This window comes from Schistocerca americana, chromosome 1 (assembly GCF_021461395.2).
Source record: "Schistocerca americana isolate TAMUIC-IGC-003095 chromosome 1, iqSchAmer2.1, whole genome shotgun sequence".
NCBI lineage: Eukaryota > Metazoa > Arthropoda > Insecta > Orthoptera > Acrididae > Schistocerca > Schistocerca americana.
The window spans coordinates 20429471-20858367 of record NC_060119.1 but is presented as its reverse complement, the minus strand read 5'-3'; the positions used below and the strand labels follow the sequence as shown (position 1 = coordinate 20858367).

Below are 428897 nucleotides of genomic sequence, written 5' to 3'. Positions count from 1 at the left end.
ATATTTGTTAAGTGTAACCATCTTGTAAAAGGAAGATCTATATGATCTGATTCCCGCATGCCGGTAGTAGCGAGAGGCCACTTAAAATATCTGTTTACGAGAGTGAGTGAATCGAGTACTAAACTCGATACAAATAAGGCTGACAAATGCGAGTAGTAAAGCTCGAGGGGATGAATTAAATGCAAGTGCAAAAGCTCGAAGTATTACTGTTTAAAAGGCAATGGCCAAGGCAAAGGAACAAACAATTAATGAATTTAACAACAGACTAGAAATCACAAATACTGCTTTAAAAGATAACATAGGTAAGCCAGTTCAGACAATCAAGGAGCATATTACTGACTCTTCTAATTAGAAATTAACAGTAGAATATCACAGTTACAAACTACAACTACACAGTGTGACTTAGTGAGGAGTTTAGAGGTGTAACTAAGGATTTAAAACTGAGAAAAGAATTTATTGTAGTCCATAAATTAATCTCAGACACAACTATCTTGACTGACTGTGTTAGAGCAAAATGGGGTCTTGGAAGGAACTACCATCCCAGGCACTACACTAACATCTTTCGAGGTTATCCGAATTAAAGGTACAACAAGATATCTGATCTTCATGTACCCTTACAATAACAGTGGTGGAAGACTTATTTAACTCACTTTTGTTAACAATTTCAATGTTTTCTTTTCTCTTTTTTTTCTTCTCTGGTATGTGGCATCTGCTCTTCTGATGTGTCTCATGTTTACCTATGATTATGTACCAGTATTTTCATATGACTAACCACAATTTAATTAGTGTTAACGTTCAGTAAATTGATTACTTGTGAAAAGGACAGAGTCAAACTCAGCTATGCACATGTGTTTCAATTTTATGTAATGTCAAAGACTAATTTTAAATATTTGTGACAGTCAAAAAGAGACGTACGTGTGTGTGTGTGTGTGTGTGTGTGTGTGTGTGTGTGTGTGTGTGTGTGTGTGTGAATTCTTAAGGGACCAAACTGCTGAGGTCATTGGTCCCTAGACTTACACACTACTTACACTAACTTATGCTAAGAACAACACACACACACACACACACACTAATGCCCAAGGGAGGACTCGTAACGTCTGGCGGGAGAGACCATGCAATTCGTGACATTGCGCCTCAAACTGCACGGCAAAAAGAGATGGAAAAGTAGATTGCAGGTGGAGGGCAGATAGCCATGTCCATATATTAAGCAAACTGAGGTGTATGGATCAATTTATGAATCCCGGGTAATGTCTCTGATGCTCTTTTCGACCCCACAGACTAGCAGAAATGACAGCCAAGTGCCACTGACTGTCATTCTTGTCCAGTGTGGACCAAGCACAGTGACGCGCGCAAGGTCCCAGTTGGCTGTTATACTATTTCCCATTTAGATTTCTGTATAACACTTCTTTTGCTGTCCTCTTTAAAAATGTATTTTCTTCAGCTGTCCTACATCCAGCAGTTACATATTGAGATGCGAAGTACTGTTAAGGCGGGTCCACACAGCGCGCCGCGCTGCGCAAAACGGCTCTGCGCAGCTCTGCGCGCTCAGTGTTGATGGCGAACCGTGCTGCGCCGCGTCGTGCCGCGCAGTTTTCCGGCTGTTGTCGGTACATCAAAGGAAGTGGTGCTCAGTTTAGACGGGGCTTCGGCTCGCTCCATCTTCAGACTGTGCACGCACTCCAACTGGAACACAGTGCGCGCTTTGGAGCGGCGGGGCGCGGACGGCGAACTCCTCTCTGCTACAACTGTGCGTGGGGTGCAGCAGCGAGGCGCAGCACAGCGCGGCGCGCTCAGTGTGGACCCGCCTTTACGCAAACAGTTAAGTGTGCTCATTCTCTCTCATAGGCATTTCCCGGCACTAAGTGCACGATAACGCGCAGAATGTTCTTATCGTGCAGTAGGAAAATCCAGATACATATGCTTAATTTCTTTCTATGTGTTAAAATACTACTCAAGGCCAGGGTCCTATAATTTTTGCAGAGGGCAAACAATCTGTACTTGAAGGGAGGGGGGAGGCAAGGATAATTCATAAGGTGAGATAGTGAACTCTGTGGTCCTATCTTTCCGGAGCAACTATGACACATATAACGTCCTGGAAATATACACCCAGAGGTAATGGTGTCAGGAGTACATGACAGCATTAACAGATGGAATAAAAAAAAAGACCTCGTGTCTAATTTGCAGAAATTGTGTAAAACTGTCACAAGCCACAAATAATAAAAGTTAAAGGGACTTACGTGTTTCAATCGTAATATTACATGGTTAAGTAAGTCACTATTTAGAAGGATATACAAATCTGTATCAGATGGCATCGAATTGCATTATAATCTATCACATCTATAGTGAATGGAGGATGAGGCATTCTGTCACAATATGTTGACAGTCACCACGTCTCTCTCGCAGGAACTTCAGGCAAACTGTACATACAAATAACAAGTAGCAAGGAGTAATTAGTAATGGGCACTTTCGATACACTGTACACCTTCACATTCATGCTACATACAGGCCACACTTACTTGAAAGGATACATTACCACTCACCATATAGTGGAGATGCTGAGCCACTGACCCGCACAAAAAAAACCACCCAATAACACCTGCTAACCAAGTAAGATTTTGACCAAAAAGATTTCACTATCACAACTATAATAATTATGTAATAAGGCACTAGGTAACATTACAGTACCAATACACCTGTTACCATCTCTCACTTTCCAAGGCAAGTTAAGAATATAATAATTATAAATAAAGAATACCACCATTCAAGTAGTTTCTTTACTTCTGAATGCTTATCTACCTAACTGCAGTATATATATATATATATATATATATATATATATATATATACACACACACACACACAAAGATGATGTGACTTACCATACGAAAGCGCTGGCAGGTCGATAGAAACACAGACAGACACATACATACACACAAAATTCAAGCTTTCGCAACAAACTGTTGCCTCATCAGGAATGAGGGAAGGAGAAGGAAAGACGAAAGGAAGTGGGTGTTAAGGGGGAGGGTAAGGAGTCATTCCAATCCCGGGAGCTGAAAGATTTACCTTAGGGGGGAAAAAGGAAAAAAGGACGGGTATACACTCGCGCAAATAACACACACATCCACACATATGGAAAGAAGGGTTGCAGCCTTAAAGTTCCCATCTCTGGCTGCAACCCTTCTTTCCATCAGTCCCTATACTAGTTCCAAACTGAACAATCCATTGCCCTCACCCACCTAATCCTTCATCTACACATCAACTCAGCCAATGAACACACCCGTCAACTCCTGGAATCGCCTGGAATCCTTACCCAATCCGTTACCCCCAGAAACCATCCTTGTAACCATTGATGCCACTTCCTTATACACAAATATCCCGCACGTCCAGGGCCTCGCTGCGATGGAGCACTTCCTTTCACGCCAATCACCTGCCACCCTACCTAAAACCTCTTTCCTCATTACCTTAGCCAGCTTCATCCTGACCCACAACTACCTCACTTTTGAAGGCCAGACATACCAACAATTAAAGGGAACAGCCATGGGTACCAGGATGGCCCCTTCGTACGCCAACCTATTCATGGGTCGCTTAGAGGAAGCCTTCTTGGTTACCCAGGCCTGCCAACCCAAAGTTTGGTACAGATTTATTGATGACATCTTCATGATCTGGACTCACAGTGAAGAAGAACTCCAGAATTTCCTCTCCAACCTCAACTCCTTTGCTTCCATCAGATTCACCTGGTCCTACTCCAAATCCCATGCCACTTTCCTTGATGTTGACCTCCACCTGTCCAATGGCCAGCTTCACACGTCCGTCCACATCAAACCCACCAACAAGCAACAGTACCTCCATTACGACAGCTGCCACCCATTCCACATCAAATGGTCCCTTCCCTACAGCCTAGGTCTTTGTGGCAAACGAATCTGCTCCAGTCCAGAATCCCTGAAGCATTACACCAACAACCTGACAACAGCTTTCGCATCCCGCAACCACACTCCCGACCTGGTACAGAAGCAAATAACCAGAGCCACTTCCTCATCCTCTCAAACCCAGAACCTCCCACAGAAGAACCACAAAAGTGCCCCACTTGTGACAGGATACTTTCCGGCACTGGATCAGATTCTGAATGTGGCTCTCCAGCAGGGATACGACTTCCTCAAATCCTGCCCTGAAATGATATCCATCCTTCATGAAATCCTCCCCACTCCACCAAGAGTGTCTTTCCGCCGTCCACCTAACCTTCGTAACCTCTTAGTTCATCCCTATGAAATCCCCAAACCACCTCCCTACCATCTGGCTCCTATTCTTGTAACCGACCCCAGTGTAAAACCTGTCCCATGCACCCTCCCACCACCACCTACTCCAGTCCTGTAACCCGGAAGGTGTACACGATCAAAGGCAGAGCCACGTGTGAAAGCACCCACGTGATCTACCAACTGACCTGCCTACACTGTGACACATTCTATGTGGGAATGACCAGCAACAAACTGTCCATTCACATGAATGGACACAGGCAGACAGTGTTTGTTGGTAATGAGGATCACCCTGTGGCTAAACATGCCTTGGTGCACGGCCAGCACATCTTGGCACAGTGTTACACCGTCCGGGTTATCTGGATACTTCCCACTAACACCAACCTATCCGAACTCCGGAGATGGGAACTCGCTCTTCAATATCTCCTCTCTTCCCGTTATCCACCAGGCCTCAACCTCTGCTAATTTCAAGTTGCCGCCACTCATACCTCACCTGTCTTTCATCATCATCTTTGCCTCTTTACTTCCGCCTCAACTGACATCTCTTCCCAAACTCTTTGCCTTTACAAATGTCTGCTTGTGTCTGTGTATGTGCAGATGGATATGTGTGTGTGTGTGTGTGTGTGTGTGTGTGTGTGTGTGTGTGTGTGTGTGTGTGCGTGGGCGCGCGCGAGCGAGAGTGTATACCCGTCCTTTTTTTCCCGCTAAGGTAAGTCTTTCCGCTCCCGGGATTGGAATGACTCCTTACCCTCTCCCTTAAAACCCACTTCCTTTCGTCTTTCCCTCTTCTTCCCTCTTTCCTGATGAGGCAACAGTTTGTTGCGAAAGCTTGAATTTTGTGTGTATGTTTGTGTGTCTGTCGACCTGCCAGCACTTTGATTTGGTAAGTCTCATCATCTTTGTTTTTAGATATATATTTCCTACGTGGAATGTTTCCCTATATATATATATATACCTAAAATCAAAGATGATGTGACTTACCAAACGAAAGCGCTGGCACGTCGATAGACTTATATCTGGAATATTATATAGTCCTACAACCGTGACAATACTACAGAACTATATAAGTACACATTGACTTAGTAATTATTATCTTTTAGTTAAATAGGTTAATACTGGCTATAAGAGGCATCACATCAATCGTGGGGAAGAAAAGGCAAAGTACCCTTAGACAACAACTACCTGAAATGCTGGGATCCAAATGAAAGCTGCATAGGGGCATTAAAAGTCACATCAGCAAAACAGATTTGTAATAAATAAGAGTTATGATTTTGATGGCACTGAATGGAGAGGAATATACTTGAGAAAAAGCAGATGAGGAAGCTCAATAACGAAGTACAGGTTTCTAAATACTTTAGAAGTTATCTTAAAATATACCATAGGGAAACTGCTGTCAAATAAGAGGAGTTACAATTTCCAAAAATTAGCAATCTTTTCTTGCCTTGCCTACAATGTTTCTTTGCCCTTTATTTTCTATGTTATGAATAGCTCACAAAGCTCAGACACTTGCACCCTTTATCACTCATTTACTACAAGAATTAGACCACAAAAACTGAGGTAGGTTCCTCTGTTTTGCAACTTTCGAGGAAGCTTTTAAACAAACACTATTCTACAGAAATCATCAGATACCTTCTTCCACAGAAGAATATTTTCTAAATATTCATCAGTTTTTACAGCAATGCACACATACTGCTGTGTAATTTTTCACATTGCTGTGAAAATTGATGATTATTAACGAAGCATCCTTCCATAGAAGGGAAGTATCTAGCTATAGAAGGAGGTGTATTTGACAATATCTACAGGTTAGAACACTGTTTGTTGTCAGGCTTACTCTAAATCTGCAGAAGACAGGATCCTACCTGAGTTTTTTGTGGTCTAATTCTTATGTTAATGTTATAAATAAATGGTAAGGACACAAGTGTGTGAGCTGTTCACAACACACAAAATAAATGGAATGTAACAATATTATGAAGAGGAAAGTTGCCAGTCGTCATATAACGGAGATGTTGAGCCACATATAAGCACAACAAAAAGACTGTCGGAAATAAATAAAGCTTTTGGCCATTAAGGTCATCAAAAGAAGTTCACACACACACACACACACACACACACACACACACACACACCAGTGTGCGCATGTGGTTTCAGTTGCCTGAGACTGCAGGTGTGTGTGTGTGTGTGTGTGTGTGTGTGTGTGTGTTTTGTTGATGAAGGCCTTAATGACTGAAAGCTTTATTTATTTGTTTGTGATAGTCTTTTTGTTGTGCCTATCTGCGACTCGACATCTCCGCTATATGGTGAGTTGAAAAGCTCAAAATGTCTATGGCAAAATATAATCTACTGTCAAAATTGAATGGGTATATACAGTGACTGGAGATGTATGCCTATTGTGTAGCTAGAGATTGGTATGTTTGGTAGAGTTTTTATACTTTTCTCATGATTAGTAGTAACTTTGTTCGTTAAAGAGTTTTGTACTAGGGAAAGTTGGGTTTATATCAATTTTTAAGAGATGTTAGCTTAATTTAGTGCAAGTAATTCAGCTAATTTTTCTCACTTTGTCTTAAAAAAGGGAAGTACATGCCAAGCAAGATGTAGGGCTAGTAAACCTGAGTGTTCTTTAGGAGTCTAGCATATTAACCAGACAGGGTTATTGTTCATGATGCTACTCTCTCTCCACAGGCAGTAAATATTAGTGTGTTAGAACCAATTTTCAGGGCCTGTGAAGGATAAGCCAGTACAGACTATTTTGTAGGATTGGCAAACATCTTTGTTGTCCTGCCCACCATTGAAGTATCCCCTAGGAAGAGATTCCTGGTGTAGGAGGCTGGGGTGGTACCCACCTTTGGGATCTGTCTTCTTTTCTTCTTCCATTCTAACATTCTTAGTCTTTCTTTTTTGCTCCTCAGGAGTACCATATCTATCTTCCCACTTTCCACATTCCGTAGTTCCATCACAGAAACCTTCTCTCCTCCTATTAGAACCTATTTTCACAGGATTGCCAGACAAGTAGCGCACACACGACTGATTTCCAGATAAAGTTAAGGCAGCGCTAAATTGGGAACGAGTAACGATACCTACTTTATGTCTGATGAGCATTGTTAGGTGATGAATATTCATCCTGTTTAACTGAAGAATTGATAATTCACAATTTAAACTAAAGGTGTAATTGATTTACCAGCCTTTCTTTAACTAGCCAATACATATAAAGAAATAGGAGACAATATAAAGAGTGTTTATAATCAGAACATTTTATGACTATAATTCCCTTCAATAATTCCATTTCATATTGAATGAGCAACTACTTATTACTGTTGTTTATGTAACCATGATCAAAGAAATTCAATGTCTGGTACATCTTGAGGATTGGGGTTACTGTTTCTTTGTAGGTAATCCACAAGTAATGCTTAGGCAACATTACAAGTATGTCACGATTAAAGATTTTTTAAAATGAAAGTATATGAAATAATACTTGGAACAAATGACATACCTAAATATTTTTCATTTTCCAAAGTTTAAAAATGTGTGTGTTTTTTTTTAATGTAGTAAGAATATGGGGACATCATTTATCTACGAGAAGGAATATGTGATGTGACTTATCCAAATTATGCGTTAGCAACATCTTCCCGACTGACAAGCGAAGGTCACGAGATCTGAAAGTCAGTATTCTATTAATAAAGCAGTCTAAAACTTTATACACTTCGGCTAAGTCAGATTCGTATTTTTGTATGTACATGGGTTTGGACGGATGCAGTGTGTCTGTGAGGTGAGAAAATGTTAGCAGCTTTACTAGGCTTCACGGTACCTGCCAGTTTGGCACTTATTCTGTGGTGCAGTGTCATGACTCGGAGACGCACCACGTGCCACAGAACAGGAGTACAGAGACAATGCAGATGGCATTATAGAAAAATAAACAGGGAGTTGTATTCTGTCATTCATGTCACACAAAGCTTGAAATGTCATAGTTCATGTATTTATGAATTCTTACCACCTTGGAAAAGGAAGATCAATATGACCCAATTTCCGGAGATGAACGTTCTATCCACTGGTAGAAAGCTGAAGAGGAAAAATTGCAATACAGAAGAAATTGTCATCTAAGACATAGTACAATCATTCTGGATGTTGAATCAATAAGCAGCAGTTCCATATTAAAAAGTATCAGTGATCATAATCCAACACGTATATTTTCAAAACATATAACACCGAATACTTCCTTCGTAAGCTGTGTTCAGGAACACTTCTGACAGGCTTCCCTGCGACTATATTTTAAATTATCAGTTGCTATACCCACAAGTACACTGTCGCCATTAGCAGTTCATAGTTTTTGAGTCGACTGAATAAACTATCGTATCAAAAATTAGTTCACATATGAGTCACTCAAAGTCAATTCAGTAAGGATCCTAATATGGTTTTCATTTCAGTTAGCTGTAGACAACCGACACCAGGGACATATTGTGCCAGCATTCAGCCACAGTTACACACAGCTCAGATCTTGTTTTTCCTCATTTTACGTTAATGAGAGAATAACTCATTTACTTCACAGAAATAAAATACTGCTATGACAAAGCATGCTTTCCCATACAAATCTGAAATAATAAACTACAACCACATTCAAACAAAACTGGTTACTGAGAACTGTGTACCCATAACGAATTACCACAATAGTACTGGAAAGCCTATAAACAGACAATTTTTGTTCATCTAACAAATGCTGAAGAAAAATTAGGAGTGTTGGTTTTGTCAATCGGCTACCACAATGGCAACAGTTACGCCAATACAAAAATACCTGTTCTCATTTCTGGTATGACACATTGGCGCATATGGAAATTAGACAAAGCCAAACATGCAGTACTTACTCCATGCAGTCACATTATTCAATAAAGACTCAAAACTTAAGGAAAATAGTTGTATATGTATATATACTTTACATTTACATGTACATATTACTTAATGTACTGATTATTTGTTTCTATTCATTCGTAAATGAATGAATGGCATGCATGCATTTACATTTCCATGACACACTCAGTTTCAAGAGTGTTTGTTTATTCTATAACACAATTCTAGAATTGTACTGAAGACTCATAAATATGTATAACCAAAGTATGCACAACTTATAATATTGAACAGATCACAAAAATTGTGTTACTGACTTATAAAACTGTCCAACTGCCCAGCCATGAAACCACAGACAGTAACCTGTAGTCAATTATTAAGCCAAGCTTCTCATTCTACTGCATTTCATTTTAAAAATATTAACAATCACCATTGCTTTCGTGGAATTACAACTCTTTGGCTTAAAATAAATTTCACATTAAAAGACAGAAGTACATCAGAATGTTGAAACTAAGGTAATAGTTTTCAAAATAGCATCAAAGTAAACAAAACACCTAGGTGAAAATACAAAGACAATGCTCGACAAATCAATATGGCAGTATTAAAAGATATGTCGTCTGCTTTGTTTTAAGATGGAGTGAACTTTACTCACAATAATGTGGCTTCAACTTCAAGTGATACTTTTCATTTCAAGGAACACATTAGTGTACAATATGGAAGACCTTCCCATATAATAACCAAGTTATCAGTTTGGTTTTTCGACCATAAATGAATCAAAACCAGGAGAGCATTTCTCAACAAGCTTCAAACATCATCTCGCATCAAATTTTTATATTTCAATTGTGTAAGTTCCTGAGTTCCAAACATCCTGTACAAGAAATTATATCACACAACTCTGATGGTCCAGTAGTTTATACAAAATCACGATTATAGCCAGCATTATACATACATACATACATACGGACACACAGTAAAACAAGTACACATCACAGTCACTTTCAGCACATGCCACAACAGAGCTACAGTTTCTGGTAACTATGTTCTGTTGATCAGTTCAGCCCCTATAATTAATGAGCTGCAAATACAATGTGATCGCCACATACTGTCACAGTGAAAAGAAAGGAAAAAGTTCATGCCATGTAGTTGTAAAAACATACCTTACTGCATTAAAATAATATGCAAGAAGAGAGAAACCCCTGTCTTTCATGTTTGTTGCATTATAAATGATGTTTTGGATAACTTCAGTGTAAATCTATTTTAAAGCAATGTGGAAAGTAATTGCTGCACAAAATGACCAAAATAACAAGAGACAGCAAGCAACTCCAACAAAAACCACAGTATAACTTGCTGTCACGCTGTGTAAGCACATTGTTCTGAGTAAGGTAACAGATTGATAAAGAGCTGCTTCCTTTCAAAAAACCGATGGTCCTCCTGCCTTTATAATCATCCATCAATATTTCAGTAAAAAATAACCATGCTTTTGGATGTACATGCAGTAAAAGATCCTTGTCACACACAAGTTTCCTTCAAAACACTGTTCGATAACATGCAGACAGAAAGGAAACTCTTCAAGTCAGAAATATCACAGACTTGATAACATTGAAAGTTCTCAACAGCACCCACCAGTGTTCCATTCAAGAGTTACTACATGGCATCAATGACTAGGTTCTAATTTTAGGTTTATTATCATCAAACATCTCTTCCCTACGAATAATAATTGCTTCAACCAAATATGGTGGAAGCCTCATACATCTCCCCAGTGTTGCAAAAAACAGCTAACTTCCGATCTCAACTATTACTTCATACATTAGTGCCACACTGTCAACTTTCTCTTTCCAGGTAATTAATTATTAGTTACAGCTCAATGACAGTTCTGTGCTCCACAAAAATCAGTTCACTAAAAATACCCAGAAATTGCAATCAATCTCACCATATAAACACACTTTACTCTCAAATTATATGAAACTATGGCACTATGGTCAATCCAACTTGAATCACATATCAACATTCATGCTTGATCAGAGTAACAATGATATGAAGTTGTATTTTGCCATTATAAATACATGCCGCAACATATCTCGTGGAAGGATTGTACACAAGATAAAAATAATTCTCTATATTGGTAACAATACTTATGTATTACAGGCATTAAAGAGTGCAAAGCTCATGACTGCTTCCAAGTACGGCTTCAAAGGCCACTGAGTGATGAGAATAACAGCACAAAAACACTTCTGAGTGTAACTTTGAAAGGCCACAAAAGTACAATTTTTTCAACAATATGCATTATTCACTGTGTCAGACTGGCAAATCCAAACGCTGAATCTGGAAGTTCCTCAATTATCGAGTACCCCATTAAGTATTTTGAAATAAGCTATATTCCGTATCACTAAATGCTCTGCAATTATATTCCCATGTTCAAGGGAATGCTGCCATTCCTGAACTAAACAGCTTCATGATGTTGCCAACTAATAAGCAGTGTTACCTTATATAACAATTTATGAAACTTTCAGCTGCATTTAGCTCTCTCTCATCGTGCACACATGCACGCACGCACGCGCACACACACACACACACACACACACACACACACCCCTTCAGTTTCTTCCAAGCAATTAACTGTATTACCAGAATTTCCTACACAGCGTATCTCCCAACTTTATTGCCTTCAATATAGAAATGCATCACCTCTAAAATGAAAATTAATATCGGCGAAACAGAGTGACTTACAGCAGTAATAAGTCACTTTATTTACACTGAAAATACGCTGGCAGCACAATCAGACAATAACAAAAACATTATATATAGGTTATCTACATTTTATGGTCAACTTAGCACACCCACAGTCATAAGCTTTCCTGGCACTATAAACATGTTTTTTCTGGATTGTTGCAAAATGCCTGCAAGGATATATACAGAGGTAACGCTGCAAATCTATAGTTTTTCAAGGACTAGGTTCTCCATTTTTTCAGGCCTGTTAGTCTCCAAATACTCATTTTTCTAATGTTCCTGGAAAGCACTTTATAATCATGCTCCTCCTAAATTACTGAACTGCAACAACTCAAAGTGTAAATGTGAGGATTATTTCAGCTGCAACAGCTATTAATACATTTTGCAATTGCACAGCCAACTGCAATATCACTTTGCTGAACTGCTTGACGGAACTTGTGTAGGGATGTATCAACGTCCTCTGGCTCCGCCTCAAGCGCTGCTTCCACCGAGTCAGACACGTCTGTTACTAAACTGCCTTCATTAGCACTTGTTGACATCAGGTGGCGTCGGAAGGTACTCGTCAGCCCGCTTGTGGTCAATAAGAGCTTTAAGAGTATACGTGTCGTGTGGAAGTTCAGATTTTCGTCGGAGTAATGGTTTCTCTTTGTTGCAGGTTTTCCTCACCTGAAATACAAAACACGAGTGATTTAATACAAAAATATTTAGATGTGCAACAAAACCTGTTCACCGCACAGAACTGATATGAGAGATGATGCACGAGGACGAATGTAGAAACTAAATGAATTATTATGATAAAGAACACAAAAAGTGGGAAAGATGACACACACAGCAACATCATTAAGACATGATATGTAGATAGAAGTCTGCCTTTTTTCCTTGTGTATGCTTTCTCTGCAGCCTCAACAAATTACATGAAATGCATACAGTTCTAACGATAATGCACAAGAGCTGATTTTTACATTTTATTTACCACTACCACATAATTTTTACTTACATCATAACATCTTAAATGCTTTTTTAAAAAAAATTATGATTTACTTTTGTTATGTCATAATTATGCACGAATGTTACAATATTGATTACTGTTTCAGAGATATTGTTTGTAATTAACTTTATACCTTTGATGAAACTTGATTTATAGAGTATGTAAAATTTAAGTCTGTTTTGTTCTGAATTGTTTATTACCGATCAGAGTTCAGTCCAAGTTCTTAATATAATTTTTAAATAACTGGCTCCTTTTATCTGAATGTAGTAACTGTGGGAACCATGGGCTTGCTTCTTCATAATCAATTCTTCAAACCTCAGCACACGATTGGGAACTGCGACTCATCTCCTCTTCCAAACTCATTTGTGATCTACATTTCATGTTGACTGTCAATGGTGAAAATCCACCTCACGCAAGTAGGATGTTGCAGAAGGTACCAAAATTCATGGGGTTTTGTTATCTGTTTGTAGATACTCCCTGCTTCTCCAAAACTCAAGTGATAAGTAAACATACTTGGACTTCCATGTGGACTCTTTAAGAAATATCAAGAAATTGCTCTTGTTCTTCAATGGAAAGCGATGATGGGAGTTCTGTACTACAACTATTTCCGGTAACTACTCCACAAAGTAACTGCCAAAAGTTCAGTTAAATGACCAAAAAAGAGACTTCAATTCTTACTCAATTGAAAAACATTATTCTCTAAAACCATACAAAGAGCAGAAAAATGTTCAAAATGCTCGGAGACTGGATTATTATTATTATTCTTTCCTTTCTCAGACCTTAGGTCTGGTTAAAAATAGAAAGTGACGCGGACCTTCATCAAACGTGACTTCCTTTTAACTGTACGGTATATGTTACATTGCATTTAGGAACTTTCGGGTCATTGAACATGTATCAATAATTACAGATTTTTGTAGTTGTATATATATGTTTGGATGTAGCTGTATTGCGTTGATGTACTGGTGGATATTGTGTGGTATGACTCCTGTAGATGATAGTATAATTGGCATAATGTCAACTTTATCCTGATGCCACATATCCTTGACTTCCTCAGCCAGTTGGGTGTATTTTTCAATTTTTCTCCTGTTTTCTTCTGTATATTTGTTGTATTGGGTATGGATATTTCGATTAGTTGTGTTAATTTCTTCTTTTTATTGGTGAGTATGATGTCAGGTTTGTTATGTGGTGTTGTTTTATCTGTTATAATGGTTCTGTTCCAGTATAATTTGTATTCATCATTCTCCAGAACATTTTGTGGTGCATACTTGTACGTGGGAACGTGTTGTTTTATTAGTTTATGTTGTATGGCAAGTTGTTGATGTATTATTTTTGCTACATTGTCATGTCTTCTGGGGTATTCTGTATTTGCTAGTATTGTACATCCGCTTGTGATGTGATCTACTGTTTCTATTTGTTGTTTGCAAAGTCTGCATTTATCTGTTGTGGTATTGGGATCTTTAATAATGTGCTTGCTGTAATATCTGCTGTTTATTGTTTGATCCTGTATTGCAATCATGAATCCTTCCGTCTCACTGTATATATTGCCTTTTCTTACCCATGTGTTGGATGCGTCTTGATCTATGTGTGGCTGTGTTAGATGATACAGGTGCTTGCCATGTAGTGTTTTCTTTTTCCAATTTACTTTCTTCGTATCTGTTTATGTTAGGTGATCTAAAGGGTTGTAGAGGTGGTTATGAAATTGTAGTGGTGTAGACGATGTGTTTATATGAGTGATCGTTTTGTGTATTTTGCTAGTTTCTGCTCGTTCTAGAAAGAATTTTCTTAAATTGTCTATCTGTCCATAATGTAGGTTTTTTATGTTGATAAATCCCCTTCCTCCTTCCTTTCTGATTAATGTGAATCTTTCTGTTGCTGAATGTATGTGACGTAATCTATATTTGTGGCATTGTGATCGTGTAAGTGTATTGAGTGCTTCTAGGTCTGTGTTACTCCATTTCACTACTCCAAATGAGTAGGTCAATATTGGTATAGCATAAGTATTTATAGCTTTTGTCTTGTTTCTTGCTGTCAATTCTGTTTTCAGTATTTTTGTTAGTCTTTGTCTATATTTTTCTTTTAGTTCTTCTTTAATATTTGTATTATCTATTCCTATTTTTTGTCTGTATCCTAGATATTTATAGGCATCTGTTTTTTCCATCGCTTCTACGCAGTCGCTTTGGTTATCCAATATGTAATCTTCTTGCTTAGTGTGTTTTCCCTTGACAATGCTATTTTTCTTACTTTTGTCTGTTCCAAAAGCCATATTTATATCATTGCTGAATACTTCCGTTATCTCTAGTAATTGGTTGAGTTGTTGATTTGTTGCTGCCGGTAGTTTTAGATCATCCATGTATAGCAAATGTGTGATTTTTTTGTTGGTATGTTCCAGTAATATTGTACCCATAATTTGTATTATTTAGCATGTTGGATAGTGGGTTCAGAGCAAGGCAGAACCAGAAAGGACTTACTGAGTCTCCTTGGTATATTCCACGCTTAATCTGTATTGGCTGTGATGTGATAGTATTTGAATTTGTTTGGATATTAAATGCGGTTTTCCAATTTTTCATTACTATGTTTGGGAGACATATCACTTTACGATCTACTCTGTATATTTCCAATATTTGTAGTAACCATGAGTGGGGTACACTATCAAAAGCTTTTTGATAATCAATGTATGCATAGTGTAGCGACCTTTGTTTAGTTTTAGCTTGGTATGTCACCTCTGCATCTATTATCAGTTGCTCTTTACATCCCCGTCCTCCTTCGCAGCAGCCTTTTTGTTCTTCATTTATAATTTTGTTCTGTGTTGTATGTGTCATTAATTTCTGTGTAATGACTGAAGTTAATATTTTATATATTGTTGGCAGGCATGTTATGGGGCGATATTTTGCTGGGTTTGCTGTGTCTGCTTGATCTTTAGGTTTTAGATAAGTTATTCCATGTGTAAGTGTATCAGGGAATGTGTATGGGTCTGCAATGTAACTGTTAAATAATTTATGAATATAATAGAGGGAAACATTCCACGTGGGAAAAATATATCTAAAAACAAAGATGATGAGACTTGCCAAACAAAAGCGCTGGCAGGTCGATAGACACACAAACAAACACAAACATACACACAAAATTCTAGCTTTCGCAACCTACGGTTGCTTCGTCAGGAAAGAGGGAAGGAGAGGGAAAGACGAAAGGATGTGGGTTTTAAGGGAGAGGGTAAGGAGTCATTCCAATCCCTGGAGCGGAAAGACTTACCTTAGGGGGAAAAAAGGACGGGTATACACTCGCGCACACACACATATCCATCCGCACATACACAGACACAAGCAGACATTTGTAAAGGCAAAGAGTTTGGGCAGAGATGTCAGTTGAGGCAGAAGTAAAGAGGCAAAGATGATGTTGAAAGACAGGTGAGGTATGAGCGGCGGCAACTTGAAATTAGCGGAGGTTGAGGCCTGGCGGATAACGAGAAGAGAGGATATACTGAAGGGCAAGTTCCCATCTCCGGAGTTCTGACAGGTTGGTGTTAGTAGGAAGTATCCAGATAACCCAGACGGTGTAACACTGTGCCAAGATGTGCTGGCCGTGCACCAAGACCTCACCTGTCTTTCAACATCATCTTTGCCTCTTTACTTCCGCCTCGACTGACATCTCTTCCCAAACTCTTTGCCTTTACAAATGTCTGCTTGTGTCTGTGTATGTGCAGATGGATATGTGTGTGTGTGTGCGCGCGCGCGCGAGTGTATACCCGTCCTTTTTTCCCCCTAAGGTAAGTCTTTCCGCTCCCGGGATTGGAATGACTCCTTACCCTCTCCCTTAAAACCCACATCCTTTCGTCTTTCCCTCTCCTTCCCTCTTTCCTGACGAAGCAACCGTTGGTTGTAAAAGCTAAAATTTTGTGTGTATGTTTGTGTTTGTTTGTGTGTCTATCGACCTGCCAGCGCTTTTGTTTGGTAAGCCTCATCATCATTGTTTTTAGATATGTTAAATAATTTAGTTAGATATGAATGTATTGAGGTGAACTTGTTTAGCCAGAAATTTGCTATATTATCTTTTCCAGGGGCTTTCCAATTGTGAGTAGATTATTATTATTATTATTATTATATTATTATAATAATTAATAACAATTATGTGTTGTTTGGCACACCAAGCTGGTCTTTCAATTGGACATCATTCAGCAACTTGTGTATTCCTAAAAACAACAGCACCCACATTTGTCTGAACAGGTACTAGATGGACCCAACATTGCTTAACTTTGATGATCAGATGGGAACTGGTGTTAACAACATGACAAGGCCATAGGAGAATTAATAAAAATACAGGAATGTTAGGTGGTGGTTTTAATGTTTCAGGTGGTGTACATTGTCTCCCCCAATTGTGTACAACATATAGAACATTCATCCCAGAATTGTGAACATATTAGAAAACCCTCTTCTGGAATGTTCTTCAATATAGGTGTCACTCTGGCTCGAAGGTTGGTTATATCATTAAAGTGTTGATTGTTTTTGTGAATTTCTGCACTTTGTCATTTCGTGGTACTTTCGTTTTGATTACACCAAGTCTAGTAACCTGTGATGATTTTTTTCTAACAGTCAAGCCAATGTGCACAGAAAAAACTTTGCACACATTTTCCGCTTCTTCGAAAGATTCTGGAGTGTGTGTTGAGCACTTGATTTAGAGATGGTGCTCCTTTGCGATTTGTGACAACAACACTGACACACAATGGCTGCACACTGCCTGCTCACAGCTGACTGGTCTGTTGTCTGACAGAGCCACACTTGCCAGTCGTTTGACAGCTGACACCTATCATAATACATAGCATGGCAAGAGCAACTGTAAAATAATGTATTCTAATATGATGTGATATCTCCTACTTTTTGTTACACAGTATGCAATTTTGTAAGATGAAAGAAGGGCCTCCACAGGAAATGCAGCCTGTTTTGTAATTTTTTTTATCTCACCCCTTCTTTTACCTTGTGGGAGAAGTATTCTCATGATTTGTTTACCAAACTGCTTCGATTTGTCTCCAAATGAAGTTTCATTTTACTAGGAAACATATTTTTACTAGCTAGGACTTTGAAACAACGACGCACTGCTGTCGTTCTTAATTTCCAACATGTAAAACTTAATTGACATCAAACTTGCTGCATTTTTGTCTATCACTGTGAATGTGCTGATAGAACTGATTAAACTGCAGTGCAATTTCCATTTAAATGACAAATTTTACGTTCATTATGTCCCCAACAAATCAAAAATAATGAAATCATAGCGAAAATTTGCTTTGTTTGTGATATATGTTGTTAAGAAATATGAAACCAAGCCACATGCAGGCCATTCCATGTTCCCTATACGACCACACTGCCATCTAATGTGGTGCATTCACTGTATCCCCCCCCCCCCCCCCCTTTCATCATGTGGTGTGGGGGATGTTATAGTGGTGTGTGTGTGTGTGTGTGTGTGTGTGTGTGTGTGTGTGTGTGTAAGACATTATCAGGATGAAACATTCTGCCAAGAGACAGAAGGAGAATACTGTGCAGCATCATCAGTCTTTTCCACTACAAGAGAGCTGTCACATTTTACTGAACTTTGGGAATTAAAAATTAGTGATGTATTTGTCAGTTAACTGTCAACTAAGTAATCAGATGGGAGCTCATCTATGTAATATGAGGTGACAGTTGTTGCATTAACAACTATATCTGTTTACATTAATGAGCTGCCTTCAGGGACTGGTTTATTAAAACCTAAAGGAAGAATGTGCTAACAACTGGAGGCTGAAGGATTTTCATTTTTTTGGCCCCTGCACAGGATATTTGCCTTACTACTCTAATGTAGTGACTTTCCTTTCCCATACAATAATTTTGGAGTCACTGCCCCCAACCAGGTGTACCCAGACCAAGAGATACACACTTACGGTGGTGGACAAGATGCTTCTGATCCGTGTCAGCGTAACGGCATTTCCTATACACTGCTCAGCCTAAGTGACAGACGTGTGGACATGCTTTTCAATACATACTGTTTTCAAGATCCGACGGTGCCTTCTAATTGGTTTAAACCTTGGTAACGGGAGGGAGTACTAGGGGCACTCAGTGAGGTGGTTATCAACACCCTTACGAAATCAGTGGAAATTAATGTGGTTAAAACTGAGGGAACAGCAAGAAAAGTTATAAAAGACAATCTGAGATAATACCGCACTCACTCTCACCCAGTTTCACCCATGATCATCTGCACAATCACACTAGCTCAAATCATGAAAGGTAGCGTTAAAACTGTTCACATATTTTAAAACTTAAGTAAAACTAAGAAACACAAGAGGAAAGCAAAAACAGATTCAAAGGAAATGTGGCTGGCTGATCACTTACCAAAAACATGGATGAGCCAGCCAACTGATAACACTCTAAAAACATCACCCTGACATTTTAGGAAATAAGTGTGACAATTCACAAAATTGTGAATGCCGTACCACATTCATTCGACTGTTAGTTAAGTTAGAAGGCAAATTTGTTGGCATATGAGATGCTGCCCTTCAGTCCAAAAATGTGGCGCACTGTGATCTGTGCACCAAAAGCACCACACATTTTAAAGTCCTCTCACTGGAACAAGAAGTCGTGTCATAGGGCTGCAGTCCATGCCCAGATGAGTAAGGAGGGCCTCATCCCACCCGTCTGACTGCAAGGAGGTACGCTGTGGCCTTATTAGGAGCAGCTTATTATAAACCATTCCCTTGTAGTTGGAGGAGGGTGTCCTGGATAGTCTGGACTACTTTATCTGCTGGGTGCAACCATTGCAGAAAGAGAAGGGCACTCATGGAATCTTAACAGATAACTCTAAGCATGCCTCATCTGGTCCAAAGCTCACACGATAATGTATAAAGAGAGAACAGTTTTGAGGCAGTCAGATCTTGAGGACACGATCAGGGAAAGCAACAGAGCAACTGACAGAGTCCCTCTGTTTAGACTCATCCATAAATACAACTACAGAGCTATCGTGCTCCGCTAAAATGTCTTAAAATAATGTATTAAAAAAAATTCACACGCAAATCACACAAATTAAAAATGCGATGAGAATGATTAAAATGAACACACCGCACACCCACACCCACACCGGCACATGCACACTCGCACTCATACTCACACACACATCTGCAGGAAACTGGAAACCTGTCCTCTAACATCTGCACTGTTGCAATAGTGGAGGAAGCAAAATCACCCACAAATAAGGAGCCCTGTACAAGACTCTTTACTACAGACATGATACTGTTCATGGCCATGGCAAAGAGGGCACACTTTAAACACTCATAGAGGAACACCATTCCCCTAATCAAAACGGTTTGACAGCATGTCTCCAACTTGTTAAGAAGGATCATATGAAGATGGGAAGGTAGTCACAACAACCCCACTAGAAGAGCTGTCCTAGAATACTGTCTCCAAGTGATGTCATTTGCCTTATGGATATCAAGGAATACACTGCTGAATGGCCACCCGTAGCAGAGTCAGGTTGTCAACAGTAGATCGAAATCTCCTGGATCCATACAGAGAACAACCAAAGAGTTGTCCAGTTTAAAACACGCAAACCACACAACAGTTGTCTATCCGCTTCAGACGCCTACACAGTTTGTTAAGGTGATGCTCCAGTAACTACTGTGACAAGTTCAATCTTTAACTGGTTTGGGGAGAGGTATCAAAATTGCCTCTCTCCACGAATTGGGAAAGTGGTCTTCCTGTAAGATTAAAATACCCAGGGGGGATTTCCTTTGACACTGCTGACAAATGTCAAACGTGCTGTACTGCATTTGGTCATGACCAGGTGCAGTACCACGGCCTCAGACATTGACGAATCCAGCTCCCACATGGAGAAATGGCAGTTGAAACTGTTGGCTCTGAAGTCCAACCGACCCCTCCCTACAGTCACACAGTAGCGACTGAATGCTGGATCCTGGCAGGCAGTGGCAGTAGATGTTGCAAGATACTCTGCCATTGTCTGGGCAATGTACGTGGATGTTGTTTGAGACACCCTTGCTTCAACACTACTGCTTTGGATAAATGACTGCATTTACTGTAAATTCTTCTAACAGCTTCCCATACCTTTGTAGAACAAGTGGAACAGTTGAAAAGAGTGCAGGAACACTTGCCATAACATTTTCTTGTTCTCCTTAATCATTCATCAAGTCCTGGCTCTCTTGACTCTAAAGGCTACGAGATTGTCTGCTCTCGGGCAACATTTGAAACTGTCTTAAGCTGCACGACTGACCCGGATTGCCGAGCAGCACTCATCAGTCTACCACGAAACAGCTCGCCTCCTAAGATGGCCACAGGACTTCGGGATAGAGAACTCAAAGGCACGGTGGGTCACTAGCGTGACGTGGTCCTCCCGCTCCTGGACACTGCTCCCGGCCATCATCCAGTTAACTCTGTACTAATGTCCCATCTGGTAGGTGGACTGAGAGTGGGAAGTGGTCACTGGAATGAAGGTCCCTTCTCAATGAGCAAAGTCTCCTAGAGCCAGAGAGCAGAAAGAGAAGTCAAAGGCTAAGGACGACTTAGTAGCAGCCAAGATATGAGTAGGATTGCATGTATTGAAGATGCACAACTCCTGACACACCATGAGGTTCTCCAAATCTCAACCTCTAGGGCAAGTTGAGTTTAAACCCTGTAATTCATTATCTGGGTTAAAGCCACTCAGTAGAAGGAATGGCTGGGGGAGTTGCTCAACAAAGTCTGTGAGAGATTCACAATCTATCACATCCTGTGGAAGTAAATACAGTGAGCAAGTGGTGACAATCTGGCAGACACGAGCTTCAATGGCTGCTGCTCGTACGTCGGTAATAAAGGGGGGAAGAGGAGTGGTGTGTGTTACTGACAAACACGGCAACCCCACCCTTTGCTCTTTCCCCAATCAGGTCATCTTCACAGTGAAGGGTATAGCCTCGTGGCGCAGGGGCGTAAGTGGCTTTAAAATGTGTTTCCTGTAAATACGAGCATCAGGGGGGTGTCTGTGTTAGGAGATTCAGCTCCTCTGCCCAAGTCCTCAACCCATTCACGTTCCACTGTAGTACGGGAGCCATTTATCGAGGGGTTTGCACACACATCCTGTCGCTGCGCTGGGGTGGAGAGCCGGCCACAAGTAGAGGTTCAGCCTTGGGGGGTGAGTGGTTGCCCCGGCCAGATTTTGCATTCCACTGGTTCTGAAGCCGAAGCAGTAGAACCGTCAGGTCAAATGACACTGATCTGGTCTGACAATTTACTTATTGTTTTTGCCAGCAGTGGAAGCCTCCTGTTTGCTTTCTGGCCCACAAAGGTCTGTACGAACTGCCACAGCAGTGGTGGAGGCAGTGCTGGATTGTTTACCAGACTCCAGCTTTGGAGGAACTGGGAGCTCTTCAAAGGTGGGAGCTGTGGCTTTATCTTATGTTCTCAGAGAGGGATACGGGCTCTGAAACAACTGCAGCTTTAGTTGTGCCAAATGCAAGTGGTTGGGCTTTTAGACCAAAGAAGACAACTAATAAATATTTGATAAATATATTATTCAGATTTTACGGACTTCATTGGACTGCCCGTCCTTTTTATAGACAGAACTTATCGCTTGCTTGGTGGTCTAGAACCTACTCCAATCTCTCAGATCTCAATTCTCACTCTTGGTCTGAAACCACCCTGTCCTTTGTTTATTTGGTGATCTCGGTTTGCAGACTGGTTTGTTTGTCTTTAACACTCTCGATTCTGCGTGTTTCATTTTTAAATCTTCTATTCTCTACTATTGTCCTCATGAATACATTTTCTATTGCCACGATCAGATATCTTAAGTACAAAATGTGTTTCTTATTGGTTGTTCTTGCTACCAGTTCCGTGTACTTTTACACTGTTTCATCGGAAACTAGATTCCAGTATAAATTTTCTTTATAATTTTTGTTAGTGTATTTTCTGGTTAATATTCTTTCTACCTTCCATATTCTGTCTATTTCTGCATTCTGAAAATGGTTTACTTGCACTCATTACTCCTAGTGGAGTAGCTGTTTTTTTAGCTCTTTGATTTTCTGACTATCAAAAGGTCTTTTTCATTCAGTGTATTCTTGATAATATATTGTGCTTTTGTCATTTACTTTATTACACAACACAGGTTTTTCATTGAGGTTATATTTTTTCTCATACACATTTTTCTCTACAACTTTGATTTCCTTTTGTTGTACTGTGATTTTGTTTATGAGTGGTGTGTCTGTTAGTGTAATTATATAAGTAAATATTCTGAGCCCCATTATCTATGCCATTTTCTTTAGTGATTTGACTTTTTTGTAGTTTCCTCAATACTGTTGGACAGGAGGGCAAGATCATCAGCAAATTCCAAGCAGTTCAAAGAAACTGGTGCACCTGCCTAACATCGTGTAGGCTCCGCTCAAGCATGCAGAAGTGACGCACACGACATAGCATGGACTCGACAAATGTCTGACACCATGAATCCTGCAGGGCTATCCATAAATCCATGAGTATGAGGGGTTGGAGGTCTCTTCTGAACAGCACATTGCAAGGCATTCCAGATATGCTGAATAATGGGGATTTTAGTGGCCAGTGAAAGTGTTTAAACTTATAAAAGTGTTCCTGGAGCCACTCTATAACGATTCTGGACATGTGGGGTCTTGGACTGTCCTGCTGGAATTGCCCAAGTCCGTCAGAATGAGCAATGGCTATGAATGAATGCAGGCGATCAGACAGGACGTTTACGTACAAGTCACCTGTCGGAGTCGCATCTACACTTATCACTGGTTCCATATCACTCCAACTGCACACACCTCACACCCTTACAGAGGGTCTCAGCAGTCCCCCTGCTGACATGATCCGCTTGATATAGTTTGAAGAGACTTGTCTGATCAGGCAACATGTTTCCAGTCATCAACAGTACAGCCCAAGCGAGGCATATAGCATTTTATCGTGCAGTCATCCAGGGTACACATGTGGGTCTTTGGCTCTGAAAGCCCATATCGATGATGTTTCGTTGAATGGTTTGCAAGCTGACACGTGTTGATGGCCCAGCACTGAAATCTGCAGCAATTTGTGAAAGGGTTGCACTTCTGTCACGTTGAATGATTCTCTTCAGATGTCATTGGTCCGTTCTTGCAGGATCTCTTTCTGACCACAGCGATGTCTGAGATTTGATGTTTTACCGGGTTCCTGATATTCACAGTACATTTGTGAAATGGTTGTATGAGAAAATTCCCCACTTCATTGCTATCTCAGAGATGCTATGTCACATCACTCATGTACTGACTATAAAACCATGTTCATCAAACACTCTTAAATCTTGATAACCTGCCATTGTAGCAGCAGTAACTGATCTAACAACTGTGGCACGCAGTTGTTCTCCGATATAGGTGTTGCCGACTGCAGCATCATGTTCTGCCTGTTTACATAGCTCTGTATTTGAATACATGTGCCTATACCAGTTTCTAGGCACTTCAGTGTATCTGCTGTTTAAGTTAACCTTTTGCCGTTCTCACATTATATGCTCACACACATTTGAACAGTACTACTGACAGGTAGTTCTTTCTGTTTAAATCCTGTTTTTCTCCTACAGGTAATGGTACAGAAAATTCTCCTCCGAACTCGTCTTATTTTAGCTGGAGCCCAAAATTTATTAATATTATTCTACTGAGTTGATCACCTCTTTCTGATATTGTCTCTTGATTCACCTAACAATATGCACAAACTTTTTTGTTTCATTTTTGAGACTGATGGGATGCTGTTCTGTTTCGTAGAGTTCTCTTAGCCTCTGTCATCTCAATTCTCCAACTTCTTATCACTCAAATTTTCCCATGAGAACCCCCATGGCTGTACTCAATTCTAAATTATGCAGAGCTTCAAGCCCCCCAGTCAGTTCTCTTGGGGGAAGGAGGGAGACATGATTAAAGAAGTCATTAGACCAACACCACAGTGCAAACTATTCCTGCACACTGTAAGAAAGGTTGCAATATGTAAAGTGTGAATGACTCGAATATTCTTGTACTTAGTGAGACTCACTGGAGAGGAACTGGCCATTTCACGACCCAAGGAGGAGCACTGTGTACTTTTCAGGGAGTAGCGACTAAAGCAGAAATTGTGATGCAATAGTCTTCCCTAGAAATCTGAGCAACAGTGTTCTTAGTAATGAACCCACTAATGACAGGATCATCTCCACCAAACTGAATGCTTTTCTGTGTTAACTCAATATAAATATTACGAAAAGGAAAGTCGAGTCACAGATAGGAAGAACACAAATGCTATTTCAAATAAAGCTTTTGGCCATTAAGGCCTTTCTCAACAATACACACACACACACACACACACACACACACACACACACACACACACACACACGCACGACTGCAGTCTCAGGTAACTAAAACCACACTACAAGCAGCAGCACCAATGCATGATGGGAGTGGTGACTGGGTGGGGGTAAGGCAGAGGCTGGGGCAGGGGTAGTATGGCGGGGATGGGGGAGAGGGGTGGAGGGTGGGGGAAGTGGTGGAGAAGGAGAGATGTAAGAAGACTGAGCGTGATGGTGGAATGCCGGCTGTGTAGTGCTGGAATGGGAATAGCGAAGGGTCTGGATGGGTGAGGGCAGTGACTAACAAAGTTAAGGCCAGAAGGGTTATGGGAACATAGGACATATTGCAGGGAGAGTTACCACCTGCACAGTTCAGAAAAGCTGGTGTTTGTGGGAAAGATCCACATGGCACAGGCTGTGAAGCAATCACTGAAATGAAGGATGCCATGTTCGGCAGCATGTTCTGCAACAGGGTGGTTCACTTGTTTCTTGTCGTGCCCACACCGACTGCAGCACAGTGGTTGCAGCTTAGCTTGTAAATCATGACTAGTTTCACAATTAGCCCTACCTTTGATGGGATAGGTAATGTTAGTGACCGGAATGGAGTAGGTGGAAGGATGTATGGGACAGGTTTTGTATCTAGGTCTATTACAGGGGTATAAGCCATGAGGTAAGGGGGCTGGCAGCAGGGGTTGTGTAAGGATGGACGAGTATATTGTGTAGGTTCAGTGGACAGCGGAATGCCACTGTGGGAGAGGTGGGAAGGATAGTGGGCAGAGCATTTCTCATTTCAGGGCACAACGAGAGGTAATCAAAACCTTGGTGGAGAATGTAATTCAGCTGCTCCAGTCCTGGGTAGTACCGAGTTTCGAGGGGAATGCTCCTCTGTGGCTGGACAGTGGGACTTTGGGAGGTGATGGGAGAATGGAAAGATGAGGCACGGGAGATTTGTTTTTGTCCAAGGTCATCAGGATAATTACGGTCTACGAAGGCTTCAGTGAGACCTTCGGTATATTTCAAAAGGATCCGCTTGTCACTGCAGATGCGATGACCATGGGTGGCTAGGCTGTACAGAAGGGACTTCTTGGTATGGAACGGGTGGCAGCTGTCCAAGTGGAGATATTGCTGTTTGTTAGTAGGTTTGATATGGACAGAGCTATTGGTGTAGCCATCTTTGAGGTGGAGGTCAACATCTAGGAAGGTGGGTTGTTGGGTTGACTGGATCAGGTGAAGCAAATGGGGGAGAAGTTGTTGAGGTTCTGGAGGAATGTGCATAGTGTGTCCTCACCCTCGATCCAGATCACAAAGATGTCATCAACGAGTCTGAACCAGGAACTCTATATCATACAGATCTATGTCTCTACTGCTGCAGACAGAGATAAGGACAGCTGGAACAAGTCCTTAGCAAGATCCCTAACAAAGAACATGCAATAAATCAAGGAGAATTCAATCTTAGTTTGGAGATACTACGCAAGATGCACATTTACAATCTGTGGTTAGACATCATGGTCTAGGTGAAAGAAATGTCCAAAGCAGGTACTTACTAGATTTCTGTGTGAGTAATGACTTGACTGTCTGTAACACTATGTTACAACATAACCTAAGACAACTGTACACTTGGATATCATCTAGTGACAGATTAAGAAACCAGAACAAACTCACAGTAGAGCGAAGATGCCAGAAGACTTCAGTCTTGGACTAATACCTTTTCTGGAGTTGACTGCGGAAGTGATTACGATCTGCTACCCGTGAAAATGTGGATAAGCTCAAATCCGACAAGACGAGTGGAGAAAGACAACTAAAACTCACAATAAAGGAAGCTCTTTGGAAATTTGGTGATCTTGTAAGACCAAAACTTTACATCATCAGTGTTGATGAAGGTGCACCAGCATCAAATGTGGGACCAAGTGAAGGTGGTCATTAACTCATCACTTCAGACATCAAAATGACCAAAAACTGCAAAATGTCCTTGGACATCACAGTCCACATTACAATTACTTGAACAGAGGAGAAATCTGAAGGAAACGGGTATCCATTGCTCCCAGGATCAAGACACAGATAAAAACCTGTGCAGAGAAATACAATGGAATTGCAGAAAGGACAGATTACACGTCATTAGCAATGTATGTGATGAGGTAGAACAAAATCATAATCAAAATCAAGTACATCATCTCTTCAAGAAACTCATAACACCCGGTGAATTTAATCCTCGTATGTGGGTGGTAGATGATGAGAATGGCAACCCTATCAAAGACAAGGAAGAAGCTGCTGCGAGGTGGAAACGGTACTTCGAAAAGTAATATTCTGTGATTAACAGGAGTACAAAAAGCCAAGCAGTTGTGCAACTTACACTGGAACCTACGATCTCTCACAGCGAAAGAGATAACGCAATACAACATCTGAAGAACTATAAATCCCCTGGTCTACACAGTACATCTGGTGAGATGATCAATGAAATGGGCTGGAAGATGTTTCGGTGCTGCTTTCAATGTGTACAAGAATGTGGGAAACAAGGGAGTGGTCAGAAGACTGGTCTAAGTCTCTCTTCATCCCCCTACACAGCAAAGGGTCAATCAGAAACTGAACCATTGATCTCATATCCCACTCAAGCAAAATTTTACTCTGCATCTTGAACCAGCATTTGAAGTCATACATTGAGCCTCCCATGCATACAGAACAAGCAGGTTTTGTAGAAGGAAACAAACTCGTGAACAGATTGTCAATATACCACAATTAATTGAGAAATTGCACAAGTTCAGTGTTCCTGCCTCTATCTGCCTTTGACTGTGTTGTCTGAAAAAAGTTGTGGAAGGTGGTTGCAGAGTTCAGTGCTCACCATGCTTGACACCACTGATCAGAAACCTATATAATAATCACCTTGCAGCTGTGAAGACAAAAGCTGGCACATCTGATTTCTTCGGTGTTTCAAACAGTGTCAGAGAGGATTGCGTTCTATCTGTGTACAACATCTATGCAGAAAATGTCATTAGGAATGCTCCTATCAACAACCTCCAATTTTCTGACGATACTGTACATTTATCCACCGACAAAGGTGAACTTGCTGTGCTATTAACATAAGTAAGAGACATTAGTCTATCATATGGACTGGACCTCAAACATGATAACTGATCAAGGAATACACTCACAGGTTTAACTCAAAGGTTGATTGAAGGAACTGTAAGTCATGTATTCTTTCACCTATTTTGGTGAACCATCTCCGGCACACAAAACTGTAAAGATGAGATAAAAAGACAAATCATGCTGGAGCACGTATCTATGAAGCAGCTCACCAAGCTCCGAGAGAACAGAGCTATAATGAATGCCTCAATGGTCCAGCTTGTTGTAACACTCATGTTTTCCATCTTCTTTTACGGTTTCGAGACGTGGACCTTAAAGCCCGAGACAAACAGTGCAATGATGCATTTGAGCTTTGGTGCTGGCGCAGGATGCTGAACAAATGTTTTCATTATTGAGCAACTCATTATCTCCACACACCTTTCTTCTCATGTCAACTAAAAACATTGTTTACTTAAAACAGGTGCTCCAACTGGCAGCTTTCTGACATGACACAAGCTCGGGAACATTGAACGGTGTTTGGCCGAACTTTTTCAAAGATTCCTGGCATTGCCCTGACGTGATTGGTGGCATGTTGAATCCAGTTCATTAATTCCTCTTCATTTCTAGGTGGATCGCGTCCGGGTGGGTGAACTAGAACCTTGAAAAATCCCCACAGGACAAAGTCCAGCGGCGTGAGGTCTGGTGATAGAGGTGGGGAGGGGGCACGTCCTGCGAGCACCTCTGCCAAATACTCGGCCGTTTAAGAACATGGGGCAAAAATCGTTCCTGGTGTCTGTGGACGTATGTGAGGTTAGGATTTCTCCTTGCCCAGTAATGAACATATTGTGTGTTGTAAAGGCCATTCGGATGGAAGGGGTACTCGTCGGTAAACAACACAATGATGGGGGAACTCTGTATCTCATGCAACACGTCGCAGAAACCACTGGCAAAAACCTAGCCAATGTTCATAGTCTGCCACAGGATTTAGGTCTATGTCAGGCTGGAAACTAAACGGATGCTGGCCATCATCCCTTAAAACCTCCCAGATTAACCGATGAGTGACCCCGAACCACTCGAGTACTTGTTGTAAGTGCTTCCTCGAAGTGCTTGAGAACAGTCTCTTCAAATGGAGCATCCCGTTGTGTTCGAGGTCTTCCAGCATCACCATGATATCCTGTTAACGAGCCTGTTTTACCGAGTCACTGGTTAACTGCTGTAAACATCTGTGGGTGTGGTTAGCGCCTTGCTGGGTACCATTCCTCATATAACCGCTGAGCTTCATGCAAATTACCGTCGTCTAGTCCATAAACAAAAACCATATCTCGTTGTTGTTCAGACAGGGGGTGAATACTGTGCCACCATGCTTACTGTATGATTAAATCGCAGGTGGTGTGTGTGTGTGTGTGTGTGTGTGTGTGTGTGTGTGTGTGTGTGTGTGTGCGCGTAGGTTACTTGTGAATGCCACTGACGTGAGATAGAGACAAACAGCAAGACCTGACGTGTGCCTATCACATTGGAATAGTGACGGGGCAAAGGATGTTTGTTAAGTGTGAACCGACAACCACAGTGCTGCCCATCAACGGACGAATGGCAACAGGGCAATCCCACGGCCAATCGGAGCACGTGGCACCAAATTTCCGTGATTTAAAAATGGTGCACTGTCGACCTACACAACATTAGTAATTTTGGTACCTATTGGCATCAGCTACCGTATTTACTCGAATCTAAGCTGCATTTTTTTTCCGGTTTTTGTAATCCAAAAATCCGCCTCCGGCTTAGAATCGAGTGCAAAGCAAGCGGAAGTTCTTAAAAATGTTGGTAGGTTCCGCCACAACTAACTTCTGCCATCGAATGTATGTAGCGCTACACAGGCATGCTTTGTAGGCACAAAGATAAATAAATACTGGCGCCAAAACCTCTGCGTCAGTAAATAAATTTTTTAAAAAAAGGTGGAAGACGAGCTTTTTTTCTCCGCCCCCGATTTTCGACCACTCTATTTTCATACATTATCCAGCGAAGTAAATACAAATTCCGTATTGTTCTTCTTCAAATGTAGCAGAATTTCAATGTACTACTAAAATCCGACTGGCAAGACTGTTTGGGATGTTTGGCAATATGGCCAACTCTACGTTCTGAATTTTTTCCTACCTAGTACCTGTGAGAAGAGATGGTTGCTAATAGGAGGAGGAGGAGGAGGAGGAGGAGGAGATTAGTGTTTAACACCGCTTCGACAACGAGGTCATTAGAGACGGAGCACAAGCTCGGGTTAGGGAAGGATGAGGAAGGAAATCGGCCGTGCCCTTTCAAAGGAACCATCCCGGCATTTGCCTGAAGTGATATAGGGAAATCACGGAAAACCTAAATCAGGATGGCCGGACGCGGGATTGAACCGTCGTCCTTCCGAATGCGAGTCCAGTGTGCTAGCCACTGCGCCACCTCGCTCGGTGCTAATAGGAACCTGATAAAATGTGGATCACATGCAGTTTTCTCTTCACCATAAGAATAATATGAATATAAACATTTTCCCATGTATTCTTTCGTGTTTGCTGCTATCTCATTTAAATCCTGTCTGCCTAATAAACTACGAAACTAGTGTGAGACAACAGCAAACGCGGAAGAATATACGTATCGTGTCGTATTTATATTCGTATTATTCTTATGCCTAATAGTGATACAGTCAGAAATGAAGCACAGCAACTGACTAGATTTTTAAATCTAAGATGACTCTAATTTATGTGCAGAATTTGATGTACTAAAGAAGCGGCCGCAAAGATTTTCAAACAGAGAAAAATTTTCGCCTCACTCTCGTTCAGAACATGTTCTATCATACGCAGTTTATTATTTGGTTCTTGTTGATCATTATCAAAGAAAGCACCAGTGTAAGTAACAACAAATAGCAGTCTCTTGCCATTGTTTCGATAATGAGACAATTCCTCTTTTTTTTTAATTGTAAGCGGCGGTAGCGCGCACAAAAGCAAGCCATGCCGCGAGCGGCGACAGGCCGTAAACTCGCACTATCAGAATGCGACAAACAGTGCATGACACAGTACAGTAATGCATTTTCAGCTTAGAGTGACGTAAACACCTATAACAAAGAAAACTGCACTTATCAGATCGAAGCAAAACTAAGCAATCGATTCAAACCAGGCGAAGCATGTGAAAAAAGAAGTGTACCCGTATAAATACGGACGCAGCGCCTGACGCATAGCAATGGCTACCTGGTAAAGCTTAACTGCTAACCTTACGACTCGAACCAAACTACTGCAGCTGTATCGTCATTCATTCGACTTAAATTGTGTCTCATATTACAATGGACCAACTTTGCTTCGATTTGGAGGTGCGGCCTAAAACTTCTCTCTCCCCTTGAATTTCGAGTCTCAAATTTCAGGTGCGGCTTAGATTCGAGTAAATACGGTATCCAGGGTTAAAATTTTGTGACACAATTTTTCTCCACCCTGTATATACAAACTGAAGTTTAGGAAGAACAGAGAGACATGATATTAAGGCTGAGAAATGCTGTTAGGAGGGAAAGCTCTGTATTACAAAGAAATGAGACAGAAGGGCTCTGAATACAACAATAAGAAACTGTAGCATAGTGGTAAAAGAAACTAAATATTTTCACTTTCTGTCACTGAAACACATGGAGATAACTGATTTTTCTTCACTTGCATTTCTTTTCTTTTCTTTTTTTTTTTTAATATACAACAGTAATTTCAAAACTTCCTATTTCACTATATGTTCGAAGAGAACAGTAGTAGTCAAGAAGCAGTACAGCCAATCCGTTTTATGGCATCTCACATAATTATCTTTAATTACACATGCCTCAACTAAGCTACAATTACTTTAAGGGTTAAAAAAGTTTTTATATAAATGGCAATATGTTATAAGAACATACCTCTCTCGCTTCCAGCTCGAGCTTTTCCATAGACAAATCATCTTCAATTTCACCTTCCCCAAGAGGTGAAGACATTTCATCCATACTGCTGGCAATGCTGTTTGTTCTCGATGGTGCATATCCGGGATTTCTCATAGCCAATTCCTCTATGCGACTCCAAGCTTCCTCTCTGTCTTTCTGGCGTTCTTTATCCCTAGATCACAGTAATTACAAAAGTTGTATACAAGATTTCAAAAAGCTTAACTGTTTGTAACTAAGAAACAATTTGCTTTAATAAATGACACTGTTTTCTGAACATCACAAATATCTTTTTTAATTATTTTACACATGACATTAAACTGAAGGAAGCACAGAAGCAGTTAAAATGAAAGGAGGAATACATTAAATTGCTGCTAAGAGGATTAGAGGTGAACATTCTACCAAAGAGGAAGTTATTTGAGACGGAGCACAAGCTCCGCCAGGGGAAGGAAAACAACTACATCCCTACTGGAGGGACCACTTACCGTAAGCGATTAATGCAAACCCAAGAAAACCTAAGTCTGGATTACCAGATGGGAATATGAAACCCAGCCCTTCCAGATGCAAGCCCTGTGTCTCATTCCTTGCTGCACCTTACAGACACCCACATGTTACCTGCCCTGCCATCACACCGAAATCATCCTCATCTCATAACAGAACGTGTAAAGGTAACAGTATGGAAACTTATCTTACAAGATGTTCTTCAATACCCCAATCCTACTGGCCTGTCCCCACTAGGCCCTGCCTGACACCTATCTCCACCACTGTCCCTATGCGTGCCTCTTCGCTCATTCTGCACTCACACTGTCATCTTTGAAGTCTCCCTGTTCCTGTATTCTATCTCCCGCTCGCAGCCCACAAACCCACATCACCGTGCACCATACGCGACTCCTCGTGTCTGTGCCAGGGCAAGCCTGCTTATGCTTAATTCCTACCCCGTATACTTGCTACCTTCCAGCCGTCGGCCACCGTTTCCTTCGTCTATCCGTCCGTCCCTCCCACTCTTGCCTCCCTCATCCACTCTGAACAAAACAATCACTCATGCCAGTCGAGCGACAGTACTGGCAGAACCTAAGTGGTGGTATAATGAAATACGTACCAATGTCAGTAAGTGTAAGTCTCCTGTCAAGAACAGGACACTGCTCCTTACGTATAGTGCCTTCAGTTTGCTGACACGGCTTGGAGGGTTATCTCCAAACAGAACGTGGCGTATACACTTAATGTTGCTTTTCTCACTTTCCAGATGAAGGGCAGTCAGCACAGGAAGTAAACAGCCAAATCGGTGTATCCCACACTAAGACTATTGGGTCATTCCATGTGAAACCAACCAATAAAAGCATAAATTTGAACCTTGATGGTTTATAACTTTGTAATCTGTCATTTTAGTCTACCTATCAAAAGAAGATAGGATCCAAACTTACTTTATTTTTTACATTGTGTTTGTGATTTACTAATCTTTAAAGTTCCAGAAATTGTGTCATTTTTGTCACATTTCAAAACTTTAACATGGCCATATCTCAAAAAGTACTTGATGTGCAGATACGGAATTTATACAATTTTATTCAGTTTACTACAGGCTTTGAAAAGATGTGCTACATGACAAAATTCATTAAAATGCTAAATTTTCCCAAACCAAAACTTTTTAGAATTTTGAAAATTTCAAAATCACATTTCTTTTGCTTTGGGGGAAAAAAGAGAAAAGTAGTAGTATGTTAGTTGTACAGTATTTTTTTAATTTCATTATGTTATTCTGAATGGAACAAACTGTGCCGTGTAACAATTAACATAAATAATGCTAGGGATAGTATGCATTTTCCGTTTTATATAACTTTTAACTTATAATAGTTGTTGTACATACAGGAAAGAGAGAGAGAGAGACAGAGAGAGAGGTGGGGGATTAATTCGCTTCCATTGACAGTAATTACGACCAGCATTCTATATGCGTGCATAACCAAGCACATGAGCTCAGGGCATTAAGTGACAGAAAATTTCCAATGTCGTGATATAAAATGCTCAATTGCCCAGTATCATGTCATACCCCGACATGTCTTACTGGGAAATTAAATCTTTAATTTACACATTATTTTGGATTAGGTCTCCCTTTTTCATAACGAAGACGACCAGATAAATTGACCGTAAGAAAGAAACTTCACATTTTGTAAATTAAATCCCTCAACTGCCCGTGGAAGACCATATAGACTATCATGACGGCTTGGAAGAATTATGTTACATCATTTAAAAGAAAAGAGTAACACATAATTTTAGACTCTAGTGAGACTGTTAGTGGACCACCGTAACACCTTTCTTCTTGAAGAAGAGTAAAAAATTTCACTTTGCAAGGTATTCAGACAAAACACTGTTAAATAACAGCAAGCGTACAACATTGCTTAATTAATAATATTGATTAACATAAATGGATCTGTAAAATGAAGCTGAATTATTCATAGTCTTTTCTGAACATGTGTTGTTATGGTGCATTTTAAAATATCTCTACAGTTAACATGGCAAAGCCAAATGAGAATTTAAATTTAAGTGTATAATTTTAATACAATAAATTTATTGTCATTGAAGAAAAATGATTTAATATGTTCCCCCTGGAACAACCCCATAGAATTTAGTGCACACATTAACAAATAATATGCAAGTAACAAAATTTAAGTCTTTAGGCCAAATAGATTTTGAGACATGGTGATTAATAAAAGAAAAAAATCAGGGGTGGGGGTGGTGGTAAGTCCCATGCTTCTTGACAGAGCATAGGTGAATGATGTGGGAGACCCGCCCCCGCATACTAGGAAAGGTCCTAATGGAGGTGGTTTGCCGTTGCCTTCCTCCAACTGTAATAAGATGACACAACAACACACAGTCATCTCGGGGCAGGTGAAAAATCCCTGACCCCACCAGCAATCATACCCGGGACCCCTCACTCTGGAAGCGAGAATGCTACTGAGAGACCATAAGCCGAGGACGCAAATACCTATAAGTGTAGAAAAAAATTATCAAAATCGGAGATGTCAAGAACCACACCACTGGTTGACTTCACATTGACTGGCTCTACTAGGAGAGAGGAAAACACTGCACATATGTCTGACAGTAGTCACCCTTAGTCAACAACACTATCTGATAAACCATACAGACAACTTACAGCTCACACGTTGTCTGTAACTACCACCACAGAACTGTGTGCTGCCTTTTCAGAAACAACTGGGAGAGTTGTGTCAACCCAGACAGTACACAACTGCCTCCGCACCCTCAATTTGGCTTCTAGCCATCCGTTACGAACAGCAGCATTGAGGTGTGTGAAGACTTTCCACAAGGGAGCACCCGGAACGAAACTCAGATCAACGGTGTCGGGTTCTCTTCATTGGGTGCAGGGAATGTCTGGTCCCTAATTGTCAAGGACAGGTGTAGAGGTGCCCAGTCGTATCCACGAATGTGCCGAGCATGTGGGCTAGCGGTATTTGCCGTGGACCCGACCGAGCACGCTCGGAGAACACGTGAACCTCCCACAGTGCCGTCGCGTGAATCTTCCTCGAACTGTAGTCGACTTAACGTCTCTACAGTATAGTGGACAGCTTGCCAAGGATGACCTGAGCGTGTTACAGGTCGTGCGGTTAGGGTGATGTGTTGTTGAATGTTACCTGGCAGCAGAATTTTATTTCACAGATGTGTACTTTCGAACAAAGTGCTTTATTTTTTCATTCCCTTCTTCACTCATGTAAACCCACAATGTTCACTGGCATGCAGGCACTGCAAAATTATTTTTTTATGAAGTTTATACACCAGACGTTAAACAGACATCACAGACAACATAATGGCCACACATTCAGCTGCAAAAGTTTAACATAAAGAAGCCTAACACAACTGTAGAGTGACTTCTCACTGCAATTATATAAGCACAAAAAATGCAGAATATGCACATTTTCAACGCCCTCTGCAAGACCAGTTACACAGTTATTATCTGTACACATTTTCTGTTGTAGTTTGTTTTTATTTACCCTACTTTTCATTTGTAAATTATCCACAGAGCAAGTGACCAATCAAAAATTTTAAATGCTCCTACACACCACATATACGTAGGAAAAAGAACTTGTTACAAATAAAATTGAAGTACAGATTTATAAATAAATCACCTTCACATCAGTCACTAATGATTAGTACCATTGTTGAAAGCTCAATTTCCTTTCTGGCAGGCTCCCTCCTTACAACCCAAAGACAGCTCATTACCATGGTAACAGACAGGTTTACAAGCTATGATCCAGGAAGAATAGATTTTGTTTCTTTAATTCCAGCCTGTGTTCCCAAAAATTGTCGTCCTACTATCAATTTTGGTCTGTATTGACAGTCTTCAGATCTGCAGGAAAAGGGGAACAAAACACAACTAATGGACAAATTGCATATTGTAAACTATAAATTATGACAAAGTAAAAGGTACTAATTCCATACACATAGAATACATGAGCTTAAAAATGTGACAAAACACACCTGTCTAAAATATTGTGACATTGTCGACAGTGAAAACAAAACTACAAAAATATTTTCATATATTATTAGTTCTATTCTGTAATGCCTATGTTAATTTTGTCTTATCTCTCATGATGATGTCACTGACTTTATTACATAAGAATATATCTTAAAAAGGTATGTTCTGTCAAATTTTTAAGCTAATCTATGTATGGAGGAAGTACCTTTTTATTAAGTCATAATTAGATTACAAAATGTAGAATGCCAAAATCAATAGTGTGGCACTTTTTTTGAACACAGACTGGAATTTAATATTGCTGTAAATAAGTGAAATATACTTACTTAAGTCTTTCCTGTTTGAACTGCTGTGTACACTCATCAAAAAGTTTCTGATTGATCTCCATGAACAGCTTCAGAGCATTATATATTAATCCATGTATTGTCCTAAATAACATAAATTACAAAATTAATACAACTGTTGCATATGTTTACTTTTCATTACATTCAAACTTTCCGAAACCTCAGCTCATCCAGATTGTATGTATGAATTATTAACTCATGGCTTTCCAATATTTTAGAATTTGTCCCAAAAAAAAGTCTACAGAGTTAACAGGAAACCTATGTACATACACAAATCAAGACATTAGTTGTACAATATGTTACCTTTAAGATTAGCATACATCTGTGTTAAGGTTTTTTTTTTTTTCCTTTTTTCACTTCATACAAGAAATCATATTACTTTTCCCAATTTTTTCTCCTCTTTACAATGGTATATTAGGATATACAAAAACTTACGCTTTCTTGACCATTTCATTCCATCTACCCTGGAGGGCTCAATCTGACAGTGTCCTAATTTCTCTTTTAACATATACGAATAATCCCACAATGAAGAGGCAGCAATCAGCAATCCTGCAGATGCTGCTGCTCACTGTTACATCTCAGTAAATGCACATTCGAATCTGTCACAGTTTATATTGTGTTATTCAGGAAATATTCTTTGTCCACAAAAGATGTATTCAAACCTATCTCGCCAGCATGAACTTTCTGATAAAGAAATGTTATGTCTCCAAGAGAATTATGAAGCTGAATTGGAAACTGACTTCACAGGTGAAGATGAGGATCTTGTAACAGAGACAAGTGAAGATAAAGACACTGCGAATAAGGAGAGATCAGTGGAGGAGGATTCAGATACTAATTGATGTCAATTCTCACCTCTTCAATCATCACAGCATACCCAGTTGAATGCCTCTACAAAAATGCTTGCACGGGATGGAACCAAGTGGGAGACAGACAATTTACCAAATGCTCAGAAAGTCCTAAAATCAATGATTGGACTGTCTCACTCCAGGAATTAAAAAGTTGATAGTCTTCAGATACATTAGTATTGTCATTTGCACAAACGATGTTTCTGCAGATGACCTTTGGCCACGTTCTTGGGGCCATTTTCATCAACAATGTTATGCCAAGAGTGAAGTTTCCGAAGTTTCTCAGATTTTTCTATTTCGATGAAAAATCAATCTGAGCTGAATGCCTGCCAGCCAACAAATTCACTCTTGAATCTGAAATTAGAGGAAAGTTCATGGAAAACACTAGTCATTCTTACTGCACTGTAGAAAATATTACCAAGCAAAACACTACAAACTTTCTTTCAAATGGCCTATAAAACTGACAAATACGGTTCCAAATTCTGGACTGCTGCTAACGTAGCAACAAAGTATATACGTAAAGCTTTCCCATACCTCAGAAAACAGGATGCATATAGAGAAAAGCAACCACTCAAATGTCATTGTCCTGCATCTCGTGGAGCCATTTCTAAATCAAGGGACAAACACGACAATAAACAACTTATTCATGTCTCTTCAAATGTCTAAACAGCTCGGGGAAAAGAAAACATTAGTTGCCACAAAGAACAAGATCCATTGTGAAATCGATGACGAGGTAAAGAAGTCAAATGCTGAAATACAAAACCCCACTATCACATACCAGACCTACAACACAGACTGCACCACGACTGTATTATTCTGAGTACACTGCTTTCTGAAGCAGCAATGATCAATGAAGGAAAGAAGAAATCTGAAACCATAACATTATATAAAGCAACAAAATAAAGGACGGATGTCATTGATCTAATGAACTGTAAATATGCTACAAAGACTGCACGTAGGGGAGGGCCGACGTGTATATTGTACATCATCTTTGACATGGCTGCAGTACACTGAACTGATGAAAGTCACGCGATACCTCCTAATATTGTGTTGGACCATCTCCTGCCCTGCATAGTGCAACAATTTGACGAGGAATGGTCGTGAGAAGTTGTTGGAAGTCCCCAGCAGAAATAATGAGCCATTCTGCTTCCATAGTCACCCATAAAACAAAAGAGTATATTGAGCCATTCTGCCTCTATAGCTATCCATAATTGCGAAAGTGTTGCCAGCACAGGTATTGTGCACAAACCGAACCTCTGATTATGTCCCATAAACAATCGATGGGATTCATGTTGAGTGAACTGGGCAACCAAATCATTCACTCAAATTGTCCAGGATGTTCTTCAAACGTATTATGAACAATTGTGGCACTGTGACATGACACATTGTTTGGGAACACGCAAGTCCATGAATGGCTGCAAACAGTCTCCAAGTAGCCAAACATTACCATTTCCAGCCCACAGTCAGTTCAGTTGGACCACAGGACTCAATCCATTCTATGTAAACACAGCCTGCAGCATTACAGAGTCATCGCCAGCTTGCACAGTGCCTTTATGACAACTTTGGACCATGGCTTTGTTGGGTCCATGCCACACACTAACCTCAGTATCAGCTCTTACCAACAGAAATCTGGACTCATCTGATGAGGCCATGGTTTTTCTAGTCGTTTAGGGTCGTGTAAATATATTTACAAAGTAGTAGCAAACAAGAAAATGGAAAGGAAGTTCATACTTCAACTGACGAATGAATTCAAGGGGGAAAGGACAAAGAAAGAACAGATAAAGAAGAAGACAGAAGAACAAAATGATCTTGAAAATGGAAAAAATGTCAAATCAGGCTCTGAAAAGGCAACAAGACCAATGACAACTGTGTAAAGAGCCAGGCAGTTTTGTGCATAAAATGTGCACATAAAACAGAAATTACCTATGATAATTGGACTAGCAGATTCCAATTACTGGAGTAAAAGGTACAACAAAATTGTGTGTAGAACACACGTGAGTATAATACGGAGCACATGAGGTCTGTTCAAAATATCGTAGGACTTTGTCCAAAAATTCACCTACATTTATCTTTTACTTATTGTATACGGTCTCCTTTGAAATCTCTCTTTTGCAATCGACACATCATTCTCAACATAGTTTTCACTTCTGGAAGTAGTCTCGGTACGCCTTTCGCTGGATCGCGTTAAACGTCGTTCGCAAATTTTCTTATATCTCGTCTATGTCACAAATCTTCATACTTTCAATGTGGTTTTCAACTTTGGAAACAAAAAAAGTACGCAGGCCCCAGGTATGGAGAGTATGGAGGATGAGGCAGCACAGTGATTTTTTGTTTTTTGCGCCATAGTCACACACCAACAGGGGTGAATATGCAAAAGCATTATCGAGATGCAAGAACCGTGAACTGTCTTGCCACATTTCAGGCCATTTCCTTGTCACATTTTCTTGCAGGCATTGCAATACATCCCAATAGTACAATTGATTAACAGTTTGTCCCTGTGGCACGAACTGATGATGAACTAATCCTTAAAAGTCAAAGAAAACTATCTGCACGGCTCTGACATCTGACCTGACCTGACCTGATGGCTGTTTTGCCTTGGACACCCTTTCTCAATCCACCGTGAAGACTGAACCTTGGCCTCAACACCGTAACCATAGATCCATGTCCTTTCACCAGTTGTGATTCTCTTAAGGAAAATCTCATTCTCATTTGCACGATCCAAAAGCTTTTTACACATTGCGAGGAAAAGGTCTTTCTGGTCTTGACTCTTGAGCCGCGCAACGAACTTGGCGGCAAAACGATGCATTCCAATATGCTGTGTCAGGATTTCATGACACGATTAAATTGAAATGTTACATTCTTCTGCAACCTCTCGAATAGTCAGTCTTTGATTGGCAGTAAGTTTCATTGACAGTCCTGACACAAGCATTCTTGATAGACGTCTAAGGATGTTCTGAATGAGGGTCATCTTTAATTTCCATCTGGCCATTTTAAAACTGTGTGAACCATTCATAACATTGAGTATGGGTTAAGCATTCCTAGCCATAGGCTTCCTGCATCACTGGACGTAGGTATTTGAAGGTTTTCTTGAGTTTCACACGGTATTTAATGCAGACACATTGCTTCTCTTATTCTGCCATCTCTAAATTTGCGTACTGTGTGATACAACGTTCTACCCAATACAACCCTGAGCAATAACTAACTGACAAACAACATTAAAACTTCCAGCAGCTACACATTAAACACAGGCATGTGCAGGAATGCCAACCGCATTTCACATCAACATACCAATGATGCAAAATTATGAATGTTCTGGAATTTTTTGAACAGACCTCATATACTAAATGTGTCTAGAAAGCTCTACAAATAATCAATTTACAAATTTCTACATTTTACGAGCTTGTTAGCATGAACAACAATAATTTAGTAAGATAATTTTGTCAAAATTATTAACTAATGAACTAAATATTTTATTAAATATTTTTCGTAACTTACACATAGGTAGGGAGGTAACATACACTAAAATTAAGTACTCATTTAAGTCAAATATGAAAATATTTGATGCAGGATCAAAATGACCTGCTCAGCACTGACTGAATATGTTTAGAGTGACACCATAACTAAGGCAATAAAGGGATAACACTAACACACACATACACACACACACACACACACACACACATACACACACACACACACACACACACACACACACACACACACAAAGAGAGAGAGAGAGAGAGAGAGAGAGAGAGAGAGAGAGAGAGAGAAAAGTCAGATACTGGCAGTTTGTTGTATATAGTATATTGATCAACTTTGAGAACCAAGGTGGGTGGAAAATCACATTGCAGAGTTGTCTTTAATCAAAGTAGAATGAAATCTGTCACTCAGGAACTCCAGTGAGAAAGAATGTAGTGACAAAAATTCCCACAGAGAGGTTTACGCGTAAAAAGAAGTGCAAAATGTTTTGCTGTGAATTAAAGGATGTGCACTTGTTTTAAGTAATAACTATTTATGTATGGATTTATAGATTTCATCTAGTTAGATGTATTTGTGAGTAGCCACAATAAACAAATATTGTGCAAAGAAATCCCACTATGATGGTGTATGTTTTGCATTTTTCATATGCTCTCATTGTGCTGCATTCGACACCGGAAAATAATACGGATCATCACACACTAAATATTGAGTCCAGGATTTGTACAATGAAAGATTCACCACTTAGTAGGTAAAACACTGAAAGTACATTCAATTAATTGTTGAGCCTAATTATGCATAAACAACTGATATCAGAACTTCAATTATTACCACAATATGGATACTTCAGATGTTCTGAAAGAGAGAGATAGCATCACCAACGATCTGATATATGCTGTTCCCTGTTTTTGTAAATATCTGGTAAATAGTTCAATCTTTGGAAATTGCATTATCACTCCATTTTCCGAAGGACATCGCATCAATGTTGTTGAAATTTTACTGTGCACACGAGATGTGACCAAAAACTAACAGGAGTTTTAAAAATTTTGCGGGCTTTATGCAGCCAATTTTCAAATACTTTTTATCATGTTGGTACGCACGTTCCTGAAGTACGTATACATTTTCAGCTGTTCTGAATATTTAGTTTATTATTGACAGCCGAAACGGTTGTACGTGTTTTCAAGAGCACGGCAAATTTTTACTTTCAGAAAAGTAGTATACAAAGACTTGCATTAAATTTTGCTTGAAAAATGGAAAAATGCAGCACTGCATTCGAAATGTTGACTGTGGCTTCTGGTGAATTTACTACAGGACAAGAGTTTATAAGTGATAACATTTAAAAGAGGGTACGGGACATGTTAAAGGTGACGACTGCCCAGAGCTCCATAGCACATCATTACTTATGAAGAAGTAAAGAAAAGCTTTCAGAAAAATCGCTGAATCACAGCAGAGAGGTGGTTGTTTATGTTAGCATATCCTCTGACCCAAGCCAAGCAATTATTTTTTGGGGTATTTTGGGTATGACATGTGTAGCAGCAAAGTTTGTTCTGAAATTGTTGAATTTCAAATAAAAACAATGTCCTGAAGACATAACTCTAAGTCGACAAAGATCCAGAGCTTTTAAATAATTATGATAACATGTGACAAAGCATCTATAGGAAAGATATCAAAATTGAGGCCCAGTTGTACAAATGGAAACTGCCTGAAGAGCCAATTCAAATAGTTCGATCACATGAGGAGGTAGTTGTGACAATTTTCTTCAATTACAGTGGGACAGAGCATCACTAGTTCCCGCCTTACGATCAAATGGTCATTAAGGAATACATCCTGGAAGTTAAGCACCGTTTGTGTGAAGTAAAAAATAACCACAACTGTGGCAAAAACACAAATGGAAATTTTGTCGTGATAATGCTACTGCACACACTTCAACGCTTGTCCGTAATTTTTTGGCAAAAAACAAAACCATTACGTTGCCTCAATCACCGTATGCACCAGAAACAGCTCTTGTGAATTCTTTCTGTCCCTGACACTGAAGAGAACCATGAAAGGACATCTGTTTGATAAAAACTGAATCATTGAAGAACCTTTCACCAAAATGACAAGTGAGTTTCAGAAGTGCTTCCAAGACTGGAAAAAGCACTTGCACAAGTGTATTAAATCTGAGGGGGATTGTTCTGAAGGGGGTAAAGTTGTTGTTGATGATGAATAAATGAAGATTCTTTAAGAAATACAAAAATTTCTGTTACTCACTGATCACGTCTCACGTGCCATCAATAGTACTCGTTCAGTTTGATAACTGTGCACACTTTTCAAGCATTACTGCAACTGTTGAAGGGAGGACGCAAATCCGTCGTCTTCCAGGGAAATAGCTCCTGACACCTGTACTGTGGGATGGAAGTAAGCTGGGTGGCGACTCCATTTTGCCCTGGGCAACATTCACGCGGCCACCTTTGGGTCCAGTGGAGCTCATGCAGGGCATCATGGCAGTCTAGGAGGATGAGGATCGTACACTGGTTGCAGATCAGGTATACCCCGATATGACCATCATGTTTCCTGACAGCAGTGGCGTTTTTAAACAAGATAATGGACCATGTCGCAAGGCCAGGAGTGTGATCAAGTGGTTTCAGGAACACAGTGGTGAGTTCTGAACACATCTGGAATGTGACAATTTGGTGTCCAGAGCATACACGGATAACCAAAACTGTTAGCATAAATCAAGAAGCTGCTGTTTAGTTTGTTCAGACCAAGACTTGTCCATGCCCGTTACAACTGAAAGAATAGTCATAGTTTTCGCACTGACACAATTCTCAATAACAATATTATGAAAAGGGTAGGGGAGTTGCTACTCACCATATAGTGGAGATGCTGAGTTGCAGACATGCACAACAAAAAGACTGTCACAAAATAAGCTTTTCGCCAAGAAGGTCTTTGTCAAAATAGACAACACACACACACACACACACACACACACACACACACACACACACCACCACGCACGCACAAATCACACACACGACTGCAGTCTCTGGCAGCTGAAGCCACACTATGGGCAACACCAGCAGTGCTTGATGGGAGATCACCTGGTTCAGATTCATTGTAACATCTTTGCAATATGCATCGAGAGTTAGGACACCCTACCCCCATTCCTCCAGAACCTCAACAGCTTCTCCCTTGTTCACTTCAGATGGTGCTACTTAACCAAACATGACACCTACCTATATGTTGACCTTCACCTCAATGATGGCTACATCAGTACCTATGTTCATATCACACCTACTGCCACCTGTTCCATACCAAGAAGTCCCTTCCCTACAGCCTAGCCGCCCATGATCGTGGGATCTGCAGTGGCGAGTGGTCCCTCTCAAAATGTACTGAGGTGAGGCCTTTACGGACCATTATTATCCTCCCAACCTTGCACAAAAGCAAATCTCCCGTGGCTTGTCTTTCCAGTCACCCACCACCTCCCAAAATTTCCATCATCCGACCACATAGGAGCATTTCCCTCGTAATTCAGTGCCACACAGGATTGGACCAACTGAATTACATTCTCCCCACATGGTTTTGACTATCTTTTGCCGTGCCCTGAAATGAGAAATGTCTTGCCCACCATCTTTCCCACCCACCCCTCCCACTGAACCTACACAATATACTTGTCCATCAATACACATCCCCTCCTTCCAGCCCCTTACCTCATCGGTCATATCACTGTAATGACCTAGCTGCAAGATCTGTCCCATACATCCTCCTCCCACCATCACCTAATCCTGTCCAGTCACCATCATCATCTATCCCACCAATGGCAGGGCTATCTGTGAAACCAGACAAGTGATCTACAAACTAAGCAACCACTGTGCTGCACTGTGTACGGGCACGACAACGAAGAATGGCCACCGAAAACTACGGCCAAAAAACAAGTGGACTATCCTGTTGCTGAACATGCTGCCAAGCACGACATTCTTCATTTCAATGACTGCTTCACAGGCTGTGCCATATGGATTCTTCCCACGAACACCAGATTTTCTGAATTGTGCACAGGTGCGAACTATCCCTGCAATATATCCTGCGTTCCCCTAACCCTCTTGGCCTCGAACTTTGTTAGTCATTGTCCTCACCTATCTAGTGTCTTCCCTGTTCCCATTCCAGCACTACACAGCCGGCATTCCACCATCACGCTCAGTCTTTTTACATCTCTCCTTCTCCACCACTTCCCCCACCCTCCACCCCTCTCCCCCATCCCCGCCATACTACCCCTGCCCCAGCCTCTGCCTTACCCCCACCCAGTCACCACTCCCACCATGCATTGGTGCTGCTGCTTGTAGTGTGGTTTTAGTTACCTGAGACTGCAGTCGTGTGCGCATGTGTGTGTGTGTGTGTGTGTGTGTGTGTGTGTGTGTGTGTGTGTGTGTGTGTATTGTTGAGAAAGGCCTTAATGGCCAAAAGCTTTATTTGAGATAGCATTTGTGTTCTTCCTATCTGTGACTCGACTTTCCTTTTCGTAATATTTATATTGAGTTAACACAGCCCTCGATTCCACCAGTATTTTCACTTCTATACTTTTCCACTATGCCCACCCCTCCTCTCCCCCACTCTCCGGCCAACCTCCCACCCGTACCTAGCTCCCCTACCCTCTCTCCATCTCGCCTCTACATGGTCCCGAGCAGCACTCCAGCATGCCCCACCCCCAGCCTGCCTTCCCGCTCCTCCCCATCTCAGCCTGCTCCTTACCACCACCCAGTTGCCTCTCCCATCACACACTGCTGCTGCTCATAGTGTGGATTCAGCTACCAGAGACCGTAGTCGTGTGTGTGTGTGTGTGTGTGTGTGTGTGTGTGTGGGTGTGTGTGTGTGTGGGCGCGCGCGCGCGAGTGCTCGCTCTATGTTGGCGAAAGCTTATTTTGGGACAGTCTTTTCTTGTGCCTATCTGCAACTCAGAATTTCCACTATATGGTGAGTAGCAAACTATTTTTTCATAATATTGTTACATTCCTACCTGGATTATCCATCGTTTCCAGATTCTCAATGAAACTCTTCAGAGTACGAGACTGCACTCTCATGTGGTTTATAATATCGAAATTTCAGCCACTGTTGCAATCAGCTACCAATGTGCATTGGAACAGTGAACAACACAATGGCACAAACACACCCAGAAGTGTTGAAGATGGCGGTAGCCACAAAAGTCTACACTTGGACCCAGCACTATGATTTGACAATTAACGGTACGTATGTTCACTGGTTAAAATATTTGTAGTAACTTTTTCCTGAATCTGCCCCCCCCCCCACCCCCCACCCCCTGTGGATTGATCAAATCAATGGCTACTACAATATAAAGATTAAAGTAACAAAGTAATTATAATTGATAAACATGTTATACAAAACACTAGCCTCCACCATGCCTATTTCTTTTTTTCCTGTCACACCAATTCCAGCTCTAGCAGCTATAAAACATGGGCGTTCTGTCATACGACTATTGTCACACTCAATTTCAGCTTCCATTTTGATGAACAGCATACAATTGAAGATTTGAAAATGTCAAGTAGTAAGCAATTGCCAGTGTACTAATATTTCTATGTACACATAAGTTTGAATTACTTACTTGTTCCAGTGAGATTTTGAATTGCGATACAGAGAAGGAAACATGATTGGAAGTATAACAGCAGCATTGTCATTTATCAGAGACATAATGTATTCGTTGTTCCAGTAATAAAGGGCCCGTTCTGCCACCTAAATGGAACAATTTCAATGTATCAATGCCAGAATTGTATCTACGAGGCGTAAGCAGCATATGCTAATTTCACAGTACCTGGAAATGTGGGCTGGAAACACATTTAGCTAGTTGACGAAACAATGGATCCATCACTTTCTGAAATTCTGCTGGTTCAATAACATCCAGAATTTCTTCCAATTCATTCAGGTACATTACCTGCAAGATAAACAACAGACATTAAATTCATGTTCAACACACTGTAAGTAGACTATTTATTATCATCCTTGATGAGCGATGATTGGCAACTATTGCTACTTATTAAGAACTGATAAGAAACTACTTTGTTACAGTCAATGTAAAGACACAACACAACGAAGACCTTAACAGTTGGTATTTGTATTTTTGAGAGTTTTTTTGTTTTGCTGGCATTAGACTGTGGTCTGAGGCACATTTCTCTGTCTAGCGTTTTGCTCCAATGCTGGAGATGACCATTAGAGGCTATAGCAATTCAGAAAGCAGTTACAATCTCAAATAACTCAGCAAACCTAATTTTAACATTATAAGTAGAAATAATATGTAATGAGCACTTGTTTAAAAAGACAATTTTATAGTTCTAGATAGATGCACTTAATGTGGGTATCACCCATTTCTCAGACAAAGTCACCCTGCCTGCACTGGAGGTGGAGTTCTTTTCACTTTTGGCATCATATGTAACAATGTTCATCATGGCGAAGATGCACCTCATCTTTTTCAGGACGCTTGTTGGTCATTTAGCTTTACAGGGTGGGACTCTTGATTATAACCAAACATATGACAACCATTTTCTTTTGGGCTCAAATTTGTATAGCCATGCTTCTTCACTTGTTACATTATTAAATAATGCTTCCGACTCCCCTGAATCAAATTTTCCTAGTTTTTGCCTGACAGAATTCAACAGCTTTTCTTAGTTAGCAAATAGATAATGTATCAAATTTTTAAACCTAAAGGCTCTCAAGACCAGACCACTGCTAATCAAATTCCATAGTGCACTCAATTTTCAGGGAACCCATAAATCAGTTCATTGGTACATCTAAGCTCATTTTCTTCATTAGGGCCATGGCCAGCTGTCTTCATAAAATTTATTTTCGAAGTGTTTTTCTAACATTTGAACTTTGTAAAGTGGTAAATACTACTGCTTTGGAAGATGAGTTGCGAACGTCCTAAAAACTGATTTGCATTCAGTCTTATCCTGAAAGCAAATAAGGACTAGTGTTCTACCTGTTAGCTGAAGCTTATGTGGAATGAGACGCCTCTCGAGGGAATTCTCACAAATTCTTCTCCTGCTCATAAATGCGATGATAAATGCAAAACTCTCATATGTCTTAGTGTAAAATCTAATAAAAGCAGTTGATGGACATGTTAATTATGAACCTTCGTGGCAGATTAAAACTGTGTACCGGACCGAGACTCGAACTCGGGACCTTTGCCTTTTGTGGGTAAGTGCTCTACCATTTGAGCTACCCGAGCATGACTCATGCCCCGTTCTCACAGCTTTACTTCCACCAGTACCTCATTTTTTTAAACTGTCTGTTTCACACAAAATAAAATGCTGGCTACTTCTGCAATGTCCACAACAACTGGCAGTGGCCAGATCTGTTACAAATCAGCATTCTGTTCCTTCATTTACACTGATGTGTCCTACGGGGACTTTGACTGCAAAATTTCACAATTATGACACAATGTATGAACATAAAAGTATTTTTTGAAATGATAATCTGAGAATGGGTCTTCCAAAATACAACTTTTGCAGTAAGACACAATCTTAATATCATTTACTGTAAAATGGCGAAGTATACTGTTGAAATAACCACCACATTAATACATGCAGTTTGCAATTTATTGTTTCCAGGTATGTAATTTTATTTGGGGATCTATGTAATTTAATCTCTTCACTGAGAAGCCGTGCAAAAAATAAAGGAGAAATTTGGAAAGGAAATTAAGGTTCAGGGGGAAAAAATAAAAACTTTGCAGTTTGTTGATGACACTAATTATGTCATAGATGGTTAAGAAATTGTAAGAGCAGTTGGAAAAATGAATGGTACCATCAAAAGATTATCAGAGCGGTTGGAGATAATGGGCATGCGTGCACGAGGTGTGCCTGTTTGTGTGAATGTGTTTGTATTTTCTGAAGGAGGGGTGTGTGTGTGTGTGTGTGTGTGTGTGTGTGTGTGTGTGTGTGTGTGTGGGCGCGCGCGCAGAGGGGGGGGGGATTAAACCATCGCAAATATTATTGCAAAGAACACTGCATTTTGGAATAGAAACTTGCACGCAATCGTGCTGCAATTAGATTGTTTCTGATTGCAAATCAGTAGATAGATTGTCTGGAAGTGGCAGTGAAGTAAATAAAGGCTTGTTCAAATGAAACTGCCAATACCTTAGACCATGGATGATTGTTTGTTTGTTTCGTTGTAAGGCGCAAAAAACAACTGAGGTCGTATGCGCCCAAGTCAAAACTATAGAATGCATACTCAGAGACAAGGGAAACTACTATATGTCAGTCCCAATGGACAGAATAGGAAACATCTAAACATGGCATGGGATGTGGGATCATAGAAAAATGGAGATCCAAAACTAAAAATTAAATGTCCTTCACCAAATTGCTTCGATGGATAAAAAGTAAAACCCAGGCGACTGCCAGTGTCATTTGCTAAAACAGCTGTTAAATCAAGTGGCAAACCCAAGATGCAACGTAAATTAATAATAATAATAATAAAAAAAGGGCATTCCAGTAGGTAGTCGCGGACCATTAAAACTTGGGTGCCAGTGAGCAAATTATGGCTAAAAAGGCAGTGCCCAATATGCAGTCGAGTTAAAATAATGTCCTCCCGGCTGGAGGGCCGAGAGGGGGTCGTCCAAGGTACTGAGAGAGGCTTAAGAAGCCGAAGCTTATTCCCATGAAGGGAGGCCTATTGGCAATGCTCAAGGGACACCACCGCCTGTCAGACGGCAATGCAGAGATCATCGGAGGGAATAGAGATACTCACAGGCTGAGGTAAGAGGACTGCAGCCTCGGCAGCAGCCTCATTTCCTGGTAGACCGACATGACCAGGGACCCACAGAAACATGACATTGGCTCCACCAAGAGTGAGCAAATGACAGTTTTCCTGCACCCGCTGCACTAAGGGATGAGCAGTGTACAGCGCACAAAGACTTTGGAGGGCACTGAGCGAGTCTGAGCAGAGTACACAATTGGGAATGCTGTGTCACAGGATGTACTCTGTGGCCCAATACAAGGTGAAAGGCTCGGCTGTAAGTACTGAGGAGTGGGCCGGAAGACAATATCGAACGACACTGGTGCAAATGACGAATGCACATCCGACCCCACGGTCAGCCTGAGAGCCATCAGTGTATACAAAGGTACTATCGCTAAGTTCCATGCAAAGGTCATGAAACTGGAAGTGATAGACCAAGGCTGGAATAGTGTCCTTGGGAAGGGAATGAAGGCCAAGGTTAACATGGGGCACTTCACGAAGCCAAGGTGGTGAAGGGTTCACACCCACAGGGAAAGTTGCAGGTAGCGTGAAATTAAGCCGCCATAGCAAGTGGTGACAGCAGACGCCAGAGGTAACAGGGAAGCGGGACGAGCCCCATACTGACGATGTAAGGAATCATCAAAGTAGGAGGCATAGGAAGGGTGGCCACGCATGGAAGACAAACGGAATGCATATCTGCAGAGGAGAAAGTCACGGCGGTAGGACAGTGTTACAGACTCTCAACTGGGCTGGTGTAAAAGGCACCCGTGGCCAAATGGTTACCACGATGGTGGATAGGAAGAAGAAAAAAAGAGGATCCTAACGCCAATGTGGAGGAACGAGTGGTGAAGGGAAACAAACACTGGAAAAAAGAAAGTTGAGACTGTTTGCAAGTCAGTAACAGAATGCAGAACATTCACAATAATATCCCAGACACGTTTCCCAAGGGAGGGGGAAAAGGAATAGCAAGAGGAGGGGGGGGGGGGGGGGGGAGGGGGGGGGGGGACCATGGGTGATACATTACGTTAAAAACTAACATACTAGTGACGGAATTCATTTGCAGCCAAGTTCTGGAATTTTGTTGCATTTATCTTAACTATAATATCTTTAGCAAAGGTTTCCATTTTGCAATGGGGAAATCTAGAGCAAAGTTACGTTCAACTGAATGATATGTGAAAGGAAGTCTTCTCTATAATGACGTTTTCTAGTCTATTACGGTTCTTAACTTGTTATTGTTTCGGTATCTATGTTAGCAGAGATTGTAGGACAAACACTTATTTTCTGTAAATAACAGACATTATGGATATAACAATAAAAATAATCAATTACTGATAAGATAATGTAAATGGACAGATAAAAAAATGTACTCACCAAGCGTCGGCAGGGGACCAACCCCACACACACACACACACGCACGCACGCACACACACACACACACACACACACACACACACACACACACACAGTATTTAACTTATATGAGCTTTCGGAGTCAGTGGCTCCTTCTGGTCGAAGAGTTGAGGGGTTGGAAGAAAAGGACTAGAGAGATTAAGGGAAAGGAGTACAGTTTAGAAAAGTCACCCAGAACCCCAGGCCTGGGGAGAGAGACTAGGCAGGATGAGCAGGAAAGACTGGTTCAGTGAGTGATGAACCTCTAGCATTCCAAACCAAATTGGGAAGTTTCTCTGTGGCACACTACTACTGTTCTGTCAGGGGCTGAATGCAGCTGAGAGCTTCTCTATAATGCCTTACTCATTCGCAAACTCTTTATCATGTTTTATTAACTTGGTTGGTTGGTTTGGTTTGGGGAAGGAGACCAGACAGCGAGGTCATCGGTCTGATCGGATGAGGGAAGGACGGGGAAAGAAGTCAGCTGTACCCTTTGAAAGGAACCATCCCAGCATTTGCCTGGAGCGATTTAGAGAAATCACGGAAAACCTAAATCAGGATGGCCGGACGGGGGATTGAACCGTCGTCCTCCCGAATGCGAGTCCAGTGTCTAACCACTGCGCCACCTCACTCGGTTTTATTAACTACTCAGTTCCTTGTTTATATATATTTTAATCAGCATTATCTAAGCTACGTAATGACCCATTACCTCTTATGGCACCACAGAACATGATAAAGAAATAAACTATCAACAGTGTTTAAGATATAGTGAGACCAGATGGTACCCGGCAGATGATTCTTATCACAGCAGATGTGACACCCACGGGCAGACGGAATACATGCAGATCAGTTTCTTTGTGCGGAAGGAACGACAACTATCATAATGTAGATACTGCTAAAGGCTACTCGGCTCTTAGTGAACTACTCTTGATATCATCCAGACACCAAACTCGTCACATAATTATTTATAGTTTATTTAATTACATGCTGACACATAACTACTCTGCTTTACAGGTAAGGTATACGAATAAATTTGTGACAAGACAACCTTTTTATGGACCATCCAGAGGAAGCCTCAAAAAACACCAAACCCCTTGTATGGTTTGATGTCATCCTGACCTGGGTCCAGGTCCAAGACACCCTACTCTTATTTAACAACAGCCTCAATAACTCCTCTCCCATTCACTACACCTATCTGGATGTCAATCGCCACCTCTCTGATATCCATATCACCCCACCAATCATCTACTGCACTTGTATTTTGATTTTTATTGCTGTCATGCTTCGACAACAACAAAATTGCTAGTATACAGACTGGCCAACCACAGACAGCACATCTTCTGTGACGAGAATTCCCTAGTCCAGTATGCTGTCTGTCTCATGAAGACCTTAAAGGACAAGACAGTATTCCCCAACGTAGTCCATAGACAGGTTTCCTACAACGTATCCCTGCACACCCCTAATCCTCACATACAACACAACTGAAAAGAAGTGCACACTGCAAAGGCTTCATGAATTGTCAGTCATAGAAAATTCGGAAGCCTGAAAGGTGTGTGAGTGGGTGGGGAGGGGGGGGCGGGGGAGGGGGGGGGGGGGGGGGACTCAGCATATCATAATCCACTGCCATCTTCATAAATAAATCTCACCAACACTGCTTTGCATATACTAACACCTACTTCCAAAAAGTAATGCTAACTATAGCAATTTACAATTTGTATTTTAAAAATATCACTATCAAATTAAGATAATGTACAATAAATTTTACCTCCTTTGGTGAATGTGTCTTGGGCCAGAACTTGAGGAGCGACCTTATGACTGGCTCCGTGAGGGACGCGTCCTTCTCCAGGAACTGCACCACGCAGTAGGCCAGCTGTGGGTGGTACACAGACAACGACTTCACCTTGTGTAAAGGCAGCAGGACCTTCAACAGGAAGATTTTGTGCTCCTCCTTCAGAGGCAGTGCAAAACCGTTGATAATGCTGTCAACAAAATACAGAAGTTCTACTATTTAACAACTATCTATAAATAAGAAAAGTTGTACAAACTTAACAAACGTATGTTTGACTTACCATCTGTTGCTGTATAAATGTTATTAATGGATTAAGTTCACTGTAACATATTTTGGCTCAGTCTCACCAAGAAATTTTATCTTACGCCAAGTTTGACACCACAAAACTTCATCGCTGGCCCTATAATAGCTGTACCATCCAATATATCCCCCGTCGCCCACGCCCCTTTATGACCCTACGTACATCGGTATATTTTTGCATCACAGAAACAGAGAAAGTCCGGTATATTTTTGCATCACAGAAACAGAGAAAGTCAACAACTTCCACATGCATGTAATCCAAATGCAGCAGGGTCACTGTTACCCTGAACACCAGACACAACAGCAATGAGGTGCCAGTCTTTTGGTACATGCTGAAGGATAAGACAGTGGACTACAAATGTGTAGAAAGTATCCATTAAGAATAATGGGAAACAAAGAACACAATTACTGTGATATGCTATCAGAAGAAAGAATGATTAATTAATAAACTACAAACACTGATTTATCATGCCAAAGACGGGCAATCATTCTGACAATAGTTTATGAATCTCATAGAGTATCAAATAAAAGCATGAAAATATAAATGCATTGGCATGTTGCATGTGCAACATGTTATTAACATGTTAGCAGTAACTACAGAGACTTCAATACTGCAAGAGAAGAATAGAAAAATGTGAGTATTTTAATTATGAACAATTAACATCAGTCGTGAATTCTTACTGTTTGGTCAGCTGAATAAATACTATACTGCACTGAGTTAAACCTTCTGAAATAAAAGTGTTGCTAACAATAGGAACATTTACTACCACTATTAGATCACAAACAAATATTTTCATTGTGTGTCTGGTGAATTTCATGTTTCACAAATATGAGCCAACAAAGTGGCCGTATCATATTCATGACTTATTAAGAAACTTTGTTATCACTACGGGCATTAATGAGGAGTATCCACAAAAACTGGAATGACAAAATATATTTCATGTGCAAAATTTTATATCTTATAACAGAAGATTACTACCTGAACTGATATATCACAAGCATCATTTTTCCTCAAATGTATTATTAATGATCACAATATGCTCTGCAGATGTGCTCGCAAAATTACATGACATGTGCATTGAACAGTAGGCATAGTTCATTTTTCCACAGCAAATCTGAAGAGTGTCTGTGCAGTTTATACTGTCAAGGGTAGCAAAAGAAAATGCAAATGGCACATAAGTCTTGTGGAAATCTCATCTCATATCCTAACAGCTTTTCACTAAATATTTATTATTAATATATATATATATGGAAATTTCAGCATGTTTTCCTATTTAAGCACCTAATGACAGGATACAGCATAGGCTAGGGCAATGACACCTATATATATCAGACAATGTGTACCAAGAGGTGAACAAGAAAAGGAAGGTGAAACAAGAGGCCCAAAGCTGGCACAGCCTCAGCAAAGGAATGTTGCCTCTCTCTGGCCGAAATGATTGAGGAAAACTGTGGGAATTCTACAGTGAGACAGCCTGATTTCTTCAAACACTGTGACTCCATCCAGTCCATTAAACTGAGCTTTCCAGTATCTCACTTTCTCTGACAAAATCTTTATAGTTTGTCTGTGGTTCTGTAGTTCTACTGCTTGTATCTCACCTTCAATTACTTTTCCAATCTACTCCTTGGTTTCCTTTACTGTTTGCTCAACGTACAGACTGAATAATGTGCGTATGTGTGTGTGCACATGTGTGGGTGTGAGTGGGAGTGGACGATAGGATGATATACTGTCTCCCTCACTTGCAGGTGGGAGTGGGATAGGGGTAAGATACTACATTGTCTCCCTCCCTTCTCAAATACTGCACCCCCTTTCACGTTGTCCTACTTCTACACCTGCAGTCTGATTTTTGTACAATTGTAGATAATGTTTCACTCCACAAATTTCATTCCTGATAAATTCACAACTGGAAAGATTGTATTTCCATAGTTACTAAATCAACAAATGCTATAAATGTTGGCTTGGATTACCTGTTCTGGTAATGAAATTAATTACATTAAATTTCACTAGTTCATGAATATGAGTTGCATGGGTTCTTATCATATATCCTCAAACCTAGAAACTTGACATTCTTTAATAGCATTTACATGTCTATTTTAGAAGCAGAATGACACCCTTCACACAACTGTGTGTTAAAAATCTATGTATTATATTTTATAGCAACTGAAAGATAATGTTTTATCATTTGTTATCATTTACGACACCAAACTATTGGATCATTAGCGCCTACACACTATTATTATTATTATTATTATTATTATTATTATTATTATTATTATACTATTATTGAGCCATGCAACATATATTGCATAATCAAATACACAAAAAAAGTTGCAATGATGATGGTGATTATTGCTTTGCTTCTAGGGCACAAAAACATCTGGGAACATAAGTGCCAAGTCAAAACTATAGACCACAAAGACAGAGAGGAGCTAAAAAATGACTATGTCAATCCCAATTGACGTAAGACAAGACAGCTAAGAACAGGGATGTGGAGAAAGGGGTACAAAGGACACCATATAGAAATGGAGGTCCAAAACTAAAAACTAAATGGCCTACGCCATATTGCTATGATGGTTAAAAAGTAAAACACGGTTGACAGCCCATGCATCATTTGCTTAAACAGTCAATACCTCAGACAGCAGACCCAAGCAGGAATGTAAACGGTTAAAAACTGGGCATTCCATCAGTAAGTGGAAGACAGTTAAAGCTTGGGCGGTGTGTGTACAATGTGGGAGGAGAGTGCCACTTAACAAATGACAATGGCTAAAAAGGCAAAGCCCAATACGTAACCTAGTTATAATGACCTCCTCCCGGTGGGAGTGCCGAGTGGAGGTCGTCCGAGCCACTGGGAGAGGCTTAATAATCCAAAGCTTATTCCCACGAAGAGAGGACCAAAGGCGATGCCAAAGTGACACCACCTCCTGACAGACGGCAATACAGAAATCATTGGATGGAATAAAGGAACTAGTGGGCTGAGGTACGAGGACTGCTGCCTTGGCAGCAGCATCAGCAGCTTCGTTTCCTGGCAGATATGACCAAGAACGAACATAAACACCACAGCGGCTCCAACAAGAGTAAGAAAGTGACAGTTTTCCTTGACCCGTTGCACTAAAGGATGGACAGCGTACAGCGCACACGAACTTTGAAGGGTGCCGAAAGTGTCTGAGCAGAGGACACAATTGAAAAGTCTATGTCACCGGATGTACTCCGTGGCTTGATACACGGCAAAGATCTCGGCTGTAAATACTGAGCAGTGTGCCGAAAGCTGATATCAAAAAATGTTGGCACCAATGACGAATGCACATCAGACCCCACGGTCAGTCCGAGAGAGATCAGTGCAAAGGTACTATTGCGAAGTTCCGTGTGAAGGTCGTGAAACTGGAGGCGATAGACCAAGGCAGGAGTATTGTCCTTAGGAAGCGAAAGAAGGCCGAGGTTAACATAGGCCACTTCACGAAGCCAAGGTGGTGAAGGGTTCACACCCACAGGGAAAGCTGCAGGCAGTGTGACGTTAAGCCGCCGGAGAGAGTGCCAAATGCGGACTCTAGGAGGTAACAGAGTAGAGGGACATGCCCTATACTGGCGATCAAAGGAATCGTCAAAGAAGGAGGCCTAGGACGGGTGGTCACACATGGCAGACAAATGGGATGCATACCTGCTGAGGAGAAAGTCACGGTGGTAGGACAGTGGTAGTTCAGCAGCTTCAGCATACAGATTCTCAACCAGGCTAGTGTAAAAGGTGCCAGTGGCCGAACAGATGCCACGATGGTAGATAGTATTGAGACAGCATAAGAGGGATGGATGTGCAGACGCATAAACAAAGCACCCATAATCTAGTTTCAAACGGACAAAGGACCGGTACAAAAGGAGGAGGGTGGTTTGATCTGCACCCCCAGAAAGTACCATTGAGGAAACGTAGGATGTTGAGGGTTTGCATACAGCGGGCTGCCAGGAAAGACACACGGGAGGAATAAGAATGTTTCCTATAGAGCATGAGCGCCAGGGATTTTGTACTTTCAACAAATGAAAGAGCAACAGGCCCAAGATGTAAAGATGGTGGCAGAAACCAATTGCAACGCCAGAAATTCATAAAGACAGTTTTGTCAGTGGAAAAACAAAAGCCATCGTCAATGCTACAAGAGTAAAGAAGATAAAGACATCACTGAAGACGCCGCTCAGTGAGACAAGTCTGTGGAGAGCTGCAACAGATGGAAAAATTGTCAACAGAATGGGAGCCGAGGATGCTAGGCTGGAGACAGGCCATTATAGGGTTAATGGCGATAGCAAATAGGACGACGCTCAGGCACATCCGCTTCCTGGATAAAGATATCCGACAAGGCAGAACCCGTACACACCTTGTAAACTCAGTCTTTTAAAAATTCATAAAGGAAATGGGGCAGGCGGTCACGGAAGCCCCACGTGTAAAGAGTACGGAGGTTACCGTCCTCCAGCAGGTGTCATAGGTGTTCTCCACACTGAAAATCACAGCCACAGGCTGGGATTTCCGCAGAAAACCATTCCTGACACGGGTGGACAAAGTGACAAGACGGTCAACCACAGAACAGCGAGCTCAAAATCCACACTGTGCAGTCATTAGTAAATTGCGAGACTCGAGCCACCATACCAGCCAGGCATATATCGTATGTTCCATCACCTTGCAAACACAGCTGGTCAGAGAGATGGGGCGGTAGCTAGAAGGAAGGTTTTTGACCTTATCGGCCTGAGGTATGGGTACGACTGGCTTCATGCCAATGTCCAGGAAATGTGCCCTATGCCCAGATGCAGTTGTACGTGTTAAGCAGAAAGTGCTTGCCCGCACGAGAGAGGTGCTGGAACATCTGAATGTGGACGGCATTTGGCCCTGCGGCAGAGGATCAGGATGAACTGAGAGCACAACCTAGCTCCCTCATAGTAAAGGCTGCATTGTAGCACTCAAGATTCTGAGAAGACAAGAGTATTGCCCGAGCTGCCTGCGCTTGTTTCTGATGGAGGAAGAGAGGACGATAGTGCGAAGAGCTAGAAATTTCCGCAAAATTGTGGCCCGAGGTGTTGGAGATAACAATAGTGTCCACGATGACATTGTCTGCTATTGTCAGGCTGGAAATTGGCAAATGGATCTTGTTCACAGAGAGTCTTCAGAGGTTGGCCGACATGACAGTGGAAGGGGTCGAACTGTTAAAAGAACTAGTGAATGAAATCCAGCTAGCTTTTTTGCTATCCCAAAGAACGCAACACTTTTCACACATCTGTTTATAATGAATGCAGTTTGCCATTGTAGGATAACAGATAAAAACACTGGAGCACGCCTCTGCACACGAATTGCTTCGCGGCACGCCTCAATCCACCGAGGGACTGGGACACCGACGTGACAAAGACGAAGTGAAAGGAATGGAATGTTCCGCAGCAGTAAGTATAATGTTTGTGAGACTTTCCACCTGGTAATCACAACTGGGGAAATCTTATTCTTCGAAGGTCGCCAGGGAGGAGAAAAGCCCCAAGTCACCCTCGGTAACCTGCCGTTTGGGTGTGCAATGCAGGTGGGGTAAATTCAGCAAACGGATAGTACATGGGAAATGGTCATTCGAGTAGGTGCCAGACAGAACAGGCCACTCAAGACAATGGGTAATCTGGGCAGTGCAGAAGGATAGGTCCAAGTGGGAAAAGGTGTGTGAGGAGGTGGAAAGGAATGTGGCTGCTCCAGTGTTAAGGCAGAGGAGGTTGAGTCAATTGAGAAAATCAGCCATGAGGGCACCTCTCTGACAGCTTCTGAGAGAACCCCTAATGGGATGATGCGCATTAAAATCACCGAGTAGCAGAAATGGGTGATGTAGCTGCCCAATAATCTGAAGGAATTCTGCCCTAGTGACATCGAATGATGGAGGGACATAAATGGTATACAGGAGAAAAGTCAGGAGCAGAAGGAAAAGGCGAACTGCAACAGCTCGAAGACGGGTAGTTAGCGAGATGGGTCGACTACGAATGTCATTCTGTGTAACCAGCATGACACCCCCACGAGATGGAATGCTGACCTCAGGGGGAAGGTTAAAACGAACCGGGAAGAAGTGTCAAAGCTCAAAGTGCTCGTGAGGATGCAATTTTGTTTCTCGAAGGTAGAGTGCAAGGGGATGCTACGATACTAGAAGCAGCCGTAAATACTCTTTGTGGGACCAAAGGCTGCAAATGTTCCACCGAAGGAGAGTCACCTCGGCGGCTGCTAAGTGACAGCCTGAGAAGACTCGCTGCTACAGGGCACAGAAACAGGAAAATCCTGCTGCAGGAGGTCCACAGGAGCATCAGCTCGCTTGTGCTGTCAGTGTGGAGTCCCATGCAGAACAACAGTCGACGGTGCATACTGGCGACACGGAGGTGGCTGGGCTAAGGTATCGCACGGCAACACTGTCGAAGAGGATCTTCAAGTTGGTGAAGGAGAAGACCGTTTGCCTTCGTTGGATTTTGAGCCTTTCTGTTTACCAGAGGAAGACTCAGATGTTGGTTGGCTCGATGGATGGACATAGGAAGTCTTCACAGGAGTACTACTCCTGTCCTTTTGGCCTACCGGTTGTGTAGCTGGTGGCTTTGCCCCTTGGGATACGTGTTTGATGGCTTGTTGCACAGCTCGATGAGAGGATGGCGATGCTACCTTGACACTGGGCGATTTCACAACCTCAGAGCTGTCCTTCGTGCAGTGAGAGATAGCAAGAACAGAACTATATGTGCCAGATGGTAGAACACAGCGATTCTGAATAGCCGACAACTTACAAGTGACTAGGTAAGGCACTTTTTCCTTTACCCGGATCTCCTGGAGAGCCCACTCGTCAAGATATATGGTACAATCCTGAGAGGAGGCGGCATGGCTGCCATTCAAATTGATACAGCGGGGAGGAGGGAGTGGACAATCACCTTCGTGTGCATCCCTACCACAGGTTACACATTTGTCTGGGTGACGACAAAACATTCTAGTGTTGTTGGAACAATGACACTGGGAGCAGCATATTGGATTCGGAATGTACAGTCAGACTGTGATAATTTCATAGACTGTTTGGGTCTTTGACGGAAGCACCACTATCAGTCAAAGGTGAGAAAAAGAGTGCGGGTGGGCACTAAGGAGGAATCTACCTTTTTCATCGTCTGATGGATGGCAACAACACCCTGATCAAAGACGTACAATTGGATTTTGGTCTCGGTCAGACCGTCAAGCAGCCTTGTGTATGTAACACCACGGGAAGAATTCAGAGTTCTATGGGCCTCGACACAAACAGGACAGCCTTGCGGAAGTGAGGTGACAAGCAGTTATTATGTTGAGAATCAAAAGTAGTCTTCAAAAGCGAAGTGCCATTCTGTAAATGAGAGCAGGATTTCACAGGGCTGGCAACTGCATCAACACCTTTCTGAATAATAAATGGATTTACTGTTGTGAAGGACCGCCCATCTTCAACACTTGAAACCATGAAGAACCATGGTGCAGCTGGAAGGGTCTTTAAATCGTTAGCCTCATTTCGTTTATGTTTCGTAGATGCTGATTGTGAAGATGACTGACTCATTGCGAGAAACCCCCATGATTGCCAGTGTCTCCAATGGTGTGCTCCTCCCATCTGGGGCCCTCGTCACAAGGGGGCACACCTGCCTTAGGTGATTGTTCACTCCTCAGGTAGACCTCCTGAACATCTGACAGAGGAACCAATCTGCAATTTGGAAAGGTAGCCGCTCAGGCAATCATCCCTCCCTCAGCCTGGCCTGTACCAGGGGGTACGTGTGAACCCTACACGTCGACCTGGGGCTGGGAATTACACGTTACCCAGTCACCTGTTACATGTAGACACGTGGGCTGGCTGTCAGGAGCGCACAGGGAGGAAGAAGAGAAAGAGGAACCACAAACGCCAAAGCAGGGGAATGAGAAGAGAAGGGAAACAAAGGAAGGAAAAGGGAATGAAAAACAGAGATGAGACTGTTCTTATGTTAGCAATGGACAATGCAGAACATTCCATATGAAACCCCAGTTATCTTCCCTAAGGGAGGGGGAAAAAGAATAGCAAGAGGATAGACATGCAGCACAGAAGCAACATAGGATCTGCAGAGGCTATTGTAGGTGGGGTTGGGAGGCAGGTGAAGCTGTTCTAGATGCGGTGGGCAAAATCGACCTCATTTAAAGGCACGATTTTAGTAAGTCATAGCACTGCCTAAGGAACTGATTAATATACTCAAGACCAGGATAATATTGAGTGAGATGAGATGTAACCCTACATTATATTTTGGAGGGATCAGTAGTACCACGACTGGATGAGACGGAAAAGGAAATTTGCCTTTGAACTGGGCTGGTAGAGTAATTTGTTGGTTTGCTAGGGGATGGGAGTTATTGCCTAATAGTGAGGTCATCGATCCCATGATTTAAGATGGCAGAAATTAAGGGAAAACCAACCCAAACATCACATTTAAGGTGTTGGGAAGGGAAAATGGGCAAACAAAGAGGCCAAAGGAACACCAGGGCAGCAGAGGAGTGGGGAGTGGGGGGCCTGGAAGCACAGTGTGCACTGGGATGCCAGCACCACCGCCAACCTGTCCCGGTCCCCACACCATATCCTGATTGCAAAAACCTGGGGAAAACATCAGGGGAAGAAGACGAGAAAGGGAAAACAAAATGACACGTAAGACAAGATGAAACATTGCAGGAATGGGGGAAGAAGGGGGGGAGGGGGAGGAAGGAACCTGGCTGGTATGAAGGAAATGCCACAGGCCTCCCAAACCAACAATTCCTAAATTCCAAAAGGAAATTCAAGTAGTTAAATCTAGGAGAACAACGCTGCTTGGCAAAGAAAATCAAGGATGGACATAACCGTGCCCTCACACCGGGGAAAGAGAGGTGGGATGGCGTATTTACTGTGAAGGGCTAAAAGGAAGGGGCAGTTAACGTGTTAATTATTGTAAAATCAAACAATGAAAAATATAGGATGAAATGTAACTCAGGTCCACCCCTATATGATTTTTACTGTAAAACCTCTTCAAGATAAGGCATGGCGGCAGACCGACCTGGGCAGCAGGATTTATTAAGTAATTTAACATATTTGAAAATTATGACAGATTACACTTTTTTAGTTTTTCTTTAAATATGGTAACGGAGAAATTGATACTATAAATATTAGGGAAAAAAAGAAGTACCAGGTAGGCCTTCCATTACTAGTTTCGTCCAAGACTTATAAAACCTGCCAAGCTATAGGATTTACAGGAATTACTGAATTACATTCCACCACTTCACGAGGGGTGTTATAGAAACTTTAAATATGACACAATCTGAGAATATTGGTGACAGTGGATTGTTTGATAACAATGATTACTGTTAATAGTTTCTGTGTGCTTTTTAAAGAATAAATTCATTTAAAGTCTGTTAAACATGTTATACAGTATGAAGTTAGGAAAAACAGTTTTATTAGAGTTTGTGATAATTTGTGATTGTAGATGTTTGAGAATGTACAAACCAGTCTTCACATAGTACTGTTGTTCTTTATTAATCAATTATTTCTCATGTAAAGTTGTTCTACAAAGGATGTGACTGATTTTTATTTACTTTTATTTACTTTTTTTTTTGTGGGTGGGGTGTCGAGGGAATGACGCCTCATTTTTTGTCGAGGGAATGACGCCTCATTTACAAACCATCTTTTTTAAAAACTGTTGGTTAGCCTACTCTGCTCATCTTCATAGACAGACAAATGCAGCACCACTGGTTTCGTCAATGGCTCATTCTTAACGTCTGTTTTATATGAGCGACTTTTTAGTCAAAATCTACTACACGAAATGTGTCTGCTTCTCATCCCTGTGTAAATCAGCAATCAACCAAGTTGCAAGTGTGTCTATGATGACATCAATGCTCTATTGATTGTGCTGAGTGTGGAATTCTGAATTTCCGAGTATGTTGCACACTGTGTATGCACAGAAACAACGGACTATGGTGGTGCCTGCAGACACAGTAAGTTACACTAGTCCGACTGAACTCATTTCTGTTATAAAAATAGGATTTTGTGCTTTTGTGTCATTTTAATCTTTAGTGCCTTACTTGCTTTGTTTCCGTGACTCATTAAGAAGGTTCTTGGTATTTTCCCTACTACTGTTTTAAATGAAAGAGGAAATATCAGAGAGCTAAAAAGGTATTTACATTTTATACAAAAGAATCCTACACTATGCATTTATAACAACACTGATAAGTAAACATGCTTCAATGAATATTACTACAACAGTAAAAAATGCAGGATAATTTTCAATGTTCTTTGATTACCAAGAACACAAGATAAAAAGAATAATGTAAAATGATGTTATTTATAGTCTTCTACACATTGTTTGATGAGTTGCAAGTACAAATTTTTTCAAGCAAATGAATGTATATCTTTCAAAATGTTTGGATTACAATTTTTCAAATTCTTTTAGTTCTCAGGAGCGTAAAGCATTTACCAGCACAGCCTCTGAAAAAACACCCACTACCAATTTTATTTTCATCATTAATACACTTTATCATCATTTCCTATTCCTACATTTTGTTGCTGTATTTTGATTTTTTCTTAAAAAGCAGAGTGCCTCACATCTTCAGTTCACCGAACTGCAAAGCAGACAGCTCTCGCAACAAATGCAGTTTCGGCACTGACGTGTATACAAAAAATGTCCACTCGAGAAAAAGGAGATAAGGAGAGGAAAAAAATGCCAGGGGCAGCGCAGTAGATTCACTCGTCTCGAGTAGTCAACTGAGACAAAAAATTCTACTGTGTAAAATGGGCTTTAGGCAATACTGTCTGAGAACGAGCCACTGCTCGAAACAAGTACTGGTAAATAAAAAATTTATAAAAGCAGCAGCTTTAGTACATTATTATTACAACAGTACGCATTCAAAAACAGTATACAAAGGATGAGGTGCAGTGTCGCATAGAACCTCCTATAACCACCTACTGCAGTCCTGTCCCAACAGCTGCCATCCCATCAAAGGAAGGGTTAACCACTTCCCATCCCATTAAAGGCATGGTTAAACTAGGAAGGCAACCATGTGATTTACAAACTAAACCACTGTCTCTCTTTCTACGTGGGTATGAAAACTAAGAACTGAAAACTGCGGCCAAGAGAGAGCTGGACCACCCAGTTGCTGAACATGGTGCCCAGCACGATATGCTTCACTCTGATAACTGCTTCATGCTGTAGAGCATGCTTTGCAAAAGAATATTGCATGCAGCCAGTATATATTCTCTGTCTATGCCCATTCACCCTAGTTGATAATTTGGTGGCAGTCATGCCAATGCAGAAGGCTGAAAAGTGTCTATATAACAGCTGGCATTTGACGTGTCACTACACAGGTGGCTCTCCCTTCGATAGTATATGTTTTGTCAGTTACAGGACTGCTATAGCTGGTGGTAGGAGGGTGCATAGGGCAAGTCTTGCAGCGTTAACGGTCACAGGAGTAGGAGCCATAGGGTACGGAGATGGGTACAGGAGCATAGAGTCTGAAAAGAATATTTCAGAGATTGGGAGGGTGCCTAAAAAGTTTCAGACAGAATGGATCTCATTTCAGGACAGGATTTTAGGAAGTCGTGGTCCTGTCGAAGTAGCTGATTAATACTTTCCAGACCAGTATAATATTGAGTCACCAGAGGTGTGCTCTGAAGTTGTCTTTTGAGGGATTAGCAGTACAAGAATTGGATGTGATGGCCCAGGAAATCTGCTTTTCAACTAGGCTGGTGGGGTAAATTATATGCAGGAAGGCTAAGGTAAGAATGGTGGTGTATTGCTGTAAAGAGTCTGCATTTGCCTCAGATACCAAGGCTGTATGGGAGGAAGCATTTGAAATGGAAAAGATGGCAACTGTCAGAATGTAAGTACTGTCATTTGTTGGTAGGTTTAACGTGGATGGAAATGTGTAGCTGGCCTTTTGTGAGGCCAAGATCCAGATAAAGGAAAGCGGCATGGGATTCTTCATAGGACCATGTGGAATTTAATGGGCAGAAGGTATTCAGAGATTCCAGGAATTTTAACTGATCAGCCTCACCACGAGTCCATATGGTAAAGACGTCAGCAATGTATCTAAACTAAACCAGGTGCTGAAGACATGGATCAAGGGGAAAGCCCCTTCCAAGTGACCCATGAAAATGTTGGCATAGGAAGGAGCCATCCTGGTTCCCATGGCCATGCACCTGATCCATTTGTATGTCTGCCCCTCAAAGGTGAAGTAATTGTTGGTAGAATGTCACACGTTTGGAATCAGGTGGGCACTGACTGAGGAAACGTTCAGCAGACAAACAGACCATGTACGTGGCGGATGTCGGTATAAAAGCAGGTGGCAACGATGGTGACAAGAAAGGTGTGTGGTGGGAGTGGGACGGGCAGAAATTTCAGACAATCTACGAAATGGTTGGTACCTTTGATGTAGGAGGAGAGTCTTTATACTATGGGTTGCTGGTGCTGATCAACTAAGGCAGGTATACATTCGGTGGGTGCTTTGAAGCCAGAAACTATAGGACGGCCAGGATGATTGGGCTTGTGGATCTTAAGAAGAAGGTAAAAGGTGAGGCTGTTTAGTTTGGGTGGGGTGAGAAGTTCTATGGACTGAGGTGTCAGTCCTTCTGAGATGTCTGACGTTATAAGGAGGGACTGCAGGGATGGAACAAACGTACTTCTTTCATTTGAGTACTACAAAGGTAGATACTTTGTCTGCTGGGAAGATAATGATGGAATCATCGGGTTTTACAGAATGTAGAGCCTGGAGCTCTGCAAACGACAGGTTAGGATCATGTTGTAGGGACTTGAAGTGTGGAGCAATGCTGGATGTGGAGAATTCTTGTAAGTCTTGTAAGGGATGATTTGGAGGTAGTTGTGGTGGATCAAGTTGGGATTGTGATCTGAACTGCTCAAGGCAGGGTTCAATGTCAGGTTTGCTGTTGGAAAGATTTTGGGACTGGGTTGCAAAATGATATTTCCAGTTGATATTACGTGTGAAGTAGACGAATCCGTTCTTTTCGGATACATGCTTTTGCACTATCAAAACTAAGGTACCACATTCTGCTCCTTGAAACCTGCTTGTCCCTTGGAGTTATTCCAAAAGGCCTAAAATAGAAAGTCCCTTGTTTCTGGATGTAATCCTACTCTACACCAGGCTCTTCTACAGTTTCAAATACAGCAATCTATTGCTCTTATCCGACTAATCTGTGTCCTATATGCCTCGTCTGCCAATTTCCACTCCACCATATTTCTCTCCTCCTACAAAACCTAGCAGTTATCTGCCCCTCATGTTTCCTTGGATGATAGCATCCCAAAGCCAACTTCAAACTGCAACAACATCTCAAACTTCACCTCAAAAAACTATTCCACCTTCTTCTAAACTACCTGAACAGTGGTGTTTCCATTCCTGTCCCTTTGCACCTCCCTAAACAGCCACACTCCTCTCATACAAACTGAGCTTGGCCAACAACTTTAACATCCCAGATCAAGAAAAAAACCATCATCACAAGAACCAGTCACAACAGTAAAGTGTCCTTAACTTCTTATCTAAAGCACTCTCGGCTACTGAATTTTCTATATTATCTAAGGTCCTCACTTTCAGCCCTAAACCTGCATTTGATCATGCTGCTTTGGGGAATGACCTACTTTCCTTCACTTGTAATATCAATTGGTTATATTGCTTTGCAACCCAATCCCAAAATTTTTCCAACAGCAAACTGACCTTGAACCATGCCTTGAACAGTTCAGACCACGATCCCAACTTTATCCACCACCACACTACCTGAAAATCATCCCTTAAAAGCCTTCCACACACCCAGCATTGCTTCACAACCATTCCTCAAATCCCTACAACATGACCCTAACCTGTCCTCTGCACAACTCCAGGCTCTACATTTCCTAAAACCTGATGACTCCATCATTATCCTCCCAGCAGACAAAGGATCTACCACTGTAGTACTTGACCGAAAGGAGTATGTTAGTGAAGGTCTACGCCAGCTGTCTGACATCTCTACACACAGCGTCTGCCATCAAGATCCCATATCTGTGATTTCAAACTGACTAGCAGTCCCTCCTTAAAACCTCAGGCGCCTCCAAAGGACTAACACCTCAACCCACAGCGACGGAGGGAGGGAGGGAGGGAGGGAGGGAGGGAGCGACGGAGGGAGGGAGGGAGGGAGCGACGGAGGGAGGGAGGGAGGGAGCGACGGAGGGAGGGAGGGAGGGAGCGACGGAGGGAGGGAGGGAGGGAGCGACGGAGGGAGGGAGGGAGGGAGCGACGGAGGGAGGGAGGGAGGGAGCGACGGAGGGAGGGAGGGAGGGAGCGACGGAGGGAGGGAGGGAGGGAGCGACGGAGGGAGGGAGGGAGGGAGCGACGGAGGGAGGGAGGGAGGGAGCGACGGAGGGAGGGAGGGAGGGAGCGACGGAGGGAGGGAGGGAGCGACGGAGGGAGGGAGGGAGCGACGGAGGGAGGGAGGGAGCGACGGAGGGAGGGAGGGAGCGACGGAGGGAGGGAGGGAGCGACGGAGGGAGGGAGGGAGCGACGGAGGGAGGGAGGGAGCGACGGAGGGAGGGAGGGAGCGACGGAGGGAGGGAGGGAGCGACGGAGGGAGGGAGCGACGGAGGGAGGGAGCGACGGAGGGAGGGAGCGACGGAGGGAGGGAGCGACGGAGGGAGGGAGCGACGGAGGGAGGGTGTGGTGAGTATCAGAATACAGACTAGTGAACAGGGGCGGAATGAGGTTTTCAAACTTACACCACTTATTGTCCAAACCGCCAGTTTGTGAGCCAAAAATATCCTTCGAGAATGGGAAAAGTTACCCTAAAATATAATACGATATGACATAAGCAAAAAAAAGTTTGAAAGTAGACTAATTTTTGTGGTGAATGGTCACTTACTTCAGATACCGTTCGAATAGTAAAAATGGCAGCATTTTGTCTTTGATGAAGATCCTGTATGTGGGATTTTCCATGACAGTTTACTATCTATGAACATCTAGAAATTTGACTGTTCAGTTTCACTAATCATATGCCCATTCTGTGAAATTAAAATGTTGTGTTGTGTGTTAGAAACTAGAAACTGAGTCTTACTATGACATAGCGTTAGTTTCTGTTCTACAAGCCACGAACTGCACTGTTTGAAACAGAGCCAATGTTGCACACAACATCCTTTACTATCATTTAGTGTCGTCAGCAAACAGAAATATTTTAGAATTATTTTTAATACTAGCGGGCGAATCATTTATATAAGTAAGGAACAGGAGTGTCCCACACCATATTTCCAATTCCATGGATTTTTTTCAGCATTTAAAGTTGCTTCGTCTTGGTCCCTCTGATTTACTTGTTAGTTTTGATGTTGTGTCACTTTTTACTCTGGTCCCTCTTGAAGAGTCATTGATTTTAATTAATGAAAAACTTGATATGGAAATGACGAAACTCTGCCGTTATATTCTGACGTCCACCTATTTTTTATTTTATGACAAATATTTAGACCAACCAACGGTGTGGCTATGGGGAGTCCTTTATCCCCCATAGTCACTAATCTTTTTATGGAGGACATTGATACATGGCTCTGAAAACATCTGTTCTTGAAGACTTTGTTTTCTGATATATGTTTCTTGTTTGGCCACATGGAATAGACTCTCTGCACCGGTTATTGGACCATTTCAATTGTCTTCATCCAAACATCAAATTCACGATGGAAACTGAAAAGGAGGGAAAGTTGCCTCTTTTGGATGTACTAGTTTATAGAAAAGAAGATGGAACTCTCTGACACAGTGTTTATAGGAAGCCGACAGGTATTTACATGCTACCATTTGCCATCCACCTTTTCAACGTACAGGAGTCCTTCGGCCCTTGGTTAAACAAGCATATGCTGCCTCGGATATTGAGAATTTACCACAGGAGCTGCAACAGCTTAAGGACATGTTCAATAATAATGGCTATACAGACTGACAAATTCGACGTGCTTTTGAGTTTGGACCTCTATCTGAAACTTCTGAAGACACCTTTAGGTCTGTGGCTTTTCTTCCGTATGCTGGGAATGTGTCCGCCAAGATAGTAGACATTTGAAGAAATATGAGATCAGATGTGTTTTTCATCCACCAGCTAAGATTCGAGCATTTCTTGGCTCTGTTAAAAATGATTTAGGTTAGAGGAAGTCTGGCGTTTACAAAATACTGAGTGAGTGGGAAAATTTACACTGGCCAACCTATTAACACTGTCAACGACAGGTGTATTGAACATTATCGCCATACGCGATTATTACAACCAGATAAATCTACAGTGGCTGAGCATTGCCTTACAGAGGGCCGCAGGAGATGCAATTAATTGCAAATGCTTCGCGGTACTGGGATTGTGTTTTAAAAGAATCTGTTGAAATCAGACTAGCAGATAATATCATTAATCGTGATAATGGATACCCACTAAGTAAAACGTGGAATCCTGTTTTATCAGATATGAAGAATAAACGGCATCTGAATCAGCTGGCTATGAATAATGATTTGTCACAATATATTGTTTACAACAGTATATACCACTGGAGGCGCTGCAACTCTTTTTGCCCCAGGAGGCAGCAGGAATGATTGAGCGCGTGTGCATCGTATTTAGCGCATGCACTGTCGTACTTCCGATGCATATAAAGGTGCAGTCATTCGCAAGTGGAATTAGTTATCGGCGAGAGCAGCATAGCTTTTCTCACCTCATGATGGCGGCCAGGTGCACCGCTGGAATATTGTGTTCAGATGAAAGTTTGATCTGGCTGGAAATCCGACAAGAATTTGACTATTCGGCCTTTTACATCAGCATGACTTCCAGCAAATTATAAATTAGGATGAATGGGCACAGGCAGAGGGCATACACAGGCAACTTGCAATATCCTGTTGCAGAGCATGCTCTACAGCATGACAATCAGGAACTTGGTGCCTGTTTCACCACACAGGCCATCTGGGTTCTTCCTCCAGACACCAATGTCTCAGAACTCCGAAGGTAGGAACAAGTGTTACAACATGTCCTTGGTTCTCGCCACTTACTTAGCCTTAGTTTACGTTAACTTCTTCTGTTTCAGTGTTTCTTCATAGTAGCTACTCTTTTTCTTCACTCCGTTTTAGTTTTCTACATCTTTCATTGTCTTGTCCATCTATTTTTGACTGCCCCCTCTCCCACCTCTGTTACGTACAATGCTCTTAGATTTTCACTCTTATTAACTCACACATTTTGTTTAAGCAGTAATCTCTGTCTTGGACATAACGTGTCTCCACCTTTAAGCTCTCAGATTTTCAAATCTCGTCTGATGGACTCCCCAACAATCAGCGTTTCCTTCTCATCCCATGTAGTACGTCTCCTCTGACCCATGGTTCTGTGTCACTTTCCCGAAATCTACAGCTTTTACTTCACCCCTCTTCCTTCCCTTTCAACCCTTCTGCCTGAAGGAGCCTCTGGCTCCGAAAGCTTGCCTAATTACAACCTCCTTTTACCTGTGTGTTCTGCCGCTGTTTGGTGGGTAGTTTTTTTTTTTTTTATCTATCCAATCATATTATTTTGTCAAGAATTGATTTTTTCCACTTAATTTTAAAGAGTACAGTCAAACAGTTAACCATGCCTGAACTCTGACAATTTCTTCATTTCTTCTTTCAAAGGTCAGTGAAAGATTTAGTAGGTGGTGTACATGGATCCCATAACAGGCAACACAACCAATACAACAAGGAATGCCATGGTAAGTCTGTTATTCACTTCATTAACACTTTGGAAACGAAGCCCGAGCATAGATCGGGCCACAACTAGTGTTAAAAAGACTGCGCCCTGGTAGAGGTGGGGCAGCGATTCTAGACATGCGAGCTACCCATCGCTCAAAAATTGGACTCATTTCATACGAGAAGTCTCACTGTGTGTCCCTTGACTACTGTCACTTTCTGTTGTCAATTTCTAGAATTATTTCAAAAGAAATACTAATGAATGTAACAGCTACTGTCATGAATGGCTGAGCCAATACAATCTCATTGATGTAATTTCGTGTGTATACTTGTAAACTTTGGAGTGTGCTGTTATTCTGCTACAAATACATCACGTTTGTTGTATGAGCAAGAAATTTTGGAAGCGCATGAGGAGGAAGCTGCTAACTCACCCCACACTTCTTCCTTGGGAGGATAGTTGTACTTTCTGTCATTATTTTACAATTTGTAATTTATTGAAGAACTAAAGTACATATGAAATCTTTATGATTGGTCCTTTGTTAGTAGGTATTTCTCTTGAGGACACATCAATTACATATGTGCCAGTAACCCTTTAAATACCAGCATAAGTGGCCAGTTTCTTAGGCTTGATATTCTTCTAAGTTGTCCGTCTTCAATTCTTAATTGATAACTTACAATGTGAACTATGACCTGTATCTAAGAAGACTTTACCATACTGTGATGTACTGTTACCATGCATATTTTATTCAAATGATGTTATTCTTCCTTCCAAATCACTAACAAAGTATGATATTCATTCATCACAATGGAATAAATATACAGCTGTCATAAGCATTGTACAAGTGACTGTCCCCACTCTTGGGAGTTAGCAGGTGGTGTATGTATGACCATCTGCTGTATTTCATAGCACCAGGGGGGAGGGGAGAGATAATGTTTGACCTAAGAAGCACAGATGACACAAGGTGCAAATAATGAGTGGAAGACTGGCAACTGAGTTGCAAATGATGCTATGGTTTATTAATTATTTATAACCGAAGGTGGTAATTGTTCAAGTAATGGGTTTAGGGGAAACGCTGTAACAGTATGTAACTGATGATCGTATTGATACTTTAAACTAGCAGTAAACATTGATTCATACAACAACTGATGACGTTATCATCAAGGAAAATAATGGTAAATTAACAAAGATAGGATGACTTTGCAGTATTGCTTAGTTTCAGCTGACTCCTAGGCATCCTTTGAGTCAATACCCGTATTGGTAAAAATATAGATATTTGCTACCTTTTGACAAGAATGTTAACAACATTTATCAATGTGCAATATTTTGTTTATTCTGAATATCAATAAGATCCGCTGGGAACCTAAATTTTACACACAGTTCTAAGTCACGTATTTCACTGTCACAATTCTGGATGATACTACTCTCTGTGGAGACAACACAAGAAAAACTGTAAAATTAGTTTAATCTACCTTGAGTCAATTGTATGAGCTGCAAGGCAAGGCAAGGAACCCCTATAGGCTAACTGTTCCAGCCAACCAGCAAACGTGTACAATGGTACAGGGCCAGCCCAACTGTAATGCAGGTAGAGACTGAGCATAAAAAACACACACACACACACACACACACACACACACACACACGTGTCTCAACACATGCCCTGAATTCAAGTTGTGAATTACCTGCAAAAGAATAGCAAGCAAAATATGAATTCACAATTAAGAACAAAATACACTGTGCAAACTCAGGAAACATATGCCAACATAGCAACTGTCCATGTGTGTGTTTAGTTATCAACTGCATACACCGGACTATGTCAATGTTTTGTTTAGACATTCACACAACTGCACTTAACGTTGGTTTTTCATAACAAATAAGAGAAGGGGTATTGTGTTTCCTCAATTTATTCAGTTTCTGGACACACTTCTCTCCTTTTCTCTAATGTAAGAAACTGGCTCATATTGACATCAAACCTTTCAAATGCTTCTACCCCCTCGAGATAGTTTACGCACCTTTAACTGACCATTTGTGCATATGTTTACACTTTATAATCTTTCTAGCTTTCTCTGTGAAACTGACAATTTCCCAATTTCTGAGTTTGCAGGCAGGGTGGTGATTTTTTCCTCACAGTATTTTTACAGTTTCCCCCCAGTACCTTCTTCAGATGTGTCATGTGCAGACTTAGACTGCTGGCCATCTGAATTTTGACTGTGGGCAGATATCACGCCACCCTTTTACAACAGCAACTATTTTTTCAATGGCAGCAATGGTGGCCCACTCCAAATTTGCTACTTATGTGTGAATGAAATAATGTTACCCATACTGAAATAAGACGATTTACAATGGGACCTGAGAAAAGTGAGGGTCACCCAGATTCCACAGTCCACTTCAATTGTGCCTCTGTTCCGGATGACTAAATTACTGGTACAGTAATGTCTACTGTCCTAGAAATAGTACTTCGGATACCATCAACTCCATTTTAAATTCAGAAACTGGGATATTATTATGATTTTGTTGCTCCTCACCTACAAATATTTTGAGACTTACCTCCCCAATATTTCAAGCAACTCTGCAATGCCATTATGATGCTCAGTTTCATAAATAAACCTGAAAAAGATAAATATGAAATGTATTTATGACCACAAGTTGTGTTTAGGGTTGTGTTACGAAAAGAAAGACTGACTAATGTCAATGAAATGCCCTTCCTTTGCTAATTTTTCCGTTAAGGACAGACAAAGGGCAAAATGCACTCTTGCACTTAGATATATAAATGCCTCCAAAACAATTACAGATAAAATAATAAAACTTGAGACTATTATGTACAACATAATGCTTCATATTCGGTGCAATTTTTGTTTGATACTGTGTGTAAACATATATTTTATAAGATTTGAATTTTTAATTACCATTGTTTCTATAACACACATTTTCTCATAGACTGATCAAGAAATAAAACTGGAATTTCACAGTTTACCTCTGCGTAAGAGGCTAATAAAATTTGTGGAACAGATTTTTGTTTAAGAGCATAATTGCTTTGAAATTAATTTTTCAATTTTGCATTACCCGAGACTGTTCTTTTTTCCTCTAATTTTAAAGGAGAACTTTTCTCGAGAAAACATAATGGAAAAGTGCAGCACAGGTTATTCAGCAAGTTATTCTTAAGAACTATATCAAATTTCAGGATGATAGCATTTATAGTTCCTGAGTAAATGTACATTACAGCTCAAAAAAGCTAGGTACAACAATTTGCATTTAAAGATTTTACTTCCAATTTCTGACAGTACTGCTATACCTCTAGTGTCTAATACTGTCCACATCCACTATCTTTATTATCTTCCTCGTCTTCCTGGAGCACTCTCCTCCCCTGCATTCTTTGCCTAGCCAACTTTTGCATTTTTTCTTCTACTGCCCGAGCTTCGTTCAGTCACGCTCCACCAATGCTTCGGAATATCTTCAGTATGAATGCACATGGATGGAAACCTAGTGTCTGCGGGCACTTAATCCTACCTACATTTCCACTACTGAACACTACATAGGCATCAGAATGCACCTATCTTCGCAACAATTGAGGACACAAATACTGTTTTTGGACAATGCATCCACATAAGGTGATTGTAGCCCTCATTTGTACTCTGTGTTTTCCCACGTACAAATTTTTTTAAGCAGATTGGCTAGGTACCTGAAAGTTGGTTTTATAACACCTAAAACAGTAAGTGTCAAACCATGTTGTGGGTATATGGCTTTCCACTGGCTTCTGCCTGAAGATATTTGCACCACAATATGTCACAAAGGGATGTTGAGGATTATCATCTGGGGAAAGTTTGTTAAAGAATATTTCCTCACCTGGCTTACTTCATTGGTTTCACATTATGCAAGTTATCCCCTATAGCTTTTCCATAATATATTTGTTAGTTGTCAATTTCCTTGCCTGTAAGTCTGTTAACACCTCACAGTGGCTTTCCATCTTCCAATTTCTTAAAACTCATTTCTTTCTTCAATTGGAGTAGTCTACCTCCCATTTGCTTTTGAACATGATCCACTCATTCCAGTTTTTCAATTTTAGTTTATGAACCATCAGGATTGGTCTCTAAAACAGCCTTAAAAGCACTGGAATTTTCATCACCTAGATACTTCACACACCTAACACCATATTGTTCAACTGACCTTCGGAATTCATCCCAGCTGCTTCCGCCCCACCACTCTGCTCCTGGTAATTCTTGCTGCACACTTTATTGTATTCCTGCTGCTACTTTCTTCTTCACTGTCACTGTTGTTCTTTCTTGTGTCGCTCTGAGAGCAATCTTTGCTCTTTACTTGGAAGTCATGACAGATAGTACACCATGAAGTGATGTATGGCCCTTCTTCATCCAGGTTCCATCACAACAGACACACAGATCTGTCTTTACTACACAGTGTCCTTTGTCCCCTTCCATGTTAATATCTACAGCTTCCTCAACAGCTGCTTTCACGTCCTCCTTGTACTCAACTTCAGGAGCACTAATGAATGTTCTTTGTAATCACTGAATCTAGTGTCACTGTTGCAGGCATGTTCATCAAGCCACAAAACAAATTTGTGCCTCCTCTGCCTACACCTCGAATGGTCTTTGACCTATAGTTACAATGTGGACATGAAATGTTAATCATATGGGCCAGTATTTCTAAGTCAGTTAACCTAAGTCCACTGGAAAATTCATCTTTGGCACCGTACACACCATCACCAATTCGTTCACTAATTTTCTTATTCAGTGAACTCAGTGACGTTGCCAAAATTTGTTCTTCACACTTAGGAGCAGCAAATGTAACTCTTATTTAAATTTCCTGTATCTTTTACATATGAAATTTGACATTTCCTCACTTTTTTGAATATGTATCCACTGTACAACATATTTCGAACAAACCAGGTTGAATGTGCAAAACTAAAAACTGAAATAAGTTTCTAGCACGTACAAGAAGCCAAGCTGTCAACAAAGGTACAAGCAAAGATAATCTTTCTCACAGCCTTCTCTAGATTCATCCAGTGACTGTTTTGATTGTGTGAATGGAAAATTAACACACACAAAATTTCTAGCATACAGGAGTTGATCACAGCATAGAAAGACGGGATAAGGCAGGCACAGACACCAATACAAACTTTTTTAAAACGTATTTCAGGCCAAAATTCGATTGTGAAACTGTATTAAATTTTTCTTAAAGAATCATTCTAATCAATTATGCAATTAAAAAAATTCGAATTTTTTCGCAATTTTGCCCTACATCTGCCCGTAAGTAAATGTAAACATGGTAATCACAACAGGGTTACAAGTCATTCACCTTGATTTACAGGCATACTTTCAGTCCAGACAGCTATTGCATTAACAGATATGCCCTACACCAGATCATACCAATAAGCTGGGCTATTTATACTTACAGTACTGCAAATTTACTTTATTCCTAGACAAAACACACTCTCATTAGCAAAATAGTTTTTATTGATATGTGATGCATTTGACACCCTACGATGCACACTGGAAAATGTTCTTAAGTTACTACATTTGTTGAAGATATCCAGATGGATAGTGGAAGATTCACTTGCTGTATCTACAACTGTGATTTAGTGAGCCTTTATCTGTCAACACTTAAATTAACACACAATCAATTTTTTTCCATTAATGACTGACATGCTAAGATGATACAAAAACTTTGGCATACAATTTATAGATAGCTGCTTGTGTCAGATCATTACAAAGAGAGGTTATTCTACAAATTTCATTCAGTCAATTTTTGTGCCAAAAGAAATCTGTCAAAAAAGTTGTGGCCATTAAAACATTCCTACCCATGTTGCTCCTCCCCCCCTTCCTCACCCACCCTCTCAACGTACTATCAAAGTTCTTTCAATTGCCTCCATCCCCAATTTTTAGGTTCTCATTTGGATCATTTCTCACATGTCTTTAGGGACTTTATAATTAGCAATAACCAAATTAACAAAATATTTTAAACACTGAAGGCAGTGCCTCTCTGGTTAACAGTGTGAAGGACACACCTCTGATTTATTACACGGTATTTCTGGCATGGAAACCACTTTCCAGTGATTCAGCAATACCAATAACACATCAACATACAAATATTTAAAAAGAGATTCCTATACTGAGAACCATATAAACTTACTTTGAACACCGTGAATGATCTTACCTGGTGTTAAACGTATACAAGAAGTTCTCAATACTCCAGTGGTATAAAGGACGACCAGTCTCCGTGTATGACGTTGATCAAAATTTGACAACAGTTTGAAACTTCTCAGCTTGAAGCATCAAAAATGTAGACAAGCAGAACATACAGAGACAAGGCACAAGTTTAACCTTAATAAATGCAAAGAATTAAGCACACAGTGAACGAGACAACTCCTCCCATCATTCACGTATGTTGGAAACACTGAAAAAGTGATGATAACTGCCGAATATAAGCACCGACTGCCCCGTACGATCTCTGAGAATCAGATCCAAACACACCACTCCTCGTGCCTCCCTGCCTCTCGTCAGCAGCTGCTAGGCGAGCAGAAAGAAGTGGTGGCAGCACTGACTGCAAGCTGACGGCAGTGGTAGGAAGGGGAGAAGCAGAGAAGCAGTAAGAATGAGGGAGTAGGGAAGCAGTGCACGTACTCAGCTGCACCCAGCCAGCGACGGTGCATCACATCTCATTAAACAAACCATTTCATCTACTGAGCCAAAAACAAGATCTTTCCATTTTTTTTTTATTTTTTTTTTTTACTTCAAATTTCCCTGAAATTTCTTTAATTTTCCTGACACCATTTGAAATTCCCTGATTTCCAGAACTTGTGGCAACAATGTGCAAGTACTGCTTGGATCCAACAGAGCAAAAAAATATGCAAGACACCCCGACTGAAAAGAAGAATAGCGTCTATTTCACCAAGCTTTTCCACAAACATTCTAATTTTGACTTAAAACATACCATTTCATCATCAGACCATCAGACCAAGACACACTATCTCACCCTCTTAGGATCAATATAGAAAATTCAAGTGAGTAGAGGGGGAAAAAAAAAATCACTAGACAGATTCGCTGGTCACTACCTCCTGAGGCAAATGTTTAGCTCCACCGACACACACGTATCATAGTAAAAGTGATAACAATAGCCTAGCTTTCAGAACTGTGAGCTGCTGCAGGGTGAGGTGTGTAGGTGTGGCCCGGTATGCTGAAAAATAGAGAGGAGAGGACGGGTTTCCATTTACGAAGTTCACGGAAGCCAGTATTGGGTGTGAGTATGCGAGTAGCCCACGAAGTGTAACTAGCACCCAGGTATGCTCACTTGTGATGTGGAGCACATTCAGCTACTGCATATTGACTGTTGCAAAGTTCATGGCCTTGGCTGAGGGAAGTATTGAGACATTCGAGTCCCACAGGTACTGCCTTATGAGGGAGGAGGCTCGGATGAGGGAGAACGCAGGATACTGCTGGGATATTAGTTTGCAAATACGAGCTCTGGGATATTTGCAAAAGAGGAAAGCCCAGGAGAGGTTGTCAGTGTTGAGGGATTTTGTGGTGGAGCAGTTGCATTTGCTGCAGATGCCTAGGCTCCAGAGAAATGAGTGTCCAATATGGAAGAGAAGGATGTGGGCTTCAGTAAGATTGAGATCGACACTGAGGAGTCTCACTTTGGATTTGGAGAAAGGAGTTAAGTTGTTGCATTTAAGTGGAGGAATACTATTTCACTACAAGTCAAGACCACAAATGTCATCAAGAGAGCAACCCACCTTCAGGAAACTGATAAATACGGACTCAGCTTGATTAAGGACTGGGGGTTGGTAATATTTTCAGGAACAATTGGAGTGGTAATGTCGGTAATCGGGAATTCCTGGAATGCCGGGAGAAGACGGTTTGGGAAAGAGATGTGGAGTCCTTTGGATCTGTGTTGTAACTGTTTAAGATAAGGATTGATGCTCGATCTTTTAGTCTCAGGATGCAGTTAGTTGGTGAAGCTGTATTTCCAGTCGAGGTCAAATCTGGACAGTGAGTGCGACCAACCACAGAAAGTTATTTGTGTGGTGGTCAAAACTCTAAATCACTAATTCCTATATAAATGAGTTACTCAGTTTCAAGAAACCAAATAATGACTTAATGGAATCAGCCACATAATGCTACAATTGGAAAGAATGGATGTATCTCGGGATTGGAGAGGGACCTGCACGACAGTATAAGTATATAACTGTCAGTTCTGTGAAGTGTTGGGTCTTGACTGGGGTTATGGTTAGGTTTAGGTGGCATGAGTGCTGGGATTGAGAAGTAAGCAAAGAGTTGAGGTTGGGCTTGTTGGCTTGGTGGGGGCAGTGGGGATTAAAGGCATTACTGTAAACAGTAGCTGTGGAAGATTGGGAGAGGAACATGACTTCTGAGGTGTTTGTTAACACACTGGCAAATGCTAAGTAAGCATTAACCAGACTGGAATTTAAGGATGGATTCACAGAGAGAAGGGTTGCAACTAAAGATGGAGACTTTTAATAGAGTATTTTAGAGTAACACCAAAAGGTTGTTGAGTCAATAAAGTGAGAGCAAATCTGCACAAGGAATGTAGGTACCCAGGTACATGGTTACCAGACATGGTGTGAATGCTAAAAATATAAAAAGAGGGGCTTGAGCTTTTGCACCTTGGGGGGGGGGGGGGGGGGGATTCGAGCAAGGTGAAGGATTTCAGTGTAATGACAAACAAGGTGCTGAAAGAATGCATAGAAAATAAGAAAATGGACTGAATTTGCCTCATGGTTGAATAGATTCCAGTCTCACCTGATAACTGCATTGAGGGTCAAAACTGTTCATGTATAAGCTGAAAGTCTAACCGGTTATGAAGTTCTATCGGAGAGAGAGAGAGATAGAGAGATAGATATTGCTGTCATTAACTTTACTGCAAAAATCACTGAAAAACAAGTGGATAATACTGAGGACATAGGTAAATGAAGAAAAGCAGTAGCCAAATAAGTAATGTTGCTGATAAATGAGCAAAAATGACTGTCAAACAGAGAGAGATAATAAACAAACGAACAGCCTATTGCTCAAAATGAAAACTCATAATTAAGCAATATTAGAATCATGAAACAAAGAAAAAAGGCCTCTAAATAAAAAATGAAGAAGAAAGGTGATTAAACAACCAAAAAAGCCAGCCATCAAAGAGGGAGGGGATTGCATAACATACTGAAAACGTTAAACCGAATAAAAATAATTATCAAATACAGAAAACAGTACACCAAATAAATAACATAAAGCACCAAGTAAAGAAAAACTATTGCTGGACACACACAAAGATTTACGAAGAAACAACAAAAGGCCCTGAACACTGAAACAGGATCACTAATTGGAGAAAAATGTTTACTGACCATTAAAAAAAGGTTGCTCAGCACAGACACGGAAAAAAGAAAAAAAAAACAGTTTGCTCAGCACAGACACGGAAAAAAAAAGTTTGCTGACCACGGAAAAAAAAAGTTTGCTGACCACGGAAAAAAAAAGTTTGCTGACCACGGAAAAAAAAAAGTTTGCTGACCACGGAAAAAAAAAAAGTTTGCTGACCACGGAGAAAAAAAGTTTGCTGACCACGGAGAAAAAAAGTTTGCTGACCACGGAAAAAAAAAGTTTGCTGACCACGGAAAAAAAAAGTTTGCTGACCACGGAAAAAAAAAGTTTGCTGACCACGGAAAAAAAAAGTTTGCTGACCACGGAAAAAAAAAGTTTGCTGACCACGGAAAAAAAAAGTTTGCTGACCACGGAAAAAAAAAGTTTGCTGACCACGGAAAAAAAAAGTTTGCTGACCACGGAAAAAAAAAGTTTGCTGACCACGGAAAAAAAAAGTTTGCTGACCACGGAAAAAAAAAGTTTGCTGACCACGGAAAAAAAAGTTTGCTGACCACGGAAAAAAAAAGTTTGCTGACCACGGAAAAAAAAAGTTTGCTGACCACGGAAAAAAAAAGTTTGCTGACCACGGAAAAAAAAAAGTTTGCTGACCACGGAAAAAAAAAGTTTGCTGACCACGGAAAAAAAAAGTTTGCTGACCACGGAAAAAAAAAGTTTGCTGACCACGGAAAAAAAAAGTTTGCTGACCACGGAAAAAAAAAGTTTGCTGACCACGGAAAAAAAAAGTTTGCTGACCACGGAAAAAAAAAGTTTGCTGACCACGGGAAAAAAAAGTTTGCTGACCACGGAAAAAAAAAGTTTGCTGACCACGGAAAAAAAAAGTTTGCTGACCACGGAAAAAAAAAGTTTGCTGACCACGGAAAAAAAAAGTTTGCTGACCACGGAAAAAAAAAGTTTGCTGACCACGGAAAAAAAAAGTTTGCTGACCACGGAAAAAAAAAGTTTGCTGACCACGGAAAAAAAAAGTTTGCTGACCACGGAAAAAAAAAGTTTGCTGACCACGGAAAAAAAAAGTTTGCTGACCACGGAAAAAAAAAGTTTGCTGACCACGGAAAAAAAGTTTGCTGACCATTAAAGAAAAATTACTGAAGCAAGGCTATCACCAAATGATGAAAAAGGTGACAACAAGAATGCGAGATAAAAGAGAGAGAGAGAGAGAACAAATATGATGACAGAAAGGCATACCAGGAATTCCTCACTTGCAGCATTTTCTCTCAATCCTTTCTGAAAAACACCAGCAAACCTTTAAGCCTTACACAAGCCCTGTCCTTGACTATCTGCTACCCGAAAGAAAACTATTTTTATCATCATTCTCCCTGTGGCCAGACAACCACAGCCCCATATCAACTACAACAACACTACAAACAAACATTAAGAAATGTATAACATCTGATGAAGAGTTACTTTGCGACTCCAAATGTGTAATGGAAAAATAAAATATTTCTACCATTACATAAGGCTACTAGTTTCAGACATTTCTCATAATCTTACAAAAATTGCTCTAAATGACCCCATTCTTTTCATGCAAACAGCTCTGAAAAGTCTGGAAACCTCTCACAGGGACTCACAATATTGCTTTCATAGAATTCCTTATCCTAAGCTGACACAAACATCCCACAGACACATCGCCTCCCAGCCCTACAACACTACCTTTCCCAATGGCCACGTGAAAATTTTCCTATTGCCACCCCAGACCAATTTCATCCTCGCCCATAGCTATTTGACTTTTGAGGGTCAGAACTAAAAACAAATATGAAAGGGGAGGGGGGTGTCTGCTATAGCAACCAGGATGGTCCCATCTTACATCAATCATTTCATGTACTCCCCAAGGCCAGAAGCTGGTACAGGTTTATAATGACATCTCTGATGTCTTGACTCATGGAGTAGTAGTATTCCTCCACTTTCTGCAACACCTTAACTGTTTTTCCAAACAAATTCATCTGGTTCTTTTACAAATCCATAGCCATGTTCCTTGATTATAACAAATATTTCATTGAAGCTCACATTTAAACATCTGCGCAAATAAGACCATTCAACAAGAGGCAACAATAACAGCATTTTTCCAGCTACCACCCCGTGCAATACATACATATTCTGCAAGCCACCGTGCAGTGTGTAGTAGAGGATACCTCGTAACACTGCTAGTTGTTTCCTTTCCTGTTCCATACGCAAATAGCGACAGAGAAAAACAACTAGACAGTCGTATACGCCTATGTACAAACCCTAATTTCTCTAACCTTATCCTTGTAGTCCTTACACGAATGTATGTTGGCAGCAGCAGAATTACTCTGCCAGTTCTTTAACTTTTGTCAAAAGTGATCCTCACAAAGAACACTGCTTACCCCCAGGGATTCTCATTTGAGTTCCTGAGCATTCCCGTAATATCTGCTTGTTGACTGAACCTACTGGTAACAAATCTTCCTTCAATTTGACCTGGTGGAATCCCAAACACTGTAGCAGTACTCAAGAATGTGTCACACCAACACCCTATATGCGGTCTCATTTACAGGTGAACCACTATTTCGTAAAATTGTGTCAATAAACCAAAGTTGAGCATTTGCATTCCTTGCTACAGTCCTTGCATGCTCGTTCCATTTCATATCGCTTTGCCATGTTACTAATCTGCATTAACTTACATTTCTCTGCATTTAAAGCTAAATGCCATTCATTACACCATCTAGGAAATTTGTCTAAGCCATCTTGTATCTTCCTACAGTCACTCGATGACACCTTCCAATATATCACACCATCCATCAGCAAACAGCCACATATTGCTGCCCACCTTGCCTGTCAAATCATTTATGTAAATACAGAATAATGCTGGCTTCCTATAACTCTTTCCCGGGCCATTTCTGACTATACCCTTGTCTCTGATGAACACTCGCTGTTGAGGACAACACACTGAGTTCTATTACTTATGGAGTCTTCGAGCCACTCACATATGTGGGAGCCTATTCAATATGCTTGTACCTTCATTAACAGTCTACAGGAATGCCTATTACTATGTCCGCCATACAAAACTCTGCGCGATGCGCAAATGACGGTACATTTCTATGATCTTCCTGCATGAATGATTTCTTAAGTGTGAAATTTAAAACGTCTTTCCTTTAGCTATCTTCTACAACCACACCAGACTGGTCGACGAGTTACCGGATAGGATGCCGCGACCTGATAACAATTTTATATAGGACCGGAATTTTCTCAGGTTCTCAGCAAGGTGTGACTAAGGTATGATGGTGGTATATGTATGCTTCATGCGTCAATCTTTTTACAGCCACACGAATTTCTATTAACTTTTTCCTGTCATCATCTGCGTGTTCTCTTTTGAATCGCGAGTGCAACAGTCTTCGTTTTCACAGTGTTTTGTTTCTTATTGAGCCACAATTACTTGTCACATACTTCTCCAAAGTGTGATTAACATTCCATTTAAACTTTATCCATAGTTACTCTACTTCTAACACACTGGAACTAAATGATGTCCACTCATTGTCTAAGTGGGATACAGTCAGTGCTCTGCTCTCCCTAGTAAAAATAATCTCCTTATTTTCTTGACTGATTTATGAATTGACATGTGGATAGTCAGGCCTGTTCGTAGCTATAAAGTCTCAAAATTTCCACTGCATGTGGGCCAAAGCCATCTGGCCATGGAGCTGACTTCTGATTCGCAAGCCGCAGTCCTGCTGGTCACAACTGTGACTCAGGATGGGAGCCAGACCAATCTTCCACAGATGAGGAACCGATCTGCCTGTTGTAAGGTATTCAACTCTGGTGCTGGACACTCGTGTCACCAGTGCTAGGGTGGCACAAGTACCACCTCACTCGCTGTACACAGGGACTGCCATCCCGGCCTTCCTTCGTGTCGCTGTCGGATCTTTTGCCTTCGTGTCATCTTGACAACTGACTACAAGGATACACAGTATACTGATAATGAGCAGTGCAGTGCAGTGCAGTGCAGCTTTACTCGTCAAGAGAGCTGAGGCCTCCTACGGGTCGCAGCACTGATCACAGGCAACGTCAAGGCATGCACTTATCAAGTTCCTTGGCAGGCACCAACGTGCCATATCGCATTTTCAACCGGCACAGACTCCGCACAGTCACTGCTAGACAGAGCCGTGAAGAAGGCAGAGTGATTTTAAAACTTTCGCCAATAAATGATGTTTCATTAGTGCCCCAGCCCTTCACAGGATCACTCGCCCCACTCTTTGCTCCACCTCCTGATAACATGACCACAGCTCTGCTAGTAACACTACTTTCCACTCTGCCTTTATTTTCTGGATTGAAGCTGGCTCCGTGTTTACCAATGTACCATCTCTGACCACCTCCCTCTCTCCTCACCCCCCTCTCTCTCTCTCCTACCCCCCCCCCCCCCCCTCTTAGTCTCTCCTCAATTTCTTTTTAGCCTTCCCAAACATATTCCCCTCTCTCCTCTCCAACAAAGAAACTATTAGTGCCAAAAGAGAGTTAAAGGGTTCTTTTTATTCTTACAATCATTTCTATGTGTCTATATTAACAGTCCTATAAAATTCACCACCTATCGGTAAGTACTGACCAACCATTGTATCTTATAATTTATTAATTTTTCCCAATTGAATTTTCCTTTCATGCAGCTAATTGTTTCAACACATCAATTCTCAAATTTTTGCTTCAGAAATGTAGAAAGTGAAAATAGGCCTTCCCCATTATCAGACTTGGGTCAAAATGCACCAAGAGGTCTGTGACGGTCCCAGCCAAACAAACTAGGCAGATACTAGAACCGATGGAAAGAAAGCAGGACTCTATAATAGAAGCAAAAGAAAACATCATATAGAAGATAAAAAATATCTTCAAGTGCAAAATGCATACTTTTTCCCTCACTACAATCCACCATAAGAATATCTTCAAATATAAACAACAAACGGCTTTCAAAACTACATTTCGTGTTTACTTTAATCCATAAAGGTGTTAACTAAAATATTTTTACTGCATAGATAACTTCCTTTTCATGAACAGGAAAATCCTAAAGTGATCAATGTTTGCCTTGCAGAAATAAATTAACAAACCTTTCAATCAGATCAAACATGAATTCACAATTTACTAAGAAGTTTGCATTGCACCATGCAAAAGATGAAGAAAGTAATTTCTTTCAACAATATAAATGAAACATTCCTCCAAACTTTTAAGAATCTACAGAAAATAAATGAAACTACAAAGTATTTTAATGAGGTAGAACATGGTTGTCTCATAAGGACAATCTTTCATTTACCTGTAAAATATGTTGTTTATTTGCTTCCTTATATATGAGCGAAGTCCAAGAAATTTTCCATAGATTCTATGCAAAGTTGTCTTCAGAAAGTCTCTCTCTCTAGGATCTTCGGAATCAAATAATTCCAACAACTGTAAAAGTAAAAATGTAATTCAACAAGGGGCACAAAAAATATGTTTTGGATGTTCTGTCATTCATGACTAATATATCTTAACATAAATACACACGAACATTTTTCTCTCGCACACGCGAGAAGGGATGGCTTTTCGAAAATGGAACTTATTTTCACTAAAAGTGTAAGTTGCTATACACACTCTTCACAGACAAACCATTACAACCACGAACAGTATCTGTACAGAAAAAGTTTCATTGCAATGTATTCTTCACGATATTCAAGTGCGATAAAAGGCTTTCCATCAAATTTATTTTACGCATTGTATCTTAAATTTTATACAGTTACAAACAGAGCCCCAGTCCAGTTATGTAGCAGGTTACAGTCAGCAGCACATCAGATATTACTCGCACACATAGCAGAGTCAAGCGACAGGCCACAAAGTGAACAACATTGCAAGTGCACGATCGATGCTGATAATTTCCTGCCTGCAAGATAGCACAAGTGTGATGGAGACACAACTTATCTTGCTGTTAGGTAGTCAAGTGGCATGTGGCAAAAAAGTTCCCAGACCCATGGCATAAACTACAGTCACCATGTTGCCACAGTGCTCATTATAGCGTCATTGGGCCATTGTTTTCTGGGACTGCAAACTATAGTGTGATGACTTCCAAGAAGGCCTGCCACATGAGAAAAGAAGCGGGTACAATCCTCTTTAATAGTATGTTCAAACACACTTCCACACTCAATAAATATAATTTTCTAATGGCAAGCTATCTGCACAAGCTGCATATACTGTCAACTTCTGAATATCTCGCCATTATTTGTACTGCATTATATAGCCCTACCACCTCGGATGTATGGATTACCCAAGATCCGTAAGAACAATGTTCCACTGAGACCAATCATTAGCGCTCCTGGCTCACCGATGTATAAACTGGCAAAACACTTGGCCTCACTGCTCCAGCCACACGCGGGGAAGACCGACACATACATAAAGGAGGACTCAGGACATTTAATTGAGAAGCTGAAGAAACTGAAACTTGCACCAAACGACATCTCTGTCAGCTTTGATGTTTCATTGTTTATGAAAGTGCCACTCAGTGATGCTCTGGAGCACATCGGTTCCATTTTCCCTGCAAGACATCAAAAAGCTCTTCCATGCATGTCTCACCACAAGCTATTTCACGTGGAATGGCGATTTCTACGAACAGCTGGAAGGTGTCGCCATGGGTAGTCCTCTTAGTCCAGTGGTGGCCAACTTTTTCATGGAACAATTCGAAGCACAGGCGCTGGACTTGGCGACTTGCAAACCTAAGGTGTGGTACAGGTACGTCGATGAAACTTTCGTGGTGTGGAGCCATGGTGACTTCGTAAGACAGTTGAACAGCCCCCATGCCAACGTAACATTTACCATGGAAGTAGAAAAGGACAAGAAACTGCCATTTCTAGATGTGCTGGTCACAAGGGACAGCGAAAACCTGGGACACAGCGTGTATCAAAAACCGACACACACAGACCGATACCTGCACAAACTATCAAACCACCACACGAGCCAGAAAAGAGGCATGATTAATACGCTTGTAACAAGAGCAGGACAAATATGTTAGCCGCAACACCTCAGACAAGAAATGCAACACCTGGAAAGGATTCTGAGAACTCCACAAATTATATTAGAAGTGTAACAGAACCAAACACTCGGTGAAGTAAGGAATAAGAAAAAGAAATGTCGGGTACAGCCTTTCTGCCATATATTCCCAGACTGACGGACAGAATTGGCTGTATATTGCGCAAACATTGCATAAAGATGATTTTCAAACCGACAAAGAAGATCAAAGAGTGTCTTAGATTGGCGAAGGAGAAAAGGGACCCACTTGCAATGTCGGGAATATACCGTATACCATGCACATGCGGAAAAGTTTATGGCAGAATGACTGGATGATCAATTAACACCAGGATCAAATAGCATAAGTGACATTGCAGGTTGGGGCAGGTGGAGAAGTCGGCCGTGGTAGAGCAGGCACTAAGTGAGACTGACCACGTAATAAAATTCGCCGGCATGGAAGTTCTGGCTGTAGAAAAGCACTATCACACGCGCTTGTTCAGAGAAGCTGTAGAAATACAAAAACACATGAACAGTTTCACAAGAAAGAGGAAAATCTAAAGGTAAACGGATCCTGGCTTCCCGTACTGCAGCGAATGACCGTCGCAGGTAGCAAGAGGAGAACCGCACCTGAAATGACCGTGCAGAAGCCCTCGGACGTTGGCATGCCAGGTACATATAGTCTGCGGCTGCGAGCTCGGCTCCAGTTCACCACCGGCAATGGAGGGTGAAGCTTTGACAATGCCAGCCACTCGTACAGGTGAAACGTCAGTAAAATCATTAGATGAACGTCGGCCGAAGAGCCCGAGACAGGAGCCAATAGGCAGTTTGTTAACAAGTGGCCACGAAAGCCTTAACGATTTTTTAAATTACAATAATGAACTCTCTCATTGCTTCTTTTAAAGTATATAGTCAACTTATACAAAGACTTAAAAATTTTCTGGTAATATGGGTCTCACTTTATGGCTCTATAATGCCTAGGTATGATTATTTGCGTGTGAAACTGTCATATTATAAATGGATAATGGTTTCAAAAGGCAACCAAGCACAATGTTTCCAGACAACACAGGGAAATCTGTGGTAACATCATCAGATGAAATTTATATTTGAATTTGGAGATAAAAGATGAGTGTTGAGTCAGGAGGGTAAGGTGGGAAGCTGTCAAATACATTATCATAAATGGAGCACAGAGAAATAATAAAAATCGACCATTACTAAGCAAAAAAGGGAAAGCTTTATGGTGATATATAGGAAATGAACTTAAAGGAGTATCATAGAAAGGGAGAAGGAAGTAAAAGAAGATGAGATAGGATATATACTGCAAGAAGAATTTGACAGGCCTCTTAAAGATCTATGTCAAAACAAGATTTCTGCAGCAGACTAGATTCTATCAGAAGTTTTGACATTCTTGGGAGACAGAGCCATGACAAAACTGTTCCACCTGTTGGGAAAAATACCTGACAAGCAAAATGCCTTCAGACTTCAAGAAGAATACAATAATCCCAAATCCAAGAATGGTAGGTGCTGAGAGACGTGAATACTATCAAGCCATCAGTTCAGTTAACTCATGGTTGCCCAATACTGACATGAATTATTTCCAGAAAATTCTAAAAACTGCAGAAGCTGATCTCAGGGAAGACCAGTTTGATGCAGGACAAATATAGGAACACCTGAGCCTATACTGACCCCATGATTCATCCTAGAAGACAGGGTGACAGAAGGGAAACCTATATTTATAGCATTTGTAAATTTAGAGAAAGCTTTTGGGAATGTTGACTGGACTACATTCTTTGAAATTTTGAAGAATGAGCACTTAAGGAATTTAGTATGGAAGTCAAATAGTCAACCTTGCTTAACTTGGAGAATTTTAGCTCATCAATAAATGACAACCACGTGTAGAACACTAGTATGACCCATTCTTGAGTGTTTGGGATCCCCATCAAGTTGGATTGAAGAAAGACATCAAAGTCATTAAAAGATGTGCCACTAGATTTGTTACTGGTACGTTCTATTAATACTTACATATTATGGAGGTGCTTTGTGAACTCTAATAGGAATCCCTGGAAGGAAGCCAACATCCATTTTGCGAAAAACTATTGAGATAATTTATGGAACCGGTTTTTGTGGCTGACTGCAGATCTATTCTACTGTACATTTTGCATAAGGACCGTAAAGATAAGAGAAAGTAGGGCTCGTACGGAAACATGTAGACAGTTGTTTTCCCCTCGTTCCATTTGTGTGTGGAATACGAAAAGAAACAGCTAGTAGTGATACACGGTGCCCCACACTGTGCATCATACGGTAGCTTGTGGAGTACAAGGTGTGTTCAAAGAGTAAGGTGGCTTGATATTTACTTATTGATCAGTACTCATGTTGTCCCCTTCAAAATAATCCCCCCCCTCAGATACAATACACTTGTGCCAATGCTTCTTCCAATACTCGAAGCACTTTTTTGTACAGCCTTGAGTACTTCCAGTGATGCAGTTTTTATTTTCTCAACTGTTGAAAATCTTTGTCCTTTCATAGGTCTCTTCAGTTTTGGGAACAGAAAAAAAGTCACATGGGGGGCTGAAGCATAACTGTCGTGATGTTTTTGGCCAAAAAATCTCTCACAAGCAACGAGGAATGAACAGGTACACTGTCATGATGCAAAAGCCATGAATTGTTTTTCCACAATTCCAGACTCTTTTGCATAATGCTTCTCGCAAATGGCACATAACGTCAAGGTGATACTCCTTATTGACTGTACAGCCTTAAGGCAGAAAATCACAATGCACTATGCCACGGTAATTTGAAAACACAGTGAGCAAAATTTTGACATTTGATCCAAATTCGTGTGCTTTTTTTTTGGTCTTGGCCCTCCGGGATGCTTCCATTGGGATGACTGGGCTTTGGTTTCGATGTCATAACAATATACCCATGTTTCATCACCCGTTTTGAGCAAATCAGGATCATCACTGACGTAATCCAAGAGCTCCACAGCTATACTCGTGTGACGGTTCTTCTGATCAAAATTGTGAAGTTTTGGAACAAACTTCGCTGACAGGTCTCGTGTCCCAAACGTGCAAAAAAATTTCATGATACGAGCTGACAGATATGCTAATATCCTCAGCAACTTCCCTGTATTTGATGACTTTCCAAAACAATTTTCTTCACAGCTTTGACATTATCATCTGTTGTTGAAGCACTGGGGCGACCAGAGCAAGGTTTGTCATTGGCATCTTCTCGGCCACCTTGGAAAAGCTTGTAACACTTGTAAACTTCTTATTCTCCCTCCAACACTTAGAAAATTTCGCATTGTGTGGTATCGTGGGACTTAGTGTCTGAGCGGTGAGCAGCCTTGCGCCTGATGTGAACTCTTAACTTTCTGTGTAGATAACGAGGTGGAGTATTGGACTTTTATTTCGCGATGAGATTGTAAACAATCCAACTGCGTCAAATGGATATGCACTCAAGTGTAACAGTAACTCTAAATACGGCCACTTTTGCTATTAGTTTGCTTTCTGAATAAACATTATTCTAACCAAATCACAACTGTGTGGCCTACATCATTTATGGGTCATTAATTTAGTTCCTGATATTATTATTACTGTTATTATGTGTTACATTAACTTTGTATGTTTCATACAGTTTTGTAAAGTTGCCACCAACCATACAATTTAACCAACGGTTCACACGTGTCTAATTTAGTGGGTGTAATGTGACACATGCAGTTCTACCCTTAGATGAGTTTGTGCCAAAACATTTCAACGAAGAGGGATCGCATGTGAACCCAAACATCTTTGGGTTGTTAGCTCACACCTGAAATGAGAAATGTCTTGCCCACCATCCTTCCCAACCCTCACAAAGTGGTATTCCGCTGTCCACCGAACTTGCATAACGTACTTGTCCATCCCTACACGACCCCTGCTCCCAACCCCTACCTCATAGCTAAATCCCTGTAACAGACCTAGATGCAAGACCAGTCCCATATATCCTCCCACCACCACCACCACCACCACCACCACCACCACCACCTACTCATCACAAACATCACCTATTGCATCAAAGGCAGGGCTACTTGTGAAACCAGTCACGTGATCTACAAGCTAAGCTGCAACAACTGTGGTGTGTTCTATGTGGGTATGACAACCAACAAGCTGTCTGTCTGCATGAATAGCCACCAACAAACTGTGGCCAAGAAATAAGTGATGGTGGTGGTGGTGGTGGTGGTGGTGGTGGTGGTGTTTGGTTTGAGGGCACTCAACTACGCAGTCATCACCACCCGTACACTGTCCAATTGTTTTTCACACAGTCCAATTCTATTTCACACAGCCCAATATAGGCACTGTCACGAATAAGAAACAAGTGGAACACACTGTTTCAGAGCATGCTGCCCTACATGACATCCATCATTTCTATGACGGCTTCACAGCCTTGCTGGATGTATCCTTATCACCAACACCAGCTTTTCTGAATTGCGTAGGTGGGAACCTTCCCTGCAATATACCCCACATTCCCTTATCCTCCTTGCCTCAACTCCTCCTCTGTTTCCATTCCAGTATCCCCGAATATGGAAGTAAATAGGAATATAAAAAAAGGGAGGAAGGTTTTTCTGTTTAGCAAGAGTATTAGGAGGCAGATTTCAGACCACCTAACAGATCAATATGAAAATTTCTGTTCCGACACCGACAATGATGAGGGTTTATGGAAAAAGTTCAAGGCAATTGTAAAATGACACTGTGAGGCACAGGAAAAACCCACCGTGGTTCAACAACAAAGTAAGGAAACTATTGCAAAAGCAAAGAGAGCTTCACTGCAAGTTTAAACGCAGCCAAAACCTCTCAGACAAACAGAAGCTAAACAGTGCCAAAGTTGGCGTAAGGAGGGCTAAGCGTGAAGCGTTCAGTGAATTCGAAAGTAAAATTCTATGTACCGACTTGACAGAAAATCCTAGGAAGTTCTGGTCTTACATAAACTAGTAAGTGGATCGAAACAGCATATCCAGACACTCTGGGATGATGATGGCATTGAAACAGAGGATGACACGCGTAAAGCTAAAATACTAAACACCTTTTTCCAATGCTGTTTCACAGAGGAAGACCACACTGCAATTCCTTCTCTAAATCCTTGCACAAACGAAAAAATGGCTGACATCGAAATAAGTGTCCAAGGAATAGAAAAGCAACTGAAATCATTCAACAGAGGGAAGTCCACTGGACCTGACGGGATACCAATTCGATTCTACACAGAGTAAGGGAAAGAACTTCTAACAGCTGTGTACCGCAAGTCTCTAGAGGAACGGAAGGTTCCAAAAGATTGGAAAATAGCACAAGTAGTCCCAGTTTTCAAGAAGGGTAGTCAAGCAGATGCTCAAAACTATAGGCTTATATCTCTGACATCGATCTGTTGTAGAATTTTAGAACATGTTTTTTGCTCACATATCATGTCATTTCTGGAAACCCAGAATCTACTCTGTAGGAATCAACATGCATTCCGGAAACAGCGATCTTGTGAGACCCAACTCACTTTATTTGTTCGTGAGACCCAGAAAATATTAGATACACGTTCCCAGGTAGATGCCATTTTCCTTAACTTCCGGAAGGCGTTTGATACAGTTCCGCACTGTTGCCTGATAAACAGAGTAAGAGCCTACGGAATATCAGATCAGCTGTGAGGCTGGATTGAATAGTTTTTAGCAAACAGAACACAGCATGTTGTTCTCAATGGAGAGACGTCTATAGACTGGCATACCATAGGGGAATGTTAAGGGACCATTGCTTTTCACAATATATATAAATGACCTAGTAGATAGTGTTGGAAGTTTCAACACTATACTGTAGTATACAGAATATACTGTATACTGTAGTATACAGAAAAGTTGCAGCATTAGAAAATTGCAGCAAAGTGGAGGAAGATCTGCAGCGGATAGGCACTTGGTGCAGGGAGTGGAAATTGACCCTTAACATAGACAAATGTAATGTATTGCGAATACACAGAAAGAAGGATCCTTTATTGTATGATTATATGACAGCGGAACAAACACTGGTAGCAGTTACTTCTTTAAAATATCTGCGTGTGTGCGTACGGAACGATTTGAAGTGGAATGGTCATATAAAATTAACTGTTGGTAAGGTGGGTGCCAGGTCGAGATTCGTTGGGAGAGTCCTTAGAAAATGTAGTCCATCAACAAAGGAGGTGGCTTACAAAACACTAGTTCGACCTATACTTGAGTATTGCTCATCAGAGTGGGATCCCAGGGTGTATACGGGGACAAGGAAAAAAAAATTCCCCGAATTATTCCCAGATTTCTCCCGGATATCCCGTTTAAAAAATATGCTTTTTCCCGGGCGAAAATACACTTTTTCTGTGCTAAGTGACAGTAGGTTTTCCGTAGATTTTCCCTCGGAACTGTGAAACTTATCAATCCATTGAATGGTTAACGTTTTATTAGTTTCCGGAGCGTTGCAACCGAGGTTGCGATGTCCTCCTGTAAGCGAGTCATATCTCAAGCCACGAGATCTCGCCAGCCGATGACAGCAGCTATTCAGAGCACAGGACACGTGTTATAGTCAGCCAATAGCAAGATTACTGGTTATATAGCGCAAACACACAAGAGGAAAAGTTAACGGTTTACATTAATGTACACAGTACCGTATATCTACAAGAAAAGCTAAGCTTTCACATATAATATTGGTCTCTAAAATTAACACGCTACAACAGATGCTAAGCTTTCACATCTAATATTGATCTTTTTTGTGTGTGTTATACTTTAAGATACATCACACAGATGTGCCAGTAAATTTAAAATTATGACATAAATGTCTCGGCTCGAAATTCTTGTAAGTGGCTGGTCCTCAAACTGTTCAGTTTCAAACACTCTGTGATTTAGATATCCATCCCACTTTCTCACACGTAACATAAGTCATCTTGCGTAAAAAGAAATTTACTTTGAACGTAACGCTTTTCTAACGACCGTTCGCAACACTGTTAAAAATAGGTTCGATTTACCAGTTGTCAGAGAGCGCCAGAAAACGCATTATTGTGCGTGTGTAACTGCAGTGGTGTAGGAAGCCCGCATGTTCGTGGGTATAAAGCACTAAGAGAGCTTACATTACACCAAAAAAGAAACAGGGCATCAGAGGATACTCCAAAGAGCATCAAAATTTCCTAAACCATACTAAAATGCATAATTCGGCTTGAAGTGCAAATTGGCTTTTTCCAGATTCACAATGAAGTAGGTTCCATCTGATATTAAGCTTTTCAGTGTGGTTTTTGGGATGTAAATTTTCTTGGAGTACCAGTACTCTACGATCTCATGTTTGGTTCTTTATCATGGCATAATGCCATACATGGCAGAAGATGATAATGTGCACTTTAAATTCACCGAACAGTTGGAACTAGCCAATACTGTAGAATGAAACACTTCGTTTCATATAAAATGATTGCCTCAGCGGAATTTCTTTAGCAAACTTGCAAAAATAATTTCATTCTTCTGCAAGACGATTAATATGCTTGACTGCTACTAACTCGGAAAGAAAATAAAATCAGAAAACTGAAATTAATAATACATTTTTGCCCTCTGTAACTATGTGAATGTATTTTAATTCACTTGATAGCTCCCGGCCACAGAAATCCGTTTTGTTTTCATTTGACGTGGGAGCTGTACAAGAAGAGAAGCAGCGAAATCACGTAAACACGGGTCACGTGGAGACTAACCCCCTCCCCACTACAACTCAGACAACTCTGTGCAAGCACGAATCTGGCAGCTAGGGCCGTTTGCATCTGGCTGCTTGCAGCTACTACCGATACAGCTAACAGCTAAACTACAAGTAGCGCCGTAGCGGGAAGCGGGAGAAGGTACTGCTTATACGCGAGTCAAATGCGCATGTGCAACAGACATCTAGCAACTGGTCAAACGAATCTAATGTGAACAGTTGTGATGTCATGCTCATAGCATGCAGTTTATTGTTACGAAGAATTACAGTCTGCACCCTACGGCCTTTGACATACTTTTGCTATCTGCAGACGCTTGTGCGTGCACGGTGTTGTGTTGTAAATTGCACATTTCCTTTGTCACTTAAGTTTTATTTTTTCCCCTCTCGTTTATATTTTATTGCTGCAATCATTCTCCAGTAGCAGGATACAATAACATTCTTTGCTAGAGAATCAATTCTGCAGTCAAAATTACAAAAAATTAACTGATAGCTAAAACAATGAAAAATTCCCATAATTCCGAAAAATTCCCGGGTTTTTCCCGGTTTTCTCCCGGAGGAAAAAATTCCCGGGTTTTTCCCGGATTTCCCGGTTGTCCCGGGTCGTATACACCCTGGATCCGCACCAGGTCAGGTTGACAGAGAAGATAGAGAAGATCCAAAGAAGAATGGCGCGTTTCGCCACAAGGTTATTTGGTAAGCGTGATAGCGTTACGGAGATGTTTAGCAAACTCAAGTGACAGACTCTGCAAGAGAGGCGCTCCGCATTGCGGTGTAGCTTGCTGTCCAGGTTTCAAGAGGGTGCATTTCTGGACGAGGTATCTAATACATTGCTTCCCACTACTTATACCTCCCGAGGAGATCATGAATGTAAAATTAGAGAGATTCAAGCAAGGACAGAGGCTTTCCGGCAGTCGTTCTTCCCGCAAACCATATGCGACTGGAACAGCAAAGGGAGGTAATGACAGTGGCACGTAAAGTGCCCTCCGCCACACACCGTTGGGTGGCTTGCGGAGTATAGATGTAGATGTACTTAGCTCTCACTCCACTATCCTCCACTATATGGTGAGTAGCAACTTCCCTTCCATAAGGTTGTTACAAGTAACAGACTTAGCAACATAACAACGAAATTATTAAATTTTTGGCAACATAAAATACTTTGATGGATTAAAAAATCATCTTACCAAGCAGCAGCTGGAGAAAACACACAATAAAAGAGAATTTCGGGATGCAAGCTTTCGGAATCAGTGGCTGCTCCTTCCAGTAGAAGGGCTGAGCGGTAAGCAAGAGGGGTCAAGAAAAAGAACTGGAGAGATGAGGGGCAAAGTTTGGAAAAGTCACCCAGAACCCTGGGTCAGGGGAGAGTTACCAGATGGGATAAGAAGGCAAGACTGACTGTTGGGGACTGCACCGGACTAGATTTGGCAACCTGAGAGCCTAAGCAGGAGGACATATTAATATGCAAGACAGAGATTACTGCTAAAACATTGTGAACAAGTAAATATGAGTGGAAATCTAAGTGCATAGTATGTAATAGTGTGCAGAGCAGGACAGCGAAAAATAGATGGATCAGAAAATAAAAGATGTAGAAACTAAATCAGAGTGAAGAAAGGAGTAGTTACTGTGAAGAAACGATGAGACAGAATAAATTAATGTAAATTAAGTCAAGGTGGGTGTTAAGAACCAAGGAATGCTGTAGCACCTGCAGAGTACTGAGAAACTTGTGTCTGGAGAAGACTCAGCATAATGCATGTGGTGAAACAAGCACCAAGGTCACGACTTATGTTGTACAGTGTGCTCTGAAACATGGTATCATATGTTGCTGGTATACACCGTCTGCCTATCCCCACTCATCCTAACTGATAACTTGTTGATAGGCATGCCAATGTAAGGGGCCAAACAGTGTTTACATAATAGCTGGTATATAACACGTGATGTTCCACAGGTAGCTCTCCCTTTGATAGGGTATGTTTTGGCACTGAAGAGTGTATACGGTGAGTCTTGCAGTGGGGCAGTTACAGGGATAGGAACCATACAGGTAGGGAGATGGATATAGAGGGAGCACAGAATCTGACAATAATATTGCAGAGACTGGAAGTATGATGAAAAGCTATTCTAGGTGTGATGGGCAGAATTTCTGATAGAATGGATCTCATTTCAGGGCATGATTTTAGGAGGCCACAGCCTTCTCAACGTAGCTAGTAAATACATTTGCCTCAAATGGCTATATGGGAGGGAACATCTGATATGGAAAGGATGGCGACTTTCAAAATGTAAGTACTGTTGTTTGGCAGTAGGTTTAATGTGGACAGAAGTGTGTAGCTGCCCTTTGGTGAGGATAAGATCAAAAATCAAAGAAATTGGCATGGGATTGTATTTAGAGGTACCAAGAATTTTAACAGGTCAGCCTCACTACAAGTCCAAATGGCAAATATGTCATCAATGTATCTAAACCAAACCAGCGGCTGAATCTTATGGATCCCATGAAACCCCACCATGGGGCCCAAACGGGGGTCTTTTCCAAACTCTGACCTTTTTCGTAAACCTCCCCAGTCCTTTTTTTTCACCCCTCTTGTGTACCCTTCAACTCTTCTGCCAGAAGGTGCAGCCAGTGGCTCCGAAAGCTTGCACATTCAAAACCTTTTTCTGTGTGTGTTTTCCTGCTGCCGCTTGGTGAGCAGAAATAGTAACGTGTGTGTTTGCGAGGCCATCTTCCACACCAGCTGTTATAAACCAATCATTACCAGTTTTCACGTTTTAAGCTATTGCAATCACAGAATGAAACATCATCTGTTGTCATTGTGTGTGTGTGTGTGTGTGTGTGTGTGTGTGTGTGTGTGTTTGTGAATTAAAGCTTTCAGCCGTTAAGGCCTTATGAACAACACACACACACACACACACACACACACACACACACACAAAACTTCAGACTCAGACAACTGTTGTTGGTTTCAGCTTTAATTATAAGAGTCTTTTTGTTGTGCCTATTTGCGACTCAACATCTTCGCTATATGGTGAGTAGCAACTTTCCTTTTCATAATATTGTTACATTCCAACCTGAATTTTCCAGTATTTCCTTATAAAATCAGTGTAGAATTTACTTACAGTGTTTTTGTCTCTTTACACATTTGGCAAACCACTGTTTTATTCCTCATTGTCAGCAGAGGTTGAAAAAACCTTCATTTCACTTTTACTCTTGGCAGTTTTTTCGAAGCCACTTTCTCTTATATTGGTGTTTGTTTGTAGTTCAGCCCACTTTGTAAAACTTCTCAACAGAATCAAAACTGTCGTTTTACAAGTTACGCACCCAGCACAGTGTTTATATTTATTCATTTCTTTTCTGTGTAGGTTGTGAGCATTGCCAACAAGGGAATGAATTTTATTTAAATTTGTGTGTGTGTGTGTGTGTGTGTGTGTGTGTGTGTGAATTACTGAAGATCTCTTATATGTTTAAAAGAGATTTAGTGGAAAAGGGGGAACGGATGCGTGTCGAGAACAGACTGAGTTGTGGGGGGAGTGTTGGTGGTGGTGGTGGTGGTGGTGGTGGTGGTGGTGTGGAAATTGATTAGAGGAAAAGCAATTAGGAGGACATAGTAGTGGTGAATGGGAACTGATTGGGGGTGGGGGGATAGCGATTGGGTGTCATGTAATAGGGGTGTGGTCAAATGTCTATACTTAATATTGTAGTATGTGAGACATTAGTTTGAAAATTGTGTGGTTTACAATGTTGTTCTAATTGTTTATGATCTGTTTATTTCCACGGGGATTTTTTAAATGTCAGTTTTCTTTTAGGGTGAGAAGATGTTTTTTCGTCTTCAATTTCCATGTCTGTGGCTCTGGTGGTAATTTTATGTCCATTTTGGTGTAGATATTCAGTGAAAGCTGAATGAATTGCCCTATACAATGAACTGTCCTATACTTCTGTGCTCTCTGTATCTGACGTCAAACATTCTGGTTTGATTTACTTATCTTCCACCACATGTATTATGTTTCAGATGGTAAATTTTTTATCTTTTATGTAGGTCTGTTTTTCTATTAATTTTGGAAAGACTTTTGAATTGAATCATTTGCATGGTGAGTTATTTTTATGCCTCATTTTCTGACAATATTACATATACTGCATGTGTTTTGTGGTTGTATGTCATTGTGTACATGTTTTATTTTCTTTCTTTTCTTATTTTGTGATCCTATTCTTAAGTTTTGTATGTATCTCTGTGTGGGTCTATCATTGTGTTAGTGATATCCGTGCTTCTATCTTTTTCTGTTTCTTTATTTCATTACTTAGCTTTGTTACTATGATTTCCTTGTATCCATTGCCCTTAGCTATTTGTGCTATGCTATTTTTTCCTTTGTGGTGGTTGTCTTGTCTGTGTCTAATAGTACTGTGTTTAGTCTGTGGGGCTTGTATCCAAGTGCTGCTTATTTGTGAGAGTTTGGGCAATTTGATGTCTGGTGTATTATTGCATCCATTGTTGTTGGGTTTTCAGTTTATATCAAATGTGCGTTTGCAGTTCTGAAGAATGTACAAGAAATTTAACTACCTGTTTTGCTCCTTTTCCATTTTAAAATTTACTTTAATATGAACAGCATTTACGTCTGGTCAATTCTGCTGTTTGGTTCATCTACCAGGACGTCATCCACATATCGGATCCAGCACAGGATGTTGTACCTACCTGGCACTAGCAGATTAAAACTGCAGGGGAGCTTCTGTAAAGTTTGGAAGGTAGGAGAAGAGATACTGGCAGAAGTAAAGCTGTGAGGACGGGGTGTGAGTCATACTCAGGTAGCTCAGTTGGTAGAGCACTTGCCCACGAAAGGCAAAGGTCCCGAGTTCGAGTCTCGGTCCGGCACACAGTTTTAATCTGCCAGACAGTTTCAACAATTTGTGTTTTTTAAATTTTTTAAGGTGACAAAGTATTTCTTTTTGATATTTGAAAAATGTACAGTTTTAGCATCTTTCATGACAATACATCATCTATTACTGTAACACTTTTTGAATTCTTTCAGTTCTCAACAACATGGAGAATTTACCTTCCAATCTTTGCGAAGGACACCCCACTGTGAATTTTGCTTTGGTCATCAATACTCTCTACTGTCATTAGTTCCGTAATTATATAAGTATACAGAGTGTTTCTGTAAGTGTGTGTGTGCAAAAATGTAACAGGACATAGAGGATGCTTCACCAAACAATCTGAGGTAGGGAACCTGTGGTCAGAGAAGCCAGCTTAAGGAGTAAACGTGTCTACTGCTTTCTCTCGCATTACTATTTTCCAGCTCATTTACAAGTAACATAAGCACAAGTTTACACATACTGTGCTGTTTATTTACATGTGCATTCTTTGTTTCCTCCAAGGATACAAGGACGACAATCCTGGTTACTAGGAAGTCATCATGTAGATTTTATTTACTTTACTTGTCCATAAGGTGGCTCTGTTGTATCATATTTACACTGTCCCATGACAGAACATGCTATGAATCCCTTACAGAACCAGTCATCACTCAGTGCTATTCAGAGATGTATAGTACAATACGATGGAGCAATACCGGTACAGTTTCGCAGAACTCACTGACATGCAATTTGTGTATGGAGATCACTGCAATGCTCTCGCTGCTGAAAGGCTATACAGGGTTCCCAACAGGCATCATGTATCATGATGAGTGCTTATTTCTCTCAGTCAATGAATGCACGAGACTGGTTCATAGGAAAGAAGAAACAAAGGACCTGGCAACATGAGAACTACTCTCACACCCGATTTTCAAGAGGCGGTGCTGGAGTGTGTTGCAGTGAGTCCCACTACAAGTACTCACTGTATTGCACTAGAAATGGGCACTGCACATGCTAGCATGCTAGCATGTGGTGAGTACTCCACAAACATTTGCACCCGTATCACCTACAATGATACCACGGAACGTTTGTGACTGACTCTGCATCAAGGGTCGCACTGTGTCACTGGTTGCTCCAACAATGGATTGAGTGACCAGATTTCCTCCAAATCATGCTGTTTACTCATTTGATTGTGATGGTATTTCGAACAACAGGAACAGCCATGTGTGGGATGAGGAAAGCCATCACACTATAGTAGAGTCACACCATCAAATACATTTTGCTGTGAATATCTGGGCCGGCATTGTAGGCGACAATTTCACTGGGCCACATCATCTGTCTGGCCATCTGAATGGCCCCATGTACTTGAGGTTCGTGCAAAGAGTTCTACCTGCATTGATGGAGAACGTGTCCTTGGCTGTTCGCAAGAGGATGTGGATACAACGTGACAGTGCACCACCTCATTTCAGTGTGGATGTCTGCAGCCATCTCAATGTTTCCTGGTCACTGGCTGTGAGGTCACCTGACCTGAATCCCCTTGATTATTTCCTTTGGGGATATCTAGTCACTTGTGTACGGGACCCCACTCGATACAGAGTTGGAAATAGTTTAGAGAATTGTAGTTCCCTGCGATGTAATTTGAAACACACCAGGGATAATTGTCGGGGTGTGCCAAAATCTTGTTTATCGATGTCAGACTTGTCCCGAGTTCGATGGCTGACTGTTTCAGCACATTTTGTAAGGTACTGTACAAATCGTGCATTCATTGTGTCAGTGATGGTATTTGCAGTTAACTAATGTAAATAAAAAAGTACACGGTAATGTGATTTTATTGCTATTGTCTCCTTAAGCTGGCTCCCCTGCCTCAAACTGTTCGGCGGAGCATTCTCTATGTCGTGTTAAATTTTTGGGCACTCTTACGGGAAAAACCTGTATTTCAACTATTTGTAAGGACGTTCCGAGGCAAAACTGCACAGCAGGCAACTATCACAACACATGACACTTCCATGCCAAAGTGGGGGGAAAAATAGAAAACATTCGACAGGCATGTTTCAGTACAGGAATAACACAGCAGAGGCACTTCGATATTTAGTTGCCACGAATATTCCATTTATATATCGTTGCTCATTTAAAACAGCCTTGGAACACTGCACCATGTGGTGCTATTATACTGAACTGAATAAATATTTTGGTGCCTTAACTGTACTCACACATTGCTGCAGTCCAAATTGCAGCAGAACGCAGTTGCCAGTCCTCACATCACGACTTCATTCACCGACAGCTTTGCATGAACAGACAAAAGTTACCCTTCTAACTGTTCACTGTTGGGCATACATCTCATGCAAGTTCTTACAAGTGATTTCTTCTAAATGCACACCAATATACTACCATTGGGCAATGTGATGCTAAGTACCTTTCTGGACTGCCACGGTGTGGCACTAACATATTAGGCTCGTAAGTCACAAGCTGTTTGTCAAAGAAGTTTAAATTTTGTCATCAGAAACTGCAAAGGACTTTGAAGAGCTGTTGATTGGGACACAAACTGTCTTGGAAACAGGTTAAAATATGATCATCATCAAAAGTAAACCAAGGGTAATGGCATTCAGTTAACAGAGCAGGAAAGAAGACATTAAAAGTAGTAGGTAAGTTTTGATATTTAGGTAGCAAAACAACTATAGATGGCACAATTGGAAGGGCACAGAAAGAAAAACATTTCTGAAAAAGAGAAATTTGTTAAGATAAATTTAAATGTTAGAAATTCTTTTGTAAAGCTATTTGTCTATAGTTTATCCTCATATACAAGCTAGAGAAGAGTAATTTGTGCCACAACATGAGAGGCAGAAGGGATCATTTGCTCATACTGAGGCATCAAGGGCTCACCAATTTAGTATTTGAGGAAAGTGTGGAGGGTAAAAAATCAGAGGGAGACCAAGAGATGAATAAGCTAAGCAGATTCAGAAGGATGTAAGATGGACTAGTTATTCGGAGTTGAAGAGGCTTGCACAGGATACAACAGCATGGAGAGCTGCATCAAATCAGTCTCCGGACTGAAGACCACAACAACAACAACGAGCAAGACATCTTGTCCCAACAAGAACAGAGGTCTTAGAGATGTGGTGCTACAGGAAATTAGGACACCATCCAGGTATTCTGTATTTGGTAATAGAGAAACTAATGATGGTAAAAACTGTAGAGGGAACCAGGTTATGAATAGGGTAAGCGTGTTAGAACAGATGAGGTTGTAGTAATAAATCAGAGATGCAGAGGCATGCACAGAAGACACTAGCGTGGAGCTTTGCATCAAACCAGTGTTTGGGCCGAAGGTCAAAGCAGCAGCAGCAGCAAAAGCAACAGCAACTACTACTATTATTACTACTACTACTACTACTTACTTACCACCACCAGCACGACCTTATTAGCTGACCACAATATTATTGCAGCTGGGAAGGAGGGGTGCTTCAGTCAGCTTACCGTGCACTTCTGTTAGCCACCACTGTACTTGTTTACTGTAACGTCAACACAAGTTGCCGATAACAGCCACAGAGGCCGAGTGCAATAATATTGTGGTCAGGTAAAACACACTTTGGTTTTGAAGCCAAACATTTGTTCTTCAAAATATGTAGCAGAACAGGAAGAAAAACAGAGATTTCAGCAAAAGAGAAAGTCAAGTCAGAATTTGATCTCTGTACAGGTTGTGGATTAAATTAGAATAAAATGATGCAACAACTAAGATTCAAAAAAATCAGCACGATTAGTAACGTGGGACTCAGCGACACACACAATTTGAGACAACACGTGGCACAAGCAAAGATAAAGTAATTCACAAATGATTAATGAATAGAGAGAAATACAAACTGATAAGTTTGGTTGGTTGGTTTGGGGAAGGAGACCAGACAGCGTGGTCATCGGTCTCATCGGATTAGGGAAGGATGGGGAATGAAGTCGGCCGTGCCCTTTCAGAGGAACCATCCCGGCATTTGCCTGGAGTGATTTAGGGAAATCACGGAAAACCTAAATCAGGATGGCCGGACGCGGGATTGAACCGTCGTCCTTCCGAATGCGAGTCCAGTGTCTAACCACTGCGCCACCTCGCTCGGTAACTGATAAGTAGATAGACATGAAATGTGAATCAAGACACTGAAATATCTGTGATATATTTTTGTGTAAGAATCTGCTACAGTAATAATTACGAACAGACAGTTCACCTTCTATTAAAGCATGTCAACTGAAGAAACTTGAGATTGAAGTACTAAAAACTTGAAACACACAAACACTTGCAAAGAGATGTGTAAAAGACCCAAGTGTTGCTCCCAGTGCAGCATCAACATAATATTATTATTATTGTGCAGATTGTGGTTCCTGCACTTTATACCACCCATGGAACAGTGTCGAGATGAACTCTCACTGTTTTTAATAGATGTGAACATTCCTTACACTATTTTGCATTTCCCAATAACAAAGCTTTAAAATTTCCATTTCCAATGTTATTATCTTTCTCTCCGTGTGTGTGTGTGTGTGTGTGTGTGTGTGTGTGTGTGTGTGTGTGTTTTGGCACATGCTACACCACCTTCATCAATTGTTTGTTTCAGCAGCTGATAAGCAGACAGTATCCTAAATTATTTATTTTAACATTACCTGTAAAACAAATTTCTGGTCGATGTATCTCTTTGCAACATTTGGCTGGAAGTCTGGAGACTCCAAGAACCTGCAACACAAAGTATGTAGAACTGTCATATTTCCATTGTATTCACCTTCACCTTACAAAAACTGCCTAATAGGAAACAAAACATTGTGGCCACCGACCACCTCAATGTCGAATGTCGCCTGGTGGCATTACGAGCACGACAATGTCAGTAGGGGTACAAGCAGAGCAAAGTCGAATGGGGAATAATTCTAAAGGTGCATTTACATCTGTGCCCCTGGCACCAAATCACCACGCACTGTGCTCGACCCGCAAGCAGGAAGAGGTACGTGTGTCGGTGCACACCACTTCCTCTATGTATGTGCATACATGATTCCGTTCACATCTAGAGACAACCGTGCAGACTACTTTAGCTGCACGTTAAATGTGCCCACATGGCCAGCCGGTGAGCCATGAGGTGTACGTTTTATCAGCTGAGCATATCTCTATGTAAGATCACAAATGCATTTCTTTCACCCTAAGACTTCTGTCTATTTTTGCTCACTGCCTTGCCACACACTGAGCAAGTTACAATTGTATTTTGCTTACCTTACAATTGTAACTAATATATACTGACATCACTTCACAATCCTAGCGAACGATAATGCACATTTTATTAGTAAAATTCTATCTAGTGTCTTTATTGTGATTTACGTCAGACCTGCACGAATTCCACAGTGAACGCTTGTATTCAAAATTCACACACTGAGGGTGCCTTTCCCAATGTACCAGGAGATGTCACAATTATTAAAAGTGATAAGGACATAATGTAAAAGAAAAGTATAGTATTATTAAATACCACTACTTTAGCAAGTACACTTTTCTATCTGCCTATAATTATTTATTTTCAAAAATATTCATTTCTAGCACGCACACATTCACGAATGCACACACGCAAAAGCAGCAATAAACTGAACCACAAAAATATTGGGAACATGGGCTATCTACTTCCAAAAATATTTATCTAAGCATTTCATTGTTGCAGCAGACACACACACCACACGCCAAGCTGGGCTAAGTACTCCGTCACGATCACCCGACATATCTTCCTGCGCTAACTAGGCCGTGTCTGGACTCCTACGTGGAAGTGACTCAGCAACCTGCCTCCTCCAATGGTGAATATTCCTTGGTAATTTCATGTCAATTAAACACAGAAAAAAATTTTTTTCGACCTAATCATCCCAGGGTTTCTTTCAAATTTGGTGCATCCAATGATCCAGATAAGAGAAAAGTTACAGATCTGCAAAGTGTGGATATTGTGTGAAATTTACAAGCATCTCTCTGAACATAAATGAACATAATTCTGCTTTTAATCTAGATGATGATGTTACTGTGGTCTTCAGTCCAGAGGCTGGTTTGATGTAGCCCTCCATATTACTCCATCATGTGCAAGCTGCTTCATCTCTGAGTAACTACTGCAACCCACGCCCTTCTGAATCTGCTTAGTGTATTAATCCCTTGGTCTCCCTCTACGATTTTTACCCTCCACGCACCCCTCCAGTACTAAATTGGTGATCCCTTGATGCCTCAGAACATGTCTGACCAACTGATCCCTTCTTCTAGTCAAGTTGTGACACACATTTCTCTTCTCCCCAGTTCCATTCAGTACCACCTCATTAGTTATGCGATCTATCCATCTAATCTTCAGCATTTTTCTGTAGCACCACATCTTGAAAGCCTATATTCTCTTTTTGTCTAAGCTACTATCTTCCATGTTTCACTTCCATACATGGCTACACTCCATACAGACACTTTCAGAAAAGACTTCCTGAAACTTAAATCTATACTCGATGTTAACAAATTTCTCTTCTTCAGAAACTCATCTTTGCCTTTGGCAGTTTAAATTTTATATCCCCTCTACTTTGACTATCATCAGCTATTTTGTTGGTCAAATAAAATAACTCATCGACTACTATAAGTGTCTCATTTCCTAATTTAATTCCCTCAGCATCACCTGATGTAATTCAAATACATTCCATTATCCTCGTTTTGCTTTTGTTGATGTTCATCTCATATCCTACTTTCAAGACACTGTCCAATCCGTTCAACAGCTCTTCCGGGTCCTTTGCTGTCTCTAACAGAATTAAAATGTCATCGGCGAACCTCAAAGTTTTTATTTCTTTTCCATTGATTTTAATTCCTATTCCAAAATTTTCTTTTTTTCCTTTACTGGTTGCTCAATATACAGATAGAATAACATCGGGGATAGGCTACAACCCTATCTCATTCCGTTCTCAACCACTGCTTCCCATTCATGCCACTCGACTCTTACAACTGCCACCCAGTTTCAGTACAAATTGTAGATAGCCTTTTGCTTCCTATATCTGACCCCTGCCACCTTTAGAATTTGAAAGAGAGTGTTCCAGTCAATATTGTCAAAAGCTTTCTCCAAGCCTACAAATGCTAGAAACATATGACAAATGCTAGAAACATATGTTTACCTTTCCTTAACCTAGCTTCTAAGATGAAGTCGTAGGGTCAGTATTGCCTCGCATGTTCCAACATTTCTACGGAATCCAAACTGATCTTCCCCAATATTGGCTTTTATCAGTTTTCTTTTCGTCTGTAAAGAATTCGTGTTGGTATTTTGCAGCTGTGACTTATTAATCTGATAGTTCGGTAATTTTCACACCTGTCAACACCTGCTGTCTTTGGGATTGGAATTATTACATTCTTCCTGAAGTCTGAAGGTATTTTGCCTGTCTCATACACCTTGCTCACCAGATGGTACAGTTTTCTCACAGATGGCTCTCCAAAGGCTACCAGTCGTTCTACTGGAATATTGTCTACTCCCAGGGCCTTCCTTTGAATTAAGTCTTTCAGTGCTCTATCAGTATATATACAATATGTAATCCAGATAATGCAATGAAAAGTTTATGAGTAAAGATCTACACTGATATGCAACATGATGGACTTCTGAGATTTTCAAATTCAAGTCCATTAACCAAATTTCATAAACAGATATGTATTTGGGTATTTCCAGAACAGCAGCTAATAGCAGTCACTAGTTCTCTGACCAAATGATGAACCTTTGTTGCTGTGAACAGCCAATCAGAGACACTTATTGCAACAAATCTTCATTAGCTTGTTTCATGGGTGTGGCTTGTTTACTCAAACTGCAGTTTACATGCACTGTGAAGTAATATTTAGTAATAGTTGGTAAAAAATGGATTTCAAGTCAAAATTTTACTGTTGCAATCCATTTGATGAAGGCCATGCAAGAGAACAGAAGAGTTTGAGGAATGTTCAGGAGTGGGTGGTAAACAAATCTCCTAATGTACTGTTAGGAGGCAAAATTTGCAGCAAATGCAGGAAGGAAATATCACAAAACCCATCAACCCATGCAGGTGTTGCCTTAGTTGAGTTAGGTACTTCCAGAGATGATGTATGTGAAGATGAAATAGCATCAGATCTGGCAATTGATTCTATAGATATCAGCCTTCAGTATTAAGGTCACTCTCCTGTGGAGGAAAAGAGGCTTCAGCTTGATAAAAAGAAATACCTAAAGCAAAAATTGAAAAAAAGTTGCCTTAGCGTTGGAGTATACTTGTATGACACAACTGGAAAAAGAAGAGTGTGAAAAAAATTTCGAAACAAAGATCATAGCCCACCTGAAAGATACCCTTCACAATTCAGACCAGAATTTTAGGTTAACAGTTGAAAGGCGTAAAGTGAAAGAACTACAAAAGTGTGAATAACACAGTCCTGCACTTCCAGCATGTTTCTTAGGTGCATGTCCGTATTTTCCAAGTGTGATAAGGTTGACTGATTATGTGTTTGAACTGTTTGGTACAAATTACATTGCAGAATGGTGTATAAGTTTTGGTTAACTACGGGCAGGGTAGTTATGGAGAAACTAACAAAAATGAACATACGATTTAATTAGGATGCATGCTTGAATGCACCAAATTTGAAAGAAATCTGGGTGCATCAGGCTGAGTGCCACATTTAACTGACATGAAATTACTCTTCTAGAGAGCAAGTGCAATGGCCACTTTTGTTTGTCAGTGATTTGCTACTATGAAGATTAACATTACTGCACATGTCAAAAATTAGTTTCTATTTTGAAGCTTCTCTGCAATTTCCATTTGTTACAAACCCGGAGAGATGAAAAATCCCTCAATAGTTCCTGTTCTGATTTTGACAATCCAGTCCGAATTGTACTATTACTTTCGAATTTTTCATATATGGACAAATTATCAATTACATCTCTTATTGAGACATTTTTATTTAGTGTGTGGCATAAAAGATCATGTGAATTAATTACATGTAAATAGTCTACAGTGTAAACATTAAATATGTGTACAATAAACACACAGAGCGTATTCACAGAAAATTCCTGGATTCTTCCCTGGTTTCGCGGTAAAAAAAACACACTTTTTCCATGTTAAGTAGCAGTGTATTTTCCCCAGGACTGTAAAAGTTATCAATCCTTTGAATGGTTCAAATCTTATACACCGTTGTAGAACTTCCTGGCACTTCAGAAAACGAAACCCAGGGGGGGAAAATAGTCTTGTTTCTGAAAGACACACACAGCACCATATACGCTGTGTATTCTCGTATTATGATATGCTGCATACTCCCATATTATGAAAGTATAAATTCGAATTACACCAAACACAGCACAGTAGTTCCCAAAGCATGGAAATTGAGATAACAACGCCTTTTCTAAGTCAATCATAGCTCATCTCATGTGATCTCGCCATCCGAGAAAAGCAGAAGTTCAGAGCATGTGATATGTGATGCAGTCAGAGCTGCAGGAAAAGCTAAGCTTTCACATATAATTGGTCTTTATTGTATGTATTACAGCTTAAGATACATTAAACAATCATGTCAACACAATTTTAAATAATGACATAAATGACGAGCAACCACTTGGAAGAATTTCAAGCCCAGAAAACCAGAAAAAGTATTAAATTTTAAATGAGTGTCAAATGCTTTGTGATTTAAGAAATTCATCACACATTCTCACATTTAATGTAATTCATCTTGCATAAAAGGAAATTTAGTCTGAAGGTAATGCTTTTCAAACAACCGATTGCAATATTTTCCCGCGACCAGTTACAAATAGGTTCTTTTTAGCAGTTGCCAGAGCATGCCAGAAAACAGGCATGTGCAGCTACAATGACGTAGGAAGCCTCTTTGTTCTTACGTATAATGCATTAAGAGATCTTACATCACATCATAAAAGAAACAGCACATCAGAAAATACTCCACTAGCATAATTCGGCTTGAAGTGCACGTTCATATGTCCAGATTCACAATGAAGTAGGCCTCAACCTGTGCTCTTTAAGATGCAAATTTTCTTGGAGTACCAGTACTGTATTAACTTATGTTTGGTTCTTTATTATGGCATAATGCTATACATGCCAAATGATGAAAACGTGCACTTGAAATTAAGCAAATAGTTTAAACCAGCCAGTAATGTGGAATGAACCACTCTCTTTCAAATAAATTGACTACCTCTGCAGAAAAGATTACTCTGCAGAAAAGATTAATAAAAGTGAAACTTCTTTAGCAAACCGACAAAAATAACTTCATTCAATTGCAAGGCAATTAATGCCGGACTGCAAAAAATGTCGAAATAAAATAAAATCAGAAAACGAGTTAATATTTTAGCATTCCGTAATTATGTGAATGTATTTTAATTCACTTGATAGCTCTCGGCCACAGGAATCCGTTCTGTTTTCATCTGACGTGAGAACTGCAAACGAAGAGGAAAAGGCAAAATCACTGAACATCAACACAGGTCACATAGACTACCTCTCTCCACAACAATTCAGACTGCTCTGCACATGCACGAATCTGGCAGCTTTGGTATGACAGAAAAATTCTCTGGCTGCTTGGTGCTACCACTGACACAGCTTAAACAGCCAGAAGCAGGGCAAGGTACTGCTCATATGGGACGCAACTGCACATGCACATGTTTTATGTTAATTTTTTTTTCATTCACGTTTTATTGTTGCAGTATTATTCTGCAGTAGTGGGATACAGTAATATCCTTTGTTAGAGTATCGATTCATACCAGTCGAAATTACAAAAATTTATCTGAAAACTAAATCAACGAAAAATTCCTGGAATTCCAAAAAATTCCCGGGTTATTCCCGGTTTCCCCCGAATGAAAAAATTCCCGGTTTTTGCCAGATCTCCCGGTTGTCCCAGGTCGTATACACCCTGGTTTTATTGCTGCAGTATTATTCTACAGTAGTGGGAGACAGTAAAATTCTTTGTCGAGTATCAGTTGTCAGCAGTCAAAATTAAAATATGAAAATAAATAAATAGATAAAAATAAAAATTCACAGTTTCTCCCGGTTTTCTCAATGAAAAGTTCCCGATTTTTCTCGGATTTCCCAATTGTCTCAGGGTGTATACTTCATAATACAGGTCATATAAAAAGAAAGGAAGGACTAGATACAAAGATGATTAAAATACATAAAACCAGAAAATATATGGGAATAGAACTACAGCCAAATGTTCACACTGCAAAAGATAACGCTATAAACAGAGAAATGCTGAATAGCACACACTCAGCTGTTAAGTGGGCAGTTTGTGAAATCTTCAATAACAGCCTTCGCAAAATCTCACTGGAATATCTCTCACAAAAGCCAAAGAAATTCTAGTCAAGTATAAAAACCTGTTGCACCACAGTTAGTGTCCATAGAAGTTAAAATTGAGTGTAGCAAAGCAAAAGCAAAAATACTGAATTCCAATTTCAAATATTCCTTTACAAAGGAAGATAGAGAAGTACCAGCTACTCCTAGACTTGTGCTACTAAGGTCACTGACATATCACATTTTCAGCCTATTTTCAACCTAGTGATCACATCTTACATACAAGAATTGACAAATGCATAATTACCGTAGGAAGAACTCGTAGACGAGCTGCAGGTGGGGCCACGCTGCCTCCAGGGTGGGTTCGTCCTCTTCAGGATCAAACTCCGCCCCGTTGGGATTACTCGAAGGTGGCAGCGTCCGAAACAGATTCACTGCAAACTGGTGCAATAGGACACTGTTATATTTGCAACTACTGTAACCATTGCATACTGTACTAAAATTATATGGCTGCAGCATGACTGACAGGAAATGAAAAAGAAATACAGTAAAAGTTTCAATATTTAAGGTCCAGTGGCATTGCTTCATGAAATGGGGTCACATAAGATGCTTTCTTTTCCGATCAACCACCTCCCCTCCCCTCCCCCCCCCCCCCCCCCCCTCTCTCTCTCTCTCTCTCTCTCTCTCTCTCTCTCTCTCTCTCTCTCTCTCTCTCTACATTACTAACATCCAGCCAACAAATATTGCATTTTCAAATTTTATACTAGTACTCCAAAAGAACCTTACCAACAAACCAAGCAAATGTGAAAAGCAAGTACTGTTGTTGGAACGTGACACAAATAACTTATCATGGGTAATGGAAGTCTCTCCCACTGAAGAACACCTGAATACATTCTAATTATATCTCGATTATACTCATACACTTTCCTCGTCAGAAGTGTCTATTCTAATGTAAAGAAACAACTCATTAGCATGCTCATATACTACTTGTTGTGAGCAGCAGTGCACCCACACCAGATGTTAGATGCCACTGGAAATCATCCCTACATATTTATCAGTTTTCCACTGTTTTGTAGCATTAATGCCAATCACCGTGTTTAAGGTTTCACCCGTGTAGTTCTAGGTTCAGATCTTATTTGACTGTTGCTTTCTTTTTCCTGTCATTTGTGCTCCAGTGCTGTTGTCGTGCTGTGAAAATGTGAAAAGTTAATATCACCAAAGCAAAAAACCTGCAATCTGCCAATTTTTTGACAAACACTATTTTGTCATAACTAGTCTTGCACCTGAGCAGATAGTCAGTCAGTAATATTTACAAAAACAGCTGCAGTGTTCTCAAATCATTAAAGATATGATAATGTGTGAAATTGTTTCATGTTCTGTAGTGAAACACAGCCACAGAAAACCTTTAAGAGACTGTGAGAAACAGATTGTGCTCAATGTGTTCGATTTCACTATATATTAATTCACTGACATTATAAATAGTTCTACGTGGAATTGGCAATTATACTGCTTATTTGTACAAAACACACATATATGGAATTTGACGTTACAAAGTTGGTCTGTTATGATACATTAACACTACAGCAAGCCTAATCCTCACCCGGTATACAGATCTCAGTGGCAGAGACAGCAGACTGCGGCACGCTCACTGCAGCAGCCGGAAAGGAGAAGTGCAAACAGTGAGGGAACCCCATAAATGTAGCGCAATGGCTGCACACGACGGTGCCCGACAGGCAGCGATTTACATTTTGCAAAAAGAGCATCGGGTGAGATGACTATAGACGCACAAGAATACATAGCAAAATGTTAAGTTACATGTTAAACTTACGGCAGAGTATAGCATACCCAGATTGATTCATTTCAGTCCCAATGTCATAAACAGGAGAATAATCAGGGTATCTCATTAGTTGAATAAGTCACAAGTGAAAAACAAATAGTACTGGACCATAAAAAGGTGCTATACTGTGGTGAAATCTTAAAACTCTGTAAACCACTGTCAGCCCAGCCAATGGAGACACAAAAAATGCCAACTTGCAGAAAAAATTTGTATTGTCGCAAATTTTTATGCAATGGACGGGGGTGGGGGTGGGGGGTGAGGGATGATGTTAAGGCATTTTCCAGGTTTTTCTTTAATATCTCCAGAACTGCAGCATCTAGCGAAAATGTTTCCCAGTACAAAATTAAACTACATTAAAGTGCCTCTAAAAATGCCCTACTAATTTTTTTCTCTAGCACTAACGGTTTTCACGCTGCCAGGCACAGAAAAATCCCAGATAATTGAAAATGGTGTTTTAGTTGTGCAGAATTGATGCTTATTGTTAAATAAAGCGGATTTAGAAGTGGTGTGTAGTAGAACTGCAGTAGAACCATATTAAGGTATAAACTGTGTAATGGGGAAGGGGGAACAGGGTGGATAGTTTGGGGTGGAGATTATAAGCACGAGGTAAGGTAGGTCACTCAGTTGTGGTTGTGAACTTCCCTCCTCTGTAGGTCTGCAAAGTGGAGGGCAAGCAGGCAATTACACAGTCTCTCTAGTGCACTACATGACAAAGAGCAACTAAAGGGCATTTCACAAAGTATACCAACCCTTCCACAGTGGGTGGTGGGGCTAGGGCAAGGGTTAGATGTTCAACAAAGTGTGTTAACATTACATTCAACACAGTTAAGAGTTCAAACACAAGAAAAACATACAGACATATTCTATGTTCATCTCTGTGCAGTGTTGTACAATGCTGCAAGACAAACTGATCCTCAATCTTCCATATGACAGTTTCAGTGATCTTCTGAGAAAGGTGAAATCCTCCACCACGAGCGCTACTTGTTTTTCATCTACATCTCCCCAGAACTTCTTATTCAGCTTTTAAAAACAGCTTTTGGAGATAATTGTATGTGCCGGTCAAATGTTTTCGTCTGGTTCAACAGATTTAAAAATGGCCACAAATCATTTGAAGATGAACCACAGTTCGGCCGTCCTTCCACCTCAAAAACGAATGAAAATGTTGTGGAAGTTTGTGACTTAGTGCGTCCTGATCACAGACTTACAATTAGGGAGATGGCTGATGAACTTAATTCAAGTTTCTATGCAGTTCAGTCAATTTTAACTGAAGATCTGAACATACATTCATCGAGTGTCTGCAAAATTCATTCCAAAAGCGATGTCAAGTGACCAAAGACAATACCGACTTGAAGTGTACCAAGAACTGATTAAACAGACTAAAAATGACCCAGATTTGTTAAATAGGGTAATTACAGGTGACAAATCGTGGGTATATGGGCATGACCCTGAAACCAAAGTGCAGTCTTCGCAGTGGTAGACTCCAGGTTCACCATGACCAAAAAAAGCACGGTAAAGTCGGTCGAAGGTGAAGACAATGTTGGTGACTTTTTTCGATTCTACCAGTATTGTGCATCATGAATTTACCCTTGGAGGACAGACAATTAACCAGGAATACAACAAATGCATCCTTGAATGTTTGCGCAAAAAGGTGCGGAAGAAAAGGCCTGCATTGTGGAAAGACAGGAGTTGGATGCTACACCATGACAATGCTCTGGATCATCATGCCTTCTCCATTGTCGAATTTTTGACCAAATTCAAAATTCCTGTGCTTCCGCAACCGCCATATTTCCCTGATTTGGCACCTGCAGACTTCTATCTGTTTCCTGAACTGAAATTTTTACTGAAAAGGAAGCTATTTGACTCAACTGAAGACATCCAGGCAAATATGGAGAGTGTCCTTAACACACTGCAAGAAAACAATTTTCAGGAATGTTTCAAAAAATGGAAACACCATTGCAGTCAGTGTGTTCAGTCAGAAGGGGACTATTTTGGAGGAAATGCATCATAGTAAAGTGTACATACCACTATTGTACAATTACAAGCCCATTCTTAAAACTTTCCAATCACACCTTGTAATATGTTAAAAAAATAAATTAAAGAGAGAGAGAGAGAGAGAGAGAGAGAGAGAGAGAGAGAGAGGGGGGGGATCTTGTATTCAAGATCGCCTTTAACAGTAAACTTCTACAATGCACTGCTTGTGTTCAAATATCTGAAGTTCTGCAACACATAGGTGACCTACTTCCATGGCTGAAGGAGACAATTTAAACCACTGAGCCTTGTGAATTGTTGGGAGAACTGAGTCTACGGTGATGCATTCCATACACCTCATGCTGTGTGGAGTATTCCAGCCAGTGATAGTGGCAAGTCAATAAAATCTATTGCCAAATACATATTGATAACGTGTTACACTTGAGACAGGCTCTTCAGTGTGGTAAACAGCTGACAGTTCCAACTGTTGGGTTTTTTATTTAACAGTTCATTTAACAACTGCAAATAAATACCCACTTAATAAACTGAAAATAACTCCACTATGTAAATATAAGCCCAGTGAAGATGTTTTGTCTAGTCACATGAGAGAACAGAGAACTACTGGGCGGGGAGGGTTCATATCTGTATTTCATGTAGGGTTAACATTCTTTGTGGAGAATGGATACCTCAGGGCATGTCCACATTCTGCGTTGCCAGGGCATGTCCGCATACCGCGCTGCCAGGGATTTATAAGGTGAGCTGTGGAATGGTTGGTATAGCTCTATGAAACATAATGGGTGACATACCATCCCTCAAGCTTCTAACCGCTACACTTGCCTTTCTACCCTGTTCAACAACGGCAACTTAATTTATCCCTTAATACAGTCCTACTGCACTTAGATGCGGTACACACGTAAGATGAAGGTCTCACAAAGGACTTCACAGACAGGCACTACCTCCTAAATCTAGTCCACAAACAGATTTCTCATGCCTCCCCTTGTTACCCAATATGATCCTGGACTGGAAAAACTGATCCATATCCTTGTTAGGGCTTTTATTATGTGCCATGTCCCAAAATGAGGGTAATCCTACCCAAGATCCTTCTCATGCCTCAAAGTGGTGTTCTGCCGCCTACACAATCGACACAACATCCTTGTCGATCCCTATGCCAGTCCCACTCTCAACACACAGCTACAGGGACCTTATGCCTGTGGTAGACCAAGGGGGCAAGAGCTCCCCAATCCATACACACAGCACCTCCTATTCCAGTCCTATCACAAGACTACCTTACTCCGTCAGAGGCCAGGTCACCTGTGAAAGTAACCATGTCATATAACAAATCTACTGCAAACACTGTATAGCTTTTTATGTCAATGAGACTACCAATCAGCACACCACCAAGATGAACTGTCATCAATGACCTGTTACCGAGAACAAAGTTGACCACCCAGTGGCACAACATACTCAATTTCCGTGACTGCTTCTCAACCTGAGCCACATTTATTTGCCCCTTCCGCACATTCTCCACTCCCACTTCAATCTCCATTAACCCAATGTCCGCACAACCTTCACCCAAACAGTTTTCTCATCCTCTGTCCTGTCGCCCACTCCCAATTCATGTCCCCAAAAACCTTCAGCATGTTCCATTCCCACTGGTTCTAACAACTGTACATCAAATGCCTAGCCCGTGTTACCTGCTACCCCTTCCTGCAGCATACCTAGATTGCAAACCAGTTGCCTCCCTCCAAGATGCCAGCCACTTGCCCCCAATCCCTCACCCGGTCTCCCACATATCTCCCTCTTTACCCACTGCACTCAACGCTACCCACACCACAAGCTAATCCATCTGCCAAAATGCATAAAGGATTACCCCGAAATCTAATAAGTTTTCATAATTTTAGAATGTGCCTGTTGACACCTGGACACTTCTGCCCCCTGCCCCTTCTTTTCTTCAAGTCCTTTAAACCTCTTCACTTAACAATAAACATCAATTTTAGATATGATGCCATGTAAAGGGGTCCAGGTTCAATTCCCAGCTGGGTCGGAGATTTTCTCCACTCGGGGACTGGGTGTTGTGTTATCCTCATTATCATCATCTCATCCCCATCGAGGCGCAAATCGCCGAAGTGGCGTCAACTAAAAAGACTTGCACTGGGCAACCGGTCTATCCGCCGGGAGGTCCTAGCCACACGACATCTCATTTCACACCATTAAAACACTATTTTTAATAATCTATGATTTTTGCATCCTCTCCAAAGCTGAAACTTTTAGTCGTCAAGAAAAAATGAATAGGATTTTTTTAAATATGAAGGTAGTAACTGTTCTGATAGAACAGATACCAATGATGACCATGCAGCTTCTCTAGAAAGAAATGGTAACTAATCAAAACCCTCAGCTGCCAACAGAAGTTGTTGATATACCTCAATGGGGACAGCTGAAAATGTGTGCACCGACCGGGACTCGAACCCAGGATCTCCTGCTTACATGCCCGAGGCAGGATTCGAACCTGCGACCGTAGCGGTCTTGCGGTTCCAGACTGCAGCGCCTTTAACCGCGTGCTATTGATGGAAAAAGAGCTAGTGCACGAAAGTCAGTGCGAGTGCTGTTTTCTGTTATAAGTTACTGTGTGATATGTATCAATCCACTATAGGTGAGTAGTTGCATTTCCCCTATTTTGGAATTGCCATTACTGTTGGCTTATATTATTAGTTATCTTCATTTTGTGGCCTTTACTGAATGCCTTTAGTAATTCCGTAAAAAAGTTTTCTTTTTTAAATCTTCTATGGTAATTTGCAGTTCCCCAGTAACTTCCCTGATCTCCACAACTCTTCTCACATTGCTCTTGCTCTTCCATAATTTCTCTATTATTCTCCTGATGATTCTGTTTTCATTTGCCATGATCAGATATCAAATGAACAAAATTTGTTTCTTATTGATCATACTCGTTACCAGTTGCACACTGTCCATTCTCATGGTTGTATATGATACTACTTATGTTTGTTTTACTTGCAATTTGTACTTAAGTAATCACTGTTGATACAACTGCCTCATGGTCGAGATACCACTTTCAATATGGGCTTTCTCTGACAGATTGCATTTATTTGCTGCTATTGTGTAACACATTTTCATCACAAATGGGCTTCCGCAACACCTGCCTGTTCTCGGTAGTTTTCAGAGAAGACATTTATTAATGTTTCACAGGACATCTTTTTATGCTCATGACTAACAAAACTGTAATTTTTGCAATTGATTTTTTGAACTTTGAAGCACCTTCCAATGATGACAGTATGATAGCGGAAAATTTGTACTAGCAATCTGATGTTTTCTTTTAAGTTTTCCTGGAGGTGAACTGGTCGCAGGTAGGAAGATCAGAGAACAGGAAAAACCAACCTCAGAACAGGATAACATTACTACTGAACTGAATGAAAGCGCTATAATTGTTGTCAGTTTGATGGTGTTTCCAACCGAGTGCTAAAGATCTGCTCACATATTCTAAGTCCCGTCTTACTGATATATGTAATGCATCACTAACTCTAGGCATTTTTCCAGAGAGACTGAATTACGCCACTGTTAAACCCTCTCTCAGAATGGTTACAAGTGATGTCGATAACTACTGACCTATTTCACTGCTCACATCGTTTTCCAAAATTTTTGAGAAGGTGATGTATTCTAGAATATTATCTCACCTTAGCAACTAATTGGTGTACATGCAGACAAGAAAGAAAAATTACCAAATTTTTCCTGGATTTTCTGGTTAAAAACACATTTTTCCTGAATGAAAATAATAAAAGTATAAATGCAAATTCCACCAAATACAGCACATTAGCTTCTGAAGCACTGAAATCAAGATTGCAATGTGCTTTTGTCAGTGAATGATAGCTCATGTCACGTGATACAGCCACCCAATGTCAGCAGATATTCTGGGCATGGGACATGTAATGTAGTCAGCCAATAGATCACTGCTGAATAGTTTGAACTTGCAAATAGGAAACCACTACACGACTGAAGTCGAGCTGACCTCTGGAGTGGAAACATGCTGGCTCCTCAGTACAAAAAAAAAAAAATTCAAAGTAACTCAATCTGCTAGGAAAATGCTTGTGACAGTATTCTGGGATACGCATGATGTGTTATTGGTGGACTTTGCTGAATAAGGCCCACTGTGAATGCTGCAGCCTAAATTTTAGTATGGTTAAGTTGCATCATGCCCTTAGTGACAAATGTGACAACATTAATGATGACAATGTCGAACTTCACGACAACGCTCACCCCTATGCTTCTATTTCTGTTCATGAGAAAATCTCCAAATTTGGTGGGAGATGCTCCAGCCTCCAGCCTCCACCATACACCATTCCTAGCCGGTCAGTGCTTTGTGATAGATGCGGAAGTGAAATCACTATTTTGCAGATGACTATACGTCAACCAAATGGACTTCTACGAGCAGGATATACTGAAACTGGCACCACGATGGTAGAAATGAGTTGAAAATTGTGGTGACAAGGTAGGAAAGTAGGTAAAAGATTTAAGTTCATTTGTAATTTTTTGTTTTATTACCTGTTAAACTTTGTTAGTAAGATTATTGTGTGTTACTTTCCCAATCTTCCCTCGTACATGATAACTGACCAAATTTTACAACCATTAAATAATAAAACACCACCAGTTGGTTTCTCTCAGTGACTTACTTAAGGCATCTCTGACTGTGAATCACAGTATTCACCTGCATAAATTGAAGTTCATCAATGGATAATGCCATATCTAAGCAAAACAATGCAGAAAGTTGTACCTAGTAATTCAACCAACCTAGCACGGACACACAATTTTTACAAAGGAGAAATCAAGTCACATAATTCTTACTAGTGAGAAATCAAGTATGGGGTTCCAGACACCTCAGTCTTAGCTTCACTACTGTTCCTCACATATGTAAATGATCTACCATCCAATATAAACAAGCAGAATCAGTTTTTTGGAGACGACACTAGTACTGTAATCAACCCAAGCATGCACACAGAAACAAACTGGTTTTCTGAGAATGACCTCCTCCTCAGTTTTAAAAAGACACAACATATTCAGCTCTTCACATCTAGGGTTACTACACCAATGAGAAGTGTAACACACAGAGAGGAAATAATAAATATGGTTGAAATTTCAAAATTATTGGGTGTCCTTATCTACGATAATTTAAGCTAGAAAAAGCACATTTTGGAACTCTTACAACAACTCACACAGGGAGGCCAAGACATTGGGATCACAGATTTACTTCAGACTTTGAACACCATTAGTAGGCCATTAAAAGACATAATTTGAAAGTAGTAAGATGCACTACTCCAGCAATTCTGAGCAAATCGCAAGAGAAGTCTTGCACATCTGCCACGTGATTAACATTCGTGAATGGAAAGGCAGTCACGGACGAGGTGATGGTTCGAATCCTAGTAACACTTATTATTTAAATTATATATTTTTCCATCACTTGTTTCATTATTTTATTTATATGACATTTGAGAGGTAATATAAGAAAAAATAAAAAACCCACAAGTGTTTTCATGAAGTTGTAATGTATTTCATATGTTACCTGACAATTTACTATTTGTAATTAAATTTTCAAGGACAAGGGACAGAGTGACTCGGAAACCCTAAGTCAAACATCGATAAATAATGATGTGAATGATGTTATTCATAATAAAGTAAGTCGCAGTGTGACAGACCAAGACAGCAATGTAGAATTACATGTCGGATATGCTCTTGACATCACACATTGCAGGATGTTACATCATGTTGTTGTTGTTGTGGTCTTCAGTCCTGAGACTGGTTTGATGCAGCTCTCCATGCTACTCTATCCTGTGCAAGCTTTTTCATCTCCCAGTACCTACTGATATGTTACATCATATAGACATGGAAAACATAAATTGAAATTTCATGCAAATACATGTGTTCTTTCCTTCATTATGTTACCTCTCAAATATCACACAAATTAAATAATGAGAACAGTGATGAAAATAATATAGAGTAAAGAATAAGTGTCAGCGGGATATAATCCGTCACTTCATCAACGACCCACTTGCCTTGCGCTAACGCTAACCACATGACCACAATGAACCCTTTGCACAGGTACACAATTTACGGAAAAGATGTAAAACTTCTCTTACGATTCACTCGGAACTGCCCAGGTAGTCCACCTTACTACCTTCACATTATGTTGTTTCAATGGCCTACTAAGGGTATACAAAGATTGAAGTAAATCCGTGGTCTCCAACATCGTGGCCTCCTCTTGTTAGTTCAGCCACATCTGCGCTTAAAGGCTCCTTGTCAATCTTCAGGACAGACAAATCAGTAAGTTGATACATTTTCCACAGTTTCATTCAATAGTGTCATATGGAATAATGTTCTGGGATAACTCATCTTTAAGAAAGAAATTCTTTGTTGTCCTAAAATGTGCTCTAAGAATAATACAGGGTGCGATCAATAAGTAGTAGGGCTGAATTAATTTAAATTTTTTTACTGAACTAACTGTTACAAATCCTTAGTATTCCTCGAAGTAGCACCCTCGTGTTTCGACACAACGCATATAACGCGATTCCCATTGCACGTACGCCTTCTGGAACTCTCCTTTTGTGATTCTCTTAAGCGACACCGTCCCGGCATTTTGGATGTCTTCTACAGACTGAATTGGTATCCCTTGAAGTCCCACTTGAGCCAGGGAAACAGGAAGTAGTCTGCTAGTGACAGATATGGACTGTGGGGAGGGTGAGGCAATGTGGCAACCCTGTGCTTGGCCAGGTGTTTCAACACCCACAGTGCGCAGTGGCATGGTGCAGCTTCCAACAAGCGGCAATGTCTGGTTGCACTCTCAGGATGTGTTTGCGCAATCTTTAAAGCACTTCCACATAAAACTGGGCACAAATTCCCAGTAAACCACACCACCACCAGTCAAAAAAGTAAATGAGCACGGTTTTCACCCTTGACTTGCTCATTTAGGCTTTCTTCAGATGCAGGGAACTGACGGTGTGCCACTGAGCGCTCTGGCATTTGGTCTCTGGGTCATATTCAAAACACCACGATTCGTCGCCAGCAATGACGTTGTGAAGAAAATTTTGGTTTTATAGGCCACAGTTTCAAATTTCCTGGGTATTTACACACGATTCAGTTTTTGTTTGTCAATCAGGATTTTTGGCACAAACTTGGCATACACCTTTCGCACGGCCAAATCCTCGTAACAATTTTTTTGGATGGTACCGCATGAAATCCCCAACTCATCAACCATCAGACAAATGTTTAAGTGGTGGCTGGAGTCCAGGAGCACCTTCACATTCGCCACATTTATATTAGTCCTTGAAGTTGATGGGTGACCAGCTCGCTGGTTGTCTCCAATGAGCTCCCACCCCTTCCGGAACAGCTTGTGCCACTAACACTGCAGTGGCTCTAGGCAGCATCCCTGTAGGTATCCTTAATCATTTCTAATGTCTCCGCCACTGTTTTCCCGAGTTTCATGCACAATTTGATGACATAGCGCTGCTCGACATTTTTCTCCATCTTGAAACGCTGCCACACTACTGAACGGAGGACGGACGGACGGACGGACGGACACACACACACACACACACACACACACACACACACACACACACACACACACACACACAGATGTGCTCTCTCTCCGCTTCCCTGCAGGTGACTGAAAATGTCAGTCTCTCCGGAAGCTTTCACATTATCACGCCCAGGCAGTCCAACCTCTCTCCACTGCTCCATTTGCACTACAGAGATTCAGTCCTACTACTTATTGATCACCTACTACTTATTGATCACACCTTGTATGTGGTTCTCACCCAAGATCGTCTTGTAGACATCTGTTTAATGAGTTAGGCATTCTGACTGCTGCTTCACAGGTATATTTATTCCGTCATGAAGTTTGTCATAAATAATCCACTACAGTTCAAAAGGATCAATGATGTACATAATTACAATACCAGAAGGAAAAATAGCATTCATTATTCCATATTAAGGTTCTCTTTCGCACAAAATTTTTTTTTGTTACCCAGTAATCCACATACCATACTCTACAGTAATTGTTCTGCAGTCCGCTTCAAATCCCAGTTATCAAAATTTTCTCAATATCGTTCCTCGAAAAGAAGATCGCCTTCCCTCTACGGATTCCCATGGACCTACGTAAAATTCGCATTTCGTTCAAACCAACTGATACGAAATCTAGCAGCCCGTCTCTGAATTGCTTCAATGCCTTCCCTTAATCTGACCTGATGCAGATCCCAAACACACCAGCAGTACTCCAGAATAGGTTGCACTAGCATCCTATAAGCAATCTCCTTCACAGACAAACCACACTTTCCCAGAATTCTCCTAATAAACCAGAGCTGACCATCCATCTTCCCACCACAGTCCTCACATGCTCGGTCCTTTCCATATCGCTTTGCAATGCAATGCCCAGATATTTAAATGATATGACTGTGTCATGCAAGACACTATTAATGCTGCATTGGAACATTACAGGTTTGTTTATCCTACACATTTGCACTAAGTAAACATTTTAGAGCCAGCTGCCATTCATCACACCAACTATAAATTCTATCTAAGTCACCTTGTATCATCCTACAGTCACTCAACTTTGACACCTTCCTGTACACCACAGCACCATCAACAAACACCTGTAGATTGCTGCCCACCCTGTCCACCAGATCATTTATGTATATAGGAAATGATACTAAACAATTTGCCTCAGAACACAGCTCATAACATGTAAACCAACAAAAGAAAATTACATAAAAGTACTTCATCAAAATATTCAATACTTTGGTAACAAAAAATTAGAAGCAGAAGTACTCCTGAGTGAAGTAAGATCAGACATATTATGCATAAGTGAACATGGACTAACTGAAAGTAAAATACGTAATGTTGCAATAAAGGATTACAAACTAGCTAGTTCCTTCTGCAGATCTAAATATAAGGGTGGTGGCATTTGTATATATATTAAAACAGGTAGTCTACTAAAGAATGTAAACAGTGAAGCTGCAACATTGCCCGTAGCTAGAGAAAAAGACTTTGAAGTTACTGGTATAGTGACAGAGGATTTTAGAGTGTTTTGTGCGTACAGGTAACCATGTGGTAATATTAGCATCTTTCTGAAAAAAATTGCTAGCTTATTGAGAATGAATGTGAAGAGAAATCTTATTATATGTGGAGACTTCAACATTGACATGTGAAAAAGACACAAAAATAAGACAAGATTTTGAAGAATTGTTAATACAGCATAACATGAAAGTAACAATAACTGCACCAACAACAGTGACTTCACAAAGTGAGACAGTTATGGACAACATTATTATTATTATTATTATTATTATTATTATTATTATTATTATGTGTAACTATGAGTCACATGTAGTTCATACAGAAATATCTGATTGTCATGGACAACTAATCAGCTTTTGCAGAAGTAATGACACAGTATCAGGACCAAAACTAACAACCAAAGAAATTAGGGTCATCAGTGAACAAAATATCAACATCTTTAGAAACCCTACAGGCCCAGCGTGTAAATGAAAAATATGATGCATTTCTTTCAACTATTAAGTAACATTTTAATGTAGCATTTCCCAAAGTAAAGAGACAAGAAAGGCAGCAAGATCAAACACAGTGGATTACCAGTGAAATACTAGTGAAATACTAGAACAGCGAAGGAAGCTTTAGGACCTGAGACGGATGGGCAAAGCTGAAAACTATAAAATGTTAAAAAAGAAGTCTAGAAAAACAATAAGAGAAGCCAAGCTAGAGCAATTGACACCACCATAACGAACTCAAAAAACAAGGCAAAGTCAGCTCAGAATGCAATCAATGCTGAAAGAAAGGAAAAAGATGGGTCAAACAAAGGAGGTGGTTTTAAGGCAATTGAAATAGACAACACAGTGGTCACAGATGGTATGGTAATAACAAACGGTTTTAAGGCAATTAAAATAGACAACACAGTGGTCACAGATGGTATGGAAATAACAAACATACTGAATAGTAACTATATCAGTGTAGTAGAAAATTTAAAATTGGAAAGAAATAGTCAAAAACAGAAGGGTATTAAGGTACCAAAAAGGTCATGCAGTACTATGCTCTTAAGACCAGTCATGGAAGATGAATTGCAGAAAACTATACAGAAACTGAAGTCCAAGAAATCAGCTGGTGATGATGACATATCAAATCATGTAATAAAGCTGGTAAGTGAGCAGATAGTAACACCACTGCTGAACATAGCAAACTGTTCTTTCAGGGATGCAGTTTTTCCAGAGAAACTGAAGACAACAAAGGTGGTGCCAGTGTACAAGAAAGGGTATAAGGATGACCCCAACAACTACAGATCAGTTTCACTGATATCAGGTTTCTCAAAAATCCTAGAAATGCTTATGCATACCAGGTTAGTTAATTATATGAATATAACAGAGAGAAACATTCCACGTGGGAAAAATATATCTAAAAACAAAGATGATGTGACTTACCAAACGAAAGCGCTGGCAGGCTGATAGACACACAAATAAACACATACATACATACACACAAGATTCAAGCTTTCGCAACCAACGGTTGCTTCATCAGGAAAGAGGGAAGGAGTGGGAAAGACGAAAGGATGTGGGTTTTAAGGGAGAGGGTAAGGAGTCATTCCAATCCCGGGAGCGGAAAGACTTACCCTAGGGGGAAAAAAGGACAGGTATATACTCGTGCACACACACACACATATCCATCCGCGCACACACTCACAGACACAAGCAGACATTTGTAAAGGCAAAGAGTTTGGGCAGAGATGTCAGTCGAGGCGGAAGTACAGAGGCAAAGATGTTGTTGAAAGACAGGTGAGGTATGAGCGGCGGCAACTTGAAATTAGCAGAGGTTGAGGCCTGGGGGATAACGAGAAGAGAGGATATACTGAAGGGCAAGTTCCCATCTCCAGAGTTCTGACAGGTTGCTGTTAGTGGGAAGTATCCAGATAACCCGGACGGTGTAACACTGTGCCAAGATGTGCTGGCCGTGCACCAAGGCATGTTTAGCCACAGGGTGATCCTCATTACCAACAAACACTGTCTGCCTGTGTCCATTCATGCGAATGGACAGTTTGTTGCTGGTCATTCCTACATAGAAAGCTTCACAGTGTAGGCAGGTCAGTTGGTAAATCACGTGGGTGCTTTCACACGTGGCTCTGCCTTTGATTGTGTACACCTTCCGGGTTACAGGACTGGAGTAGGTGGTGGTGGTGGTGGTGGTGGTGGTGGGAAGGTGCATGGGACAGGTTTTACACCAGGGGTGGTTACAAGGGTAGGAGCCAGAAGGTAGGGAAGGTGGTTTGGGGATTTCATAGGGATGAACTAAGAGGTTACGAAGGTTAGGTGGACGGCGGAAAGACACTCTTGGTGGAGTGGGGAGGATTTCATGAAGGATGGATATCATTTCCGGGCAGGATTTGAGGAAGTCGTATCCCTACTGGAGAGCCACATTCACAGTCTGATCCAGTCTCGGAAAGTATCCTGTCACAAGTGGGGCACTTTTGGGGTTCTTCTGTGGGAGGTTCTGGGTTTGAGGGGATGAGGAAGTGGCTCTGGTTATTTGCTTCTGTACCAGGTCGGGAGGGTAGTTGCGGGATGCGAAAGCTGTTTGCAGGTTGTTGGTGTAATGGTTCAGGGATTCCGGACTGGAGCAGATTCGTTTGCCACAAAGACCTAGGCTGTAGGGAAGGGACTGTTTGATGTGGAATGGGTGGCAGCAGTCATAATGGAGGTACTGTTGCTCGTTGGTGGGTTTGATGTGGACGGACGTGTGAAGCTGGCCATTGGACAGATGGAGGTCAACGTCAAGGAAAGTGGCATGTGATTTGGAGTAGGACCAGGTGAATCTGATGGAACCAAAGGAGTTGAGGTTGGAGAAGAAAATCTGGAGTTCTTCTTCACTGTGAGTCCAGATCATGAAGATGTCATCAATAAATCTGTACAAAACTTTGGGTTGGCAGGCCTGGGTAACCAAGTAGGCTTCCTCTAAGCGACCCATGAATAGGTTGGCGTACGAGGGGGCCATCCTGGTACCCACGGCTGTTCGCTTTAATTGTTGGTATGTCTGGCCTACGAAAGTGAAGAAGTTGTGGGTCAGGATGAAACTGGCTAAGGTAATGAGGAAAGAGGTTTTAGGTAGGGTGGCAGGTGATCGGCGTGAAAGGAAGTGCTCCATCGCAGCGAGGCCCTGGACGTGCGGAATATTTGTGAATAAGGAAGTGGCATCAATGGTTACAAGGATGGTTTCTGGGGGTAACAGATTGGGTAAGGATTCCAGGCGTTCGAGAAAGTGGTTGGTGTCTTTGATGAAGGATGGGAGACTGCATGTAATGGGTTGAAGGTGTTGATCTACGTAGGCAGAGATAAGTTCTGTGGGGGCTTGATAACCAGCTACAATGGGGCTGCCGGGATGATTGCATTTGTGAATTTGAGGAAGTAGGCAGAAGGTAGGGGTGCGGGGTGTCGGTGGGATCAGGAGGTTGATGGAGTCAGGTGAAAGGTTTTGTAGGGGGCCTAAGGTTCTTAGGATTCCTTGAAGCTCCGCCTGGACCTCAGGAATGGGATTACCTTGGCAAACTTTGTATGTAATGTTGTCTGAAAGCTGACGCAGTCCCTCAGTCACATACTCCCGACGATCAAGTACCACGGTCGTGGAACCCTTGTCCGCCGGAAGAATTACGATGGATCAGTCAGCCTTCAGACCACGGATAGCCTGGGCTTCAGCAGTGGTGATGTTGGGAGTAGGATTAAGGTTTTTAAGAAGGATTGAGAGGCAAGGCTGGAAGTCAGAAATTCCTGGAAGGTTTGGAGAGGGTGATTTTGAGGAAGAGGAGGTGGGTCCCACTGTGATGGAGGACGGAACTGTTCCAGGCAGGGTTCAATTTGGATAGTGTCTTGGGGAGTTCGATCATTAGGAGTAGGATTAGGATCATTTTTCTTCGTAACGAAGTGATATTTCCAGCAGAGAGTAAGAGTGTAGTACAGTAAATCTTTGACGAGGGCTGTTTGGTTGAATCTGGGAGTGGGGCTGAAGGTGAGTCCTTTGGATAGGACAGAGGTTTCGGATTGGGAGAGAGGTTTGGAGGAAAGGTTAACTACTGAATTAGGGTGTTGTGGTTCCAGACTGTGTTGACTGGAATTTTGAGGTTTTGGAGGGAGTGGAGCTGGAAGTGGGAGATTGAGTAGATGGGAGAGACTGGGCCTGTGTGCAATGAGAGGAGGTTGAGGTTTGCTGGAAAAGTTGTGAAGGGTGAGTGAGTTGCCTTTCCGGAGGTGGGAAACCAGGACATGGATAGTTTTTTTGAGGTGGAGGGTGGCATGCTGTTCTAATTTGCGGTTGGCCTGTAGGAGGATGCTCTGAATAGCCGGTGTGGATGTGGGAGAGGAAAGATTGAGGACTTTTGTTAAGGATAGGAGTTGACGGGTGTGTTCATTGGCCGAGTTGATGTGTAGGTGAAGAATTAGGTGGGTGAGGGCAATGGATTGTTCAGTTTGGAACTGGTATAGGGACTGATGGAAAGAAGGGTTACAGCCAGAGATGGGAACTTTAAGGGTGAGGCCTTTGGGGGTAATGCCAAATGTCAGACAAGCCTGAGAGAATAAAATATGGGAGCGTAATCTGGCTAGGGAGAAGGCATGTTTGCGGAGGGAATGTAAATAAAACTTAATGGGGTCATTGTGGGGGTGTTGTGAGGGTGACATGGTATTAGAAGGTGGAAAGTGTACCATGAGGCTGAAATGAAAAAAATATATGGGGAGAGATAAAGGTGAACTAGAAAGCAGCTGGAGATCTGGTGTGAAAAAAGGTGAAAAAGTGATGGTTAAGCTGGGCTATGTTGATCCTGTGGTGAACTTGGGTTGGTAGACAAGGATGTGCACATAGGTTAGGTGGTTGTGTTGCCACCAAAACACGTTAAAGGGTGGAGAAATTCGGGAAAATTTCGAAAAAACTGCATGTAAATGTATTGAAAGGAGTGGTTTTGTGATGACTGATTATGAAAATGAGGCTGACAATTGTCTGACGAAGAAATAATGACATTAAAACCTGTGGGAAGCGGCTAAAAATGATCAGTGATGTGAGAAAAATGGAAAGAAAGCAAAAGTTATTAGAACTAGCCGAAATGGTTGTTTAATAGGTGAAAGGAGCTGTTTGTGAACTGAAAACGGTGGATTTTATAGCAGCGGTAGTGATGAAAGTGGAAAAAAAAATTTTTTTTGGTTAGGGTTTGGAAGTGGGTTACGTATTATTGAGTATATATTGGCAGCATAAAATTGTATGGTAGATTCGGTAATGAGGAGAAGGTGAATAGAAAGTGAAACTACTTGGAAAAACAGAAAGAGAAAATAAGATGACAGAAAAGACTTCGAAATGCAATAGTGCCAATAACAAACGTAATTGTTGGGTTCAAATTAATGATATGAATATAATAGAGGGAAACATTCCACGTGGGAAAAATATATCTAAAAACAAAGATAATGTGACTTATCAAACGAAAGCACTGGCAGGCTGATAGACACACAAATAAACACAAACATACACCCAAAATCCAACTTTCGCAACCAACGGTTGTTCATCAGGAAAGAGGGATCTCCTTTGGTTCCATCAGATTCACCTGGTCCTACTCCAAATCACATGCCACTTTCCTTGACGTTGACCTCCATCTGTCCAATGGCCAGCTTCACACGTCCGTCCACATCAAACCCACCAACAAGCAACAGTACCTCCATTATGACTGCTGCCACCCATTCCACATCAAACAGTCCCTTCCCTACAGCCTAGGTCTTTGTGGCAAACGAATCTGCTCCAGTCCGGAATCCCTGAACCATTACACCAACAACCTGCAAACAGCTTTCGCATCCCGCAACTACCCTCCCGACCTGGTACAGAAGCAAATAACCAGAGCCACTTCCTCATCCCCTCAAACCCAGAACCTCCCACAGAAGAACCCCAAAAGTGCCCCACTTGTGACAGGATACTTTCCGGGACTGGATCAGACTGTGAATGTGGCTCTCCAGTAGGGATACGACTTCCTCAAATCCTGCCCGGAAATGATATCCATCCTTCATGAAATCCTCCCCACTCCACCAAGAGTGTCTTTCCGCCATCCACTTAACCTTCGTAACCTCTTAGTTCATCCCTATGAAATCCCCAAACCACCTTCCCTACCCTCTGGCTCCTACCCTTGTAACCGCCCCCGGTGTAAAACCTGTCCCATGCACCCTCCCACCACCACCACCACCACCACCACCACCACCACCACCTACTCCAGTCCTGTAACCCGGAAGGTGTACACAATCAACGGCAGAGCCACGTGTGAAAGCACCCACGTGATTTACCAACTGACCTGCCTACACTGTGAAGCTTTCTATGTAGGAATGACCAGCAACAAACTGTCCATTCGCATGAATGGACACAGGCAGACAGTGTTTGTTGGTAATGAGGATCACCCTGTGGCTAAACATGCCTTGGTGGACAGCCAGCACATCTTGGCACAGTGTTACACCGTCCGGGTTATCTGGATACTTCCAACTAACACCAACCTGTCAGAACTCTGGAGATGGGAACTTGCCCTTCAGTATATCCTCTCTTCTCGTATATCCGCCAGGCCTCAACCTCTGCTAATTTCAAGTTGCCGCCGCTCATACCTCACCTGTCTTTCAACAACATCTTTGCCTCTGTACTTCCGCATCGACTGACATCTCTGCCCAAACTCTTTGCCTTTACAAATGTCTGCTTGTGTCTGTGAGTGTGTGCGCGGATGGATATGTGTGTGTGTGCGCACGAGTATATACCTGTCCTTTTTTCCCCCTAGGGTAAGTCTTTCTGCTCCCGGGATTGGAATGACTCCTTAGCCTCTCCCTTAAAACCCAAATCCTTTCGTCTTTCCCACTACTTCCCTCTTTCCTGATGAAGCAACCATTGGTTGCGAAAGCTTGAATTTTGTGTGTATGTTTGTGTGTCTATCAGCCTGCCAGCGCTTTCGTTTGGAAGTCACATCATCTTTGTTTTTAGATTAGTTAATTATTTGGACGAACATAACGTTCTCATACCCTCACAACATGGTTTCAGAAAGGGTAAATCTAGAGAATCAGCAATTTTCAGTCTAACAGAATGCATTTTACAGTCCTTAGATGAGAAAAAGATTATCTCTGCAATGTTTCTGGATCTTTGAAATGCATTTGACACCATTGACCATGAAATGCCGATACAAAAATTAGGCAACTATGGCATTCGAGGGCAACCAGGTGAATGGATAAAATCATACTTGTGCAACCGCAAGAACCGCAAGCAGTACGTATCATCAGGAAACTCATACCAATCAGAAACCAAACCCATCAAATATGGAGTGCCGCAGGGTTCAGTGATGGGACCATTGTTATTTAATGTGTTTGTTAATGATATAGGTGTTGAGGATGAAGAAAAGAAAATATTGTATGCTGATGACATGACAATACTAAATAGTGACCAAAATATGGAACAGCTTGAGAGAAGAGCACACATATTTGAAAATGTCACAGCTCAATGGCTGCTGGGAAATGAACTGGTTACAAATCTAAAAAAAGACTATGTATGCAGTGTTTAAAAACAAGGAGAAGGCTGTAGACATGGATTTAGAGGTTGATGGAACAAGGCTGGAAGAAGTAGAATCTGTTAGATTCTTAGGTATTCTTGTGGATAACGAACTGAAATGGAAAAAAACATATTAATAATGTCTGTAAGAAACTGAGCTCTGTCATATTCTTAATGATACAGCTATCACAGTATCCAGACAAGAACCTTCTGTGTACAGTATACCATGGACTTTTCGAACCATACTTACAGTATGGAGTGACTGTGTGGGGAAACTCAAACAAGAGACTAAACGAGTGTTCTAGGACCATTTTAAGAAGAAAGACCTCTGAAACGTGCAGAAACTGTCTCAAGAAGTTAGGTATCTTAACTTTTTCATCGTTGTATATACAGGGTGTTACAAAAAGGTTCAGCCAAACTCTCAGGAAACATTCCTCACACGCAAATAAAGAAAAGATGTTATAAGGACATGTGTCCGGAAACGCTTAATTTCCATGTTAGAGCTCATTTTAGTTTCTTCCACCTACGCTCAATGGAGCACATTATCATGATTTCATACGGGATACTCTACCTGTGGTGCTAGAACATGTGCCTTTACAAGTACGACACAACATGTGGTTCATGCACGATGGAGCTCCTGCACATTTCAGTCGAAGTGTTCGTACACTTCTCAACAACAGATTCGGTGACCGATGGATTGGTAGAGGCGGACCAATTCCATGGCCTCCACGCTCTCCTGACCTCAACCCTCTCGACTTTCATTTATGGGGGCATTTGAAAGCTCTTGTCTACGGAACCCCAGTACCAAATGTAGAGACTCTTTGTGCTCGTATTGTGGACGGCTGTGATACAATACGCCATTCTCCAGGGCTGCATCAGCGCATCAGGGATTCCATGCGATGGTGGGTGGATGCATGTATCCTCGCTAACGGAGGACATTTTGAACATTTCCTGTAACAAAGTGTTTGAAGTCACGCTGGTACGTTCTGTTGCTGTGTGTTTCCGTTCCATGATTAATGTGATCTTAAGAGAAGTAATAAAATGAGCTCTAACATGGAAAGTAAGCATTTACGGACACATGTCCACATAACATATTTTCTTTCTTTGTGTGTCAGGAATGTTTCCTGAAAGTTTGGCCGTGCCTTTTTGTAACACACTGTATACAAAACAATTATGTACATTACAAAAGGTAGTGAGGACTGGATTACAAATGCTAGTGTACACACCCACAATACAAGAAGGAAGACTGAAGTACAGAGCATACCCTACCGACTGCCAATGCTAGAAAAAGGACCCCAGTACTCTGGTATCAGACTACTAAGAAGTCTGCCTAAAAACCTGCATGATAGTGTACTTGACAATGACTTTCCAAAGAAACTTAAGGACTATCTCATCGAAAAAGAGTTTTACAGTGTTGCAGAATTCTTATGCCATTAAATTTGTATATATTGTTATTCATTATCAATATTGTAAAAATGTAAGCTAAAGGTGTAGAAAAATAAGTGATAATGAATGTTAATACTTTGACATGTCCTATATTACACGTACATTACTGTACATGATGTAATCTTACAGGATCAAATAAAATTCAATTCAATTCAATTCAATAATGGTCCTATCACACTTCCCTGGGGCACTTGTCTCCAACGAACACTGGTCTTCGGGGAGAACCTAGTGGGTTATATTACTTTAGAAGTCTGCAACCTCAAGCCACTCACATGTCTGGGAACCTATTCCGCATGCTCGTACCTTGCTCTGCTGTGAATCATACCATTCTTCTGTGTAAGCTAGAAGAGTATGGGTTGAGAGGATTAGCTTTGAAACTATTTACCTCCTATTTGAAAGACAGGAAACAGTGTGTAAAGCTAACTTATAAAAATAATGAGCAGCTCCTATAAATCAAATCAATCTTCAGGACACTTCAATGTGGCGTGCCTCAAGGAAGCATTCTAGGGCCTTTTCTGTTTCTTGCATATGTAAATAACTTATTTGAACCCCAAAAAATTGCATGGTTGTAAGCTATGTCGATGACATATCCTTCATCAGCTGTGGCAGTCTGCAGCTAACAGTACCGAGATCAGTTTCAATACTCTGTCCGCATACCTTACAGTAAACAAGCTTCTTGTAAATAAAGACAAAACGATAATAATGAAGTTCATCCTCAGTTATAATGCTGCCATAACTGATACTGTATTTACATCCCCATTGGGTCCTGGATATGCAAATTCGCATAAATTTTTGGGCATCGTTGTTGATGAACACTTATCATGGAAAGAACATGTAGATTATATTTGCAAGAAAATCAGTAGAAATGTGTATCTACTGAAACGGGTCTCAGCCCTCTTGGACCATGATACTTAAGCCAAATATATTTTGGGTTGATTCATCCGCACCTTCAGGTGGGGCATCACCAGTTTATATAGATAAGACTTTTTAGATTACAAAAAAAGGCAGTAAGAATGGTAGCCAAGGTAAAGAAGAGAGAGCCATGTAGAGACATCTTTAGAAAACATAAAATTCTTACGGTGTACTCCATGTATATACTGCAGACAGTCATGTTTGTGAAACAAAATCCTGAATTTAATATGACAAACAGTAATGTACACAACTAAGATACACGGGGAAGGGAAAATTTTCATAGAATTGTGACCAATAAAAAGGCAACGGACCATAGCCCACATAGAATGTGAGCAATTTTCTACAATGCACTACCCTGTGAACTCAAGAAAGCAAATCTAAATATGCTTAAGAGTAGACTGAAGCAATTATTAATAGAGAAGTGTTGTTACTCTATAGAGGACTTTTAGTGCCATCTTGGAAAACAGTGTATATACACAATGTCTCCGATCTATCAAAGGTATGAAAGAATGTAATTATATACTGTATTATTATAAATATTATTATTATAATATAAGGTAAATTGTGTGACACTATAGAGGAATCCACTTGTAGTGCTCTTTTGAAAAATAGTGTGTATAGACATGTGTGTCATCCATACGTTGTTATGAAAAAATGTAAATATTTCACTGTATATGTGTAATGTAAGCTAAATTTTCCAGACAATTTCCAAAAACTTTTTGTTATATGGACAGTAAATAAATAAATAAATAAACCTTTGTTAACAGTCAGCAGTGGGACCACGTGTCAAATGCTTTTCGGAAATCTAGAAATATGGAAACTGCCTGTTTCCCTTTATCCATAGTTTGCAATATATCATGTGATAAAAGGGCTAGCCAAGTTTCACAAAAGCAAAGCTTTCTAAAATGGATGCTGATTCTTGGACATAAGCTTTTCAGTCTCTACAAAATTTATTATATTCGAACTTAGAATATGTTATAGAATTCTGAAGAAAACTGACGTTAAGGGTATTGGTCTATAATTTTGTGGGTCATTCTTTTATCTTTCTTAAATACATAAGTCACCTGTATTATAAAATGTCTGATAAACAGCAAAGTAAAATTTGAAAACAAGTTGAGAAAGTTTCTCCTTCACAACTCCTCCTATTCCATAGAAGAATTTCCATTATCATAATGTGCAAAAGGTAGTGGGAAAGAAACTATCATTTCATATCTGTATCTCTCTTTTTTTCTAAAAAAACTACAAATTTTCAGCAATTACAATGTACAAATTAATTTGCAATGTGAATGTTGAATGACTTTGTTCATGTTGTTATGATTTATCATGCAAAATGATCCACTGAACAAACATGTTGTTATGATTTATCATGCAAAATGATCCACTGAACAAGCTAACTACCTAATTAACAAATTCATGCTCATCCTTCACACTAAGCCTTGCCCAATCAATCCCATGCGTGGCTTCCATTTCTATCTTCCTGGATTCAGCTTTTTGACTACTGGACAAATACAACCAACTTTTTCGAATTAACCTGCTGTTTTGACAAATACTTACATTTATCACAAAAATATGACTGCTGTCAATTTTGGAATTTTGTCAACTTATGTATTTTCTGATCATTATTCTGTCTGTCTTGAGTATTCTGTCTGTTCCTGCAGTGATATCTGTTTTGAAAATGGTTTCACTTCCTTATATTACACCTGGTTGTGTAAATATTTCCTAGCATCTTAATTTTCAGGTCACTGAGTTGCTTTTCAGTCTACTATTCAATGCCATACATTGTGTTTTTGTCAGTTGGTCTATTCTATCGTGCCTCATGACCCTTCATGGACTCCTTTCGAAAAATGTGGATTTAGAGATGAGGTTATGCTGTCTGCACAGTACAGGAAGTCTCTGGCCTTTCCTACTGCTATGTTCCTATGGTGTCAGTATCAAAGGCATATCTTGGTATATTTATCCTCTTCGACTTGGGCATAATAGTATCTTAGTGTTGTCTTTGTTCACATAGGTTATTGTCTGCTTGAGCAGGTCACAGAAGTTTTGCACCTCTTCTCTGGTCTTAGTTGGAAATTTTCTCTCATTAATGAGGATACTGGTGATCATGAGTGCAAGCATTTTGTTTGCTGTTGTTAAAGTTAATATTGCATTCTTAGTGCAATGTCTTGAAAATCAATTATAGAATCAATGCTTTTATTTTTATTATAAACCTGATTCCAAAATGAGGGAACTGTTTTGTAACAAACTGTGTGGGCTTTCAAATGGAAATTATGTATCTTTTGAGGCACAGAACCATGTATGACAATGTCACCAATTTGATTAGGCTCGATCCTGTTCTTGTGTGATAGTGGGTGTTTGGGTGACTAAAAATCCTCCTGGGTCATTGCTGGCTACACACTGATGCAACTTGCTCCTACTTTCTTGTTGGGTAGGAAAGTGGAATTATTTCCCCCATATGACGTTCCATATTTGAGTAATGAAAGCAATCAACCTTAATGTAACAAGCTCCTATTCACAACAGCAAATAAAGTTGAACCTATATAAATCTCAATGCGTAACTTTACTTAAGCATGCAGAGGAGCTATGGCTCTAGTTTTAAAGAATAGTTGACTATGCAGTGGATACTGCTTAGAATAGTTCAAGATGGGAGAGAGCTCATACGGTATACAATCACTGTAAAGAAACTTCCACAGAAACAGATACTACTGCATAATAGATGTACAATGAAGCATAAAGGCTATACGTAGAGACACACTAAATCAAACACATTTGGCTATTAAGAGAGCAATGCATGAGACCTTCCATGACTACTGTAGCAGAATTTTGTCAAACAATCTTCTCAAAACCCAAAGAAATTTTGGTCACATGTAAAGGCCACTAGTGGCAGCAAAGTTCATGTCCAGTCACTTGCAAATGAGACGAGCTGAAACTGAGGGTAGCAAAGCAAAAGTTGAAATGCTTAATTCCATTTTCAAATGTTACTTCACAAAGAAAAACTCTGAAAACCTGCCCAACTTTCTCCTCGTAATGCTTTAAAAAAAAAGAGGTCAAATAAGCATTAGTAACAGATGTGTTGAGAAACAGCTGAAATCATTAAAACTGAAGAGAACTCCAGGGCCCAATGGTATCCCCTATCAAATTCTATACTGAATTTGCAGCTGAGTTAGTACCTCTTAACTATAATTAATCATTGATTCCTTGAAAAAAAAATTGAAAAAAAATTTCATGTCTAGTAATTGGAAGAAATTGCAGGTCACATAGAAGTGATTAAAAAACTATCTTCCAGTATACTTGACATCAATTTGTTGTAAAACCTTTGAATGTATTTGGGGCTCAAACCTAAAGAGCTATCTCTAACAGAACGACCTCCTCCACGTCAACCAGCACTGATTCCAAAATCATCATCATGCGAAACCCAACTCACAGTTTTCTTACGACATACAGAACACTTTGCATCAAGGCTACACTTTGCATCAAGGCTGTCACGCACATGCTGTATTTCTTGAGTTACAGAAAGTATGTGACTCAGTGTCACATCCACACACTATCAAATGTATGATTGTATGGAGTATCGATCAAAATTTGCAATTGGATTAATGATTTTTTGGTTTGGAGGACACAACAAGTTACCTTCGATAAAGTGTCATCATCAGATGTAGAAGTAACTTTGGGTGTGCCCCAGGGCATTATATTGGGACCCTTGTTGTTAACATTTCAAGCTAACTACCTTGCGAAAAATGTTAGTAGTAACATCAGATTTTTTGCAAATGATGCTGTTATCTATAATGAAGTACTGTCTTAAAGAAATATTCAAAGTGGTGAAAAGAAAGGCAAATCTCTTTAAATATTCAGAAATATAAAATTGCAAACTTCACAGAACCAATCATGTTAGTATCCCATGACAGTAATATCAATGAGACACATATGGAGTCTATCAACTCGTACAAAGATCTGGGTGTAACACCTTATAGGGATGTGAAATGGAATGATCACATATGCTCAGGTGCAGGTAACGCATGTGGTAGACTTTGGTTTACTAGTAGAATACTGGGGAAATGCAATCACTGTAAAAAGAAGATTGCTTACAAATCACTTGTGCAATCCATCCTAGAAAAGTGTGTAGGACCCAAATGAAATAGGACTAACAAGGGGATATAATGAACACGTACAGAAAAGAGCAGCACGAATGGTCACATATTTGTTTGACCCATGGGAGATATATATCACACACACACACACACACACACACACACACACACACACTGACTGAACTGGCAGACTCTTGAAGATAGACACAAACTATCCCGAGAAAGTCTGTTAAAGTTTTAAGGATAGGCTTTAAATGATAACTCTATGAATATACTACAGCCTCTACATATCACTCCTGCAGGGATCACGAGGACAAGATTAGATTAATTACAGCAAACATTGAGGTGTTTAAACAACCATTTTTCCTGCACTCCACATGTGAATAGAACAGGGAAAAAACCTTACTAACTGATACAGAGAAATGTACCCTCTGCCATGCATTCACAGTTGTTCACAAAGTATAGCAGAAGATGTTAACAAGCAAATGGTGGCACTCATAATGTGTCAGTACAACTTAATACTAGTGTACCCAGCACATCTTTCTTGAAAGACTAAAGATAAAATGGCAAGAGATGCAAACTCTTACTACAAGCCTCTGATAGCGAAGTCAGATACTTCTAATATCATGACAGATTACTATAAGAATTTCTGAAAAATTCAAACTGTCCTTAGGAGTTATGTCAACAAGAAAGGCATGGGGATTTCAGTTTAATGTCCTGTCACCATTGCAGTCATCACTATCTATCAGCTTTTTCTCAAGCACTCTGTTTGCCAGTTCTGTAAAGCCGAGATGCCCAAAGGCTTCAGGTTGCTAAGTGTTTTGTGACTGGGCACTGCTGATCTTCGTGACTCAACACTTCAGCATGCAGTAGTGCAGCTATTACCAGGCCATGTCATTTGTTTAATTTCAAAATGCCCGACAGAGCAGCTCCCGGTCTGCCGCACGAGTTCTCCCTGTGTGTCAGTTTTGGTTTTGCAGATATTTGGCGCACAGCACAGTGTTTTGCAGTCATAAGTCGGCATTTTCGGAACTTGTTCATATAAAGAAAAAAGACACACAAATACTGTTTAGAATCAGAGGAAGTGTATACCATGTTGACAGCTTCCGGGTAGATGGCATCCGTGATGACACCCCTCTGCGAGCTCACGTACTCCACCATTTCGTGGAGTGCTGCCCTTTTCACTTCTTTCCATTTCAAGTCAGACAGTGGGTCCGACACAAAATCAAACAACACGCAGCACTGTCTGATTTTTTGTATGAACAGCTGTTCCCTCTCATTGGCAGGTGCATCTGTGAACAAGTAACAAGACAATCATAAATGTGATATACATTTTTGCACAAGGCGTATCTGTGAAACCAGATGATACGTCAGGTTTTTAATACCTCACTTCTGCTGTATAATTTCTACTAGGCTAGAACATTGTGAGTTGTGCTTCCACCAATTCAGAAAGATATTTATTGTCACATGCATGTCACACCAGTTAACTGTGTGTCGAAACGTCCTTCGTTATGAGGATTTCTACCCCGAGACTAAGAAAAGCAATTGGCTCAGCAGTTATGTACTGGTTACGGATCTGTAGGTCCATGGATTTTTTTTTCTGCTACCCACCACTTCTCTCACACCTGGCCAAGTTTGTTAACATGACAAGCATCGAGCTGCACCATGGTCTGGAGTCTGCGTTAAGCCTTATTTAATTCCCCCTGGAACTGGCTGGAGGAGAGTTCAACTGGCAGAGGAAGGGAAGGGCATGTGCTCCGCAACATGACTGTGTCTAGTAATTCCCTGTGGTTTATGGTAATCTTACCTTCAACAACAATTATACTACATGTGGTTTGTGACTGCTGTCTAAAACTAGGTGTATGCATGTAAGTGCACAAATAATTGAACTATTCAAACAGATCAATTAAAGGTTCATACATGAAGAGACAAAATGCAGATAGACAATTATAAAAACAGCAATAAACTGTGAAAGGAAAAGGCTTTGTTGCAGCCAGAACACGTATAATAATTATATGAGAAGCAACTGTAAAGCTGAACTGCAAATTTAAAGTTGAATTTAGTAGCGCTTTGAACAAATAAACATTTATTTTGCACTTTCTCCAATGCTAATTGCAGTTGTGAGTATGCTTCGCATGGAAAAAAGCTAAATAGTAATATCGTTATAACAGCTATAACCACATTTAAACTGTCGAGACATTGTTTGTTGTTGTGGTCTTCAGTCCTGAGACTGGTTTGATGCAGCTCTCCACGCTACTCTACACTGTGCAAGCTTCATCATCTCCAAGTACTTACTGCAACCTACGTCCTTCTGAATCTGCTTAGTGTATTCACCTCTTGGTCTCCCTCTATGATTTTCACCCTCCACACTGCCCTCCAATGCTAAATTTGTGATCCCTTGATGCCTCAGAACATGTCCAAAAAAACCGGTCCCTTCTTCTTGTCAAGTTGTGCCACAAACTCCTCTTCTCCCCAATTCTATTCAATACCTCCTCATTAGTTATGTATTCTACGCATCTAATCTTCAACATTCTTCTGTAGCACCACATTTCGAAATCTTCTATTCTCTTCTTGTCCAAACTATTTATCGTCCATGTCTCACTCCCATACATGGCTACACTCCATACAAATACTTTCAGAAACGACTTCCTGACACTTAAATCTATACTCGATGTTACCAAATTTCTCTTCTCCAGAAACGCTTTCCTTGCCATTGCCAGTCTACATTTTATATCCTCTCTACTTCGACCATCATCAGTTATTTTGCTCCCCAAATAGCAAAACTCCTTTACTACTTTAAGTGTCTCATTTCCTAATCTAATTCTCTCAGCATCACCCGACTTAATTCGACTACATTGTTGTTGAGACATATCTTGGTAAAAATTCTCAAATTTGTTATAGTAGCCACATTCTTGTGGGTATTTTAATACCACACTTGCAATAGAAGCATAATCTGCCATACCCGTAGTATGGATTGTACAAGCTGTTTCTTATGCTGTAGATCTAATATTCCTAAAACTAACACTTTAGCAGGTCCAGTCGCGCAAGTGTTATTACATAAATTTCATACAACAGTCAAACTCCATGTATCAAGCACAAATTTAGGTTGATCTGGGCAGTCGACAAGCATACGTTGGACCCCACATACTCACTTCACAGTGTGTCAGTCGTACTGTCAGAATATACATTCATATTTGTACTTGGTATGTCCAATGCATTAACAGTTACTTTTGAAGGCTGAATCAGACAGCTGATCCACAAACCCATTTCCTAGAATGCCAGCATGGCTTTGTATCCAAAGGAACAAAATGATGGCACCTATTCTGTACAAGCCATGTAACAGCAGTCCGATGTCATATACTATGGGAAATTTTCAAAGGCATGTTCTTACTTCCAGGAGAAGAAAATGATTGCTTATAAGAGGTTCTCGAGTGGAGTTAATTTTCGGACAGTTGACAACCTGAATTACAGTTATTAATTCTGCTGCATAAATACTACATTCACACAGTATATAAGGGGCTTTGAGGAAACTATAATTGACTTATGAATATCCTTTTCCTCTATCTTTGGGCAATATCATGCAACGTATGATGGCTGGCCACATTTCTTATTTTTTAAAACCATTTCTAAGCACATACATTTTGAGGTTAAAGAAGAAGATTATATAACAAGGACTTTTGGGAGTCTAAATTTTTTACCCCTTATCAATAATTAATTACAAGTTGTTGAGAGCATATCTTCAGGGGAAGAATACTGCCTCCATCAGGAAGCTGTCTATCGGCCACATATGGGAAGCTCTCATTGCAAGTTAAACTTTGCCATCATGTACAGGGAAGGTGCAGTGACTTCTCTGTGAGACTACCATAATCTAGTGGGGTTAAGACGAGTTATGCACATAATTTTGTGATGAAAGTTCCATCTCTTCTCCACAGGTATTTCCAACCTGAGGTAAAAAGTCAAGTTCCCAAACATAAATAGCCATTAGTTGCTTGCTGTGTGGCACCAGGTAAACTTACTATTGAGTGAACTCAAGAAATGAGCGTAATCAATAACTGCCAAATGTTAGTGTTTTGCGTCTAATTCAGGGTGGAGGTGAACAGATTTGAACTCGTGGGAGTGCATAATCTGGGATTTCACCAACGAAATACGGTACATGAAATTTTTAGCACACATCTATGTTCTACACTTAGAGATCACATTCATTCAGCAGACTATAGTGATGAGGAGCTGTAACACAGGCAAAGATCACAGAAGCACAGTACCAATAAGACATTAGATCCTGAGGCAATCACAATTATGCTTACTGGAAAGGCAAAGCGGGTGGTGGTTAAAACAGACCCCTTAGGTTCTCTGTTATATAGTCTGTGTAGTTTCCTAAGAGTTGATACAGCTCTTAATTCTAAAGAACATACGGTTTTGTATAAAGATGGACCAGTTGCCCCAGAAGTCCCACTTCTGCAGTGTCACCAGGATATGTTACCATACTTTATGAGTCGGGGATAGACAAAAATACCAGAAGCATTGTTGAACAAATGCTCACAAATACAACATCGTTTAGTGTGATAGGGCATTTCTGTTCACTATAAATACAAATAATCCAGTGGACAACTTAGAAGCTCCACGAGGCTGTTCGCAGATGATGATGGTGTCCATAACAAGGTAACAATGGCATAAGACTGTCGCAAATTTCAGGAAGGCCTGGGGAGGATTGGCGATTGGTGCAGCGACTGTCAGTTCACCATGAACTTAACCCGATCTATTATGTTGGAACAACTGAAATAAAATGTTCAAACGTGCCTATGTTCTGTATTTTAATTTTAAAAACCTACCTGTTACCAACTGTTCGTCTAAAATTGTGAACCATATGTTTGTGACTATTACGGCGCCATCTATCACAAAGCGAAAAAAGTGGTCCAACTAAAACATTCATTCATATTTCTTTACGTACTACACGAATATGTAATAAAAAATGGAGGTTCCTATTTTAAAAAATGCAGTTGATATCCGTTTGACCTATGGCAGCACTATCTAGCAGGCCAACCATAGTGCCATCTGGTTTTCCCCTTCAAGCTAGACGAGTTTCGTTCTTCGCAGTTTTTTCGTTTGATGCTTATTTCGTGAGATATTTTGCCCAGTCACTATCCATGGACCACCCTGTATATTGCACATACATAGGTGAAGAAACCTACTACTGTACAATTACACTATTGGTGACAAATCACTCAACAAAGTAACAGTCACTAAAATACCTAGGAGCAACCTGAAGTGGAATGAATACGCAAAACAAATTGCAGGGGTAGCAGACTTCAGGCTGAGATTCATAGGAGAAATCTTAAGGAAATTGAAGTCATTCAACAAAACATTACAAAACAAAAATTTGACTGATTCTTGAGTATTTGGTTGTAAGTGTGGGACCCCTTACAGGACAATATAAATAGAAGAGAGATGCAAGATCCAATGAAGAACAGCATGAAACTTCCTGGCAGATTAAACCTGTGTGCAGGACCAAGACTTGAACTTGGGACCTCTGCTTTTCACAGGCAAGTGCTCTACACACTGAGCACTCAACCACAAAAAGCAAAGATCTTGAGTTTGAGTCTCAGTCCAGCACACACATGCTGAGAAGTTTCATATTGGCGTACGCTTTGCTGCAGAGTGAAAATTTCATTCGAGAATGGCAGGTTTTGTAACTAGATAGTTCAGTCTGCATAGGAGCGGGAGTGGTAGACAATGCAAGAGAGTTTGCGTGCACCACGCAGGATACTACTTTCTCCCACGTCTCGCCAAGTGAGCACAATGTAAAAATCTTAAAAATTAGACCCAGTACAGAAGTTTACAGAGAATCATTCTTTCCACGCGCCTTTGCAAATGGAACAGGGAAAGGGGAAGTGGAAAATCATAGTGCTGCCACAAGTACCCTCTGCCTCATACCAACAGGTGGCTCGCAGTGTGTCGACATTTATGTACACGAGGAAACAGTTATAATTTGCACGCTGCACTATACAGAGAGCCTCCCTTGTGGTGCTCAGATGTGGCTGAACACGATATTGCCAAGTATACCTGCATTCATATTCCCATGCAGTCCAACATCGAGCCACTGTCACATCTGAATGCACCACAAATCTGGATTCCGCACAATTCGACCAGCCAGCCAAATGGAGACCCACAATGAGGCCCCTTTCCAACTCTGTCAGGTGCTGATGATAAACACACACACACACACACACACACACACACACACACACGCACACACACACGTGTACGCCTCATTTTCAAGTCCTTCACAGCAATTGTTCATCATCTGATACTGTGCACACCCTACCGAGTCTGGTAACAACATAAATACCACTACTGCAGTCTCGTGGCTGTTCTAGCTGCAACTCTAATCATTTACAAACCGGCCTACCATGTGCGTGTATACAAAGGTAAACTGACATCAGACCACATACTCTGAGCTCTTCACTTTTTTTTGTCAGTCAATGCTACGCTGCTGTAGCACAGTATGAAAGGTTAGCTGAAAGAAATATGCCACGAGACAAACAGAAATGACAATTTTAATCAGAAACAATAATTACACTAATGTCACCACGATGTATGGTGGTCTTCTGGACATTACAAAATGCAGGACACAGTTCTTAACAGGGCATGTGATCAGCACAGACTGCACGCATGTTTTACAATGAGCTCCCCCCGGTGGCAACAAGGTCTGTAAGGAGTTCTTGTAGCAGGTTGTTTCATTGCTCCACCAGCCCAGCTGAGAAATGCTTGATGGCTACTGATGCACATTTATGTGCTGCAACAAATGCCACCAACGCATCCCACATGTGCTCAATGGGTTTTAAGTCAGGGGAACAGGCAGGCCGGTCCATTAATTTAATGTCTATTCGTTCCAACAGCTCCTCTATCTGTGCTGTTCAAGAGGTTGTGCACTGTCACCTCCTGTGAAAAATGCACACGAGAAAGGGGTACAGTGTCGCAGTAACGTCAATCGGTAACTGTACCATATTCGACTATTCGGAAGTCAGTATACCCGTGCGACTTCGTGCCTCCACTCGCCACAATACTTGGACCACCAAAATGATCAGAAACATCCCGGCAGATTAAAACCGTGTGCCAGACCGAGTCTCAAACTCGTGACACTCGCCATTCGAGGGCAAAAGCTCTACCGACTGAGCTACCCGAGCACGACTTATGATCGTCTCTCACAGCTGTACTTGTCAGCATTTCATCTCAAATCTTCATTCTGAAAATGATTAGGTTTGATAATGTTCCTGAGTGTACAACATGTTCCTACGTTCCCATACGAGGGTATACCCGGAGTCACTACAATGAGCAATACCAAAATCCTAGGCTCCATTCTTCACACTTTGTCCTCCTTCCAGTTTCTCGACGACACTCTTCCCCGTACGAAGTCGTACGAGTGTCGTCTCTGGGCTGTATTGTAATGAAGACCACCACCACCACAGTGCACCAGAACTGCATGCCTAGTGATGACACGGAGTCTTTCCCCATTCCTTCTACTGTCTCGTGTTGAGAGGCACTGACATCGTGTCGTGTGACATCCAGTTGTCTGTTGGAGACTGGCAGAACTATCACAAAATTCTCCCCCATTTTTGGTCACTTTCATCGAACTGTTAACACATTATGCTGCTGTACCTATCCGTGCTTAAGTTTTGTAGAGGAATACTATTTCAATGGTAGCTAAGAGTAGCCTAGTTGTAGGCAGGGCATAGTAACTCTCATATACACTGTGTAGGTGTCACAGTTATTGTCGGTTAGAAGTAGCTGCAACCAGTGGAAACTGGCTGCCTGGCAACTGGAGAACGGTCTGCAGGTTTGAGATCCTGGAGGAGGAGGAGGAGGAGGAGGAGGAAGACTGCTGCAGATGGCACTCTCATCCAGCTGGTAGTCGACAGGGAGAAACAGACAGCAGCAGAGGTGGCGTCGTTTGTCCGTACTTGGTGCTGTGGCCATTAGGCAATTTTGGAAAGAACATACTGTGTGTGAGATAAATATTTTGTATTCAATCTTACACACATTTCAGACATTATGGCAATGACCACGTGTGATGATTTGTCATCATATAAGCACTTGAATTCGTGATGTAAAAAAGATGCGCTGCAGAGAAATGGATTGCTAAGTCGACAATTATCTGAGCAAAAATGAGTTACATTAATTTAGTACAAACAACTGGAATTTATTTTCATCTATATTAAACACAGGAAATGTAGAAAATTTAATTTCTTTGTAACTGCAACAGCTCACGATTGTAATCTTAGTGTAGAATGAGTAATGGAATTAAAGTCATATTACTATTTTTGCAAATTTTAACAGGCTTCACCTGTCTGTTGTGTCTGTCATCCACACTGGACTTCCAGTTGGAATTGAAAACTTCATTTAATAGCCCACGGAACTTTGATAACTTGTTATGCAAATAAGCAAATATAAACTCTTATTCTAGCTATTTTTAAGTTCAGTCAGATCGTTACGTGGCAGTTGCACATTCAAGTTTGATAGCAGTGGCATAAAAAGGATCAGGAAGCATTAGGAAGCTTTTGTTTTTCCAGACATCTGCACACTGAGACATCACAAAAAACTAGGGCAGATGTATCCATCTTACATCACCATCTAAAATTGTGTGCTCGTTTGAAGAATGAGTATCTTCTCATTTAAGATAAATCCTGCTGTGGGTGGTCCATATCATCATCAGCCCAGGCAACAAATGATCCTGTCCATAAGCCAATTCTTTAGGATAACCTAATGTCCACCAAAATGAGACTCGCGGCACTGGATGTCTCCTGCAAGCAAATCTGTTTCATTATTAACAATATCTTACACACGAGGAAACCTCCACCTCAGTGGATGTAGGAATGTTCGAACAGGGAACACATGAGACACCCGGAGCTGTTTCGGCCCATTTTGCTGTCGCAATGGGGTGTTTGCGTAGGTTAATGACTGTGGATAAAACCTGGCTCAACATTCGTGACACTGAAACTAAGATACTGTCAAACCAATGGTGCCACAGTGGTCCCCACAACCAAAGAAATTCAACACCGGTAAATCTAGCAAAAATGAGTTGTCAGGTCCATTTTCTGAGAGAAAGAAAGAGTTCTGACGGTGGGCCATCCACACGAGGCCTGCAGCATAACCAGAAAGTATTACACCGACCTCCTCGACGAAGTGAAGGATCAGATTGAGACGAGACATCACGGGAAGTAGACAGAAGGGATCTACCGTCAAAGGCCGACCCGCTCTCTCACACATCCAGAACTGCGACCGCCGAACTGAAGATCTCACATTTCTAATTGGTGTACCGTGCCCCACCGTTCACTCGTATTGACTCCTTCGACCTTCCGACTGTTTATTAACCTAAACAAACAACTGCAGATGACATGTTGACAACAGTGAAGATGCCAAACACGGTACCGATAACTAGGCCGACTACCGATTAAGCAATTTTCTAAGAGCATTAGGCAGGGCAGGAGTGTGCCGAATAAATGTGTAGCACCAAAACTCAGACTATTATTTGTGCGTGAAGCCACGAACTAGACAAACACTTTCAGAAAGTGTTTTCATAACATTCTACATTCGACATTCACACAGTTTTCCGTCTGTCAAAAGCTTCGCTCGCTACTGCCCGTCTCCGTGTCACCGAGTGAAAACTTTTCGAGGCACCGTCAACTTTGTTCGACTGGTCTTGCAAGCTCTTTATCTGCTCTGGGAAAATTACAATGTCAATGGCAAGCAAAGTCTTTATTTTCTCTCTTTCAAATTTCTCCCTAGTTTCCTTCACTGCTCGGTCAATGTACAGACTGAGTAACGATTGGAAGGGGGAGAGGGAGATAGGAGGAGAGGGGAGAGGGAGGTGGAGGAGAGGAGAGGAAAGGGAGGGAGGGGGGTTGCTGTACAGGAGACACTGACAGCTCGGTAAGCAAGCGGGCAGGGAGGAATATTGGCAAAGGGAGGGAAAGCGAAATGGCAACAAAAGGTCAAGGAATGCACTGGTAAAGCAAGAGTAGAACAAAAATATCTTGGTCGGTGTGTATGGCAGAGTAGTAGCGTAGCGCACACGTGCCACAGAGTGGGGTAGGGGAGGGGAGGGGAGAGCCAGCATCCCAGCGCGCGCTATCGACCGGGCGCCAGGCGCACCTGTTCCTGGGCGCGCATCGATTGGCCGGCAGAGTTACCTAGCAGCGGGGGCAGCTGCCTGGGCATCGCCTGCCCGTAGCCCAGCACGTCGGCGGCGGAGCGCGCCTCGCCGGCCTTGGCCATGGCGCCCCCGCCGGGCAGCCCGACGCCGACGCCACCACCGCCGTCCCCCCCTCCGGCCGTCCCCGGGTCGGCCGCCGCCACCAGATCTAGGCCGCTGTGGAAGCTGGGGCTCTTGGGCAGGCCGAGCGCCGACGTCGAGTTGTCGCGGTAGAACATGGCCCTGGTGCCGGGGCCGCCCTCACTGTGCACCATCGCACCATCCAGTCGCCGTGGTCGCGGCCGCGGATCGATGGCCCCGCCGTCTTCCCGGCCTCCGCCCTGCTGCTGCTACCGCCGCATGTCGCCGGCAGCCTGTGCCCGTGCCGACGCCAGAGCCGCCGCCTCGCAGCCGTGACGCACCAAAAGGCGGATCGACGTAGTCTCGGCACTGAACTGAACGTCACGTTCCACACCGCTCGCACTCGCGACCGCGGCCGACACCTTACTGCGTTGCACTGGTCGCTGGCTGGGTAGTTCCCCCGCTAGCCGCTGCGCGGCGCTACTGCGCGAGGACACTGAGCACAGCGCTCCGGGCGGCACGCTCGTCAACGACCTCCAGACATCTGTCAGTTTATTATTGCGTACGTGCCGCGCTAAAATTTGCAACTTCCGTAAAAGAACAGAAAAACCGATGACATTTGATGTTTGCTGCTTCTCTCGTGTGTCACGTTTCCAAAAACCGTTATTAAAAGATCGACATCGTACCAGAAATACGTGTAGGTTGAAAAAGAACGTGACCGCGACAGTTACGTCCCGCCTAAGATTTGCCCACACGATACCACTTTTCCCGAGAGGAATCACTGAAACAACAGAATAAACGCACGAAAAATAGCTGAAAGAACGCACGCGTTTTCGTATCCAAACGTTGCCTCATTGCGCAGCAAGCAATTTGCTATGCACTGATTTCTTTGCAAGGCAATTTGTGCTGCGTTCATTGTGATGAAAGACGACAGAAAAAACCAAAGAACGCGACTGTAGGTAAACCAGAATCTAAGCAACAGCGGTACGAGAAATACAAACTGAAAGCGAGATTTAAGATTTTCTCCTTGGGAAACTGCAGTGATAAGGCTGGTAATAAAATTTCGTTAGCTTGCAAAGCAGGTGTTGACAGATGTGAAAATTACCGAACTATCAGTTTAATAAGTCACAGCTGCAAAATACTACCGCGAATTCTTTACAGACGAATGGAAAAACTAGTAGAAGCGGACCTCGGGGAAGATCAGTTTGGATTCCGTAGAAATACTGGAACACGTGAGGCAATACTGACCTTACGACTTATCTTAGAAGAAAGATTAAGGAAAGGCAAACCTACGTTTGTAGACTTAGAGAAAGCTTTTGACAACGTTAACTGGAATACTCTCTTTCAAATTCTGAAGGTGGCAGGGGCAAAATAAAGGGAGCGAAAGGCTATTTACAATTTGTACAGAAACCAGATGGCAGTTATAAGAGTCGAGGGGCATGAAAGGGAAGCAGTGGTTGGGAAAGGAGTGAGACAGGGTTGTACTCTCTCCCCGATGTTATTCAATCTGTATATTGAGCAAGCAGTAAAGGAAACAAAAGGAAACTTCGGAGTAGGTATTAAAATTCATGGAGAAGAAATAAAAACTTTGAGGTTCGCCGATGACATTGTAATTCTGTCAGAGACAGCAAAGGACTTGGAAGAGCAGTTGAACGGAATGGACAGTGTCTTGATAGGAGAATATAAGATGAACATCAACAAAAGCAAAACGAGGATAATGGAATGTAGTCAAATTAAATCGGGTGATGCTGAGGGGATTAGATTAGGAAATGAGACAAAGTAGTAAAGGAGTTTTGCTATTTAGGGAGTAAAATAACTGATGATGGTCGAACTAGAGAGGATATAAAATGTAGACTGGCAATGGCAAGGAAAGCGTTTCTGGAGAAGATAAATTTGGTAACATCGAGTATAGATTTAAGTGTCAGGAAGTCGTTTCTGAAAGTATTTGTATGGAGTGTAGCCATGTATGGGAGTGAGACATGGACGATAAATAGTTTGGACAAGAAGAGAATAGAAGCTTTCGAAATGTGGTGCTACAGAAGAATGTTGAAGATTAGATGCGTAGAATACATAACTAATGAGGAGGTATTGAATAGGATTGGGGAGAAGAGAAGTTTGTGGCACAACTTGACAAAAAGAAGGGACCGGTTGGTAGGACATGTTTTGAGGCATCAAGGGATCACAAATTTAGCATTGGATGGCAGCGTGGAGAGTAAAAATCGTAGAGGGAGACCAAGAGATCAATACACTAAGCAGATTCAGAAGGATGTAGGTACTGGGAGATGAAGAAGCTTGCACAGGATAGAGTAACATGGAGAGCTGCATCAAACCAGTCTCAGGACTGAAGAACACAACAACAACAGCTTGCAACGGGTGACTTTTATACCAAATTTGGATTACGCGCGATTCTAGAAGTCGGTCGGCGGGAGGGGGCGGCTAATGGTGGTGAGGGAGTTTGGGGGAATGGAATATTTGCTAAACAAAAGGAGAGTTGGGGGTCCTCCACCGACAAACTGGTAAAATTTGTTGTTTCTTAAAGTAGTTTTTGGTAATTGTTGTGGAGTTGAGGGTAATACAAAACTTATTTTAACACGGGAGATTTTATAAATTACATAAAACATAACAAAGTCAACTTACAACAAATAAGTTTTCATTAATTTTCTGGATACAGACGACGACATGAATGTAAAAACTTGAACTTGACATGAATATAAAAAGAATTCTGTAACAAAATTCACTGGATATTTCCGTGTTCTGCCCAATTTGTCATGCTCATTCGTCTCTGCTTCTTTTTACTGAATACGTCAATGGTATTTTCAATGTCCGTATCTCTTTCTTTATGGATATTTGCAAGAGCCAATCCAATTAGTCTTACCTCCCCCATTGTGTTACGCAAATAAGTCTGTATTCGTCTCAAAGTAGAGAAGCTCCGTTCAGGAGTGCTTGTGGTGACAGGAATAGTCCCAAATATTTGAAGTAAAAGATACACATTTGGGAAAAACTGCTTGTCATAGTTCTTTAAAGCTTGAGTTGCTGTTTCAAGTCTTTTACTTTCATCAATCCACTTTTTCTTCCATATTTTCAGCTCTCCTTCCATTAAAAGCGAAGAACTTTCCAAAAACTGTTGATATTTCTTGAATGCCTGGATCACTTCGTCCGCACCGTATTTTAAACAGTATGAAGGAATAAGACCTTGAAGTGGTAATATGCTGCGAAAATCTTTGAGAAATCTTGTTTCTAGATCGGCAATGAAACGATCCACAACAGGTAAAAATACTGTTCGCCTGAAGTATTCCTCGGCGTCTGAAGCGGGAACGTTGTCTCTTTTGGTTTGTGTTGAAATAGTTCTTGGTATTGCTATTACACTTCCAATATCTTTTGCCAGTTTAATAGCGTCTTCAAGAATACTTCCGAATTCTATTTCCGCATCCATCCTTAGATAGTTTAACACATCAAGCACATTATTGACATGATTTTAAGGGGACCACACCGTGGTTCTGGTCGAAAAAAACTCGATTTTCGGTTTTCATCATATTTCGATAGATTAAGATTTTATTTAATACTCAAAAGGATTTTGCTGAAAAAAATTTTTTTCGAGCATTTAAAGAGCATTTTCCTCCCACGTGTGTATGTGCCACGCCCACTTTTCTGCATAAATTTAAATGTTTATATCCCCTACATTGTACGTTCTGGATTTTTTTTTTAAAACCCCAGTGTGTGTTAGCTATCCTTGGAATGCAACGGTCGGTATTCTTTTGTTTCTGCTGTTTGTAAACAACACGCTTTCAAACACGCGGTTAGTTTTCTTCGAGTGTAATTGTGAATAGTTGTTACAGAAAACTTGCAGGTATACAGTGGGCCGGCAATTAGGAGAAAAAGAAAATCTGGAGGCAACGAGGAGAGATGGTTGGGCCATATTTTTCCATGTCTTGAAAAACAGCATCACCGTGAAATGGATCTGATCACCCAAGGCGGCCACAACGTTCCTGCTGTTAGGGGTGTTCGCACAACTGATGAGCGGTTTTCAGATTCCAGCTCGCCCTGCAATTCGCTGCTTCGTGCTGTTTTGGTGCCGACACGATTCGCAAGTGCGACAATCGGTTCAGCAGTGACTTTTCCAGCTGTCGTCCTTTTATTTTTAGTCATCTTCAATTACCATCTGTCACGATCATATAGGACACACCTCCTTCCATATTGTGTGAGACGACGACGATTTTCCGCTCTCTCTGCGTGCGATATAAATCCTCGATACGGTGCTTTTCGAATCAGCAAAGACTTGGGCTCCCTCGATTACAGAAGCATACGACCACTAACAATTTGCCCACATTCGAATTCACTCATATCCAAGACAATCACTCGCCATCACACAATACGCTGCTCTGACCACGACTGATGCCTGCAACGGCACAGGTGGCGCTCGTGGTCAGACGACGACGCAAACTGCGGGCTCGGCTAGCATCTGTATTTATGTTCCAGCACGAGTTTCTCACGGTGTTTCCATACTTGTGCCCCACCCCTGCATTATTCCTGTCTTTGAAGATACCCTGCAGGAAGGTTCTTAGTCGTCGTATGAAGCTTAATTGTCAACAGGTCAAATTTATTTCATTTTATACAAAGTTATTTACCCGACTTCAATCTGAAGACATTATATATAGCTTAACATCGTCGTACTCGACAAATTCGGCAACTCCATAAACCACACAATCCACTAAAACGGAAGTTGTGTTTCACAATTTTGCATTTTTGATTCCGCAATGTACGTTTCAGTTTCTACGAGCTGAGACATTTGGCGCAACATATCGATGTAGTTTGGAGGCGCGTGCGCATGGAAGCAAAATCTTTTAAGGACGGTATCACACCATCACATTTCTTTGTCAAAATTTATATGTCAAATATCTTTGTTCAAAGAAATTTGATGGTGTAATACGGAAGTTTGTCAAATCTCGGCTGTCGTCAAATAAATCTAGGGCAAATGGTTCAAATGGCTCTGAGCACTATGGGACTTAACATCTGAGGTCATCAGTCCCTAGAACTTAGAACTACTTAAACCTACCTAACCTACGGACATCACACACATTCATGCCCGAGGCAGGATTCGAACCTGCGACCGTAGCAGTCGCGCGGTTCCGGACTGAAGCGCCTAGAACCGCCGGCCACCGCGGGCGGCTAAATGTAGGGCATCGTCTTCTGTTCACTGCAATGTGAAATGCGACCGCTGGCGTCGCTACAGCTATTTGACGTCTCTGTAGTGTGTTTAGTTGACATGGCTTCAAAGTTGGTGCGCTCCTTCGCCTTTTTTTCTTTTTAAATAAACTTTATGGACGGGGGGGGGGGGGGGGGGGGGGAGAGAGAGAGAGAGAGAGAGAGAGAGAGAGAGAGAGAGAGAGAGAGAGAGAGAGCAAGGGACGCATTGCATGCTATTAATTGTGTGCTGATGGGCAGGTGGAATATGCTGCAGGCGACTTCACTGCCACAGCCATCCACTTCTACATCTGGAAACATCCAGCAGCTTTTCAGCAAGCCGGAATAGAGGATGCGGTGACACACTAATATAAAAAATTCTTTCTTAGTTTTCCATTCTACTTTATTTTTGAATTCTGGATGCCACAAGTTAAAAAGCGTTTCGTCTGTTTCGTACTTTTTATTAATTTTATAGTTGTTATAGAACACTAATTCCATTAATTAAATTATCAAAAGGAAAAATAGTTCTTACTGCCCATATAGTGAACAGAACATTTGTTTACCTTTTCATATTTCCCCCTTCAATGCCTTCACACGTTTCTGGAATTATTTTAATGCGCAATGTGATATTCGAGTGCTGCGTTATAAATCAGAGTAGTTCTCTCCTGTATCAAGAAATCCCAGTGTCACAGTTTGCCTGTCTTCTGCACAAATGGCATTTCTCAAGAGAGTACTCTGTTTTGTAATGCGAGAGGCCGCTTTACTGAGCAAATACTGAAATACACTCTCATCCATTCGTGATTTATATATATATATATATATATATATGACTTGACGCCCTCCACTTGCAGCTGTCGTATGAAATTTTGCTGAATGCTTTTATCATCTAGACGTAATACCTATGGCCTCACACAAGTTGTTTTATTTTTTCCGCCGCTTTTCTTCCAAACACAAACACAATGAACTGTGGTGCTATCAACTGCAGAGCATAATAAGAAGTTGTTGCCCGCCATCTTTAAATCTGACGAAAAATATGAGGGCAGTGTGTGGTGTCACCGCCAGACACCACACTTGCTAGGTGGTAGCCTTTAAATCGGCCGCGGTCCGTTAGTATACGTCGGACCCGCGTGTCGCCACTATCAGTGATTGCAGACCGAGCGCCGCCACACGGCAGGTCTAGAGAGACTTCCTAGCACTCGCCCCAGTTGTACAGCCGACTTTGCTAGGAAAGGTTCACTGACAAATACGCTCTCATTTGCCGAGACGATAGTTAGCATAGGCTTCAGCTACGTCATTTGCTACGACCTAGCAAGACGCCATTACCAGTTACTATTGATACTGTAAAACATGTACCGTCAAGAGCGATGTTCACCAATTATGGATTGAAGTTAAGTATTCCAGCAGCTACGTACGTTTTTTGCTAGTCTCATTTCCTTGACCTGTTCCAGACCTCACGCCAGCCTGCGTGAGCTAAAACGCGTGCCTTTCGGCTTCCTCTCATAGTGGGTTGGCTCTCTTGCCAATCCACAACACAGCGTAATGCGCCTTTTAAGCGCCACGTCGAAGATGTTTGTCAAAGAAGTAAGACAGTAAGTGGCGTGGAACGGTGGGCGGCGACGGCGCTCGCTGGAGGGGGCCACGTCCTGGCCGAGGGGCGAGGGGGAGGGAGCTCTGGAAGGCATAGCGGTAAGAACCGTTGCGTCACTCGGCGAGCTTATCCCTGTGATCAAGTCCTGTATTCGATCACTATTACGTGAGAATGCACAATATCCGACAGTTCGGATGTCCGCGAGGGCAAATACTGTTTGAAGGTTTTTGTTATTCTCGAAGTTCCAGGTGTTCCAAAGTCCACATCCTGATTGATATGGGCACTATTCACATGCAACGCTTCTTCCTCTGACGAGCAATAACAAGTGACACACAATTGTCTTTGTTTTCGAAAAGAAATCCTCCTTGATGAACCTCTTGTTCTGGATAGGTGTAATATTTTTTTCTTGTGACAAACTTGTCGCTTACGTAATTTGTTGTTGGGCGTTAAATACATCGCAAGTTGTATGGGTGTAGCACTTTGCTGGGGACAGTAGCGATCGACCGTTCCGAGACACGTCAAGTCGCAGACACGGCGTGGCTTACAGTGTTCTGCTTAAAAAAGTTACCCCTGTAATAATCCCGGACTGATTTCCACAAGGACATTTTCTCTGACAACAAACACACTTACGGAACAACTTTTCTTCGCAGTTTGATATTTGTGTAATTCGAACGAAGACTGTTCTGGTTACTGTTTGTTACCTTCTCCGCTCTGGTTGTGAGGGAAAAACCTGGAATAGCGCGAGGGACGTCCGATAAATAATGCGACAATTTCTTCTCGGCAATTTCGGCTTAAGAACTGCAGAATTTGTTGCGTGACTTGGTCGAATAATCACGCTTCAGACTCTACACTCTCGTGAAGTTCCGATGGGTGTCGGCGCTGTACGTAGCTTTCAAAATAGCGTCTCTAACGGACAAGCGTTCCGAGCAGAGCCGTCATTGAGTTTCTTTTGGAGGAAAACCGAAGCATCGGAGATATTCGTAGGCACTTGCAGAACGTGAACGGTGATCTGGCAGTGAACAAAAGCGCGGCGAGTCGTCGAGCGACGCGTCTGTCACGACCCCGACGAGGTCGCGCAGACGTGCCCGGCCGAACACGGCTGTGATTCCTGCAGTGTTGCAGCTCCCGGACACACACACACACACACACACACACATTCCAGGTGACGGACAGATCACAAGCACCTCGCTGCACAACTGGTCGTCTCTGTCGGTGATGGTGACAATCGCCCACCAGTTGGGGCACTCAAAAGTGTGCGCCCTCTGCGTTCCTAATCGCCAAACAGAAGACCGTAAACAGCAACGAAGGGCCGTCTGTGCGGAAATTGCTGGCGTGGTGCCGCACCACCTCCTCAGCCGGCAGTCACGGTGACGGTGACGGCCTTCTGGGACCACGAGGCAGTCGTTCTGCCCGATGTCTCGTCTCCCCTCACGGTGCGAGGGACTGTGCTAACCTCAGGAAATTCAAGTAATGATTTCGACATGTTTGTCGCCACAAAAATTCAAACGAACTATTACTTCTCCACGGCAACGCACGGCCTCACCCGAGTCTGCGCACCCGCGGGGGGCTCACAAAACTTTGCCGAACTGTTCTTCCCCGTCCATCCGACACCTTCCGACTCCCAGCTGTTTGGCCCGATGAAGGATGCACTCCACGGAAAGGAGCGCGTGAATGATAGGGAAGTTACTGAGCGAGACGGGTTCCGGTAGAGTGGTACGGTGCAGTCAAACAGGTCCTCCCAAAAAGGTGGCGTAAGGCCGTCGCACTCGACGGAGATTATGATGAAAAACAGGGTTTTGTGCACAAAAGAGTAGGGAATGACATCGTGCATTGAAATGCTGAATAAAATCAACTTATTTAACGCATTTCGTAGTTACAAACGCTTTGGTAATTCGGCCAGTTTTAGTGTGTGCGTGGCCTAAGTAGGCAGTGGTGGTCTAAAAAGTTCTATTGTCGACAGACTTCTTATTCGTAAGAGACAAGCTCAAGTTTTTGATATTACAACTCCTGAGTTACAAAGTAATGTGTGCGAAAGTTGTGGCTCTCTCTCTAAGATTTACGAGAGCATGCTGAACGTTATAAACCCAGCGACGAATGTTTCCGATGTGAATACAATGCGACCGCTGTTTGCATAAATATTATGTTCGTTTTTTTCTCAACAAGAGGACAAAATCTACAGATTATGTGTGTGTGTGTGTGTGTGTGTGTGTGTGTGTGTGTGTGTGTGTTGGTGGTGGTGGTGATTTGTGGGTTAGCACACTACGCATGGTCATCAGCGCCCATAAATGTATGACTACTGCAGTCGATATGTCCGCGAAGACGTGAAAAAGGAAAACAAATTGCCTTGTTCAAAATACACGATGTATTTCGAACGCAGAGGGCTCATTTTCATTTTCAGGTGGTTGATCAGTCTACAGAACTTATTTCATTTAAGAAAGGTTACTACTGGTCTGTTTCCACCAGTGGTTAAATAGTTTTTAAGTACATTAATATGCTATTCTTTGACTTGTCAAGACATCAAACAATTTTAACTAATAGCGGTGATATACTAGTATTTAATTAATCTGTTCCTATGGCTACGACTTCATTTGGACACCATGACCATTTTCGAGCTACATGGAATACATACAGATATTTGTACAAGGTTTTCGTACTTTTCATCATCATCATCATCATCATCATCATCTAAGACTGATTATGCCTTTCAGCGTTCAGTCTGGAGCACAGCCCCCTTATAAAATTCCTCCATGATCCCCTATATTCAGTGCTAACATTGGTGCCTCTTCTGATGTTAAACCTATTACTTCAAAATCATTCTTAACCGAATCCAGGTACCTTCTCCTTTGTCTGTGGTTCATGGTGTGGGTTCCTGTAGTCATGTCCTAGTTCATGAACCACGGGCAACGTATGAGTGGCCAAGTAAGTGGTCCCGACAGTGGGGATACCAGTTACCTTGGAATAAGGCTGGGCATCTCGGACATATTCTGAGTCGTGTTCACCTTTGAGCTCATACGGCAAAGACTACCAAATCCACCGGTTAGTCCCTCAACCGTTAGGGGTAAAACCCAATGGGACTCGGGGCAAGTACGGCTAGCAACCCGCTTCCCTGGTACTTTAAATATGATGCTGGCAACAATCGTACTTTTCATTAGTTATAAATTACTTCATAATTTTTACGTTTCACTTTGGAAGTACTTACGTTCTTAGAACATCGTTATAGCTGGTATGTCAATAAGCTGATGGGGTTTCATTAATCTTCAGCTGCTGGGCACCGACTTTGAGATACTCTCTTCGTTTTTAAAAACTGACAGCTGCTGTTGACACCTTGATAACAACATACTATGGTTACATTTCTGCTATATTAATCTATGTATCTGTGTGGAATCTAAACATGGTCCCAACAGTGTCCGCCTGCAACTTTCAAAGGATATTCTATGCTAAGATCTGACAGATTGGATGGAAAAGGCCGTGTGGCTATTTGGTTTACAAACCACTAAGAAATAAAATAGAAGGTGAAGCTTCCGTTTGGTTTGTGGGGCGCTCAACTGCGAGCTCATCAGCGCCCATACAAAGTCCCAATTTTTACACAATCCACTCTATCTACTGTCACAGATGATGATGATGACGGTGGTGGTGGTGATGATGCCAACACAAACACGCAGTCCGCGGGCAGAGGAAATTCCCAACCCGGCCCGAAATCGAACCCCGGACCCCCGTGATCCAGAGACAGCAACGCTAGCCTCTACACCACGAGCCGCGGACGTATAAGGTCTTCCCTAAGATATAACAGTCATTACATCTGACAAATCGATCTCAAACTGCACACGAGTTGGGGGCAGGGATTACACAGCTAGAGAATGTACCAACTTACTGATAGCGATAAAAGATAATCAGCTGATTGTAATGAGTGATTGCTCACACACTTTAATATCTCATCGCTTTAAAACAATTGTTACATTTCATCGCTTTAAAAGACAGTCAACAGTGAACATTAAACTATGTTCTCCTAGCACTGCCAACATTTCCAACTGGGCACTTCCAATCGACCCACTAGGTTCAGACCATCTACCAACATTGCTAACAATCAATAACAATTACACAGAGCACCACGATGTGCATGGACTATCAAAATAAGCTCAATGGGAAGTTTACAAGACCAGTCCACTAGAAAGACACAAACACGTGCTGACGCTTGAAACCTCGGGGCAGGAAGTCGAGTTCCTGTCGTTACGCGCTGTGTTAAGTGGAGCTGACAGTTACAATTTCGCTCATTTATAGCTGAAATCAAGCATTGATTTTCACAATTCAACGAATTGTATTACTACTCTCACACATGCAGTAGTGCAGTTAACCTAGTTTCTCCCACATTTCTGATAATAAAGCAGTGGTTATCGTGTGGTGAAGTTGAAACGTATTGACAGTTCTTCTAACAAGCGACAGAATGACTTCTTTACTGAAAACTTTTTTTTGCATGTGAATTCTTTAAGTTCGCCGCTTCCAGAGACGTGGAAGACAAAATAACAATTTCAAACGCAGCATTAGTTTTCTAACGATTCCACAAGAATGTGTGTGAAATTCTTTAGTAGGCTTTAGTAAGAAAGTAAATTCGCATAATGTCATGTATTTACACAAAATAAACACGTAGTCTTCTAACTTTTGCTTAATCCAGTACAGATACCGAAACGATATCAATATAGGAAGCATAATATATTACAAAACGTAGTTTATACTGGTGTAATGAGCTAGATATTAACGACGTATCGTCCCAAAATCTTAGTCATTCACAAAGTTTTACATCCAAGGACCAACATCTATATAAACTTTCAAGTTATGGAAATACCTCTGCAAGTATTTTAAAGTCATTCACTTACACAACAGATTTTCGTCACTTTACCTAATCTGTAGGATACAAAACAACTATCTAATCTGAGCATATGTGAAGGTCTTTACTTCTGCATCAGGTAAAAAGCACAACATTTGATCTGTAACAAAAATGTCATGAATTGTTCACTATATATGTGTAATGACACGTTCGGCTTCGTGCCCCAAGTCACGTGACTTGATGCTGGTTTCAGTAAAATGACGTCACGCGCAGTCTAACAAAACAGTCGCGACAGGGTCTTTGGTTAGCAATCGAGTAAATAGGATTGCAACAGTTAATTTTTCTTTTTGTGAAATGCAGAAAAAAAGTTATTAGGATAATGCATGTCGAGTGTGTTAAATAAAGCAGGGCCGAAACTCTGCGTAATCTGAACAAAGAGTGGCACAATAAATATGGACAGTGGTCCATTTGGGGAGGGGAGGGGGGGGGGGGGAGGCCTCCTCCCTGTCGTGGGGTTATGCAACCGAGAATTAAAAGGAGAGGAAGCTCGCCTGAACATGAGTATACATACTGAGCAAACGGCGAGCTCTGAACTGGAATGGAAGGGAAGGAAGAATTAAAAGAGAAGACACGAGGTCGTCATTCGACAAGACCAGCAACAAATAACGAAGGAAGTAAGGCGTTCGACAACACTCGACACAGGCACGTCTGACAATGCCCCCCTTCCTCGCAGGGGGACCTGGAGGGCGAAACTGGGTAGTAACTCATTTAGCACACGACTTATGCGAGAAAACAGTAATATACCAAGGGAAAATCCTTCGCAAACAAATGTACAGCTAATATATGATCAAAACAAAGATAATAGGTATCACACTAATGCAGTAGGCACGTTTTATGTATTTGTTCAGGAACTTAATGGTAACGTAGGTAAATACCACCCCATGGCCTTAGGGAAGATACTATTTACCTCAGATTCTGAGCACAAGCAGAAAATCCCGAATCTCAAGGTTGTGGGAAAAGCAGAATTCGTACTGATTTATCAACAAGTGAGGCTGCAAACAAGTTTGTGGAGGACAATCCGCTGCATCATAAACAGATGATAACATACATACCAACCACATAATTCATAGGCAGGGAGTTATTAGGGATGTAGATGTCGAACTAACCGAGTTAGGGCTGAAGGACGCTATTCAATCTACAATTATAGTCATCAATGTGCGCAGAATGATCAAGACAATAAATAATTCAGAAACTACAAACCACAGCAACATATGTGGTTACATGTGCATCCCGGTTCCTACCAGAATATGTGACAATGAAGTGAGGCTGTGTTTTAGACGACTTCGATACGACCACCTCAGTACCCAGTGACAGTCACAGACAGCCGAGTGCACAAGTGAAACAGTGCGCCACGTCCACTCGACGATATGGTTCATACCGTCGAGAGGCACCTGTCAGTCCTGCCCAGTACATCTCAAACAAGGAGAGATTAAGAGAGCCTCAGCTACATACAATATATCCTTTACGGAAGCTGAAGAATATGTAACACTACGACATTATGCTTGCTGTGGCAGGCAATCTTGGTAAGAATAAATCTGAATGGGAGAAAGACTACCCCCTCCACATGACAAGCATTCCGCACAGATACAAGACAACGTTCACCACAGAAGGCCATAGCAAATAAAGACTACGACAACTCCAAGTTCTACCTCCTATTAAATAGAATCCATATTCACCACGATCACAAACTCCTGAACCACAACAGGTTCATACATCAGGAGGGGAGTATAAGAACACGGCGATAATCTAACAGTTGGTGGTTGGAATAACAGATCTAGTAACACAGCTTATCTCATTAAACAAAGATAGTTTGGCCACACTAATATATATAACATGGTAGCTTCGATAGTATAAAAAAAGTAAATATGGATTAGAACAGACATGGGCCATACTTACGCGTTACTCATATGAACAGAATAACATATTGAAGTTCTCCACTGGACTGCCAGTTACTTATGCTAATAGTGTGTCGTTCATGCACGAACTTTATATTAAAGACTACCCTGTCACTGTTATAAGTGAAAACTGGATTAAACCAAACATGTCTATTAGATGTCGAGAATATCCAGTAATAAGATCGGATAGAGGGGTTGAAAAGATGGAGTAGCCATATTGCCTAGTACAAAATTCAACTATAAACCAATAACCATGCCCCTACCTACCCTTGACTTTCAAGTAATACAGTAGAAGTACTAACTAATAAAAATTCTCCATTGCAACTGTGAATCTGTGCCCTACCAGTGACAATGTCGAACAACACACACACGCAATGTTGCAACACATGCCAAAACGCTTCCTCATCTGTGCAGACTTCAATGCCCACCACACAATTCGACTAGATTGGATTGGTTTGGAGTGAAAGGTCATAAGTCCCTTCATCCGTTAAGATGCAAACCAGGAGTAGTCGTGAAAGGAAGAGGGCGAAAGGCAAATCCTGCAAAGCCTAAGTGTCTCTAACACAATAAAAAAAGAGATAAAAGCCCAGAAAAAAGACATTACAGACAAGTCGTCAAAAGATCAGTCAAGTCAAGGCGTTAAAACCAAGAAATGGAAAAGGATAAAAACGTTAAAAAACGGTATAGGCCAGGCTGAGCCACCCAGCACGGAACCCACTGGTGGTGGGGAGGGGGGGAGGGAGGGGGGAGGGCAACGGGAGAGGGGAGCCCCACCAACCCCTCAGGCGGCGTATTAGGCCAAGCAGCCCTACTTTACAAGGAAGAAGAGAGACCAGCTTCACGGGCAAAACATCAACTAGATCAACGAAGTTGGCGTTGTCTGCTAGCACGAGGTGTAGTGTGTCAGGAAGATGGATACCGCCTCAAAGTAACCTAATTAGGGCAGTCTACGATTAAGGAGGCCACCATCAGAGCAGCTGTGCATCGGCAGTGAGGAGATCCTCACGTATGACAATGTGGCCAAGGGTCAGCCAAGTGTAGCTAATGCGAAGTCTACAGAGGACAGTGGATTCCCTGCGAGAAGCACGCAGGGAAGGCTGCCACGGGGTCGTGGTCTCCTTAACAGTCCTCAGTTTGGGGAGATCGGGTCAGACCATACCGAGAATGGAATTGATGGCATATAAACGACCGAATTCTGGTTCTGGCGCCCCAATATCCAGAATCAGCCACCTGGTGGATGCCAGGGGCCAAACGAAAACAACTGGCCACCCAGCTTGATGAAGGTCATAGACAAGACCATCGATAGCCAAAACCAGTGTGCGAGGAGAGTAGCACTGGTTTATAGTCTGAAGTCAGCTAAGGGAGTCACTACAGAGTGGAATACTCTTGCCAGTGCAAGAACAAACATAGCTAAGGGCTAATTTAATGGCCATCAATTCAGCAGTGAAAGTACTAAAGCCATGTGGCAGAGACTGGTAGTCACTCCATCCGTGCATGCAAAGCATGTTCACCTATCTACTGTTGAGCCATCGATGAATGTAACTTCCAAAGCTAAATACTCCTCAACAACAGCCAAAAAGAGGCGACGAAAAATCGCGGGGTGAACGGAAACTTCTGCACCAAAGAAGACCGAGACAAAGTCGGTGTCGGGGCACAAACCATGTGGCCAGATGTGATGTCTCCCTACTCAGAGGCAACAGTGGAAGAAGGTGCAGCTCTCAACAGAGACAATGAAAGAAGAAGCAATTGCATACCCAGTTCTGTGTCGCTGCTGTGGGAAGTCGAGCTCTCTTTGAGGGAAAAGGACATGGTAGTTGGGATGTTCAGGGAAACTATGGACGTGTAGAACATAATTCAGCAGCTGTTGTTGGCACTCTAGCATCGACTAGTAGGCTGTTCACAGGGCTAGTTTCAAGAGCTTCTCTTGCGGCAGACCACACAGTGATGAATGGGGCCAGTATCCGCAATGCTGAGGGTGCTGCACAACCATATGCTAGACTGCCAGAGTCAAGACAGGACTCAATCAGGGATTTGCAGAGCTGCAAAAGGGTAGAAGGATCTGCACCCCGGACAGTGTTACTGGGGCAGCCAAGTGTACTGAGGTGTCACCAGCACTTTCGAAGATAGGGAAGCCACGTCAGCCAGGAATCTAAAACCAATACCAGAAAGCGGTGCTTCTCAACTACAAGAAATAACTGAGTACGTCCTTGGTGTGGGTGGGCAGTAAGATGGCGACAAAAGTGTGCGACATGAGCCTTGGCCACTGATAACTGAAACTGATAGGTGAGAGCCCACGGCTGCGCCTTACGTGTGGCACCCTGTGACACTTCGCAACATCTGTACTAGAGGAACAACAATAAAAGCAAAAATCGTTCGCATATAAGGAAGGCGATACCGAAGACCCCCCCCCCCCCCCCACACACACACAGCCGCCATTAGACCACTGCCGGCCACCAGAAAGAGGGGGAAGTCAGTATGGAGCTCAGCGGTACCCCGTTCTCTTGGATATATGGGATATTGAGTGAACGGCCTACTTGAACTCTGAACATACAGTGCGACAGGAAGATCTTGACAAAAAGCTGCAATGGACCCTGGAAACCCGACTCATGTGACATAGTAAGGATGTAGTGATGCCATGTCGTGTCATAAGCCTTCTACAGGTCGAAAAAGGCAGCGATGAGGTGCTGATGATGAGCAAAGGCTCTCTGGATGTTGCACTCCAGTTGAACCAGATTACGAGCAGTGGAGCAGCCTGAGATGCAGCCAAAAGGACCCGAGACTTAAATAGCCTACACAGCCACTTGCTCACCGCCCGTTCAAGAAACTTAGAAAGAATGTCAGTAAGGCTGACTGGGCGATAACTGTCCATCTCTTGGGGGTTCTTACCCAGCTTCAGTACCAGAACTGTCGTGCTTTCTTGACACTCACTCAGATGGGAACTAGCCCTCGTTCAAAAATAATGATTAAAGACGGCAAGGATGTAACGCTGACAAACAGAGATGTTTCAGCATTTGGTTATGGATGCAGTCTGGCCCTGGGGCCATAACAGGGCAATGGGCTATTGCTCTGTACAGTTTCCATTCACTGAATGGAGCATTAAACAGCTCCAGGTGGCAGGCAGTACAAGATAAACGCATTCACTCCCCCCGCTGAAAGGTGGGGTAATAGTTCTTAGACGCAGATGCTGCAAATGTTCAGTAAAAAATGTTTGGCGGCTGTGTCTGCATCAGTATAAATGTCACCATCTAAGAAAATACTTGGTATACCTGCAGGAGACTGCATGCTGTAGAGTCGTCTGATCTCGAACCATATCTGCAAAGGTACGTGATCCAATAATGAAAACGCACCGTTTCCAGGATTCCAGCTTTCGTCTTTTTATGAGGTAGAGGACGTGGGCACCGAGGCATTTCAAGGAAATGCTGTGCTAAAATGAAGGGTGCAACTCACAGCATCGCAGAGCCCGCCTACAATCTCTGATGGTCGCAGCAATCTCCGGGGTACCATGATACCACTTCCGACAGGGGATCCCAAGGAAGAGAGGGTGGCTTGGTTGGCTGCCAAAATGATGGCGGCCATTGTATGCATCAACACTGCCTTGTGAGGGGGAGCTAGGGACGAAAGCAGAGCTGCACATATCCCAGTCAGCATTACGGAGAATCTGTCTGGGTGGGCGTCCAGGGGAGCAATGCTGAGGGAGTGACAGGAAGATTGGGAAGTGGGCACTACCATATAGGTCATTGTGGGCCCTCCAGCAGATTCATTGTACAAGAGCAGGACTATAAAAGGAGAGATCAATGGCCAAATAAGTTCCATGTGCCATACTGAATGTGTGGGAGCATCAGAGTTCAAGACGCAAAGATCAAGTTGTGCCAGTGAAGTTTCAATGTCTTTACCACGGCCAGTGGTTCGTCCCCACAAAGGGCTATGGGCGTTGAAGTCGCCCACGACTAGGAAAGGTTGGGGGAGCTGAGAGAGTAATGTAGACAGTACGTCCTGTGACATGACATCATCAGGAAGACGATACACATTGTAGACAGTAAAATCTTGGTGTGTGTATACCACATCCTTTAACGGTGTATCAAGAGGCACAGGGCCACTGTATATGGGTTCCAGCAAATACATAGTAGTTCCACCCGATACACTCTTATAATTGGTACGATTCTAAGAACAACTTCAGCAGCCCGAACAGCAGGCGTCCAAGTCGCTGGAAACTGTGTTTCCTGGATGGCAATGCAGCATGCAGCGGGCTTAAAAGCTCCTCCACTCAGCCAGGTGCTGGGAAAATCCTTTACAATTCCACTGCAGTATCAGACTGTCTGAATACTGTGGGATCATGAAGCAACGAGCAGGGCAGGTTATGACCTAGTGTCAGGTACTGCCGCTGGTTGAGATGTCAGGAGATCCACTGACATAGGTTCCGTGGCACACTGCCTGGGGAGATCTGGTGCCCCAGGGGGCACTGGGATCTCCACCTTGGGCACAGGAGTACATGAACGGTCCAGTGACTTGGGGGCCACCAGAGTTTCCTTCATCTTAGAGGATTTATTTTTGTCCTCCTTGTTTTCCTCCAGCTTAGAAGACGAGGACAGAGAAGGTTTCCCTGAATTGGCTTCAGGTACAGTGGAGCAACAGTAAGTCCGACAGCCAGCACCCTGTGGTTTCTTCAGCCAGGGGCTGGCGTCTGGCTGTTGACTAGCAAGGGACCTCTTCCTAGTGTCAGAAGCCGAAGGACAATGGCTGGGGGATGTGGTTTGGAATCCCTGGCAGGTGGGGAGCCAATGCTCTCGAAGTGGTTGCGGTGGAAGCACCAGAAGGGCCCCCAAACGCCTGGGGGGCAGGTATGTGAGGGCAGCTCTGGAGGCCCACTGTAAGAGGCGCAACAGAGGAAGGCACCATCAACAGAGAAGGTGGCGATGTTGCAGCTGTACCATAAAATTGGCATGTGAGCTTGTCCAGGGTCTTATACACTAGGATTTTCTTCTCACAATTGAAAATGAAGCAATCTGGTAAGCATGGAGAGTGGAGTTTGCTGCATGTCGCAAAGGTGGGGAGAGGGGCACAAGGAATGTTCATGTGCAGCAGACATCCACAATCCCTGCACACTAGGGTAGTGGTGATACATGAAGGCATACGTCCAAACTTTATACATCTGAAGCATCATACAGGAGGAGGAACCCAGGGTTTCACGACACACTGGAAGACCATCGCCTAGAGGAGCTCAGGCAAAGTCACCCTAAAAAGACAAGATGAAGACCCCAGTAGCAACTCTGTTTTCCCTTGGTTCCCTATGGACATAATGGATGAACTACAAACGTTGTCAGTCAAAGCTGGCCAGCAGCTAATCATCAGATTGTAGAAGACGATCACAGTGAAAGATGATGCCCTGGACCATATTAATAATTGTGGGGAGTGAGTCTTGCGAATGTCATCCGATTTTTCACAAGAGAGCAGCGCCTGTGACTTGGCAGGAGAGTACGTTTTAATGAGGAAGGAAGCGTTCTTTATCTTAGAGATGGCTACAACTTCCCCACATTTGTCTTCAATGTTTTCCATAAAAATTGAAGGCATTGTTGTGGCCAAAAAGGTGTCCCCATGAATGCTGATACAGTTCAGGTATTGTGGGGAGGATTTTGCTCCTTGCTGTCTCGTCCTACGTTCTTCCCACAGCATGGCAAGGGAAGGGAAAGTGTTAGGATCATATTTTGTTGCATCACAGGAGGCGTTTGCATTTGAAAAGACTGCTTGGGCTGTTTGACAATAAGCAGGAGGAAGTTCATGTGCGAACTATCCGTGATGGTGCCACCCACTCCAAACGGGGGCAACGCCTCCCTGGCCAGTAATCCGTTGCCGGCAGTCATGAGGGGCATACATTCCATGGCATACGTGGGGTGTGTTCAGCACAGGTGGCACCAACAGCCTGATTCTTGCGTAGGCAACGGTACTACCTTCGTGCACGTACTTGAAGATATCTCCTCCCCCCCCCCCCCCCGTCCCCCCAACGGTACGGCTACCGTGTTGGGTTCTGTGAGTACCAAAACAGGGAGGAAGGGTGCCACGGTGTGTGCACAGAAGGGCAGTGCTTACACCACAGTCGGCGACCATCCCTGCACGACACCAAATACTGTAACACTTGGAGTTGGCACGTCAAACCCAATGATGGGGACGATACAATCGTTAATGGAATATGAAAATCGCGCCATGACTGACACTAGAAATAAAGACCAAAATCGTGAACCAAGTCCAAGCACGATCTGCACCAAAAGGACCAAACGACGGAAAGGAGAGGAGATATACTCGAAGTGTAGGTTCACAGCACAGAAAGAGGAAGCAATGCTGCAAAAGCTGGGGGCCTGCGGTAGCCAAGCACGTACTCACCAAAGAGTGGTGGGCCCCCTGGGGTGGGAGGGGGTGGAGGACAAGACATTGGGTAATCCACATGTAAACAGATGCATCAATGACAGCAGGAGGGAACAGCACAGGCTGTGCTGTATTCAGTCCACAATTGCAGATGTCCCAAAAATATAAATTCAAAACAATTACTTTCCCCTATCTAGTCGAAACAACCGCAGTATTAAAGGCAATACAGTGGTGTACGAATTAGAAATACACATTCTATGTAATTTTATTAAACAAGGAAAGCGTACTTAACGCAACATCAAATTTAAAAGTCTCAAAAACCACCAATGAGTAACTACACCAGGTTCGGATTTCTTCGTCCTTTAACAACTAAAATTTGCTAGTATAAACCGTAAGACGTAATCTTTCGTAGAGAGAGGAGGTATATGTACCCAACAATGGGCAGTTTTGTTCGCTGTACTTCCTGTCAATCAGTGAATGTGGAAAGTAGCGAACCTTTATTGAATGTAAAACCCGCCTTATTTATCGCACCAAATATGCCATAACGTCTGTAACTCAAGGGAAACCACTTGGGCGGGAGAAAAAAAAACCGCAAAAGTAATAAAATAATTTTCCAACATTTACACTATGTGATCAAAAGTATCCGGACACCCCCAAAAACAAACGTTTTTCATATTAGGTGCATTGTGCTGCCACTTATTTCCAGGTAATCCACATCAGCAACCTCAGTAGTCATTAGATATTGTGAGAGAGGAGAATGGGGCGCTCCGAGGAAGTCACGAACTTCGAACGCGGTCACGTGATTAGGTGTCACTTGCGTCATACGTCTGTACGTGAAATTTCCACACACCTAAACATCCCTACGTCCACTGTTTCCGATGTGATAGTGAAGTGGAAACATGAAGTGACACGTACAGCACAAAAGCGTTCAGGCCGACCTCGTCTATTGACTGACAGAGACCGCCGACAGTTGAAGAGGGTCGTAATGTGTAATAGGCACGCATCTATCCAGACCATCACACAGGAATTCCAAACTGCATCAGAATCCACTGCAAGTACTATGACAGGCGGGAGTGAGAAAACTGATTTCATGGTCGAGCAGCTGCTCATAAGCCACACATCAAGTCGGTAAATGCCAAACGACGCCTCGCTTGGTGTAAGGAGCGTTAACATTGGACGATTGAACAGTGGAGAAACGTTGCGTGGCGTGAAGAATCATGGTACACAATTTGGCGATCCGATGGCAGGTTGTGGGTATGGCGAATGTCTGGTGAACGTCATCTGCCATCGTATGTAACACCAACAGTAAAATTCGCAGGCGGTGGTGTTAGGGAGTGGTGGTGTTTTTCATGGAGGGACCTTGCACCCCTTGTTGTTTTGCGTGCCACTATCACAGCTCAGACATACACTATGTTTTAAGAACCTTCTTGCTTCCCACGGTTGAAGAGCAATTCGGGAATGGCGATTGCATCTTCCAACAAGATCGATTACCTGTTCATAGTGCACGGCCTGTGGCGGAGTGGTTACACTACTGTAACATCCCTGTAATGGACTGGCCTGCAGACTCCTGACCTGCATACCTTAGACCTTTGAGATGCTTTGGAATGCAGACTTCGTGCCAGTGCAGCACTCCGTGAAGAATGGGCTGCCATTCCCCAAGAAACTTTCCAGCACCTGATTGAACGTAAGCCTCCGAGAGTGGAAGCTGTCATCAAGGGTAAGGGTGGGCCAACACCATACTGAATTCCTATGGAGGGTGCGACGAACTTTAAAGTCATTTTCAGCCAGGTGTCCGGATAGTATTGATCAGACAGTGTATGAAACCAACTTCACAACTGTTGAAACATCTGAGTCGCATACAGCAAGGCCCTGAAACGCATTCGTTTTTGAAGCACAGGTGATTAAATTTGGAAAAAGATACGTTTACTATAAAGTTGGGTGATGTGGAAGAATAAGAGAATCATTGGCATCCACAAAATATATCTTTTAAAGCAAAATAACTATTGCAATAACAGGGTGTATACATGTACAAGGAAAAAAATCCCGGATTTTTCCCGGATTTCCCGGTTGATAATACACTTTCTCTCGGGTGAGAATACACTTTTTCCGTGTTAAGTGACAGTATACTTTTCCTCGGCACTGTAAAACTCACCAATCCTTAGAAGGTTTATGGTTTTCTACACAGACATAGAATTTGCCGGCACTTTAGAAAACGAAACCCGGGAGGGAGGGGGGGGGGGGGGGAAATCTTTGATGGGCAGCAATATGTACGCTGCATTTTTCCTTGTTACGGAGGTATAAATTCGAATTCCACCAAACACCGCATGTTACTTTCCGAAGCAATGAAATCGAGATTGCGACGCGCTTTTGTAAGCCAGTCATAGGTCATGTCACGTGATCTCGCCAGCCGATGGCAGCATAAGACACGCGATGTAGTCAACCAATAGCAAGATCACTCTTAAGTAGCGCGAACAGACAAAAAAGAAAAGATAATGGTTGAAATTAATATACATAGTGTTGCTACAAGAAAAACAAAGCTTTCACAAATAATATTGGTCTCGGAGATTAATACGCTGCAAGAGAAGCTAAGCTTCCACATATGATACTGATCTTTTTTTTTTCGCGTGTTCCACTTTAAGATACATCACACAATTGTGCCAGTAAAATTTTTAATAACGACGTAAATGTCTGATCTTCTGGGCTCAAAATTCTTCTAGATGGTCGTCCTCAAAGAGTTGATTTTTAAACGAGAGTCAAACGCTCTGTGATTTAAGAAATTCATCGTACATTCTCGCACATAGTTCATCTTGCGTAAAAGGAAATTTACTTTACAAGTGACACTTTTCAAACCACCATTCGCAATATTTTCCCGTGACCTGTTAGATACTGGTTCGTTTCAGCAGTTGTCAGAGAGCGCCTGGTTAACAGGCGTCACTGCGCCTGCGCAGTTACGACGACGGAGGAAGCCCGCATGTTCGTACGAGTAAAACAAAAGATCTTGCATTATGTCATAAAAGAAACAAGGCATCAAAGGATACTTCAAGAGCATCGGAATTTCGTGAACCATACTAAAACGCATAATTCGGCTTAAAGTGCACAATCGTATGTCCAGATTCGGATGTAAATTTTCTTAATTACCAGTACTGTATTATCTCATGTATGGTTCTTTATTATGGCACAATGCCATACGAGGTAGAAGATGGAAAACGTGCACTTGAAATGCAGCGAACAGTTGAAACTAGCCAACAGTGTGAAATTAAAGATTTCGTTTTAAATAAATTGACTGCCTCGGCGCAAAAGATTAATAAAAGCAAATCTCTTTAGCAAACAGACAAAAAAACTTCATTGTTCTGCAAGGCGATTAATCCTTGACTGTCAGAAAGGTGGAAATAAAACCTGAAACCAACAACATATTTTAGCCTTCCGTAACTATGCAACCGTATTTTAATTCATTTGGTAGCTCCGGCCACAGAAATCCGTTTTGTTTTCATTTAATTTGAGAGCAAAATCACTAAACGTAAACACAGGTCACGTGGAGACTACCCACCTCCCCACTGCAACTCTGACCGCTCTGTGCATCAGCACCGGATCTACGATAATTCCGAACAGGAGCAATTTAGGTCGTGGCGCCAAGGCACACATCTGTAGCCAGAAGCGGGAGAAGGTACCACTCACACGCGACTCGACTACGCAGGCGCAAGAACCCGCCCGCAACTGCTCAAATGAATCTAATGCAAACAGCTGTCACGTCACGCTCATCGGAGGCAATTTGTTGTTAGGAAGCACTGCATATTGTTCCTGAAGCCTTTGACACACGTTGATTGGCAGACGCTTGTATGAGCAAAGTGTTTTGTTGTTGTATATGGCGCATTTCCTTTGCGACTTAAGTTTTATTGTCGTTTTTTTCTCTCGTTCATGTTTTGTTGCTGCAGTATTATTCTGCAAAAGTAATACCCTTCGTTAGAGTTTGGTTCTTACCAGTCAAAAATCACAAAAATTTAACTGGTAACTAAAACAAAAATTCCCGGAATTCTAAAAAATTCCCGGGTTTTTCCCGGTTTTCTCCCGGACGAAAAAATTACCGGGTTTTTCCCGGATCTCCCGGATGTTCCGGGTCGTATACACCCTGAATAAGGACAACAGAAATATAAGCTCCTCACGCTTGAAATTTATGTTTACATTATCTTGTTTTCGGCGGCGTAAAGTTTAACTACACACATACTCGAAAGCATTTCTTCATAAATCCGTTGTAGCTTATGTCACTGTATTAGTTAGATTCGGCTGCTTTTACATTTAATGCGGCTGCTTTTACATTTATTTCACGATAATTCATCTCCCGGTAATTTACTAATGCATGGAATATGCCGACTATGTCGTTAACTAAGTAGAAAAGTAATTACAAACGAACAATATCATTAAGAAACATGTAAATGTCTGCTTTCTCACTGCTGTTTTCGCTATAGCTTAACATAACACACAGCCACTGTTTCGAATCCGAACCCCGCCGGATGTATCGGAAAACCTGAAAATTGTTCCACCGAAGCAGCACAGAAGCCGGCCGCCAGCACACACAAGCAAAGAAGCGGAGAGCAGTCTCCAGTCTCCAGTCTCCAGTCGACGGCCGTCGGACGTCGGACCTGGTGAGGAGCCAAGCCACTGTGACCAGCTGCGTAACAGCTTGTTTGTCCGTCTTTGGAACGAAATACATCACTGACTCTGCGTATCAGGGATCCGACAGTTTGTTGGTAGGTGTGTGTGGAGGTGTGTGGCACGCACAGGTCACGTAATTCGTAATGCGCGTAAATAACTGCCGCCGATTTGCGTACGCGGTGATGCCGCCCGATAGCGACCCAGATTGATTACATAGGATTAACATCAGGCGAATATGGTTGCCGAGACGTTAACGTGAGTTCACTATAATGCTCCTCAAACCACCGTACAACGGTTGTAGCTCCGAAACACGAACAACTATACAGCTGAAAGAGGCATCGCCGTCGTGGAAAACATCAAGCACGAAGGGATGCGCGTGGTTCGCAGCTGTCCGCGTGTCTTCGATTACTACCACAGGTCCACACACGCGCACGAGAATGTCTCCCATAGCATAATACTGCCTCCATCAGCCTGTGTCCGTGGCTCGCTGCAAGTTTGTGGAGACGGCCGTCGACATAATGTAGCAAAAATGTTATTCGTCCGGAGAACCGACACGTTTCCATTGATCGACGGTCGAATCTCTACGGTCCGCTGCCACTGCAGTCGTAACTGACGATGTCGTCGGGTCGACATGTGAACACGTAGGGGTGGACTGCTGCGGAGCTCCACGTTCGACAATGTACACTGAACGGTGTGGTCCGCGACACACGCGCGTGCACGAAGAGATGCCACAGATCACCGTCTATCCCACTTTAGAGAGCAGACAAGCCTCCGAACACGACGTTCTGCGGAGAGTCGTGGGCCTGCAACCTAGTGGTAGTTTCAGTCCTCCTACCTCCTTCTGTAGATGCTCACGACAGTAGCACGCGAACATCTAACTAGCTTCGCCGCTTTCGAGATATCCGCTCACAGGCTGCCCTTTGTCCAAGTGGCTTACCTCCACATTTGCAGCCCATACCTCGGGTAGGTCTCTATTCCCTTCCCCCGTCCGTGCCTGCTCCGCTTACACACTTTTGTTCCGGCGCCACGTGCCCGCAACGTCACCACGCGGCACCTCGCGTCGCGTCGCGTAGCGAAGGGGTCCTCACGTTTTGGCTCGTCAACGTCGGTCGTTCTGCTAGCCTCGGCACCCACCGTCGCCACGGAGAAAGATTCAGAGCAGCAGACTGGCTGCGGATGGGAAGTTAGTTTGAGCGACAGTACCAGGAATGTCTTCCGTGTCGTTGAACAATTCTGAGGCTCAGAATTTTTACCCTTCTTCTGTAACAAGCCACGTCGAGTTCCGTACTCTTCTGCGCCAGTTAGTATCCAACAGCTGTTCTACAACCGGTCCAAGCATACCTCCACACGTCGAGCGAGTCGACTGAAGTAATGACGCCTTTGTATTAGCAACTTGTCTTTCGAAATTCCTCTCGCGATCACAGATTAATAAACCAGAGATGTAACATAGTACATCATTACCAAACTGCCAATTTTCTTAAAACAAACAGCTCAAAAATAGCGCTCAGTAACTGTAATTAATAAAATTCCTTTAACTAACTAATGAAAACATACAAAAATTATGTATCGACATATGTTTTGCAGGAGCAAAAATTATATATCGACATATTATATGTTTTGCAGGAGGTTGGAAACGACCATGGTGAAAAGATAAGCTCCTAGTCGTAAGAACAGCTGAATAAAATATTATAACGGCGTAATTGGTCTTTACAAGAGATTTACAACGTTGCAGGCCCACAAGAAATAATTCTGTGGTTTGTCTGAATTTCGTTTGGGAATGTCCTGTTAAATGAGAGGAGTGTATATTTAATAGATAGATAGCCGCTGCTGGAACGGAAAATTATGTAAACTGATGAAGTACCTAAAGATGAGGGGCAGGGGGAATGAAGACCTCAGGTAAAACTCAGGAAGTGTTAGTTTAGTCTCGAGGCACCAGCAGGGAGACCTTCGTCCATATATTACTAATAGGAACACTCGCGCACTGGGCAGGCAGTAGACCAGAGCTGCCTCCTCAAAGGAACTATGCTGTTCCATCACACGAAAGCGACCACCTGTCAGAAGCCCGAGTAAGGCGGATCGCTGTGAGGCGTGCAGGGAAAAGCCCGTCAAGTTCGGGAAGGTATGAACTGGGATGTGCAGCCGTGCGAACTCCAGTGCGGCTAGGTTTCTCGCTCAAATATCCACGCGCGCGGACAGCCCGGCCGAGGTGGGTGGGTGGGTAGGTGGATTAAAAGAGGGGGAAAGGGTCCAAACTGCGAGGTTATCAGTCCCTTGTTACCAGAAAAAAATGGCACAAGTGTGAGAAAAAAGTAATCGAGACTGACAACTCAAAACGGAATGAAAGGAAAAATCATAACAACGATGAAGGGCAACAAATATGTAAATGGACGAAAGAGGACAAGAAAAGAAAAGAAACGAAAGAAACGGGATGAAGAGATTAAAACAACAAAGCAGATTACCGTGGCTGGCTGACCAAGAGAATAAAAAAGGAGAAGCCAGAAACTCTGCAACACATTTAAACCTCCACCCAGAGGCACTAGTGTGCAGGGCACAGAGGGACAAATGACAGGCGCTGAAACTTGGATCAAATGAGAAAACCCACCCTCACGAATAAAACGTAAAACTAAATCAGCCGATGAGGCGTTGTCAGATAAAATTAGCGGCAACGAGTCTGGTAACCCAAGATTTCGCCGCTGGCCAGTCAGAGTGGGACAGTGCACCAGAATGTGGGCCACCGCCAGCCGGGCGCCGCACCGACACTCAGGCGGGTCTTCACGGCGCAGGAGGCAGCCGAGGGTCGCCCAAGCGTGGCAAATGTGGATCACGCAGAGGACAACTGACTCCCTGCGAGAGGCCTGCACGGAAGTCTTGCACACATTTGTTGTCTCCTAAATGACAAGCAGTTTGTTGTGTGTACTGCTATGCCATTCCGTCTCCAAGAGCCGAAAAACCCTACGGCGTAAGTGTGAACTCAGGTCAGGTTCAGAGATGCCCATCTCCAGAAGCGGTTACCGCGTAGCCTGTTCGGCCAGCCTCTCAGTAAGTTCGTTGCCTGGGATGCCGACGTGTCCTGGGGTCCACACAAAACACCACTGAATGATGGGACCGGTCCAGGACATAGATGGACTCCTGGATGGATGCTACCAAAGGATGGCAAGGGTAGCTGGTCGATAGCATGTAGACTTCTCAAGGAGACAGTACACAGAAGAAACGATTCCCTGGGGCACGAAAGGATATACTGAAGTGCACGAGCAATGGCCACGAGCTCTACAGTGAATACACTGCAGCCAACTGGCAAGGAGTGCTGTTTAAAATGGCCTCTGTGGACGTAGGCGAAGCCAACATGACCATCAGCCATCGAGCCGTCGATGTAAACCACTTCAGAGCCATATAACACGCCAAGAATCGAATCGAAGTGACAGCAGAGGACAGCAGGAGTAACTGAGTCCTTAGGGTCATGCCAAAGGTCCAGAAGAATCTGCGGCCTAGGTGTACACCGCGGAGGTGTACAGACCTGGATGGCAGGTGGTGAAGGGAAGGAGTCCAGTTCAGACAGTAGGGATCGCACGCGAACCGCAGTCGTTAGCCCTGACCTGAGCCGTCGATGTAGCAGATGAACTGCCGCGGGTGAAAAGGAGACGGTAATTCGGATGCTCAGGAGAACTACGAATGTGTGTAACGTAACTGGCGAGCAGTTGTGCACGCCTGACCTACAATGGAGGGTCTCCGGCCTCCACCAGGATACTGGTCGCCAGGCTCGGTCTATAAGCTCCCGTCACTAGGAGAACGCAACAGTGGTGCACTGAGTCGAGTACACACAACGCTAAGGGCGCCGCCGAACCATAGTCAAGGCGGGATTGAAGAAGGGCTTTGTAGAGCTGCGGCAGCATAAAGCAATCTGCACCCCAGTTGGTGTTGCTCAAGCAGCGGAGGGCTGCCAGCACTTCTGATTATGCTAACGAAGGTGAGGAAGCCAAGTCATGGGCATCAATAACCTGTGCTAAAAATCGATATGTCTCCACTACAGTGAGTGGATCGTCATTAAGGTAAAGTTCTGGTTCCGGATGAATGGTACGACGCCGATAGAAGTGCATGGCACACGACTTAGCGGCCGAAAACTGGAAACCGTGGGCGAGAACCCAAGACTGCGCCTTGTGGATGGCTCCCTGTAGTGAGCTCAACAACATCAGTACTTTAGCATCAGTACGAAATGCCGAATCCGTCTGCAAACAGAGGGAGTGAGACAGACGGCCCTACAGCTGCTGCTAGATCCTTAATGCCCACCGAAAATAGTGATACACTCAATACAGAGCCCTGCGGGACCCCATTCTGGGTATGTGGGGAGCTATGGGAGGCACCAACTTGGACACGGAAAGTACGGACCGTCTGGAAATTATGGATAAAAATCGGGAGCGGGGCTCCCATGCGCATAATGTGGCAAGGATATGATGTCGCCAGGTGGTGTCATACGCTTTGCGTACATCAAAAAAGATGGCAACAAGATGGTGGCACCTGGAAAAGGCTGTTCGGATGGCAGACTCGAGGGACACAAGATTATCAGTGGTAAAGCGCCCCTGGCGCAAGCCACTCTGACATGGAGCCAGTAGGCCACGTGACTCCAGGACCCAACCCAACCACCGACACACCATACGTTCCAGCAGCTTACAAACAACGTTGATGAGGGTGATGGGCCGATAGCTATTCACATCATGCGGGTTTTTACCGGATTTGAGCACCGGAACGATGGTGCTCTCTCGCCATTGCGATAGAATGATTCCAACACAACAGATCCGGTTGAAGATGACGAGGAGACGTCGCTTGTAGTCAGACGAGAGATGTTTAATCATCTGACTGTGGATCCGATCGGTTCACGAGCTGTGTCGGGGCAATCTGCAAGTGCGCTGAGGAGCTCCCACTCTGTAAATGGTGCGTTATAGGGTTCACTGTGGCGTATGGTCAACGAGAAGACTTTCCTTTCCAGCCGCCGCTTGAGGGTGCGAAAGGATAGGGGGTAATTCTCCGACGCAGGGCCTTCGGCAAAGTGTTCGGCAATCGCGTTTACGTCGGTACATAGCACGCCACTGATGGTAACGCCAGGGACACCTGTTGGGGTTTGGTACCCAAAAAAACGTCTGATCTTCGCCCATACTTGGGAAGGTGACAATGCTCCTGTTTCCGTCGATTTATAAGCTGGCGCATACGGCCACGGAGCTGCTTAGCGGCTATCAGACGCTCTAGCAAAGGATGCCTTTTACGCCGCTGTAGAGCTCGCCGACGCTCTGTAATTGCCTCAGCTTCCGGCGACCACCAAGGGACTGTCTTTCGCCGGGGCACCCTAAAGAGCGAGGGATCGCGTTTTCTGCCGCAAAAACGATTGTGATAGTCACCTGCTCAACCATCACATCGATGTTATCTGGTGGAGAGTCAACGGTGACATCAAAGTTTCCCAGTCCGCCTTGTTTAAAGCCCATCTGGGCAGGCGTCTGTGGGCCTGACGCCCGGGCAGTGACAGGAAGATGGGGAAGGGGTCACTACCACACAGGTCGTCCTCTCCAGTGGATAGATGGGAGAAGTCCTGGGCTGCAAATTGATAAAATCAATGGCCGAGTAACTACCATGAGCCACACTGAAATGTGTGGCGGCCCCAGTGTTTGAGAGGCAGAGGTCGAACTGTGATAGTAAAGTTTCGACATCTCTGCCTCAACCAGTAAGCACAGTACCACCCCACAAGGGGTTATGGGCATAAAATCTCCCAGAAGTGGGAAAGGTTTACGATCAATCAGTGCAGCTAATACATTCTGGGGTACTGCACCATCTGGAGGAATATATACATTGCACATCGCTATTTCCTTTGTCGTCCTTATTCCGACAACCACAGCTTCAAGAGGGGTTTTAAGGGGCACAGTTTCACCACACACTGAGTTTAGGACATAAACGCAAACTCCATCTGACACTCGATTATAGTCGCTAGGGATCCTGTAATATCCCTTATAGCAGCGGAGGGCAGGGTCGGATCTGCAATGCCGGGAACCAGGTTCCCTGGAGGGCACTGCAGATCCACTGGAGGATGACGTGATCGTGAGACTGGGAAGGCTGTAACATTCAATGAGAAAGCGTACGCCTCAGGGTCACCTGCTGCCACCGACTTCTTGCCTGAGGAGTCTACATCCATTTGTGTCTGAGAGACCGGCAAAATCCAGGTCGTCAGTGGACGCCAGAAGCTCCACCCCATGTTCAGACGTGGAGCTTTTAGCTAGCAGTGGTGTGGATGCCACTGCAAGTTCCTTGTTCTTGGGGGCCTTCTTTTTCTATTTGTTGCGCTGTTCCTTGGGTTTCCCTGGCTGGGTAGATTTCACTGAATCAGTCTTAGAGACTGAGGATGGGCGTGAAGCCCTAGGACTAGCTGCTTTTGGGCTCTTCAGCCACTAGCTGGCGTCATTTTTCACCACTAGCAGAAACCTCTAAGGGGAATGACCCAAGGGACCCCTTCCTAGCGAGAGGAGCCGACGAAGCCTTATGCTCCTCTGGCTCAAAAGTGGGGACTGAAATCCCCGATGGTTGGGGTTTGCTCCCGAAGTAGGTGGTGCGGGAGCAACAGGGAAGGAAGTGCCCCCCCCCCACCCCCACCTTCAAGGGGGCAGGTATAGTCACCGGGTTCTGAGAGGCGACAGGAATTCGAGGAACTGATGGGTTCGACACCTGTTTTCGTAGCAGCGGCATATGAGGAGGTAATAGCCACAGGATGTAGGGGCTCAAATTTCCTCCCAGCCTCAGTGTAGGTCAGTCGGTCCAGGGTCTTATGTTCCACGATTTTCCTCTCTTTCTGTAAAATCCTGCAGTCTGGCGAGCAAGGTGAATGATGCTCTCCACAGTCGACACAGATGGGAGGCGGGACACACGGAGTATTGGGGTGCGATGGACGTACACAATCTCGAACAGGTGGGGCTGGAAGTACAGCGGGAAGACATATGGCCAAACTTCCAGCACTTAAAGCACAGCATCGAGGAAGGGTATATGGCTTGATGTCACAGCGGTAGACCATCACCTCGACCTTTTCGGGCAACGTGTCACCCTCGAAGGCCAAGATGAAGGCACCGGTGGCAACCTGGCTATCCCTCGGACTCCAATGGACGCGCCGGACGAAATCAACACCTCGCTGCTCTTAACTGGCGCGCAGCTCGTCGTCAGACTGCAAAAGAAGTTCCTGTGGAATATAATACCCTGGACCATACTTAAGCTCTTATGAGGCTTGATGCTACCAGAAACATCCCGCTACTTGCCACAAGCGAGTAATGCCCGTGACTGGGCAGAGGATGCTGTTTTTTTTCTTTCCAAAACTGACCAGAGCGCAATTTGGACAAGCCCTCCACCTCCATAAATTTGTGCTCCAGATGCTCTACAAAAAACTGAGGCTTCATGGACATGAAACATTCTCGATCAACTCTCGTACATACGAGGTACTAGGGCGAATAAGCTTCACTGCCATCCTTAGCCTAGCGTTCCTCCCATGGTGTGGCCAGGGAGGGGAACGACTTGGGGTCATATTTCTTAGTATTGTAGTTAGACTTTGCCCGCTTAGAGACTGCTGACGGCGGACCACCATCAAGTGTCGAGGTGGTCGCATAGATTCTCAGTTGGTTTAAACCCGGGGAGTACAGTAAACTCACCCTGGTGCTTTTCGAACTACGTACGTACACTGCAAACTGTGACTTTTTGCATTGTGCTGCCGGTAGATTCCATTGTGGAGAAGAAAAACTGGCTACATGTAGGGGTGAACAGGTTCCCCAAGGTTGGTGCATACTTGCGCTGATCCACTGTATCTTCCAAAATGACGATATCACCCCAATGTATCTTCCAGAATGACTATATCACCGTGGGAATGATGCGGAAACATTCCCCAGACCGCAACTCACTACTCTGACCTGGGCCCTTAGAACGATTCCTGCAGGGTGCTTGCCTTCAAAAGTTGGCGCACGACACGTGACTGATCTGGAAAGGCCACCGGTCGCCACGCAGTGGACGATCAGTCGCGGCACTGGCGAACAGCAGGCAGCAAGGATACACGAACCAGGCACAGACGCCTGCTGCGGAGGCCCATACGCAGAAACGTTCGCCGAACGGCCGTCGGGTAGAATTAATCTGGGCAGCAAGTGGCTCAACAGTTGCACGCCTACTCGCCCTCATCCACCTGCTCAGCCGTCGTTCGCACCCGTCATCTATGGCCAGTGGTGCACCACGGTTGCCTCGATGAAAGTTTTGGACACGGTATACTTTAACCGTGGCGGCACGTCGAAAGTTTACAAACTTAGCCGTTTCTAACGTGCTTCCACGCTTTGCCCGAAAGCCAATGATCGTGCCCTTCTGGACGTCAGATAAGACACTGCGTTTCTGCATTACTGCGCTTTACTCCGCATTCCCCCGACACACCTTATAGACCGTTCACTACTAGTAATTCCACCTACCGTCTGTGAGAGATGACTGCACCATGACGCCGAACATATGCGGTGGTCCCAGTAATGTAACTGGGCCGCGTGTAGTCAATGACCCGATAGGCCCTGAGATTCAGCGGATGTCGGTACACACATCATTTCCCGAGGTTATGCAGGGACACTCGCGTCGACAGTGTTTCTGACGAATCAAAAGCCGGACTCGAGTGTAAACACATTTTGAAACTAATAAACGTAAATTATCTCCCTAATTTGCGGATATAAACATCGCATAGCGCGTAAGTGGCGTTCAGTGTAACTAAAAGGAACTTCCGCATGGGGAAACAATCACTGTGACCTCGAAGCAGAGAAACTACACGGTTCAAACGCCGCAATTACTCCAAATGTACTTTCCCAACTTCGTAGAGCGGTACATCGTTTATTTCGAGTCGACAGTGCTAGCAGCACCAGGGGAATCGGCTGAGTTTACGCAGCTACCGTTGTACTGGAAACAACTGCGACAAGACGCGAGGTTTTATTTCTCGGTGACGACTCTATGACGCGCTTTACATGGGCCACGAGACTCTGAACTATCGTGGTGAAATCTGATTCACTGTCACTCAGCTGGTACCGACTACGTCCACGTTACGTGCTGCTCTCTCTCTCTCTCTCTCTCTCTCTCTCTCTCTCTCTCTCTCTCTCTGTGTGTGTGTGTGTGTGTGTGTGTGTGTGTGTGTGTGTGTGTGTGTGTTCTCTCTTCTGTCCAGGAGTGATCACATCTTGCTTTCTGTGCCTTTGGACCCATCCCGTTCGTCAAATTTTTTTGCGGACGAGTTATCTCTCAAAGGATTCTTCGGGCTTTATTTCTGGTGCTCGGAGATAATCTTCGCTACTTTCAATTCGGGGGACTGCGGTTACAGATTGTGTGTCAATAGAGAAAAATATCATTTTAATATGCCTTTTTGCCCCATTAGTTTGAGGTAAACGTAGAATACTTACCGCTGTTACGGTTAGGACTTTTTCACTTCGCTGAAAGCAGAATCGTGTGTTTCGAATGGATCGACAAAGAACGTTGAGAAGTTTGGGTTCCATGTATAAAAAATCAATCTATTAACATCATAAATTCAGTCGCTCACAACGAAAGGAAATGTAATAAAGCGAAGGCGGAGATATCGAGTGTGACCTGTTACAGAGAATGTTCGCGGCACTACACGTGATTCCCCCCGCCACCACACTGTTCGGAAGCCTGTAAAGGCAACCTGTGTTTCATGTCACCACGACATCCAGTGCCTGCTTTAGGTAGTGATTCATATTTATTCTTTTACCACATATTTTGTTATTTCCATCTTTTCTACGCAACACAAAAGTACACAGTGGATCGTGTCTAGCTAAGATGTGTGCGGTCCTGTTTGTATCTCTCTTTTCTTTCTGAGCATAAAAAACTGACGGAACCTGTGTCAAGGCCGTTTGTGAGTGCAGGTTGGAAAGAGCCAAGACAGAATCGGAAACTGTGCTGTCCACGACTTCGTCAGAAACAGGAGCTGCGTGGTGTAGCAAGGCTGGCATTCGAGTACGGCGGGCCTACATAGAATTTCACTACGAGAAACAGTGTCACTGGGACCTCTAGAGTGAACCCAAACTGCACCGACAAAACCTAGGAGATTGTTCAGAGATATTTTGTGAATCTCTTAGCGTAAGGAACCCGTGTCCTGCACGGTTTGTTACAGAGTAATTTCCTCTGATTTCGTAGCCCTATTTGTCTTTGCGTCTCTACGGTATCTCCACGAAGGTGTAGCCGCTGTGAATCTCGCTTGGAAACAAACTTCTTGCATTCTCTCGCGGTACTTGTTGCTGACAACGTAAATACTCAAACCTGCACTCACTACTGCTCGGTTTGGTCTCGGGCTGTCTTTCCGGTGGTGTCACCAGTGTCCACAGCTGTCCTTGGTGCTCGTGGTGTACGGGGGTTCACGGCGCTGTGGCAGGCTGTTCCGGCAGCGACGGCAACCGCCACACTACTCAGGGCTCCTGGCATTGCTCCGCCGTGTGCGTATTGGTGCTTGCTTAACACAGGCTCATTCACTGTTGTTAACGTATTTTCACTGGCGTAACAAAGCGAGCAAATCATCATTACATTACTACTCTGTAACGGAGCATTTTCTGTTGCGAAGGTAGAACTCCAACCACGCAACAGGGATGTTAACCTTCGTACACGATATGTTAGTGTGTGAGGAAATATGCCATACGTTATTTACACTTTACAGACTATTAAGATACAATATAGGGGAAGTCATGTAAGATCTGTTTGAATAAGACTGTAACGAAAGAAAGCTTACTTTCTCTTTACATCTTCGTTTGCTTCGCGAGTTTTCGCTGTATGCTGCTGACAGAGGATTGCACTCTACCCGCACGTCGTCGTCACGGCCAGGTGGTGGTGGTGGTGGTGGTGGTGGTGGTGGTGGTTGGGGGGTTTGAGCCACACAAGTGGCCTCGACTCCCGAGGTTTGCGCGCCTCTTTAGGAACTTGATAACAAGATCCCTTACTGCAGTGAACATGTGCAACACTTAGGCTGTCCCGGTTCTACTACGCTATCGGCCACAGCCAGTCTCTGTCGATGCAGTGCCGTTGCTCGTGCACGGGCTCATCAGTTACCAACACTCCACCAGAATGCGCAACCGCGTCACAGATCCCGAAAGAGGAGAGATGCCATTCCAGACCTGGGGCATCACCTCGTCCCCATCCCACTTCCAATACAGAGCTTGTCTGTAGGTGCAGCCAACAGCCGCTAAAGACTGCCGAATGGCAGCACGGAATTAAATTTCACAGAGGTGATAGAAGTCATGGGACCCCACCTAATATTACGTAGGAACTACTCTTGCACGGCTAAGTGCAGCAAGTCGATGTGGCATGACGTCACCAAGTCGCCAGAAGTCCACTGCAAAAACGCTGAGCAGTGCTACCTACCTCTACAGCCGTCCACAACTGTGAAAACGTTGCCGGCGCAGGATATTGCGCACGAACTGACCTCTCGATTAACTATCATTACGGGCGGCCTGCTTGGCTAAATTATTCGCTCGCCATGTCCAGAGCGCTCTTCGAATCATTCGCAAACAAATGTGACCCGGTGACATACCGCATTGTCCCAGCTTCTTTTGTGAACACCAAGTCCCCGAAGGGCTGCAAATGGCCCAAGTAGCCGAATATAGCCATTTCCAGCCAATGAGCCACGTAGAGAGAGCCCACGCCATTATAGATCCACCACCAGCTTGCACAGTGCCACGCACTAACCCTACCATCAACTCTCACCAACTGAAACCGGGTCTCATCTGACCAGTCAAAGGTCTTCCAGGACAGGCGCTGCAGGCGATGTCGTGTTTTTACCGAAGACACTCGCGTCGGTCGTCTGCTCCCACAGCCCATTAACGCCAAATTTCGCCGCACTGCCTTAACGGATACGTTCGTCGTAGCTTCCACATTTGATTCCTCCGGTTATTTCACGCAGTGTGACACGTGTGTTGGCAATGATTACTCCAAGAAAACGTCGCTAAGCGAAGGCCGTAGGACGCTGCGTTGTCCTCGGTGAGAAGTAATGCCTGAAATTTGGTATTTTGGGCACAGTCTCGACGCTGTCGATCTCTGAACAGTGAATTCCCTAAGGATTTCCGAAATGGAATACCTAATGCCTCTAGTTCCAACTAGGACTCCACGTTCAAATTTTGTTAATTCCCACCGTGCGGTCAGAAATCACGTGAGTGACAGCCCTGCCGATGCACTGCCGTTTTACGCCTCGTGCACGAGGTATTACCGCCACCTGTACGTACGTGTGCATATCGCTGTCCCACGACTTGCCACCTCAGTGTATACTCGTTGCAAGATACGAGACGGAAGACCCTGGATTTGGGTTTCGCTTCTCAACCAAACAGTTAAAGCCGACGGCTCCCACGATTTACGTACGCGGGAGGCAACCCGAGCTGCTAGCTCCGCTCGCCGCTCGCCGCTCACCTTCACTGCCTGACACGCGATACCGAGTGCACCAAACACATTCGAGTTACGCAAGTCCCCATCTGCTCAGACCGTCCGAGTTGAATGCTTGGCATCCGTAGCAGACAAACCAGAGCAGTCCGACACAGCGTCCTCCGCCGGATATATTTAAGTGCAGCGAGTACGGCTGGTGTGTAGCTGCCTGCCTGGACTTAGATAGAATCAAATTTTACTAATTTTCCTGCGACAATAACGAAGGTGGGAAGTTACGGGTAACAATTATTGAAGAGAATAAAAACCTTTCCTATACAGAGGTAGGTGTTTTAGCGTAAGATAATAGTACTTATCCGATCAGATCCTAATTTTGAGTTTACGAAGTTGACAAACGTTCTGTAGCGAAAACTTAAGAGACTTACAACTTCATCTTTTGTCCGAAATTTCTTCAACTAAGTATGCACCTGTCATTTTTGTGAAGTAGAAAGGTAATTTTCTATGTCCAAAAATGCTTAGCGCGATGAACGCATGAGCTTAAGTAAAGAAAATCTGGAAAAAACTGACTGCTGTTTACTGTTTAGAACTGAACTCTGATACCACACTCTTATTGTTTTGATCCGTCGTTGTGGATGGTTAATGATGTGATATACAACATGAATGGATGCATGTTTTACGATTTGATAGTGCATGAAAATCCGGGCTCTCGACAATAGTATCGGCGGTGTTAAGAAACAGATCAAGTCGCTAAAACTGAACAACGCTTGAGGAGCCGACCGAATTCGTAACTAGTAGTATACCAAGCATGCGCCCGAGTTCGCCTCTTTTTATAATAACCCACCGTTGATTCCTCAAACAAAAACCCGCGTCTAGTCTTCAGAACAAAGCACTGCACACGCTCATCTACAAGAAGGGCTTCAGAAGTAAACCGCAAAACTAACGTTCGATACCCTCGAGATCTATTTTTTGTTGAAACCTTAGAACATATTCTGAGCTGAAGTATCTCCTCCATGCTGGCAAACAGTACGGACTCCGAAAACATCGACCATGTGAAACCCAACTCGCAATTTTCTCACACGACATCCTGAAAGCCATGGATCAAACCAGTCAGTCAGATTCAGTACTTCTCGATTTCCGAGACGCAGTTGATTCAGGACCACAGCTACACTTATTAATGTATGACGCATCAAGCGAAATTTGTGACTGGACTGAGAATTCGTTGGTTGGATGGACACAGCAAGTTACCTTGGATGGAGAGTCATCGACGGATGTAAAAGACAGCCCTCGCCTCAACAACGAGTGTGTTGAACACACGTTCACATCTTCCAGCCATCTATCTATGTCTACCTCTAGGTCGTTCCCTCCGCATCTCAATTTCATGTATCTTCTTGGGAATCCTCGTTTCCATTTTCTGAACGCGTCCCTACCATCTTAGCGTCGATGTTTCTATCCGGCTCAGCAAGAGCTCCTCTTTCAATATTCCCCTTAACCCTTCATATCTCCTCCTCTCTCCCCTTGTTATTCCTATCCTATTTCCGTGGAACTGTAATCAGCTTACGTCTCTGTTTCTTCATTAGCAATGTTTCAGGTGTAGAAGTGGGTATTGGGATGCAGTAATTTCCGACACTTTGTGGCGACATGAGATGGAAATATCACTTAGTCTCAGGTGACTGGTGTGTGGGCCGCTCAACTGCGCGCTCATCAGCGCCCGTACAAAGTCCCAACCTTTGCTCAGTCCTATCTCGCCACTGTTGCGATTGACGATGAAATGATGAGGACAACACAAACACCGAGTCATCTCGAGGCAGGTGAAAATCCCTGACCCCGCCGGGAATTCTCTGGAAGCCAGAACGTGACCGCGAGACCACGAGCTGCGGACAGTCTACGAAGGAGACTGCGTACAAACCACTCGTGCGACCTATCCGACAATACTGTTCGAGTGTGTGGGACCTGTACCAAATAGGATTAACGAATGGTCAGAGGTTTCGAAATAGTTCACGGGTCAAGTCCACTGGCAAAGAGCGTAACAGAAATGTTGAAGAAACTGAACTGGCAGACGCCTGAAGCCGAGGCAAACCATACCGAGTAGGTGTGTTTAGTAGTTAGCAAGGACCAACCTTAAATGATGAATCTAGGAATATACTGCAACCTCCTACGTATCGATACCGCAGAGTTTTCGAGAACAACATTATATTAATAAAGTGCGAGCGGGGGCATTTAAACTGTCATTCTTCCCACAATCCATTTGTGAATGGAACTAGGAGGAGAACTATTAACTGGAGGGGAAGTACCCTCTACCATGCTCTTCACAGTGGTTTCTGCAGTGTGAATATAGATGTAGATTTACTGTTACAAAGAAAATTGTTTTCATATTCTTGAGTCACATTTCAGAGAAAGACCACACGTCGCAGTAGGAGTGGAGAAGGAGCTACGTGCAGATCCATGTCACCTATTTACAAGCATAATGGCCTTTTAGTTACTCGTGGTACCAGCGTAGACTGCATAAGACTTTTTTGTTTCTACTTAACCGAATTTTTATGTTGGTCACAAATTGCAACACCACCTAAGCTTTTCAGGCTAATTAAGGACGTATACGTATCGTTTCCTCCGTACGTGCATCGGATCAAAAAGCAACTCTGGTACCAGGAATCCAAAATTTTGTTAATCATGCCTTTTGCGTTCTTGTGGAGATATTTCCATAGCAACTTTCTTCCCCTAACTAATATTTCTTTATCTCTGACCGAGAAGTGGAATACCAATTTTTATAAATTTAGCTTTAAATTTTTTTAACGTATCGAAATATTTTCTTAAACATTTTCGTCCTCTATGCACTAAGTCAGAGGTTGAATTCCCAAAATCTCATTTTTATAATTTCTAACCGAGTACTCAAACACCTATTGTCATAGACGTAGCCTCAAAAATCTTTTAGTAGTTCTTTAGTAATTATTTAGTTTCAAGGATACTTTCACCCACTATTTTATCCCCTTAGTGGTTGAATTTCCAAAAGTGCGGCAACACGTACTTTTTTATTTTCTGACTGAGAAACCAAAAAACAGTTTTCGTAGTTCTACCTTCAAAAAATCCTCAATCGAGACAAACTTTCACATTGCCTTTCACCCTCTATTTCACCACCTTACGAGTGGAATTTCGGGCAATCGCTTCTTAAACGATGCCTGCAATATAACATCCACGTCCTCTCCAAACTTAAAAGTTTCTATCCTTAACGGTTTGGGCTGGGCGATGATGACTCCATGAATCAGTCTCACCCTATTTCACCCCTTACGGGTTGAATTTCCAAAAACAGTTAAACACACTTTTTTTTCCATCTTCAACCGAGATGGCAAACACCAATTTTCAAATATTTACCTTTAAAAATGCTTTCGCTATGAAATACGAGGGTTGGAACTTTAATAGTGGCAAATATTTATTTACATCTCGTACAAAATAGATACGTGATTCAAAGTTTTACTAACCTTCAAAGTAGTCACCAGCATTGTGTATAACCCGTTGCCAGCGATGTGGAAGTCGTAGGATGGTCTTAGCTGTGCCAGTTGTGTTGACAGTTCGAGCAGCGCGGTCTATTGCCCGGCGAAATTGTAGCAGTTCTGAAGCGAAAGCCGTGAAGTGTTTCCTTCAGTTTAGAAATAGAGTTGAACTCGCGAGGGCTTAAGTCAGTGGAGTGCAGCCCCATCAGTCAAACAAATCAGTAACAGCTTGCACTGTACGTGCTTGAGCACTGTCCTGCAAAATGATGGTCAGGTCCTGCAGAAACTGTCATCTCTTCTGTCCCAATGCTGTTCATTTGTGGAACGCAACCTACGACCTGCTTAGAGACAGAGTTGATGACACTTCCAACAGGAACTGACCATCATTTTGCAGGACAATGCTCGCACAGTGCAAGCTGTTACTGATTTGTTTGACTGATGGGGCTGCTAAGTGCTACACCACCTACTGCACTCCACTGACTTAAGCCCTCGTGAGTTCAACCCTGTTTCCAAACTGAAGGAAACACTTCACGGCATTCGCTTCAGAACTGCTACAAATTCGTCGGGCAATAGACCGCGCCGCTCGAACTGTCAACACAACTGGCACAGCTAAGACCATCCTACGACTTCCACATCGCTGGCAACGGGTTGTACGCAGTGCTGGTGACTACTTTGAAGGCCAGTAAAACTTTCAATCACGTATCTATTTTGTGCGAGATGTAAATATAAAGAGTTTCCACTATTTAAGTTCCAACCGTCGTTTTTCATAAAGCGTTTCACCCTTATTTCATCCACTTTGAGATTGAACTTCCAAAAAACAGTGATATGCGTATGTTTTACTTGTAACAGAGAAGCCAAAACTGATTTTCGTAGATTTAGCTCCAGAAATGCTTGCACAATGAAATATTTTCATAAAGACGTTCACTCCCCGTTTCACCTCCATAGGTGCTGAATTTCCAAAATCAGTGAAATACGTATTTTTTCGTTTGCAACCGATAACTCAAACATCAATTGCCATAGCTGTAGCTTTAAAAAACACTTTAGCAGTTCTTTAATAACTATATATTTTTAAAAAATCACCCACTATTTCACCCCCATATGGTTAAATTTCCAAAAACGCTGACATATTTCTTTATTTGCAACCGAGAAACCAAATACCAATTTTCGTAGGTCTAGCGTCAAAACTGCTTTAATAGCGACATTTTTCGAAAAAAACTTCAGCCCTTATTTTACCCCCTTGGGTTCGAATTTCGAAAAATCGCTTGTTAAACGATGCCAGCAGTATAAGATCCACACCTATGCCAAATCCTTAGTTTCTTTTATAAACTCTGGTCGCCAGTTTTGTAAACGCCTCGTCGCTACTGCTGTGGAGGCCGAGTTGCCGCTGTTGTTACGGTAGGCTGAGCTTACCGGTTCGTGAAACTGCTTATGGTGCAGTACACAGCTAAGACAATTTCTCCCAGCCACTATTACACAGCTATATCCCAGGGTCTGGTAACAGGATAGACGAACCAACGTTCTACAACACTCCAACAAATTAGTAACAAATGCACACAAGTGAGTTAAAAAGGTTTATTTATCTTTGTGACTAATTGAATATTGAAGTCTGCAACACTGCTTGCAATACAACACAAATAATGGCCCACAATGGCTAAGTGCAAATCATCGTTGGTAAACTTTACAGTACATAGCAAATGCAATTACAACCGTATGTTCAATTCTAAGAGTTCACTAAACGACGTCAGCCCTGGACGACGATCTACATACATCAAAACAAATTTTGCATCACATCGGTCCCAGAACTCCTGAAGATAGATGTTGACTGTGGATATTGTATCACAGACACAGTCCATTTGGCCGTCCAGAGATGTCACTACACCCGCCCAAAGATGTAAACACAACCATGTACGAGCAGCGCCTATTAGACTGAGGGGTCCGACAGCCGATCATTTCTAGTCATTCCACCAAGAAGGAGGTAGACGGCTGTTGTTCATCCATGCCTAGACGGTAAATACTGCGATTCGATCGCGTCCGCATGGTTACTTTGTCAGGAAGAGCTCTCAACAAGGGAAGTGTCCAAGCGTCTCAGAGTGAACCAAAGCGATGTTGTTCGGATATGGAGGAGATACAGAGAGACAGGAACTGTCGATGACATGCCTCGCTCAGGTCGCCCACGGGCTACTACTGCAGTGGATGTCCGCTATCTACAGATTATGGGAGGAAACCTGACAGCAGCGCCACCATGTTGAATAATGCTTTTCGTGCAGCCACAGGACGTCGTGTTACGACTCAAACTGTGCGCAATAGGCTGCATGATGCGCAACTACTCTCCCGACGTCCATGGCGAGGTCCATCTTTGCAACCACGACACCATGCAACGAGGTACAGATGGGACCAACAACATGCCGAATGGACCGCTCAGGATTGGCATCATGTTCTCTTCACCGATGAGTGTCGCATATGCCTTTCAACCAGACAATCGTCGGCGATGTGTTTGGAGGCAACCCGGTCAGGCTAAACGCCTTAGACGGCCTGCCCGGCGAGTGCAGCAAGGTGGAGGTCCCTGCTGTTTTGGGCTGGCATTATGTGGGCCCGGCGTACGTCGCCGGTGGTCATGGAAGGCGCCGTAACGGATGTACGATACGTGAATGCCATCCTCCGATCGATAGAGCAACCATTGGCGAGGCATTCATCTTCACGGACGAAAATTCGCGCCCCCATCGTCCACTTCTTGTGAATGACTTCCTTCGGGATAACATTGCTCGAATGGAGTGGCCAGCGTGTTCTCCAGACATGAACCCTATCGAACATGTCTGGGATAGGTTGAAAAGGACTGTTTGTGGACAAAGCGACCCACCAAACACTTTGAGGGATCTACGCCGAATCGCCGTTGAGGAGTGGGACAATCTGAACCAACAGTGCCTTGATGAACTTGTGGACAGTATGCCACGATGAATACAGGAATGCATTAACACAAGAGGACGTGCTACTGATGGTGCAGGTACCGGTGTGTACAGCACCATTTCTGTAGGTGTCGCTGTATGGTAGTACAACAACATGCAACGTGTGGTTTTCATGAGCAATAAAAAGGGCGGAAATGATGTTTCTGTTGATCTCTATTCCAATTTTCTGTACAGGTTCCGGAACACTCGTAACCGAGGTGATGCAAAACTTTTTTGATGTGTGTATAACCAATTGGGCGAGAGCTGCTCTTCTGTCTTCCGAGTAGGCTTCTGTCCGTTGCCGTACAGTCATTGGCGGATTGTACTCGGCCGGCAATTGGCCGAGGCGAAGTCGGTATCTTCGTCCTCAGCTCCGCCCGTGGCGGTGGTGGAATTCGCTCAAGTCGCGATTACCTATGGCACTGGCGCCAGCTGTCATCTCTGTGACTGTCGTGCTTTTGCCCTGGCTGTGACTTGTTCGGATGACACAGCAGTGATCTGGGCTGGGCGATGATGAGTGAGGCAGCCTGTGTCAGTCACGGCATTGTCTTTTATATAGAGAGATGACAACGCATATTAGGTTCATTACATAAACAATATGTTGATCCACGGTTACAGTCCATATTTTATTTTAAAGTATGCCTTGTCGAGTGAAAGAGAAACGATTTTTCAAATCTGTGTTTAGTATTCAGTTTCAATATTTTCCATTGTATTTTCTGGAAATCTTGTCGCAAATAAAAAAAAATTATTATTGCGCCCCACAAAATCGAAAACACTTCCGATTGTAAAAAATTTTGGCTTTCCAGTTCCAGTTCATTAGTACTGCACACAATGTGATAGGTTTGCGTGATCTCGCTGGGAGGATGACGTGCGCCTCGCCCAGCGACTCACCGTGCTCTTGTTCACTAACAGCTCTCCGTAGACATTCTGCAAGGGCCTATGAATATCACTGGTGCTATAGTTTCCGGGCAAACGAGAATCGACAACAGCTCTCTACTTAGAACGGCGTTCCGTTACATAAGCTGTTTTGAAGGCCATGTACAGTGCCACCACCAATCGCAACTTGACGAAACCAGAGGGGTGAACACAAGCGCTGAAGCGGGAGTATTCCCACGATGTTCCGAAACAAATTCTGCATTTTTTTCAACCGACATTTGTCGAAAAAGTATGTGTTGCATTATTTATTGAACTCCCCAAGTATGATATTTTTATACAGCAAAACTGCTAATTTCGCGATACACCTCAAAAATTGCAGATTTCACGCCATCTATCTCGGGAAATTTCCCTGTCTAGTCATGAGTTACGCGATCTACCCAGCTGTGTTCAGCGATCTTGTGTAGCACAGTAAGTCTAAAGTTTACATTGTTTTATTTGTACTGTTAATCGTCCATGTTTGACTTATGTAAAAGCTAAACCGTAGAAAAATACCTTAGGAAAAGACTTCCTAATGTTTGTATCCATTCTTAATGAATTTTTCGTTTTCAATAACGGTTTTTCTGTTAACAACACTATTTCTGAGGTGATCGAGAGAGATTAAACAGAGAGGACATTAGCCCCTCTTTTCCTTTAATAATCGAAGCCAAATGTTTACAACAGAAGAAAAGGGTGGACTGGCAGTTTGAATAATACTACGATTTTCGTTACAGGGCGCTCACCGACACATTTATCACCGCCCTTGCAGAAGTTTGTGAACAAACTTACCCAGTGCAGTTTTTTTTCCTCGTAGCGCTCCTTCGGACAATGGCCCGCTTACAGTTAATGGCGCCAATTCCAGGTCGCGACTTCCAAATGGCAAAAACTTTGGTTGCAATATTTAATATAATTATTGGTAGAATTTGAAAATAGCATTATGACGTATTAAGGGTAGGAAGTGTGTGGAGTGTGCATCCCACCCTAATGGTCTCAGCGGCTGTTCTGGCGATTCGGCAGGTGTCTGCAGTTTCCTTGTTGCTACGTGTAGCTGCAGTCGTCCCAAACAAATACTGACAGTCACGTCTTTCAGGTGACGTCCAGTGTAGATGGAAAGCGTCTGTTTGTTTCCCGTCACAAACAAAATTATTTTTAAAGCGGAATTTAGCTTGCCCATTCGATACAGCAGTCCCAGGTTAGTCTAGTGCGCGCAAACAGCGGCAGTACCCCGCACGGTCCAGGGGAGGCACCGCCGCTGCACTACTGGTCGTTCTTCGTGTTATATTCCATTTCTACCCTCGACGCCTCCTTCCAGTACTAAGCTGGTGATCCCTCGATGTCTCAGAATGTGAACTGCCAACTGATCCCGTGAGTATCAGTTCTATATGTGAATGTTAAAAGTGATTAGATAGTATTAAGACAGATACGAGAACTCATTTAAAATTGTGAAATTGAATCGCATAATTGTCCATGCTTTCATCATTGACTAAATAAGAATGAACTAGACACTTTAAGACATACTAAAATAGCGCACCCAATAATACAGGCAGGGATTCAGACAATACACAAAACCTTAAAAACCTCTTCTACACTTATCTCATTCTCATCTGAAACAATGGAGAAACCTCTATCGGGAAAAATTTTTGGCTCCTTGTGAGAATACACAACGCGGCGCTGAGCCGCTACGCTATCGTGTCCTGTCCAGTGCAGGTGGTGCTCTCGCAAACAGAAAGCTGACTCCTGCCCTATACGGTGCAAACTGCGTCTTTTTATGTCCTTCGCGAATCTGCCTGCTGGGTAAACATGCTGAACGATCTCTACGGTGTTCAGAGAGCCACAACAGACGAGAGTAGTTACGTATCTCGTCCGCTGCAGTGCGCAGAGTTCTGCGCGGAAGAGTTAACTGTCTCGGTAATCCTAGAGACATACATCAGTGTAAATACAGCTCGAACATCGGCTCCCATCTAAAAACCTCGTGAGAGGTGTGTTAGTCGCAAGCACCACTCACTCACGGATCGAGCCTCAGACGTGCTCCGACTGGCCGACTGCCATCTACGAGGCAGCGCGAGGAGCGACGTACGGTTGTGGGGCACACGGTGGGCGTGGCTGCTGCTGGTGCTGCTTTCTTTATTCGAGCAGTCCTAATTCGGCTTTACGAGGCCAATATCGTCCCGTTCCGGAGCACCTTCCCGCGGCAAAAAACCTGAAGTGGTAACGGGAATAGAATCCGGGTCCTTCCTGACCGGACGCAGTGGCTGCTTTCAGGGGATAACTGGCTCTGACCCAACAAAACGCTCAGGTACGCGACACCGAGGCTTGCGAGCTGTTGCTCTGCCCTAATCCCAAACGCTGTCGCTCTTCCGCTGACGGTCGGGGAACAAAATGAAGGGCCGGAGATTCGGGAAGCAACAGCGGCGGAACAACTTTAAACGCAGCTGCCTGGAGTGATGTGTGGAAGGAAGAAGCGAGACCAGTAGCTGCCCACGGCGGCCTGGTGGAGAGAAGCGGAGCGGGCAACGGCGAACGCTTAAAAACAGTCGGCTGGCGAAGTACTCCGTTTGCTGCTCACCGTTATTTCGTAGTAAGGTTGCGCTGATCCTACTGTCGGTTACAGGTGCAAGTCAATGCGGAAGATTTCACCTGTGAAGCTGAAAAACAGTTAACGCCATGCAACACGAAGTGTGAGGAATATTTCCAGACACTGCAGAAAAACTTTTCACCGGACGTTACACGGAAGATATCCGTCACTCACACTTCCTCCCGCTCGTGTTCGGTCTATTGAGATAATGTAGAACATAAGTACTGAAAGTGTCTTCCAATGTGTCTCGGTCGCGAACAAAACTTTCAAAACTTATTTCTTCGGGAAATTCTTGAGATACACTAATGCCGATCAAAAATTCTGCACTCTTTAGGAAGAGTGCCAAAACTACATTCGGCATGTTTTCTAGCCCTACAGAGACTGCATCGAAAAACACTTGGAAAAAATGTCCCTTCTTAACGCAGCAAGTGAGGTGACACTGAAATCTTAATCGACAACGATCACAAGAGGTAATCGACCACAGCCTTCATACAATTACTTCCTATCGAGCAACTTACTTTCACTGTTAATTAACTTATTATTAGGCAATCAATTGTTGAGCAGCGATCAATCCGGCGATCTTCTATTTGCTCCAAAGTGAATGAACCTGAGTACACGATGGGATTCACACGTGGCCAGCAACATTATCGATAAAATGTTTTTGTTGTTGTAATTTGTGATCGAGAGCCCCCTGCCTCGATCAGACGTATGCGTAGCCGCCACACAGCTGGGTCAACTACGTCGCTTTTCAGGGAACCTTTAGCTACTATTGTCCGAGATATGACGCCTTGTCCTGCTTGTCAGACTCCACGGCGGTCCGGCAGACGGGGGAGCCCCGCCCCGCTTCCACACAACCTCGCAGCAGCGGCTCGGTACGCTGCGCTACGGTGCGGCGCCGAGCGGTGCTCCCCGGCCGGGCGCTGCGTCCAACTCTGTTACGCCCACCATTTCCCGTTCTTCTGCAGTACAGCGGTGTCCACGTCCATCGTATTTCTATAACTTACGATACCCTTACCGAAGTTTAACCCTAGGAATACCAACGCATTTTCCATAATGCGCACCACCGAGGGAGACTGACTTTATGCCCACACAAATTGTTAGCTTTTATTAACAAAATCCTTTGTCAAATAGGTGCTAATAATGCACAAGTAGGGTCCAGATCCTAGAAATATATTTTACCAAAATCTTTGCAATACCAGAGCATTTCCTATAATCTGTACATACAGAGGACTTGTGCTTTACGGCGACCACAATTTTTGTTAAGTACAGATTTCGTTAATTCTCGTCGAGTTTTTTTCGAAACACAAGATATATGGATGGGCAAGAAGGTCCCTGAATTTGAAAATACGTCTGTAAAATTTGCTGCGAAAAACCACATTCACTACTAATGTTTCGGCGTAAAGTGAAGCTCCGGCACGTCGGTTGGGAGCGCTAGAGCAGAGAAGACGCTGGCCGACCCCTGTCCTGGACGCAGGACACAGGACGACAGACAACCCGCCGGCAGCGGCAGCGGCCTCGACAGGAAGAGGAGGTGGGCGGCGCGCCGCCTGGCCGCCACTTCCACAGCGCCACACTGAAGAGACTGCTCATCTTGCACGTCGCTCTTTGCTTGCCACACATCACTCTAAATTTCTCAAAGTATTGTCATTTATTTTCTGTAAATAAAATTCATCAATACGATTTGTTTCAACTGTGGTCGAGCGATCCGAGAAAGCACGTTTCCTAAGCACCCCACATTTGACGAGTCGGCGGGATAAAACAACTACGACTTAAATTTTTTGGTTACGTTTCACTGAAAAATTCAAAGCAGTTACGATATCCGGTATCAGAAATCATTAAAAACAATATTTATTTAAAATGTAAAGTACATCACTACATTAGAATATTTTCAAAATGTGGGCATAAAGTGTTCCCCCCCCTCCCACCGCTGCGTCGGTTGAAGTGTTGTGCTATTCCACTGCTACAGCACAATGAGAAACTTCAGGGAGGTCATAAGCGACGTTGATTGCCGAGGTCAAGTTCCAACGAGAAGTGTTATGGTTCAATTGATGTTCAACAATGGCTCTGAACACTATGGGACTTAACTTTTGAGGTCATCAGTCCCCAAGAACTTACAACTACTTAGACCCAACTAACCTAAGGACATCACACACATCCATGCCCGAAGCAGGATTCGAACCTGCGACCGTAGCGGTCTCGCGGTTCCAGACTGTAGCGCCTAGAACCGCTCGGCCACCTCGGCCGGCTTAATTGATGTTACAATTCCAGCAACGCTCTCCAACGTTTTGTTGATTTGGAACGGGAATACCCTCTACAATCCCCTCTTTTTATCACAAACAGATTTTGACGCAGTTGTGCCCTGTTACCCATAGCCACGCTAGGTTTTCCTAACGCAGTTCCGAAGTCACTGTTCTCTTGACGCCACTTAGCTGCGTCGGTGTTGTTCCTATCTACCAGCCGATCGGAGGCGTCGTTTTTGTCAGGCAACACAATTCCTACGTACAGCTAGGGACATACACAACTGGTGTGCGCATGGTTCGGTTCCTAAGAGGTCGCCTGCTAACCACCACACGCCCTATCGGCGCGCAGCACGGTCTGAGATGGAGGGTTCTTTCTTTCTCGGGTACAGGATGAACAACAGGAAACCATCCCCGAGAGGTTAAGGAGCAGAAAATGTCGTGGACATACGGCCGGAAATCCGTTCCGACGGAGGCACACCGACTTGAAGGTGGACATAAAATACTTTTGACAGGGGAGGATTCGATGCGAGAAAGCACGCACGAGAGCAACACAGACAGGCGGGCATGTTCTGCCTGGTGGCAGCGAACCAATCCAGTGACAGTGTGTGTGGGCGGCGATTACTGGCTACCGTCTCAGGGGACCACTCCTCCTCCCGCAATGGCTCAGACTCGAGTCTCGAATGCACTTGCTGCGGGGGAGGCTGCCTCCCTGCTGGAGGGCGCGCCCTGTGTGGCTCTGCTACACGCTGGCGCTACAGATCATTTCCGCATTTCCGTGCGGAGAGGGAGAGGCATCTCGACAACACCTGCTCCGACCACACACTGACCCTGCCGATCAATCGCTGCCACTAAAACACGGGTACAGACAAAACATTCACACCTTCAGGTCGGTGCAACCCTCCCCGAAACGCACGTCCGGCCGGACGCCCGCATGACCTCCTTAGCTCCTTATCCTGCAGCAAAACCATTCTGCATGATCGCCGTCCTCACGATACGGGCAGTTAAGTCGAGATCGCCGTTGCTTGTCACACTGGGTTGCTCTGTAGAAGCGGAGATAAGTTCGAGCAGTACCATCCTCTTGATCTTAATTTACACCTTTTCTTTTCCATCTCTTTCCCCGGTCTTTCTTTTTGCGGGTGAGAGGACAGTCGTACCGTTCTGTTCCTTAGAGCCACAGGTGGGCTTTCTCAATTTACTGGCTTTCGTGCCGTGCCCGTACAGCCACCACAACAGTGGAATGTCATTTATGACTACACGAGGATAACACGACAACCAGTCTTATACGGAGAAATTCTGCGACGCGGTCGGGAATTCGACCGGAGGTCTCTTCGGTTAACAATCTGCCGCGCTGTGCACGCAGCTACCGAGGTGGACGACCTGTTCACGGTCTGTGTGGGTCTGCAAGAGCACAGGCGGAGGGCGTCTTAACGGGGCGACCTCTTCTCAACAGACGCCGGCAAAGGACGAAGGCATCAGCAGAGGGGCATCCACTAACGCGGTTTGAGTGCTCATCTCTCTCCGACGGCTTACTGACTCACTCTGAAACGAGGCGGCGTCATCTGTAACTTTTGCCAAATTTTCGGCAACATCTAGTGAATGAAGTAGCTCGTATTTCTTACGGGCGTCGAAGTCTGAGGGGCGACCGAATCAGACAAACTTGCAACCTCGGGGGACGGTGGTCTGAGCAGTTTGTGCACAGTGGAGAAATTTTGCCACAGTTTCCGCAGACAGGTTCTGAAATTCAGTGAGATCGTATGTGATCGAAATTGAAGTATCAGAGGAACCTCGCGGGTGGCGGGAAGTAACGCTTAACATCACATCTATATACTGTGTCTTATTTTTCTGCGGCAAGGCACCTGTGTCAACCGTGTCTTCCTTTGGCCCCCTCTGTAAACATCAGGCATAACGAACTTGGCAGTGTTGCAAGTTGTCTCACAGTCCTTCACGACACTGTACTGTTGGCCCCGTGGGCGAGCGCGCCACAGTCAGCTGCGCGAGCCACTCTGTAGAGCTCTCAGGGGAACGTCCAATCTGCTCCTCAGAAAGGGCTGCGCGTGACGGAACAACCATTTCGCGCCAACAAACTTGAACGGAACAATTACAACCTTTTTCTCTCAACACAAGGGCTGCACAGGGTTTCCCAGATGGCAGTAGTATGCGCCACTGCTGCGTAGTACAGTCGGAGTCCAGAATGAAGCACGTGATAGCTACGAAATTGCTCCTCCTCCGTGTCGAATGAGGGGAAAACAAAATTCGCAATGTCGAGCGCTACGGGTTGTAGGAGTGGAAATGGTTATGGCTTTAGAGCGGGGTAATTGCGAAGGATACATCTCCTAGCTTGGTACAGGCTCGACATTGTACTTCGTGTTCTGCTTTTGTAAATACGGACACGTTCCATATATTTCCGCAAGGCGCATATTTCGCCGAACTTATTTGATATGCTCCACAAAAATAAAGTTTTTGCTGCTCTGATGAAATAAGCGTGTGTCCTAGCGCTCAAATACTGAGTAAATTGCTCAATTTCTTTTTTCCTAGGCTGTCCCTCATCGCAAGTCATGGCTATGGAAAGGAAGGCTCGAGCGTAACACGATTCATCATCAAATTTCCTCCTGGCACTCTGGTCAGTGCGCCCACTACCCACAGGGCTGCCGCCTCCGCTCCAGGGCTCTCCCCAGGGGCGTCGCCCAGCCACTGCGACGCCCGCCTGGCTCACAGTCCCGCTGCCCTTAAACGACAGGACTTGGGCACGCAGTTAAAACAGTTCGGGCATCGCACGTGCCACGCCTACATTGTTACTAGGTATAACATATCTTTATCATTTCTATCGTGAGAGTATTGCTTGTGTATCTTTACTGCAATTTCATTCGTCATTCTAATAAACGACAAGTGTAAATGCCCTTCAGACTCGTCTTTCTTTCAGTGGCCATCATAAATGTAAGACATCTATGTTGTTACTCTTAAGTTAAATGCTAATTATTACCTTAATTTTCATCTTATATTCATTTCATTCACCTGTCCTGCATCACGGCTGTTTAATTTCCATTTATGTTTCAGGATTATTTTTCCGCTGTGAAACGTAGATTCGGTGATATGACTCCGCACTATACGCGAACTATTACACGATTAACTCGTTGATTTGTTTCAGTACCTGCAGTATGATTTGCAGTAGCTTCCAAGCCCGATTTGTATACCTGTGCACCGCGACATATTTCATCGCACTCTACTGCAATTTCATACGGTCGCACTCTCTTCAACGTAACGCCGTCAGGAACCGTACAGAATGAGCAACAGTGGGGATTTTTACGTCGTCGAATCTCTTTCGGAATGTATTCATTTCCCGCGGTAGCTCAACAAGCAACTTTACAAACTAATCTAACCTGACTTACGGGATGTATTACGGAGGCTGCAGTTGAAAGGGAACACGAGGACCCCACTAGTGCGTTTACTGAGGCTGAATACGCCGTAGGCGGGGAGCCATCTAGGGTGTACTTCCCCAAACAACCTGCACTACTACCAAAATTTTTTAATAAAGGAAAAAGATTCCAACACGGAAGCGGCTCTGACACTGCCGCAGTAGCTCATGGCGTCTCGTGTGCTCCGCTGTCTGCGAGTCGTTTCTCGTTTGCTATTATACGAGGCGGAGAATTTTAAGCTTTTGGATGGTTTGATGTATTCTGATATGTTCCGAGTGGCGCAAGTCTTTACTACGAGTCAACTCTCGAGGTAAACAAGATAACCGTGTCTGGTCTCAGTCTGTAGTGTTCTCATCTGTGCAATAGTGAATCCTGTTGCTGCCAACTTGAGTAGTAGTGCGACGTATCGACTACTGGATGAGTTACAGAGTGACGAGACGGCGGTTATCTCTGACACTGCTGCGAAATGGTCGCACTGCAAAATGTGGCATTTTCTTGATGTTGCTGGTGTCATTGCCAGCAGAAGTTATTGCTAGTTTGGAGTAGTTGTAGATTGGCTCTCTCCGCAGGGTTAGTGGGCATACGAACGTCTTTGGTGGTGGTGGTGGTGGTGGTGGTGGTGGTGGGGAGGGGGGGGGGGGTGAAGCACTGCGCATCAGCCGTTACACAACGATCGTTCCTCGGACTAAGGAGGTAAACGTTGCGGCACATACGTCTAGAAGGTGTGCACTGTCCAGACACCCTGGTGGCAGTAAACGGATTCTGCACGTGTAACAGTGAGATGTGGTAACCGTGAAGGGTGGCCGCTCCGTGGTGACAGTACCTTTGATGGCGGGCAGCTTCTGCAGCTCGCGGTCCTTGCTGATGTTGAACCGCGACGAGCTCTGGCGCTTCTCCTTCTTGACGTGCTGCGGCCCCGGGTACTTGATCTTGTTGATCTGCGTGGGCGGCGGCGGCGGCGGCGCGCTCCCGCCGGGGGACAGCTGCTGCTGCTGCTGCTGCTGCTGCATCTGCTGCGAGGCAGGCTGCAGCAGCGCCGGCGCCGGCGGCTGCGTCGTCACCGAGTTGCTGCCCGTCTTGGCCACCTGTGGACAGCGAGTCGCGGCTTCAGTTTCGGCAGCCCAGGCCTTCTGCCTTCTGCCTCGCGCGCAAACCGCTCACCTATCCTATCGCAACAGCAGCGCGGGATCTGCCGAGCAGGCGACGCCACGTGACGGAAGCAGAGGAATAGCGAGAAATTCTTTGCTCTAGCTGCTCCCGCCAAAGCAACAGTGTCGGGGAGGAGCTGGGGTTGGAGAGAGAGAGAGAGAGAGAGAGAGAGAGAGAGAGAGAGAGAGAGAGAGAAGAGGGGGGGGACGGTGGTATGATAAAAAAAAGGTACAGAAACGCGGAGCAATCACTTCCACAGCCTACCTAAATAGTATGGGCCTTTTTATGTATTTCGCATACGAGCGGAGGATGAATGGCTCCAAATAACATTTTTTTAATCACTTCTCTATGAAATTTACTTCTCAGTCTGCCGAATGTTAAGAACTCAGGTATCTGTAACCAGTAAGACAACGACCAAGTTTAAGTACCACCTTGTGGTTTGACAGCATTTTCGAAACTTTTGTTTACGGAGAGAGATTCTGGTTCACACCCTGCAACTCTTCGCGTCGTTCTCGTCTGGCACAGTCCACCAAACAGTAAGGAGCAACATATTTGTCGGCTCTGCTCGGCTATTAACACAGTCACACACAGCGTACCAGAGTCACAGTATTCCTTCCCTAGTAAGACCTGCCTGCAATCACTGCTCTCGGACTGATGCTCGTCACTCCCAGCAGTCTTCCTACGATGCTTCGCTTCTATCAATGCGGTTACAAATATTTAAACTGAATGATGCGCAAGCTTCACCAGGAGTTGCTCTATCGGTTATGCGCATTTAAAATTTAAATACACCTCCTTTATAATGACTACCAAACGACGTTTAACGATGACAAACTCTGTCGTTTGAAATACAGATTAGTCTTTATGTTGATTTCGTCTACAGATCCCAACCACACCACTCCCCCAACCCATCACGAATCGTGGACTTCGCCAAGGGAGGTGACTTGCGTGCCTTAACGATATAAGTAGCCGTACCGCAGACGCGACCACAATGTTGGTTTACCTGTGGAGACACGAGACAAACCCGTGGTTCCTGAAGAAAGACCTCCAACCTTTTCAGTAGTTGCAGCGCCAACACACTGGAAGACTGACTCATCTGGCCTTGTTAACGTCAACCAAAACGGCATTGCTGTGGTGGTACTGCGAACGTCTGAAAGCAAGGCGGAAACTTCAGCCGTCACCCGAGGGCATGCAGCTCTACTGCGTCCTTAAAACGATAATAGCATCCTCTCGGGTAAAACATTTTGCAGGAAAAATAGCCCCCCCCCCCCATTCGGATATCCGGGAATAGACTACTCGGGAAGATGTGGTCGACAGGAAAAACTGGACTGGTTCTCTACTGGTAGGAGCGTGTAAAGATTCCTTAATCGCGCGGGTAGATTAGATAGCTTAAAGTCGTGAATGGCTAGAGTGAAGTTACATATGGAGGGAACTAGTGAAGTTCAGTGTGTGAAGAAATACGACTTCTCGTCAGCTGACTAAAGGGTTCCAAATACAAGATCATATAGGCGTAATGCAACAGTAGCCTAATGACTAATAAAATAGAAATGTTGGTAAGATACTATGAAAAATATAGTGATCGCATTACCATAGCCAAAACAGGAACGAATAGACATAATACTAATTATGTCCATAAGCGATTACAATGTGATGAGCACAGCATGTAAATTACCTTACTGATACCTGCACACTGTTAAGTAATTATAGCAGCCAACATTCCACAACAAAACGGTATATTTTGTAGCGTTACTTACTGTTATTCTCTGCCGTACACAGTTTTTTTTAAAATTGTATATCTACACGATTCCTCCGTGGTTTTCACATCGCACGCTACATCGTAGACGTTCAGTGTGTGATCGCGCCGTATCGGTTGCCTATGCCATCTGGTTGGTGGTGACAACTGTTCTCCTCGCCACTGCACGTCTGTCTACAGTTGGGCACTAGGCTTTGTACGTGTCTCGCCTGTCACCAATACCTCGTGTTCCCACTGCTGTTTGGCCCGCTCTTGTACTTCTTTGGCGTATTGATGCAACGACTGACCACTGTGCATGTAACTGTTCTGCGGCATTTCATGTTGCAGTTCTTACTTTTCTTTATAACACAGCTATCTTCCGAAGGCGATGTACCAATACATGTCAATACATTACATTGCGACAGAGACTTTACACGATTCGTTAAAAAATCGGTACTTCGATTAAGCATGCGTGTTATTGAACACTGCATTTTACATTCTTCTTCAAAATAAAATTCAAAATTTTCCCTAAATTGCATTGGTGCATGCAATGAAGCACTCTCTCTTTTGCAAAATTGCCGTACACTTTCCGGTATACATTCTAAAAAAACACAACCTGAGTCTCATCTACTGATTCAAGATCAGAGGTTATGTGTAACGAAGTTATAGCTTTCACATTATGTACTGCATTTTCTGCGCTGGTTTCAATAGGTTTAGGCAAAATTGTAATTTTAGATATTATACGGGGTGATTCCGTGGTGATAGAAACTTTCGAAAATAGTGAGGAAGGGTAAGTACTATCAGCTTGAAGTAGAGGACCGTGGCAGGCGGAAATCGTTCTGACGTCTCTGGCGGCAGACCACCCCTGCTGCAGGCTCTTCCCTTTCTGTATTTTGGGAGCAGGCGTTATGGATCGAAACAAGAAAAAACTGTCCAGTAAACTTGGGCTCTATAATCGTTACTTTAAGAGTTATGAGCACTTTCTCATACTCGTTGCTAGTAAACAAGTGCTCATATCTCTAAAGGTATGCAGTGTAGAGACCACGAGTGTGAAACTAACACACAAAATAACACCGGAGTAACACGGGAACAGGTGGTGCCGTAATCTCCTGGCACATTATATGCTGCTTCACCAGGTCTCCACCACATTCCAGTGAGCATTAGATAGCTTCAGTTAATGTTTATTAGTGGAAACGTGCAGCGGAAATATGCAAAATCTTGAGAATGCTGCAGAAAGATGAAGATTTTCAGTTGCAGTGCACAAAATACAGTCCACAAAGGATCTGTCGCAGGCATCAAGCGCACACAGTTCTACAACTTGGAGTCAGACCATTCCTCCATCAGCACTGAAAGCATCCATTCCTCCATCAGCACTGAAAGCATCCATTCCTCCATCAGCACTGAAAGCATCCATTCCTCCATCAGCACTGAAAGCATCGCCAGCCTAAGAAAATAAGCTGGACAGTCCCTTAGCTAACGTGGCTCGAGACGAACGAGAACGTCCAACGACTGACAGCGGTAAGTCCGTGAATGATGTGTCATACTCCTTAAGCAAATTTCCCCAAAGATCAAACAAGAATGTAGAGACCGAGACTCGCGGATACGCTCTGGGGCGCCGATGGGGGCCGACGCACCTACTTACAGACGGATTCGTCGTCGTATTTTCCTTCATTCTACACGCAAGCACGCGGCCAAAGCAGCGAACAGACGGAAGGGTCAGTTGAGCACGGAACTCCAGTGAAGAGCTACGGTAAGGGAAGGCGCAGCTAGCTCTGAGGAACCTCCAGGTGCAAAACTACTGTAAGATACTGCAGTGCTTGTGTTATTCCGAATTACGATCCTTAATTCCTTCGGACGGGGACGCGTGTCCGAAGGAACAGGCACTGCGACGACTACGGACGTCACGAAATACCTGCAATCTATTCGCAGTTCCGAATACAGATAACAACCATCTGTGCAATGGAATGACGGCATGAAAATTTGTACGGACCGGGACACTTAGGGTTTTGGCCCACCCTTCGCCTTGACGAAATCTTCCACTCTTGCAGGCATACGTTCGATCAGGTGCTGGAAAGTTTCTTGAGGAATGCCAGCCCATTCTTCGCGGAGCGTTGCACTGTGGAGAGGTAGCGATGTCGGTCTGTGAGGCCTGGCACGAAGTCGGCGTTCCAAAACATCCCAAAGGTGTTCTACAGGATTCCGGTCAGGACTCTGTGCAGGCCAGTCCATTACAGGGATGTTATTGTCGAGTAACCACTCCGCCAGAGGCCGTGCATTATGAACATGTGATCGATTGTGTTGAAAGATGCGATCGCCTTCCTCGAATTGCTCTTCAACAGTGGGAAGCAAGAAGGCGCTTAAAACATCGATGTAGGCCTCTGCTGTGATAGTGCCAAAGCCCCTTCCATGAAAAACACGACCAAGCCGTAACACCAGAGCCCGCGGGTCTTACTCTCGGCACTACACACGCTGGCACATGACGTTTCAACAGGCATTCGCCATACCCACTCTCTGCTATCGGATCGCCACATTGTGTACCATGACTCTTCACTCCACGCAACGTTTCTCCACTGTTCAATCGTCCAATGTTTACGCTCCTTACACCAAGCGAGGCGTCGTTTGGCATTTACCGACTTGATGTGTGGTTTGTGAGCAGCTGCTCGACCATGAAATCAGTTTTCTCACTCCCGCCTGTCATAGTACTTGCAGTGGATTCTGATGCAGTTTGGAATTCCTGTGTGATGGTCTGGATAGATGCGTGCCTATTACACATTACGACCCTCTTCAACTGTCGGCGGTCTCTGTCAGTCAATAGACGAGGTCGGCCTGAACGCTTTTGTGCTGTACGTGTCCCTTCACGTTTCCACTTCACTATCACATCGGAAACAGTGGACCTCGGGATCTTTAGGAATGTGGAAATCTCGCGTACAAACATATGACAAGTGACAATCATCTGACCACGTTCGAAGTCCGTGAGTTCCGCGGAGAGCCCCAGTCTGCTCTCTAATGACTACTGAGGTCGTTGATATGGAGTACCTGGCGGTAGGTGGCAGCACAATTGCACCTAATATGAAAAACGTAGGTTTTTGGTTGTTTCCGGATACTTTTGATTTCATAGTGTACATAATGGACCTACGTGTACAGGTAGTAGACACGTGGTTGACGAGATATGGAACTTTGGGTCTGGCCGCGAGTCGTGCACGGAGGATAAGCGCGAAATCTGGGTTCGAGTCCCGGTCCGGTTAAAATTTTCATTGCCGTCATTCCATTACACAGCTGATTGTTATTCATATTCGCAACCGCGAGTACATTTCATGCACAAATAGACACTAATCGCAAAGGCAACTACAGATACAAGTTGGAGTTGTGCAACACAGCTTTTAGATAGGGCTGCTCACATCAGGTACTTTCCTCCGAAGATGCGGCAGATTCAGCCCAAGAAAGCAGCTGCCGGAATAGTCTAAGCCTGGTGTTCAAGCACATTTCAGCCGCCCATAGAACACGGATTTAGTGCGTTAGTCGTACATCACAGCTTTCACTACCTAAGAGTGATTGATTACTACCAAATTTTCCACATCCTTCCATGAACACTTTCACCGCCATGTTCATCATGTTTGACGTAAATCAGTTTTTCCGTTTTCACCATGTGCATCAATTCGATCGCGAGAGTGTTCGTATTTGCATGTGGTGCATACAAGATCACATCTACGTTCAAATCGAATGTGCGTCACATCATACCGGCCAGTTCTAGCACTACTGTGATGTTGGTTTTATAGTGGCAGCAATAGGTACACGAAATTGTTACCTGTTAAAGACGTGCGGTCAGTACGTCTTCCTTGCTGGCACTGACATTTTGTTTACACATGCGGCGCTGTGTAGTGCTTGTTTTCAGTAAGATTTTGTGGATGTTCGGAGAAAAATCGATTCACAAGACGAGAGAATCCGAAAATGGTTGTAGGAATCAGGTTTATCTGATGAATCACTCTTTGCAAGCGGTAGCCATTCCTACCCAGATTGCCGTGCTTATTCCTTGAGCAGATGGTTCATCGAAAACTATCATCACAACAATGTTGAATAAGAGGGAAATGGTGGTTGGGGAAAGCAACTCAAAGGTTGTTGGTGGAAAGTGGCTGACAAGAGGGACTTCACTGTTTTGACAGCCTAACACGAACCTGAGGCTGTGGCGGTGACAAGGAGAGATGAAATGGAAAAAAAAGAAAAAAAAACACCGCAATTGTGGATTACAACGCACCCAAAGCGTTCGTTCATCTTCCACGCATCGTGTCGGTCACACAGGGGACCGGAATGCCGCCGCCGCGACCGGCCGCTCTGCCTTCGCCGCCGCTGTGAGCGGCTGCAGCCACTGTTTCCTCACACTGACGGCTGAACGGCCAGCCAGCGGCAGTGGGCGTGAAGTGGACTCAGCGAAAATCGTGCAAACAGAAAAACTTGTCCAACAGGTGAGGAAGTGCAACTTCTTGTGCGATACAGGCGATGCCGATTACAAGGATACTTCAAAGAAGGACGAAGCGTGCACTGATGTAGGTGCTAGACTGGTCCAAAAATAAAAATATTTCTGCAAAACTTTTAATTTTCATACGTGCCATATGCTACATCAAATGCATTAGAGTACAGTATTAAGAACTGAAAATCAGTTAGTGCATATTACGTATACCACATCTTACAGTTATTACAGCAACTACGTAAGCAACCGCGTGATCAAAACAGAAAACAAAGCGTAGAAAATTAAATTCAAGCGAAAATCAATTGCCTAGCCTCTTCTGGTATTTCTGATGTCAGCGAATTATTTCCGTGATTGTTTCTAACGCTAACAACCAAAGATGTTACTCCACGTACTTGTTCTATAATACAATTTAAAGCAATACCAGCCGGCCGGTGTGGCCGTGAGGTTAAAGGCGCTTCAGTCTGGAACCGCGTGACCGCTACGGTCGCAGGTTCGAATCCTGCCTCGGGCATGGATGTGTGTGATGTCCTTAGGTTAGTTAGGTTTAATTAGTTCTAAGTTCTAGGCGACTGATGACCTCAGAAGTTAGGTCGCATAGTGCTCAGAGCCATTTGAACCACTTTTAAACCAATACCTCCTATCTTATGAGAAATTGTATGCTTAACGCATGCAGTCAGTAAGGTGTCTACCTACTCGTTAAAGCTAAATAAAGCTCCAGGGTCCGACGTTAATACCCATCAAATTCTATACTGCGACTGCGTTAGCCACTCTGTTAACTATAATCTGTCGTTCATCCCTCGAACAAAGAACCGTGCCCAGGAGGTGGAAGAAAGCATAGCCCACATCTATCTACAAGAAGGGTAGCAGAAGTGATCCACAGAACTACCGTCCAATATCCTTCATATACATTTGTTGTTGTGTCTTAGAACACGTTCTGAGGTCAAACATGAAGAATCTCACCGAAAATGACCAGCTCTATGCCAATCAGCACGGATTTCGAAAACACAGATCGTGTGAAAACCTAACTCACACTTTTCTCACACGACATATTGAAGGCAATCAGACAGGTGTAGTGTTTCTCGGTTTCCGAAAAACATACGAGCAGTACCCTGTTTATCCTTATTATATTACGATCGCATGGGGTGTCAAGTCAAAATTGTAACTGCGGTTATTGTGCAACCTGTCTTGGATTGAGTGTCACCAACAGATGTTGACGTAACTTCGGGTGTATACCAGGAACTGTGTTGAGACCCATGACGTTTATGTTGTGTATTTGTGACATTACAGACAAAATTAGTGGTCATCCACTAAGATTTCAAAGTGGTGCATACATCGGGAACTTGCTCTACATATTCAGAAGTGTCAAACTATGACTTCAAAAAACGAAAAATGTAGTAGTACATTTGCAATATCAATGAGTCACAGTTGGAATTCGCCAACTCTTACAAATACTTTGGAGTAACAGTTTGCAGGCGTTTGAAATGGAATGATCGCGTACACTCAGTCGTGGGTAAAGCAGGTGGCAGACTTCGGTTTCTTGGTAGAACACTGGGGAAGGGCAACCAGTCTACAAACGAGATTTTACAAATCACTCGTGCAACCCATTCTAGAATACTGATCAAGTGTGTGGGACTCTCACCAAATAGGACCAACAGGAGATATTGAACGCATACAGAGAAGGGCAGCACGAATTGTCACGGGTTTGTTCGATTCGTGGTAGAGTGTTGTGATGTTACAGAAACTGAACTGGCAGACTGCTGTAAACTGTCCCGCAAAAGTCTACTAACGAAGTTTGAAAAACTGGCTCTAAATGGTGACTCTAGGACTACATTAAAGACTCTAAATATTGTTCCCTTGTGGATAGTGTGGACTATGTTAGACTATTTACTGCACGCACAGAGGCTACATTGTGGAATTGCTGGAGTAGACTGTCTTCTTCGTAATTTTTTTTTTTCAGCAGTAGATTCAAAAATAATCCGCGATGAAGTGTGAAAAAAGTCCCTCTATTTCCACGAAATGTCAACGACTGAGCTGCAGCCTACGCCGCGCTCGGCACCAGCCCGCACCACCAGCCAACGGCCACATTTTTCACTGTAAAGCCTTCAAAACTTAATGCTACATAGTACCTGGAAACTAGGTGCCACAGTACCTATGCCCATTATCGACAGAATAGACACTTCATCGTCATGCTATAATGTGAAACTATAAGATACGCAAAAATCAACCTTTTGCGGCACTTAGTATCCTCAGAATCGACTGAGAAGTATTTTACTGTGCGGAAAACGCACAAAATCAAAAGAAGTTGTCTTTAATTTTTAAAAGACTATCTCTACCAAAAAACTAACTCCAGGTGATGACGTAGCTTTGCTTCATATAAGTACACTACTTTTTACAGCAAGAAATTCGGAGAAATCTTATTTCTCGTGTACGGCTAGCAGCCGCTCTGTGGAAACCGCTTCATGTGTGGCGTCCCTCACCTTTGAAGACCGCTGCGGAATGACCGCCTTCCGTCCGACCAGGCCTTTATAGCGGTCTGCTGCTACGGGGCGTTGTTTTCCCCTCGATTAAGAAGACTGTTGAAGACAGCACGAGCAAGGACGATGCACAGTGGCCAACTCGTGGTGGGAACGCAGCAGTCACACGAGATAAAAATTTCGAAATATTTATTTGGATCTCTGTGGTCACAGGAAAGTTACAGGGCAAGATAATCGGCTAACCATAAATTGAGGCCACACACGAAAAAAATAAGCAACGATACGAACATCTACATCTACATGGATACTCTGCAAATCACATGCAGGTGCCTGCCAGAGGGTTTGTCGAACCACCTTCACAATTCTCTATTATTCCAATCTCGTATAGCGCGCGGAAAGAAAATGAACACTATATCTTTCCGTACGAGCTCTGATTTCCCTTATTTTATCCTGGTGATCGTTCCTCCCTATGTAGGTCCGTGTCAACAAAGTATTTTCGCATTCGGAGGAGAAAGTTGGTGATTGGAATTTCGTAAGAATATTCCGTCGCAACGAAAAACGCCTTTCTTTTAATGATGTCCAGCCCAAATCCTGTATCATTTCTGTGACACTCTCTCCCGTATTTCGCGATGATACAAAACGTGCTGCTCTTCTTTGAACTTTTTCGATGTACTCCGTCAGTCCTTTCTGGTAAGGATCCCACACCGCGCAGCAGTATTCTAAAACAGGACGGACAAGCGTAGTGTAGGCAGTCTCCTTAGTAGGTCTGTTACTTTTTCTATGTGTCCTGGCAATAAAACGCAGTCTTTGGTTAGCCTTCCCCCACAACATTTTCTGTGTGTTCCTTCCAATTTAAGTTGTCCGTAACTGCAATACCTAGGTGTTTAGTTGAATTTACGGCTTTTAGATTATACTGATTTATCGTGTAACCGAAGTTCAACGAGTTCACTTTAGCACTCATGTGGATGACCTCACACTTTTCGTTATTTAGGGTCAACTGCCACTTTTCGCACGATACAGATATTTTTTCTAAATCTGTTTTGCAGTTTGTTTTGGTCTTCTGATGCCTTTATTAGTCGATAACGACAGAGTCATCTGCAAACAACCTAAGACGGCTGTTCAGATTTTCTCCCAAATCGTTTATACAGATAAGGAACAGCAAAGGGCCTATAACACTACCTTGGCGAACGCCAGAAATCATTCTGTTTTACTCGATGACTTTCGTCAATTACTACGAACTCTGATCTCTGACAGGAAATCACAAATGCAGTCATATAACAGACGACAGTCCATAACCACGCAATTTCACTACGAGCCGCTTGTGTGGTACAGTGTCAAAAGCCTTCCGGAAATCCAGAAATACGGAATCGATCTGAAATCCCTTGTCAATAGCACTCAACACTTCATGTGAATAAAGAGCTAGCTGTGTTTCACAGGAACGATGTTTTCTAAACCCATGTTGACTGTGTGTCAATAGACCGTTTTCGTCGAGGTGATTCATAATTTCGAACACAATATATGTTCTAAAATCCTGCTGCATATCGACATTAACGATATGGGCCTGTAATTTAGTGGATTACTCCTACTACCTTTCTTGAATACTGTGTGACCTGTGCAACTTTCCAGTCTTTGCGTACGGATCTTTCGTTGAGCGAACGGTTGTATATGATTGTTAAGTATGGAGCTAATGCATCAGCATCCTCCGAAAGGAACCTAATTAGTATATAGTCTGGACCAGAAGACTTGCTTTTATTAAGTGATTTAAGTTGCTTCACTACTCTGAGGATATTTACTTCTACGTTTCTCGGCAGCTATTCTTGATTAGAATTCTGTAATATTTACTTCGTCGTCTTCTGTGAAGCCATTTCGGAAGGGTGTGTTTAGTAACTCTGCTTTGGCAGCACTGTCTTCGATAGTATCTCCATTGCTATCGTGCAGAGAAGGCATTGATTGTTTCTCGCCGCTAATATATTTCACATACAACCAGAATCTCTTTGGATTTTCTGCCAGGTTTGGAGACAAAAGTTTCGTCGTGGAAATTGTTATAGGCATCTCGCATTTAAGTCCGCGCTAAATTTCGAGCTGCTGTGAAAGATCGCCAACCTCGGGGATTTTGCGTCTGTTTAAATTTGGCATGTTTGTTTCGTTGTTTCTGCAACAGTGTTCTAACCTGTTTTGTGTACCAACGAGGATCAGCTCGGTCGTTTGTTAATTTATTTGGTATAAATCTCTGAATTGCTGCCGACACTATTTCTTTGAATTTAAGCCACATCTGGTTTACACTTATATTATTAATTTGGAATGAGTGGAGATTCCCTCTCAGGAAGGCGTCAAGTGAATTTTTACATGCTTTTTTGAATAGGTATATTTTTCGCTTATTTTTCGATGATTTGAGGATTACAGTATTCAATCTCGCTACAAGAACCCTGTGTTCACTAATCCCTGAATCGGTTTTGATGCTCTTTATTAACTCAAGATTATTTGTTGCTAAGAGGTCAAGTGTGTTTTCACAACCGTTTACTATTCGCGTGGGCTCGTGAACTAACTGCTCGATCGAAATAATTTTCAGAGAATGCGTTTAGCACAATTTCGGATGATATTTTATGCGTACCTCCGGAATTAAGCATGTATTGTCGCCAACATATCGAGGATAGACTAAAGTTGCCACCAACTATTATCGTATGAGTGGGGTACGTGTTTGAAATCAGACTCAAGTTTTCTTTGAACCTTTCAGCAACTGTATCATCTGAATTGGGAGGTCGGTAAAATGATCCAATTATTATTTTATTCCGGTTGCCAACAATGACCTCTGCCCATACTAAAACAACAACGACTGTGACTTATTACAGCCGGTCACGAGAGCGACAGACCGGAAGGCGAGAGCAGGCTGTTGCAAATGAAATGGGTGGAAGCGACGCAAGCCAGGCGAGCTGAAGAAACGAGGCGGCGCATAAACGGGAGGCGGCGTCTGTCGAAGGCGAGCGTCATTTCGCAGACCTGGGTAAATGGAAATGCAGGGCGCATACAGTGGGACAACAGGGGGAGGGTGGGTTAGAGAGGGGCGCGGGCATATCACGAAAACGCCAGCTGTCGCAGAATAAAAAGAGGCGAAACTTTGTAGTCGTTGGTCGTACTGTATTATTGAAAAATGCTAAAGGCCAAGTCTCTATTACATTTAACTGATTTGGACTGAAGCCTTAACGTTCGTCAGAGACTTAACGATGCATTGCTCATAATACGATTTTGCGAGAATACAGTCCGACCTACCTTGCAGGAAATAATTAACTTCTTGTTTGTAGTTGGTGTTAGTCTTTATTTGTTACTGCAGAAGCGAAATTAGTTACAGTGGAGCGTTTTTAATTCAGTCTGAACATAGGTGAAGAGTGGAGTAGGTTTATTCCTTGGGCATTAAGCTCTGAGATAAAGGCGCCGATTCAGTGAGTACTACGGTCGTCGCGCATCACTAACCCCCCCCCCCCCCCACTTTATTTGGAGTGATCAGCATGCACACAAATTGGGGGTGGAAAATAAGAAACAGATAAATGGAGAAAAATTCAAAGCTATCAACTACGCAATTTTTACATCGCGCTCTCGCGTTGGCCCTTTCAGGTACGGCTTAGCGCTTCTTACAAGAAAAACTCTTCGTCGCACTCTCCTCACATTCAGTTGTAAGGTGGTTCAGTGGGCAGCTCGTCAAAAACTGAACACAGGTCAAGCATGAGAACAGGAAGAAGGCAGGAGGTGTACTGAATTGTGAAAGAAAGCGGAACAGAAACAGTCAAAGGTCGAAGAACAAGAAGGGCAATAAAGAGCGGCCCGAGACAGCAACGGCGTCGTGGGTGGGTGGGTGAGTGGTCATGCTGTTGGACTGCCAAGCGGCCGACCCGTGCAATGTACTTTTTTTTCCCTCCACAACATTGCTAACTACCCCTCCACAACATCGTTAACTACCCGTCCGGTAATTGAAATGTTTGTTCTCTTTCTGTGGTCTTGGCACTTGTCATACTAAACACTGGATATACAATACGATTCACATGGTAAGAATACGTTACCGTCACAAGTAAATGTGATGAATAGTGAGAGCAGGCGAGATACCACAACGAATAAACGGGTGTGAACTTTGTCCTACAACAAACGAATTCAATAGTCAAGATTTCCAAAACGGAAGCCAACTTCAAAAACTTACGTTTTGGGAGAGCACACAGAAACTGTGATGGTGAAACCGTTGCGTTCATTTGTTGCAGCGTATGTGACAAACTATTATGTTTTCATCATTACCTTGGGAGTGATCACGAACATGTATATCGGGCATAGAGGCAATCTCACTCACTGAACAGTCGCACAGTCGATAAGAGATTTCTAATATACGGTACACGTACCATCACTAAAGCCGTGTATGACACATCACACGTGTTTTCCGGTGGAGGATCCGGTTGACTTGTCGCCATGTCATCAAACGTTTGCGTTTCCCAGTCGAAAGCCACTTCCCTTCGGCTACTGATAAGAGTAGTTGTGCAGAATGAACTGCCATTACACCTCGCTGATGCTAACGGACGTTACATCAAGACACAAACTCGAGTTTCAATAAAACGGACAGCAGGGGGGGGGGGGCACGAAGGAGGTTTCAACACGGGTCGCTCACTTGGCAGTCAAATATCGTGACCACTTGCCCGCAACCACCTTGGCCTTTCCGACTGTCTATATTGCACTTCTTGTCCTTGGACCGTCACTCTTTCTACTTTGCTTCTTTTTTTCATAGTTCAGTACACCTTCTTCGTGTTTTTATCCTCGATCTGTGTTTACTTTTCGACGGGCTGTCCGCTGAGCCCTCTTACCACTAAATCTGAAGGGGATTCGACTGGAAGTTTCCTTTTCCAGTCCTCCAGAAACAACACACTAACGAATGTTCAGCGCTACTGTCTCGCGGAAACGTCAGGAAAGTTTTTTAACGTTTCGCCCAACGGGCAACGGCCAGCAGAGATGTAAACTGCCTCCTTTGCGCCGACAGATAACCATTCACTCGATGCCGCTCTACGTGAAGCAGCAAGTTTTAATTTACATTTATCGTTGCGTCGCAGAATTATTTACAATTATTTTAATTGCAATTTATAATAGATATGTTGATACTATATTTAACACAGGGGATCGCAAATACTCAACTACCGAGGAATTTTTCTTATAAACACATTAATTAGAATTATTGGGAAAATAATTAAAAATAAGCTGGAAATAAATTTTAGAACCCGGGAAGAGCAATGTGGCTTCACAGTTGGTAGATCATATGTAGATGATATTTTCACATTGCGACAGATCTTAGAGAAACATAGTGGAAAATCAAAAACATAGGAGTAATTTTCATAGATTTAGAAAAAGCATGTGATACTGTCCCGAGAAAACTACTTTGGAGAGCATTACATTTGGAAAACATAAAGGGTCCTTTAATTAAAGTAATACTAAAAATGTATAACAATAACGTATGTCAAGAAATTTAGAACAAGCAATAGTCTCTTATAAGGTTGTCCCAAGTCACCAACATTATTTAAAATCTATACAGATATCAGTCTTAAGACATGGTCTCGTAAATGCAATGGGATGGAGCTAGAAATTAAAAATGGAACTTATTTACATCACCTACTATTTTCTGACGATCAATCAGTTACAGCACAAGACGGGAAGGGTGCAAACTATATGTGTTATCAATTAGCAATGAAATACAGGAACTGGGGATTCAATATTAGTTACCAGAAAACAGAATAGCTCACTAATGATGCGGGTGACTTATACATAAGGGGGAAGAAAATTACGATCAGTACTTTTCGTTATTTGGGATCCATTTTTGAGTAACAGGTTGGAAGGCTGGTTGGTTTAAAAGAGGGGGGGGGGGGGGGACCAAACTGCTAGGTCATCTGTACCTTGTTCCGAATAAACCAATGCCGCAAGGGCGAGACTGAAAACACAAAACGGAGAGAAATGAAAAACCACACGAACGACGGAAGGGCAACAAACACAAATGTAAAAATGGGGAGAAGAAAAGTACAGAAACGCAGAAAACAGGCAGAAGAGATTAAAACGACAAAACAGATTACCATGGCTGGCTGATCATGGGAATAAAAAGGAGAAGCCAGCCACTTTTCAACACATTAAAACCTCCACCCTAGAAGCACTAGTGTGGAGAACACAGAGGGACAAAGGACATACGCTAAAACTTAGATCAAATGATAAAACCCAACCTCACGAATAAAACAAACTAAATCAACCGATGAGGCACTGTCACATAAAATTAGCGGCAACGAGTACAGTAACCGAAGATTTCGGCGCAGGGCAGTCGAAGTGGAGGGTGCGCCAGAATGTGGGCCACTGTCAACCGGGCGCCGAATCGACACTGAGGCGGGCCTTCACGGCGCAGGAGGTAGCCGTGGGTCCACCCCAAGCGTGGCCAATGAGGAGCCGGCAGAGAAGCGCAGAGTCCCTGCGACAGGCCCGCATGGAGGACTGCCACACATTCGTAGTCTCCCTAATGGCACGCAGTTTGTTGTGCGTACTGAGACTATGCCATTCCGTCTCTCAAAGCCGAAAAAACTGGCGGCGTAAAAACTAACGCAGATCAGTTATTGGAATGCCGATCTCCATAAGCGGTTTCCGTGTAGCCTGTTTGCCCAGCCTGTGAGCAAGTTCGTTGCTTGGAATTCCGACGTGTCCTGGGGTCCAGACAAACACCACTGAACGACCGGACCGTTCCAGGGCACATATGGACTCCTGGATGGTCGCTACCAAAGGATGACGACAGCTTGTAGGCTGCTCAAGCAGTCAGTACACAGAAGAAACGACATCCCAGGGCATGAATGGTTGTGCTCAAGACCAATGGACATAACAACCAGCTCAGCAGTGAAAAAACTGAAGCCATCGGACAAGGAATGTCTTCAATATCTTCTCCATGGGCATAAGCGAAGCCGACGTGACCATCAGTCATCGAGCCGTCGGTGTAAACCACTTCATGGCCTCGGAACACGTCAAGAATCGAGAGGAAGTGACAGCAGAGAGCCGCGCGGTCAACTGTCCTTTGGGCCATGTGAAAGGGTCCAGGCGAGGCCGCGGCCGAGGTCTACACCAGGGAGGTGTACGCGAATGGACCTCGAGTATATGAAGTAAAGGAAGGAGGACTCCAGTTCAGACAGAAGGGATCGGACGCAAACTGCAACTGTTAAGCCCTGACCTGGGCCGCCCATGCGGGAGATGAACCGCCGTCGGTGGGAAAATGAGACGGTAATTCGGGTGCGCAGGAGAACTACGAAAGCTTACAACGTAACTGGCGAACAGTCGCGCACGCCTGACCTGCAATGGAGGGACTCCAGCCTCCGGCAGGACGCTGGTCACCGGACTCGTCGTAAAAGGTCCCGTCGCTAGTCGAACACCACAGCGGTGCACTGGGTCGAGTAAACGCAACGCCGATGGCGCCGCCGAACCGTAAACCAGACTCACAGAGTCAATGCGGGATTGAACAAGCGCACTGTAAAGCTTCACCAGCGTCGAACGATCTGCACCCTATTTGGTGTTACTCAGGCGATGGAGGGCTTTGAGTTGCTGTCAACACTTCCGATTAAGCTGACGAAGGTGAGGAGGCCAAGCCAATCGGGCGTCGATAACAAAGTCCTCAGAATCGATGTGTCTACTACAGTGAGGGGATCGTCATGAAGGTGAAGATCTGGTTCCAGATGAACGGTACGACGCCGATAGAAGGGTATAATACACGACTTTGCGGCCGAAAACTGGAAGCCGTGGTATAGAGCCCATGACTGCGCTTTGTGGATGGCTCCCTGTAGGCGTCGCTCAGCAACACCAGTACTGGTGGAGCAGTATGAAATGAAGAAGTCGTCTGTATACAGAGAGGGGGAGACGGACGGCTCTACAGCTGCTGCTGGACCGTTTAAGGCCACTAAAAATAGAGATACGCTCAATACAGAAGCCCTGCAGGACCCCATTCTCCTAGATATGGGAGTAACGAAGGGATGCACCAACTTGGACACGGAAAGTACGAAGCAACAGGAAATTTTGGATAACAATCGGGGGCGGAGACACCACTTGTATAGTGTGGCAAGCATATGATGCCGCCATGCGGTGTCATACGCTTTTAGTAAATAAAAAAAGACGGCAACAAGGTGTTGGCACCTGGAAGAGGCTGTTCGGATGGCAAGCGCGAGGGGCACAATATCAGTGGTAGAGCGACCCAGGCGGAAACCGCCCTGGCACGGAGCCAGTAGGCCACGTGACGTCAAGACCCAACCCAACCGCCGACAAAGCGTATGTTCCAGCAGCTTACAAAGAACGTTGGTGAGGCTGATGAGCCGATGGCTATCCACAAAGAGCGGGTTTTTGCCTGGTTTGAGCACCGGTATGATGGCGCTCTCCCGCCATTGCGATGGAAAGGCGCCATCGCACCAGATCCGGTTGAAGATGACGAGGAGATGTCGCTAGTAGTCAGAAGAGAGATGTTTAATCATCTGACTGTGGATCCGATCTGGGCCAGGAGCTATGTCAGGGCAATGTGCAAGGGCAATGAGGAGCTCCGACTCTGTAAATAGGGCGTCATAGGCTTCACTGTGGCGTATGGTGAACGGGAGGACTTTCCCTTCCATACGCCGTTTTAGAGTGCGAAAGACTGGGGGATAATTCTCTGACACAAAGGCGCTAGCATAGAGCTCAGCAACCGCATTTACGTCGGTTGATAATACGCTATTGATGTTAACACCGGGAACAACTGTTGGGGTCTGGTACCCAAAAACTCACTTGATCTTTGCCCAGACTTGGGAAGGTGACGTATGGCACCCAATGGTCGACACGTACCTCTCCCAACACTCCCGTCTCGGTCTTTTTATAAGCTGGCGAATGCTGGCAGAGATCCTTTTAAAGGCTACGAGGTGCTGTATTTAAGAGGCAGAGGTCGAGTTGTGACAGTAAATGTTCGGCATCTCTGCCTCGGTCAGTAAGCACGGTGCCACCCCACAAGGTGTTACGAGTGTTAAAATCTCCCAGAAGTAGGAAAGGTTTACGGATTTGATCAATCAGTGCAGCCAATGCGTTCAGGGGTATTGCATCATCTGGAGGATGATATACGTTGCAGACAGTTGTTTCCTGCGTCGTCCTTATCCTGACAGCCACAGCTTCAAGAGGGGTTCGAAGGGGCACAGGTTCACTGCATACTGAGTTCAGGACATAGACACAAACTCCACCTGACACTATTATAGTTGCTACAGTTCTTGTAATTCCCCTATAGACGCAAAGGACAGGGGTTCGCATTGCCGGGAACCAAGTTTCCTGGAGGGCAATGCAGAAAGCAGGTGTAAAGCTTAACAGCTGCAGTAGTTCAGCCAGGTTGTGGAAATGACGTTATCGAGAGGCTGGGAAGGCATGAAGCACGCAAGGAAGCCGATTATGCCTCAGGGTCGCCTGCTGCCAGCGACTGAGTATTTGTAGCCATTTCTATGGTGGATGAGGCATGAGTGAGATCCAGATCTGCAGGGGTCGGTAAGATCTCCACTGCATCGTCAGATGCAGAACTGATAGGGAGTGGAGGTGTTGGGGCCACCAGAGGGTCCTGTTTCTTAGCAGACTTCTTTGTAGTTTGCTTGCTCTCTCGCTTCTCTTTAGGAGCTTGCTGGGAAGACTTCTTCGAAGCAGCTTCAGGCACAGAGGAAGACCGTGAAGCTCTTCGTCCAGGAGCTTTTGGCTCGAGCCACTGGGGAGTGTCCGCCGTAGCATTAGTGGACCCCTTCGACAGGAGAGGAGCCGGAGGGGGCTGTTGCTTCTCCAGCAGGGGGGAGGGGACCAATGTCCTCTGTGTTTGGGGAGGGCCTTGCTCCCGAAGCAGGTGCTTTGGGAGCAACAGAGGGAGATTTGCCCCCTACCACCAATGTGGCGGATGTATTCTGGTGGTCCAGAGGGCCCAATGTTCGTGGCACAGAGTGAGCAACCACTGGCACTTGGGACGGCGATGGTTACGTGGCTGCAGCATATGTCGACGTCAACCGAATGCGGTGCAATCTTCCAAATTTACGTTTAGCCTCTGTAAGTCAACCGGTCCAGAGTCTTGTACTCCATGATTTTCCCCTCCTTTTGGAGTACTGGGCAGTCTGGAGAGCAGTGGGAGTGGTGCTCTCCACAGCTGATGCAAGTGAGAGAAGGCGCACGTGGAGTATCTGGGTGCAGCGGACGTGCACAGTATCGACATGTGGCGCTGGAAGTGCAGCGGGAAGACATGTGCCCGAATTTCCAGCACTTAAAGCACCGCATAGGGAGAGGTACTTATGGTTAAACGTCACAGTGGTGAACCATCACCTTGACCTTTTCAGGCAATGAATCACCCTCGAGGGCCAAGGTGAAGACACCAGCAGCAACCCTGTTGCCTTTGGATCCCGTGTAAACGCGCCGGGTGAAACGAACACCCCGCCGTTCCTAATTGGCGCGGAGCTCGTCATCAGACTACAGGAGGAGATTCGCGATGGAAAATCATCCCATGGACCATGTGAGGCTATTATGGGGAGTGGCGGAAACAAGAACATCACCCAGCTTGTCACAGGCGGGTAACGCTCGAGATTGGGCTGGGGATGCTGTATGAATCAAGACAGCGCAGTTTCGCATCTTTGACAGCACTGTCACTCCTCCATACTTATCCCCAAGGTGTTCAACGAAAACTTGAGGCTTCGTAGGTAGAAAGGAGTCCCCATCAGTTTTGCTACAGACTAAAAACCGAGGCGAATATGGCTCTCTCCGTTCTGTAGCCCTACGTTCCTCCCATGGTCTAGCGAGGGAGGGGAACGATTTAGTATCATACCTGTCGGCACTGTATACGATCTTGCCCTTCTTGGAGAGACTGTTGGTGCCATACGACACAAGAGATGACTTAATCCACTTCATTGCGGGTCATCCGCCCTGATGCCACCCACTCCAATCAGGGGCTCTCCCCACGGGGGCCACCCAGACACATCAATGACCAACTGGCATGATGGTCGTTGCCGGGAGTCCTGATCCCCAGGAAGACAGGCATCTACTCCTTGGCATACGTGGGTAGTTCACAGGTCAGGCATCAGCAGTGCGATCCCTATGTTGTCAGGGGGCTACCACCAAATAGGTACATGACAGCCCCACCACGACAGACTGGCTACCGTGCTGGATATTGGGCGCAGAGGAATCCAGTATTATCACGGAGGCGAAAGAGGACAGGAGACAACGGAAGAGTCCTCACTCAAATAGTTGAATCGCAGGTGGAGATGCGGAGCCACGACAAGAGCTTCAGGAGATCGAATCTAAGGGCACTATGGATAACTCGTGCATCACGGAAGGCGTCCTTTCCCATATGGCCCGCACTTCTGTAGAATTTAGAAAGTGGCAGGTCAAATCATTGAATAAGACCTGAACTCATAGGGCCGACAAGTGTGAGACTCCTTTTAGTTGCCTCTTACTACACGCAGGAATACCTCGGGCCTATTCTAACCCCCGGACCTGCAAGGGGAGCGGGGGGGGGGGGGGGGGGCGAGTAGCGGGGAAACCGAACACACACACACACACACACACACACACACACACACACACACTATATATACTGGAGAGTGTATAGTTATGTATGGGCTGGAGACCGAGTAGAAATCTGGAACACCTGACAAAAGCTGCGAACAGTATAGATGGACTTCTGGAGAAGATCAGCAAGAATTTCTAGAAAAGAGAAAGTATGAAACGACGAAATAATTAAAATTTGTTTTATTTATTTTGTACTGGATAAATTCGTTCGTCAGTTAATAAAAGTAATCCTGTCACGATGTATGCCGATGCTGCTCCAGGTGGCTCCGATTCAACTGCGAGTGGAACATACGTAACCGCTCATGCGGGTGGCGACGGTCGTTCTTTTGAAAAACAGTGGATGTTAAACGACGAGAAGTGCGGTATATTATTCTGTTCTGTATGCAAGGCAATGAGTTCCTCTAATGGGCCTTTTCCAAAGAAAACAAAAATAAGATGAAGATGTGAACAACATTCGTTGAAGTCGTGGTTTTCTTCTTGGAATAAAGCGTTACGAAGATTTGCCTGCCTTGAAAAGTCGAATTATAATATATCTTCCTGTTGAAGGAAAAAAGCAATTGATAAAGGAATGAGCGCGCACTGTTTACTGTCCAAGTCATTGGTAAGGAGGGAGAAACGAAGTCTGCAGGAGTAGCTCTGTTGGAAATGTTACCTTCACTGCGTTATCGCACGGTGCTGCAGTGGTCCCACAGATGGAAATTCATATTATAACCGTTTGTTAAGGGGAGCCGGAGCTGCCTATGCTGCCCATGTTAAAATCACTAAGTTTGAGGAACATTTATGAATAACAAACTGCCTATTGGCTTCTGTCTCGGGTTCTTCGGCAGACGTTCATCTAATGATTTTACTGACGTTTCGCCAGCACAAGTGGCTGGCATTGTCAGAGCTTCACCTTCCATTGCCGGTGGTGAACTGGAGCCGAGCTCGCGACCGCAGACTATATGTACCTGGCGCGCCAACGACCGAGGGCTTCTCCGCGGTCATTTCCGGTGCGGTTCTCCTCTTGCTACCTGCGACGGTCGTTCGCTGCAGTACGGGAAGCCAGGATCCGTTGACCTTTAGGCTTTCCTCTTTGCCGGCCGCGGTGGTCTAGTGGTTCTAGGCGCGCAGTTCGGAACCGCGGGACTGCTACGGTCGCAGGTTCGAATCCTGCCTCGGGCATGGATGTGTGTGATGTCCTTAGGTTAGTTAGGTTTAAGTAGTTCTAAGTTCTAGGGGACTGATGACCACAGCAGTTAAGTCCCATAGTGCTCAGAGCCATTTGAACCTTTCCTCTTTCTTGTTCAAACTGTTCGCGTGTTTTTGTATTTCTACAGCTTCTCTGAACAAGCGCGTGTGATAGTGCTTCTCTACAGCCAGAACTTCCGTGTCGGCGAATTTTATTACGTGGTCGGTCTCATTGAGTGCGTGCTCTGCCACGGCCGATTTCTCCACCTGCCCCAACCTACAATGTCGCTTGATCCTGGTGTTGATGGATCGTCCAGTCATTCTGCCATAAACTTTTCCGCATGTGCATGGTATACGGTATATTCCCGACATTGCAAGTGGGTCCCTTTTCTCCTTCGCCGATCTAAGACACTCTTTGATCTTCCTTGTCGGTTTGAAAATCGTCTTTACGCCATGTTTGCGCAATATACGGTCGATTCTGTCCGTCACTCTGGGAATGTATGGCAGAAAGGCCGTACCCGACATTTCTTTTTCTGGTTCCTTACTTCGCCGAGTGTTTGGCTCTGTTACACTTCTAATATAATTTTTGGAGTACCCATTGCTCCTCAGGACAGTTTCCAGGTGTTGCATTTCTCGTTTGAAGTGTTGCGGCTCACATATTCGTCCTGCTCTCGTTACGAGCGTACTAATCATGCCTCTTTTCTGGCTCGGGTGGTGGTTTGACAGTTTTGTGCAGGTATCGGTCCGTGTGTGTCGGTTTTCGATACACGTTGTGTCCCAGGTTTTCGCCGTCCCTTGTGACCAGCACATCTAGAAATGGCAGTTTCTTGTCCTTTTCTACTTCCATGGTAAATGTTATGTTGGCATGGAGGCTGTTCAAGTGTCTTAGGAAGTCACCGAGCTGTTCTTCACCATGGCTCCACACCACGAAAGTATCATCGACGTACCTGTACCACACCTTAGGTCTGCAAGTCGCGGAGTCCAGTGCATGTGCTTCGAATTGTTCCATGAAGAAGTTGGCCACCACTGGACTGAGAGGACTACCCATGGCCACGCCTTCCAGCTGTTCGTAGAAATCTCCATTCCACGTGAAATAGCTCGTGGTGAGACATGCATGGAAGAGCTTTCTGAAGTCCTGCGGGAAAATGGAACCGATGTGCTCCAGGGCGTCACTCAGTGGCACTTTCGTAAATAACGAAACAACATCAAAGCTGACCAAGATGTCGTTTGGTGCAAGTTTCAGTTTCTTCAGCTTCTCAATGACAATTTTGTATTTATGAATAAACTACCAAATAGAAAAATGATTTTTTTTTACATATAGAGTGGTTTAGTATTGCAGTTATGACAGAGGGATTTTGAAATATCTTTTCTAGTTTCCTTCCGATTATTTTTTTTTATTAATGACCCAAATTTTTTTTACAAATAATTGCTTTATAACTAAACTGAAATGAAACTACTGAACATATAGTCAAATAGCTGTGTTACAATGTAAGTTTGACCACTTGGAGTGCTGTATAAAAATTTCGTCTCTCTAGCTTGAGTGGATTTTGAGAAAATGTTCCTTATATTCGAAAAATTCTAATTTACGGGAAATGGCTATCAAAGTTTCTCAATACATTCCTGCACTATAGGATGGATTATCAGGGTCTTCTTCTTCATCCTCCAAAAGCTTCCTCTTCTGTCTTCTTTTCTGGCCTGTTGTTCCATCATACTTAATATGGCTTTCTCTTCTTTCTGCTCCTCTTATCCTTTCTCTGTCAATATTTCTTAGTGCTCGTACAGTGTTCACCCCAGCTGTAAATCCTAATGCCTTCAGAACTTCACACTGTTCCCTTGGTTGTAGGTTGCTATTGCATCATAAATGCCAAAGTGCAGTGTTTTTATGCTTACAAACACCCTTTTAGGAATCACTTTCCAAATCAAATTGTTTACGCTCTCATTAGGCTTCTGCGTCTTTCCGTGTAGACATTTGTGTAACAATTCTGGCTGTGCTAAGTCATGAAAAATTGGTTTTATTGCATTTATCACAGCTGCTGCCAAACCATGTTTGTGATCATAGTCCTTTTTTGCATTATATTTGCACCAGGAATCTTTTGGACACAGGCTGTGTTGAGGGTATTCATTGGAAGAGGCAGTATGAAGGAACAATGTCCACACTGCTTTTCGCATGTCACTAACATTACTAGTATTTTGCCTTATAGCATACCCACAGTATCTCTGTAGACGTTCAATCACCTCATCGGTAAGCCTGCCTCTCCCTCCTATTGTCTTTCCATCACTGAGCTTACTTGAACCCAAAGTTTGTTTGAGCCTTCGAAGCCGTGCACCCATACGCTTTTGCACATGCCCAATGCATTCCAACTTTTCAACTACAAATTCATTTCCATATGGTTTCAGTTCCTCTATAGTCTTGAAACCTTTGGAGTCACCATCCCCAAGGTAGTATTTGTACCTAACGTTGTATCTGGGAACTGAACGTTCAAAAATTTGTTTCACTCCATCCACTTCCATTGCTCCACTTGATCCACTAAAATTTGCCTCACAGGTTCCACTGTGCTCTCCTTTGATTTTATTTTTGCACCTACAATGTTTTGATAATATTGCAACATCTATCACTTTTGCACTATCACCACAAGTAGCAGTTACAACCCCATTCAGGGATTTATGACCCCTCTTTTGCCAGGAACCATCTAATGCCACTACCAAATCCCTAGAACCACCGTTCATTTCTACAGATTCCTCCACTGCTTCCTTCATGGTTTTCAAAGCCACATCTTCAACAGAGGATCCTACCAGTTCACAGTAGTACCCAAATTTGCTTGGAGGCGATGGCAAGTTCATAATACCACAAAACAGTTTACCAGCAGCAGACCCTTTTCCAATGGATCGAAGACCATACACAAGTCGAACATTCACATCAAACACTCTAGATCGTCCATTTTCACCAAAGACACTGGCATGTGAATTGTAGAAAGTCACTTGATACTTGCAACATGCACAGATTATCTTCATCTCACAAGCTAAACCAAAGTGCTTTGTTATCTCTAGTCCCACTCCTACACTTGAACACATTTTGCACAGAACACTTTCTTTCAGCACAGAAGATAATAATCCAATATTTAGTACTTCGTTAATATCATCACTGTCACTAACATATTCACGAAATCTGTCACTTCCACCAGTCAGCTTCTTGGATGTCACAGGGCTATGGCCGGCCATGTGTTGCTTAGCAGAAGAACGCACTGTTTCAGTAATTGTAGTACCGCAACTTGGTATTAGTGTTAATTTTCTTTTCCCTACGTTCTTCCTGTTCTTATATACACGGTTACTAAAACGTGGCATCGTAACCAGAACAACGCTTTACACCAGAAGTATAATACTACCAACAACAGGCGCAACACTGAACTAATTCGAAACGGTAAACAGCAAAGAGACGATGTTCCGCGCTCTTAGCGCTTCATTTGTCACAGAAAACAATGTAGCCAACCCTTGCACACTCGCTGTATGCGTAACAGGCCGAGAAAATCCCAAGCAGTTCGCCAGGAAGTCAGGAGAGGGTGTTAGACGCATTTCCTCTGCAGGCGTGGGGGAGGCGAGTAGAACAATAATTCAAAGTTTACATTAAAGAGGAATATTCCAATTAATTTTCGGTGGCAAAAAAAAAAAAAAAAAAAAAAAAAAAAAAAAAAAAAAAACGTAATTTTTTGGATTTGACCACCTCCGGCTCCCCTTAAAGACAGCTGCTGAAGATAACTCCGATCTGTCCTCTGGTTTCGGCGTAGACGGCTTTCGCACTACGTAACAGATGAACACTTTGATATAGTTTGTAAAATATTCCCAATACTATTGGATGACTGTTGCGACGTATGCCAACACGAGTATATTTGGATGGCTTTCGATGCGTCGTTACTGAATTTTCAAATTAATGTATTATTTTTTGGTTTCTATAATACTGAAACTATTACAGCTGAAGCATTGTTGAAAATTTTAATAGATGTATTCACTCGTTTTTCTCTATCAAACCATGGGACAATCCAAATCAAGTGGTCCAATAAAAATTAAGTTGGTTGCTTGACCATTTTTAAGTATTTTTATTTTTTTATATGTCATTTCCCTATAATTCAGAAGTTCAAAACAGTTTTTTAAAAAAATTTTACCTTTCAGCTTTACTGAATGGCGGCCATTTTCTTTTGTACGCGCGCAAAGATTTTTCAGTCTCGAGACATTAGCGAAAAATTTAATATATCTACACTCGGTTAAGTTACAGCATTGCAATTGACATGGTTGCTTTTAGAAAAGTGTCTTCTACAACATTGTCTATTACACAAAATACCCAAAAATAAATAGCGAGTCAAAATGACCTCCAAAGTTTGGTATCCAAATTTTCCAAAATTCACTTTTTAGGCCCAAAACAACAAACCAGGAGTGATTTATGAGAATCTATTTTTTCCTACAGTTATACACTACTAGCCTCATTTAGAGCAAGAACACCTACAAATGTTTCCTTAATTTATGAATTTTTGAAATTTGAAAATTTTATTTTTTTGTAAAGTTTGGGGTTAGTTATCTCAGGTGGGGCTGAATATAAAAATATGATTTTTGCACAGTAGCAACGTACTGTAAAAATTTCAACATTGATATGCATTTTTGAAAACGAGGGAAGTATTCACTAGCAGCTGCACATTGGTGAGGAAATACCAAATGATAACTACAATGTTGCACATGATTTAATTTATTATGGAGGTGAAATTCTGTATTTGACTGACTCCTTTCGGCTTTATTTTAACATACCTCTGCTATCAAATGTAATCCAGTTGTCACTATTTCCTTCTGAAGAAGTTTTTATAACCATGGTGAAAGGGCTTTAATAAACCTATTTTGCAACTGATATTGCTGTTTACTACTTCTACAAGAATACTTCATTCTACAGTTGCTGCTCCCGTCATGTACAGAATTTTAATGAACAATAGTTTGCCGTTATCGAGCGCTGCTCATCCAAAAATACCTGAAACTATTTTCACGAGTGTTCCTTTTCAACACTTGTGAACTGTGAGTTAGACCAGCCACAATGGTTTTAAAAAGCCGGCGCCACTGCCTCAGATAAATGACATTTATTGACATCGCGCCTTGCGGTGCAGGATAAAATCATTAATACGACCTGGATTTGGTTGTGATCAGTTATAACACCTTAACTGAAAGTTGTGTATTGGGAGCATATTTTAGGCCCCTTCAGTCGGTGTTCGCACCTTAATCGAACTTTAACTTTGTTGTTCTTGCGAGTCAAAGTTCAGGAGGGTGTTATGCTGGAACGTCAATCTAACAACATCGTAACATTGAACAGCAGATACACACAACCGCCTCAGAGTGGCAAAGGCAACAGCCGAAACCGGAAAGAACGCACATGATTCAGTTCTGGTTTGCTCCGAGAGTAAGAACACGGCGTCGCGCGCGTGCGAACACACACACACACACACACACACACACACACACACACACACACACACACACACAGCGCGCGCTAAGGGAGGAGGGGCAACCGGTAAGCAGTCTGACCGGTAGTCTGGTGGTGAAGTTGGCACGTGACTTTCGGGAAATGTACATTTTCTCAGAGTTCTTGATATCTCTCTCTCTCTCTCTCTCTCTCTCTCTCTCTCTCTCTCTCTCTCTCTCTCCCCATCAATCTGACCCCGAGCCTCCCCAGCAGCTGTTAACACCATAAGCCCGCTCCACGACGGCCACCACCCATCCTCTTATCGGCGAGATGACTTCCGACTACTGATGACAGGTGCTCCAATACGCTTGTGCCTTGTGAGCTGCCGGCCGCGGTGGTCTAGTGGTTCTAGGCGCGCAGTCCGGAACCGCGGGGCTGCTACGGTCGCAGGTTCGAATCCTGCCTCGGGCATGGATGTGTGTGATGTCCTTAGGTTAGTTAGGTTTAAGTAGTTCTAAGTTCTAGGGGACTGATGACCACAGAAGTTAAGTCCCATCGTGTTCAGAGCCATTTGAACCTTGTGAGCTGACGTAAATTAATTGATTTAATTGCGCGAGATAGTTGTTCTTTTACCTCCTCTGAGCAAACACGATTTAACCCCACCCTTGTTTTCCAACCTCGACAACGAACGTATGAAGGTGCGAAAGATGCTTTAATTTATTACCCACCTGAACTATTCTGTGAAAAAAATAGCGAGCCTTGCTAAATGGCACAAAATCCCAGTATGTATCGGACACAGCTATTTTCAAATCGAGTACTTAATTGTAGCAAAGGATATCAAATTAAATTTGTTGTAATACAACGTAATTATGTACACGAAAATTGCACAGGTTGACAGGAGTATTGGCTCAAATGGCTCTGAGCACTATCGGACTCAACTGCTGAGGTCATAAGTCCCCTAGAACTTAGAACTACTTAAACCTAACTAACCTAAGGACAAAACACACATCCATGCCCGAGGCAGGATTCGAACCTGCGACCGTAGCGGTCGCGCGGTTCCAGACTGTAGCGCCAGAACCGCTCGGCCACCAGCGGCCGGCACAGGAGTATTACCTGCGCAAAAAATGTAATTAAGGTTTCCTGTCAACTCTTGTGGAGTTATTCAGAATCACGAACAAACTTTTCTTTTCGCAAGTTGGCAAATAATTTTTTTACAACATTAAAATTTTCCGATTACTAGTGTTTTCTTCGCGAGATTTTGCAGAACTATTCAAATTAAGTACAGATAACTCTACATCTACGGAATAGCTATCAGGAACTCTGACGAAAGAAAGAAAGAAAAAAAATGTACATTTCTCAATAGTCGGGCGCCGACATCACGTGCCTCCCGTAAGTGAGGAGCGGCTGAGTTTTCCACGTTTTCCCACGCTGCTATGTCACGCTGTCTGAATGGGAGGGGGAGGGGGGGATGCGCTGCATTTACACGGCAGTGCAATCGCATTGCGTACCGCTTTGTTGTATATTTCACATTTTTTTTAACAACACAGATGACAAAATTAATTCCATTATTACTTAATTATTTTGGGGTGCTAAAGCATAACATAATTTTTATCTTGTACAAATTGTTGGCATCGGCATACGAACAGATGCAAACAATTTCACGGAGTTTCGCACTGAATCGTCAATTAGTTTCATGACGAAAGGAAGGAGACAGATGTGTCGATCGAAATATTTTAGCACTTTCGCAGCCTCATTATGGAGACTTCTAAACTCTGCCTGGGGAAAGCAATGCACAAGTCCAGGACAGTTTTCACGTAGAAATATTTTTCATTAAAACTCGAATTACGCTGCCGGTCAATGAATTACATATGTACTTGGACGTGGGCACTTTGAACCGAAACGGCAAATCGTGTCAAACTATCGTAATTCTTGCAAGGCCACAGTGCATTATTCAAACTTCGTGCTTTCTTTAACGCCAATTGGTTTAGGGAACAGGATTCACTCTCAGAATGTGTGCCTTTTAGAAAGCGATTTTCGTTTTGGATGCATTCCCATGAAATCAGAAAGTAGTGCCGCCTGACTTAAAACAACGTACTATGCAGTAATACACTAAGTATCCACACTATTCGTTCACTTCCACTGAAAACTGTAGCAACTGACAATGGAATAATGCGTGCGATTTTAGAAATTTTACTGTTCGTAGCACCAACTTCTTCACGTGCTCCACGATTGCAAATTTGGCATAAACTGCTTCTTGACATACAGAACAATGAATCCCGTATCTCCACCGTTGTAGTTTTTTGTTCTTTCATAGTCAACTAAATCTTTAAATTCTCCCTGCACGGTTATTGTAGTTTCGTTTCACAGCAAATGTGCAGTTCCCGTCGCTTATGTAAACTCAGAATTCTCATCCTTGTCTTCTGTATTAGCATTCATTTTAATGAATTGTAACGACAGGTCGCTAGACTGCTTTTTGTGGAACGTCCTTCGTACCACGAACATATAGCGAAGGGTAAACAGCGCCGACACTACGATTCTGTCGAACTCTCGAGTCTCGTGCCGACCGAAACATTCCGCACCGCAGTGCTAGATGAAACGTCGCGCTGTTCCGGGTACTTCCGAGCAGTGCCCAGCCGAGCCGAGCCGAGCCGAGCCGAGCCGAGCGGCAGGCCGGGCCTCGGCAGTTGGCCGCCACTCGGCTATTTGCGGCGCCGGCGTGATGTGATGCAACGCAATGGCGCCGCCTCCGCTGCTACGCCCACGGCCACCGCCTCCCCTCCCCTCCCCGTCCCATCGCGCTCTAGGCGTTATTACTCTAGCGCGTCCGCGGCAGGGACTGCTGCCAGTCTTCTTCCGCCCGGACTCGAACCCGGGCGCTCTCCTCTCCAGAGCACCAGCAGGGCGAGAATCTGATTTACTTTTTTTTTTGTCCTGTTACAATATGCACACTATGAGCTACTCTTATGTTAAAGGTCGAGTACTAAAGTTAGGAACTGTGTTTACGTTTTAAACCACTGTAACTCGCAGCGTGCAATTTACGCAGACTGTATTCGTCCCGTATTTGAGGATAAGAGCAGACTCCCGAGAAACTTTACACATCATTTCGAACCTTTTCGAAAATTTTTCTCGCTGACATCTCCCACAAAATAATGATAGGAAAATACTTTAGCGTTACTACATCTTTGCCATTCGTGCAGTAAGACTGCTGCATGTGGAATAACGTTTTAATTTATTAGATCTCTACTACTATATCTGTTCGCAACACTTTTCCATACAGTATCCATACACACCACTGAATGTATCTGCACAACAATAATATTCTACAACGGACTGTTCCACAGATATAAGGTTTTATACGTGTCAGTTTGATCCTTTAAAGTAGCTATATTCTAAAGGTGTGGATATACCATGGGCCCAATAGAGCAACACGTTGCGCAACATGTCGTTGAACAAGTACTCAAAATGTCTCGGGAACAATGTCGCGGACATTCTGCTCGCCACACTTGTCTGCGCTTACGGAAATGTCGCCCTAGGAGGTTGCGGCGACTATTGCCGCGAGTATACTTATTGCAGGTAGTTCAGAGAAAAATATTCCAAATAGAAGCTGGTTGATGCGGAATTATTTTCTACGAGGAGAAAGAAGAATTAATATTTTGAGTGATCTCCGAATATCTCCCGTATCATTTGTGAATTTTACTGTAATGTCAACATCTGAATTTGTAATTTCTTACATACATTCGGATCTTCCATACCCAAACAGGACACAATACTACAGAAGACAGTCAGCTATCGTGTCAGGCTTGCAATTCCATTAGGATACCTGTCGACTAGAGGTTCTTATGCCGCCGCCTCGTTCACTTTTCCAGTTCCAAGACAACCAAAAAGAGTAAAATAGTACCAGAAATTTGTCAATAACTGACAAATAGCACATTTATGTAAATGTGGATAAATAAAATACATGAATTAAATCTTTCATGAATGTTTTACTTAACAGAAAATTGAAAACGTGCGTGAGTGGCGTCTGGTTGTTTGTGTATGTTCGAATTTGTAAAGACACTCACCATCAAGAAGACTTTCTAGTCTGGAGCAACGTTTTTCAAGTGTTCAAAGACTCCATGCTTGCAACCTGCAACTTTACGATGTATTCTCACCACCTGAATGCTCTGAGCTGGTACTACCTGACGTTGGTTGGTGTGCGGTGCGCAGTCGACTGGCTTTCAGCGTTACAGTCAGGGCAGTATTTCCCAAACGTGCATCGATCAAAATGATGTTAAAATAATATTCAGCCAAAAGAACTTTACGTACGTCCTTTATTTCACGTAAATCTGAACCTACATATTGTCCAGACACATCAAATTCATCCCTAGCCATAATTCTGTTTTAGATAGATGCGTAACTTCATAAGCCGCCTCCGATCTATCTTCATTTGGGAGGTTCCTTTTGCGAATTTGTCATGACGGTGGTATTGAGGCCAACATTTGTGAATTGCGGTACTTGTTGAATATTAGATTGGCACTCTATTAGCACAACAGGGAGATTTCTGGACAGTAAACTGCGGTTCTTGCTGAACGGCATTTGGAGGTCTGAGAATCGTGTTCCGACTTTGTGGTCTCACAAAATTTGATAATTTAATAAAACTATACTATTATTATAAAATCAATACCAATTAATTTAAACATCTGTTGGAGACAAATCCGTAACTATTGTAATTATTCGCCTTCAGGTTCCAGCTACTGCAAGTGAATGGGAGGCTATGCAATGAAGCTATAAACTTTTATGGAATTTTCCACATCGCGTTGCATCTAAAGACCGTATACCCGTTACGATACAGGCCCCTTGGACTTATAGGGACTATAATATCTAATATTTAGCACTGTCCTTTCCGCTGTTGTGGATCCAAATTGTTTTATTTGCGTACACAGCGGTTAAAAGCAAAATCGTCTGACAGTGGAGTGTTCCAAGCTCTGGCTGATAACCAACTCAGCTGGCCAGATCTGGGGCGAATACAACAAGCTGGGACAAATATGCCTTTCCTACTAGCAGGAGACACAAAGTATGGGGACACTACGGAGTAACAAAATGTACAGACAAGATTTCCGGACTTCGTTACTTTCCTAATTTACGACGATGTGTTTGGCAAATATTAAGAAAGTGTGCTATTTGCCAAAGACCAACACAATCCAATACGTCAAAGTTTACAGAACTACACCCTGTACTAACCAAAGCTGCTCTGGAAATGGTTTCTCTGGATATCGCAGGGTCATATCCCTGAGCAGAAGTAGGTGTGAAATACATAATAGCTCTTTATGGTGTTTTCACAAAATACATCAAAATTTATGCTATCAAAACCACTACAGCCAGTAGCATCATAAGAAGAACTGGAGAGTATTATTTAAGAAGAGTAGGGAGACCCAAAGTAATATTAACAGACAACGCAGTCTGTTTCGTAGGAAGAAAATGGAAGCAATTCATGAATACACAGGGCATTAAATACATCTTGGTAAGTTTTTTCCATCCAGAAGCAAGTCCCGTGGAGAGCGTGTTTAAAAAATTCAATAGATTTATAAGGACATACGCTCATAATAAGCGTTCGCTATGGATTGGATAAGTGACTCCATTCATTCATGCAAATAGCAAACAATCTCCCCCACTCTTTCACATGTTTCACTCCTAATGAAGTGATGTTTAACAAATAAACTGACGAATGAGAATCACCCATACCAAAATTACCTACTAGAGAGTTAACTTTACAGGATAAAATCAAGCAAGCAATGATAACACTGAGGAACAGAGCAGAATACAGTAAGAGAATATACAGCAAAAGTTAAAACGAGTTACACACTTTTTTGAAGGGCAACGAGTCCTCTTGAGAGCACTTCCCGAAAAGGATCGGTACGCTAAATAAAAAATGGCAATTACTATACTCAGGGCCCTATATTATTGCAAAAATACCTTCTCCTGGAACTTCTAGGTTGGTATATGAAAGAACTGGGAGAGACAAAGATCTCCACCCTCACGAAGACTTAAAAACTTTTCACGAATAGTGACAATATCACAGCATTTCTCTCGTCATAAAATATATTTATAAGTAATGTCATAGTTTTATAAGTAAAAAATTTTTATTATTTGTGTTTTTGAATGAAATATGTATAGACTTAAGTAATTTTCTTGTTTTGTAAGCAAAGACGAACGTTTGACAAGAAGGAAGTGTAAAAACACAGCTTCACGCGAAGCGAAATGCAAACTGGAGCAGCGTACGACTCAGCTGTGCGCGCTCAACAATGCATGCTTACGTCAGTACTAGGGAAGAGACATTGACCTTGTGCAATAGCAACAGGCTAACTCACGGCGCAACCAAATAGAAATGCGAAGCTGCACAAGTATCAAACTCAATTTCAAAATAAATAATAACACGTAACAACTATATTTACTATCAGGGTACGAAAGAATACAATATTATAACAACATGCGAAGTTACGTCAATACTAAGAAATATACATTGACATTAGAATTAAAGGAAACCATTACAACGGAACATACAGGACGTGTCGGCTAACAAAAGATAGGATACCGTAGGAGATGTCAAAGTAACTTTCTTTGCAGGGTAAATGAATAAAAACAATAAAAATGCAAGTGAATAAATATAAACAAATAAGGATAAAATATGAAAAATGTCGGCGAACGAATGTGAGGACCGGGTATATGAGCTACGAAACAATTAGTTTTTAAGTGAATTATTAGTTTTTTTTTATATTGCAGCGACTAGTGCATCGACACGGCGCAGAGAGATTTACGACGGGTGTTATAAGTACCAAATGAAAAAATGGGCTACGCCTCAAAGAAATGATTTAGTTATTAGTATGTCTATGTTTGTATTTTAGTCATCAAGCAAATGAATAAGAATATACATCGTCGCAGTGCAACTACAAAACATTTACCCATACCTACTGACTACAAAGTGCACATCAACACGGAGGCATGTGACCCCAAATAAAACTAATCAATTCCTATCGCGTCACGTGTGAATATAAACGATCGCATTTCCAAGTAATTGTAAAGAGATAAGCATGAAGTAATGCAAAAACTTCTGCGTTACGAACACAAAGCTACACATAAACAAATATAAGCAACGTTATAGTAAAAAAGAAAAATGATAGTACCTGAGTAAATCGTTAATACGTTTCGTTTCCAAGAAAAAAAGAGTTCCTTGATAAGTGATTTAAGAAAGGACGTACAGCATTTCCTTGATAATCCATAAACCTGTAGAATAGTATTCCTTATTCCCTCCCCAACACAGGAGGCGGCGCCGAAGTGTGTAAGTAATTTTCTTGTTTTGTAAGCAAAGACAAACATTTGACAAGAAGGAAGCAACGCGTAATTTAGAATCCCGATGTAAATGCTATTCTCTGTTTCTCCATAGTAAAACTCTAAACTCTCAACACTGATGTATGCATGACTACAAAATAAAATTTGAATGCACTACATTCATACATAGTAACACAATGTAATGAAATAAGTTATATGTATTTATGTACGAAGGATTTTTTTTAGTTAAACTATATTAACCAGTAACTGTAATTGAAGAAGGAATTTTGTAATGTTTTAGTATTTAAGAATTTTCTACGTTTAATACGAATAATGGGTGGAGTGTCAGCTTTAGATGTAAGCCATTGTAATAGGCGCTATTATTTCAAAATATTTTTGTGTATTTTACGTGTACATCGAGCAATCTGGAAAAGATGAACTTGAAAGACTAACAAAACATCAAAGACTAAAACGATTCTCACGACGAAATATATAGTGGTATCCAAACACGTGTGCAATAGTGCAACGAAATAGTTTTGGTAATGTTACGCTACGCAACAACTGATATATTAATCATAATCAGCAAGCTACAACTGTGCAAGCATCACTTACCTCGACGTCGGGTACTGACGTGCAGTATTATTCACTCCACTGAAATTGTGGATACGACGAATAAGATTTGTTCCCATGCCGTATCAAAGGTGAATTATCTGCCACAGCATAGGTTCCGTATGTAAGATATGTATTTCATGTAGGATAATGTGTAAACAAGAAAAGCTGACCTCTCCAACCCAATATACTAAGAAAACTACGCCGATACAAAAAAGGTCATTGAACCCCTTTTCGGCAAAATTTAAATTTAAACTGTACGGGTGTATACAAAACACTGTGCGTCTCCATTGCATGTCACCGCACAGTGTGGGGGCAATTGTATAGGTACATAAGGAAAAGCCCCGACACGCTACGATAAAAGTTAAAAAACCAATGACAATAAACACTAGCGCGGCCACTGTAAGCGTCGGCAACGATATTTTGCTACGCCGGAAGGCGAATGACAAATGATGGAAAGTTTGTTCAATTTTTGTAGACGGCTCTGTCTTTAGTCCTCGTAGGGAGAAGGCGTATTTTTTGTGAGAAGTGTGTAGTAGAATTTTTGATATCTGAATAATAATTTTTATGAAAATATGAAGTGTGTGGATTCTTATTAGTGCAAAACCAGGAAAGTTTTTTATTTTCTTCTGCGCATTATGCTAACGTCATGTCAATGTAGCTGCTTGCATCTGAAGAGGAAGTCCAAAAAAATCAGTATTGTATTCACGGTCAAAAATGATAAGTACTTATGGCGGAAATAGAAGCATATAACTAAATTGCGTAAATCTCAAAGGCGTAGAGAAGGCAAAAATCGACGAAAGTTCACGCTACTACTGACTTACAATTTACAATATCCGTAAATGAAGACAAAGACAATTCATTCACATCAAAACTTATAAAAATCAAATTTGATAATATTGTAAATTAATTCGATTAATAATAATAATAATAATAATAATAATACAGTATTTTTATATGTATTTGCACATCTAACCCCCTCGGCCACCGCTCCTTCCACCATCTGGGATTTGGCAGGAAAAGGGCAGTCTGTGCGGCGCTGTTGATTAGAATGGACGCAAATTTTTATTTTTTATCCATTCACTCCCCCCCCCCCCCCCAAATAAAGGACGAGGGAGCGCACTGGCTTGTGGCACCGTTACGGGGCAGCCGCTAAGCACTTCCTGTCGCGTTGGAAATACCCGCGGCATTCCTCCTCTCCATCCCCGGCGCACGGATACCCTTATCGTTGAACACTTAATTGCTTCAGGAGTTATTACATCTGTGCTGTGAAATATTGTCACATACGTAACTTGAAGATATCACAGGAATTAAATGCACCATTCCACAAAAAGAGTGGGCTTTGCAGGTGACACGAGAATATTTAAATAATTACACGTTTTATTCCGAGGCATATCATCATACCACAATTGAACGCCAACTCTAAAAAAAAGATCGAGGCACACTTGTGAAACCTCTCAGTCTTCCTCCATTACTCCGCAATATTTGCGTGCGTAAATAAATTAGGTAAAGTGTTTAACGCCTCAATACATTTGTAGATGTTGCTTTAAGCAAATTTCAAATTCACTCGGACACACGATACTGCACTGTCTTCCCAGGTGCACGTGGATCGTAAATACACTATGTGATCGAAAGTATCCGGACACCTGGCTGAAAATGTCTTACAAGTTCGTGGCGGCCTCCATCGGTAATGCTGGAATTCAATATGGTGTTGGCCTTGATGACAGATTCCACTCTCGCAGGCATATGTTAAAACAAGTACTGGAAGGTTTCTTAGGGAACTGCAGCACATTCTTCGCGGACTGCTACACTGAGGAGAGGTATCGACGCCTGTCGGTAACGCCTGGCACGAAGTCGGCGTTCCAAAACATCCTAAAGGTGATCTATAGGATTCAGGTCAGGATTCTGTGCACGCCAGTCCATTACAGGGATGTTGTTGTCGTGTAACCACTCCGCCACAGGCCGTGCATTAGGAACAGGTGCTCGATCGTGCTGGAAGACGCAATCGCCATCCCCGAATTGCTCTTCAACAGTGGGAAGCAAGAAGGTGCTTAAAACATCACTGTAGGCCTGTGCTGTGATAGTGCCACGCAAAACAAAGGGTGCAAGCCCCCTCCATGAAAAACACGACCACACCGTAACACCACCGCCTCCGAATTTTGCTGTTGGCACTACACACACTGACAGATGACGTTCATCGGGCATTCGCCATAACCACAACCTGTCATCGGATCGCCACATTGTGCACCGTGACTCGTCGCTCCGCACCACGTTTATCCACTGTTCAATCGTCGAATGTTGACGCTCCTTACACCAAGCGAGGCGTCGCATGCCATTTTCCGGCGTGATGTGTGGCTTATGACCTGCTACTCCACCGGGAAATCCAAGTTTTCTCACCTCCCGCCCTACTGTCATAGTACTTGCAGTGGATCCTGATGCAGTTTGGAATTCCTGTGTGATCGTCTGGACAGAAGTCTGCCTATTACTCATTACGACCCTCTTCAACTGTCTGTGTTCTCTGTCAGTCGACAGACGAGATCGGCCTATACCCTTTTGTGCTGTACGTGTCCCTCCACGGTTCCATTCACTAACACGTCGGAAACAGTGCACACCGGGATGTTTATGAGTGTGGAAATCTCGCGTACAGACGTATGACAAAAGTGACACCCAATCACGTTGACCACGTTCGAAGTTGCTGAGTTCCGCGGAGCGCACCATTCTGGGCTCTCACGATATCTAATGACTAACGAGGTCGCTGATATGGAGTAGCTGGCAGCAGGTAACAGCACAATGCACCTAATATGAAAACCGTATGTTTTTGGGGCGGATACTTTTGATCACGTAGTGTACGCTACGGCAAAATACACTTGATAAAAAACACCGTTAACGTAAATGAGCGCAAATACAACGCGTCGAAACTCAAACTCCGGAAAATATTGTCAAATTAATTATCAAAGTAGTTTGCTAATCGAGGCACGGTCGGAACTGGGACACCCGCTAAACGGCAACGCGTCCATCAAAAGCCGCAGCTCGCCACAGTGTTGTGCAAACTGGAAGCCGGTGTTTTCCAGCTCGGTCTACGAGTGCGCGTAAACTGGCAGGCACCAACTTGTCCTGCGAGCTCAGACCAGCATTCATGCGCAGGTGGGGTAGAATGTCTCACTCCTACTGGTTCCCTGGGTAAAATGGTGGAGTGGAGTCGCTCTCATTTGGCCATCGTCAGTTTACCTGTGTGCTTGCTTGTGTGCGTATCGGCAATCCTAGTCTTCTTTTGTTCGGTTGTGTGATACTCATTCACATGACAAGATAAAATGTTCAGCCAGCGACAGCATCAGTAGCAGCAAACGCCTTCGCCAGGATAGTCTAACATACAAGTCAATTGTTCTAATCATTCAATGTACGTGTGTATACCTCCTCATAATTTTAGTACCTATCACAGCACTTTTTTACGCCATAGTCTAAAATAGAGGCAAATCTCAATACTACCGAGCTTTTGAAAGGATCTTTGCTGCAATTTTAGTGTATGACGAATTTTTGTTCTGTAGTTGGTATTACAGCCCTTGCTTTTTTTCTTGTCTCATAGTCTTTATCCTCGAGATGCTGGCTGATCTAGATCGGCAGCTGGGGAATGAAAGACTCTTGTAGCAACAGCATCCAGCAATATTAACCGAGTCTACGCAGCAAGAACGTAAGTGCAATTATTTTTTTTTCTTTAACATGTGGCTGTTAGAGAAAATACTTTTGTTCACGTAACGTATGTGGTCCTAATGATGAGTGCTGCAGATTGTATTTACATTTACTTTTCGTAACATGATGCATTTAGTTGACTGAGACATACTCTCTGCTTTTTCTAAATGTTTCTATGGATGAAGGAGGAGTCGTAGTGGTATGTGCCGAGGCCGAGAGGCCAGGAACCATCGATTCAGTCTTAAGTAGCAGAGCACGATTTTCAAATTCTGTGTGTTTCATATAGAAGTAAGTTTACTGAATTAGATAATACGTTTTTCTGTTTATATTTCAGTGAGTCTACGAAAACGATTTCCAGTATGAACAAGAAATAATTACGTTCAATATCTTATTGTTTTAGGTAGCGAGGGCGAAATACCGGAGTGGATACACGAGATGGTGGTTGCTGTAGAGGAAGCTGAACGGCAGCGCCGTGTTGCCTTTTTCAAGGGAAGATGATGAAATTCTGTGTTGAGTGGGAGATCTACTGGAACACCCGACTGAACTGCTCAATACCTGGAGCCGGAGTGGAAAAGGTGATTATAACGCAACCATCGTCGTTAAAGCATGTAATGTTTATTATTTTGAAATGCCATTTCTTTACAGCATATAATTATATTAAAAAATCCTGAGTGTATTAATTAACCTTTTTTCGTTGTTCATAAGTTACATAGGCACCAGAGTCGCCATCAGCCCCACAACAGCTGGCTGTGGTGCGAGTGCGCCTAGAGCTGTGATTGCGGGGGTAGGATCGAAACACGCGCCCGAGCGTCGTGTAGCGCTGTGCAAAGCGCCACTGACGGCTGAACCAGAGGCGGCAGCATCAGCCGCGGCCGCTGCAGCGCCTGCCCGTGCATCACTGCGTACCCCCTGGCGTCCATGGGTGGTTCAGCCGGAAGAAGAAGAACCGCAACGATTCCCCACCCCCCTGGCTGGCGGTGGTGCAGCGACCAGGGTGCTCCCACTGCCCCTCACAGCCGCCACCTCATCCGGCTCCGATTGGTCGCCCTCGCTTGCAATGGAAAGTATGTGTGTCTCGGCACGTACTGCTGTGCAACTCACCAACTCCATCGCCGACGGGATGGACATCAGCCTGTAGTAGTAGTAGTAGTAGTAGAGAAGCTCCTGTGGCTAATTGCAGTTGATTCTCCTGTCCTTTTAGTGATGGACATCAGGTCAATGACACCATACTGCAGTTAGAATACTCAGTGATTGCAGACGTCTCTGAGGAGCGAATCTCGTTCACGAGGATCGAGAATGCGGCAGGAGGGTATCGCGACCATGTTGGTTTTCTAAGGTCGTGCCTTACTGCCGTGGAGCTCTCCAAAGTAGTCAGTGATCTGTGGTATCCCGCCATTAAGCGCAGTGAAGTGCAGTGCACCGCGTCGAATTATCGCACCCCCCCCCCCCCCCCCCAAAAGTTCATTCTGGCGTTGAAGAGAGAAGTCTTCATTATCTTAGGGGGAGGGAATGCCATGATAATGTGGACGACGTCAATCGCCGAGTGGTTTCGTAAATCCACCTTGCGTCCTATACTGGCCCAGCTTTCAGAGATGCAGGTGTGAGGGTCAGCTAAAGCACTCAGCCAAATACTACACCTAGTGATCCATACACATATCTATGATCCGGTAAATGAAGAGTCCCTAAGGATATAGCTAGTACACTCCTGGAAATGGAAAAAAGAACACATTGACACCGGTGTGTCAGACCCACCATACTTGCTCCGGACACTGCGAGAGGGCTGTACAAGCAATGATCACACGCACGGCACAGCGGACACACCAGGAACCGCGGTGTTGGCCGTCGAATGGCGCTAGCTGCGCAGCATTTGTGCACCGCCGCCGTCAGTGTCAGCCAGTTTGCCGTGGCATACGGAGCTCCATCGCAGTCTTTAACACTGGTAGCATGCCGCGACAGCGTGGACGTGAACCGTATGTGCAGTTGACGGACTTTGAGCGAGGGCGTATAGTGGGCATGCGGGAGGCCGGGTGGACGTACCGCCGAATTGCTCAACACGTGGGGCGTGAGGTCTCCACAGTACATCGATGTTGTCGCCAGTGGTCGGCGGAAGGTGCACGTGCCCGTCGACCTGGGACCGGACCGCAGCGACGCACGGATGCACGCCAAGACCGTAGGATCCTACGCAGTGCCGCAGGGGACCACACCGCCACTTCCCAGCAAATTAGGGACACTGTTGCTCCTGGGGTATCGGCGAGGACCATTCGCAACCGTCTCCATGAAGCTGGGCTACGGTCCCGCACACCGTTAGGCCGTCTTCCGCTCACGCCCCAACATCGTGCAGCCCGCCTCCAGTGGTGTCGCGACAGGCGTGAATGGAGGGACGAATGGAGACGTGTCGTCTTCAGCGATGAGAGTCGCTTCTGCCTTGGTGCCAATGATGGTCGTATGCGTGTTTGGCGCCGTGCAGGTGAGCGCCACAATCAGGACTGCATGCGACCGAGGCACACAGGGCCAACACCCGGCATCATGGTGTGGGGAGCGATCTCCTACACTGGCCGTACACCATTGGTGATCGTCGAGGGGACACTGAATAGTGCACGGTACATCCAAACCGTCATCGAACCCATCGTTCTACCATTCCTAGACCGGCAAGGGAACTTGCTGTTCCAACAAGACAATGCACGTCCGCATGTATCCCGTGTCACCCAACGTGCTCTAGAAGGTGTAAGTCAACTACCCTGGCCAGCAAGATCTCCGGATCTGTCCCCCATTGAGCATGTTTGGGACTGGATGAAGCGTCGTCTCACGCGGTCTGCACGTCCAGCACGAACGCTGGTCCAACTGAGGCGCCAGGTGGAAATGGCATGGCAAGCCGTTCCACAGGACTACATCCAGCATCTCTACGATCGTCTCCATGGGAGAATAGCAGCCTGCATTGCTGCGAAAGGTGGATATACACTGTACTAGTGCCGACATTGTGCATGCTCTGTTGCCTGTGTCTATGTGCCTGTGGTTCTGTCAGTGTGATCATGTGATGTATCTGACCCCAGGAATGTGTCAATAAAGTTTCCCCTTCCTGGGACAATGAATTCACGGTGTTCTTATTTCAATTTCCAGGAGTGTAAGTGGTCGTGCATTAATGCTGAAAATAGAGAGGATCGGGCTTGTTTTGCGTAGTCAATCCTCGCTTGCGAGAAAAATAATTACTGAGGTTATTCTGAGCGTCCTGGTACATACCGTGTAGGTTTCGTGAGTGTTGTAACTTTGATGCTGTCGAGTTTTCAACATCGAGGGCATACCTAAATTTGAGGCGCAGAATACTGGGATATCGGTTCATGTTTTGTGGCCTGGAGAAGAAAAGCAAGTCACACGAGCAGGACAAGCATACTGTCAGCGGCCCTCTCCATTTCTCAACATTTGCCAGTGCAAACATGCTACTTTTCTCTCAAGGTGATTATTATCATTATGTTTGGATCAAAGACGTATCCAGACTCTTATTCACACTACTATCAACCGATTGTCGTTTAAAGCATATTTGCTTGAAGTACCTGAATTATTCTTCCTATTATGCCTAATTAGGAAAACAAATTCATAAAGACTAAAAATGTTCACCACCAGGAGCGTAGCCAGTTTGTAGTGTACGTCGACTTTGAAAATGCCTCCTCGTACCTGTGACCCGTTGTCAAGGTGACCCCACGACCTCACATACTACCTTTTACATAGAAACACATGTGGCGGCGTACCAAATTGTATCGTCCTATGATTCCAGTCTTAACCACTACAAATCTGATATCGGAGATATTGCGGATTCCTTCCTCACTGAGCTCTAAAACCCTTCAGGGGAGGTTGATAAGATTTACAGTGACAACATTCCCATGAACAAATTGATGGAGAATTAAGATTTGTACAATAACGCGGATGACTTTCGTATTTGTGGGCTGTCAGTAGACAGAAAAGCGTTAACTCCTCATAGGGACCACTGTCGTCTTATGGCGCAGTTGCATGGCGCAGCGCACAAAACATGGAATTTGAAGTACCAGCTACCAAGGCACATACCCGATTTCTTCAATAATTTAAGTGGGTATGACGCTCACTTTTTAGCCGAGAACTTGGCTGATTTCAGCATGGAGAAAGATCATGTCAGTGTCCTACCTGAGAGCGTCGAGAAATACATTTCGTTCCAAAACGAATGACGACAACAATTACGCTCTGCTTCCTTGATACATTACGTTTTATGCACGCACCACTCCACAAACTCGTTAAAACTCTACCTCATGAGGATATGTGTATCGCTCGAGCTGCATTTCCTGATGCGTTTTAAACTTGTGACTAGGACACAGTTTTCCCGTGTGTGTGTGTGTGTGTGTGTGTGTGTGTGTGTGTGTGTGTGTGTGTGTGTGTGTGTGAGAGAGAGAGAGAGAGAGAGAGAGAGAGAGAGAGAGAGAGAGAGTCCGCAGAATAGTAATATGACCCTTTTATCATATACTGTCCACGTGTATGTGTACACACACACACACACTCACACACACACAAATAAATACGCTCGCGCCATTTGTGTGACAAGACACAGTCACAGAAGCATAAACAAAAAATCTTAAAGCATGAATAGGAAAAATTAATCATATATTTATTCATACGTGACGCATGTGCAGCCTGTTAATATATATCTATGCCCCATGTGCGTCTTGTAAATGGAATAGTTTTTAAGTTTTTCACCTGCTGACATAGTCATCCAAGGCAGAAAAGTTTTTAACTGTCTATATACGAGGCAAGGTTGAAAAGTTTCTAGCCCAAAATAGTTACTGTAATTTGTCGCACAAACACCACCACCAACTTTTATTGTGACCCTCCGTCGGTATGCAGGTCAAATTTCGCAGCTCCAACTTCGTTAGTTTTGCCGCTAGGATGCGTTGTATACCGTTGCGCAAGAAAAATGGCGAATTTCGCGAGAGTCAAGAACCCTGCTGTGATTGCGTATCTTCATTTAAAGTGAACGACGTCCAAGGAAATTGCGGATGACATGCGGAACACACTTAAGAACAGTGCTCAGTCTTATACATTGTGAAAAACTGAGGGTCCAATTTCAAACATGGAAGAACGAGTGTGGCAGTGGAAGGCCTGTCACTGTTGCCACTGATGAAATTAGAGACTGCAATTCATTAGACGGTTTTGCATGATCGTTTAACAACATTGCAGCACACTAAAACTACATTTGAATCCCCAATAGGCGTGCTCATGACATTGTTGTGGATACTTTGCGGATACGGTAAGTTTGAAGCGGATGAAGACGGCTTCTTGCAAGGTATGTGACAATGGACGAAACGTGGGTTCACCACTTTGACCCTGAGACAAAACAACAGTCACAACACTATCAGCCGGTAAAGTGATGGCATCGATATTTGGGATGCAGAAGGGGTCATTATGGTGGATTACTTGCAAAATGGCGTAACTATCAACGCGTCATCGTACTATTGCACCCTCCTGTGCCGTTTGAGAGAAGAGAAAGGAAAACAGGACACGTAAAATTGGTTTCATCAGACTTTTTCTTCTTTTACCAAACCTAAAGAGAGACCTCAAAGAACGACAATTTGACAATGTTGATCCAGAGATTGATGCTGTGAACGCATAGTATGACTCAACATCGAATACCTTAAATCTGAATGGTTTGCAGAAGTTATCTGAGTGTGCCCACAAGTGTATTAGTGTATACGGGTATTATATTGAAAAATAAATCGGTATTATGAAATTTCTGTCATTAATTGTTCCGCTAGAAACTTTTCGACCTCCTCGTATATATCTATATAGCTCACAGTTCATCAGAATTATTGTTATTGTAAAAATCTTTGATATTGGGCTGTTGAAATTAGATTCTCAATGTGCACAGACCATCAGAATTATTGTAATAGCTATGTTACCGGTACTGTCGAATTTCGTTGTAGTAAAACTATCCGTGCAAATGTACAAAAAACTTAACATTCTCGTCTACTGCTACTGGAAAAAATTGTACAAAAATGCACCAGTGTTACTGTTGTAGCATGTAAGTTAAAAGTATCTCTGCACTGGACTACCCGAGTCAAATTGTACCTCTAAAACTATATTGCAATCTCAAGGACTGAAGTCTAATCTCAAGAGCTGTACTGTATTTGTGCGGACTGAATAAACGAAAAAATTCGTTACCACAGGTCTTTGTTATTTTCCCTGTTGCATTATGTATGTATGCATATATATGTAAAGGCTGTGCAGGTCACACACAAGTGTTTCTGAACAGGAGTGCTATTAAGAAGGCGAGAATGACAAAATATATAAAATAGTTCCATGGAATTACACCTATCGTGTGGCACGAACTGGGTTATGGGAGCAGGAGGTATGTGACCACGCCCGCTTCCAAAGACATGTGGCAAACATATCTAAAACTACATCTCCGGTGCTTGTAGAAAACCACAGGCATAGTATCTCGGAAAAACCGTACACTTTCAAAGCGGGAACAGGATGAAGAGAAATCATACACATATGAGGTAAACATTTATTTATTTCTCATCCAACTTAAAAGTAATTTTCCATTTTCATAACCAGACACAGCATTACTATTTTCACACATCTTCTTCTTCTTCAGTCGATAGACAGCAGGACAACTATAGGACTCCGGGCCTTCAATTGCAGCAAACTTGAAGATTCGACACATCCATGTGGTGTTCTCCTTCCCCTTCATGTAGATGATATCTGTGTGGTCTAATATCGAAGCGACGTCACCATATCTTTACAGGATATGCCAAGATCATCCCAGTGAATTCCATGGTATAAATGTGTCAACCACTTTTCACTCTTCCGTGTTTTAGTGCACTTCACATTCTTGAAAGACCACGGGTGATGCTATGTTTGCTGAGAGAAACCCTGAGCGTCTACAATGATGTTCACACCTTGAGATGTCATTGTGGCGTGCTCCAGGTATGGCGCAGCACCTATTCATTTATACAGCTTGTTGAACAATACCGGTGAGCAGGCAATAGTTAATCACATAGTCATGTAGAACTAGAGCAGACACAGCAGTATGTTCTGGGAAATTTCCTGAAGATTCAAATTCAGTCCGTACATCTATAGGTGTAGACTTAATAACCCCAAGCAAGCAATTCTGAAGCTTTGATCTAGGTCCATAGTAGTTATATCCTGCAATGTGTAATTCCACTAGTTTTTTGTCTAGAATATCACCACCTCATCTAATGCGTCTCCTAGTGCGCATGTTATGCCACTGCAGTGGTCGTGGACAGCTTACCACATTATATAGCAAATCGTTAGCATCAATCCAGCTTTTTTTGTACTGCACGAATACACATACCAAATCACCTACATTAAATTTCTGGTTTCATGGATCCAGCATCTTAATGTGATAGTACTGTATCCATGAATCAATTATCAGAAACATCCATTGGTCTCATTTTTATTGTGCTATGTTTGGTTCGATTATACTGGGAGAATATTTGCCCACTTCTATGAGCCACGAAGATTTAAATGTATCCACATTTGCCCTTTCATTGATCTGTTCAGATGCCCCAATGATACTTTCCCTCAGGTGGGTGAATGTTGTGTAGTAATTTACTCCATACCTCTGCATCATGGTATTGAAATACCTATAGTAAAACTCTCCATAGTGGATCGGTTAGGAGGTTGTCCAGGCATTGATTTGTCCTTGTCTGTAGCAAAAGCTCACACACATCCGCAACATTTCTACCCGTTTTTGTTTTAACAGGTAATGCCCATGCAAATTTGCAGTATGTATCAATAACCATTAAAACATATTTACATCCATTATTCTCATGCGAATATTCCCTCATACCTACAAGATCAGCCAACCATAAGTCACCCAACCTTTAACCATAACATGCCTAGGAGGGTATGTTGTGCGTGCTGGTTTGTGAAGTTCTCTAACTACTGACTATACTTATTCTGTGATATATCGACTATCGAAACAGCCTCATTCGAATAAGCTGCATTATCTGGAGCAGCTGGTGCTATCAACTAGCTCGTTGGGGTCGTCATAACATATATACCAGGTGATCAAAAAGTCAGTATAAATTTGACAACTGAATAAATCACGGAATAATGTAGATAGAGAGGTACAAATTGAGACACATACTTGGAATGACATGGGGTTTTATTAGAACCAAAAAATACAAAAGTTCAAAAAATGTCCGACAGATGGCGCTTCATCTGATCAGAACAGCAATAATTAGTATAACAAAGTAAGACAAAGCAAAGATGATGTTCTTTACAGGAAATGCTCAATATGTCCACCATCATCGCTCAACGATAGCTGTAGTTGAGGAATAATGTTGTGAACAGCACTGTAAAGCATGTCCGGAGTTATGGTGAGGCATTGGCGTCGGATGTTGCCTTTCAGCATCCCTAGAGATGTCTGTCGATCACGATGCACTTGCGACTTCAGGTAAACCCAAAGCCAATACTCGCACAGACCGAGGTCTGGGGACATGGGAGGCCAAGCATGACGAAAGTGGCGGCTGAGCACACGGTAATCACCAAACGAAGCGCGCATATACCTTTGCATAAAAAGGGGGATAGATCTGATGTCAACAATTACCGTCCAATCTCCCCTCTAACAGCTTTATCCAAAATTTTTGAGAAAGTAATGTATTCAAGAGTAGCTTCACATATCTGTAAAAATGAAGTACTAACAAAATGTCAGTTTGGTTTCCAGAAAGGTTTTTCAACAGAAAATGCCATATATGCCTTCACCAATCAAATTTTGAATAATCTGAATAACCGAACACCACCCATTGGGATTTTTTGTGATCTCTCAAAGGCTTTTGATTGTGTAAATCATGAAATTCTGCTAGACAAGCTCAAATATTGTGGCATGAGTGGGACAGTGCACAAATGGTTAAATTCGTACCTAACTGGAAGAGTGCAGAAAGTTGAAATAAGCAGTTCTCATAATATGCAAAGATCAGCACATTCCTCAAACTGGGGAACTATCAAGAATGGGGTTCCACAAGGGTCAGTCTTGGGTCCTTTGTTGTTCTTAATATATATTCATGACTTGCCATTCTATATTCATGAAGAGGCAAAGTTAGTCCTCTTTGCTGATGATACAAGTATAGTAATCACACCTAACAAACAAGAATTAACTGATGAAATTGTCAATACTGTCTTTCAGAAAATTACTAAGTTGTTCCTTGTAAACAGACTCTCACTGAATTTTGATAAGACACAGTACATACAGTTCCGTACAGTGAATGGTATGACGGCATTAATAAATATAGACCTTAATCAGAAGCATATAGCTAAGGTAGAATATTCCAAATTTTTAGGTGTGTCCACTGATGAGAGATTAAATTGGAAGAAACACATTGATGATCTGCTGAAACGTTTGAGTTCAGCTACTTATGCAATAAGGGTCATTGCAAATTTTGGTGATAAACATCTTAGTAAATTAGCTTACTACGCCTATTTTCACTCATTGCTTTCATATGGTATCATATTTTGGGGTAATTCATCACTGAGGAATAAAGTATTTCTTGCACAAAAGCGTGTAATCAGAATAATAGCTGGAGTCCACCCAAGATCATCCTGCAGACATTTATTTAAGGATCTAGGGATATTCACAGTAGCTTCTCAGTATATATACTCTCTTATGAAATTTGTTATTAACAACCAAACCCAATTCAAAAGTAATAGCAGTGTGCATAACTACAATACTAGGAGAAAGGATGATCTTCACTATTCAAGATTAAATCTAACTTTGGCACAGAAAGGGGTGAATTATACTGCCACTAAAGTCTTTGGTCACTTACCAAATAGTATCAAAAGTCTGGCAGATATCCAACAACTATTTAAGAAGAAATTAAAAGAATTTATGAATGACAACTCCTTCTACTCCATAGAGGAATTTTTAGATATAAATTAAGAAAAAAATTTAAAAAATTAAAAAACACAAAAATAAAGTTGTTAAAAACTTAAGTATGTTGTTAAATTAACTTAATTATGTCATGTATTGGAAAATTTGACTCGTTCCACATCATTACTAAATATCGTATTCATGATCCATGGAACTAGTGTTAATCTAATCTAATCTAGAGATCTTACACGCGTCTAGCAATATGGGGTGGAGCGCCATCCTGCATAAACATCGTACGTTCCAGCAGGTGTTTATCAGCCAGGCTGCGGATGATACGATTCTGTAACATATCGGCGTACCTCTCACCCGTCACGGTAGCAGTTACAAAACCAGAACCACGCATTTCCTCGAAGAAAAAAGGCCCGATAACGGTAGATGTGGTAAATCCAACCCATCCGTGACTTTCTCGTCGCGCAATGGAGTTTCCACGACAGTTCTAGGATTTTCGGTAGCCCCAAATTCTGCAGTTGTGGGCGTTGACAGACCCTCGGAGCGTGAAATGAGCTTCGTCGGTCCACAACACGTTACTCAACCAATCGTCATCTTCCGCCATCTTTTGAAACGCCCACACCGCAAACGCCCTCCTCTTCACTAATCCGTTGTTTAACAGTTCATGATGCCGATGGATTTTGTACGGGTAGCATCAGAGGGTAAGCTTAAGTGCCAACCAAACAGTAGTGTATGGAATGCCGGTGCGACGTGCGACTGCACGAGCGCTGACTTCCCCGTGCATAGACGAACCCGCTACAGTCTCCGTTTCTTCCTAACTGTCTCAGCAGCATTACTCCTTGTGCTCGGTCGGCCACTACGGGGTCCATCGTCTAAACAACCCGTGGCATCGAACTTCGAAATCATTCTCGCCACAGCTGCATTTGTCAACGGACCTTTACCCGTTCGAATCCCCTTCCTATGGCGATAGGATCGTAATGCTGAACTAGCACATTCCCCATTCTGATAATACAGCTTCACTAAAAGCGCCTTTTCAGGTAACGTCAACATGCTGCGACTGCTGGCGCATCTGATTCTCTCTCTCATTACAGCCCCTTTTATACACGATTGTCATGCGAAGTCACAGACGTTTTGCTGTCCAGCTCCATCTGTCGGACATTTTGTGAACTTTGTTTTTTGTTCTTAGAAAACCCCACGTCATTCCACGCATGTGTGTCAATTTTTACCTCTATCTACATTATTCCGTGATTTATTCAGTTTTCAAATTTATACTGACTTTTTGATCACCCAGTACTGCAGTATTTGCTCACTGCTTTATGGTCAATGTAAATATCATCGCCATTGTTTTCACCATCAAGTATTGGTTGTATAATTGTTTTATATTCCTTGTTGCTCAGGCTTTTTGTGCTCTTATGTACATCAGTCAAATGCAGTATTTCACGGTACATTTCCCTATCACTAGCTGAATAATTTATGGGTTTTTGGTGGGTCTTAGGGAAAGGAGGTTAATTTAGCCAGGTATTTTTTCAAACCGCCTATCGCCAATCTGTATTGTGCCAATCATATTTTATAGGATGTGTGCCTAGCAAGTGCGGTCTTTCCTGCTAATGCCAAATGTCCTACCTATATGGCAAGGGACATAACAGATAATAAATTCGTCAATGGCAATACCATTGTTATCCTGTAGTTTTGCTTTTGCTGAGAGCTGCCTGAGAGATATTCAGCAACTGTGTTTGCTGTCGATCCATCTGCTCTAACCTTCGCAACCGTAATTTCTCTCCAACAGCTTTCTGCACTTTAATGACTTTCTCCTTCGTTGGCATCTCAGAGTATATTAATCGAGCATCTCTGCAGTTTGAGGTTTATATATCTGCTCTTCTTCCTCTTATTATGTGCCTGCTCCTCCTTCTCAACAACAAGGACCTCTACATCTATTTTCCCCTCAATAGCCTCGACCTGTTCAGTTAAGTTGGTCACTTTCTTACCGATTTCATTACTTATTTAATGCATTGACCATTCTCGGAAGAGTCAGGTAATACCTCTCTAGCTCTCTCTGCATACCTCCAACTTTATGCACGATAGCTTGTAGGCCGCAGTAGGTACTGGGAGATGAAGCTTGCACAGGATAGAGTAGCATGGAGAGCTGCATCAAACCAGTCTCAGGACTGAAGACCACCACAACAACAACAACAACAACAACAACAACAACAACAACAGCAACAGCTTGAATTTTCGCATTCATGTACAAGCGAATGTTCTGTCTATGTAAACCCATTTTCTCAGGTTGAGAACTAGACATGCGCGCGAATTTGTCCATGGCGCAGTGTATACTGAAGTACCCGCCACCCTTACAGGGCTACACACAAACTTCTGGACGTTTCGCCTGTACCTATCATCATTAAGCTCACTTGTTTTATCAATAATGACAAACCCAAACTGTGAATGATTTCAGCAATTGACATATATCTTTACAAAATCATTGAACGACATGTCAGATCCTACATGTGCATGGTGAATGTGGTTTAAATTGAGATTGCCTTGTTTGAAGGTTAAAAAGAGGTTTGCATCATCCCTATCCAACTGTTTCAGGATTCTAGAATATGTTTGGCTTGGATAAAATACATAAGCACTCATATGACGACTGTAACAGAAATATTTTCGAATTTGGTCTTGGTTTTTCACTGCATCATCATCAAATGTGACGACAGTGTTTGGATCTGCTTTTTCAGAGGCCGTGCAATATCTCCTGTAGTAGCTGATTTGGTCTGAATCGCTGTTTTTGAGAATACACAAACATGTTCAAATAAGACTCCATGCACATGTGTTAGCAGCCTCACGAGGACATTAGTCTTGCCACAATTGGATGGACCTACAATAATTGCTCGTATATTAGCAAGGAGTAATCCATTCTTATTCTTCTGGGCTTTCTTTTGTATCTTCATAGGACCTGTCACCACCAACAATAAAGTTCTCATCATAAGGATATTTCACCCATCCTGGCATGATACTGTGTCAGGCAATGAGAAGTAGTTGACATATATAGGAAAACACCCACACGACGTGTAAGGGGTGACAGTAGTGCTATGAGGGGAATGAAAGTGCTATGCTTGTACAATTCAACACAAAATTGTGTGTAGAATGGACTGCGCCTATCTGCCGAAAATAACATACCAAAATCGCAACATAACCAACATCACAGAGCCGTCAAACATGCGAATTTACACACACAAGTTCTGTAGCATCGACAATTGTGAAATACGCATACACTAATTTACAACTCGAAATGTACCTATCAAAAAGCGAAAAATATAGACTATGAAAAACAGTGATAACTTACATGAGGAAAAGCTCAGACCCTCCTTATCCGCGGCATTTCAAAACTGAACTTCCGCACTGGCAGTGCAGTGCCGACTAGTGGTAGGTGACAGTATCTGACGCTAGACCACGTCTCACAGAAATTGAATGCTTGTAAGTTATTTGGCCGGCACACAAATTCATTCTCCCACTGCTCCACATGCAAAAAAAAAAGGAGAGAGAGAGGCTGACTAGCAGTGTTAAAAAAAACTCTCCACCTTGTGTTGCATGCATGCTTGCTACCCGGCAATAACATATTGGAGCAAGAAAACATCAAAGTGTACAACAGCACACTCAACACACACCGGAAACTGCACACCTCTCATTTCTCATGTATTGCAAGTGTGTCTGCACAGGAAAATGTCCTGTAACAGTCCATACACAAATGTCGGTCTCTTTGGCTCAGTTGGTATAGCATAATACTAGCATTTGTAGTAGTAGATGCACTATATTCCATCAGTAGACCCCATGACGATTTCACGTTGCAACAGGTTTTCCCAACTAACTGCAGGACTCTGTCAGCTGTACCATAGCGACCCACACACACAACTGATGCATGGCAGTAACTTCTTTAACTAACCTCAATTTTTGCTCAAGACAGGCCTTGGTGTGATGGAAATCTGATACAAATGGAGACGGAAAGTTAAGCTCACACCATCCTTTCTATAAACATGAATGTGATTGAATGTCTGAGGTGGCACTACATTATTGACTTCTCAAATAAATTAGCCGTGTTGTACGTTGTATCTAGGTGTGGTCATCACTTCGAAAAAAGAGATTGAATCTGAACTGCAGAAGAGATCACGGGCGGGAAATGCGTGCTACTTCTCACTGAATAGTTACTTTCATCACGGATATTGTCTAGGAATTTAAAGATTAGAAGATACAAAACTATTGTTCTACCAGTTATGCTGTATGGGTGTGAGACTTGGTTTCTCACTGTGCAAAATGAAAAGCCGTTTTAGTATTTCAAAACAAAATTTTGAGGAAAATTTTCGGAGCGGAAAGTGGCGAAAACTGCATAACGAAGAGGTTCACGAACTCTATTCAAGCCCTGACATAATCAGTATTATTAAATCACGTAGGCTGCGATGGGCGGGTCACGTAGCTCGAATGGATGACAGCAGGGCAGCACGCACAGTACTGGTAGGGCACCTAGAGGGAAAACGTCCTGTGGGGAGACCGAGGTGTAGATGGGAGGACAATGTGAAGGCTGATTTGAGGAGCCTAGGTATTGAAGGTGAATGGAAGGAAATAGCCCAAGACACGGACACAGATGGCGAAAATACGTTGCTGCGGTAATGGACTCTCGAGTCCGGTATGACCAGTGAGCGAGTGTTTTACGTTGTACATAGGACATCTAAGATTTCCAGCATATTTCTATCCGCTACTCAGCTGTAGCTTCCAGACTTACTACCCATCAAGTAAGAAGTTTCTCCTATGAATTTCTAACATGTTATTGTCTTCTGACATTCCAACATTGTAAAAGCACAGAGCAGAATAACAGAATTTCCATGACATCACCCTGCAGTTACTAACCTGCATGACTAAGTTTAGAATCCATGATATCTTTGATGATGTCAGAACCCAAGATGGCTGCGGAGGTGTGAATGCAGTCCAAAATAGGTGTTCCAATTCCCGTGGTGCTCTGATCATCTACCGACACCCCCCACCGCTCACCCTCAGTACAGGCTTACTAACCATCAAGTGAAACCACTGTATTTTGTACTCTATCGTGAGTACTGATCACCACCACCACGAAGCGTCACCAGAGATCTTCCACCTCCAGGCAGTAGAAACTAACTCGTACACTCGCTTGTGAGGATTAAATCAATGTTTATTATTCGCTATGTGTATCTGTATGTACGCATTTTTCAAGGTTTTCCTTTATTTCTACCTCAGTTCAGCAGTTCTATTATGCAGACGATGCAGTGTCTGATACATCTGAGCAACAGTAGGTATCAAGCAATCATGCAGATACAGTCCCCAATGCAACTCCAACTCTTTGGAGTGGAAGAATATTCGAGAAGCAGAGATAGTCAGCAAGCAGACAAGCTCCCTGGTGCAGCTCCCGACATGCTGGAGTCAACTCAAAATCAGCTTGGAGAACTGTTTCTAGACTTCGTGTTTGCATTATCTGCATCACCAGCAGCAGTAAGTCAACACGCAGACAAGTTTCCTGATTGTATCGGAGTTGGACGCGGAATTGTATCTAGTCTTTAGCGTACCACTACATCCAACATCTGCACCACCAGTCGAGCCTCAGCGAAGTCTTCACAGACTGCCGTTGTTTAACACTACTTAACTGACCACCAATGGATCAAAGCGAGTTGATGTTGGATTAGTACCAGGCAAGCTTCAAAGTTATAGAGGAAATAGAGAATGTCCAGCAGTTTAAAGAGGTGCAGTTCAATTATACGGAGTGGGATCAACACTGCAGCAAGCTGAAAAGCAGATGATTGCACGACAATATCTTCAGCAGCAATAGTGTGCCCATTATGGACATGTTTGCTGGTGATACGATGAAGTTATCATCACTGATACAATGTATATAATTAAAGCATGTAAGTATGACGAACTTTCGTGGTCTGTTAAATGCAGTACAGACCGCTATGGAGAAACTTAGTCAATGGCGATGGTATGTTAAACCAGTCTTCGATTATATTGTCAAGTATGTACTGGAATTCGAAGTTCAAGGTGAGGATGAAGGGGGGGGGGGGGGGGGAAGAGGAAGAGAGAGAGAGAGAGAGAGAGAGAGAGAGAGAGAGAGAGAGAGAGAGAGGTAGGTAGGTAGGTAGGTAGGTAGGTACTCCAACCTGGACGTGCTACGGGGCTCTGAACAGGTTTGGAGTCTTAAAATTTTCAGGTTTTGTGAATGTTGAGGCCATGCAAAACGAACTCTGTCGTCTGGCCCCTTGTGGCCAGCAGTCGAGCACAACGTCGTTTAACCAATCGCGTACCGAGTTATGTCAGAGAGGCGGAACACTATCTTTCTGTCAAATATTGTTCTGTGGTTCAGCTTCTTCCGAGTGAGGAAAAAACCGTAATTATGGTGCATCGAGGAAAGGAAGAAAAGTGAGAGCTTCTTCACCGAGAATGGCAGAACAAACACTCATTTCAGGGGAGTCTCTTTGCACCTGTACCATGTGGTGGGGATTTTCTGATTCCCGGACAGTTTCCTCACTGAGAACGACACGACTCAGACAATGATTGTCATGCAGCAACATTTCAATTGCACACCTGACACGTAAACCGTAGTCTGTAGACTTTAGAGCTTTAACAACTGCGAACAATAAGGAAGTAGTTTTAAGAGTCTCGTTTAAACTCTCCACACAGACGTCAGACCCCAATGGAATTCCTAATTCACGACTAGCCTTCCAAACTGAGCTGGAGCCACATTGGCTGCAGCTGCCAGAGGCTGCAGTCTCGTGAGTGTGGTCTATTTTCGACGGAGGCCTTACTGGCCCAAACCTTGTATCGTGACGATCTTTTCGTTGTTTGCCTATCTGCAACTCAGCATCTCCGCTGTGTGCTGAGTGGCAATTTCTCTTTTCATAAAACAGGCGACCAGGGTTGTCAATACATTACGGAAAACATTGTGTCGGTTTGCTGTAGCGTAAGAGAAGACATTTTAAATTTATTTGCATTCCAGTAAATTCTCTCTTCAATACTGTGTTGAAAAACGAATTTGATAAAACGGTACCTTCTGCTATATCGACGTCCCCTATGTTAGCCGTCTGCGAAAATACTCTCTCGTTGCGTGCTATCATTTGCCAAAATCTCGTTTCGATATGCCCAACGGTTTAGGGTAAGAGGGGTGACGTGCGTGTACTATCGGAAATGAACGTGCTACATAAATTGCTTATTCTCGAGATTGGAGACAGGGACCACCCGCAAAGTCTACAGAAAAGTTCAATATATTTGGTAAATTTCATTCAAAGCAACATACGATAATACGTATTACCATCAGCGAGATGATTACACTTGACGACGAAGCTGACATACAAAGTTACACGCCAATTTTTTCGACCAATAGTTTCCATAAAATCGTGCGAGAAACAGTGCTGGGATGGCGGGGCGGGGCGGGGGGGTGCTGCTCCAGCTCCAGTAGCGGGCCAGGCTCGGCAGGCACGCTGACCACACAAGCGAGGCTGTGGGCGCTTGGGAAAAAGTGCAGGTGACGCCTGTATATAAGAAGGGTAGAAGGACGGATCCTCAGAATTACAGACCAATATCCTTAACATCGGTTTGTTGCAGGATTCTCGAACATATTCTCAATTCGAACATCATGAATTTCCTCGAGACAGGTAAGTTGCTGTCCGTGCATTAGCACGGCTTTAGAAAGCATTGCTCCTGCGAAACGCAACTCGCCCTTTTTTCACATGATATCTTGCGAACCGTGGATGAAGCATATCAGACGGATACCGTATTCCTTGACCTCCGGGAAGCATTTGACTCGGTGCCCACTGCAGACTCCTAACTGAGGTACGAGCATATGGGATTCGTTCCCAAATATTTGAGTGGCTCGAAGAATTCTTAAGTAATAGAACCCAGTACGTCGTCCTCGATGGTGAGTGTTCATCGGAGATGAGGGTATAATCTGGAGTGCCCCAGGGAAGTGTGGTAGGTCCGCTGTTGTTTTCTATCTACATAAATGATCTTTTGGATAGGGTAGATAGCAATGTGCGGCTGTTTGCTGATGATGCTGTGGTGTACGGGAAGGTGTCGTTGCTGAGTGACTGTAGGAGGATACAAGATGACTTGGACAGGATTTGTGATTGGTGTAAACAATGGCAGCTAACTCTAAATATAGATAAATGTAAATTAATGCAGATGGCTAGGAAAAAGAATCCCGTAATGTTTGAATACTCCATTAGTAGTGTAGCGCTTGACACAGTCACGTCGATGAAATATTTGGGCGTAACATTGCAGAGCGATATGAAGTGGGACAAGCATGTAATGGCAGTTGTGGGGAAGGCGGATAGTCGTCTTCGGTTCATTGGTAGAATTTTGGGAAGATGTGGTTCATCTGTAAAGGAGACCGCTCATAAAACACTAATATGACCTATTCTTGAGTACTGCTCGAGCGTTTGGGATCCCTATCAGGTCTGATTGAGGGAGGACATGGAAGGAATTCAGAGGCGGGCTGCTAGATTTGTTACTGGTAGGTTTGATCATCACGCAAGTGTTACGGAAATGCTTCAGGAACTCGGGTGGGAGTCTCTAGAGGAAAGGAGGCGTTCTTTTCGTGAATCGCTACTGAGGAAATTTAGAGAACCAGCATTTGAGGCCGACTGCAGTACAATTTTACTGCCGCCAACTTATATTTCACGCAAAGACCACAAAGATAAGATAAGAGAGATTAGGGCTCGTACAGTGGCATATAGGCAGTCAGTTTTCCCTCGTTCTGTTAGGGAGTGGAACAGGGAGAGAAGATGCTAGTGGTGGTACGAGGTACCCTTCGCCACACACCGTATGGTGGATTGCGGAGTATGTATGTATGTAGAGGTAGAGAGGTAAGGAGGACCGGCGCCAACTAACGCACTCCTCCCGACGAGGAAGTCGAGTAGCGGCCGGGCGCCTGGGCGGCAGCCTCAGCGGGCAGTGGAGTAGCGCACCGCTCACAGCTTCTTCCTCGTTCTCTGCAACTTCAGCTCTGACGACGTCTCGCCGATGCCGAAACGCCGAGTTTCGCCGGCTTCAGAGTCCGCTGCGGGTCGGACAGAACGGGGTCACTTCAAAGGCAAAGCAGGTGCTGTGGAGTTCAAACGTACCTTAATAGTACATTTGCAGATACTGTATTAATAAGAAATTCTACATCCGTCAACTGAATTCTAGTGTACGGAACCAAAGTATTTCCAATAACTTTATATGCTCGGTGGCTGTAGAATTTTTTTGCACGATACATGAGAAAATGTAAAACACAAAGTATTTCCAATAACTTTATATGCTCAGTGGCTGTAGAATTTTTTTGCACGATACATGAGAAAATGTAAAATACGTCTCTCGATGAGTTACACTGGTGAATGTATTTGTAACCATAAAACAAATTCGTCCACAATAAAATAAAATGCTGTGAAACAGGGGGAAATATGCCTTGTCGCGTAAATATTTACAGTAGTACTGACCACTTATTTTATACGAGGTATTTTGGGAGTCGTGAAAGCGGACGGTGAAGACGCACCGGAGGACACGTGGGTGGGTCGTAGCGGCGCCGCGCAGGCCGACTAGTAGCAGGGAGCAGGCGTGGAGCAGTCCAGGGGGCGGCACTGGGCACTGGGCTGTCAGGGGTCGGCGAGGGGGAGCAAGCAGCGAGCAGCGGCAGCATTATACCGCAAGTGTTGCTCCACTAGCGATCCGCTGTTGCAGCCATCGACGAGTCCTAAATCATCTTCGCCATTCTCTCCGCTCCTCCGGAAAAATAGCGAACAATTAACGCAGCTATTTTACGCGCGTGCGGATTCACAAAGGAACCGTGTGGTTTGCCTGCCGCAGAGCCGACAACGGCCGCTGGGGAGAGCACTGAGAGGTGTGACGGCAAAACCAGTTCAACCAGCTGGTTCCGCGTGCCGGCGGTGCTGACTGTCGTCGCCTGCTTCGTGCCACGTGGAGGACAGCGGCGCTGACGCGGCCTCCGACCGGACATCCGACCTCACGGCAGCCGGCACCGCCGGGACACGGAACCAGCTGGTTAAACTGGTTTAGCTCCCCTGCGGCTCCCAAACCAAACAGTATCTCTGCGAAACCGGACGCGCGTAAAATAGCCGCGTTATTTCTGTCAGCTACTGCTCCGGAAGAGCGGAGAAAACCGCGAAGAAGACTTTGTGCTCGTCGATGTCTGTAACAGCCAACTGCCGAGAGAGCAACGGCGCGTAATGCTGTTATCTGAGACACGTAGTACAAGTTAATTTTATTTTCATCTCCTTTTCGGTTTTAAATTGCATATAGTTAAGGTGTAGTGTCCGATGTCAATTTGCGCACGGACACTCTACGTTGCCTTCACTACCAACACGCTGAAAGAACGTACTTCATCACAGTTCTCCAGATCGAGATTGGTTTCCTAATTTAAGTCGAATGAAAGGCGATTTTTGGTGTCGAAGCTGCTTACGGTCGCTGAAAAAGATATTTACAGGAAAGATACAAACATCAGCCCCCCCCATGAATCATGGACCTTGCCGTTGGTGGGGAGGCTTGCGTGCCTCAGCGATACAGATGGCCGTACCGTAGGTGCAACCACAAAGGAGGGGTATCTGTTGAGATGCCAGACAAACGTGTGGTTCCTAAAGAGGGGCAGCAGCCTTTTCAGTAGTTGCAGAAGCAACAGTCTGGATGATTGACTGATCTGGCCTTGTAACAATAACCAAAACGGCCTTGCTGTGCTGCTACTGCGAACGGCTGAAAGCAAGGGGAAACTAGAGCCGTAATTTTTCCCGAGGGCATGCTGCTTTACTGTATGATTAAATAACTATGGCGTCCTCTTGGGTAAAACATCCCGGAGATAAAATAGTCTCCCATTCGGATCTCCAGGCGGGGACTACTCAAGAGCATGTCGTTATCAGGAGAAAGAAAACTGGCGTTCTACGGATCGGAGCGTGGAATGTCAGATCCCTTAATCGGTCAGGTAGGTTAGAAAATTTAAAAAGGGAAATGGATAGGTTAAAGTTAGATATGGTGGGAATTAGTGAAGTTCGGTGGCAGGAGGAACAAGACTTCTGGTCAGGTGACTACAGGGTTATAAACACAAAATCAAATAGGGGTAATGCAGGAGTAGGTTTAATAACGAATAGGAAAATAGGAATGCGGGTAAGCTAATACAAACAGCATAGTGAACGCATTATTGTGGCCAAGATAGATACGAAGCCCACGCCTACCACAGTAGTACTAGTTTATATGCCAACTAGCTCCGTAGATGACAAAGAGATTGATAAAATGTATGATGACATAAAAGAAATTATTCAGATAGTGAAGCGAGACGAAAATGTAATAGTCATGGGTGACTGGAATTCGAGTGTAGGAAAAGGGAGAGAAGGAAACGTAGTAGGTGAATATGGAGTGGGGCTAAGAAATGAAAGAAGAAACCGCCTGGTAGAATTTTGCACAGAGCACAACATAATCATAGCTAACCTGGTTTAAGAACCATGAAAGAAGATTGTATACATGGAAGAAGCCTGGAGATACTAAAAGGTATCAGATAGATTATATAATGGTACGACAGAGATTTAGGAACCCGGTTTTAAATTGTAAGACATTTCCAGGGGCAGATGTGGACTGACCACAATCTATTGGTTATGACCTGTAGATTAAAACTGAAGAAACTGCAAAAAGGTGGGAATTTAAGGAGATGGGACCTGGATAAACTGAAAGAACCAGAGGTTGTACAGAGTTTCAGGGAGAGCATAAGGGAACAATTGACAGGAATGGGGGAAAGAAATACAGTAGAAGAAGAATGGGTAGCTCTGAGGGATGAAGTAGTGAAGGCAGCAGAGAATCAAGTAGGTAAAAAGACGAGGGCTAGTAGGAATCCTTGGCTAACCGAAGAAATATTGAATTTAATTGATGAAAGGAGAAAATATAAAAATGCAGTAAATGAAGCAGGCAAAAAGGAATACAAACGTCTCAAAAATGAGATCGACAGGAAGTGCAAAATGGCTAAGCAGGGATGGCTAGAGGACAAATGTAAGAATGTAGAGGCTTATCTCACTAGGGGAAAGATACATACTGCCTACAGGAAAATTAGAGAGAGCTTTGGAGGAAAGAGAACGACTTATATGAATATCAAGAGCTCAGATGGATACCCAGTTCTAAGCAAAGAAGGGAAAGCAGAAAGGTGGAAGGAGTATATAAAGGGTCTATACAAGGGCGATGTACTTGAGGACAATATTATGGAAATGGAAGAGGATGTAGATGAAGATGAAATGGGAGATACGATACTGCGTGAAGAGTTTGACAGAGCACTGAAAGACCTGAGTCGAAACAAGGCCCCGGAGTAGACAACATTCCATTAGAACTACTGACGGCCTTGGGAGAGCCAGTCATGACAAAACTCTACCATCTGGTGAGCAAGATGTATGAAACAGGTGAAATACCCTCAGACTTCAAGAAGAATATAATAATTCCAATCCCAAAGAAAGCAGGTGTTGACAGATGTGAAAATTACCAAATTAACAGTTTAATAAGTCACAGCTGCAAAATACTAACACGAATTCTTTACAGACGAATGGAAAAACTAGTAGAAGCCAACCTCGGGGAAGATCAGTTTGGATTCCGTAGAAACACTGGAACACGTGAGGCAATACTGACCTTACGGCTTATCTTAGAAGAAAGATTAAGGAAAGGCAAACCTACGTTTCTAGCATTTGTAGACTTAGAGAAAGCTTTTGACAGTGTTAACTGGAATACTCTCTTTCAAATTCTGAAGGTGGCAGGGGTGAAATACAGGGAGCGAAAGGCTATTTACAATTTGTACAGAAACCAGATGGCAGTTATAAGAGTCGAGGGACATGAAAGGGAAGCAGTGGTTGGGAAGGGAGTGAGACAGGGTTGTAGCCTCTCCCCGATGCTGTTCAATCTGTATATTGAACAAGCAGTAAAGGAAATAAAAGAAAAATTCGGAGTAGGTATTAAAATCCATGGAGAAGAAATAAAAACTTTGAGGTTCGTCGACGACATTGTAATTCTGTCAGAGACAGCAAAGGACTTGGAAGAACAGTTGAATGGAATGGACAGTGTCTTGAAAGGAGGATATAAGATGAACATCAACAAAAGCAAAACGAGGATAATGGAATGTAGTCGAATTAAGTCGGGTGATGCTGAGGGAATTAGATTAGGAAATGAGACACTTATAGTAGTAAAGGAGTTTTGCTATTTGGGGAGCAAAATAACTGATGATGGTCGAAGTAGAGAGGATATAAAATGTAGACTGGCAATGGGAAGGAAAGCGTTTCTGAAGAGAAATTTGTTAACATCGAGTATAGATTTAAGTGTCAGGAAGTCATTTCTGAAAGTATTTGTATGGAGTGTAGCCATGTATGGAAGTGAAACATGGACGATAAATAGTTTGGACAAGAAGAGAATAGAAGCTTTCGAAATGTGGTGCTACAGAAGAATGCTGAAGATTAGATGGGTAGATCACATAACTAATGAGGATGTATTGAATAGGATTGGGGAGAAGAGAAGTTTGTGGCACAACTTGACCAGAAGAAGGGATCGGTTGGTAGGACATGTTCTGAGGCATCAAGGGATCACCAGTTTAGTATTGGAGGGCAGCATGGAGGGTAAAAATCGTAGAGGGAGACCAAGAGATGAATACACTAAGCAGATTCAGAAGGATGTAGGTTGCAGTAGGTACTGGGAGATGAAGCTTGTACAGGATAGAGTAGCATGGAGAGCTGCATCAAACCAGTCTGGACTGAAGACCACAACAACACAAACATCAGATAGTCTATAAATCCCGATATATCCTACAGGATGTTTCATAATAATAGAAACTTCTACCGAGTAACGTATGTTTACTTTCAGGTAGACTAGTAGCCACGATAAGATTCCTCGCCACTGGGGAAACCTTACTGTCGTCGGTCTTTGAAACAAGAATTGCAGAAGAAATATTGTTTACTATAAACAGCATCGAATTTTGAGATAATACTTCTATTAAATGAATCGGGATGCCTCGGAATCTCTTAGAAAGTGAGAGATGAAAAAACTGCGCAATAAAGAGGCCGCGAATCTGCTACCTTGCGCTACACAACTCGGAGCCCGCAACGATATCAACTCCGCTTCACCTTTGACGCGGCAATTGCGCATCCCTATGTACTCTGCAACGGCTAAAGACTATCTACAAATTTCACTATCTGATATTTAATACGAACTGTATACGAATGACGGGCTTTTGATAGATCATAATTCCGTAGCGTTCACAGACGTTACAAATTTTACCACCAAAACCTTACACTACAAGTTTTTTCCTCCCTACATGTAGTTTGAGGTCATTTTATTGTAACAATCGTAGCTAAAACGACGCACATTCGATAGATTTTCAATTTGCTAATGCTTTGAAACAGCTCAGATATATACCATATATTCTATGAGATAGAAAACCCACAAAATACGTCTTCACTCCATACAATAGCCATACGTGCCCATGCTACGTTGTGATTGTTACATAAAACTATGTATCATTTCACTGCCCGAGTTCCTCTCCACGAGGCAAAAATTTGACACGCCAGATTATTTTAAGCACTGCTGTATAGCGCAACGTGGAATTCCACGCTGTCACGTCAGCAGCTCCTCGGCCAGGTGAGTTTTCACGTCTCATGGAAATTTGTAGTAAGGTCTTATGGGACCTAACTACTTAGGTCATCGGTCCGTAAGCCTACACACTACTTAATCTAGCTTTAACTTACGCTATGGACAATACATACGCACATGTCCGAGGAAGGATTCGAACCTCCAACGGGTGGAACCGCACGGACCGTGACAAAGGCGCCTCAGAGCGCGCGGCACCTATGAGACGACGGAATTCAGCAGATTTCTGTTAGTACCCACGTGGATGACTTCACACTTTTCACTCTTTAGAGTAAATTGCCATTTTTCGCACCCTACACATATATTGTCTACACTCATGCTCATAATTAAGGATTATGCTGATACATTATGAAACAACGCTCTGGGGGGCGGTTTGCCGGTTTAAATCACCTCGGGGTATGACCAAGCGGTGCATTTGACCTGCGGTCGTCGCACGGTGGTACTGGCAGCAGACCACAAACAGAGGTGTGTGAGTGAGTGCGCGCGCGCGCGTTTGTGTGTGTGTGTGTGTGTGTGTGTGTGTGTGTGTGTGTGCGCGCGTGTGTGTGAGTGCGTGCGTGCGCGCATGTCATAGTACGGTGCAGCGAGTAAGTGTGCAGTTGTTTTCAGACGTGCTAAAGGTGACTGTGTGTTCAAAATGGCTCAAAGAACACATATTGATGCCGTTATGAGGGGTAGAATACTAGGGAGACTGGTCAAACACAGCAGGTCGTAGCACGGGCTTTCTGTGTGCCACAGAGTGTGATCTCAAGATCATGGCAACGATTCCAGCAGACAGGAAACGTGTCCAGGCGCTACAGTACGGGACGTCCACAGTGTACAACACCACAAGAAGACCGATATCTCACCATCAGTGCCTGCAGACGGCCACGGAGTACTTCAGGTAGGCTTGCTCGACACTTTACCGCAGCCCATGGAACAGTTCGTCACCAGACACAGTCTATAGACGACTGAACAGATATGGTTTATTCGCCCAGAGACCTGCAATGTGCATTCCACCGACCCCTGGTCACAGGAGAGCCCGTAAAGCCCGGTTCAAAAATGGCTCTGAGCACTATTGGGACTCAACTTCTGAGGTCATAGTCCCCTAGAACTTAGAACTACTTAAACCTAACTAACCTCAGGACATCACTCACATCCATGCCCGAGGCAGGATTCGAACCTGCGACTGTAGCGGTCCCAGACTGTAGCGCCTAGAACCGCACGGCCACACCGGCCGGCGTAAAGCCTGGTGTCAAGAACACAGTACATGGTCATTGGAACAGTGGTCCCCCGTTATGTTCACGGACGAGTCCAGGTATAGTCTGAACAGTGATTCTCGCCGGGTTTTCATCTGGCGTGAACCAGGAGCGAAACACCAACCCCTTAATGTCCTTGAAAGGGACCGGTATGGAGGTCGTGGTTTGGGTGTGGGGTCTGGTGGGATTATGACTGGTGCACGTACACCCCTGCATGTCTTTGACAGAGGAACTGTAACAGGCCAGGTGTGTCGGGACGTCATTTTGAACCAGTATGTCAGTGGTGCAGTGGGTCCCACCTTCCTCCTGATGGATGATAACGAACGGCCCCACCGAGCTGCCATCGTGGAGGAGTACCTCGAAACAGAAGATATCAGGCGAATGGAGTGGTCTGTCTGTTCTCCTGACCTAAACGCCGTCGAGCTCGTGTGGGATGCTCTCGGTCGACGTGTCGCTGCACTTCTTCAAACCCCTACGACCATTCAGGAGCTCCGACAGGCACTGGTGCAAGAATGGGAGGCTATACCCCAGCAGCTGTGCGACCACCTGATCCAGAGTATGCCAACACGTTGTGCGGCCTTCAAAACATGTGCATGGTGATCATATCCCGTATTGATATCGGGGTACATGCGCAGTAAACAGTGGAGTTTTGTAGCACATGTGTTTCGGGTCGGTTTTCTCAACTATCACCAATACCGAGGACTTGCAGATCTGTGTCGCGTGTGTTCCCTATGTGCCTATGCTGTTAGTGCCAGTTTTGTGTAGTGCCATGTTGTGTGGCACCACATTCTGCAATTATCCTTAATTTATGAGCACGAGTGTAAATCTTTTGAAAATGGCTTTGATGATTTGATGACTTTACAAGGTAGTAACTGAGAGCATCACCTGCAAACAACCCGAGGCTATTCTTCAGATTGTATCCTACACCGTTTATAGAGCAGGAACACCAGAGGAGCGACCTCGCCAATGGACGCAACAGGAGCTGGCGCGCTGAGACGAGTTCCGACTGCCGCCACGGCGGCGCGCTGAAGTTCACCGCCAGCCGTAAGTGCCGCCCAGTCGGCAACCTCCGCGTCGCCGCCAATGGTACGGACTTCCGCGATGTAGTGAGCGGCGGCGGCGGCGGCAACACGCAGGAACGTTCGGCGTTGGCGTACGACAGTTCTAGTACCGGGCTCCAGGGCTGCAGTTCACAGTTACAGTTGACAGTAAGTATCAGCCTGCAAGACCTGATCCACACGTGGAGCCGCCTCTACCCTTCGCCTGGGGACAAGTGTTTAACACAGTCTCGCGGACATCGCATTCAGTAGCGCAAGCACTGGCAGCCCACTGCTTAGTCGCATCTGTCCGCAGGTACATCCAACGAGTTGCTGTACAACTTAAGTACCGCAGAGCAGTGAAGTGTGTATCTGTGTGTCGCTAATCTGTTTGCGCTGCCACAGCCCCTCCGTTCACCACCTAGCACCTAAACCTAATGCGTGTACCAGCCGTCGTACCCAGATAACGTGTACATATCACTGTAACACTTGCCTGTGGCAACACATATTACCTGTGTTTTACTCTATGACTTTCCCTAAACTACGCACTACAAACTGTTACCTTTCTGATAGGAAATCACGTTGCAGTCAACACAACTGACATGATACACCACTACGCAAGCGCAATGCATTACTGTCTGCCACTAGAAATAATAAAAGAAAAAAATCTGGGATCACGTCAAATTCAGAAGCCCACAGATATGACCTACACACAAAAATAAAATCAAAAACCTCGTGGAAAAACAATACCCAATTGCCAAAACTAACAACATAATTTCTCCTTTCAGTTTTCATAAAAAACCAACATGACAAATTACTTTCAATGACAGAGCAAAAATTGGATAAATGATTGAAGTATACTAAAGAACCTAGATTCCACAATACTGTACAAAAACAACTAACAGCCTCTCCAAAAGTAGTTTAGACTTCCCAAACTTACTTATAAAACAACAGAATGAAATTACCAAAATAGCAAACACAACAGAAAGAGGACTTAAAATCTGGAAAAGCTACAGTACCTATTCAGATAACAAAACACTGCGCCAAATTAATGAAAAATTAACCAATAACAATGCCCTAGCAACTAAATCAGATAAAGGCAATGGTCTAATCATCATAAACAAAAATGGCTACATAGAAAATGTTAAAGACTTCCTTGGTAGCAATGGTATCACAAAATCAATAGAAACCCCACCAAAAAAATGTGTAGCCCAAACCAAGCAAATCACAAAATCATGTCATACAATACATACGCACATGTCCGAGGAAGGATTCGAACCTCCAACGGGTGGAACCGCACGGACCGTGACAAAGGCGCCTCAGAGCGCGCGGCACCTATGAGACGACGGAATTCAGCAGATTTCTGTTAGTACCCACGTGGATGACTTCACACTTTTCACTCTTTAGAGTAAATTGCCATTTTTCGCACCCTACACATATATTGTCTACACTCATGCTCATAATTAAGGATTATGCTGATACATTATGAAACAACGCTCTGGGGGGCGGTTTGCCGGTTTAAATCACCTCGGGGTATGACCAAGCGGTGCATTTGACCTGCGGTCGTCGCACGGTGGTACTGGCAGCAGACCACAAACAGAGGTGTGTGAGTGAGTGCGCGCGTACTTACTGTATATGACGAAAGATCAAGTACCGTATACCACAGAACCCCAGCACACCACAGCTCCATGGACATCCTAAGCTACACAAACAATTTGTTCCTATCGGCCCTGTAGTGGATAATGTAACAACCCCACATAGTACCGAAGCAATAAATTAAAAAACCTCATTAACAAATTTTACACATACAACAAAAATTATACAACAAAGAATTCTACAGTATTAGCTAGAAAAATCACTGAGATAAAAATACTCCCAAAACCAAGGTTTCTATCTTTCGACATTACTAATACATACACAAACATTCCAATACAGGAAACAGTGGATATCATAGAACAAAACCACTCAAATAGAGAAAAATCTCAATACAGGGCACTACAGAAATTTTGCAAGTACGGTGTCTATACGTGGACAAGGAAATAATTCCCGAATTTTTCCCGGATTTTCCGGTTAAAAAATATACACTTCCCCAGGTGAAAATACACTTTTTCCGTGTTAAGTGACAGTATACTTTCCCACGGAACTGCAAAACTTATCAATCCTTTGAATGGTTAACATTTCACAAATCGGCGTAGGAGTTCCTGCCGCCACTTTAGAAATAGAAACATTGAAAAAAATTCTTGTAAAGATTTTTGATGTGCATCAACATATACGCTGCATATGTAGGTATTACGATACGTTGCGTATTTCATTAATTACGAAAGAATAAATTCGAATTCCATCTAACACAGCACGTTAGTTTCCATAGCATGGACATCTAGTTGCGATGCGCTTTTGTAAGCCAATCACCGCTCATTTCACGTCATCTCGCAAGCCGGTGATAGCAGATATTCAGGGCACAGCCAATAGCAACATCACTGTTAAGTAGCGCTAACACACAAGAAGGAAAAGTTAATGGTTTACATTAACACACACAGCTACAAGAGAAGCTAGCTTTCACATGTAATATTAGTCGTCTTTGCATGTGTTACACTTCAAGATACATCACACAAATGTGCCAGTAAAATTTAAAATATTGAGAAATGTTCTGGTCATCTGGGCTCCAAATTCTTCTAAACGGCCGATCCTCAAAGTGTAAAGTTTTAAACGAGAGTCAAACTCTGTGAGTTAAGATATTCATCGCACATTTTCACACGTAACATAATTCACCTCGCGTAAAAGCACATTTACTTTGAAAGTAACGATTTCCAAACCACCGTTCGCAATATTATTTTTCCGATACTGTCAGAAATAGGGTCTTATCAGCAGTTGCCAGTAAACAGGAGTTACTGTGCGTGCGCAGTTACGATAACACAGGAAGCCCATATGTTCGTACGTATAAAGCATTAAGAGACCTTACGTTACGCCGTAAACGAAACAAGACATCATCAGAGGATACTCCAACAGCATCTGGAATTCGTAATCCGCATTAAAATGTAAATTCTGCTTGAAGTGCACATTCATATGTCCAGATTCATAGATCCACGTGATATTCAACTTTTCAGTGTGGTTTTCGGGATGTAAATTTTCTTGGAGTACCAGTTCTTTATCATGGCAAAATGCCATAAGTGCCAGAAGATGGAAAGAGACGCTAGGTTTGAGTACATGTTCACAGTATTGCAGCACACTGTCAACTATTATCGAGAAAATGTGAAGGACCCGTTGCAAGGCTTTTTTCCGCCTTTCCACACCAACTGCAATCATTGCAAGATTTAAAAAGAAGTGGTTCACATGTACTGCTGTCTATGACCAGACACGCTGACAACGAACTACAAACACATACCCAAAGGAATGCCGAAGAAATTTTGAATGTTAACTGCAAAGTAAAGCTAACGTGGAATCACAACGAATTATTTGCCTAATCTGCAGCGGAATTTTGTCAAATCTTGCAGCAGAAGACTGTGAGTTCAAAGAGTTACATCTTTATCACGAAGCAAAGACGAATGCACGAGATAGGACACAAGTGATAACCTCTTTCAAGATGTAGTACGTAGTTTCTTTGTCACAAAGACAAATCTTCGAACATCGACTAAGGATTGTAATGAGACGTCTGACAAAAAGAGTTTTTCTGGAAACTAATTCAAAAGTAAAATCGATTTACTAAATGACAAACAACTGGAGCAATAAATGACATTGGATTTCAAATTTATCTATTATTTGTAACACTTATTCGTGTAAGTGAATAATGTTTCAAGTAATATTTGTCATTTACGAATAAAGAATAATTTTTGTCTTTGTTAGTCGTTATTCGATTAAATTTCGTATAACTCCGGTGGTAAGCGGACATGTCGCGCATGCGAACACAAGAATTTCGCAGCCTCCGAGCAAGAGAAAGACAGACAGCGTGCGAGACGAGCGGAGGGGGGGGGGGGGGGGGGGGCCTCTTCTAGGGGCTCCCGTTAACAAAACCTTGGTTCGCTGCGAGGCCACTTGGAGCGTTCTAAGTTTTACAAAGATATCAATTGTGTTTCTTATTGGGTGATTTAAATTCTTCATTTTTGTTCAGGTGTCGTTGAAAACAGGCACGTGTGTGTGTGTGTGTGTGTGTGTGTGTGTGTGTGTGTGTGTGTGTGTGTGTGTTGGTCGTAATCGGCTTGATTTTTGCTCGTACCTGTAATATTCTGTGGAGTAAATGATTCCACTAATTTTTTGTTTCATATAAAACAGAAGTTGGTTTTGTAGCATAGTCTTCTGTCGACATCTGCTCCTGCCTAACAATTCTTAAGTGAACTACACGATTTAAATCCGTTGTAAGTATATTGTTGGTATTCTACTTCATTTTAGTTCGCATCGCCGGCCGGAGTGGCTGAGCGGTTCTAAGCGCTACAGTCTGGAGCCGCACGATCGCTGCGGTCGCAGGTTCGAATCCTGCCTCGGGCATGAATGTGTGTGATGTCCTTAGGTTAGTTAGGTTTAAGTAGTTCTAAGTTCTAGTGGACTGATGACCTCAGAAGTTCAGTTCCATAGTGCTCAGAGCCATTTGAACCATTATAAGTTCGCATCGGTTTTCCGTACTGCCCCGTATTAAACAGAGAGCTGCATGTTAGCAGTTCTCCTCAGAATCGGTATTCAATTCCGTTGCATGTTTTCACGGAATGGTTACGTATTTATACTTTGAACTGTGTTGCCACTGGGTATGCTTAGTCATATTAGTGATAAAGTACTAATTGGTACAAACTTAGTGGTTTGCAAGGTACTATTACGCACCAAAATATTCTACACCGAAGTGCACATTTGGAGATGACATTGTGTAATATTGTGTGAACGTACTTCCACCGAACATAACGCTACAGTATGTAGTTAAATGTAGACGTACAGCAGATCCAATCATGAAAACGTAGGGATATTATTTGGTTTCAAATTTTCATTGGATACAAATCTAGCGGTTCACACACGGATTGTTGGGCACGAACACATTCACGGGACACTATGCGACAAAATCAGCTCTCTTATACTTAAGAACAAATAGTGAATCACTTTCCGCACGCAATATTACAGGACGTGCAGAAAAAAAGCAGAATACGCACAGAATACTGACAAAGTAATTCAATTAGTGCAATACACGCACGAAGTCGTGATCGGGCACACAATGCGATGAAGCCAGCTGCTGTTGACATGTCCCGTTAGATGATTTTTAAGTTTGCACTTGGGCAGGGGCGCAATTATTTCCACTCGATAATGGGCACACGTCGAAATTGCGATACTGGATTACACAAATAAATGCTTTACAATCAAAAAGCGACCACGATGTCATTTACAGAAGCCTACATGACTGAACTCCAGCAGCGAAAAGTTACTCTCAATTTTTCACTGATTTGCGGAATAAATTACTTCACAAGGTCATAAACTTTCGATTTCCAGACACGCATTTTATTGCTAGAGTACAAGCCCTGAGAAGAGTATTTCGAATTGAAAACGCAGATTTTGGCGAGGTATTTTCTGTTAGTGAGAGTCGGCTGCCTGGGCGATGTGTGACGTGAACGACACGCAGATGTGACGCAGGCGCTCGCAGCCGCCGGCCTTCCCGCCTGCCGCCACCAGCGGCCGGCCGTGCACACAGCTACCGACTCACTTCGGCGTAAGCGCCAGCAGCCTACACACGTCCCTACTGACTGCGCGAACATACGTTCTACGAGATCCCGGTCGGATTTACACAAAAAACAAAAATTGCCGACAGAAAGCTGTGGGCAAAGAAGTGGACAATGCAAGAAAAGAAATTCACTCGCGTCCTTACACTTGAGCAGCTGGGAGCCGATTATTTTCGTAGCTATCTAAGAATGGATGAAACGTGCATTTCGGAGCTGCTGATCATAATCAAACCGTAGTTAACGGAAAATAATGCTACCACGAGAGATTGTAAGCTACGAGGACAGGCAATTCGCTACGTTACACTTTCTAGCCAGTGGCAGAAATTAAGAGGACCTCAAATAGCAGACACTGGCCTTCAACACTTATACCAATGAAGTACATGTATTCAATGAATCAATGTCCATTAAATGTCGATATTTCGAGTTTTAGATTCCATTTTCGAGAAGCATCGCAAAAAAAAAAACCTATCAGAAGGTCAACGGACTTTCATTTCTTCAGCATACTGTCAAAGTTTCGTCCGCCTCTCACCCTCTTATGTATATTAGAATAGCATTTAACCCCGCTCGTGGTGACAATTAGATGGTAGCATCGGGTGAGAACGGAGTGAATAAGCACAAGTTTTGTGATTTTATCTTAATACAGACAGGAAGCGAAATTACTCAGTTCCACATCTTCAAAATTTTGTAGAGAATCCCAGACCATTAGACAAGGTAGTCAGATAACCACATCAGTGTTCGCAGCGCCATACCAGTCGTGCTTCTTTATATCTGGTCTTCAAATTGGTTTCTGCCCCTTTCCTTAGTACCCTTCATTTCTTCTTCTTCTTCTTCTTCTTCTACACCCCTTGATGGCATTGGCTTGCTCTAGGAGATCATTCCATTCGTCGTTGTCCATCGTCTTTCATCTAGAATCCTCTGACACCAATAATTTAAAAATCTTATGGTATGCCATCCAAGTACCTCAGTCTTTTGTCTTCCCCTGCTTCTTCGTCCCACTGGGTTTTTAAGCAATTTATTTTAGTTGGATTCTCATGTTTCACTGGAAAAACGTGGCCGACCCATTTATGGCTGTTTATTTTAATGAAATTTATGATTTCAAGATTTTTATATACTCTCTAAAGCTCAAAATTATATCCTCTACGCCATGTTTCGTGTAATTAGTTACCCCATAGAGTTTGCGTGACATCTTTTGTTCAAAAGATACTCTTAGGTCTTCACACTGCTGAGTTAGTGCCCAGGTTTCTGAGCCGTATGTTAATATTGGACGCATTAAAGTTTTATACGGTTGTCATTTCGTTCTTGTCGACCGATTTCTGGACTTGAGCTAAGAGGTTACCATTGTTCCCAAACAGACAAATTCAGTAAGATTCTATTTGCGTCTGGTCAATTTCTAACATTCTGTTTGGGGCTGGTCGTATCACTCGCACGTATTTTTTAACTGATGTTCACTTCAAGTCCGATTTCCGTCGCTGCTACCACGAGTGCCCTATGTCTCTCTGTAGCAGCTAACTCTGTTCTTGCAATAATATCCATATCATACGCATTGGCCAGAAGCTGTGCGATCACACTGTTGTCATAGGCTGCAACCAGAAGGATACATGACAGCCCCACCACAAACGTGCTGGATAGTGGCTGCAGAGAAATCCAATATTGTCATGGGGCGAAAAGAGGACAGAGGACAACGGAAGTAGATGGTGTTCCCCGTAAGGTGTCGTTGCCTGAATAGCTTGGTTGCAGGTGGAGCTGCAGACCCTTCACAATAAGAGGTGCAGGTGGTCTAACCGCACGACGGAAATATGGTGCACCATGTAAGGTGTCGTTCTCCAAATCGTCTGCAATTCAAACCCGGAAAGAGGACCGTAACTCAACAGGCCGAATGGTTGGAGACTTACGCGTCGGGCCTATTCTCAACCCTGAACCTGCAGGAGGATTTCACAAGAAATTAACTGTTGACTCATTACTGGCTTGGTAAAAAAACTCTGTTTTAATTTGGCAGGTAACCCATGCACGTCGTAACATGTGCTTTTCTACAGTGAGTAGGTGGATTACATCCATTAGTTAATGAACGGTCAGTATTTTTCTCTCTCAGTTTTGCTTTTCCATACCGTGTCACGAATGTTATGGAAGATGAATTTGCGCTAAAAATCGACGCCCCAGGGTGGAACATTCCACGAACAAAGTATTTATATTACAAGTATATGATTCATGATATGTTTTGACTCTCAAGACCATATAGGCTCTCTTACACGTAGTAGTTTGTTTCATCAACGCTACCTAAATTCCCCTTGGCGATGCGAGTTCTGAAGTAATTTGAATTTACCGTCGACAATCAGAGGACCACTGTGGTCAAACAGATGGCAGCATGCTAGTGGAATGTTAAACACCAAAGAACAAAGTTATTACATAAATGCCCAAAAAAGAAGTGTGATTTGCATATTATGTATCAGGCAAGAAACGTTTAAGGCCGCAAATGTGAAAATAAATAATAAACTATGTTCTTACTGCTTAATGTGAATACTCTCCCCTAGTGTTTTTGTTTGCTATGCCGAAAATGAAGGTTTGTGAATACTTAAACTACATATACTAAGTGTCCGAGATATTGTTAGGTTACACTGCTTATAAGAAAGAGTGAGTGAGAGACGAAAATGATGCCTGTCGTCTATGTTTTAAGTTGAATGCGGAACAGGAGAATCCCAACTGGAACGACAGTCACACCTAAGTAGTTGTCCTTTCTGGAGAGGGAGAGAGGGAGAGAGGGGGAGAGGGGGAGGGAGAGAGAGAGAGAGAGAGAGAGAGAGAGAGAGAGAGAGAGAGAGAGAGAGAGAGAGAGAGACGAGAATGATAATTTTCAAGTTCGTGAAGATTATTATTTGTAGTAGTAGTACTGAAGCTGATATTCTCATAATTCGTGCACTATGGCAAAAGAAAATATTCTGTAAAGTTTAGGGAGTTGTGTAGAAAAGAGAAAAAGAGAATCTATGAACTTTTTTTAATTTTGTACAGCAGAGAGTGTTCATTGAATTTTCCTTTCTCACATCACGATTACGAGATTCGTCATTATTTAGACTTACGCCGTCCTCACAGCAATAAGAGTGTGGACGCGGACGTGATACTGACCATGTGTGGCGTGATAACGTGGAGTTACACCCTCCGCAGTATTTCTCCAGCATGAAATGCAGAAGCAGCCACGTCAGATTTTTGCTCCGTGGAGAGGAACACGGCCAATAAAATGCGAAATCGCTTTGTACGTCACAAGTCAACTTAGGGGAAGGAATATGGGGTGCGTCGTTTGCAGGTGAAACCCGTGTTTCGTATTTTTTTTAATAACACCTATGCTGTTTCAAGACACTGGCATGCCTAGTACATCTCAAAAACGCATCGTTTTTTGATACGATATGTAGTCATGAAATGTTGAGAAATGATATACAGATTGTTAAAGGCTTTTCGGATTACAACTTTCGTGTTATGACAGTATGTCGTGCAAAGGCACCAGCGCACTCGAGATTTATTTATAATTAAATGTCAGGCAATGAGAGACGCGCTTGAAGATTTTAACAAACTGTGTTTGCAGTAGTAGAGACGAACTGTGAAATGAAAAGCTGCAAATTCACTTTCCAATTTCTGCAAATGTTTTTTATTCGTGACACCTAAAATATTCTGGGCTTTTACAGAAGTCTGTTCTGGAGTAGTATGTAACTAAGAAGGCTCTCCGTTCAGTACAGTCTGTGGGTCTGGACTGTGAGCCGCAGGGCTGCTGTTTAGGCCACTCGCTGATTCCTTCACAATTAAGTACGGCACGTATTCTACAAACAGAACACCACGGCTAGCACGTGGGCAAGGGAGCAGATGTGCTTTTAACAGCGATAACGCATTTACTTCTGTGCGTCCACCATCGTAAACAATCTGAGTGGTTTGCGCGCCATATACAGCCATCGACTGCCGTCTGAGGATTCCGTGGTCTCGAATGAGGCCGAGCAGCACCATATGTTCTGTGGTGGATAAATGTACCAGTTCGTTTGAGTCTGCGCCAGCCACGTAGGTGGGCGTTAGGTGCATTTCACATTCAGAGAAACGCACCGCGTGAGGACGGCCTGAGGTACCGGCCAGGGAATTAAGTAAAACCTGAGCTACTGATTTACGTCGTGACCGTGAGCAGTTATTCATATGCAGTTATTTGTGGGTTCACATTTCATTTTACCTGCCAAACTAAAGTTAATCATACGACTATCCACGCGGCATATCGTGGCAAAAGATTGCGTACAAGTCGAACATTTAGTAAAAAACGGGTACATTTTTTTTTCTCGCGTTGCTCCCTAAAGTCGTGCACTTTAACGCTTACAAACACACATTTTGGGCTACATTTTTTCCGACACACTTTTTCTGTTAAGAGCAAATTTCAAATCGCCAGCTGCTTTGACAATATAAATCAACATGTTTTATTAGAGATATTCATTTACACTGTAACTAAAATAAGAAACTAGGTAAACAACAACATGAGGTACGTTAATTAGCACCACTGTTCCTTCTGTGCACTGAGGCTGCCGCTGCGCACAATCTATAGCGACCACTTTTTTAGTTTGCATAGTACCCGTGGTCTAGGGGTAGCGTCTTTGATTCATAATCAAAAACGTCTTCGTTCCCGGGTTCGACCCCCGCCACTGCCTAAATTTTGATAAATAATCAGCATTGGCGGCCGAAGACTTCCGGCATAAGAGGTCAGCCTCATTCTGCCAACGGCCTTGTCAAAGAGGGCGGAGGAGCGGATAGAGGTTCAGGGCACTCTCTTGTCCTAGGGGTGGGAAATTGCCCCTAAAGGCGGAAGAATCAGCAATGATCAACGACATGAGGATGCAGAAGGCAATGGAAACCACTGCATTAAAGACACGTAACGTGTATCCACAGGACATGTGGCCTGTAATTGAAGAAGTGTCATGATGATCTCTCCATTGGCAAAAGATTCCGGAATAGTCCCCCATTCGGATCTCCGGGAGGGGACTGCCAAGGGGGAGGTTACCATGAGAAAAAGACTGAATAATCAACGAAAGGATAACGTTCTACGAGTCGGGGCGTGGAATGTCAGAAGCTTGAACGTGGTAGGGAAACTAGAAAATCTGAAAAGGGAAATGCAAAGGCTCAATCTAGACATAGTAGGGGTCAGTGAAGTGAAGTGGAAGGAAAACAAGGATTTCTGGTCAGATGAGTATCGGGTAGTATCAACAGCAGCAGAAAATGGTACAACAGGTGTAGGATTCGTTATGAATAGGAAGGTAGGGCAGAGGGTGTGTTACTGTGAACAGTTCAGTGACCGGGTTGTTCTAATCAGAATCGACAGCAGACCAACACCGACAACGATAGTTCAGATATACATGCCGACGTCGCAAGCTGAAGATGAACAGATAGAGAAAGTGGATGAGGATATTGAAAGGGTAATGCAGTATGTAAAGGGGGACGAAAATCTAATAGTCATGGGCGACTGGAATGCAGTTGTAGGAGTAGATGAAAAGGTTACAGGAGAAAATGGGCTTGGGACAAGGAATGAAAGAGGAGAAAGACTAATTGAGTTCTGTAACAAGTTTCAGCTAGTAATAGCGAATACCCTGTTCAAGAATCACAAGAGGAGGAGGTACACTTGGAAAAGGCCGGGAGATACGGGAAGACTTCAATTTGATTACATCATGGTCAGACAGAGATTCCGAAATCAGATACTGGATTGTAAGGCGTACCCAGGAGCAGATATAGACTCAGATCACAATATAGTAGTGATGAAGGGTAGGCTGAAGTTCAAGACATTAGTCAGGAAGAATCAATACGCAAAGAAGTGGGATACGGAAGTACTAAGGAATGACGAGATACGTTTGAAGTTCTCTAACGCTATAGATACAGCAATAAGGAATAGCGCAGTAGGCAGTACAGTTGAAGAGGAATGGACTTCTCTAAAAAGTGCCATCACAGAAGTTGGGAAGGAAAACATAGGTACAAAGAAGGTAGCTGCGAAGAAACCATGGGTAACAGAAGAAATACTTCAGTTGATTGATGAAAGGAGGAAGTACAAACATGTTCCGGGAAAATCAGGAATACAGAAATACAAGTCGCTGAGGAATGAAATAAATAGGAAGTGCAGGGAAGCTAAGAAGAAAAGGCTGCAGGAAAAATGTGAAGACATCGAAAAAGAGATGATTGTCGGAAGGACAGACTCAGCATACAGGAAAGTCAAAAAACAACCTTTGGTGACATTAAAAGCAACGGTGGTAACATTAAGAGTGCAACGGGAATTCCACTGTTAAATGCAGAGGAGAGAGCAGATAGGTGGAAAGAATACATTGGAAGCCTCTATGAGGGTGAAGATTTGTCTGATGTGATAGAAGAATAAACAGGAGTCGATTTAGAAGAGATAGGGGATCCAGTATTAGAATCGGAATTTAAAAGAGCTTCGGAGGACTTACGGTCAAATAAGGCAGAAGGGATAGATAACATTCCATCAGAATTTCTAAAATTATTGGGGGAAGTGGCAACAAAACGACTATTCACGTTGGTGTGTAGAATATATGAGTCTGGCGACATACCATCTGACTTTCGGAAAAGCATCATCCACACAATTCCGAAGACGGCAAGAGCTGACAAGTGCGAGAGTTATCGCACAATCAGCTTAACAGCTCATGCATCGAAGCTGCTTACAAGAATAAATACAGAAGAATGGAAAAGAAAATTGAGAATGCGCTAGGTGACGATCAGTTTGGCTTTATGAAAAGTAAAGGGACGAGAGAGGCAATTCTGACGTTACGGCTAATAATGGATGCAAGGCTAAAGAAAAATCAAGACACTTTCATAGGATTTGTCGACCTGGAAAAAGCGTTCGACAATATAAAATTGTGCAAGCTGTTCGAGATTCTGAAAAAAGTAGGGGGTAAGCTATAGGGAGAGACGGGTCATATACTCATACAATATGTACAACAACCAAGAGGAAATAATAAGAGTGGACGATCGAGAACGAAGTGCTCCTATTAAGAAGGGTGTAAGACAAGGCTGTAGCCTTTCGCCCCTACTCTTCAATCTGTACATCGAGGAAGCAATGATGGAAATAAAAGAAAGGTTCAGGAGTGGAATTAAAATAGAAGGTGAAAGGATATCAATGATACGATTCGCTGATGACATTGCTATCCTGAGTGAAAGTGAAGAAGAATTAAATGCTCTGCTGAACGGAATGAACAGTCTAATGAGTACACAGTATGGTTTGAGAGTAAATCGGAGAAAGACGAAGGTAATGAGAAGTAGTAGAAATGAGAATAGCGAGAAACTTAACATCAGGATTGATGGTCACGAAGTCAATGAAGTTAAGGAATTCTGCTACCTAGGCAGTAAAATAACCAATGACGGACGGAGCAAGGAGGACATCAAAAGCAGACTCGCTGTGGCAAAAAAGGCATTTCTGGCCAAGAGAAGTCTACTAATATCATATACCGGCCTTAATTTGAGGAAGACATTTCTGAGGATGTACGTCTGTAGTACAGCATTGTATGGCAGTGAAACATGGACTGTGGGAAAACCGGAACGGAAGAGAATCGAAGCTTTTGAGATGTGGTGCTATAGACGAATGTTGAAAATTAGGTGGACTGATAAGGTAAGGAATGAGGAGGTTCTACGCAGAATCGGAGAGGAAAGGAATATGTGGAAAACACTGATAAGGAGAAGGGACAGGATGATAGGACATCTGCTAAGACATGAGGGAATGACTTCCATGGTACTAGAGGGAGCTGTAGAGGGCAAAAACTGTAGAGGAAGACAGAGACTGGAATACGTGAAGCAAATAATTGAGGACGTAGGTTGCAAGTGCTACTCTGAGATGAAGAGGTTAGCACAGGAAAGGAGTTCGTGGCGGGTCGCATCAAACCAGTCAGTAGACAGATGACAAAAAGTATTCTGTGGCGTGAATTACATATGGTTAGCTAATCTCGCAAGTGTCTGGGAACAGCAGATGAGGCAATGCCGGAAGCGAAACCACATTGTTGTGTGGGTGGTGGTCCGGGCGGGGAAGGAGAAGAGACTGCGGCTGGGGCTGGGATAGCTCAATCGCTAGAGCACTTGCCCGAGTCACCCTCCGTACGTATCTTTAATGTGCCAGGAAATTTTAGAACTACTGTATTTAATCAAGTAACACAAACTGCGGAGGAAGAAAGGTCCTGATACACTTTCGAATTACTCATGAACGCAGGAAGTTAGAAATGAGGATTATGAGTATCTGTCCAAGAACAGTGAGATAAAACAGGACAGAATTACCTAAATACCTTAGAAAATTGACGTTATACACGCATGTAGACAAAATGGTAATCATTGGCATAGGCGTTTATGAAACAGTAAATGATGTTTTAAGTACAAAGAATGAAAATTTCGACGGAAAAAGACTATTAAAGAAAAGGCGAGACTAACACAATAGACAGTGCTGAATTAAAGACTAATCGCAGGTGTCTTCGAGAGGATGTGAGAGGGTACAATGGAAACTGGGTTAGGAGAAACACGCGAAAATGATAAGAAGTATGCAAAAGGGAAAACAAACTTAAGTTGAGTACAGATTTAATAAGATACCATTTGTCACAGTAATTAACGACACAGAAACTCCTACAAGTCTTCCAAGACTTGTTTGAGAGACGAATAAGAACACAGTTTACCAATAATGGAAATTAGCCGGCGGCACGTGAGATTAAGGGTGTGTATAGCCAGTCTGTGTGTGACTGCAGGAGGCACGCCTGGACACTGAAGTATCCACGGAAATGATTCAATTTGAAAAACAACACACGAAGAAATTTCACACTGTTTACACAATTTAAAAAAATTGTATTTATTCTTCAATTCCACCTTTGCTTTTATAATACGACACAAAACAATTCTCATTTACTTTTCAATCGCATCTGTACATCTTCAATATATGACATAGGGCGTCGGAAGTTTAACTATTCTGGCCGAGCTCACTCCTATTATAGAACAGGATTTTCTGCTTTCCTGTCTTCTTAATCTTCGTGTTTTTGTTTTGTTTTCCCGACAGTGAAAAGTTACACGAGGTCCTGGCATTTTGTACAACTAAGTGTGTCCTACAAGAGACGAAATATCAGGAAGGAAAAAGGTGTTTTAAATTTTACACGGAAAAAGGCTACATTATGCATAAACAAGGACGTAAACAGATATACGTATTTTAATTAAAGAAACCATTTCAACCGTGAAAAGTCTGAATTACGTGACGATGAAAATGTTATTTGCCACTTGGCACGAAAACAAGATACAAAGGAAAAAACAAAAGGGGCGCTGTTTCTCGCGTTCTACATATTGCTTGTGTGTTTGGAAGTGTAAATTTTCGGGAGCACATAAAGGTACATGTTTTGAAATGTTTGGACGACACTTTTATTCCTTCAGTTCCCACGAACACTACCGTCGGCAAGAATCTCCTACGAATTTTGCTCTGTGATTAACTAACTATGATATCAGCTCTCGTTCCTACATTTTGCTACTACTTTCCAATTTTCTATCAAGATGGTCCCTCATAACCCCACTTTCGACGTCCAGGTGCACAGCACAGCAGACAGATCCCGTGTAATCGGAAATGACTAGTTGAGACAGACGGAACTCCGTACACCAATAAACGCCAGGGGCATTGAAGTAGACATTTGTCTCGAGTAGTCAACTGACAAGTCGTTCGTGTGAAAGGAACTTTACGTAAGTCGAGTGGAAAACGCCTGCAAACATCCGACTGCAGCGCAAATGGCGTATAGGCGGGCAGCGGGGCAGAGTCCTAGCAGTGGCCGAGACGAGTAGCCGTGTGGAAATTAAATGCGGTGCGGTTCGACGCAGTCCACGGTTGAGCTGGCGCAGCAGGAGAGAAGACAGCAGGCGGGCCGCTGCGACGTACCGGCTCCGGCGGTGCGGCCTTGCGCCTGCGGAACATCCCGCCCAGGGCCATGGCGGGCGCGGTTCGACGCACGACGCACGCAACACGCGCTACACCCAGTGCAGCCTCGCGCCGACTGTCCGGCGGGACCGGATGGGACGTCCACCGCACCTTGGCAAACCTTCAAGACAACAATCCCAAAACGATGACCGCGAAACGGCGTGGCGCCTGTGGCGGTGGTGGTGGTGGTGGTGGTGGGGGGGGGGGGGGGGGGGGGGGGCACGGCGACGACTGCACAGAGTGGGAGGGGGGCTGGGCTGAGCTGAGCTGAGCGGCCGCGTGCCCGGACAGCTGAGCCGGCACGGCCAAGGCTTCGGCTTCTGCGGGGCAGGCGGCGGAGTGCCAGGCGCGAGGGACAGCCCGGCGTGGGCGCGCTGCGCTCCGACCCGCTGTCAGGCCCACAGCGGCGACTCGCCCAATGTAACAACTCTGTGCGCCGAGGCACCAAACTGCCGGACACGACCCATCACTGTATAGTGCGACAACAGACAGTTATCAAAACCTAACCACCACACCCGACAAGGCCGCTAACGGGAATTCAAAATTCGAAACAAATCTAATGATAGTGACAAGTATCGAATCATTCCTTGCCAGTGCCACGTTTTGATAGCAGTCGATACAGTCTTAGTACTGCTCCGTCTGTGCGAGCGCAAACAACATTCCTGATTCAAACGATCGCTGTGATATTAGGAATTATTTACACGCAAGTTAGCCTACCAAACAAACTGCTGTCCACTACCCGAGGTAACTAATGACCGACCGCCGGTCAGGTCGACGCCATTCGACTTCTGAACACTGCAGCCACCAGGCGGCATCACCGCAACCCTGCTGTTCCGTTCCAGCCTAATATACGGATAAGTTAATCGCATCAACGTGACCCGATATGTGGAAACTTCTATACATTCGACCCTTGGAAGAACTGAATTAATAATCGCTGCATAAACTTTTTAACATTTTGGCTGTCGGATCTGAATCATCCGTCGTTATGTACCAGGTCGAGGTGTTTTTTCAGGCGTGAATGATTGTTAGGCCATTACCTGTTACGTTAATTTCTTCAGTATTATATCTGCTAGGCCACGTGTATGGAAATTATACACAACCTTTAGCAATAAGTCGAGACGCCTTTCAGCATTTCAGACGAATGACATTTTTGGGGAGAATAGAGCATATATATATATATATATATATATATATATATATATATATATATATATATATGCAGAATATTTTTGACTCAACAGGTTGGTTTACAAATTCACAGCAGATGAAACAACGTACTTTACATGTCTGAATAATGGAAACATAAAAAATCGAACAATGGAAAATCCACGATGGACTGTAACAATATTATGGAAAGGAACCTTGCTACTCACCACATAGCGGAGTTGGTGAGTCGCAGATAGGCACAACAAAAAAGAATGTCACAAAGCTTTCGGCCAACAAGGCCTTCGTCAAAAATGGGCGACACACACACACACACACACACACACACACACACACACACACACACACACACACACACACACACAAATATCGCGCGCGCAATTCACACACACAAGTCTGGCTTCAGTTGCCTGAGACTGCATTCCTGTGAGTTGCGTTAGCGCGTATGTGACGAACGTTCCATTAGGGAAACCCTTACAGTTTATGACGACTTACTCTGATGTCTTAATGTCTTCAGCGCATCCAAATTTGTTCAGAATATCATCGGTAACAATGTGGACCTGTTTCTCTAGCTGCCAGTTTCTTGCAAGACAGAGTTGCATGATTCCTGGCACATCTTTCAGGTTTCAAATGTTTATCGACAGTACGACTTTCTCTCGAAATTCAGTTGTGTACACATTTTTGTCAGCTACTTGCTTGTACATAGCTCGAGTACTGAAAATTGTCGTATTTGTTACGAGCTCGAATGTTATCTTGCGGTATTACTTCACTCCTCTTCGTCGAGGCATTTAGATTCTATTTGATCTGATACGTCCATGACGGAATCTGCGTAATTATACAGGGTGATTCAAAAAGAATACCACAACTTTAGGAATTTAAAACTCTGCAACGAGAAAAGGCAGAGCTAAGCACTATCTGTCGGCGAATTAAGGGAGCTATAAAGTTTCACTTAGTTGTACATTTGTTCGCTTGAGGCGCTGTTGACTAGGCGTCAGCGTCACCTTTCTTCGAAGGTGCTACTGTAACTGGACTACAGTATCTGGAGATGTTAGAGAATTGGCTGTTCCCTCAGCTCGAACAAGAAGCACAACAATTCATATTTCAGCAGAATGGAGCGCCACCACATTGGCACTTATCTGTCCGTAACTACCTGAACGTCAACTACCCGAGGCGATGGATCGGCCGCCAGGCAGCCCGTGACAGAGCACTTCATCACTGGCCTCCAAGAAGCCCTGATCTTACCCACTGCTATTTTTTCTTATGGGGGTATGTTAACGATATGGTGTTTCGGCCACCTCTCCCAGCCACCATTGATGATTTGAAACGAGAAATAACAGCAGCTATCCAAACTGTTACGCCTGATATGCTACAGAGAGTGTGGAACGAGTTGGAGTATCGGGTTGATATTGCTCGTGTGTCTGGAGGGGGCCATATTGAACATCTCTGAACTTGTTTTTAAGTGAAGAAAAACCTTTTTAAATACTCTTTGTAATGATGTATAACAGAAGGTTATATTATGTTTCTCTCATTAAATACACATTTTTAAAGTTGTGGTATTCTTTTTGAATCACCCTGTATTTCAAAATTGTGGATGGTTTTGTGGTTGCACCTTTTCTTGAAGTGGTTGCTACCATTTCTGGAACGTCTTTAGCGGTCAGGAACAAGAGATCCCTCTTGTCTTTCCATTTTCCTCCGCACGCATACCTTTCTTGATCTTTCTTTTCAGTAGGTCGTTGTATTGTACTTTCTCTTACTCCTCAATGGATCAAAGAGTTGGATAAAATGTTTGTTCCACTTTTCGCTAAGGCGACGCTTATATAGTAACTGTCGACGCAGTGCGCGTCCGGCATCCAAGAATGGACCCATCGCCGCCATCACTACACTGGAGCACACGTCACGATCTGCGGGGAGTGGGGAGGGGGGGGGGGCAGTCTCCACCCCAGCAGACACTTTCACGTGTCAGGTAAAGCCTACACGAACATACAGTTTGAACAGCTCGACATCGTATTTATGACATTTCCCCAGAATATACTGGCGAAACCTCAGCTTTCGTCTAAACGGCACCGTAGTATCGTCAATGCATACTTTATCATCAGGACAAAAGACTTCGTGAAATGTATCGTTTATGGTGAAACGTTGTATAGCTTAATGATGTTTGTAACTGAATTTTCTGAAAAGCGTAGCCTACTCAAAAGGACCTCAAATATGTTGGGGGTTAAACTTAACTTAATTTTTCTAAGTATTCTTTCACCTATATTTCTGGAATGTGGGTTTCGATCCAAAGTCCACAGAAGGAATAAACCTATCGGCAGGATTTCTTCGTCGTTTTTCTGCCCACTGCTCTAATCTTTCTGTACATTTTTAGTTGACAATGATGTCAAATAATTCGTTGCTCGGCATAACGATTCGTCTCGGTGACAATCATTTCCAAAACTTGGTCATCCAAAAAACAATCGGTAAAAATACAGGTCAGCGCATCTTCCAGTCATTTTCGTCGTCAAATGGTCACCAATTCACTTACTACAGGTTGTGGTAAAGTATTTCCAGTTACTTCACACCAAATAACTTCGGAGACGTCTCTGAGGCAAAGCTGTTGATTCGCTTCCCGAACAGTTCCCTTTATTCCCCGGTCCGCCTGCAGCGGACTCGTCCCAATGACGAGCGGAACTCTCAGCAGAGCGAGTACACAGGCCTACCGCCGTCCCGTGTGTCGCCAAACAAACTGGTGTGCCTTCCTCGTCCAACCAACCCGCAATTGATTCCGTGTCGGACATTGTGACAAACTCACAAGAAAACAAGCTCAAATCTTTAAGGAAACTCTAGCAACGCTGCAACGGAAGTTATAGCGAGTGTAACCAGCGATCGTAAAGACAAGGAAACAGTTGACCGGCAGCTATGAGAGTCAACTGTCACACTATCTTTCAACGAAATTCGGAACCAGACATGCACGGCCGCTCCCCGAGGTCAGGGCAACTACACATCCATTTGAAAGCACTGTAGCTGTTTATACGACTTATACACACGGCCTGGAATGTGTGTGTCTCAATCTCATGCATATGGTCTGCCAGGGAAGTCGCCTTGTGTATCAATTAGATGCACACGGCACCCAAATTTTAAATAGTAGGCCTCCTAATTATTATTACAACGTTACTTTTCCGTAATACTGTAAGTGGTAAGGATAAGCTTGGTACACAAATTTCCGACATTGCCGTTCATTGCTTAGAATTTGGACTCACGAAAGTAACGTCAATTTTACTAACACCATCTGCTGCAGTTTCCACCAACTGCTTCGTCTTACTATGCACTGATGGGCAGAATTTACCGAGCTCACTTTTCAGTTTTCTCGTTGTTGCGCACACCGAGACTAGACTATTACTTTCACTTTTTTTCATTTTGTGACAATCGTCAGCGATTCGTTAGTTCTCGAAGATGTGCTCTTGATGCAATACGTTACATCTAGAGCGATTTTTTTCAAGTTCTGCAAAGAGTACTCTGCTGGTCACTATCTTCCAGTTCCAACTGGGATCTACCGTAGTCCACAAAACCTAAGTGTCGTATACAGAAACGTCTAAAATGTCGTGGAAAATTGTCACTGACGTTTTACTTGTCTTTCTTTAATAGGGATACTTGTTCGTTGATCAACTGCGCCAAAAGCTCGTTTAGTTATGTCGTAATTCTGTCTTTTGTCATATCTATTGCTTATTCTTCCATCGTGAAGCAGCTCACTCATAATTATGGTATTTTTGCTATTTCTTTGGGATGTAACTGACGACAGTACTCTCATTCATTAAATAAAATTAACCATGAACTTACGCCCCGCCCCCGCCCCCCCCCCCCAAGTTATTTGCTGTGGACGTTCTGGCTTGCTTTTTCCGTGTGCACAACTAAGTATAAATGCTGTCGCGACTGTACAGCCTGGCCGTAACATTACTGATGAGATAAAGGACAATCCTCTCACCTGTTGCTTCACCTGCCTTAATTTGAGCTTTACTAGATGTGAGCTTTTCACTGTAGCAAAATGTTCACTTTAATTGGAATATTCGGTCTGCACGGCCATTGACCGCTAGACTAAGAATTATTCGACAGTAACGTTTGGTCCAGAACTACGAGGGTCATCCCATAAGTCTTGTAAAGTTCCATGAAATAATCCAACAATTTTGTTGTGCCTTCATGGAAGGTAATCTAGATTATTCCAAGGATCGTATACAAATTTTCAACACTGTACACCGTACAGTTCATTGCTGACAGCCATCTCAATTGGTCAATGAGTCGACTGAGATTAAAAACGGAGTAAACCAGAGTTCGAGCTGTTTTTAAAAACAGCTTCATTTCAAGGGTTGGAGTGCCGCACAAATCAAAACGCAACTGGACGAAGTTCACGTGGACTCTGCACTTGAGACAATTTACTTTTGAATTACTATATTACTATATTTAAGCGCGGTCGTACAAGAACCAGACAAAGCGCGCTCCGGCTGTCCTGCTGAGATCACAACGAAGGAAACCTCTGACAAAATCCAAGAACAGGTAATATAAAGCAGCCTACCTAAATTTCACGAGATCCTGAGACTATAGGGATCTCATAGTGAGCGCGTAATACCCTCCACGGAGAATAGGCTATGGGAGCCGCGACTGCTCACAGTCGACCGAAAGCGCATCACGCACAACAGATCAACACATTGTCTCGCGGTGTTTAATCGCAATCCGCAAGACTTGCGCCCATCCGCGACAGTCGACTAAATCTGGATCCATTGATTACACAGCACACTCAAAACGGCAGTCAAAAACAATTGGACGGAGGGTGAAAATGTACCGAAAGAAGGCGAAGTTCATTTTGTCAGCTAGTACGGTGATGGCCACTTTTTTTTTGGGGGGGGGGGGGTTCCTAAGGACTAATCCTTACAGTTTACTTGGAAAAAGGCAGAACCATAATTGGACCTAATTATGCTTGACTGTTGGAGCATTTGTAACTTGAGTAGACTACAAAAAAAATTAAAAAAAGGATCGCACGCAAAAAAGTGCCCTCTCACTAGGATAATGCAACATCACACCCATCAACGATAACAATGGCGAAAGTGCATGAATTGGACTTTAAATTGGTTCGTCATTCACTCTATTCACCAGACTTGTTTCCAAGTGACTTCTTCCTGTCCCCTAATTTGAAACTTTGGCTTGATAGGAAGAAATTTTTATCAAATGAGGAAATGACAGCTGCAGTCAATAAGTATTTTTCAGAGTTTGACAGAACTTATTTTTTGTTGGGAAAAAAAAATCTGGGGGATTGCTGGACCAAACGAGACTATGTCGAGAAGTATGGTGAAATGCTTACAAACATTTTTTCGTGTGTTTTAGCATACTTATCAAACCACGCTCGTATACAGTTTGGTAATGACTTCTACTCGCTTTTCCCAAATGCTAAGCACTGAGCTAGTTTATCGGTGCGTTACCTTTCGTCTCTAGATCTTTTGAAATCAGTTACACGGTGATGCAGGTTAAGTTCCAAGGTATCACACACCCTGCAGCCATTCATCCCGGTGGGGCTTGTTTGCGAGTTATCAACTAAACAATTTGGGATTTCGCGTGATATACTGTTGTTGTAGAGGTCTGACGCAGCTCTCCATGCTACTCTATCCTGTGCAAACTACATCTCCCAGTACCTACTGCAGCCTACATCCTTCTGAATCTGCTTAGTGTATTCATCTCTTGGTTTCCCCTCTACGATTTTTACCCCCCAAGCTGCCCTCCAATACTAAACCGGTGATCCTTGATGCCTCAGAAAATGTCCAGCAACCGATCCCTTCTTCTAGTCAAGTTGTGCTACAAACTCCTCTTCTCCCCAATTCTATTCAATACCTCCTAATTAGTTATGTGATCTACCTATCTAATCCTCAGCATTCTTCTGTAGCACCACATTTCGAAAGCTTCTATTCTCTTCTTGTCTGAACTATTTGTCGTCCACGTTTCACTTCCATACATGGCTACACTCCATACAAATACTTTCAGAAACGACTTCCTGACATTTAAATCTATACTCGATGTTAACAAATTTCTCTTCTTCAGAAACGCTTTCCTGAAAAAGCTTAAGAACACAGAGTAGTGTTACGGCGGCATAGTGGTTAAGGTGTGCTCCTGACGTACTGAAGGAAGTTGTGGGTTGTAACCTCGGCAGATGCTTTAATACTGTTTGGCATATCTTTATCGAAATGACTCATCATTTTCGTTCAGTTAACTGTTTTACACGTATTTTTAAAAAAATTTCTACTCCTTTGTAACTTCGTCTTAATCACATTAACAATTTCATTTGCTTTTTTTGCTTCCAATCCCTTTTTTCATTTGGAATATTTGTGGCCGAGGTGTTACTTATTTTCATGTATTAATTTTCATTTCAATTCTTACATTTTATCAATTTATATTTTCACCGAGGGTATTTCTGTTCCTTATGTTGCTTTAATTTCGTTTTATCTATATTCCTTCCTTTCGTTTAAATTTTCACCTTAGTTATTTTGTCCATTGTGCAACAATGGTTTATGTTTTAAAAAGTTTCTGTAACAAATGTATATTTCAGAATGAGATCTTCACTCTGCAGCGGAGTGTGCGCTGATATGAAACTTCCTGGCAGATTAAAACTGTGTGCCGGACCGAGACTCGAACTCGGGACCTTTGCCTTTCAGTTGATAGAGCACTTGCCCGCGAAAGGCAAAGGTCCCGAGTTCGCGTCTCGGTCGGGCACACAGTTTTAATCTGCCAGGAAGTTTCAAATGTATATTTGACGATTATCATCCAAAAGTTTTACAACCTCTAACGAAAAATACATTTCTGGCACCACTGCACAGCAGACATTGATTATTTGCGTTTTTAACCGATGGATCGGCATTTTCATACGTATAAATATGACACATAAAAATTATTAAAATCACACGCACAAAGATTACGATCATTCTTTCTGCAAGACAAAAGGGGGGCAAATGAAACTTATCGTTATTAAAATTATATGACAACGGAGTAAAGTTTACAAAAATTACATTTCAATCAATTAAATTAACAACAATAATGATCAAAGTCATGTCGATAAAGATTTGAAAATGAAAAGTTTTAATGCACCTGAGAAGCTTCGAACTCTAACATTCTGCACGTCAGGTACATACGTTAACCACTGCTCTGTGTACTTCAAACACTTCTACGGCTCTAGCATATCACGCGAAATTGCTTTTTTTTTCGTCGGTTACTCTCGAACATAGGTCCTTAAGGCTTGACGACTGCAGGGTGTGATACCTTGTACAGGGTGTATACGCGGACAAGGAAAAAATTCCCGGATTTCCCGGTTAAAAAGACACTTTTTCCCGGGTGAAAATACACTTTTTCCGTTTTACGTGACAGTATACTTTTCCTCGGAACTGTAAAGCTTATCAATCCTTTAAATGGTGGTTTTATACACCGACATAGAACTTTTCAGCCCTTTAGAAAACGAAACTAAGAAGAAAAGACCATGTAAGCTGGATATTTTCGTATTTCGAAAGTATAAATTCGAATTCCACCAAACACCGCATGTTACTTTCCGACGCATTGAAATTGAGATTGCGATGCGCTTTTGTAAGCCAGTCATAGGTCATGTCACGTGATCTCGCGAGCCGATACAGCCGATATTCAGGGCTTAGGACATGTGATGTAGTCAGCCAATAGCATTATCACTGTTAAGAAGCGCATACACACGAAGAGGAAAAGTTAATGGTGTAAATTAATATACATAGTGTTCCTACAAGAAAAGCACAGCTTTCACATATAATATTGGTCTCTACGATTAAGAAGCTGCAAGAGAAGCTAAACTTTCACTTATGTTGATCTTTTTTGCGCGTGTTACACTTTAAGATACATCACACAAATGTGCCAGTAAAATTTTTAATAATGACAAATGTCTGATCTCACTGGCTCGAAATTTTTTCTAAATGTCTTCCTCAAACAGTTGATTTTTGAATGAGTCAAACGCTCTGTGATTTAAGAAATTCATCGCACATTCTCGCACTTAGTTCATCTTGCGTAAAAAGAAATTTACTTTGAAAGTAGCGCTTTTAAATCAATCATTCACAATATTTTCCCGCGACCTGTTAGAAAGGGATTCGTTTCAGCAGTTGCCAGAGAGCGCCAGGTAACAGGCGTCACCGCGCTTGCGCAGCTACGATGACGCAGGAATTCCGTATGTTTGTACGTGTAAAACATTGAAAGATCATAAATTATGTCATAAAAGAAACAAGACATCAGAGGAATTTCGTGAACCATACTAAAATGCATAATTCGGCTTAAAGTGCACTGTATTATCTTAGGTTTGGTTCTTTATTATGGCATAATGTCATAGGTGCTAGAAGACGAAATGCAGCAAACACTTTAAACTAGTCAATAGGGTGGAATTGAACACTCTGTTTCAAGTAAATTGACTACCTCGGCGGAAAAGAATAATGAAGCCACATTTCTTTAGCAAACCGACAAAAATATCTTCATTGTTCCGCAAGGCGGTTTATGCTTGACTGAAATTGCCGCCCGGGGCAGATACCCCGGTTTGCTCCCAGTGAATACGGCAGCTTGCTGCTTGCTTATACAGCTAACAGCCACACTTTTGTAGCCAGAAGCGGGAGAAGGTACATGCGCGACTCAACTACCCATGCACTTTGGCTCGCTCGCGACTGCTCACACGAATCTAATGTAAACAGTTGTGACGTTATGCAATTTGTTGTTATGAAGCATTGCAGAGTCTTCCTAAAGCCTTTGACAGATTTTGCTACTGGCAGACGCTTGTATGACCACTGTGTTTTGTTGTGTACATGGCGCATCTTTGCAACTTAAGTTTTATCTAAATTTTTTTCTCTCGTTCATGTGTTATTGCTGCAGTCCTTTGTTAAAGTATTATTTCTTCCCAGTCAAAATTAAAAACATTTAACTGAAAACTAAAACAAAAAGTACCCCGGAATTCTAAAAAATTCCAGGGTTTTCCCAGTTTTCTCCCGGATGAAAAAATTCCCGGGTTTTTCCCGGAACTCCCGGGTCATATACACCCCGTTGTACCTTTTAACTTAACTCACACCACCATACAGACGGTTCCAAAAAAAAAAAAATCTATCCCACTTGTAGGAACCTCGCCTTGTAAGTGTTTCTAGTGACATCGCCCGAAACATATTCCGGTCTGTTTTCTTATCACAATGATTTTTGTAGAGGCGTCGCACGATCCGTATCCAAATGCAACAAACTGGAGATCTACTTGAAACAGAACATTGTCACAGGCCACGTGGTCGTGGTATGTTACATAACGTCCACGTGGAGGCGGTCTCCTGCAATGTCCAGTTCTTGGACGATGAAAAATATACAGGTCAAGACCTGCGACCTGGACACACAGATTTTATTCTCTTTACACTCCCTGGAAGAAAAAAATGGCGATGAGGTACCTAAGCAGGTTGTACATGATGGCTGGAGGCATAATTTTTTCAACCAAACACTGATGGCATCGATAAATTCGTCTCTTTCCCGTGAGTCTCGTCAACGTGGACATGTCAAGAAGCCAACATGCATCATAACAATAACACTTCTATTTTTCAGAAACTCCACGTAGTCTGATCCCCAGCCAGCTGTGCAGTCGCCGCTATGTGGCGCGGCACTGCCCTAACTGGTCTTTCCCCTTCACAAGAACTTAACTTAGAGCTCTCTGGCGACTGAATGACGTCCTATCGACCACCAACGAAAGCGTCTGCTTCACAAGAAGTTCATATTCCAGAATTCTGTACCTCACATTCCCGAGCCGCCGAGACGCTAAGCAATCGCAGAGAAATTCATCGACTTCAACGACAGGAGCGGTACAATTCCTCCTACTGAAACGCTGGCCGTTTCCACGTTTTCCTCTCCTGCTGTAAATATGAAGCCACCATGACACTGATCGGCTTCCCTTCGCTCACTGAGATGAGCTGAGAGAATTAACTGATAAACTGGTGAGACTACGGCAGCTACGTGCTTGAATTAACAGTTCAAGCAATGAATTTCATAGCCAAGCGAGCGTTTATTGTGATGTGAGCCACAAATCTCTATTCATACACCTCATAGAATGTAGTGACTAACTACAAGTCATGTGAAAAAGCAACCGTTATCTCAGTACACAAATTTCCACGATTCCATATGCAAGCTTTTTTCCCTTCTTAACATATTTGTACATAAGACTCCACTGGTACTCGATTTCTCACAAGTCCAAACAGTGGACCTTTGAGAGAATCGAATCCCATTGCAGTCCTACGTACAAGTTTCACACATACAGTGAGGTGTTTACATTAGAAGTTAATAAGCAAGAACGCGGTCAAAGGAAGTACCTGCGAAACAAGCCATTATGGTATTTTTGGCACACAAAACGGCTTAAATAACTTCAGCTACAGGCGAAACCATTAAAGATTCCTCTGAAAAAAATAAAAGCAGATGAGTGTACAGGTGTCAAGCCTGAAGTTCGCATACAAAGAAAATCCCACAACTTACAACAAGATGTGCTAGTCTGCTTGCGATGGCTTTTTCTTATTAGCTTGCCCAAAAGTTAAATCACTGCATCATAACAACTTTCGTGAATTCTGTGTGAAAATCGAAACAGCGTGACTGCATCGTTTAAATCGGAGGCTAGTAGTTGTGCTTTTACACCAAAATTGTACTCCAGGGCGCGCAATTAACATTTTATTCACCTTCACCACCACCACCACCACCACCACCACCACCACCACCACCAGGACCAGCACCAGCAGCATCACCAGCAGCAGCGGCATCACCAGCAGCAGCACCCACTGCCGAGCAACGGCCTTCTCCAAACTTTTAAACGAAGCGTAAAGGAACGGAGCCGCTAAATTTGAGACCACATCCTTAACATCGGTTTGATGCAGAATTCTTCAGATACTCTAAACTTCTTGAGCATACTCTAAGCTCGAATACAAACTTCCTTAAGAAGAAAAGCTTTTTTTCCACAAATGAGGACGGTTTTAATAAGGACTTTCCGTGCAAAACACAGCTTGTTCTTTTCTTGTACGATATTCGGCGAACCACGGATGAAGGAAACAGGCAGACACCGAATTCCTACATTTCCAGAAATCGTTTGAGCCGGTTTCCCAATGCAGCCTATTAACGTAGGTCAGAGAATACAGAGTAGGTTCCCAACACACAACCATGCCTAATACGGTGGTGGAAACGTGATGTCATTCACGACAGCTTCTAGCCGTCTCGGAATGGTTTCCAAGGGAATCTTATACCATCCTTCCTGAAAAATAGTGGCAAGTTCAAGTAATGACGGAAGTGGGCAGCGAACATGCGCCCTTCTCTCCGAAACACACAACACACCAAGGCGACTCTAAAATATTGTGATCTGGTGACCATGTGCTGGCCAGAGGCAGTCGCCCTCACAAAACCAGTCCCGTCTGAACTGGTGCCCTGTCGCCACTGGGGAACGGCCACTGCACCGTGGGCGGACCTGGTCGCCCAAAATGCTCTCATAATCCTTAGCTGTCATCTGACCTTTGAAAGTAATCGTGAGACAAATGGAATACCACGATACAGCTGCCCAAATCGTCGCCCAACCGCCGTCATGTTTCGTTCTTGGGACGTCGGACAGAGTTGGAAACCGTTTTGTTTTGCTTTAGGGCGCAAGAACAACTCGGGTCATACGCGCCCACGTCCAAACTGTACAACACGAAGACAAAGGGAGGAGTTGTGAACGACTACACATTAATCACAATCGACGGAAGGGAAGACAGCTAAAAACAGGCACCTGGAGAAATGTCTATAAAATACGCCATAGAGAAACGGAGGTCCAGAACTAAAAATTAAATGCCCTTCGCCATATTGCTACGCCCGTCGTCCGCTAAACGACCGGTAACTCAGGCAAACACAAACGGAAAAGTGAACGGTCATAAAAAGGGCATTCCGTCACGAAATGGTGGACCATCAAAACTTATTCGCAATGTGCACAAGGTGGTGGGAGTTGATTAAGATGGTCAGCCAAGAGGGCATCTCTCAGAGATTCTGGGAGAACCCCAAAGAGCATCGTGCGCATTAAAGTCACCGAGCACCAGAGAGGGGTGAGGTAGCTGCCCAATAAGCTCGAGAAAGTCTGCCCTGGTGACACTGAATGATGGAGGGATTTATCAACGGTACAAAGGGAAAAGGTCAAGTGAGGAAGGAAAAGTCAAACTACAACAGTTTGAAGACGGGTAGTCAGGAAAGAAGGGTTAACTAGGAACGTCATCCCGTAAGAACGGCGTGACTCCCCCTCCCCATGAAATGGAATGCCGACCTCGGGGAGGGGGGGGGGGGGGGGGGGATGGTCAAAACAGACTGGGAAGAAATGCGAAAGCTCAAAGCAGTCGTGAGAGCGCAATTTTTTATTTCCTGAAGGCAGAACAAGAGCAGCCGTAAATTCTCTTTGTGTGATTGAAGGCTACGAAAGTTCCATTGGAGGAGAGTCATGACAACGACAAAATGAAGGGGTGTCACCTCAGTGGCTGCTGAGTGCCAGCCTGCCAAGACTCGTTGCTACAGGGCACTCCTGTTCCATGAGGTCCACAAAAACATCGGCTTTCTTCTGTTGTTGTCGGCCTGCAGAGCCCAGTGCAGAAAAACAGCTGGTTGTGCGCACCGGCGACTCGGAGGCCGGCCGGGCAAGGGTACCACGTGGAGACACCGCCGAAGAGCATCAATGATCTCCTCGCGGCGAGAAGGTCGAGAGGAGGTCGTCCAAGTTGCTGCGAGATGCTTAAATACCCAGAGCTTGTTCCCATGAAGGGGGGACCAGTGGTGATGCCGAAGTGACACCACTTGCTGACAGGGAGAAGACCATTTGGCTTTGTGAGACCCGAGTTTCTCCTGGCGTATACAACCTCCAAACAACTTCCGGGAATTCAGCTAGGTAACACTTTCAGCGACCGCTGATATTTCGGTGGGAGAACACCCCGCAATTTTCAAGGCAAACTGCAACGGGCAAGCGACGTACATGCAAATTTAAAACCTCGGTTCTCGGACTGAAGCAGGAAAGATCTCTCTCTCTCTCTCTCTCTCTCTCTCTCTCTCTCTCTCTCTCTCTCTCACACACACACACACACACACACACACACACACACACACATACTCTGAACACTGGTGCCACCAAAGATGACCAGAGTCAGAGCTATCGATAGTGAGACTATGAATTCGCAGGTGAGGTAGCACTGACTCTGTCCCTCTGTTTTTTGACAAGGCAGAGAGCCGGATTCCAAACAGAGTTTAAACAGAAACCTCCATCCCTGTTAACGAGGTTGCTCGCTAAATTAATCCAACTGCCTCCTTAATAACACTATCCCAATAGCTGGACGTGCATGCCAATATCTCTGTGTTCTATAATAATATGGGGTGACCAGTATCCAAGCAATGTTCGGCAATAGCAGATCTACTTAGCTGCTGTAATCGTGTGTGCCGTTTATGCTCAGTACATCGGTCCTCCACGGTCCTGACAGTTTGACCAATATATGCCATGCGGCAGCTACAAGGAATATGTAGGAAACACTTCCAACAAGATCGGTCGTATTTTGCGGAAATACGATGTGAAATGTGTTTTCCGACCTCCATCTAAAATTAAAGCGCTTTTGAGTTCCCTTAAGGATGATCTTGGTCTGCGTAAGGCGGGTGTATATCGTATCCCTTGTAGCTGCGGCATGGCATATATTGGTCAAACTATCAGGACCGTGGAGGACAGATGTACTGAGCATAAACGGCACACACTGTAATCTCCCCACGGAAAATTACCCTCTACCACGCAATAATTAATAATGGTCAATCAAATCATCCACATTTATTCACTTTTGAAAAGTATCTGATCGGATTTTCTAGTAATATATGCGCCGACAGCTCGTCGACGCCAAGGTATTTTTCTAGTACGTTTATTCTTTGGAATAACAGAGATACATATATGTATTCTCCATGGTTATTATGGACGGGTAAGAAGGACAGCTTCGGAAGTATCTGTTGGAAGATTGTCGGGTTGCTAAAAGAGACATATTTGCTCTTCTTCTCGCTAAAGCGAGCTATTAACGTTTGTGCCACTAGCGGGGTATTTGAAGAGAGAGGAAAACTGTAAACGCAAATTAAGTAAGACTTGGAATCAACAGAAAACGGAACATGTAATGGAGATGGATTGAATATACAATTTTCCTCAGAAATAAGGTTTGTGACCCTTTTACTCTAGAGTGAATGACGAATGAGTTCTCTGTCTGAATCATTGATGATTGTCTTGGCCCTGTAATTAGTGGGGAAGTTTCAGTTGTGACGAAGAGAGCCTGCAATCACCGAGATTTTATAAAATCGTCCAAAAAGGCTTCGGACACATCTGAAATTCTAAATCTGTCGTAAAATGAACGAATTGTTCAAACGATCGATTTTCCCAACTGAATGCAGCGCTTAACAATAATAATAGATATAAAGATCTTTTACAGCAAGCCAGCCGCTGAATATTAAGACGAAGGGCTCCACCAGAGATTCTATTGGGCTGAGTTCACGTAATGAAATATTATATTTAAAACTGTATATAGATAAAGGACAGAGAGAGAGAGAGAGAGAGAGAGAGAGAGAGAGAGAGAGAGAGCGCATGAAATCAGAGAAAATACGCAGAATCCTCCATTAGTATAATTGTTTGCCTGTCTTATCACGGATCAGCCTAAAGATAAAACAGGAAGCCCTTACTTTAATGTACAGGTTTATGTGTGAGAGACATTACACCAAGTTAGCGGCAAGCTGCATTCACATACTTTCATCATTTACAGTATAATCCATTATAACACGATTACAGCAGCCAAATAGATCTGCTATTGCCGAACATTGCTTGGATACTGGTCACCCTATGTTATATAATAACACCCAGATATTGGCATACACGTCCATCTATTGGGACAATGTTATTAAGAAGGTAGTTGAGATTAAATTGGTGAGCAACCTCGTTAACGGGGATGGAGGTTTCTGTTTAAACACTGTTTGGAATCCAGCTCTCTCCCTTGTCAAAAAAAACAGAGGGACAGACTCAATGCTACCTCACCTGCGAATTCGTAGTCTCACTATCGATAGCTCTGACTCTGGTCATCTTTGGTGGCACCAGTGTTCAGAGTGTCTGTGTGTGTGTCTGTGTGTGTGTGTGTGTGTGTGAGATCTTTCCTGCTTCAGTCCGAGAACCGAGGTTTTAAATTTGCATGTACGTCGCCTGTCCGTTGTAGTTTGCCTTGAAAATGGCGGGGTGTTCTCCCGCCGAAATATCGGCGGTCGCTGAAAGTGTTACCTGTTGAATTCCCGGAAGTTGTCATTTGGCTTTCTTTGACTTCTTCGAGCCTTTCCGGTTGGCAGAGGAAGGCTCAGGTGTTTGTTAGCTGGAGGGGCACAGGAGGTCTTCACGGGAGTATTCCTTCTGTCCTTTCCGGCCTGCCGGTTGTGTAGCTGGTGACTTCGTCCCGTGAGGAGACAGACGGCGATGCCACAATAGCGACTTCAAAACTCAGAGTGAATTTGAGGTCGCATGTCTGCGTGGCCACGTCCTTCATGGAGCGAGATGTAGCAAGAACAGTACTGTAAGTGCCAGATGGTAGAACGCAGGGTTTGCAACTAGGTAACAACTTGCAAGCAAGTGGGTAAGGTACCTTTTCCTTTACCGGATCTCCTAGACAGCCCGCTCATCGAGATACATAGGGCAATCTCGAGACGAGATTGCAGTTGATATAGCAGTGAGGAGGAGGTAGACGTTCACCCTCGTGCATATCTCTTCCGCACGTTATACATTTAGCCAGGTGTCGAAAAGACATTCGAGAACACCAGCTTCAGAATGTACGATTTGACTGTGATAACTTCATAGTCTTTGATCTTTGACAGAAGCACCACTCTACCAAATGCGAGAAAGAGTGCGTGTGGGCACTAAGGAGACATCTACCATTTTCATCACTTGATGGACGGCAGTGACACTCTGGTCAGACAGGTATTTTTGGATTTTGGCCTCGGTCAGACTGTCGAGCAGCCTAGTGTAAATAGCACCATGGGAAGAATTCAGAGTTCTATCGCCCTCAACACGAACAGGATATCTGTGGAGATACAAAGCGGCATGCAGAAGTTGTGCTTGAGAATCACAAGTAGTTTCCAAAAGAAAAGTGCCATTTCGTAAATGACAGCAGCTGAATTAGAAAAGGATTTACCATTGCAAAGGACTGACCGTCTTCAGTACGTGAAACCAGGAGGAACTGTGGTGCAGCTGGGAGGGTCTTCGAATCGGGAGCTTCATTCCGTTTATGTTAGGTAGACCTGGGCGGCAAAGATGATAACTGGCTCACTGTGAGAAAATCCTCACGATTCCCAGCATCTCCGATGGCGCGCTCCTTTCAACTGGGGGTCACTTCACAAAGGGGGCGCACTGGCCTTAGGTGACTGTTCACCCCTCAGGTCACACCTCCCGAACATCTTACAGGATGGACCAATCGGCAATTTGGAAAGGTAGCAGCTCAGGCAATCACCCCTCCCTTGGCCTGGCCTGTGCCAGGGGGTATGAATGAACCCTACCTGTCGACCCATAGCTGGGAACTAGGCGTTAGTCACCTGCTAAGCGTCAGACACGTGGGCCATCCTTCAGGAACGCACAGGAAGGAAGAAGGAAAAGAGGAGCCTCAAACGCCAAAGCAGAGGAAGGAGAGGAGAAAGTGAACGAAGAAAGGAAAAGGGAACAGAAAACAGTGGTGAGGCTGTTCCTATGTCACCTATCGACAAAGCAGGACATTCCCAAAAGCACCCCAGACATGTGCCCCAAGGGAGGGGACAAAGAATAGCCAGAGGATAGACATGCAGCACGGAAGGGAAAAGATGCTGCAAAGGGTGGGGCCCTTTGGTAGCCGAGCACGAACCCGATAGAGCAGAAATAGTGCAAAACAAAAATCATCTGGCTGCATGGCTTTCTTTAAATGCTCCACAGTCCAGTTTTTATGACTCTGGCACCACGTTTTCCTGCTATGGGCATTTGCAAACTGACGAATGCTTTTAGAATTCCAGGTTGCCACACAATCCCATACGTATTGAGCTCCCTTCGAGTAGTGTCGGTGATAAGGTTCGGGAGTTCGACCCACAGTTCAATAGTGACTTTTGGAGCTCTCATCTTATTTTTCATCACAATCCTATTCAATGACTGACTGACTGTACAACTCAACACACACCTTCATCTGTTGGTTGTCACTTAGTGGACCACGTTTTCTCGCTTTCCCCGTAAGCGGAATAAATCTTCAATACGGTGCCTCTTGAAACACAATCTGCCTACATTTGACGTCACTAGCTCCGACACAATGCACTCAAGTACACGGAATACTGTTTTGACAATGACTTACACCTGCAACATATTGGGGGCATTGCACAAGTGCCTTTGGCGTCAATATAATAGCAGCACCTACAGTCTGCACTAGCATTTGCAGTTATATTCAATAAAGCATTTCTCACAGTGTTTCCATATTTCTGTCCAACTTTTGTGTGTGTGTGTGTGTGTGTGTGTGTGTGTGTGACAGACTTCTTAAGTAATAAAACTCAGTGTGTTGTTCCCAATGGCAAGTGTTGATCAGAGACAAGGGTATCACCAGGAGTGCCACAGGAAAATCTTATAGGACTGCTCTTATGTTTATGTATATGAATTATCTGACGGACAGGATGAACAGCAAGCTGTTTGCTGATGGCTTGTAGTGTAACAGAATGTGTGATTGTCATGTGACTGCAGAAGGATACAGGATGAGTTTGACAGCAGTTCCATTTACTCTAATTTTAGAATGCAACTTAATGTGGATGAGTAGTAGGAAAAACCAACCTGTAATGTCTGAATAGTGGTGTGTTAGCTGACAAGACAAAAGTCACTTCAATTAAGTATTTAGAAGTAATACTGTAAAGCAATATAAGATGGAATAAGTATGTAAGGTCAGTAGTAGCGCAGGCAAATGGTCTACACTGACGCAGTATCTATGAAGGAGACCGTATGTAGAACACTAGTGTGACCCATTCTCAAGCCCTGCTCAAATTTTTGGGATCCCCACGAAGTCGGATTACAGAAACACGAAGTCGGTTCGATCAGTATGTGAGTAGTACAGAGATGCTTTGTGAAGTCAAATGAGAATCTCAAGAGGAAAGACAATGTCCTTCATGCGAAACACTGTGGAGAAAATTTAGAGAAGCGGCATTTGTGACCGACTGCAGTACGACTGTACTGCCAGCAGCATAGACGTCATGTAATGACTACGAAGATAAGATGACCTCATACGGAGGGGTACAGACAGTCGTTTTTCAGTCACCCAATTGTGAGCAGTGAGTTGTTATGTGCCAATTTGGAATTAGAAGTCGTCTACAGGAAGAGAGGGTACAATAACATGAAATGGTATCATTCAGATCAGCTAATTCTGCAATGTTACGAAAAGGTAGGGACAGTTGAAAAGGGCACAGCTTTGCATCAGTATTTCGTGTCACTGCACCTTCATTAATTTCACGCTCTTCAATTCAATCATATATCAGTGCATTTAATTCTCATCACACACACGTCCCTCGTGACAGTCAGCCACGGTGAACAGCCATCTCGTTTTCGTAGCTTATAAAGTGACACAATGCAAGTTTAAAGGTACATATTAACAGTGAAGAAGATGGAGAAACTTGAAAAGTGACTAATTGTGGAATTAAGGCAGCTAGAACACAATACACACCAAGTCCTAGTGCCTGCAGCACATGTTAGCAAGAAAGCAACTAAAAAGTACATTGACGATGCAGTAACTTCAGTGAAACACGTCTAGGTAAAAAGAAGAAAAACGGTTTGGTCAAGGTGGAATCCATCCAAAAATGAATTTATGTAGGACAGGCAACCAAACTTCCACCAATGCTCCCAGAGCAGATGATGTAAGTTAGTCTGCCTACCTTAAGGCATCTGAAATACATTCCAGGACAGTTTTTTGTCACCCATCTCTTACAAGAGCATTATACAAAATTCTTTACACAACGTCTATAGAAGAAGTAAAGTCACCAAGATTGCAATAATGATAAAGTTGTTCTACTTTGCAACGAAGAAGAGTGACAGTTAACTATAGACACCCGAGCCTCCCGTCCTTTACGTACGCACGAGACACTCGCTAAAATTACTTTAGGTACGAGACCATTTTGTACTTACACTGTAATTAAATGTATTTATTCGAGATCACAATTGCAACCCATTATGTCATTCTTACGTGACAGATTACCGAACGTTCCTTTTACGACGACACTGTCCTCTCGTCGATCGTGTTCGCATATTACGTACTCACGATGTGGATACAAAACATCAATATTGGCACTGAAATGGTAAAACCACACTCCTCGTTTCCAGACTGTCACAAACAGATTGACCCCCAGCTGTACATATTGTGCAGTGTTCTACCAAGTTTCAATATCCGTGCAACGATACTGTCTGTCAATTTGGTGGAAACACTCCCTCTTGACAAATCTTGTTAAACACCATCAGGATACTTTCTTCTAGTTACTAAAGATGTTGAGCACCTTATTGTAGTAGTATATGGGCCTGTGGAGATGTCTTTGCACTGTGTTAGTGTGCTGTTGAATTTTCAGTCTGTAAAAGACAGGCTATAGGTCTCTCTCTGTCAGATGTTAAAAGCTAGAATGCTATATTCTATCAAATACAATCTGAGTACACATTTTTAAGGTTGCATTGTGCAAAATACATTCCCACTAATTTGTCTGTGTAGAAAGAATGAGTAAGAGGTACTCCTCAAGGTATTCTGTAAGGGAAATAATGTCCGTCGATTCATTGTTTTGCCCACTCTATAGCACCACTTGTTTGTGTGTTCATTAAAGGAATGTATTATTCCCAGCAATCCCACACGCATTGTGTGATTAAATATCATGCTTTTGCTTGAAGCCATTTATATAAAACTAGATTATTGGCAGAGACGTGTCTCATCTGTCACTGTAATGCTTTTTGTCTGTTTCGGATGACTTCAGGTATTTCTTCAGACTATAATCCTTTTCTCGGGATCTCACGACATACGCATCAAGCACGTAAGTTTCCAACTGATATTTCAGAGCGGCCCACTTGCCTGGCTGTAAGTTGGTCTCAAATGTGGTACTGACAAAATGATTGTATAATGATCAGTGTTGCACAAATCACTGTGGTCAGACCACTGTAATATAGATGTACGACCAGAACTGCAGAGCAGTAAGTCGACTGCAGAAAAGGTGCAATGGGTGGTGCTAAAATGTGTTGTGGCCTTTGTATTCATTAGATGAAGGTGGCACTTTACTAGTTGACCCCTGCTGTCTCTACTGTCCCTTCCCCACAGGCAACTGTAGATGTTCAAATCACTCAGTAGGATAAAGGGGAGGACTAACTGATGTATTAGTTCTTCCCTCTCTGGACGGGATACATATCTCCCCGTTGTGAGAGAGAGACACTATAAATTATTTACCAAGGTAGAATGTTGGATTATAATGTGGTGTTCTGTAGCACCTGTTCACTAAAAGTGCACATTTATACCAATGCCAGCTCCACTGTTACTTATAGCATGGTAGGTTTTCAATGTACAGCATGTGATAGTCCAGTAACTGCTTTCTAAAGTGCAGCACATACCTTGGGGAAGTTCACTCAGATGGTAGTAATAGTTGTTACAATTCCATTGCCTCATTAAGAGGTGTTGGGGCAGCAAAAGTGAAATGTGGTTTAAATTGCTACTCCTTCTCCAGATTTCCATACGGCTGGTGTAACAGCCACATATATAACAAGGTCCTCTGTAGAGGCAGAGGCAAGATCGAGCCGTACCATCGGAGAGAGGTTTTTGATTCCCAAGCCCTAGACTTTCTTTGGATAATTTTAAATCGCGCGTGTGTGTGTGTGTGTGTGTGTGTGTGTGTGTGTGTGTGGGGGGGGGGGGGGGGGGAGGGAGAGAGAGAGAGAGAGAGAGGGTAATTGGATTACATATCCAGGTAAAAGGATGACCGTACAATTGTAAGGCTCTCTACTCTTACTCCTTTGCCCCAATAGTGGACTTTTTTTAATTTACTGGCTTTCATGACATGCCTGTACAGCTATCTCAACAGTGGAATGTCACTTATGATACAAACATTAGGACAATAGAACAATGAGTCCCAGACCAGAGAAAATATTCGACCTGGCCCGGAATCGAACTAGTGCCCCTTTAGTTAGCAATCCACAGTGCTGGTCGTGCAGCTACCGAGGTGGACACAGTTATGGTTTGAGTGGATCAGTTAGAATACGGCAGTAGGGCGACTTCACAGTGCAACCTCTTTTCGAGTGACACCGGCAAAAGACAAACAGGTTCCCGCCTTCATCAGCAGAGTGGTGGTGGTCTCCCTCCAAAGTTTCACTCTCTCAGAAGTTGTTTGCAGCTTTGGAATGGAGGTGGTGTTAGCTGTAACCTTTGGCACATTTTTGGCCATATCTTACAATTAGCTGGTTTAAAGGCAAGGTGGAGGGAGCAAACTGCTAGGTCATCGGTCCCTCGTTCATATTAAAATAACTCCACTAGGGTGGAAGTAAAATAATTGAGACATACAAAACACAGCTGGAAAAAAGGAGAAAACCACAAGAATGACGAAAGGGCAACGAACACTAAAATGGACAAAATCGGACAAGCTCACAGAGAGATGCAAGAAACATGTAGAAAAGATCAAAACACCAGAGCAAATTACCATGGCTGGCTGACCACGAGAATAAAACCAATAAGCCAGCCGCTACATTAAAACATCCACCCTAAAAGCATTAGAGTAGAGAACACAAAGGGAAAAAGGACATGCGCTAAAACTTACATAAAATGATAAAACCCACCATCACGTATAAAACATAGAAATAAATTAGCCGATGAGGCATTGTCAGCTAAAATTAATGGCAACAAGTCAAGTGACAGAATAGCTGTTGCAGGACAGCCAAAGAAGGACAGCTCACCAAGATATGAGCATTGTCAGCCAGCTGCCACACTGACACTGAGGTGGGGCATCACAGCGTAGGAGGTAGCCGTGTGTCACCAAAGTGTGGCAGAGAACCACAGAGTCCCTGCAAGAGGCCCGCACGGAGGACTGCCACACATTCCTAGTCTCCTTAAATGGCACGTAGTTTGTTGTGTGTGCAAAGGTTATGCCATTTCGTCTACCAAAGCAGCAAAACCTTGAGGCGTAGTACTGAATACACGTCAGCTGCAGAGAAAGAGATCTCTCTAAGTGGTTTCCACGTAGCCTGTCGGGCTAGCCTGTCGGCAAGTTCGTTGCCTAGGATTCCGACATGCCCTAGGGTCCAGACAAACGTCTCTGAACGACCGGACTGTTCCAGTGCATAGACGGACTCCTGGATGGTCGCTACCAAAGGATCACGAGGGTAGCACTGGTCAATAGCTTGTAGGCTGCTCAAGGAGCCAGTACACAGAAGAAATGACTCCCCAGGGCATGAACAGATGTGCTCAAGAGCACGAGATACGGCCACAAGGTCGGCAGTGAACACACTGCAGCCATCGGGCAAAGAGTGCTGTTCAATATGTCCTCCACGGACATATGCGAAGCTGACGTGACCGTCAGCCTTCGAGCCGTCAGTGTAAACCACTTTGTGGCCTCGGTACAAGTCAAGAATCCAGAGGAAGTGGCAGTGGAGAGCCACGAGGTTAACTGACCCCTCAGGGCCAAGTGAAAGGTCCAGGAGAAGCCGCAGCCTAGGAGTACGCCATGGAAATGTACGTGAATGACAAGTGTAGGTGGTAAAGGCAAAGACTCCAGTTCGGAAAGGATGGTTCGGACACTAACTGCAATTGGGAGACCTGACCTGGGCCACGGACGCGGGAGATGAACCACGTGGGTGGGAAAAGGACACGGTGATTTGGATGCGCAGGAGAACTACAAATGTGTGCAACACAACTGGCCAGCAGTTGTGCAAGCCTAACCTGCAATGGAGGAACTCTGGACTCCACAAGAACACTAGTTACCGGACTCATCCTAAAAGCTCCTGTCGCTAGGTGAATGCCACAGTGGTGCACTGGGTCCAGTAAACGCAATGCTGATGGTGCTGGCGAACCATAAACCAGACTCCCATAATCAAGGCAGCTTTGAACAAGGGCTCTGTAGAGCTGTAACAGCACAGAGCGATCTGCAGCCCAGTTGGTGTTACTCAGGCAGCGGAGGGCATTGAAGTGCTTTCAGCACTTCCGTTTAAGCTGACAAAGGTGAGGCAGCCAAGTCAATAAGGTGTCGAAAACCAGTCCTAAGAATTAATATGTCTCCACTACAGTAAGTGGATCGTCATTAGGGTAAAGTTCTGGTTCTGGATGAACAATACAACACCGACAGAAGCGCATAACACACGACTTTGTGGCCGAAAGCTGGAAACCGTGGGCTCGAGACCTTGAATCCGCCTTGTGGATGGCTCCCCATAGGTACCACTCAGTAACACCAGTACTGGTGGAGCAGTACAAAATGCAGAAGTCATCTGCATACAGAGAAGGTGAGATAGATGGGCCTACAGCTACTGCTAGACCATTAATGGCCACTAAAAATAGACACACACTCAATACAGAGCCCTGTGGGACCCCATTCTCCTGGATATGGGGAAACTATGGGAGGCACCAGCTTGGACATGGAAAGCTAGAAGCAACAGGAAATTCTGGATAAAAATCGGGACCGAGCCTCTGAGACCCCACTCGTATAATGTGGCAAGGATACGATGTCGCCAGGTGGTGTCATATGCTTTTTGTAAATCAAAAAAGACCGCAACCAGGTGTTGGCGTCTGCAAAAGGCTGTTCGGATCGCAGATTCGAGAGACACAAGATTATCAGTGATAGAGCAACCCTGGCGGAAGCCGCCCTGACGCGGAGCCAGTAGAGCACGACTCCAGGACCCAACCCAACTGCCGACACACCGTATGTTCCAGCAGCTTACAAAGAATGTTGGTAAGGCTGCTGGGCTGATAGCTATCCACATCAAGCAGGTTTTTACCGGGTTTGAGCACCGGAATGATGGTGCTCTCCCACCATTGCGATGGAAAGACGCCATCGGACCAGATCTGGTTGAAGATGATGAGGAGATGTCGCTTGTAGTCAGATGAGAAATGTTTAATCATCTGACTGTGGATTCGATCTGACCCAGGAGCTGTGTCGGGGCAATGTGCAAGGGCACTGAGGAGCTCCCACTCTGTAAATGAGGCATTATAGGATTCACTGCGGCGTATAGTGAACAAGAGGACTTTCCCTTCCATCCGCCGTTTGAGAGTGCGAAATGCTGGAGGGGAATTGACCAACACAGAGGCTCGAGCATAGTGCTCGGTAATCGCGTTTGCGTCGGTAGATAACACACCACTGATGTTAATGCCAGGGACACCTGTTGGGGGGGTCAGGTACCCAATAAGACATTTGATCTTCATCTAGACTTGGGAAGCTGATGTATGGCACCCAATGGTTCACACATATCTCTCCCAACACTTCTGCTTCTATTGTTTTATAAGCTGGAAAATGCGGGCACGGAGCTGCTTAAAGGCTATTAGGTGCACTAGGCAAGGGTGCCACTTATGTCGCTGTAGAGCTCGCCAACACTAATTGCCTCGGTGGCTTCCGGCGACCACCAAGGGACTATCTTTCACTGGGGGAACCCTAAAGAATGAGGGATCACATTTTCCGCCACAGAAATGATCGTCGTATTGACCTGCTCAACAACAACATCGATGGCACCATGTGGGGGGAGATTCAGCGGTGACAGCAGAGGTGAAGGCTTTCCAGTCTGCCTTGTTTAAAGGCCATCTGGGCAGACGTCCGTGGGCACGATGCCGTGACAGGAAGATGGGGAAGTGGTCACTACCACACAAGTCATCGTGGGCTCTCCAGTGGACAGATGAGCGAAGACCTTGGCTGCAGAGGGATGAATCAATGGCCGTGGAAGTGCCATGAGCCACACTGAAATGTGTGGCGGCCCCAGAGAGGCAGAGGTCGAGTTGAGACAGGAAAGTTTCAACATCTCTACCTTAACCAGTAAGCATGCCGCCACCACCCCAGAAAGGGTTATGCACCCTAAAATCTCCCAAATGTAGGAAAAGTTTAGGGCGTTGATCAATCAGTGCTGCCAATACGTTTAGGGGTACTGCACCATCTGGATGAATATATACATTGCAGACAGTTATTTCCGGTGTCATCCTTATCCTGACAGCCACAGCTTCCAAAGGCTGTTTGAAGGGGCACAGGTTCACTAGATACTGAGTTCAGGACATAGATGCAAACTCTATCTGACACTATTATAGTTGCTACAGTTCCTGTAATATATCCCTCATAGTCATGGAGGGCTGGGGTCTGCATTGCCAGGAATCAGGCGTAAAGCTTAACAGTTGCTGTAGCTCAGCCAGCTGGTGGAAAAAACCGCCACAATTTCACTGGAGGATTAAGTGAGACTGGGAAGGTATGAAACACTTAATGAGGCAGTCTACACCTCAGGATCACCTGCTGCCACCATATGAGCACCTGTGTGATCAACCTCCCTTTCGTCTGAGGGCCCAGCGGGATCCAGGTCCTCAGAGGACACCAGAATCTCCAAGAAGTGGGGACTGGCGTCCCCGATAGTTGGGGGTGGGGTGTTGCTCCTGAAGTAGGTTGTAGAGGATCAACAGGAGGGTAGTGCCTCCCACCATCAAGGGGGCAGATGAAGTCTGACAGCTCTGAGAGCCAACTGTATGCGGCGGAACGGAAGATGGCAGAACCATTGTCGTAGCGACAGCATGGGATACAGCCTCTCATATTGTATCTTAGCTACAGTGTAGGTCAGTCGGTCCAGGGTCTTGTATTCCATTATATTTCTTTCTTTCCGGATAGTCCTGCAGCCTGACGAGCAAGGCGAATGGAGCTCTTTGCAGTTGACACAGATGGGAGGTGGGGCACAGGGAGTATTGGGATGTGAAGGACGCCCACAATCGCGACAGGTGATGCTGGAAGCACAGCAGGAAGACATATGGCCAAACTTCCAGCACTTAAATCACCGCATCGGGGGAGGGATATATGGCTTTATATCACAGCGATACCTTCTCGGGTAATTTCACCCTCGAAGGCCAAGATGAAGGCACCAGAGGCAACCCTATTATCCCTCAGACCCTGGTGGAAGCGCCGGACAAAATGGACACCTCGACACTCTAAATTGGTACGCATATCATCGTCAGACTGCAAACGAAGGTCCGTGTGAAATATGATACCCTGGACCATGTTTAAGCTCTTATGGGGAGTGATGGAAACAGAAACATCCCCCAGCTTGTCACAGGCGAGTAGTGCCCATGACTGGGCAAAGGATGCCGTTTTGATCAAGACAGACCATGACCGCATTTTAGACAAGCCCTCCACCTCCCCAAACTTGTCCTCTAAATGCTCCACAAAAAACTGAGGTTTCATTGCCAAGAAAGATTTCCCATCAACTCTCGTCCAAATGAGCTACCGGGGTGAATAAGCTTCCTTGCCATCCTGCCGGAGGGTGGGGGCAAGGGGGGGTTTGGGGTCTTATTTCTTAGCATTGAAGTTAGACCTTGTTCGCTTAGAGATCACCAGCAAGAGATGACGTACTACACTTCATGGCATGTCATCTGCCCTGATGCCACCCACTCCGACCAGGGGCCCTCCCCATGGGTGCCACCCAGCTGTACCAAAGGCCACCTGGCAGGATGGCCATTGCCGGGAGTCCCGATGCCCCAGGGAGACAGGCATACGTGGAGAGTTAACGGCACAGTCATCAGCAGAGTGATCCATGTGTGGTCAGGAGCTACAACCAACGGGGTACATGGTGGCCCCATCACAACAGACAGGCTACCGTGCCGGATATCAGGTGCAAACGAACTGAGAAGTCCATTATTGTCGACAGCACAGAAAGCAATACTGCACAGAGGATGGAGGAAACCACACTCAGGAGGGTGACCTCGCCGTGCAGCTGGAGAATGAGCTGAAGTGCAGATCCACGTCGACAAAGGATCCGAGAGGTCTCAGCGCACGATGGACACTGTGCACCATGTACGGTGCCCTTCCCCAACTGGCTCGCTCTTTGGGAAGATTTTGAAAAATGGTGGTCAAACCTTACAGGGGACCATAACATAAAGGCAGAACGTGTGAGACTCCTTTAGTCACCTCATTGCAGGCAGGAATACCTCGGGCCTACTATAACCACTGGACCCCAAGGGGGGGGGGGGGGGGCATATGTAGTGATTGAAGCAGTTAATATTTTCTTTCCGGCTTTGTAGTATGATAGGCGAGCAAAGGTCTTACAAAAAAATAATGGTTAGGTACCTCCCTTGAAAATTACTTGTTTCGTAATTACGTTTGATCATTTGAGAGATCACCTGGCTACTCCTTAGGTTCTGGATTCGATTGCTGACTTTGATTTCTTCTATTCCCCTTTAGGAGAGTTATAGTCCACTCTCTACTTTCGAATTGGACTAATATTTTTCTTTTTTCAGAACACTGATAATGTGGCAGATAGTTTTGGGAATGACATGTTAAGAGAGCATTCTGTTTGTGGCATATGGCAACAACTTGCGCATCCTCAGTAAACTGATAAGTGTTCCTGTCCATAAGGCCACCAACACATTAGCTAATCCGATGTGGTGGGGTCATTGTGTACCCTCACAACTGCAGCCCACTAATTAAGCGGGCATGACATGCACGTTGTCCGAGCTGTTCTTGTGTAAGCCCCTATTGTTAAGGGGCACTGGGACTCTGGGCAATGATCATAAAGCCAGGCGGATGTTGCAGGGGCAGGATGGTGGCCCCCTGAGGAGAGCCCTCAAATGGGGGGCTGCGTAGACACCTTGTAAATGAAAAGACTCTAGGTAGCGGGCACATATAACAGGCTGTCTCATTGGCACGAAGGAGGAAATTTAATGTGGACTCTTCTTAGCCTCCAGTGTTCCCTTCTGTAGCAGTGCCTTGGGCTGAGGGACAGGCCAGGAAAAAAGGACTCGAGCAATTCACTCATTATTGAGTCTGCTGTGGGACTGATGGTGATTTCATCGTAACAATACAACTTTTGTTTTTTTGTAGAGAATATCAGATATAAGTTCGGTGAAGTCGCCAATGTGGAAAACATGTGGAATGGATCTTCATTAATTACAGCAGCATCTGAAGATTAATGCAAGCACTCAGAGCCTGTACCAAGCTAAGAGATATCCCTGTCAGTTACACCATACTAAAGCCTTAATATGACCCAGGCACTGTCTGTCACATAGAGCTAACACACCAGTATGATGGACTCGGAGAAAACCTGGGATATTGCGATGTTGTTTTGTACGGTGCATATAGAGTGGGCCAACAGAAAACTGTTGGTACAGGAGCTTTCAAGTTGGAGTTTGGACAAGTGTTCCTGGAAAAAGTAAGTCATGGCATATAGGTACGCCGTTAAGCCTTACAACCAATCAGCAACAAGGTGTGTTTGATGTTTCCATTTTGGTCACATACAGTCCCAGTGTATCTCGGAACTCATTTGTGAAAACTGTGGCAAAGCTCCTCCTGATGGTGGACTTGATGAACGCTCTCCACTGTGGACAAATTGCATGGCCCACCATCCTCCCAAGTTGCAAGCTTGCTCAATTTTTCAAAAGGAAAAGTAAATATGGTAGTACAAGACCTTTGCTCGCCTATCATACTACAAAGCCGGAAAGAAAATATTAACTGCTTCAATCACTACATATGCCCCCCCCCCCCCCTTGGGGTCCAGTGGTTATAGTAGGCCCGAGGTATTCCTGCCTGCAATGAGGTGACTAAAGGAGTCTCACACGTTCTGCCTTTATGTTATGGTCCCCTGTAAGGTTTGACCACCATTTTTCAAAATCTTCCCAAAGAGCGAGCCAGTTGGGGAAGGGCACCGTACATGGTGCACAGTGTCCATCGTGCGCTGAGACCTCTCGGATCCTTTGTCGACGTGGATCTGCACTTCAGCTCATTCTCCAGCTGCACGGCGAGGTCACCCTCCTGAGTGTGGTTTCCTCCATCCTCTGTGCAGTATTGCTTTCTGTGCTGTCGACAATAATGGACTTCTCAGTTCGTTTGCACCTGATATCCGGCACGGTAGCCTGTCTGTTGTGATGGGGCCACCATGTACCCCGTTGGTTGTAGCTCCTGACCACACATGGATCACTCTGCTGATGACTGTGCCGTTAACTCTCCACGTATGCCTGTCTCCCTGGGGCATCGGGACTCCCGGCAATGGCCATCCTGCCAGGTGGCCTTTGGTGCAGCTGGGTGGCACCCATGGGGAGGGCCCCTGGTCGGAGTGGGTGGCATCAGGGCAGATGACATGCCATGAAGCGTAGTACGTCATCTCTTGTTAAATCTCTCAAAGATTAAAGTATGACGCCAAAATGAATTGTTTTGAGAAACGTGTTTTTCATGGTAACAGATTTTCAAATAAAGGGAAACACTGTTTTAAACATGTGGCTTGTGAAGTTGCAGACAATGAAATACAGGGAAAGTCGTCAGTATCTAGATAAGCATCTATTGGTGCATCGAAGATTAAAATAAAATGTTCTGATACGCAGTTTTCTCAAAACGAAAGTGATGAAAATAGTAGGTTAGGTTATATTCTGATAGACGTACACATCCTAACTTGGGTGTTACGTGGATGTGTGTGTTGTAAAATATGTGGGGGGCCAGTTAGTGTACATGAAGACAGTGGGTTATCAAATGAACTAGCCAGAAAACTTATTACTTGTGCCAGTTGTAAATGTACTCATTCAAATTGGGATTCTGATAAGTGTAAAGATAATTATTTTGAAGTAAATGTTAGGTGGTTTTATGGATTGAGAGCTATAGGCAAAGGATACACTGTAGCAGAAACAATGTGTGCCGTGATGAATATGCCAGGCCCACCTTGTAATATTGACAAGTATGCAGTATTTATTTGAGCTGCTGTGAAATCTGTTGCATGTGAGTCAATGAAGGATGCTGCAAACAAAGTTGTTGAAATAAATGATGCTATGACTGAAATACCAGTAGCTTTTGATGGCAGTTGACAGAAAGGTGGCTACAGTTCTAAGAATTCTGTTGCTACAGTGACCAGTGTGGAGACTGGAAAGGTAACAGGTTTCCAGATTTTAACCAAACATTGTTATAAGTGTAAATCAGGGAATGAAGAAGGGCATATCTGTGACAGAAATTATGAAGGAACAAGTGGTGGTACGGAGGCCGCTGCGGCTATTGAAAGTTTTTGTCGATCTGTGAATGAAAAGGGGGTGCGTTACACTAAGTTCTTAAGTGATGGACACTCAAAATCATAAGTGTTGTAACCGCTCAGCCTTATGGTGAGAAGATTACCACAAAACTGGAATGTGTTGCTCATGTGCAGAAGAGGAGGGGAACCAGGTTGAGGAATTTGAAACAAAGTTTGAGAGACAAGAAACTTTCTGATGGTAAAACCATAAGAGGCAGGCTGACAGACAAAATGATTTATCAACTACAGCAGTATTATGGGATGGCCATTAGGAATATCACTGAGGATTTGTTGAAAATTAAGCAGGCAGTATGGGATACCTTCTTCCATAGACTGTCAAGTGATGAAAAACCAGTACACCACCTTTGCCCTCCTGGACCTGATTCATGGTGCAATTATCGCAATGCCCAGTACTCAAACAGTTCACACAGCCATAAACATTCCATCCCAGCAGCAGTCACGGATATCATAAAAGCTATTTACAGAGACCTGGCAAGTCCTGAATTACTGAAGAAGTGTATGCATGGTCAGACTCAAAATCCCAATGAGTCATTCAATAATCTTATATGGACTCGCTTACGAAAAAATGTTTTTGTCGGAATGAAGACACTAAAGTGGGGGGTCAGTCAAACTGTTATTACTTTTAATGATGGCAACATTGGTACGGTTAAAGTGCTATAGCATATGGAAATTAATACTGGAGCAAACTGCATCAGCGAACTTGAACAGATGGACAAGGTTCGCATTGATAAAGCAGATTATGCAACACAGTTGGCTACTAAGGAGTCCAAAAAGAAGAAAAAACTTGCAAAAAAGATCAAGAGTGTGATAGTATGGTGCAGGGTGCTTCTTAGTGACTTAAATTGAAAAAAATTAAGCTTATATTAAGTGAGTTACGGTCTTTTGAAACTTTTGAAGCTGTTTCTGAAAATTTACATTTTCTGTTGCATGTTTCCCTAAAGGCTAGAAACCACTTTGAGTAGAGTATTCAAATTTTCAGGCAGTAATAACATACATATCCTGAGTCTACTGAACTAAAAGAAGAACATAATGTTATGTATAATTAAAATCATTTAAGATGATGAATAAAAAGTACACAAAATTTTAACCATGTAATTAAATTTTATTTCTGAAAGCAGTGGTTGAAATGCAATTAGTGCAGTTCAGTAGACTCAGAACATACGGTTTAATGTCCTGTAAAAGTTTCATGTCAATGGCTACTGTCGTTCCTGAAATACAGGAAAGCCAAGTCACTACATTTAACATTGTTGGGATAGGGCATTCCAACTCCCCTTAAGATCAGTTAAATCAGTTTTAAACGACACCGCATATGGTACACACAATTTATAACAATAACATTTTTTTCTGTATAGAGCAGTCCTGGAGAGTGGCAGGAGGAACTGACTTTTGAATGCGGAACCTAAACATCAGTGGAACTAACATCTTGGCAAAGTTTGTGAGGAGGTGAAAGATATGTCCCTGCATTGCAGTGGTGGCAGCAAGCTTATGATATTTTGCAACTTCTGCTGTTAGTGAATTTAGAGCTATCAACAATGAAATTAATGTATCTATTGCTGAAAATGCAAGATAATGTATGTTTGTTTGTTTTACTTTAGGGCACAAAAAACAGCTGTGGTCATACGCGCCCAAGTCAAAACCAGAGAACACAAACGCAGAGTGGAGTTAAACAACTATGCACCAGTCCCAATGGACAGAATAGAAGACAGCTAAAAACAGGCACGTGGAAAAAGGGCTAAGAAAGCACCATACCTTAACAGAGGCCCAAAACTAAAAATTAAATGGCCTTCATCATATTGCTGCAGCGGATAAAAAGTAAAATGCGGTTGACAGCCCACGTGTCATTAACTAAAATGGCCGATAAATCCGGCGGCAAACCCAAGCTGGAATGTAAATGGTTAAAGAAGGGGCATTCCAGCAAGAAGTGGCAGACAGTTAAAATTTGTTCGCAACGTGGACAAAGTGGTGGGGAAGCACACTGAGCAAACGACGATGGCTAAAGAGGCAGTGCCCAATACGCAGCAGAGTTAAAATAATCTCCTTCCGGTAGGAAGGCAGAGAGGAGGTTGTCCAAGGCGCTGGGGGAGGCTTAATAAGCTGAAACCTATCCACACAAATGGGAGGACCTTTGGCGATACCAAAGGGGCACAACCTCCTGACAGATGGCAATGCAGAGATCATCGGAGGGCTGAGGTATGAAGACTGCAGCAGCCTCGTTTCCTGGCAGACCGACATGACCAGGGACCCACAGAAATATGACACTGGCTCTACCAACAGTGAGCAAGTGACAGGTTTCCTAGACCCCCCCACACTAAGATATTGGCAGTGTAGAGCGCACATAGACTTTGAAGGGAACTGAGTGAGTCTGAGCAGAAGACACAATTGGAAAGGCAGTGTCGCTGGATGTGCTCCGTGGCCTGATACAAGGTGAAGAGCCTGGCTGTAAATACTGAGGACTGTGCTGGAAGCTGATATCAAAAGACACGGGTGCCAATGACGAAGGCACATCCGACCCCACGGTCAGTCTGAGAGCCATCAGTGTACACGAAGGTACTTTTGCTAAGTTCCATGCAAAGGTCGTGAAACTGCAAGTGATAGACCAAGGCAGGAGTAGTGTCCTTAGGAAATGAATGAAGGCCAAGGTTAACACGGGCCACTTCACGAAGCCAAGGTGGTGAAGGGTTCACACCCACTGAGATAGTTGCAGGGTAGTGTGAAGTTAAGGCGCCGTAGTAAGTGGCGAAAGCGGACTCTAGCAGTTAACAGAAAAGGGGGACAAGCACCATACTGATGATCAAAGGGATCATCAAAGGAGGAGGCATCGGATAGGTGGCCATGCACGGCAGACAAACGGCATGCGTACCTGCTGAGGAGAAAATCACGGTGGTAAGGCAGTGGTAGTTCAGCAACTTCAGCATACAGACTCTCAACCAGACTAGCGTAAAAGGTGCCAGTGGCCAAACAGATGCCGTGATGGTGGTTAGCATTGAGACAGCGCAGAGGGAGAGGCTTGAAGACACACAAAGCACCCATAGTCGAGTTTCAAACGGACAAAGGGACCGATACAAATGGAGGAGGGTGGTTCGATCGGCACCCCAGGAAGTACCAGTGAGGACACACAGGAGATTCAGGGACCATGTACAGCGGGCTGTCAGGTGGTGAGGCACATGGGAGGACCAGGAGTGTTTACTATAAAGCACGAGCCCCAGAAATGTGGTGGATAAATGTGCAACACTTAAAAGTGCATAACATGAAAGCTTAATTGAACTACACCTGATCCAGTTTGACTGACCTACCCTCATTTAATTATACACAATGTAAAACTGAGCATTACATCTCTCTTAATATCTGTAAACAGTGTGTAAAGGAAGATGAAAATCTAATATTCATGTAGGACTGGCATGTTATGGTAAGCACACAAAACTATGGGAGAATACAGGCTCAACAGTAGCACTGAGCAAGCAGAAGAACTCTACCACTGCTGCAATAAATTTCAGCCAGTAATAATAAACATCCATGGCTTGGAGTCGCCGTCAAACTGTTGGTCGTCTTGCAACTGGGTGGGTGAGAGTCCAAGGAGGCAATGGCATACAAAGTTCAAAAGGACAATGCCTATTAAAGCATTGTGCTGATCAAATCCATCTTCTCACTGAAATAACTTCATAGTAAATACACTGTTTAAGAATACCAAGCGCAGGCAGGGTGTAAACGTGGACAAGGAAAAAAAAATTCCCTGATTTTTCCCGGATTTCCCAGTTAAAAATACACTTTCTCCCGGGTGAGAACACGCTTCTTCCTTGTTAAGTGACAGTATATTTTCCCTTATCAATCCTTTGAATTATTGTGTTTTTATACATGGGCATCAAATTTCCCAGCACTTTAGAAAACGAAACTCGGATAAAAGGACACATTTAAGAAATATCTTTGATGTGCAGCAACATGTACACTGCGTATTTTCATATTACGGAAGTATACTTTGGAATTCCACCAAACACCGCATGTTAACTTTCCAAGTCATTGAAATCGAGATTGTGATGCGCTTTTGTAAGCCAGTCATAGCTTATGTCACGTGATCTCGCCGGCCGACGACAGCAGATATTCACAGCATAGGACACGTGATGTAGTCAGCCAACAGCAACATCACTGTTACGTAGCACAAACACACAAACAGGTAAAGTTAATAGTTTAAATTAATATACATACAAGAAAAGCAAAGCTTTCACATATAATATTGGTCTCTAAGGTTAATAAGCTGTTAGAGAAGGTAAGCTTGCGCATATAATGTTGATCTTTTTTGCACGTGTTACACTTTAAGATATATCACACAAAAGTGCCAGTAAAATTTTTAATAATGACATAAATGTCTGATCTTCAGGGTTCGAAATTCTTCTAAGTGGCTCGTCATCAAAGAGTTGATTTTTAAATGAGAGTCGAATGCTCTGTGTTTTCAGAAATTCATGTTACATTATCGCACATTGTTCAACTTACATTAGAAACAGGTTCATTTCAGCAGTTGTCAGAGGGTGCAGGTAACAGTGCACACCGTGCTTGCGCAGCTAGCATGACATAGGAAGCCCATATGCAAGTACGTGTAAAACACGGAAAGATCATACATTATGTCATAAAAAAACCACAACATCAGAGAATAGTCCAAGAGCATCGGAATTTCGTGAACCAAACTACAATGTCCACATTTAAAGTGAATAGTTAAAGTGCACATTTGTATGTTCAGATTCCCAATGAAGTAGACCTCGACCTGATAAGCTTTTCAGTGTGGTTTTCCGGATGTAAATTTTCTTGAAGCACCAATACTGTATTATATCATGCTTGGTTCTTTATTATGGCATAATGCCAAATGTGCTAGAAGATGAAAACATGCACTTGAAATGCAGCAAACAGTAGAAACTAGCCAGTACTATGGAATTCAACATTCCGTTTCAAATACTTTGACTGCATCTGCGGAAAAGGTTAATAAAAGTCAAATTTCTTTAGCAAACAGACTAAAATAACTTAATTGTTCCGCAAGACTGTTATGCTTGACTGTCAGAAAGATGGAAATAAACTAAAATCTGAAACCAATGACATTTTAACCTTCAGTAATTATGTGAATGTATTTTAATTCACTTGATAACTCCCGGCTGCAGATATCCATTTTGTTTTCATTTGACATGAGAGTAAACAAAGAGGAAACAGCAAAATCACTAAATGTAAACACGGATCACTACCCACTGTAACTGACTGCTCTGCGCATCAGCCCCGGATCTGCCATATTTACGAACCGGGTCAATACTAAAAAAATCGAATTTTCAAAAATATATTCATCCTGTAAAGCACATCATTCTGAAAAGTCAAACACAAAATGTGTGTTCAAGGGAATGTAAGACATATTATTTGGTCTTGTTGTTGTCGTCTTCATAAAGCATTTTTCTATCACACGTCACTGTATTTCGCTCTGTGGAATTGAAACGTGTATATTTTGTAACAGATGCCATCAAACTATATTCAGGACAGGGGAAACTGAAATGTCCCGTGGTGCCTCTCCTGCTCCCAGTAGACCGATTTGACAGCCTGCCCCTCAAAAACAAATCTCGCAATTAACAGCGGATGGGATTATTTGTTATCGGGAGAACAAGAACTCTTCAGAAAATTTGCACTCTTTATTGCCTATTAGCTAATAACTTGCTGTTTCGTGTGACATAAAATTAAGTATAGGATACATAAAACCAATAAAGACAAGAGACAAGCAAGAAAGTACACATTTCTTCAATCGTTAGCTCCTAGCATTTTTTTCTCTCTAATCTTGCTACAGCTTTCTGTGAAAGAATCTATTACCTCATCAAAGTTCGTCAAACGTTTTGCTACATGAAAAATTGAAATTTCGTTATGTAATACTGAAAAACTTGCTAACACAAATAATACCCAAGACTGGTGTGGTTTCTCAATCTGATTACATCTGTTTTGTCACTGTCTGCTAGACAAAACAAAATAGGCCTTTCTAATATTGCAGCAATTTGTAACACATACCTAATAAACGAGACCGTTTTGGCACAAATGGCCATTTTTATAACACTACAGAATATAATTTGCGAAGTGCCAATATCAAATGTCTGTTAGGCCTACTACAAGCAAAAATCTTTAGTTTATGAAATAGTTTCACATTTCATTCATACACACCAGTTTCTCAAGCATGAGATTGAAAGGTAGTATTACAAAATTTTTATATAAATTTGGAATCATTATAGTCTTCCATAATTTGTGTGATGCCCCGTTTCATCTCCTTCCTCGTTCTAACAATCAATCTTGTCATCACCAATTCTGTAGCTACTCCTGACATTGTCAAAATTTGTTCGCCAGTTAACTTCACTAACCCTGCCAGAATTACAGGTTTAGTTCTCCCGCAATTAGTCTCCGGTTAGGCGTTGTTACGTGTTCATACAACACTTTTTCCACGTTACTTCCAGAATAGAACTTAAGCGGCTGGTAGCCGGGGACTGTACTACTGGTCCTTACTAGTGTAGCGATCTGGCCAAACATTTTCTGTCAAAACTTCATTTTCTTGGACACACCGAGAAAATAATACATAATCTTTCTCACCTGTAATTCCTGTCAGTCGTTTATTTCCATACTGGTAGTATGAATCTATGGATTTCGCTAGTAACTATAACAACACTGATCATTGGCACTCTCAATCAACCACATAATCAGACAGCGATTGCCATTCATCCGTTCGGCTTTACTCCACTCAGCTCGTACAACCCCGTCCCCTTTTGTCTGTGGAAAGTTTATTTCTAGATGCGACGAGGATTCTCCCGACAGAGACATCACGTACACTATGCACGCATTCAAAAAATCAACTTATGATTCATTCAGAAATCAACTTAAAATGTGTTCAAAAATGTTCAAAAACCAACAGGGAAGCATTTCAAAAGCATATGAATAATAGACACAAACGTATGCTGGATGCTAGGCGCTTAGCCTCAAGAATATGAATTTGGCGCCCCCTTCTCCGGGTAGCATCTAGCTGCTTCCTGCGACTGCTTGCACAGCCAACAGCCACATTCCTGTAACCAGAAGCAAGAGAATCAACTACTCAAACGCGACTCTACTGCCCATGCGCATGAGACCGCTCATAACTGCTAAAAGGAATCTAATTTAAACAGTTGTGACTTCACACTCATTTAAGGCAATTTGTTATGAAGCATTGCATAGTCTTCCTAAAGCCTTTGACTCATTTTGCTGTTGGCAGGTGCTTACATGAGCACTGTGTCGTCGTCGTTGCACATGGCACATTTCCTTTGCAACAGATTTTTGTTTTTTTCTCTTGTTTATGTTTTATTGTTGAAGTATTATTCTGCAGTAGCAGGACACAGTAATATCCTTTGTTAAGAGTCAAAATTACAAAAAATTAACTGAAAATTAAAACCAATGAAAAATTCCCGGGTTTTTCCCAGTTTTCTCCAGGATTAAAAAAATTCCTACGTTTTTCCCAGATCTCCCGGTTGTCCCGGGTCGTATACACCCTGGCCGGAGAGATGCTTGGTAAATACCTCCAGAGATTGGAAGACATCAATGGGTTGCATCTGGTGAACGAGATATTCCAATAACAGGTATTTAATTAATTTAGGTGTACTCAGGAGCACATAAGGGTTCAGGACACAATTTAGTTATGATGAAGAGTAGGCTGAAGTTCAAAAGAACTATCAGGAGGAATCAATGAGTTAAGAAGCGAGATGCAGATGTACTGAGAAAAGTTATGTAGGGAGGAAGGAAAGAGAGAGGGGGGGGGAGGGGGGAGGGGGGAGGGGGGAGGGAGGGAGGGAGGGAGGGAGAGAGACAGTGAGTGAGAACATGATAACGAACAACAGAAAGCAATTCAGTTATAAAGCAATGTGTTCCCCAAAAGGGCAACGACAGATACTGGACAGAAACACAGGTACAAGGAAGACAACCGCAAAGAAATTCTTTAAATAACTGATAAAAGAAAGAAATACAGAAATATTCAGAAAAATATTTAAGTCCCTTTAGAATGAAGCCGATAGGAAGTGTAGGGTTGCTACACCAAATAGGCTGAATGAAAAGTGTCAAGAAATCAAAAGGGTAAAAATGAAAGAAACTTTCAGAGAAACTGGCAGCAAATGTGTCGCCATTAAGAGTGCAAAAGGGATTCCACTGTAAAATAAAGAGGAGAATGGATATGCGAAAGAAGTGCACTGAGAGCCACTACAAGGGGGCGGCACTGTCTGCTGACATGATAAAAGAAGAAATGAGTATTTGTAAGAAAGAGGTGAACAAGTATTAGAATCAAGAGTCTACCAGAGTACTGGCAGACATGTGATTAACCAGAAAAAAGGAACAGATAATAATACTTTGAAATTTCTGATGTGATTTGGGAAAGTGGCAGCCAAACATGTATTCAAGTAGTACATAGAACCTATGAAATTAAAAAAAGAAAGAATGGAAGATTGGTGCTTAACATCCCGTCAACAACAATGTCATTAAGGACGGAGCACAAGCTTGGATTAAAGAATGATGGGGAAGGAAATCCACCTTTGAAAGGACCCAACCAAACATTTTCCTGGAGCAATTTAGGGAAATAATGGAAAAACTTTAACCTAGACGGCCAGACAGGAATCTGAATGACCGTCTCCCCAGATATGAGTCCAGAGTGCTAACCACTGTGTCACCCCTCTCGGTATAAAATTGGAGATGTACCATTAGACATTATGCAGATCATTGTCATCTATACAATCACAAAGTTAGAGAAGAAAAATAAATGCAGGAACTACTGGACAATCAGCATAACAGTTAACACATCCAAGTATCTTACAAAAACAATGTACAGTAGAAGTGAAAGGAAATTGAAGATCTGGGCAAAGGTCATTGGATTTGTAAAAGATAAAAGCATCAGAGGCAAGTCTGATATTCTGTTTCATAATGAAAGCAAGACTTGAGGAAATTCAAGGCACTCAAATAGCATTTCTCGACTCATAAACAGACTTCAACAATGACACGATCTGCAAGCCACCAAAAGATGCATGGCACAGGGTATCGTGCACCACTACTGGTCATACTGTCTGTATGAATAGTTCTCCAGGCAGTTGCAAATGCCACTGCTCTAAAATTTTCTCAATAGTCTTCCTCAAACAGAATGTTGCCTTCCCTCCGTGGATACGCATTTGAGTTCCTAGAGCACTGTAATATAGTGAAACAAACACACACACACACACACACACACACACACACACACACACACACCAGAAGATGGGCAAATGTACTGTACAAGACACAAGGTGGAACAGTAACAATGTAAGACTATAAGAGGAGCTTGGATCAAAATAGGTCCAAGGCAGGGATGCAGTCCTTTTCCATCACATTTCAACCTGTACGTTGAATAAGTAATAACGGAAATAAAAGTTCAAGAGTGGAATTTAACTTTAGAGTGAAAGGATGAAAATGATAAGATTTTCTGATGATAATGCTATCCTCAATGAAACAAAAGGAGAATTAAAGGACTTGTTGAATAGAATGCAGAATCTATCACTGAATATTCACAGAGTGAATCGAAGAAAGATGGAAGTAATGAGGAGTAGCAAAAATGAGATTAGTAATGAACTTGACGATAAAATTTGAAATCACATAGTTGATGAAGTGAGGGTAAATTCCATGTTTGAAGCAAAATAACGGGACTGGAAGCAGGGAGGAGATAAGGAGACCAGCACAGAGAAAGAGAATTCCCTGTACAAACAATTCTACCAGTAACAAACATAGACAAATTTGATAAAGAAATTTCCGAGAAGGTATGTCAGGGGGTCAACATTTGTGCCGACATGAGTCCCTGACTAGAGGAAAAGTGGAAAACGAGAACTAAAAGTGTGAAATGTGATTCTACAGTTGGATGCTGAAAATTACATGGTTTGACAACAAAAAACGGGGTGGCACGATGCAGAATAGGTGGGGAAGGGAATGTGTCGACAGCAGAAGACCGTGGTACCACCTGTAAGCTTTGATCCACAACGTCATCGAGATGGCAGACACCTCTACTTCAAGCTTATACAATATGGCAACCATGATGCCATTCATTATTCACACAAACACACACGTAATATGAGAATGTGAAACCACAAGGACAATCAAAGAAATTAGGTTTTTTTTTTTTTTGTCATGGACAAACTAAGTATACAACCATCATAATAATGACAACATACCAAAACAAATACTAAACGCAAAATATGAAGAAAATTGGTCTTGGAAATTTCAGTCGACCTATAAAGCTGAAACAAAATCCATGGTAACATAAAACCAAATGTCACCCATAAAACTACGTTTGAAAAACTTGACCTCAGCAATGTAGATAAATCAGACTCCATGATACCAACCAATCACAATCCAACATAATTACAAGTCAGTAACAACACACCCCATTATTTCATAAAAAATGCATTAATGCCTATTTTGATACAGGCAAGAAACACACACTTATAGATGTAAACACATACACCATATATACAACATAAGAAAACCATAAACTTATCAACTGCAGCCAGACAACACAATCTTGATATAGCTAAAATATTATCATCAACACAACCTCTCAAATGGCCATGCGACTTTTCAAACCAGGCTGACAACGTCTCATATTAGTCCCTGGTCCAAAATGCAACAATTTTGGTCACTCTCATACCTTCTGGCCACAAACTCAATGCATCACATACCATACTCGGCAATTAAACCAAATAGGGCTAAATGCGTAGGAATTTACATCGTGGTCAACGTGCCATCCCCTATAGTGGTATGCAGACACCTAAACATTAACTTCGTCGTCATAACTAAAAAACTGAACAAAAAATGAAACCTACAACCACAAAGAACACATTGCACTAATAATTTTATTTTAAACCCACAAACTAATCTCCTGTACATGTCAACATCAAAATAATTCACTAACTACCACAAGCTCTTACAGTGCTATTCTCACAAACAATAAGAAACAATTTGGAAACAAACATCCTCCATTGGAAAACACCACTGCATAATCCAACAAGCCCTCTGCAGACATGTTTCATCTGAAATATGCACTCCACCCATTAAGTTACACAACACAACACACTTACGTCACTGGTAAAAGCAGGTGGGTGGTAGCGCAAACTTCGGTTGACCCAAAAAGACTAGACTACATGACCATCTTAAGGCATCACAAAATAAGCTGCATGGTTCTAAAGCAGCTGTAGAGAGCAAAAACTGCAGAGGAAGACATCAGAATACAGCCAACAAATAATTGGGGACATGGGGGGAGAGGGAGGCAGGGGGGGTAATGGTTATAAAATCTACAATATCACGAAAATGATAGGTTGCTACTCACCATACTAAGGAGTCAAGTCACACACAAGCACAACAAAAAAGAATACTATACATTTAAGCCTTCGGCCAAAACACCTTCCAAAACAGAAAACACACACACACACACACACACACACACACACCTGTGCCCTGTGGCTGCTATGGCAGGGCTGTTGTATCAGAGAGCGCACACTACAGTGAGCCATTGTAGTAAGAGATTCGGACACACATGCCCAAGCGCAATATGTCATTTTAGTACCTTTTTTAAATTTTTTTTTGTGTGAGTATCATGGTTCACACAGCCCCAGAGTCACTAATAATTTTAGGTTTGTACTCCTGTCAGTTTTTCATTCCACAGCATTATTTGCGTACAGACCCATTATTGCTTTCCTGCATTGTTGCTACAGTCTTTACTCAGTGTTGTTTGCGTGATGAAGATTCTGCGTCTTTATTCTGTGATAGCTCAGACAAATTTTTACCAGAGGAGAACAGAAGCGAAACCAGAAGTTCTGATGATGGAATCACATCAATGAAGGTAGGAAGAAGATTTTTACTTCCACATTCGGTCAAAGAACCAGACTTCACAGCTGTAAAAATCAGCCAACAAAGCACCTCTTACCATGTTAGTGCCACAACTACTGCAGTTGATTCAGGTTGTTGGGCCTGAGACAGTTACCTGCTATGCGGACGATACAAACTTAATCAGCACAGATTGCGATTTATCAAAGCTACACCAGAAATCACAGGACCCTCACGTTAACACTAAACTGGTTCTCAGCTAACAAACTTCTATGTAATCCAGAGAAAACTCAGCATCTGCAGTTGGGACTGGCTATTGAGGTAGAACCAAAATCCGTAAAACTGCTTGGAATACACATTGATTCCAAACTTAACTGGCAACCCCATATCAACCAGGTCTGCAAAAAGTTATTGAGGGTGTCCTATCTTATCTGGAAACTGTCTGATCTAGTGAGTAACAAATATCTCAGAACAGCTTACTTTGGACTTTTCAAGTCTGATGTCTTATGGGCTGTTACTATGGGGCAATTCATGTCATGTCAGTGATGTACTACTGATGCAAATGGAGGTGCTACGAATAATGTGCAAGGTCGGTCCAAGGGAACATTGATGTCCCTTATTCATCAAAATGGAAATAATGACAGTGATAAATCTTTATATTTCTGCATCAATGATACATGCTAAAAAGAACAGAACAAAATTTACCACCAGAAAGAACATACACTTACATGACACCAGAAACAAAGAGAGTATTGACATTCCTAGACATAGGCTGACAAAAACAGGCAACTCTCACAAAGTTAACTGTTTGAAATTATTTAACAAATTACCACATACTGCACTTAATAAACCTTTCAATGATTTCAAAAGTAAATTGCACAAATGGTTAATAGACAATCCACACTACAGTCTCTCAGAATTCATAGATACTTTTAACATAGAAATTGAGTTTTGAGTCTATGATTCCAATACTGTATATTGATTAATGGGGTCGACAGAAGCGTCCGATCCCACGCGTCGGCTTTGACCCATGACGTACGGGTGTTGTCGCATGTGACGTGATGACGGAGCGGAGTTTGGCTTGTGAGTGTGGCTTGTTTGTAGATGTTGTCATGTTGCGGTTTGTTGTGCTATCTGGTGGTATGTTCAGGGTTTTCATTTGTGTGGAATTCGTTTCAGTGAGTTAACGATTTTGTGTGAAGGTTAATTTAGTGTTGTTCGCTGTAGATCGTGTGGTAATGTTAGTAAAATTAGTCGGTTGTTATTTTTGTTCAGGAATGGATATGACGCATAAAATTAACAGTGTGCAGGTCAAGGGAAGTGTTCGATCCCAATGTGTGGCTGTGTATGTTGATATTGGTATCGGCAGATGTTTTTGTGCTATATAGGCCAAGGGAAGTGTTTGATCCTAATTTATGGGTTCGGGAGCTGCTGTTGAGCTATATAGGTCAAGGGAAGTGTCCGATTCCATATGATATTGTGTTTAGTGGTATTTGGGGAGATTTGTGATGCGTTTTTTTCGTCTTTTTGAGTGCTTTTGTATGGGGGTTGGTGTCTAAATTTGTGTATATTTAGTTTGCCCCCACCCAAAAACACCCCATTTCCCGCGCTTGTCCCGTTAGTGTCATTAGGCTTTTTGCGGAAAGTGTGTGTGTTTGTTTTTCGATGTATTTTCGTCCTCATAATGTGTACGTACCGACTTTATATGCGCCATATTTGAATCGTGGTTTATGGTCGTTTCCGCCATATTTGTGACATCATGGGTCAAAGCAGATGGGCAGGATCAGACGGTTCCATATTTCCGATTAATGTAGCATAAATAATTTGTACTTGTAATGTAAACACTGACTAATGCAGTAACTCCTTAAGTATCTTGACATAATTGTAATGCCTATTTCACTGCATGTGGTCAACGGCAAATAAATAATCTGAATAAATAAAGGTTCAATTGAAGTAGGCCTAAGCGTAATATCAGAAAGTACTGAAGATGAAGATGACAATTAGAACAAATTCTAATGAGATTGTCTGGGGGCCAGTTATGGGTAAAAATACGAAAAACTTTACATTTATTCATTCCAGTTCTGTTGTAAATGCTTCTGTTGCACTAACTCTCAAAGGCAAGACACCATACGATTTCTTCAAATATTTTGTAACTCATGAAATTTTAGAATGCGTGACTCAACAAACTAATTTGTACGCAAAACAAGTCTTAGAAAGTCATTCAGTAACTTAATTCATGACTGAAAAAGTGGACTAATGTCAGCAAAACTCAAATGGAACAATTTTTAGGATTTTTGTTATGTATGTCACTAAATGTAAACCCGAGGATTCCAAATTATTGGTCAAGAAATATGCTCTATCACAACAATGTAAAAAATGTTATGTCACACAATCGTTTTGAACTGCTTTTACGTACGTGGCATTTTTCCGATAATCAGTGCCCACCGGAAAACCGCCTATTCAAAATTCAACCTCTTATTGATAAATTACTGCAGAGATTTCAAAGTGCAGTGGTGCCGGAGAAAGAAGTTTGCATTGACGAAACACCTGTGCCATTTCGAGGAAGACTAAGTTTCATTCAGTATATAAAGAATAAGCACCATAAATTTGGAATTAAATTGTTCAAACTTTGTCTAAAGGGTGACTACACCTGGAATATGAAAGTTTACTGTGGGAAGAATGCGAATCCTGGTGTTCCTCTTGCCACTTCTGTTATGAGCCTTATGAGTGGATTACTAAATGAGGGCAGAATCTTATATACAGAGCACACCAGCTTCTTCAACAATCAACACATATAGTTGGTACTGTAAGATCAAATAGAAAACTGAATCCTCAAGACACTGTACAGGCAAAACTGAAGAAGGGGGAACACAAAGCAAAGGAAAGTACCACAGGTATAGTAGTACTGAAATGGAGAGATAAGAGGGATGTTCTGATGCTGAGTAATGTTCATGGAGCAGAAGCAGAAGTTCAAACCAGGAAGGGCACAATGAAAAAACCAGCAATGATAATTGACTATAATCAGTTAAAATCTTTTGTAGATCTTTCTGACCAAATGAAGTCATACTCACATTGCCTAAGGCGGGGTGTGAAATGGTGCAGGAAGCTTGCAGCTGAATTGTTGACAGGATCGGCACTGGTAAATGCTCATGTGATTTACCGATATATCAACAACAAGATTATCTCAATCACAGAATTCAAAGAGGAAGTGACTTTGAGACTACTCCATACAGAAGATGCCGATGAGCCTGAGACATCTCTCACCAAAGCCACCGCATTACCTTCAGGTTGTGCACTTGTGAATATGGGAGCAGCCAGACAGTGTGCTACGAAAAAATGAAGAATGAATTTGGATGAGAGCAAGCTGTCAAGAAATGCAAACTAACTGCATGGAAATGTAAGACTTGCGACTCATATTTTTGCGTAGAGTGTTTTTCCATAAAGCACAGTGCATTCAGGTGTTAGAGAAACAAAGTGGAATGACCCAAATTTTTCAGTTTCATTGTTGTTGCAATTAGAGTTGAAGAATGTAAATAGAACTATGTGTAAGTAACATGTCAAACTAAATAATAAAAAGAGGAAAAGTCCAATACGATTGAGTCATGTGAGTGATATATAACTCACGAATTCAAATGTCAATAACTGCTCTTGAGCTCTTGAAAACCATAGGCCACAAATATGATTTGATACTGGGGCATAACCTACTAAACACCGAGCCACAGCACGCTCCTGTGAGTTACAACTGCACCACGGAGCTTTAAATGAAAAAATATCCGTGAGCAGAATTTACTTCACGTGGCCCCCAGAGAACAATTCTTGTGAGTTATATTTAACTCACGTGGCAGTCAATGTGTTAAAAAGTGCTATGCTGAAATCTCTACACCACAAGCATTGCACATCGGTAGTGTCCCCCTGCTGAAAACTAAATCCAAGCACCGAGGACAATATTCAGTATGGAAATGTGTGAATAGGACTTCATTAAGTCTTGATAGACAGTACTAGCTACAGCACAACTGGACCTCTTACAGTCTAATTTAAACTAGTTATCACGTGGCAGGTAGCAGCCTGCTCGGCTCCTGCCACTTATAAACCAATGGGAAACTGGTACTGTCAGCTCCCACTTTGTTGTCACTTCTGCTGCTCTGCCTAAAAGCACTGTGTCAGCCAGTCCTCAGTGAGCCATTGTTGTGATATATTCAGGAGATTAAGCTTTGCGTGCCTTAAATTGTGTGATGAAAGTTTTCAAAAAAACAGCAAAGTACTAGGAAACTTTCAAAAAGTGTCAGGACACGATTATCCACAGACAGTTGCGTGAATTTGTGTGTTCCACGAGAGAGGATGGAGGAGCACCTCTCCTTCCCGTGGATAAGGAGGTGAAGTGAACTGCAGCTGCTCTACAAATCAGCAAGCTATCAATGACAAGAATCTGCAAAGAGAGATTTGTGAAAGCAAGAGTCACACACACCAGGGAGAAGAGGCAACCCTGAGAAGAGGGTCACAAATCTCCGAGTCTTTTCTGTTCAGGAAGATGCAATCTGTCATCAGATATATTCCATCCTTATTCATGGAAGTGTTATGCAACACAAAAAGCCTCTACCCTCGTAGCAGCAGACCTATTTCACGACAGCAAACTGTTCTTGTTACAAGTCTTGAAAAAGTTAGGATTCCGCTAATCCATTTCTGGCTGAAAGTTATTAATGGACTGCCAAGATATTCCAGCCTGGTGATGCCACTTTCTTAGTGAAATGACCACGAACAAATTCTGAAATTATCGTTTGACCTGATGAAATGTGGGTGAATGGGGGCGGGCAGTTTTAAAAAAAGGTCGTACAGACTATACAATTAGCAGTAGTATGGCAGCCCTAATAGGCAGAAGAAAAGAATAATTATGACACATTCTGGAAATTCAAAGGTTTTCACTTCTAACTGTCTACTGTTATTCTCTTCAAACATGAAAGCCCCCTCTACCATGTGACATGTTTTACGACACTGTGCTTCAAACCTTAACAAAAAAAACCAACTCTATAACTATCGTGTATAATACTCCATATCATTCGGTTGTACAGGACAAGCAACCCACAAAGGCAACAAAGACTAGAGACACGTAAGATACGGTTTGACAGAAACCTGACAAGGGCAGAATTATCATACTTGCATCTTAACATGAGCTTAAGGACCCAGTTTACTCTCTGGATGAGACAGCAAAAAAAAATATGGACATTAAATGCTTAGTCTGCCTCCCTAACATTGTCACATCAACACAACAGAATTGATTTGAGCTCAAAAGTCATATTGCTCCACAAAAAAATTCCATCGGCCAAAGTGTGGAACAGCTTATGAAGGAGGTAGTTCAAAAAGTGACACACAACCAAAATGTACTGGATCATGTGAAAGAAGTGATAAAGGACACATGGAACAATGAAGGTGTGTTCAACAGTGAGTCACAGACTTGATAATATCTGTCACCACAAGCAGGGACACCAAAAGTTCCACAGACAGATTCAGAATCAAACAATGTCTTCTCATTATCTGATTACTAGGATAGTGTATAGTGTATAGTGAACTTTAATGAATTTCTTATTTCCATTAAATCCTGCGTTTGTGAGTATTTTGATCACTATCACTTTCCCTTTCCACATACCAAGATGTTATTTCACATGTGTAACAGTTTATGAGATTTGCAATGATAAGGAAGAAACTTTTCTGGACACGAAGGTTTCTCCAATTTCAATAAACAATGTAACACTGGCCCTAATTAAAATCAAGAAAAGATTTCAGACGTGCTTAGAGATACCACTGAGAGCAACTCTACACGTACATTTGAGGATTTTTACATTATGTGCACTTTCAACTTCAAACTTGTTACAAGTTAAATACAGACAATTGCATAAAAATGCTGTTTTCAGAAGCATATATACAGGAAACACAACGCAGTACAAAAATATGAAGATTTGTAGCCGAGCAAGATACTTTAGTAATCAACGAAAAAAGTATTACTGTGAGAAAAGACTGTAGCTTCATTTCTTAATCTTCCAGCCACTCGTACTGTGACATGATCCCCTCCCTCAACTGGCAGACTGATACACAGAGGAGTGACGGAGTGGCTTGTGCTCTCAGGCACTGACCAAACAGACCTCAGATGTTTCATTTCATGGCAACCGCTTACCCACGTGAAGGAAGCAGTCATCTTATGCAGTTTTTAGTGCACAAAAGGAGTCTGAGCTGACACTAAATTCTGTGTGCTGGGTGCTTCACCAACATCTCAAAACTGCCCCCCCCCCCCCCCCCAAGCTAGTACAAATACTGAAGGACTATCAGGGAAATTAGAAATACTTTCTTTACAACCAAACAAAGACTAATGTTTCAATGTTACGCCAAAAGACATAGCAAAATTATTCTGTAAAGAAGACAATTCCATACAACTGGAACAACTTGCTCTACTGCACATTAAGAGACTGATGCAACAAAACGAAAAATAGACTGACCATCCAACTGTAATGCTCAAAATGAAAGCTGCCACTGTGCTTTACTAGGCAGTGTAATAATCAATGTGGTATGTCAGATCTAACTCTGACCTGAATTGCCTAACAGATTATAAGCATATCTTCTAATGTTTATGAAGGGTAGTGTAATTTTGGGGTCATCGGAAGCGTCCGGTTGCATCTGTCTGCTGTGACCCGTGACATAATGGTGGTGTGATGTGCGACGTCAGTACAGCATGGAGTTTTTCAGCTGGTTGTGTTTGCAGATGTCATGTTGTATGTGATGTTGCTCTCTGGTGGTGGATGTGGACATGCTGATTTTAATGTGTGGTATTGGGTTTCACTATGCTAATGTAATTTTGAGTTTAGGTAGTTGATGTGGTAAAATGGGTTATGGAAGTGTTTTCAGTGAGTTATTAAGGTTTTCTGTGTTTGCCATTTTTGTTATATCTGATTAGTTCTATGTTTGTTGTGCAGAAAGAAGTCTAATTTTTTTTAGTTGCATTTTTGTTACATATAGATATGAAAGTGAGTTCATGAGAGGAAGGGGGGGGGGGGGGGTGTGAGAGAGAGAGAGAGAGAGAGAGAGAGAGAGAGAGAGAGAGAGAGAGAGAGAGAGGTAGTTTTGGTATAGTGATTGTGATGTTCTGTGTGTTATGGTAGGTTGGTTATGTTTTAATTGGTGTAGTGATTGTGGGATTTTTGAGTTTTGGGTTGTTGGGATATGGTTCCAGTTTTTGGAGTTGTGGGTAACAGTTTTTGGTATCGATAGGTGTTGAGCTATAAAGATCAAGGGAAATCTCCAGTTCCACTTTTTGGGGTTGTAGATGTTGGTTTTCTGGTATCAGTAGCAGCAGTTGAGCTATACAGGTCAAGGGAACTGTCCGATTACTGTGGTTTTGTTGGTGTAGCGTAAAGCTGTATTTTTTATATTATTTGTTCTGTGATGGTGCAGTGTTCTTTAATTTTTGTATACTTAGTCATCCATTGCTCTCCCTCTACAAGTTCCCCCCCCCCCCCCCCCCAACCACAATTCCATCTAAGATGAAACTGGTGATCCCTTGATGTCTCAGAATGTGTCCTATTAACAGATTCCTTCTTTTCATCAAGCTGGGCTACAAATTTCTTTTCTTCCCAATTGTATTCAGTATCTCCTCGTTAGTTATGCACTCTACCAATCTAATTCTCAGAATTCTTCTGTATTATCACATTTCAATGGCTTTTCTCCTGCTCTAGTCTAAACTATTTTATCATCCATTCTCACTTCCATATACAGCTACACTTCAGACCAACACCTACAGAAAATACTTCTCAACACTTAAATATATTTTCAATGTTAAACTATTATGCTTCAGAAACGTTTTTCTTGCCATTGTCAGTCTACATTTTATATCCTCTCTACTTCAGATATCATCAGTTATTTTGCCACCCAAGTAGCAAAACTCATGTACTATCATTAGTCTTGTTTCCTAATCTAATTTCCTCCACATCGCCCGATTTAATTCAATTAGCTACCACTATCACTACTCATATTCATAGTTTCAGAGACCGCTTTAGATATACAATATAGGTATTTGGATGACATGGCATGAATTTAACGCACTTTAGTACAGTGGAGAATAGGCCTGTATACACACCAATCCTACACTTCAATTAGGCATCAATGTAGCAGGCCATTCACACGTAGGTCCTATGGAGTAGTACATCGTGCTCTACAAGTCACAATGGAAACAAGGAAACTGGATAGCTTTCCCTGTTGATGCCCATGTAGTCTCTGGCTGCAATGGCGAGTCTGTTATTCCATGAAAAGTTAGTTGCTCTCCTGACAAACAACAGGAGATACTGTCAGAAGCTCAGATTTTCTTAGAGAATTAATGTGACAAATGCACCAAGAATATTTAATACATATGAAACTAAAAAAGAAGTCACAAGTAGCTGACAAGTATTTGTGGTGATTACTACTGAACACAATTACTGGAAGTTTTCACCTTGTGACAGTGTGACAAGGGCTAATGTGAAATCCAGTGTACAAAAAGTTGCTTGACAATGAAGAGGGAATCGATATGGATGGTAATGGCTGACAACTTTAGTGCATAAGCTGCTAACTGTAATGCATAAAAGACCAAAGATGCCATCTGTCCGGCAGTGTATGTGAAATGGCTGAATGAATTATTTTTTAATGGTGCCTCCCACATCTATTGATGGGACGTTCGCTTATTAATAAATCAATTCTACTGCTTTACATGGGAGGTTAATTAAATTAAAATTCGCATGCCGCTGAATCCTCAGAAATTAAATCTGTGCTCAGCAATCATATTTTATTATCCCAAATTTCATTTACAATAGAGCACAAAGTGATTATTAAGAAATAATACACACTAAAAGATGGCAAGGGCATACATACAACCAACCATCACAAGAGAAAGCCATAATAACAGCAAAACATTAGTTGTCATTCAGTGATGTACAAATGCAGCTTGCAATTCAGAGCGAAGGAAGTCTCTAAAAAGTTGGAATATCTAAGCATACTGACGAAATGACATATTTTGCTTCGATTGCTTGACCTTTATCAGTTATCTACCAATAAACATTTTTCCACCATTTGCCATTTATACAAGACTCCGTTTGTCAACATGCACTTTAACTCTCGTACGACTAACGAACAATTTTGTGGTTATCTTTTCTGCTACGTAGTGGGTGCCGACGCAGCTAATACGAATTTGTTCGCTGTGGAGTGTAGATATGGTACCCGAAATGCTATTACGTGAGATTTCAAACGCCAATCAATTGTCACATTAAAACAATGTGTTTTATAATGCATTCAGAACCAGTCACGAGGAAAATAATCATCATAAACTCAGCACCTTCAATAATATGCCAATTATAGATATCTCACCTACTAACGCATACGGAAACCGGATAGGGTTATGAGAGAGTCTCATTTCAACAACTGTCTCAATAACTATGTTAGTCACTATACTTTGGTTACATTACCACCGCTAATCTATAGTGTCTACACACTTGTCAAATATTTATTTCACTCACTTCATCATTCTCTGTCGCATCTTTTCCATTTTTCCCATTGCCCGACTTCTTAACTGGTTCCTGAAAACAAGTACACAAATTACTGCAGTTGAGCTTGTAACACAGAGAACAAGTTTTGTATAGTTGTATAACCTGCTTGCTGTTACAATAATCGGTATGAAACAACTCTTACAACCAAAAACATGACACGGCGTCAATGCTACACCCTCTTTGCTGTTCTTCGACGTATTATTAATCTACAGATACAAAAATTAATTGTAAGATATAGTTACGTGTACGCAGGCGTCAAAAATCCCAACGGTCTTTCAGATAATAGAATTTTCTGATTACCTTCTCCTTCTTAGTTTTATTAGGCATTTTACGATATCTTACAACATTTAACGACAACACTAACACTTGCAACATGCATGAGTACTACTATTGGTCAGCCATGATCACGTGGTCAAATCAAAGATCACTTGCAGCACCGCCGCTGTTATAATCTCTAAAGTTTGTTTTTCCGATTGCTATTCAATTATTAAACTCTCTCTCTCTCTCTCTCTCTCTCTCTCTCTCTCTCTTTTCATCTTTGACACTGTTTTTCCAGCTAATTTGTTTCTCCATCTTCCAGGGAGCAGATTGCAAATCAACACTCAACATTGCGGAGACCAACCGTGTCGCAATTGATTCCAAGTTCTACCTCAACAGTCACATTCTGCAATCACAGCAGTGTAGTCTCTCATTTTACGTGTTCGTTTGTGAATGTGTCTATATTTTTTAAAAATATCCTGTGCCGCGTTTTCTACATAATTTTACTTTCATTTCCACGTTCGTTTTCTGTCAAGTTGCAAATTGAAGTGGTGTGCAAGATTGATCAAGACTCAGAATCAAGTGTGGGCATAAACTCGTACCTGAATCTTCCCAACGATCTCCGGACTCATCGTCAGATGTAAATGCTCACATTAAACAAAAATTCGCTAGTACAACTGTTCCCCAATCACACTGTCATCACTGAAAGAAACTTCAGTCATCCAATAATCCACTGAGAAAATTCACAGATATGTAAACGGTGAGCGGAGCAAGGCATCCAGCGAAACATTACTAAATGGCTTCTCTGAAACCTACCAAGAACAGATAATTTAGGAGACCTTCACCATTCAAAATAGCGACATGTTAGTCCTAACTGGATGGCTTCCCATCTTTAATGACGTGTGTATTCAAACTGATATCAACAACCCTTAGGCAATTGTTCAAAAATGGTTCTAATGGCTCTGAGCACTATGGGACTTAACATCTGAGGTCATCAGTCCCCTAGAACTTAGAACTACTTAAACCTAACTAACCTAAGGACAGCACATACATCCATGCCCGAGGCAGGATTCGAACCTGCGACCATAGCAAGGCAATTGTAGCAGCAATGATTATTAATGTACACAATGATCACTAACCTACGAAGGATAGCAAAAGCAAGGGGGATGACTTAAATATTTAGTCAGTTAGACAAAAAAAAAGTTGCGACACACCTCAAAGAGAAACTGAAAACCTTTGCCTCTGGATGGGAGCATATAGAGGAATCATAGAGAGATAAGTATGTAGCAAAATAGTTTATGCTGGGAGGGGCCATGGAGGGCTCTCCACAGTATACAGACTCTGCAAAGAAACCTGTTAAGAACCAGATACTGTTGAATGATAAGTAAAAGTTGTCAGATGTGCCACATATATCACACAGGAGCTGAAATCCAAGGTTGAAAAGTAAATAATGAAACACTTAACTCTGTTTTCAAATGTTCCTTTTCTAAGGAAGAAGTGAAGCATTGCACAATTTTACTTCTTGTGCCACCGCAAAGATGAGTGATGCAGATGTTAGAGCTGGTCTTGTTGAGAAAGACCTGAAATCATTAAAATTAAATAATGCTCCAAGGCCCAATGTGATCATTGTCAGATTCCATACAGAATCACCGACTGCCTTAGCTCCCCTTTTAACAATACTATATCATGGAGTCCTTAAACAGAAAGCTATGTCCAGTGAGTGGAAAAAATGTAGATCACACCACATAAAGATTAGAGCCAGTCACATTGAGAAACTGTTGAGATCATTAAAATTAAACATTGCTCCAGTGACCAATGTGAGTATTACCAGATTCTGTACAGAACCTCCAGTAGACTTAGCTCCCCTTTTAACTATAATATATCATGCAGCCCTTGAACAAAAAGCTGTTCCCAGAGAGTAGGGAAAAAAACACAATCAAACCTTTCCATAAAAAGGTTTACAAGTGATCTATGAAACTACAGTCTGATCTCATTGACATCTATTCTATACTCAAACATAACAATGTATCTCAAACAGAATGACCTCCACCATATCAGCCAGCATGGCTTCTAAAAACATCGACCATTTCAAACCCAAATTGTGCTTTTCTCACTAGACATACTGGAAGCTATGGATCAAGGGAATCAGGTAGATGCAGTATTTATTGACTTCCAAAATGCATTTGACTCACTACCACAACAAGAGTTCCTAACAAAAGTGTGATTATATGAGTTATGAAACAAAACTTGTGATCAGCTTCAGGTTTTCTTGGTAGGTAGGGTGCAGCATGTTATCTCAGATGGAGAATCGTCGAGTGATATGGGAGTAAGATCAGACAGCCATGGGCAAGCGTGTAGGGACTACTGCAGTTTATTTTTGATACTGATGACCTGCCAGACAGCGTAAGTAGCAATCTAAGATTTTTCATAGATGACGAAGTAGTCTAAATGAAGTGCTATCTGAAAATAGCTGCACAAATATGCAATCATATCATGATATGATTTCAAAATGGTACAAAGACTGATAACTTATTTTAAATGTAGATACCATAAAATTATGCATTTCAGAATATAAAAAACATGTCCTATGAAGATAATATCAGTTATTTTCAACTATAATCAGCCAACTCATACAAATAACTGGGTGTAACAATTTGTAAAAATATCGACTCATAGGTAAGGTGGTAGACCATGGTTCATGGACAGGATATTGAGAAAACGCAGTCTGTCTACAAAGGAGACAGTATATAAATCGTTTGTGTGTCCCATCTCAGAATATTGATAAACCGTGTAAGACCCATGGTAAAGAGGATAGAGAGGGGATACTGAATGTATACAAACGAAGGTGATACAGAGGTTTGCAAGTTTGTTTGACTCACAGTAGGGTGTCATGGTATTGCTGAAAAACCTAAATCGGCTACTCTTGGAGATAGACGCTTATTACCATGCGAAAACGTATGTACAAAACTTTTTGAGTCAGTATTAAGTAAAGATCCTATGGGCATTCTTTAGCGCCTAGTTATCGCTCCCATTAGGACCATGAAGATAAATCTGGACTAAACACAGCACCTACACAGACACTTAAGCAGTCATTTCTCCCATACTGTAACACAACTGGAGAGTGTGGAACTGTGGTGGCCACAGTGTGGCATAGTGGTCAGTACACTAGCCGACTGCGGTGCTGTGAGTCGCCAGTTCAAACCTGACCACACTTGTTTTGTGTATTTATCTTTTCTGTGAGTTTCTTGAAATATCTTGTATTTGTAACGTTTGCATATTCTGGAATAGTCCATGTTTCAACGAATATCAGTATTCTGGAAAATTCAACACTTGCATAAATAACTGCACTCTCCATCCATTCTCTTCTGGCTGTACGTTGGTGTTTGTAAGTATTTCATTGGTGATCCTGCGTCTGGATTTGGACTTGAGAGTGGTTATGACATGATATTGTTTTGTGGAAGCGCCAGGTACTTAAATTCATGTATAGCACTGTGGCTCGAATTAGGCAAAGTAAACCCTTGGTCCACATGAACAGGAACTGGAAAACAATCAGTATATCGTTTCTTAGATCTATTTATTCCAGAGGCAGATGAATTCCAAAGCAGCAGTAAGCCAGCTGTATATCAAGCACACATCAGCGTTTTCCAGAAATGGTGATCAGGACCAGATGAAATAGTTGAAAGGATTTGACTGGGTCGCCAAATAAAACAGGTTGGATGACATGATGTGTTTGGCAAATGTGTACTGTTACTTGGATGGCACTGCCCAGCATTGGTTCAAGAAAAACCAAGCTCAATAGCTGAAATAAATGACAGGCCAAACGGAAGAAAATCAGCAACAAGTTTGCTTAGCAGAAGGACAATTGAAGAACAGAGCAGAATGTCATGGGAAAATGAAACAGTAGTACACACAGAATGTTTTGGCCCTCTGCCAAATTGTGAATCCAAACATGAGAAAAGCTGTATAATCTCATATATTATTATAGGTGTTGCAGAAGACATGACAAGGCTCTTCTGGTGAAGGACATCACAACAACTGAAGAGTTCATCAATTAGTGCCAGCACATAGGGGAAATGCAACAGAAAAAGTCAGATGAAACAAGTATGACGGACTTGTGAATGTGGTCCCTCTGGCAGTTGTGGAAGACAAACAAGATATCGCCCCTCTTATGTCCCAAGTAGTAAGAAAAGAGATACAGTATCTTATGGCAACAAGGACTGCAAAAGCACGATATAGCACAGGAAGTAAATCAGGTGATACTGAGAGAATTAGATCGAGAAACAAGATGTTTAAAGTAGTAGATGAGTTTTGCTATTTGGGCACCAAAATAACTGATGGTGGCTGAAGTAGAGGGGATATAAAATGTAGACTGGCAATGACAAGAAAAGTGTTCCTGAAGAAGAGAAATTTGTTAACATCAAGTATATATATAAGTGTAAAGAAGTCTTTTCTGAAAGTATTTGTATAGAGTTCAGCCATGTATGCAAGTGAAACATCGACAATAAACAGTTTAGACAAAAAGAGAACAGAAGATTTTTAAATATGGTGATACAGAAGAATGCTGAAGATTAGATGAGTAGCTCATGTAACTAATGAGGAGGTACTGAATAGAACTGGGGAGGCAAGAAATTTCTTGTACAGTTTGACCAAAAGAGAGGATAGTAATAAATAACAATAAAAAACTAAATCGGTTGATAGGGCACATTCTGAGACATCAAGGATCACCACTTTAGTACTGGAGAGAAGTGTGTGAGATAAAAATCGTAGAGGGATACCAAGAGATGAATACAGTAAGGAGATTCAGAAAGATTTAGGTTGCAGTAGTTATTCAGAGATGAAGAGGCTCATGCAGAATATAGTAGCATGGAGAGCTGTATCAAACCAGTCCTGAGACAAAAACCAGAACAACAACAACAGCAGCAAGATAGACAATGTTGAAGAAGAGGTGTATAGATCGCTTACAGCAACTCCGCCACAAACTGAACATACCAGGGACAGGTTCCCAAATATGTGAATGGCTCAAAGGCGTCTTAAGTATTACAACACAGCATTTCTTCCTTGGCAGTAAGTGTTCATCAGGGACAAGGGTATCGTCAGAGCGCCCCAGGAAAGTCTGGACCACTCTTGTTCTCTGTATACGTAAACTATATGACGATCAGTGTGAGAAGCAATCTGCAATTATCTATTGATGATGCTGTAGCATATGGGACAGTATCGTCGTTGACTGATTGTTGAAGGACACAGAATGAATTAGACAGAATTTATAATTGGTGTAATCAATGGCAGCTTGCTCTAGATGTAAATAAATGTTAATTGATGCTGATGAGGAGCTAAAATAATCTTACAGTGTTCGAATATGGCATTAGCGGTGTGCTGCTTGACACAGTCACGTCGATTAAGTATCCAGGTGCGACGTTGTAAAGAGGTGTGAAATGGGACAAGCGTGCAAGGAAGGCACTAAGAGAAACAAATGATACACTTCATTTATTGGGAGAATTTTATGAAATGGTAGCTCGTGTAAAGGTGATCGCGTGTAGGACCATAGTGCGACATATCATCGAGCACTGCTCAAGTGTTTGAGACCCCACCAGGAAGCCGCGTGATCTGTGGCGCCTTGTCACCCTCGGGCGTGGGTGTGTGTGTTGTTCTTAGCGTAAGTTGGTTTAAGTTACATTAATTAGTGTGTAAGAGTAGGGACCGATGACCTCATTAGTTTGGTCCCATAGAACCTTACCACAATAATACCCCACCAGGCTGGATTAAGCCAAGACACCGAAGGAATTCAGAAGTGTTCTGCCAGATTTGTTACCAGTAGGTTCAATCAACACATGAGTATTATGCAGTTGCTTCATGAACTCAAATGGGAATCACTGAAGGGAAGATAATATTCTTTTCGTGAAACATTATGGAGAAAATTTAGTGAACTCTCATTTGAAGCTGACTGCAGTAGAATTCTATTGTCACTAAGTACATTATGCATAAGGACTGTGAAAACTAGATAAGAGAAATTAGGGCTCATGTGAGAGTGTGTAGATAGGTTTCTTTCCCTCGCTGCATTTGTGAGTAGAACATGAAAGGAAACGACTGGTAGTGATACAAGGTATCCGCCACCATGTATCACATGGTGGCCAGCAGGGTATGTAAGTAGATGTAGATGTGGATGTAGAAAAATGTACTCAGCCAAACGGACTTATATTGCAGCACCCAACCAATACAGGTACAACAGACTTCTATGCCAAGTAAAATGTTCTACAGAATAATGGACGTTTGGAGGCCAGAGGACAATACTTTCCTGCATTTCCACTGTGGACGGCCTGGACACGTCGTACATTACTTCAGAGGAAGAAGGCGAGTTTCACAGCGACTGCTATGCCGGCAGCCAACAACAATCACAGCACTCCTGTTCAAGCCAGTCAACTGCGGGCGATTACAGTCGAATGGTGGGATGAAGCCTATCACTGCAACCTGGACGTGAACACTCTTCAGCATGTCATAGTTTTTCCCCACTCACGTAGTCAAACACTTCAGAAAAACTGAGCGAGTTGACCATATGTGGTTGAGGCCACTACGGATGAAAACCCTCCACGGATGTCATCCTGCAAGACATATGGAAATCTCACTGACCTCATCATCGACGGCCAGCCTGTCTGAGCGCTTCTGCACTGGTGAGGCAGGCGTTCCACTCACTGCTCTGGTGCTTCCAAATGTTGCACAGGTGCGAATTAGATCTCTTGTGATCAATTAGCCCTCCCATCCCACAACCATGTCTTAAACACTGTGTGATGTCTGATCCATGATGATGGAACTAAAAGCCACTGAAACTAGTTTGCAATGAAAGATTTATTATTCATAACTGAAGTGAATTTCCAATCACATCAATATGATCGTCAGTTATAGTTATCCTTCGAATTACGCTATGTGTGGAGATTTCGTCGATTGAAAAGCCCACTTGGGCTCAAAAAATATGTCTAGATGCCAGCGACGACGCTTTCAAATCCAGAGTGCAGAAAAGATAGGCCAAGTGGCCAATGATGAAACAACCATATCAACACTGGGGATCATTTACTAACTAATCAGCACTCACAGAGAGGGTCATCAGCTGAACAATGGATGACCCACGAGGAAGTGAAGAAGATGCTGCAGGATGACATCACTCAAACTTCAGAGAGTCCTCTGTGTCCTCCGATGGAACTTTCTCAGAAGAAGTGTAACACATGGCGTTCCTGCATCGACTACCAATGACTGATCAGAATCCATTCCCACACATTGACGGCACCCTAGAATGCTTGAAAGAGACAAAGTGCTTCTCAGCAATGGACATAGGCAAATTGAGGTTGAAGAGGCTGACTGGGAAAAACTGCCTTAATAACCCCTGGCGGTCTCTTTGAGTTCAAAGTCATGCTGTTTGGACTGTGTAACGCTGCAGCCACATTTGAAGGTATGATGGACAGCCCGCTTCGACATCTTAAATGGATCATGTGTCGTTTGCCATCGAGTTGATATTCTCTTTTTTTTCTCAATGAATTTTCAAAACATCTAAGCCGCCTGTCAACCATGTTGAAGAGCATTCAAACGACAGGCCTTCACCTCAATCCAAAAAATTCCTTCTCGCCACCCCAGACACAAAAATCTCCATCCATCTAGTGATATTGGAGTCTGTCCTAATCCAAAGAAAATAAGAGAAATCTCATATTTCCCGATTCTTGGCAGATTCGTGACTTGAGAAGTTTTCTCGAAACGTGCTCTTACTTGCAGTGATTCATAAGGGATTTCTGTACAAAGGCACGTCCCTTGCAACAACCGCTACAGGGAGAGGCCAAATTTTTTTGGCCTTAAGGAGGTCCTAAGATATTTTCCAGTTCTATCGTTGTATGACACGAATGCCAAAAACCGAACATCACACACATCACTAAGGGTGATGAAAAGGTGATAGCATGTGCTTCTATAGTGCTCTTAAAGACCTTCAGTCACTGCTCAGATACCGAGAAAGAGTGCCTTGCAGTTCTCTGAAACATAACAAGTTGTGGGCATATTCATTTGGGAAAGCCGTGCTGGACCTCCGTTCTCTATGCTGGCTCTCTGGCCTGAGTGATCTGACGGTTCGACTGGCGAGCAGTGAGACTTGACAAGTACAGTGTCACAGTGGAACACGACAGTTCACGCAAACATAAGGAAGCCTTTGCAGAACACAGCTGTGTAGATGAAAGCTCGGTCATCGTTGCATTAAATGACATTGCTGCTGAACAGTAGGAAAATTCAGCACTGCTGAAAACCATAGAAGGCTTGAAGAAGGAGGAACCGATGAGAGGGATTTTTAATTAACAAGCGGAGAACTGCATAAAAAATTGTGATTCAGTGGGATGGAAGTGGTTGCTCGTCATCCCAACTCATTTATGGGAGCTATCCTGAAGTGCTTCCACTACGCTCCAACTTTTGGTCACCTAGTATTTGTGAAGACTGTAGACAGTGTCAGCTGCAGGTATCAGTAGCCAGATCTCTCTACTGATGCACAAGACAGTATCTGAGCCACTGTTGGAATACCAACGACGGCAAAGAGTGTCGCATTTACCTCTGGGGTGTCTCGTACCGATCCTACCTTCAGCAGCACCATTTCACCGAATTGTAATTGATCTCTTGATGAGGTTTTCGAAGTCGATAAAGGGGGTATCGAGATAAAGGGGGTATCGATGGATGATAGTCTGCTCAGAATACTTCACCCACTACATTGTCATCAAATCTGTGCCCACAGCTGAAGCTCAATAAACTGCAACGTTCCTTTTAGAAGACATCACTTTGAAGCATATAGCACCCCGTGTGATGATCTCTGAATGTAGAAAAGTGTTCCGGTCAAAACTAGTATCAGAGGTAACGTCTCTTTGTCTCATCGTCCACACGATGGCAGCTGCCCAATGGTCTCACAGAAGGCTTTAACAAGACGTTGGCGTATATGTTCTGCGGCTACGGTTTCAGGTTCGAATCCTGCCTCGGGCATGGAAGTGTGTGACGTTCTTAGATTATTTAGGTTTAAGTAGTTCTAAGTCTAGGGGACTGATGACCTCAGATGTTAAGTCCCATAGTGCTTCGATCCATTTGAGCCATATGTGTTCTCCATATAGCTTTATGTCGAAAAGCGAACTGGGATACACGATACTGCCACTCGGGTTATCTGCATACAACACAGCGAAGACAAAGCAAATTCATTCTTCCCCAGGTTGCGAGAGCAAACGAATACAGATTTACTGTTCATGTTCCAGCTGGACAGTACTCAACATGACGAGATGAAACATATCGCCAGGACAGAACAAATAAGGCAACTGGCTTGCATATGAAGCTGGACGCCAAGGAGAAAGGACTAGAGCGTTATAACGTCGAGCACAGGCCAGTGAGACACAGCCCACAAGACTTGGCGTGGATTTTTACGCTTGTGTGGAAAGCAGGACTGTGCAATGAATAACTAAAGTGCTTCTTTGCACTGTATCGTATCCTTCGTCGCTTATCGGACGTCGCATATGAAGTTGAGAATTATGACCCTTCATCAAGAAGACAAAAGTGTAAAGATATCGTCCATGCCCTCTGTATGAAACCCTGCTGCAGTCCAGAGGCGCAGATCGACGACGGTCGTTCAAGGAAACTGAGGACCTACAGTGCAATCGCCAAGCTTTGATGTTAGGAGCTGGCTTCGATGGTCACTGTAATGAAGAAGGTGGTGGTGGTGGTTAGTGTTTAACGTCTCGTCGACAACGAGGTCATTAGAGACGGAGCGCAAGCTCGGGTTAGGGAAGGATTGGGAAGGAAATCGGCCGTGCCCTTTCAGAGGAACCATCCCGGCATTTGCCTGAAACGATTTAGGGAAATCACGGAAAACCTAAATCAGGATGGCTGGAGACGGGATTGAACCGTCGTCCTCACGAATGCGAGTCCAGTGTGCTAACCACTGCGCCACCTCGCAATGAAGAAGGTGTAACAACACAACCTGAATGCGAGAATCCGCCAATGACGTGATCCAGAGGACCACTGACAACAACTAGACCGAAGGTGCTGTTGTAGGCTCCAACGAGAGCTTCTGAAACAGTGGGTCACTGTTCCTCCAGTACAGGAAGCAATGCTGCGAGCTTTGGTGTATGCAGTGTGGTGCAGTGGTTAACTTCACTGGCTGGTGTGCTGTGGCTCACCAGTTGAAACCCAACAACCAGCAGTTATTTGTTATTTAGTATTCTCATTTCTGGAAGGTGCTTGAAATATCTAATGTTTCTATATTCTCAAATGTTCCATGTTTGTATAAATTGCAGCATTCTGGAATATTTGGTGTTTGTATAAACAGCTGCACCGTCCATCCTTGTGTTGAGTTCTATTCTGGCTGTACAATGTTGTATGTAATAAACATGTGTTTCTTTCACATGTTACATTTCACTAACATAATATTTCTTGTCTATACACATTTTAACTAATCTGATTAATTTTGATGGTATTTTAAATTCCTTCATTATACTTAGGAGTGTCTGTTGGTGAATGCTATCATAGGCCTTTTTAAAATCTACGAAAAATATGTGGACATCTACACTGAATTCCCATGTCTTCTCAGTTACTTGTCTTAGGGTGAATAAGTGATCTAATGTGGATCCATTTCTGTGAAAATCACATTGGTAGTCCCCAATCAGTTCTTCTGTTATTGGAATCAGCCTGTTTAATAGGCAACTCGATGAGATTTTGTAGGTGACATCCAGTAAGGCAATTCCTCTGTAGTTATCACAAACAAGTCGATCATTTTTAAATATGGGGCACACAATTGTAGTTTTCCAATCTGCAGGAATGGTTTCCGTCTTCCAAATTGTTTCTATTAATGCCTGTATTTCTAATTCCAGTTGTGGGCCTCCATTCTTTAATAATTCAGCGTGTATCTGGTCTTCGCCAGAAGCCTTGTTATCCTTTACTTTCTTTATTGCTTGCTGTATTTCATTTATTGGTGGCGTAGTAACTGTATCAGCTGTATCAATTATATCAGGTTCTTCCAATTCGAAGTAAGAGTGTGGGGCATTGCAGTTGAGAAGTTGTGAAAAGTATGTCTTCCATCCTTTTTGTATGTCACTTTTGCTAGTCAATATTTTCCCAAACTGATCCTTTATAAACTGTTCGGTTTTATTGATTTTACCAAAGGATTTTTTAAAAATATGGATACATCTGTGTTGTCCTGTGATGTTGGAAATCATCCTCTGCTTCTCTGATCATATTGTTATAGTATTTCCTTTTGTCTTGTCTTAGGGTTCTTTGCGTTTCTTGGTGGAGTTTATAGTATCTTTCCTTCAATGTCACATTGTCCTTTTCTTTAATCCATGCATTCCTCACATTTCTTCTTTCCAGCACTTTTTCGTGACATTTTATGTTAAACCATATTTCATTAGGTCGTTTTCTTTTACCTTGATTTTGGAAGCTGCTTCTTGAATACAACCCTACAGGTGTTTCCATCTGCTTTCGACATCCTGTGGTTCTGTATTGGTCCATCTTGGTTTTGTTAGACTACTCTCAATTTCATTTGTAAAATTTTCTTTTATATTTACTTTCCCCAGGTTTCCTAGGTTATATCTTGCAATTTCTTCTCTATTTCTATTTACTTTCCTTTTAAGTTTCACTGTTGGCTGTAGAATTCTTCCTTCGTGTTGTCATCCTTATCTTCTGTGGGCGTGTGTGCATTTAGAAATGTAATGTCTAACCATTGCATCTGAATAGTTACGTATGATATACGGTTATTCACATGTTTGAACTCCCTTATTGAGTCATCTACTGATTTGTGAAGTTTTTGACTTTCAGTGCGTAGTGCCTAAGCTGTATGTTCGTCTACTTTCGTTGTTCATTATTTTCAACAAGTAAATAATAATTAAGCTGCAGGTAAAACTCTCGAGCCTGAACACGTCAACAAATTAGATGATTTCCGATCCGATGGAAGTATCAGTTAAGCGAGCAATGTCCTCGCGAGCGCCGCCCCCGGGTAGTGGTGCCAGCGATGTGCTGTGCTAGGAGCAGCCGGTGCTGCCCCCCCCCCCCCCCCCACTGCCTCACCACTCCTCTCCAGGGCAGGGGCACGGCCGTTCCCGACAGTCACCACTCCAATCATCAACTTACCGTGTGCAAACAGTACACACACACTATCATCCCATGATATCAAGATTATAGTGACGATGTTTGGTTTCATTTCGTACACCAGAGGTTCTTATTCGCTAGCTTGAAAAGCTGAGTCAACATCCCCCTGTAATGAATGAGATATTAAGTTCAGCAAGTGTTAGTATTATGTATTGCATATAAAGAAAGACTTGTAACTTTTGTAATGATTGTAAAACTTTGATCTATAGTTCAATAGTCTCATCTCATTACTGCTATCACTGTAGTGTACTTGGTTTTATGATAGCATGTTTATAAGCTATGGAATTTGGTTTTGCTGAAATTGTAGCAGCCATATTAGAATCAACGCTCAGTGCCGTCATTATAGCTCTTTCAAGTTCTTTTAGACACTCTTGGTTGTAAAATGCCTCCCTAGCGAGTCATAATCTCTGCTTCACTTGGCCACCACCAATGTCTCTACATTCAGCTCAGGCTGCTGCTACGGATACGATACATCCCTTTCTACTCCCCCTCTGTGTAACATGTCAGATTGTAATGTCACAAATAAACACACATTACAGATGAATACATGCAACATATTTCATAAATACCTATCTCCCCAGTGGGTAGTACAGCACAGGCCATAGATTTGCATGGACAAATGCCTAGTAATGTTAAAATATTTGAAAATACGAATGATCCTAAACTGCGCAAAACATTTAAACTCCCAATGTGTGGGAAGTCATGTATAGTTCTGTAGGTACGAAATGTATAAAAGAAATAGTAAAACGACTCATGCACATCAACTGTAGCTTTATAGAAAACATCTATCCAATTCAGTGAATAACAGTATAGTCAAACCAGTCCTTAAAAAGGAGAACAAGGAAAAGATTTCCAAGTAATCACCAATTTCACTGACGCCAGCTTGGACGGAGCGTTGACAGACCCGCACCAGGCGAAATGTACCAGTTTTCGTGCTCTCATAAAAATAATTTTTCAGATTATAGTAACAGCTAGTTCAGTACAAATTATTCTGTAAATATGTGTATTAGCGTGTTTCTTCAGCATACTATTAAAGGTTTCTCTTTTCTTTAGTTATTATTCCAGAAAACACGAAAAGACTGTAAAGTCTGGTTGTAGTCGTATTAGTGTTGACGTTTTGGCGCAATAAACGTAGAGAATCCAGCTTAATCGTTCTTTTTTTATTTGCAGCAGTTTAAGCAGAATGTACCCCTTCTTTATTAAGCTCATATTTCTGGACAGTAGAGCACATTTTAAGTTTCTTTATCCAGAACCTTTACAATGGTAATTTGCTTTCACACTGTTTGCACACATTAAAATTATGTAGAAAGATACGTTTTATTGTTAACAAGTTAGTTAACAAATACTGCATTTAAGTGAGCTGTGAGTTCTTAATAACACATTGTAAGCTTTCAGGACTAGTACTGACAGCTCTCAGCTGATACACGTCTACAGAGCAGCCAGTTAATTGCTATCCCTTTCTGTGTTTTGCCACGTAGTATATTTATTAAATTTCTCTGTTTAGGAGGCGTAATCTCGCGGTTTTGTAAGTGTAAATTTATTCAGTCTGTAGCACAATAGTTGCTCACTTAACAGCCAGCAACGTTGCTCATTAATGCATCAGAGTCCACTGGCGACACATCAGGAGCATAGCAAGTAGAATATCCAGGACTGTCTGCTTTTATAGTACACTTTTCAGATAGTCTTGAAAATGAAATGAAATGTCGTGTGGCTAGGGCCTCCCGTCGGGTAGACCTTCGCCTGGTGCAGGTCTTTCGAGTTGACGCCACTTTGGCGACCTGCGCGTCGATGGGGATGAAATGATGATGATTAGGACAACACAACACCCAGTCCCTGAGCGGAGAAAATCTACGACCCAGCCGGGAATCGAAACCGGGCCCTTAGGATTGACAGTCTGTCACGCTGACCACTCAGATACCGGGGGCGGACTAGTTAGTCTTGCTAGCATGGCTAGGATGTGTGCACAGTGTGTGTGTGGACGCAGGAGGAGCTGGCTGCAGTTTTCAAACAGCTGAATGTGCTCTTAGCTACGGTTAGTCACCTTCATCATGCAACCTCGGGGTCTTGTGGTGGCACAGAATGTGGCGCCTCAAGAGATCCGCTTCCGAAGCATCTCCTAGTGCACCCGATGCATTGGATCTACCCTCACAGCAGGGTGAGTGGCGGGTGGCAACACCTCTGCATCACTTGAGGCAGAGAGCGAATGTGCAGACTGGTCGCCCGGCCTCGCCCATTCACACTGTGAATGGACAGGTGGCTGCTCACTCAGCAGGGTCCGAGCACACGGGGGGAGTGATTTCCTAGTTATTGGGAGCTCCAATGTTATTCGCGATATGGAGCCTCTTAGGCAGATAGTGTCCTGGGCTAGAAAGATAGCCAATGTGCACTTGGTATAGCTGCCAGAGGGCCTCATCCAAGATGTGGAGGCAGCCTTGCCTATAGCTATTGAATATGCAGAGTGCAGTTGCTCACGTAAGCACCGGCGATGCCTGTCCCATGGGTTCTGAGGTGATCCTCAGCTCGTGCAGGTGGCTGGCGGACTGCTGGCCTCGTGCACAGGATGTAAGCAGAGCTCGCAGTTTGCAACATCATTCCCAGAGTTGATCAGGGTCCTTTGGTTTGGAACCGAGTGGAGGGTCTCAATCAAAGGCTTCGTCTACTCTGCAACGGTTCTGGCTGCAGATTTCTAGATCTGTGTTACATGAGGATTTGTAGGACTCTCCTTGATAAGTCAAGGGTGCACTACACAAAGGAAGCAGCTACACAAAGGAAGCAGCTACCCAGGTAGCAGAGTGCTTGTAAAGTGCACATGATGGTTTTTTAGGGCAGGCAGTAGTTTGAGGTGCTGTGATGAATAATCGCCAGTCGATATGCAGCAAGGGAAGTCAAACGGTTTTGAGAATAAAGACAATTCGACTGTCACAATTTTATCAGTAAACTGTAGAAACATTCGTGATAAACCTCCCCAAATTTACTACCCTCCAGGAAAGTTCTCGCTCTCCAATTATTCTTGGGACCGAGACCTTGCTGAAACGCGATATGGAAAGCTTTGAGATAGTTAGCGAGTCATGGAATGCGTATCAGAAAGACAGATTAGAGGCCACAGGATGGGGAGTGTTCATTGCAGTTGACAAAAATATTGTCTCTAATCAGGTCAACTGGAGTGTGACAGTGAAGTCATCTGACCACGTATATCAGGTGCAGGGGAAACCAAGGTAGCTGTTGGATGTTTTTACTGCCGACCCGATTCTGCTGTGACAATCCTAGAGTCATTCAAAGAAAGTCTGCGGTCAATAGCGCGTAAATACCCAGGTCCTGCAATACTAGTTGGAGGCGACTTTAATCTCCCGAGTATGGACTATCTATGGATTCATTATTTGGTGGCGGGGGGGGGGGGGGAGGTGAATACAGACAGACAGTCATGCAACATACTTTTGAACACATTCCCTGAAAATTTTCTCGAGCAGCTAGCTTGGCAGCCCACACAATGGAAATATCTTAGACCTTGTAACTACAAATAGGCTGGATCTTATCAACAGCGTCATTATAGAAATGGGAATTAGCGATCCTGGTGTCATTACAGAAACTATGATTATGAGAGTTAATAAATCAGTCAAGGAGACTAGGAGAGTGCTTCTGCTAGATAGAGCAGATAACCAGTTATTAACATCTCAATTAGACAATTAATTAGCATGAGTTAGTTCCAATAAGATGGATGTGAGAAATTATGGGCAAAGTTTAAGCAAACTGTAAATTGTGGAATGGAGAGTTATGTGCCTAGTAATTGGACAAAGGATAGAAAAGACCCATCATGGTTTAATAATCGAATTCGGTGCATGCTGAGGAAGCAGAGGCTGTTGCCCTCTCAGTCCAAAAGGGGGCGCATAAATGACGACAAGCAAAGGTGAATCATTGAACATATTCTCAGTTTGAATATAATAACCTTTCTTGAGACTCTGAGGGTTATGAGCACGAATCAGCATATTTTTAGAAAGCATCACTCGTGCGTAACTCAACTTGCCCTTTTATCACACGTAATACTGAGAACTATGGATAAAGGGCAACATTCAGATTCCATATTTCTAGATTTCCAGAAAGCATTTGATACGGTGCCCCATTACAGGCTGTTAAGCGGAGGTATGAGCGTATGGAATATGTTCACAGATATTTGAGTGGCTCAAAGACTACTTAACTAATAGAACCCAGTATGATGAACACTCGCTGTCGAGGAGAACAGAAACAATTGTATCATTAGGAGTGCCCCAGGGCAGTGTGATAGGACCGTTGTTGTTCACTATATACGTAAATGATCTGGCGGACAGGGTGGGAGTAAACTGCATTTATTTTCTGATGATGCCGTGGTGTTTGGTAAGGTGTCGAATTTGAGTGACTGTAGGAAGATACAAGACCACTTAGACAAAATTTCCAGTTGGTTTTATGAATGTCAGCTAGCCCTAAGTGTGGAAAAATGTACGTTAAAGCAAATGAGTAGCAAGATCAAAGCTGTAATGTTCGGATACAGTATTATCAGTGTCCTGTTTGCCACAGTAAAGTACACACATCAAAAAAAGTTTTGCCTCACCATGGTTCCCAGAACTCCTGAAGATAGACGTTGACTGTGGATATTGTATCACAGACACTGTCCCTTTGACTGTTCGGAGAGGTCGCTAAAACCGGCCGAAGATGTAAACAATCGAGCATGAGCAGTGTTTATTATACGGAGGGGGTTCGACAGCCAATTAGTTCCAGTCATTCCACCAGGAAGGATGTACACGACTTGTGTTGCTGTAGTTCAATCATTCCTAGACGGTCAATACCGCGGTTCGATCACGTCCGCAATATTACTTTGTGCCAGGAAGGGCTCTCAACAAGGGAAGTGTCCAGATGTCTCAGAATGAACCAAAGCGATGTTGTTCGGACATGGAGGAGATGCAGAGGGAGAGGAACTGTCGATGACATGCCTCACTCAGGCTGCCCAAGAGCTACTACTGCAGTGGATGACCACTACCTACGGATTATGGCTCGGATGAACTCTGACAGCAACGCCACTGTGTTGAATAATGCTTTTCATGCAGCCACAGGATGTTGTGTTACGACTCAAACTGTGCGCAGTAGGCTGCATGATGCGCAATTTCACTCCCAACATCCATGGTGGGGTCCATTTTTGCAACGACGACACCATGCAGCAAAGTACAGATGGGCCCAACAACATGTCGAATGGACTGCTCAGGTTTGGCATCACATTCTCTTCACCGATTAGTGTCGCATATGATTTCAACCAGACAGCCATCAGAGGTGTGTTTGGAGGCAACTCCGTCAGGCTCAACGCCTTAGACACACTGTCCAGCGAGTGCAGCAAGGTAGGGGTTCCCTGCTGTTTTGGGGTGGTATTATGTGGGGCCAACGTACGCCATTGGTGGTCACGGAGGGCGCCATAGCAGCTGCACAATACGTGAATGCCATCCACTGATCAATAGTGGAACCATATCGGCAGCATATTGGCGAGGCATTCGTCTTCGTGGTCTACGATTGGCGCCCCCATCGTGCACATCTTGTGAATGACTTCCTTCAGGAAAACGACATCGCTCGACTAGAGTGTCCAGCATGTTCTCCACACATGAACTCTATCAAACATGCCTGGGATGAACTGAAAAGGGCTGCTTATGGACGACGTAACCCACCCACCACTCTGAGGGATCTACGCCGAATCGCCGTTTAGGTGTGGGACAACCTGGGGCAATAGAGCATTGACGAACTTGTGGACAGTGTTCCACGACGAATACAGGCATTCAATAATGCAAGAGGACGTGCTACTGGCTATTATAGGTACCGGTATGTACAGCAATCTGGACCACCACCTCTGAAGGTCTCGCTGTATGGTGGTACAACATGCAATATGTGGTTTTCATGAGCAATAAAAAGGACAGAAAAGATGTTTATGCTGATCTCTATTCCAATTTTCTGTATGGGTACCGGAAGTCTCTGAACCAAGGTGATGCAAAACTTTTTCGATGTGTGTAGTTTAAATATCTGGGCATAACAGTGCAAAGCAATAGGTGGTGGAACGAGCGTGTGAGAACTATGGTAGGGACGACGAAGGGTCGATTTCGGTTTATCGGAAGAATTTTAAGAAAGTGTGGTTCAGCTGTAAAGGAGATCACATGTAGGACGCTGGTGCGGCATATGCTTAGGTACTGCTCGAGTGTTTGGGATTCGTACCAGGTCGAGCTGAAGGAAGACATCAAATTTATTCAGGGGTGGACAGCGAGATTTGTTGCCAGTAGATTCGAACGACACATACGTGCTAAGGGGATTCTTCAGGAACTGAAATTGGAATCCCTGGAGGGAAGGCGACGTTCTGTTCAAGAAACACTACTGAGAAAATTTAGAGAACCGACATTTGAAGCCGAGCGATTCTGCTGTCGCCAACATACACTACGCGTAACGACCACCAATATAAGACACGACAAATTAGGGTTCATACGGAGGCACACAGACAGTCTTTTTCCCTCGCTTTATTTGCGGTTGGGACGAGAAAGGAAATGACAAGTAGTGGTACAGGGTACCCTCTGCCACGCACTACAGTTCGCTATTTTCCCTTTGAAGGTGTCCCCCGCAGTCGGAGAGTAAACGTTAGGAGAAACTTTTATACATCGACCACGGTTTAGTATTCTAGCAGTTTTAAGTGATGTGTGGGGAGTTCTCGTTTTAAGTGGAAATAATTAACTTATTATATAACTCGCCTGAAGCACTTATCTGTAACACCAATTTTTGTAACTTATGAATAACGAAAATTCGTTTCTTATAATGTGTGTTAAGTGATTTAATTTTACTTATAAGCTTTTAATATGTATCACAGAGCGTGATAAGTGTGGATGTTACTGTAAAATAGTTAAACAGGGAGTCGTGTGTGTAGACTGTGGGCTGAAGTTTCAGTGGGGAGACAAATGGCGAACTAAATGGGAAACTCGACGAAGCTTCCCATGGAGCTGTAGGCAAACAAGACAAGAGAATCAGTTAACAGGTGGCAAAGATTTGTGTCCTACATGCTAAATTATAAAAGGCGAATTTTGAACCAGAGACCTTCAAGGGGGGTAAAGATTGCCCAGCTGGGTGAAGGTAACAAGCAATGGGCGAAAGGGGAAAAGCTCTTCAACATCTTCATCTACATCTGAGTTTGCAGTAGCAATTTGATTTGTTGCCTGAGATGGGTGGGGAAGAGCCTCATCCAGCTGTAGCTCACAGTTGGGAGCAGCAGACTTCCAGCGAGGAACTAAGTGTAGGTTGCTACCAAAAGAGAGCAGGAAGAAAAGAGTCCTTCTGCTAGGCAGTAGCTATGGCATGAGTGTACAACAGATGGCACTGGACAAATTAGGAGCAGTGTACGAGGTTACAAGTATTGTGAAGCCAAGTGTTAACCTCATCCAGGCAACAAAAGACATCAAGAATTAGTGCAAAAAAGTTGAGAAAGATATGGATATTATGTGGTAGGTGGAGCAGGTAACAGCCTGGCTTGAGACAGAAGTAACACCAGTAGGGATGACCTGTATCAAATATGAGTAACAACTACACATGCAGCTGTGAGTAGGCTGCTACTGACTGAAATGAAGTCTCACATGAATACAGTGGCTGTTGCTACAGTTAGGAGATGGGATGTACTGGACACAGCTTACACATGAATAAGACAAAGACAGGGGAAAATGGATTGGCTGAACTTCTTGCAGACTTGACTTGGGTGAGAGGGGGGGTTGGGTTGTTTGGGGGAAGAGACCACACTGCAAGGTCATCGGTCTCATCGGATTGGGGAAGGAAGTCGGCCGTGCCCTTTCAAAGGAACCATCCCGGCATTTGCCTGGAGCGATTTAGGGAAATCACGGAAAACCTAAATCAGGATGGCCGGACGCGGGATCGAACCGTCGTCTTCCCGAATGCGAGTCCAGTGTGCTAACCACTGCGCCACCTCGCTCGGTGATCTTCTTGCAGGAAGCCTAAGGTGTGTAGGGGGGGGGGGGGCAGAAGAGAAGACACCATCACAAAAAGCAAGATCCCAGTAGTAATGGGTGTCAGGGAGATATCTTTTTTAGGTTAGAATTACGCTGAGGCACCAGTTGTGATAGAAACTAAAAACCAGAAGAGCCCTACAAAAGGGTTAAGAATGCAAAGAAAAGTAAGATTAGCTTATTTCATCGTATTATTAGAGGAGTGAGTAATAAGGTAAAAAAGCTTCTTGTCTGTTTGGAAAATTTCGAGAGCTCTGAAAATATGGATGTGACGTGATATGATGTGCCGGCCAGAGCACAGGGTTAGATAATTTAAATATAGAAGATTACACTCTAGCATCTTACTCGTGTTGAATTAGTGTGGCAAGCGGAAGAGTTGTTATATGTATTAGGACAGAACACAGCGTACTTGTTAGGCTCACCAGTGCCTTTAGACCTACACTTGTTGTGGGTTTACTGGCGATTCTCAGAATATGTTAGCATGCTCAGTATTGTTAGCTGCAACAGGGGGAAGACGTGCTGTATTGGTGCTGCACAATTTGGCGATTTTGACCGAGATAAAATCAGTCTGCAGGTTCTTCTTTGGCACGCTGGTGTAGAAGTGTGCATAGAAACAGCTAATAATAACTGAAAAATCCGTTCATTACGCAGGGTTATTTGTTTATAAAAGCCATCTTGCGAATTTCCCTTTGTGTGAGACTGGGCATACAGCATTCGTGCGCCGATTTGTTCTAGATTCGCATATTTTACTGTTCGCATTGCTTCTGCATGACCTTTCACTGATTCTATCAATACCTGTTTGTATCGTGGTATACTGTGAAATTTCGAACATTTGCGAGTGCCGCGAAGAACTCTTACTGTTATTGTCTATTGTAGGCTCAAAGTTCTTTGTGCCGGCCGGGGTGGCCGAGCGGCTCTAGGCGCTACATCTAGGACCGCGCGACCGCTACGGTCGCAGGTTCGAATCCTGCCTCGGGCATGGATGTGTGTGATGTCCTTAGGTTACTTAGGTTTAAGTAGTTCTAAGTTCTAGGTGACTTATGACCTCAGAAGTTAAGTCCCATAGTGCTCAGAGCCATTTGAATTTTTCAAACTTCTTTGTGCGCTATCCTCGTTCAAAACAATCGTCCTCTAATTTCATTGCATAATTATTTGAGAAATACGTTATTTTTGAGAATTTTCTAACATTTACAAAACCATATTTTCGTAAGTTGCTAGTACGGTGGTCCTGGATACGTAACTTCTTTCGCATGAAATCAGCTTTGGTAGTTCACAGTTATTACGAAAGAAGACATCGCCCCTGAATTTCACTGTATTTCAACGCAAATAAACGTACGTTTTTCAAAAATTTTGGAAGCTATCATTGTTCTTTGCATAATCTACAAGTAATCTGCAGCAAATTAGCGTTTGTGATTTAGTTACCTGCTCTGTAGCAGATGTTCTAACTAACATATTGTGTTACATTTAGTTTTCCGTTAAAGAGGAGTAGCCCTCTATATTATCTATAGTTCTCGTAAACTAACTCGGTTTTCGTGTTTGAAAACAAATATAATACCTCAAAATGTTTTAGGAAAGTAGTAATTTTTACCACAGGTTTTTGTGTTGCCATAACAGAAATCTGATTTTGTGTATTTGCTTCAATTCTTATTAGGAATTAGCAACTTTTTAGCTTAACAGATTAAAAGATAATCAGAAGTTTAATTTAAAGTTATTTGTTCACTGCCCTCTAATACATTGCACCAGCAAAAATGCAGTCCCATTATGAATGCTGTTCTCAAACACACGATGAATTGGCTGACTTTCGTAAGCAGCTGGAAATCGCGCTGATAGCTGCAAATCAGTGTACTAGAAGAGCTCCACCTGTGATATCTGTACCAGAGGTAGCTCAAGTACTATCCTCTTTTGGGGATTCTGTGTCCTGTACAGATAGTAGAAGATCTGTCATTACTTTCCCACTTGACTGCAAGTGGAGTTTGAGTGATAGATCTAGGCGGCCTGTACAGGGCAGATGGTGGCAAGGTAGGCCTCAGGATGATGTGGCGATCCTTCTAACCAACGAGATGGATGTCCTGCCGAGACTGAGCCTGTGGGTCTTCATATGTTTTGGGGAAACCTGTTATCTTCGTTGTCAAGAGGAGACAAACACAAGAGGGCAATCAGCAGTTCAGACATATGGCGAATGATGGTACACCATAGGAAAATGCCAGCAAGAGGCAGGAAACGACACCAGGTGCACTCAAGTGTATGTCTGAGGCCTCATTCAACATGTTGAATGACTATTACCTCAGCCATTGAGGGAACAGGGTGCAACCAACTGCAGATCGTGCCTCAGCCAGTGCGGGAACAGAGTGCGACCAACTCAGATTGTGTGGCACAGTGGAAGAAACGGTGCATCTCGTCTGGGCTCTGAAGTCATATTTGGGTCATTCCAGTGACTGGCAGAGAGGGCTGAGAAGACCGGCCTTGTGTATAGAGTTTCAACGAAGCTCACAATTTTCAGAATTGTCACCTGAACTGATCGTGGCTCTCTGGTGCTGAGTCGAGTGGAAGAACTGAACCAGAGACTTTGAAAGTTCTGTGACAAATTAGGCTGCAACTTCCTGGACTTCCGTCATACAGCTGAGAACTGTACGATCCCCTTAAATGGTGTGCACTACACATCAGGGGCTGCTTACCTGGGTAGCTGACTGTGTGCGGAGTGCACGAGGGTTTTTTACATTAGCTGAGTCTGCACCCAATCCAGATACCGATATCTACAGGAAACCCAGAAATATCAGTGTAAGATCGAAAGAAATGCTTCCCGTACCTGAGAGTATTAAAATATTAGTGGTCAACTGCCAAAGCACTCGCAAAAAAGGGCCAGAGTTTGAAGCACTCCTGAAAACCAGTGAGGCTCACTGGTGTTGAGTGTATATCCAAAGCATAGGCAAATGGGAAATGGAGGTAGTGTATTTATCTCAGAAGACGAGAAACTCAGATCTATGGAGACAAAAATGGAAGCTGCTTGGGGTGAGACTCAGTATAGGGGTGAGGATAAAATGATAGTTGGATCCTTCTATCACACACCAGACTAATCTCTTTATGTAACCTAAAACTTTAGAGAAGAGAGTTCACATGTACATAAGTTTTTCAACCACACTGCGATCATTGATGGAGACTTTAGTCATCCAACAGTTAATTGAAAAAATACAGTTTTGTCAGTGGTAGCGGTGATAAGATATCCTGTGAAACATATTACAAAACACCTTCTCTGAAAACTACCTAGAACAGGTAGTTAGAAATTTACAGTGCTGTGAAAAGTTATGGATATATCAGTGCTTGACAAATAGCTGTGGCAAAGAGCTGAGATCTGTCTATTATCTAGAAAAATTATGAGATACATTCCTAATAGAACTGAAATACATTCATCATTTAAAAGATTGGAAATAAGAGACAAATTATACACTGCAAGTACACTTATTCTTACCTCACTCATATTGAAAATGTACCCTTTTGTTTTTTATTGATGCAAATTTGTCAGTCATCCACTGATAGACGACTGCGATTTCCATTAAGAGATCTCTTTCAATGGAAAGCATTGCCAAGACCAAGAATCTTTCCTGGTTCCTAGAGATGCATAACAATGATTTTATTCTTTTCAGAATTGGGAAGCACCAGTGTCATGGCAATGTTGAGAATTAGCTTCAGCAATTTAGAACAGCTTATAGTCTTTAGGTCATTAGTGATTGAAAACTCTGCAAGATTAATAGCACCAGCCAATGATGCATAGAAGATATCTCATTACACTGTTTCAACTTTTCCAAGAATGTATACAATGAACATGTTTCCTTACTGATATCTTTAGGAAACTTAGAGCAGTACTGAGGGAACTTTTCTGGAAGAAACAATAATGCAGTTCACCTGAGGAACAAAAACTGTCCTTAACCTCAGAAACTATCACATTGGACGCCTCCTTTTCTTCTCTTGTTTACTAGTTTTGTCTGAATCACCTTGAAACACCACGAAATGTGTACACAAGGAGCTTAGAAATAATATTCATTCAAGTGATAAACATACATTGCAGCTGCAGTAACAACAATCGCAATATTCTAGCCACTTTTCCAAATGCCACAATTTTAGCATTAAGTCTAAGCTCTATTTAAAAGTGAGAAAAATATAAAATGCAGCTATGCCAATGACAAAACATTTCCTCCAAATTTCTACCACCAAAACAAGTTTGTGAATGATTGCTGTTGAAATACCAATATTGGTAACACTGTGGGTGATGGAATGACGTATCCTAGTGACTTGGATAACAAATTACCTTTGTGATGTGTCCTCCACAGATTGATGCTATCTAATGCGGCATTTGGAATTGTTTCTATTCATGCCAAGAAAGCGGAGTTCCTAATAAAGTTTTCCACAATTCCTTCACGAAAGAAGACAAAGCAAATATTCCAGATTTCGAAACAAAAATAGCTGTTAGTATGAGCGAGATAAAAGGTGTTCGAAACAACTCAACAACTCAAATCACTTAAGAAAGGCAAGTCTTCCGATCCAGATGGTACACCAACCAGGTTCCTTTCAGAGTATGCAGACGCAATAGCGCCTCTTAGCAATCATATACAACCGCTCACTTGATGAAAGGTCTTTTCCTAAAGACTAGAAAGAAGCACAGGTCACATCAATAATCAAGAAAGTAAATAGGAGTAACCCACTAAATTACAGACCCATATCACTGACCTCAATTTGCAGTAGGATTTTCGAGCATATGCTGTACTCGAATATTATGAATCACCTTGAAGAAAATGACTTAGTGATACATAACCAACACGGTTTCAGAAAATGTCGTTCTTGTGCAACACAGCTAGCTCTTTATTCCCATGAAGTAACGAGTGCTGTCAACAAGGGATCTCAGATCGATTCCATATTCCTAGATTTCCAAAAGGCTTCTGATACTGTTCCTCACAAGCGACTATTAATTAAATTGCGTGCATATGGAGTATCGTTTCAGTTGTGTGACTGGATTTGTGATTTCCTCTCAGAGAGGTCTCGGTTCGTAGTGATGGACAGTAAATCATCGAGTAGAACAGAAGTGATATCTAGCATTCTGCAAGGTTGTGTCATAGGCCCTCTGCTGTTCCTGATTCACGTAAATGATCTAGGTGATAATCTGAGCAGCCCCCTTAGATTGTTTGCAGATGACGCTGTAATTTACCATCTAGTAAAATCATTGGACGATCAGTTCCAATTACAAAATGATCTAGAGAGAATTTCTGTATGGTGCGAAAAGTGGCAATTGGAAATAAACAAAGAAAAGTGCGAGATCATCCACATGGGTACTGAAAGGAATCCGATAAATTTGGGGTATATGATAAATTGCACAAATCTTAGGCCTGACAATTCGACTTAATACCTAGGAATTACTATTACGAGCAACTTAAATTGGAAAGACCACATAGGTAATATTGCGGGGAAGGTGAAACAAAGACTGCGCTTTGTTGGCAGAACACTTAGAATATGCGAAAACCCACTAAAGAGACAGCCTACATTACACTTGTCTGTCCTCTGCTGGAATACTGCTGTGTGGTGTGGGATCCTTACCGGGTAGGATTGACGGAGGACATAGAAAAAGTGCAAAGAAGGGCAGCTCACTTCGTGTTATTGCGCAATATGGGGAGAGTGTCACTGATATGACACGCGAGTTGGGGTGGCAGTCACTGAAACAAAGGCCATTTTCTTTGCGGCGAGATCTATTTACGAAATTTCAATCACGAACTTTCTCTTCTGGATGGAAAAATATTTTGTTGACACCCACCTACATAGGGAGAAATGATCATCATAATAAAATAAGAGAATTCAGAGCTCGAACAGAAAGATTTAGGTGTTCCTTTTTCCCACGCACCATTCGATAATGGAATGGAGAGAAGTAGTATGAAAGTGGTTCAATGAACCCTCTGCCAGGCACTTAAGTGTGAATTGCAGAGTAACCATGTAGAAGTAGATTTAGATGAGGTTTGAACCTCGACTGCCACAGTCTATGATGTCACTGTCGACCGTGCTATCCGGTGCTATGAGCAGGCCTGCATTAGCCTGTGCTCGATGTACAGTGGCTGCACCGTCACTGAGGAGCTGCCATAGGAATGCAAATTCCCTGACTTTGCTTCGAGCCTAGTAGAGGTTTTAGGTCCATTGACAGGATCCTATAATCGCCTTTCCTTATCATTTTATTCGCTTTCCAGTGCACTTGGCATCCTACAGAGCAATTCTAGTGTTTTCATTGCTAAAGTTCGTACCAGAGAAGACTGAGCTATGACTCAATGCAGCTGTAGCCTATTTCTTTCTACGTTTAATTAAGCATCATTTGCTTGTTATGTTAGTTCTTTTCAGACTTGCAAATGCGTCCATAACGCCATTATGAGTCTTCTATGTTTTGTATGTAACCCAACTCACGACTTTGATTCCATAAAATGTTTATGTCTTGTTCTCCTATTCCAAAACTCTCTGGCATGCGTGAGTGAATGAATGTTGGTGTATTTCATTTTGCTGTACGGTTGTTTAGTCTACTGCAGACAATCAGTGGTAGTCTAACAGAATGGCCAACCCTTGTAGTTTTCAGGTAAGCAAAGAGATTTGTTCCCTTTGTGGAAAAGTTGCCAGCGTTAGGTTGGTGGCAGAAGCATCATCTCTGGGTTTTCCTGGCCACGGGGTTGTGTGGGAGAAGTTATAGTGGGAGATGGGCAGTCTGTATCCAACTCTCCAAGGGTCCACAACCTAGGTCTCTTCGAAGAGGGGTGAGTTGATTTAACCATGTGGCGCTTTGTCTCATACCGAGGGGGGAGCTTTATGTAATTCAGTCTCATTGAACTTGCACCTTGTGCAGCTTTTAACCTCGCCTTTGTCATATAGAGATTGTTTTGTTGGGTTGCAGAAAGGAATGCAAGGCTTTTGCAGATTTTCAGTTTGATTTCTAATGCAGACTTTGGTCCATAAGAAGATCATAGCAGAAAGGTGTTGCATATGTTGAAGTGATCTCACGTAGGAAGTGTGCCCTGGGTTTGGTATGAATGTTTCGCATGTCTGCGACTGCGTGTGTGTACAGTCTAATGTTTTCCAAACCTTGATAATTTTTGCCTCTTTGTGAATTTTCATTGTTTCATTACTATATGTCAGTCGGAAACCATCCACATGGGTTAATATTAGATTTTGTTTGTCCTCTGCCATTGCCCTTTGTCTATTCAAATGTGTTCTCTGAAATATATTAATTGTTCGTGGCTGTGTGGTTTAATGTTGCTAAAATTTGGCCACAGTATGTAGAAATTGTGTTTCCGCAAACCACATGGCCACACGAGTTAACTGTGAGCCTAACTTTCCCTTGGCCCCCTTCTCTGCCCTAGAGTTTACTTATTGCTCTGATTTAGGAATATTAAATATTTGCTGTCTGTATTATTCAGTTGTATTTGTGGTTTGTGATTTCATGTTAAGCGTGTAAGCATGTATGTGTGGCACTCGTTGAGGCAGTTTCTCCAAACTGAGGTTCAACTTTAAATGCAACTGTGATATTCAGATTTACTCTTTTATTTAATCATTTCTCAACACAACGGAACAAATCTCCTAGCTTCGTTGCATGTTGATGTTGGGGTCGCCCTTCCAGTTCTTTGAGTGAATGTGGGTCCGAATACGAGTACTGAACTTTTCCTGACCTCCCCCTCCCCCCCTAATAACGACCGCGATTCTAAATTAAGAGACTCTGTTGTGAACTGTACAGCGTTTCATAAGCAATCGTACGTAGTTACCAGGCAACAGCAGATGTGTTATATCAATGTCTTAAGAAATAAATAATTTTGTTTCAAGTCTTATCCAGTGTACCGACATTCACTTTCTAGTTTCCTTGTTTGAACATCCAGTGCGTTTCCATACACACAGGTCCAATAATTAGTGTTCCCTTTTTATTTTAAACAAGTTCTTTAGAATGGATTTTGTTGTCAGGAATGTTGCTTCAAGGTGCTCTTATTCACAGTGTTCACACACTTTCCACTTTATTTTAGTATTAGAGTCATGTGAACAATCCCTCGATCATATTGATAATTGAATCCCATTTTTTATGAGTAACATTACAATGAATGTTCTTTTAGGGTTTTTTTTTCTTATGACTAAATTAATTAATTTTCCGACTCAGTCGAACCTCTTGTTTGTCATGTGACTATAATTGGTGGCGACCCAATCTTTTACTTTGATTTAATGTCAGATAGCATTTCCATTTGCATCTGGCTCTTTTAGCCATCCGTTCAGCAATACTAAACAGTCCTTCAAAGTAGTATGTTCAGTCAATGATTTAACAATTGCAAATTTCAGGGAAAGCCTACAGCAGTTAGACTGGGATGAGGTGTACCGTGAACCTGATGCCAATTTAAAATATAATTTATTTCATGACATTTTTGTAAATGCATTTGAAAACTGCTTCCCCAAGAAAATAGTTAAATATACTCGTAAGAAACCTTGTAACAAACCATGGCTTACTAAGGGTATAAAAATATCTTGTAACCGGAAAAGGGAAATGTATCTGACAGCAAGAAAGAGTAGTGACCCAGAAACTATCAAAAATTATAAAACCTACTGTGTTATATTAAGAAAAGTTATTAAAAAATCCAGGAGTATGCGTATCATGTCTGAAATCAGCAACTCTGATAATAAAATTAAAACAATTTGGAATATTATTAAAAGAGAAACAGGTCAACCAAGAGCAGAGGAAGACAGTATTACCATCAAATTGAATGAAAACTTTACGAACAAAAAGTCAGAAGTTGAAAATATTTTTAATAATCATTTTCTAAATGTTGTGGATATAGTAGGATCCAGGTGTTCATTAGAAGATGCTAGGCTGTTAATGGAAGAGGCCATACCTATGCAATTTGATACAATTGAAATCTCACCCACTTCTCCCTCTGAAATTAGGAAAATAATAAACTTGCTTAAAAGCAAAAACTCACATGGAATTGATGGCATTTCCAGCAAAATACTAAAAGCTTGTTCTCAACAGATAAGTAAGATTCTCAGCCACCTGTGTAATAGCTCTCTGGAACAGGGCATTTTCCCTGATAGACTGAAATATGCTATTGTTATACCTTTGCATAAAAAGGGGGATAGATCTGATGTCAACAATTACCGTCCAATCTCCCTTCTAACAGATTTATCCAAAATTTTTGAGAAAGTAATGTATTCAAGAGTAGTTTCACATATCTGTAAAAATGAAGTACTAACAAAATGTCAGTTTGGTTTCCAGAAAGGTTTTTCAACAGAAAATGCCATATATGCTTTCACCAGTCAAATTTTGAATGATCTGAATAACCGAACACCTCCCATTGGGATTTTTTGTGATCTCTCAAAGGCTTTTGATTGTGTAAATCATGAAATTCTGCTAGACAAGCTCAAGTATTGTGGCATGAGTGGGACAGTGCACAAATGGTTTAATTCGTACCTAACTGGAAGAGTGCAGAAAGTTGAAATAAGTAGTTCTCGTAACATGCAAAGATCAGCACATTCCTTAAACTGGGGAACTATCAAGAATGGGGTTCCACAAGGGTCAGTCTTGGGTCCTTTGTTGTTCTTATTATATATTAATGACTTGCCATTCTATATTCATGAAGAGGCAAAGTTAGTTCTCTTTGCTGATGATACAAGTATAGTAATCACACCTGAGAAACAAGAATTAACTGATGAAATTGTCAATACTGTCTTTCAGAAAATTACTAAGTGGTTCCTTGTAAACGGACTCTCACTGAATTTTGATAAGACACAGTACATACAGTTCCGTACAGTGAATGGTATGACGCCATTAATAAATATAGACCTTAATCAGAAGCATATAGCTAAGGTAGAATATTCCAAATTTTTAGGTATGTCCATTGATGAGAGATTAAATTGGAAGAAACACATTGATGATCTGCTGAAACGTTTGAGTTCAGCTACTTATGCAATAAGGGTCATTGCAAATTTTGGTGATAAACATCTTAGTAAATTAGCTTACTACGCCTATTTTCACTCATTGCTTTCATATGGCATCATATTTTGGGGTAACTCATCACTGAGGAATAAAGTATTTATTGCACAGAAGCGTGTAATCAGAATAATAGCTGGAGTCCACCCAAGATCATCCTGCAGACTTTTATTTAAGGATCTAGGGATATTCACAGTAGCTTCTCAGTATATATACTCTCTTATGAAATTTGTTATTAACAACCAAACCCAATTCAAAAGTAATAGCAGTGTGCATAACTACAATACTAGGAGAAAGGACGATCTTCACTATTCAAGATTAAATCTAACTTTGGCACAGAAAGGGGTGAATTATACTGGCACTAAAGTCTTTGGTCACTTACCAAATAGTATCAAAAATCTGACAGATAACCAACAAGTATTTAAGAAGAAATTAAAAGAATTTCTGATTGACAACTCCTTCTACTCCATAGAGGAATTTTTAGATACAAATTAAGAAAAAAAAATAATAATAATAAAAAAATAAAAATAATAAAAAAACACAAAAAAATAAAGTTGTTATATTAACTTAAGTATGTTGTTAAATTAACCTAATTATGTCATGTATTGGAAAATTCGCCTCGTTCCACATCATTACGAAATATCGTATTCATGATCCATGGAACTAGTATTAATCTAATCTAATCTAATATATCTCAGGGCTCCACTCATTTCATAAACACCACTTAAGACCACGTCACTTACACCATTATGAGGCAGTAGGATGCTGGATGACCAAAAATCGTTGACTATAACACATTTCGTGGTGTATATTAATCTTCCTAAATCAAAAGAGTATAGGAGGACACATAATTATTGGGGGTTGTGCAACACTGCATCAGTACCATGCACAGCCATTGTATTCACATTGCCCATAATGTCACATCATGTCAGTTTGCTTAGCGCAGGACTGAGTGGTGAAAGTCAGACTATGAATTACAATCCATGATGCAAAAAGTCGTAGTATAGTATCGGAATTGAGGAACTAACAACGATAAAGTTTATTAACAGCCAAAGCAGACTTCATATGTTACATTATTGATTAGTTTTGTGTGGTAAAGTGCTGAGTAGCGAGACAACATTCCAAAATATCGGCATTTATTTGCAAGCGAAAATATATACATACAAAAACATCAAACAATATTTGCAAGGGAATAACTAGAGCCTGATACCGTATCCATTATGTTTCTTTCTTACCTAACTGATAACATAATAAACATGTATATTTTTCTGCTTCATTAGTACTGACTTTTCACTCGAAGTTACTTCATCAACTTACGTTCTTATTTATATACAGTGATGGTGACAGCTCTGTTCTGTTATTGTAAAACATAAATAAATTTTCTCTTTCGCATACCTGATCTCGCTTGTGGAAGAACACCCAATGAAAAACTATCCAACTCGTAATGGAACGTTTGTAATTTGTCACGAAAACACAGCACAATGATAAAATAAAAATTAAGAAGAAACGAAAGCACAAAATCTTCTACTATAACACAAAGGTGGCGAAGATACGTTAACTTCTGATACAAACAGACGACGCCACTATCAAAACTTTATTCCTGGACAACCTTGATGTGACGTGGTGCGATGATCTTTTGACTGCCTGTGTGGACGCCGCCATTTGAAATGCACTTGGAATGTTTTGGCATGACGTGACAGCTGGTGTGAATTGGCCTTTACCCGTATACTTGTCCTGTACTTCGTTGACAGCTCTTATAAAGTGGTGGCAGATTTCCCTGGTTATCCTGTATAGTTTTATCAATATCTTTGCAGCAATTGAATGTTTGTTTGCTAGTTTTGTAGCTGAGTATTGTTTGCAGATCACTTCCTCCATACACACATGTAGGCTTAATTTTTTAATGCACATTTTCAGTACCTGTATGTTCACAACTTTTTAAATACTGTATTTGAAGTTTCTGGCGTTTATCCGAGGCAATACTCTTCATATAAGCATTACAGCACATTTGAAATCAGACAGATTGTAGCAGTTCATTGAAGTACACTAGCAATCATTGCTTTCAATGCATTCTCTTTCGTTCCCGTCTTGTACTTGCCACATCAGTATTTCGACAGGAAAGATTTTGTACATTGCATAAGTGTTGTATCTTCGACGTTGTTAGTTTTTTTGCATCAGTTTTCAAGTAGAAACCGTAAGATACTTGCATTAATGTTTTGTATAGCTGGATTATTTAATGTTGCAAATTCCTCTGCCAAAACATGACAATGGAGCATCTTTCTGCAGGAAAAGAATTTTAGAATACAAGCAAGAAACACAGTTACTAAATTCTACTCACGATGTTTGTTAGTATCAAGTAGGTTACAATTACTTTAAGTTCAATTTAAATGCAGTTGTGACCACTGAAGTTAACAAAAGAACTGAATTAACGACTAAGTGGTTAGCTATCAATTGTATCTTTGTACAATCTCAATCTGAAGACAAATATTACCTTGCTATGTATTTATATGCCAATACATTTGAATTGTGATGGCTAAAAACTTTATATACTAGAAGCTGTGGGGACGAAGAACCACTGGCTCTACACCCCCGCCTGCCTCCCAATAATAACGCTGCCCTACCGCAGCAAGAACAACTGCATCTTTGCCAGATCAGTTCTTGTGTTCTCTATAGCCGCGCTCTATGCTACACGCATCTTGTATACACTGCGAGAATAAAAGTATTCATAGTGAATGACGGCAGTGCGAGTGATTATTTATCGTCGTAATTACAACGCCCGTTCCCCACTACCTTCAACGCAAATAATAAATAAAGTAAAAAAAAAAATTTACCTCTTTGGTTGTGGTTAGGTAAGATTCTTTATACCTCCACGATTATTAGCCAGTGAGCTTAATGCTAAGGTATTGAGCTGTTATTAGCTGGCTTCCCCAATAGTATTCGACGATCAAAGAGGTAGTAATACACTGGTGAAGTTTTATATCTTCGACTTCATTTGTTATCTTTCTCTTTCCCGGCAAGAGGATAATATAATCAGTGAAGTATTACGTGACTGTATTGTGTAATTTATGTAGGAGAGAAATTGTTATTGTGCAGTTTACTTATTTAAGATGAGTTTAGAATCTCTGGGGAGTATCAAAATGTATTATCCAGAGTTTGGCAAGAAACTGGCGTACTTTCCTGTTTGAGAATGCTGTCTGCATTAGCAATAATGAAATACTGAGTTAACTATGGAAGTAAGTGAATTACATTAGTTTTGGTGTTTACTTCAGTCCGCTACTAGTGAAATTCTCCAGTCTCAGTTATGTGGAAGTCTAGAAGCCAATCCATTACAGACCGACTATTGGCTGCCCGATACACTCTGACAGGTCAAGACGTGCCAAAGACAGTGTGTAAGGCGACAACCGACCAACCTATCCCACCGAAGAAGAAGCATTTGGACTACCTTATCTATTGTACCAACAAACCCAATGTGCAAATAGGCGAGGTAGCAAATATACTGGCCGAACGTGCGCACAGCTCTAGCTGGATCGTCGTCTTCAAAGCCCTCATCACGACGCACTACATTCTCATTCATGGGAGCGAGCGCTTCTTACATTATTTGGCCTCATCCACGATCACATTCGAACTGGACCAGTTCTTGGACAGAAATGGAGCTTGCGGTTTCGTCATGTCACCCTATATTCGGAGATATGCCAAATACTTGAACAGGAAAGTTTCTGTGTATAGAACAGTAGTGTTCGACTTTTGCAAGGTGCAATCGGGGAAAGACGCCTCCACATTCGCCACGATGAGTGACGAAGCTTTCTTAGAGATGCTGACGCTGGTGCAAGACGTGTTGGACGCCCTGCTGAATTTCGGCTGCTCTGCTGACGACCTGAGCAACGGAATAATAGTCATGGCGGTGAATTTACTTTTCAGAGACCTCATTCGCCTCTTCGTTTTCTACAACGAGGGCGTAATAAATCTCTTGCGGAGGTACTTCGACATGAAAAAGAAACAGTGTGAGAATGCACTGACTTTGTACAAAAATTTCCTCGCTAGGTTGGAGTGGATCCCGGACTTTATTAAGTTTTGCGAGACGGCAGGCCTGAGCTCGGGCAGCGTGTGTGATCTGAGGCACGTGCCCGACAGTCTGCTGGACGCGCTGGAGCAGCACCTGTCTTCCCTGGAGGCTGGTAAACCACAGAACGGCAGAGCGTTCGAGTTGTGGCCACAGACCCGACTTGCAGCAAACAAAGTAGTGGTACACAGCACGCCCTGCGACTTGTCTCTCAGCTCATTTCAGCCCTCCTCAGGAAATGAACTGTGCAAAGTGACGTTCAAAGAGCCCGAGCGCAGTTGTAAGTTAGACGCGTCGCGGAAATTAGATTTCATTTACGACGATCCAATAAAACTCATTCGTAATCCTTTCGTTAGTCTGGAGCTCTTAGCGACAAAGCCTGCGATTTCTCCCGCAGATGTGTGCACAAATTATGCACCGGTAACTGCATCATCTTACGCACCACCTCCTTTCGTGTCAGACGAAGACTTCACAGCTGCTTTTCGACAAACAGAAAATTGTAACGCTTCGCACGCGACGAGGAACGTGAATGCTGTTCGTGATATCCATCAAGAGAACTTTTCGAATGTGGAGAATAATTTTTCTTTCGACAGACGTGGAAGTATCGCCAATCCTCAAGCTAATTTCCCGAGGAATACATCAGGGTGGTGGCCGCAGCATCTGACTTCGAAAAACAGTCCCGGCTACTTACCAATGAGTGCTTCCATGAGCAACAAGTTGGCTGCATTTCATATGTAGCTGACAGCAGCTTGACGATAGGTGTGAGTAGTAAGTACCACATTGCGTTCCAGTGCCTTCTGTAAAATCTCATCGAAGGAGTTGTATAATTGCAAATTGGTACCTTCCGCATAAACTTTATTTTCAAATAAATAACTAGCCTTTCTATTTTTTCAGTTATCTTTTCGAGACCATTACTGGTTGTGTATTTTACTCTTGGATCGATCAGTCGCTTTATCTCAAGAGACACTAGTGATTCGTTCAAGTTGCAAACATTGTAACACTTCCGAGTCCGCAAAACTTTTTTCTTAGTCAAAATGTCATGCGGGAGCATCTTCGTTTTAAAACAGTGGCTGCATGTGTAGGGCTTTAATTTCATGACGAAGAGTCACATGGGAGTTTTCACGTCTACATAAAGGTCGTGATTGAGCACCTGCATATTTACAGCACGTCTTTGAGTAATGAAGACTTTGTTTTTTGAAGCAAAGTTACCTCAGAACTTTTTGTCCATATAACATTACAGAATGAAAATATTCAAAGTACCGGTACGTAACATAGGTACAACGAACGAAAAGGTGTTTCTGAGGAATACGTACAGTACGTGATCTGTTTGTAATGCTGTGATAGCCTCTGAAGTTCGTATTCGTTGACTCTTCCAACGCTGCTTCGAAGAATTTATTTATGAAAGGAAAGCACAACAATATGGATGTTCTACAGGATTAATTCATTAATTAGTGACCGATTTTCGGCTATGTAATTATCTCAGTGATTACTATCGAGAAGTATTACACAACATCGATAATCATATGTCAACATGGAGTATATTTATTTATTTTTTTAAACAAAATCTAGCCATAGGTAAACCTAAACACTAAATAGATTTGAAAAGAGAATATCATAAAAGAAGACCAAACACTGAAAAGGAAATGTGTGTGTGTGTCATAATATAACCAAAAAAAAAAAAAAAAAAAAAAAAAAAATACTGTAAACGCCTGACATTAAATTAGCGACTGCTAATGGCAGGGAGGCTCGGAAACTAAACTGTATATCAGTAAGAGAAATTACACCTTACCCGGGGGAAGATGTACATATGGTAGAACCACGGAAAATATAACAATTGGGAATACATGGAAAATCACAAATTAAAAAACAATACAATAGAAAACCTTCCGAAGGGAATGGGATGCGTAGTGTGGGAAGATGTCGATTTGTATGGAACTCAAGTGAAGTTTAGAGCCGAGATATATTGGACTGAATATCGTTTAGTTTTAAATGAATACCAGATGTTCATGTTTACAGCACCTTTCGTCTTCGCTTTGCCAAGCGGGAGACATGTAACTGTAGATGATATCTAAACATCACTCAGCAGCAGGTGTGGAAGCAGCTCTCAGCGACCTTCAGCTGTGTTTGTATTTAGCCAATATAGTTGCAAAGGAATGAGTTACATTATGCCTGGCCACATACAACGTCATCTACACATTTGGACCAGAGTTTAATATTTGCACTCAGAGGTTGTTTTCTTAAAAGCAGTTTTAAAAAAGTGGTCGATGAAAATTTCTACTAGAAGAGATCTCCATAACAAAGCCGTCTAACTGTACACAGTTTCTTGAAACTTAGAGTAGTTCCATGTAAGCATGTTTGAGTGACCAGTCTCAAGACATCTGGTTCTGGACATCAACTATGCACTGCAGTAAACAGTCCTCTATGGTATGTTGGAAAATAAACTTCAGAGACCAGAAAGTAATAACAGCACTATAGGGCATGGGGAAAGCTATTTTATTTACAAGTTCTGCTGAGTTTGAAATACTAAGGATACCTTGTTTCAGCTTTGGCTTTGCTTGTATTTGAGTGACAGATTTTCTTGCCAGTTTAAAAGATGGAACTGTGAATGAGGACTTGCTTACATACACATACGTATTCTGAAAGCTACTGTGAAATACTGGGAACATGGTGCTGGTTCATTAGGCCTACCTGGTTTCTTGCTAATCCAATTGTGTATGGAGCACGGGGAAAATGTCAGTTTAATGCCCCTGTGCACGCTGTTGTTGCTCTAAAGCTATTCAACACACTGCCTTGAGAGATATGCAGCCATCTGCTGCGAGAATCATTCAGTTATTACAAAAATTCCACTGGCCTTGAAACAGCACTCATTATACTTTACAGTATCGAACATAAATTACTTGAATTTTATTAATTAATAACTGTTGTCTTCAAGCTGGCAAGACCGCTGACTTTTATGGCTTAAAGACGACCTTCTTTACACTTCCACTATTTTTCAATAGTGACCCAAGTGACTGGGCAAAATATTATACCCGAATGAAATTTTGACATGCCAGTGGAGTGTGAAACTTTCTGCATATTAAAATTGTGTGCTGGAATGAGCCTCGAACTCGGGACCTCTGCCTTTCACGGGAATGCGCTCTGTCAACTGAGATATCTGAATGTGACTCATGATCCACCCTCACAGTAAGGCAGGTAGGCAAATGTCCTTTGAGTTGAAGTCTTGGCCTGGCAAACAGTTTTAATTTGCCTGAAACTTTCAAAATAATATTGTTTTTCATTTGTTTAGTAGTCATATTCTTGTTGTACATAATTTTTGTGGTATATCCGATAAAAATTGTTGTAAGTAACTTTCTTTATATGAAATACAGTAAATAATGTCATTTGACACAGACTGTCCAGTCATGTATAGTAAACAATGTAGATCTAGCAGTGATCACCATACTGCCTGGATGTACAACTGTAGCCTCTGCGTGCCCACAGACTTAGACTGTCACCTGCACTCTCCACTGTATTGTGGTTACTTGAGAAATTCCCACCAGTCTGTGCATGTTTAAGGATTGTTTACATTTTCCTTGTTACAAACTATGTGTCAGACAATTCAGAGGTACTATGACGGAACTGTCAGATCATTGCAGTTTTTCAGTATGCCGACAGAAGACTACCGCCTCATCAGAATAATTCCTTGCATCAAATAAGATACAACTTTTACACCCACTTATTGTCTCGGTTCCTGCAATTGGTAACAAAAAATTTAGTGTTTCCATCTTTGCAGGAAACTGACAAGCATCTGCAACATTGTTCTTAAAATATTTTGTTTGTCATGTTGCTCACATATAGTGTAGACAATATGTGGTAGGGAGAAATGAAGATATTGAGAGAAACTCATATTGTCACATTTGTGTGAAATATCTTTATGATACTTAGTGGCAACATAAATACATGTATACTGTGAAACATTTCGGATAGAAAGTATGTAAAAAGAGTCTAGTGCTGTAGACTGAGAAGTGGGCGTTCTTGTACATTTTGATATCAGGTTTTGCTTCATGAGCACTTTCTTAGTTTGTTCCTAGCTTCTTTCGTCAGTTGATGACTCCATCAAGATAACATGCTGCTGTCTCTCCAATAATAAATCCTTAATCTGGCCGCAAATTTTGTTTCCTACACTGTATGATCATGCTTTCATTAATAAGAGTTGGTGTAGCTCTGTGTCAAATGGTTTGCAGATGTCAAGCAATACTGAATTCACCCGATTGCCTCAATGTATAGATTTCATGTGAGAAAATTGTGATTTGAGTTCTGCAGTACTGATGTTTATGGAATTAATGACCTATGCTGTGGATGAAGTTATTCTGTTTGAGAGACCTCGTTACATTTGAGATCAGGTTATGTTCCAACATTTGACAACAGACAGGGTCTGGATGTCAACAATATTGGTTGGTAGCTTTGTGGATCACAAATGCTACCCTTCTTGTTGATGAGAGTATCTTGAGCTTTCTGTCAAGTACTGGCCACAGTTTTTTGTTCAAGGGGCCAATAGTATATTAAGGTTAAATCAGTGGCAATACCAGTAGGAAATTGTGCGTGGCATCTGACGGGAATTTGATCTCATTCTGGGACCTTGTTCCAGTTTTAGCACTTTTAGTTATTTCTCAGTGCCACTAACATTGTTTCATTCATGAATTAATCTGGTCCAGTACTCTTGGATATTCTTTTGTAAAATAACACTTGAAAATGGTGTTCAGCATTTCTGCATTTGCTTTGCTACCCTCAATTTCAGTTTCTGTGTCATCCCTGGGTATCTCAGCAGTGAATTTAGTACAGCTAATGGGCTTCACACATGACCATAATTTCTTTGCATAGTGTGACAGATCTGTCAATATGATTCTTTTAAGGTAATCATTGAAGGCTTCACACATTATCATATCAGCCAAACATGTTTCATTCATTATCTCTCTGTCTATAGCCCTATACTTTGACTTAATTTCTTTACAGATCCTGCGCATCATGGAGCAACTTTCCTATCATCAACTGTCTAATAGCTATATATCTGTCATGTGTATAGTCAACTATTTTTTTTAAACTTCAACCATAGACATGCTGCTGCCTAGAGCTAAATGTTTCAAGTTACTTGAGAGGGAATATGACAGTGCTGCCTCCTTATTTAGTTTATTAAAATTTAAATCTTTCTACTTGTTTTAGTTGCCCTTTTTTCTTTGGTAATCAGTGGCATGCAACTACCTTTTGGTCACTGATACCAGTTACTTTGTGGACATTCCAAAGAGATGAGTGCTTTTTGTTGCCTATTACATCAAATATATTTTTGTAATGAGTGGGCTAGCTGTTGTAAACTAGTTTCGATATTGTTTCACAGTATGTCTCATTGTATCCATCACGTAAACTTTAATTATCCTTATTGATTGTTGGATAATTATGTCTACTCCAATAATGACAGTGTGATTGGTGTTTATTTGTGTTAGTTGATGGTTCTGTAAAGTTTACAGTTGTGGCCACATCTGGGAGCAAAGCTGGTGGTCGATAGATGGACCCAGTTAGAAGTTTATATCTGTTATTGATACTGAGGCTTGCTCAGATGATCTTGCATGCAGTTTATTTTTTGATAAATGAGAGTTTCTTGCCTGCTGTTACTATTTACCAACTACATTTCCCATGAACCTATCATTCCAGTATACTTTAGAATTAATCCAAAAATCTCACTGCCATCAGTGTCAGATTTTAGCCAGCTTTCTTTACCTGGTATTATTATCAGGGTGTCTAAACAGGTCATGAAAGTCAAGACAAGTAATGAAAATGAACATAAATTGAATGGGTGGTCATGAGTTTTGGTTTGTGTCAGTCAAGGGCAGTTTGAGAAGGGAGTAATAAGTTTGAGCTACTCCCAAAAATGTTCTGTCCAGCAGCCCTTTCAATGAAAAATTATCTATAAAGATTCACCACAACTCTCAAAAGTTTTTGTTATGTCTAGGGGAATTAAGTGTCCATCTGTGTAAGCCACGTTACCTAAGCCTCTGCTGCTACAGTGAGGGCAGGTGCGGATGGGGAAATTTGGCTGTGTGGCTTCGATGAGCCATATGTGGTGTAGACACCCGGCAGAAATGACATATAAATTGTAGTTCTGCCTACGAAGAAGCTGCCATCCCATGTGTTGCGGGAGGATTATCAATTAGAACAGCTGTTTCTGTAGTTCTGTCCATTGCCACTTCAGTTTAAAACTCTCTAATGTGCACCTTTTGTGGAAAGACATTTCCTTAAAGGTTTTTTAATAATTAATATAAAACTGTTCTTGATTTTATTTTAAGGGCTTTAAGGATGATCAGAGTAAAATCGTTTTCTTGTTGGCCGAAACGTTTCCCACGCCATATTAGTACTACTTGCAGACTATAACTTAGTGTCTGTTAAGTGTTTTGTGCAAATGTGACTTTGACAATAGTGCCAGTGGCATTGCGTGTGTAAAAACGTATGAAGGAGGAAAGAGACATTCAGCATTGGTTCATTCACTAGTTTCAAGACAAAAAAACAAGTTGTCTTTTTCTGTCGTAAAAAAAGAGCTAGCACAGTTACAAGTTTCTTCTGAACAGAATTTCAGTGGCAGTAATGAATTACCATCAGTTGCTCCTGCTACAACCCGTAGAAGTTCAGTTGAAGAGAATTCCAAAACAAACTCATTGAAACAGTTTTTAGTTGTTGATGAGATAGTAAAATCTGAAATTATATGAGCTATGAATAAAGACATGTCTCATTCTGCAGTTCAGGTCTGGAAACACAACAGATATATTCCAAATTATGTTTCCTGACAGCATGATTGCAAAAAAATATACAGTTACAATAGGGTAAGTTACCATATATAACTACTCAGTGACTTGGCCCCCATTTCCAGAATCTCCTAGCTAACAAATTTAGGGAAGTTGGATTCTTTTGTGTATTGTATGATGAGAGTTTAAACAAAGTTGCCCAAAAGTCACAGATGAATTTCATGGCTCATTTCTGGGCTAAACAAGATTAGACATTTAACATCATATAGCAAAGATGCTGAGTCACAGATAGCCACAACAAAAATATTTTCACCCTTAAAGCTCTTGGCCAATGGCCTTTGTAAACAATAAACACACACACACACACACACACACACAGAGACACACACACACACACACAAATGCAACTCACGAACACGACTGCAGTCTCAGGCAACTGAAACCACATTGTTACATTCCATCCTGGATTTTCCATTGTTTGATTTAGACATTTAACATCCATGTTCTTGAATTCTGTCACATATTATGATTTACAGTCAAGTATCCTGGAGGGTCTGTATAGTTTGAATTTGTCACCTAAGAATGTAATTTAAATTTCAATCAATGGGGCAATTGTGAACTTGTAGATGTTGCATGATTTGCAAGTATTTCTAATCAATGAACAAGATAATCAACTGCAAATGTTTCTTTGTGGGACATGCTCACTTGGTATAGGACCTTTGGAAACTACTCGTAATAAAAGTGGTTGGAATGTTCATGTATTTCATAGGGTGAGCTGCTACGGTTAGGTTCGAATCCTGCCTCGGGCATGGATTGTGTATGTCCTCAGGTTAGTTAGGTTTAAGTAGTTCTAAGTTCTAGGGGATTTATGACCTCAGATGTTAAGTCCCATAGTGCTCAGAGCCATTTTTAGGGTGAGCTGGTACTTTAAGAAGGATTTTCCTTCAGGGAGGGCAACCATCTCAAAATATCGCTGAATTTTCCAAGTTTCCTCTCAGATTTTGTTCTGTAAGATGGGTTGGAAGTATTGAAGTCATGAAGAGATAATGTGAACTTATTCCACATTTGAAGAAGTGTGTTGCTGATGTACATAGAAAAGACCATCTGAAAATAGGAACTTTGAAAAAATTAAACATCACTTGGAGGATCCTTTGTGGGAGACTTTAATTTCTTATATCTTTATCAGTTGACCTTGAAGAGCTTTTGACTAAATATCAGTCAAATGACTCTCTCTTCCCCGTTTTGTACAAAGATTTGTTCAGTTTAATGTACAGCATTGGTTCTCAATTCATAAAAAAAAAAACTGTTACGGAAATTGTGACAAATTCTAGCATATTACTTGCTGCTGCTGTTACCAAAGCATGCAATCATAAAACAAGTCATTATGTAGATACTGGATTTGGTACTGCTGCTGCTAGTATAAACTACACACAAATGTTTATTGTTATTTTCAGAAATAAGTGCATAGGTATTTTGCAATGTGAAGTTTTAGGTGTTGAAATTTCTAATTTTAGCTAAGAAACTACAGTACTGACTATTTTACTGTGAAGTTTAACATTCGATATAAATTTTATACTTTCCAAATTGTTATATTGTCTTAAGAAAAATTGTCAGTTTTCACTACATTACTACATTAAAACAATTTGTATTTTAATTAATGTGAAGGTAAATATATATGAAAATAGTCATACCGCTTCCTGTTGGAGAGTTTAATGATGAATGGTGTACTGCAATTGATACATAGTTACATTATTCATGCTGACATACAGTGTAAGTGATATAAGAATGGTTACATTCAGCTTTCATTTTAACCAGCTTTCAGGTTAATAAAAAAAAAGTATATTTTCGAAGGTCATGAATAAACTAAACTGGTAATGAAAAAGTCATGAAAATGTCATGAATTTGATCCTCTGAAAATCTGTAGACTCCCTGTATATGGGCACTGCTTTTTAATCTTAGTTCAAAGTCAGAACTTTGATGTGAATGCTCTAGGCATTGATCATTAAGATTTTCCTTTTGTGCATTGAGGAAGGAGGGGCAGGGGATATTTCTTTGGGTGTTACATCAGCACTTTGGTGTCTCCTACAGCTATCAGTGTCTAGAGTGGATGTAGAGTCGCGTAATCAAAGGAAAGCTTTATGTGCACCCCCACATGGGTATCAGCCTCTGATATGCAGTGTACCCCTGTTGTGAATGTAGTAACTGATTGAACTCAGCCCGAACATCCACGGTAACAGAAAAATGTTTCCCTGCCCTTGTTTCTGAGTGGTAGCCATTGCTTGCTAAGATTGTTAAGCAAAATTTTACTGTAGCAGGGCACACTGTAACAGAACTGTGGCAATACAATAAGAAACAACATTTATTAAGAGTATGTTATAAATGGTACTTAACTGTAGTACAGTTTGATGCACGGTACTAGATGTCCTAAACTGTATACAGTACTATCTAAATAACTTTGATGTTTCTTGGCAGTCTACGATGTAGTATCACTGATAGTTATGTTCTGGAATGCAGGTACTGGACTCTGTAACTGCCGGTTCATAACTGAATGTGTGTTCGAGGCTTGTCACATTTTGGTGCCTGTCGACGACAGGATATCTGTGTCCTCAGTGCGAGGTGGGAACGACGTAGTCTGTGGTCGGCAGTGATCGCTTCCGTGGCTGTCAACACTGTCGACGGATGTGTACAGAACGCTGGAGGAAGTGGTGTGGTTAGCAGGAAGGGGTCTATGAGTGCCTTCTGGAGACTGCTCTTAGGACTGATAGACACTGGACGAGTCGTCGTGCCTGTCTGGTGTCAGCCTCTCTTGCTGTGCACCTCTTGCCTGGTACACAACAAGCCCTGTCCCATTTAGATGAAGTCTACGGTTCTCAATCCTAAGGTCTAAGACTAGGAAGTCACAGCCTAGCTCGTCACAGAAGCTTCAGTGGCTCTGATACAAGCTTACACCTGATTCAGAACAGGTTACCCATGATCAGTCCTGTGGGCAATGCTGTAGATTGTGAGCTGTATTGAAATTTTATGAGCTGGATCATTGATAGCGATGGTAACTGTTACTATATTGTATTAATGTATTGGTGAAAATACACCCATTTTTCCAATATCAGACAGTGATGCTCAGAGGACAGAACAGCTGATTACTAGAAGACATTAAAAGGTCCTGTACTCTTTGTTCTCAGGAGTTGTTGGTTGTGTATAACAATTGGTTGACAGCTGTGTAAATAATGAATGCATAATGAGTTTAAAGTTTGTAATGTGTAGAGAAAATGTCACAAAAGATGTCTGTGTGTGTGTAGTGTCACGGGAAAGGAGCTACAAAACTTTTTTCAAGAGTAAAGGGAATGTGAATATTGGATGTGCAATCTACTTTTTATCAGAACATGACACTGACATCAATGAATGTGTCACATGATGCCAAGTTCTCTCTCTCTCTCTCTCTCTGTCTATCTCTCTCTCTCTCTCTCTCTCTCTCTCTCTCTCTCACACACACACACACACAAATAATCAGAACAGAGAAGCTAAAATAAGAATACAACCACTTCAACAAGAATCTAAATATGAATGTACTGAATGCAGATGTACATTGCCTCATGCTGTGCGCCATCTGCAATGTGCTCTCAGTGAGAAGTATTGGTTCTTGTTGATGACCGTGCTGTCATAATTCCTGATTCAGCAGTACATAACTTGATAGAAATGCTTGCATTTTGATCATCAACAGCACTGTGGTTCCAATAAAAGTACAAAAAAGTCATCACCTTCCTGGGCGGGAATTGGTACATTCGTTATTTGGTTTAAATTTTCAAACCTCAGTGCATGAGGCATACATAAGGCATTCAGCTGTGTTTTCAGGAGATGGTGCCCAGTGGCTGGAAGGACATGAAGTGCAGTGCCTGAGTTGCAGGGCCCAAATACTGGAAGAACATGCCAGGAATTCTTTTTTCCTATTTCTGTAATGAGTATTTGTGCATAAAGTTTAGTTATGAATAATACACAGATGCTCTGTCTGCAACCAGAACATCACAAATTAAGAGCGGGGGTTATGTGTGTGGCTTCCTCTTCAGTAGCTGATTTAGTTATTGTTATTTTTCTGTCTGCAGATTGAAAAGCTCTGTTCTGTTAGATCTTACTGAACTGAGATGAACTGTGATGTCTGTGCCTTTCTTATTTATTATAAAAAGGCTTTTGATAGAATACAACATTACAAGATGACTGAGATGGTATGTGATGCTAAAAAATAGTGGGGGAGATACAAATACATCCAGATTGAAATCAATATTAGAACCAATATGATGCCATGAGAAAAGAAGGGAGAAATCCAACAGTCTGGACTTTCCATTGTTTGAAAAGAGAAATATGATACATTAAAAATATCCCAAGGAGTGAGACAGGGCTATATTTTGTCACCACTTATATTCAATCTTTATTCAGAATATATCTTGAAAGAAGCCGTAGAAAATGTCGAAGAAGGGTTCTTCTTGAATGTAGAAAAGCTGTGCAGTACCTGTAACACTAATGATACAGTAATATTTGTGCTGACAGCTTAAATTGTTTCCTACATCTTGTATCCTGAATCAATGAAAGTTCTGAGTCTTACGGCCTAGAAATCAACAGAAGTTAAAACAAATTTAATGGTCACCAGCAAGAACAACACACCAAACACTCATCGGAATATAGATGGTAATCTTATTGAACAGGAAAATAAATATACAGTTCTGGGAACTAACATTAACAACCAGTGGGATATTTTATTGAAAACCATTGGGATAACTTGCAAGTCTCTTCTGAGAAAACCAGAGTGTCTTTTCTGTAAAATGATTAATGTATTTGAGAGCCATGACCTCTCAATCAAAACAAAATTAAGATTTCTACGTTACTGCATATTTCCATCCTTTTCGATGGAGCTGAGATCTGGACTCTGATTGAGATGATGGGGAAAATGAGTTGAGGTATTTATTTATTTATTTGTTGGACCTGTGAGTCTACGAATGTACAGTGAACAAAAATTATTTCATCATTCCATAATTTCTATACACATTTCTTGAAATTTTTAACACATATCAATTAATCAAAAGGTAATATTACACAATAGTTTATTACTCTATACACTTTAGAAAAGCAATCTTAATTAGTGCTGCAGCTTTGTTTTTCACTGTATTGTATAGAAGCAGTGCTTCACCAAGTAATCCTTGACTGTTGAATTGAAATTGTTTCTGTCCAGTATTATTTCTGTGGATTTTGGTAAGGTATTGTAAATTTGATGCTGGGATGGAGCATGCCTTTCTGTAGTGGGGCTGTATTTATCTGTTGTACATGTACATCATTTATTTGTCTTATGTGGTAGCTGTGTGCAGATTCATTACAGGTGATGCATGGACTGTGACTGTGTGATTTTTCTTTTATGATAACTACATTTTCTACTGTATAAAGACATGGAAGTATTAGTATTTTGTTTTTCCTAAATAGTGGCCTGTGTGATGATCTTTGATCTACCCATACCATTAGTCTAATAATATTTTTCTATAATCTAAATGATTTCAAACATGCTACACAATTTCCCAAAAATACTATATGATATTCAATACTGAGTAAACATAAGCAAAATATATGAGCCTCAGATTAATATCATCAACAAAAATACTCAATTTTTGAAAATATAATTTAACTGGGTGGATGAAAACTCTGTTCACTAAATTACAGAAGGAGAAAACAATAATGAAAGTTGAGGGAATGTGTGAACTTTTAGAACTAGTGGCTCTTCCTCTTGGCAGAAGTGTTGAAGTGGAAGGAAGAGTGATGAAGGAAAGGGACTGCTGAGGTTTTGGAAACAGGAAGAGTTACAGAAAAGTTGCCAAGCACCTTGGTTTGGAGAGACTTACCGAATGGAGCATCATCATATTGTGTACAGTTTATTAGTACTCATGGAACGTTTTTTGTTCAGTTTTCTGTTTTGTAGTCTACATGTGTATCCCATTTCAAATTGTGTAGTGTCCACATACCAAGAAATTTTGTACTTTCTCTTTTTTTCACTGTTTGTCCATTTTTTTTTCAGTATGAGGTTTAGCTAGTGTCCTATTTTGGGTGGTGAATATGTCCTTTGCAACAGTTTTTTTCCAGGTTTATAATGAAACTTTGCATCAAAGTACTCTACTGTATTCTCAGTGACAGGCTTAATGTTGTTTTCAAAGGTTTCTTTGGTACTTTCTGTAATTCAGATCCTGCAATCATCTGCAAATTAGTATTGTTTAATGCTTCTACAGTTTATATAGGGATTATTTACCTGTAGTAAGAACAGGATTGGACCCATTAAGAAACCTTGGGGAACTCCATGTTTGACACTAATAAATCTAGCTGATGGGTTTTCAAGATGTGGCTGTACAGGAGATTCCTAAGAGAGTCATGGACGTATAAAATTACTTAGAACAACATTCTCCACAAAATGAAGAAAGAAAAAGAAATCACAAACACAATAAAATGCAAAAAACAACAATTACTTGGATATATAATGACGAATGGAAACAGATATAAACTGCTGCAGAACATTCTTCACAGAAAGATACCTGGTAAAAGGGGTAGAGAAAGAAGATGCTCATCCTGGCTTGGAAACTTTAAGGAGACTGACTTCACATATGAGTGCAAAACTTTTATGAATTAGAAAATGGGATGTAGGTAACTAAATATTTCAGCAGCCTTTGTTTAAACAGAATTTTATTATAGCTAATTGCATTATATGGCTTAAGTAATATCTCAGCTAGAGATCTGCCTGTGATTCCTATTTCTAATTATATCAAGGGCCGTGACAAATCTCAGATGACCTCATGCCAAAGTACCATGAAAAAACTTCACTATGGTTGACTGTAGGTAAGTTGCAATGGTGAACAACTATTTTTGACCCATTAGGTCCTAATTTCCTGTATACAATGTTTCTTCTATTAGTCTGAATTCTTTTTTGACAGTCTCTATGGTTTTAAGTAATGCTGCGTCTTCCCTTTCTTCAGCTGCGGTATTCGTTAGTGCAGCAATGACTGGGATATCACCAGCTCAGTGATGTCATTTCAGTTTCCTAAGAGTTAAGTCAGTTACTTTATTCAGAACCCTCCTTGTGTAAACAAAACCATTTAACTGCTTCAATGAGCAATCCACATGGTCAGTCCAAGACAAGTTTTTGCTTATTGTCACTCCTGGAAATTTGACAGATTCTGCAGTTAGCAGTTCTCTGTCTTCATAACATAACTGAGTTACACAATCAACAGTTTTTTTGGTCCTGAAGTGTATAATTTGTGTTTTTCATCTACATCTACATCTACATTGATACTCCGCAAGCCACCCAACGGTGTGTGGCGGAGGGCACTTTACGTGCCACTGTCATTACCTCCCTTTCCTGTTCCAGTCGCGTATGGTTCGCGGGAAGAACGACTGTCTGAAAGCCTCCGTGCGCGCTCTAATCTCTCTAATTTTACATTCGTGATCTCCTCGGGAAGTATAAGTAGGGGGAAGCAATATATTCGATACCTCATCCAGAAACGCACCCTCTCGAAACCTGGCGAGCAAGCTACACCGCGATGCAGAGCGCCTCTCTTGCAGAGTCTGCCACTTGAGTTTATTAAACATCTCCGTAACGCTATCACGGTTACCAAATAACCCAGTAGCGAAACGCGCCGCTCTTCTTTGGATCTTCTCTATCTCCTCCGTCAACCCGACCTGGTACGAATCCCACACTGATGAGCAATACTCAAGTATAGGTCGAACGAGTGTTTTGTAAGCCACCTCCTTTGTTGATGGACTACATTTTCTAAGCACTCTCCCAATGAATCTCAACCTGGTACCCGCCTTACCAACAATTAGTTTTATATGATCATTCCACTTCAAATCGTTCCGTACGCATACTCCCAGATATTTTACAGAAGTAACTGCTACCAGTGTTTGTTCCGCTATCATATAATCATACAATAAAGGATCCTTCTTTCTATGTATTCGCAATACATTACATTTGTCTATGTTAAGGGTCAGTTGCCACTCCCTGCACCAAGTGCCTATCCGCTGCAGATCTTCCTGTATTTCGCTACAATTTTCTAATGCAGCAACTTCTCTGTATACTACAGCATCATCCGCGAAAAGCCACATGGAACTTCCGACACTATCTACTAAGTCATTTATATATATTGTGAAAAGCAATGGTCCCATAACACTCCCCTGTGGCACGCCAGAGGTTACTTTAACGTCTGTAGACGTCTCTCCATTGATAACAAAATGCTGTGTTCTGTTTGCTAAAAACTCTTCAATCCAGCCACACAGCTGGTCTGATATTCCGTAGGCTCTTACTTTGTTTATCAGGCGACAGTGCGGAACTGTATCGAACGCCTTCCGGAAGTCAAGAAAAATAGCATCTACCTGGGAGCCTGTATCTAATATTTTCTGGGTCTCATGAACAAATAAGGCGAGTTGGGTCTCACACGATCGCTGTTTCCGGAATCCATGTTGATTCCTACATAGTAGATTCTGGGTTTCCAGAAATGACATGATACGCGAGCAAAAAACATGTTCTAAAATTCTACAAGAGATCGACGTAAGAGATATAGGTCTATAGTTTTGCACATCTGCTCGACGACCCTTCTTGAAGACTGGGACTATCTGTGCTCTTTTCCAATCATTTGGAACCCTCCGTTCCTCTAGAGACTTGCGGTACACGGCTGTTAGAAGGGGGGCAAGTTCTTTCGCGTACTCTGTGTAAGTTTAGTTTCATAGCATTATTATTTATCCAATTTTCTAGTTCTTGAAGAGTCTGTTTTGTTTTTTGTGCTTATTCTTAAGTATTTTTACAGCAGACTACTGCTGTTGAGTCATCAGCATACAGAATCGCATCTGAAGTTACCTTACTTGGCATGTCATTTATATAATATAGAAATAGTAGTGGGCCTAGTATGAACCCCTGGGGTACATCACCTGCTTGTATTTCCTTCCAATTAGAGCAAGCTTTCTCGCCCTTATGTTGTATAACTACCCTGTTTTCCTATTTTTGAGATACGACTTGAACCAATTTAAAGATTTTTCATGGAAGCTAATTTGAGGTTTACCATATCAAATGCCTTACTGAAGTCACAGAAGATACTAGATAGGCTCTCCTTGTCATCGAGGCATTTGATTATTTTAGTGATTAGTTCATTAACAGCATGCACAAGCTTCGGCCCTTCCTAAATCCATACTGATTATTAAGAATAATGTTATGTTTTTTGCTATATTTTTGTAGTTGGTTACACACTACCTGCTCAAATATTTTAGAAATAATTGGTGGAATTGATAATGGGCAAAAATTTCCAATCTCCTCTTGTCTGCCCTTTTTGTGGGTGGGTCGAACTTCTACATACTTCAGCCCTCTTCACACGTTTTATTTATTTATTTAGTTTTGGATCTGTGACATCTTGTACAGATATAGGACAGGTCATTAAATGATACAGAAAGTTAAAAATTACACAATGTTACATGTACAACTAGTACTCTTCAATAAACAAATAATTGCCATAACATGTTTATTAATTTAACATTATAAAATTCTGTTTCATTCTGAGAGGTATTCATTTACAGAGTAGAAACTGTGGTCCATCAGAAATGACTTCAGCTTCTTTTTGAACAAGCTGTCTTGCTTTACCAACTTGATGTTGTTAGGAAGGTGGTTATACAATTGTGTGCCTCTATGAGGGACACTCTTCTGGTAGGCTGATGTTCTGGCATATGAGACATGAATGTTATTGCCATTTCTTGTTATGTAATTGTGCACAGAGCTGTTCAGATGATAGGCATTGGAGGTTCTTAAATATTCTCTTACAAAGACTATTGTTTCAAATATATATAGGCACGGAAGGTTCAGTAACTTTACGAAAAAGAGAGTGACATGAACCTTGCCTCTTTATGTTGCAGATGATTCTGATAGCTCATTTCTGGGTTTTGAAAACAGATTGACTACAGGGTGCAGTCCCCAAAAATATTATTCCATATCGGACTGCTGACTGGAAATGTGCATGATATGCCTGTATTGACTAGACTAGAAGAAGGGACTCGTTGGCAGGGCATATTCTGAGGCATCAATGGATCACAACACTAGGAGAAAGGATGATCTTCACTACTCAAGGTTAAATCTAACTTTGGCTCAGAAGGGGGTAAATTAGGCTGCCACAAAAGTCTTTGGTCACTTACCTAATAGCATCAGTGTGACAGATAGCCATATAGCATTTAAAAGGAAATTAAAAGAATTTCTTAATGGCAACTCCTTCTACTAATTAGATGAATTTTTGGATATAGTAAGTGGGAAAAAAAAGTGCCGTGTAATATGTTGTGTAATGTAATATCTTGTATGGACACCTTTTATTAACCTGACACGTTCCACATCATTACGAAGTGTCGTATTCATGATCTACGGAACAAGCACTAATCTAATATAAATCACCAATTTAGTATTGGAGGGCAGTGTGGAGGGTAAAAATCCTAGAGGGAGACCAAGAGATGAATACACTAAGCAGATTCAGAAGGATGTAGGTTGCAGTAGGTACTGGGAGATGAAGCTTGCATGGAGAGCTGCATCAAACCAGTCTCTGGACTGAAGACCACAACAACAACAACAACAACATGCCTATATTACTATTTCTCTATTACAGCTTGTGCTTAGTATCTGTAGCATGTAACTGATTGATAATAGCTCGGTTGTAAGAGCTTTAATGTGTGTGTTCCACTTGAGATCACTCTGTAGATCTACCGAGTGATCAGAAAGTCAGTATAAATTTGAAAACTGAATAAATCACGGAATAATGTAGATAGAGAGGTACAAATTGACACACCTGCTTGGAATGACATGGGGTTTTATTAGAACCAAAAAAATACCAATGTTCAAAAAATGTCCGACAGGTGGCGCTTCATCTGATCAGAATAGCAATAATTAGCACAACAAAATAAGACAAAGCAAAGATGATGTTCGTTACAGGAAATGCTCAATATGTCCACCATCATTCCTCAACAATAGCTGTAGTCGAGGAATAATGTTGTGAACAGCACTGTAAAGCATGTCTGGAGTTATGGTGAGGCATTGGCGTCGGATGTTGTCTTTCAGCATCCCTAGAGATGTCGGTCGATCACGATACACTTGCGACTTCAGGTAACCCCAAAGCCAATAATCGCACTGACTGAGGTCTGGGGACCCGGGAGGCCTAGCATGATGAAAGTGGCGGCTGAGCACACGATCGTCACCAAACGACGTGCGCAAGAGATCTTTCACGTGTCTAGCAATATGGGGTGTTTTCTTTTTGGTTCTAATAAAACCCCATGTCATTCCAAGCATGTGTGTCAATTTTTACCTCTCTATCTACATTATTCCATGGTTTATTAAGTTTTCAAATTTATACTGACTTTTTGATCACCCGGTATTCCTATGAACTTAACATCATCAACTAATTTTATAATTTTGCTGTTTATTTCAATGCATGTTCATTTTGTTGTTTATAGTAGGATATATGACAGAGTTGGGGTGCAATATTATCACAGCCTGTCTATTATTTTTGTTGGGACTTCATCCCAGCCCACAGATTTGAGATTTTTTAGAGATTTTATAATGTTAGCCACCTCGTAGCAGGATACATGAGTGAATCTGAATTCTCATCTGTGCCACATTATATTGGGACTTACGTGTGGAGGAGGGAGTTTGTCAATTTTATAAGAATTTATGAAATAACTGTTGAATTCTTCGCAAATATGTCTTGAGTTTGTAATCATTTCACCATTTATTTCTAATTAATGCTTAAAACATTTTGTCATTTCCCTGTGAAGGATCACCCAGCACAATAACAGACTTATTTCTACTTTTGTTGTCGAGAGAGATCTCTTCAAGAGCATTGCTTATGTTAGAAGCTAACATCCTTTTACCGTATTTGTTGAGATGCATTACATGGTATGTGAAAAAGGTTCTTTCATAGTTATTAATGTCTATCACCTTAACATTCACAAACTTGGTGCAGAATTTTTTCAGCTTTAAATTAGTAAGTCTAATTTCTTTGTTTGTGCACAACCAATCTGGTAAGGTATGAAAAAGTTTGTTCGGTGAACATGTGAATACATGAAACCTAGAAAAAAGCGTAGAAGCATAGTAGCAACAAAGCATAGTGTACATAGGTAAATAGTAATTAATAAGTTTAAATACAGTCAGTAATAAATTTAAGTTATGAACATTCTCATGAAGGAAGGCATGTGGATAAAGATCCATTTTGCATCACTACTAGGGCACATACCTGAAAATTATGTACATAGTATGTAACTTCACTATGACTTTACATTACCTTGGGGCAAGTGCTAAATAAGATTGGATTAGATGTACTTTCATTCCAATTGATCCATAGTGAGGAGGTCCTCCAGGATGTAGAAAGTCAGAAAAACAATAATACATGACAAATATTTACAACTGAAACAAATAAGCTAATTCTAGTACCTTCCGCCGTGGAAGTCGAACACGCGGCAGAACAAATGGACGTGGTCAGCCCATAGAGGGCTCCGCCTCCGCGGCGGCTTCCCCGCCTGGCGGCTCCGACCCGCCAAGGTGTTCCCGCTGTTGGTTGTGGTTACTACACTGATGTCCCTTCCACAGGTCCTAAGTGGAATGACCGTCATTTTTTTTAATGAACACTATGTGAATCATTTTACAAACACTCCTTTACTAAGATCACATTAATGCACTGAATTTAAAATTTAAAAAAAATGTTTTATTTATTTATAAGGTAATAAACATATAATAGAACTACTACAATACTTATTTGAAATGAACACATTACTGCACTGAAATGGTGCAGAAGTTAGATTGTACTTACACACACACACACACACACACACACACACACACACACACACACACACACATAAAAAAGATCAGTTGGTTCTACTGAGAAATTCATCAATGGAGTAGAAGGAGTTGGCCACCAATAAATCCTTTAGGCTTCTCTTAAACTGAATTTCATTGGTTGTTAAGCTTTTTAGGGCTGCTAGCAAGTTACTGAAAACGTGTGTTCCTGAATAATGCACACCTTTTTGTACAAAAGTAAGTGACTTTAAATCCTTGTGAAGATTATTCTTATTTCTAGTATTGATTCCATGAATTGAGCTATTGGTTTGAAAAAAGTGATATATTTTTTAATGACAAATTTCATTAAGGAAATTGTATAATGACATTTCCATTATATAGTTTTTTTCAGCTATTAAAGTTTTACTGTAAATCTTTTTATAACTTCTATAATATTCAACAAAATGAATAGGCCTGAGCTTTCCAAATTGCGTGAAGAAGTTTCAACTTTTTGCAGGATACTAATAGACATTTTGTTAGCCAAGGCAGATTTCCTCGCTTTTTCTTTATTGGTTCAGTTTTGGTTGGCAAACTCTCTTCAATGATTTTTAAACAGACATCTAGGAAACTGCTATATTTATCATTAACACTATTAGAGAAGTACATTTATGGCCACTTTTCATTTTGTAGTTTTATCTTTAGGTCTGTTATGTTAGAACTTCTATTTATGTTAGAACTTATCTTTATTAGGGATAAAGGTGAGTGAATCTAATTTCCCTACTTATTTTATTATTACTGTCTGTGGGTTATGATCTGATAAATTCATGTTTCTATAAGGCCATTATATCTGCCAGACTGAATATTTGTAATTATGTAATGAATGGCAGTTTGAGTGTTCATACCAATTCTCGTATAGTTTTGAATTCTTCTGGTGAGGCTGTAATCTTCCCTCTCGGCACTGGAACTGCTGTCTTATTCCTCTTCTGTTGCTCATCAATAGATAGTGATTTTGCTGTTGTCTTTTTCTCCTGCAGAGGATTATTTGATGTTTTTGATGTCAGATTATCTTCTTCAGTGGCATTGGATTGGTTTATATTTTTTGTATTGTTTTTGATTTCTTTTGTTTCCTCCTATGAAGAATGACTTTGTAGTTTTGATTTAGAGACCATTGAGTTTTTCTGTGTACTTGAATTCTGTGTAGTTTCTGAGTACATTCAATGTCATAAGTGCTGTGAACATATGCACCTCACAAGTGTCACTTAGACGAATATTCTTGGAGACATAGTATTCCCCAAACATATTGCCCATTTAAATGTTTTGTTAAACATTTTGGGCAAATGTACCATCCGAAATATGTTAGCTAATTTCGCATTAGGGTGGGGGGTAAATGTGTGCATATGTGTGTGTGTGTGGATACGTAATGTTTTGTTTGTTGTGTATGTGGGTATGTGATTTTTGTTGATGTCTTTCTAGGTGAGCTTCACTTCTTTTAAGAAGTTCCTGCATGGTAAGTTCAGTTTTCCATTTTTTTCTTTTACTGCATTTGACTATTTTGACATATTTCATTGTTGTATTACACCATTACGTACATTTTCATGTACTCCAGTACGTAACAGAAATTTTGCAGCTGTCGTTCTTCTTTCATTTCCCCACACTAGTGTCAGTACGATTTTTTCGAATCTGTACTAGCAATATTAAAGGCAAAACACCCGACACAACTAAATTTTGTTTTTACTTCCTTCAATTGACCTTTACACTGACACTACCTATCTGAAAAGAATGACATATGTAACATTGATGAGATTAACCTATATATGTCAGCTGGAGAGCAGGATACAAATGTTGCGTATAGCTATATAACTCAACTAAAGAATGGGATACTATTGTCACTGCTGTGATCAAAACTACAACTTTCAGTCGATACTATTAGCATTGTTTGACCCTTCTAATAATATAACAAGATCAGTTTGATTAAGACTGGTACAATTGGTGGGTCTAGTGAAGCAGGGAATACACTCCATCGGCTTTGACCAATGACGTCAGAATTGACCAGAGAAAATTTATTACACAGATGAAAGAGCTGACAAGAATGTTCAGAAACAAAGGAATATGAGAGACGAAAAATATAGTTGACATATATAAAGGCCACGTTAAGGATATCATGTGTTTTTATCGTATTATTTCTCTGGAAAATGAAAGAGAAAAAAAGATGGAAAATATTGGTAGCATAGAATACATCACGTCACATATATATGAGTTGTATCTCAAACCTCATTCGAACTGTATTGTTTAAGTGCAGTACGGGATACAAGTTTGGCGTACGTTGATTTCTTCATTTTCACTAGCATTAGTGTCCTGTTGTTCAGTTGAACTATGTATCCCCTGCTTCACTAAACCCTAAATGAAGCACAGGATTCAAATTTTACATGTGTTGTTTATTTCACCTCCGCTATCACTGACAGTCTGTTCTTATGTAGATATTAGTACTATCAATGGCAGAACGAGCTACGTACATAATGTTTGTATCCCATACTTCTGTTGACCTCAATATACGTACACTGCTAACAAAAACGTGGAAATGGACATACGTTACATTTTCAACCTGTACCTGTTGAACTACGCGAAGGGGCAATATGACGGCACATATACAATTTGTATCCCGTACTTCACTATGGGGTACAGTTTTTTTTACCTTCGATACTAATAGTATCCAATTCTTTACTTGAGCTATATAGCTATACACAACATTTGTATCCTGCTCTCCAGTTGACATATATAGGTAAATCTCATCAGTGTTACGTATGTCATTCTTTTCGAATACGTGGTATCAGTGTAAAGGTCAACTGAAGGACGGAATTGCAAACAACTTAAATAAATGCACATGAAGAATATTTTGAGCTATCTGTAGTGATCTCTTTTAAAATCATATTCAATTATTTTAATGTACAATGACAGCACTTATCCGGAACACATAACTGTTTTATTATCTATAGCTCAGAGTGAAGACATTACTATCTATGAGTAATGCACGACGTCATTGGTCAAAGCCGATGGGCTGTATCCCCTGCATCACTAGACCCCAATTGGCAGATTGTACTAGCTTTCGTACTTCAGAAAATGGGGCGTTTGGTTTAGTAATACCTGTTGATTATAGTTGAGTTGTCTGGTTGATAATTTCCGCTAGTCCACGACCATGGCTGTCTGCCAACACTATTACTTTACTTATGTTATTTATTGTTTTGTCTTTACCTGGAGTCACCGTTTTGATGTTTATCAGTCCACTGCTAGTAAATGCACATGAATTGTCACAATGTTGTTTTTAATTTCGTTTCACAGTTTTCGGACACACTGATTTCTTTTTTTTTTGGTAATATTTTATCATTTTATTGCTTTAGAGTGAAGACTTAACTTTTCAACACCTCAATATCACCTTGTAATATCTGATAATTTCGCTTTTTGTTTTCACTGCTTTTTCAAGTTCGGATGTTTCGAAATGTAAACAGCTGAGACATGTCCATAAATAATCGTCACTGATGTATTTTAAGTTTATTTTGGTGCATCTTTCATGCAACCAGTAATTGCACGTAACACCTAAGATTCCTTTCATCACCTTTTTTTATTATATTCTTTACACAACGAACTGTTCAAGTTTTCCGTTTTTGACGAGAGCATCACACTATCCTTTTTCATATGTGCCATCTTGAACTCTGTGGTGTGCTCCTCCCAATTGAATTTATTATCAAGCTGTTATCCCAAGAATTTAACACTGTCCACTTCTTCTATCTGCTTGTCATCATATGTTAGGCAAATACTCATGGGACACAAGTTCTGAACTGCATGTAGGTTTGTTATTTTTTTTTTTTTTTTTTTTTTTTTTTTTTTTTTAAAGTTTAGTGACAAAGAATTGGCTAGGAACCAACGATTAATGTCCACAAATATTTTATTAGCCGATTTTTCTAAGACTACACCTGATTTGCTATTTGTTGCAATGTTTGTATCATTGGAAAACAAAATGAACTTGGCATCTGGTAATGTTACTGATGAAAGGTCATTGATATACCTACACAAGAAAAAGTAAGGGCCCTAAGATGGAACCTTGTGGGATCCCACATGTAATTAGTTCCCAGTTGGATGATGCCTGATAGCTTAATACAAGTCTCTTTCCCAATAACACCTTTTTTTTCCTGCCAGAGATATAAGATTTGAACCATTTTGCAGCATTTCTTGTTACACCATAATATTCTAATTTACTTAAAAGGATATTGTGATTTACACAGTCAAATGCCTTTGTCAGATCACAAAATATACCAGTTGCCTGCAATTTTTTTGTCTCATGAATTAAGTACATTTTCACTGTAAGTGTAGATAGACTTATCAGTATCAGAACCCTTTAGAAATCCGAACTGCAACTTTGACAGTATGTTATTTGTGATAAGATCGTTATAAAGCTGATTGTACATTACCTTTTTCTAAAATATTTGAGAATGCTGGCAAAAGTGAAATTGGATGGAAATTTGATGCCATTTCTTTATCTCCCTTCTTAAATAGTGGCTTAACTTCAGCATATTTCAACCATTCAGGAAATATTCCACTGATAAACGACTGGTTACACAGATAGCTTAATATGTTACTTAACTCAGAATTGCATTCTTTATTTAACTTTGTTGATATTTCATCATACTCACTAGGTATTTTTGATTTTAAAGATTTTATGATGGACATTACTTCTGCTGGGGTCGTGAGTGTCAAATTCATATTATGGAAGTTACTTGAAATATCTGGCCTAAGGTATTCCATAGCAGCACATACAGAACATGACAACCCCATCTTTTCAGTAACAGCTATAAAATGTTTGTTAAAAAGTTCTGCAACACTATACACATCTGTCACCAATGTATCATTTACTCTTAATGCTATTTGTCCTTCTTCATGTCTGGTTCTACCAGTCTCCTCCTTCACTATATCCCATATTGTCTTTATTTTGTTATCTGATATGACTATCTTTTCCTTGTAACATATTTGTTTTGATGTCCGTATTACAGTCTTTAATATTTTGCAGTATTTCTTGTAATGTGATATAGCATCAACATCAGAACTGGTTTGGATTGACAGATACAGTGTTCTTTTTGTTTTACAATATACCTCTATTCCTTGAGTAATCCATGGCTTCTTTGGAGACTTTGCTCTAACCTTGGTTAGTTTTGGGGGAAAACAGTGTTCAAATAATGTAAGCACTTTATTAGCAAAAGTGTTATATTTTTCATTCATGCCATGAGCACTGTGTGCCTATTATGCTTACATGAACAGTTTGCGTAGATATGGTGTGATCTTCTTGGGAAATACAGGTACAGCAAAACAAACTTTTGAACTTTCAAACTTCAAAAAAGGGCTATTAGAATAATGAAAGGGGTTCCCTGCAGAGTGTCATGCAGGGAAATATTTAAAGAATTTAAAATAATGACTCTTCCTAGCTTATACATCTATGAATGTGTATGCTTTCTGAAAACTCACCAGGAATTTTCAACACTAAATAATCAGGTTCATAACCATGAAACAAGGAACAGGGATGATTTTCACAGAGACACCCACAAAGGAGCACTCTACCAAAAAAGTGTAAACTACCAGCCCAAAATACTTTTTAGTGCATTGCCTTTTACAATAAAGAAAATCAAAGAATTTCATAAATTCAAGGTAGATCTTAAACAATTTTTACTAACACATAGTTTTTATAGCATTGAAGAATATCTGATTGCGGAAAATGATGTTCAGAGAGGCAGATTATATCAGCTGGGTTTGATAATTAATTCATTAATTTTATTTCTCAGTCCTCAAATATTTTGATGCAATAAAGATAGCTGACATTTCACATTGACTGAGTTAAAATTGGGTAGAGTTGAAATTTCTGCGGATTGTTGAAAATTCTTAACCAATAGCTGTTTATGCTTACGTAATACACTAGAATTACATTTTTTGGTTTCTTTCTCAAACTGAAGGTTTGTCTCAATCCTAACCTCTCTTAAAACTTGGTCTCTTTCTGTCCTCCCTACCCTAAAAATGGGTCTTTTCTCAACCCTATAACCACTGGTATTTTATCACTCATGACAGTGCCTCCCCCCTTTAACTTTCCAGCTATTTTACCAGCCAGTTTACCCTCCCCTTTCCTGTTGAGGTGAAGGCTATGCCTGGTATAATCCCACTTATTGAGAGAATCAACAGGAACCACACTAATGTGTGACCCTGAACCCGACGCAAACAGCCGTTCCAAGTCCAAATTAACTCTCTTGACAGAAGAGTTCAAATGAGGTCGGTCATGGCGCCCAAGAACAGATACAAACTCAACACTAGTATGCTTTGATGCTGATGCAATTTTTGAAATGTAGCACTCTATACTGCTTCTAACTGAAGCAACAGGTCAAATCTATTTTCCACATTCACCGCGAAGCTGTCAGACAAAGTTCTAGGCCTGTTCCTTCTGTTACCTGTTACCACTTCCCTCCTCTCCTTACCCTTCTCCCTCCTTAACCTGTCAAGATCTCCCCTGGCCTTGTCTAACTCAACCTGAAAGGCAGTAATTTTCCCCTCCTGTTCTAGCATCTTCCTATCTCTACTACATATCCTACAAAACCACTGATGAGTCTCATTTACTTCCCCTATTCCTATGCCACTACAGTCACCCACATAGAAAAAACTACAGCACCTGTCACACCAAAGCCCCGACCAAACAATTCTACGGCAAGTCAAGCACTTTTCACTCATGATAAACGTAACAGTTTATTAAGAATAAGTCAGTTAAATTATAGATAAACACGAAAATATGACTCTTCAAATCTAGGCTATACGCAACTGTGTGTAAACAAAAACAACAGTGCAAAGTTTCTGAAACAACAACAGCTACAGTTAAATTGCTGGAGAGAGCAAAGAACAATTAAATGAAATTCTATAGATTTGCTGTGGCAAAACGTAAACAGAAAATACGACTATAACCCGACTGTACGATCTTTTCGCATTTTCTGCTATATTACATAAAGAAAAATGAAACCTTTAATGATATGCTTAAAAAGCACAATAATACACCTATTTACCATGTAATCAGTACTAAAGTAAATGTTTTTATAATCTAAAATGACTTATCTTTACGACAACACTAAAACTCACGCTAGTTGCCTGGCTCCAGGCTGAGTATACAAAGAGAACACTTCTATGGTATGACATGATAAGAGTCAGGAACATTTTATGAGAGGCAGCATAAATTGTGTAGCATATCTTAAGGATACGATAACACTGGATACCATTATGTTAAGCTACCAGACATATATGAGTTTATATGAATGTATACAGTTATATGCAACAACAATCTATGAATATATGCAGCTTTGTACAACCCAGTGCCAAACAAACTTACTCACTATGTACACTAAGTTTAAGTTAACAGCTACTCTAAAACTAAGATAAATTTTGCATCTAGAACTGTAATCTGCTATACAGTATTATACTAAAAACGAGCTACTTCAAAGGAATAGGGCACTACGCAAGGAAGAAAACTGTATGAACTATTAAATATGTCAGAGAACAAAGTTACGCCCAACTGACAACAGGCAAGAAGTATAAACTTAACTGCCATATTTGTAAAACAAAAGGATGCATATATAAATATGTTATTTTGTTGGCAGATATTCTTTGTCTAGGAACCCTTTGTATAAATGAGTACAAATGTATGAACAGCTGGTTGAGCTGTGGGATACCAGAATTTAATGAATTAATTAAGATTTTTATAAAGATGATGGGCATGATGCTTTGCACATTCCTTTCCCTATGAAGGCAGTATATGACTAAGGCAGAGGTATTGGTGGTGGGCCCTGATTGTAATGTAATTATAAGGTTTTTGCATGAAAGTGTTTTATGAATGGAAAAATAATGACTAAGGAACTGTAGTATATTGGTATATTTGCCTGTGAATGGGAAACAAATGTGACTGCTAATAGAGACAGAATGAATATTTTACTTTAGACTTGGACGAACCTGAAACACCATGCCAGTTACTAATATACTCTAAACTTGACATACCTCCATGTATGGACAAATGTGAGGATGCCCATTTACATGAATCTTATACAGTGTTGTGACAAGAAGTTATAAAATGAAGTGAGTACACATAGTTGTCTTAGATTGTCTTAGCTACACCGGTTGTAAACACTGAACACGTCAAAAAGTACATCAATCAACACTGTTTTGGACATTGATACACAGATTGGTATGTAAAAGAGAAATAATTAGTTGTACAAGAAAAATACATTTGCATTTGAGAACATGTTCTGTACAGATTAATAATGATATTGGTGCTCAACATACAGGTATTAAAAAATACTCTAATTACTTACATTACCTTTCAAAGATGCAAGAAAACATTTATGTCACACATTATAGCACATCATACAAGAATACATAACAAAATGTAGTTTTAAATTGCAACATGGGTGCAGTGACCTGCTGGACAGCCTGCATGAGTGAAGTGTTGACAATCAGGTAAGCCCTAGTCGATGAAAGGAAGTAAATTCATGTCAAAATAGTTTTATTCTCCTTTGCAAATAGTAATTCCATCTATTCTTTCTAGTCTCTGTTCTATAGAGTCTCTTATACTGAACTTCATATAAAATTGTATGCTCCATAGTTAAATACAATGAATGCAAATTAGTCTATTAATTTTTCTGTGGGGTACAGAATCTTGAGATGGTGCACAGATGTGACCATTGGGATGAGAAACCCTGTCCTTGCCTGTAAGATAGAAATGTAGAATTATAGTATTATTTTATGAGTCTGTTGTTATATGTAAACTCATATGTAATTGAAAATATAATTTTGATTGTAATTATTGTACAGTATATTTTGTACTGTAATGTACTCAGGGACACCTAATCTTCAAGAATAAAGAAAAGTCTAATGATCAAAAGCTGTAAGCAAAGAGTGTGTAAAAATCATGCTAAATGCTGTAGTGCTAGGTCAAGTGAAAACTGAGGTGGTGTTAGAAAAAAGTTGCTGATTGGTACTTCGACGATGAATGAATACACATTTTAAGGAAATTTCTGAACACAGAAAACAACGATTAAAAAAGAAGAGGGTGGTCTGGATACTTACCAGACCTCCCAACTCAGCAGCATTAGTGGCAGAACAACTGAGAGAAAATTTGGAATACATTTCACATAAATTTTCTCAGCATGTTATAGTCTTAGGTGGAGACTTCAATTTACCAGATATAGACTGGGACACTCACATGTTTAGGACGGGTGGTAGGGACAGAGCATCGAGTGACATTATACTGAGTGCACTATCCGAAAATTACCTCGAGCAATTAAACAGAGAACCGACTCGTGGAGATAACATCTTGGACCTACTGATAACAAACAGACCCAGACTTTTCAACTCTGTATGTGCAGAACAGGCAATCAGTGATCATAAGGCCGTTGCAGCATCCCTGAATATGGAAGTTAATAGGAATATAAAAAAAAGGGAGGAAGGTTTACCTGTTTAGCAAGAGTAATAGAAGGCAGATTTCAGACTACCTAACAGATCAAAATGAAAATTTCTGTTCCGACACTGACAATGTTGAGTGTTTATGGAAAAAGTTCAAGGCAATCGTAAAATGCGTTTTAGATAGGTACGTGCCAAGTAAAACTGTGAGGGACGGGGAAAACCCACCGTGGTACAACAACAAAGTTAGGAAACTACTGCGCAAGCAAAGAGAGCTTCACTCCAAGTTTAAACGCAGCCAAAACCTCTCAGACAAACAGAAGCTAAATGATGTCAGAGTTAGCGTAAGGAGGGCTATGCGTGAAGCGTTCAGTGAATTCGAAAGTAAAATTCTATGTACCGACTTGACAGAAAATCCTCGGAAGTTCTGGTCTTACGTTAAATCAGTAAGTGGCTCGAAACAGCATATCCAGACACTCCGGGATGATGATGGCATTGAAACAGAGGATGACACGCGTAAAGCTGAAATACTAAACACCTTTTTCCAAAGCTGTTTCACAGAGGAACACCGCACTGCAGTTCCTTCTCTAAATCCTCGCACAAACGAAAAAATGGCTGACATTGAAATAAGTGTCCAAGGAATAGAAAAGCAACTGGAATCACTCAACAGAGGAAAGTCCACTGGACCTGACGGGATACCAATTCGATTCTACACAGAGTATGCGAAAGAACTTGCCCCCCTTCTAACAGCCGTGTACCGCAAGTCTCTAGAGGAACGGAAGGTTCCAAATGATTGGAAAAGAGCACAGGTAGTCCCAGTCTTCAAGAAGGGTCGTCGAGCAGATGTGCAAAACTATAGACCTATATCTCTGTCGTCGATCTGTTGTAGAATTTTAGAACATGTTTTTTGCTCGAGTATCATGTCGTTTTTGGAAACCCAGAATCTACTATGTAGGAATCAACATGGATTCCGGAAACAGCGATCGTGTGAGACCCAACTCGCTTTATTTGTTCATGAGACCCAGGAAATATTAGATACAGGCTCCCAGGTAGATGCTATTTTTCTTGACTTCCGGAAGGCGTTCGATACAGTTCCACACTGTCGCCTGATAAACAAAGTAAGAGCCTACGGAATATCAGACCAGCTGTGTGGCTGGATTGAAGAGTTTTTAGCAAACAGAACACAGCATGTTGTTATCAATGGAGAGACGTCTACAGACGTTAAAGTAACCTCTGGGGTGTCACAGGGGAGTGTTATGGGACCATTGCTTTTCACAATATATATAAATGACCTAGTAGATAGTGACGGAAGTTCCATGCGGCTTTTCGCGGATGATGCTGTAGTATACAGAGAAGTTGCAGCATTAGAAAATTGTAGCGAAATGCAGGAAGATCTGCAGCGGTTAGGCACTTGGTGCAAGGAGTGGCAACTGACCCTTAACATAGACAAATGTAATGTATTGCGAATACATAGAAAGAAGGATCCTTTATTGTATGATTATATGATAGCGGAACAAACACTGGTAGCAGTTACTTCTGTAAAATATCTGGGAGTATGCGTGCAGAACGATTTGAAGTGTAATGATCATATAAAATTAATTGTTGGTAAGGCGGGTACCAGGTTGAGATTCATTGGGAGAGTCCTTAGAAAATGTAGTCCATCAACAAAGGAGGTGGCTTACAAAACACTTGTTCGACCTATACTTGAGTATTGCTCATCAGTGTGGGATCCGTGCCAGATCGGGTTGACAGAGGAGATAGAGAAGATCCAAAGAAGAGCGGCGCGTTATGTCACAGGGTTATTTGATAAGCGTGATAGCGTTACGGAGATGTTTATCAAACTCAAGTGGCAGACTCTGCAAGAGAGGCGCTCTGCATCGCGGTATAGCTTGCTCGCCAGGTTTCGAGAGGGTGCGTTTCTGTATGAGGTATCGAATATATTGCTTCCCCCTACTTATACCTCCCGAGGAGATCACGAATGTAAAATTAGAGAGATTAGAGCGCGCACGGAGGCTTTCAGAAACCATATGCGACTGGAACAGGAAAGGGAGGTAATGACAGTGGCACATAAAGTGCCCTCTGCCACACACCGTTGGGTGGCTTGCGGAGTATAAATGTAGATGTAGATGTAGATGAAAATTCTGCATCTGTCATGCTATGTGTTTGGTACTCTTCAGCTTTGCAATTCCACACACAAACTATCGTATGTCTTAGGACAGAATATTTCCAACTGATGCTGATAAGATACCAAGCCATGTAAGCTGTTCATGGTTACTAACTGTTCCCATTGCTGAGGCAACCAGCACTGATAGCAGAGAGACCCACATTCAACAATAAGAGGTGGGAAAGCACCCTGAAGAACAATAATCCAAAATGAGCATATGAGAAAGAAAGAAACTTGTAGCAAATAAATATGGTCTGAACACACTGTGTAGACTGTATTATACAAGATTGGAAATGGTAACATATGTCTGGACTTACTGTTACATTTTCCTACATTTTTCTTTTACTTTGTTTCTTGTATGTAAGTTAGTTATAAGAAATTTTTGAACAGATACAAACACTAAAAGAAATGGTCCCTAATAAAGGATTTTCCTATCCCTGAACCAAATTATAAAGGAAAATTCTAGTCACAAGTAAAATTTTAGAATATGAAAAAGAAACTCTGTTAAGTATAGGTATATAAGAGATATACCTGCTGCCTGTCATAATCCCTAAGAATGCTAGTATTTATTATGGCAGACGGTGGTGAATATAATGCATCACTTAAGTGTACAATGCCTGTAGGCTGATGTTTAAAATTATTAAATTTGTCACAACAAATGCTAAAAGATTCCAAATGAGAAACAAAAACAAATAAGAATATTTTAACCGTTACTTTTACAAAATATAAAATTTTCTGTGCCTTGAGCATAAATTTTTCATGTCTAAGAATACTTACTGTGAGACAATAAAATACTTTACATTACATTGTACTTGCTTAAGCATTAAAAACATGTTATTAGATGAAGTCTTATGAATTCTGTATTACACTATTTCGGCTATTTTCATAAGCAATAGTCAAGGTGCTACACCAAAAGTCATTTCTGGATGATGAACAAAAGTTATTGTATCACAGAAATGACAAAGGTGTCACTGTCATATATCACAGCTACACTTATAGCAAGAATACTGTTGCAAATAAAAGAAAATTATTTATACATCCATAGCACTATCAGCTATCATCCATCCATATTTTACCCGAGGTCAGTTGTTGGCCTTGCTTGAGGTCAGTTGTCATTCTTTTGATCTGTTCAGTTCTTATTTGCAGTTGAATTTAATGTAAGTGCTTCTGTTCATTGTTTTTGTTCTGTGCACTGTTATGCTAGTTTCTAATTGTAGATAAGTTTGTAATGTGAAAGAAGAGGAGATTTGTCCGCTAGTATTATGGTAAGTTAAAAATATGCATGCACTACTATAACAGCCTTATTACCTATCTATAGCAGTTTAACGTTAGCACCAGGATCATTATTTGGAGGATGGCAGAACTTTGAGGTTGCAGTATTTCAGTATTTCCGAAGACAGTGAAGCGATGAATTTCATAACAGATAACTTTAAATTAAAACCAATGCGTGAAAATACACTTGGCTTTGGCTGTGTTACCCAAAAATTATTTTGACAAATAAAACTATCGCACAAATGGTGATGGTTGCATTTCTTTTAAATTTGCTCAATATTCTATCGTCAGTAGCTGAAATGGTAAAATATTGCCCAATCTGGTCACCCTGTGGTGCTCAGTCATGAAAACCAGTTCCAATATGGAATGATAGAGAGTGGATGGGGGTACATGATGACAGCAAATTCTACAGTTAGTTCACATCTAAAAGATTTTTTCACTGGGCTGCTCGAATTCGTCTGAGCTGATAGCACCTTTTATTCCTCCATCCCCGTTTTGTCCAATATCTGTTTATGCTCTTTTAATACTATAATAAATGATGCCAACAATTCCATGAACAATTAAATTTTAAAATGTGCACACATTTTTGCACTATAAAATAACTGAACATGCATAATTAAAGGAAAAACTTGCAATGTCAGAATTCAATCTTTTGTAATTATATATTTTATTTTATTTTAAAACAGTGTCCAACAACCAATTTTTCCAAATTACATACTCTGCATGTTGAGCCACCAATCTAGCAATCCCTGGATTTGGGAGGTGAGGTTTGAATTCATTTGCTGGCAACTTCGAAAATGATTTTCTGTTTGTCATTTTCACTTTAGGCAAATGTTGAGTTTGCTCCCTTACTAGAGGCCACAGCCAATTCTTTCTGAACACATTTGCTTCCTTGAAGATTCAAATTCCCTTTTAAAGAGGCAGCCCATCTACTTAAATGGAAAGAGCTGCATCGAAGGTGAGATGGGCATATCTTCGTCTACTTCAGACAGTAAAAGCGATATGAGAAATAAACAATAATCCAAATGCTCCTTGATTTGGCTCATGCATTTGTCTGCCAGCACTTTCTTACCCTGCAAGAAGTGACAGATGCATACTTAGGAGGAAATTTGGAAAAGTGTTAGGTTGAATAATTCCAGATCCTTTGTGTTTTCATGACCAAAAGTTATTCAAGATTCTCTGTCAAACAGTGATATCTTTATTCGAAAAGACCCATTCGTAATAATCATAGTGTCCCAAAAAGTTTGCTGTCTTGCATTTCTCAGCTCAAATCCAGACTGAAAGCAAAAGAAGAATGACTTCGGAAGGTGAAGGAAGATTGGAGCATGACTGCTTCTTAGTGGTTTGTCAATAGAGAGTGCTCCTAAGACATGAGGTTAGTGAAAACTCTGAGATCAGTTTTTAATAAAATGGTTTATTGTTCTTTACGGAAAGTTTCAGAAGAAATGAAAAACAAGAGTCTTCGTAAGATCCTGTTTAACAAATTGGGTCCTTTGCATGACAAAATCCTGGCTATGTCCTTACTATGCAACTAGATCTTTCTATATGGTTTAGTTGCCATTTGTACTTTACTTGCTACAGCTACCACACAGTCACTCATCCCAGTGTCAGAGTGGGCGTTCGTAGAGCCAGATCTAGTTCTTCTCATTACAAGTAATACATGGTCCAGTCACATCAATGTGACCAGAGCTTGTGCTCAATGTCAACACGCAATAACCACTTGTAGACAGCAGGTGGCAGCACTAGCAGTGAAGGGTATATAAAGTATGTCGGGAGATGCACAAAACAGTACAGTCAGTGTAATGAGATCCAAAAGTATATGATCATTGCTTTCGGGCCAAGGATAGAAGCATTTCCAAAACTCCCAAGTTTGTAAACTGTTCACATGCAGCTGTGATTAAAATACATCATGCATGGCAAAATGACACTATATAAAACTGGCACCGAGAAAACTGTGGTGCACCATGGGCCGTAGGTAACAGTGGTGAACAATGGCTTTGGAGATGTGTATGGACAAACAAATATGCAACTGTTGGGCAACTGACCTCCCAGATGAAACAAGAGACTATCAACAATGTCTTCTCAATGTCTGTTCAGTGAATGTTGCATTGTATGGGCTCCTGCAGCAGGCTGGAATTTGCATGTCAGTACTTCAACTTGACACGTGTGACGTTTGTAGATGAATCTCAGTTGGCGCTGGAATGTATAGCATGAAACATCTGAAAGCAAACACCCTGCAACAATCGTCCGAAAGTGCCAGCCCTGAAGGAATTCCCTGAGTGTTTTGTCATTCTGGGAGACACAGTGGATCAACACAGGTATGCATCTATCCTTGGGGACAATATCAACCCGTACATGCAGTTTGTTTTTCTTAAGCATGATAGCATCTACCAGCAGCACAGTGCAACATGGCACACAGCTTGCAGTGTATGTGCGTGACTTAAATAGTGTGACAGTGAGTTTACAATACTCCCCTGGCCACCAAACTCTCCACTTTTGAACCAAATTGAGAATCTATGGGACCACTTTTATTGGGCTGTTTGTGACACGGACCCTCTGCTGAAAAATCTAACAGAGCAGGCCACGGCAATGGAGTCAACATAGCTCCACATCCCTGTGAGTACTTTCCAGAACCTCACTGAATCTGTTCCTGCTAATTACACAGTGGTCCGCACTGCAAAACCTGGTTATTCAGGCTTTTGACAGGTGGTCACATTAATGTGACAGGACAGTGTATATCTCCACCATAAGTAGGTTTTGAAATATCCATTCTAAGTAGTTTTCTGAGAATACATTTAGTATTGTTTCGCAGGATGTGTTGTCGTGCCCATCACTTACATGAAACTTAATTGTTTGATAATTAAAGTCCCCTCCAATAGCGACACTATAATTGAGGACATATGTCTTAGTGGACCCCTAATATTATGAAAAGGATAGATTGCTATTCACCATATAGCAGAGATGTTAAGTCACAGACAGGCACAACAGAAAGACTTAAATATATAAGGTTTCAGCCAAAAGGCCTTTTTCTGGTTGTCTCCTTCAGAAGAAGATCTTTTAGTTGAAAGCTTACTTGTTTAGCAATCTTTTTGTTGTGCCTTTCTGTGGCTCAACATCTTAATTATATGGTGAGTAGCAGTCAATCCTTTTCATAATGTTGTCAGTATTCCATCCTGGATTTTCTTACTGAACTGAGATTTTCTCTAAATTTTTTGTTTACATTTAGTAGTGAGTCTTGGTGATTGGTAGAATGACCCAATTGTAAATCTATGCCCACCATACTAAGTCTTGTCCCTTACACACTGGAATGAAACAGCACACCCCTCCCCCTATTCCCATTAGATTATCATTTCAATGTGCACATAAATTTTCCCCGGAACTCTCACTGCTTGCATATTTGGGTTTTAACCACCTTCCTGTACCTAATATGGTTCCTAAAAGCTATTCAACCTCTGGCATTTCTTGCAAATGACTGGGCAGCTGATTATGAGAATTTTAATACTGTCACCTATGAGGACCTTTCTTCAGGTCTTCAGTAGTACTTCGCATTTCCGCATAACTGGCAGTGTCTTCACTGGTTGGTGAGTCACCTAATCTAAAAGTCATTGTGTGCAAGTCACACACTGTAAGTTGCCTAGTTACCAGCCTCTGATGTGTAGTACACCCCTGCACCACTGAAGGAAAACCTACAGTTTTCATTGTTCAGAAATTCACAGACTAGCTTATCACAGGACTGCAATGTCTCTCATTCAACACTACTTCCTCACTTTTTTCCCTAAAGGGTACCTTTGTCCACACACATTAAGTCTCTCTACTACTCATAGACTCCTATACTTTTTGCTTGCTCCCCTGCAAGTGGGACACGGTAAGCCTTCTGACAGGTAAAATTTGTTGAAAAGCCTCAGTTTCTGTTTCAGTGGGAGACTGTACAACAGAGCTGTCAGAAAGCTAGGTGTAATACCCTGGTTTGTGCCCAGTCTCTGCTTCCCCAGCACAGGGCCTGTAGTGTTATGTTGGTGCAGGATGACTTTACTGAACTCATTAAATATACATTAACAAACCACTCAACTACTCCCACTGGAGGACTTAACAAAACTACACTGTTTGGTCGAGAACATGCAATAAGAAACTGGGTCGTCATTGGAGACACTGCTAGAGGATCGGCAGTATCTGCATGGGACCTACAGATGCCACTGTCAGCAATTGTAGGGGGCTGGCAGAGGTGGCTGCAGGACTGGCAGTGGTAGAGACGATGGTGGATGAAGACTAGGAGCTGGACATGGAGGCAGCGGCTGTGGGTGTGGAGGGGCTGGAGCTCGTTTTTGGTGGCGTCTCCAAGAGTCCTTTTCACAGAGAAGAGGTGGTACCCATGTGTGTGTGTGACTACCATGTTCTGCTGCAGCTGTGTTGCTCCTATCTCTAAACATTTGACATGAAACATAAAAAATTAACATTTTCATTATTTACCAGATAATAATGGTTAGAAACTCACCGAAATGTCTTTAAAGTAATATTTAGGTTACCTTATGTCTCTCTCGTAGAGGGAGACCAAGAGATCAATACACTAAGCAGATTCAGAAGGATGTAGGTTGCAGTAGGTACTGGGAGATGAAGAAGCTTGCACAGGATAGAGTAGCATGGAGAGCTGCATCAAACCAGTCTCAGGACTGAAGACCACAACAACAACAACATGTCTCTCTCAGGCACAAAGAGAGCATTGTGATGAAAATTTCTTTCATACAACATATACCACCCAAAAAGGTGGTAAACTGAGGAGATGGGACCTGGATGAACTGAAAGAACCAGAGGATGTAGAGAGCTTCAGAGACAGCATTAGGGAACGATTGACAAGAATGGGGGAAAGAAATACAGTAGAAGAAGAATGGGTAGCTTTGAGAGAAGAAATAGTGAAGGTAGCAGAGGATCAAGTAGGTAAAAAGATGAGGGCTAATAGAAATCTTTGGGTAACAGAAGAGATATTGAATTTAATTGATGAAAGGAGAAAATACAAAAATGCAGTAAATGAAGCAGGCAAAAAGGAATACAAACGTCTCAAAAATGAGATTGGCAGGAAGTGCAAAATGGCTAAGCAGGGATGGCTAGAGGACAAATGTAAGGATGTAGAGGCACATATCACTAGGGGTAAGATAGACACTGCCTACAGGAAAATTAAAGAGATCTTTGGAGAAAAGAGAACGACTTGCATGAATATCAAGAGCTCAGATGGAAATCCAGTAATAAGCAAAGCAGAAAGGTGGAAAGTGTATATAGAGGGTCTATACAAGGGGGGATGTTGTTGAGGACAATATTATGGAAATGGAAGAGAATGTAGATGAAGATGAAATAGGAGATATGATACTACGTGAAGAGTTTGACAGAGTACTGAAAGACCTAAGTCGAAACAAGGCTCCGGGAGTAGACAACATCCCATTAGAACTAATGACAGCCTTGGGAGACCAGGCCTAACAAAACTCTACCATCTAGTGAGCAAGATGTATGAGACAGGTGAAATACCCTCAGACTTCAAGAAGAATATAATAATTCCAATCCCAAAGAAAGCAGGTGTTGACAGATGTGAAAATTACCGAACTATCTGTTTAATAACCCATGGCTGCAAAATACTAACTCGAATTCTTTACAGACGAATGGAAACTCTGGTAGAAGCTGACCTCGGGGAAGATCAGTTTGGATTCCGTAGAAATGTTGGAACACATGAGGCAATACTTACCCTACGACTTATCTTAGAAAATAGAGTAAGGAAAGGCAAACCTATGTTTCTAACATTTGTAGACTTAGAAAAAGCTTTTGACAATGTTGACTGGAATACTCTCTTTCAAATTCTGAAGGTGGCAGGGGTAGTATACAGGGAGCGAAAGACTATTTACAATTTGTACAGAAACCAGATGGCAGTTATAAGAGTCGAGGGGCATGAAAGGGAAGCAGTGGTTGGGAAGGGAATGAGGCAGGGTTGTAGCCTATCCCCAATGTTATTCAATCTGTATATTGAGCAAGCAGTAAAGGAAACAAAAGAAAAATTCGGAGTAGGAATTAAAATCCATGGAGAAGAAATAAAAACTTTGAGGTTCGCCGATGACATTGTAAGTCTGTCAGAGACAGCAAAGGACCTGGAAGAGAAGCTGAACGGAATGGACGATGCCTTGAAAGGAGGATATAAGATGAACATCAACAGAAGCAAAACGAGGATAATGGAATGTAGTCAAATTAAATCGGGTGTTGCTGTGGGAATTAGATTAGGAAATGGGAGGCTTAAAGTAGTAAAAGAGTTTTGCTATTTGGGGAGCAAAATAACTGATGATGGTAGAAGTAGAGAAGATATAAAATGTAGACTGTCAATGTCAAGGAAAGCGTTTCTGAAGAAGAGAAATTTGTTAACATCGAGTGTAGATTTAAGTGTCAGGAAGTTGTTTCTGAAAGTATTGGTACGGAGTGTAGCCATGTATGGAAGTGAAACGTGGACAATAAATAGTTTGGACAAGAAGAGAATAGAAGCTTTCGAAATGCGGTGCTACAGAAGAATGCTGAAGATTAGATGGGTAGATCACATAACTAATGAGGAGGTATTGAATAGAATTGGAGAGATGAGAAATTTGTGGCAGAACTTGACTAGAAGAAGGGATTGGTTGATAGGGCATATTCTGAGGCATCAAGGGATCACCAGTTCAGTATTGGAGGGCAGCATGGAGGGTAAAAATCGTAGAGGGAGACCAAGAGATGAATACACTAAGCAGATTCAGAAGGATATAGGTTGCAGTAGGTACTGGGAGATGAAGAAGCTTGCAGAGGATAGAGTAGCATGGAGAGCTGCATCAAACCAGTCTCTGGACTGAAGACCACAACAACAACATACCACCCAAGACAACCTCTCCCCACTCAGTTGAGCGAAGGAGGGTTCAAGATTTTTCTGCAGATCACTTTACTGAAATACTTTATGACCACCACATGAACAAATTACAGTACACTACATCCCTATAAATGAAGGAATTCCTTTCAGGATCAGCATATAGTGTTCCCTTCAGCTTAAGATGTTCTGTCATTAAATACACAACTTTGGTACAGCTGATTTTATTCAAAAGAACTTGACAAAAGAAAAGATAATCATCTGGCATATTACATAGGATAACTAAACTTCCTATATTATGATAGTGGCACAACTCTGTGGACTTGTTATAAAGACTGTTGGCAGTGTAACATGATGGTATTCTTTTATGTTGTATAGAACTGTTCATGACATAATAAATGGCCAATACAGCTGTGGTAGTTGTTTTATTTGTATTATTGTTAGGTTTTAACAGTCTCATGGTTCATTATGTTAACATAACAACATCAGTTATTAACAGTATTATTAAAAATATAGATTGCTACTCGCAATATAGAGGAGACACTGAGTCACAGATAGTCTAAGACTACTATAATTTAAGCTTTTCGTGAAAATGCCTTTCTGTGAAATAGAAAACACATCCACAGTCACACAAACACAACTAACACACACATTATCACTGTGTCTGGCCACTGTAGCCTGACTACAGTAGCTTCACATGGAGAAGTAATATGGTGCGGATGCAAAGGTGGGGGGGGGGGGGGGGAGGGGTTAAGTAGGAGGAATTGGATGGGGATGGGTGTTGGTATAGCAGCGTAGAGGTGAGGGAAGATGTAGTGCTGCTTGTGGGAGTGTGCAAGGATGTGGTGGGGTCAGGGTAGGACTGCTAGTTGCAGATGGGAGGTTTGGGAAAGGAAGGAGAGCAGAAAAGGAGAAATACAGAGAAGGAGAAAACTCTAGTGGCTGTGTTGGGGGAATAGAAGGCTGTGTAGTCCTGGATTGGAAGCAGACAAGGAAATAAATAGATGGAGGGCACAGACTAGTGAAGGCTGAGGCCAGGTGTTTCCAGAACATAATATATATTGTAGAGAAAGTTCACACCTGTGCAGTTCAGAGAAGCTGGTGTTGGTAGGAAGGATCCAGATGGCAAGTAAGGGTGGTTCAGCTCTCTCTTGGCCGCACTTTGTTGGTGGTTATTCTTGCGGACAGACAGTTTGTTGGTTGTCATGCCCACATAGAAAGCAGCACAGTGTCAGCAGCTTAGTTTAGGGACCACATGGCTGCATTCACAGGTAATGCTACGTTTGACGGAATTGAAGATGCCTGTGACTGGACTGAAATTGGTAATGGAGGGAGGATGTATGGAATAGGTCATGCATATTGCAGTGATATGAGCCAAGAGGTAAGGGGTTGGGGGCAGGGGTGGAATAGTGATGAGTCAGTGATACTACACAGCTTTGTTAAATGGCAGAATATCACTGTGGGAGTGGTGGCAATGATAGTGGGTAGGGTATATCGCATTTCATAGCACAATGAGAGGTAGTTGAAAACCTGGGGGGGGGGGGGGGGCGCATGTGATTCAGTTGCTCCAGTCCTGGATGGTACTGAAACAGAAAAGGACTGCTCCTTTGTTGCTGGACAGTGTGCATTTGCCAGGTCGTAGATGGCTGGAGGGACAAGGTGTGGCAAATCTGTTTCTGGACAAGGTGGGGAGCCTAATTTTGGTCTGTGAATGCCTCAGTGAGACTGCTCGTGACCACTGATGGCTAGGCTGTATGGAAGGGACTTGTTGGTATCAAATGGGTGGCAACTGTGAAAGTGAAGGTATTGCTGGTGGTTAGTAGGTTTGATGTTGATGGAGGTAGTGATGTAGGCATCCTTGAGGTCAACATTGAAAAAGGTGAGTTGTTGGCTGAGGAAGAAGTAAATGGTAGAGAAGGTGTGGAGGTTCTAGAAGAGAGTGGGTAGGGGATTGCCACCCGTGGTCCAGTTCACTAAGATATTGTCACTGAATCTGAAGCAGCGGAGAGGTATGGGATTCTGGGTGTTTAGGAAGGATTCCTCTAGATGGCCCATGAATGGGATGGCATAAGATAGTGTCATGGGATTGCCCAGTGCGGTACCACATACCTGTTTGCAGGTGATGCCTTAAGCGGAGAGGTAATTGTGAGTGAGGATATAGTTGGCCTTGGTGATGAGGAAGGAGGTTGTAGGTTTGGAGTCAGTCAGGCAATGGGAAAGGAAGTGTGGAATAGGGGCAAGCCCATGGGCATTGAGGATTTTAGTGTAGAGGGAAGTGGCATCAGTGTTGATGAGGAGGGCACAGTATGGTAAAGGAACAGGAACTGTGCAGAGCTGGAGTAAATGGTTGGTGTACTATACATAGGAAGGTATCTTACTGGTGACTTTAGGAAGCGAGTAGAAGGTAGAAGTATAGGGAGTGGTGGGGGTGATGCGAGAGATGGACTCAGGTCAGAGGTTCTGGAATGGGCTTAACTATTTTGGCAGTGACTGTAGATACTATTGGATTTCAGGAATGGGGGCACTGTGGCAGGTTCTGTTGGTGGACAAATCTGAGAGCTGATTGAGTTCCTCTGCCAGGTAATCCTAGCAGTTCATAACCAGAGTGGTGGAGACATTGTCAGCAGATGAGATTATAAAGTCAGGATCAGTTTTTAGGTGGTGGGTTACTGTTCTTTCTGGAGGTATAAGGTTGGTTACCATGTTGAGGGATTTGGGGAATGATGGTGAGGCAAGGCTCAAGGTTAAGAAATTCTGGAATGCTAAAAGTGGATGAGTTAGTGGCAATGGAAATGGATGATAGCTGGACATGAGAGTGGCTAGAGTCAGGCATGGTTCAGTGTTAATTTTGGGTTGAGCCTGATTGATAGGGTTAGTGGCGAAAACTGTTTGCACTGTAGAGACTGAGAGAAGGAGAGAAGGTCCTCAACAAGCCCAGCATGATTAAATTTGGGATTAGGTCAAAAGGTAAGGCCTTTGGAAAGGATTGAATCTTCTGTGGGACTAGGGCTTTTAGAAGAAAGGTTCATGACTATGTGTCATGTCTGGTTAGGTTCTGGATTTTGTACGATGGTAGGAGGGAGTTTCTGAGGGTGTAATAAATGTCAAAGGTCTGTGAGGTGAAGTTTTATCAGCTATGTGGGATTGAGGCGTCATTGCGCATGCTCCTTTAGGTCCTGGAGGGCAAGAGATTTGATACGAGAGATGGCATATTGGAATATGGCATTGCAGAGCAGAGGAATTTTACAGGTGGAGAGGAGATACTGCAAGGAGGTTTGAGCCTGGATTACATGATTTTGCAGGAATAGGCTGATGAGGGCTAAGGACTGGCAGAATCTGAACAGATGGAGGTCATTGCAGAAGGAGGGATAACAGCTGGAATGGGGTAATTTGATGGTAAGACCATTTGTGGGGATTTCATGACTCAGGCAACAATGCAGGAATGGTTTGGCTAGGGATAGGGAAACTTATCTGTATTGGAGCAGATGGAAGGAGCAAGGATCCATAGAGATGGAAAAATGTGTAAAAATATGTGGGAAAAACTTGCAAAAAGAATGGAACAGATTGACTTTGGAGAAAAAGGTGAAAATGAACTTGTTGAATCTCGACCTTACCAACCATCTCCCTCCCTCTATCTCTCTTCCCATGTTCCATAAGACACATTATAATTTCACCTTATCCTTTTACACTTTCTGTCTCCTCCCTTCACAATTATACACCCACTGACATGCAGCCCCATTATTGTCTTCTCAGTTACTGTTTTCTTTTATCTCATTGTGTTTTCATGGTGATTTTGGTTCATTTTTGCTTTTCACTGGCATCCCTGCTCCCTCATGTTTCACCTCTTTCCTCCATACTTTATCCTTTCACATTTTGTGACTTTTTCCAATGTATTTTTATGGGTTTTCTATGCTTCTCTTTGGATACTTGCTCTTTCCATCTGCAACAATACAGATATGTTTCCCTGTCTCTAGCAAGAAACTAGTACTACATACCATTCCTGAATTGTTGTCTAGCTCATGGAATGCATCCAACAAGTCTTATTCTCAAATTACCAGTCTCCAACTGCAACCCCTTCTTCTACAATGACCTCCACCTGTTCAAATTCCATCAGTTCATATCCCTCACCAATCTATTCCTTCAAAACTGTGTAAATCAGACCCAAACATCCTCACAGTAGTTCCTCTCCATCTATAAAGTTCTTCTGCTTTGCAGCACCAAATTCCTGCACTCCCTCTCTCACACTGAAACACTGGCCCTCCAGGACATGCACAATGGTACTTCAAAAAAGTTTCCAACCTATTCATCTCCAGCTCCCACCTTGAACTACTATAATCCATCACCTCCACATCTGCCAACAATAGGTTTGTTGTCTAAGGGGTATGGATGGCATATTTTCCATTTCAAACCTGTATGAGACCAGTGTTCTAGAAGTAACACTTATAAATTTTCTCATTAGCAGTTGCAATTATGAGCAGTATCACTGTTTTTTGGTTAGTAGGTTACACAGTTGCATAAGTTTGTTGGACAAGTTGTTAATGAAAAATGTAAAAAAATGCGACAGTTATGTTGCTTGAGAGAGTAATGGGAAATAAATTTATGTGGCCAGAAAAGGATGGTATTAGTGAAACAGACATTTCCCAAATAGTGAGTGCTTTACAATAACCTGTCACAGATTTTCGGGAATAGTTAACTTTCCTGACAGGAAATTAAAGCTTTTAAAATATTTTTTCTTTATTATTTGAATGCTGTTAATTTATTCATAAATATGTAACTGCACAATCATTTTAACATTTTTAGGTATATAATTCTTCAGAACAAACAAGCTAATACAAAATTCTGAAAAAAAAACCAGGTGTACTCAACTTCCACACTTCCCAGAAACTCCACCCTACAAAATCAGTTTTTAACATTGACAGAAAAAATGTCTCATCTGTGAGTGTGGAAGAATTTTAGGTATACACATTCAGGGCAACCTGATATGAAAGACACTTGAATAATGTAAATAAAAATGTAAGTACACTTGCATATGCTGTAAGAATCTTCTCACAAAATACATCCCATTCATCAGTGGTCACAATGTACCATGGCAGTATCCATTCATTACTGATCTATGGAATTATCTTTTGGAGGAACTCCTTAAGTAGCAGAAAAACTTTTAGGCTAAAAAAGGATTGTTAGAATAGTGACACATCCTAAATATAGACACTATTGTACATCAATATTTAAATGCCTCAGTATACTGCCTCTTCCTTGTTTATATATCTATGAAGTACTAATCATCATAAAAGTAAGCATCTTAAAAGAAGAAAATATCTTCAAGCACAATTGTGATTTCTACTCTCATGATACTATGCAGAAGCATTACCTGCATGTCAATACACTAAATGCGAACATTAGTAGGAGAGGAGTCTGGCATACTGGCATTATGTACCATACTGGCATTATGCCATCCTTTCTGAAACATAAAAAATTATACTAGTTTAAAGTGAAACTGAAAGACTAGTTGCGTGACCACTGCTTCTATTCTGTTTCTGAGCTTTGGAGCATGAAGAAAATATAGTGTAATTGATCACATATTCTTAATTATACCATTCTTTCAATAATTTTTTCATTCTTACAATTATGTTACCAATATTCAACATGTATTGAATGATTTTTAAAAACACAGTATGTATGAACAAGGTGTACTATATCGAATATGACTTGTCCTATATTACTTGCACAAACTGTTTTGCTAAATCATGATTTACAGGATGAATAAAGAAATACAACTACAAATAATTTCAGTACTTCACCACAAGTTAAACTGATGTATTATGTCAATAATACTAAAATGTTACATCCACAACATTTGTCTTATATTGTATTGGTTAGGGTAAATTTATTTAATTCTGAGATGTTTTTATAAATGCTGTTCCTTGCACCTACCACATGTTTCTATTTATATTGAACAATCTCACAGATATTACAAGAACTTCAAATGTGCATTATCTTCAATTTTCTGATTTACATCTGTAACGCCACCTTTTCATTTTGTGAGTGGCAAATAAACACAGCTTGCTTAAACCTAGAGTGAGCATCCTGGTGTATTTTATACACCAGACTCAGCTTTTTCCCTCTGCCAGAAAAAGACCAAGCCTTATAGCCTTCTAACTGTTGATACCTCTCTAGTCATCATTTAGCTTATGTTTAGTTGTGTCACAGTGATTGCAGTGTCAACAGGTTGAGAACAACGATAAGTTATTCCTGGAACGGCAGCAGCAGTATACGGTATACACCACGTGCCTGGCCCTGTAAGCATTATTTCAAACTGTCAACATTATCTGTTGTATGTTTACATGAAGTGGTGTGCTACACAGCAAAGTATTTCAGAGATGTCCATTATTATACGTCATTAACTGGTAACAATAATTTATGTTTCTAACTGTAAGGCCAAAAAATACTTGACAGAGGAGAAATCAGAGTGCACTCTTTTAAAGATGCTTGCAGAAGAAGACATTGGTTGAGATACTGACGACTTGATTTATGATGGAGAGGATGAAGTAATATTACAAAGTGATTATAATAGTGACTGAAATTTAATGTGATGAAAGATTACCTTCCTTTGATACTGAAGATGATATGCTTATTGGTAGAGACAAACAAACAAAGTAGATGAAAATCATATGCATAAACAGACTTCATATGTACCAGCAAAAAATATTAGCAAGATCTTTCCTGGCCTTAAAAAAATGACAGCATGAGATATTGTAGAGGAAATTGAATCGTTCCATAAAACCATCAGTATTGATATGAAAGATGAAACTGCACTTTTTTCAAATGTATACATCCACAGAAAAAGGCAAGAAGAAAATTATTCTAGAGATAGGGATGCTAAGTTGACAAATCATTATGAAATTTGTGCAGTATTAGGCATTCTTTATTTGATTGGCCTCAAAGGTGGAAACCACACAAACATATTGGAACTTTGACAAATGACAGAACAGGAATGATTGTTTTGAGACCCTACAAGAGTTATAAGAGATTTTTATTGCTTGTCAGCTGTAATATGTTTGATGATAAAGAAACTAGGGATATGAGACATGAAACAGATAGGTTAGCAGCTTTCTGATTGAGAAACTGTATGAATACTTTACAGTCCTGCAGAATTTGTTACTACTGACAAGAAACTAGAAACGTTCAGAGGTCATTGCAACTACACACAACACATTTCCAACAAATCAGCTAAATATGGCACCAAAATATTTGCTCTGTTCAATGCTACGTCATTCTACACTGGTTTGTTGGAAGTGTATTGTGGCAAACAGCCAGAAAGAACATTTTGTGTTTCTAGTAAGCCATTTGATATTGTGTGTAGACTAATTGAGCCGATAAAAGGCGCAAATAGAAATGCAACAACAGATAACTGGAATGCTAGCTATCCGCTGGCTCTCTCTGTGTTGTAAAACAAGGTTGTATAGTAACCCTAAAAAAGGAAAAACAAGAACAGAAAAATTGGTTTGTCAGTTTTTTGATAACAGAAAGACATTATTATGTTATCATATGTACCTAAATGTAACAAATCTATTGTTCTCAATTCTACAAGGGTTGATACTGTTGACCAAATGTGCAATGCATATTCAGTAATGAGAAAGACAAGAAGATGGTTAATGGCTATATGGTACGCATTGCTGAATGTGGCTAGTATCAATGTGCAGTTGTTATTTCAAACAAATGAAGACAATGATAAAAATCCACAAGTTTTTCTTAAGAACCTTTCTTTACAACACAGGAAACCACATCTTATCAAAAGATATGTGGTATCAGGTTTACCAGATAATGTTAGCACGTATCTGCATCATTACAAAGAACAGCTCTGCAACAGACAGATGCAGCGCTTGTAACGATTTTGTCTGTAAAAGCAGTTCTTAAACAACATTTCTCAGTAAAAAATGCAGTGTTTGTTCACCCAAGGTTTGAAGACAATTAATTTGGAAGTAAATTATTCCAATGTAACATATTTTCATCTATAATATGTATAGAACTATTGCTAAGCATGAGCTTAAATTTAACCTGTAATCACTGTGTGATGTAATGTAAATTACTGCAATAAATGATAAAAGCAAAGGCCACTTATCATCAGTGTGTACATAATTCACTAAACGACTACTCCTGTAACATTAAAAGAGTGCTTGCTCTAAGATTAGTTCAGCTATATGTTGCTCATATCAAGGTCTGTCTTTCTTAAAAGAAATATAGCCCTCGGGTTTTATTTTCGTACTAGCTGAGAACCCAGAGTTGCTCATTTATGTACTCATTCCAACCTTCTGTTAGTTCATCTCCTCCTTACCCCTCTCTGTCCATCTCCTCCTCCTCCTCCTCGTCCTCCTTTCTGCCAATATCCTCCTCCCCCTACCCCTGTCCCTCTCATACATCCTACATGTTTTCTGTCAACTCCTCCTACCCCTCTCACTATCCGCCTCCTCAATCACCCACTCTCTGCCCACATCCCCCAGCCGCACACTCTGTCCACCCTTCTCTCACCATGTCCTCCTGCTCTCTGCCCATCTCCTTTGCCCCCCCTCCTTCTGTACATCCCCCTCCCCCTCTTTCTGTCCATCTCGTCCTCTTCCCTTTCTCTGTATCTCCTCCTTCCCCGTCACTTTCCATCTCCCGCTCGACTCTATCTCTCTCCATCTCCTCCTGTCCCTCTCTCTGTCTATCTCCTCCTCCCCTATCTGTGTCCATCTCCTCTTTCCTCCTCTCTGTCTCTCCATCTCCTCCCTTCACATTTCTCTGTCCATCACCTTCACAGCAATAGAAGATTGCAGGTTCTTACCCCCGTACAATTCATTTCCAGATGGTAATGATATGTATACCAAGTTTGGTTGAAATCCATGTAGGGATTTAGGAGGAGCTTTTGACCTGCAGTTTCACCCGTGTATGCACGTATCACGTGCCGGTATATTTAACATATTTCACACATACTCGTATACATATTTCACCTGTATCTCTTGCGAATTTCACCCTGCAGTTTCGTTTTCACGCATCTCGAGGTTTATGACATCGTATCCACTGAACTGTGTTGAAGAATGATATAATTTTGCATGCACATTCAGTGACATATGTAGATACTGTCTGTGAAATGTGTTGCGAGTAGACATAGTAGTAAAGGGGTAATAAATGATAACATCGTGCATAATGCAGCAGTTTTTCTCGCATCTCAATACGTGTGAGATAATTTCACTTGAACAGTGGCAGAATAGAGATTCAGGCATATTTCTAGTCAGCCGTGTCCTCAACTGTAAGGCATACATTGATACAATTCTGCACATACACTCAGACCCGTCGGTCTTTTGACTACTCGTATGATTTTGAAACGCATCCCTGTTGGTTTTTGAACATGTTCTAGGTTGATTTCTGAATGAATCGTAAGTTGACTTTTGAAATTATGCATAGTGTATGTGATGTTTCTGCCAGGAGAATCCCCGTCACATCTAGAAATAAAAACTTTCCTGCAGACAAAAGGGGACAGAGCCATGTGAGCTGAGCTGAACCGAATAAACCTGAATGGATGAATGACAATCATTGTTCGTTATTGTGGTTGACTGGATGTGTGAATGATAAGCGTTATTATAACTATTAGCAAAATCTATAGATTCAGACTATTAGAGTACAAAATAGGAATAACACGTAAGAAAGATTACATATTATCTTCTCGGTGTATCCAAGAAAATGAAATTTTGACAGAAACTTTTTGCCAGATCGCTACAATACTAAGAGTCCCCGAAACAGCTGCTTCAATTATATTCACAGAATAGCTTGGAAAATGTGTTGTACATACACGTAATGAAGAATAATCGCAGAATAAACATGGGATAACTAAACCGGTGATTCTGGCAGAGTTAGTGAAATTAACTGGAGAATAAGTTTTGACAGTGGCAAGAATATTTACAGAATTAGTGATGACAAGATTGTTTGTTAGACGAGGAAAGAGAAGGAACGAGGACATCACACAAATTATATGGAAGAATATGATGATTCCAAATTTGTATGAAAATTTCATACTACTACTTCTTTTCGATTTCATGCTTGAGAAACTGGAGCATATGCATGAAATGTGAAGCTATGAGGGTCACTCCAAAAGAAATGCACACTATTTTTGTTTCTTCAGTGTTGTCCCATATGCATCAGAATTTATGGTGCTTCCACTTGGCATGATGTCCACAAGCAAGAGTCCTTCGGAATCGAAAAACACCGTAGCCATAATTTTTCCAGAAGAAGATGTGGTTATGAATTTTTTTTTCTTGGGTGAATTTCCATGATGCCACTCCACTGATTGCCTCTTCGTCTCTGGTGAAAAATGATGGAGCCATGTTTCATCACCTGTCACAATTCTTCCAAGTAATTCATCTCCACCATTCTCGTACTGTTCCAAAAGTTCACTGCATACCTTTTTCTTGTTTCTTTGTGAGCTGTGATGTGTCTGTCAGCAGTCATCAATTCGTTAACTATCTGCACATTGTGTGGAGTGTGTGCAGTACGAGGCCTGCCGCTGCGAGGACAATCCTCAATATTGCCGTGCCCACTTTCATCATGTAACCTGCTTGCCCACTGACTAACTGTACTGCGATTAACAGCAGCATCCCCACACACCGCACTCCAGGCCCGGTTGCCCTTCCGCGTCAGCGGACGCGTGCTATGTTCACTGTTAAATATTTGTATTTCGTGGTGCCACCGGTCTCGGACAGCTACCTGCCCCGGAGTGCAGACTTAGTTAGGTAATGTTGCTTACCTGTTACCTGTTGTTCTTCAAGGTAAATGGAGAGTGGGGACGGGAAGGATGGGACTTGGGGCTCAAAGGTATTATACAGTGGTGTGCCACCTCTCAAACCATCCTCTACGGCTTTACCAGTTTATCCCAGTCACAAAATCATGCTTTGCCAGCCACTCCTGTTGTGATCAGGATGTGTGTTTCTGTGTCCCGTGACAGTCTGGAATTTATGCACAGACCTATTTCTTCATCTGGAGGTGAAGCTTCGCCAGGGTTTAGTTGCCTTTGGTCCGTCGATATTCCTTTTGAATATTTGGAAAATAAATTAGGAAGATTTAAAACTCCATTGTCTGCCTTACTTTGTATATGGTACCATGTTATATTTCCATTGTGGCATTAGAGGGAAACGAGAGTTTTTCTCACTACGTTGGAGTCTCGGACATTTTTGCTCTGTGGCATTTTGTACCTCTGGGACCGAAGACTGTCAGACGCGGAGGAAAAGTATACCTCAGAGTCATTCCAGTCGCGGCAAACGTAATCCGTCAGTCCTGATGAGACTTTAAATCTTTTAGTTTCCTTAGATTCTTTTTTACATATTCAACTTTTTATACAAACAGGACTTTAAAAAAAAAGGGGTGGCTCTGTGCGCACACACTTTTGACCCACTATTGGCGACACGCCAAATGTGAGGCGTGTTGTGGGCGAGAAGAAATGCTTTCGACGGACAGAGACGTGGATAATGACAGGTGTAGAGAGAATTAAACGAGGAAGGTCAGACTTCAAAGTGGAGGTGGGAATGTGACCTGTGTCACCTTTCATTAGTACAAAAATGAAAAAGTAATGACATTTTAGACAGAATAATGGTCACAATTTGTGATAATATATTGTGATCTTAATTTATTTTTCATTTATAAAAAAACTGAAAGTTATTTAAAACAAAGTCTTTATTTTTGATACATTGTTGGATAAAAATTTTGTTAGATTTTTTAATATAATAATTATTAAATAAAAAAATTGCCGGCATTGTCCGAATTTTCTGGACTGTGTGCGGAAGGGAAAATGGAGAGTGAATGGAAAAGCAACAGCTAGTTATTACCAAATGACCCGTCTTTACTAAATCATTTGTGCAGCATAGCAGTGTCAAATTAGTGCTCTGTCGTTAATACTTCATTTGTCTCGTATTCACTACTGTCTCAACAGTTCACGAAAGACAAAACTGGCTTCTGGCATCCAACTAATACTTTCCTGGGAAAATTCAATCCCTCCCCTGATTAGATATGGCAATGGACTTTCACACAATGAAATACAAACCTTCTCCAGTTGTTGCAGAAAAGTGACGGTATTACAAAATTCGCGAAGGAAAATGTCTGCGATGAACGCGAGTTGACAGTTCCACCTTTCACTATTGTCATGATGGATAAATGGACTTCGGTTTCCTTTGTGGAGCAGCACTCAAAATTTGTAGCTGGTAGCAAAAAAGTTGCACCTCTCCAGCTACCCGTACAGGATTTCAAATTACACCAGTCTCCAGTTTGTACAAAAGTTAAGAGCCTCCACAGTTGTAAGTGACAGCCAATTAGAACAAAGAAGAAGCAGTTATTGACAGATGATGCTTCATGAACAGTGTAAGAAGCTTGGAAGTTTGTTTTCTTTTTAACTGAGCATCAGCATTGTATGAGGCATGTCTGTAAGTTGACCCAGATTAGGACTACTGAAAATATTTTGCAATAGCATTTTGCATGGGCATATGTTTTAATGCAGGTGGGCACTATTTACAATGTTTGAAATGAAACTACATCAACAAAACAGTACCTTTGCACTCTTTGAAAAATAGTAACACAAGATGTAACAAGTATATGTATACACATTTGTGCATAAATACGTTCACACACACAAACACAAGCAGAAATATATTTTCAACCTCCTGTGGATGTTTCCCACTGTCTCGTTTTCACAGCACAGGAATTCTATGACAGCATGTTGCTTCTGATGAACATCAAGTGTAGCAGCCATTTTGAAGACATGCTGTGATGGTGCCACTCATGGGAACAGGTTGAACTAAGTTTGAAAACAAGTGGGGAGGATGTACCTACACACTGTAAAACTTTCACACATGCAGAATGAAAACTGTATTTTTACAAAAATAGCGTGCATTTCTTTTGGAGTGACCCTCGTATTTCTTAACAGAAAATTTTTTGCTTTTAATAGGCTGATGGGAATTTGATATTGGTACTTCGTGAATTATATTCTGTCGTGTTATTTATATAAATGAGGTAGATAAAAATGACCATTTGTGCCAAAACAGTCTTGCTTACTTGTAGTTTGTTACAATTGCTGCAATATTAGAGAGACTTATTTCATTTTATCAAGCAAACAGTGGCAACACAGGCGTAATCAAATAGAGAAAGCATACCAGTCTTGGGTACGGGTGCTATTTGTATTAACAGCTTTTTCATTGTTCGGCAACAACATTTTGATTTTTTCATGTGGCAAAACCTTTGACTAACTTTAATAGGATAACAGATTCTTTCACAGAGAGCACATCATGTAAAGCTATAGCAAGATTAGAGAGAAAAATGCTGGGACCTAAGGATTTAAGAAACATGTACTGTCTTTCCTGCCTCTTGTCTTTACTGATTGTGTATTTCTTATATTACATTTTATCTCACACAAAAGAGAAAGTTATTAGCTAATAGGCAATAAAGAGTGCATATTTTATCAAGAGTTTTTCTTCTCCCGGTCACAAGTAATACCATCCAGTATTAACTGTGAGTTTTTTTTTTAAAGTGGAGGGTGTAGTATGTCAATCCGATCGACTGAGAGCAGGAGAGGCACCACAGGATATTTTTATTTCCACTGTCTAGGCTTGATGACCCCCATTACAAAATATACTCATTTGAATTCCACAGAGCAAAATACAGTGACGTGTGATGGAAAAATGCTGTGTGAAGAGATGTGGCATTGCGCTTTGGAACACTTAAAACCAAATAACATGTCTTACATTCCCTTGAGCATTTATGTTTTATACAGGGTGTCCCATTTATCTTGGATACCCTAAATAACTGTGTGTCCAAATGCAAATTACAAAATGTTTCAAGCAAATGTTCTATAGCCATCAGGGGGAACATCAATCAGCATGATTGCCTTCATTGTAGCTTTGTTTTTTTATAAAGGTATGCACAGTGGTATGACTTCTTTAAAATGGCACCGTGTATTTTTTATTCAGTAATTCATTTCCTCTCCTAAAGATGTATTCAAAATGTATCACAGTGTACCATTCACTGACACACAACATTACTAATTACATAACACAACACTGACTTTGAGCCCAGGATCACAAACTTGTCCACTTGCCGAACTGCCAGAAAACAAATGAAAACCAAGTAGAAACATAACACAAAATTGACTCTGACTCTCCTGTACCATGGCCCAGGAGTAGAACATTCAAAGGTGCTCAAAGTGGTGACCCTGGACACCGATACACTGGTGCACTTGTTGAATGAAATAATTATGTACTGCTTCCAGTGTTGCCTGTTGAAGAGAATTACGAGCAAGCATGATATGTTCCTGCATATCCTCTGGAGTTGTTGGAATATCATGAAAGACAACATCTTTAATGCATTTTCAAAGAAAAAAGCCGAGATGATTTAAATCAGGAGACCTAGCAGGCTAAGTAACTGTTCCTCCTCGACCAATCCATCTGACAGGATACCTTTGGTTCAGAACACAACACGCACGCAAGACTTTATCTGCTGGACATCCATTGTGTTGATACCACATAAGCATTCTGGTTCTTAGCGGCACTTCATCCAGAAGAGAGAGAAGAATTCATCTGAGGAAGTTGGCATACACTGTGTCATTTAGACTACCATTGATGAAATAAGGTCCAATAATTGTAGTACAAAGCATCCCACACCAGATGTTAACTCTCCATTGACGCTGATGTTCCACCTGTCTAAGCCATTGTGGGTTGTCACTGGACCAATAATGCGTGTTCCTTGTATTCACCTGTCCTTTGAGAAGGAACGTTCATTGGTAAATAGATCATTGGAGAAGAAGTTCGGGTTGGCGAGGATTTGCTGCTGTGCCCACCGAAAGAACTGTACCTGATTCCTGAAATCATTCCCATGCAATTCTTTATGTATGTGTACATGGTAAGGATGGAATTGGTGACATGTAAGAAGTCTACATTAAATTTTGAAAACTGTCAGGGTAAAACATCTATCAGAAATGAGTACAGAAGGCCAATAAAACAGTCAAAAACTGAGAAATTTAGGAGATTGCTCAAAGACATTAATTGGATGGATGTTTACAGCATCCAAGACACAAATGGAAAATACAAAACGTTCATTAATAAAGTTAGCACCTTATTTGAAAATTGTTTTCCCCTGAAGGTAACTCAAATTAAGCAGAAGTCTAATAAGAAACCATGGATCACACAAGGGATGAAGATATCATGCGAGACAAAAAAGAAACTATCTGATATGTAGGGACACCTTTGATACTAGCATTATAGCTCAGTACAAAAATTACTGCAAAATATTGAAGAAGGTATCCAGAAATATAAACACATGCATTATGAGAGAAGATAAATACATCCAGCACTAAAATAAAAACAACATGGGATATAGTTAAGTCAGAGACAGGTAGGACATACATCCAGCACTAAAATAAAAACAATATGGGATATAGTTAAGTCAGAGACAGGTAGGACCAGAAACAAGGAGGAACAAATAGCTCTAAAAATAAATGAAACCCTGGTAACAAACGCATGTTGTGTTGCAAACCATTTAAACAAGTATTTTGTCTCTGTTACTGATTGCATGGGGTTGTCAGGTTCAGTAAATAATGAATTGGAATATCTGAGACCAGTGCACACAAGCAATCTCAGTAAAATGGAATTGACACTTACTTCACCGAAAGAAATAGAATCCATCATAAAATCCTTGAAATCAAAGCATTGTAGTGGTTATGTTAACACATCAACAATGTTAATAAAAGAATGTTCATGTGAGCTTTGTCATACCTCAAGTTATTTGTGTAATCAATCACTTTTCACAGGAACATTCCCAGACTGGCTTAAATATGCTGAAGTTATACCTCTCCACAAGAAAGGGGACAAAGAAATGCCATCAATTTACCAACCGATCTCACTTTTGCCAGCATTTTCAAAAATCTTTGAAATGTTATGTTCAAGCATCTACTTAAGCACCTTAGAGAAAATAACATACTGTGAAAGTTACAGTTTAGGCCTCTTAAGCGTTCTGATATTGAGAAGGCTATTTCGACTTACAGTGAAAATGTCCTTAATTCATTAGACAACAAATTAGAGGCAACTGGGATATTCTGTGACCTGTCAAAGGCTTTTGACTGTGTGAATCACAGCATTCTTTTAAGTAAATTAAAATATTATGGCATCACTGGTAGTGCTGCATAGTGGTTTCAGTCATATCTTATTAATAGAAAACAAAGGGTGTCATTACATAACACTTCAGCAGTAGGCAATCAGACATCATATGACTGGGAAGAAATTACATGTGGTGTTCCCCAAGGTCCCATACTAGGTCCACTACTTTTTCTTGTGTATATTAATGACCTGTCATCTGTTACATTTCCAAATGCCAAGTTTGTCTTATTTGCAGATGATACAAACATTGCAATAAATAGTAAAAATAATATAAATTTAGAAAGGGCAGGTAATCAAATTTTAACTGACATTAATAAGTGGTTCATAGACAATTCACTGTCATTAAACTTTTAAAACACCCACTACATGCAGTTCAGAACTTCCAAGAGATTTACTTCTAGTGTGTGTATAAAATATGATGACATGGAAACAGGAGAAGTTGAGAGTGTAAAATTCTTGATATTACAACTTGTTAATAAATTCGACATACTAACAAAGTGCTAAAGCACCTAAACAAGTCTGTGTTTCGATGTGAATGATGTCAGACATTAGAGATATAAATATAAAAAACCTGGCATATTTTGCTTATTTTCACTCCATTATGTCATATGGTATCATATTTTGGGGTAACTCCACAAACTGAGAAAATTTTTTTAGAGTACAGAAGTGTATAATAAGAGTAATGTGTAGTGTAAATCCAAGAATATCATGTCAAAACCTATTCAAAGAACTGAGCATACTAACCACAGCTTTTCAGTGTATTTATTCCTTAATGAAGTTTGTTGTAAATAATACATCTCTTTTTCCAACTAACTGCTTAATACACAGTATCAATACTATGAATAAGAACAATGTAAATAAAGATTTAAAATCACTTACATGAACATGAAGAAGGGGGGACAGTTCAACGAGCAGTGTGGGTAAGTGTTGTGGGTAAGCGAAAAACAGTTCCTCCTCTTCGTCTATAGGATTTTTTACTCGAAGGCAGCAAGGAGAAGAAGCCCGTAAGGTAATTATTGCAGGAGATTAAACAGCCCCTCACCATAATGGTATATCGGTGAGGAAAGACAGGTTTGACCTTAAAATATGCTATCTTAACATTCAAGGAGTGAGGGAGAAGGAACTTATTGTCAATAATCTTCGAATAGAAAATGGGTTTGATATTTTGTGTTTGAGTGAACACTGGGCTACTGAGACTGACCTAACATTTGCTAAATTTTATAATTATAATATAGCCAATAGCTACTGCAGAAAATTGCATTTAAGAGGTAGTGTAGCAATCTTTTTTAACAAGTCACTTAGATGTTCAATCAATAGATTCGATCTACATTTTTTGTGTGACGAATTGAACTTTGAAGCTGCTGGTATAGTTATACACAGTTTTAAGGTGTCGGTAATATCCCTGTACAGATGACCTAAGGGCATCATCAGTGTATTTCTAGAGAAACTGGACCAGCTGTTACATGTACTTGGCGAAACTAGATGGATAAATTATGATATTGTAATAGGTGGTGATGTGAATTCCGATTTTGATGTAACACAAACATAGTGTCACTGAACTTCAAAATCTACTAAGACAATCCAAGTTGCACTGTGATAATTATAGGCCCACAAGAGAACAAGCATGTCTTGACAATATTTTTGTGAATTTTAAAACAACAGACGAATCATGTGATGTGTCAGAGTTTGCATTTTCTCATCATAGTTCTGTAACCTTAAATTATACAACTAGCTTCCCTCCTGATAAGAGAAGTATAAATAAGCCTGTCCAGAAAATTGTGATCACCAGACCTGTCTCAGATGAAAAAATCCATAGATTTTGTAATTACCTTGCTGACAGAGACTGGTTTGGCCAGAGTTACGGAGACACACCCTCTACTTTAAGTAACGATTTGCCTGCAAATATACTATTTGAAAGGTTTTTTAAAGTATTTTCAGCATACTTTAATAACTGCAGTCCAACAAAGAAATTCAAAGTAGGCCTAACTGATCGAGTCCTGAAAACTAAAGTTCCAAAAAGACAAAATACGTGGTATACACAACTGCTGACCACTCTGAAAAACCAAGTTATGTTGTTGCACAATGTTTATTTTAGATTGAAGACTAATCAAGCTAAACTAGCCTATGTTACATGTAGGAATGAACATAAAAAAGCGATCGTAGAAGCCATAAAAACACACAATCCCAGAAGTATTGAGAAATCCACCAACAAGTGCAAAGCTGCTTGGAAGATAATAAATAGTGTTTCCAAAGATGAAAGAAATATTACAATTAATATTGCTCCCCAAAAATTCAATGATTATTTTGTTAAATCAGTTAAAGAAGAAGGAAGCAGTATTGCTAAATGTGAAACCAGCTCATCACAGTTACTGTCAAAAAATAGTTGTTTATCATCAACAAATACAAGTATCTTTAGTTTCTCTGAGGTCTAACCAGATTTTGTATTAAGAATAGTGAAACAGTTAAAATCATCAGACAGTGTAGACATTTATTTATTTATTTATTTTATCCATCTTTCAGCACTAACATGCAATCGATGACATATATGACTTAATCCTGTAACATACTGAAGAAAGTCATAGGCATATTGTGTAACCCTTAACACATTGTATAAACAAATGTCTAGCCCAAGGATATTTTCCTGATGAGCTTAAACTGTCTAGGGTAGTTCCAGTTTATAAAAAAGGGGATAAATACTGTGCCTCAAGTTACTGGCCAATTTCCATAGTCCCATATTTTTCTAAAGTTCTGGAATGCACAATTTACAAACAATTATCTGATCACTTTGGTAATATAGGAATTATTAGTGGAACTAAATATGGTTTTAGCAAAAACGTGTCAACAACTGATGCGATATATCCTGTTGTAAAATACATCCACCAAGTATTTGAGGATAAAGACTTTGCTCAATCACTTTTTGTGACCTACGCAAAGCCTTTGACTGTGTAGAACATACACTACTACTTGAAAAATTGGACTTCTGTGGTGTTAGAAGTAATAGCCTTAAACTATTAAGATCATTTTTACAGAACTGTAAGCAAGCTGTCTGTGTTGGCAAAGAATTGTCCAGTGTAGAATTAGTTAAGGTAGGTGTCCCACGGGGATCTGTACTGGACCCTTTCCTGTTCCTAATAATGATTAATGACCTACCATCATGTATTAAATCAAAAACTGTACTATATGCAGATGATACAACTTTTCTGAACAGCAGTAATGACCTCAATAGCCTTAAAACTTGTGTTACAGAGACAATTGCTCAAGCATCATACTGGTTTAAAGCAAATGGATTTTTGCTTAGTGAAAATAAAACTCAGCAGATAGTACTTAGTCTAAAAGACAAGTTACGATCTGATGATCATACTTATGTTAAGTTTTTAGCAGTATAATTGGATGAAAAAT

General features: G+C 42.1%; 2 protein-coding genes across 4 annotated transcripts; one reads left to right on the top strand and one right to left on the bottom strand.

The window, feature by feature from the left end:
• Window positions 1-8412: 8412 nt before the first annotated feature.
• LOC124545827 (serine/threonine-protein phosphatase 2A 56 kDa regulatory subunit gamma isoform) lies at window positions 8413-335980 on the bottom strand. 3 transcript variants are annotated; one of them, XM_047124783.1, is made up of 14 exons: window positions 335872-335980; window positions 335542-335601; window positions 201592-201853; window positions 139072-139271; window positions 111443-111576; window positions 104539-104608; window positions 85670-85800; window positions 73583-73642; window positions 53066-53279; window positions 46997-47116; window positions 46790-46917; window positions 36857-36958; window positions 32036-32228; window positions 8413-12476 (listed from the first exon to the last, which is right to left on the bottom strand). In XM_047124783.1, the coding sequence occupies exons 1-14, from the start codon at window positions 335944-335946 to the stop codon at window positions 12333-12335; spliced, it is 1893 nt and encodes a 630-aa protein (XP_046980739.1). In that variant the 5' UTR covers window positions 335947-335980; the 3' UTR covers window positions 8413-12332. The 3 variants fall into 3 exon arrangements, with proteins under 3 accessions (XP_046980739.1, XP_046980748.1, XP_046980755.1); XM_047124792.1 differs by lacking the exons at window positions 335542-335601; window positions 335872-335980 and adding an exon at window positions 282727-282792; XM_047124799.1 differs by lacking the exons at window positions 201592-201853; window positions 335542-335601; window positions 335872-335980 and adding an exon at window positions 148167-148683.
• A 33744-nt stretch (window positions 335981-369724) lies between these two features.
• Window positions 369725-370735, top strand: LOC124623043 (phosphatidylinositol-binding clathrin assembly protein-like). The gene has a single exon (XM_047148839.1). It carries the CDS (start codon window positions 369725-369727, stop codon window positions 370733-370735), a length of 1011 nt encoding a protein of 336 aa, XP_047004795.1.
• Window positions 370736-428897: the final 58162 nt, after the last annotated feature.

Bases quoted from the DNA above. Each gene is read 5' to 3' on its own strand.
- LOC124545827 (XM_047124783.1), bottom strand. From the start codon at position 335,946: ATGTTGCAAGTGTTAGTGTTGTCGTTAAATGTTGTAAGATATCGTAAA. The intron at 111,577-139,071 runs GTATACACTTCC...CTATTGCACCAG, and splicing joins ACCCGGAAGCTGTCAACATG to TTTGCAGTGAATCTGTTTCG. The intron at 47,117-53,065 runs GTAAAATTTATT...TTTATCTTGCAG, and splicing joins AGACACATTCACCAAAGGAG to GTAATGTACCTGAATGAATT.
- LOC124623043 (XM_047148839.1), top strand. From the start codon at position 369,725: ATGAGTGACGAAGCTTTCTTAGAGATGCTGACGCTGGTGCAAGACGTG.